Source organism: Oncorhynchus clarkii, chromosome 16, assembly GCF_045791955.1.
Source record: "Oncorhynchus clarkii lewisi isolate Uvic-CL-2024 chromosome 16, UVic_Ocla_1.0, whole genome shotgun sequence".
NCBI classification, from domain to species: domain Eukaryota; kingdom Metazoa; phylum Chordata; class Actinopteri; order Salmoniformes; family Salmonidae; genus Oncorhynchus; species Oncorhynchus clarkii.
The window spans coordinates 18,589,677-19,079,877 of record NC_092162.1 but is presented as its reverse complement, the minus strand read 5'-3'; the positions used below and the strand labels follow the sequence as shown (position 1 = coordinate 19,079,877).

The following is a 490,201-nucleotide window of genomic DNA, read 5'->3' as shown; positions in this document are numbered from 1 at the left end:
TTGATTGACCACAGAGGCTTGGCACGGCCCTGCCCTCCCGTCTCCCGTCACAGCTTTCTCTCTCTGTCGGTCTGGCCGTATCCATAAGGCGTGTCAGTGTAGGATTGCTGATCTAGAATTCATTTAGCCTTTTGGGAAAAGAATGAATAACGTTACATGGCCAAAGGGACCTAATTTTAGATCAGCACTCCATAAAGTGCTGAGAGTAGAGTGGCAGTGCGGATCTAGGATCCGTTTAGCCTTTTACATTGTAATGAACAAGATGGGAGGAGACCTGATCTCAGATCAGCACTCTGAGACGTTGTATGAATACCGGCCCTGGTCTAGAGGCAGATCTGAAACATTCTCCAAACCTACACCAAGCTGGCCTGCCAGGTGAAAGCCTCTCGATTTCAGTGAAGTAGGCGACTTAGGCTCTCATGTGTCACATGATGCACGGGCCGCCACACTCTACTTGTCGACTGACATTTGGAGACCCTGGAGATGTTGCTCTTGGGTGGGTGACACTCACGTGATGTGTAGGTGTCACATTGTCATCCTAGTCTCCCGCTCTGGCTGTGACTGGTGTGGTTGCATGCGGCCCACGCTGGTAGTCAGTCACTGGAAATAGCCGGGCCAGTAAATGGTATCCTGTGTTTACAGGAGGTTGCGAGGTGCACTCAAACACCTGCTGGGGGCTCACCACGTGCCTTGTTAAACTGAAACAGGAGAGACTATGGGACTTCTTCTTGAGAGCTGCTCCTAAGACTAGGTTGTCAGGGAGTATTTGGGACTATTTGTGCTAGCACTGGCACTTCCCCTAGATACAAATATGGAAAGCCGAGGGAACCAGGAGAGCCAAAGAGCACATTTTTTTGTTGACCCATCCATTTTACAGGAGAGATTCCAGGGTCAGGATACCATCGTGAAGTCTCTCTAAGCTCTTCGCATGTCAGGCCTCATAAGGAGCTTCTTTTAGATTCTAAAAGGATGAGCGTTTACAATGTTGCAGAGTGAATGATGAATTGTGGCTAACCTGAAATCATTTCAGTCTGCCGCTTTAAAAAACACAAACTCAGTGATTGTCAGCAAAAATGTCATGCCAACCAAAGCCAAATATATACAGTACCAGTTAAAAGCTTGGACACACCTACTCATTCAAGGGTTTTTCTTGATTTTTACAATTTTCTCTATTGTAGAATAATAGAGAAAACATCAAAACTATGAAATAACACATGGAATCACATAGTAAGCAAACAAGTGTTAAACAAATCAAAATATAGTTTATATTTTAGATTCTTCAAAGTATCCACCCTTTGCCTCGATGATAACTTTGCACACTCTTGGCATTTTCACAACCAGCTTCACCTGGAATGATTTTCCAACAGTCTTGAAGGTGTTCCCACATACGCTGAGCACTTGTTGGCTGCTTTTCCTTCACTCTGAGGTCCAACTCATCCCAAACCATCTCAGTTGGATTGAGGTCTTGTGATTGTGGAGGCCAGGTCATCTGATGCAGCACCACATCACTCTCCTTCTTGGTCAAATAGCCCTTACACAGTCTGGAGGTGTGTTGGGTCATTGTCCTGTTGAAAAACTAATTATAGTCACACTAAGCCCAAACCAGATGGGATGGCATATCACTGCAGAATGCTGTGGTAGCCATGCTGGTTAAGTGTGCCTTGAATTCTAAATAAATCACAGACAGTGTCACCAGAAAAGCACCCCCACACCATCACACCTCCTCCATGCGTTAAGGTAGGAACCACACAGGCGGAGATCATCCGTTCACCTACTCTGCGTCTCACAAAGACACAGAGGTCGGAACAAAACATTTCAAATTTGGACTCATCAGACCAAAGGATAGATTTCCACCGGTCTAATGTTCATTGCTCTTGTTTCTTGGCCCAAGCAAGTCTTCTTATTGGTATCCTTTAGTGGTGGTTTCTTTGCAGCAAATCGACCATGAAAGCATGTTTCACACAGTCTCCTCTGAACAGTTGATGTTGAGATGTGTCTGTTACTTGAACTCTGTGAAGCATTTATTTGGGCTGCAATTTCTGAGGCTGGTAACTAATGAATCCTCTGCAGCAGACGTAACTCTGGGTCTTCCTTTCCTGTGGCGGTCCTCATGAGAGCCAGTTTCATCATAGTGCTTGAAGGTTTGGGTGACTGCACTTGAAGAAACTTTAAAAGTTCTTGACATTTTCAGGATTGACTTACCTTCATGTCTTAAAGTAATGATGGACTGTCATTTCTTTTTGCTTATTTGAGCTGTTCTTGCCATATTATTCACTTGGTCTTTTACCAAATAGGGCTATGTTCTGTATACCACCCCTACCTTGTCCCAACACAACTGATTGACTCAAATGCATTAAGAAGGAATGAAATTCCACAAATTAACTTTTAACAAGGCACACCTGTTAATTGAAATGCATTCCAGGTGACTACCTCCTGAAGCAGGTTGAGAGAATGCCAAGAGTGTGCAAAGCTGCCATCAAGGCAAAGGGTGGCTACTTTGAAGAATCTCAAGTATAAAAATATGTTTTGATTTGTTTAAAAATGTTTTGATTACTTCATGATTCCATGTGTTATTTCATAGTTTTGATGTCTTCACTATTATGTAGAAAATAGTGAAAAATAAAGAACAACCGTTGAATGAGTAGGTGTGTCCAAACTTTTGAGCGGTACTGTAGGCTAAATGCATACATATGTCGACGTACATAAATCACTGACAGCTGTATCCCTCCTTGTCACATCAGGTGTTAGGATTTAAAAAATAAGCGGTTCACATTTGCAACCTTTCAAATAAAATAAAATGTTACTGGTCACATACACATATTTAGCAGATGTTAGCATGTCAAACCCGAGATTTTTTTCAGTTTATTCAAAGCAATAAAAGAAATGTACGCTGCATGTCTTTTGACATCCCCGAGCCTACTTTATTTTGGTGTAAAGTGGATTAGGCAAAGCATGCATAAAACATGCATGACATGGCGCTGCACTACAGTTAGTCCATTATCCGACTGTACAACATCCCTGCTAACGTTAGGGGATAAACCTGACTGCACGTCCAGGATGCAGCTGTACCGAGGACACCCTGGGGGCCTTCCAACCAAACCTAGAGATAATGTTAAGGAAACACTATGGCTGCCAATAGAGTAAAGTCCCGCTGTCTGTCTGCAGGCAAATGGTAGTCCACTTTCGGTACACGTAAGGATATCACGCCAGGGCTCAATTTCATATGCCAAAATCCTGTGAAATAGGCCTATCTCACACTCTTTTTAATAGGTCTATCTCATGCTATTTTGTCAGCAACCACTTCCACCAAAACATGCTTTGAGCATTTGAAGACCTTTCACTCCGCTTCCAAGTCCTCCCATAGCCCTACCACTGTGTCCACCCACGTCACCCCCAGCACAGCATTCCTCACTTGTGTGCTGATATGTAACAGTTGACACAGCTCAATGCCACTCTGCTTTGTTGCAGCAGCCTCAGAGGCATTGTTGGACAAACATCCAGTGTAGCTGCCCGCCATACCAAGCTTGCAGGGAAAAACTTTGAGGGTGGGTTACTTACAATGGGAGGAACGTATAGTATCTCACTGACTATATTGTGTCCTAGTGTGACCAAAAACCCAACAATCACTCACAGAAATGGTCTTATTTCTGGCAGTAGGTTTTGACATGAAAAGCAACAAACAAACCTAAGGACAGAAACGTGTGCTCTCCCTCCGTTGTTCACGCCACAAAATAATGGTCCGCTGACTGTACCTAATTAAATTCAAATACGGTCTTTGAATTATTAGAGTTGCCCTGTCAAGATTTCCTGGGGAGCTGATTTTCTATACCATACTGTACTGTCTTTGGAAAAAAGTGACCGAACATCTGGAGTTAACAGGACATCCCCTTTCAGAGGACCACGCCATAAAAGGAGAGGGGGCGGGGAAAGTGGATTGTGTTGGAGTTCATAGCCGGAGCACGTGACCTCAATGGCTGCGGCTGCAAAAGCTGTGCTGAACTTCTCTGCACACTGAACGCCTTTCACCGACGAATTGCCGGAGGGTGGTTTGGGTCGACACCCGTTGTTATCCACCGTTGCGAATGGTTTTACAGGTAGCAACTTTGGAGAGACTATCAAAATAATCATACGCGTCTCAGCTTCCACCAACCACGGAAGCAGGAGGAGTCAACAGGTACAAGGTATTTGAAATTACACTTGTCGCTGGATGTGGCATACCGTGTTAACATTTTGAGTTTGCTGTCCAGTTGAATATTAACATGAGCTAACAGGTAAATGTCATGACTAATTGAAGTCCTTCAATCCGAGGAGATTCTAATTTTCAGTTGGCCCATGCATTGCCAGTTTATTATGTACACTAACCTCATACTGTACGATGTCGATATCATGCATACAGTTCGACGTGGTGTTAGATGTTATGAGTCCGGTGCTTGACAGTAGCTATCAACAAGCAACCCTTATCTAATTAGATAACAAAACAGAGTTATTTTATAACAATTTGCCGTATTAATTTCCCATAATTGAAATAGCACAAGCAAGCAAAAAAATATAAACGTTGTAATAAGGGACAGCAAGCTACCTATAGTTTAGTTCGTGGATTGGATTTTTGACAGGCTGATAGTTTTCTCAATATTTAGCTACATCGCTACTCCTTGTCGCAAGGTCAACCAATCAGCCTGCTAACTTTTTCACAATATTTATTTACCATGTTATGAGACAAGCGTACCCACATAAACAAGATCTAATTAAGTGGTTTTTAGCTGCAGTTTAAGGGGAGCTAGCCATGGAACGTCAAGACAATGGAATATTAATGTTGAACAATCCCAAAACTGTGTGCACAAATTTATTCCCAAGACAGTGGCACAAAAGTATTTTGTTCTCTGCAAATAACTTAAATGTAAGTCACACTGTGAAACAGATGCCTCCCCCAATTTGTTTACACCTTTGATGCACTTTTGTCAAGATAATATGCCCACATTTGCAGCCTCCTCAGAGGAGCGTCTGACCAAATTAAATGTCACAATTATGTATGACATAATTATTAACATTGTGGCCATGTATTTAGTGAAAGTCTAGTGTAATTTCGAAATTGCGGCAGTTAGGATTTCCTTCATAACAGTCAACTTTATTATTACCAATTATTACGCTTTTATTAAGTCTTTAATTTCAGCATGATTTAAATCCATTGTTTCCTATGTAGATCTGTAATAACATTTTCATTGGGATTCGGTATGACGATGAGGTAGTCTTATCACGGTGTTATAATCAATCATTCACCATACGATATCATATATGTTAATAATGCCCTCCTATGGATTATTCCAATGCCCTGTCCAAGACTGGCTGCATAATGTGTAGAACAAACTACTGTTTTTGTTGTGAAAAAGTCATTTGCCCTTTTCTCCGTAAAACCTGTGACATTCAGAGCAAGATGCATCAGAGGCTTAGTCGCTGAGTGGGACATTTGGTGTGTCTGAGGATTTTCCCACCCTGTCACCTTCCCGCTTGGTGTGAATCACAGTTACATGTTGTGCCTAGGGGTGTGCATATTTCCCTTTTAAGACGATTTGATATGTATCTAGATGCGTTTTAGTCGAAACTGTTTGATTAGAGGAACAAATCGATACGATTCGATGCACTAACATTTGTTGCATAAACACATACATTTTCCATTCAAAGTGAAAGTCTGCTGATTATGGATCTCATGGGCTTGGGCTCTCTGAGCTGGATCTGTCTGAGCTGATGTGCGTGTCCTCGTTATGAAATGATCAACTTTACCCTACATATCTAAAAATGACCATAATACATTGATTGTTTTAAGCAAAACTACCAAAACTATTGCTGATGGTGAACCTGAACAATCAAAATCTAATTGAATGTAAGCCCCGATCAGCATGTAGCCTACCTATAGCCAGATGAGAGTTGTCTCTGATGGTAGCTTAGGCTACTTTTATTCTGGTAAAACACCATTTTCAAAATATTAGTCACTCGACTAATAAAGCCTAATATTGCGCAAGCCATTTTACATACATTTGAATGCACAGTTTGACTAGGCTGCTAATATTGCCTGGGGTTGTTCAGCATGCAAAATGACGTGTGGATCAATGACTGTCATAATAATGACGTGCTTAGTTTGACACTGAAGGAAAATAGGCAGTTGTTATTTTCAGAAGGTAGAAAAGTAATTTGAGAAATGTAAGTGAACAGGCGATTCATAACATTTAAATCGACTTTCTGACCGATGCATGCTTCATTTGGATCAGTGGTTTGGGGTCCCGCAGACCGATTGCATGCTTCATTTGGATCAGTGGTTTGGGGTCCCGCAGACCGATGCATGCTTCATTTGGATCAGTGGTTTGGGGTCCCGCAGACCGATGCATGCTTCATTTGGATCAGTGGTTTGGGGTCCCGCAGACCGATGCATGCTTCATTTGGATCAGTGGTTTGGGGTCCCGCAGACCGATGCATGCTTCATTTGGATCAGTGGTTTGGGGTCCCGCAGACCGATGCATGCTTCATTTGGATCAGTGGTTTGGGGTCCCGCAGACCGATGCATGCTTCATTTGGATCAGTGGTTTGGGGTCCCGCAGACCGATGCATGCTTCATTTGGATCAGTGGTTTGGGGTCCCGCAGACCGACGCATGCTTCATTTGGATCAGTGGTTTGGGGTCCCGCAGACCGATGCATGCTTCATTTGGATCAGTGGTTTGGGGTCCCGCAGACCGATGCATGCTTCATTTGGATCAGTGGTTTGGGGTCCCGCAGACCGATGCACTCGTATATGTTAAACATTTGAACCAGGGACCGATGCATATTGGTGAATCATTACACCCCTAGTTATGCCATAACTGCAAAGACCCTAGTCAGCTGTAACCTAACCAAGCAGTAGGTTCACTTAGAATTGCTATGACTGTCACTATAGTGTCGTAATCCTGAAAGCTACTGTCATGTAATGATCAAACTGCCAATTATGCCCCCGTCCCATCCCCCAGGATGCCTCTTTCCCAGATCTAAACAAATGTAGTAGGATTTGCACATGTTTACACACAATTTTCTATAAACTTCTGTTGTAACTATGTTGTACTATAAACGGCATGATCGACATGTTGTAGCCTACAAACTTATTTTGTAACTATAATAAATGTCATGATCGCAATCGTCGCATTCTGCAGGGTAGTCTTTTAATAAATTTAGATCAAAGCCAAATCAAGATCACATGATGACAAAAAAACATGAGCCGGTGCACACCCAGAATAATAGTTTGCGTGGAGGTGCTGACTAACGGCGAATTAACTATAAACTATCAAAATAAATAAAGTGGCACACTCCATGTGTAATCTCCCACCAATTTAATTGGTATTTACCATCGTTTCGGCATCACTGTGCCCTTTTCACCCTGAAGAAGGCACAGTGATGCCGAAACGTTGGTAAATACCCATTACATTGGTGGGAGATTACACATGGAGTGTGCTACTTTATTTATTTTGAAAGATCACATAATGATTCATTAGTATTCTACATAGTCAAGCACCAAAACTTTTCAAATGTTCAAATTAAAAGGCTATTGCACCCGAAAAACGTGGAACGTCAGGTGCGTCACATTCAGAAATCAAAAGATGGTGTAGTATTTATTTTAGAAGCTTTGAAGAAGGCCAAGAGAACAATAAACACTTTTCAATGACAACTGAAATCCACATTGGGTAAGAAAAAATACAAATGATGTAGCCTACGATGCAGTACTTGTGATCATTTTAAGGAGAACAAAAACTACTTAGCCTACAATTGAACACCACCGCGGAAGCTTCACTATTTGGCATCTTCCCAATTAAGTAGCCTAGTTTTGTTGTTTGGCTAATTGAAGAGAACTAGTGCTGATCACTCGAAGCCCACCTCTTCCAATGCACTGTGGAAAAGTGTGCATAGAATTATACTAGATGTAGAGCCGAAATTAGTATAACATCCTTGCGTTTCAAACATACTTGATTTTAGAAAATTCACATACTATAAAACATAATATTTTTGCATACTAAGAATATGTCATGCGCAAATGCGTTGTTTCACGCTAAAAGTACGGTTGTTTAGCCATTCGGAAAAGGCATCAGAAAATCCAGTCACGTAGCCACTCCGTATGTAATATAACCTGCCATTTTGGTCCTTCAGGTCGGTGGAAAATGAAACAATTATAGAAGTTTAATCTGCTGTGTCACTGTCGCCAACTCATGATACAGGATGAGCCCTATGGGAAAGATTTAGTCTACTGACTGGACTGGTACGTCAACAATCCAATCGTCCTTGGGTTCCACCTGTCCTCCCTCAAGGGCAAGAGGATCTGAGATGTGTTATGAGTTTGGCAACTAAAAAAATCAAAATGATGGGCATTAAAATGGAGTTGGTCCGCCATTTGCTGCTATAACAACCTCCACTCTTCTGGGAAGGCTTTCTTCTAGATGTTGGAACATTGCTGCAGGGCCTTGCTTCCATGAGTATTAGTGAGGTCGGGCACTGATGTTGGGCGATTAGGTCTGGCTTGCAGTCGGCGTTCCAATTCACCCCAAAGGTGTTCTATGGGGGTTGAGGTCAGGGCTCTGTGCAGGCCAGTCAAGTTCTTCCACACTGATCTCGATAAACCATTTCTGTATGGATCTCGCTTTGGGCACCGGGGCATTGTTATGCTGAATGGGCCTTCCCCAAACTGTTGCCACAAAGTTGGAAGCACTGACTCGTCTAGAATATTGCTGTATGCTGTAGCGTTAAGATTACCCTTCACTGGAACTAAGGGGCCTTCCCGAACCATGAAAAACAACCCTAGACCATTATGCCGCCTCCAATAAACTTTACAGTTGGCACTATGCATTGGGGCAGGTAGTGCTTTCCTGACATCCTCCAAACCCAGATTCTTCCGAACTGCCAGATAGTGAAGTGTGATTCATCACTCCAGAGAACGCGTTTCCACTGCTCCAGAGTCCAATGGTAGCGATCTTTACACCACTCCAGCCGACGCTTGGCATTGCGCATGGGGATCTTAGGCTTGTGTGTGTGCGGCTGCTCGACCATGGAAACCCATTTCATGAAGCTCCTGACGAACAGTTATTGTGCTGACGTTGCTTCCAGAGGCAATTTGGAACTCTGTAGTGAGTGTTGCAACCGAGGACTGATGATACACGTTTCAGCACTCACAGTCCCGTTCTGTGAACTTGTGTGGTCTACCACTTCATGGTTGAGCTGTTGTTGCTCCTAGATGTTTCCACTTTATAATACAGTTGACCGGGGAAGGTCTAGCAGGGCAGACATTTAAGGAAACTGACTTGTTGGAAAGGTGGCATCCTATGCCGGTGCCATGTTGAAAGTTACTGAGCTCTTCAGTACGGGTCATTATACTGCCAATGTTTGTCTATGGTGATTGCATGGCTGTGTGATCCATTTTATAAGTCTGTCAGCAACGAGTGTGGCTGAAATGGCCGATTCCACTAATTTGAAGGTGCGTCCACCTTTGGCCATGGAGTGTCGTTAGAATTCTATGGTCATAAGTTATCAACTTCAGCCTTGCAGGCACCTCAAGTCAATGTGTTCATCAGGTTCTCTTGTGGCAGATAATCTATATGTAGTCTATAGTGCAGACGTGCTGTTGTTGGTGATTGTCTATTCTACGTTTTAGGATTAGACCATACAATGTGTTTTAGGATAGCAGAAAACTCAATTGTATAGCCCAGTACTGTATTTTGAGTGTAGATAGAGTTGGAGTATTTTTTGAGCGACCGTCAAACGACTTGTGTGTCTACGGATGTCGGTTTCCTTCTTGTATGAGATATGCCAGTTAGAAACCTCACACGACTTGGTTTCACATTGCGATAAATGTGTCATCACTCACTCACTTGCTTTGCCGCCTCACCATACCTCCTCTGAAGTAAGACAGGACCTCCCCCCTGCTCTCCCCCACTTTTTCCTTCCTCTTCAAAATCATGTGTGACACTGGAAAATGTTATTTGATAGTAATAAACATGATAGTGATTCAAGATGGCTGACGCTTTCTTTTTTTTCTTGTAACCTGTGGAAATATAGTTTTTAAGTTCAAATGTATTGAAAACGTATCAATCCAAGATATATCAGTATTTTATTTATTTTTCGTCCACTTTGAAATTCCAGAGTATTTTGTGTAGAACGTTGACAAAATGTTGAAAAAGTAAAGGGGTGTGATCAATATTCTCACTTTTTTTTTTAAGGCACTGAGCAAATTTCAGGTCTGCTCAGCGCAAACTTCATGTAACTTCTGGAGCACGTTTACTGTGAACACTGAGGCTGTACCCGCTTTAGGTTACGGTTATAACAATGGCCAAGTAGGCTACTGTGGCAATTTGATCATAATGTAGGCCTATCAACAAAAAAACAATGGAGAAAATGCATCTCATAACATTGTAACATGGAAATGGTCTATTATTCGGCCTACAGTTGCAGCATATGTGTGGTGTTCAATGTGGGCAATCCATCAGACTTTTGAAAATAACAGGGATTGTCATTCACCTGTTAGGATTTCATTCACCTGTTTATCCACTTGTGTTGTGTGATGCAAGAAACCACTTTACAAAATAACATTCATTATCATTGCCATACCATTATTACAGAGAATCAGACAAGTGCTGCTACCCTCTGCATATTGGCTATTTAGCTTGTTCAAGCCCTGCTCAAAATACAACACTGCCCTTTTTGAGACAGAAAAAATGCTCTTTACCTGACTTGCTTTTCAAAGATGGCTAAAATGCACACGTTTTGTGCTCTTGTAGGAAGTAACCACTCCCCTATTGCTGACTACAAGTGATGGGCTAATAACTCACTAACTAGTTAATAACTCACTAACTAGCAAAGGATATGAACAAAATGTCCTCATATGGCTACATGTAGTACTCGCTTTGAACTCAAAACAAGTGCATCTACTCACAACCGCTCAGTTGTAAACACAGTCCAGTTCAAAGGGAATGGCACAGATCCATATATGGCAATGGTCTATTTGCATATAGGGGAACTGCTGCTCTGAATGGTTATGGCGCACCGGTCTGTGTAGTGTATGGGCCTGATTTGTGCCTGTCAATGCAATGAAATCCTACTCCAATGTGCTCTGCCTACAAGAAAATCTCTTGCAGAGTTTTAGTATGTTGCACTGAAAGTGGCTAATATTGCGTTGATTCGTTCACAATTGGCACAGTAGAGGGAAACATTGATAGTGTTAACTGAACTAATTGGGATGTTCAATCTCGTGCTTCTCTGCGCGGGCTGATTTCCCTTCTACAAGGGAACATTGAGGGTGATTACTTTCTGAAGCCACTGTACAAGTCATTGCTAGTACCTTATTCAATGTGCAGGGTTACAGGAGTGGTTGAGGTAGGTTTATACATATGAAGTGACTGGTAGTAGGATATACATGTAAACAGGGCTGAAAAGTGACTGGTAATAGGAAAATATCAATATTTATGGTAATATACTGTAAACAGGAGTAATAGTGACCAGTGGCAAGATAAATAGATACTAATGGCAATCAATAACAGCAGCATAGGTTTGAGGCTGCGTGTGTGTGTGTGTAAATGTTTGCCATCAGTAGTGAGTGTGCGTTTGAGTAAGGGTGAAGGGTTGTGTCAGAGTGGGTCGAGATCTGTGGATGGGCATCGAGTTAATGTGTATAGTCTGTGGGAGATCAGTAGTTGTTAGCCATTTAACAGTCTTATAGCCAGGGATAGAAGCTGTTTAGGGGCCTGTTGGTCTGAGCGTTGATGCACCAGTACTTAGGGCTGGGGGATATGACCTAAAAATCATATTTTTTTTCAAACTTATGAGTGATTCAAGGTGTATATATATATATATATATATATATATATATATATATATATATACATATATATATATATATACACACCTTGAATCACTCATAAGTTTGAAAAAAAAAATGATTTTTTTTGTTACAAATTTGACTAAAACCATGAATAATGTACATTCACTAACAATGACTAACTTCCCTGCAGCAGGCATTAGCTGATCTCAAAACAAGTGCATCAAAACAAGACAATGAACACAGGTCTCATCAAAAATCTCTCAAGCCCACGTGATAGTGACTAGCCAGCTAATCTCTATATTTCAAGTTTAGTCAACTTGGATCTGTTTGCTAGCTTACAAGGCAGAACAGTTTAATTGTTTAATTACACCCTTCGCTCTGTCTCCAACTGTTTGAAAAGCATGTTAGCCTGTACTACTTTGTTCAGATGTTGAAATCAAGTGGCCTAACTTAGTTCTCAGACTAAGAACGAGTTGTCAATTCCTTATAATAGTGTTTTATGGTTCTTGCACATTTATAAAAAAGACTAGACGTCTTGTATAACAGTCTTTCCAGAATCAATGTTCATTGATGCTCTCATTTTAGTATTGACTGCGCTGCGTGCAGTTTGAGTAGTTGAGACATAAAAATGGTATCGTTGGAAAAGTTAACATCTGTATTACTGTAAAATATGACCGATTCTGTTGGACTAAACTACAAATGCAAATAGTAAGTTGAAACCGCTTGTCAGAGAGGAAGATGTGATCTCTCAACTTTGTTGGCGTGTGAGGCAGGGGGAGGGGCTTGGTGTGTGTGTAAACCATAGAGAAAGAGGCGAAGTGATAGGTTTCCTTCTCGCTAAAATCTGTCCATTTATAAGCTCAATGCGTTTCTATAGGCTTATTTTGGACCTAAGCTTGACTCCCATTTTTAGGACGGCATCTCGTCATTATATATAGATCTCTGGTGTAAATGGGGAGGTGCACAGAAGGAGCGAGAGACAAGAACAAAAATACAACGCGAGAACAAGCGGACATAAACTCTCATAAAAACGAAAAATAACAAAACCTTGATTCTTGCCATACAGACATTTGGAATATCTCGCAAAAACATGCATTTGAATTAATCAAATTAATTTGATATATCGGCCAGCACTAACCAGTACCACCTGCCGGACAGAAGCATGGAGAAGAGTCCATGTCTCGGGTGGCTGGAGTCTTTGGCAAATCTTCGGGCCTGTGTGCACCTCCCCATTTACACCAAACAGACACCGCCTGGCATGTACGTCCTTGATGGCTGGGAGCTCGCTCCCAGTGATGTGCTGGGCTGTCTGCACCACCCTCTGTAGGACCTTCCGATTGAAGGCGGTGCTGTTGCCATACCAGGTGGTGATCCAACCAGTCAGGATGCTCTTGATGTTGCAGCTCTAAAAGGTCTTCAGGATCTAAGGTGCCATGCCCCAAAAAAATAGCCTCCTGCGGAAGAAGAGGTGCTGCCGTACCTTCTTCATGACTGTTTTGGTGTGAGAGGAGTATGTGAAGTCCTCAGTGATGTGGACACTGAGGAACTTGACATTCATGACCAGATGAAGTGAGATGGGTTATTGGAGGATGGTGGGAGAGTTTCCACTTTGAAACCTGAGAACAATGAGACAGATATTTCACGGGATGTATAAATGTGAAGCATCCGGTTGGCGTTTCCACTCACTACCAAATATGGTAGTGAGAGGAAGCCCAGTGTGAGAAGATGGAACGAGATTCATTCTGGCTGACATTCTGCTAATTTACTCGTCGATTAAACATTTGATCTCAATACAGTTTTCTGTTCCCAAAACTACAATATTTTACGAACAGAGTGGACTAAGTTTAGTAGACTTTACACTTTGCCAAAGTTTGAAAAAATGCCGTTGTTTACAAGGTGTTCAAAGCTGAATTTAGTTATTGTGCACTTGAATAGGTGTTCCCCAACGGAAATATGCAAATGAATACTAGAACGCAGCAATAAGATCTTGCTAGCTTGTGCTTGGCTCTGCCCACCTTCTTGCTTGTTCTGTCCATAATGGCTCATTTGTTCCCATTTGAAACAACAGGCTTTGGTCTATCTTGGTTTAGCTATAAAAATCTTTGAGATTAGTATCCCACAGAGCCGCTGATTTGTGATGTCACTTTGTATTTGGGAGCTTTTATTCCTAAAAGTGGCCTTTTACTCTCTGTAGATTGTCATTCACTGTTTATTGAAGGTAGAATTAGGAGTTCAAATGATACGGTAGCTAAATACTAAGCCTATCTACCAAATATACTCATGTCTAGCAAGATGGAGGGCTATAAGACTCCTAGCAATGTGGTGGGGTTCAGGGATGGGCAGAAATGTTTGCCAAACTGATTGTAGCGATAGAAAGTACAGCTACATTTGGTATAGAGATTCTACCAAAAAGGCAACCTCAACATATTTTAACTTTGGCTAGCCGAGGCACACAGTGGGTGTATAGCCTTACCACAGCCCTATCTGTCCCTTGTGTTCTGTCGGTGACTTCCTGCTTCCCAAAGTTGAGACTGTGCAGGAGAAATGACAGATGAGACAGGTCCCCCACAATGGCAGGTTACCCTGGAGATATCACACGGCGCTTGCTAAACGGTAAACACCTCAACCGAGTCGACCCGCTCACGCTGAGGTGCGGGTCGTGGGTTTTATTTTAAGAGTGAGGAGCTCCGATCTGAGCGAAACCACAGTTTCGAGAGCTGAGGCTTTGGTTCTCTTTTATGAAAGAAATACATTAGTCAGTCAGACATTTTGGGAGTTTGTTATAATGAGCAGTAGTGTGGTGTGTCAAGTCTTCCAACTCTGATGTTGTTTATCATGAAGTTGTTTCTTAGCCGTTGACTAACTGTTCACACAGGGAAAGAAACACTTGCTGAATAGAGAAGGTAGGAGTTGGAGTGCAGCTGAATAGTGTGGCTGACACTCATGTAGGTCAAGGCCTGGTTTCATCAAACAGGCCCCTGCCCCAGACCTCTTCAGAATGAGTAGAAATAAATTGCAATGTTCTAGTGGTTTTGGCTGTGGTACTCGCTAACGTTGCCGCTGCCTGTGGGAATAGGGCGAGTGTGGGAAAAGACTGAGGAGGAGGGTAGGAGTCGCTGCCATGGGAGTGGAGCGGTGTGGGGATTGGGGAAGTTAGGCCCCTGTGATGTAGGAATATAGGAGCTCTAGTCAGCCTGGATGATGGGAGTTTGACAGGCCAGCTCACGCATACTGATTCTATCTCCACCCGGTCCACCGTCTGCTTCCCTACTCTCCTAGTCCTCCCTGGGACCATGAAAGGGTTAAGTCATCCCCCCCTTTTCTATCGCCTCCTTTTATTTCTCCCTTTATGACTTTGATGGTATTAAATAATCTTTACATGTCAGAGTGCACAGCTCTCCCGTGTTCATGTAGGAGAACAATTAGATCAGAGTGGTAGCTCTAACTATGCTTCATTGAAGTCTTAAAGTGGCAGGGCGCCTCCCCTCAAGTTACTATTCCAATTAGAGGTCGACCGATTAATCAGAATGGCCGATTAATTAGGGCCGATTTCAAGTTTTCATAACAATTGGAAATTGGTATTTTTTTATACCTTTTATTTAACTAGGTCAGTTAAGAACACATTCTTATTTTCAATGACGGCCTAGGAACGGTGCGTTAACTTCTTGCGTCGAGCAATCCCGTATCCGGGAGCGTAATCATAGCCTCAAGCTCATTACCATAACGCAACGTTAACTATTCATGAAAATCGCAAATGAAATGAAAGAAATATATTCACTCACAAGCTTAGCCTTTTGTTAACAACACTGTCATCTCAGATTTTCAAAATATGCTTTTCAACCATAGCTACAAGCATTTGTGTAAGAGTATTGATAGCTAGCATAGCATTAAGCCTAGCATTCAGCAGGCAACATTTTCACAAAAACAAGAAAAGCATTCAAATAAAATAATTTACCTTTGAAGAACTTCGGATGTTTTCAATGAGGAGACTCTCAGTTAGATAGCAAATGTTCATTTTTTCCAAAAATATTATTTGTGTAGGAGAAATCGCTCCGTTTTGTTCATCACGTTTGGCTAAGAAAAAACCCTGAAAATTCAGTCATTACAACTCCAAACTTTTTTCCAAATTAACTCCATAATATCGGCAGAAACATGGCAAACGTTGTTTAGAATCAATCCTCAAGGTGTTTTCACATATCTATTCGATGATAAATCATTCGTGGCAGTTGGGTTTCTCCTCGGAAGCAAATGGAAAAATACACGCAGCTGGAGATTACGCAATAATTGCGACGAAGGACACCAAGCGAGCACCTGGTAGATGTAGTGTAAAATGGTCAATCTTCCAATGATATGCCTACAAATACGTCACAATGCTGCAGACACCTTGGGGAAACGACAGAAAGTGTAAGCTCATTCCTGGCGCATTCACAGCCATATAAGGAGACATTGGAACACAGCGCCTTCAAAATCTGGGGCACTTCCTGTTTGAAATTTCATCTTGGTTTCGCCTGTAGCATTAGTTCTGTGGCACTCACAGATAATATCTTTGCAGTTTTGGAAACGTCAGAGTGTTTTCTTTCCAAAGCTGTCAATTATATGCATATTCAAGCATCTTTTCGTGACAAAATATCTTGTTTAAAACTGGGAACGTTTTTTTATCCAAAAATTAAAAGAGCGCCCCCTATATCGAAGAAGTTAACTGCCTCGTTCAGGGGCAGAACGACAGATTTTCACCTTGTCAGCTCGGGGATCCAATCTTGCAAACTTACAGTTAACTAGTCCAACGCAATAACGACCTGCCTCTCTCTCATTGCACTCCACAAGGAGACTGCCTGTTACGCGAATGCAGTAAGCCAAGGTAAGTTGCTAGCTAGCATTAAACTTATCTTATAAAAAACAAACAATCATAATCACTAGTTAACTACACATGGTTGATGATATTACTAGATATTATCTAGCGTGTCCTGTGTTGCATATAATCTGACTGAGCATACAAGTATCTAAGTATCTGACTGAGCGGTGGTAGGCAGAAGCAGGCGCGTAAACATTCATTCAAACAGCACTCTCGTGCGTTTTGCCAGCATCTCTTCGTTGTGCGTCAAGCATTGCGCACAACCGATGGCTGTTGTCGTTGTGTGGCTGGTTCGAGCCCAGGGAGGAGCGAGGAGAGGGACGGAAGCTATACTGTTACACTGGCAATACTAAAGTGCCTATAAGAACATCTAATAGTCAATGGTTAATGAAATACAAATGGTATCGAGGGAAATAGTCCTATGATTCCTATAATAACTACAACCTAAAACGTCTTACCTGGGAATATTGAAGACTCATGTTTAAAGGAACCACCAGCTTTCATATGTTCTCATGTTCTGAGCAAGGAACTGAAACGTTAGCTTTCTTACATAGCACATATTGCACTTTTACTTTATTTTCCAACACTTTTGTTTTTGCATTATTTAAACCAAATGGAACATGTTTCATTATTTATTATATTATATTAAGTTAAAATAAGTGTTAATTCAGTATTGTTGTAATTGTCATTATTACAAATACATTTTAAAAAAATAGGTTGATTAATCGGCATCAGCTTTTTTGGGCCTCCAATAATCAATATCGGTATCGGCGTTGAAAAATCATAATCGGTCGACCTCTAATTACAGTATTCCTAAACCCAGATGGGAAGTCGGAGTCCCAATGCCATTGTGTTACCTACGCATTGCTGGAAGGCTGTGGTGAGGGATCTTTAATATTATCAGCTATTGTATAATCTCATCAGGAAAAAATGGCCTAGAATGGATAATCAGTTCTGATATTTTAAGTCCCTCACCAGTTTAATATGCCTGAAGAATTAGGTCAGTTTTTGTCTTCTTTTGAAATGAGGCTAACCTTAAGTCTGATCACTGAGCTATTATTGTGATTCATTGTATCGGGTGTGATTGAAAAGACAATTGATTTAGACATTGAGATTCTGAGCAGATTTAGCCTACATAAGGCTGTTTTTCAGATCGCTGTGTGGAAGATGAAGCAATAGCTAATTAGTACATTTAATTTGGTGTAGCTTACTACTTTATCTATATTGAGTTCGTACTGTCTATTTTGGTACATTTCACTTTGTTCTGGCATTGCCGTACACGCACACACTGTTGGCCTAATCTATTCTACCACGAGAGACCTATTGCATTTCACAATTTGTGTGGGGATATTGTGGCAGTGTCATTTTTCCACATCCATTTTGTGCCTTTGCTTTCATAGAAGTCTCTTTTGCCCAGTCGGACAGTCCCTCAGCTTGACGGCTGACATTTCCAGTGAAAGAGCTCTATTGTCGTCAGTTAACCCCCCTCCCATCCATAAAACAATGGTATCAATTGCTTCCACTGAGTACATCCACGTTGCTGTAAAGAGCCAGGCCCATTCTCCTTCCAGCCAGGCAGCCAGTCAGCCACTCCAGGCAGGCAGTGAAACCTCGTCTTCATTCCCATTGACAGCCCCTGGTAGTTGTACAATACTAACCGATTCCAGCCCAGGCAGCTAGTCTAATAATATCTCTGTAGCATGAGAACCAACCTTTTATCGTGCCTGGCCTGCCACCTCGGAAATGCACAATTAATAATGGTCTCTGTATATATTTATTTTCCCGGGGCGGCTATCAGCGGGGCGAGACTGGCCGCTTTGGGCTCTCCTGCCCCTTTCCTAATGAATGGCTTCTATTCCATTTCCCTTCATTTTCCCCTGGACACTGACATTAACGTTGACGGATGATATGTTCGTTCATTGAAACTGGGATCTTAAGCACATTGTCATTGAAAATCGTATTCACCCTCCCACCACCACCACCACCACATGCTCTCATTCGCTTTCCCTTCTCTCTCTCTCTCGCTCTCTCTCTCTCCCCCCATCTCTCCTTCCTCCTCTCCCTGTCTCGGTGCTCTCTGTCAGCACCCAGGGACATGCCTTTAATATTCTTGTTAGAGCAGCTCCACTGCACAGTCTGAGGAGTTAACCCCCTCCTGCCAACAGCTAGCCTGGCGGCCTGGGGTCACTTCAGCACAGGGTACTTACTACACCAGCTAGCAAATGTTCTCCTCCAGGAAATGGTCCTACGAATCGAACACAATGTAGCTTGCACAGTATGTCTCTGTTTCCTTGTGCATGTATTTCTAGGGACCTTTTACTTTTTGGTCAGTCAATCACTTTTGTCGTTGTGAAACTGTACCTCTGGGCTTCTGTCAAGGCAGAGACACTGACAGATTATCTGGTTGACGTCCTGCATGGACCTTTTCTTTGTATAACAGGTCCTGCCGTGTTGGCGGGTGCCAGGCGGGCATAGATGGCGGCATCACTCTGCTTCCTGCCTGCACATTAGATGAGGCCGGTGCCAGATCTGTGTGAACGGGAGGATAATGACCCAGAACAGATCTGATAATGCTTTGGCTGCTGCTTCTGCTAGGGCAAACTGAAGAGCTCAGCTCATAGTGTCATTATCATACTGTGTGCTGTGCCCTGCTCACTTCAGCCAAACCTCTTTTGTGAGCTGCTGCCTGCTGCTGCTTCCACTGCCTCTATGGTCTGTCAACACAGCAGAGCCGGGGAGAAGCCATCCCATCGCTCTGGATCTCAGTCATGGTACACTGCTTCAGAGAGGCTGCTGTTGTTCGCTAAACTGATGAGATTCCAGTGCAAGGATCCAGAGCGGAGCTAAGTTAAGCCTCCAGTGGCCAGACTCGGACCACATCAGTCTTTTAATGGGCAGAATGGGTACAGGCTTTCACCCTGCCTGTGGTGATGTCTGACCATGTCAGCTGACATGATTTAACAAGCCGATGAGAGACTTGCTGTGTAAGTGACGTAGATCCTAGTACACAGTGTGTCTTGCCATCAGCCTAGGTTGTGTAAGTATCCTATGTGTCATTACACACCAACACGATTTTCTTTAGTTTTTGGTTAACATGAATGACCATGCAATATACTGTTCCAACAACTACACTACATATGCGAGAGTATGTGGACACCCCTTCAAATGAGTGGATTCGGCTATTTCAGCCACGCCCGTTGCTGACAGGTGTATAAATCGAGCACACAGCCATGCAATCTCCATAGACAAACATCGGCAGTAGAATGGCCTTACTTAGTTCAATTTAAAAAATAATACTGAAGAGCTTAGTGACTTTCAGTGTGGCACTGTCATAGGATGCCACCTTTCCAACAAGTCAGTTTGTCAAATTTCTGCGTTGCTAAAGCTGCCCCGGTCAACTGTAAGTGCAGCTATTGTGAAGTGTAAACGTCTAGGAGCAACAACGGCTCAGCCAGGAAGTGGTAGGCCACACAAGCTCACAGAACGGGACCGCCGAGCGCTGAAGCGCGTAGTAGAGGTCGACCGATTAATCGGAATGGCTGATTTAATTAGGGCCGATTTCAAGTTTTCATAACAATCGGAAATCGGTATTTTTGGACACCGATTTGGCAGATTTTTTTATTTATTATTTATTTATTATTATATATATTTTTACACCTTTTATTTAACTAGGCAAGTCAGTTAAGAACACATTCTTATCTTCAATGACGGCCTAAGAACGGTGGGTTAACTGCCTCGTTCAGGGGCAGACCGACAGATTTTTACCTTGTCAGCTCGGGGATTCAATCTTGCAACCATACGGTTAACTAGTCCAACGCTCTAACCACCTGATTACATTGAAGTCCACGAGGAGCCTGCCTGTTACGCGAATGCAGTAAGAAGCCAAGGTAAGTTGCTAGCTAGCATTAAACTTATCTTATAAAAAACAATCAATCAATCAATCATAATCACTAGTTAACTACACATGGTTGATGATATTACTAGTTTATCTAGCGTGTCCTGCGTTGCATATAATTGATGCGGTGCGCATTCGCGAAAAAGGACTGTCGTTGCTCCAACGTGTACCTAACCATAAACACCAATGCCTTTCTTAAAATCAATACACAAGTATATATTTTGAAACCTGCATATTTAGTTAATATTGCCTGCTAACATTAATTTATTTTAACTAGGGAAAATGTGTTGCAAGAGAAGCAACAGAGTCAGGGTATATGCAGCAGTTTGGGCCGCCGGGCTCGTTGCGAACTGTGTGTATTTCTTCCTAACAAAGACAGTCAACTTCGCCAAATGGGGGAGGATTTAACAAAAGCACAATCGTTGCACGACTGTAGCTAACCATAAACATCAATGCCTTTCTTAAAATCAATACACAGAAGTATATATTTTTAAACCTGCATATTTAGCTAAAATAAATCCAAGTTAGCAGGCAGTATTAACCAGGTGAAATTGTGTCACTTCTCTTGCGTTCATTGCACGCAGAGTCAGGGTATATGCAACAGTTTGGGCCGCCTGGCTCGTTGCGAACTAATTTTCCAGAAATTTACGTAATTATGACATAACATTGAAGGTTGTGCAATGTAACAGGAATATTTAGACTTATGGAAGCCATCCGTTAGATAAAATACGGAACGGTTCCGTATTTCACTGAAAGAATAAACGTTTTGTTTTTGAAATTATAGTGTCCGGATTTTACCATATTAATGAACTAAGGCTCGTATTTATGTGTGTTATTATGTTATAATTAAGTCTATGATTTGATATTTGATAGACTGCTCTGACTGAGCGATGGTAGGCAGCAGCAGGCTCGTAAGCATTCATTCATTCATTCATTCAAACAGCACTTTCGTGCGTTTTGCCAGCAGCTCTTCGCAATGCTGTTTATGACTTCAAGCCTATCAACTCTCGAGATTAGGCTGGTGTAACCAATGTGAAATGGCTAGCTAGTTAGCGGGGTGCGCGCTAATAGCGTTTTAAACGTCACTCGCTCTGAGACTTGGACTAGTTGTTCCCCTTGCTCTGCATGGGTAACGCTGCTTCGAGTGTGGCTGTTTTCGTTGTGTTCCTGGTTTGAGCCCAGGTAGGAGCGAGGAGAGGGATGGAAGCTATACTGTTACACTGGCAATACTAAAATGCCTATCCAATAGTCAAAGGTATATGAAATACAAATCGTATAGAGAGAAATAGTCCTATAATTCCTATAATAACTACAACCTAAAACTTATTTCCTGGGAATATTGAAGACTCATGTAAAAAGGAACCACCAGCTTTCATATATTCTCATGTTCTGAGCAAGAAACTTCGCTTTCTTACATGGCACATATTGCACTTTTACTTTCTTCTCCAAAAGTTTGTTTTTGCATTTATTTATAGCAAATTGAACATGTTTCATTATTTATTTGAGGCTAAATTGATTTTATTGATGTATTATATTAAGTTAAAATAAGTGTTCATTCAGAATTTTTGTAATTATCATTATTACAAATACATTTAAAAAAATCGACATCGGCTTTCTTTGGTCCTCCAATAATCGGTATCGGCGTCGAAAAATCATAATCGGTCGACCTCTAGCGCGTAGCGTGTAAAAATTGTCTGTCCTCTGTTGCAATACTCCCTACCAAGTTCCAAACTGGCTCTGGACGCAAGATCAGCACAATAACCGCTTGTCGGGAGCTTCATGAAATGGGTTTCTATGGCCGAGCAGCCACACAATCCTAAGATCACCATCCACAATTCCAAGCGTCGGCTGCAGTGGTGTAAAGCTTGTCACCATTGGAATTTGGAGCAGTGGGTTTGGCGGTTGCTTGCCCGAATGCATAGTGCAAGCTGTAAAGTGGAGGAGGAATAATGGTCTGGGGCTGTTTTTCATGGTTTGAGAAATCTTAACGCTACAGCATCCAATGACATTCTAGAAAATTCTGTTGCTTCTAACTTTGTGGTGACAGTTTGGGGAAGGCCTTTTATTGTTTCAGCATGACAATGCCCCCGTGCACAGAGCGAGGTCCATAAAGAAATGGTTTGTCGAGATCGGTGTGTAGGAACTTGACTAGCCTGCACAGAGCCCTGACCTCAACCCCATCGATCACCTTTTAGGATGAATTGGAATGCTGACTGCGAGCCAGGCTTATTCGCCCATCAGTGACCGACCTCACTAATACTCTTGTGGCTGATTGGAAGCAAGTCCCACGCAGCAATGTTCCAACATCTAGTGGAAAGCCTTCCCAGAGGAACGAAGGCTGTTATAGCAGCAAATGGTGGACCAACTCCATATTAATGCCCCATGATTTTGGAATGAGATGTTCGACAAGCAGGTGTCCACATACTTTTGGTTATGTAGTGTATATGTCTTATTGCAGTCTTAGTGTTGATGAGTTTATTTCACCCAGCCTTTGTCCTGTGGTTTCTTGTCAGAGAACGTGTTGTTTTCGCCATGTAATATACACACACACACACACACACACACACACACACACACACACACACACACACACACACACACACACACACACACACACACACACACACACACACACACACACACAGCAGCAGGCATATTAGCCTTTACATTCTTACTGATTCGTGGCATTGGGAGAAAGGCATATTGATAAATACCTGGAGTACTCACTCATCGAAATTGCTAAACTAAATTGGGCAGAACTGAGACTTATGCGGCGCAGTAAATTAAACAAGCAATCTTCTCTGCTGGGTGACGGCACAATGGTGATTAGGCTTTCGTGTGAGTTACCATTCATTATGTATGACTGTGCTGTGGGCTGCCTGCAGTTAAATAGACCCACAGTCCATTGACTGGGTGCATTATCAGAGACCGAGCGAGCGGGAGGGAGTTAAAAATTGCTTTAGTTCCTGTCCGAGTTTCATTTTCAGCCAAATGAAGGTGGAAACCCCAAGCGTGTAGTTTGGCGTCCTGCGTGTGTGAAATGTGGTGGGGGTGCTCCAGGAGGTGTTCGCTGCTTTGTGTTCCGGGGCTATTTCCACAACGTCTTTCGCTATGTACACACCAGCCACTCTTCGTTTGTCAAAGCCCTCTCTGCCTCTAACTTGCTGCTCCCGCCCTAATATAAGGCGATCTTTGTCTCATCTGTAGCTCCATGTATGTTTCCCTACAACTCGTACGTATCTTGAGAGGCTTGCTCTGTTTAGCTTGTGACATTTTCAGTAGCTTACATGACTGTGTTCAGCAAACACTAGAATCCTATGTTATGTCAACATGATTTTGCTGAGCACAAGTGTTGATGATCAGGGAGTCTGAGCTGAGCAGGACTGTTAAGATGTGTCTTGTTTCATAAGGTTTAAAGGGTGTCAAGGTTTTATATGCATAGGCCTATTTGATGAAGAGGGTCACCTACTTTCCATGGCTGTCCAGTCCACACACTGTCTTTGTAGACCTTAACAGCAGACCCAGGAGTAGCCCTATTGCAGATATTTGTGTTATTGTCAACATTATGATTTTTCTGTGAGATTGACCTGGTAGTTATGTTGTGTTGCAGTACTCTTATTTAGTACAATTATATTTAGCCTCAATAGAATAGCGGCAACAAGGAAAAATAGATGTGACCTAATGGAAATACATGTGAGCTAATTGCCCCTCTGAAAACGGTATCTTTTCTATGTGTTAGGCAAGGCTGGACAGACTCTTATGAAGGAGTGGAATGCCAAAATTGAATGCGTTTTGTGTTCGTTTGATAATTGCAATCACCAAGGAATTTTCTGCCCACACACAACTTATGAAACGGGAGCTGAAACGAACGCTATGTTTGTTTTGCTTGTCGAATTCTTGCCATCTCTTCGGCGAGGGTGGATTTCTCTAGCGTGAGCAAGTCTCTCTCCATTGTCCCAGTGTTGGCGGTTCCCACATCGTACAACAGGATGCGGTCATCCTCAGTTGGCCCCTAGCCTTCGGTAGTCACTTGCTCTACTCATCTGCAGTGCAGCAACCATTTTGGGGCTGCACTCTGTTCTGAGATGCTCTGTGGGAAGGTCCCCCAGGGATGGGGTGTTCTCTGATAAGCATTTCCCAAATCTATTTCTCACTATATTTCTCCCATTGGTTCATTTGGACAGCTAGACATTGTGTTGTAACTAGCACTCACCACAACACACACCCCCGGCATTGTTTTCCTATCAAGCCAAATTGAATTTTAACTGCCCTCATGAAGCATGAAATACTGGGCTTTATATTGACTCTGGCAGGTATTTAAACTTCTGATATGATCCAGACCACAGTCATTAAATCGTCAAACTGACGCAATGTTTCATTGCTTTTGCCTGAAGCCAGCATGGCATGTTTTTCCATTCAGGGATTCCAATATTTGTCTCTCTCTCATAAACACTGGGCATCTGGTTGCCTGTAGTAAGTCTTCATTAGCGTAGAGGTTGATGTAAAAATGCGGTTGAAATTCTATAGAGAAAGCAGCCTCCCTGGTTCTCATTTGGAAGCTAGCAGAGGTATGATAAATGTAGCCCTCACCTATTGACCCATAGAGGTCAACTTGGTGCACTTAACCCCCAACCCCCTCTATCTCAGTCAGCCCGTGGATACTCTGCACCAGGCCAAATTTGTCTAACTATTTGTACTTTTTGACCGTTGTCTTCTACTTTGCGCCAACTTATAATTAATTACCAGCTAACTGTGTACTGTCTTGTTTACAGTTCACTGTTAGATTCTTCCCCAATTCCTCTGTGCAGAAATACATATTATTGGCCTTCAGAATATCAGCAATATTCTCTGTTTTGATCTCAAAATAGGCCATCCACGTGAATCGTGTAGATCTGAAGAAAAATGTTTGGGAATGGGAGGGGTGGTCTGTTTCTCATATCGAGATCATCCCTACTCGTTCTACAATGAGAATATCAAACCAAGTTCAGAGCGTGGTGTCAGATATGTCAGATCAGAATGAGTGCTTCATCCAAAATCAGCTGTGATCAGCCAGACGCATCCCCTACCAGCCGTTACTCACCTGCTTCTCCGTCCTCTCTTTCTGCTCATCTCCATCCGTTTTAAAATGTCATTTAGCCGGGATGGCGAGCTGGGGTGTACAGACGGTGATGAGTCTTCTGTTGTTAAATGTGTTTAATTATTGGAGCAGCTCGCGGCGTGAGCGAAGTAGATGCACTACTTTTAATTTTGCCTGTAAGAACCAGAAGCCCAGGCCAGTCTGTCTAGGCTTCTCTGTCACGCAGCCATAGAGTGAAAAAAGAGCACAGTGACAGTCGTGCTTGCACCTTTACATAGTTGAAAACCGCGTGTCTCTAGCCCAAGCCATTCAAAAGCTGTGCCCCATATCATCCGAGCTATCTTTTCCCCTTTCTACTTCAATTCACACCCATTTCATGTCATTGAATAAACCATGTCGCGTGCGGTTTTAAACAGCTGGAAGGCCACTAATTGTTGGTTTTGATAACAAACAACCATGTTTAGTCATGTTACCTAGCTAGCAAAAAATCTGGTAAGTTGACCAATAGGCTATGCACATTTGGATGCACATTTGGATGGCACAGGAGGAGTGGAAAAGGGATAGATGGCCTACTCAAAGGTAGGATGCGTATGCCTAATCAATGTAATTCTAAGCTACAGTATCTTAATAAAAAAATAGTTATATTTTTCTGTTTGTTATATTCTGTTTCGTGCCTATCTTTTCAAATGTTTTCTAATTATTGGCACCCTTGATAGATAATCTCTTATCAAGGGTGCCAAGAATATGGACATGACTGTAAATGCATAATGATCTGTGTGTCATTTTGTCAGTAAGGGAAAACGCACCTATATGAAACAATCTTTATCCTGCTATTCAGATAACTATACCATCTCTCACACACACACACACACACACACACACACTGCTCCCAACGTAGAAAATGTAGGACCAAACAAAACTGAACTAACACCAGAAAAAGAGAGCTTAGAATTACATTGGTAAGGCATATGTATCCTACCTTCCAAGCGTACTGTATCTCTTTGAGTAGGCCATCTATCCCCTTTCCGCTCTTCCTGTGCCGACCAAATTTGTGCATAGCGTATTGGTCAACTTACCAGGTTTTTGTTAGTGGCCTGCCAGTAGTTTAAAAGCATATCAAGAATCTGGGAAGATTCTGTATGGAGGAATGGTCTAAGATCCCTCCCCATGTGTTCTCCAATCTCATAAAACATTTGAGAAAAAGGCTCAGTGTCGTTATCCTCGCAAGGGGAGGATGCTAGAGTATTGAAAAGAGGGGTGCTAATCATTTTGATTATTTATATATATATATATATATATATATATATAATATATGTATATATATATGTTTAAGTAATATATATATATATATATATTACTTAAACAATCTCCAAAAATATTGTAGCATACAATATAGCTCAGTACTTATATTATTTATTTTATACAGTCTTTTTTTGCTCATTTTATCCAGGGTGCCAATAAATATGGACCTGACTGTATATTCCTTCCATTCTTCCTGCCAAATCACAGGGATGCCAGGGATAACAGGGATGCCAGGGATCACAGGGATGCCTTTAGGATATGAGCAAATCAACCCTTTCTGCATACTTTCTGCAGTAACCTATTCTATTATACAGTAAACAGTTTGGATTCAATGTGTTGTATTGAGTACTGGTGTGAATATCAGGGACAGGTTTTTGTGAAGAACATGCAGAACATATAGAAAACGAGAACAGGCGTCCTGGGGGGGCTGGGCGAACAGGACGCTAATAATCCCCCACCCCGTTGTATCACAGTACATGCTCGCTATTGTGATACTTGGCCTGGCATCGCATCATTAGTCAAACTTTAGTATTGTGACAACCAGTGCTTGACTGAAATAGGTTCCGGTACTCATTTTGGAATGCCTGTACAGTTGTATATTTAGGTGCAGGAGTTCCACAATAGTTTTGAGCAAATATTCTGTAAGAGGAACAGGCGCTCAACCAGTAGAAAATTTGAGGTGCTCTGCTCCGGTGAGCTCCTGCCCAAGTCGAGCACTGAACAACGCTAAAAATGTTTTGTACTTTACGCAAATGTAAATGTTCCCCCCCTACATGGAGAGTAACCTTTTAGGGACTCGCCATTTTGCATCCTTTACCTTGTACCTTCTAAAGTGACTTTGGCTCGAGATATATCCTCCTCCCTCAGCTTTGATAAGGAAATTATTGCAAAAAATCATATGTAGCAAATTTGGATGAAGGAGGGCAGTGACGCAGATAAACTTCCTAGTTGGATTCTGTTTCACCCCCCCTTTCCCGCCAGCAGTGTAAAGAATTACATGGCAGCTTTTGTTCTTTTGAAAATCCACCTTATAATGTCTACAGCAGGCTCCGTGTGTGAGCTTGTCTGATTAAAAACCGTCCTCCAGTGCCCAGCTATTGCTACACAATACACCACCACCCTGCCCTAGATTCTGTTAAACCCAAGCCAAATCGCTCTCCACTGTCAAGTCCTCTGGAAGTGAATGGTAAGTGTCGGTTGAAAAGACTATGCAGTCAAAGAATATGGTACAGGTGACAGGTATAATACCATCGTGTCTTTAACATGCTGCCAAGTTGGTTTTGCTCAGGTCTTCAGATGGCCCTCCCCCCACTTCAGTGTTCCGCATGACACTGATTGAGCCATTTCACACAGCTAAGCCGTGCTACGAGTCCCACTTTATAATGAAATAATACTGCTAAATCAAAGCTTGACAAATCTACTTTCTCCATGTTCTCACATTGAGGATTGGGAGGATTAGACAAAAAAATGTTTTAGTGCCACCATCTTTTCAGCTGCTTTTTAAGAATCTGTTCCAAATAGCAAAATGTGTGAATACAATAAAGGGTGGGGGGAGCATTGTTAGGGGAGCTGGCGCTGTGAAAAGGATATTATTATCTAGCAGTTAAGCCCAACATGTACATGAAAATATCCAGAATCCCTTTGCAGCGGTTTTGGCACCAGGCAGTTGTTAAGCGGAAGTCTTCTGAGACTTTCTCACCCCCCCCCCCCCTCTCTCTCTCTCATCGTCTCATGCGCCCAAGCAGTTTGACATTACAGTGCGTGATAAAGTTGTTGAAATGCCACAGATCATGAAAAATTGAAGAGGACATTTTTTTTCTCCATTCAAGTGGAGTTTTCCTTAGCTTTCCTCTGAGACCTAGATCCTGATCTGAAATGCTGGAATGAACAGCGTAGTGCTTGTGTGCAGTCGTCTAGTTAGACTGACTTACTGCAAGTCAGCACAGCAGGAAGTTTGTCTAGATGAGACAACCCAACTTTTCTAGAGGGACGGAGTTGTTGGAAGGTAGGTCATCTAGATGTCGACAGTTGGGGCCTTTCCATCTACAATGTGTTTTGCCCCTGACGCACCATCAATACAATAGGCGTCAATATCCGTCCGGGCTCCCATTTTAAAACAACGACACTGTGTGGTGTTTGCTGTGCATTCAGCACTTTTGAAAAGCCATCAGGGTATTGAGCCGCAATTTCCTTCAAGGTCTGCATCAATTCCTCTCCTCTCTTTTGACTGTGACAAATGACAAGGGGCGTATGAATGTATGAATAAATGAATGAATGAATGAAACCCAGCGCTGCTCACTCACTCAATGTACCCCTCATAAAAATCACCAAGGCAGTTCTTCTGTGATTGCCTCGCTTGAAAACTTCTCAACAGACGAGTGTTTGGGTTATTAATCAGGATATTGACCATTGAAGGCAGATGGGGGAGGGGTTAGTTAGGGTCAGGGTCTTTAGGTTTGTGGTGGTGATCATCGTCTAGCAACACCCCCAAGGGCAGGAATGTTTGGGTTGCGTTGTACGACAGGTGGCGAAGAGACTAATTGATTTATGATCATGGTGATATACGATCTATCCTCTATTCTCCTCCCTACAAATACAAAAAGCAGAGAACGCCGGTGTCGCCCTGAATTATTACAAACTAGGCCAGTTAAAACGCAAAGCCTTCAACATTAGCATATGAAAGGGAGCAGGAAAAGGTGTACCAAGCTTCTGTGGTTTACCTTTTTGTGAATGCAGTTGAAAATGTGACCAAGCGTTCATTATTTTGGTGGCACATGGGAAATTATAATCTCATCAAAATATTTACCAGCATTATCAAATTATAAGCACACAATATGATTTAGTATCTTGCCATTTTTTCCATGCTGCCCCGGGGGCAAACTTTACTAAATTAAATATTGGTGCAAAAAATAGCTTCCCTATTTCAATGGCTTGGTCAGATTAATGGCTTGACCAATGTGATACTTCTTATTGTGTACCTTTTTAATTATGTTATGATTGATACTGTTCACTTAACTTACTAAAAGTGAACGAAAATGGCAGGACAAATGCAAAACAGTATGTATGTGTGGAGGTTTTTTATATATACATATATATTAGTTATATGAAAGTTAAAATCCCTCTCACATGATTGTAAATCAGAGAAACTCCTATCGTCACCCGGTCATATTCTGCACATTCTGTCTCATTGTCACGGCGTTTGAGAGGTTCTGTTGGAGTGAGTTGTGTGTCTCTACTGACAACCCTAATCTTTGTGTTTTGAGGTTCCACGGGGTGGCGTTGCATGACCCTCCCTGTTTATTTTGAAGGGTCTGAATGGACAATGGCGGTCTGTGACCTTGGCGTGAATGCGCATCTTTCGATCGCAGCGCCATCCTTTGGGATGTGAAGGGTCCATGGCTGTGGGGGCTTACCACTGAGAGCCAATGGCCTGGGGGCGGGTGTGTATTTGTATAGCGGGTCTGGTTAAAACAACACGTTATGTTTGTCTAATGCGAGCTCATGACTCTGGTCACAGGGCTGCCATTTCCAGATGACCCCCAGTGAGGAGACGACTGTTGTAACAACGCTTCACTCCCTCCGCACTCATTTATTCACACTTTCATATTTCATGGCCCAACGTGGCAGGGTGCCGCTGTCAGAATGAGTTGGAAAACGTCAGGTGTGGATGAATGTTTTTCTTTTGAGAGCTAAATCCGGCCTCCTGTTGAGGGGCCCAGTCTCTTGCAGGTGGAGCTGTGCTCTCGATCGGTCCCACTGTGTTATCATTTCAAACCCTTGCGACGGATACCTCCCGATTGAGCCAAACGGTGTGGGTCACGGCTATCGGGTTCCATTTGAAAAGCAGACGTACGTGTTTGGCAGCCGTCCAACCTGCCCCTCCATTTGTGTGTGTGTGTGTGTGTGTGTGTGTGTGTGTTAAGAGGTTAGCGTCTGCGAGAGCGTGGTCTCCAACAGCAAGGATAAAGATGTGATTACCCCAGGCTACTCCTGTCTATTCTCATCAGCGTTGGCTCCGAGCCTCACACCCAGCCCCCCCCCCCCCCTCCATAAATGAAGCCATGATGGACCTAGTGGACCAGCAAAAGGCCAGCCATTACAAGCAAAGCTGACACGCTGCGCCAGCAGCAGCTGAGAGGAACGACGAGCAGAACTCCACTCAGACACAGGCCAGACCTGCAAACAGGAAGAGAGCGCTGCAGTGAGACAGGAAGTGAGGTCGGGGGTTACATGGGGCCCTAGCATGGGGCAGCTAATTGTCAGATTGGAGACACCGGATACCAGAGGAAGTGGAGCATGGAAACTAGCTTACAGCACAGAGTTTCTAAACCAAGAAATGCAACATGTGAGACTTCTGGGAATGCTTGTGAAGCAGACCATGCAGACCAGGCTGCGGTTTGAGGAGTTGATAAGGAATAACTTTTAGTTTCTCTTAGTTGAAAATGTTTTCTAAATCTAAAAGCGCAACCTAGATTCAAACCAATGTGTTAAGTAGTTGAACATGTTATTACTTCAACCCTGTGAAAGTTACGTTCTGAAACGTTTCATTTTAGTCAAAAACAACTTGATATCGAAGTGCCTTTGATTTTGATGGCCTTCACATGCGCAGTTCAGCGCGAGACGACCGCTAGACCCAATGGCGCGTTTCTGCGAATCAGCATAGCTAGCCAACGTAGCCACAAGCGCGATCTGGGATTTCTATTGGATTTCTAGTCCCACTGTCCTGTCTTTGCTTACAATTTATATTTGACAAAAAAATTTTTAAATGGTCAGCCCTGGCAAGGATCCTTAACTGCAGTCCAAAACAGTTTTGTTATTCTTAAGGATTCATCTAAGATATGAATGTCTTTTTAGATATCCAGGTCTGCAATTCATGTCATGTTGCTTTTGGTAAAGTATGGCCTGGCACATGTCACATTTCCAGTTTTCCCCTTGAAACTTGGCATTAATTACGATTTGCATTTGTGGCGGGACATATTAGTAAACAGTCGCTATATTTTAGCGACGGCTTCTTTAGCGTAAACAAAACCGATGCAACTAAACCAAGTGTCCCGTCTAACCGCTATCCAACCCAGAATTTCCCTGGTTGAAGTAGTCTTTGTCCCATGTCATGCTGAGGGTGATTTCTAGCCTCTGCCACCTGATTCACATTGCTGTAATTGAGTTGCAGCCATTCACACGGCGAATTTGTAGGCCTTAGGTAATCCGCACACAGACACCACAAAAATACATTTTTTCTCCCACTTTCACATGATGTCGGGAGGGGGAAAAAAGAGCGCCCAATCTGGTGGCACGAGAGATTACCCGTAGCCGAGGGAGGGAGTGGGAGAATGTGAGAGAGACTTGTGAGTGAGGCGACTGTCACTGCCGCGGCACAGAGAGAGGGAAAGATTGAGTGAGGCTGCATGCAGCATGTGGATAAGGACCAAAGCTCCCAGTTTGAGGGGCTCTCTCTCCCAGAGCTGAGGATCTGCAATCAATTGACTGGGAGATTTCCTCGGCCAAAAAAAGGGCGGATTTACGTTTTTGGGGTAAGCCCGAATTTGTCGGCCCTGTGAAACCTCGGGAACGGTCAGACCGAGTCCTTCTAAGAGGCAGCGGGTGCTCATTGGTTTCATTTGTCTTTTTCGTTGCATGCCACTGTTTATTTTAGGGGGTTTTGTGGTTGATTTGTTTAAGTTTAGAGAGCCGTGTCTGTTAGCTTTTCCTCTGTCTTGTCTTACCTTGTGCTGTCATGGTGAAGTGAAGGTCACTTACCGTTGTATTGTTGGAATGTCTTCAAAGGCTTCACCATGTTTGTCAAACTCAACACACTCACCCATATTACGTAACCAGTGGCATGTGGCCTACGATCTGCGAGTGTCAGATCAAGTGTAATTCCACTGTTTTTCCTCATTTGGAACATCTAGTAACAGTTTTATTCCCAAGTTAAAATGGCAAAGATAAAGCAGAACTGAACAGCTTTTCATTAGGTTTAGGCAGAGCAAGTCAAGTTGCGTTTGGTGACCTTTACAAGTGAATAGGCTTTGGTCCAGTGCCCTACTTTAGGCTATAGGCCACGGCACACAGTAAAGCAGGACAGTGTTCATTTCAGACGGCCAACCAGACTGTGACCAGAGGGATGAGTTTGCGGGTTTGTCCTGCCAGCACCACAGGGAGGTGATCAGTCCCTTCCAGGTGGTAACAGGAAAGACTGATAGGATGTGCATGATGACGCCAAGGCCAGCCCTGCCCCTGCCCAGCCCTGCCCCCTGTTCCTGAAGTATGCCTGCCTCTAGACAGACTGTGTGCATCCACAGAGGATGTCCATGTGTCTAAACTATGGCTGACAAGTCGCCTGGCAAAACCCCCATTAGGCTAGCTAACCACATTTGAGCTGAGCTGGCATATGGCTGGCTGGGGCTGGCCAACTGGCCTCCTCCTCTCTTTTACTTTCTGTCCTTTCTATGTGCTCGGGACATATTTACATTTTTTTACTCTAGCCTTCCTATCTCATATGACTTTGAACCCTAGGAAATATCACTCTACCCCACTCCCGATTGCTCTTTGAGTTTGCTTCAGGGTTGAAGCAACATTTGAACTTGCCTCTCAGAAGTCCCAGCTTTTAGGTGGTGAGCAACTCCAGCAGCTGATGTGTAACACATGCCTTTAATGATTCTCACTCTGTGTGCGGTCTGAAGCAAGTGGTTACCTTGGTCTTCTTCATGGAAAGTATTATGGTGTTTTCATTGTCGGGTGTGTGATCTTGTGATTTCTTTAAGCAAATGAAACCCACAGAGTTATGAAACCCACAGAGTATCAGGCGAGTCCTACTGGAGCTAAGAATGGCTACAGTATGGTGTTGCTGTCGCAATTCCTTTGATTTCTTTAGGAGACGTTCCTACGGTATAGAGCTAGTTATTGAATGGTTCCGATATTTATGTGTGTTCTCACAAAGCCCTTTGCCCTCGAATGTTCCGATATTATTGAGCGATTCAACGAAACTCAGCAATGGAATGTTTGATTTCTTGTGTCGGCTGAGAAAGAACTCGACTAAAGTATTGTTCCTATGTAGCCACAGACAGGTTTGTCATCTGTGAATTTAGCTAATCATGAATGAGTGTTGCTGCCGACAGTTGAGGGGTTCTCTGCGCCATAGTTTGTTGGTGGTTAACTTCCCCTAAAGCTGTGGAATGCTGGGAATCACCCCCCCCCCATGTGACAGTGGCCCATCCGAACCTCATCACTGAGAAGAGATTGTTTCCTCTCTCCATATCTCGTACCCCCCCGCTTTTTACACACCTCTCCATCTATTTCTATCTCTACACTGTCTCAAAATGAAGACAGTCCCGGTGCTTGACACGACTCTAGTAGGCCAGCATAGGGTTTGAAATGTTACGAGGCTCATTCCTGGCCTACTGTGTCTACTATGGAGTCTGGCTCGTTTAATGGTGAGCAGAGGGAAAGTGGGACAAACTCTCTGACCCGGAGTCACACACAAGGGTCCTTCACAGATATGTGAAGTGCTGTAATGTTTGGTATTGTCTGACGCATGTCTGGACAGTGGCGACACTAAACTGGAGCCTGTGAAGATGTTTTGAATTTAAACACTTAACACTTTGTATGTGACTACTGTAGTACTTGGACTAAAGATCATTTAAATTGATTTGGTTTTGATGTTTAGCACCCACACTGCCCGAATTCCTCCATTGCACTGAGGCAGTCTGTTAAGAGTTATTGTCGAGCGAGAGTGTGGGGGAGACTTATGATCCCCACAGCAGTCGTGAGCATGCAGGCGAGAGGGCGTAGCTAGCTCGAGACTGAACAGTCTGCAGTTCCTCTTCTGGAGCTTTGGGGCTACTCCTGACAGGACCTTGGCAGCGGGAAACCTAAACAAATTCCCTGTGCCACTCCGGAGCGGCGGCTCGCTGAGGCTCTCCCTGTTACCATACATGCACAGCTCAGCGTGGGCCAGCTGTGGAGAATGACAAGCTGTTAAAGGACCAGGTGACCCCTCGAGGCCTTAAAGGGGGGCAGCTGTGCCTCTTCCACGGACCGGAGCTCTGTACTGCAGCCTTGTTGCAGTCTGACAGTGACTTTTGTTGCTGCCCGGCCCGTAGACTTCCTCTGAGATTACAAACAACAAGGATCAGCCCGGAGGATGGGGAGCTACACTATGAGGGCTCCAAAATGGCTCTATTTTGCCGAACCAGTGAAATAGCGAGAGAGGGGAAAAAGTCATCAGAAATGTTGCAGTCTGGGGATGTGGAGCAAGGAAGTCCAGGCCCTGTAATCCAGTATGGAAGAACGGGTGTGGAGGGCTCCTTCTCATAAAGCCTCGAACGAGCCAGACTCTCGCTCTCTCTCTTACCCCCCTCCCCTCCCTCGCTCTCACTCACTCACACACGAAGCACAGTACTGTATTGTGTGTGAGCACTAGCTGCTCTGGTCACCGGCCAAAGCCAAGAACCCAGATCGCTGCAACAGAGGACCCACAGCCACACAACTAAAGGGCGGGGAGGTAGGAGTTGTTATATAGTTCGGTGGACGGCCGAGCCAACAGGCACCGCTCACTATAGCTGTCAGAGCTCAGCAGCACTTCAGCAAAAGAGGGGCGAGCCAGTTAACTAGATCTTTGATCAGCTGGAGAAGGTTTTTTTCGACAGGGGGATGCAGCCGCCGGGCCTTGACTTGGCACACCGGCTCCATTTCATAACAACTGGTAAAGGCATTTGCCTGGCTTTTAATGGTCACTGCGTCTCCATAACGTCATCCAAACGCACAGTTTTCATCCCGCTCCCAGTGACGGTGGTGAGATCTGCACTGGAGGAGTGGAGAAGAAAGAAAAGTCTAAATTGAGTTTAGTGCCGAATTATATTATTGTGAATCTTGGGGCGACACTGGTGTTTTTCCTACGGTGCTGGAGCAGGGCTGGACTTGGACTGCATCATTTGTTTATTTTACTGGCCTATTGAGAGTGTCTGCAGGTCTCAAATCGCCTGAAATGTATCACGTTTTCAATCTCCGCCTCTTGATGGAGCGTCGACAGGCTACCAGGTGGAGGTTTTTAAAGCATCTGATCAAACATTACCCTACATTACGTGTCTTCATTTAATTGTCATATCAAACTGGAAGGCCTACAGCATTGCAATGTGAAAGGGCACAGGCACTACATTTTGCTTTAAAACCTAAAAAGACACTATGGCACATTTAGTTATGTCATCGGCACACATTTTGTAATACGGAAATGCAGTAATACTGTTTTACTCTGCGCTCCGAGTCTGACAAGACAGAGGAATAGAACATTCAGTGCTCCCTGACTATGTGCAGTGGGAGTGCGTGACAGAGTCTTAGGATCAAGCTGTTCCACACACACACACACACACAGACCGAGAGGGAGGGAGAGATCCTGGTGTGGTGGTATTCTCCTGGGATGCCGCTAGCTGGTGTGCCCCCCTCCCTCTATGGAGTGTAGCCTTTCTCCAGTGGAGAAAAATCTCCAATAGACGACAAGGGAGGTAGTGACAGCGGGGAGGGCCCCAGCTGCACTCAGGCCCCACTGCACACATCTCCCATAATGGCCACCTATCGATCCCCGGCCCTCCTTGTCCACACTCAATGCAGATCGATGCGCACCTAACAAAGAGTCTCGGGAGGCTACTTCACATCCTGCGGTGTGTTTCTCCACCGTAGAGGGGAGGACAGCTCTGTGTGTGTGTATATGTGTGTGTGAAGGAGGGGAGGGGTGTACGTGTTCGGGTGCGCTGGCCTATGTGTTCTCACTGTGGTATGTTTCTGTGGGCATGTGTGTGTATTGAAAATGCATGTATTGAAAATCTTGTCCAATCACGTTAACAGACCTTGGCTGGACTGGAACAGGGATGCAACAGTCAATAGTGTCAGAGCAAATAAAGCTTAAAATAGAAAAGGGTGCAGTCACCACTACCATCGAAAAGCTACCACATGAAGACGTTAGCCTAGTGGAGCAAATCAGACACACAAACTCTTTCACCCTTTCGCAGTCCACATTCTCTCGCATCACTTCAAAACCCAAAAAGCAGAGGGAAGACCAAAAAATAAATAAAAGGATTTGAAAACGGATTAATCAATCGAAGAGCCACATGAAACCTTGCTTGTTATTGTTAACAGTTGATTTATGAAGGTCTTGGATGTGGGTCAAGCATTCCCCTCCCACACCTCTGTTCCTCCTTACCCAGCTCGGCGCTAACCCCCCCCCCCCCCCCTGGTCTCTTCCCCACTTCCCTTCTCTTCCCTTTGTCTCTCATCTGGTTCTGTGTTTTTGTTAGAAGACACTTGATTAATGATGCCAAAGACAAAAGGCTCCAGTTTGAGCAAGGGCCACGGCCCAGATAGAGCTAAGGTAAATAAAAAAACATGTGCTTTGGACAGCCACTGAGAGCAGGACTGGACTGGAGAAATTGATGACAGGGCTTCGTCTGATATATTATATGCATTTATATAGCCTTGAGTGGGAAAAGTAGTGCGTCAATGTTCTATTTATACGATGGGTAGGCCTAGAATGCCTATTTGCTGTGTGTGTGTGTCCAACTGGCAGTGTGAACAGCTCAACAGTTGCTGTGTCATGTGACTGGGATAGAGGTCAGAGGCGTTGTACATGCACTACATTACCAAAAGTATGTGGACACCTGCTTGTCGAACATCTCATTCCAGAATCATGGGCATTCATTTGAAGTTGCCTTTGCTGCTATAACAGCTAGAGGTCGACCGATTATGATTTTTCAACACCGATACCAATTAATCGGCCGATTTAAAAAAAATAATATATATATATATATTTTTAAATTTGTAATAATGACAATTACAAAAATACTGAATGAACACTTATTTTAACTTATTACAATACATCAATAAAATCAATTTAGCCTCAAGTAAATAATGAAACATGTTCCATTTGGTTTAAATAATGCAAAAACAAAGTGTTGGAGAAGAAAGTAAAAGTGCAATATGTGCTATGTAAGAAAGCTAACGTTTCAGTTCCTTGCTCAGAACATGAGAACATATGAAAGCTGGTGGTTCCTATTAACATGAGTCTTCAATATTCCCAGGTAAGAGGTTTTAGGTTGTAGTTAATATAGTATTTATAGGACTATTTCTCTCTACACCATTTGTATTTCATTAACCATTGACTATTAGATGTTCTTATAGGCACTTTAGTATTGCCAGTGTAACAGTATAGCTTCCGTCCCTCTCCTCACTCCTTCCTGGGCTCGAACCAGCAACACAACAACAACAGCCACCATCGAAGCAGCATTACCCATGCAGAGCAAGGGGAACAACTACTAGAAGGCTCAGAGTGACGTTTGAAACGCTATTAACGCGCGCTAACTAGCTAGCCATTTTACTTCGGTTACACTAGCCTCACCTCGGGAGTTGATAGGCTTGAAGTCATAAACAGCGCAATGCTTGACACACAACGAATAGCTGCCTGCAAAACGCACGAAAGTGAATGTTTACGCGCCTGCTTCTGCCTACCACCGCTCAGTCAGATACTTAGATACTTGTATACTTGTATGCTCAGTCAGATTATATGCAACGCAGGACACGCTAGATAATATCTAGTAATATCATCAACCATGTGTAGTTAACTAGTGATTATGATTGATTGTTTTTTATAAGATACGTTTAATGCTAGCTAGCAACTTACCTTGGCTTACTGCATTCGCATAACAGGCAGTCTCCTTGTGGAGTGCAATGAGAGAGAGGCAGGTCGTTATTGCGTTGGACTAGTTAACTGAAAGGTTGCAAGATTGGATCCCCCGAGCTGACAAAGTGAAAATATGTCGTTCTGCCCCTGAATGATGCAGTTAACCCACCATTCCTAGGCCGTCATTGACAATAAGAATGTGTTATTAACTGACTTGCCTAGTTAAATAAAGGTATAAAAAAAAATTACGCCCAAAAATACCGATTTCCGATTGTTATGAAACCTTGAAATCGGCCCTAAATAATCGGCCATTCGGATTAATCGGTCGACTTCTAATAACAGCCTACACTCTTCTGGGAAGGCTTTCCAATAGATGTTGGAACATTGCTGCAGGGACTTGCTTCCATTCAGCCACGAGCATTAGTGAGGTCGGGCAGTGACGTTGGACGATTAGGCCTGGCTCACAGTCTGCATTCCAATTCATCACAAAGGTGTTCGATAAGGTTGAGGTCAGGGTCAGGCCAGTCAAGATCTTCCACACCGATCTCAACAAACCATTTCTTTATGGACTTCGCTTTGTGCACGGGGACATTGTTATGCTGAAACAGGAAATGGCCTTCCCCACACTGTTGCCACAAAGTTGGAAGCACAGAATCGTCTAGAATGTCATTGTATGCTGTAGTGTTAAGATTTCCCTTCACTGGAATTAATGAACCCTGAAAAACAGCCCCAGACCATTTTTCCTCCTCCACCAAACTTTACAGTTGGCACTATGCAATCGGGCAGGTAGCGTTCTCCTCGTTTCCACCAAACCCAGATTAGTCCGTCAGACTGCCAGATGGTGAAGCGTGATTCGTCACTCCAGAGAACACGTTTCCACTGCTCCAGAGTCCAATGGCGGCGAGCTTTACACCACTCCAGCCGACGCTTGGCATTGCGCATGGTCATCTTAGGCTTGTGTGCTGCTCCTCGGCCATGGAAACCCATTTCATGAAGCTCTTTACGAACAGTTAATGTGCTGACGTTGCTTCTAGAGGCAGTTTGGAACCCAGTAGTGAGTGTTGCAACCAAGGACAGGCGATTTTGATGTGCTTAAGCACTCGGCTTTCTTGTTTTGTGAGCTTGTGTGGCCTACCACTTCGCGGCTGAGCCGTTGTTGCTTTTAAAGGTTTCCACTTCATAATACCAGCACTTATAATTGATCAGGGCAGCTCTAGCAAGGCAGAAATTTGACAAATGTACTTGTTGGAAAGGTGGCATTCTACTGCATGACGGTGCCAAGTTGAAAGTCACTGAGCTCTTCAGTACGGGCCATTCTACTGCCAAAGTTTGTCTATGGAGATTGCATGGCTATGTGCTCGACGTTATACACCTGCGCAATGGGTGTGACTGAAATAGCCACGCCCACTAATTTGAAGCGGTGTCCACATACTTTTGGCTATGTAGTATGTAAATAGTGGGCCGCTGTTATTCATTTATCTGTATCTATGTTCCGCAGATGTGTTTTTTTTCTCAGTTCGGTGAAAAGAAGTTTCAACACCTGAATGCTTCTGTTCTCTTTCAGGCTTTACGGGAAGGAGGCTTTTGTCAACGAGGATGTTGTAAAGAAAATTCCATTGAATGATAAGGAACCATCCTTCGTTGCAAGTCAGAATATTGATGTCTGTAGCTTTTAGTGTTGACAATAGTGCGGCTCGGTGCAGTGTCTTACTTTATCAGCCTTCGGTGTGTGCGTGTGTGGCAGCATTGGCACAGCTGTAATTGGGCAATTCCACATTAATGTAATTGCGCTGAGGCTCAGATTTTTCTCTTAAAATGTATTCCAAACGAAAAACATTATTGTCAGTTTTTAACACACCATACAACCCAATTTGACCAAAACACATTTACTGGAAGAACAGTGCAGATGCAAAGTTTGGTGACAGTATTTCTGTAAAAATCTCCCTCCAGTTTTAATTTTTTTTTATGCAAACACATAAAAAAAAAAATGATGTTAAATATCTGCTCTGAATTAAGATTCAAAGATGTCTTCAGAAAGAATGGGCTATCAGCTATTACATGACACCTTGAGTTAGAAAAACTCTCTTTTGATTATTGAACTACAGTAAGTGAAGTGGTAACAGAATTGCGGTAACAGAATTTGGTCATGGGTCCCTGATCTGTACAACACATATATGAATGTCTTCTCTTCATGATGATGTTTCCTACAAAGGTAGAAATATGTAATATCCTCTTTTACATACTGTATTTGGTTATTTTTCTACCAACTGGCTATTATTTTCATGACATTGGCAAAGTAGTTTACCTCCATCTATTGGTCACGTCATTGCCATTGTTATGAACGTTCGTCCCACAGACACCGCAGCCACATTGAGGACCTAAAGTAGAACGGGAGCTACTGACTGTTTCGCTCAGTGATGTAGTGGAGTCACTAAAACTTGAGTCCGAATCGAGTCCCAAGTCCCCAGTGCTTGAGTCCTGGTCCAAGTGCTCAAGTCTGAGTCACTGGGTCTACACAAAGTCAAAATAGTTATTTACCCTGTCAGATAGCGTAGTGGCAAGAGGAAGTTAGTCAAATTGTTTGCTTTCCTTTTTCCTTTCTGTCTGCGCTACAACATGTTTGCCTATAGGCTACAAGTGACGTTACCAGGGCCACGTACAGTTGCGAAACGTTCGCGAACGTAGCAGATAGGCTTGATAAGTGTAAAATGCGGCCCACCGACGCACGATAGAAGTCCAAATAAATGGAGCACAGGTATTATTGGTCATGTCTATTGAATGGTAGCCTTTTTTATTGATTTGGATTTCACCTTTATTTAACCAGGTAGGCTAGTTGAGAACAAGTTCTCGTTTACAACGGCGACCTGGCCAAGATGAAGCAAAGCAGTTCGACACAAACACCAACACAGAGTTACATATGGAATAAACCAACATACAGTCAATAATACAGTGGAAAAAAGTATATATACATTGTGTGCAAATGAGGTACGATAAGGGAGATAAGGCAATAAATAGGCCATGGTGGCGAAGTAATTACAATATAGCAATTAAACACTGGAGTGATAGATGTGCTGAAGATGAATGTGCAAGTAGCGATACTGGGTGCAAAGGAGCAAGATAAATAAATACAGTATGGGGATGAGGTAGTTGGATGGGCTATGTACAGGTGCAGTGATCTGTGAGCTGCTCTGACAGCTGGTGCTTAAAGTTAGTGACGGAGATATGAGACTCCAGCTTCAGTGATTTTTGCAGTTCGTTCCAGTCATTGGCAGCAGAGAACAGGAAGGAAAGGCGGCCAAAGGAGGAATTGTCTTTGGGGGTGACCAGTGAGATATACCGCGTGCTACGGGTGGGTGCTGCTATGGTGACCAGTGAGCTGAGATACGTCAGCCTAAGGGCCTAGAATAAGCTGTTATCTCTGAGGAAAGGAGGGAGACTTGGCTACGTTGTCTACAGAATCTGTATATGAAATGCAGTGAGAAAAGTGGGAGAGTTGAACGAGACTACAAATTTAAAGACGGCCTACTTTTCTATAGCCTTCGCAAGGAAGAGAAAAACATAGCTAGACTGTCGTTTTGCTGTTAAACACAATGCTGTTATTGTTTTTAATTTTGTAAAGAAGCTTGTTTCTTAACCAGTCAAAGAGTAGCTAACTAGAAGGCTGGTGGTGACTGGTTAGCAAGAGAGTCACGATGCGATGTGTATAATCGGAGGTGGAACCAGAGCGGAGCCTGTCTGCCCACACTCATCATTTGCTCACCAGCTGATGTAGGCTGTGTTTGCCGGGTGTGACTGGTCCTTCCCACTGCTAAACAGAAGTCTGTTGCGCATCTGTGCTATATTACTTGTGCTTACCACTGAAAAGCTCTCAATCTCCAAAAACTCCACTTAGTAGTCAGATTTTAGTCAGAGTGATAATTTTGTCTCGTTTTAGTGAACTAATTTAAATATGTATATATTTAGTCAGTTATAGTCTCGTCAATTGCCACTGACAAATGGGTGTTTGACTAATATTTTAGTCACAATTGTTTTGATGAAGTAAGCATTGTTAGCCAATTCAATTGTAAAAATTCCATTACAAATATTTCTAAAATTCTGTTACCAATATGGTAACAGAATTTTGAGTTTTAATCACTTAATAATGCATAAAAATTATTATATCTGTAAAACTTTGAGCTTTCTATCCTCATGAGGGAGAGAAATGAGAAAATATCTTAAATATATGTGGATTTTTGGTAACGGAATTTAAGGCACAAGGCAATGTTTATGTTACAAACGGCAGACAAAAATGATCCTAAACTAATAAAAAGTGTTTATTTGTTGGCAGGGGTCTGTCTTTCTAATGCCTTTTAAGAATCTTTCTGGTAGATGGTTTATAAGACTCCCTTTCCATTTGTTTGACAAGAAATCAAAGCCTTTGCTTATTCAAACATTCTAGGATGGAAAATGGTTAAAAAAATCCATTCATTAAAAAAAAACATTGACTCTTAGCTTTCATTTGATACTCATTTTGTCATGCTCCTATAGACCTCACATGTTGGTGCTCATGGGTCCTTTTACATGGAAATGACCAGTTACAGTTTCCAAGGAAATGCGTTATTTTCCAGGAAGTATCCAGCTAATAACAAACATGTGCTCTGCTCTTACAGTTTTCAAACGAGTGTGTGTGTTCATAATGCACTACACAGACGGAAGGAAAAGGGGGAACAATGACACGGAGTGACATACAGAGAAATTCGCACAGAAACAGCAGTAGTAGTTGTAGTAATAATCGTCGTCATCACATTACTGTTTGTCACCACTCAGCATCCTTAAACTTTTATAGGCCCATTCCCTCGAGCAGCTAAAGCCAAACTAGGCTATTCTTCTTCTCTCTCTGTCTCTGTCTCTGTCTCTGTCTCTGTCTCTCTCTCTCTCTCTCTCTCGTCTCTCTCTCGTCTCTCTCTCTCTCTCTGTTCGGTGTCTTGATGTTTTAAGTATTTACTCATCGTCACCACTTTACCTTCCCATGTGCCTCTGCTTGGCTGAACAGATGACTATACAGCCAGAGCTGAAGCTACGACCGTTTCAGTTGTTTTTATCCATTCTATCGATCTCATCCCTCTGTTCTAAATCTCCACTGATGTGTCTTCGGCACTGAGCTTTTTCCGTCTTTTCCCCAGAGGGTGTCTGTTCTGTTCCTTTTTTCCCCGGTGCATTCTTTTCATTTTTCTTCCCCGTGTCGTTTTTCTTGCGGTAGTGTCAGATTTTTGTTATGTATGCACCTGGTGCCTTTGATCGCAGCCCTCCTCTGTTTTGTGTACATTGCATAACCACCCGCTGCTACCATGGCTAGAGGTGTACCCTCCTTCCCTCCCTCCCCCTCTCATTCTGCCTCTTCTGTTTCTTGGCAGCCATCCAGGTCACCCTCTGCCTCCCTCCCCTGTTCCCAAACCCTGAAAGTCGGCTCAGTCGCTCTCTCTCTCTCATTCTCTCTCATTCTCTCTCATTCTCATTCTCCCAGTTGTCTCATTAGCTGCCGAGGAGTCTCTGTATGTGTCTCCTCCCAGGCAAAGTCTCACTTGACTGAGCGTACCACTTGCAGTAGCAGGGGCTCGGTACATTATTACCACAAAGCTGTCACCAACAGTATGAAGTAGCCTCTCCTCTCATGAGCCTTGAGTGAACACAGGGCAGGGAGCCTCTTAACAACACACACACTACCCATCCTGGGTGTTTTTGGCACCCAACCTAGGTGGTCTGAGGTGAGGAATGCACTGTGATGGATACTGTTCCATCTTCCTCCCTGTGTGTGTGTGTGTGTGAGACAGTCAGAGGCCTGTTTTGGATTGGCTCAGGTTTCAGGGTTGTGCTGGAATGGGCCTCTGCCTTATTGGAACTCTGACCCCCAGGGGTCATCGTCCATTACCACATGAAACCACATAAATGTCACCGGCCCTCCTGCTAAAGCCATTTGTCTTCTCCTGGGTTATTCGTCCACATCCCAGACCCCCACCTGCTTTAGTCTGACCAGCTCTCTCTCTCTCTCTCTCTCTCTCTCTCTCTCTCTCTCTCACGAACACACACGCACAGCATGCACAGTAATGGGCGCACACACACACAAGTGCACGAGCGTACACACACCATCCGAAGAAGATAAACCCAACCGCTCCACTTCAAACAGCCTCAGAGGAGCAGGGGAGCTCATCCCACCATCCCTCCCTCCCTTCCGCCGGAATAAAAACACACTGTTGAGAGGAATCTTATCTGCTCCCATTGTTCTTCATCACACAGTGGTACTTCACTCCAAAGGCGTTTTGAAGTTTCAGTGTCTATTGATGCATCCCCAAGTCTTTAGGATAGCGAATGATTGTCCAAATGACCAAGGAGGTCACTTAACCTCTGACCTTCTGACCTTAGCTTGATTCATGTGGTCATCTGAAGATTAATGTTGTCAAAAGACAGAGATGGAGTTGCACTCAAACAAATTCAGTTGTAGTACTTGTTGGTAGTAGTAGCTCACCTAATGTCATCACAAATACATCGGATCTAATGGAAATCCATGAGGCTGTTTTTGTAAACATGTCATCCCAGGTATTTTTTTCATACATTTTTTTTTTTAACCTTTATTTAACTAGGCAAGGCAGATAAGAACAAATTGTTATTTACAATGGCGGCCTACCCCGGCCAAACCCGGACGCCGCTGGCAGACGATGCTGGGCCAATTGTGCGCCACCCTATGGGACTCCCAATCACGTCCGGATGTGATACAGCCTGTAACATGACTCCATTCACATTCAGTAGCCTTTTTGTCCGTTGTTTGAGTGCAAAATAGTTGGTTAAACCATGAACCTAAATAGAAAGCCCAGTGCTTTATCAGTGCACAAGACATGCATACTTACACATGCATACTGTGTATTATACACATTATCAATGGTACTTACCCATACTTATGCCAGCAGCATACCACTCTGCATCTCACTGCTGACTTGCCTCTGAAGCTAAGCAGGATTGGTCCTGGTCAGTCCCTTGATGGGAGACCAGATGCTGCTGGAAGTTGTGTTGGAGGGCCAGTAGGAGGCACTCTTTCCTCTGGTCTAAAGAATATATCCTAGGGCAGTGATTGGCGACATTGCCCTGTGTAGGGTGCCGTCTTTCAGATGAGGCGTTAAACTGGTGTCCGGACTCTCTGTGGTCACTAAAGATCCCATGGCACTTATCGTAAGAGTAGAGGTGTTAACCCCGGTGTCTTGGCTAAATTCCCAATCTGGCCATCATGGCCACCTAATCATCCCCAGCTTCCAATTGGCTCATTCATCCCTCCTCTCCTCTGTGACTATTCTCCAGGTTGTTGCTGTGAATTAGAATGTGTTCTCAAATCAACTTACCTGGTTAAATGAGGGTTTAAAAAAAAAAAAAAAAAACTTACTGAGTGGTTGTTTACAGGAAGCTGTCAGGCGCGAGTCTCGTTGATGATAAATAAACAGGGAAGTGTCCTCCCTAATGATGGCGTACACCCGGCGATGGTGTGTATCGATTGAAAGATTGAATGCGCCTCTCAAGGGCCTTTCCAACATGAAGCATCACTCCACCGCTGTTTTTAATTATTTATTTTTTTACAACCCCCCTCCTTATTTATCTTAGATGTCCACATTGGTTTCTAGAAGGGGGAAAATGAACACATTCATCACTGGAGGATGTCGATAGAGAGAGCGTTGGTAATATGAATGCAGAGAATGTGATAACAGATGAATAGACTGCCACACAACAGTCCGAGAGAAGTGCTTGCTATAGTGCTTACATTTTAAAATGGAGTAGTTTGTTTCGGTTTTCAACTGTCTTTCTTTTGAACTGAGTGGGTTAGATAAGCAAGTCCTCGAAATTGTGTCGTGTAAGGCTATAGCTGAGTCGAGGGTCAATTCAGGAATGTCAGTCAATTCAGGAATTTAACTCTACTCTTAATAATGGATTCCACGTGTCATTCAACTGAGAATGGAATTGACTCCAGCTGCCGATACTGTCATAATGCAACGTGGGCTGCCTTTTCTATTCTATTTTATGTACATTTCTTTCTGCTCTCATTGTTTCTCTCTCCTCTCTCTGTTCTATGCGTGTAGAGCTGATTGTGTCAGGGGACCAGAGGTGTATTGTTTTCCTATAGCAGTTTTATTCCTGCGATAGTTGTCTTTATCTCTGGTTCTTTCCAGACTTCTCATGCTGCGATCATAGAAACCCCTATATTAATATGCTGGGGGTGTTGAGTGGCTTAGGGAGTGCTACTTTTGAGGTTCTCCACAGTTTCCCAACGGTTCATTTTCAGTGTTACGATAAGAAATCAAGGATCTATTTAAACTATATCTGTTTTTTTAGTTGTCTCTGCCTTTGACCTACTTTAATTCTATACTTAGCTGTGCTTTAACCAAGCCTCTATCAAGGCGAGGAAGTGTATTTACAGTGTATTTACTACAACAACGCTGCCAAAAGGTCAATGAATAGCCCATCTTCATATAAATTGACCCAATCTCTGTCCCATTCCAGTAACATGCACCAAAATCAGTGGGCTCATCAGATGCAAGATTTGTCGAGCTGTCTTTTCTAAAACTGGCGTTTAACCCCTTTATCTTTGGGGGGGGGGGGGGTTGAAGAGATCTCCGTCTACTTGGGAGGGAGCCCCCCCCTTCACCCCTCCCCCACTGATCAATGGACAGGGGGGTGAGTGTATTGGTCTGCCTGAGAGGGGGTCTCTTTAATGTTTAGTTTTTCAGCAGACAGTAAAGTTGTAATGTGGCTGCGGCGCTGCAGCCTCGGAGCTGGGAGGCTCCGACAACCTCGACCCCGGCATCATTTGTTTGGACGAGGACCCGTCAGCGCCTGTCGCGCGGCCCATGATGAAGTGTCACCCGGTAATTGTCCTGCGAAGCATCCACATCTCCACGGGGCTGGGAGGAGGGAGGGAGGGAGGGAGGGAGTGGTGGGGGGAGCTGACGGGGAGAGAAATGATCCCCTGGTCTCCCCCTGGTCTCTCTCAGCTGCACGTTTTTAGGGGGATGCCAAGTGATTCCAGTTTTACCAGTGAGTCCTAAGGAGTTGGGTCTGTTCAGTTGTTTCAGCAGAACAAAGCATGTGTGTTGCTTGTGATTACTGTATTTGTGTGAAAGCTTATCGTAACCTACGGTAATAGGCTACAGAGCCTGTGTTTAATCACAGCAGATCCGTACAAACCCCATACACACATTTCCATCTTACCATTATCTACCATCATTTTCTCTTTCCGCTCTTTGTGCTTGCATTGCTTGCCATACATACGGCACTTAGACTTCAAACCATATTTTTGTCCTATTCCACAGAAACAAATTAAACTACTCTGCTATCTGTCTGAAAAAAAAAACGTATTTGTAAGGCCGGCACAGTTAGTAAACAGATTTAGCGGCTATCGATCGTGAGATGTCTCTCTATGTAATGAAAGGCTTTTACATGACTCGCGTGGCTATTTATAGGCCGATCCATAACGTTGGGTGTACAGTGGGGCCTAATGTGCCTTTCTCTGGCGGCTGCTGCATAAATTGTCAGCGGGAGCATTAAATCAGAACTACTGCAGTAAATGGCGGGCCCTGTGATGGAGGACAGGAAGGAGGAGAGGGAGGAGGTCAAGGAAAGGGAAGAAGGTGAGAGGAGGAGGAAAATGGAAGGAGGGATGAGAGTAGAAAGAAGCGGGAGGGAGGAGAGATCAGTCCATGGAAGGAAGAGGAGAACGGTAGTACAGTAGTAGTAGAGAGCCATGGTGGGGCATTAAGAGGATAAAACAGGTAGAGACTTGAGATTTAAGAGGAGGAAAAACAGCTGAATTCATTGCAGACCAACGTCCTCTCACTGTCAACTGCGTTTATTTTCAGCAAACTTAACATGTGTAAATATTTGCATGAACATAACAAGATTCAACAACTGATACATAAACTGAACAAGTTCCACAGACATGTGACTAACAGAAATTGAATAATGTGTCCCTGAACAAATGGGGGTCAAAATCAAAAGTAACAGTCAGTATGTGGCCACCAGCTGCCTTAAGTACTGCAGTGCATCTCCTCCTCATGAATTGCACCATATTTGCCAGTTCTTGCTGTGAGATGTTACCCCACTCTTCCACCAAAGCACCTGCAAGTTCCCAGACATTTCTGGGGGGAATTGGCCCCAACCCTCACCCTCCGATCCGTCAGGTCCCAGACGTGCTCAATGGGATTGAGATCCGGGCTCATCGCTGGCCATGGCAGAACGAGCAGTATGGCTGGTGGCATTGTCATGCTAGAGGGTCATGTCAGGATGAGCCTGCAGGAAGGGTACCACATGAGGGAGGAGGATGTCTTCCCTGTAATGCACAGCGTTGAGATTGCCTGCAATGACAACAAGCTCAGTCCAATGATGCTGTGACACACCGCCCCAGACCATGACGGACCCTCCACCTCCAAATCGATCCCGCTCCAGAGTACAGGCCTCGGTGTAACGCTCATTCTTTCGACGATAAACGCAAATCCGACCATCACCCCTGGTGAGACAAATCCGCGACTCATCAGTGAAGAGCAGTTTTTGCCTGTCCTGTCTGGTCCAGCGACGGTGGGTTTGTTCCCATAGGCGACATTGTTGCCTGTGATGTCTGGTGAGGACCTGCCTTACAACAGGCTACAAGTCCTGAGTCCAGCTTCTCTCAGCCTATTGCGTACCGTCTGAGCACTGATGGAGGGATTGTACGTTCCTGGTGTAACTCGGGCAGTTGTTGTTGCCATCCTGTACCTGTCCCGCAGGTGTGATGTTTTGCTGTACTGATCCTATGCAGGTGTTGTTACACATGGTCTGCCACTGCGAGGACAATCAGCTGTCTGTCCTGTCTCCCTGTAGCGCTGTCTTAGGCGTCTCACAGTACAGACATTGCAGATGTGGCCAGGGCAATAAATTGCAGTTCTCATGCCTCCTTGCAGCATGCCTAAGGCACGTTCACGCAGATGAGCAGGGACCCTGGGCATCTTTCTTTTGTGTGTGAGTTGAGTTTATTTTTTATTTTTACAGGGACAGTGCACATTAATCAACGTTTCAGTAAAAGTGCCGGTTTTAGCCAGCCGGCTAATTTTCAACCGCAGTCCCTGGGCAGGTTATTAAAAACAATTACAATATAGACAATAGCAACATAGAACAAGCAAGACATAGCAACATAGGACAAGCAAGACATAGCATACAGACAGAGCAACATAGGACAAGCAAGACGTAGCATACAGACAGAGCAACATAAAACAAAAAGCAGCAAGACAAAATTCATAAAAGTAACAAAGTGTTTCCACACCTCACAAGCTACAGACAACAGACAACATGGAAAGCGGCAACACACAGCTAGGGACCATGTTCACAAATCTGATTGACCTTTAGCCATGTCTTCAAGCATTTTGTGAAAGTGTGATATGTGGTGCAGTTATGATGGCAGTGTATTACAGACATGGGAAGCTCTCACAGAGAATGCAGATTTACTAAAGGTGCTTTTCCTTAGGGGAACTATACAGTCACCTCTCATGGCAGACCTTGTGGATCTGCTGCCATATGTCTGGGTTTTCTGTTTAACAAAAATACTGAGTGGAGGGGGAGCCAGGCCATTTAGGATCTTGAATACAAGACATGCGTCTGTGTATTGCACAAGATTTTTCCCAACTCAAGAGCTCATGCTTTCTAATGATGTGACAATGATGATGGCTATTGGGCTTCCTATCAAGCACTTTGACAGCCTGTTTGTAGACAGACTGAATAGGTTTTAATGTTGTACAGCAAGCTTGGGCCCAACTAGTCAAGCAGTATGTTAAGTGGGGGAGTATCATAGATTTGAAGTACAGTTTTGCTACCTCTGTAGTCAAACAATTTCATATAAATCGGAAATTAGCTAGGTTGAATTTGGTTATTTGAATGACCTTTTTCACATGCTTTTTAAAAGAGAGGTTGGAATCAAGTATGATGCCAAGGTACTTAAAATCGGATACCACCTGGAGCTTCTCCCCTGACACATAGACATCTGGCTCAGTAGCATCTGTTGCCCTCTTTGTGAAGAACATGCAAACAGTTTTTTTCACATTGAGATACAAACACGAGTCACTGAGCCACTTTGTAACCTGGACCATTACAGTAGTGAGTTCTTGTGCAGCTTGTTGTTTGCTCTTTGCATGCACATATATCACTGTATCATCTGCATACATTTGAACTTCAGACCCAGTACAGACAGAAGGCAGATCATTAATGTACAGGCTGAACAGGAGGGGCCCCAGTATTGACCCTTGGGGCACGCCCACATCATAGCTACGAGTGGGCGACAGCTCATTGCTCACTCTGACACACTGAGTTCTGCCTTCAAGGTATGATTTCATCCATCTCAAGGCATCAGGGGAAAAGTTGAACTTGGACAATTTTGTGATGAGAATCTCATGGTTAACAGTATCAAAAGCCTTCCTTAGGTCCAGAAACACAGCCCCAACAGCACCCTCTTTGTCCATCTTGGACTTCACATTTTCCAGAAGAAAGCAGTTGGCCGTTTCTGTGGAGTGTTTCGCTCTGAAGCCAAACTGCATGGAGTGTAATGTGAAGGGGCTGTTGTTGAGGTGGGCAATCAGTTGTTCTGCTACACACTTTTCAACAACCTTTGACACCACAGGTAGTATACTAATGGGCCTGTAGTTACTCACGTCAGCAGGGTCGCCTGATTTAAAGATGGCCGTTATTATGGCCGACTTCCATACCCTTGGAAACACACCGAGACCAATAGATGTGTTGGTGACCTTAGTAATAGGGCCAATGAGTGACTCTTTGTAGTTTTTAAGAAAGGTAGAGTCCATCCCAAACACATCTTTGGCTTTAGAGTTCTTTAGTGAGCTAATCACCTTGTTCACCTTTGACTCAGAAAGGTGTTAGAAAGGTGTTTTGGTGTTAGTGTCTTAACGACCCGTTCCACAGGTGCATATTCATTAATTGTTTATGGTTCATTGAACAAGCATGGGAAATAGTGTTGGAATCCCTTTACAATGAAGATCTGTGAAGGTATTTGGATTTTTACAAATTATCTTTGAAAGACAGGGACCTGAAAAAGGGACGTTTCGTTTTTTGCTGAGTTTATATTAGTTTCTATGGTTGCAGTGCAGCAGTGTGGCCCTGGCAGTGCCTCTCTCGGAATGAGGAGAAGGCCTCCCTTTAAATGAGGAGAAGGCCTCCCTTTAATGGGCTAGCCGGGGGCTCTCTCCTTTTCTTTTTCTCTCTCTCTCTCGCTGCAGCTCCCCACTGGGTTTGCAGCATTAACACTGACACACAGGGAGAAGAGAAGCAATAACGCAGGCCAAATTACCACCAAAATGCACACACACACACACACACACACACACACACACACACACACACACACACACAGCCAAGATGATGATGAATATCTCTGCTGATTAGTTAGCTTAGCAGAGGAGGGAGGGATGTGCTCAGGCAGAAATTGGGGTGCAGATTATGTTGAGGATAACTATCTTCAGACGCTGCTTGACAGTTGAAACTAAGGAGGGGTACTACTTCAGTTTGGGGCTTGCCTGAATAGAAAAGTTGCTGTTCGGGGAGATGGGCAAGTAGGGGGCACTCATCCCCATGGACCAATGAAGCTTTACACCTGGGCCCGTATTAGCGTCTCAGTGTAAGAGTGCTGATCTAGGATCAGATGAGCCTTTTGGCTCATAATGAAAACGCATCCTAGATCAGCAGTCCTGCCCTGAGACTCTTTGAGTACGGAACCCTGATGGTCCCATGAACCCATCTCCCACAGTTTTCACACGACAAAGAGCCTCTATTGTCCAAGATGGTGGTTTTAATTAACACCGTCAAGACCCTCTTCATTAGAGGAAGTCCTCTTCAGTGGAGGGAAGCTGAGCCCCCTATTAGCCCCAGATGGTTATATACAATGGGAGCTATTGCTAGCTAGGCTCTAGACTAGAAGCTAGGCAAATGGAAAAGGGGTGTCTTTAATTGTGCCTTGGATGGCATCCTCTCCTCCAACACTGCTCCCAGGGCTCCCAGCTGCTCTGACGCGGCTGGATAACTGGCTCCTGAAAGGTTCCTCGAGCCAGAGCTAAGAGACAAAACGGGTATTGGTTCGGAGGGCCTCCGCTAGCCCGGCGGTGCTCGCTAGCGCAATAAACGAGCCGTGGATGAGCCAATTTCCTCTGGCACGGCACCCCTCCGAGGAGTTTGCCGAGTCAACGAGAACCACCTGGGCCGTACAGTGATTGGCCCTGGCAGTGCGGCATAGCGTTCTACTCGTCAAAGTTTACTGAGGTATTGTTGAACCCAATTTGGTGGTTGGACTGAGGAATAATGTTTACTGTAAGAGAACGTTTGGAGGTTTGTCTCAGAAACCCAAAGACCAATGTTATTGTTCCCCTGGTGGTGTGGACAGTATGCTAAGTGAGCTACATCAATGGGAATTCAACCATCTGTAAAATCTATGTTTTTTTCACCCATCTGATCTTCATTGGGCTCTTTGGCCTGTTTTGAGGCTTCAGTTCAGCATTGTGTTGCTTGTTGTTTGGACAGAATTAGACTAGTTGGATTAATTGAGTCTGGCATGTATTTGACTGTGTTTGTCAAATTTTCTCTGTGGTCAGGGGTCAGTGGTCAGCAGTGGCCTAAGGATCTAGGTCACTACGAGGAGTTGGGGACATGTCCATGTGTGTGTGACCCTCCATTCCTCCTGTCCTCAGGGAGTATCATGGATGGATGACTCAAATCAAATTTTATTGGTGACATGCACATATTTAGCAGATGTTATTGTGGGTGTAGCGAAGTGCTTGTGTTCCTAGCTCCAACAGTGCAGTAATATCTAACCAATCTAAAAGTAAAAGAATGGAATTAAGAAATGTATAAATATTAAATTGAGCAATGTCGGAGTGGCATTGACTAAAACACTGTAGAATAGAATACAGGATACACTGTATTTTATTCAATGCCACCCCGGCTGCATGCTGGCTGGAGTACAGTAGAGCTGATTGCATTTGATGATAGCAATACGTATCTTAGTGTGTGTGTGTGTATCTGTCTGAGGAAGGGGGTGTATCTGTATCTGACCAGAGGCAGGCTCACACGAGGGGCCTTCACAGTTCACTGCCCAGGTCTGTTTCTGGCGGGCATATGTTCAGTGTGTCTGCTTTCCTGGCCCTCTTTGCCCACTGCCTAGCCCCCTCATCTCTCCATCTCCCTGCTCTCTTTATTGTTCTATCTACCCTTCTACGTGTCCCTCCATCTCTCTCGCTCTTCATCCTCTCCTCTATCTACCGCTCTCCCTCCATCTCTCTCACTCTTCATCCTCTCCTTTCCTCTATCTACCGCTCTCCCTCCATCTCTCTCGCTCTTCATCCTATCCTTTCCTCTATCTACCGCTCTCCCTCCATCTCTCTCGCTCTTCATCCTCTCCTTTCCTTTATCTACCGCTCTCCCTCCATCTCTCTCGCTCTTCATCCTCTCCTTTCCTCTATCTACCGCTCTCCCTCCATCTCTCTCGCTCTTCATCCTCTCCTTTCCTCTATCTACCACTCTCCCTCCATCTCTCTCACTCTTTATCCTCTCCTTTCCTCTATCTACCGCTCTCCCTCCATCTCTCTCGCTCTTCATCCTCTCCTTTCCTCTATCTACCACTCTCCCTCCATCTCTCTCACTCTTCATCCTCTCCTTTCCTCTATCTACCACTCTCCCTCCATCTCTCTCGCTCTTCATCCTCTCCTTTCCTCTATCTACTGCTCTCGCTCCATCTCTCTTTGGTCACCCTGTGCTCCCTCTCTCCATCTCTCTTTGGTCACCCTGTGCTCCCTCTCTCCATCTCTCTTTGGTCACCCTGTGCTCCCTCTCTCCATCTCTCTTTGGTCACCCTGTGCTCCCTCTCTCCATCTCTCTTTGGTCACCCTGTGCTCCCTCGCTCCATCTCTCTTTGGTCACCCTGTGCTCCCTCTCTCCATCTCTCTTTGGTCACCCTGTGCTCCCTGTCCTCGTTGTTTGTCAGTCAGTCTCTCCAGCTGAAGAGGACCCCGATCTGCTCCTTGGCATTTGGCCCTCTAATTCTGTTGGCGGCCCATGAATACTCTTTAAATCCCAGCTTCATGAGAATCCCTCCATTGTTTCCCACCAAATGAGTGAGTGAGTGAGTGAGTGAGCGAGCGTTGGACGATTATGCTGCTGAAGCCTCATAAAGAAACAAATCATAAAGAACTGAATCATAAAACAACAAGTATAACCTCCTATTTTTCTCAAAATCCTCCACTGCCAGGTTACATGCATCAGATCTGGTCTGATCCTTCATTCATTGTGCTTTGTTGTGTTATCAACAATGAGTGAACGTGGAGCTAGCCTATCAGAATGCCAAGTCAGTTATTAAGTATGCGTAGCTAGCCAATAGGAGTGCGTAGCTAGCCAATAAAAATAAAATTAGCTTCATTCCCAGAGCCAAAGGTTATAATGTGTCTACAGTGTGTTTGACAGCTGCCTCGGTTTTCAGCGGACAAATAAACCCTCTAACTGATAACATTGAACAAATCACTTTCTAGTTCTGGCACATTACTGTTCTGCAGGGCTGCTGGGCTACAAATCAATCCAGCTGGCCATGTCTTCATTTCAGATGCAGCACGATCGTTACCGTTGCTCTGTCTGTAGTTCCGATCGAGGCCTTTGTAGAACTGAGCGGTTTGATTTTACATGTGCAGAATCCAAAAATGCCCTCTCTAGTTGCAAACGGAAAACGGCCCAACGCTTGCACTCCTAGAGGCAGGAACAGCCAGCCTGGTCAAGAGAGGAGGAAAAGGAGAAATGAAGGAGGGATGAATGGATGGACAGGAGGGGAAATATGAAACAGTGGAAGCTCTCTCTCTCTCACGCACACACACACACTCATACTCACTCTCTGTGTGTGTGTCTGTGTGTCTTTGTTCGGCGGCGGGCTCCTCTTGGCACGTAAATCATAATGGATATCATGAACCAGCTGGGTTGGTGGGGCCTGTCTGTCTGGTGGCTGTGGGGCTACTGCCATGACCTACCCTTTCTCTATCACACGCATCAGTTGATCACACACACGCAAGCATGCGCGCACACACACAGACACATCAGTCAATCACTATGTATACACACACACACACACACACACACACACACACACACACACACACACACACACACACACACACACACCCATATGTTTTCATGTCATACACACACACACACACATCCATAGACATACTGTAGTAAGATAGGTTTACACACACTCACACACACTTGTGCCAGACACACATTTAGTTGGGCCCTCCTCACCAGACACAATGGACATTAGTGGCTCAGCTTGCCTTCAGACTTGATGGGAGGGATGAAAAATGGAACTTATCCTGTTTTATCCCCCCCCCCCCTCCCCCTCTTTCCCTCTCACTTCATCCCATATCTGTCACTTGTCTGGAGGACACAGGCAGCTGTGGGTACAATACATGGGACTGCATCTCCTCTCCCTGTATTCAAGACTGGGCCTTTACAACATGGCTGAAGCCATGAGTCCATGGTCATATTCATTAGGTACAAAACGGAAGAAAATGGACCAAAACAGGCAGGGACAACATGAACTTGTACATTTAGGAAGTGTTTTCGCTACGGTGTACCCTAATGAATACTTAGTTGCACAGCAAAACACATTGCCAGTGAGTGAAGGCTTTGTAGGGCTCTCCGCCTCTATCTCCGCCTGTATCCTATGAATTTAAAGCACTGCGTCCTAACGTTGTTACAGTAGCAACATTTGTCAGTGTGAGTGACCATTAGGAAACCAAATTAAGTGTGGTATAGTGAGTGAGTAAGCTGTAATGTAATGGATTCCGTCATGGCTGACCCTCCCAGCTGAGCCAGGCTCAAATGGCTGTCATTTGTGGGGGAGACTGCAAGGAGACCTGGGAGCCTAGGGGTAGGAGTGGTGGTGGTGGGGGGGACAGCTCCAGCCCTCCCTGACTAATACAGCTAATAAACTTAATTTAAGCTAATGTCCTTTTCCTTTTGTCCCTCTCTTTGTCTCTCTCTCTCTCTCTCTCTCTCTCTCTGTTTTTTGCTTCCCCCCCACACGCTTTTGATCTTTCCCACTTTCTTTCTCTCTCTTTTTACTCCCTCTTTCTCTCACTATTGCTTACTCTCTCGTTTTTTTTCTGCTTTGTTTTTTCTCTCTCCTTCTCGCTCTCTCTTTTTCTCTCTCTCTCACTCTCTCTCTCTCTCTCTCACAGAAAAGGTACCCAAGCTATCGAGGCCACCTGCCATCCACCCGGAAGCACAGTTGGCCGGTGAGTAGACCACTCCATCAGTCTGAGCACTGTCATTAGAGCAGGGAAGAGGAGATCACCGGTAGGCAGGCGCACACACACACACACACACGCACACACACGCACACGAGAGAGTCAACTCCAGCTTACCGTATCACTCATTATCACAAACACTGCACTGTGTCCTACTGGTAGTGAAAGCTACTCCTTAAGGGTAATGTTGTATACACTTGTGGTTAGTTTTGGATTGCTGTGCGTGTGACGTGATTGCTGTGTGTGTGTGTGTGTGTGTGTGTGTGTGTGTGTGTGTGTACACTTACTCTCTCCCTATAGTTTCTGTGGTAGTGTGCTTTCATGCGGTCATTGGAGTGTGTGTAAATGCACTGTTGGTGTTCATTTGAAGAGGAAGCTGTAGTCTCACTGTGGCGGAGGGTCAGATGGAAAATGGCATAGGTACAGGCCCCTGTAAATGTGTCTGTTCTTTGTTTGAATGTCAACACTGTGGCGAGGACAAGCAAGCGCTTATATTTAGCAGCGGTTTGTTTCTTGTTCTCGATCGCGTGTCACACGAGAGGACAGAATACATGCTCGCCGTTTCTACCGGAAAATGGTACGCAGGTAGATTTAGATTTTCCACGTCCTTTTTGGATGTTGTGCCGAGGTACGACAACTCTTTAACGTGACCTGTGTTTGCCACCGTTGAACGCCAAGAGATTTGCTTTACATAGTATACCAGTACATCCTTCCTCTGGCTTCCCCTTAAATGGAATCATCTTCCCATGTGCCACAAGTCCGGACCCGTGAAGATCAACTTAGACCACAAGAACAAGCATTTACAGGCAGGCCAACGTTAAGATAATCAGATGCATCTACGACTGAGAATACGCCTGAGGTCGACATATCTCCTCTTCAAGTTGAACTCGCTGAACTAGATCCCGATCCGTAGCCATTTGTGGCGAGCGAAGCAGTCTGGGCTCCATGGATCCTGTTGAATGAGGCGCGATCATTTTGACATGTGAAAGGTTGAGACCGTTTCCGACTATTTTGTGCAGAAAACCTAATGATATCATCCCATTTGCAGCCGAAACCCCCAGGGATTTCTCTCTGCCCCGTGGTTGTTGTTGAAGCCTACTCCCCGCCAGAGAAAAACACTATGCTTCATGTCTCTGAGCTGAAAGCAGGAAGGGGGTAGGAGGGGAAAAGCCACATTTCATGACCATGAATTATAGATCACTGTGTTTCTTGTCGGACACATTTTAAGTGGAAATGTCCTCTCATTGCCTGTGTGTGTGTTTTGAAGTGGAGGCCGATTACTGCGTGTTGTCAGGACTACCAAGATTTCAATGAAATCCAGAAGAAAAAAGGGCTGAGGTGTGAGCTTGCCAGTCCGTCTACAGGACTCTGTCTGCCAGTGTTAACCCACCCAGACGCGCAGCAATAACAATAAATCCTACAGGCTAATCACCCTCGGCTCTCGCCTCCAAACCGGAGCGACGCAACATTACCCAGCGCTCCCTTCAATTAGGCCATTCATCACCGGTCTTATCTGGCCGTGGGTTTGATTGAGTGTTGCGAGGGGAGGCGTTGAGGCTGCGTTTCGACGTGATGGGGGGGGGGGTGTTGATGGTAATGGAATTGGGAATGGGGGGTGGGGGGTAGAAGTACTCTCTAGAGGTGAGGGAGGGGGGTGGGGAGAAGGAGGTGAGGGAGCTGCGAGCCAGACTGAACCAGATCGACAGGAGTGTATAAATCAAACCAGATGATAGGCTCCTATCCCGCTACTCTGATTTGCTTGTCTGAGCCGGCAGATTTTTCTCTTCTTCCCCCTGTTATGTGTGGGCTGGCTGGTAGACGAGGCCTCCCTCTTTTTCTCTCCCCCTGAAACAGATTTGTCTGGGGCCCCTGTCCAATCTCCAGCCGCGCTGGGTGTTGTGAGACAGGCGACACATTTTAATAACCAACTCGGAGGTGTAATTTAAGGGCCCGCGAGGAAGATTGGACTGATTTATGTGGGCCAGCCCTAATGGCAGCACAGATATGGCTCCCAGCCTAAATTGGTGGTAATGAAAGTTTTGTGCAAATGGAGGCTGGGAAAAGGCATCCTCGCCCAGTCGCTGGCTGTCCATCTCTATTTCTTTCTTCCCTTTCCCCCCATCTTATTTCTCTCTCGTTTGAGATCGATCTGTCTCTCTATTCCGCTCTGCCTCCCTCCTTACCTACTGTTTCTGACTACAGTGTATCTCTCCCTCTCTCTTCATCTGTCCCGCCCTTTCTCTCTCTCTCTGTCTCTCTCTCGCTCTATCTCTGTGTGGAGATGTGGGGGGTTGGTGCAGATGGGTTGGGGGACGGGGGGGGGCTTCTCCGGTGGTGTCGAGACAGATTCATCCATAACCACTGACAGATGGCTGTCTCCCTCTCCTTCTGTCCCTCCCTCCCCCCTTCTCTGGAATCACTTTCAGCAGGCCTGCAGCACTGACAGTCCTGCTTGAAATGCACCAGACCAGAGATATACATATTTGAAGCTGTCCACTATATCATCATGTCTACCTACCTGTGCTCATCTTATATTCACTTTGCATTTTCCGTATGTGTCAAGGAGATACAAAAGCTGCACATACTTCTGGTTCAGACCCAGTTGTAGTAGACAATGAACCTAATATCGCCGTGAACATGACACCCATATTTAGATTCCCTGGCAATTCCTCGAATGCTGAGAAGTGTGTGTGTGTCCAGACCGGTCCACGGCTTCCTCTGACCACCATCACAATGAGAAGGAAGAAGAGAGTGGGAGAGAAATAGTGAGTGGACCGAGATGGATAGAAACAGGCAGAAACAAGTGCAGGGTAGGAGGATATAGGAGTGAGTGAGAGCGCTCCCACGTGCGAGGGCGAAACCCCCACGAGAATAGATTGTCTGTACCGCCCCTCAATGCAACTGAACAAAGTCAAATGTAATTTGATTTGAATGCACGCCTCCCAGGCCCAGCACTTCTGTCCTTTATCCCTCCTCCTACCACACACGCGTCTCATGGACGACTAACAGAAATGTTTTCAGTGGCGGTGTTGGTCGCCTCCCCTCCTGTCCTCTGCCACGTTGAGTCAGGCACCGATCTGTGACTGAGAAGTCCGTTGGCGTTTTCTCTGAGGCGGTGGTGTGACACGCATAGTGCTAATTAGATCAAAAGGAGGATTTAGTTTTTCGAGCATTGTTTCAACCCTGTAATGAGACTGAAGAAGGCTGCACATATAGCCTATACTAGCTAGGAGTGCATATACAGTATAGAGGGCTCACACACAGATAAGAAGAAAAAAGTGTTGGAGGTAATACTGCGTGTGTGTGTGTGTGTGTGTGTGTGTGTGTGTGTGTGTGTGTGTGTGTGGGGGAGTTATCGTTTCTACGAAGAACTCTGGAGTACAGAGAAAAACAAAGACATCACATAAGGCGCCAGAGCTCTGCCCACTCTCCCCCCTCCACCCTCCCTTCGACCAGGGCCCCCTATAAAGCCAATTTCCTAACTCAAGACATATTGCACAACAGCCATATCCTTCTGCAACATCCTGAGCAAATATGAACCAACAGTACAGTTCGTGCCACACCACAGTAGTTTCCTACTCTTCACCCAATCAATGAACAGCGTTGGGCGGTGCAACATTTAAAAAAAATAATAATAATTTCAGCCAACCGTGTAAATAGTGTGACAATAACAACCCTAGTGACGCGGAGCTCCGTTGTTCCACTCGCCCGGGCCTGGACAGCGGTCGACACGACCTCGTATATGAGTGTCAACCGCTTGTGAAGTTGACCTTGGCCGCTGTAGAGCCGTTGATTACTCCAGCAAGTCTGCGGCTGTCTCCCAAAACACTGCTCACATACACACACACACACACACACACACACACACTGTTTGCTCAGTCCCCCGAAATGGCACTAAAATGCATTTTGGGCTAAGATCATACCACTAATTCAGCGTCTTCCCAAGGCCCTCTCTGAGCAAAGCTGTTCTGGCTGTTCTGTCCTAGATGCTATGTTGTTAATGGTCCAACATGTCTGTCAGGCTCTGGTGGAGTGGCACAATGTTCTGGGGAGCATTGTTGCTTTGAATTGAACAACTTTATTGTCCAAGGGTTGTACTTATATTGGACACTGGTGAAGGTATGGAGGGTTCCTCACTGGCTTCGGTGACAGAGTGGATGGTGTTTGTGTGTGTGTCCCCCCACCCCCCCACCCATTCTGTACATTATATTAGTGAATGGTTGCGCACAGAGAGAGGTGGGGGTGGTTCTGTTTATTTGTTACCCAGCGTTGGCTAGTGGCGGAGGCGTGGGGGCAGGCTGGCATTTATTGGGACGACTCATGTACTGGAGGTTGCTCTGCAGAGTGGTCACTAGCTGGCACAGCCACAAAGTCATAAAATCTGATTTAAAACCTAACCTTAACCACACTGCTAACCCTAATGCCTAACTGTAACCTTAAGTTAAGACCATAAAGCACATTTTTGTTTTCATAAATCTTTACGATACAGACAATTTTGACTTTGCAGCTGGCCCATCTAGCGGAAATCGCTCAGTTCAGCCTCCAGAGCAAGATTCATGACAAACGTCAACCTGCGGCATAGGGGGGACTGGTGGAGGAGGGGGGTGCCTCAGCGAAGGCGCTGATGGGAAAGAGATGAATCGCTCGCCGGTGTCAGAAATGGTCACATGACGTGGGGGGGGGGGGGGGGGTTGACTGATTAACCTGTTTACCTCCCTGAAAATGCTCCAGGCGCCATTCTGATTAAAGTTCAGACTTCCATCTATCACCGCCACCGCCCTAGCCACGCAGGCAACCAGCCCCACCACCACAGCAGAATGAATGGGATCCGTTGCAAACCTAATATTGTTTGCCGGGTGGAATCATTTGCATTTGGCCATCATGATCCTCTCCGAATGGAGGCATAGAAATAAAAATCCACTGGCAATTACTAATGGGTTTACCCTATTCATCTTTCTCTTTCTCCGTCTCCCTCTCCAGTTCTATCCTTCTCCCTCTGCAGTTCTCTCCGTCTCCCTCTGCAGTTCTCTCCGTCTCCCTCTGCAGTTCTCTCCGTCTCCCTCTGCAGTTCTCTCCGTCTCCCTCTGCAGTTCTCTCCGTCTCCCTCTGCAGTTCTCTCCGTCTCCCTCTGCAGTTCTCTCCGTCTCCCTCTGCAGTTCCCTCCTTCTCCCTCTGCAGTTCCCTCCTTCTCCCTCTGCAGTTCTCTCCGTCTCCCTCTCCAGTTCACTCCGTCTCCCTCTCCAGTTCACTCCGTCTCCCTCTGCAGTTCTCTCCGTCTCCTTCTGCAGTTCTCTCCGTCTCCCTCTGCAGTTCTCTCCGTCTCCCTCTGCAGTTCTCTCCGTCTCCCTCTGCAGTTCTCTCCGTCTCCCTCTGCAGTTCTCTCCGTCTCCCTCTGCAGTTCTCTCCGTCTCCCTCTGCAGTTCTCTCCGTCTCCCTCTCCAGTTCACTCCGTCTCCCTCTGCAGTTCTCTCCGTCTTCCTCTGCAGTTCTCTCCGTCTCCCTCTGCAGTTCTCTCCGTCTCCCTCTGCAGTTCTCTCCGTCTTCCTCTGCAGTTCTCTCCGTCTCCCTCTGCAGTTCTCTCCGTCTCCCTCTGCAGTTCTCTCCTTCTCCCTCTGCAGTTCTCTCCTTCTCCCTCTGCAGTTATCTCCGTCTCCCTCTGCAGTTCTCTCCGTCTCCCTCTGCAGTTCTCTCCGTCTCCCTCTGCAGTTCTCTCCGTCTCCCTCTGCAGTTCTCTCCTTCTCCCTCTGCAGTTCTCTCCGTCTCCCTCTGCAGTTCTCTCCGTCTCCCTCTGCAGTTCTCTCCGTCTCCCTCTGCAGTTCTCTCCTCCCTCTCCAGTTCTCTCCTTCTCCCTCTGCAGTTCTCTCCGTCTCCCTCTGCAGTTCTCTCCGTCTCCCTCTGCAGTTCTCTTCGTCTCCCTCTGCAGTTCTCTTCGTCTCCCTCTGCAGTTCTCTCCGTCTCCCTCTGCAGTTCTCTCCGTCTCCCTCTGCAGTTCTCTCCGTCTCCCTCTGCAGTTCTCTCCGTCTCCCTCTGCAGTTCTCTCCGTCTCCCTCTGCAGTTCTCTCCGTCTCCCTCTGCAGTTCTCTCCGTCTCCCTCTGCAGTTCTCTCCGTCTCCCTCTACAGTTCTCTCCGTCTCCCTCTCCAGTTCTCTTCTTTTCTCTCTTCAGTTCCACCCTTCCCCCTCTCGCCAATCCTTCTCTGGCTCTGTGTCCTTTTTATATGAAAAATCCCTGAAAATGGCAGTTGTGTGTTGTCGTCTTCCTCTGGTGACATAAGCTACATTCCCCAGCTTGCGGCCGGCTCTTAGTGCCTCCAACATAATATGATTATGCATGGATGGGGATGATTTTGTCAGTATGTTGCTAAACATAGCTCTCCCAAACCCCAAAAAGTAAGGGGAAGAAATGGAACGCCACAGTAGCGATTGCACACAATGTTCTGGTCACTCATGCTCAAACGGGAAGCCTTTAAAAGCTTTCATCGGTGTGTGTAAGGACACTATGGGACGTGTGAGGTAGCAAGCCTCATGATCTCATAGTGGGGGAGAGAGAGAGAGAGAGAGAGACACACACACACACACACACACACACACACACTTTTATTCAGGACATGACCCATGTTGTTGTCTTTGCCTCCCATCACACCAATCCTCATTAATCATGGCAAAATACCTCATCTTCTCCCGATTTCAGGTCCCTCTCAAATGTTGATTTCTGATCTCCCCCCCCCCTATCTGTGGCAGATAGAAATGAGGTCAGTATTGTATTTAATCACGCTCACGCTGTGTACCTTTTTTTCTCTTCATCTCCGGGAGCCGTCCAAACGGTTTTATTTTAGGAATGCTTCTTTGTTTTACTGTTCCCCCCCACCCCACCCCACCCCACCCCACCATTGTTTATCCTTTCCATCGCTCTCTCGTTTTCTCTTGTTCCCTCTCTCTCGCTCTCTCTGTGTGCCTCATCCATATGCCATTGAAAACTGACTGAAAACATATGTGCCCTGCATATTCATGTCTATTCATTTGATCCCTGTTGTCATCTACTCACAACAAGTGAATCAAAACAAAGGTTGTGTTGTGGTGTCCTTCATTACATTTGATCCATGTTTAATAGGCCTACCTCATCGTAGGAAGCCCAAATTAAACAGCATGTCATTTCCGGGCTGTTTTATAGGCTAGTATGATTAACTTTGCACTCGAGGAAAGTAATTCAATTCAAAGTCATGGAGCGCTATATTTTTGGCTGGCTTGAAACAAATGCCGAATGCACGCTCGTTGGCAATTTTTCTTGGCTATTTTTTTCCCCAAACGGTTGCGCCAGGATTGGCAGTTTACCCGTCTTATATGAGCTCGCTGAGGTGGGAGGGGTGGCGATATCTGAGGTGTGTCCTTAGAAATGTGTGCCAATTTCAGGCAGCGCTGGTGGAGATATTTAAGACCAACCAGAAGCTGGTCTTAGCGGTAACGCGGTTGGTTATGGCATGGATTTTGACAGCGGAAGCACAGCCTATCCAGCCGTGATGCACGTTGCCCATATGCAACGTGCTAGTTGTGCCTCTAAACCTTCTATTCACATCAGCCTACCTGCAGTGCAAACTCCGTTCGGCTTGTATCCATCCCCATTTCCAAAGGACAGCCTCTTGTCCAGTTACCAAAGACAAGCTCCACCAAACATATTCAAATGTCCTATAACACCACATCAATGGAAGATGTGTCTCGCACAATACAATTTACGGGAGACTAGTATTTTTATTTGAGGAAAGTGCAATGCATAAAACCCTGTAGGCATATACTCATTGAAGCCAATTTCAACAATGTTGACTGTCAACACTCCAAAAATATTAAGCAAACACTAGATGTTTTTGTTGTTGTACTGTTTGTACCTACAGTAGCCTATGCTATTTAATAAACTGTAGTATCAATCCACAATGGACTAGGATGAGAATATTCTGTGCTCCCCGCCGAGTTGGAGTTGATGACAATGGAAAGACCGTCAGTAAAACCTACAGAACCAGTGAGTGGCCCAGCACTCGTCATGCCTCCAATTGATTTATTCATCAAAAGCCAGCCCTTTTGAGCCACCACCAGCTACTGCACCCATAGTTCTGGATAAAACCAGCTACAATACCCGCTATTTGAGGTCCTGCGATGGAGAGGAGATATGTGACCTGACCTTTTTCATTTTAAACATCTCATATTTTCCTTCAGAACTGGATCTGTTTTGCTCATTGATGCATCTGTCCTCTTGTAGGAGATCAGTATGAATTTTACTTCATCTAGTGGCTTAATGTTTGGTATTTCATTTAGCTTGTTTTAGCCCGAAGAGGCCTGGCCAACCCTTTAGAGCCTTGTTCCTCTCTAGGGTTCTGCCTAGGTTCCTGCCCTTTCTAGGTCGATTTTCCTAGCCACCGTGCTTCTACGTCTGCAGTGCGAGCTCTTTGGTATTTGAGGCTGGGTTTCTGTTTAAGCACCTTGTGACAACTGTTGATGTAACAAGGGTTTTATAAATACATTTGATTGATTTGATTTACTTTGTAACAATATAGTAGCATATGTCTGTATGTATACCCATCTGTCATTGTTGAATGTCTGCTGCGGTGGGTACTGGGTACGCGTTTGACTGCTGCCCCTTTATGATCTGCTTCTCAGATATCTTCCTGTTACCTGTCATCCTATCTCTCTATTTTGCATTCTCCCCCCTTTCCTTTCACAGATGGGGCTCTCTTAGCTTCTCAGTTTAACTATAACACTGAGCTTGTTTGAAGGAAGATTTTGGGCGGGGTATATGCAAATTAAAGCGTCAATATGTAACTTTTGGGGTGACCTGACCCAATTCACATAGAAATTTGTGTTATAGATCTGTCATTCTCATTGAAAGCAAGTCTAAGAAGCGGTAGATCTGTTCTACGTGCACACTTTCTAGGCTTCCCATTCTTAAGTTTGGTTTTTGCGTCTTTTACTTTCGGTTTTGTACAGCAGCTTCAGACAGCTGGAATACAATATGGAAAATATATTTCACAGCGGTTTAGATGCTACAACGATTCTCTACACTATACTCGCTTGTTTTGTCACAAACTGAAATTAGGTGAACTATTCTAATTTTAGCAACCAGGAAATGGCGGAGCGTAGTGCATAGTGCATCTTTAAATACTGTAGTATTAGTATAGTTAAAAAACAGTAGTGCTTTTGCGAACAGTACTGTAGTATTCACTGTACTGTTTTTTGCGGACTGTAGTATTTACTGTAGTATTCACTGTACTGTTTTTTGCGGACTGTAGTATTTACTGTAGTATTCTACAGTATACCGCAGAATTCTACAGTTAGTGCGACACGTGATCAAGGGATACTACAGTGTATAGTATTATACCGTTTACTATATGTATGTACTGTAGTATTCTATAGTAACCCAACAAATAAATCATGTGGGAGACCTCACACAGTTGGATAGAAACAGAAAGAGTCGGACATAACAATATAAAGTGAATGGAGTTGTATTTTACGTCAATACTTTGCACAACGGCTTCATTCAATACAGGAGAAAGCCACAGATTCCTTTGGCATTGGTGCAGATAATTATTGTGTATGTAACACTTCTATCCAGCAAGCATCTCATTCTCATGGTGGTATTTTCTTACTGTATGCCATCATGTAGGCTAGCTTTCCACTGTTACAAAGTATCTGTTGACTTAGGCAGATAAATCAGACTGCGATACCAGCTGGAACGAAGCACCTCAAACACGTGGAAAGTTGCCTTACGTGCCAGAATGTTGAATAATATAAACTTTTAACTTACGCTACCGGTTGTGTGTGTGGTTGGTCATTCTGCTGGTCGGAATTTGAGACAAAATATCCACGGGAAATTATTATTTACCCAACTTGTTAGAGTGCCGGTACTGCCATTGAGATTTGTATCAGCACATGCGCAAAACCACCTGCAACAAATCTTGATTGCCACACACAGACACCTGCATTTAAAATAATACGTTCCTGAGGATATTTTGTCAAAAATGTCAACCCGAAAAAGAACCAACCCCACAAACAATCGTCAGAGTAAGGTCAAAATGAAAATGTGTGTCTTTTAAAAAATTTACATCTTTATTCTTATTTGCTATTGGAATGGTTATTACAGTAAACCGCGGTCATTTGGCTGGCCAATATCCATCATCCAAAATTCCATGACTGTCACAGCCCTAATGATGTTGTTTACTCACGGTCTCCCAGATGCCAATCAATCAATCAGTTAACCAATCAATAGTCATCTAGTAAGCCCTTGAGGACAGAGCAAAAGACTCATAGAACAACTACACTCCAATCAATTACTTTTCACCTCTTAGCTGCACGGGCTAAAGACGTAGCTAGCTAGAGAGAGTGTCCCCACAGCGCACACACACACACACACACACTGAACTTTGAGCAGTGTGGTGACACTGTAAGGGAACAGAACAAATGAGTGGAAGATTCTCAGCTAGCTCCCAGCTTTAATGGGAGCCTACAGCATAACACAGCTAATGGATAGCCTGGCATGGGACTTTAACGACCGCAGGGGGGAATTTTCTTCATATTTGTGTGAATGCAGAGATTGAGTGGATGTGTCTTTTTTAATGTGATTTAAAAAACAATTCTCTGTCAGTTGTTACTTTAGGCTATATTTGAGGCTATGAAATACTATACAGGAGAGCATGATGGAGAGTGTGGTTTAGCGCGGTCATTTGAACGTGTTTCAGTGTGAATGAGGTATGGAGAAGCTTTAGAGTCGCTTACCTGGGGCCACACTAGAGGGAACTTCTGTGACAGTAAATGTCTCTATTATAGGTTTACCCTTCCCGCCTCTAGTCTAGGTCATGCTGCCATTGCTGAACTCTCTACCATGCTGTAGCCCTATTAGGTAACATTGAGAGGAAAATGGCCTATTAGGTAATTGTGTTTAGTGGGCGTCCATCTGGTAGTGTGTGTGGGATTGAGTGTGTAAGCATCCAGCTGCTATTCTCAATTAGCCTAAAAAGAAATGTGGGTGTGTGTACGGTACTTTATACAGCTGCCATTCTCACGTGTGTGTGTGTGTGTCTTTGTGTACAGTCATTGGTTATTCTGTACTGTACATCAGTGTGTGGCTGTGAGCTTATGCACAGCATGTCCAATGTGACTGACAAAGTAAGGTCATGGTATGCCATTGCCTAGCTGCAGCCTCCATCTACTGCCCTCAACCCTGACCCACAAACCCCTGGCCCCATGGCATTCCATTCCACTACTCTACATGCGCACAGAGGCACACACACTGCTCCAGGCTGTGCTGACATACCACACTGGTCTACCACCACATTGGCCTACCACCACACTGGCGAAAAGCCATGGAAGTTCATAAATCCAATACCCCTGGATAGGGAGTCATACAGTACAACAGTTAGCTCCGGTCCATTACAGATCGGCTACTTACAATGACAGTAGGGAGCGACAAGAGAGGCTGGTGCAAGAGCTGCAGAAAGGAAGAAAATTAGTTACATGATCTTGCCTTCTAGGTGCCACCTATCATTTCTTATCCTCAAGTAATAACAATAATCCTTCCTCAAATTCCGGAGGTTCTTGTGGCATCCAAAAACTTAAGCCATAGTCCAGAAAGGCAATAGGGAAGATGTTGGGACTAGGGCTGTGGCGGTCATGAAACTTGGTCAGCCGGTGATCGTCATGCAAAACACTGCCGGTCTCACGGAAATTGACCGTAATTAACATAAACACATTTAGTATCTCCTGGCTTCCATGCATAGCCTACAAGCCACCGATGCAGACTGTTGGAACATTTACATTTTAAAAAGTCTAATAAATCCATGTAGTGTAGACCTAGACCTTCACAATAAATCCATTCTTTATTTTAGACAGGTCTAAAGAAGAATGAGGAGAATGTAGTCTATTTCAGAAGAACAGAATAGCATACTCTGAGTTGTCCTTATGTTAGGTCCAGATCGGGCTATGCCAAATGGCTGTGGGCTACACTAGTTCATTTAGCTTAGAATTACGTGGCATTTTATATTGTTTTATAGTATGAAGAACAGGCCTATAATTGAACATAGCTGAATAAAATAGATAGGATATTTTCTCCAAATGATTTCCGAGGGGGGAGTGCACATGTGGCTATTCTGTGTTCAAATCAAATCAAATCCAATTTTATTTGTCACATACACATGGTTAGCAGATGTTAATGCGAGTGTAGCGAAATACTTGTGCTTCTAGTTCCGACAATGCAGTAATAACCAACGAGTAATCTAACTAACAATTCCAAAACTACTACCTTATACACACAAGTGTAAAGGGATAAAGAATATGTACATAAAGATATATGAATGAGTGATGGTACAGAGCGGCATAGGCAAGATGCAGTAGATGGTATCGAGTACAGTATATACATATGAGATGAGTATGTAAACAAAGTGGCATAGTTTAAAGTGGCTAGTGATACATGTATTACATAAAGATGCAGTAGATGATATAGAGTACAGTATATATGTAGACATATGAGATGAATAATGTAGGGTAAGTAAACATTATATTAAGTAGCATTGTTTAAAGTGGCTAGTGAAACCTAAGATGACCTGGGGTATCAATGTAAGAAATAACACGTAAAAAAACAAAAAACTGCATAGTTTCCTAGGAACGCGAAGCGAGGTGGCCATCTCTGTCGGCGCCGGAAGTTAACAAAGAAACAGGCCCTCCTGCTTTAATTTAGAGTAATTTATACAACTTTAGATGTGATACAAATGTTATAAAGGCTATATGTTATGATTTGTAATACATTCTACGGCTGCATGATGTGACTAATGATGTAGCATGAAAGGCATGGGCTCTGCTCTGTTTCCCGCCCTGCCGCACGTACTTCATCAGTCTCTCATTCATAATTTGACAAGCACTTGATAATACTCTCACCCATCAGACTATTCTTCATTTAATCTGGTCTTTACATATAGCCTATGGGTGGAATTAGTTTTGATTTTAGAATGGCCGACAAAAAAAAGTAATCCGTAGCCTGCACTCGAATAGCGAATGGTGGTTACTTCCGGTTTTGTTTTGAATATGTAAGCGTAGGCAGCACGTCCATAAGGCTAGTGGAAGCTCATGTTTTCCAAAAGTAAATTGAATTAAATTGGCAAAATTATAAAGCCTAATTATTAGAGGTCGACGGATTTATGATTTTTCAACGCCAATACCGATTATTGGAGGACCAAAAAAGCCGATACCGATTTAATCGGCCGATTTTAAATAATAATTTATTTGTTTTTATTTGTAATAATGACAATTACAACAATACTGAATTAACACTTATTTTAACTTAATATAAAACATCAATAAAATCAATTTAGCCTCAAATAAATAATGAAACATGTTCAATTTTGTTTAAATAATGCAAAAACAAAGTGTTGGAGAAGAAAGTAATATGTGCCATGTAAAAATGTGTGCCATGTAAAAATGTGTGCCATGTAAAAATGTGTGCCATGTAAAAATGTGTGCCATGTAAAATATGTGCCATGTAAAAATGTGTGCCATGTAAAAAAGCTAACGTTTAAGTTCCTTGCTCAGAACATGAGAACATATGAAAGTTGGTGGTTCCTTTTAACATGAGACTTCAATATTCCATGGTAAGAGGTTTTAGGTTGTAGTTAATATAGTATTTATAGGACTATTTCTCTCTATACCATTTGTATTTCATATACCTTTGACTTGTGGATGTTCTTATAGGCACTATAGTATTGCCAGTGTAACAGTATAGCTTCCATCCCCCTCCTCGCCCCTACCTGGGCTCGAACCAGGAACACATCGACAACAGCCACACTCGAAGCATCGTTACCCATCGCTCCACAAAAGCGCAAGGGGAATAACTACTCCAAATCTAAAAGCGAGTGACGTTTGAAACAGTATTAGCGCACACCCAGCTAACTAGCTAGCCATTTCACATTGGTTACACCAGCCATTAGGCTGGTAGGCTTGATGTCATAAACAGCGCTGTTCTTGCGAAGAGCTGCTGGCAAAACGCACGAAAGTGCTGTTTGAATGAATTATTACGGGCCTGCTGCTGCTCAGTCAGACTGCTCTATCAAATCAGACTTAATTATAACATAATAACACACAGAAATACGAGCCTTTGGTCATTAATATGATCGCATCCGGAAACTATCATTTCGAAAACAAAACATTTATTATTTCAATGAAATACGGAACCGTTCGGTATTTTACCTATGGGTGGCTTCCCTAAGTCTAAATATTCTTGTTACATTGCACAACCTTCAATGTATGTCATAATTACGTAAAATTCTGGCAAATTAGTTGGCAATGAGCCAGGCAGCCCAAACTGTTGCATATACCCTGACTCTGCGTGCAATGAACGCAAGAGAAATGACACAATTTCACCTGGTTAATATTGCATGCTAAACTGGATTAGTAGTTATAACTAGTGATTATGATGGATTGTTTTTTATAAGATAAGTTTAATGCTAGCTAGCAATTTACCTTGGCTTCTACTGCATTCGCGTAACAGGCAGCCTACTCGTGGAGTGCAATGCTTAGACCGTTGGACTAGTTAACTGTGCGGTTGCAAGATTGGAACCCCTGAGCTGACAAGGTGAAAATCTGTCGTTCTGCCCCTGAACAAGGCAGTTAACCCACAGTTCCTAGGCAGTCATTGAAAATAAGAATGTGTTCTTAACTGATTTGTCTAGTTAAATAAAAGGTATAAAAAAAATAAAAAAAATTGGAGCCCAAAAATACCGATTTCCGATTGTTATGAACTTGAAATCGGCTGTAATTAATCGCCCATTCCGATTAATTGGTCGACCTCTACTAATTATTCTACTCCTGTCTATACAGAACAAACAAAACAGTTAATTGAAGCATGATTTGGCCATTCGCTTCTTTAAGAAAAATCCGTTGTGGATTGTTTTAAATCGCATTACCTACAGTCGGAAGGAAAGGCAACGCGCCCAATTTGCACAGATTATTGTTGAGTTGCGATTGTCTGAAAAGTAGAGGCCAAGGCAGGCATATCACAATATTTCAAAATACAATCACAGGAAAACCATAGTTTGGAAATCACATGATTATTGCTGTAAAGAGAAGACAATGAAAAGACTCATCCGTCTTTTAGTTATCAAAATTCTCAACTTAATTGAGCGAACAACAGTATAGCCTATCTTATTGGCACCAGCGGAGTGCATTGGCAACATTCCCGGTGGCTGCGTCCCATTTGACTCAAAACTGCCCAAGTCACTCCCCTCCTCAAGAAACAAACACTCATCTGACGTCAAAAACTTAAGACTTGTAGCCATTCTTTCTTTTCCTTCCAAAACACTTGAGTGCTCTCTCTGATCAACTCACTCGTCTCTCTCTGAACGATCTTCTTGACCCAAACCAGTCAGGCTTCAAGACGGGTCACTCAACCGAGACTGCTCTTTTCTGTGTGATGGAGGCTCTTCACACTGCCAAAGCTGACTATCTCTCCTTTGTTATCATTCTCCTAGATCTATCCGCTGCTTCAACACTGTGAACAATCAGATCCTCTTTTCCACCCTCTCAGGGCTGGGCGTCTCAGGCGCTGCACACTCTTGGATTGCCTCCTACTTGGCTGGCTGCTCCTACCAGGTGACGTGGAAAGGATCTGTGTCTGCAACACCTACTCTCTAGTGTCCCCCAGGGCTCGGTTATATGCCCTCTCCTCTCTATACACCAGGTCACTATGCTCCGTCATATCCACAGTCTCTCCTATCATTGCTATGTAGATGACACTCAACTTCCCCCCCTTCTGACACCCAGGTTCATGCTCTACAACATCCGTAGAGTACGACCCTACCTTATACAGGAAGCGCTGCAAGTCCTAATCCAGGCACTTTTCATCTCCCGTCTGGACTACTGCAACTCGCTTTTGGCTGGGCTCCCAGCTTGTGCCATCAAACCCCTGCAACTTATCCAGAATGCTGCAGCCCTCCTGGTGTTCAACCTTCCCAACCATGCCAAATTCTGGCTTCCAGTCTAAGATCACATCCGCGACAAGACCATGGTGCTTGCCTACGCAGCAGCAAGAGGAGGAACTACCTTCAGGGTATCCTCAAATCCTACACCCGAACCCGAGCTCTCCATTCTGCCACCTCTATTCTCTTGGCCTTTGAATGCACTAACTGTAAGTAGCTTTGGATAAGAGTGTCTGCTGAATTACTAAAATGTGATTGTCAGTGATTATAGGGACAATAGATCGCTGAGTACCAGGCCATTAACGACGGGCAGTTAGCAGGTTTGGTTGGCTACTAAAGACCATCAGCAGCATCAGAGCTCCGTTTTGGAAATGCATAGTTACCGTGAATAAACAGTCATGTGGGATTTGACTGTGGTAATATGGTCACCGTAACAGCCCTAGTTGGGACACGCAGACCAATAAGACCTTGTGCAACATTCTTCCGAATCGTCTGCCTTCCCGCTCCCCCCTTTTACACACACATACACACACACACATACACACACACACACTCATAATTGAAATCACTTTAATTGCTCCGGACCTGAAGCTGCTCCTAGATGCGAGCGTCCCAGTAAACAAGCTTCTAAAATAGGCCCTCAGTAATACATGTGACATTTAGGTTGGCAAGCTGGATGTGTTTTTTTGCCTGGCAATAAAAACAACAGCTACGCTAAAACACAGTGGACTGGTAGCCATGTGGTAGCACTTGTCACCCTGTTTAGCGGCGCACTGGTTTGGGTCAGTACACACAAGTAGACAGCGCGCGCACACACACGCACACACACACGCACACAGTGAAGGCCTAGACTGGTGTAACGCCTCTGCTGTGCTTTGGCACGTCATTGGATCTCTTGTCATTGGATCTCTTGTCATTGGATCTCTTGTCATTGGATCTCTTGTCATTGGATCTCTTGTCATTGGATCTCTTGTCATTGGATCTTTTGTCATTGGATCTCTTGTCATTGGATCTCTTGTCATTGGATCTCTTGTCATTGGATCTCTTGTCATTGGATCTCTTGTCATTGGATCTCTTGTCATTGGATCTCTTGTCATTGGATCTCTTGTCATTGGATCTCTTGTCATTGGATCTCTTGTCATTGGATCTCTTGTCATTGGATCTCTTGTCATTGGATCTCTTGTCATTGGATCTTTAGTTTTATTTTTGTATTATACTTCATAGAAATATTTGAAGAAAAAAAAAATCTGTTGCAAGAAAATTGAGGTTATACAAAACATTTCACTGTGTTTCAACATAACTCCAAGGTTATACAAAACACTTAACCAGGTTTCAACATAAAATCTCCAATGACAAAAGATCCAATGACGCACCCAAGCACAGCAGAGGCCTCTTCCTGTTTTTAGAAAGGCTCAAGCAGATCAAATAATGTAGCCAGACGCATGTCTTACACAGGTTTAGGCCGTGTATGTGTGAGTGAGACGTGCTCCGGATATAAGGAAATTATTGAATATTAGGAGATGATTGAATGAGAATAATACGACATCCTTTTCAGCCAGCTGTGTCACTGCTCATGACATTGAAAAATTATGTAACCGTCTCTTGGAGGTGGGAGTGTGCTTGTCTTGAATGTGTGTGTGTGTGTGTGTCAGTGGGTGGGGGTGTGGGGGAGTGTGTCAGTGGGTGGGGGTGTGGGGGAGTGTGTCAGTGGGTGGGGGGAGTGTGTCAGTGGGTGGGGGGAGTGTTGAGTCTAGCTGAAGGGGTTGTGGTTGTGTTCAGCAATATGGACCTGATTAGGAGTGGGCTTTTCCTGCTCAGTGTGACGGGGGCTGGAAGCCCCTCTGCTGTGGAGAGCTGTTGTCCTCTTCCTGGAAGTAATAGATAGCTGGAAGACTGCTTGCTGTCTCTGTGTGTGGAGATGAACGTTCTCTCACACACACACACACACACACACACACACACACACACACACACACACACACACACACACACACACGTGTTAAATGAATGGTATATTAGGGTCTTGCTCTTACAACTAGCCTCTCTAATTGCCAGAAGGGTAACTCCACTCCCAGTACGCAACCGTGTGAGACGGTCATGCAGAAATTGAAGATTGATGAAATGTTTCAAATGTAGATAGGCCTTCTATTTAGGATGATTTGAGTAGTTGATGGTGTGCTGTTGAATTCTACACAGATGACTCAACTCTTAAGGCAAGCAGGGAGAAATTACCTCTCAAGAAGACATGGCAACCAGGGAGATTCAGAGACTGGCACCGTTTCAATACTCTGGACAAAGCTGCCTTTTCTCATTTCCTTTCTTTCCATTCCTTTCCTTTCTTCCCACGTGACTTGACCTAGAAAGACTCAGGGCCCTACTGTGTAACCACTGATAGATAAATAAAATCATTTCACAGTCTTATCTTGTTAGGCTAGTGGTCGTGAAGGAAAGGAGACTAGGTCGGTAAGCTTTTGAAGACTATTGGGACCTAGCCAGAGAGGCAGTGATGGGGTAGTAGAGGGTAGAACTGAGTACAGAGATGTTTTGCTAGTATGGGACTGACTGTGGGGGAAAAACAGCAAAGACCACAACTCCAGACCACAGGAGCACAACCTCAGTGTTTCTCTCTCTCTCCCTCTCTTCCTTTCTCTGCGTGTCCCTCTTCTCTCAGACCTCTCTCTCGCTCCTCTCCCCGCTGCCTCTCTTCCTCATGCACACCTTTTCACTGCCGTCTCCTTATTCTCTCGCTCTCTACATTTAGCCTTTTAGCTTCACCTCCACACTGGCGCTGTACGGTATGCAAGTGGTGCTTTGTTTTGCAGGAAGTAGCCTTGTCGTTTTTAAAACTTTTGTAGGCTTTTTGACTGTTATTCAATGGGCAAAAACGTAGCGCAATGGATTTTCAGTGGAACAACTTCATAAAAGGCATCTGGCCAAAGTTAATTCAAACACAAATATAATTGTACATTCAAAAGGTTGGGGGACATGATACAGAAGTAAAGCAGAAGAGGCTGCCCCCCCCCCCTCACCTCTCTACTCTGCTCTGTTCATATTTCATATGAAGCAATCATTTCCATACGACCAGCTGTGTAAACAGCGGGACCAGCCCTACATGTTTTCTCAGAGAGAAAGGCAGAATTGATGCCGGAAAAACTTGGACACAGCGTGCGTGTGTGTGTGTGTGTGGGCATGTTTTTACTGGATGTGGGCCTGTGTGTGTGTGTGTGTGTGTGTGTGTGTGTGGGCCTGTGTGTGTGTGTGTGTGTGTGTGTGTGTGTGTGTGTGTGTGTGTGTGTGTGTGTGTGTGTGTGTGTGTGTGTGTGTGTGTGTGTGTGTGTGTGTGTGTGTGTGTGTGTGTGTGTGCATGTTTTTACTGGATGTGTGTGTGTGTGTGTGTGGGCATGTTTTTACTGGATGTGTGTGTGTGTGTGTGTGTGGGCATGTTTTTACTGGATGTGGGCCTGTGTGTGTGTGTGTGTGTGTGGTGGGCATGTTTTTACTGGATGTGTGTGTGTGTGTGTGTGTGTGTGTGTGTGTGTGTGTGTGTGTGTGTGTGTGTGTGTGGGCATGTTTTTACTGGATGTGGGCCTGTGTGTTTTTACTGGATGTGTGTGTGTGTGTGTGGGCATGTTTTTACTGGGTGTGTGTGTGTGTGTGTGTGGGCATGTTTTTACTGGATGTGGGCCTGTGTGTGTGTGTGTGTGTGTGTGTGTGTGTGTGTGTGTGTGTGTGTGTGTGTGTGTGTGTGTGTGGGCATGTTTTTACTGTGTGTGTGTGTGTGTGTGTGTGTGGGCATATTTTTACTGGATGTGGGCCTGTGTGTGTGTGTGTGTGTGTGTGTGTGTGTGTGTGTGGGCATGTTTTTACTGGGTGTGTGTGTGGGCATGTTTTTACTGGATGTGGGCCTGTGTGTGTGTGTGGGTGTGTGGGCATGTTTTTACTGGATGTGGGCCTGTGTGTGTGTGTGTGTGTGTGTGTGTGTGGGGGGGCATGTTTTTACTGGGTGTGTGTGTGTGTGTGTGTGTGGGCATGTTTTTACTGGATGTGGGCCTGTGTGTGTGTGTGTGTGTGTGTGTGTGTGTGTGTGTGTGTGTGTGGGCATGTTTTTACTGTGTGTGTGTGTGTGTGTGTGGGCATGTTTTTACTGGATGTGGGCCTGTGTGTGTGTGTGTGTGTGTGTGTGTGTGTGTGTGTGTCTGTTTTTAAGCTGGATGTGGGCCTGTGGGTGTGTGTCTGTTTTTAAGCTGGATGTGGACTAATGTTGTCACGATACCAGTATCGCGATACTAAGGTGTAAGGAAGCAAAGTAAACAAAACATGAAACTGACCTAAAACAGTCCTCATGTCGGGAAAAAAACAGCATTATGTTATCACCCAGAGTCACATTTGTTTATTTTCTTAGCTATAGCACACAGTATTTAAAAAAATAAAACATTTGGCCAAGGAAAATCTGGTATTGTAGTATCGCGATACTGGTATTGTGACAACACTAATATGTGGGGTAGTCTGTGTGCTTTTTTAAATATTTTTTTTTACATGACTCATGTAATGTGCTTCCTTCTAAACCAATTGGAGTCTGATGTCAATCGTGATTTTTAATATAGCTTTGTGATTTTTAGTACAGTGGTGTGATTCTAGGAATGGCTGTATGTCAGTGATGCTGACTAGTGGGTGGAAAGATGCTTAGTCTGATGGCTTACTCGGTGTGCCCGTGTGTGCGTGCGTGCATGTGTTGGTCGTAGATTTGTCAGTGCAGCGGTGCATGTGTGCTCATAGACATATGGCTTTAGGCGGACAGCAGCGCAGAGTGGTGTGTGTGTGTGTGTGTGTGTGTGTGTCTAATACGGCAAGAGCTAGGAGAGGAGAGGGCCACCACCCTCGGCACGGACACACAGACAGATCATCCCTGAGCCTATTTTTGCAGGTGCATGCTCGCTGGCATTTGAGATAATTAAAGCTTGACCTTTTTGATGGGAGCCAGAAATGTCACGGTTCCTCTCTGCCTCTTCTGCCGACAAGTGTAGTCACCTCCTGTCACCTCTCCGTTCAAGCACACACACACACACACACACACACACACACACACACACACACACACACACACACACACACACACACACACACACACACACTCGCTGAGGAGGCAGGTGTCACGACTCCTACTGAAGGTGGCTCCTCTCCCTGTTCGGGTGGCGCTCGGCGGTCGTCGTCACCGGCCTACTAGCTGCCACCGATCCCTTCTGTTTGTTTTGTCTGTTTAGTTTCACCTGTTCCTTGTTGAGGTTGATTAGTTGGGCTATTTAAGCCGGTAGGCCCGCCTGCTCTTCGTGTGGGCTTAACTATTTTTCCCACTGTGTTTCTGTGTGGCAGTATGTATTGTGCTGGGCATTGGTTATTGTGCGCCCGGTATTCTTGGGGAGCGCTATTTTGTCCCTGTGCGTAATAAACGCTTTCCTGAACTTTCTGCCTCCTGCACCCGACCCCCTACGCCCAGATCAGTTACAGCAGGGCTCTACGCTGACATTTTATACAAGTAGCACATGTGCTCCTAAGTTGAAAAGGTTACGCGCACATAATTAAATTTAGGCGCGCAATGAAAGTATTTGAGGAAGAGTGTTTTTATGATAAGAAGTCACTCAAAATGTATCAATAAAAGTTTTTTTTAAGTGTTCCGTGCTCAATCATTTATAATGTACCCTCATGTTTGAGTCACTTAGGTCAGTGGTTCCCAAACTGTGGGTTCCCAAAACCTGTTGTCGCTTTGTCATTATTGATATTTTTTAAAATCCATTTAAGAATAAGGCTGTAACGCAACAAAATGTGGATCATAAAACCAGTCAGCATCTGGTATCTCCTTTGCGTAGAGTTGACCAGGCTGTTGATTGTAGCCTGTGGAATGTTGTCCCACTCTTCAAATGGCTGTGAGAAGTTGCTGGATATTGTTGGGAACTGGAACACACGGTCGTACACATCGATCCAGAGAATCCCAAACATACTCAATGGGTGATATGTCTGGTGAGTATGTAGGCCATGGAAGAAATGGAAAATGTTCACCTTCCAGGAATTGTGTACAGATCCTTGTGACATGGGGCAGTGCATTATCATGCTGAAACATGAGGTGATGGCGGCGGATGAATGGCACGACAATGGACCTCAGGATCTCGTCACGGTATCTCTGTGCATTCAAGTTGCAGTATATAAAATCCAATTGTGGAATCATAACCCCACCGCCACCATGGTGCACTCTGTTCTCAACTTTGACATCAGCAAAGCGCTTGCCCACACAACGCCATACACCTGGTCTGCGGTTGTGAGGCCAGTTGGACATACTGTCAAATTCTTTAAAACGACGTTTGTTGCAACTTATAGTAGAGAAATGAACAGCAACAGCTCAAGTGGACAGTCCTGCAGTCAGCATGCCAATTGCACGCTCCCTCAAAACTTCAGACATTTGTGGCATTTTAGTGGCCTTTTATTGTCTGCACCACAAGGTGCCGCTGTGTAATGGTCATGCTGTTTAATCAGCTTCTTGATATGCCACACCTGTCAGGTGGATGGATTATCTTGACAAAGGAGAAATGCTCAATAACAGTGATGTAAACAAATGTATGCACAAATTTTGAGAATCATTTCTGGGATCTTTTATTTCAGCTAATTAAACATGGGACCAACACTTTATATGTTGAGATTATATTTTTGTTCAGTGTAGTAATGTTCGAGTCACTCAAATATCACATGAATACACATTAGACATGGCAAGATGTATAGAACTGCAATAAAATTAGCTTTAAAACGTAAACATTTCCCAGCACCCCATGACAACATTTTTGAAATTGCAGGAAATAAGCTTTGAACCTGCAGAATGTTCTCTCAGCCAACAAGAGGGGTGTGAACAGTTTGTCATGAACAGTGCTCGTGCCAATAGAAATAGACATTAGATGTTCCCCAGTGCTGAAACTGGGTCTGAGTGAAAAAGTTTGGGAACCCCTGACTTAGGTGAGACATTGTTTAGCTGTCCCTTTAAACGGTCGGGACGCTGCCATTGTAACGGTGGGATTCACGTCTGTCTGCGAGAGATTAAATTCTCAGTCTTTCTTCACTAGCAGTTGAGGAACCTCCAACTAACATTGAAAAACAACCTAGTGTATGAGCAAAATGATGTAAATGCCAAGAAAAACAAGGACAAAGTCACACTTTAGTAGACTTTCGTGTAAATACAGCAAGCTTCTATGCCTGTGCGCTTCTAAAAATGTCACATTGCTCCACGAGGTGGGATAGCTGTATGGTTTTTGTGATTAGCTACCGGCTATAAAACAAAACGGAAGAAATACTTTGAAAATACCTACGACAGCATTTTTCTTGCTATAGATCACAACTCGCACATGTGCACATACTTGACTTTTTCAGATCTCACACATCTATGTTTAGGCGCATATGCATGTAAAATGGTCGCACTGTAAAGTCCTGGGAGGGCCCGCTCAGTCCTAGCCCTCCCCCTTGTCCAGTGTCTTTCCTTCCTCCCTAGCCAAACGCTGCCAGCTACAGTACAGCCAAGTTGTACTGTAATGTTCTGTCACTGTCCTGGGGGATGCTGCCATGACATACCTAATGTGCATTGTAATTGGGGACACTTTTCACGCATAGTGTGTGCTGGCTTCTGCACAGACACAGAAGCGTGTGCGTGCACCGACACACCTACACACAATTGATCCGGTATGTATATGCCTTCCCCTGTACCCACACAGCCCTCTCCTCGTACCTCCTCGACCTTTCACCTCCGGGTGCTTTGTTGTAGAAACCGAGGCATGTTGCAGACAGCCAGTGTTGTATAATGGTTGTAATGGCTCAGGAACCTTCGCTGACCTCTTTCACACTTAGCTTAAGCTACAGCTGTGTAGTGGAAAACACAGTACTCTACGTGCTTGCGGCTTTTCCCGATTTTCCCAAGAGAAGAACATTGTGTACCAGACTCGCTGATCTTCAGGGGCAGGCTAATCTTCTTAGCATGTTAGCATAGCGTTAGCCTACTGTAGGGTTTGTAGACCGTCTCTTAGACTATAGGTTGGTCTAGGACAGTAGGGCTAGTTTCATTGAACTGTGCTAGCGCTAGCGCCACTTTAGCGTCATCATGCGGTCGGGGTCAACCAGCCAAAGAACCCCTGTTCACCCCCTCTTGTTTTCCAGGGCCATAGCTCGTGTTTGTCTCTTCACTGATGTTGACCTTTTTACTCCGAATGTGTGTGTGTCTGCATGCGTATGCCTTTGCCATTCCCTGCAGACATGTTACGAACGCAGCCCTCACCTAACCCCCTCTGCCCATCGAAGCTTTTCGATTATTCATTCAGCATCGGCTGTCAGATCCTCTTAAAGTCACTGGCTCCTGCGACTACATAACCTCCGACCTGCATTCTCCCTACGCGCGCGCACACACGTGTCAGTGCAGCACAGGCACAAGAAGTGATCCATAATGTTTGTTTAGTGCGGCTCTCATCCTCTCTCCTAACAGATCAGATACAGTCCCTTAGGACTCAGCTTCTAAATGCACTTGAGATGCACTGAAAGAAGGACACTGAAAGAAGGACACTGAAAGAAGGACACTGAAAGAAGGACAAACAGAAGTCTAAAAAAATAAATACAGGATGGATAAATGGATGTCAGAGAGAGATGTCTGACTAGATAGAGGCTTTTGAAAAAGTATCCATCATTAGAGAGCCCTTTTGAAGGTCCCAGTATCCCCATCCACTCGTGAGTGTACATGCGTGTGTTTCTATTCCAGGGTTAGTCGTCCATTCGATCACTCTGCAGGCTGACAGCACAAGGACGTTCAGTATGATCATCTTGTAGGGCTCCAACCATCCTCCGCAGCACTGACCTTCATATAGAACACATTACATGGGATTGCAAGGAGAGTGGGGCTGCCAGGGTTGGGTTATATATTTTTTCAAAGGCAAGTCAGCTGAGAACAAATTCTTATTTACAATGACGGCCTAGGAACAGTGGGTTAAATCTGACAGATTTTTACCTTGTTAGCTAGGTGGTTTATCTTGCAACCTTTCGGTTACAAGTCCAACGCTCTAACCACTAGGCTACCTGCCGGGTTATACATGGTTGGGTTATACATGGTCAATTGAGGGAGAAGGAAGGGGTGGAGGGGCGGTGAGCGTGTGCGTGCGTGGATAGTAAAAGAAGGAACATTTGGGTAAGTGGGGACGTTTTGCCTGTCCCCACAAGGAAATAGCTATTTTGGGGCTTAGGTTTAGAGTTCCAGGTAGAGTAAGGTTTAGTTTTGGGTCTAGGTTAAGGGTTAATGTTATAATTGCAAAATGGTATTCTAATGATCAATTAGCCTTTTAAAATGATAAACTTGGATTAGCTAACACAACGTGCCATTGGAACACAGGAGTGATGGTTGCTGATAATGGGCCTCTGTACGCCTATTTAGATTACTCAGCCGTTTCCAGCTACAATAGTCATTTACAACATTAACAATGTCTACACTGCGACAGCGGAGGACCCTGCGATAGCGGAGGACCCTGTGTGGTACAGGGATTACGTGTGCTCAATTACACTTCTCCTGTCTGCAGAACATTGTTATGATGTGTGATTGCATGTGTTTGAAAATCCTGAACGGCTGTCACTGTGGCTTTGCTTTTGTGAGAATGAATCCGTGTACATATATTTTTAAGAGGGAATGCATGCGTGTTTTACAATTCTACACAGAGTTGATTTGTATGCATTGGTGAATATGTTTGTGCTAGTTTGCATTTGTATGGTAGTGTTTGTTTGAACTTTGCCTCAAAAAACTGACTGTTACATACTTGTTGGCATCTTTCTTGGTCCAAATGAAACAAGAGCCTTGTATAAGAAGTGTCCTTTTGAGATCTACCACGATAATGCCTACACATGACAAAATCATATGTGCTATTTTCCATTTCAATGCCTTGTGACCTCCAGGGGTGGGTAGGTTACTTTCTAAATGTAATCCGTAACAGTTTCTAGTTAACTGTCCAACATTTGTAATCAATAACGCAACTTTTGGATTACCCAAAACTCAGTAACGTAATCTGATTATTCCTTTACTTTTAGATTACTTTCCCCTTAAGAGTCATTAGAAGAACACAAAAATGTATGTTACCAATTGAAGGACATCTATTGCAGGATAAATCGATGTTAAATTTGACTTTATGGGTTGGTTATGTAGGCTTCTTCTAACCCATCGCTTTCTACTAGAGGTCGACCGATTATGATTTTTCAACGCCGATACGATACGATTAATCGGACGATTTTTTTACATTTAATTTTTAATTTGTAATAATGACAATTACAACAATACTTAATGAACACTTATTTTAACTTAATATAATACATCAATATAATCAATTTAGCCTCAAGTAAATAATGAAACATGTTCAATTTGGTTTAAATAATGCAAAAACAAAGTGTTGGAGAATAAAGTAAAAGTGCAATATGTTCCATGTAAAATATGTGCCATGTTAGAAGGCTAACGTTTCAGTTCCTTGCTCAGAACATGAGAACATATGAAAGCTGGTGGTTCCTTTTAACATGAGTCTTCAATATTCCCAGGTAAGAAGTTTTAGGTTGTAGTTATTATAGGAATTATAGGACTATTTCTCTCTATACCATTTGTATTTCATTAACCTTTGACTATTAGATGTTCTTATAGGCACTTTAGTATTGCCAGTGTAACAGTATAGCTTCCGTGCCTCTCCTCGCTTCTCCCTGGGCTCGAACCAGCAACACAACGACAACAGCCACCACATCAAAGCAAAGCGTCGTTATTGCGTTGGACTAGTTAACTGTAAGGTTGCAAGATTGAATCCCCCAAGCTGACAAGGTGAAACTCTGTCGTTCTGCCCCTGAACGAGGCAGTTAACCCACTGTTTCTAGGCCATCATTGAAAATAAGAATGTGTTCTTAACTGACTTGCCAAGTTAAATAAAGATTAAATAAAGGTGTAATTTAAAAAAAAAAATTGCCGCCCAAAAACACCGATTTCCGATTGTTAAGAAAACTTGAAATCGGACCTAATTAATCGGCCGTTCCGATTTAATCGGTTGACCTCTACTTTCTACTACATAGAATAATACTATTAAAATATTTATTTATATTAATAACCAAAGTCTATCAGAATTCCATTCATTCCAATAAATGTTATACCCCTTGATCTTCAAGAATAGGACTTGGAAATATGGAAGTATAGATTAGCCAAATCGTTTTACATGAGTATAACCCTAAAACGAAGGACTTATTTGCCAGCCCTACTCTGTTGTTTATGATTTTATTGTCATGGAGAACTGATTAGGCCCTAAAAATGAATGCCATATGCTGAATTTGCTATAGGCCTATTGTTAAACTTTTTGTTGGTGACACTTTGATATCTTGATAATCCACAGATGAAGCAATAACAAAACGGTCGCCCACCTCTGTTTTGGTAAAAAGCTGAGGGATGGTCCTGGAGAAATGTAACCACTCAGATTAATAGGCAGAGCTATGGATGGAAGGACAAACCATCCAATGGCAATGACACAACACACCTCCAGACTGTGTAAGGGGTATTTGACCAAGAAGGAGAGTGATAGTGTGCTGCATCAGATGACCTGGCCTCCACAATCACCCAACCTCAATCCAATTGAGATGGTTTGGGATGAGTTGGAACGCAGAGTGAAGGAAAAGCAGCCTACAAGTGCTCAAGACTGTTGGAAAAGCATTCCAGGTGTGGCTTGAGAGAATGCCTAGAGTGTGCAAAGCTGTCATCAAGGCAAATGGTGGCTACTTAGAAGAGTCTCAAATATACATATATTTTGATTTGTTTAACACTTTTTTTGGTTACTACATGATTCGATATGAGTTATTTCATAGTTTGTCTTCACTATTAACACTACTATCAACACTGTAGAAAATAGTAAAAATAAAGAAACCTACTCATTCAAGGGTTGTGTACACACTTTTGACTGGTACTGTGTATTAACTTTTGACTGGTACTGTGTATTAACTTTTGACTGGTACTGTGTATTAACTTTTGACTGGTACTGTGTATTAACTTTTGACTGGTACTGTGTATTAACTTTTGACTGGTACTGTGTGTGTGTGTGTGTGTATAAAGAAAAGACTTGAATGAGTAGGTATGTCCACACTTTTGACTGGTACTGTGTGTACATACTGTATGTACGGACGTATGTATACACAGTACCAGTCAAAAGTTTGGACATACCTACTCATTCAAGTCTTTTCTTTATTTTATATATATATAATTCATTAGTCCAAAAATTGATGTAGTAACTACAGATTTCCCCTTTTAAGTCAAAAACAATGATTGATAGGCAGCTTAAACTTCTTGAATTCAATCATTATTGGGTTCAAATACACATTTAGATTTGTGAACAGCCATCCACAACAACCACAGTCCGTAAGGCGCAAATAGCTAAATGAGAGATCAACAGTGTGATTCACATCAATGCGCTATGTAGATAACAATAATAAGTGATATCCGTATCTCCGTAGACTACACCACTGCTGTCATCCTTACCTCCAAGCGTTTATTCAAGTTGGATAATCTTTGGATGCCGACAGCAGTCGTACCATTGGAAGACATAGTTTGGACTGTACAAAAGCCCATTCCTGCTCTTGTCCCACGATCCATCAAACCCATTTTGTGTGTCCTCATAGTGGTCTCTGACTTGTGGTCAGACTCGCTCATGTGGAACAAATTTATACTGCCGCCTTTTTTCAATGCGGATTTGAATGTCATTGAGAAAACAGAAATGTCAAAGATATTTTTTCCGCAAACCTCCTTTCTGAATTTAAAAGTAATCCTCGGAATTAATCATCTAGTTTTTCGAAAGTATCTGTATTCTGATTACAAGATTTTTGCTGGGAACGTAACGGATTAGAGTTACCCTTTTATGGTAATCCCTTACATGTAACGTATTACATGTAATCTGTTACTCCCCAACCCTGGACGCCTTTAAGTGAACTGTAGACCAATCTCTCTCCCAGGTTTCCACGTATCGACAGACAGAGAATGTAACGGAAATCTCTTGAACACAGTGAGAGCAGCTATATGTGAGAAATACGTATTTCTGTACAAGGGGTCAGTTGTAAGGTCGTTTAGTTTATGGTTTAAAATGGCCGGCTTAGGTGACGTAAGTTCCAGATGGCTTGGGGATAGAATACATACAGTGCCTTGCGAAAGTATTCAGCCCCCTTGAACTTTGCGACCTTTTGCCACATTTCAGGCTTCAAACATAAAGATATAAAACTGTATTTTTTTGTGAAGAATCAACAACAAGTGGGACACAATCATGAAGTGGAACGACATTTATTGGATATTTCAAACTTTTTTAACAAATCAAAAACTGAAAAATTGGGCGTGCAAAATTATTCAGCCCCCTTAAGTTAATACTTTGTAGCGCCACCTTTTGCTGCGATTACAGCTGTAAGTCGCTTGGGGTATGTCTCTATCAGTTTTGCACATCGAGAGACTGACATTTTTTCCCATTCCTCCTTGCAAAACAGCTCGAGCTCAGTGAGGTTGGATGGAGAGCATTTGTGAACAGCAGTTTTCAGTTCTTTCCACAGATTCTCGATTGGATTCAGGTCTGGACTTTGACTTGGCCATTCTAACACCTGGATATGTTTATTTTTGAACCATTCCATTGTAGATTTTGCTTTATGTTTTGGATCATTGTCTTGTTGGAAGACAAATCTCCGTCCCAGTCTCAGGTCTTTTGCAGACTCCATCAGGTTTTCTTCCAGAATGGTCCTGTATTTGGCTCCATCCATCTTCCCATCAATTTTAACCATCTTCCCTGTCCCTGCTGAAGAAAAGCAGGCCCAAACCATGATGCTGCCACCACCATGTTTGACAGTGGGGATGGTGTGATGAGCTGTGTTGCTTTTACGCCAAACATAACATTTTGCATTGTTGCCAAAAAGTTCAATTTTGGTTTCATCTGACCAGAGCACCTTCTTCCACATGTTTGGTGTGTCTCCCAGGTAGCTTGTGGCAAACTTTAAATGACACTTTTTATGGATATCTTTAATAAATGGCTTTCGTCTTGCCACTCTTCCATAAAGGCCAGATTTGTGCAATATACGACTGATTGTTGTCCTATGGACAGAGTCTCCCACCTCAGCTGTAGATCTCTGCAGTTCATCCAGAGTGATCATGGGCCTCTTGGCTGCATCGCTGATCAGTCTTCTCCTTGTATGAGCTGAAAGTTTAGAGGGACGGCCAGGTCTTGGTAGATTTGCAGTGGTCTGATACTCCTCCATTTCAATATTATCGCTTGCACAGTGCTCTTTGGGATGTTTAAAGCTTGGGAAATCTTTTTGTATCCAAATCCGGCTTTAAACTTCTTCACAACAGTATCTCGGACCTGCCTGGTGTGTTCCTTGTTCTTCATGATGCTCTCTGCGCTTTTAACGGACCTCTGAGACTATCACAGTGCAGGTGCATTTATACGGAGACTTGATTACACCCAGGTGGATTGTATTTATCATCATTAGTCATTTAGGTCAACATGGGATCATTCAGAGATCCTCACTGAACTTCTGGAGAGAGTTTGCTGCACTGAAAGTAAAGGGGCTGAATAATTTTGCACGCCCAATTTTTCAGTTTTTGATTTGTTAAAAAGTTTAAAATATCCAATAAATGTTGTTCCACTTCATGATTGTGTCCCACTTGTTGTTGATTCTTCACAAAAAAATACAGTTTTACATCTTTATGTTTGAAGCCTGAAATGTGGCAAAAGGTCGTAAAGTTCAAGGGGGCCGAATACTTTCGCAAGGCACTGTAGCAATTGACCCATTTTCAGCCTCCAACCTTTCCTCTGATCTCGGTCGGCATGTTGTGGATACACAACCTATAGCTAATCCACCATATCTAAATATGCTGTGAGCATGCATTTCCATGATTATGCTGTGTTGTAAGCCTGGTTAGATGATTTACTCTGATGTTTTGACATGTGAAACAGACCAATATGTAACTGTACCTCTCAAATGTCCTCTCAATATGGCTCTAAACAGTAAAACAGGTGGGTAGTACAAGTGAGGTTTTAAAAGTGAAATAAAACAGCTCCCGTGGGTTTTTAAAGCTCTTTCGTTATTGTAATATGCCCCTCGTGCAGAGCCCTCTGTTTTTAAGTGTGGGTGGGTGGGTGGTAGGTATCCGGCTTCCCAGGGATATGACAGGGAGAGCACTTTGTAGAGCCCATAAAGCCATGCTCTCAGCCTGATGAAGAGACAGACACAAACCAGGGGCACTGCACCATATAAACCATGTCTGGGAGATGGACATAAACAAACGTGTGCTACATTTATTTTATTTATTTATTTAACCAGGTAGGCCAGTTGAGAACAAGTTCTCATTTACAACTGCGACCTGGCCAACTTAGTTTCACTTGCATTTAAAAGCAGTTGAAGGCCTCAAAGGAGTGTTGTATGGCATTGAAGCTCATTTGGAGGTTTGTTAGCACAGTGACCAAAGAAGGGCCAGTTGTATACAGAATGGTGTCGTCTGCGTTGAGGTGGATCAGAGAATCACCAGCAGCAAGAGCAACATCATTGATATATACAGAGAAGAGTCGGCCCGAGAATTGAACCCTGTGGCATCCCATAGAGACTGCCAGAGGTCCGGACAACAGACCCTCCGATTTGACACACTGAACTGAGAAGTAGTTGGTGAACCAGGTGAGGCAATCATTTGAGAAACCAAGACTATTGTGTCTGCCAATAAGAATGCTGTGATTGACAGAGTCGAAAGCCTTGGCCAGGTCGATGAAGACGGCTGCACAGTACTGTCTTTTATCGATGGCGGTTATGATATATTTTAGGACCTTGAGCGTGGCTGAGGTGCACCCATGACCAGCTCGGAAACAAGATTGCATAAAGGAGAAGGTACGGTGGGATTCGTTTGATGGATGGATATAGGTCTGTAACAGTTTGGGTCTAGAGTGTCTCCCCTTTGAAGAGAGGGAAGACCGCGGCAGCTTTCCAATCTTCAGGGATCTCAGACTATACGAAAGAGAGGTTGCATAGGCTCGTAATAGGGTTTGCAACAATTTCGGTGGATCATTTTAGAAAGAGAGTGTCCAGATTGTCTAGCCCAGCTGATATGTAGGGATCCAGATTTTGTAGCACTTTCAGAACATCAGCTGTATGGATTTGGGTGAAGGAGAAGCGGGAGGGGGGGGGCTTGGGCAAGTTGCTGCAGGGGGTGCTGAGATGTTGGCCGGGGTAGGGGTAGCCAGGTGGAAAGCATGGCCAGCCGTAGAAAAATGCTTATTGAAGTTATCGTAGATTTATTGGTGGTGACAGTGTTACCTATCCTCAGTGCAGTGGGCAGCTGGGAGGAGGTGCTCTTATTCTCCATGGACTTCAGTGTCCCAAAACTTTTTGGAATTAGTGCTACAGGATGCAAATTTCTGTTTGTTTGAAAATGCAAGCCTTATCTTTCCTAACTGACTGAGTATATTGGTTCCTGACTTCCATGAAAATTTGCATATCGCGGGGGCTATTCGATGCTAATGCAGAACGCCACAGGATGTTTTTGTGCTGGTCAAGGGCAGTCAAGTCTGGGGTGAACCAAGGGCTATGTCTGTTCTAAGTTCTACATTTTTTGAATGGGGCATGCTTATTTAAGATGGTAAGGAAAGCACTTTTAAAGAGCAACCAGGCATCCTCTACTGACGGGATGAGTTCAATAACCTTCCAGGATACCCGGGCCAGGTCGATTAGAAAGGCCTGCTTGCTGAAGTGTTTTAGAGAGCGTTTGACAGTGATGAGGGGTGGTCGTTTGACCACAGACCCATTGCGCACGTAAGCAATGAGGCAATGATCGCTGAGATCCGGGTTGAAGACAGCAGAGGTGTATTTAGAGTGCAAGTTGGTCAGGATGATATCTAAGAGGTTGCCCATGGTTATGGATTTAGGGTTGTACCTGGTAGGTTCCTTGATAATTTGTGTTAGATTGAGGGCATCTAGTTTAGATTGTAGGACGGCCGAGGTGTTAAGCATGTCCCAGTTTAGGTCACCTAACAGTACGAACTCTGAAGATAGATGGGGGGCAATCAATTCACATATGGTGTCCTGGGCACAGCTGGGGGCTGAAGGGGTCTATAACAAGTGGCAACGGTGAGAGACTTGTTTCTGTAAAGGTGGATTTTTTAAAGTAGAAGCTCGAATTGTTTGGGCACAGACCTGGATAGTATGACCAAACTCTGCAGGATATCTCTGCTGTAGATTGCAACTCCGCCCCTTTGGCAGGTCTATCTTGTCGGAAAATGTTATAGTTAGGGATGTAAATTTCTGGATTTTTGGTGGCCTTCCTAAGCCAGGATTCAGACACGACTAGGACATCCGGGTTGGCGGAGTGTGCTAAAGCAGTGAATAAAACAAACTTAGGGAGGTGGCTTCTAATGTTAACCTGTCTAGGACTGCTAGCGGAACCCCTCGCCAACAGACAATGAAATTGCAGGGCGCCAAATTCAATCCACAGAAATCTCATAATTCAATTTTCTCAAACATACAAGCAATAGGCACCATTTTTAAAGATAAAATTATTGTTAATCCAACCAATTGTGTCCAATTTTAAAAAAGCTTTTCGGCGAAAGCAGAACATATTATGTTAGGTCAGCAACTAGTCACAGAAAGCATACAGCGATTTTCCAAGCAAAGAGAGGAGTCACAAAAAGCAGAAATATTGATAAAATTCATCACTAACCTTTGATATTCTTCATCAGATGACACTCCCGGGGCAACTTGTTACACAATACATGTATGTTTTGTTCGATCAAGTTCATATTTATATCCAAAAACATAATGTGAATTTGCACAGAGCCGCATCAAATTACAGTGTTACAAGTGTTGTTCACAGATTTAAAGATATACTTCTCCTTATTGCAACCACTGTGTCAGATTTAAAAAAAAAACTTGATGGAAAAAGCAAACCATGCAATAATCTGAGTACGGCGCTCAGACGACATACACAACCCAAGAATATATCCGCCATGTTGGAGTCAACATAAGTCAGAAATAGCATTATAAATATTAACTTACCTTTGATGATCTTCGTCAGAATGCACTCCCAGGAATCCCAGTTCCACAATAAATGTTTGATTTGTTCCATAAAGTCCATCATTTATGTCCAAATTCCTCCTTTTATTAGGGCGTTTAGAAAACAAATTCACGAGGCGCGGGCAAGTCCAGCGGAAATGTCGGACGAAAATTCCCAAAAAGTTATATTACTGGTCGTAGAAACAAATCAAACGATGTATAGAATCCATCTTTAGGATATTTTTATCATAAATGTTCAATAATGTCCCAACCGGAGAATTCATTTGTCTGTAGAAAAGCAATGGAACGAGAGGTAACTTTCTCATGACCGCACGTCACGAGACCGAGGCTGCTGGCAGACCTCTGACTCATTCCCCTCTCATTCAGCCCCCCTTCAAAGTAGAAGCCTGAAACAATGTTCTAAAGACCGTTGACATCTAGTGGAAGCCTTAGGAAGTGCAAGATGACCCATATCCCACTGTATATTCAATAGGGGCTGAGTTGAAAACCTACAAACCTCACATTTCCCACTTCCTGGTTGGATTTTTTTCTCAGGTTTTTGCCTGCCATATGAGTTCTGTTAAACTCACAGACATCATTCAAACAGTTTTAGAAACTTCAGAGTGTTTTCTATCCAATACTAATAATATGCATATAATAGCATCTGGGACTGTGTAGGAGGCAGTTTACTCTGGGCATGCTTTTCATCCAAAAAATGCTGCCCCCTATCCATAAGAAGTTTTAACATCCATGAAACCAAGGCTTTTACTGTTACAGAAGTCAACAAATGAGAGCACCTGGGGAATGGGAGTGGAGCTAGGGGCTGCAGGGCTTGGGTTAACCTCTACATCACCAGAGGAACAGAGGAGGAGTAGGATGAGGGTACGGCTAAAGGCTATAAGAACTGGTCGTCTAGTGCGTTCGGAACAGAGTAAAAGGAGCAGATTTCTGGGTGCGGAAGAATAGATTCAAGGCATAATGTACAGACAAGGGTATGGTATGATGTGAGTACAGTGGAGGTAAACCTAGGCATTGAGTGATGATGAGAGTGGTTTTGTCTCTGGAGGCACCATTTAAGCCAGGTGAGGTCAGCGCAGGTGAGGTCAGCTGAGGCGTATTGAGCAGGGCTGGAGGCTTTACAGTGAAATAAGACAATAATCACTAACCAAAACAGCAATAGACAAGGCATATTGACATTAGGGAGAGGCATGTGTAGCCGAGTGATCATACATGACAAAAAGTATGTGGATACCTGCTCGTCGAACATCTCATTCCAAAATCATGGGCATTTACATACAGTTGGTCCCCCCATTACTGCTATAACAGCTCTTCTGGGAGGCTCCCCACTAGATGTTGGAACATTGCTGCAAGGACTTGCTGCGGGGCACTGATGTTGGGCGATTAGGCCTGGCTCACAGTCGGCATTCCAATTCATCCCAAAGGTGTTCAATGAGGTTGAGGTCAAGGCTCTGTGCAGGGCAGTCAAGTTCTTCCACACCAATCTCAACAAACCATTGCTGTATGGACCTCGCTTTTTGCACGGTGGCATTGTCATGCTGAAACTGGAAATGGCCTTCCCCAAACTGTTGCCACAAAGTTGGAAGCACATAATATTCTAGAATATCATTGTATGCTGTAGCATTAAGATTTCCCTTCACTGGAACTAAGGGGCTTAGCCCGAACTATGAAAAACAGACTCAGATCATTTTTCCTCCTCCACCAAACTTTACAGTTGGCACTATGCATTCTGGCAGGTAGTGTTTTCCTAGCATCCACCAAACCCAGATTAGTCCGTTTTACTGCTAGATGGTGAAGTGTGATTCATCACTCCAGGGAACACGTTTTCACTGCTCCAGAGTCCAATGGAGTCGAGCTTTACACCATAGAAACCCATTTCATGAAGCTCCCACGAACAGTTATTGTGCTAACGTTGCTTCCAGAGGCAGTTTGGAACTCGGTAGTGGGTGTTGCAACCGAGGACAGACAATTTTTATGTGCTACGCGCTTTAGCACTCGGCGGTCCCGTTCTGTGAGCTTGTGTGGCCTACCACTTTGCGGCTGAGCCGTTATTGCTCCTAGACGTTTACATTTCACAATAACAGCCCTTACAGTTGACTGGGACAGCTCTAGCAGGGAAGATAATAGAATAACTCATTTGTTGGAAAGATGGCATCCTATGATTGTGCCACGTTGAAAGTCATTGAGCTTTTCAAGTAAGGACATTCTACTGACAGTGTTTGTCTATGGAGATTGCATGTTTGTGTGCTCGATTTTATACACCTGTCAGCAACGGGTGTGGCCGAAATAGCCGAATCCACTAATTTGAAGGGGTGTCCACGTACTTTTGTTTATATAGTGTAAATCCACACGCAACCCCACTTTTATACAAAAAGTCAGGCTTCGCTGAATAGACCTACAGGTGTGATTGAAGAATGAAGCAGGTGTTAAACATGGGCTTTGCAACACGGAAAGCAGCAGTTGACGACTTAATTGTCTACACTTCAATAAAATCGGTATCCCTATTTCAATATCTTTAGTAATACCAGTATCATGACATTAGCTTTTATAACCTTCAATCTGTCTTTTTTTCTTTCTTGGACCAGAATGAGTCTTTCTCTATCTCCTACCTATTGTTCCTGCAGTGAGGTTTTAACATCTTCATCGAATGTTTTCATAATTTATCTGCAGATAATTGCCAAAAAACAGTAGTAGCCTACCAGAATGGAAATTAGAGCGCCAAATGAACCGTCGTCAACCAAATAACATTGAATAGCCTATGCACTCCGACTCCGTGGCTGGCTATATAGGCAGATGAAACAAGCGAAAGCATTGAATGTGGCACAAACAATGTATTAAATGGATTTCAACTCATCGTTACCACCTTCATTACATGGGACATGTACATTCACTCACAGGAGACTATATAGAAGCATCATGCGCTACCTCCTCCGCAGCCAACCACAGCACACACAAATAACACAGGTAGCGAGAGGCGGGACAGACTGACAAACCAGCAGTGCTTCCCTGTCATCGCTTGCTTTGTGACTGACAGGCGCCTGCCTATCTTATCAATAGATCGCTAGAAGACTCATATCGTTCATTCAAGAGGGAGAAGGCTAAATAGACTTTTCTGACACACATCTCACCAAGGAGGATGGAGGTGTGGGGTTTGGTGGAAAGGATTGCTCAAGGAAGCATTATACACATGAATCACGCATGTCAATGAGACATTTTATTTCAACAGATTCTTCCCCCTTGCATGATTCATGTGTATAATGCTGAGAGGGAGTAAGGTGGTTGTGTGAACCCGTTAAGGTTCCTCAGACCGTTGCTTCGTGTGTAACACACCGGACTCATGACAGGGTCATTAGGGTCAAAATATGTCATAGAAATGTCATCAAACTGTTTCCTAGATTTATACAGAGGCCTCCTGTAGCTAGACATGTTCCAGTTACCTGGCTGTAGCTAGACATGTTCCAGTTACCTGGCTGTAGCTAGACATGTTCCAGTTACCTGGCTGTAGCTAGACATGTTCCAGTTACCTGGCTGTAGCTAGACATGTTCCAGTTACCTGGCAGTAGCTAGACATGTTCCAGTTACCTGGCTGTAGCTAGACATGTTCCAGTTACCTGGCTGTAGCTAGACATGTTCCAGTTACCTGGCAGTAGCTAGACATGTTCCAGTTACCTGGCTGTAGCTAGACATGTTCCAGTTACCTGGCTGTAGCTAGACATGTTCCAGTTACCTGGCAGTAGCTAGACATGTTCCAGTTACCTGGCTGTAGCTAGACATGTTCCAGTTACCTGGCTGTAGCTAGAGACGAGAGTTGTCTGAGTAATGGACTAGAATAGGTAGTCTTACAGTATATTGTGTTTGTCTAATGTTGGTAAAACAATGGGTATTCTTGCATGACATATTCTGACATTTCATGGTGTATAGAGACTCAGTTTAATATAGTGTGTGTGTGTGTGTGTGTGTGTGTGTGTGTACATGTGTGTTGTTCAAACCTGCTGTATGGCTTTGATGTGTGTGTGTTTTCACGTGTATCAGTGTGTCTTCCAATCTAATTTTATTGGTCACATACACGTGTTTAGCAGATGTTATTGCGGATGTAGCGAAATGCTTGTGTTTATAGCTCCAACAGTGCAGTAATATCTAACAATTCCACAACAATACACACAAATCTAAGTTAAGGAATGGAATTAAGAATATATAAAAATATGGACGAGCAATGTCAGAGCGGCATAGACTAAAGATACAGTAGAATAGCATAGAATACAGTATATACATATGAGATCAGTAATGCAAGATATGTAAACATTATTAAAGTGACTAGTGTTCCATTTATTAAAGTGGCCAGTGATTTCAAGTCTATGTATATAGGCAGCAGCCTCTAATGTGCTAGTGATGGCTATTTAACAGTCTGATGGCTGTTAGAAGCTGTTTTTCAGTCTCTCGGTTCCAGCTTTGATGCACCTGTACTGACCTCGCCTTCTGGATGAAAGTGGGGTGAACAGTTGTTGTCCTTGATTATCCTTTTGGCCTTCCTGTGACATCGGGTGTTCTGGAGGGCAGGTAGCTTGCCCCCGGTGATGCGTTGGGCAGACCGCACCACCCTCTGGTGAGCCCTGCGGTTGCGGGCGGTGCAGTTGTCGTACCAGGTGGTGATGTAAAAGTTTGTGAGTGTTTTAGGTACGAAGACAAATTTCTTCAGCTTCCTGAGGTTGAAGAGGCGCCGTTGTGCCTTCACCACACTGTCTGTGTGGGTGGACCATTTCAGTTTGTCAGTTATGTGTACGCCGAGGAACTTGACGCTTTCCACCTTCTCCACTGCGGTCCCGTCGATGTGGATAGCGGGGTGCTCCCTCTGTTGTTTCCTGAAGTCCACAATCATCTCCATTGTTTTGTTGATGTTGAGTGAGAGGTTGTTTTCCTGGCACCACCCTCCCAGGGCCCTCACCTCCTCCCTGTAGGCTGTCTCGTCATTGTTGGTAATCAAGCCTACTACTGTTGTGTCGTCTGCAAACTTGATGATTGAGTTGGAGGCGTGCGTGGCCACGCAGTCATGGGTGACCAGGGAGTACAGGAGGGGCCCCAGTGTTGAGGATCAGCGAAGTGGAGGTGTTGTTTCCTACCTTCACCTCCTGGGAGCAGCCCGTCAGGAAGTCCAGGACCCAGTTGCACAGGGCGGTGTTCAGAACCAGGGCCTCAAGCTTAATTATGAGCTTGGAGGGTACTATGGTGTTGAATGCTGCACTATAGTCAATAAACAGTATTCTTACATAGGTATTCCTCTTGTGCAGATGGGATAGGGCAGTGTGCAGTGCGATGGAAATTTCATCATCTGTGGATCTATTGGGGAGGTAAGCAAATTGAAGTGGGTCTGAAGTGGGTCTCAAAGCACTTCATGATGACAGAAGTGAGTGCTACGGGGCGGTAGTCATTTAGTTCATTTACCTTTGATTTCTTGGGTACAGGAACAATGGTAGCCATCTTGAAGCATGTGGGGACAGCGGACTGGGATAGGGAGAGATTGAATATGTCCGTAAACAGCCAGCTGGTCTGTGCATGCTCTGAGGACATTGCTAGGGATGCCGTCTGGGCCGGCAGCCTTGCGAACAGTCTTAAATGTCTTACTCACGTCGGCTACGGAGAAGGAGAGCCCACAGTCCTTGATAGCGGGCCAAGGACTAACACACCTTGGACTGTGAGTACACACTGACACAAAAACCTCCCATGTGTTTAATATAACTGGGCTTTAGGAAAGACCTCGGGGACTAACAACAGTCATAATTAGCGACGTTTTCTTTTGATTCATGTTCATTTATTTCTCGGACATTTCCCCAGGGTTTTCACTCCAGCCTTGATAATGAGTGTGTGTATTGGTAGAGCTATCACATACCCACACATTCTGTTCATGGCTTTTAATGCTCCATAAGATAATTAAGCTGAAATGGTTGTTTTTGTACCATTTCAGATGAGACATTTCCAGTAATTAGCTTCACTTCCATGCTTTTAAATAAAGAGGGGAAATATGTTGGCATCTTAAAATAATGAACTCTCTCTCTCTCCCTCTCTTTCCGTCTTTCTTTCTCTCTGTCTGTCTGTGTGTCTCGTCTGTCTGTCTGTCTCTCTCTGTGTCTCTGTGCTTCTCTCTGTGTCTCACTTGTGAGGGATGAAATGTAATGTTTTTTAAACTTATTTTTGTTATGTATGACATTGTCCCAAAGTGGTTTTTAAATTCTAAATGATCTCACTCTCTTTCTCTCTAGGTGAAGATTGAGGGCCACTAAAAGAGACACTCTGAACGGTTGGGGGTATATACCAGAGCTGACTCTTGCATAGGCACCATGTCTCTACACATTCCCCATCTCTGGAACCGACTCCACAGTGGAAGACTCATTATAAAATCCTTGTGAATCTTCATAACCGCCTTCATAACCACTATCCTGTTCCTCTCCTCTCCATCAGTCGGTAACAGGCGGCCATTTTGGGATTTCCACAATTGTAGTTTCCTAATTGAGGGCATTTCTCCAAAGTCACCACGCCACGGGAATACCCCACACGTCCATCGCCCGTATGGGCACTAGAACCACTCCGTAACCCACACTGACTCCGTTCTGTATTGCCACAATATCGTTTTTTTGGTGTCGAGGTGGATTGAGCCAAAATGGCTGGGAAGAGCAACCCGATCCCAGGCCCTCACCTCAACGGCTTCCCCATGCCCCACTACTCATACTTCTTCCCCCACATGCTGGGGGGGCTCTCGCCCCCGGCCCTGCCCGGCTTGTCCCTCAGTGGCTACAGCACGCCATCGCCAGCCAGTAAGTACCCCTACTGTACGTCCTTTAAACCTTCTCTCTGCTGTTTCATTGGACTGTGTGGTGTATTGTTAGTGCTCACTAAAGCACATGTGTTTTGGCTGCATTGTTGACTGGTTTACCTCAGAATATTAGCCTATTTCTGGAATAGCCAACTCCTTTGGTGCTGCCATGAAACAGGCTGACACTCAAGGTATCAAGAGTATTGGCCTGTTGCAGTATTTTGAGTCTGAACATTTAGTTCCAAACAGCCTACCACTATAGTTATTGTAGAGACTGCGTTTGAAAGGTCTTGTATAAAGGAACAGAGATTTCCATTGTGTGGCTCTGAGCTGTTCTGCTCTTTAGAAAAGTGGGTCTATATTAGCAGATAAAATGTCTCTGTGTTGCTGTGCTGATGGCGGGAATGGAATGCTATAATTGCGGTGTTACCGGCCTCCTGCAGTTGTTGGCATATTTGCCTCAACAATTTAGCTTAGCTATTTATTGATTATTGAAGGTTGGATGTTGGAGAGAGCTTTCATCTTGTCCTGGTTAGATCATGCACATGTGATATACTGTCTGTGATGGTAAACCGAGCATAACACACACACACACACTGAATACTGCCTAGATCAAACAGGACAGGGGGGCAGGGTAATCAACCTGACATCTCAAAATGGACACACCTCTAAAGCGGATCTTATCTAGCCTATGTAAAATGACTACAGGTTGCTATAGGAGACGTAGTCTCCAATCTCCGGCCAGCCAGGTGGTTTGGGGTCAGTGTATTGACTTTCCATCTGGGTGTATTAGCATGGTGTTCATATGGATTAGCATGGTGTTCATAGGGATTAGCATGGTGTTCATAGGGATTAGCATGGTGTTCATTGGGATTAGCATGGTCTTCATAGGGATTAGCATGGTGTTCATAGGGATTAGCATGGTGTTCATAGGGATTAGCATGGTGTTCATTGGGATTAGCATGGTGTTCATAGGGATTAGAATGGTGTTCATTGGGATTAGCATGGTGTTCATAGGGATTAGCATGGTGTTCATAGGGATTAGCATGGTGTTCATTGGGATTAGCATGGTGTTCATAGGGATTAGCATGGTGTTCATTGGGATTAGCATGGTGTTCATAGGGATTAGCATGGTGTTCATTGGGATTAGCATGGTGTTCATTGGGATTAGCATGGTGTTCATTGGGATTAGCATGGTGTTCATTGGGAAAAGCATGGTGTTCATTGGGAAAAGCATGGTGTTCATTGGGATTAGCATGGTGTTCATTGGGATTAGCATGGTGTTCATTGGGATTAGCATGGTGTTCATTGGGAAAAGCATGGTGTTCATTGGGAAAAGCATGGTGTTCATTGGGAAAAGCATGGTGTTCATTGGGATTAGCATGGTGTTCATTGGGATTAGCATGGTGTTCATTGGGATTAGCATGGTGTTCATTGGGATTAGCATGGTGTTCATTGGGATTAGCATGGTGTTCATTGGGATTAGCATGGTGTTCATTGGGGAAAGCATGGTGTTCATTGGGATTAGCATGGTGTTCATTGGGAATAGCAACAGGAGGAACTGTGAAACGCAGTCAGTTGTATCCACTTCCCCCATTATTTCTCATTTGAGTTGTGTCTGTATCAATTTGAATAAGGAACATTCTGATGGTAGTGGTACATTGCATAGTGTGTGGGTGTGGGGGGGCACTGCATTGCTGTCTGTGGTGTGTGTGTCTTGTCGGGACTCGCTCCCAGTGTTTGGCGATAGGGGCGGCAGGGTTCCTTCCCTTTTGCAGGACAAACATTTCCTGTCAGTAAACACTGGGGAGCTAGCCAGGGACACTGACCACCTCTTCCTACTCACTCAGTCACTCAGTCACTAGGAAGAGTAGCTTCTGCTAAAGCTAATGGGGATCCAAATAAACACACTAATGCTACGAGACAGCGAAGCAGTGTACACACACTCACACACGTACACTCATTGACGTAATAGTTTGATTTTCCTCCTTGCGTGATTTATGTTTGTAATGCTTACTTGAGTAATCCTTTTTACCAAATGCCACATATCCTTCCTCTGTTGGTGAGAGGGAGTGAGGTGGTTGTGCGTACCCGGTGTCAAGGTTTCTCCATCTGTGTTAACACCCCTGACTCATAGCGGAGTAATTATGGTCAAAATATGATTTCATAAAACTGTGTCCATGAATTATACAGAGGCCTCCTGTAGCTAGACATGTTCCTGTGTAGCTGGCTGTAGCTAGACATGTTCCTGTGTACCTGGCTGTAGCTAGACATGTTCCTGTGTACCTGGTTGTAGCTAGACATGTTCCTGTGTACCTGGCTGTATCTACACATGTTCCTGTGTACCTGGCTGTATCTAGACATGTTCCTGTGTACCTGGCTGTAGCTAGACATGTTCATGTGTAGCTGGCTGTATCTATAGACATGTTCCTGTGTACCTGGCTGTATCTAGACATGGTCCTGTGTACCTGGCTATAGCTAGACATGTTCCTGTGTACCTGGCTGTAGCTAGACATGTTCCTGTGTACCTGGCTGTAGCTAGACATGTTCCTGTGTACCTGGCTGTATCTAGACATGTTCCTGTGTACCTGGCTGTAGCTAGACATGTTCCTGTGTACCTGGCTGTATCTAGACATGTTCCTGTGTACCTGGCTGTACCTAGACATGTTCCTGTGTACCTGGCTGTAGCTAGACATGTTCCTGTGTAGCTGGCTATAGCTAGACATGTTCCTGTGTACCTGGCTGTAGCTAGACATGTTCCTGTGTAGCTGGCTATAGCTAGACATGTTCCTGTGTAGCTGGCTGTAGCTAGACATGTTCCTGTGTAGCTGGCTGTATCTAGACATGTACCTGTGTACCTGGCTGTAGCTAGACATGTTCCTGTGTACCTGGCTGTAGCTAGACATGTTCCTGTGTAGCTGGCTGTAGCTAGACATGTTCCTGTGTACCTGGCTGTATCTAGACATGTACCTGTGTACCTGGCTGTAGCTAGACATGTTCCTGTGTACCTGGCTGTAGCTAGACATGTTCCTGTGTAGCTGGCTGTAGCTAGACATGTTCCTGTGTAGCTGGCTGTAGCTAGAGAGAAACACACACACACAAGGAATGGGCTGGAATATATAGTGTCTTGTATTTTGTTGGTAAAACAATTGGTATTCTGAAATGACATTGTGTGTGTCTTGCATGTTTTGGCCTAACAACAGTAAACATTTGTGAAGTTTTCTTTAGGGTAAATCTATTTGAAATCAATCACTTTTTGACAGCCTGCCTTTTGATTTGAACGAAACCGTCCATACATATTTGCTGAAAGTAACATTTTGGACATGAATGCCAAAACATTCAAGAGACAATGGTGCTAAAAGTTGATCTATTTTGGATACCCCACCCTACCATGAGACATCCATGTCTTCATCACTGGAAGAGATAAAATATTTATATCATTTAAAAGCTTACAAACAGGGTTGTTTTATTTATTGAAAAAAATAACAATTGTCATTTTCTAACCTTAAACATAAATTATCTAAAAACACAGAAATTCATTTTTTTAAATGTTTTATATTCGCATATGTTTTTAGTTTAGACCCTGTTTTAATACAAGTTACATTTCCACTTTCAAATGGTACCACAGATATGGTTGGAGGTCCACACATCAGAAAAAGTTTACTTGAATGGGAATATCTTCTGTATTAAATTATGTTGTGAATCCTCCATAGGAAACCAATTGAACTCATAGAAATGTAGATAATAGAATAGACATGACCATTTAAGTTGACGGTGGGTGGCTCGGCGGCCATCTGTGTGGTAGTAAAGTTGAAATTTCAATAAATAAAACAAATCTATGGTGTTCCAGCTAAATTGATGTGGTCTGAAGGAATAGATCCATGATTTAAAATGACACCCATTCTGTATTCAAGAGCATGTTGTGCCCGCATTCGGTTGAGACAACACAAAAACCTGAGATGACGTAAAGTAGGGTGTAAACTACAACATATGTGATTATGAAAAAAAAGAGCTTATGCATTTTTAGATGATGTAAAAGTGTTATAAAAAAACATTTTTTACATTTTTCTTAATGAAGTTGTTTTACAACCCTGTTTGTACGCTTTTAAATGATATCAAACTCAACCGTTTATCTTTTCCAGTGATGAAGACGGATGTCTCTCATGGTATGGTGGGGTATGCAACAAGGGTCAACTTTCGCACCTTTTGTCTCCTGAACATTTTTGCATTCCGGGCCAAAAAGTCAATTTCTGACCACTTTTTCCACAGGCAAACATGTATAAAAAGTTTTATTTAAATCAAAAGGGATGATGTCAAAAATGTATCGAATTGAAATGGATTTACCCTTTTGGTTTCGCGTTCATTGATGTCTCTGTGACTTTCCCCAGGGTTTTCACTCTGCCTAGATAATGAGTATTATTTTAATTGTATTTTTATTAGTAGAACTATCACACCCACGCATGCTGTCCATTGCTTTTAAAGGGCAGTTCCACCAAAATGAACATTTGGGATGTTATTATGGACTGTTTAGTGAAGTCCTACACATTTTCAGTCTCATTTTGACTGTTTTGTCCTGGACAAAATGGGAGAGTGCTGCTCTATGACATAGATGAGTAGGATCCCTGCCACGATGTCATTTCTAGCGACTTATATAACGTGTCTGTAGTTTTCTGATCATATATTGCTCTTCTTTTCTCCTAATAACAGCTGTAAATATTTTAAATACAGACTCAAAAACCTATAGAATTACATTTATAGTCAGTTTACGCTAATATTTTTCTGTTGTTCAAGGCCCAAACTCCCATGATTCCAGCCAAACCACTCACACCACCAGAGACGATAGAGAAAGCGAGACATTTCATAGGCTTCCTTTTTCTGGTTCATATCCAGTCAATGGACTAAGCAGACCAGACCCAGCTGCTATGTCATTGAGAACCACCCCTTAAGCAGACCAGAACTGTGACAGTTTGGGCTATATACCGTCCTTGTGCCATACCAGGGTATGCAGCACATGCACAGAGAGCCTCAACAAGGTAAAAATCTGTCGTTCTGCGCAAGCCAGTTAACCCACTGTTCACTAGGGCCGAAGACGTGGATGTCGATTATGGCAGCCCCCCGCGTCTCTGATGCAAAGGGGCTGGGTTAAATGCGGAAGACAGATTTCAGTTGAATGCATTCAGTTGTACAACTGACTAGGTATCCCCCTTTTCCTTTCCCCTCTTCTCTTTCCATTTACCCATTATCACCACCACTCTCTCTCTCTCTCTTTCTTACCATCACTTTCTTTCCCTGACACACACACATGCATACACACACACTCTCACACACAACCACTCTCACGAAACACAGTTAATCCCCGGCCACTCAATTCACATTACAACCTAAAAAAAGAGGGAAAGAAAGAGAAAGTTTGTTTGGAGCTTTAGAATACGGAGATTTACAGAATGTCAGATTGTTGGAGGAAATCCAATCCTTTTTGGGGGTTTATGGATTTCAAAGCTGCAGTGTACTAAATGTAGGCTGCAACACACAAACTGGACGTTTTAGGGAAGCGATTTGTCTCTCTTGGGCTTCACAATTCTATTGCAGATCTGTGGGCAGAAATCTAGTGGACATTCTGTTAGTGCTAGCAATAGCAATAGCACTGATGTCGACGCAGTGCATGGCGGCCAAGTTATTTATTTGTATGTAGAACATATTTTCCACTTATTCAACTTTTTCCCCTTAGCAACATGGTGTATCGTAGACTCCCAAGCCACAGGGTGTTTTGGGATTGGCAGGACGATTTAGGACAAACCAAATCATTTATAAAAGAAATGAGTTACTTCATTAGAGGATGAAGTAGCCAAATTATCATCCATTTCAACTGTCACCCTAATTTCTCTTTACTTTGCCGGCCTTGATTCCAACATGGTTGCTCACAAAACACATGACCAACTCAGTTGAGTTAAATATTATGTGCTCATTCAACTGTCATTTCACTATTTTCAGATGGATCATACTCACACATTCTGACTCGCACCCTAGCAGACCTGGGTTCAAATACGGTTTGAAATAATTTCAAATACTTTATCTGTGCTTGATTGAGCTTTCCTGGCTTAATGGACCAATAGAGTAGTCCCAAAACTGCAAACCCAACCCATCTGGCACTTCAGGCAGGCTAGAGCAAACTCTCATATCATTTCAATGATTGCAAATACTAGTTGAACCCAGGTCTGCACCCTAGAGAGCCCAGCCCGTCCAGTCAGTCAGTGTTCCAGGTGCTTTCTCCTGAGTGGCCAGAGAGCAGTCACCTGGTTCAGTCAAAGCTATTCTCGAGTTCAGTCCCTGCAGGCCAATTATTGGGGCCAAACAGAGCAGAAGGGTTAATCCATCCATTCTCGGCTAACACACAGCTCAGCGTAACCTTACCTAACCTCCAGAGGTGTCTTTACCTCCATTATCGGAAAATTGTTGGCGAAGGCAACCAACCCTGGAACTAGTCACTAATCCATCCTTTCTTTCAGTAGGGAGCTCATTTAGCATTTATGCTGCTGGGGAATGGGAAACTAGGCTAGAGGCTAGGCTACCTGTCACTCCTGGCTAATGTTTCGATGTTGGTATTATCATGAAGCTAGGCTAGGCAACTGGGTCAACGGTCATTTCTGTCTATTCTATTGATGTTGTTATTAGCAGGAAGCTAGGCACGCTAGATGGTAGGTTTATTAGCTAATTAGCTGAACCTTGTTACATCAGATGTAGCATGTAGGCAAACCATAGTGGCTCTAGTATTACTGGGAAACTGGGTACATCATTCCTGGTTACTGATGTTATTATATTATACCCTTATGGTATAGTTGGCTGTATCGTTTTCCCCCATGGAACTCACTCTGTACTCCAGTCATTGCTTGGTGGGGAAATCCAACCCCGGCCGGGGCAGTGTTGCTGTAGATTTTGACTTTACGAGCGGCAAATTGGAATGTATTAAGCCTTTCAGAGGGGTGGGGGAATATTAAATTATATTTTCAGAGGCCGGAAACATTAGGAGCCCTGTTGTGTGTGTGTGTGTGTGTGTGTGTGTGTGTGTGTGTGTGTGTGTGTGTGTGTGTGTGTGTGTGTGTGTGTGTGTGTGTGTGTGTTAATGTTGGCGACCTCTGTAGTGTTTTAAACTGTACAGATGGAATGTCCTGCCTGTGAGTAAATATGGATATGGTAGTGTGTGTGTGTGTGTGTGAGTGAGGCGGCGGCATGGTCAGACAGGTGGTGTGTGTGTCTGCGCTGGTGGTCCGTGGCACTCTGGGGACATCCCAGGGACAAGCCCGGATGCCATGTGGGTGGGCGGGCAAGCCAAAGAGGAAACTTTTGGGTTTGTAGGTAAACAGAGAGTGGACAAACAAACAGAAGATAGTTTACTAGTCGGACCATATATGCGCTGAAGGGAAGCCGCAGTTGCAGGCTGGAATGGACAGGTTAACTCCAGATTTGGGCCTTGCACTGCACGCGCACACACACACACACACACACACACACACGGTTTGTTCTGTAGGGATAAAGATAACATTGAGTAGCCTACCACTTGTGAATCATACCACAACCATTAATTTGCCACCTACTTCAACACAGGTCACACACACAATGTACCCAGGTATGTAAAGCTCAATTGTGTGACTTTGGAACTACATTGAATGTTATCTCAGGCCATATCACCCATCAGTATAGATAATTCCTGCCTATATGAGTATAGAAGGTAATCAACACAGTAGCATTGAGGTACACACTCACAGAGAACCTCTCAGGAGATCAGGTCATTATTGGAAAATAGAAACTCATTTGAGCACTGCTTTGTGCTTATTAAGCACGCCATGTAAAACACATTTCTCCCGAAGCCGGCTCTCCTTCATTTAGTCATGTAGCCCTAATGACTGATTAACGGTTGGTAATTAACTGCAGAGTCGAGAAGAGCATCATCTATGCAGTGATATTTTCATTTGTATGTTAAATACCCTCAGAAAACTTTTGGTTTAGCATGTCAAATGTATGTCGGTCACATGTAGAGATGTTTCAAATATGAAAAGCATGTTATACCCTACATGTTGCCTTTGTAATGTTCACATGTTCTATTGCAAGGTCAACGCTCACAATACCACCAGTCTGATACTTTTCTGTCTGGTCATCAGATCCCAGACCAGTGTAAACTGTGCTTATTGTCATCTGAGCAGTTAGCCCTGGAGCCTGTCTGGCGCGATGGCCGCTATGACAGCTCCAAGGTGACTCTGCTTTGGGTGTGGGTGGTGTGAGTTCTTTATCAGAAGGCTGGGGACATCCCCTCCGGACACCACACAGAGGGGAGGGAGAGAGAGAGATGGATAGAGGGGGGATGAAGAGAGAGGGATAATGTGAGACAGTGAATCGGAGAGAGAGCGAGATGACAGAGAGTGAAAGAGGGTGGGAGAAAGGCTGGGAGAGATGGAAAGAGGGAGAAAGACAGAGATGGAAAGTGAACCAGACAAGGCCCCCTGTGCAGAGGCAGCAGAAGCGGGCGCCTGGGGCGTACACACACTGGCTTTGGCAAGGGCCAGTGTTGTTGGTGAGAGCTGCCAACCACCAGCAGCTAAGCCAACAGTGCTCCCACAAGAGAGGCCGCAGACTTCGGTGTCTTTCCCTCCCTATCTTCCTCCTTTTTATCGTCCCTCCCCCCCACATCAGCCTGACAGTACTATCATTATTCAATTTATTTACTAATTTCACATTATTTCCATTTGCTTTGAGGGAACCGGGGGGCCGGAACCCTTCCCTGCCCTGAATACTTGAACCTATCCAAAGCATTATCCCCCATCCATTGGCTTGGCAAGTGTCGCCAATGCTCTCTCTCTCCCTCTTTCTTTTCTTTTCTGTAGGTCTTTTTTTGCGGCCGCTTATGCAAATGAGGACCCTCCTTTTCAAAGAGCTGTCTTCTGATAATCCGGTGGATGGCTCCATTTTCTGAGCCCCACACATTCATGCAGACACACTCGTTGACACTGACACACACACTCAGTAAATTTTGAGCTAGTTGAACTATAACAACTTCAAAAACACCATCTTGCCACTAGCAGCTATGCGACAGACTATAAACAGCAATCTAAATCTCCCCTCTGATGCTGCAGGAACTCAACTCTTTATTTAAGCTTTCTTCAAAGAAAATGTGTGAGTCAATACAAGGGTAAAGAGATACAACTCACACACACATACACTCTCGACACCCCCTTTGATGTTCTATGTAGAGTTGGGCGGTATCCAGATTTTCATATTGTAATACCGTCCTTCTCTCATTCTGGGATTTACAGTATGTACCTACATAGTACCCAAGGAGGCGTCATTAAACACAAAAAATATATATTTCCAGAATGCTAAGAAAATGTGCACAAGTTATTGTGAATCGCCATGGAGGCTGCTGAGCAACCGAAAATAAACTAATTGCAAAGACAGGCAATCCAGCTCATAAAGTTATACATATAGGTAGGAGCTACCAAATGTCCTTTTTGTTGAGTTTGGACATTTACAAGCGAATGTGAACGCGAGACATTGTGCAAATGAACAAAATGTTGACGCATGCTTGCCTGAAGGAAGAACCGTACTGACTCTGAATCAGCATGTGTTCACACTGTGTCTGTGTGGAGTCGCTAGGACAACGGGTCTGTCTGCTCTGCTCAGAGAATTACTGGGAGGAGCAGGCAGTCGAGAACGGAGAGGAGAAAAAAACGCGAGGAAATCAAGATAGCAGTGGCCAATATTCCCTCTAATTTTGGGGGGCACTGAGCAAATTTGAGAATTTCGTGCAACTTCTGGCAGGCGTTTCTAGTGAACACTGAGGCTGTACCCAATAGGCTAGTGTGGCTATTTGTGCATAATGTAGGCCTACCAACAAAACCAATGGAGGAAATATTTCCAAAATGATCACATGGAAATAGTTTGAGATTTCTATGATATAGCCTACAGTAGCCTATGCCTATATGTGGTGTTCAATGCAGGCCTACATTGCATGAGACTTGAAACCTTTTCACATGTACCAACAAACGGGTGTGACCACCACTACAGTGGTCCCTGCAGCATACGCTCAAACTGATGTGATTAGAACGCCAGTTTAGATTGACGCAACAGTCAGCTTTTGAGTTGGCAACACTTTTTTTTCCACAGAAACATTTTGCAGTAACACAGTCCTTACAAAGTTATGTCCTGAATGTGACCATTTTTGGAATGCAATGTTCAGACATTCACAGAAGTAGCGACAGCATAACACAATCATCCAAACTGGAAAATGTAGGCTACATTAGTCCTAGCGCTAACTGAGGAAATATTGACATAACACAAGCGGTCACAAGCGGTCATATTTAGAGAACTCTTGGCTGACAGAAACCACAATATGAATTAGCTAATAGCAATTACTATTTATAATTCATCACATCACGGGTGAGCTCACTATTGATCTAAATTATTGAGTAAAACACTTTCTAGAAATCAAAAGTAACCTGACGATGGGTAGTTTGTGCGCACTGACATGTTTGTTTTTTCGCTTCAACCAAAGATAAGAGGATACAAGATGTTTGGTCTGTTTGCATTATGCATGTTGAAGTGTGTCATCTACGATCATTCACTTCAGGAAGTTTAGCATACATACTTCATGCTACAGTAGAAACGACAACACGATTTACAGAAAATAAGGCACAGTAAAGCCTCAAACATAAATTGTCCGCAACACTGAAATGGGCTACTTCTATGTGAATTAATGAGGAGGCGGAACACACCTCAATTCAAATTGTTGTTAGAAAATACAACTCGAAAATAATTTGAAATTGACGAGTTGAAACACAGCCGATAGATAATTAGCAGGCAGCGCATGTTAACTGTCCTGTTGTGTAACAATCACATTTTGGAACAGTGAGCGCGTTCTGACATCAAGTGCATAAAACAACTCGCGCTGGGGCGACCATTAGAGATATTTGTAACTCACATGTGAAAAGGTTAAAGTTTTTACGTAAAAATAAGTGCCTGATATTAGTGTGTTGTATAATGCAAGAAACCACTTTACAAGATACTTTTAATTATTATTACCATACAGAGAATTAGACAATGTAGGCTATTTGCATATTCAAGCCCGTCTCAAAATACAACACTGTCCCTTTTAATTATTAAGACGTAAGCATTTTACCTAACTGGCTTTTCAAAGACAGCTTGAAATGTAGCCTACACGTTTTGTGCTTTTGTAGGAAGCAGTAACTCTACTGTCCTATAGTATCTATAAGTTGCGTGCGATCTTGCCACGGTATCTGTGAATTTAAATTGCCATGGATAAAATACTATCGTGTTCAATTGTCCGTAGCTTATGCCTGCCCACGCCGTAACCCCACTGCCACCATGGGGCACTCTGTTCACATCGTTGACATCAATCAGCAAACCACTCACCAACACGACATCATACACCTTGTCTGCGGTATTGAGGCCGGTTGGACATACTGCCAAATTCTTTAAAACGATGTTGGAGGTGGCTTATGGTAGAGAAATTAACACTCAATTGTTTGGCAACAGCTCTGGTGGACATTCCTGCAGTCCTACACTCCCTCAACTTGAGACATCTGTGGCATTCTATTGTGTGACAAAAGTGCACATTTGAATGGCCTTTTATTGTCCCCAGCACAAGTTGCATCTGTGTAATGATCATGCTGTTTAATCAGCTTCTTGATATGCCACACCTGTTAGGTGGCTGGATTATCTTGGCAAAGGAGAAATGCTCACTAACAGGGATGTGAATAAATTGGTGTACAAAATTTGAGAGAAATACGCTTTTTGGGCATGTGGAAAATTTCTGGGATATTTTATTTCAGCTCATGAAACATCGAACCAACACTTTACATATTGCGGTTATATTTTTGTTAACTAGCAAGTTAAACAGAATTCAGTGTTTTTCACACAGAAAAAAAACATCTTGCTGCCTTTTGTAAACGCAGATCTAAAATGCTTCTTATTGTAATTTCTGCTCGGCCTCCGACTAATTTTGTGGTTCAGTTGCACTTCTCCACTTGGATGGTGAGAATTCACGACAGGAACGGGCATTCTATCAGCAGACAGCAAGCACCCTGACTGATGTGTAGCTACTTTTCTCCTGTACTTTTCTCGGTGTAGCCTACCCTACTTTTCTCTGGTACTTTTCTTGGTGTAGCCTACCCTACTTTTCTCCTGTACTTTTCTCGGTGTAGCCTACCCTACTTTTCTCCTGTATTTTTCTCTGTGTAGCCTACCCTACTTTTCTCTGGTACTTTTCTCGTGTAGCCTACCCTACTTTTCTCTGGTACTTTTCTCGGTGTAGCCTACCCTACTTTTCTCTGGTACTTTTCTCGGTGTAGCTTACCCTACTTTTCTCCTGTACTTTTCTCTGTGTAGCCTACCCTACTTTTCTCCTGTACTTTTCTCGGTGTAGCCTACCCTACTTTTCTTCTGTACTTTTCTCGGTGTAGCGTACCCTACTTTTCTCTGGTAAAATGCAAGATTAACTTCATGTAAAACATTAGGAAATGTAGCTGGCTACATTATTTCTATGGTAAACATTAGAAATATGATGGCCATGCAATATTTTACCAAAAAATACCTTGCTTTTTCATCATAAGATAATTTACTTGTGTGGCCAAATAGTGTCATCTAATTTTCTGCCGAATGTGTTTCAATCATGTATTTTCTGTGAAGGAAAACTATAGTTGCACCGTCGTCCCAGAACAATCTCTCTTAGTTCTATTTACAAACCCTGTAAAATAATGCGGCAGGTGAAGTGAAAATGTGATCTGCTTGATCTCCCAACGTATTGCACAAGTTGACTGCAGGCATTTACTTAAAAAGTAGCGACAAATATCAAAGCTTATTGGGAAAAACTTCAAAGACATCTTTGAAAAGGTATCGAAAAACTATCCCATAGCTATTTCCAAATACCCCAGTATCCCGCCCAAACCTAATTCTATGCATTCAGTTATAGTATATGTCAAATGCCATCCCGTATCATTGAGTCTTCATTAAGTGTATTACGCTGACAGTGTGTTTTGAATGTCGGTCACAGAAATACAGGCCAGTTACCTAAGGGGTAGAAGGGCGGGAGGGAAGGGGACGAGCAAGGGTTGGGAGAGGTCGGATGAGAGTCATTGAATTATCACGCAGAGGGCCCTGTGCTCGTTGTTGGTGTTTGCGAACCCTTTCTTAGCGGGTAATGTCAGTTTCCCCTACGCTACAGGAGCCACGGTATAGAGCGGGGGTAAGAAAGAGGTCTGCTGTGCTGAGATTATTTGGGGCCAGTGGCTGGGGTGCTCTAAGGGCCCACACCGCTCTACACACACACACACACACACACACACACACACACAAAGCCAATAGAGATAAGAAGCCCTATTCATTACTGAGGGGTGTGAGAAGCACTTCATAAACAGATCTCCTTCTCACTCCCACCCTGCCTCTCGCTTGCTCTTTTCTCGATCCCGCTCTCTTGTTCTCCCTCGCATTATCTTGCTCCCCCTTATTCTCACTCTCGTTCTCACTTTGTAGCACTTGAACCTTGACAGATCACATCCACAGCGCTCTGTTTGATTAGGTAGCCTAATTAGAGATGTCCGGCTCCACTCTGTGATCAGTAGACTGACCTGAGGTCTACCAGACTCCCCCTCTCTCTGAGGGATACCTAAACAGATTCTGTCTGTCCGTCTGTCCGTCCGTCCGTCTGTCCGTCACTTTTGATGTGGAGGAGCTAAGCAGTCATAGCCAGGTCCCCCCGAAGAGATGATTAACAGTTTAACTGAATGGAATCCCCCTATCCTGTACATCTGTCATCAAGAGCAGAGCCTTATATTGCCCTCAAAATAAGTTTCTGATTGGTGGTTTTCAACAACAACAAAAAAGCCACAGTGTCAGTTTCTCTTAGCTGGTGTTTAAGACCTGAGGGACCAGGAATTCGGACGCTGGAAAATGAATGACATTGATTAATTAAGTACCGTTAGAGAAGAAGCGAAGCTGGCAGTACCCTCCAGGACTAGAGTAGAACACACACATACTCTTTCTCATACTATTAACACAGAGCCTACTCAGGATAAGGCATTTATGTGTTTGTGAGTAGCATTGCTTTCAATAAACCTGTATTGTCAAAGTTCACTTCCTGAGACACTATGCAGATGTTTACAGTAGTGCTTCGTGGTTGACATTGACAGTGCTTTATATGGACAGGTCTGCAGCGATCAAGGCTTCTATGTGATTGTATGTATTTAGCTGAATGACATTTTGTCCTTCAGCTCTAGCTTTCGTGTTTCCACCTCCACGGCCCGGCTCCAGTGACTCAATGGGCTATGGCGCTGGTGGACCAGCTCTGACACACGCACACAACTCATCCTTGTAGTAAAAGCGGGTGATCTTATCTTTTCCATCAAAGGGGAGATCAATGCGATTAATCACCCAGAGGGAGAGCAGCCAAATACCTGCAGTCCTGCGGAGACACACCCAGGAACTCCCCCTCTCACCTGGAGCCTAATCCTCATCCATCACATCCACCCCCTCACCCCCACAGAGCAGGAGGAGACAGGGGAGGGAGGGAAGGGAGGAGGGTGACCGTGGGCCCCCCGGGCGTCTTAAATCAGTCATGACCCAGATGCACCCTTCACCAAAGAATCAGGGGACATGTGTGTCTCACATGGACTATTGTGGACTGCTATTAGAATGGGCGGGGATGTTCAACCACAAGTAGGTTAGTCTTCTCTTATTCACACCGATAGTTCATATGCCCAGATGGTCCAAACTGGTTTTGGACACATGATCAAGTGGGATTTACGTAATCTAAAACTGTTAGTTGCTATCAATACCTTGATTGTACTGCGCCTGAATACGAGAGGTGTGTTTACCCACCAGAAACAAGGTCAATCTCCTCATAGTGCGTGTTGCTACGGCAGAGAGAGATGAGATGTGGTGGAGGTGGGATTTTGCTGATTCTGTTTCCTGTGGACATAAGAGCATCTCTCTCTCTCTCTCTCTCTCTCTCTCTCTCTCTCGCTTGCTCGACCTCTCTTCTCGCTTTCCCCCTCTAACTTTCCCCTCTTGTTCCATTCTCTCTTAACCCTCTCTTTTCTTCCCTTCTCTTCTTTTCTCCTCTCCATTAGCTCTCTGTGTCAGGATCCTCCCTCACTCCCTCAATAGGGGTATCTGTAATGAGGGAGAGGCCAGGCAGGGAGAAGACAAGTGAAGTGCCTCTGACTGTGTTGTTTCAAACTGATTTGATAATTGAGCCGTTTACACAGTGTGAGATGCTAGACGGGCCAGCTGGTTTGATTACATTGACGGAGATGTGTGTGCATGCATTTCTGTGTGTGTGTGCTTTGGTCATGTGTGTGTGTGTGTGTGTGAGTGTTTCTTTGTGTGCCTGTGTGTTTGGAGGATATATGTGTGTGCGTTTGTGTGTGTGTGTGCTTGTATTTCTGTGTGTGGATGTTGGTCTGCGGGTCTGTGTGTGTGTGTGTGTGTTTTGGGCGCAAGTGTGTGTGTCTGTGTGTTTCTTTGTGTGCGTGTTTGGAGGATATGTATGTGTGCGTCTGTGTGTGTGGGCTTGTATTTCTGTGTGTGTGTGTGCGTGTGTGCGTGCGTGCGTGCGTGCGTGCATGCGTGCGTGTTTTGGGAGAATGTCACCCCAAATAGGGGCTTTGCTGGTTGTCTTCCCATGTTTGGGTTGGATTAAGTGGTTTTGGTCGAGGGACAAGTATCAGTTCTCAACGAGAGCATAAAATGAGACTCCAGCTGTACTAGCTTTTCTCAAACTCTTAAAGTCTCAAAGCCTTGAAAAATATATCTCATGTCAAAAACAAATACGCTACATTACCAAAAGTATGTGGACACTCGCTCTTCAAACATTTCATTCCAAAATCATGGGCATTAATATGGAGTTGGTCCCCTTTTGCTGTTTGCTGCTATAACATCCTCCGCTCTTCTGGGAATGCTTTTCACTAGATGTTGGAACATTGCTGTGGGGAACTTGCTTCCATTCAGCCACAAGCATTAGTGAGGTTGGGCACTGATGTTGGGCAATTAGGCCTGGCGTCGGCGATCCAATTCATCCCAAAGGTGTTTGATGGGGTTGAGGTCAGGGCTCTGTGCAGGCCAGTCAAGTTCTTCCACACCGATCTTGACAAACCATTTCTGTATGGACCTTGCTTTGTGCACGGGGGCATTGTCATGCTGAAACAGGAAGGGCCTTCCCTGAACTGTTGCCACAAAGTTAGAAGCACATAATCTTCTAGAATATCACTGTATGCTGTAGCGTGAAGATTTCCCTTCACTGGAACTAAGGGGCTTAGCCCGAACCATGAAAAAGAGGCCCAGATCATTATTCCTCCACTTTACAGTTGGCACTATGCATTGGGGCAGATAGCATTCTCCCGGCATCCTCCAAACCTAGATTCGTCCATCGGACTGCCAGATGGTGAAGCCTGATTCATCACTCCAGAGAACGCGTTTCCACTGAGTCCAATGGCGGCGAGCTTTACACCACTCCAGCTGATGCTTGGCGTTGCGCATTGAGATCTTAGGATTGATTGCGGCTGCTCGGCCATAAAAACCCATTTCATGAAGCTCCCGACGAACAGTTCCTGTGCTGACGTTGCTTCCAGAGGCAGTTTGGGACTCGGTAGTGAGTGTTGCAATTGAGGACAGCACTCGGCGGTCCCGTTCTGTGAGCTTGTGTGGCCTACCACCTCGCGGCTGAGCCGTTGTTGCTCCTAGACGTTTCCACTTCACAGTTGACCGGGGCAGCTCTAGCCAGGCAGATATTTGACGAACTTACTTGTTGGAAAGGTGGCATCCTATGACGCTGCTAATTTGAAAGTCACTGAGCTCTTCAGTAAGGCCATTATACTGCCAATGTTTGTATATGTCTGTGTGATATTATGATATCTTAGAAGCTTAGTCTTCATTTTGGACTGTAAACTTAGAGGACATTGTTCGCTATGTGGGGTGTGTGGTTATATGTGGTGTGAACATGAAGAGCTCTGGTTGAGTCTTAAAGGTCTGTGGCTCTGTTCAGTTGGCCTCTTATTGATTGGGGGATGGGATGTGCAGCCCAAACGACCCATAACCCTCCGGATGAATAGACTAGCCCAGCTGTTTGCAAACTTTTTAATGTCTAGGACCCCCAAATACAGTGCCTTGCGAAAGTATTCGGCCCCCTTGAACTTTGCGACCTTTTGCCACATTTCAGGCGTCAAACATAAAGATATAAAACTGTATTTTTTTGTGAAGAATCAACAACAAGTGGGACACAATCATGAAGTGGAACGACATTTATTGGATATTTCAAACATTTTTAACAAATCAAAAACGGAAAAATTGGGTGTACAAAATTATTCAGCCCCCTTAAGTTAATACTTTGTAGCGCCACCTTTTGCTGCGATTACAGCTGTAAGTCGCTTGGGGTATGTCTCTATCAGTTTTGCACATCGAGAGACTGACATTTTTTCCCATTCTTCCTTGCAAAACAGCTCGAGCTCAGTGAGGTTGGATGGAGAGCATTTGTGAACAGCAGTTTTCAGTTCTTTCCACAGATTCTCAATTGTATTCAGGTCTGGACTTTGACTTGGCCATTCTAACACTTGGATATGTTTATTTTTGAACCATTCCATTGTAGATTTTGCTTTATGTTTTGGATCATTGTCTTGTTGGAAGACAAATCTCCGTCCCAGTCTCAGGTCTTTTGCAGACTCCATCAGGTTTTCTTCCAGAATGGTCCTGTATTTGGCTCCATCCATCTTCCCATCAATTTTAACCATCTTCCCTGTCCCTGCTGAAGAAAAGCAGGCCCAAACCATGATGCTGCCACCACCATGTTTGACAGTGGGGATGGTGATGAGCTGTGTTGCTTTTACGCCAAACATAACGTTTTGCATTGTTGCCAAAAAGTTCAATTTTGGTTTCATCTGACCAGAGCACCTTCTTCCACATGTTTGGTGTGTCTCCCAGGTGGCTTGTGGCAAACTTTAAACAACACTTTTTATGGATATCTTTAAGAAATGGCTTTCTTCTTGCCACTCTTCCATAAAGGCCAGATTTGTGCAATATACAACTGATTGTTGTCCTATGGACAGAGTCTCCCACCTCAGCTGTAGATCTCTGCAGTTCATCCAGAGTGATCATGGGCCTCTTGGCTGCATCTCTGATCAGTCTTCTCCTTGTATGAGCTGAAAGTTTAGAAGGACGGCCAGGTCTTGGTAGATTTGCAGTGGTCTGATACTCCTTCCATTTCAATATTATCGCTTGCACAGTGCTCCTTGGGATGCTTAAAGCTTGGGAAATATTTTTGTATCCAAATCCGGCTTTAAACTTCTTCACAACAGTATCTCGGACCTGCCTGGTGTGTTCCTTGTTCTTCATGATGCTCTCTGCGCTTTTAACGGACCCCTGAGACTATCACAGTGCAGGTGCATTTATACGGAGACTTGATTACACACAGGTGGATTGTATTTATCATCATTAGTCATTTAGGTCAACATTGGATCATTCAGAGATCCTCACTGAACTTCTGGAGAGAGTTTGCTGCACTGAAAGTAAAGGGGCTGAATAATTTTGCACACCCAATTTTTCAGTTTTTGATTTGTTAAAAAGTTTGAAATATCCAATAAATGTCGTTCCACTTCATGATTGTGTCCCACTTGTTGTTGATTCTTCACAAAAAAATACAGTTTTATATCTTTATGTTTGAAGCCTGAAATGTGGCAAAAGGTCGCAAAGTTCAAGGGGGCCGAATACTTTCGCAAGGCACTGTATTATGAGCTATGAGGCTGAGAGAAAATGTTGCAGTTTTAAAGCACATTTCCTGCTATTCTGCACATTTTGCCCAGGCTTATGCCTTTTTCAAATGCTATCTAACCTTTTGGTCCCCTAACTTTTGGTTGGGGGCCTCCCCAGCTGCCGCCAGGAATAATAATAATAATTGGGGTTGGGCACGTGCCCTGCGTTTACGTCAGTAGTACGGCATTGACTACCACTGGTGTACAGAGTGAGAGAGGCAAGTGCAAAGGCTATTTGCATATTGCTGGAAAAAATATTATTGTCATTGGGGGTGGATAGGAAAGACAGGAAGATGGATCAAGATTTTACCAGACATGTATAATTTGTAATTTAAAAAAGATTTTTCTCACATTTTTACACAGACCCCAGTTTGATAACCACTGGACTAGCCTACATCTGAAGAGACATCAGACAGACATGAGGGACAGTGGTTCTGTCTTTAAGTCTTTGTATCCTCTCTCTCTCTCTCTCTCTCTGTCTCTCTCCCTCTGGTCTATCTATCTTTCTAATTGATAGCAGCTCGTTGCCGGTGGAGAGGGGGAAGAGGGAGAGGGAGAGGGGTCAGACAGCTACTAATTTTGTTTCATCCACATGTGGCTCTTCCACCATCTTGGATCTAATTGTTCCTCCCATCTCTCCCTCCCTCCCTCCATCCATCCCTGCCATACTGCATCTGTTCTCGGTAAATGGGTTATTGGTCATAATACATGAAGGATAGGTAGTGGGAAGGAAATGAAACTGAGATATTTATTAATACTGTAAAGAAACACTCCTGATTTTTTTTCCCGGGCCAATATGCACTTGGTTTAATTAAATGGCCACCTTACACCACCTACCTTGTCGTTTTAAGATTATGATTATCATTACTCTACTATGTTGTATTGTAATATAACATTAAATATATATTAGGCATTTTTCTCACTCTGCTTTAATACATTATGTTTTTTCACTCTAATACCAGGCCTGTATGGTATAATGGTATTATTTTACAGTCGTTTCTTTATTCACCCTGACCCACTATTCCCCATAGGGTACCCTGTTCCCTGTATAGTGCATTACAGGCCCTGGTCAAAGTAAAAGTAGGATGCTGTTTTAATGTGGTCTGTCTGTAACTAGGAGGAGTGAGAGGTGTTTAAGGTTGCACTTGCGTGTAATTTGTCTAGCCTGTGCTCTTTATAGTCGTCCTACTTGAAGCCTGGGATCCCCTCTGGCCCTGTTCCAGATGTTAAAGGAGGAATGCACAGCAGTAAGACATATGCGCGCGCGCGCACGCACACACACACACACACACACACACACACACACACTCTGGAGGGTTGGGGCTCAACAGGCAAGCGTGGCATATTAAGGGATTAGAATACCCACCTCAACACACACACAAACATTCAGATAAACACACTCATAAGCAGGCACACACACACAGATGCACATAGGCAGGCAGGCAGGCACACAGTCACACGGCGTCCTTCCTCCCTCAGTCTTTCCCGAGCCCTTCCCTTCAACTTCAAAGCTCTCAGCTCCTTGAGGACTTCAAACGCTGGAGGGAGCATTAAAACAGAGAATTTATTTTCTGTAAGGTCCTGATTTATTTGATTGAAAAACTAAACCACAAACCAAACAGACATTATTTTCCTTCCCTGACCTGGTTCACCAGGAGACCCCAAATTACTACCAGGTGTGATTCGACCTAAAATGGCCCAAGCCTAGCAGGACTCAGAAGACCTACAGCTCTCTACTCTTTCTCTGTTTTTGTCTTCATCTATCCCTCCCTTTTCTCTCCCTCTATAGTCATTCCTTCATTATTGGCAGGGATGGATAGATTAGTTAAAATCATACACGTGCGCACAAACACTACTGTGTCTGCATGTAATCCCACATACACACCATCTCTCTCTGCCTCTGCTGATGCTAGACTATGAAGACGGAGGCTGTGTCCCAAATGGCACCCTGTTCACTATATATGGTCAAGAGTAGTGCACTGTATGGGGGAAAGGGTGCTATTTGGGACGTAGCGTCTGCACGTAATCAGTGGTATTAGTGTGTGGAGTACAGTGTGATGGATGAGGCTGGATTAAAGGCGATCAGTCTCTTTCAGGGAGATCTGTGTCTGGTCTAACATCTATAACATCTAACAGCAGCCCACAACTACTGTATTACTGCACTGCACATCTTCCTAGTCACTCACTGGAGGGATGGAGGCGGGAGGAAGGGAGTGAGCAATTCTTCCCCTCACATGCGCCAAGTCCAACCGGTGTAGACTTGACCGTGAAATGCTTACTTACGAGCCCATTCACAACAATGCAGAGTTAAAAAGTACAAACAATTTGCAAAAAATGAAATAGGTACGTAATGAAAAGAACAATAACGAGACTATATACAAGGAGTAGCAGTACTGAGTCAATGTGCAGGGGTACGAGGCAGTTGATGTAGAGGTAATATGTACATGTAGGTAGGGGTAAAAGTGACTAGGCAATCAGGATATATGATAAACAGAGTAGCAGCAGCGTATGTGAAAGTGTGTGTGTGTCACAGAGTCTATTAACTGGAGGGAACAGTTACTGCTTCTGCATCCAACTTGATGACAGCAACGGTAGGCAGGTAGGCAGGCAGGCAGAGAGGCAGGCAGGCCTGCAGAGTGAAGAGACTGAGAGGGGGAGGGAGGGATCATTACTGCAGCCTGAAACTGGCCCAGAGACGAAGCCATCAGTCAGTCATCACACCACGCTCATTTACTGAGATGAGCAGCCGAGAGATGGTGTCTCTCTCTGAGAGAGAAAGAAAGAAAAATGTGGGTGTTTGTAAAAACATATTAGATGTGCGCTCTTGCGTGTGGAGGTTGAGTTTGAGAGTGTGTTTTTGTGTACTTTTGAATGTCTGTCTTCTCATTAGTGCATCCAAGTGTGTGTGTGTGTGTGGCCTACACGTGTGACCCTTTCGTGTGTGTGTGTTCATACATGTATGCTTGTTGATGGCATTGTCTTCTTCTCCCGGGGGTGTTATCTCACTTCCTCTGGGCTTGGGACCAGACCGCAGAGCAGAGAGAAAAGGAACTGCTTTATTGGCAAGCCTGTCAGGCCTGCCTCTGGATGGGGAGCAGGAGAGCGACTCATTTCTCCATTTCCATCTCTATCCCTCCTGGCTAACATGTGACTCATAAAGTAGTACAATGTATTTGTATGATAGCTGTCCAATCCATTTTTAGGCTAATTGTATCTCTAATAGTATATCCAGTGTCTTGTCAGGACATGCTGTCCAGTTTCTAAATGATACAATGTAGAGAGAAACATGTCTGTTCCTTTGTTTGTTTATTTATGTGCTGTGCTCGCCAACCCTGTTCCTGGAGAGCTACCCTCCTGTAAGTTTCCGCTCCAACCCAGATGTAACTAACCCGATTCAGTTTACCAAACAGTTTATTATTAGAATCAAGTGTGCTAGATTAGGATTGGAGTGAAAACCTTCAGGAAGGTAGCTCTCCAGGAACACGGTTGGCAAGCCCTGGGCTAGATCATTCCTTGTTGTACACTAGCCTCTTCTGTTACAAGCAAACAAACTGAGAAATGTGATGGAAAACGAATTGTGAAAGAAAAATACAGTTGTATCCTTTGCCATCGAACTTTGGATCACTGGAGCCGCACTATCAAGCAATTTGAGCTATTTCATTTATGTAGCATCTCTGCAGTATGCAAGTCAAGTTGACCGAAACAGTCTTGTTACAGTTGCTCACCTTAAATTTCATGAATGTGGTGTCCATGTGTTTGCCTCTGGGTAAGTGTCGACATCAGGTTTTAAATCTTTCTCTGTAGTACAAAAATACATTGGCAAGAGATTGGACTTTCGTGGAATCCATATCCCCTGCCACATTTTCAAACCAGAACTGGATCCCTCTCTCTAGTGTGTGCGTAACCTAGGTTGGTCCCTGTACAATATGTTGAATATGAGTCCTGAATGAGCTGGATTAACTAAACGCCGGTGAGGTTGAACTTGATATCTTGATATCTTTAATGGGGTGATATCGTTCCATGTTTGGCATACTGAAGACGGGCTGGATTGAGGAAAGCCTGTATTGTGTTTGAAATTAAAAATGCCCTTTGCAGACTTTGAACACCTAAATGTATTGGTCATCTGATTCATCCGCCCACCTACAGTGTAGCCTACGCTAGCTAGCTAGCAAAGCTGCACATATGCACACATGCCACCAGTCATCCGCTCACCTAGCCTCCGCTACGCTAGCTAGCATAGCCGTACAGCTCTGCACAGCAGGAGGATCAGCACTAGTCACTCACCCAACGATAGTCTTCACTACCAGTCATCCATTCACCTCCGTTATGCTAGCTAGTATAGCAACACACAACAGACATGGAGACATGGCAGTGACCGTATTACTGCCACACTGGCAGTCAGGACCACATGACCACAGTCAAATTCCATGTGACCATTGAGTCACAGTAACTAGGCTTCTCCAAAACTGAGCTCTGGTGCCTCGGATGGTCATTAGTAGCCTACCAAACTTGCTAATGACCAGTATATGATCACCTGTTGTGCAGTGAGAGCCAGCTCCTCATAGCTGGTTGATGCATGGAATTCTATTGGCTAGGCCTACTATATATATATATATATATATATATAACCATAACCATTTCTCAACATATGGATGACATATCATTTTTTTTACCCCACCCCTGTTCCGACAGGTGCATGATACTGGCCCATTCTAAATCAAAACTAATTTCACACATTATTTAGTATATGTAAAGACCAGTGCTTAATTTGTAAATCAGGAGGTAACAAAAAGTAAGCTTGAGAGGGGTGTGACCTACGGAGCTCACCTTTATAATAAAGCATTGCATGCATATCATTGCATTTGCATAATGGCACAGAGCAGTAGATTTGAGGCACTTACAGAAGTTGCACAGATGGGGGGGAAAAGTCTCCTTTTTATAAACACATTTCATGCATTTCTAGGTCATTTTACATGACTGGAGACTGGCAGAATGTATTTTAATACCGCAAAAATGATCGAAATGACAGGCTACTTTGACACGGAGAATCTGAGATCAATAAACGACCTTGTCTTGAATCCATCAATAGCCCCATGTGTGTGTGGAGATGCACCTGCACTCGAAATAAGGATTTTTCTTTGAATCATTGAAGCAAATAAATTGTTACTCCGCAGCAAGTTTGGACTCTGCTCTTGATAAAGTCCGGGCTATGGACATACATGACACATTACAAGGTAAACGCAAAACCTTTAAAAAAAATGGTTTTAAACAAAAAATCTGTGGTGCGCTGTACCGCCTACGCTCCTTACAGCTCTGACATGAAGACCACACTGGCATGTATATTACAAACTGTGTTTCATGATCTCCCCCGTTCACTCATTCTAGGTCCCGCAGCCTAAGGGACATGCTGGTGCGCGTAGCCACTCATGACGCATCGAAATCTCCTCAGGAATGACTGGGTGATGCCCGTAGTTTCTTCCCCTGCCGGCCTCATGAGGAATTGAACCTTGTATGCTTGTTGTCGTTTTGTCTACACGCACCAGCTCTCTGAGATTTTTAGCCTACTGAGTATTTAATATCTATTGCTTCTGATATTGCTATGTAGCCCAGACTGTTGTCTTGCCAATTATATGTGACATTTGAATTGTCCATTTTTTTGATACTCTTCTATATATTCCTTGTTAATATGCATTGACTCCTGATTCGCCAGTCTCTAATCAACTATCAGCTTGCACCTGTGTCTAAGTACGTGTCTTCTTCATTTGTTTGTACGGCACTGATGAAGGCATAAGGCCGAAACCTATCCTCCGTTCCTTTTATTTAATGTTTATATAGCACCTTATACTTTCACATTAATTATACTATTTTTGCGTCTCGGCCTCCTTGGGATAATCCTTTTCATGGTTTTGAGTGGGAGTGCTTTTTGAACTCTACAGATACGCCTTTCATTCGAGCCTAAGCGCAAACTCTCAAACTGGCTTTCTACGTACAATATGAGGAAGAAATTATAATCCTAAAAAAATCTTTCCAGTTCCACTGACTCACCCAATGATGCGCAGCTCAGTCGCTGGTGATGGCCAATGATGCGCAGCTCAGTCGCTGGTGATGGCCAATGATGCGCAGCTCAGTCGCTGGTGATGGCCAATGATGCGCAGCTCAGTCGCTGGTGATGGCCAATGATGCGCAGCTCAGTCGCTGGTGATGGCCAATGATGCGCAGCTCAGTCGCTGGTGATGGCCAATGATGCGCAGCTCAGTCGCTGGTGATGGCCAATGATGCGCAGCTCAGTCGCTGGTGACGGCCAATGATGCGCAGCTCAGTCGCTGGTGATGGCCAATGATGCGCAGCTCAGTCGCTGGTGATGGCCAATGATGCGCAGCTCAGTCGCTGGTGACGGCCAATGATGCGCAGCTCAGTCGCTGGTGACGGCCAATGATGCGCAGCTCAGTCGCTGGTGATGGCCAATGATGCGCAGCTCAGTCGCTGGTGATGGCCAATGATGCGCAGCTCAGTCGCTGGTGATGGCCAATGATGCGCAGCTCAGTCGCTGGTGATGGCCAATGATCCGCAGCTCAGTCGCTGGTGATGGCCAATGATGCGCAGCTCAGTCGCTGGTGATGGCCAATGATGCGCAGCTCAGTCGCTGGTGATGGCCAATGATGCGCAGCTCAGTCGCTGGTGATGGCCAATGATGCGCAGCTCAGTCGCTGGTGATGGCCAATGATGCGCAGCTCAGTCGCTGGTGATGGCCAATGATGCGCAGCTCAGTCGCTGGTGATGGCCAATGATGCGCAGCTCAGTCGCTGGTGATGGCCAATGATGCGCAGCTCAGTCGCTGGTGATGGCCAATGATGCGCAGCTCAGTCGCTGGTGATGGCCAATGATGCGCAGCTCAGTCGCTGGTGATGGCCAATGATGCGCAGCTCAGTCGCTGGTGATGGCCAATGCGCTTGTGCCAAAAGCCCATCTCTTGTGGTGATGGCCAATGATGCGCAGCTCAGTCGCTGGTGATGGCCAATGATGCGCAGCTCAGTCGCTGGTGATGGCCAATGCGCTTGTGCCAAAAGCCCATCTCTTGTTTTACTTTGTAAAACAATATTTGGAAGTTGATAAAATATTGTTGTACCCTACAGCAGCATATGATAAGACTTGTCTTTTCAGCAGGAGCTATCTGCTTTCCAACCTGTGTTTTCCAGTGATTGAATTTGAAATATTGCGAAAGGCCGGTTTTGCCTGCATGCTGTTCACTGACAGATTTTGGCTACACACAATCCACAGCTAGGCTATTTTGTGAAATAAGCTATTGTTCCTCTGCATCTAAATGATATGCTTTTTCATGGTGTAGAACACCATTCTGAATTATTTGATTTCTTTCTGAACAGACAGCAGTAATTCTATAACTTTGGCAAATGTATTTCAATTCGTAAGCCCAGTCATTGTGCAATCGCAATGTTTTGTCAGGCCACTATTTAAAAAAAGCGGATCCCAGCTGCTTTATTTATTGCTCAATTCTTAAAAATGAAGCACATTAATCTGTAACATGGTGTAGCCTACCTGGCATATTAAAAGGGTAACTGCACAACACCTCCTTTCGCTATTCGAATGCAGGCTATGAATGACATTTTTGGGGGGGTGGGGGGTGTGTGGGGGGGGGGGGGCATTCCAAATCAAAAATAATTGCACACATACACTATAAATACAAAAGTATGTGGATTCGGCTATTTCAACCACAACCGTTGCTGACAGGTGTATCAAATTGAGCACACAGCCATGCAATCTCCATAGACAAACATTGGCAGTAGACTGGCCTTACTGTAGAGCTCAGTGACTTTCAACGTAGCACTGTCATAGGGGATGCCACCTTTCCAACAAGTCAGTTAGTCAAATTTCTGACCTGCAAGAGCTGCCCCGGTCAACTGTAAGTGGTGTTATTGTGAAGTGAAAACGTCTAGGAGCAACAACAACTCAGCCGCGAAGTGGTAGGCCGCACAAGCTGACAGAACGGGGCCGTCGAGTGCTGAAGCACAAAGCGCATAAAAATTGTCTGTCAACACTCACTACCAAGTTCCAGACTGCCTCTGGAAGCAACGTCAGCACAAGAACTGTTTGTCGGGAGCTTTATGAAATGGGTTTCCATGGCCAAGCAGCCGCACATAAGCCTAAGATCACTATGCGTAATGCCAAGGGTAGGCTGGAGTGGCGTAAAGCTCGCTGCCATTGGGCTCTGGAGCAGTGGAAACATGTTCTCTTGAGGGGATGAATCATGCTTCAGAATCTGGCAGTCCGACGGACGAATCTGGGTTTGGCGGATGCCAGGAGAACACTACCAGCCCCAATGCATAGTGCCAACCAAAATTTGGTGGAGGAGATATAATAGTCTGGGGTTGTTTTTCATGGTTCGGGCTAGGCCCCTTAGTCCCGGGGAACTAATGCTACAGCATACACTGACATTCTAGACGATTCTGTGCTCCCAACTTTGTAGCAACAGTTTTGGGAAGGCCCTTTCCTGTTTCAGCATATCAATGCCCCTTTCACAAAGTGAGGTCGGTGTAGAATAACTTAACTGGCCTACACAGAGCCCTGACCTCAACCCCATCGAACACCTTTGGGATGAATTGTAACGCCGACTGCGAGCCAGGCCTAATCGCCAAACATCAGTGCCCAACCTCACTAATGCTTTTGTGGCTGAATGGAAGCACGTCCCCGCAGCAATGTTTCAGCATCTAGCGGAAAGCCTTCCCAGAAGAGTTGAGGCTGTTAAAACAGCAAACTCCATATTAATGCCCATGATTTTGGAATGAGCTGTTCGACAAGCAAGTGTCCACATACTTTTGGTCATGGAGTGTATTAGTAGGCTATATGTAAGAATCCAGATTACATTGAGGATACAGTGTGAGCATATTATCAACTGCTTTTCAAATTGTGAATGAGAGACTGATGAAGTGTGTACAGCCTGCAAAAGAAACAAAGCAGAGCACTTCCCTTTCATCCAATTTTTTTCAAATCATCCATCACACCATGCAGCCTTTGAATGTTTTAGCTAGCCTAACATTTGCATCACAACTAAAGTTGCATAAATAAGTTAAGCATATAGGAGGACCTGTTTCTTTTTTTAAAACTTCTGAACACAGAATAGCCTCTGGTGCGCACTCCCACGGAAATCGTTTGGGGGAAAAATATCCTTTTGATTTTATTCATCTGTGTTCAATTGTATTGTTCTTTCCATAAAATAAAATAATGCCAATTATTAACTAGTGTAGGCTACAGCCTTATGAAATTGCCAGATCAGGGCCTAACATAAGGACGACTCAGAATATGCTGTTCTGTTCTTCTGAAATAGGCTACATTTTTCTTCATATCATAATGTATCTTTAGACCTGTCTAAAATAACTAATGGATTTATTGCGATGGTGTGTAGGCTATATTAAATTGATTTATTAGACTTTTTAAAATGTAGATGTTCCAAGTGGCTTGTAGGCCAGGCGTGGAAGCCGGAGATGCTAAACGTGTTTTATGTTAATTAACGGTCAACTACCGAGAGACCGGCAGTTATTTGAATGACCATCACGGACTGACAACATTTCATGACAGCCACAGCCCTAGCTAGACATGCCACCAGTGATCTTTCTCAACGCTCCACTAACATAGCATCACTGCTCAGCACAGCAGGGCCAGCTCTAGGCACTCACCCCGGTGTCGGCAGCGCACAGCGAGCCCAAGTCAAGGCCACGCAGGAGAACAACAATGCCATTTCTGAATGCAATCACATTGCACTTTGGGAAATTATTAATACACTACAGCAGCAGGCCTAAGGGACCTCCTCCTCTTCCTCCTCCTCTTCTCCTCTCAGCTGAGATGATGATTCAGGAATGACAGAGCCTGGGTGCAAGCTTTTAGAGAAGAGGGAGAGGGAGGGAGGGAGGGTTAAAGGAGTCCCTAACACAAGATTATTTAACTGGTTTGATTTTGCGGCGTGCCTTTCTGCCATCTCAGGGCATCCTCCTGTGGATTGGGGAGGAGAGAAAGAGGGGGAGGAGAGAAAGAGGGGGAGGAGAGAAAGAGGGGGAGGAGAGAAAGAGGGGGAGGAGAGAAAGAGAAAGAGGGGGAGGAGAGAAAGAGGGGGAGGAGAGAAAGAGGGGGAGGAGAGAAAGAGGGGGAGGAGAGAAAGAGGGGGAGGAGAGAAAGAGGGAGAGAAAGAGGGGGAGGAGAGAAAGAGGGAGGGGGAGGAGAGAAAGAGGGGGAGGAGAGAAAGAGGGGGAGGAGAGAAAGAGGGGGAGGAGGAGAAAAGAGGGGGAGGAGAGAAAGAGGGGGAGGAGAGAAAGAGGGGGAGGAGAGAAAGAGGGGGAGGAGAGAAAGAGGGGGAGGAGAGAAGGGGACATTTTTTTTCTTGCCTTTTCCCTCCTTTTCTTTCTATCGATCTGTTCCTTGTGCTGTCTTTCTTTCTCTCTCTCTTACCCTTTCTCTCATCCTCCCTCCCTTTTTCTCGTCTTCCCTTCGTCTGTCTTTTCCACTCTCTCCCTCCCCTCCTCCTCTTACATTAAGATTTAATGCCCTCCAACAAGCTTTCTGTGTCATTCCCACTGAGAATGTCAGCAGGGCGCTCTGTGCCCACCCTCTGCCTCCGCTGTGTGAGTATCGCTCTCCGAGCCGCTTACACTCGCGTGCACACACACATAGGCTTCGCCTCGGGATGGTGCTACATCACAACACGGCTGGCCCTCTCTCTCTCCCCCTAACTGTCTCCTTGCCTCTCTCCTCTCTACCCAACAAATATGCTCCAATCAATAGGGGCCTCGGTCCTATCTCCGCCACATCATCTAGCTCCCATCTAGGCCAATCACATTTCACCCTGCCTCGGGGGTCCTACTGGGCACCACAGGAGGCCCAGCCAGTAGGAATTAGATCATGGAGCCCTTGAGTATTGGATTTGAGCTGCACCCCTCCTCCTCTCCTCCCCTAGTCCCATCTCTCTCGCTTCCCTACCTCCATGGTTCCCCATAGGCTTCGTTTAACTTCTCCTCCTCTCTCCGTTTCTGTTATGACGCTAGAGATGGCAAGAACTAGGGCCTATGTCTTTTGGCCTTCCCTACCTCTCCTTTGCGCTGCTTCTCTCACTTCGCACTTCTTCCTGTGCATTCTTCTCCTCTCCTCTTATTCATCATCCTCCTCTCCTAAAGCCCTTAATCAGAGACCCCCCCCCCCCTCCCTGTGCCCCCTCGCTTCCCAATATCCACCATAGTGAATAATGGATGTCGGCAGGCTGACTTGATTAAAATAACACATCAAGCTTATCCCACAACCACTACCACTCCATTGAAGAGAGGCTATGAGTCAATGGATGCGTTCCAAATGACACCCTATTCCCATTATAGTGCACTACTTTTGACCAGGGACAAAAGTAGTCCACTAGAATGGGAATAGGCTGTTATTTGGGTTGCAGACAATAATGAGCAACCAGTACTGTCCCTGTCATAATGGAATGTAAGGGAGAGATGTATTGTCATTCTATTTCATTTTAGATACCCTCGGATGGTCGAACCTCTAACATCAATATATTAGCATTTAGCTCAGTAAAGGGGAAGTATGACCGTTTCAGACTATAGGTACACTACGTGTTAAAAATTATTATCTCCTAATGTCGAGCCTGTCTGTGCATGTTTGTGTGTAAGCGTGCGCATGTAACAGACAGTCATGCAGTGTTCCCACCAAAACCCAAACCCCCACCAATTACCATACAGGCCTTGGAAGAGGTTCCCAGAACCAAATCCGAGCCCAATCTCTACCCCCTGTGTTAAAGAGGAGAAGATGAAGATTACGGTTGACACATGATGCATGTTCAATTTTGCTAATTTAGCTCTGTGCTGCCTGGCTGTCACCTTTGATTCTCTGCTCTAGCAGCTGTACGCCAATTCCACCTCTCTCTCTCTCTCTCTCTCTCTCTCTCCCATGTGACCTCTTCTCTTTCTCTCCCACAGACTGTACTGTAGGAGTTGTCTTTGGAAAGTAATATAAAAAATATGAGATTATATGTAGGACTTATTGAGGCTAATGTCTAACTAGGTGGAAAATATTTGTGTTTCAGTCGTTGTTGCTTACAGTGTCGTGTGTGTGTGTGTGTGCGACGGCATCGCTCTAAATCAAGGATAGGCAACTTTGATGGGGGTGGGGGCCTCAAAAACGTTTAACTCATCATGAGGGGCCGCAGTGGCTCGTGGGTCTGCGTACCCACATCTTGTGAACCAACACTCATACACACACAGACACACTACCACTACAGTAAGTCAGGCTCGGTCTGCCACTGGAGGTCATTGTTCCCCATATCCCAGGGCAGTCACTTAGTTCAATTCAATTCAAGGGGCTTTATTGGCATGGGAAACACATGTTAACATTGCCAAATCAAGTGACGTAGATAATATACAAATATGAAATAAACAAATAAAATGAACAGTTTACATTACACTCCAAAAGATTAAAGACATTACAAATGTCATATTATGTACATACGATGTGCAAATGGTTAAAGTACAAATATATATGTTTTTGCTGTTTGTTTTGTGTTATAGAGCCGAAATGATTGGAGAAGTGGTTTACCCATACATCTCCATTTTGGATAGATAATTCTTCCTGTTGTTTGTTTAGTGTTTTCCAATTTTCCCAGAAGTGGTGAGAGTCTATGGATTCTTCAATTACATTGAGCTGATTTCTGACGTGCTGTTCCGTCTTTTTCCGTAGTGTATTTCTGTATTGTTTTAGTGATTCACCATAGTGAATGCGTAGACTCATGTTTTCTGGGTCTCTATGTTTTTGGTTGGACAGGTTACTCAATTTCTTTCTTAGGTTTTTGCATTCATCATTGCTGTGATCTGATAGGCGTGTCAGTGGGCTGACTGTGAACGCTCTGAGAGACTCTGGGTTGAGGTCAGTGATAAAGTAGTCTACAGTACTACTGCATAGAGATGAGCTGTAGGTGTACCTACCATAGGAGTCCCCTCGAAGCCTACCATTGACTATGTACAGACCCAGCGTGTGACGGAGCTGCAGGAGTTGTGACCCGTTTTTGTTGGTTATGTTGTCTTAGTTGTGCCTAGTCTCTCTCTCTGTGTGTCAGTGTGTTGGTTTTAATGGCACCAGGCCTGCTGTCCTATCTGGAGCTTACTGGAAGACGTTGTGTATATTAGAGATGACATTTAGGCCTCTGCAGGAACAGGAAGTTGGCTATTGCTTTAGGATGTTTACTATCCTACTGGGCCAAGGAGTCTAGCCTGATATGGATTATGCAATGTGACACCTGTTGCATCATCGATTTGACCTATTCTGTATATTGTACTTCAACCCCTGTCCAGATTCTGCTTGTGAAGGGATTGGAATATGACCCCATTTTTCCCTCTACATTCTCTAAAGCTTCATCTTGTCTACTTGGTGCTTCTTTAGCGACCCCAGTACCATTCGCCCACACACACCCATCCCCCTTGAAGTGTAAGGTTCAATGGAATAGAGACATTTCAAATGTCATAATATGGCAATGTACAGTGTTATAACGATGTGCAAATGTTTAAAGTACAAAAGGGAAAATAAATAAAACATTAAATATGGGTTATATTTACAATGGTGTTTGTTCTTCATTGGTTGCCCTTTTTTTGAGACAACAGGTCACAAATCTTGCTGCTGTGATGGCACACTGTGGTATTTCACCCAATAGATATGGGATTTTATCAAAATTGTATTTGTTTTTGAATTCTTTGTGGGTCTGTGAAATCTGAGGGATATCAGATATGCCTCTAATATGGTCATACGTTTGGCAGGAGGTTAGGAAGTGCAGCTCAGTTTCCACCTCATTTTGTAGGCAGTGTGCACATAGTCTGTCTTCTCTTGAGAGCAAGGTCTTCCTACAGCAGCCTCTCTCAATAGCAAGGCTATGCTCACTGAGTCTGTACATAGTCAAAGCTTTCCTTCATTTTGGGTTAGGTTTTCTGACCCTATTTACTCTCTGTTTAGAGTCAAATAACATTCCAGTTTTTTTGGTAAATTGTTTCCAGTGTGTCAAGTAATTATATTTTCGTTTCTCATGATTTGTCTGGGTCTAATCTGGGTCTAATTGTTTTGCTGTTGCTGTCCTGGGGCACTGTGGGGTGTGTGTTTGAAGCCCGAAGAACAGCTTGCTTAGGGGACTCTTCTCTAGGTTAATCTCTCTGTAGGTGATGGCTTTGTTATGGAAGGTTTGGGAATCGCTTCCTTTTAGGTGGTTGTAGAATTGAAGGTCTATTTTCTGGATTTTGATAATTAGCGGGTATCGGCCTAATTCTGCTCTGCATGCATTATTTAGTGGTTTACGTTGTACACAGATGTTTTTGCAGAATTATGCATGCAGTCTCAATTTGTTTGTCCTATTTTGTGAATTATTGGATGGTGAGTGGACCCCAGACCTCACAACCATGAAGGGCAATGGGTTCTATAACTGATTCAAGTTTTTTTTTACAGATCTTAATTTGGATGTAAAATGTTATTTTTGATGGCGTAGAAGGCCCTCCTTGCCTTGTCTTTTAGATCCTTCACAGCTTTGTGGGAGTTACCTGTGGAACTGATGTTTTGGCCGGGGTATGGAATTTGTATTAGTGGTCCTGGCAACTGCACTTTTTTTGGAACACCATTATTTTTGTCTTACTGAGATTAACTGTCAGAGCCCAGGTCTGGCAGAATCTGTGCAGAAGATCTAGGTGCTGCTGTAGGCCCTCCTTGGTTGGTGAAATTTGATATTAGATAGATATAGATATTTGACTTCAGATTCTAGTAGGGTGAGGCCGGGTGCTGGAGACCGTTCTAGTGCCCTCGTCAATTCGTTGATATATAGGTTGAATAGGGTGGGGCGCAAGCTGCATCCCTGTTTCATCCCACAGCCCTGTGGAAAGAAATGTGTGTTTTTTGCTAATTTTACACTTGATGTTTGTTTATATCGATTTTATAATGTCCTATGTTTTTCCCCCCAACACCGCCTTTTGTCTATTTGTATAGCAGGCCCTCATGCCAAATTGAGTCAAAAGCTTTTTTTGAAATCAACAAAGCATGAGAAGACTTTTCCTTTGTTTTAGTTAGTTTGTTTGTTTGTCAATTAAGGTGTGCAGGGTGAATACAGTGCATTGATAAAGTATTCTGACCCCTTCCCTTTTCCAACATTTTGTTATGTTAGAGCCTTATTCTACGATGGATCACCTTTCTTTTTTTTCATCAATCTACACACAATAACCCATAATGACAAAGCGATAACAGGTTTTTTAGAAATGTTTGCAATTTTATTACAAATAAAGAACAGAAATACCTTACTTACATAAGTATTCAGACCCTTTGCTATAAGACTTGAAATTGCGCTCAGGTGCATCCTGTTTCCATTGATCATCCTTGAGATGTTTATACAACTTGATTGGAGTCCACCTGTGGTAAATTCAATTCATTGGACATGATTTGGAAAGGCACACACCTGTCTATACAAGGTTACACAGTGGACAGTGCATGTCTGAGCAAAAACCAAGCCATGAGGTTGACAAAATTGTCTGTAGAGCTCTGAGACAGGATTGTGTCGAGGCACAGATCTGGGGAAGGGTACCAAAACATTTCTGCGGCATTGAAGGTCCCCAAGAACACAGTGGCCTCCATCATTCCTAAATGGAAGAAGTTTGGAACCACCAAGACTCTTCCTAGAGCTGACTGCCCGGCCAAACTGAGCAATCAGGGGACAAGGGCCTTGGTCAGGGAGGTGACCAAGAACCTGATGGTCACTCTGACAGAGCTCCAGAGTTCCCCTGTGGAGATGGGAGAAACTTCCAGAAGGACAACCATCTCTGCAACACTCCACCAATCGGGCCTTTATGGTAGACTGGCCAGACGGAAGCCACTCCTCAGTAAAAGGCACGACAGCCCGCATGGAGTTTGCCAGAGAGAACCTAAAAGACTCTCAGACCATGAGAAACAAGGTTTTCTGGTCTGATGGAACTAAGATTGAACTCTTTCGCCTCAATGCCAAGCGTCACATCTGGAGAAAACCTGGCACCATCCCTACAGTAAAGCATGGTGGTGGCGGCATCATGCTGTGGGGATGTTTTTCACCGGCAGGAACTGAGAGACCAGTCAGGATCGAGGGAAAACCTGCTCCAGAGCGCTCAGGACCTCAGACTGGGTTGGAGGTTCACCTTCCAATAGGACAATGACCATAAGCACATAGCCAAGACAACGCAGGAGTGGCTTCGGGACAAGTCTGAATGTCATTGAGTGGCCCAGCCAGAGCCCGGACTTAAACCCGATCAAATATCTCTGGAGAGACCTGAAAATAGCTGGGCAGCGACGCTCCCCATCTGACAGAGCTTGAGAGGATCTGCACTGAAGAATGGGAGAAACTCCCCAAATACAGGTGTGCCAAGCTTGTAGCGTCATACCCAAGAAGACCCAAGGCTGTAATCGCTGCTAAAGGTGCTTCAACAAAGTACTGAGTAAAGGGTTTAAATACTTATGTAAATGTCATATTTCCGTTAATCTTTTTTTATATACCTTTGACAAAATTTCTAAAAACCTGTTTTTGCGTTGTCATTATGAGGTATTGTGTGTAGATTGATGTGGGGGGACAATTCAATAAATTTTAGAATAAGGCTGTAATGTAACAAAATGTGGAAAAAGTCAAGGGGTCTGAATACTTTCCGAATGCACTGTATGTGGTCTGTCGTACGGTAATTTGGTAACAAGCCAATTTGTCTTTTGCTCAGTACATTGTTTTCACTGAGGAAATATAAACGTCTGCTGTTAATGATAATGCAGAGGATTTAACCAAATTTGCTGTTGACACATAGTTAGTAGTTATTGGGGTCGAATTTGTGTATACTTTTGTGGATTGGGGTGATCAGTCCTTGGTTCCAAATATTGGTCCGGCGCCTCTGCCGGAGCCTCCCGTCTGCCCAGCGCCGCCAGCGCCGCCCGTCTGCCCAACGCCGCCAGCGCCGCCCGTCTGCCCAGCGCCGCCAGCGCCGCCCGTCTGCCCAGCGCCGCCAGCGCCGCCCGTCTGCCCAGCGCCGCCAGCGCCGCCCGTCTGCCCAGCGCCGCCAGCGCCGCCCGTCTGCCAGGAGCCGCCAATGCCGCCCGTCAGCCAGGGGCCGCCAGTGCCGCCCGTCAGCCAGGGGCCGCCAGTGCCGCCCGTCAGCCAGGGGCCGCCAGTGCCGCCCGTCAGCCAGGGGCCGCCAGTGCCGCCCGTCAGCCAGGGGCCGCCAGTGCCGCCAGTCAGCCAGGGGCCGCCAGTGCCGCCCGTCAGCCAGGGGCCGCCAGTGCCGCCAGTCAGCCAGGGGCCGCCAGTGCCGCCAGTCAGCCAGGGGCCGCCAGTGCCGCCAGTCAGCCAGGGGCCGCTAGAGCCCCTCCGCCCGGAGCAGCTGCCCCTCTGTCCCGAGCAGCTGTCCCTCTGTCCCGAGCAGCTGTCCCTCTGTCCCGAGCAGCTGTCCCTCTGTCCCGAGCAGCTGTCCCTCTGTCCCGAGCAGCTGTCCCTCTGTCCCGAGCAGCTGCTTCACCTCTGTCCCGAGCTGCCCCTCTGTCCCAAGCAGCCCCTCTGTCCAGTGGGGTCATTGAGAGGGGTGGGCATGGTGAGTAAGCCACGGAGGCGGACAATAAGGCGGACTGAGACAATGGCGAAGTGGGGTCCGCGTCCCGCGCCAGAGCCGCCACCGCGGACAGACGCCCACCCAGACCCTCCCCTATAGGTCAAGGTTTTGCGGCCGGAGTCCGCACCTTTGGGGGGGGGGTACTGTCACGTTCTGACCTCTATTTCCTTTGTTTTGCATTTATTTAGTATGGTCAGGGCGTGAGTTGGGTGGGCAGTCTATGTTTGTTTTTCTATGTTTTGGGGCAGTTCTATGTTTTCGGCCTAGTATGGTTCTCAATCAGAGGCAGGTGTCATTAGTTGTCTCTGATTGAGAATCATACTTAGGTAGCCTGGGTTTCACTGTTTGTTTGTGGGTGATTGTTCCTGTCACTGTGTGTGTTGTCACAGGATAGGCTGTATAGGTTTTCACGTTCCGTTTGTTGTTTTGTAGAGTTAAGTTATTTCATGTATCGTTCAGTTTCCATTAATTAAAGAACATGAGTAACCACCACGCTGCGCTTTGGTCCGCTTCTTCTCCTCCTATAGACGAACACCGTTACATATTGGGGAAGATGCCAGAGCTGAGGATGATGTTAAAGAATTTAACTATAGCCAATTGGAATTTGTGGTCTGTATATTTCATAATTTAATTTAGGATACCATCAACACCACAGGCCTTTTTGGTCGGAGGGTTTCTATTTGGTCCTGTAGTTCATTCAGTGTAATTGTAGAATCCAGTGGGTTCTTGTAGTCTTTAATATAAGATTTTTACATTTGTAATTGATTATAAATATGTTTTTACTGTTTGTTCTTTGTTATAGAGCCAAAAAGATTGGAGAAGTGGTTTATCCATACATCTCAGTTTTGGAGAGAGAACTCTTCGTGTTTCTGTTTCGTTAGCGTGTTTCAGCTTTTCCAGAAGTGGTTAGATTCTATGGATTCTTCAATTACATTAAGCCGATTTCTGACGTTCTGTTCCTTCTTTTTCCATTGTGTATTTGTGTATTGTTTTAGTGATTCACCATAGTGAAGGCGTAGACTCAGGTTTTCTGGGTCTCTATGTTTTTGGTTGGATAGGTTTCTCAATTTCTTTCTATAGGTTTTTGCATTCTTCATCAAACCATTTATTATTGTTTTAAATTTCCTTAGGTTGTCTGCTTGAAGTTGTTTGCTTTGATAGGGAAGTTGAGAGGTCAAATATACTGTTTAGGCTTTCTACTGCCACATTTACACTTTCACTATTACAGTGAAATCTTTTGTCCACAAAGTTGTCCAAAAGGGATTGAATTTGTTGTTGCCTAATTGTTTTTTGGTAGGTTTCTACACTACCTTCCTTCCATCTATAGCATTTCTTAATATTGTTCAGTTCCTTTGGCTTTGATGCCCCATGATTGAGTATTGCTCTGTTCAAGTTGACTGTGATTTTGCTGTGATCTGATAGGCGTGTCAGTGGACTGACCCTGAACGCTCTGAGAGACTCTGGGTTGAGGTCAGTGATAAAGCATTCCACAGTACCACTGCCAAGGTATGAGCTGTAGGTGTACCTACCATAGGAGTCTCCTCGAAGCCTACCATTAACTATGTACAGACCCAGCGTGTGACAGAGCCGCGGGAGTTGTGACCCGTTTTTGTTAGTTGTTTTGTCATAGTTGTGTCTAGGGGGGCGTGTTTGGGAGGGAATACTGTCACCTCCAGTTAGGTGTTTGTCCCCCTGTGTGATGAGAGTGTCAGGTTCTTGTCCAATTCTGGCATTTGGGTCGCCACAGACTAGTACATGTCCCTGGGCCTGGAAATGGTTGATCTCCCCTCTAGGATGGAGAAGGTGTCATCGTTAAAGTATGGGAAATCTATTGGGGGGATATAGGTAGCACACATGAGGACATTTTTCCTCTGTTGAGAAAATGTCCTTATTATTTCTAGCCAGATGTAAAATGTTCCTGTTTTGCCAAATTTAATGGAGTTGGTTAGGTCTGCTCTATACCAAATTAGCATACAGAGTCTCTTCTCTGTTTCACACCTGGTAGTTTGGTTTATAGGACTACCAGCTCTCTGTAATCTAGAGGACAACCAGTGGGTCCGTCTCCTCTATACACTGTTTCTTGTAGGATGACAATGTCTGCATTTTCAATGTCTTTGATTAAGTCTAGGCTCCTGCTCTTTAGGTCAAAGGCATATGACCTCAGACCTTGTATTTTCCAGGATGAGTTATCTCTCCTCCCTGAGAGAACCATAATAAAACTTTATTAGAGGCTGGACACAGTAAACTGAAGTGGTGGAGGGAGGGAGGAGGGTCTGTTGGGGGGTGGATGTAAATTACACCAACAAAACTCCCTTCACTGGCACTCAGCCCCCAGAGAGAGGGAGAGAGAGAGAGAGAGAGACTGTACATAGCTGATAATATAACACTTAAAATTTCTATATTTTTTTAAACCTTTCTGAGGTTTTTGTTGATGTTTTGCGTCTTCTCACGTTTGTTTATTTTATTTCACTTGCTTTGACAATGTAAACACATGTTTCCCATGCCACAAAATCTCCTTTGAATTGTATTGAGAGACAAGGAAAGACCGGGAGGGAAGAGGAGGAGGAGGGGTGGGGAAGAAGAGTGAGAGTATGCATGCAGAACAGAATTAGGCCGATACCCACTAATTATCAAAATCCAGAAAAGAGACGTTAAATTCTACAACCACCTAAAAGGAAGCGATTCCCAAACCTTCCATAACAAAGCCATCACCTACAGAGAGATGAACCTGGAGAAGAGTCCCCTAAGCAAGCTGGTCCTGGGGCTCTGTTCACAAACACAAACACACCCCACAGAGCCCCAAGACAGCAGCACAATTGGACCCAAGCAAATCATGAGAAAACAAAAAGATAATTACTTGACACGTTGGAAAGAATTAACAAAAAAACAGAGCGATATAGAATGCTATTTGGCCCTAAACAGAGAGTACGCAGTGGCAGAATACCTGACCACTGTGACTGACCCAAACTTAAGGAAAGCTTTGACTATGTACAGACTCAATGAGCATAGCCTTGCTATTGAGAAAGGCCGCCGTAGGCAGACATGGTTCTCGAGAAGACAGGCTATGTGCACACTGCCCACAAAATGAGGTGGAAACTGAGCTGCACTTCCTAACCTCCTGCCAAATGTATGACCATATTAGAGACACATATTTCCCTCAGATTACACAGATCCACAAAGAATTCGAAAACAAACCCAATTTTAATAAACTCCCATATCTACTGGGTGAAATACCACAGTGTGCCATCACAGCAGCAAGATTTGTGACCTGTTGCCACAAGAAAAGGGCAACCAGTGAAGAGCAAACACCATTGTAAATACAACCCATATTTATGCTCATTTATTTTCCCTTGTGTACTTTAACCATTTGTACATTGTTACAACACTGTATATATACATAATATGACATTTGTAATAGAATAGAATCGGATTGGCCGATTTAATTAGTGCCGATTTCAAGTTTTCATAACAATCTGTATTTTTGGGCTCCGATTTCCGATTATTATTTTTTTATTTACATTTTATTTTTTGTTTTTTTATACCTTTTATTTAACTAGGCAAGTCAGTTAAGAACACATTCTTATTTTCAATGACGGCCTAGGAACTGTGGGTTAACTGCCTTGTTCAGGGGCAGAACGACAGATTTTCACCTTGTCAGCTCAGGGTTCCAATATTGCAACCGCACAGTTAACTAGTCCAACGGTCTAACCATTGCACTCTACGAGTAGGCTGCCTGTTACGCGAATGCAGCAGAAGCCAAGGTAAATTGCTAGCTAGCATTAAACTTATCTTATAAAAAACAATCCATCATAATCACTAGTTATAACTACTAATCCAGTTTAGTAGGCAATATTAACCAGGTGAAATTGTGTCATTTCTCTTGTGTTCATTGCACGCAGAGTCAGGGTATATGCAGCAGTTTGGGCTGCCTGGCTCATTGCCAACTAATTTGCCAGAATTTTACGTAATTATGACATACATTGAAGGTTGTGCAATGTAACAAGAATATTTAGACTTAGGGAAGCCACCCATAGATAAAATACCGAACGGTTCCGTATTTCACTGAAATAATAAACGTTTTGTTTTCGAAATGATAGTTTCCGGATTCGATCATATTAATGACCAAAGACTCGTATTTCTGTGTGTTATTATGTTATAATTAAGTCTGATTTGATAGAGCAGTCTGACTGAGCAGCAGCAGGCCCGTAATCATTCATTCAAACAGCACTTTCGTGCGTTTTGCCAGCAGCTCTTCGCAAGCACAGCGCTGTTTATGACTTCAAGCCTACCAGCCTAATGGCTGGTGTAACCAATGTGAAATGGCTAGCTAGTTAGCTGGGTGTGCGCTAATACTGTTTCAAACGTCACTCGCTTTTAGATTTGGAGTAGTTATTCCCCTTGCGCTGCAAGGGCCGCGGCTTTTGTGGAGCGATGGGTAATGCTGCTTCGAGTGTGTCTGTTGTCGATGTGTTCCTGGTTAGAGCCCAGGTAAATCAAATTTATTTATATAGCCCTTCGTACATCAGCTGATATCTCAAAGTGCTGTACAGAAACCCAGCCTAAAACCCCAAACAGCAAGCAATGCAGGTGTAGAAGCACGGTGGCTAGGAAAAACTCCCTAGGAAGGCCAAAACCTAGGAAGAAACCTAGAGAGGAACCAGGCTATGTGGGGTGGCCAGTCCTCTTCTGGCTGTGCCGGGTGGAGATTATAACAAAACATGGTCAAGATGTTCAAATGTTCATAAATGACCAGCATGGTCGAATAATAATAAGGCAGAACAGTTGAAACGAGCAGCAGCACAGTCAGGTGGACTGGGGACAGCAAGGAGTCATCATGTCAGGTATTCCTGGGGCATGGTCCTAGGTAGGGGCGAGGAGAGGGACGGAAGCTATACTGTTACACTGGCAATACTATAGTGCCTATAAGAACATCCGAAAACATCCAAAATACAAATGGTATAGAGAGAAATAGTCCTATAAATCCTATATTAACTACAACCTAAAACCTCTTACCTTGGAATATTGAAGTCTCACGTTAAAAGGAACCACCAACTTTCATATGTTCTCATGTTCTGAGCAAGGAACTTAAACGTTAGCTTTTTTACATGGCACACATTTTTACATGGCACATATTACTTTCTTCTCCAACACTTTGTTTTTGCATTATTTAAACCAAATTGAACATGTTTCATTATTTATTTGAGGCTAAATTGATTTTATTGATGTTTTATATTAAGTTCAAATAAGTGTTAATTCAGTATTGTTGTAATTGTTATTATTACAAAAAAATGTTTTTTTAAATAGGCCGATTAATCGGTATCGGCTTTTTTGGTCCTCCAATAATCGGTATCTGTATCGGCGTTGAAAAATAATCGATCGACCTCTAATTTGTAATGTCTTTATCGTTTTGAAACTTCTGTATGTTTACTGTTAATTTTTATTGTTTATTTCACTTTTGTATATTATCTACCTCACTTGCTTTGGCAATGTTAACACATGTTTCCCATGCCAATAAAGCCCCTTGAATTGAATTGAGTAGAGAAAAGACTGAGGAATGAGAGAGAGGGAGGAGAAGAGGTGGAGAAAGAGGGAAAAGAAAGAATCAAGAAAACCGGAGTGAAGAGGAAACGAGAGGGTGGAGAAGTAGGAGGAAACGAGAGGGTGGAGAAGTAGGAAGGACAGAGAGAGTGAGGAGAGAGGAGGTGTCTGGTCTTCAAGCCTAGAAATTCTTCCAACAGCCTGCCACACCAGGCAGCCATGCTGCAGGTCCCCCAGCCTGGCCAGCCGCACCCATACTGCTGCTTAACACAAGCCTCTTCCCCTCGCCATCCCTTCCTCTATCCCTCCCTTCCTCTCCATCCGTTCCTCTATTCCTCCCTTCCCTTGGCTCAATTGGCTGTAGTCTCCAGGCATTGGGCAGCTGATGGGGAATGAGCTGATAGCCCAGTCAAGGTGTAAGAACACAGGTGAGCAGCACGCCTCATGGCAGGCAGCACGCCTCATGGCAGGCAGCACGCCTCATGGCAGGCAGCACTCGGACCTGAGCTGGCCCAAAAACCCCATCAGCAGACGGCCAAGCAGTTAAGGTAATTATATAGACTGGTATGGATCCCTAAAGAGAGGACAGAGAGGGAGAGGAAAAAAGAGAGAATGTGAGAGCGGGAGATGGGAAGTTTCTTCCTGTGTATGGGGCACATAACTAGACCTCTCCCACAGTCTCCCATTAGTGTGAGGCAAACGAGGGATAGCATCTGGGAAATACAGATTTCTCCTCTCCTCTTCCACACCAAACGTATCTAAGGTCAGTTTATCCAACAGGTATAATGTCCTAATTGTCAAAGGCACGTATAACCCATTTATAATGTCTGAAAAGCATCTCAGCAGTCTCTAACAGAAGCCACATAGTGGGTGCGTCAGATATTGTGTGGACTGTGAACGGTCCTAACTCCCCCAGGCTTATAGTGTGTTGGGTGGGGGGGAGGCCTTGATGTTGTCCCACTCAGCTGTTTTGCCAGCCCACTGCTCTTTTAGCAGAGCAGCAGCCTGTCCCCCATTGTTTTCATGTTGCTGGAATGGTCGCGTTGCTGATGCTGTGTTACTGATGCTGTTTTGTGGGTGGTTTGTTTGCCGCGTCTGACTGTGTGTCTGTCTATTAGGTCAGTGTGTGTGAGCTTTTTCCACGTGTCTGTATTTCTGTCTATGTACAGTAAGTAAATGTGGTGTTTGTGAGTGCTCCACACACAGCAGACAGCTGCCGTTCAGTCAGCGGTAGGCAGCATTTGCCAGGCTTTCTCATCATACATACCCAGCCGTGTGTGTGTATGGCCAGTGATTAGCCATTGTTTGTGGTGGCTCCACTCATATTGCAGTTAAGGCCCACAGGTAGGGAGGCTGGTGGTTGGATGGCTTGAGGGACTGCAGGGCTGACTGACCTCTAGTGCCCAACCGGCTCTCTGGGTAATTCTCTGCGCTTGACCTCTGAGCTGTGGGGCTGGGAAGGCAGGTGGGTGGATGACTGGCTGACTGTTCTCTAGTGCCCAACCGTTACTCTGTGTTGATCATAATGGGGAAAGGGAAAGGGGGATACCTAGTCAGTTGTACATGCATTCAACTGAAATGTGACTTCCCCATTTAACCCAACCCCTCTGAATCAGAGAGGTGCAGGGGCTGCCTTAATCGACATCCACATCTTCAGTGCCCGGGGAGCAGTGGGTTAGCTGCCTTGCTCGGAGAACGACAGATTTTTACCTTGTCAGCTCGGGGATTCGATCCAGCAAACTTTCGGTTACTGACCCAACGCTCTAACCACTAGGCTACCTGCAATTTGCAATTCAATATTTCGATTTGATGTTCCAAACATATTGCTCACCATATGTCTGCTGCAGAGGGACGAGAGAGCATAAGACAATGAGTTTTGATCAGTGAGGCAAATGAAAGTGCTGAAAGCATGTCGGCTCACACATGCGTGTGCATGCGCGTGCATGTGTGTGTACCAGAATTTGTGTGTGTCCCTCCCTACTAACCGGGTTATTTCATGAGAATCTTTATGTTGGGCAGCTGAATGTCAGCAGGTCCATTATCCTGAGAGTGAGAGGGACGTAAAAACAGTGTGTGTGTACATTGGATGTGTGGATGGAAAGGCCGCTGCGGTCCTGTGACTAACACAGCCCTGTTCACTGTCCTTTCTCTTTGTCTTTCTTTCTCTCCGTCTACCTGTGTCATGCACACATTATCTCTGCTCCGGTGTACACACACACACACAAACACACACACACACACACACACACACACAAACACACAGACGAGAAGAAAGGCAGACACACACCACACTGGTGCACTCTGCACTGTGCACACACAAATGCAAGCATGCACACTTGCAGATTGCGCACAAGCTTCACACGCACACACACACACACACACACACACACACACACACACACACACACACACACACTCACAGGCCGGGGCCTGCCCCCTGTTATCCCTGCATAGCTAGCCTGATGAATCATGTGTACTTAGTGAGAGCCCGTCTCCCTCCGATCACATCACACTGTGGGTGGATCAACTGGAGCATGACACTGCATCAGCTGCCTAAAACTGTCCTCAACATACTACATAGGGATATGACTGACCTACTGATAATAGATGACATTTTATACAGGGTTATTCCACTTGGTTTCAAAGCACTTTACGTTAGACTCTATGGGTGTCACTCACGCTGTGTAATGTCCCTTTGTGCTATACCACTCACGACACATCAGCTATCACCGAGGAGAAGCCTCCTACTGCTAGTATGATTATTAAATGCTTGGTTACTACTACCAGGTAACTAGACCTACTATTGCCACTGGAAGCATTACTGCTACTTCGACCTCATTACAACTACGACTGTACCTTACTGTACCTCCCTAACACTACCACCATCATATCCCTAACACTACCACCATCATATCCCTAATACTACCGCCATCATATCCCTAACACTACCACCATCATATCCCTAACACTACCACCATCATATCCCTAACACTACCACCATCATATCCCTAACACTACCACCATCATATCCCTAATACTACCACCATCATATCCCTAATACTACCACCATCATATCCCTAATACTACCACCATCATATCCCTAACACTACCACCATCATATCCCTAACACTACCACCATCATATCCCTAATACTACCACCATCATATCCCTAATACTACCTCCATCATATCCCCACCACCTCCATCATATCCCCACCACCTCCATCATATCCCCACCACCATCATCATATCCCCACCACCTCCATCATATCCCCACCACCATCATCATATCCCCACCACCGCCACCACCGTCATCATATCCCCACCACCGCCACCACCGTCATCATATCCCCACCACCATCATCATATCCCCACCACCGCCACCACCGTCATCATATCCCCACCACCGCCACCACCATCATCATATCCCCACCACCGCCACCACCGTCATCATATCCCCACCACCACCATCATATCCCCACCACCACCACCACCGTCATCATATCCCCACCACCACCATCATATCCCCACCACCTCCATCATATCCCCACCACCTCCATCATATCCCCACCACCACCATCCCCCACCACCTCCATCATATCCCCAACACCACCACCACCTCCATCATATCCCCACCACCACCATCATATCCCCACCACCACCACCACCACCACCGTCATCATATCCCCACCACCTCCATCATATCCCCACCACCTCCATCGTATCCCCACCACCACCACCGTCATCATATCCCCACCACCACCATCATATCCCCAACACCACCACCACCATCGTCATCATATCCCCACCACCTCATCATATCCCCACCACCTCCATCATATCCCCACCACCGTCATCATATCCCCACCACCTCCATCATATCCCCACCACCTCCATCATATCCCCACCACCTCCATCATATCCCCACCACCTCCATCATATCCCCACCACCTCCATCATATCCCCACCACCACCACCACCATCGTCATCATATCCCCACCACCGTCATCATATCCCCACCACCGTCATCATATCCCCACCACCATCGTCATCATATCCCCACCACCACCACCACGTCATCATATCCCCACCACCACCACCACCACCGTCATCATATCCCCACCACCACCATCATATCCCCAACACCATCGTCATCATATCCCCAACACCACCACCACCATATCCCCAACACCATCGTCATCATATCCCCAACACCACCACCACCATCGTCATCATATCCCCACCACCTCCATCATATCTCCACCACCTCCATCATATCTCCACCACCTCCATCATATCCCCACCACCTCCATCATATCCCCACCACCTCCATCATATCCCCACCACCTCCATCATATCCCCACCACCTCCATCATATCCCCACCACCGTCATCATATCCCCACCACCGTCATCATATCCCCACCACCACCACCACCATCGTCATCATATCCCCACCACCACCGTCATCATATCCCCACCACCACCATAATATCCCCAACACCAACACCACCACCATCATATCCCCAACACCACCACCACCACCGTCATCATATCCCCACCACCGCCATCATATCCCCACCACCGCCATCATATCCCCAACACCACCACCACCACCGCCATCATATCCACACCACCGCCATCATATCCACACCACCACCATCATATCCCCAACACCACCACCACCACCGCCATCATATCCACACCACCGCCATCATATCCCCAACACCATCATCATATCCCCACCACCGCCATCATATCCACACCACCGCCATCATATCCACACCACCACCACCACCATCGTCATCATATCCCCACCACCACCGTCATCATATCCCCAACACCAACACCACCACCATCATATCCCCAACGCCAACACCACCACCATCATATCCCCAACACCACCACCACCACCACCGTCATCATATCCCCACCACCGCCATCATATCCCCACCACCGCCATCATATCCCCAACACCACCACCACCACCGCCATCATATCCACACCACCGCCATCATATCCCCAACACCATCATCATATCCCCAACACCACCACCACCACCGCCATCATATCCCCACCACCGCCATCATATCCCCAACACCACCACCGCCATCATATCCACACCACCGCCATCATATCCCCAACACCATCATCATATCCCCAACACCACCACCACCACCGTCATCATATCCCCACCACCGCCATCATATCCCCACCACCATCATCATATACCCACCACCAACATCATATCCCCAACACCACCATCATATCCCCAACACCACCATCATATCCCCAACACCACCATCATATCCCCACCACCTCCATCATATCCCCACCACCTCCATCATATCCCCACCACCGCCATCATATCCCCACCACCACCATCATCATATCACCACCACCACCATATCCCCAACACCACCACCATCATATCCCCAACACCACCACTCTTTCCTCCAAATGTCCTTAATAATAGTACTAATCAGGATGCGGTCTGAGGAAAGAGGGGAGGGAGGGAGTGATGAAGGATCTATAGAAAGAAAAGAAGGAAATAGAACAAGATTGAAAATGCAGGACCCTCAGCCAAGTAGGTTATGGGTCAGAGTGTTTATTTCTGCCCAGTTCTCAACACACACACACACAGACACACACACACAGACACACACACACACACACACACACACACACACTTCTCCCTATAGTTATAACAGGGAAGCTTGTGATTTCAATTCTACTTAAAATCTAAACTGATCTTTAGTATATTTATTTTCCAGTACAAGGCTGCACAGCACAGATGCTCTGGACTGGTTTCCCTATTCAATTTCAGTCTGGGTCGTGTGTCTGTACACTATAATCTATTCAGCATACATTTATGAGATACTAAAAAGAACTTCTCATTGTGTCCCTTTTAATCACAATGTATTTTTGATACCGTTTCCAAACCTCACTGCCGTCCCAGTTGTTATATTGAGTTAACAAGGCGAAGGCTGCAGACCGAGAGAGACAGACTGCAGGGGTGTCAGCTGTGAGCAGAGTACTGACACTAGGGCTGGGTGATATGGGCTGAAAATAATATCTCGATTTTTGTTTTTCTAACTTATGGGCGATTCACGATGCATCTAAACATTTTGTTTTCATGTTTTCTCTAAATAATCTTTGATGTATAGTTAAAGGTCAAATACACTGCATTTCAAACAGTCAGCAATAATCTAATGAATTCTAATGAATTCAGGCTGTAATTATACCTAGGCTAAATATACTCCTCCCACAACCATAAGACCCAATAATAATTCAATTATTTTATAAAAATAGTTTAACTTGCTTTTTGCAATAATCACTAATCTGGCTTTAAAGTCTGTCTATGAAAAATACTTTTTTTAAAACAAATTTAACCATGCATGCATGCATAATGCACATTCACTAATAACGACTAAGTTCTTGTAGCAGGCATTATAGAATTATACAGATGTCATAAACAATCTCTTAATCACAAGCCCACGTGCTAGTGAGTACCCAGCTAATCTTTATATGACAAGTTTAGCCAACTTGGATCTATTTGCTAGCAAACAAGGCATAACAGTTTAATTGTATTGTACACACCCTTCTGTCAGTCTCCAACAGTCTGAACAGCACGCTAGCCTGTCCACTTTGTTCAGATGTTGTAATCAAGTGGCCTACTTTATTTCTCAGAATGAGAACGAGTTGCCAATTCCTTATATGTAATTGTGTTTTATGCTTATTGCGCATTAATGAAACACAGACAAGACAGATAGTATAATAGTCTCGGGCTAAAATGCACACGACAAACTGAGCATATTTTTCATAATCAATGTTCGTTGACACTCCTGTTTTAGTAGCGTCTGCTCTGCGCACAATTTGAGGAGTTGAGACATAGAAAGGGTATCGCTAGAAAGGTTAGCTACTCTATTACAGTAAAATAATTGATGAATCTCTTTCGGTGTCCATGTGACCGTTTCTGTTGGACCACACCTCAAATGCAAATAGCGAGTTAAAACCGCTTGTCAGAGAGGAAGAAGTGATCTCTCATCTCTGTTGTTGTGAGTGGCAGGGGGAGGGGCTTGGTATGTGTGAGTAAATGGGAAGGTGCACACGTCACAGAATTGAGTGACAGAGACGAGACAAAAAAGACACGAGAACTAGCAGACAAACGGAAACAATGTGATTATTGCGATACGCCAAGCCCTAACTGACACACACACAGCGCCCCCACCAGCCCATTAGGGCACCTCTCCAGCCCCTATAATGGCTGAGGCCCCAGCAGCGAGCAGGGCATTTCAGGAAAAAAACAGATAATGCACCGCCTGGCCATCCAGATGGCAGACAGAGAGAAGGACTCTGTTAGCTCCAGATGAACTCTGTCACGCCAGGCCTCAGATTCCCCCTCATATTCCTCTTCTCACCTCTGGTATTAACAGATACATATGTGAAACACCCTAGACAAACGTTTTGTTCCAATTTACTTGAAGCTATCACAGATAAACACACAATCACTTACAGATATAGATGAACATGCAGACACACTCATACGTATGCATTTGCACACATGGGCACAGAGGCCTGTTTTTCCCGTTGAGGAGTAGACAGATGGAGCGAGGGGGAGAAAGAGAGGCAGCTTTCGCAAGCTGGGGAATAAAGAGTGTTTTTAATAGGTGCTGCGAGGATGAGTTGGATAAATGACATCTTCTTTCATCCAAAGAGCCAGGCAGAGAGCCTCAGGATGGGTGGGGCAAGTGTGGGTGGTGCGTGTGCAAGCCTCTGTATGCTTATGTGTGAGTGAAGAAAGTTGTTTTGTTACCTCCTGATACGGCCATAACATATTATGTTTTTTTCGGCTAACCCTTCCTTTGAGAATTGAGTGTGAAAAGTAATGTACTTCAGAGGGGGCATGTAAGGTGGAACAATGTGCCCAAAATGTTGAATAAGGAGTGAATGGGGGTCGGGGCTGGCATGACAATGGGGAACAACCCAGGGGTGAAGAGAGCGGGGGAGATTGATGATACATCTCCCCTAGTTAAATATTATCAGGCTCTTTTCTTCATGTATCAAACCCCCCCTCCTCACTCTGAAAATAGATTGGTCCACCAGGCTAATGATCTGTCCTTCTGGGCCATTCACTTTGTAATGCACTGTTTACCAACTATTGAGACACTGGCGCTTTCTTTTTCTTTTCTGCTTTAATTAAGATGGCGCTGACAGATATGGCAGCTCTGCTCCAAGCTCCTAAGCAACTTTGTAGTATTTAGTTTTTTATGTGTGTTATTTCTTACCTGAATTAACTTTTGGATATCAGAGCGGCGGTAACTCACCAGCATTACAACCAGGAATACGACTTTCCCGAATTGGATCCTTTGTTCATGCCCATCAGGACAATATAACTTATTCCAGAGGCTGCTCCAAAACACCGCTGGCGGAGAAGAGGTATTCAGTGTGGACTTCTGGTCTGACTCAGGAGGCGTGCATACCATCCACCGCTTCCGAGTATATTACTCGCTAATGTTCAGTCTCTGGATAATAAAGTAGACGAGCTCAGGGCGAGGATATCCTTTCAGAGAGACATTAGGGATTGTATCATACTCTGTTTGTCACGATTGTTGTAATATGAATCGGACCAAAATGCAGCGTGGTATGGTTCCATCCTCTTTATTTGGAAGTGAAACACACAGAAAACAATAAAGCGAAAAATGAAACGTGAAGCTAATGTAGTGCTCCCAGGCAACTATACGTAGACAAGATCCCACGAAAAAAGTCTCAGGAGGCTGAAGAAATTTGGCTTGGGCCCTGCACAATTGAGAGCATCTTGTCAGGCTGTATCACCGCCTGGTACAGCAACTGCACTGCCCGCAACCGCAGGGCTCTCCAGAGAGTGGTACTGTCTGCCCAACGCATCACAGGGGGCAAACTACCTGCCCTCCAGGACACCTACAGCACCCTGCCTGTTCAACCTGCTATCATCCAGAAGGCGAGGCCAGTACAGGTTCATCAAAGCTGGGACCAAGAGACTGAAAAACAGCTGTATTGTTGTGAATTGTTTTTAGATACTACTACACTTTTCAATACTACTGCACTGTTGGAGCTAGGAACACAAGCATTTTGCTACACCCACAATAACATCTGCTATATGTATGTATATGTATGTAATACCATTTGATTTGATTTGCAACACAGATGGTTTGAGTATCCATTGTGATTATTTATGTCTGTCACTGTCAGCGAATCTGGGAAGCATTCAGTTTCAGTTTAGAAGTTCTCAAATTTCCCAAGACGATAGTAAATCGATCAAAACGTGTTTAAAGATAGAGAAACCTTTCAGAAAGAAAGTTAGTCCAGCACTATTGGCAAAAAGAAAAGATTCCCTCTGGATCTTGGTTGATTTGTTGTCTGCTAGATCTTCATAAATGGCTTTATTGAGTTGCTCCCTTTGAGTGAAGGTTTTATTTGTGCAGCCCTAAACTGTAAAAATCCAGTGAAGGCCATGTAAATCTGATGGCTTGGTGACAGGTGGCTTTACAGTGGGCTATATATTTTCTTTTTGACTGACTTCAGACCAGTTACAAATGCATGTTCTATTCAAAACTATGCACACGGCCACATGTGAAGCTGATAGGGTTTGACAAGGTTTTCCGGGGGTGCACTCTCAAAGTCCAACAACAGTTTGTCATCACATTTTGTCTTTGCCTCCTACTAGCTAATTTCATTAGTCAAGGGCAGGAATATGAGTGGCATTCAGAACACATTGTAATATTTTCACAGAATTTCTCCGTTAGTCGTTGCGGCAAAGGACAGTCGTGTTTCCTCACTTAGAGAGATATGTCAAGGGACTTCTCAAGGCTCTTCCATTGTTGAAACTAGCAGAAGTGTAGCTATAAGCTCTATGAAAAGTCTCTCTCCCCTGATAGTGCACTTCCACTGTCAGGGTTGTCTCCAGTGAAGTTGACCCACAGCGACCCATGGGAGTTGTGGGTAAAAGGGCCAGCTTTCATACAATCAACTGTTCTCTTCCAGTGGAGGAGGAGGAATGAAGGGAAAGATTCTTCTCTCATTGTCCCCTACACACACAGGGCGACAGGCTAGTATCTTCATCAGCCTCTACAGAGCCACAGGGTTTCTGCCCGGCACAGGGGAGGAGATGGAGGGAGGGATGGGGGAGGAGCCCAGCCACCGCTATCATCTGCATTCTCTGGCCCCCATTCTTTTGAAATGCTGATGATTGCACCCCCACCTCACCCTCCCTCCACCACCACTCCCCATCATTGCTTCATTTCTCTTTAATGTAATTTGGTGCAATGGAGTTATCCATTCCATTACCACACCCCACCACCCCCACCAATGGGTTAAACCCTAACCACACTATCAACCCCCCCTCCCCCAACCCTGATAGCAGCACCACAGCAGCTGTTGCTCTCTTTGACAGGCTTTTGTTCCCCACAACCTGCTGGCTAAGCAGGGGATTTTAGATGTTCCATTAACATTTGAACTGGCTCTGCACATTTTTACATTTCACATCCCTCCCCTACCTCACCAGGTTAGGCCTCAACTGGGTGGATGGAAGGGGTGGTGTGGGGTGGTGGGGAAACACAAATATCCCTGTACTCTACAGTATAGTACCACCACAAACGGGGCATTATGCCTAATGATAACCTGCACAGCACAGCCCGGCGCTGTGCGCTCACTGCACTGTGCATCCATCCACCCACCCACCAACCAATCCGTCGGCTCACACTTCGGCTTTGTGCCGTGCAGCAATCAGCCATCCCCAGAAAAAGCGTCCGCTGTCATGTCCCGGGGCACGTCTCAAGTGGAGGTCACTGGCGGGGGTGTCATAATGCCATGGGCCTGGGAACAACACGCGGCAAGGGGAAAGGGAAAATCCACTTAAAGCGAACCCCGCCGGCCAGCACTTCTCAATGGGAAATCCTCTTCTTCAGCACTCTCTTCACTTCAGTTCAGACTCCAGGCTCTGAGAGAGAGAATAAAGGCTTTTATACAGGGCCTAGAGCCCTGAGATGAGACAGACTGAGACACAGCCTGCCAGGCAACAAGGCAGGCCTGAGATCTTTGTTGGGGAAGATGGAGATGAAACACTAGACTAGAGAGAAGCACAGAGGAGTGAATCAAAGCCAGCCAAGTCGGTTTTGATGAGGAGGGCTCTGACTCTGTTTTCACTTTCTGTCACTCTCTCTCCCCCTCTCTTGCTCTCTCGCCGGTGCCCCTGGTTAACCCTGAGTTAGTGATGCTCTGAGGGCAAGGCTGAAGTAGAGGCAAGACCGGGAATGAAGAGAGAGAAATAAATGGAGTGATGGATGGATAGAAAAGGTAGATGGATGGGTGTAATGAACGCAGAACTGTAATTGCTTCACTGATCAGAAGTCTAAAGGTGTCCGCATCCTTCCCAGCCGAAACAGTTCGGAAGAGTTTGTGCATACGATACTGGCAAACGTTTTAGAACACCTACTCGTTCAAGGGTGTTTATTTATTTTTTACTATTTTCTACATTGTAGAATAAAAGTGAAGACATCAAAACTATGAAATAACACACATGGAATCATGTAGTAACCAAAAAAGTGTTAAACATATCAAAATATATTTTATATTTGAGATTCTTCAAAGTAGCCACCCTTTGCCTTGATGACAGCTTTGCACACACTTGGCATTCTCTCAACCAGCTTCACCTGGAATGCTTTTCCAACAGTCTTGAAGGAGTTCCCACATATGCTGAGTACTTGTTGGCTGCTTTTCCTTCACTCTGCGGTCCAACTCATCCCAAACCATTTCAATTTGGTTGAGGTCAGGTGATTGTGGAGGCCAGGTCATCTGATGCAGCACTCCATCACTCTCCTTCTTGTTCAAATAGCCTTTTATACAGCCTGGAGGTGTTTTGGGTCATTGTCCTGTTGAAAAACAAATGATAGTCCCACTAAGCCCAAACCAGATGGGATGGCGTATTGTTGCACAATGCTGTGGTAGGGGTGATATACACTGCTCAAAAAAATAAAGGGAACACTAAATTAACACATCCTAGATCTGAATGAATGAAATATTCTTATTAAATACTTTTTTCTTTACATAGTTGAATGTGCTGACAACAAAATCACACAAAAATGATCAATGGAAATCAAATGTATCAACCCATGGAGGTCTGGATTTGGAGTCACACTCAACAAGTCAAAATGAGGCTCAGTAGTGTGTGTGGCCTCCACGTGCCTGTATGACCTCCCTACAATGCCTGGGCATGCTCCTGATGAGGTGGCACAGGGTCTCCTGAGGGATCTCATCCCAGACCTGGACTAAAGCATCCACCAACTCCTGGAAGGTCTGTGGTGCAACGTGGCGTTGGTGGATGGAGCGAGACATGATGTCCCAGATGTGCTCAATTGGATTCAGGTCTGGGGAACGGGCGGGCCAGTCCATAGCATCAATGCCTTCCTCTTGCAGGAACTGCTGACACACTCCAGCCACATGAGGTCTAGCATTGTCTTGCATTAGGAGGAACCCAGGGCCAACCTCACCAGCATATGGTCTCACAAGGGGTCTGAGGATCTCATCTCGGTACCTAATGGCAGTCAGGCTACCTCTGGTGAGCACATGGAGGGCTGTGCGGCCCCCCCAAAGAAATGACACCCCACACCATGACTGACCCACCGCCAAACCGGTCATGCTGTAGGATGTTGCAGGCAGCAGAACGTTCTCCACGGCATCTCCAGACTCTGTCACGTCTGTCACATGTGCTCAGTGTGAACCTGCTTTCATCTGTGAAGACCACAGGGCGCCAGTGGCGAATTTGCCAATCTTGGTGTTCTCTGGCAAATGCCAAACGTCCTGCACGGTGTTGGGCTGTAAGCACAACCCCCACCTGTGGATGTCGGGCCCTCATACCACCCTCATGGAGTCTGTTTCTGACCGCTTGAGCAGACACATGCACATTTGTGGCCTGCTGGAGGTCATTTTGCAGGGCTCTGGCAGTGCTCCTCCTGCTCCTCCTTGCACAAAGGCGGAAGTAGCGGTCCTGCTGCTGGGTTGTTGCCCTCCTACGGCCTCCTCCACGTCTCCTGATGTACTGGCTACTATGCTGACAGACACAGCAAACCTTCTTGCCACAGCTCGCATTGATGTGCCATCCTGGATGAGCTGCACTACCTGAGCCACTTGTGTGGGTTATAGACTCCGTCTCATGCTACCACTAGAGTGAAAGCACCGCCAGCATTCAAAAGTGACCAAAACATCAGCCAGGAAGCATAGAAACTGAGAATTGGTCTGTGGTCACCCCCTGCAGAACCACTCCTTTTATTGGGGGTGTCTTGCTAATTGCCTATAATTTCCACCAAATGTATTGTCAATCAGTGTTGCTTCCTAAGTGGACAGTTTGATTTCACAGAAGTCTGATTGACTTGGAGTTACATTGTGTTGTTTAAGTGTTCCCTTTATTTTTTGAGCAGTGTACATTGTGCCTTGAATACACATGCAGAGATCATCCGTTCACCCACACCGCGTCTCACAAAGACACGGCGGTTGGAAGCAAAAATCTCCAATTTGGACAAATTTCCGCCGATCTAATGTCCATTGTTCATATTTCTTGGCCCAAGCCAGTCTCCTCTTCTTATTGGTGTCCTTTAGTAGTGGTTTCTTTGCAGAAATTCAACCATGACCATGATGATTCATACAGTCTCCTCTAAACAGTTGATGTTGAGATGTTACTAGAACTCATCTCAAAATGGACAAACCTTACTATTGCCACTTTTTTGAAACGAAAGTTATTTTAAGGGAGTATATGCGCATACTCTTTCGACAAACAAAGTTCGGCTAGGCGCCAGCCGAACCAAAGCATGCTGACGCCTTAATGAGGTAGTAGGGTCTTGATAGAGCAGGACTTTCTGCCAGCCAGACAGCAAGCCCGGTCCATCTCTTCCTCCCTCCCTGCCTTCTTTGTCTCCTTGTCATAATTTAATCATCCTTCTCTTCAGTTAGCCCTAAGGCTCCAGTCCAGTGTAGGTGGGTTAGGCCTTCTTCTCTCGGAGCTGGATAGAAACAGTGGTGTCCATTTGTGTGTGTATGGACATAAGACAATGTCTCAATCCCAGTTCATGACCCATTCTATTGGCTATATTTCTAGGTTGAACTTTCGAGGTGATCCCTTATTTTCAATTATTTACTCTCTTACATAGGCCCAATGGCCTTGTCTATGATAGATTTTATTCCTGAAGGCTACATAGATAATAATGTCCTAGAAGCTGAGCCATAACAACAACAACTGCTTCCTCCCAGCCCTAGATCTTCAGTGCAGGGGTATTTTCAGAATGCCGCAGGCCCTGATGGATTTATGAGCTCCCAATACTTTGGTAAACACCAATGTCAGCCTTCTTTGTCCTCCCGGCTAGTGATATAGTGAAGGTCCCCATAAAGCAGGAAACTGGATTACGGCCACCATAGACTGGGCCAAACAATAAAAGCCTTTATGGGGAGATAGGCTTGTACCATAAATGCCAGAATCTGCTGTTTGAGGCACATTAAAGGGGATAATGACATGGGGGTTTCACAAAGATCCCCGCAAGCCACTAAACAGCCCTTTAGAAAAATCCCCACCACACACACACACACATATGGGAGTGCCTCTTCTCTGATGCCGGAGCCATAGGAGGCTCCTGCCCTGTGTCCGATGGAACCATAGGAAAAAGGTGGAAGAGATGGAAGTGGGGCGATGTCCATCAATACTGCGGCTCGTTCTGACATGGAGGGCCAGGTCTTTTACACCATCGACACATTGTCGGCGAGCGCAGCTGGCCGCGGCAAGCATACGGGCTGCGTAAAACCAGCTGTGTAAACGCACACACACACACACACACACACACACACACGGCAGGCAGGCAGCAAGATGATAACAGCAATGTCACTGAGCCCATGTCGTCTAAGGCATAGTGAAAACACCAGGGCTTGTGGGCAAGACAGACAGAAACACACACTGAAAAGTGGAGCACTGGCAAGAGCAAGTTTTCCATGCAGCAATGCCAGCCGTGGGAGTGCAGATTTAAGTACTGAGCTGCACAGTCTCATGGGATAATGGCAGAGAAACGCAGAGTACACAAACTGGTGCAACACCGAAGAGTATAGAGACGAGAGCATATGCACTATCTTTGTCTCAATGCTCTTGTGTTTTATGTTGCGAAGCTAGTGCACCTTCTTGCCTCTACTTCCTCCTCTTAAGCTCTTTCTTTCTTTGCCTTTCCTGCTGTTCGGTCTTATGAGGTCGCACATAAGAGAGATGGAAAGCTTTGCTGAGCTGGCTTCCCCCAGCTATCTCTGATCTCCTCCCAGTCTGGGTGCTGGTACAGATGTGGGATTTTAATTTGTGCCAGTTTGCTACACCAGGACCACAATCCTGCAGGAATAGGAAATGTGAATTATTATGAGGATTATAATTAATGGACATTTTTCATAAGGGAAACTACAAACTTCAGAAGCATTTTTAAACTTCAAATACACTGCAAGCTTTACATTTCCTGCATTGCAACAGGGTGATCACATTATGAGCCTACATATGTATTAACCATCTGTTGGCACATGTGAAAGGTAGCGTGGGGGAGGAGGGTGTGGAGGACAGGGATCTGGGAACTAGAGGATGAAGGGAAATCCAAAATTAGACGAGCAGGGCTGGACCGACTCAAATATGTCCGTCCTTATCTTGTCAGCCGATAGGTCTACTCCCTGCCAAATGTTGTTGAGCAGACTAGCTGATGGAAAACACTACTTGGCCGGCTTTTCTCCACTCTTTTTCCCAACTTAGCCGTTGAATACCTGACTTTTACCAGACTTTTGACGAATTGATGGTGTTTTGTTTTGATTCGTCTGTCCACTTCGCTAAAGGACATATTGTCTAAATGACTATCTGTAGCCATGAAATGCTTTGAAAGACTGTTCAAGGCTCACATCAACACCATCATCCCGGACGTCCTGGACCCACTCCAATTCGCATACTGCCACAACAGATCCACAGATGACACAATCTCTATTGAACTCCACACTGCCCTTTCCCACTTCAATAGAAAGAACACCTACATGAGAATGCTGTTAATTGACTACAGCTCAGTGTTCAATGCCATAGTGCCCTCCAAGCTAATCACTAAGCTAAGGACCCTGGGACTGAACCAGGTGTTGAAACTGGTTCTGGCAACAAAACCGAAAACCAGAAAGGAACCAATACATTTTAGAGGAACAGAGTCAGAACTGCGAACAAAAGTGATCTATACTGTTATGGAAAAGCACCATTATTTTAAAAGCACAGGAACCAGTTCATAACGTTATTTTACGTTCCGGGCATTCTTTTCCACTCCCACAAAAAGCCCTTACTTTGTCATTCAGGAACTTATTCCAGTGTCTGCCTGCCTGCCAGAAAATATTTGCAAGTGTGTGCCAGGGTTTCTGTTAGGAAAAGGTGGTGCCAGGCAACATGATTGCCTGGAAAATTTGAGACATTTACTGGACATTCATATGCATTAAGAGCTAACCTGGCACAGCCAGCATCATCAATAAACGAGGGATATTGGCCAAATTAACCACATTTACCTGTCCTTAAACCGCCTATAGCAAATTACAAAAACAATTGATTGTGTTTCGATGTGTAGCATATGCAAAACAATTTTTTGTTTTATTACATTTTTTCCTAAAACAATAATTGTCCACCTCACAGTTCAGCTGTTAGAGATTTGAGCACTAAATGCACCAGGGCATTGCATGCATAGGCCTATGCGCTTAGACGTCCACTGTATGATATTAATATTACAAAATACATATGTAAAGTAAGAGGAGCTTAGGCCTAGGTCCAGATAGAGAATTTGTTTTTATTTATAATTTGTTTTATTTAATGTTTATTTAACTAGGTAAGTCAATTAAGAACAAATTCTTATTTACAATGACTGCCTACCAAGAGGCAAAAGGGGACAGGGTCTGGGATAAAAAAGAAAAATGTAGGACAGAACAAACATCAAGACAAGAGACAGCATAAAGCTACATAAAGACAGATCTAAAACAACAACACATGACAGCAACACAACATGGCAGCAGCACAACATGGTAGCAGCACAAACATGGTAGCAACATTGTTAGGCCCAGACAAGAGCACAAAGGGTGAAAAGGTAGAGACAATACTACATCACATCAAACTGTTACAGACCTATATCCATCCTGCCCTGCCTTTCTAAAGTCTTCGAAAGCCAAGTGAGCAAACAGATCACCGACCATTTCGAATCCCACCGTACCTTCTCCGCTATGCAATCCTGTTTCCGAGCTGGTCACCGGTGCACCTCCGCCACGCTCAAGGTCTTAAACGATATCATAACCACCATAGATAAAAGACAGTACTGTGCAGCCGTCTTCATCAACCTGGCCAAGGCTTTCGACTCTGTCAATCACCATATTCTTATCGGCAGACTCAACAGCCTTGGTTTCTCAAATGACTGCCTCGCCTGGTTCACTAACTACTTCTCAGATAGAGTTCAGTGTGTCAAATCGGAGGGCCTGCTGTCCGGACCTCTGGCAGTCTCTATGGGGGTGCCACAGGGTTACATTCTTGGGCTGACTCTTTTCTCTGTATATGTCAATGATGTCGCTCTTGCTGCGGGTGATTCTTTGATCCACCTCTACGCAGATGACACCATTCTGTATACATCTGGCCCTTTTTAGGACACTGTGTTAACAAACCTCAAAACGTGCTTCAATGCCATACAATACTCCTTTCGTAGCCTCCAACTGCTCTTAAATGTTAGTAAAACTAAATGCATGCTCTTCAACCGATCGCTGCCCGCACCCACCCGCTCGACTAGCATCACTACTCTGGACGGTTCTGACTTAGAATATGTGGACAACTATAAATACCTAGGTGTCTGGCTAGACTGTGAACTCTCCTTCCAGACTCATTAAGCATCTCCAATCCAAAATTAAATGTAGAATCGGCTTCCTATTTCACAACAAAGCCTCCTTCACTCATGCTGCCAAACATACCCTCATAAAACTGACTATTCTACCGATCCTAGACTTCGGCGATGTCATTTACAAAATAGCCTCCAACACTCTACTCAGGAAATTGGATGTAGTCTATCACAGTGCCATCCGTTTTGTCACCAAAGCCCCATATACTACCCACAACTGCGACCTTTATGCTCTCATTGGTTGGTCCTCGCTGCATAATCGTCGCCAAACCCACTGGCTCCAGGTCATCTATAAGTCTTTGCTAGGTAAAGCTCCGCCTTATTTCAGCTCACTGGTCACTATAGCACCACCCACTCGTAGCACGCGCTCCAGCAGGTATATTTCACTGGTTATCCCCAAAGCCAATACCTCCTTTGGCCGCCTTTCCTTCCAGTTCTCTGCTGCCAATGACTGGAACAAATTGCAAACTTCACTGAAGCTGGAGACTTATATCTCCCTCACTAACTTTAAGCATCAGCTGTCAGAGCAGCTTACCGATCACTGAAGCTGTACACAGCCCATCTGTAAATAGCCCATCCAACCAACTACCTACCTCATTCCGATATTTGTTTTTGATTTTCTGCTCTTTTCCACACCAGTATTTCTACTTGCACATCCTCATCTGCACATCTATCACCCCAGTGTTAATTGCTAAATTGTAATTACTTCGCCACTATTGGCCTATTTATTGCCTTACCTCCTTACTTCCTTTGCACACACTGTATACAGATTTTTCTTTTGTGTTATTGTTTTTGTCGCACTGCTTTGCTTTATCTTGGCCAGGTCGCAGTTGTAAATGAGAACTTGTTCTCAACTGGCCTACCTGGTGAAATAAAAAAATAAAAAAATAATAATGGAAAGCTGCCACAAGTGTCAGTAGGAGTGTCCATGATTGAGTCTTTGAATGTAGCAATGGAGATAAAACTTTCCAGTTTGAGAGTTTTTTGCAGTCGCTAGCTGCAGCGAACTGAAAAGAGTAGCGACCCAGGGATGTGTGTGTGTGTGTGTGTGTGTGTGTGTGTGTGTGTGTGCTTCGGGGACCTTTAACAGAATCTGATTGACAGAATGAGTGCTGTCTGTGGCAGAGTACGTGAGCGGAGCTGGAGCGGAGCGTGCCCAATTTGACTGGAGCGTGGAGAGTGATTCCCAAAGGCTGGAGCGTTGGCCTTCTCACCCGCTCCAATTTCGCTCCAGTAGCGCTCACTTCACAAGCTCAGGGCATGCCCGGCCCAGAATGTGTTTGTAGTCTACTTGTGTGCTGCTGTAGCCCAATGCTTTAGCTATTGGCAAGGAGTTTGCTGAATATTTTCAGAAAGAAACTGATAGAACACACAGGTGTGAAATCAAGGTGACTTAAAAAGATGAGGACCAAGAACAAGAGAGGGAGTGTGGTGATGTAGCGTCCACAACTAATAATTCATTACAGAATACCCCGAAAGCATGATGATGTACTTACTACGTGCACATGCTAAAATAAAGGAATGAGGTGGGTAGATAATTAAGTGTCATTGTAGCAAAGTATTTATCAACAAAAAATATATGATCTCTTAAACGATTTGTTAATTCTTGTTCTGTTATCTATACAATAGGTCATATTTGATTTTGGACCAATTGGCCTAGCATGTTCCCATGTTCTAGGAGCTATTTTGGCTAAAAACCTTGAGGCTTACCTATATAAAAAAATAAATAACTCTGCATCTCTACCCAGCCTGGCAAGAGTGGCCAAAATGGTGTTTAGCATCCCCAGTGGCTCTGCAAGTGAGGAGAGGATATTCTCCGCTGCTGTCCGGCTCTCCAGGCACCATGGCATGAGCCTGAAGCCACAGACTGGTCAAACTTGTTTTTCTATACAGTGAATTCAAAGGCTCTAATAAGTCATTTTTAGTTTAATTTGTATTTATTTATAAGTAAGTCACAGCCTATATGTGTAATTTATAGACTAATGATTTAATACAACAAAATGTTTAAATGCTGAGCGCTTTATGGCCATACCAGCCTATTGTGTCACACTCGCAAATGCTTCACAATGTATTTCTTTGTAGGCTATAGACTTGAAGTAATATAAACTAAATAATACCTTTTTGTTCATATTAGGTTCCCTGTTTGACTCCTGGGTTTATATGCTGTTTAATATGACATGTAAGCTAATTAAAATGATGCGCGCTTCTTACATTCACCTTTTCATGTTTATTTATATTTTTCAATACTTTTCATTCAAATCCATATGGATTGGTTTCAATACTTCAACCAAACGGTAGGTCCAGGTAGTCATAAAAATAGATGGGTGTTGGTTAAATTGTGATTTTAACAAATAGAGTGAATTTGTGGCAATTTAAAAAAAACAAATTGAGTGCTGAGTGGTTTTTAGCGGAGTAGTTGGAAAGGGAGCAGTGCGCAAGCATGGAACGATGAGCGGGATTTCCAGCTCAACTCACATGCTCTGGTCTGTGGAGGACGAGGATTGCAGTAGGTGGCATGCTAAGGCACCGACATGCATTTTTTTTTGTCAGATGGGTACGGCGTCTGAATATTTTTTTTATAAAGATGAGCATTATATTGTTAGATTATAGGAGCAACTCTGGTAGGCCTTAAAACGTTCTTCCTCACCTCAAGTTCAAATGTAGTAGTTGGAGCGCCGGTGCAGTAGCTAAAGTACAATAATAGCCACACCACACCCAACCTTCCCTTTTATTAGGGTAATATCAAAAGTAAGTCGAGCCATTGTTTATAGGTCAAATACGAGCAGGCTATTATATTACAGCAAACACAGCATTATAGTTAGAACTTAATTTGCATATTTAATGAACTGGTTTCAATTAATATTTAGGTTTACAATAATAATGATATACAAAAAATAATAATGATAAACAAATTATTATCAATACTAAAATAAATAAATGTAACTTCCGAAATTGCATCCTACCGGAGTTGCACAGTAGCCTGCACACGCCAACGTTCTCTTCACATTCCTCTTGTAGGTTTTTCACTGTAGTTATACCCTTTTCCTCTAAATGTGGTTTTACGTCAATGAAAAAGACCTCCATTTTGGCAATCAACAGTAGCCTAGGCCAAGGCTCCTCTATTATTTCTCTATTTTCTTTCTGTCTGCATTGTTGGCAAGGGCCCGTAAGTAAGTATTTTCACTGTTAGTCCACATCTGTTGTTTACGAAGCATGTGACAAACAACATTTGATTTGTTACAGGAAGTAAGTGGAGCAATACAAATCTGAAAAGTGTGAGAACACAAGCATCAAGGGACAGCTGATTGCAGATGTTGCTGAATCGGTGGCAATTTTAGCTGAACGTGAAAAGAAAACGTATTCCTTTTCTTGCATGGTTCCAAGCCTGTATGCCTAGATTTTACGATGGTTTGTTTGCCGAAGAACCCCTTTTTATTTAGCCTTCTCAGCACTATAGCAGTTAGCCCAATGGCATAATGACCCATTGTTCTAACCTGTAGACCTATAGCTAGCTATCACCTGTCCTGTGGGGGGAATGGTGAGGGACCAATTTTTACTGCTTCCTAATACCCTTGATTGGGGTATGGAGAGAGGGGCTGTAAAAATAGTTTGACACCCTCAAGGTTCAGGCCGCAATCTCCTCCGCCCTCACTCATAAAGCTCTTTGAATTCCTTCAAACCACCCCTTCTTCCACTCTCTCCCTCTCCTTTCTCTCCCCATCCCCCCCATTCAATCTCTCCTCCATTTCACTCCCTAATCAGGGACTTTCTCCCAACCAATTGTGCAAATTTGTTATTTTTTTTGCGTTTTGTGTAACTTATTTTTTTACTTACCGTGTCCATAATGTTGCTGCTACCGTCTCTTATGACCGAAAATAACTTCTGGACATCAGAAAAGCGATTACTCAAAGCGGGCTGGAAGACACTTTTTCCTTTAAAGAGTCCGATGAGAAGGATATCCTGCTTTCACTGGAACAGGCCCAGCTCTTTTGCGTGAAGAAAAGACGTCGATTGGGGATCATTCTGAAAAGCCGGGGGCGAGTGAGTAAACTCCCAATGCCTTCTGTTCTCCTTGCTAACATGCAATCGTTAGAAAATAAAGTTGATGACGTAGTATTAAGATTATCCTACCAACGGGACATTAAAAACTGTAACATCTTATGTTTCACCGAGACGTGGCTGATCGAAGAAACAGCCAATATAGAGCTTTTCCATGCACCTTCAGAACAGAGACGCTACCTCTGGTAAGACAAAGGCTGGGGGTATGTGTCTTTTTGTCAATAACAGCTGGTGTGCAATGTCTAATATTAAAGACGTCTTGAGGTATTGCTCACCTGAGGTAGAGTACCTCTGATAAGCTGTCGACCACATTATCTACCCAGAGAGTTCTCATCTGTATTATTCGTAGCCGTCTATTTACCACCACAAAGCAAAGCTGGCACTAAAACCGCTCTCAACTCACTCTATAAGGCCATAAGCGAAGAAGAAAAGGCTCACCCAGAAGCGGCGCTCCTAGTGGCCGAGGACTTTAATGCAGGCAAACTTAAACCAGTGTTACCACATTTTTACGAGAATGTCACTTGTGCAACCAGGGGGGAAAAATCCTAGACTACCTTTACTCCACACACAGAGATGCATACAAAGCTCTCCCCCGCCCTCCATTTGGCAAATCTGACCACAATTCTATCCTCCTGATTCCTGCTTACAAGCAAAAGTAAAGCAGGAAGTGCCAGTGACTCACTCAATACGGAAGTGGTCGGATGACACGGATGCTACACTACAGGACTGTTTTGCTAGCACAGACTGGAATATGTTCCGGGATTCAGCCAATGGCATTGAGGAAAACACCACCTCAGTCATCGGCTTCATCAATAACGTCATCCCCACATTGACTGTACGTACATATCCCAACCAGAAGCCATGGATTACAGGCAGCATCCGCATCGAGCTAAAGGCTAGAGCTTCCGCTTTCAAGGAGCGGGAGACTAATCCGGACACTTAGAAGAAATCCCGCTATGCCCTCAGACGAACCATCAAACAAGCAAAGCTTCAATACAGGATTAAGATCGAATCCTACTATACCGGCTCTGACGCTCTTCGGATGTGGCAGGGGCTTGAAAACTATTACGGACTGCAAAGGGAAACCCAGACGCAAGCTGCCCAGTGACACGAGCCTAGTAGACGAGCTAAATGCCTTTTATGCTCGCTTCGAGGCAAGCAACACTGAAGCATGCACAAGAGCACCAGCTTTTCTGCATGACTGTGTGATAATGCTCTCGGTAGCCGATGTGAACAAAACCTTTAAACAGATCAACATTCACAAAGCCGCTGGGCCAGACGGATTTTCAGGACGTGTAGTCAGAACATGCGCGGACCAACTGTCAAGTGTCTTCACTGGCATTTTCAACCTCTCCTTGACCGAGTCTGTAATACCTACATGTTTCAAGCAGACCACCATAGTCCTTGTGCCCAAGGAAGCGAAAGTAACCTGTCTAAATGATTACCGCCCCGTGGCACTCAAGTCGGTAGCCATGAAGTGCTTTGAAAGGCTGGTAATGGCTCACATCAACAGCATCCTCCCAGACACCCTAGACCCACTCCAATTCGCATACCGTCCCAACAGATGAACAGATGACGCAATTTCAATCGCACTCCACACTTCCCTTTCTCACCTGGACAAAAGGAACACCTATATGAGAATGCTGTTATTCAACTAGAGCTCAGCGTTCAACACCATAGTGCCCACGAAGCTCATCACTAAGCTAAGGACTCTGGGACTAAACACCTCCCTCTGCAACTGGATCCTGGACTTCCTGACCGGCCCCCCCAAGTGGTAAGAGTAGGCAACAACACGTCTGCCACGCTGATCCTTAACACTGGGGCCCCTCAGGGGTGTGTACTTAGTCCCCTCCTGTATTCCCTGTTCACCCATGACTGCGTGGCCAAACATGACTCCAACACCATCATTAAGTTTGCTAATGACACAACAGTGGGAGGCCTGATCACCGACAACGATGAGACGGCCTATGGGGAGGAGGTCAGAGAACTGGCAGTGTGGTGCCAGGACAACAACCTCTCCCTCCGTGTGCGCAAGACAAAGGAGCTGATCATGGACTACAGGAAAAGGCGGGCCGAACAGGCCCCCATTAATATCGACGGGGCTGTAGTGGAGCGGGTTGAGAGTTTCAAGTTCCTTGGTGTCCACATCACCAACAAACTATCATGATCCAAACATACCAAAACAGTTGTGAAGAGGGCACGACAAAATATTTTCCACCTCAGGACACTGAAAAGATTTGGCATGTGCCCCCAGATCCTCAAAAGCTTCTACAGCTGTACCATCAAGAGCATCCTGACCGGTTGCATCACCGCCTGGTATGGCAACTGCTCAGCATCTGACCGTAAGGCGCTACAGAGGGTCGTGCGAACGGCCCAGTACATCACTGGGGCCAAGCTTCCTGCCATCCAGGACCTATACAGTAGGCAGTGTCAGAGGAAAGCTCATTAAATTGTCAGACTTCAGTCACCCAGATTATAGACTGTTTTCTCTGCTACCGCACTGCAAGCGGTACCAGAGCGCCAAGTCTAGGACCAAAAGGCTACTCAACAGCTTCTACCCCCAAGCCATTTGACTGCTGAACAATTCATAAAAATTGCCACTGGACAATTTACATTGACACCTCCCCACTTGTACACTGCTGCTACTTGCTGTTTGTTTGTTACCTATGCATAGTCACTTCGCCCCCACCTACATGTACAGATTACCTCAACTAGCCTGTACCCCTGCCCACTGACTCGGTACCTGTGCACCCTGTATATAGCCTTGTTATTGTTATGCTTATTGTGTAACTTTTTATTATTACTTTTTATTTTAGCCTACTTGGTAAGTATTTTCTTCTTCTTGAACTGCACTGTTGGTTAAGGGCTTGTAGGTAAGCATTTCACGGTAAAGTCTACACTTGTTGTATTCGGCACATTTGGCAAATAAAGTTTGATTTTGTATGTACATAACAGTACAATTTCAGCCAAGCAATAGTGCCTGAATGCTGCTTTAATCAGTGGGATGTTGAGGCTTTAAAGGGATAGGTCAGGATTTTGGCAATGAAGCCCGTTATCTAATTCCCCAGAGTCAGAAGAACTCGTGGATACCATTTTTATGTATTTGCGTCCAGTAAAAAGGAAGTCAGAGATAGTTTCGCAAGCCAATGCTAACTAGCGTTAGCGCAATGACTGGAAGTCTACAGGAACATGCTAGCTGTTCCCATAGACTTCCACTCATTGCACTAATGCTAGTTAGCAACTTCCTTCCATCTGACTCTGGGGAAGTAGATAAAGGATGTCATTGCCAAAATCCCGAACTACCCCTTTAAATAACCATGCTTTGAAGCCTGAGCCGTGCAGCAGAGTAGTACACACACACAGGTCCAATCTCTCTGAAGCCTGAGTGGCTTTCCGTATTCTCAGGAGTGTGGAACTTTTGAAGCCGCTCTCTCTGTCTCCAGCATATTTGAACGAGCTGGTTAGCTGGCACCGGCTCCTCCTCCTCCTAGGCTTTGCCTTCACACACGGCTGCTATGTTGTGCCAGAAGCCAGTGACCACATTCACTTAACCTCTAATTAAGCTTGGCTCCTTTGGCTCAATGTTACTTTTGACAATGCCTACTCTCTCACCTCTTAATGTCAAAACAAGCCACCAGGGTTGGGTAGGTTACTTTCTAAATGTAATCCGTTAGTTACTAGTTAGCTACCTGTCCAAAATAGTGATCAGTAATTTAACTTTTGGATTACCAAACTCTATAACGTAATCAGATTACTTTCAGTTACTTCTGGATTACTTTCCTCTTAAGAGACATTAGAAGATGACCTAAAGGATCCATCAAACACATTTGGTGTGTCATCATAGTGTTTTTATTTTATGTATTTTTTTATTTTTATTTTTTCAAAAAAAAAATGGACTTTATTTAACTAGTGGTCTCTGACTTGTGATCAGACTCTCTCAAGTGGGGAGGTGCTGAGGGACATTTTTGTCAATAAGTATTTTTCTCTGCTCATGCAGGAGTAATAAATGAGTGCACTAAGATTTGTATTTGTTTTTATATTAATTATTTTTTGATTGTGGTTTATCAGGGGGTGCTGCAGCACCTCTACTTCCTGCAGCTATGCAGATATGACTGGGCACTGCATGGCAGCATGCCAGCAACCTCCTTCTCCCAGCTAACGCTGATATAATACCCCTATGCAGAAAGGGCAAAGCACCTCCCCCCTTCTCTCTCTCTGTTTTTCTTTCTCTATTCCCCTTTATCTTTTACTATTCTCTACCTCCCTCTCTTCCCCTCTTTATCTATCCCTCTCTCTCTCTATCTCTCTCTCTTTCATTCTCAATTCAATTCAAGTGGCTTTATTGGCATGGGAAACATATGTTAACATTGCCAAAGAAAGTGAAGTAGATCAAATACAAAAGTGAAATTAACATTAAGAATAATAAGACTTTCTCTAAGCCTGGAAAACAGCTCTCCTGGCACATGCATATATTCAGAATGATTAGTCATGTTAAGGAATTCTACAAGTCACTCTATTTGGCATTGACTTCTGCTTCTTTTCAAGTCCTTGCAATGTGACTTTTGTCTTTGAAGTCCTGAAATGGAGCTTAGTCTCTCAAGCTTCCCCATGCCTCCTCTCTGTTATAAGCAATGATCAACAATCCATTATCTCCCACTCTGGCTGTGCCCTCACAACGTAGGGGTCAAATTAATACTGCCCAAGCTGAGAAGAAAAACAGGCAGAGAAAATTAGCATTTTCTGACACCATTACTCATTGTGGCTAATCCTGTGAAGGAATTTCCCTTGTGGTATCTGACCAGAGCTGGCTCTCTGCTGAGTTGTTATCAGTCAAAGTAAACAGTCTGGTCCCTGCATTAAATAAGTGTCACAGTCAAAGGTGGAGCAGTCCACCCCTGCTGTGGACAATGCCAATAATTCCTCTAACACCTTTTCACTCAGTCCTAGTCATGGCCCTGTGGTTCAGATGTGAACCAGAGGCTGGGATGTACCAATATTGAGCACCTGATGGGGGATGAGGCACTGGCTAAACCCTGCCAGCACTGTGGTATGCAGAGGTATCAGGCCTGAAACATCATGTATTAGTCAATTGGTCATCATAGTTTTGGAGTTATAGTGTTTGTATTATCTATTGTTTGGATCTCAATGGATAGTATTGTTTCAACATGCTATTTGATTAGTGTTGTAATGGTTATTACAATGGAATAAAAACTTGTTTTGTGTATTTGCTATTTGTACCACATTGTTGCATGCTTCTGTAAGAATGTTGCATGGTTATATTCAGTAGGAAGTGGCAACAATGTTGCAACCTCACCAGCTTGATGTAGCAAACTTCATTCTAATTATTTTAGAACACTTATAAATAACTTTTATATACACTACACCAACGTATGTGGACACCTGTTCGTCAAACATCTCATTCCAATATCATGGGAATTAATATAGATTTGGTCCCCCTTTGCTGCTACAACGGCCTCCACTCTTCTGGGAAGGCTTTCCACTAGATGTTGGAACATTGCTGCGGGGATTTGCTTCCATTCAGCCACAAGAGCATCAGTGAGGTCGGGCACTGATGTTGGGCGATTAGGCCTGGCTCGCAGTCGGCATTCCAATTCATCCCCAAAGTGTTTGATGGGGTTGAGGTCAGGACGCTGTGCAGACCAGTCAAGTTCTACCACACCGATTTCGACAACCATTTCTGTACCTCGCTTTGTGCACGGGGGCATTGTCATGCTGTAACAGGAAAGGGCCTTCCCCACACTGTTGCCACAAAGTTGGAAGGACAGAATCATCTAGAAATTCATTGTATTAAGATTAAGTTAAGATTACCCTTCACTGGAACTAAGGGGCCTAGCCCAAACCATGAAAAACTAAGGGGCCTAGCCCAAACCATGAAAAACAGCCCCAGACCATTATTCCTTATCCACCAAACTTTACAGTTGGCACTATACATTCGGGCAGGTGTTCTCCTGGTATCCACCAAACCCAGATACGTCAGTCGGACTCCCAGATGGTGAAGCATGATTCATCACTCCAGAGGACGCGTTTCTACTGCTCCAGAGTCCAATGGTGGCGAGCTTTACACCACTCCAGCCGACGCTTGACATTGCGCATGGCGATCTTAGGCTTGTGTGCAGCTGCAAGGCCATGGAAACCCATTTCATGAAGCTTTCATGTGCTGACATTGCTTCCAGAGGCAGTTTGGAACTTGGTAGTGAGTGTTGCAACCGAGGACAGACGATTTTTACGAGCTTCAACACTCTGCGGTCCCCTTCTCTATGCTTGTGTGGCCTACCACTTTGCGGCTGAGCTGTTGTTGCTCCTAGATGTTTCCACTTCACAATAACAGCACTTACAGCAACTCTAGCAGGGCAAAAAAATAAAATGAACTGACTTGTTGGAAAGGTGGCATCCTATGATGGTGACATGTTGAAAGTCAGTCAGTTCTTCAGTATGAACCATTCTACTGCCAATGTTTGTCTATGGAGATTGTATGGAAGTGTGCTCGATTTTATACACCTGTCGGCAACAGGTGTGGCTGAAATAGCCAAATCTACTACTTTGAATTAGTGTCCAGCTACTTCTGGGTGGATTTTATTGTGGTGGGAAAAAGTGGCATTTCCTGGTTAAAGGGCCTGGTTGACTTCTGGTTTCTGCTCTGAGTCTATTTTCGTTGGTTCAGTGAGAGCAGCACTTGAGGAAAGTTGATTGTGTAATAGCAAGTGTACAAGGTGGGAAACATTGAATTATGTCAGATAAGAAACGCAGAGGCGAATCCGAGTCAGTGTGAGGATTATTTGGGGGGTGAGGCTGCTTTCTTCCGTGGGTTCAAGAAAAGTTCAGCTGCATAGTATTAGGCAAATTAGCGAGACAGGGAACGAGGGAGAAAAATCGTAGGGTAGTGAACGATGAGAGCACGGAGAAAGGGGTCAAATTAGTTCGAAGGAGGAGCCCAAATGACGAGTGACGGTAGACATAATTTCTAGGAAAAGAGGTAGCCTACAGGCTCATAGAAAACTCAATTATGTTCATATACTCTCTGAAAAGACATGCCAAGAGAGAGGAGTTTACGTAACTTAATTGTGTCGTTCAAAACGTTACTTTTTAAAGTCCCACCCACTTTTACATTAGAGCGAGGCAAGGCACCAGCGGGCTTGTGTGCTCGCTTCCATGACCCACGTCCCGCTCGGTTTGAGTGGTGCCTGTGAAGGGTTAAATGTGGGAGGAGCCACCACTGAAAAGGGAGCGAGAAAAAAATAAGCGATTGAAGGTGGAGCCAAAGCCCAGCTGCTATTCCTTGTCACATTCTGCAGAACATGATAGCCACACAATTTGTGTGGGAACGAATTCGGGTCCTCTCTAAATAAAAACAAGAAGAACAGATTGTGTTTTGCGAATCGGGAGATTTTAAAAACAAGAAGGGCAAGATATCTAACAAATCAAGTCGTCGTGCATTGGTGGTGTTGCGCGGTGGACAACATAAGTAGATAGGCAGGCAGGCAGACAGACAGCAGGCTGATTGTCCCGTTTGAGCTCTTGCCTTGGGCAGACAATCTTCCTTACCCCAGAGGACGAGTTGGAACTAAATACGGAATTCCATTCGGATTTATCTGCAACTGCTCTCTTTTGTCTATTCTGATGTGGTTGCAGTGTTATTGAAATGGACTGGGACCCCTTTGCGTGATTTCAGGTATTCTTGTAATTTGTAGGGTAGCCTATATTGGTTTGGATCTTGTTTATTATTTGAGCAAGGCCATTGAATTGATATGTCTGGCTGAAGTTATTAAGCTTTTTCGATCAAACAAATAATTTGGCAAATTCCAAACGAAGTTTGACATCATGTTGACCATTCTTTTGAACGATGTGTTCAAATTGAGTGTAGGTGAATATTCCATACATTTATTATAGGTTTGCATCGGATTGATTCTACCAACTAGTGGATCCGATACCTCAAGTGTGTCTATGAACGGATTTATTCCCTTTCTTAATTCATTGCCGTTTTGACCAGTTTGCAGCCTTTCTACTACCTCTGCTGGTAGCAAACTGAAAACCACAAGGCTGCTGCTCCTCTTTTCTTGTGCCCAAGTCATTGAGCGCAGCAGTCATTATTTCTCTCATCTGACAATAATCCTCACGCTTTCTCTCTACATATGATGTATGAGAGTGTGGACGTCGTGGGACTGAATCCCAGCCCGAACCCGTTTTTAATGATGGATTACTACAACCAGAGCAGAGGATGTTTGATCCCGGAGAAAGGACTTGTGCCTGGAGTGCCCCATCCCTACAGCTCGTCCATCAGAAACCAACACTGGAACGGCTCAAATCACTGTAGGTGGCATTTTCACTGCCTCGTTAACTTAATTTCACTAATCGGCGAAGTTTAACGCGAAGCCTTTTGCGCGAACTACGCCAATGTTTTTCTATAGCTGTATATGATATTTGTTTTATGAAGTGTAGAATTATGCCTATTAAATTCGTTCTCATCAAGTTAATAAACAGTCATGTATATGCCATGTAGCTTATAACATGGTTATTACTGTACTATTTACCTCTTAACACTGCATTATAGTTTACGCATTTTTGTTATTCCCGTCTTCTATAACCCACGTTTAAATATGATTTGAAATCGTCGACAAGGATGTCTGTCAGTCGCGTAATAGCCTATGATGCAGGCAATGTTATCCAAGCTATTGCTTTTTTGATTAATATCCACGAGGTTTTATCCAGGCATACCAAATGTAATCAGATCAAACTTCCCTGCTGTCATTAACCTTTGCTGCTGCAATAATCTATTCTAGAGCCATTGCTGTCGATACGTAGCCTTTTATATACACGTCTTCAAAATGATTAAATGCTTTTCCATCGAGGGCACAATAATAATAATAAAGATTAATTTGAAAGCGTAGACCTATATTATCATCGGATTTACCGATAGTTATGTAGCAAAATGATGCAGATCTGTAATCATTATATAGTTATTGCTACTGTATAAATATCTCAATGCACCGATAAAAAAAAATACCTATAATGTTGCTGTTGTGGAGTTTGTACTTTTGCAATAACATTTGGAAGAATTTTGCTGCTCTGACCCTCTTTTCTATGGAGTAGGCTCATATGTTAAATGGGGGGGGGGGGGGGGGGGGGGGGGGGCATGAGGATAGTGGTATACTGCTGAACATCTAGCACCCTCAAACTAAACTCTGGACTTCAAAGCCAGTTCCACTGCATTTTGTCGTTGTTCCCCTCTAATCAGGGACCGATTTAGACCTGGGACACCAGGTGTGTGCAATGAATTATCAGGTAGAACAGACAACCAGCAGGCTCCAGACCTCCGTGAGGTAAGATTTGAGTACCCCTGATCTAGCATATATCGTGATTTGAGTCCAAGTCCATTTAAAAATGTTATCAGATAGAAGTTATTATTTCCTCTTGAAACACAGTAGTAGGGAAATAGTCCCCCCTGCCGCACTTGCAGAATCGGCTATAGAGTGCATCTGTAGCAATTGAGATGATTTTATTGTGGCAACAAAGTATCATTTGAAGGGTCATTTCATTCTGTATCTCCACAGGGGTAACCCGCTGTGCCACTCAGTCACAAAGCACACTGTGACTTTATAGTAGAAGTGGTCTGCTTGTTGATTACAGCTGAGTGACCATAACAGCCAGGCGCTCTCATATCCTGAGACGGGATCAATTCCTCACTAAATCTGGGCTATATAAATGTACAAGAGAAGTAGATGAAAAGGTGTGGGTTTCTCATCAGGGTATTGAAAAATGTGCCTAGGCCCCAGAGTTTGTAAGTTAATATCCGCCCTGCTTGACCTGATTCTGTGTTTACTTAAGTCATGAGGTTTGGACAGAGATAAGGACTGGACATTGAGAAACACATCGACAACAACACCAATCACAGACAGAAACTGCTCCCATGCTGCTGGTTTTGATTAGGAGGTCATATCTCGGCTAGGGTTAAAGCAATACAGCTCCTCTGAACACAACACAGAGAGCACCAGCCCTCGCTGAGCTGCGGTCTCCAGCCCGTACGCTATTATCTTATTGGCCCAGTGAACGGCTCTAGTGGCGACATTGATTTAAACCATATGAGCTAATATGCAGGAGGCTAGCAGAGGGTGGGACCAGGAAAAGACCTCTGAACCCAAGCTCTGGTTCACATTGTTGTGCTAAACCAAAGAGGGCTGGGATAGTCAAACAACGTCTGGTGCGCCTCTCTTTTTATTTACCTGTTTTTATCCCACTCTTTTGAGATGGAACTTCAGATGCAGGGAATCCTATGCCGTGTAATCCACTGCACATGGGTTAGGAAATAGATGATACACCTTTACCTTGGCAGTGTGGTTCATTTTAGAGGGCCGGTCTCATAGCAATATAATGGCTTTTTCTTGGCAGGCCTCTTCCGCATGTATCTACAGCAATTAGGCTATTCATCAGGTGACCCTTCAGATATTCTCTCAACTCTGAGTACATTCAGTGACATCTCCACCGGAGTAAAACTTGTCTCAAACTGCCTCTAAGGGCTCAGACACACCGGTAGCGTTTGCCGGGAGAGAGTACTTAGCATCTCTGAACAGAGTGCCGGTTGTAATTTGCAAACCTAATGTCGGAAGTCAAACGTCCACCAGCGGGTGGTCCCTAAATGGCAGATTAACATTCGGTGCAGTGCGTGTGGTCTAAGACTCAACATTATCAGCTACTACTACTTACAGTATTATATATTTACAGAATATTTCATTTCTGCCCCAAGCGAACTGTTATCTCTATCCAGCCACGTCAGCGAGTTGTGTTCATCATAAGGAGCAGCAACACCAGTAGGAATCTGATTTGTTATTGTGCTGAAGAACAATGGCCAGTATCAGCGAAGTAGATTGAATGCACTTGGTTCCATTCCTTTCAGAGGGCTGCTCCTGTCAGAATCCTTACAGCAATTACAGGCTCATGCATGAAGGAATGTGCATGTCTTTTTTCACATGACTGTCACACACACTGAACGGGGAGGTGGGTTGGCGGGGGGGGTGACACAAGGTGGGCTCCAGTCGCAGTGGCTTGGACTCCCTCTCTCAGGCCTATTGCTTTTTCCCAGGCTGTCGTATGGCCTGTAGGGTGTGTGCCGACAGCAGACCAAGGAGCCAAGCTTTTACTTTTTCTCAAGGCAGAGCTGCCAAGTAGTGGCCTATTGGCTCTAATCGCCTGTATTGGAGGGGGTTTGTTAACTGCTCGCCTAATCTGAATCATGTGGTATTTAAGTGCGGAAGTCCTTTCAGTAGAGTGAACCCCCCCCCCCCCACACACACACACACACACACACAAAAACAGATGGTATTTTTGTTTTCCAAAAGCAGGAGCAATTTTGGCAGGGCGAGTGGGGGGTGCAAGAGTTTGAGGGGAAGAGTTCCAGTTTGCTGGTGAAGTGTAAACCCGTGCGGTTTCTCCAAGGGTTGAAGTCTTGGAAGCGCCAGACAGCGTAGTGAGACCGCCCGGTAGTTGTTGGTGCTGTTGTTTTACAGTACGTGGAAACTGCGGCTGATGTGTTTGGATGCCGCTCTCGCCAAACGATTGCAGTGTTGTTGGCTTTGCGAATGCGCTACAGATATTGTTTTTCGCCCCAGACGTACAAATTGCATCTGGCAGTGTGCACCAGGGACTTGAAACCGTCCATAAACAACTTAGCATTATAAAACCGTCTGTTCCACTAAACCCCAAATTAGCATGGCCAAAAAGCTGGAGTTTTGTGACAATGCGATGTAGAGATGCTGAGCATAACAACTGGGAAAAATTGTCACCCTACCAGGCTTGTTCTAGCATGATCTATAGTGAGGTCTGAAATTGACACCCCTGATAAAGATATAAAGATGTGCAATAAGGACTGTTTAAAATAAATAATTCAAAATACTGAGGTGTATGGTATACTTTAACACGAATACAATTGCTCAGAGAAAGATTTTGTTTACAAGTAATCTTTTTTTTTTCTCTCCAAAAGGTAGGGATCAAAATTTGACACCCCTAAAGATCCTTATAAACAAAGTAGTCAAAAAGTGTAGTATTCGGTCCCATATTCCTAGCACGCAATAGCTACACCACTGTGATTTATTATTTGACCCTGCTGGTCATCTATGAACGTTGAAACATCTTGAAGAACAATCTGGCCTTAATGGCCATGTACTCTTATAATCTAACCCTAACCCCACTGTTTATAGATTAGTTTACAGATAATCACTGGTCATGCGCTTAAGTTTTTAGGTGTTCTTTCAATAGAACACTGCAGGACTTGTTCTACCCTACCGTTTTGAACCACAGCATTTGCCCTTTTTGTCAATGCCTTTTCTGCTTTCTCTTTCATGTCCATACACCTTGATGACCTTTTAGTGCTTTTATGGACCGGGTATTTTTCCCTTGAGGCTGTGTTGATGTGAACCTGATGGGACAGGCTAGATGGATGGACAGGCTTGCATTGGGCAAGGTCCCCTGTTTTAACAGGGTGAGCAGCAGACACAGTCTCACGTGTGTCTGCCTGCTCCTGTCAGCCCTGCAGACACAGTGATTTAGTGGCCCAGTCGGATGGCTGAAAACATAGAGCGCCCTGTCCCACAGAACGACCTGCTTTGTCATCAAGGTATGTTTGTAATGGCGCAGGGTGAAAGGAGTTCAACGCTGTGCCTGGGAAAGGCCGTGGGGCAGCATTTCACAACCTGCCATCACTCGCCTCCCCAAATGGCACCCTGCCGTCAACCTTCAAAGCAGTCATCGCTTTAATGCAATGCATCATTTACCAAATACAGACGCCTCTCTGAACTGGGCGTTCGCCAGCCCAAGGTTACCAGTGGCAAGCTGGTCACGCGGCGCGCTCACGCGTTAATGTTTTTGAAATATGTGCCAAATGGGTGTGGTTCGTCACCTTGAGTATTTGCACTTGGCACCGCATCTGCTTCACGTACACACAAACAACAGCGCTGACTTCAACAGTTCTATTTGCTGTTGGCGGCACGTTGCAAAAATCTTTAGACGTCGAGCATGAGGGAAATTCAGCATATTTGTGCGGAGACTGTTTGCACTCACGCTTGGATCCACCAACAGGCCGTCGGCTTGTTTGCAGAGAGATTTAGTCTGGGGCATTGGTCAGAGTACTGTACGTGGGCTGGGTTTGATGCTAAATCCCCAAACAAGGGTGGGTTTACTCTGTAAAGCCCACTTTCATGAACAAAGCAAAGCGGACAGAAAGGATTCAGCCAGTGTCATTGATTCATCGGAGCTTAAAGTAGACAAGCAATTGCAGACATAGTGACAACAGGCCGTAATCTCACTATCAATAATTACATTCTCTCTCTTGTCCCACACACACACACACACACATACACATACACACACACAGAGAGAGAACAGGAGATTGAAATGGCTTAAGCTAAGGGGGTTCCACTCTAAAATATTCATTGCCTCTTCATTTAAATCAATTCGGTGTATATGGAGGCAGTCAAGCGTCAGACTGTCAGAAATTGAGCCAGCCTTTTGTAATCACTTCTTTACTTATCTCTTCAGATGGTTTGTGCGCTGCTTGGCTGGCTACATAGCAAGAGCTCTTCTCAATGTTCTCTCTCTCTCTCAAAATAACTCTTCTCCACCATCTTCGTGTCTCATCCACACCCACTCATACTAGAACATGCATAAATTCATTGAGGTATCGAACCAAGGACATTTATCAACCCAGACTTCCTCTACCATGCATTCTCATTCCCATTTTTTGGGGGGTTGCATTCTTTATCATGCTGCCTAGGTGGTAAGCTAGAGCCTGGTATTATTAATCTTTTAGGGTCGGCTGTCCTCATTTGTTTCTTATTTTACACTATTCTTTTGTTCATTTGCTCTCCGTATAATGGGTTATTACAGGGAAAGTCAAATTATTTCATCAGAAACTTGTGCATAATTCTCACAGGGTTAAAGCCCCCCCACAAACTCTCTCCCTCTGACCGAAAGCAAGATGGCCGTCTGCCCATCCCCTTGCCCTCTGGTCCTCCTCTGGAGAGTCAGCATGTTGCAACATCATCACACGAAGGGCCAGCCAACTGTGTACTTCTCAGGTTGTCTGTCTCCACACAATGGAATCCCCTCCTATTTAGAGAGTGGGACATCCGTACCAAACGCAGCAAAGGGCCCAGAAAATGGGCCAGAGGTTAGCACGCTAAAAATACCGGCATCTTCCCTGCTTCTGTGAGAGAAAATAGCATACTGTGGCTGCCTGCTGCCACCACCAAAGTGAGTTTTAATCTCTCACCAAAATGGCCCCTCGAGGAGCTTATAATACTTTTACATTATGGAGTTAGTATACTGCTATTACATCCATTTTTAGAGAAATTGGAGGTCATATCATATAACCACAATCTGCTTTATTTCTTGTCATGAAAGTGTATCCGTCTCGTTTTCTGCACCAGGACATAGTTTTAAAAACATAGCGGGCCGACCTATGCCTGAACACAAAAATAAACGAGACATTGAGTCTGTGGCCCAGATGATCTCATTGCGGTTACAGAAGTCGGGTCCTTATTTGCTCTGCCGTCACAATAGCGTTGTGTCTGTGTGTTTAAGGGTTCCTGGGCTGGGTAGCTCGTCTGAGGAAGATGAGCCGATCCTGTCCCTTGATTTATGTGCTGCTTCTGGTGGAGTAACTTAAAGGCCCAGTGCAGTCATAAATGTGATTTTCCTGTGTTTTATATACATTTCCACACTGAGGTTTGAATAATACTGTGATATTGTGAAATGTATGCTCTTTTAGTGAAGGAGCTGTTTGTAATGTCAACCTGTTTTGGTGGGATGGAGTTTTAGCCTTCAATTTTGATATCACCGTGAGGTAAATTAGTTAATAGACCAATAACAAAGAGTTCCAAACCAATAACTGCTAATTTCCTGTTTTCCCCTCCCACTCAGACCACTCCCAGACAGCCCTACAATATTATTCCTTGAGAAATTGCCCTTTGCTAAGAATCTATTTGTTTCTTTTTGACCATTTTTAATTGAAAACAATCACTGTAAAGTACGTAATTGTTACCCAGAAATGATTTTTAGGATCCCTCCAGATTGTCTTCACTCTATCCTCTCCTCTCCATCCCGCTCCACACAATCCGGCCCCAGCTGGAGAGGAACCCTGCATGTCTGGATCAAGTCAGCCTTTCTCTGGCCAGCGACTGACTTACTCGCTGTATCATTTGATATTCATTTGGCTCATCTGTCTCTTTTCACCCTCTTCGTCTGACATTTGAGGGTTAAAGGCCCACCTGGGATCTCCTTTAACCAGCATCCAGAGATGTGGAGGTGGAAATAAAGTATGATCAACACCTTTTAAAAGATGGAGAATAAGAGACTCTCTTACTTCCCCGCCTCCCCCTCTTGAGAAGCATGCGAGGGAAGGAGAGGCTCGACTTAGACGGATCGTTCACCGTCTAGCGTTGAGGATATTAGTGTGGCTCTCATTGTGCGAAGTGAGAGATGCCCTCTAGCTCGACAGCTCGGAACACGTGTGGTTGACGAGAGGTGAGAGACAGACGCTCATTATCCCTATCCTGTTTACTATGAATGGCGTTAGTGTGTAAAATAGGATCTATGCCCATCATTAGATAGTGTTTTGTCTCAAACCGTTGCACCTTAGGCAAATCAGAGAATAGGGCCTACTGTCTTACTAAGGACATAGTTAGTGTTTCCCATGATAGTAGTTGTGCAGATATCACGTCAGGTTAGCAGTAGACTAAAGCTCACTGCTTCATAGTCCACTTACTGCCTATTTGATATGAATACAGGCAACTACGGCTATTTCTCCTCTGAAGACATTTCAGGCTACGTGCAGAGAAACGGCACCATGGTGATTTGAGCCTACAGCTACCAATGTTTTGATGTTTCAGACAGACATCGAAGTCACTATGACGGTCTGTTCCTCATTTAAGTCATCTTATTTAAACGACTGGCTGTTATCTAGGACCTGGGAGAAAATGGAAATGTGCATTTGTGCCGTCTGCTCGGCAGGGAGTCTGGTTGTGTTATTTCAGGGGGAATTTCTAAGTTACCTGAGGAAAGCATTTTGTCGTAAGCTTTTTTTTTTTTTTTTTTTTTAGGTCAGAGAAAAGGCATTTGTGTGTCAGTTTATCTCAAACAAACATCTCACTCTATAACAACACCATCTCCCAATGTCCCCACATCACCCAAGTGTTGCCCAATGATAGTCACACAATGTGCTGAAAGGAGGATGTCTGGCCTTTACTGTAAAGTAGATCCATCCACAAATATTGCCTTTGCTGCTCACACACAGTGAGCAATGTTTGCGCACACACTTAAGACCAGAACTGATGGAGCGCTCTACTGTACAGCATACCACTGATCCTCTCAGTAGTTAGGGAAACAATCTTATTACTTCAGGAGTTTACTTTTCTCCTTTCTCTCCACCCAAGGATGTAACTAAACGGAGAAGGAAACGGACACTTGTTTGAACTGCAGCGACCGAGCCACCACACAGCGTAAACTAGTTCCTCTCTTTATTGTAGTATAGTGGAGTCCCGCTGTGTCTCTGACTCCCTGCTGCCTCCACGGGCCACTGGCACACAGGCTGCTGTGCCCTCGTACCGTACGTGTGAAACCTTTGCACAGCCACGGTTGTTGCACAACAGCGCCGGATTTCTATGTCTGTGCTGTCAGCACTGAGTGACGAGGTTTCACTCTGGGAAAAAGGGCTGCGGGAGCTGGTGTTTTGAAACCCTCATCCCTCTGGAGCAGTCGCGGGGGTTTGATGTCATTTTTGAGTTGGTTGAGAGATGAAAAGAGGGAGAGGGCGAGGCAGGAAGTGAGTGAGTGAGAGCTGAGGCTTTGCTAGGATGACTCATATTATTTGAATGCTCTCCGTTTCAACTGATGGGGGACTTGGCCTGGATCCAGTTAGATGTGAAACAGGCCGGTTGAAAAATGTTGTGTGGTACAGAGTGGCCGATATCTTTGTCCTATTTAGCAGTGTTACTGTTGCCAGTTGTTTGTTTTTACCTGCCTGCTCCACCTCCTCACGTTGTCTCCTGTGACGTATGGAGCCAAAGCCTCACACAGTCTTAATGACCCAGCAGGTGCCGACTGCACGGTTGCCCAAATTCTCTCTTGTGCGCAGAGTGGTTCAGTAGTAATCCCCCTTGTGTGAATTATGGATTGGGTGTAATGCAGGGATTAGCGCCCACAAACTTTCTGGTGCAGCTGTGCTGTAGTTGGGGCATAGGCGACCAATCAGGTGCCTGCAGAAGGAGACTGAAGCTCTCTGGGCCACAGAAGAGAGGTTAGGATAAGACCAGCTTTAAAGCCCCCATTAGCTGTCCTCCGCTACTCTCCTCACCTTATATCCACGGCTGAAACGTGCGGAGGTAGACTGAGGTAAGGAATATAGTCTGAATATACACTGCTCAAAAAAATAAAGGGAACACTTAAACAACACAATGTAACTCCAAGTCACTTCTGTGAAATCAAACTGTCCACCTAGGAAGCAACACTGATCGACAATAAATTTCACATGCTGTTGTGCAAATGGAATAAACAACAGGTGGAAATTATAGGCAATTAGCAAGACGCCCCCAATAAAGGAGTGGTTCTGCAGGTGGGGACCACAGACCACTTCTCAGTTCCTATGCTTCCTGGCTGATGTTTTGGTCCCTTTTGAATGCTGGCGGTGCTTTCACTCTAGTGCTAGCATGAGACGGAGTCTACAGCCCACACAAGTGGCTCAGGTAGTGCAGCTCATCCAGGATGGCACATCAATGCGAGCTGTGGCAAGAAGGTTTGCTGTGTCTGTCAGCGTAGTGTCCAGAGCATGGAGGCACTACCAGGAGACAGGCCAGTACATCAGGAGACGTGGAGGAGGCCGTAGGAGGGCAACAACCCAGCAGCAGGACCGCTACCTCTGCCTTTGTGCAAGGAGGAGCACTGCCAGAGCCCTGCAAAATGACCTCCAGCAGGCCACAAATGTGCATGTGTCTGCTCAAATGGTCAGAAACAGACTCCATGAGGGTGGTATGAGGGCCCGATGTCCACAGGTGGGGGTTGTGCTTACAGCCCAACACCGTGCAGGACGTTTGGCATTTGCCAGAGAACACCAAGATTGGCAAATTCGCCACTGGCGCCCTGTGGTCTTCACAGATGAAAGCAGGTTCACACTGAGCACGTGACAGAGTCTGGAGACGCCGTGGAGAACGTTCTGCTGCCTGCAACATCCTCCAGCATGACCGGTTTGGCAGTGGGTCAGTCATGGTGTGGGGTGGCATTTCTTTGGGGGGCCGCACAGCCCTCCATGTGCTCGCCAGAGGTAGCCTGACTGCCATTAGGTACCGAGATGAGATCCTCAGACCCCTTGTGAGACCATATGCTGGTGCAGTTGGCCCTGGGTTCCTCCTAATGCAAGACAATGCTAGACCTCATGTGGCTGGAGTGTGTCAGCAGTTCCTGCAAGAGGAAGGCATTGATGCTATGGACTGGCCTGCCCGTTCCCCAGACCTGAATCCAATTGAGCACATCTGGGACATCATGTCTCGCTCCATCCACCAATGCCACGTTGCACCACAGACTGTCCAGGAGTTGGCGGATGCTTTAGTCCAGGTCTGGGAGGAGATCCCTCAGGAGACCATCCGCCACCTCATCAGGAGCATGCCCAGGCGTTGTAGGGAGGTCATACAGGCACGTGGAGGCCACACACACTACTGAGCCTCATTTTGACTTGTTTTAAGGACATTACATCAAAGTTGGATCAGCCTGTAGTGTGGTTTTCCACTTTAATTTTGAGTGTGATTCCAAATCCTGACCTCCATGGGTTGATAAATTTGATTTCCATTGATAATTTTTGTGATTTTGTTGTCAGCACATTCAACTATGTAAAGAAAAAAGTATTTAATAAGAATATTTCATTAATTCAGATCTAGGATGTGTTATTTTAGTGTTCCCTGTATTTTTTTGAGCAGTGTATATACAGTGGGGCAAAAAAGTATTTAGTCAGCCACCAATTGTGCAAGTTCTCCCACTTAGAAAGATGAGAGGCCTGTCATTTTCATCATAGGTACACTTCAACTATGACAGACAAAATGAGAAAAAAAATCCAGAAAATCACATTGTAGGATTTTTAATGAATTTATTTGCAAATTATGAAGGAAAATAGATGTATTTGGTCAATAACAAAAGTTTCTCAATACTTTGTTATATACCCTTTGTTGGCAATGACAGAGGTCAAGATTCTGTATGGAGGAATGGTCTAAGATCCCTCCCAATGTGTTCTCCAATCTCATAAAACATTCTAGTAAAAAGGCTCAGTGCCGTTATCCTCTCAATGGGAGGGTGCACCGAGTATTGAAAACGGGTGCCAATACCTATCATTTTGACACCTATCATGTTGATAAAGTATTTTTTGTTTAACAAAATCTTTCTCTCAACAATTTGTATTTATTATAAAATAGACTTTTACAAAAAAAAATGGTTGTTGCTCAGTATTTGTATTTATTTTATACAGTGTATTTGTCCCCCTCATCTTTATATAGGGTGGCAATAATTTTGAAGGTGACTAAATCACCTTTCTCTGGCCCGAAGCCTGATCAACCTGCTTCTTCCCCTGACCTGGCCTACTTGGAGCCTAGCTGTAGTCAGTCAGTTTGATCTCATTTTGAAGCAGCCAACAAACCCAGCGGAGGCCTGGCTGAGAGAGAGGCGGCGGAGGCGTCTTGATTCCCTCTCTCACGCCCTTAACAGCTCCCATCTCTCAACCCCCTCTGCAGGGCTCTTATTTACTTACTCATAGCAGACTCGCGTTCATGTTGTCCTCATTCCCCCAATATCCTCATTAGATTCAGGCTTTGTAGTGTATAAATAGTTGCCTGTCCTATCATGTAGTTTAGCATAGACACTATGGTCTCTACCTAGAGTGTACTACACTACATTATACCATGGCATTTTTGAATACTCCTTTCTGATTGGCTTGAAGGGCATTCTAGAATGTGCATTATTTCCCTTTTAACGGCATTATTTATGGAAAGCTCCCGCTCTGAATAACCCATTGGGGAGGCTTGCATTATGGATGGGCCACTTAGCTTAATGGACAGTTAACTGGGAAGGGCCGGGATGCTCGGGTGTCGCTGTTACACACACAGCACAGGGGCCCTTAGTACACAGACGGTCAGGCGGCCCTGGGTTCAAACGTTGAGTTTGAGGTCAGGCGTGCGAGCAGGTTAACATCACCCGGGGGGGGGATTAACGCCTTTCACCTGACCAACCGCAGGGTCAGGTTACCAGCCAGTTAACTCTTTACACACTTTGTCCATTGAACACACTCACACATATGCGCTTTGTCGCGCACGCACACACGCAACTAGGGAAATCTAAACGCACACTGACAGAGGAAGCTAAACATGTCCTTCATTAAAGTCTGGAAACATCCCTTTGTGATCCCTCTGCCGACACCGCTCTGACTGCTCTCGTCAGCCAACTTTCCTCTGGATAAGTCTCTGGATAGGCCCCGGCTCCGCCGACCCATAGGGCTCTGGTCAAAAGGAGTGCACTACATCGTCTCAAATCGCACCCTATCCGTTTTTACGCATTAGCTCCCAGTGCTAAAGACAAATGAGTGCTCCTCAGCCCTGTCCTCCCCTCGCTCTGCCCAAATCCACCGGTAAGGAGACCCCTGACTCGGCTCGGCAGACAGCTGAATCAAATGTGTGTCATCAGTCATCATTAGCGGGAATGAGGAGGAGGCTGATCTGAGGTCCGGGGCTTCGGTACTTTGCTGTCATGTGTTCCTCCATAATGACACAGCCTAGAGCTAGGCGGCTGGTGTTCAACTACAAATGGAGCTCTGTTGCTAGGTCTGTGCTCTCTCTTTGGTAATAATAGCACGGTCACTGTCTCTGCCCTATCTCACCCCACCATCCACCCCTTACGTCACGTGGATAGTCTTAGGATATACCACAGTAATTATGGCATGTTTTTAGCCTGACCTTGTATTTGATGTAAATCACATGCCCTTAAAATGCAGTTTTAAGAAAATAGAGAAATGCTTACTTAAAAGCCCTTAAAATGCAGTTTTAAGAAAATAGAGTTAAGAAAATATTTACTAAATAAACTAAAGTAAAAAATAAAAAATAAAGTTACAATAATGAGGCTGTCTATATAAAGGGGGTACCGGGTCAATGTGCGGGGGTACAGGTTAGTCGAGGTCATTTATACATGTAGTTAGGGGTAAAGTGACTATGCATAGATAAACAGAGAGTAGCAGCAGTGTAAAAACAGGGGGGTGGGGGGGGGGGGTTGATGCACATAGTCCAGGTGGCCATTTTATTAATTGTTCAGCAGTCTTATGGTTTGGGGGTAGAAGCTGTTAAGGAGCCTTTTGGACCTAGACTTGGCGCTCCGGTACCGCTTGCTGTGCGGTAGCAAATTGAACAGTCTGACTTGGGTGACTGGAGTCTTTGACCATTTTTTGGGCCTTCCTGTGACACCGCCTAGTATAGAGGTCCTGGATGGCAGGAAGCTTGGCCCCAGTGATGTACTGGGCTGTACGCACTACCCACAGTAGTGCCTTACGGTCAGATGCAGAGCAGTTGACATTCCAAGCAGTGATACAACTGGTCAGGATGCTCTCGATGGTGAAGCTGTAGAACTTTTTAAGGTTCTGGGGACCCATGCCAAATCTTTTCAGTTTCCTGAGGGGGAAAGGCATTGTCGTGCCCTCTTTCTTGGTGTGTTTGGACCATGGTAGTTTGGTGATGTGGACACCAAAGAACTTAACTCTCGACCCGCTCCACTACAGCCCCGTCGATGTGAATGGGGGCGTGTTCGGCCCTCCTTTTCCTGTATTCCACGATCATCTCCTTTGTCTTGCTCACGTTGAGAGAGAGGTTGTTGTCCTGGCACCACACTGCCAGGTCTCTGACCTCCTCCCTATATGCTGTCTCATTGTTGTCGTCAGGAAACTTAATGATGGTGTTGGAGTCGTGCCTGGCCACACAGTCATGGGTGAACAGGAAGTACAGGAGGGGACTAAGCACGCACCCCTGAGGGGCTCCCGTGTTGAGGATCAGTGTGGCAGATGTGTTGTCTACCCTTACCACCTGGGTACGGCCTGTCAGGAAGTCCAGGATCCAGTTGCAGAGGGAGGTGTTTAGCTTAGGGTCCTTAGCTTAGTGATGAGCTTTGTGGGCACTATGGTGTTGAACGCTGAGCTGTAGTCAATGAATAGCATTCTCACATAGGTGTTAATTTTGTCCAGGTGGGAAAGGGCAGTGTGGAGTGTGATTAAGATTGCGTCATCTGTGGATCTGTTTAGAGCGTTATGCGAATTGGAGTGAGTCTAGGGTTTCCGGGATGATGGTGTTGTGAGCCATGATCAGCCTTTCAAAGCACTTCATGGCTACCGACGTGAGTGCTACGGGGTGGTAGTCATTTAGGCAGGTTACCTTTGCTTTCTTGGGCACAGGGACTATGGTGGTCTACTTGACACATGTCGGTTTTACAGACTCGGTCAGGGAGAGATTGAATCCTTGTGAATGTTGATCTGTTTAAAGGTCTTGCTCACATATGCTACGGAGAGCGGGATCACACATCCGTCCCGGAACAGCTAGTGCTCTCATGCATGCTTTAGTGTTGCTTGCATAAAAGGCATTTAGCCCGTCTGGTAGGCTCGTATCACTGGGCAACTCGCAGTTGGGTTTCCCTTTGTAGTCTGTAATGGTTTGCAAGCCCTGCCACATCCGACGAGCGTCAGAGCCGGTGTAGTAGGATTCAATCTTAGTCCTGTATTGATGCTTTTCCTGTTTGATAGTTTGTCTGCGGGCATTATAGGATTTCTTATAAACTTCCGGATTAATGTCCCGCTCCTTGAAAGCGGCAGCTCTAGCCTTTAACTCGGTGCGGATTTTGCCTGTAAACTATGGCTTCTGGTTGGGATATGTACGTACGGTCTCTGTGGGGACGACGTCGTCGATGCACTTATTGAATAAGCCGATGACTGAGTTGGTATACTCCTCAATGCCATTGGATAAATCTCAGAACTCATTCCAGTCTGTGCTTGCAAAAAAGTCCTGTAGCATCCGCGTCATCTGACCACTTCCGTATTGAGCGAGACACTGGTACTTCCTGCTTTAGGTTTTGCTTGTAAGCCGGAATCAGGAGGATAGAATTATGGCCAGATTTTCTAAATGGAGGGTGAGGGAGAGCTTTGTACGTGTCTGTGTGTGGAGTAAAGGTGGTCTAGAGTTGTTTTTTTCCCCTCTGATTACACATGTGACATGCTGGTAGAAATAGGGTAAAACAGATTTAGGGATGCCTGCATTAAAGTCCCCTGCCACTAGGGGTGTCCCTTCTGGATGAGCATTTTCTTGTTTGCTTATGGCCTTATACAGCTCGTTGAGTGCGGTCTTAGTGCCAGCGTCGGTTTATGCTGGTAAATTGCCTGCTACGAAATATATAGATCAACTCTCTTGATAGATAGTGTGGTCTATAGCTTATCATGAAGTACTTTACCTCAGGCGAGCAATACCTCGAGTCTACCTTAATGTTAGAAATCGTGCACCACACAAAATAGCACAATTGGTTAAGAGCCTGTAAAACGGCAGCCATCTCCCCCGGCGCCATTCTTGTAAAAAAAAAAAAACATGTCCTGTACATGAGGTGTACACTGTACAGTACATACATAAATGACAATTGGAGTTATTAGGGTTTAAATCACGTTGACAAGTGTTTAAGCAATTGCGGTTATCTGCGATCTAATGTCGGCAATGGAAGCGAGATGACCCGGTCGCAATGCTAAGCACATGTCAGTCACACACGAACATGATCCAACACACACGCACACTGCACTCTCGACCTCACTCTCTCATCTCCAGTGTCAGTGTCAGGCTGAAACTAGCAGTTGAGGAGATCAAATGGTACTAATCCTGCCCCCCTGTGATTGACTTACTGTCTTCCTCACAGAAGGAGAGGAAGACAAAGAGAGAGAGGTGGGGAGTTTTAGTTTAACGTGACAAAGCCTGATTTCAGCGACCCACTCCTTCACTCTTTCTCTCGGTCCCTTGTTCACCGAGCCCCCCTCTTAACCCTCCCCTGGCTCTCAAAGTCCACTTCAACTCTCTAATGCAAATAGCCCTTTGGTCCCCTTGTGTATATTTATGACCCACTTCCTCTAGTGTTTGAATATGCGCTTGAGAACAGAGGGCTGAATAACTGCCAGTCACAATGGATTAGGCCCTATCAATGAGCAGATAACCTCTCTGTGGAGAGCAAGCACATGGGAATGTTTGAGCCTCTGTCGGCTCTCACAGACGTGCCCACCCTGTCACTGTGTGTGGTGTTGGGCTAATGCAGTTTATTAGCCCTAGTTAATATACAACTTAAGCCAAGTCTAGTGGTTAAGCGCATTGGGCCAGTAATTTGAAAGGTCGCTGGTTCGAATCTCAAAGGTGGAAAAATCTGCCGGTGCCCTTGAGCAAGGCACTTCTTAACCCTAATTGCTCCTGTTAGTCGCTCCGGATAACCGTGTCTGCTAAATGACTAAAATGTAACTGAAGGATGTTTGCATACAAACATGGCATAGTAAAGCCATAGAGTTTTATCCATATGAGTAGGAGGAATCTTTAAAAACTACGGTGCTGCCCTAATCATTGTTGATGGGCTATCTTTGAGGATTTAGTACCTTTTTGTTTACTTTGGAGTGGACGTGTGTTTTGCTGTTTGCTAGTGTACAGTACAGATGAAGAATATGGCGCCAGTGCCATCACTCTGAGGGCATCTCCAGACTTAACCTTGGCAGCATTGCATTGGCATGCCCCGCCATGCCCGCTGGCACAGGCCTTGTGTGTCTGCAGCTGCACATCAGAGAGAGAGAGAGAGCGTGTAAGAGAAAGACACACTTACATAATTCATCCAGTTAACACATCCTTTATAAGGAGGGATCATCTCAATGTTTGATGCAGCCCTTTCACACTTGACACAGTTCTCATTTAAAGGCTGGTTTGATAAGACCTCAGTCTAATTCACAATGGTTCAGGATGATCATCGGAGTAGTGCAATCACACACATACATACACCAGTGGTGTAGCTGAAGGTAAGCGCATGTAAACACAGTTTAGCCCCCCCCCCCCCCCCCCCCCCCCCCCAAAAGTATCAAGTCAAATTCTATTTGTCACGTGCTTCATAAACAACAGGTATAGACTAGGCTTTTGGCTGTATACTGTATGTAGCATATATATAGCATATACCGGGGTATTTGGAAGTAGCAACAGGATGGTTTTTCCATGCCGTCAATACCGTTGAAACTATTTATGTTTTAAGGAAATGCCTGCCGTCAACTTGTGCAATACATTAGGAGATAAAGCAGATTGCGTTATTAATTTCACCTGTCACATTATTTTACATTGAGTTGAGCCAGTCGTGTGCTTGTTCGTAAAGGGAGCAGGTGAGTCCAGCTGTGAATTGACAGGGGTCGCATTTTATATTGAAAGTCAATAGTGTTTTTTTCCCCTCCAATATAGTGATCAGAGACGTGCGGCTATAGTTTTCCTTCACAGAAAATACATTTGTGCAAACAATTTGGCAGAAAATAGCTTCATTGTCATCAGACAACAACAGAAGTGCAACACTCTGGCTGGCAGCCACACAAGTAAATGAGCTTACAATGACAAAGCAAGGTCTTGTTGAAATGAATGATGCATGGTAAGCATATGGTAAGCATATTTCTAATGTTTATCATAGAAAGAATTTGACTAAACAAAACATTAGGAAATGTAGCTGAAGTTAATCTTGCATTTTATCAGAGAAAAGTAGGGTAGGCTACACCGAGAAGGGTACCAGAGAAAAGTAGCTACACATCAGTCAGAGCGCTGTCTATTGATTGAATGCCCTTCGTGAATTCTCGTTCTTGAATTCTCATCCAAGTAGAGAAGTGCAACTGAAGCACAAAATGTGTTTGACGCTGAGCAGAAATTACAATAAGAAGCATTTTGATCTGCGTTTACAAAAAAATATATATTTCTTATCCATTTTTTAAAAATTCCTGCGTGAAAAATGAAGAATTCTGCGTTAGAGCGACCCTTCGTTTAACTTGCTAGTTATCTAAGTAAGTAGCTGAATTAATAATGTCATGGGGAATCATATTGTGTTAGCTTTCTGCCGTGTTTGAGAAGTCAAAGCCCTGTGGATGAGTTATCTGTACAGCTGCCATTGCAGCTTGATTTCCCTGCATTTTTTCTTCTTTCGTTCTGAGCCGTCTGCTCATCCCTATCTTCTCGAGCAGAGCAGGCAGGCCCGTTGCCCTAGTGACTCCCAGACTCCACACAGACACACTGTATACACAGTACTGTTCTTTGTACAGACAAGCATGCGTCAAAACTTTGTTTATTTGCACAATGTCTCGTTCACATTCACTTGTAAATGTCCAAACTCACCATTCGGGCCTATATGTATAACTTTATGAGCTGGATTAACTGTATTCGCTTTAGTTTATTTTCATTTGTGCTCGTTAGCACATTTAGCTAGCAGCCTCCATGGAAATTCGATATTATGCATTCTCTTAATAGACACCAATGGGAATTTTAGATTTTGGTTTTGCCCCTTGTGGACTAAGCCGGTAATATCGTAAATTCCAGCGTGAAAGGACGGTACGAGGAATGAAAATCTGGATATCGCTCAACCCTAGTGTAGACTAACTGAAGTACTTACGGGCCCTTTCCAACAATGCAGAGAGAAAAACAATAGAAAGATAATAACACGGTTCAGATCATGATTCCCCCCGTCTACTTTCAGTAGGCTGGATGTGGGTCACTCCGCTCCATGGTTTGAGCCTTTGCGCCCCAAATGACGCCCTATTCCCTTTTTCGTGCCCTACTTTTGACCAGGGCCCATATGGCTCTGATTTACATTTAAGTAATTAAGCAGACGCTTTTATCCAGAGCAACTTACAGTAGCGAGTGCATACATTTTCGTACTGGTCCCCCATGGGGATCTAACCCACAACCCTGGCTTTGCAAGCGCCATGCTCTACCAACTGAGTCACACAGGACCAAAAAGTAGTGTACTATATAGGGAAAGGTGTCACTGCGAAGTGGATGTTAATAGCCCCTCTAGAGACTCATTCTGACTGAGTCTAAGTTGCACCAACACTGGACAGCATCATGTGTGAACGGCAAGAGTCTCTCCTCTCACACCCCTCCATGCCCTGGCATCTTCTTTTCTGGCTGCCCTTTGCCCCCCCTCTCTCAGCCTCTCCCTCTGGGGTGCTGTTGTCACCATGTTGTCCCCCACCATCAGCTCATGCCAAATGTCTCTAGGTTCCCCGGGCAGGTGCCAGCACACATGACTCCGGGCGTCAATCAGCAGCTATAAACAGCTATTGGATTTAGTTACTACACTGAACAAAAATTATAAACTCAACATGTAACAATTTCAAAGATTCAAGACGAGGCAGATTAACCCCTACCCTACTCTACCTGGGCACAATGTCATTATCAACTTCAATCACTGAGTGTGTATGGGTGCGTGTGTACAGTCGTGGCCAAAAGTTTTGAGAATGACACAAATATTCATTTTCACAACGTTTGCTGCTTCAGTGTCTTTAGATATTTTTGTCAGGTGTTACTATGGAATACTGAAGTATAATTACAAATGTTTCATAAGTGTCAAAGGCTTTTATTGACAATTACATGAAGTTGATGCAAAGAGTCAATATTTGCAGTGTTGACCCTTCTTTTTCAAGACCTCTGCAATCCGCCCTGGCATGCTGTCAATTAACTTCTGAGCCACATCCTGACTGATGGCAACCCATTCTTGCATAATCAATGCTTGGTGTTTGTCAGAATTTGTGGGTTTTTGTTTGTCCACCCGCCTCTTGAGGATTGACCACAAGTTCTCAATTGGATTAAGGTCTGGGGAGTTTCCTGGCCATGGACCCAAAATATCGATGTTTTGTTCCCCGAGCCACTTAGTTATCACTTATCACTTTTGCCTTATGGCAAGGGGCTCCATCTTGGAAGGATAGACTATTTCGTATAGACAGTTTCGATCATCCAAATGTGGTTCTAGAACAATTCAAAAGTTGTTCTTAAAACTAAAGGGTATCTCAGCTGCGGTAGACGAGGCTATCGTACCGTCAGATCCGATGAAGGTACATTTTAGTATGCCAAAGATACTGCATCTCTCTCTTTCTCTTTCCAGTGACCTCACCTTTACCATCTTATTTCCTAGCCTCTCCTCCTTGCCCGGTCCGGCCATACATGGTCAGTCTCCTCCGTTTGTCTTTTCACCACCAAGTGATTGGCTGATCGTGAAACCCTGTGCATTATTACAACCCGGTCAACAACGGGAAGTTATCTTGGGCCCCTGAGAAGGGGGCTGGGAACATGAAGGGGAACATAAGCAGGGTTAGAGTCTCCGAGACCCTTGGCTGATTCAAACCAGACCTGGTAGATAAGAAACAGCTCCCTCCACACACCCCCTCCCACTTCACTCACGTGTAAAGGCAACATAAATTATCCTCCTAATACGCAGCCTGCCGCGTTTGCCCCAGTTCGGGCCCTACACAAACACTGCCATTTCCTGCACGAGAGGAGCAATCCTGGGTCCAGGCAAGAATGGGGCCTCTCTTACTCGCCCCGTACACTTCTGCTTCTTCTGGGGCCCTTGTCCATCAAGGGGCCATCGTCCACCTAGTGATGCATGCGGGTTTGACTGTGTGTGTGACTTACGATGTGGCACTTGTGTAAAGATTGGCGGGTTATTGCGTACCAATGCAAATCATTATTCATCACCGCATGTAGGGTGAAGTAAATTAATGTAGGCTATAATAGTTTTTTTTTGTTTAAGCATTACTGAGAACCTGAAAGCTGTCCACTCAGTATATCTCTTCCCCAGCCCCCATTGCAATCTAATAGTGCCCGGACCAAAAGCGATAGGACCTAATTTCTCACTCTCCCAACCAATCGTATTAAAACGGGATTACGGGCTGCAGTTTTGATCTGATCTAAAACCGAATAATCTCCTTCCAATCTGTCTGGGAGTTTATAGGGCTGTGGTTGGTGGGTCCGGGAGTAGAAGGCAGGTCATCTGGGAGCTGGTAGGGCTGTGGTTGGTGGGTCTGGGACAGGGGGCCGTGGCGGTTGTGTAAATCTGGTATGTCGGGTTCCCATTAACCCAGTTAGAGCGGCGTGAGCCTCATGTTGACTGACGGGCCTCGCTCCTCCTCCTCCTCCTCATCACAGAGCACATGTGGCTGAGATGGACACCGCAGACAAGCAGAAGCTTTGTGGGGCGTTACCGGTGCTACCAGGCTGGGGGGGCACTCACTGGTAATCCTCCCACACTCAAACACGCAAAAACACAGTCGTACATAGTGAGGAAAGAAAGCTGAAGAGGAGGGTATACATATTTGCTGATAGAGCGAAAGAAGAGAATGTATATCTGAGATATTTGAGAGAGGAGAGAGATTGGCTGAAAAGAGAAGGACAGAAAAGGAAGAGAAGGCTTTCTGGCACAGACTGTGAATGGATGACGGGAGGTGAGAGAATGCCAGCCACAGCAGGGGCACAGGTAGACCGGGTCAGAGAGAAGGGGGAGAGGAGAGAAAAGGAGAGGTGGAATAGCTGGGTCTCAGTCCGAGAGCATCTGGTTGTCGTGGTGGTGGCACAGGGCTGCTAATTTCTCCTAAGTGGAGATTTTCGCTTTTCTCCCACACTGACCTGTCCATCTCCTCATTTGAATTCCATGCTGTCACCGTCACTTGTCCACTCAATCTTAACATTGTTGTCGTCTGTCGCCCACCAGGTGCCTTTAGAGAGTTCTTCAATGAGCTTAACACCTTGATAAACTAATTTCCTGAAAATGTCTCACCGCTCTTTGTGCTGGGCAACTTCAACCTCCCGATGTCTGCCTTCGATTATTTTTTTCCCCAACTCTTTCTTTCCTCTCCTTGCCTCTTTTGACCTCATCCCTTTCCCAGTCCCCTCCCACACACAAGGCAGGGAGCACACTTGACCTCATCTTTACTAGAGGCTGTTGGTCTACTAATCTCACGGCAACCTCCCTCCAGGTCTCTGATCACTATTGTGTTTCCTTTTCGGTCTCCCTCTCCTCCGACCCTAGCCCCTCCCAGATGGTCATGCTCCATCGCAATCTTCACTCTTTCTCTCCCACTACCCTCTCCTCTTCTATCCTATAATTTCTCCCGTCTTCTATATCCTTCTCCCTCCTGTCTCCTGATTCTGCCTCTTCGACCCTAATATCCTCCCTATCCATGTCCTATGACTTGCACTGTCCCCTTTCCTCCCACCCGGCTCGGCCCTCCCCTCCGTGGCTGAGTGACTCATTGCGGGCTTACGGAACAGGGCTGTGGGCAGCTGAGCAAAAATGGAGGAAAACTAAACTCATCTCCCCCCCCCTCTCTACCTTCTCTTCCTCAGTATCTGCTGCTAAAGCCACTTTCTATCACTCTAAATGTAGGAACCTTCGGAAACTCTTTTAAACCTTATCCTCTCCTTAATCCTCCCCCTCCTATCTCTGCAGATGACGTTGTCAACCAAAAGCTGACCACATCCGCTTGTCATTCACTCAACCTATTGAATCCCACTGGTCCCACTCGCACAGAACTACCCTACGCCTTGACCTCTTTCTCAACCTCCCCGCTCGACCCCATCTCATATCCCGATATAGGTCATTTCATATAACGATACCTATCACGATACTGCACATTTTCTGTAAATTCAATGAATAAATAGTTTATATAAAATGACCACATGTAAAGGCCTATAAAATCGAATAAGTTTAATAGAAAACACTTCAACTATAGTTGCAAACAAAATAAATACAGGCCTAAAATATATATTTTTTTGGGGGGGGCTTGCCTGGTTTTGCATGTTATTTTGGCATTAATACGTGTCACATATCAATTTGCATTTGGTACCTTGGGTCGAGTGTTAGCCCCAACTCACGAAACCCCCTTTTCTCGACCGTGTAAATTGGGGCCATGTCTTTGCAGATGTAAGTTGTAACGGCAGCTGTTGTCTCCTTCCATCTTCGTGATTCTGTGCCATATGGTGGTGCCTCTTGCAACGTCTGTGTCGGTGGTTTGTTTTGAGCACTGTACTTTTCTGGGTCTCATCCGTAGACTCTCTCTCCGTACTGTTTCACATGATTTTTGCATAGGTGGTGAAAGAGGTTAGTGGTGTTTGAGCCTGTTGTCGGGACCGGCCTCCATGTCAGACTTTTCATACCCAAACCACATCCATGCGACCGAAGTTGCCCCTCTTTTAGGTACGAGCTCCGTGTCTCCATGCTCTGTGTCACGTTCACTCTCTTCCATGTTTGTTTTGTGTTGCAAATTTCCTTACACACGGCAGGCTGCTCCTACCAGGTGACGTGGAGAGGATCTTTGTCCGCACCACTTACTCTCACTACAAGTATCCCCCAAGGCTTGGTTCTAGGCCCTCTCCTCTTGTCTCTATACACCAAGTCACTCAGCTCCGTCATATCCTCACATGATCTCTCCTATGATTGCTATGCGGATGACACTCAACTACTTATTTTCTTCCCCCCTTCTGACACTCAGGTTGCGTCACGCATCTCTGTGTGCCCGGCAGATATCTCAGCTTGGATGTCGGCCCACCACCTCATGTTCAACCTCGACAAGACTGAGCTGCTTTTCCTCCCGGGTAAGGCTTGCCCTCTCCAGGACCTCTCCATCACGGTTGACAACTCCACGGTGTCCCCTTCCCAGAGTGCAAAGAACTTTGGCGTGACCCTGGACAACACCCTGTCGTTCTTTGCAAACATCAAAGCAGTGACTCGCTCCTGCAGGGTCATGCTCTACAACATCCTTAGAGTACAACCTTACCTTACACAGGAAGTGGCACAGGTCCTAATCCAGGCACTTGTCATCTCCCGACTGGACTACTACAACTCGCTGTTGGCTGCGCTTCCCATTCTGTGCCATCAAACCCCTGCAACTTATCCAGAATGCTGCAGCCCGCCTGGTGTTCAACCTTCCCATGTCACCCCGGTCCTCTGCACACTCCACTGGCTTCCAGTCGAAGCTCGCATCCACTACAAGACCATGGTACTTGCCAAGGACCAGCGTAAGGAACTGCCCCTCCCTACCTTCAGGCTCTACTCAAACCCTTCACCACAACAGTATTCCGTACTGCCACCTCTGGTCTCTTGGCCCTCCCACCCCTAGCTCCCGCTCAGCTCAGTCCAAGCTCTTCTCTGTCCTGGCACCCCAATGGAGGAAACCGCTTCCCCCTGAAGCAAGGACAGCAGAGTTCCTGCCCATATTCCCCAAAACACCTGAGTATCTTACATGGCTCGTCTGTCCGTCCATGCCTTCGTCCGTCCGTCCATGTGCGTGTGTGTTGAGATGATATTGATCTATTAGTTGTTTTGGGAACTGGTGTCAAGTTGTGCTGTTGAATGGCAGGATTTCCCTGTGAGGTAGGAAATGGATGCATCCCCCCCCCAGCAGTTAGTAGAACACTGACAATGCATACTGCTGTGTTTGTTTGTGTCTTCCCTGCTTGCCCACATTTCTGACAAATCTTTTGTCATCCATTTTAGGCCCCTCTGTGATTCTCATACAGTACTTGACTGCACATCAACGGTCTCTAAACGTGAAGCATGTCTTGTCTCTTGAGACCTATGATACTTTAACAAAAAACTTTATGCCCCTTGGCTTATAGACGAGACACTTTCCATCCCTCAACCACGTTGTCAGTTCATTATTTTGGTCGGACTTCAAAGCATCCCTAATATGTCTGTCTGTGTCTGCCAGCCTGTGGCGTAGTCTGGTGGTCTGGACTAGAGTAGTGTCTGGAGACTGAACAGAGAGACAAATGGGGGGTGTGTGTGTGTGTCGGGGGTCTAATCTAATAGGAAACACAGAAGCCTGTGACTGGTCGTAAAGGACAGTACACTGGAAGACCCCGTGAATTCCCCCTCACCCCACCCGATGACTGCTAGCCCCGCCAGCCTGTTGGCTAATGTAGTTACAATTCCCCCCTAATAATGCTGAAATCTCATTAATATGCTTCACAGCTGGGCCCAATCACCCATGGGGATGACGTTAATCAAATCTCCCAGCCTATAACCCAGACCTGAACCGTACACAGCCCAGGAATAGGCCAACGAATGAGGCCTGCTTTGAGCCACTCAGGCTTAACTTTACAAGATGGCCATTAGAGTTTTCTGTATGGTTGTCTTTATACAGTCTGGGTGCCAGTCTGCTTCTCCTCTAGCCAATAACAGAGGATTTAAACTGACAGGTTATCAGGCTAGTTTTAATGCATTGTCAGAACTTTTGATATAGCCTATTTTTTTGTGTGATTTATTAGATGTGATCTGCCTCTTGAATAATTTCTTTGTCCTGTTGTTCGGCCTAATCTACAGTGTAACTGAGTACTAAAAATATGTCTAATGTGAGCACAACGGTTGAAGTGTACTTGTGAATCGAAGGAGCGGCATTGTGAACGCTCAACACTCGCGCTAATGAAATGGCCGGTGCTTTGGGTGCTGCTGCCGTGTAAGCACATTAAGTTAACCCATTAACATGTTTTGGCTGTCGACAAATGCAACACACACTGTTTTTGTACGTTTGTCTGGGAATGTGAACATCAAAGGGCATTCTGAGAAACCAGAGAGAGAGATGATGCGATTAATGCTTTTTTGAGGTAGGTTCGGTTTTTAAAAAAAGTAAAAGCTTCTCAATTTTATTACTTTTTTTTTTTTTTTACAATAAATGCATTATGTGGGTTGAATGCTGTAATACAGAATAACACAGAATAAAACAATTGGGTTAACTGCCCATTAGCACTTAGGCTCATTTATTAACATACTTTACTTAAACAAAATATTTTGGTTGTCTATATTAGATGTTTTTTTAGTTTGATGACTTTATTATTTCATTAATAAAACCCCAAAGATGGTAGAGAGCCCATTATCGCTTATTGATAAACCAACATTTTCACATTAATGAAGTATTTCAGGTGTGTGTGTGTATTTTTTTAAAACTTTCATTTCATTCCAAGTCATCATCTCATCTCTGTTCATGCAGTAGCAGCCAGCTAGCCATCTATTACTGTGCGTCCCAAAGAGTTATCCCATTTAGGCTAGTAGTCTAGCTCAGGGTCCCCCCCCCCCCAGCACTACACAGCTGATTCAAATAACCAACTCATCATCAAGCTTTGATTATTTGAATCAGCTGTGTAGTGCTAAGGCCAGAACCAAAACGTGCCCCCAGGGGGGTCCCCGCGGCCGAGTTTGGGAAACCGCTGGTCTAGCTGGCTTGCTGCCTACAGTCTGACAATCACTACTTCTGTAGTTCTTCAAAATCCATAAGGCATACTTTTAATACTGCTGAATAACAACTATCAATTAGATGCATTGTCGGGTAGAGATACCTAAGCATCTGCTTTCTATCCCTCTCGTTTGCGTCGCGTCCTGTGTGAATTTCTGTCCCTCTCTCCCTCTCCGTGTCTGTCTGCCGGCCCTACAGGCTTGCCCGTGCAAGAACCAATGAGAACAGGCAGCTGTTATTTAAAGAAGCGAAAATAAACTGAAATTTGGGCTAGTCGCTCCGCACTAATCACGGTCATACTGATCACAGAGACTAGGAGGTTCACTGAGGTCGAGATGATTCAGATAGAACGTCTCGGCTATATCCAGCTCTATCTAGACGATGTCTCTAGAGATGGTGTATTAACATGGTCTTTACTCCCCTGAGTACAGCTCTATCATATTTAGATGGTTCATCAACCCCCTGCCACTCCAATGAAGTACTGCATTTACAGGACTAGGGACAGCCTAGCTGGCCTTTATACAGTATCGCTAAGCTAGCCTCACTGTATTTACAGGACTAGGGACAGCCTAGCTGGCCTTTATACAGTATCGCTACGCTAGCCTCACTGTATTTACAGGACTAGGGACAGCCTAGCTGGCCTTTATACAGTATCGCTAAGCTAGCCTCTCTGTCATGGTGTCTACAGAGGCGAGCTAGCCTTATCAGTGCTAGGGAACAACAGGCAGGCCTGTGGCTTTAGCACTGCCCAGAGGTGCTCTATATCTGCTGTGGTAGAGCTGGTGTGGCCCAGCAGCCGTAGCAGCAGCCCTGTGGGCTCTGTCTTCTGAGTCAGCCCCTCCATCCCACAGGGCCGCCATTGTTCTGTTCAATGCCCCAGCTCTGCTCTGCGCTCCAGAACTGGGCCATTGTGTTTAATTACAGTAACCAGTCCCCTCGCAGACTCTTGTCCTGTGTCCCAGATTTTGTCCATTTTTTTTCCCTTCATGTGTGCTCTCATTAGGACAGTTAGTGTGTGTGCCTGTGTAGGTGTGTGTGGCAGTGGGGCTCGGTGGATCACTGAAGGGCTGTTGCCCTTGTGCGCATATGTACTGTACGTGTGTTTGTTTGTATGCGTAGTTGCATACGTCTGATGAAGGCAGTTTTAGTAGGGGTGAATAGGTTTGTGGACCTGGTAATAATGTAGGGTGTAATAGGAAGGGAAAGGGTGAATGGGTATTTGCTAATGCGAGAAAATGTGGTGCGTTACGTAAAGAGGTGCTCTACTTGGGTTTCATTTGTTTGACATGAGAGTAATGACTGCCAGCCAGGGCCAATGGGATCAGCAAAGACTGAACGCAGATGACAGCAAAAATAGGCGATGAGCGCCTCCCTCTGTCCTCAACCCTTCATCCCTCCCTCTGTCCTCAACCCTTCATCCCTCCCTCTGTCCTCAACCCTTCATCCCTCCCTCTGTCCTCAACCCTTCATCCCTCCCTCTGTCTTCAACCCTTCACCCCTCCCTCTGTCCTCAACCCTTCACCCCTCCCTCTGTCCTCAATCCTTCACCCCTCCCTCTGTCCTCAACCCTTCACCCCTCCCTCTGTCCTCAACCCTTCACCCCTCCCTCTGTCCTCAACCCTTCATCCCTCCCTCTGTCCTCAACCCTTCATCCCTCCCTCTGTCCTCAACCCTTCAACCCTCCCTCTGTCCTCAAACCTTCATCCCTCCCTCTGTCCTCAACCCTTCATCCCTCCCTCTGTCCTCAACCCTTCATCCCTCCCTCTGTCTTCAACCCTTCACCCCTCCCTCTGTCCTCAACCCTTCACCCCTCCCTCTGTCCTCAACCCTTCACCCCTCCCTCTGTCCTCAACCCTTCATCCCTCCCTCTGTCCTCAACCCTTCATCCCTTCCTCTGTCCTCAACCCTTCATCCCTCCCTCTGTCCTCAACCCTTCATCCCTCCCTCTGTCTTCAACCCTTCACCCCTCCCTCTGTCCTCAACCCTTCACCCCTCCCTCTGTCCTCAACCCTTCACCCCTCCGTCTGTCCTCAACCCTTCATCCCTCCCTCTGTCCTCAACCCTTCATCTCTCCCTCTGTCCTCAACCCTTCAACCCTCCCTCTGTCCTCAAACCTTCATCCCTCCCTCTGTCCTCAACCCTTCACCCCTCCCTCTGTCCTCAACCCTTCACCCCTCCCTCTGTCCTCAACCCTTCATCCCTCCCTCTGTCCTCAACCCGTCATCCCTCCCTCTGTCCTCAAACCTTCATCTCTCCCCAAATGAATAAGAGGGTGCTCTGAGTGCATCTCTCTTTAACTTCTTCTCGTGTCCCCCCTGTCCGTCTGTCGTCAGTTGAAGCGAATAGCGGACCCTATTTAATTAGTGCAGTGCTGAGTGTATTTGTACTTTTTCCTCTAAGCTTGTCCTCTGGGTACATTAAATACATACATAAGGTTAATACTGTTTTTCCTTTGGGTGAGTTTACACACACGTCTAGTGCTTCATGCTGTATCAGAGCGGTAGGTATACATAACATTGCGTTTTTCCTGCTCTGCCCCTCTACCAGTCGTTCTCTCTCTCCGTCTCGCTCCCTCTCTTTCAGGGCCAAGGTGGAGAGCCATGTGAGCTGCAGTGAGTAAGACTGCCGTAAACAGTCACTGTGCCTCCAGTCTTGCGCAGGCCTTGTTACTATCGGAGGGCTTATATTTAGCTATACTTTATATTGAACTTTTGAACTTCATGCTGACTGGCTTTTGGCCATACAGGTGCTTCTCTATTAGGTGCATTGTGAGAGACAGGAGTGAGATAGTTAGCCTATATTTCATTACGCCGGTATTCCTTAGGCTTTGAACCCGTGTCATTTTCCATGGAATTTTCCATGGCTGATGAATGACAATGAAGATGCCTTTTTAAAATAACGAGTGCAATGGGGGCACATATATGTACAGAAGTGGAGTCCCCTAGAGAGCAGTTACGAGATCACCTTTTAATTTCCTCTAGAAAATGATTTTAAAGGCACAGGCTTTGAAGTGCTGACCCGAGGCTAGTTTGTGTTTACACATAGGCAAGAGATAAAAATAAATAAATAAAGTTTTCCTAAGAGGAGGAGGTTTTTAAAGGTCATTCTCCATATGCCGGTGGTGCGGTTAGTGCCCGTTGAGTGTGTGTGTGTTCTGTGTGTGTGGTTTTGTCTTGGACTGGGTAAGAACCCGGCATGGCGTTCTGTCTCTGTTCCTGGAGAGCTACCCTCCTGTAGGTTTTAACTCCAACCCTGTTCCTGGAGAGCTACCCTCCTGTAGGTTTTAACTCCAACCCTGTTCCTGGAGAGCTACCCTCCTGTAGGTTTTAACTCCAACCCTGTTCCTGGAGAGCTACCCTCCTGTAGGTTTTAACTCCAACCCTGTTCCTGGAGAGCTACCCTCCTGTAGGTTTTAACTCCAACCCTGTTCCTGGAGAGCTACCCTCCTGTAGGTTTTAACCCCAACTCCAGTTTAACGCCAACTCCAATAACTAACCTGATTCTTCTTACCAAACAGATCATTATTAGAATCAGGTGTGCTAGATTAGGGTTACAGCTAAAACCTACAGAACAGTATCTCTCCGGGAACAGAGTTGGTGAGCCCTGCTCTAGGGAGTAGGGCCACACAAGGGAGCTTGTGGCATTTAGCAGAAACCCACAGAACGGATCTCATAATAACTGTGGGACACAGCTGGTATGATGAGGGAGGTATGGGTACAACAGGGTTGACTAATGAGACCACCCTAGGTTGTACAGGAGCCTGCTAGCCACATGGGCTAAATAAGCTTCAATTTGTCCCCTAATGCTAAAGCACTAAGAAGCCAAAGTAATAGAGGAACGGTATTCGCACATGTTACAATATGCTGCTGGTCTGTTGAAAACAGTGGACCACTTTTAAAGACATCCAGCCACTCTGTCATTCGTGCTCCCGAGTGGCGCAGCAATCTAAGGCACTGCATCTCAGTGCTAGGGGTGTCACTACAGACACCATAGGGCGGCGCCAATTGGCCCAGCATCGTCCGGGTCTGGCCGGTGTAGGTCATCATTGTAAGTAAGAATCTGTTCTTAACTCACGTGCCTAGTTAAAGGTAAAAAAATATATATATTATAATAATAATTCTTCCTGTTTTGAGTGAGAGACAGGAGTGAGATTGTCTTTTATATCCTGGGTCTGATTAGTGTTGCAGCTGGTCCCTTCAATATGAGCTTCATTGGTGTTGTCTTTACAGTTAACTGCGTTACTGCTATCAGGATATCTGAACCTTGTGGATATACTGTATGTTTGCCTCGTGAAAAGGGAGATATCAGGATCATTTGGGGTTGGTTTTAACATTTATTTTGTGTTTTTCCAGCGGTGAGCGTGAGCATATTGGTGTGCATCGGCCTGGTGTATTTGGGTTGTCTGAATGTACTCTTCCCAAGAGTTTTTCAGGACCATGCAAACTGCAGAAACATGAACAGACACATTACAAAGAGAGCGCGAGCTGTGAGTGAAGAGGGGGAGATTATGTGGATGATGGACATGTGTGTTTGCGTCGGTGAGCGAGACCGTGGTGTTTCCATCCAGAACGGCTGTCTGCTGCGTCACGTGGAGTCTGTTCCCAGCTGTACTGCAAGCCTGGTGAACCCGTGAGGCTTGTGTTAAATATAGTTTGTTTATTTACACACGAGTGCCGCCCGGGCCTCTGGGCAGCTCCGAGAACGAGACGTCACAATTTCTCAATCTGTTTGTGTGTGTGCTACAGTGTATGACTGGTGTGTGTGTGTGTGTGTGTGTGTGTGTGTGTGCTAGCTACAATGTATGACTGGTGTGTGTGATTACAGAGGTTTTGTGAAACACACAGAGGATATTAAGGGCATAGTCCACCGTGCCTGTTACTTCAACCCAACAACAGCATTTCTCTACCCCCCCCCCACCCTCCCAGAGGCCTGCCGTATACTAGTTGAATAAAACAAAAAATAACTTCATTCGACAGCCCGTATGCCTTGGCCTTGGATGAACAGCTGAGTGCAGCTGCTCACCTGATCCCTTTATAGCCTGTCTAGCTCAAGAATAATCATCTTAGGTCTCATATCAAGGGCTCCCGACTAATTATCTTCGTTAATTCGCCCGTCTTTAGCGTCTTAAGGCCTGTTTGTTTTGTGACTCTGAGAGAGAGAGAGGGGGGGGGGGGGGGGGGGGGGGGAGAATTAGAGGAAGAGAAAGGATGACTGTGGACAGCCTTGGGGTGTCTGGTTCTCAATGTCCAACTTGACCTTAGCTTTTGTCACCCTTTCTCTCTGTGAAAACATGACGATACCGCTCAATTTCATTAGACCTACACACCCTTGGTGACCATATACACCAGGACTCGTATATCTTATACAACGGCGTGTAATGGACGCTAGTCCAGCAGACCATTATTCCTCGCTAGAAGCACCATTCATTCACACACAGCCTAGAGAGAATACTGTTATCTGTCGAGTTCCTTCCCTGATGGGTGAGCCAGTTCCTCTATACAGCCATTCAGGACATCCTTATGTGATCTCCGCTGCTTACATTGTCTCGATTGATATGTGGAACCCCCCAAGGTTACCGGTAAACAAGGATGGCCTGCTTTTCTCTTCGGCTCAAGCCTTGCTTTGATTCACCGTGTAGGCCTGTTTCTTGCCAAGAGCTCAGAGAGAGACTCTCTCAACAATACCAAGTCTTTCTTGTCCGGGATACGATAGTGGCCTATAAAAGATATTGTCCTTGTCGTTTCTGTCGCTGAATGTGTTGTTAGGAAGTGTGTGTGTGTGTGTTAAGTAGTATGTACTAAGCATCTCCCCCCCCTTATCTCTCCCACAGCTATAGAGACGCAGAGTACAAGCTCAGAGGAGATAGTGCCGAGCCCGCCGTCGCCCCCTCCTCCCCCGCGGGTCTACAAGCCCTGCTTTGTGTGCCAAGACAAGTCCTCAGGATACCACTATGGAGTCAGCGCCTGTGAAGGCTGCAAGGTGAGACACACCACCTAACCTTATATCCATACACGATATTCTATACTATATTCTATTCTATATTTCATTCTATTCTATGCTATATTCCATTCTATATCTCATTCTATTCTATGCTATATTTCTTTCTATTTGATCCAAGGTTCAAATTGTACATTGATTCTGGGGGATGTTCTGTAAATGGTGGGCTGGCCCAATGTTCTGAATGCATATAGGGGTGCCCATGTGGATATTTCTAACACATATCCTGCTTGTCCTGGTTTGGAATGCGAGTAACCAGTCCCAGGGGCCATCACCCTAAGGCACCCCTGAACATTTGAACGCATGCTATGTCTAGTATTTCCAATGAACTTTATCCAATGTTCCAATTGGGGGGTGGCCTAAAAATAGTGGACTGGACCATCGCTTATGTCATTGCTTTCTAACCTCCTATATCTAGGGAATATACCTAATCAGTTGCTCAACCCGAAATGTGTCTTCTCTAAGGTACGTGGAACTGCAGGGCGCCAAATTCAAAATAACAGAAATCTCATAATTAAAATTCCTCAAACACACATGTATTTTACACCATTTTAAAGATACACTTGTTGTAAATCAAGCCACAGTGTCCAATTTTCAAAAAGGCTTTACGACGAAAGCAAACCAAACGATTGTTAGGTCAGAGCCAAGTCACAGAAAAACACAGCAATTTTTTTCAGCCAAAGACAGGAGTCACAAAAAGCAGAAATATAGATCAAATGAATCACTAACTTTTGATGATCTTCATCAGATGACACTCATAGGACGTCATGTTACACAATACATGTATGTTTTGTTCGGTAAAGTTCATATTTATATCCAAAAATCTGAGTTTACATTGGCGAGTTATGTTCAGTAGTTCCAAAACATTGTGATTTTGCAGAGAGCCACATCAATTTACAGGAATACTCATAATAAACATTGCTAAAAAGATACAATTGTTATGCATGGAATTTTATATCCACTCCTTAATGCAACCACGGTGTCAGATTTCAAAAAAACTTTACGGAAAAAGCATACCATGCAATAATCTGAGTACGGCGCTCAGAGACCAAAACAACCCAAACAGATATCCGCCATGTTGTGTAGTCAACAGAAGTCAGAAATAGCATCATAAATATTCACTTAATTTTGATCTTCATCAGAATGCACTCCCAGGAATGTTCCACAATAAATGTTTGTTTTGTTCGATAATGTCCATCATTTATGTCCAAATACCTCCTTTTTGATTGCACGTTCGGTACACAATCCAAACTCATGACGCACGATCACTAGGAGCAGACAAAGTCAAAAAGTTCCGTTACAGTCTGTAGAAACATGTCAAACAATGTATAGAATCAATCTTTAGGATGTTTTTAACATAAATCTTCAACAATGTTCCAACCGGAGAATTCCTTTGTCTTCAGAATTGCAATGGAACAGAGCTAACTATCACGTGAACGCTCAAGATTGAGCTCGTGGCTCTCTGGCAGACCTCTGACTCATTCCCCTCTCATTCGCCCCCACTTCACAGTAGAAGCATCAAACAAGGTCCTAAAGACTGTTGACATATAGTGGAAGCTTTAGGAAGTGCATTATGACCCCATAGACACTGTATATTCGATAGGCCAAGTTGAAAAACTACAAACCTCAGATTTCCCACTTCCTGGTTGGATTTTTTTCTCAGGTTTTTACCTGCCATATGAGTTCTGTTATACTCGCAGACATCATTCAAACAGTTTTAGAAACTTCAGTGTTTTCTATCCAAATCTACTAATTATATGCATATTCTAGCTTTTATGGCGGAGTAGCGGAGAGTTTCATTTGGTCATGCTTTTCATCCAAAATTCCCAATGCTGCCCCCTACCCTAGAGAAGTTAACCCAACCCCTCTGAATCAGAGAGGTGAGAGGGGCTGCCTTAATCGACATCTATGTCATCAGCGCCCGGGGAGCAGTTGTTGTGGGGGCCAACTGCCTTGCTTAAGGGCACAGCGACAGATTTTTCACCTAGTCGAAGTGGGGTTTCAAACCAGCGACCTTTCGGTTACTGGCCCGACAGTCTTAACCACTAGGCTACCTGCCGCCCTATACTCTATCTATATATGATGGGACTGCCAGATGTGGGCTATGCTTCAATAATATTGTGCTATACAGTTCTCCATAAACTATATGGAAAAATATCTTCTGTTAGTGGCTTTAGTTGGATCTGCTGTGTCGTTCGAACTCCAAATGAAGTCATTATCGAAAGCGGGTGCTCCGGCCGGGTGCAGAGGAGCTGCACCCTCATTCAGCAAGAGTCAACACGTACACTTGTCATCCCCACTCCCCATGCATGTGTCGTAAGCCATCTCCTGCACGTCCTCAAATATCATACGTATTCTTCACTCCCGAGCTCTCCATTGATCAGGCCTCGCAAGCCTTTTCGTGTGGTTATGTGAGACGTGTTATGAAAGCAGCAGGTACACTGACTTGCACTCTGTCCTGTAATAAGGCAACCGTCTGCCTTCTGAAGTGGTATCTGGCCGCCTTATCTGCAGTACAGTGTTTCATAAGACCGGGTTGTGTAAGCTTGTGTAAGCAGTGGTGCGCTGGGGGACTTGCTGTTCATCTGTAGTGCATGGAGGTCGAGGGATGGGGGTTTAAGGGGATGGTGTTAGAGGGGTTGAGGGCAGGGCGATGGTAGGCAGAGAGGGAGGCTGGATGACTGGCTGCGGTTGTGACAGGTGACCATTAGGCCTGTCTCACATGGCTGGGCCCAGGGAAGCGAACACCTGGCCTGGGGCGGGGGACGGAGTGAGGGAAAGACGTGCTGCAGGAAGGAGCCCAGTTGACACTCGAAGGAAGGCGGGTCACGGCATCCACAGTGGAGATGAGAAAAGAGGGATTAGGAAGAGGGCGAGAAGGAAAGAAGAGGAGGAGAGATTAGAAAGACAGGGACATAAGGACCGGAGAGGAGGAGAGTAGAGATGACCGAAAGGGGACAACAAAGAGATGAGTGGAGCTTCTGGAGCCGAAAGAGTCCTGTTTTAACACTGCAAGATCTCGCCGCCTTCAATGGAACTTAACCTGTCCTCTAATAGAGACTTATCCTTATCCTGCCCTTTTATGGGGGCAGAAATGCACCACTTGCCGGAGTTGCCTGTTGCAAGTCCTCAATAGCTTTTATTGTCTCTTAACTTCACACTACTCCTTGTTTTCTAATAGTCCCTGATTTTAAATATGCTAATGATGAATACTAGCTATTGATGGAGAGATGTAGAGTGAGTGAGTGAGTGAGTGAGTGAGTGAGTGAGTGAGTGAGTGAGTGAGTGCGTGCGTGCAGTCTGAGTCAATATGAAAACAGGACCATGACTTCATGTTGGCTATTTAAGAAACAAACTGGCTAAAACTCACTGGGTGCTGTGCGTGCAAGCGTGTGTGTGCGTGTGTACATGATGATGAAGCTTGGCATTCTCAATAATTCAACCCTACAGGCATATTCATGTATATACAGCCAGTCATCGGAGACTGGGGTAAGTTGAGGGTTAGCATTTTAGCATCTCCTTAACTAGCCCAGCTACAAAGCCCAACCCTGGGGGGGGCGTTGAGGGATATGGGGGGGGGGGGGGGCGTTGAGGGATATGGTTGGAACAAGCTACTTAGAGATGGCTCATTTGTTTGTTGTTGAAGTGGAGAACTCTCTCATGTTCCCTCTCTTTCTCCCAGATATAAACACTTTAACATAACATTTGCATGCTCTCTTCATATTGATGTTTTTGCCTCCGAGGCATCGCTGCACAGCATGAACCCTCTCTTTATTTTCTTTGATGCGAAAGAGATTAAACCCCCCCCCCCCCCCCCCCCAACATTGCTCGTCTCTCTGATGTTGTTGTGGTGTTTTTAGCTGTCCTTGTTAGTCACTTCTTTAGTAATGTGCCTGTCACAGACGTAGTCGCCGAGCAGGAGAGGCAGAGTCTCTGGGCATTTTCAGATGGTCGCATGAGGACACCTGCACACTCAGTGGGAGTCTGGGGAGTCTGGCTTTACTCTAGGCACAGTTTGTGAACTACAAGTATAAGGGGATTCATGCTTTTTTCCCTGTGCAGTTTCAGACCTTTCCCACGCAATCAACCGTTACCACACACACATGCACATGAGTCAGGTCCAATATTATTGGCACCCTTGATAAACGTGAGCAAAATAATATAAATACTGAGCTATATTGTATGCTCCCCCAAAAATTCTAATAATATTTTATACTAATACAATTGCTCATAGAAAGAGATTTTGTTTACCAAGTAAAACATATTTTCTCTCAAAAAGATATGGGTCAAAATTATTGGCACCCCTGTTTTCCATACCTTTCAATACCTCACGAGGATAACGGCACTGAGCCTTTTTCTAAAATGTTTTATGAGATTACAGAACACATTGGAAGGGATCTTAGACCTTTCCAGAACAATGATATCCTTCGTCTGCACTTATGGGACCGCCCTCTTCAGTTCAAACCACAGGTTTTCAATGGGGTTCAAGTCCGTAGACTGAGATGGCCTCTTGTGGATGCTGCTGTCCCTTACAGTTGTGCCACGTTAATCGATTGATCAAACGCACATATATAGCCTACAGTATACTGTAATAATACTGTTCCTCTCATCTCGCTCACCTTCAAATACGATCCCTCCCCACCTATCAGCCTGCCTGTCTCTCCTCTCAGGAGGGGTAGGACGAGGAGAGCGAAGGATAGCCCATGATCCGGGAAGGACAAATTGTGGGTTTTAGTCCATCTGTCGGCCAGAGACCTAATCTCCTGGAATTGTGGCGCTCCCCTGCCAGCCGGCCCCACCCAAACATGACCCACCCCCTTTCCTCCGTGATACACATTGACCCACCCCCTTTCCTCTGTGATTCAATATGACCTATGACCCACCGTCGCTCCTCCGCCCGTCAATGTTGCCGGTGATTAACCCATTGAGTGACTAATGAAAAGAAATAGAAGTTATAACTTCCACATTGTGCTTGATACTGATGGCATCCTCTACAGTCTCTGCCTTGCCAGAATACACAAAGGGGGTAGATGCCTCGAATGGTAGATGTACCGTTTGTGAGCTTTTGTTGGGGTTTTTAGGTTTTTGGAGCTTTGAGACGCATGGGTTGGCGACTTTTGTGTATCTGACACCCTCCTCCTGTCCTTTCGTTTTGTTTCAGATATCTGCTGAAACAAAATGATCTGCGGGAGTGTTTCTTTTTCTGAGTGTAAGCATTTTAAACCCATGTTCTCTCTCTGTAATGATTTTCAGTTGGCCCCGACCCAGAATTTCTTTTTGCTGGGCCATTTTAAATATATAAAGTAGGTCATGGAAAATAGCTAGAGGCCCATTGGCCTCTGCGTTTCATATCCCCGAACCGTTTTGACTTACTTAAAGTCCTAAAAGCATCTCTCAATGTCCTAATGGGCTATTACCAAGGTACGTGGGGGATCTCATGAGATGGCAACAGGAGTTAATATTTCTCCTGCAGATTATTCATTGCTACGACTTTCAAGAGCGTAGTGTTTGGGTAACGCACTGTGGACCCTATGGAACACTCTGGGACTATCTATAGGTTCTTGAATCTCCTCACGCTCACTGACAATATCTCTCTCTTCTCATCGCTCTCTTTTTTTCTCCCTCTCCTCGCTCTCTGTCTTCATTCCTCCGTCCTCCAGGGCTTCTTTCGGAGGAGCATCCAGAAGAACATGGTGTACACGTGTCACCGGGAGAAGAACTGCATCATCAACAAGGTCACCAGGAACCGCTGCCAGTACTGCCGGCTGCAGAAATGCCTGGAAGTGGGCATGTCCAAGGAGTGTGAGTAGCACTGCTAAACTACACCACCCTGCCAACCCTAACCTCAGTACACTATACGCTACACCTCCCGGGTCAGGACGTCATCCACAGAGGCCATGTCGTTATCCAAACTATGCACTGACAATCAGGACAATTAAATCATTTCCGTTCGACTGCCATCTGGGATGAAATGTCTGGGTGTTTGATTGAGTTCTGATTGATGATATATCATGCGTCACTGAAGTACGCGGCACTGTCCAGTCGAGCCTATACTACACAACAAAAACTCTGATCACAATCATCATTCTCTATCATAGGGCCTCAGGTGTGTGTGTGTGTGTGTTGTGTGGTGTGTGGTGTGTGGTGTGTGGGTAGTGTGTGTGTGTGGGTAGTGTACACTGCCCCAATACACATTTTGGCTTTGCACAGTAATAGTGAGTCTTAGTGGACCTCTGTGATGAATATGTTAGCACCTGCGGAGAGTGAATGAGCAGGCGTCGCCTCTGATCAGTGCATCCCTGGGGCTGTGTCAACACACTCCCTCCCCTCACACATACACATACACACACTGTCAGACCAGATGAGCTAATTGGTGGAGGTGAGACACACACACACAGGTCCACACTGTAGGCATTGTAAATATACTGACACACACACACACAGGCGGGCACACTCCTCCCTCTCTCTGTCGTCTCTCTACTATGGTATTTACCCTCTTCATGGTACTGTAAGCGCTCTGCGAGTTTCCCACGCGGCTGGCCGTCTGAGGCCTACTGTAAAGTAAGTTATCCTCAGCGCTCCTTACCTCTGAATGGGCCCATTAATCATGATTATGAGGATTACGGCAGGCCCGCTCTGCAACACCCACCACAGGGACAGACAGGGGATAGTTTGAAATGGCACTGCCATCTTGTGGCTTGAAGTCGGTACTGCATGGCTGAAGGTAAATAGACAGGATAGGTAGAAGTGGAACCTAACAACTGATACAGGGTGAGATCTTTCTTCTGTTCATCTCCCTAATGGTTAAGGGCCAACTTCTATCTCAAGTTCAAAAAGTAGCCATATAGGTTAAATCTTAAGGCGTCAGCATGCTGGACTCCGGTAGGTGAACCGAAAGAGTGTGCTCGCATGCTCCCTTCAGCCTTCGCTTGAAAAACAAGAAAAAAGCGACAATACTGTACATATTGTCCATTTTGAGACACCGTAGCCAGTATACACTTCCTCACAATAGTCAGAATTAATCTGAGATAACTCAAGAAATCTGTCATCAATTTGAACGTTTTTGCAGAGGAGATCTTAGTCACGCAATTTCACAGCTAACTAAGATGTTTGGTGCAGTATTTCGTCTCTCATTGAAAGATTGAATGACAACAGACTTTATTGAAGAATCCCTACTGTTGACCAATCACCGACTAACGGCATTAGACTTTGGCTCCGGACTTCGGCTTTCCTCGAGAAACAATGTTGGGTTCCCGAACAGACGCTTTTAAATACCTTACCGGAGTCCAAAACGAACAAAAATGTTGTCATAATATATGCACAAACTCTTCCGAACTGTTTCGTCTGGGAAGCATGCTGACGGACGCCTTTACTCTCCCATACTCCCTCTATTTATTCTGTGTGTGTGTGTACTGATTGGGTTATGTGAGGGTGTAGTGTCGAGATGTCTTTCTCTGTGTGTCCCTGTGTCCTGGCTGATGACTTTGGTTGTGTTGCGGGGCTCCATCGGGGGGGGGGGGGGGCTGGCCATCTGGGGACCTGCGGGGAGCTACCGAGGAGGCTGGGAGGGCCGGCCACTCTGCTAGGGGACGTCTCGGTGACCTTGCGTCTGCTCGACAGCTCCAACACCGTCAGGACCGGTGCCAGGTGGCCATGCCGAGGCAGAGAGGGGGAGAGCGAGTGAAAGAGAAGGAGGGGAGAGATGGGTGGGGTTACCAGGGAAAGCCTGAGAGAGGAGTCAGTGATGTCGAGGAAAGGCAGGGGCTGGCCTGGAGTTTTTGGGGGAAATGCTCTTTTACAATAGCAATGTTGACTATGTTTGTTTCCTTCGGCGTGCCGTTAAACCTCTGCTGGTGACTAGGCGTGTAGAATGTAGACTTGATCCATGTCATGAAGTTGTGTGGTTTTCAATATAGTCTGTGTACGACAGAGAATGTTGTGTTTTGAATTTGGTTATTAACGTTCAGATTATAGGACAGTCCATTTCACTGTTCACACGTAAACGTTCCCCGCTGTAATTACTGTGGTAGGGTGTGTGTGTGGCTGTACTGTACTACGGGGGAGCCCTGTGTTAGTTAGTGTGTGCCCTGTCGAGGGGGTAAAACTGTGCCCCTCCTTGTCGCCTCAGCTCCTCGCTCCAGCTCCAAAGGCGGGATGGCGTTGGGCCCCCAGCCGCCGCCCCCACCCTTGGAGACCGGGAGAGGACAGACTGGGGCGCCAGGGGCGGACAGGGCAGCTCCCCCGGGTAAGCAGTCACCCCCCTCCTTCCCCAACTCCATTCCTCCGTCCCCTCTTTCCCTCCATCCATCCCTCATCACCTGTTTTCATCTCCCGTGCAGGGCCCTAGCATCTCCAGCATGTATGAACGGAGGAGGAGGAGGAGGGTAGGAGAGGATAGAGGGAGAATAAGTTTCATCATTGCCTGGCCAAAACAGAGCAGCGAGAGAGAGGCAGGCAGGAGAAGCAGGGCAACATTGACATTTTTATCTTTCCATTGAATTTAATCTGTGTGATGGACGACCTGTCATGGGTTTAATTTTCCTCCTTCAAATTATCCCTGTCTGTCAGCTAGCTGGCCCTCTCTCGCTTTCTCATGCACACGCACACACGTGCACGCACCCACGCATTCATACACACGCACGCAGACACATTGTCAAACGTAGCCTTTTATATTGTGAAGTCCACTATGAGTACAAGTGATTGATTGATGGGAGTATGTGTATTGCTTCTAGCATACCCAACACAATACTATACGCTACAATGAATAGACTGCTAGAATGTGTTTCATATCAGTGGGAAACCCAATTCCACACGGTCGTACCATTTTAAGAATGCTAGAAAGAATCCTTCATAGCTCAAACACATTCATATTCAAACAAAGCATTCGTGTAGACACAGTCCACGATTTACACACACACACACACACACACAAAATAATGCTGTGGGCTGTATTTCTTCTCCCCCTCGCTAGCCCTGCTATGGATCGCCCTCCAGTTATTGCACACAGCAATTCTCCGTGACTGATCGCGAGTCCCGGCTAATAGTTCTTTAATGACTGCGTTCAATTGTGTTGTGCAGCTTTTGATTGCGGTGTCAATTTGTCAGCACGGGTAATGTCTCTGCGTTAAGGATTCTCCACTTTTATTTAGGGAATTCATTTAACGTCTCCAACGGGCGCCATGTTGGGGGGGGGGGGGCCTGAGTCGCTTTGACAGGAGCGGGGGAGGGCCCGAGACACACACATACGCACACACACTCACATCATTCTCAGCTCTCCTCACCTGTCAGCTCCTTTAAAGGTGAATGGACTTTGTGGCAAGGAGAAATAGCTGTTGGCAAGTTGTATAGATGTAAGAAAGTGCTTTACTTTACTTACTTTATTTTTATTTGTTAGTGACGCACATTAATCAGTATCTCTGTAATTGTGCCAAATTTTGCCAAAAGTATCATTTTCATCTGAAGTCTTAGTGATTTGAGGGTGCGCTTACCTAGCAAATGCAGGATCTGCTGTTGTATAGTGTGTGAGTATCAGACCTGGATGCCCCCGTCCCCTTCCCCTTGTGTCTGTGGACTGATTTAATGAACGTTGTCCCTGTACGGTGCATCCCTTTCTGGCCCTGGGTCAGATGTTGTCCCTAGACAGACAGTAATCTGTGATGAGTTTTGTGTACCCCTATAATGGTTAGGATTTGGACAGGGGAACTGATCCAGGGTCTGTGCCTAAGGTTAACCTCTGGGTCGAGGTCTGGGACCACTGGGTCTGCGCTGGGGCTCGAGCTGTGGTCTGGGGAAAGGGGGAGAAGAGGAAAACAACAAACCCAGGGAAGACCTATCAGAGAACAAGTGAAGCTTGGAGCGACAAAGAGGGAAATAAGCTGGCGATTGAGGATTAAAGAGAGGGAGAAGAGAGGAATGCGCAACAGTGATGGAGATAGAAAGAGTGCATGAGAGCGAATGCTAGAGGGGGTTGTGCAGCTAGTGGGAGCGGGGGCTCAGTCGAGCCCTTAAAACCATTACCGCCTGGATATTTGTCATATTATGTTATTAGATTAGCCAGGGCCTCTAATGAAAGCAGTAGCAATGTGTCAGCATTATGAACGACCTTATCCGCCATAGCTATTTATCACCTAACCCGCCTCCCCTCGTCAGACCTATACACCTCAGGGTGGGTGAGGGGAGGGAGGGGGAGGAGGGAGAGAGCTGAATATACCCTAATGGCTTTCCAATGCTAAACACAGCAGCGGCTGGTGTATTTGTCATTTCGGGAGTGAGTGTAGCTACATTCACAGCAGCGGTCGGAGCGCCGCGGGGAATGGCATTTCTCAGGCTTTCCTTTTGGATTATTTCCTCAGTAATATCTCTGTCCCCCCTGGGCCAACCTCTCATGGTCGTTTATCTTCCCGGATGGGATCAGAGCTGGAATGTGTTCTGCTGGCTTCTTAGCTACAGAGGCCCTCGGAGCTTGATGTTTTCCTACTGCCACTTAATCATCCTCTTCTATCGGGTATCTGTCCTGTTAGCTAGCCTACATACACCACCTCCTACTCTTGTCCTTTTGCTACCTCTATTTTATATCTCAATCCCATCTTAGTTTCTGTCTAGATACCGCCACAATTTAAATACTGTTCCACAATTTGTTCCCCCCAACACAAGTGAAATCCTGGGTGCTTTACCCGCAGTTTAATTTCACCGATGGTCTTGCCATTTCATTTTGGTTTTATTTCTGTCTTTGATATCACAATTACTTTCTAGTTTAGGCAGGAAATACAGTATCCTTCCTAGACTGTTTGTAAACCAACCAACTGAAACCGAGACATACCAAATTTACCTCCGAAGCCCCCTTCTTTTTAACACACCTTTTAGACATTCCACTGCTAAATGGCCTCCCTGTTCCTAAACCCTGCTTCTCTTCCTTCTCTCTCCCGTCAGCGGTGAGGAACGACCGGAACAAGAAGAAGAAGGATGAGAAGAAGCCGGAGTGCACTGAGAGCTACGTGCTGAGCACTGAGACGGAGCAGATGATCAACAGGGTCAGCAAGGCGCATAAGGAGACCTTCCCTTCCCTCTGCCAGCTCGGCAAATACACTACGGTGAGCACCACAATACTTAGTCAGAGGTGTGTGTGTTTCTGTATGTAAAATCTCACAGATTACCAGGACAGTGCATTCGCTCATCTGTTGTGGTTGGTATTTTAACTGAATGATTCTTCAAAGTGTTGTTTAAGTGTAGCTTCAGAACCTTGTTGGTGCTGCTACCTGTGATTCTCATAATCACAGAGTTCATTAATTTGATTTATTGTGTCATTCATGTTGTCTGTGTGGAGTCTTGAATGCAGGGGCGCAACTTTGTTTTTAGAAGTGGGGGGGACATAATCTGGCAGAGGATTCCCCCCCCCCAAAAAAAAACAAAGAATTGGGGCATCTAAGATAATTTCCTGCATTTCTGCACAGTCCAATATGACCCATGGCCCTTCTAGCCCTCTTAATTTAGAACACAAAAAAAAGCAAAAATGTCCCAGTCATCAAGCTAGTTAAGAGATCATTGTTAAATATGTCTAAGTGATAAGACTGAACAAGATCAAAGCTAATTCAATAATCAATATTGTTGCACCTTTAACCAATAACCTAACAAATGAACAACTCTTTTAAAATGAAGTACAAGGACTTTTGATTGTGTTTATTAAGAAATCCTCTATCAAATTTCAGCCAGCCCACCCAGCCAGCCCGATCCTTCTACACACCCGACCCCCACCAGCCTAGTCAATAACTAAACTCTCTTCCAACAGATTTTTTTTTCACAGTCTTTAGGTTTGGGAATAAAGTTTCAAAATAATACAAAAAATAAGCGCAAAGCTACACATACATTATACATATTTTATTTCAGCTCATGAAACATTAATTATACATTATCTAAGAATAGAATCAATGGTTCAATAATTGAAATGACCGTTATTCCCAGATCCCAGACTGTAGCATTAATCTACTGTCCTGTAGGTACTGTAGGTCTACCCATCAACTCAAGATGGAACTTTGTATCATTCAATAATATTGTTAATATACTGCAAAAATCACCAGAACTCCGTAGACTGGTCTTCCCTGGCTGTCTGACCCTGCTGGGACACCTGTCACCATCTGATCCTGCTAAGACATGATGATCATGGTGCACCGTCAGTACACAACACTATGACAGTGAAGCCTGTAGAGCTGTTTATTACTAGAATTATCTAGGGAAACTGACAAATCAATAAGATTACATTGCTATACTGACTAATAAAAACTCACATTGCACAAAACCGCCATTTTTGGCCAGCTCTCTTTCTCTGTATATCAACTGGCGAAAGCAATCAAAGTTAATTTACTTCTGTTGAAACGGGACAAAAAGGCTACAAAACATTTCCATACAAACAACAGCTGTTAAATGGTAATAATAGCCACCTCATATCGCAATCTGATACTGATAGCTACAGGCTAGACTAGAGCTAAATTGGCTTTGGTGGCTACTAGCTCTCTAATTCATTCACCTCAGTCGAGACACTACTAGCTCAGTACTGGCAATTTCAGAATGTGACCCCCGTCCCCCCCCCGTCCCCCCGTCCCCAGTGAAAGTTGCGCTGCTGCTTCAATGTAAAACCATCTTCATCCAATAAAAACAGGTTAGCCATCAAACTCTTACTAGTTTCTCTATCTCATTCACAGAGTAACAGCTCGGAGCGGCGTGTGGCTTTGGACGTGAACCTGTGGGACAAATTCAGTGAGCTGTCCACCAAGTGTATCATCAAGACGGTGGAGTTTGCCAAGCAGCTGCCCGGCTTCACCACGCTCACCATCGCTGACCAGATCACCCTGCTCAAGGCCGCCTGTCTGGACATACTGGTAAGGGGATCGCTTGTGGTTAGGTCTACTAATGGTTGTCTGGAACAAATGCTAACACACCCTCTCGGATCGCTCTTCACGATCAGAGTTGGTCAATTAACCAACCATGGTCCTGGTCCATCTGAGAGGGAGTACAGGCGTTTGTTCCAGCACTAAAACACCATATCACCAACAAATCACCTTATAAGTAGGAACTCGATCAGTTGAAACGGATGTATGAGTGCTGGGGTGGTGTAAAAACCTGCACACAATCTAGTTTTTTCAGGCCTGGGATTAGTGAGTGGTGACCACTCTATTATATAAGATCTGTTCATAGGATTATTGAAAGTACTACAGCTACTTATCGATTCATACCCCATGCTATTTCATGATTGGCCTATGTATTTTATTTCTGGCATTCTCAACCAATCCTGCGCTCTGCTCCCTCAGATTCTGCGGATCTGCACGCGCTACACACCGGAGCAGGACACCATGACGTTCTCGGACGGCCTGACGCTAAACCGGACCCAGATGCACAATGCCGGCTTCGGACCGCTCACCGACCTGGTGTTCGCCTTCGCCAACCAGCTCCTCCCCCTGGAGATGGACGACGCCGAGACGGGGCTGCTCAGCGCCATCTGTCTGCTGTGTGGAGGTACTGCGGCTGTTTGGATTCAACCAATGCTACTGCATATACAGACGCACCCATACACACTCAGTGATTTGAAGTTGATAATGACATTGTGCCCGGGTAGAGTAGGGTAGGGGTTAATCTGCCTCGTCTTCATGTGGCTGTGAAGGTGTCGCTGTCTAAAACCAATAGAGCTGGTCACATCGCTTCTCATTATAGGCAACTGTCACTGTACCGTATTCCAGCATTCACATATTGGACAGGCTCAAAACTATACTGAACAAAAATATAAATACAACCTGTAAACGGTTGGTCTCATGTTTCATGAGCTGAAATAAAAGATCACAGAAATTTTCCATACACACACAAAGCTTATTCATCAAAAATGTTGTGCACAAATTTGTTTATGTCCCTGCTAGTGAGCATTTCTCCTTTGCCAAGATCATTCATCCACCTGATAGGTGTGGCATATTAAGAAGCTGATTAAACAGCATGATCGTTACACAGGTGCACCTTGTGCTGGGGACAATAAAAGGCCACTTTTAAAAAGGCAGTTTTGTCACACAACACAATGCCACAGATCTGTCAAATTTTGAGGGAGCGTGCAATTGGCATGCTGACTGCAGGAATGTCCACCATAGCTGTTGCCAGATGATTTAATGTTAATTTATCTATCATAAGCCACCTCCAACGTCGTTTTAGAGAATTTGGCAGTACGTCCAACCAGCCTCACAACTGCAGACCACTTGTATGGCGTTCTGTGGGCGAGCAGTTTGCTGATGTTAACGTTGTGAACAGAAGTGCCCCATGGTGGGCAGGCATAATATGGCATGAAATAGGCAGGCATAAACTATGGACAACGAGCACAATTGCATTTTATCGATGGCAATTTGAATGCAGAGAATGCATACAGTTTAGCATGAGCTCTATTTATTACATTTCAACTCACTGAACACACCCCCCCCTGTATTGTGTTTGTGGCTGTGTGTAGATCGGCAGGACCTGGAGCAGGCAGACAAGGTGGACGTACTACAGGAGCCCCTACTGGAGGCTCTGAAGATCTACGTGAGGAAGAGGAGGCCTCACAAACCACACATGTTTCCCAAGATGCTGATGAAGATCACCGACCTGAGGAGCATCAGTGCCAAAGGTGATAGGCAGTCCGAGACATCCGTCTACACCGTTGACCATTTCTTTCTCGTTCAAAGGTTGTCTGAAATAGGCCAAGATCAGGCATCTTGCGATTGGTTCACGGATGATCGATAACGGACAGGACACAAATGTAGTTCCCTCAGTGTTACGACAGGTGTGCAGCAGGGGTCGATTTTTGGGGCCCTGTTCTCTTCACTATTTATATGAAACCTGTAACATTCCTCTCTATGCGGATGGTACAGTTATTACTGTTATTTACTCCTATGCCCCCTCAGTACAGCAGACCTTTCATGACAATTTTGACAATTCAAAAATCACTTACTGATCTTGAAACTAGTGCCTAATGCCAATAAAACCCTAATTGATGTTCTCTAGGTCTTGTAATATTGACCCTGAGGGCCTGCGTATTTGCACGTGATGATACATTGAAAAACTGACAAAAAAGCTGAGAATTAAGATGGGTTTTGTATAGAAAAAAATCCTGCTTCACTTTGAAAAATAGAAGGAAGATTGTTCAAGGAACGCTTCTCCCAGTGTTTTATTATGGTGATATAATCTACATGCATGCGGCAGCCTCTGTTTTTTAAAACCTTCAGACTCAGTCTATCACTCAACACTGCGTTTTATCACTGGGGACAATTTTCTTACACATCATTGCATTTTGTATAGTTCTGTTGGCTGGGAGCCTCTGACTACCAGAAGGTCCCACTTTGTATATGAAGTGTTTCTTCAGAGACCCCCCCCCCCCCCTTACTCAGCTCACGTCTTAATTGGAAGTCCTGTTTCAATTAGCGTTATATTATAATGGACTACTATATATAGTAGTTAAAGCTGCAATATTCAACTTTTTGGGCGACCTGACCAAATTAACATAGAAATGGGATTTTTAGATCTGTAATTTTTATCGAAAGCAAGTCTAAAGAAGCATAGATCTGTTCTATGTGCACTATTTATATGCTTCCCATTCTTAAGTTTTGTTTTTGCGTCTTTTACTTTCGGTTTTGTAAACCAGCTGAGAATACAATATTTTTGGTTATGGAAAATATATTTCACAGCGGTTTAGATGGTACAACGATTCTCTACACTATACTTGCTTGTTTTGTCACAAACTGAAATTAGGTAAACTATTTTAATTTTAGCAACCAGGAAATGGAGGCGCAATTTCTGCATGGTGCACCTTTTAAGGTACTTACTTTGCAACGTCCATAAAGGTTTAAACTAAATTGTAAAGGTATACATTTGTAATGTAGATCCAAGTCAAGTGTGACTCATTCATATAAAGGGGTTGAATGTCCGCAACTGAGGACAGACTAACACCATATCTTGGTCCTCCCCTCCTCAGGAGCCGAGCGTGTCATCACCCTGAAGATGGAGATCCCGGGCTCCATGCCCCCTCTCATCCAGGAGATGCTAGAGAATTCTGAGGGTCTGGAGAGTGGGGCCACAGGCTCCCGGACCAGTGGGGCCCTCCCAGGCAGCTGCAGCCCCAGCCTATCCCCAAGTTCCGCCCAAAGCAGCCCCAGCCCCACCACACAGTCACCGTAGCAAGCCGCCCTCTTTTTCGCTCATCCCCCTCCTTTCTCCCTGTGGTTGGGGGGTCCTCAATGGACACAGAGACTGGCGTATTCTTGAGTGTTCCTCCCTATGTGCGATACACCCTCTCCTGCTCCACCCCCCCAAAGACACTGTCGGGAAAATGGCGGACGGGCGGTGGTGGGATTTCTCCGTTTTCTGGAACACTGCTGATATCTCCTCTGTCCCTCACCCTTCCCTCTCTCTCTCTCTCTCTCTCTCTCTCTCTCTCTACCTGAAAGACTGAGGGAAGGAATCGAGCAGTCAGAGCTGTGGACACTGGTCCACTCAGAGGGGCTGGTGGGAAAGGAGGAAACAGACAGACAAATGGACAGGACAAGCGGACAGACTAACACCAGACACTTTTCTCGTTTCTCCAAGGCGGACTGCAGGCATGGACTTGTCGAAGAAGAACCCACATAAAAAGACTGGGTCATTCTCCTTTTCCATCTTTGAAAAACAGATTTCGTACAAAATATATATAAATATATATAGAAAGTAAGGAACTGTTGTGATTGAATTCTTCTTGATGGAATAGCAGGTTGAGAAGAAAAACTACATTTTTGTGTGTTTTAATTGTTTTATACCCATGAGGGTTTCAAAAGAGAATTGTTCCATTATTTTATCACATACTGATTATGTTTTAATTAACAAAAGTAAAGAAGTTAAAATTACTTTTTCAATTTAAAGACATACACACGCAAATGTGCACAGAAAAGAGTTGCGATAAATATCGAACTATTCCAGGTTGGGTTTGCTTTTTCTCTCCTTTTTCTTTTCTGCTGCAAAGAGAATGGGAAAAAAAATGATTGTATGAGCTTGGATGTATGATATGGTCACAGGTCCTTCAAGAAATCAAATGAATGAAGTTCAGGTGTATTTTAAGTAGCCTTTGAGTTCATGTATATAAGCTGTATTCATTTCTTAAAAAAAAAAAAAACTACGGATACCTTTTTACGTTTTTTGTTCATAGGTTTCTGTTTCAAGAAAAATATATTTTAAGCACATTTTCCTGAAGGAAACGCATCTGTTTGTCCCTTTAAATGAGGGACAGGTCCATAGAAATCACAATGGTTCTTAAAAACAGCAGCCACAATTTAGTTCACTCTCACCCCTTAAATTACAACATAGATTTCCATGAATACGAAAAAGAAAACCAAAGCACTCATATTGGGGCTTTTTGGTGATTGGATTTGGGGAGTTGGAGGGTTGAGAGCCAGGCGCTGGGTTCATCCAGCTAGGCACAGAGACTAGACACAGCATGGTTCCCAAATAGATTACAATGTGACGGATGGAGTACAGTACACACATTTTCCCCAAAAAAATTATATGGGGGAGGGTAACTTGAGTGATCTAGTGTTCCCTATTGATGGTGAAGAAAGTTGGCCTTGTTGACTATGCTCTCACGACTACACCAACAACCTGGGTCGTATTCATTAGGCATGAAAAATTAAAAATAAGTGATTGACACAGGGAGAGTCTACCCTCCCCCCCTTGTAAAATGTTTTGCAGTGTGCACTAATGAATGTGACCCCGTTTTGGGAAACGGGACCTTTTGACCTTTGCCTCAGAGCAATACCACCTGTGATTCTTCATAGAAGCCCAACATCACCACCGAGCCTAGTTTTTGATTCTCACACGCAGCTCGCTCAAACATTCATCACTGTACACAAACACATACCGATGTCTCAGGAAGGAATCATTCTATATGCTTTGCTTGTTCTTTGTAAGAGTTTCCACTGTGCTGCACCCCACTGCCTATCACACACACTGACACACATATGCATGCTACTGAATTCTACAACTCCACAATCACTCGTCTCTGCTAGGCCAGTACTTTGCAGAGAGACCGGTCTGAACAACAAGAGCTATGAAGAGGATGTCAATATGGATTCTGTTGGAATCATAAATGTGTTCCTTTTTTTTTTTTTCTTCTTTATTTGTACGGTCAAAGCTGCTTTTTTTTTACCCTCAATTTTTCACCTGTCCACAACAGCGCACAAGCCTCACCCCAGCGAATCTGGATTAGCAACACAAACCCCTCGATTTGAGAAGTATGGAATATGTTGCAATTTTTTTCCAAATTCATCAGGCAACTTAAAATAAAAACATTTCATAATAGTGTTTGTGTGTGCCTGAAGCAGTGTTTGATTACACATTTACGATAATACATCAAGATGTGTAATATATATATATATATTTTATAGTCTTATACTTGAGTAGTCTTCTGCACCTGAGCCTTGTCCTTTGAGAAGCATTACTTGGCGTGTAAACAAATGTCTGTCATATACACCCCACTGATAGATGAGTAGGCCTCTTCTGATAGAAGAAATACATTGATGGCAGCAACGGCTACCATTTACGGACAGTCATAATGTCTTGCATAATGTTAAGTACGCAGTAATGAATGGGTTCCGTGGTATGGTATATGTGCTGTTGCAGACTGCAGTACAGTACGAGGACAACCATACAAACGTTAGGCCCTCAAATACCAACGAAGGCTATGGAGTTCTACTGGTAGCAAGCAGGCCATCGAGAGGGGTTATTTGTCATCTGGCATAGAATGTTTAATATCACTCCTCACAGACGGTAAACTACGAACACAGAGCATACTGCGTCTCTGCTTGTGCTTGGGAGGGATTGTACTAGTTCTTGTAACTGCATGAGATAAGAACAGCTTTTCAAATCAGCGAGAAAGATGTTTGCTGCAGTTACTCAAATGGCTTCATCATTTGATTGGTAGAAGATATAGTGTTCCTCATTTTTAAGGAACAGTGTACAGGTGTCTAATTTATTTTGGATTACCAGCCTTTTGAGTACGTTTAAATGCACAGTAATAATTTTATATTAAACTGACTATGGCAGTAGGCAGATTATGCAATAGTAATGTAAATACCTTACTCTGTTTATCAATCTGTGTACGGTCAAAATCAAAGTAAGTATACTCTGATTAAAACACCTGGATTTCTGAGCAATCTTTAGAATTATTAAGACTTGGAAACACCTTAAATCGGCGTTCCAGCTGTGTATTTCTACTGAACAAAAATAAATATGAAACAATTTCAAAGATTTTAATGAGTTACAGTTCATATAAGGAAATCAGTCCATTTAAATACATGGATTATTCCCTAATCTATGGATTTCACATTTATTTAATCTGTATTTAACTAGGCAAGTCCGTTATGAACAAATGCTTATTTACAATTTACATTTTCCTCACGCAGAGCGACACATCTCCTTCACATAGAGTTGCTCAGGCTGTTGATTGTGGCCTGTGGAATGTTGTCCCACTCCTCTTCAATGGCTGTGCGAAGTTGCTGGATATTGGTAGAAACTGGGACACGCTGTCGTACACGTTAATCCAGAGCGACCCTAACATGCTCAATGGGTGACATGTCTGGTGAGTATACAAGTCATGGAAGAACTGGGACATTTTCTGCTTCCAGGAATTTTGTACAGATCCTTGCGACATGGGGCCATGCATTATCATGCTGAAACATGAGGTGATGGCGGCGGATGAATGGCACGACAATGGGCCTCAAGATCTAGTCACGGTATCTCAGTGCATTCAAATTGCCATTGATAAAATGCAATTGTGTTCATTGTCCGTAGCTTATGCCTGCCCATACCATAACCCCACCGCCACCATGGGGCACAACATTGACATCAGCTCACCCACACAAGGCCATACACGTAGTCTGCGGTTGTGAGGCTGGTTGGACGTACTGCCAAATTCTCTATAATAACGTTGGAGGCGGCTTATGGTAGAGAAATTAACATTCAATTCTCTGGCAACAGCTCTAGTGGACATTGCTGCAGTCAGCATGTCAATTGCACGCTCCATCAAAACTTGAGACATCTGTGGCATAGAGCCCCACTGTGGAGGTGTCATAATACCCATAAAACCTAGCGGTCAAACAGGGAAATGGTTCCAATTGTTTTTCCACTATTCATTTTTCCCCATACCGGATTAAAGAAACACTTCAAATAAGGGCTGTGTAGGCTTACCATGGTTTGAGGTTTTGTAAATCTCTTTCGGACAAGGTGACTTATCAGCTCTACTTACTCTCAGTTTCAAAAATGCTAATTAGCATCAAAGTAGACACCATGCAAAACTACAATTCCCTGCAAGCTCCATCACATCATTTCTAGCTGACACCTTTGCTAACAGGTATTGTGTCCATTTAAAACTTGCACAAGACATTTCACAGAATTGTCCATTTAAAGAAATGTAGCCAATGTATTAATTACTACATTGAACAAACATTAGATAGTTAATCCAAAGATTCTTACCTTTGCCTCGATTCGGCAGTCTCGTCCAGATCATCATGGCATTTGTAGTTCTTTATGATAGCCACATTAGCAGTTAATTAGCATTTCATATTTGGGGCGTAAATACAGACAAATATATTGATAAAAGTCACCTTGTCCTAGAGAGATTTACACAGTTATCAGAACATCACGCCAAGGTAAGCCTACACTTCTTCACTGAGGTTTAACGGCGGTTAGCATCCAATAAATGTTGCATTACCGCCACCTACTAGACTGATGTATAACTCCCTTATACTGTGCTAAAAAGAAAATACCCTACCATCTAACACTACACTCACTAAATTATATTCATATTTTTTTTTATAAATCAATAAAACCACCCTATTCCTATTTAAATTTTTTACATCTATTTAGTCCTACTTCAGGCCACCAGCCTGAAATTATGGGACACCACTTAAGACACCCTGGAAATCTTCTGACATCAAGTCTTGCACACCCAAATACCTCTCTGCAGCTGCCACCACAACCTCAATTTTCTGCGACATACTTATTAATGCTAAAAATACAATCTTACCGAAACATACAGTGCCTTCGGAAAGTATTCAGACCTCTTGACTTTTTCCAGGGGTCTGTCATGTGCCTTTTACTGAGGAATGGCTTCCGTCTGGCCACTACCATAAAGGTCTGATTGGTGGAGTGCTGCAGAGATGGCTGTCCTTCTGGAGGTTTCTCCCATCTACACAGAGGAACTCTAGAGCTCTGTCAGAGTGACCATCAAGTTCTTGGTCACCTCTCTGACCAAGACCCTTCTTCCCCAACTGCTCAGTTTGGCCGGGCAGGCAGCTCTAGGAAGAATCTTGGTGGTTCAAAACTAATTCTATTTAAGAATGATGGAGGCCACTGTGTTCTTGGAGACCTTCAGTGCAGCAGACATATTTTGGTACCCTTCCCCAGATCTGTGCCTCAACACAATCCGGTCTCAGAGCACTTTGAACAATTTAAAAAAATATATATTTTACCTTTATTTAACTAGGCAAGTCAATTAAGAACAAATTCTTATTTTCAATGACAGCCTAGGAACAGTGGGTTAACTGCCTTGTTCAGGGGCAGAACGACATATGTTTACCGTGTCAGCTCAGGGATTCGATCTTGCAACCTTTCGGTTACAAGTCCAACGCTCTAACCACTACCTGCTGCCCAATTCCTTCACCCTCATGGCTTGGTCTTTGCTCTGACACCTGTATATAGCCTCATTTATTTTTTTTCTTTACTTATCTATTGTTTACCTAATACCTATTTTTTTACTTAAACTGCGCTGTTGGTTAAGGTAAGTAAGCATTTCACTGTAAAGTTTACACCTGTTGTATTCAGCGCACGTGACAAACTTTGACTTGATTTGACATGCACTGTCAACTTTGAGACCTTATATAGACAGATGTGTGCCTTTCCAACTCATGTCCAATCAATTAAATTTACAACAGGTGGACACCAACCAAGTTGTAAAGACATCTCAAGGATGATCAATGGAAACAGGATGCACCTGTGCTCAATTTCGAGTCTCATAGCAAAGGGTCTGAATACTTATGTAAATAAGGTATTAGAGTTTTTCAAGTTTTTTTATTTTAATTTCTAAAAACGGTTTTTGCTTTGTCATTATGGGGTATTGTGCGTAGATTTTTATTTAATCAATTTTAGAATAAGGCTGTAGCTTAACAAAATGTGGACAAAGTCAATGGGTCTGAATACTTTCCGAAGGCACTGTATATAACTTGTTGGCTTATCCCTCTGTACTGGTAAAGATCTACTACTCATAACACTCCTCTCAGGATCCCTCCCCCTTGACTCATCTTCCTCTACTTTCTTCACTGCCTCACCATATGAAAACTTCTGCACTACTCTAACATTGGAATCCTCAACCTGCCTCTCTCGCACCGGACATTTCTAATTCAACACCATAGTACCCTCCAAGCTCATGAGTAAGCTCGGGGCCCTGGGTCTGAACCCCGTCCTATTCAATTCGGTCCTGGACTTCCTGACGGGCAGTGTGGTGTTGCGCCTCTTCAATCTCAGAAGTCTGAAGAAATTTGGCTTGGCCCCCAAAAAAACTCACAAACTTTTATAGGTGCACACTTGGGAGCATCCTTTCGGGCTGTATCACCGCCTGGTACGGCAACTGCACCACCCACAACCGCAGGGCTCTCCAAAGGGTGGTGTGGTCTGTCCAGCACATAAACGGGGGCAAACTACCTGCCCTCCAGGACACCTACAGCACCCGATGTCACAGGAAGGCCAAAAAGATCATCAAGGACAACAACCACCCAAGCCACTGCCTGTTCATCCTGCTATCATCCAGAAGGCGAGGTCAGTACAGGTGCATCAAAGCAGGGACCGAGAGACTGAAAAACAGCTTCTATCTTCAAAGTCATCAGACTGTTAAATAGCCATCACTAGCACATAGAGGCTGCTGCTTATATATATAGACTTGCAATCACTGGCCACTTTAATAAATGGAACACTGATCACTTTAATAATGATTACATATTTTGCATTTCTCATCTCATATGTATATACTGTATTCTATTCTACTGTATCTTAGTCTATGCCGCGCCGACATTGCTCGTCCAAATATTTATATATTCTTAATTCCATTCCTTAACTTTGGATTTGTGTATATTGTGTGTAGTGTTGTGAAATTGTTAGATATTACTTGTTAGATATTACTGCACTGTTGGAGCTAGAAACCCAAGTATTTCGCTACACCTGCAATAACATCTGCTAAACACGTGTATATGACCAATAAAATTTGATTTGATTTGATTTCCGCCGGTCTAATGTCCATTGCTCTTGTTTCTTGGCCCAAGCAAGTCTCTTCTTATTATTGCTGTCCTTTAGTAGCGGTTTATTTGCAGCAATTTGACAATGAAGAACTAATTCACACAGTCTCCTCTGAACAGTTGATGTTGAGATGTGTCTGAACTCTGTGAAGCATTTATTTGGTCTGCAATCTGAGGTGCGTTTAATTGCCAATTTCTGAGGCTGGTAACTCTAAATAACTCTGGGTCTTCCTTTCCTGTGGCAGTCCTCATGAGAGCCAGTTTCATCATAGCGCTTGATGGTTTTTGCGACTGCACTTGAAGAAACTTTCAAAGTTCTTGACATTTTCTGGACTGCTTATTTGAGCTTTTCTTGACATAATACGGACTTGGTCTTTTACCAAATAAAGCCATCTTCTGTATACCACCCCTACCTTGTCACAACACAACTGACTGGTTCAAACGCATTGAGAAGGAAAGAAATTCCACAAATGAGCTTTTAACAAAGCACACCTGTTAATTGAAATGCATTCCAGGTGACTACCTCATGAAGCTGGTTGAGAGAATGCCAAGAGTGTGCAAAGCTGTCATCAAGGCAAAGGGCAGCTATTTTGAAGAATCTCAAATATAAAATATATTTTGATTTGTTTAACACTTTTTGGTTACTACATGATTTCAAATCTGTTATTTCATAGTTTTGATGTCTTCACTACTTTTCTACAATGTAGAAAAAAAGAAAAAAATAAGAAAAACCCTTGAATGAGTAGGTGTGTATAAACTTTTGACTAGTACTGTATATGCTAACATGAATTTGTTGGGCAAACATCAAAACTCAAAAGAACAGACAACGACTCTTCTGTTTCGCCACTCATGCCACCCTGTCTGCGTCGCACCAAATGACGAGCATCACAAACACCGGGAATCTTACATTTTTTACAAGTTATTTTTTAATTTCACCTTTATTTAACCAGGTAGGCCAGTTGAGAACAAGTTCTCATTTAGAACTGCGACCTGGCCAAGATAGAGCAAAGCAGTGTGACACAAACAACACAGAGTTACACATGGGATAAACAAACATACACACTAGAAAAGTCTATATACAGTGTGTGCAAATGTAGTAAGATTAGGGAGGTAAGGCAATCAATAGGCCATAGTGGTGAAATAATTACAATTTAGCAATTAAACACTGGAGTGATAGATGTGCAGAAGATGAATGTGCAAGTAGAGATACTGGGGTGCAAAGGAGCAAAAAAATGTAAAACAATATGGGGATGAGGTAGTTGGGTGGGCTATTTACATATGGGCTATGTACAGGTGCAATGATTGGTAAGCTGCTCTGACAGCTGATGCTTAAAGTTAATGAGGGAGATATAAGTCTCCAGCTTCAGTGATTTTTGCAATTCATTCCAGTCATTGGCAGCAGAGAACTGTAAGGAAAGGTGGCCAAAGGAGGAGTTGGCTTTGGGGGTGACCAGTGACCAGTGAAATGTACCTGCTGGAGCGCGTGCTACGGGTGGGTGGTGCAATGGTGACCAGTGAACTGAGATAAAATGGGGCTTTACCTAGCAAAGACTTATAGATGACCTGGAGCCAGTGGGTTTGGCAACGAATATGAAGCGAGGGCCCACCAACGAGAGCATACAGGTCGCAGTGGTGGGTAGTATATGGGGCTTTGGTGAAAAAATGGATGGAACTGTGATAGACAACATCCAATTTGCTGAGTAGAGTGTTGGAGGCTATTTTGTAAATGGCATTGCCGAAGTCAAGGATCGGCAGGATAGTCAGTTTTTCGAGGGTATGTTTGGCAGCATGAGTGAAGGAGGCTTTGTTGCGAAATATGATGCCGATTCTAGATTTAATTTTGGAGATGCTTAATGTAAGTCTGGAAGGAGAGTTTACAGTCTAACCAGACACCTAGGTTTTTGTAGTTGTCCACATATTCTAAGTCAGAACCATCCAGTGTGGTGATGCTAGTCGGGCGGGCGGGTGTGGACAACGATTGGTTGAAGAACATGCATTTAGTTTAGCTTGCATTTAAGAGCTGTTGGAGGTCACGGAAGGAGTGTTGTATGGCATTGAAGCTTGTCTGGAGGTTTGTTAACACAGTGTCCTAAGAAGGGCCAGAAGTATACAGAATGGTGTCGTCTGCTTAGAGGTGGATCAGAGAATCACCAGCAGCAAGAGCGACATCATTGGTGTATACAGAGAAAAGAGTAGGCCCACTGGGGTAGTGGTAAAAATAGTTTACCACTACCCCAGTTATCACTCCTTTTAATGGCACCCTTTTCTTTTCTTATTCACATATCTTGTCCCCATTCGTTTAACGCAGAGTGCCTGCTGGTTACCCTCACCGATTCCACAGCACTCAATTCTGTTTTCACCAACCCTGAAACCACAAATGGATCAGCCAAAAGACAAGGGTCCACTTTTTCCCAAAACTTCACTCCTACTGTCAGACTCATCTTTCTCAGACTCCGAGAACTTCACCACACCTACCACCTCCAATACTTCTCCCTCATTCACTTCCATTTCTCCTCCTGTCTTCAGTTCACTCTGCTTACACTTTCTACCATTCTTCTTTAACAAACCATGTCCCTTTTCCCTCCATTTTATCATTATGATAATACTGCACTTGTCCTGACATAACTTCTTGTTCTTGCCTTCTCAAGGGATGCCATTTAACCTGCTGTCATAATCTCAGTACAATCAGCACAAGCCCCTCAGGATTTAAACACTCAACAGTGCATCGCACTGCTTTCGGTAAGCCTACACGAAACACAGCCCTTATTTTAAGTGTTTCTAAAATGCCCTATGGGAAAATGTATGGTGGGATAACGATTGCTTTTATGGGTATTATGGGTATTATGTCTCATCCTGTGGTATTTTAGTGTGTTGTGTGAAGAAACTGCCCATTTTAGTGTCCTTTTATTGTCCCAAGCATAAGTTGCATCTGTGTAATGGTCATGCTGTTTAATCAGTTTCTTGATATACCACAGCTGTCCGGTGGATGGATTATCTTGGCAAAGGAGAAATGCTCATTAACAGGGATGTAAACATATTTGTGCACAACTTTTGAGAGAAATACACTTTTGTGGAACATTTCTGCGATAATTTATTTCAGTTTATGAAACATGGGACCAACACTTTACATGTTGCGGTCGTTTATATTTTTGTTCTGTGTAATTTGCGCATTTACTAGCACGAGCCGAGCGAGACTCTTTCTTTGGCGTGAGTGAGTTCGGAACAATTGAATATATGCGTCTTAGAAGTAGTTATCACATACAAACTTTAGTTATATGTCCATACTCCGAATCAAATATGATTCCCAAAAATAACATGGTCGCTGTGGTAGAACGTTTATGTTGGTTGTCGATGTTCTGCATTTATCAGTGCCATCAGGTAGACTGATTTCAGACGTGTCCATGTAAATATGATTATTAGGGAAATCGTTCTTCTTGCAAAGCATGTACATTTTTTAATCGAACTATTATATTAATCTGACTACACAATAATCGTATTATTGTATTTCTTCAGGGAAGTTAACATTACCATACTCACAAATATACTTGTTTGATATTTTGATTAATTCACATTGACCATTCAGTTTCAAGGAACGAAAAGACTGAACTAATATTTGTACCTTTTTGTTTCTGGGAATTTTACTTTTAACATACACTGCTGACAAACAATTAATAGTTTGATATAATTGTTTAATTATATCACTTTATAATTTCTTACAACGTTATTTCACCTTCAACAAATCCGCTCTGCCTCCTACTACTGTGCGTGTACCTTTAACAGGATTTCAGCCAATGGACACACTTCGCGCGTAATTTCAAACGTTTTCAAATGGCTATCTGTTAGAAGGCGAAGAAGTCCTCCGCCGGGCTTGTAAACAAAATAGTCCTTCATATTTTAAAGCACATTTGACACACTGAAATCTATAAAACGGGGTATATGTTTTACAAAATATAATATCCAATATATTTTTTGACCTACCAAGTCCACAGCACAACTATGTATTTTAATAAGATTGAATTGTGCGGAGGGATTTCATGTACACTGAAGTACGCTAACCGTTTTGCCAAGCGCAGTAAGGAACCGTCAACATCTACACATTAGCTAAAGATAGGTAGGGCAAGATAAAGAGAAACAGTTTTAGGAAGGTAAGGCGAGTCTTTTAAAACAAGGTTGATGATTTTATCAATCATTGTTATAGTTTAATAAAGGGTAAAGTATTATCCTGTAGTTTATGGACGACCAGCTGTTTTGAAGAATATTTGAACTGCCTCAGGTAACGTTAACAAAATAATTTATAATTGCTTGCAAATGTAGCTAGCTAACGCCTGCCAAAAGTTAGATCGCGTAGAACGTTTCAAAGTGGCAACAACATTTAGCTTCGACTGCCCGTTCACAACGGTGTTTAAATAGCCATTCTACATTGGTTGGTAGTTTGCTAAATATGTTTATTATGAATAATTCGGTAACACTGAAGCGCGTGGGTAGTTGGCTAGCTAGGTTAGCACAGTGCCATGCGTGTTGGAATACATGTTGGTTGGCGATTTCAATTTTAAACTCAAATGTAACTAATTTACAAAGACTGACGCTAGCGTTTACAATCCTCAAACGTATCCTTACTTGGCAGTTGTAACCAGTTGGCACAGATTATTGATCAATACATTGTTGCGATGCTGTTACAAATCAGAACAATGTGGCTAACTAGAATCATTGTTGATTCAGTCATATTTTACACGATCGCTCATTATCTTAACGTTTGTTTCTTTGTAATTTAGGTAAAGTTGAATTCAAAATGTCCCTGCACGGGAAAATTGTTGTAATCAAAAGGAGTGGCGGAGATGGGACTGAGTTTCCTCTGACTGCATCATGCTTATTTGGAAGGTGAGAAAAAGCATTCCAATTCTGTCAACAATACGTGTAATGCCATGGAAGTGAGAGTCATTAAGTATGTTTTCGTTTTTTTTATTGGTACTGTTCAATGTATGAAAGTCAACTTTTGCTGCATGTATGGAACGTGTTTTTACTCAGTGGTTCAATGTTGCAGTCTAGCCATTTTAAATTTGTAAAGAGGCGGGCTTTCTTCTGCTGTCGTTGATCAGTATTACAGCGTTTCAAAAGACATGTCACCACAGATCCTAGAGGCCCATTCAACTTCATCCACTGAAAGTCAACTGGATTGGGTTTAGCACACTCATGTTGATAAATTGCCACACATTTAACATTTACTCAACTGGACTGTTCCTGTATGTGCTGCTGTTAACCCCAATAAGTGTGGCTGGAGTAACAGTTTTATGGTAGGGTGTCCACCCATGGGTGACAATTGTACTAACTTGTGTTATAAAATACATTTGACCAATAAATGACTATTCATGTTCTAAATCTTTCAGTGGGATCTTTCTCTAACATATCATTAACACGATATCCAATAAGATTTGGATTTGGTAACCTAATACATCCGATGATAAGCACCTAGCTCTGACTTAGTTGTGCAAATTTCTCATAACTTTAGAGGATTTTGTGGTCGTCTTCAAAGTTGCATGACATGAGCTGAATTAAATGTGTAGTTCAGAGATTGTTTTTTGAAATATTTTTTTAATTCATCTGAAAAGCATATGCTAAAATATTAAAATACTACATGCCTCAAAATCGACATCCATCTTAGCTCTAAATAGTTTGATGTCCTCCAGATTCAAGAAGAAAGTGAGCCTGTCAGGTGCAATACCACTTTAAAAAAACAACAACTTTATTACCCTTTCTCAGGCTTCCATTTATTTAGTAATCCTAATTTTGGCCATCCTACAAGGGTCTACCATAATTTATTTTTTTACGTGGTTACCCTTACTCTTTTTCAGGACGATCTACACAATTCAAAAAATGTGTTTTTGATTGGACACCCTATTAATGGGGTTATGAAATATAATTGACATGCCATAAATACAAATGTTGTATTGACAGAACAAAATCTTTATGTATGCAATGAAATCAGAAAATGTAGACAACATTTTTACATAATATAATGGTGTTTTTGTCTCTTAGGAAACCTGACTGCGACATTCGCATTCAACTTCCTCATGTCTCCAAGGAGCATTGCAGGATTGAGTTGAATGAAAATAAAGAGGTAACTATAGTCAGTCAATATACATTGCATTCGGGAAGTATTCAGCTCTATTTTTTCCACATTTTGTTATGTTACAGCCTTATTCTAAATTGGATCAAATATAAAATAAATCAGATCTACACAATACCCTGTAACGACATCTAAAAACCTGTTTTTGTCATATCTTTTTTTGCAAATTATTAAAAAACGGATACCTTATTTACATAACTATTCAGACCCTTTTGAAATTGAGCTCAGGTGCGTCCTGTTTCCAGTGCTCATCCTTGAGATGTTTCTTGAGTCCACCTGTTGTAAATTCAATTGTTTGGATATGATTTTGAAAGGCACACAGCTATCTATATAAGTTGACACACAGTTGACACAGCAAAAACCAAGCCATGAGGTTGAAGGAATGTTCGTAGTGGTCCAAAACAGGATTGTGTCGAGGCACAGATCTGGGGAAGGGTACCAAAACATTTCTGCAGCATTGAAGGTCCCCAATAATAGTGACCTCAATCATTCTTAAATGGAACAAGTTTGTAACAGTCTAGACTTTTCCTAGAGCTGGCCAAACTGAACAGTCGGGGGAGAAGGGTCTTGGTCAGGGTGGTGACCAAGAACCCAATGCTTAGTCTGAAAGAGCTCCAGAGTTCCTCTGTGGAGATAAGATAACCTTCCAGAAAGACAACCATCTCTGTAGCACTCCACAGTAAAAGGCACAGGACAGCCTGCTTGGAGTTTGCCTAAAGGACTGACCTTGAAACAAGATTCTCTGGCCTAAAGAAGCCATGATTGAACTCTTTAGTCTGAATGCCAAGTGTAACATCTGGAGGAAACCTGACACCATCTTTATGGTGGTGGCAGCGTCTTGCTGTGAGAATGTTTTTCAGTGCCTGGGAGACGAGTCAGGATTGAGCGAAAGATGAACAGAGCAAAGTACAGAGATCCTTGGTGAAACCTGCTCCAGAGCGTTCATGACCTCGGACTGGGGGTGGAGGGTCACCTTCCAACAGGACAACGTCCCTAAGCACACAGCCAAGACAACACAGTGGGTGGCCCGGACATGAACCTGATCGACCATCTCTGGAGAGACCTGATAATAGCTATGCAGCGATGCTCCCATCCAACCTGACAGAGCTTGAGAGGATCTGCAGAGAAGAATAGGAGAAACTCTCCAAATACAGGTGTGCCAAGCTTGTAGCCTCATATCCAAGAAGACTCGAGGCTGTAATCGCTGCCAAAGGTGCTTCAACAAAGCACTGCGTATAGGGTCTGAATACTTATGTAAATGTGATATTTCAGTTTTACATTTTTATTTCATACATTTAAAAAAAAAAAAAAAGTCTTAACCTGTTTTGCTTTGTCATTATGGGTTATTGTGTGTAGATTGTCTCTTCCCCCCAATGTAATCAATTTTAGAATATGGCTGTAATGTAACAAAATGTGACAAGTCAAGGGGTCTGAATGCTTTCCGAATGCACTAATTGCTGTTATTTTAATGTCTGTAGAGCAAGTATTGAAAGACAGTTTTCTCTTGCAGGTTATTTTAACTAATTTGAGTTCAACGAACCCGACCCGTGTCAATGGGGAGGTTTTTCAGCAGTCTGAACGATTGAAACATGGAGATCTAATCACAATTATTGACCGTTCTTTCAGGTTTGTGCATCTTCTGTCGGTTTAACAGTCAGAGAATAAGAATTATGTGTTTAGTCTGCTTACTGTCTTCCTCCAATTTGATGGACAGCATGTCATAAATGGACAAGTGCATTTTGAACATGCATAGAAAATATGATAATGGGTCTTTGTAATTATTTTTCTTCAGGTTTGAATACCCTCCAGCACCCACTCCAAAGAAAAATCGATGTTCTACTGCTAGCAAAAGTGAAACTCCTCAGGTATTATGCATGTTGCACACTAAAAGTAAAAGCCTGAGGCATATTTGATAATAAAGCATGACTTACTATTCATTATATGCACCATTGAGGAAATCTACCTCATGAATTGCCTAGAAAGTCTGCTCAAGCTGTCTTTGTCACAGGTTTTACATGAAACCCAAGCAAGGGATACCAGCGCTAAAGATGGAACCAACACTTCTGATGTCAAACCCAAGGAGGATGGTCTTGGACAGAACAAGCCAAGCTCCCCTTTCTGTGAGCTGTACCAAATGTTCAAACAAGATCTGGATTCCAAGACTCCAAAGAAAGCACTTGGAACACCTGCTTCGAGGCTTTGCCCACAGAACCCTATCTCAACCAGGAAAGTGGATGGGGCGTCTGTCATTTCCACACCCAAGAAGGCGGAGACTGAAAATGTGTCACCTGTCACTGGGGTGACTCCAAAATCAGCTCAGAAGAAGCGAAAGTCCCTCAAAGGTCGGGTTGTTGAGGGGAATGTGCCAGTCGAAGATTTCATTCAACTGCCTCCCTCTATTCTTGAAACTCCCAAAGGTAAAAGGCGTTCTTCAAAGTCCATAACACCCACCACTGTTGAAGAAAAATCCGCCCCTGTTTCTCAGAGGAAAAGTCATCTGGCAACCCCTGAGAAGTTCACTGCTAGTGAAGTGGCTGAGCAGATTTCTGAGTGTCCGACTGCAGAAATCTTTACGACCCCCACTCGGAGGAGGAGCAGGGAAGCCACTCCTATCAAATCTTTGATAACTGGGGTAGAACCACCTGCTGATGCTTTCGTCTCAAACCAAGACCAGATCGTACTAACTGAGAATTCCACGCCAAGTACTCCTAAGACCGAGCATTCCCGCTCTCCAAGGCCTGCTGGGGAAAAGCTTCAAGCCCAGGATGTGCTTTGTGAGCTGGAGGTGACCACACCCATCAATGGTGAGGAAAAAATGCCCAGTTATTTCCCAATAGCGGTCACATTTTTCACATATACATATGAACCTACTTTGAAACTTAAGCAATGTCAATTATTTGATTTACATTCTGTATTATTCCTATGTTTAACCCAATGTCTGTATATATGTATAAACAAAGCCATTGATCATGTGACACCATTCATTCCTATGTGGAGACTCGATAGCCATCTTAACAGACTTCATTGCGCTATCATGGAGACATGCACAGTTTGAGCTACTCCGGGAAGTGACTTTACACCCTAGCTGCCCTCTCTCAATCACTGACTCAAAGTTCAAGGCCGACCAGAGTACTGCAGGCTGCCGTTAGCAACTAAATTATCCTTAACTACTTCTGTGTGCAATTTAAAATAACCTTTTCAAGGATCTCTGGTCTATTGGTCCCATGATTCTTCTAAAAAATGTTTCCATTCACTATAATAGTGGTCCTGTTTTCTGCTAACAATGCCTGTAGTACTGCAAACAGCCATGAACCTCTGGCTTCAATGAGAGTGGGCAGTTCTCCCCTGGTTTAACCTAAGGTGTCATGTCTTCTTGTGATTGCATGTGTTTGACCACTATAATAAAATATTTTTCATTTCCATCTACTCAGTTAAAAAGTCGTCTGCTAAGAAACGGAAGAGTGGAGACCTTGAAACTGAATTTCCAACACCTCTGTGCAAGAGGAAAAGGGTTTCATTTGGAGGTCATTTGGAGCCGGAACTGTTCGATAAACGTCTTCCTCCTGACTCCCCACTATGCAAAGGTGCCACTCCTGGACGGCGAAGCTTGTGTGCCCCCAAAATGAAACAGTCACTGCTCAGGAGAGCATCTGCAATTGGTCTGATAAAGGTAAGTTCAATAATATACTCTTGGTTTGTGTGTTGACTTTGCTAATTTCACATATATTGCTGATTCTCACTTAAATAATTTTTGCATTTCATAGGAGCATGAACAATCTGCCCCAGAGAGTCTTGGCGTGAAAGGAAGTCCAGGAAAGAAGGCGACTCCCTCGCCTGCCAAGAAGTCGCCGAAGGCATCTCCCAAGACTCCCTCGCCCGCCAAGTCTCTGAAGGCATCTGCCAAGACTCCCTCGCCCGCCAAGTCTCCGAAGGCATCTGCCAAGACTCCCTCGCCCGCCAAGTCTCCGAAGGCATCTGCCAAGACTCCCTCGCCCGCCAAGTCTCCGAAGGCATCTGCCAAGACTCCCTCGCCCGCCAAGTCTCCGAAGGCATCTGCCAAGACTCCCTCGCCCGCCAAGTCTCCGAAGGCATCTGCCAAGACTCCCTCGCCCGCCATGTCTCCGAAGGCATCTGCCAAGACTCCCTCGTCCGCCAAGTCGCCGAAGGCATCTGCCAAGACTCCCTCGTCCGCCAAGTCGCCGAAGGCATCTGCCAAGACTCCCTCGCCCGCCATGTCTCCGAAGGCATCTGCCAAGACTCCCTCGCCCGCCAAGTCGCCGAAGTCATCTGCCAAGACTCCCTCGCCCGCCAAGTCGCCGAAGGCATCTGCCAAGACTCCCTCGCCCGCCAAGTCGCCGAAGGCATCTGCCAAGACTCCCTCGCCCGCCAAGTCGCCGAAGGCATCTGCCAAGACTCCCTCGCCGGCCAAGTCGCCGAAGGCATCTGCCAAGACTCCCTCGCCTGCCAAGAAGTCACCAAAAGCTAAAACGCCATCTCCAGGTAAAGAGAAGACTCCAAAAACCGCTGTCAAGACTCCGTCTCCTGCTCGAAGAAAGTCTACATTAAAAGATGAATCTCAAACACCCAAGGCTGGGAAAACTCCCAAGACCCCTGCAAATTTGCCATCAGCCAACACGACACCCACCATGCAAGGCCGGTTCTCAGTGTCCCTCGTCAGCACCCCATCACCCACCGCAGACCAGGACTCTGTCCTACAGCCGTCTGTCACTGTAACGCCTCGTGTTCCCTTGAGGCGAACGACAATGTCATCTACCTCGAAGACGACACAGAAAAGCGCATTGAAAAATTCCCTTCAAGTCATCCGTAGAAGAAGTGGTGTTTCTCGGGCATCTATAAAAGGTATGCATCCATTTACTTTATTTCCTATTTGGGATTCAGTAACTTTTTTTTTGTTGTTGATTTTTGTATTTTGATTGCAATCTAAGTGTTTAATTTCCTTTGTTTCAAGTTGTGAATTCCTGGGCTGACATTGTGAAGTTTGGCCAGACCAAGACCCAAGCTGTTATCCCAACCAAGAAAACCACCCGAGTGACTAAGACGAAGACTGTTGTACCAAAACCGAAGGTATGTTTCGATAGTATTTTGCCCTCCATGACTGCACTTTAATAAATGTGTCTAGTGTAGCAAATTGAAGCTTGTTGTTAAATAGACTTCAATGGTAGTCTTGATTTAGTTTTTCTATGGCTACATTACCTAACTTGTTGATGTTTGTTCTGTTACAGACACCTGTGAGGAAACTCATAGGACATGTCAGCACTGGTCATGCAGATTCACCTGTGACCATTGTTGTGGGCAAAGCTCACAGGCTGAAAGCCATTCAGCCAAGTGGGGCCGCCCCAAAGCTTGTCCACAACATGGCTGTGCTAAAAAAGAACATGAGAATGGATGAGGATTTGTCAGGTAATTGGTCTATTTCCTAATCCCACTGTTCTATGTGCGTATGTTTTTCATATGGGGTGTTGTTAAATATACTGTATTGTAAGAGAATGCCTCACTCTGAACTTTTTACTTGCCCTAGAGAGTAGAGCCGATGAGTGTTTGTTATGAAGAGGGTTAGTGACTTACTCTGTTACTGGCAACCATTTTAATAGGTATACATAAACATGCGCTAAGAAAGCTGTCTTAATTTTTTAAATTTATTCGGCGCTCTGGAACTCAAACCAGGGTGCTCAGAATTCGGCGTAGATTGCCAGGGTGAATTTATGAACTCATCCATTGTATATAAAGGACTTGTTACATTGTCATATTGTTCTCAAGTAAAGCAACCTGGTTTTGTTTGGTTTCAGGCATTGCAGACATTTTCAAGACCCCTGCTAGGCAGAGGAAGTCTGTGGTCAATGTACAGAGTGCCCTCAAGACCCCCCTGAGAGCCCAGTCTACATCTATGATTGAATCATCAGTGATGAATACCCCAGAGGAGACTGGTAAGGGATTTTGGGGGGTGTGGGCTCAATTGCATACTCCTTGTCCCTCCCCTCTGACCTTCTCCAATGGGTTTTGAGAAGAGGCGAGAGGACACAAGGAGTATGCAATTGAGATTCTCCCTATTATCATGTCAAGATGAGCATGAATGATGAAGAATATGGTGTGGGGGACTTTTTCTGAATTGTACACTATATTATGTTTCATACGTTGTTTTTATGCTCAAACTATTCAGTGACCACTTGTGTGCTGTGGATGGGGAGCATTGTCATCCTATGGGGGCGTAGCCGAAATAATGGCCTGCCTAGCATTCTTATACAAGGGTTGGTAATTCCAGTCCTAGGGGGCCTGATTGGTGTCGGTTTTGCCCCAGCTAACACACCTGACTCCAATAATCACTTAATCATGATCTTCAGTTTAGAATGCAATTAAATTAATCAGCTGTTTGCTAGGGATTGGAGAAAGTGACATCAATCAGGCCCTCGAGGTCTGAAGTTGCCCTGCCCTACATTATGTTAATTGCTTAATTAACTCATGAACCACACCTGTGTGGAAGCACCTGCTTTCAATATACTTTGTATCCATTTACTCATGTGTTTCTGTTATTTTGGCAGTTAGCTATATCATGCTGAAATCAGTTGACACTAATCATATCCTGTCTTCACAGGTGAAATGGTGGTGTCTCCACTTGTTGTTTCTACTGCTAAACGGGGAGCGTACAACAGCGATGCAGTCACTAGACTCCTTCGGGATGGTCAAGAATCCAGTTTCATCACGGAGGAAGCTGATGACTCCCGTACTACACAAAATGAGATTCTTGCCTTAGAGATGTCTTCAGAGGAATCGAAGGAAGAACAGCGGCCAGAATCAAAAAAATCTATTTCGACTCCCAAACAGAAGAAACCCGAACAACCCGAGTGTCTCACTGGAGTGAAGAGGATCATGAAGACCCCAAGACAGAAGGTGCAACCCATTGAAGACCTCAGAGGAAAACTGATGACAACTCCAAGAGGGCCTAAGGCTTCTCAGGAAGTAAGCTTAGTTGGTGTAAAGGAACTCCTGACCACCCCCAAACAAATCGCTGAACCTGTTGAAGAGATGTCTGGTAAAGTCCAAGATGACAACGTCCACAGCGAGACAAAAGAGGTAAAGGCAACACGGCTATTTCTGTGTAGTTTCAGCTCCATTGTTCTCTTTTATAACACAGATGTTGTTTGGTATAATGGTAAGTTTACATACCAAAAAGTCTTTGGCATAACTTATTTGCCTGTTATGTTTATTAGCTGTTGAATGGTTTATTTCATATTATCCCATTACTACTATAATAGGTTCTGAATGTGTATTAGCTGTTGAATGGTTTATTTCATATTATCCCATTACTACTATAATAGGTTCTGAATGTTTCAACTGTATCAGCTTTTTAATTGAAAGGGTCTTTGTTTCATTTTCAGATTCACGGCGACGCTATTTCTCCTAAATGCCTCTCAGGTAACATATCTGCTTGCTAGATAGCTAACATAAGCATTCACAATGCACAGAGTGACAATAAGTTAGCTTCGCCCGTCAGTCCACATCAATGTTTGAATAGCGATTCTACATTGGTGTTTGACGCTCTGCTTATTCTGCTACCGGTAATTAGTTTACACGGAAGAGCGTGGTTACTTGGCTGTCTAGGTTGTTAAGCACAGTGGCATGTGTGTTCAATGCAGCAATGCATATTGGTTGCCGATTAAATTCTTAACTCATGTAACCTACGAGTAGTTGACTACTATCAAGAGGCACTGCAATCACTCAACTTAATCTTGCTAGGCAGTACTAACCAGTTTGCACACAGATTATTGGTTGCTGTTCTTTTTACGAATCGTAACAACTTGGCTCCCCCTAGCTAGCTCGTGCCAGTAGCTAGAATCATTGAGTCACACATTTCACATGATTGCTCAATGTCCTAACATTTTATTTTTTATTTAGGTAACGTTGAATTCCAAATGCCCCTGTACGGGAAAATAGTTGTAATCAAAAGGAGTGGCGGAGATGGGACTGAGTTTCCTCTGACTGCATCATGCTTATTTGGAAGGTGAGCTTAAGCTATTCAAATCTGTCAATATGTGAAATGCCATAGCAGTGAGTGCCATTATCTAAATGTAATATATTCATAGTTTTGTATGGTACTGATCATTTTATGAGTCTACTTTTGCTGCATGTATGGAACGTGGTTTTTACTTGGTGCTGGGCTTGGGCGAAACCCCGGTGTACATTATATTTTGAGATACCAACAGGTTGATTTACAATACCGGGAGGAAGGAAAAAATGTCATCTGAAATGTGTCAAATTATATCCAGCCCAGGGCTCCAGCTATGCATTTGGTTTGTTTACTTGCTAGCCAATCAAGCTTCTTGTCTTGATTACAGCAGAGACATTTGCTTAATCTTGACATCTAGCAAGTTAGCAAACCAAATGCATGGCTTGAGCCCAGAGCAGGATATAATTTATTTGACACATCTTAGATTTCTCAATGTTTTTGCCAATTCCTACTTGGGGTCATTTTTAAATTTGTGAAGAGGCGGCCTTTCTACTGCTGTCTTCGGTTGTTGAGCTTTGTTCACTATTACAGCTTTTCGAAACGTTTCAGAAGACATTTCACCACAGACCCTAGAGATCCATTCAGCCTTATCCACTGAAAATGAATTATGGATTGGATTTATTAGCCTGCTCTTGTTCATAAATTGCCACACATTTAGCATTTACTCAACTGAACTTTTGTTTCCATATGTGTGCTGTGTTAACCCCAGCAATTGTAGCTGTTGCTGGAGTAACAGCTTATGGGGATAAAGATAAACCATGAAATACAACTTAAATGCCTTAAACAGTTTACATTTTTTTTTTTTTTTTTTTAGTTTAAAAATGTGAATCATATACTTGCAGAGCTGATGACGGGTATACAATGAAATCAGGAAATGTTGACAACCTTTCTACAGAATATTTATTATGGTCTCATTGTCTCTTAGGAAACCTGACTGCGACATTTGCGTTAAACTTCCCGAAGTATCCAAGAAGCATTGCAGGATTGAGTTGAATGAAAATAACGAGGTAATTGCAGAGTCAGCCAATATAATTGCTGCCTTCAATAAGTCAAGTTACTTTAATTTTAGTGTCTGTAGAGCAAGTATTGTAAGGTACTTTTTTTCTCCTTCTCTTGCAGGTTATTTTAACTAATTTGAGTTCAACGAACCCGACCCGTGTCAATGGAGAGATTTTGCAGCAGTCTGAACATTTAAAACATGGGGATCTAATCACAATTATTGACCGTTCTTTCAGGTTTGTGCATCTTATGTCGGTTTATAAGTCAGCGAATAAGAATTTATTTAATGTGTTTAGTCTAGAGCCTGACCGATGTGGGATTTTTGATCTGATTTTAATGTAAATATTCACTGTTAACCTCTTGAAGCACTATTTTTATTTTTGGAAAAATAACGTTCCCAAAGTAAACGGCCTATTTCTCACGACCAGATGCTAGAATATGCATATAATTGACCGATTATGATAGAAAACACTAACGTTTCCAAAACTGTCAAAATATTGTCTGAGTATAACAGAACTGATATTGCAGGCGAAACCCTGAGAAAAATCAAACCAGGAAGTGGCTTCTATTTTCAAAACTCCATGTTCCATAGCCTCACATTGCTCCATTTAAATGGATATTAACCAGATTCCTTTGTCTGTGGCTTCCCTAAGGTGTCAACAGTCTTTAGACATAGTTTCAGGCTTTGAGCGTGAAGGATCACATTGCATAAGTGGAGAGGTGGGGGCTCTCAGAGTGAGTTTGTGCGCAATTGAGTAAAGCCACCATTGTTCCTCCCGCGGTTGATATATTATCGAATATATATTTTAAAAACTACCTGAGGAATGATTATGAAAAACGTTTGGCGTGTTTCTGTGGACACTATTTGGAATTTCCGTCTACTTTGTCATGACCTCTTTCCTGTGGATTTCTGAACATAACGCGACAAACAAACGTCAGTATTTTGGGTATAAAAATAATCTTTATGGAACAAAAGGAACATTTGCTGTGTAACTGGGGGTCTCATGAGTGAAAACATCCGAAGATCAAAGGTAAACGGTTAATTTGATTGCTTTTCTGATTTTCGTGACCAAGCTTCCTGATGCTAAGTGTATATAATGCTATGCTAGGCTATCGATAAACTTACACAAACGCTTGGATTGCTTTTGCTGTAAAGCATAATTTCAAAATCTGAGACGACAGGGTGATTAACAAAAGGCTAAGCTGTGTTTTGCAATATTGCACTTGTGATTATATGAATGTTTGTTAGCAATATTATTTGACTGTTGCGCTATGCTATTCAGCGGTTGCCGACGAATGATCCCGCTACAGGGATTAGGTAGCGTCGAAGTTAACGATATCTGCCAAAAAATGTATTACTATAGCTGGAAAGAAAAAAAATACATTTTCTGTGTGGATTGCGCTTAAAACAGCCCTGCAAAAATACTTGAAACTTATTTCCTAAATTTGAAAAAAGAACATTAAATGTAAGCAACAAAATTTATGAGCACCAGAATGACAAGATATGTTTATGGAAAAACTGTTACTCTAGTGAAATGAGGATAAACTGTACTGATTGCAGCAAAAATGTGCCTCTGAAGATGGCTGCCTCGTGCTAACCTGCTGGAAAATGACACGGGACACATTTTCAATGTATTGGTATTTACGGTAGCTATGTTGTCGTCAATTGAAGAGCTGTGGTCATTGAATTCTGGTAGTTGTCACTTAAAATGAAAAACATAACTCACAAAATTGGCTGCTGGCATATTGCTGCCTTTCGCCCCAAGCGTTGCCTCAGTGAACGGTCCTTGCTTACCCCATTGAAGTTGAAATGTAAAATGGTAAGGGTTATGGTTTGGTTAGGGTACTTCCCACCACAAAAAATATATATTTTAGAAGCTATAGAAATGCATTTATTAATGTGTCTTGTTTGCCACATTTATTCTATTAGACACCTTTTTTAATGCATACTTTTAAATTGTGAGCTAAACACAACTAAGAATAAATATACAGTGCCTTCAAAGTATTCACACCCCTTGACTTTTCCCACATTTTGTTGTTACAAAGTGGGATTAAATGTGATTTAATTGTCGTTTTCAGTCAACAATCTACACTGTACAAACACTCTCTAAGATTGGTTTTATTTTTCATTATAGTTAACAAATCTTGATTAGAAATGTATTCAACTCCTCAATACATGTTGAATCAACTTTTGGCAGCGATTACACCAGTGAGTCTTTCTGGGTAAGTCTCGAAGAGCTTTCCACCTGGATTTGCCAACATTTCCCCATTCTTTTAAATTCTTCAAGCTCTGTCAAATTGGTTGTTGATAATTGCTAAACAACCATTTTCAGGTCTTGACATAAATTTTCAAGCAGATTTAAGTCAAAACCATGACTCTGCCACTCAGGAACATTCAACATCTTCTTGGTTAGCAACTCCAGTGTAGCTTCAGTCTTGTTTTAGGTTATGATCCTGCCTAAAGATGAATTAATCTCCCGGTGTCTGGTGGAAAGCAGACTGAACCAGGTTTTCCTCTAGGATTTTGCCTGTGCTTAGTTCCGTTTCTTTTTTATCCTGAAACTCACTTCCTTAATGATGCAGCCACCACAATGCTTGAAAATATGGAGCGTGGTACTCCGTGTTTTATTTTTGGGGCAAATGCAATAACACTTTGTTCGGGGATTTTTTTTTTTATTGCTTAGCCACATTTTTTGCAGTATTCCTTTAGTGTCTTGTTGCAAACAGGATTCATATATTTTATTATCTACATGCTTCCTTTTGGTGTTGATCCGTCTTCAGTTGTCTCCCTTCACAGCCGTTGTTTTAAAGTCACTATTGGCATTGGAAAACCCCCCTCATCTTTGTGGTTGAATCTATTTGAAATTCCCTGCTTGACTGAGGGATCTTACAATTATCTGTATGTGTGGGGTGCAGAGATGGGGTAGCCATTTAAATGTTTAACAATATTATTGTACACAGTACTTGCAATTTATTGTGACCTTTACTCCTGAACTTTTGCCATATCAAAGTGGTTGACCATTTATTGATTTTCATTTTTAATGAATTAGCAAAAAATGTCTAAACACAATTCCACTTTGTCATGGGGTATTGTGTGTAGGCCAGTGGGAGGGGGAAATCTATTTTTTTTCTATTTTTAAATGCATGCTGTGACACAATGTGGAATAAGTCGAGGGGTGTGTCATCTTTCTGAAGGCATGGTAAATATTTTCCTTAAAGTAAAAATTTTAGACATTACTAATGTTACTGTCCCCACTACAAAAAAAATATTTTTTTTTACTCATTTGTTCCTTGAAATGTTTGAAATACTGTAGAATTTCATGAATTCCTATGGAGAACTGCTCCTACTGGGGAGTGCCAATATGGCCGACTGTTGACTTGAAAGCCTCAATAGAGCTTCTGGTTTGTTCAGCCATCGCTATTGGGAAAGTGTATATAGGGTTTTAGAATAAACAAACTATTTTTCCATCACTGGCTTAGGCGGTCTTATACATTTTTTCCTATGAGATGATAGCAGTCAGTTAACATTACCTTTTTATGAAGCCTTTATGTTCCTTATGTGCTTTATTACATACATTCACAGTGACGTTAGCTGATGATTATCTCATACAACAAAAAGTTTATTAATGCCATTTTCCCCATCTGCTTTGTCCAACGAAACATGACTGAGTTAGTGCCTACAAACGGACCATTACTATTTTTTTCTGGCCAATACATAGCATCAGCAATCCATGGTTTATGTACATAAATGAATGCGGTGGCAAACTGACTTTAGAAACTAGGCATTCAGAGGCATCAAATCTTCCAATGCGTATCAAACAAATCTAGAAAATAACTGAACGAAGCATCACCTAATGCGCTATACATCTTTAATCAATACTTTTTGACATTATTAATTACAGGTCTGGCTGCGGTTCGGGCTGCCGTACAGACGGAACCGGCATGGACACGTAGCCAACACCACTATCAACAATAGCGACAAGTGTCACATCAAAGGTGACGGGCTCACTGTGCTGAAAGGACAGGGACCGTAATACCTGTGCTCTCCGTGGCACTGATGGAGAGACCATTCTGGTCAGACACGGCTGATACAGGCGACAGCCGTTAAACACCGCATCAAATAATGCTAAAGAATAAGCAGCCCATTCACTCCAGTAGGCCCCATGAAATCATACCAATACAACAGCACAACCATTTTATGTCAAATAAAAAAAACAGCTATTACCTTCCATTGCAAATATATTTGATCATGTCTATCACACTGACAAGGGATCTAAAGTTGTACATGGAACAATGTTTCAGTCATTGTTTTCAGAGATGGCTAACAGCAAGCGAGCTGCAACAAAACAGTGCCACTCATCAGATAATTAGTTGTAAACATAGTATGAAAGTAAATCTTAAAGGTTAGCAAATTAGCAAAAACATCCATCTTGAAGTTAACAGCTGCTGCAGCTGCCTTCACTATTTTGTCACACTACAACAAAAGCTAGTGAACGTTACTAGTGTGAGCAAACTACTGCTTGTGACACTGATTATTTTCTCTTGTCGAGTCCTGTCAATGTGATTGGGTCATTCCACTGTCATTCTGCTCTATAATACAGTTGAATGCCAGAAGCCTTCTGTCCAGCTTCTGAAGGCCTAGCCAATGGCTGGCTGAGCTAGCTCAATTTTTCTACCCAGAGACCACCAAAGAGAATCCTGATTTTAATCATTTTCTCTCAGTATTAACTGCTCTTTGCAACACAAACTGAAGGCATGGAATCAGAAAATGATTACAATTATTTGTAAAGATTAAATACAAATGACATTTCATTTTAATTTCTACAAAAATATCTGAAGGCCTACAACTGATGGTTCCCTACTGATTGAATATAACACATCAGATTTTGCGGGCTTCGCTAAAGGACTAATGAAATGCAAAGAGTCTATTTTTCATCAGATGTTTTCTCTGCACCTTATTTTGGCCCTTTTTGGTGGATTAAACGCTGATGCAAATACATCCGTAAAAGGCTGCTATCGTCCGTTTTTATTATATCGGCCCACCGATTTTTAAAATGTCAGGCTCTAGTTTAGTTTGCTTTATAGTCCGTTTTAAAATGTGATGGACAACATGTCATAATTGAACAATTATTTGTCATGTTAAACCATACACTTGGATCCATAGGTGTAATGGTGTACTGTTAACATTTTAATTTTATATTTTCCTTTTCAGGTTTGAATACCCTCAAGCACCCACTCCAAAGAGAAATAGATCTTCTAAACAGAACACTCCAAGAGGGCCTAAGGCTCTTCAGAAAGTAAGCTTAGATGTTGTGAAGACCCCCAAGCACGTCGCTCAACCTGTTGAAGAAATTTCTGGTGACGCCCAAGAGATTCCTGATGCCATGACAACCGAGGCAGTGGAAGAGCTTGCTGCTGCTCTTGCTGAGGCAGTGGAGGAAGAACAACCTGCTCCTCTTGCTGAGGCAGTGCAGGAGGTAGAAGAGACAGTTTCTGCACCTGCTGAGGCAGTGGAGGAAGAACAACCTGCTCCTCTTGCTGAGGCAGTGCAGGAGGTAGAAGAGCCAGTTTCTGCACCTGCTGAGGCAGTGGAGGAAGAACAACCTGCTCTTCTTGCTGAGGCAGTGCAGGAGGTAGAAGAGCCAGTTTCTGCACCTGCTGAGGCAGTGGAGGAAGAACAACCTGCTCCTCTTGCTGAGGCAGTGCAGGAGGTAGAAGAGCCAGTTTCTGCACCTGCTGAGGCAGTGGAGGAAAAACAACCTGCTCCTCTTACTGAGGCAGTGCAGGAGGTAGAGCCTGTTTCTGCACCTGCTGAGGCAGTGCAGGAGGTAGAGCCAGCTTTTGCACCTGCTGAGGCAGTGGAGGAAGAACAACCTGCTCCTCTTGCTGAGCCCGTTGCTGCACCTGCTGAGGTTGTGGAGGAAGAACAACCTGCTCCTCTTGCTGAGCCCATTGCTGCACCTGCTGAGGCAGTGGAGATGGCACATCTTGACAGTGAAGAGCCTTCTGTTCCAGTAAAAGGTAGAGTAAAGAAAACTGAGGGGATTGTGCCACCACCTGCTAGAGGGAAATCGGCAAGGTGTAATGAGACCAGTAGCGTTGAGGCACCAGCAGAAACTATGGACTCTGTGGATGTCCAGGAGAAAATGGCAGTTGACCCAGTTCCTGCTGAAAAGCTCAAGAGGGGAAGAAAGGCCAAACAGGCTTCTGTAGAGAGAGTTGAATCAGTGCAGGAGAACGCTGTTGAAAGTGAGAGTGATGAAATTCCTCCAATTGAGGACCAGCAGCCAACTTCTGATGTCCCCGTGGTGAAACCCAGAAGAGGAAGAAAGGCCAAACAGGCTTCTGTAGAACAAGTTGAAACCGTGTTGGAGAACACTGAAGCTGTGAGTGTTCCTGTCACTGAGACGTTTGAGGCCCAGACTCCAGTCGTTAGGTCTGAGAGAGGAAGAAAGCCTAAACAGGATTCAGTAGAAGAAGTTGAAGCGGGGGTTCTTGAAATTCCTCCAATTAAGATTGTGGAAGCCAAGGAGATGCCTGCTAGTGTTCCTGTTGAGAAACCACAGGCAAGAGGAAAACTGGGTAAACAGGATTCTGAAGAAGCCAAAACAGAAGAAAATGTTGTGGCGGTTGATATTCCTACAGAAGAGGTGGAGGCCTCAGTCCTGTTTGCGAAACCCATAAGAGGAAGAAAGACTAAGCAGGAGCCTGTAGATCAAGTGGAGTCTGTGAGTGTTGAAACTCCCATTGAACAAGTTGAGGCCCAGGAGCAGGCCACTGTGGCTCCAGTTGAGAAACCCAAAAGAGGGGGAAGGAAGACTAAGCAAGCTTCTGTAGAGCAAGTTGAAGATCACCCCGTTGATTCTCTGACTGTTGAACTCCAGGAGCAGACTACTGTGGCCCCAGTTGAGAAACCCAAAAGAGGGGGAAGGAAGACTAAGCAGGCTTCTATAGAGAAAGTTGAGCCTGTTGAGGATCACCCCGTTGAGTCTCTGACTGTTGAACTCCAGGAGCAGACTACTGTGGCCCCAGTTGAGAAACCCAAAAGAGGGGGAAGGAAGACTAAGCAGGCTTCTGTAGAGCAAGTTGAAGATCACCCTGTTGAGTCTCTGACTGTTGAACTCCAGGAGCAGACTACTGTGGCCCCAGTTGAGAAACCCAAAAGAGGGGGAAGGAAGACTAAGCAGGCTTCTGTAGAGAAAGTTGAGTCTGAGGATCACCCTGTTCAGTCTCTGACTGTTGAAGCCAAGGAGCAGACCACTGTGGCTCCAGTTGAGAAACCCAAAAGAGGGGGAAGAAAGACTAAGCAGGCTTCTGTAGAGCAAGTTGAGCCTGTTGAGTCTCTGACTGTTGAAGTTGAAGCCCAGGAGCAGACTACTGTGGCCCCAGTTGAGAAACCCAAAAGAGGGGGAAGGAAGACTAAGCAGGCTTCTGTAGAGCAAGTTGAAGATCACCCCATTGAGTCTCTGACTGTTGAAGCCAAGGAGCAGACCACTGTAGCTCCAGTTGAGAAACCCAAAAGAGGGGGACGAAAGACTAAGCAGGCTTCTGTAGAGCAAGTTGAGTCTGTTGAGGATCACACCGTTGAGACTCTGACTGTTGAGCTCCAGGAGCAGACTACCTTGGCTTCGGTTGAGAAACCTAAAAGAGTGGGAAGAAGGACTAAACAGGACCCTGGGTGTGTCGTCCCGCCAGTATCCACAGAGACTCCGGAGGAAACATCTGCTCCCCCTACAGAGAAACCTAAAAGAGGAGGAAGAAGAGCAAAGCAGCAGAAGGTTCCTGAAGTGGTGGAAGTTGAGAACATGGTAGTGCAGGAGGTCCACCTTCCTGCACAAACTGAGGTTGATGCTAGACCAGAGCGTGAAGAGGCTGATGCTGAAGAACTGCTGGAAGCTCCGGTTGTCAAACCAGGATGGAGAAGGAAGGCAAAAGCCGTTGTGAAGGATGAAGTGCCTGCCAAGCGAGCACGCAGAGGAGCAGCTGATTCCACAAAGGTGCCCACTGTTGCAGAAGCAACTGTGGAAGTTCCATCTGAGCCTGTCAAGCGAGGTAGAAGGGCAGCTAAATCCAAAGTCTCTGCAGATGAAACCACCATTGCAGCCGAGAGCACTCCGTTGGAGGCTGAGGTAACAGACACGGAGGTTATGACTGCTGTGGTTAAAAGAGGAAAAGCCCCTAAAAAGGGAAATGCTGTTTCTGAAACGACCTCTGACCAGGCAAATTCTATTGAAGGCATGGAAACCATTGACGAAGACTCAAAAAAGACCTCAAAATCTGTGAATTGGAAACCTGATTTGGAAGTTACACACAAGGTCACCCCTCTTCCTAAACAGAAGACATCCAGACGGAATGATACTGTTCCTGTTACTAAGGTTGAAGAACAGCCTGAACGGAGTGAAGAACAGCAGGTTGTGAAGACAGTGCGAGGGAGAAGAGCAAGATCTTACGTCGCGGTCAAAGAGGAGACCGTACAATCAACACCCTCAAAAAGGGCACGCCATAGCACCATAGAGACCTCTGCTGCTGAAGCTACGGTCCCCATTTCAAAGCCAGTAAATGAAAGAAATGCAGCAAGATCTATGACAACTGAAGAGGCAGATCTCTCTGATAAAGCTGTTCCAAAGGAGCCTGTCAAGAAAACAAGACGAGCAGCAAAGTCTACTGCAGGAACTCCCGTTGAGGCCACAAGCACTACTCCTGCTGTCCCGGAGGGAGAGACCATCCCCGATGCCACAGTTGTGGCTGCTACAAAAGGAAGAGGTAAAGCGACAAAAGGAAAAACGGTATCTCAGGAAATTGACATTGAGCAAGGTACTGAGTCGGAGCAGCCGTGTAAGCCCCGCAGAGGGAGAGCAGCAAGAAAATAGAGCTTAGGCAGTCATAGATTTTTTGTTTTTAATGCTTTGTTATAGAAATGCTAATGCTCAACTTATTATTTTTTTGTACTTGCCTAGAGTTACAGATGTATAATTGAAGGCCAGTGCTTTACAATATTATTCTGATTTTTGGTCTTAATTGTGGTTAGTTTTGCTACATTCTCTGAATATTTTTTTACATTTTTAAATCATTTGTATGGTGTTCTATTTAGACTGAAAATATTTTGGGGGAAATTATTCATATTAAAAATCAAAAAAATTAAGTTGTCAGAATTTCTTATTATGCTGTAGCATTGAGTAGGTTCTGGTACTGTACATTTTTATATTTGTCTTTGATTTAACTCCAACACATACAATACCACATGCATGGAGGTTATCCCCACACATTATTCATTCAGATTAGTGAGGATACATTCACAAACGATTCAAGTATTTCCATTGTGGTTGTCTTGGCCAAAATGACATCGCCATTTAAAAGAATAACAATGCTTTGTTTGACACACACAAAGCAAGGAGGCAGCTCTTGTATGAAATGGTTTCCAGAACCTGTGAAGAGAACAAATGGTGCAAAACTCCCCATCTCTGCCCCAGACCCTCTGAGGAAACAAGTGGTCATCTTTACTGTCAAAAAGAAGCCTTGTAAGCTTTAAACATTTGGGATCTGCATAAAGTACGTGTCAAACTCATTCTACGAAGGGCCGAGTGTCTGCAGGTTTTTTATCCTCACTTGTACTTGATTGATGAATTGAGGTCACAGATTAGTTAGGAACTCCCTTCACCTAGTTGTCTAGTTAGATCTTAATTGAAAGCAAAAACCAGCAGAGTTTGACACCCCTTGTCATAAAGTAATTGTCTGTCAGTTGTCTCGGAGTAAAATAAAAAAAGGGATTGTTCTAAAGTTCACATACTGTGCAGAAAAATGCATTGTGGTTTAGATGACTTCTGACTGCATCTAGAAATAAAAGATGAGATGCAGTTTTCAGCTGGCAAGTATGTTGACCCTGCCAGATATTGTATTCCTCTTATAATTTCTAGTATGTGCAAACCAGCTGTGTAGTAAATGTTCCATGTTTATTCTAGCTGCATTATAAACATACAATAATTATGATAATTGACCATCTAATACCGAAGCTGTGTTTGAATACTCGTATTAACCTGCACTAACTGTATATGTGACAGAAATTGAGTATGTAGTATGCTTATTGGTCATCGTATGGATATAGTTAGTATACCAAAAGTTCCCGGATGTCGCACTAAATTCGCCAAAATACGAAGTATACAGGCAGTGGACAGTATTTCTGTGCTTTTAGGGCCCATAATGGAATTTCTTCAGAAAATGGGCGTGGCTTCACAAAAATTTCAGATTTGAAAGAGTGGATACAAATTCATTGCTTTAACTAGTTATGGCAAATGTTAACATGTTGAGCAATGTAATAAAGTAATTACTTTTAAAATAAGTTCCATTACACGTTATGTTGGCTGACAATTGATTAGATATGCTATCTCTTATGAAACACATATTATGTACCGGTATGTTGCTAACATTAGCTACCTACTAATACACTGAACTTGCCAGGCATTATATTAACTATATGCTATTTAACTAACTACGTAACATGTGTTGACTTGATTATTCAGGATTATTCCAATTTCATAGCGCAGAATAACGCTCAACACCTGTTGAATATGACCGGTGTCAATATTGACAGTAAACATAGGCACAAAACAAAGCGTATTTAAATTGTTGCCAGCAGCACAGTTACAGTCACCAACGCTCTGGATAACACAAAACAGCCTAACCAACTCTGCTAGAGCGAGTAGTCTGACATTCTGAGCAAACTCTGGCACTCCAGATTGAATTTACGAACACACCCAAAATCATAAAATTAGTCATTTGTTAACAAGCTAGCAAGAGGTTGCATAGCAACAGTATTAACTTCCGGTACAGGCGAAGCCCTAGTACCTTCGTTTACAGTATACTAAAATGAACTAATATTGTGTAGTATACACTATCAGTCAAAAGTTTTAGAACACCTACTCATTCAAGATTGTTTTATTTGTACTATTTTATATGTTGTATAATAATAGTGAAGACATCAAAACTATGAAATAACAAGGAATCATGTAGTAACAAAAAAAAGGGGGGGGGGGGGTATACAGATGATAGACAAAAAAGTCCAACTCCATATTATGGCAAGAACAGCTCAAATAAGCAAAGAGAAACAACAGTCCATTGTTACTTTAAGGTCAGTCAATACGGAAAACTATCAAGCACTATGATGACACTGGTTCTCATTAGGACCACCACAGGAATGGAAGACTGAGTTACCTCTGCAGCAGGAGGATAGGAGGGATAAGTTCATTAGAGTTACCAGCCTCAGAAATTGCAGCCCAAATAAATGCTTCAGAGTTCAAGTAACAGACACATATCAACATCAACTGTTTAGAGGAGACTGTGAATCAGGCCTTCATGAACGAATTGCTGTAAATAAACCACTACTAAAAGACACCAATAATAAGAAGAGACTTGCATGGGCCAAGAAACACAAGCAATGGACATTAGACCAGTGGATTTTTGGTTCCAACCGCTATTGCTTGTGAGATGCAGTGTAGGTGAACGGATGATCTCCGCATCTGTATTTCCCACTGCAAAGCATGGAGGAGGTGTTATGGTGTGGTGGTGCTTTGCTGGTTACACTGTGATATATTTAGAATTCAAAGCACACTTAGCCAGCATGGCTACCACAGCATTCTGCAGTGATTCACCATCTCATCTTGTTTGGGCTTAGTGGGACTATCATTTGTTTTTCAACAGGACAATGACCCAACACACCTCCAGGCTGTGTAAGGGATAGTTTACCAAGAAGGAGAGTGATGGAGTGCTGCATCAGATGACCTGGCCTCCACAATCCCCCGACCATAACCAAATTGAGATGGTTTGGGATGAGTCGGAGCGCAGAGTGAAGGAAAAGAAGCCAACAAGTGCTCAGCATATGTGGGAACTCCTTCAAGACTGTTGGAAAAGTGTCCAGGTGAAGCTGGTTGATAGAATGGCACGAGTGTGCAAAGCTGTCATCAAGGCCAAGGGTGGCTATTTGAAGAATTTCAAATATAAAATATATTTTGATTTGTTTAACACTTTTTTGGTTACTACATGATTTAATGTGTTATTTGATAGTTTCGATGTCTTCACTATTATTCTACAATGTAGAAAATGAAAGAAAAACCCTTGAATGAGAAGGTTTTCTAAAACTTTTGACCGGTAGTGTATACTCATTAAGTATGTAGTACACAGTACGTTGGTATGGGTATTCGAGCACAGCTCCCCTAAATATCGCAGAAAGACATTCTCAGACCCACCCATCCAGCGATAAAGGGGAGCAGTTTTTAGCAGATACTCTGTGCAACAAGTTTTAAATGCCAGGTCTGTCTTAGGTTATTGACATATTTAGATTTTAATTTGTAAAAAAAAAATGCAATCCAGAATGCAATATTATGTCCATTTCAAATTATGAAATTCATATTTCTAGCGGAACTAGTAATTGAGGTTTGCACATTTACCCGGATGAGATAGCGGATGGACTAAGGAGAAGAACGCACGGTGAACGACGGAGGGAGATTTGAGAAAAAAAAAAATCATTTACTTTGTTGAATTGTTTATTTGGTTTCTTGCAAAATGGAAGATTTGGACAAAGACATACGATCAACTGCGAGAGGTTTTCATTGCATCCTATGCAATGTGAATGTACCCAATAGTAAGTGAAAGTCGTCGTTTTGCTATTTGGTTGCAGTTAATAACGTTAGCTAGCTATCGGCTAGCCACAAACCAACCAGATATATGGCTAACTTACTTTATAAGATAGCTAACTAGTTCATTACTCTGTCGGCTGTAAACTAATCAGCCAATCGTACAGGTGGCTAGGACAGTAACGTTAGCTAGCTAACCTTTTAGAATTTCTATGATATTTTATCAATTTCAGTTTACAGAAGTAGATACCTACAGTAAATGCTTAGCTAGATATATGAATTCATGACAATTGATACGGACACTGGCTTAGTTTTACACATGTCTGCTGGATAATCTAACGTTATCAGTTTTGTGACCAATTTTCTTTACTGACTGGAAAACACTGAATCTACAGAGGCCAGTCTGGATGCCCATGTGAAAGGGCGAAAGCATGTGAAGCTGAGCACAGTGCGGGCGACTCGGAAGGCTCAGGTGGAGAACAGTGTGTTTGTCAGTGGGATCAAACCGGATACAGCTCAAGCTGACCTTGTAGACTACTTCCAAAGGTTTGGACCAGTGTCAGAAGTCATCATGGACAAAGACAAGGTGAGCTCTAAGTAGTTGGAGTGCTGATCTAGGATTGGGGCCATTGTCAATATCATCTTGCTGCCATCTCTTCTCTCAATATTATATTCTCTCAATCAGAAATTGAAACGATGGCGGCATATACATTGTCAGATTACTTCATGGCGCAAATTTAGCATTTGCTAAATTCCAAAGTTCCACCTGCAACTAGCCATGGGAGTTTAGAAAACACTGGTACCTTCCAAGCTGAATTAAGGAAGTATCGGCAAGTAAAGGTTGGTTGAAAAATAATGCCTGATTGAACATCCCAAACCATAATTATTAAAGGACAACTCTTTCATTAGTCCATTGTTGATATAGTCCCAAAATGTTTTGCATGTCATCAATCAAGTTTTCAAGATATGTAACTTTCAAAATAAAGAAATCAGGCAGATTTCTGTATTTTGAAAGTTAGAACTCTTAAACTTGATTGCTGACATGCAAAACATTTAATGGTAGGATAATCCATTGCTTTATAAAGGTTTTTTCCATAGCTAGCTGGAGAGGAATATTCTTTGCAGTATTCTTATGGACCCCCAGCCCAAACAGTTGGTTGACACAAGCCTCGGACATACCCCTTGTCATATGTCTATAATACATTGTCTTCCGTCCACAGGGTGTGTACGCTATTGTGGAATTCAGTGAGAATGACAGTCTGCAGGCCACGCTGTCCCGGTTAGAGCACGACATGAACGGTCTGAAGCTGCGGGTGAAACCCAGGGAGAACAAGGAGTTCAAACTGATCCCTAAAAAGAGGCAGGATTCCAAGAACCTGCAGCAGATACTGGAGCGGCTCACCAAAGAGCTGTGCCAGACTGCTTCGGTAAGTGTTCCTTAGTTTAGTGTCCCTCCTCATTTCATGTTCCATGACTCTCTCGGTCTTATATGCGCTATTAATGTAGGGAATGATAAAAAGGGTAAGTATCAAAGTGCTGATGGATATGATGTGTTGTTGATGTGGTTCTGTCTCCAGGTGAATGAACAGATGCAGAGTGTGGTGGAGCGATTCCAGTTGGGGGAGAATGAGAAAAAGGCCAGAGAGTTACTAGTGCAACTGCTCCAGGAGGTGTTTACAGAGTTCTTCCCAGGTAGGCCAACTTTCATTGAGCCCAATCATGTAGCTTGAAGTACAAATGCCCCTAACCACAGATCAAGGATCAGATTACCTCCAGTCATAATCTTAACCACAAGGGGGATGAAAAATAGCTGACCCCGTGTCAGTGATTAGGTGCATAAATGATGGCCTTTGATGTTTGTGTGTGGTCTTGGTACAGATAGTCAGATCCTGGCTTTCGGTTCCTCTGTCAACACATTTGACATCCACTCCTGTGACTTGGATCTGTTCCTGGACCTGGACAACACCAAGGTGTTCCAAGCTCGGGCCAAGAATTCTTCTGAACAGGTGTGGTGGTGTCAACTTTTATAACGTCCCCCAGCGTCTCAATGTATTTTAAATTACCCATGCTATCTCCAGCACTCCTCTTCCTCTGATGTCCTCCAGGCAGGGGAAGGCCCATCGGACGACACCCGCTCTGAGGACTCCATCCTGTCCGACATCGACCTCTCCACTGCCTCGCCGGCTGAAGTGCTAGAGCTGGTGGCGGCCATCTTGAGAAAGTGCGTCCCTGGGGTGCACAAGGTCATGCCGGTCAGTGGCGCTCGCCTCCCTGTGGTTAAGTTCATCCACAAGGAGCTCAACCTCCAGGGGGACGTGACCATCAATAATAGGTCAGCCTATACAATGCTACTGTCATAATTAAATAGTACGAGTTATTTAATGCATCTCTATTGCTACTGTACTGTGTATGGCCCAGAACCAAGCTGACCACTACCCCTTCGTCCTAGAAACCTAATAATGATCAGAAAAGTCCCAGAGAGTAACTCTTAGTACTTGGGTATGAAGATAAGCACGACGGGCCACAATGGGTCCCCCACCAGCCAACCTTCCTAATCTCACTTCCTCCACCCTTCAGACTGGCGGTGAGGAACACCCGTTTCCTGCAGCTGTGCTCAGGGCTGGACTCCAGGCTGCGCCCTCTGGTCTACACCGTCCGCTACTGGGCTAAACAGAAGCAGCTGGCTGGTGAGTGGCCTTCACAGCTACCCTGTAGGAGAGACTAACATCATTTTAGATCAAACACCATTTTGAACAGTATTCAGTAGGGGTCAGCAGAACCTTGCTTGTGGACTTTCTGTGACCTTTTTTTTTTGTCTACAGATGATACGGTATTTTGCCTCTTTGTGCTACATGCTTGTCATAACTGTTTTGTCTCTCTGGTGTTTCTCCCGTAGGTAACCCCAGTGGTGCTGGACCCTTGCTGAATAACTATGCTCTGACACTGCTGGTGATCTTCTATCTGCAGAAGTGTGACCCTCCTGTTCTCCCCACGTTGGACCAGCTGAAGGACATGGCCTGTATGTACTACTTCCTGTCTGCACCTCTTTAAAGCTCATCACAAATGGAACATGCATGACCTTAACACGCATCTCATCTCAAGGCATTTCTATTCTGAACAAAAAATCTAAACACAACATGTGTGGTGAGTATGCTAGGCCACGGAAGAACTAGGACAGTTTCAGCTTCCAGGAATTGTGTACAGATCCTTTAGACGCAGGGCAGTGCATTATCATGCTGAAACATAATGTGATGGCAGAGGAAGAATGACAAGACAATGGGCGTGAGGATCTTGTCACGGTATCTCTGTGCATTCAAATTGCCATTGATAAAATGCAGTTGTGTTCGTTGTCCGTAGCTTATGCCTGCCCATACCATAACCTCATCGCCACCATGGGGGCCTTCTGTTCACAACGTTGACATTAGCAAGCCCTCACGACTCCATACACGTGGTCTGCAGTTGTGAGGCCAGTTGGAAGTACTGCCAAATCCTCTAAAACGACTTTGGAGACAGCTTATGGTAGAGAAATTAACATTAAATTCTCTGGCAATTCTCTGTTTGTTTTTCTCACTGTTCTTCTCTTCCTCTAAGGTGAGGAAGAAGAGTGCGTAATCGAAGGCTGGAACTGCACCTTCCCCAGTCAGCCCATTGCTGTGCCCCCCAGCAAGAACACCCAGGATCTGTGTAGGTTACACCAAAAAATGGCATGAAAAATACATCCAACCATGCAGGGGAAAAAAGGATGGGCAGCATTCAATTATTTATTATATACACACACACACACACACACACACACAAAGTATTTAGTCAGCCACCAATTGTGCAAGTTCTCCCACTTAAAAAGATGAGAGGCCTGTAATTTTCATCATAGGTACACTTCAACTATGACAGACAAAATGAGCAAAAAAAATCCAGAAAATCACATTGTAGGATTTTTTATGAATTTATTTGCAAATTATGGTGGAAAATAAGCATTTGGTCAATAACAAAAGTTTATCTCAATACTTTGTTATATACCCTTTGTTGGCAATGACAGAGGTCAATCGTTTTCTGTAAGTCTTCACAAGGTTTTCACACACTGTTGCTGGTATTTTGGCCCATTCCTCCATGCAGATCTCCTCTAGAGCAGTGATGTTTTGGGGCTGTTGCTGGGCAACACGGACTTTCAACTCCCTCCAAAGATTTTCTATGGGGTTGAGATCTGGAGACTGGCGAGGCCACTCCAGGACCTTGAAATGCTTCTTACGAAGCCACTCCTTCGTTGCCTGGGCGGTGTGTTTGGGATCATTGTCATGCTGAAAGACCCAGCCACGTTTCATCTTCAATGCCCTTGCTGATGGAAGGAGGTTTTCACTCAAAATCTACATGGCCCCATTCATTCTTTCCTTTACACGGATCAGTCATCCTGGTCCCTTTGCAGAAAAACAGCCCCAAAGCATGATGTTTCCACCCCCATGCTTCACAGTAGGTATGGTGTTCTTTGGATGCAACTCAGCATTCTTTGTCCTCCAAACACGACGAGTTGAGTTTTTACCAAAAAGTTATATTTTGGTTTCATATGACATTCTCCCAATCTTCTTCTGGATCATCCAAATGCTCTCTAGCAAACTTCAGACGGTCCTGGACACGTCTGGCACTGCAGGATTTGAGTCCCTGGCGTCGTAGTGTGTTACTGATGGTAGGCTTTGTTACTTTGGTCCCAGCTCTCTGCAGGTCATTCACTACGTCCCCCCGTGTGGTTCTGTGATTTTTGCTCACCGTTCTTGTGATCATTTTGACCCCACGGGGTGAGATCTTGCGTGGAGCCCCAGATCGAGGGAGATTATCAGTGGTCTTGTATGTCTTCCATTTCCTAATAATTGCTCCCACAGTTGATTTCTTCAAACCAAGCTGCTTACCTATTGCAGATTCAGTCTTCCCAGCCTGGTGCAGGTCTACAATTTTGTTTCTGGTGTCCTTTGACAGCTCTTTGGTCTTGGCCATAGTGGAGTTTGGAGTGTGACTGTTTGAGGTTGTGGACAGGTGTCTTTTATACTGATAACAAGTTCAAACAGGTGCCATTAATGCAGGTAACGAGTGGAGGACAGAGGAGCCTCTTAAAGAAGAAGTTACAGGTCTGTGAGAGCCAGAAATCTTGCTTGTTTGTAGGTGACCAAATACTTATTTTCCACCATAATTTGCAAATAAATTCATAAAAAATCTTCGTGTGATTTTTCTGGATTATTTTTCTAATTTTGTCTGTCATAGTTGAAGTGTACCTATGATGAAAATTACAGGCCTCTCTCATCTTTTTAAGTGGGAGAACTTGCACAATTGGTGGCTGACTAAATACTTTGTGTGTGTGCGTGCATATATATATATATATATATATATATTTATATATATATATATTATATATATATTATTTATATATATATATATATATATATATATAATATATATCCCTTTAGCAGACACTTTTATACAAAGCAACTTAGTCAGTCATGCGTGCATACATGGGTGATCCTTGGACTCAAACCCTCTATCATGGTGCTGCAAGCGCTATGCTCTACCAACTGAGCTACAGAAGACGTTAGAATATCAATAGTAGAATTGAAGATGCCATTTTATCCATTGATTTCTTTTAGATTGAACAATGGCTTGAAGCTTTTTTTTCTTTCTGTAGGTGCCCTGCTGTCAGGCTTCTTCTCCTTCTATGCCCAGTTTGACTTTGCCAGCTCTGTCATCTCCATCAGGGAGGGCTGCTCTCTCCCTGTCACCAGCTTTCTTAGCCGAGACAAGGTAAAGGGGGAAGGGGAGGCCATGGAGCAGGAGAGGTCCTCAGGCCCCAAGCTAGGCCCCCTCAATGTGCTGGACCCCTTTGAGCTGCACCACAATGTTGCGGGCAACCTGACTGAGCGCAGCCAGAGGAGCTTTCAAAGGGAGTGCCAGGAGGCAGAGAAGTACTGCCGCAGCCTGCAGTACATGCGCAAGTCCACCAAAGGTAAGGTGTGGGGCCTGGTGCGCCTTTTCACCCCCCGGGACGAGGGCCCTCACCACCACAAGGGGGCTGAGGGGGCAGAGCGGGAACTAGCCATCAGCATCCCCTTCAAGGCGGCGTCGCTCCCCGAGGTGGTCCGCAGCCAGCTGCACTCTGCCGCGGACGGCTTCCGCTTGCTCTGGTTCCAGAGGGTGTGCTCTGCTGTGGAGGGGGTGATTCAGGGAGTCCTTAAGTGCAGCCTAACTAACACTGGCATGGGGGAAAGCACTGGAGCTGACGGAATGGATACTGCGTCTCCGATTAGCAAATCGACAAACGACCACGGTGAGAACGCCAGCCTCCTTGCCTCCAGTGACTGCAGCCCACAGAGCAAGGGCACCCCAGGAACCAAGAGACCCCTGCTGTCCTCTGAGAGCAGCGGTGACTCCGTGTCCCCGCAGGGCAAGAGGCCCAGGTTGGACAGTTACATCGGGTCCCAGCCCGGTTCTCCACACTGGACCTACATCCAGAGGCACAGGGTGTGGGCGGGCCGGCGGAAGGTAAGGAGGGAGCTGCTTAAAGGGGGAATGGACATGGACTCCAGGCCAGAGGGCAGCAGTGTGGAGCTGGAGACCCAGGTGACCAAGCACATTGTGGACAAGGAACCAGAGGACAAGGAGCCGCTCGAGTTCCAGGTTCAGGCCCAGGTGGTGGGCGGCACAGAGAGCACCAAGGCCGTGATCAAGTTTCAACCCTCTGCCGATGGTGCCGGACTGTTCCAGGACTTCTTTCACTTCCTGGAGATGTTCCTGCCCAAGATGGCCGACACACTGATGGGGAAGACTGGGTAGATGATGTCAGATGACGTCAGACTGTTTTGTAAAAGGGTTGTGTGGGTTCTGATAAACATCACTTTTAGTTTTTTTCTTCTGAATAGTGGAAGAGTGGTTGAAACTGGCCACTTTGCACTATTTTCATATTATGGGAGATTTTTTGTTGTTGATAAAACTAAAGGAGTTGTCTCTTCTCGAAAACGGATCTGACCAAGATGGCTCTGAAGTGTTATGAAAGAGCTTGAGTAATGGCTTTGATAAAGCCATGAAAATATTGTGAAAATTGATTGTGCGCTGTCATGCTATTAAGTTAGGTATGTTTTACTTGTTTTAGATTAGGGTTGGCAAGTGCCCTGCAGCAATGCACACGTTGTATTGTTTCAGTGATTTGTTTAGTTTGACATCTTGTTTTATGGGGGTTGAAGGAAATTAAAGGCTATTGAATACTGTTCTCAACAGTTGGAATTAAATGAAAAACATATTTTATCAAGCGATGGAACAACTTTTTATTTTTTTTCCACATGCCGACTTTTGCCCCTTGTCTTGGCGCCGTTGTGCCACAGAATCTATCCAATGTTTAACTATTGGACAAGCTCCCATGTCCATAAATCACAATGGTAGGCTGCCTACCTAAGGTCTCCGGGGGGACTTGCCTGTTTATGATGTTACACAGGTCATAATTACATGGTGCATGCATCATTGACCCTCTGTCCACCATGGAAACAGCCTGGCAGACACAGGTCTATGCCAGGGGAAGTGTGTTTACTGGAAGCCTGGTCCAGATAGGCCTCTGCTCATACGACTGAGACCAACAACTGCAATTGCTCAGGCAGATATGCTGCTTTATTACCTAGGCTAACTGCCGCCATAGTTGGCAGTGGATAGGCGTAGTGCTGGGCGGTATGGCCAAAATATCAGTTCACGGTACTTTTTAAAAATGTTGAAGGTATTTGATAGTATTTTATGTTTTTAAATTATAACGTTTGCAACACTCATTATCGAGTTCCAAACTGCCCCTGGAAGCAACATCAGAGCGATAACTGTTCGTCAGGGGGCTTCCTGAAATGGGTTTCCATGGCCGAGCAGCCGCACGCACACAAGCCTAAAATCACTGTGCTCAATGCCAAACGCCGGCTGGAGGGGTGTAAAACTCACCGCCATCTGGATCAGTGGAAATGCGTTCTCTGGCGTGATGATATCATGCATCACCATCTGGCAGTCTGACAGATGAATCTGGGTTTGGCAGATGCCAGGAGAACGCTACCTGCTGCACTGCATAGTGCCAACTGTAAAGTTTGGTGGAGGAGGTATAAGGGTCTGGGGCTGTTTTTCATGATTCAGGCTAGGCCCCTTAGGTCCAGTGAATGGAAATCTTAACGCTACAGCCAACAATGACATTCTAGACGATTCTGTGCTTCCAACTTTGTGGCAACAGTTTGGGGAAGGCCGTTTCCTGTTTCAGAATGACAATGCTTTTGCGCACAAAGCGAGGTTCATACAGAAATGGTTTGTCGAGATCGGTGTGGAATAACTTGACTTCCCTGTACAGAGCCCTGACCTCAACCCCATCGAACACCTTTGGTATGAATTGGAACGCCGACTGCGAGCCAGGCCTAATCACCAAACATCACTGCCCGGCCTCACTAATGCTCTTGTGGCTGAATGGATGTTGGATCATCCCTGCAGCAATGTTCCAACATCTAGTGGAAGGCCTTCCCAGAAGAGTGGAGGCTGCTATAGCATCAAAGGGGGGACAAACTCTATATTAATGTCCATGATTTTGGAATGAGATGTTCGACGCGGTGTCCACATACTTTGTCATGTAGTGTAGCTACTAGAACCATGCTATCACTGAAGACTGAAGTGACCACAGAACAAAATGTACTGTAGCATGTTTAGTACATGAAACAAAGCCTAAAGGCTCTGTCACCATTGCACTCATCATTCCTGCACTGTCTTTGAAGTCTGTCTTCGCAGTACATCAAAGACTCATAGAAGCCCTGCTTGTTAGATGTTTTACACATGTCCTAGTACACCGCTGTCAGAACATAAGAAATTTAGTTTTCCCATATAGCAAAATATTAGCTATTGTCCCCCATGATCTGTCCCAACGATGAAGTCCAACAGGGAACATCCACCATTTTCTCCTAATTGCTTTTGTAGATGCGTGTATATTATATGCAGACTATTGCAATGGAGAATGATTTCATGTAGGCTAATTGCCCAACTATTGTCAGTTTCACGGAGCTCTCTGAGTAATCAATACCATCAATCACGAATTGATTCTGCTTCTGAATCTTTTAACGTTCTTACGTTATTTTTTTTATTTTTTGTGACACTAGCGTCAATCTTTAATTAGGGGGAAAAAAACACCTAATTTAATATTCGGTGTCATTGGTGTCCATGATACAGCCACTGCGTCAATTTGTTCCCCAGACAACCCTACATTCCCACTTATTCAGATCAATAGCATCAATTAGAGTAAATAAAGTTACCCATGGAAATAAGGTTTATGTGGCTGTCTTTTCTGTCTTAAACAGATATATCAGGTGGCTTTCTATTGGTTTAATTAGTCAGATCTTTTTAAGAAGGGGTGGGGGGTTAATTGCTTCTACTGGCAGACTGGCTTTGTTCCTCTGTGGAGATGACGAGCTGCATCTGTTGCGAGGGAATCAAAGCAACGTTTCTCGTCCACAGCTAGCAGAACTGAAGGCTGTAAACGTAGAGGGTTTTACGTGTAAGAAGAGTGAAGCATTTTTGGACACATAAGCTACAAATGACATACCGATCGGAAGGCATGTCTTACTCTATCAATATATTCTCTCCCATGTGTGGTGACTAAATGGAAAAACCCTGGGAAATGCCATCTCCTTGTTTGGTTACTGTTATGCGGTAGTGCTTCTGAGTGACGCTCGAGGGCTTTTCAGGGCATTTCATGTATTCATAAATGATTTCACTAACAGACAGTGATATCCATTGATGAAGTCTGCGGTGCAAACAGACCGGGTTGACTGGATCACTGGAAAGCACTCTGCTCACATTAGTGGCTGTCTCAATCAGATGATAACGCTAAATTAGCCTTGCAATACTACTGGAAGGAGTCAGATTTGTCTGGGGAGACATCCATGAAATGAAGTGCGTGGGCTTCTTTCTGTGCATTAGTCCTCCCTCTACTATGCTACTATGTTTGGAAGCAGCAAGTGTCATGAGTACAAAATAGGGTACAATCATATTGTCTCGTCTTCAAAGCGAGAGGTTTTTCAAACAGAGGATTTTGGTCTTGCCTTCTAACATGCATACTAACATAGTATTACCATATATGGTATTCCATGGAATACATATTTATATTTACATACAGTACCAGTCAAAGTTTGGACACACCTACTCATTCAAAGGTTTTTCTTTATTTTCTACATTGTATAATAATAGTGAAGACATCAAAACTATGAAATAACACATGGAATCATGCAGTGAACAAAGAAGTGTTAAACAAATCAAGATATATTTAGATTCTTTAAAGTAGCCACCCGTTGCCTTGATAATAGCTTTGCACACTCTTTGGCATTCTCTCAACCAGCTTCACCTGGAATGCTTTTCCAACAGTCTTGAAGGAGTTCTCACATATGCTGAGCACTTGTTGGCTGCTTTTAATTCACTCTGCGGTCCAACTCATCCCAAACCATCTCAATTGGGTTGAGGTCAGGTGATTGTGGAGGCCAGGTCATCTGATGCAGCACTCCATCACTCTCCTTCTTGTTCAAATAGTCTTTATACAGCCTGGAGGTGTGTTGGGTCATTGTCCTGTTGAAAAACAAATGATAGTCCCACTAAGCAAAAACCAGATGGTATGGCGTATCGCTGCAGAATGCTGTGGTAGCCATGCTGGTTATTTGTGCCTTGAATTCTAAATAAATCACTGACAGTGTCACCAACAAAGCACCATCACACCACCTCCTATGTAAAGTAAATGTCAAATGTTCACTGTTAAAGAAGGATCATCAGCACATACATTGTTATTAGTTACATCTGTAATTGAATAATGGGCACACCAACATTAGTAACAAAATGTGGTGTGTGGTTGTGACTGAGTTGTATTTGCTGCCTTCTTGGAGTGCATTAGCCTGAGACTTATCTGGAGGAGTTTATTGGGTCTAATGAGCCTTGGAAAAACTCAACTGTTTGCCTTTTCTTTATTTTCTGTTACTTCTGAATGTTTACCCGTGGAGACGGCGATCGAGTGAGGAGATGAGTTTGCCTTCTGCCTGTTGTTTCTTGTCATTGACTTTTATTGCGAGTTGGGTAAACAGAAAGAGTCAGTAGATTACTATCACGGGAGAACGGGCAAGTTGTAGTGGGATACACTGTGCGTTTACTGCTATCCCATAGGCCGGATGTGAGGTGCAAGAGAAAGGTACAGTGGGGCTCCAAATTATTGACACCCTTGATAAAGATGAGCATAAATGGCAAAAATAAATCTATAATATTATTGTATTCTCTTAAATATATACTAATACAATTGCTCAGAGAAAGATTTTGTTTAACAAGGAATTATATTTCTCAAAAGGAACGTGTCAAAATGATTGATGCCACTGTTTTAAATACCTTTCAATACGTCACCTTGCGAGGATAACGTCCCCGAGTCTTTTTCTAGAATGTTTTATGAGATTGGAGAACACATTGGGAGGGATCTTAGACCATTCTTCCATACAGAATCTTTCCAGATCCCTGATATCCTTTGTCTACTGTAAAATATGCTGGTGGATCTTTGATGTTATGGGGCCTATTTTGCTTCCACTGGTCCTGGGGCCCTTGTTAAGGTCAACGGCATCATTCACTATACCCAGTACCTGGATATTTCAGCCTAAAACCTGGTTGCCTCTGCCAGGAGGTTGAAACTTGGCCACAAGTGGATGTTCCAGTGAGACAATAACCCCAAGCACACATCAAAATTCACAAAGAAATCCACATTTCCAGTCTCAGGACTTGAAACCCATTGAAAACACTTTGGGTTTCTACAGCACAACGGCAGAGTCATGTCATAAGTGTAAAACTAATAATGACTTAATAATCCATGCTTTCTGGGAAGTCTGAAAATTGTGGGCGGAGCTAGAAAGTTGGCTGTCAAAAAGGTGTTACAATGTAAACTTACTTTTAATCCGTCGGTCTGCATATTTCAAGACATGGCTTATGTGGATGTAGTGAGATACCCAATGGGCTGGACTCATCACAAAAACAAAAAGTATACAAAATATGTGGAAATCAATCAATCCGCCATCATTAACACAATGGAAAAATCTAATGATTTAAAAAAATATTGAAATAGCATGGGCGACAAAGAAAAACAAATTGATACAATTTAAGGTCCAAGTGGCAAACAATAATGCAGGCACTAGGGATGGGGGTGTGAACATGCGGGTCTGGGCAGATGAGATGTACTCATTGTTTGTGTGCGTCTGTAAGTTGTTGTTCATATAAGTTTGAATATGGAGTGGATTGAAAAAATATATTTTTAAAATAGAATACCTGTGGTTTGAATTGAAGAGGGCAGTCTATAAGTGCAGACAAAGGATATCAAGGATCTGGAAAAATTCTGTATGGAGGAATGGTCTAAGATCCCTCCTGACATGTTCTCCAATCTCATAAAACATTCTAGAAAAGGGCTGTGTCGTTATCCTTGTAACTCACTAACCACATGGCGAATGTCAAAATGTTCCCTTAAGGTATGCAAGGGTAGGGTGCTGGAATATGGAAAACGGGTGCCAATCAATTTTAGCCCTATCTTTTTTTAGATTGGTTTGTATTACTTATTAAACCAAATCTCTTTCTCTGTATTAATATAAAATAATATACATTTTCAGTTTTTTTGAGCATACAATATAGCTCAGTATTTGTTTTTTTATACACTTTTTGCTCATCTTTATCAAGGGTGCCAATAGTTAGTGACCCCTCTGTACAGACGCTAGAATTTTTCATTTGTATACCTAATTCTTATGAGGGATTCTCTTTACTCAATATGGTAAAAATGTGATTAAAATGTAAATTATATCTGTATATCATTTAGCATTTGTTCTCAACAATGATCCTGGTAAAAAAAAATAAAAAAAATCCTGGTATTGACACGTTTCTTATTGCTTTTCAGGCTAGATAAGAGGGATACACCTGGGGATAAGTAGTCGCAGACAGAGAGATGAGGGAGGTTAAACTACGTATCGACATCACAGTCAACTTCTCAGACAAACATTTTTAAATCAGGAAATAGTCTTCATGTCACACACACACACATAAGAATGTGTGCACTTTCACATGCAAAATAATGTACGCACTCTCACACACACACACACCCCACTCTTTCTGCATGCGCCGTTCATCTTTGCCTCAACCCTGACTAGTATCCTGGTCCCTGCTGCTGAAAAACATGCCCACAGCATGATGCTGCCACCAGTATGCTTCACCGTAGAGATGGTGCCAGGTTTCCTCCAGACGTGATGCTTGGCATACAGGCCTTAAGAGTTCAATCTTGGTTTCATCAGACCAGAGAATTTTGTTTCTCATGGTCTGAGAGTCTTAAGGGACCTTTTGGCAAACTCCAAGCGGGCTGTCATGTGCCTTTTACTGAGGAGTGGCTTCCATCTGGCCACTCTACCATAAAGTCCTAGTTGGTGGAGGGTTGCTGAGATGGTTGTCCTTTTGGAAGGTTCTCCCATCTGCACAGAGGAACTCTAGAGCTCTGTCAGAGTGACCATCTGGTTCTTGGTCACCTCCTTGACCAAGGCCCTTCTCCCCCAATTGCTCAGTTTGGCCGGGCGGCCAGCTCTAGGAAGAGTCTTGGTGGTTCCAAACCTCTTCCATTTAAGAATGATAGAGGCCACTGTGTTCTTGGGGGCAATTCCTTCGACCTCATGGCTTGGATTTTGCTCTGACATGCACTGTCAACTGTGGGACCTTATATAGACAGGTGTGTGCCTTTCCAAATCATGTCCAATCAATTGAATTTACCACAGGTGGACTCCAATCAAGTTGTAGAAACATCTCAATGATGATCAATGGAAACAGGATGCACCTGAGCTCAATTTCGAGTCTCATAGCGAAGGGTCTGAATAATTATGTAAATAAGGTATTTCATTTCTGAAAACCTGTTTTTGCTTTGTCATTATGGGGTATTGTGTGTAGAATACTATTACGCAATTGCTGTGACTCCGTCTCATATCAAGTCTCAGCTCCCCTTTATCCCACCCAGGGCAATGGCCTCTGTTTATTCTAGACCTTCATGGTCTACTGTTCACATGACGCCTATGTCCCTACAGTCCTTATCATAGGGTATTCATATCAGTCAACTTGTTCAATTAAATTCAAACAACTTTTATTCCTGAGAGGGAACTTCATGTGTGGTGACGGAGCGGTACACAGAACGTAGAACACATCAACGTAGAACACAAAATCATGTTCGGTATTAGAGGATTAGAAGCATTATATGCAATCACAGGTTATACACATCTATATTTGCTATGATAACGTAGAGATGTGTACAAAATAAATGTGTGTGTGTGTGTGCTTTAAGGCTGTATTTTTATATGATCAGACTAACAACCATATTATTAATCTGTGACTAGTCTTTCTTCTGACCTCTCACTCCACCAGGTCACATGGAGACTGCATCATATAGTCAGTCATTCTATCTATAATGCATTCTGGAAATATGTAGGTGTAGGCCTACAGAATTACTGCTATTTTGGGTTTCTTTTTTTCCCTCGGCTGGTGTATTTTATAGGCTACCTCATATGAATATATTCAACAAGAAATGACTCATTAGGGTCATTCATACATACACCTACACCGATATGGGTGCGTTTATGATCATTTTACACGATTCTCGGCAATTGCATATACAAAGACTTCTTGGCTATTCTTCTCTATACATAACTGACTTATTCAGGTAAGTATGCAACAACGTTGTCAATGTAACGTTTCTTGAAGAAAAACATTTATAAGCCTAGTTTTGATATTAAATTAAAGAATGTAGGCTTTTATGCACTGGCCTATCCTGTTTCCAAATTACACACGGATCTAAATTCCCATTAATTACATTTCCACAGATGAGACCAGAGTCAATAGAGACAATTTGAACACCGATTAAAATCTTCTCCTTAAGACAAGTACTCCAGATGAATTTACACAAACTCCTCCTGTAGGCTGGTATTGCTGATTTGCTGAATGCTTGCCCCATCCCACTGGGCACACACTTGTTGAATCAACTTTGTTTCCACGTCATTTCAATTAATTTACTCATCAAATCACATTTTATTCGTCACATGCGCCGAATACAACTTTACCGTGAAATGCTTACTTATAAGCCCTTAACCAGCCCCTAACCAAGTAAATTATTACGTTACAAACAAAGTCCCACCATTCACTCCTAACGATCATTCTAAATATGAGAACTGGAGAATTTCCATTGCAATGCAGAACCAGGCGTCGAATAGTGAATGGAGGGATTTGTTTGGTGTTCAACTTTCATATTTACGTTTTTTTATCGGCCCATCCACCACTCCCCCTCTTCGGAGGACAAAAATAACTTCATTTTTTGTTACGTACAGACATTTTTACATACATGGCACTTTTTTACACAGTAGTTACATAGAAAAAATATAGCAATTCGTTTTTTTGATGGACTGTAAAACTAAGATATTAGGGTGGTTGTTTTCAAACCACAGGGCATGACTCAACTCCCCGAGTAGCACGTAAGAAATAGAGTCTAGCAGCAATTTATATTGATTGGTTTGTTACTTTTAGAGCTTTATAGCTAGGCTACTTTGCAATTTTGTGAACGATTAAATAGTATCTCTGAAACGCAGACTCACAAAGTTATGTAAAACACACTTGTATTCGGTGCATGTTGTGCTGCAAACAAAATGAGAATGAACGCTGTGTGCTACTATTTGACGAATCACCGCACTATTTCCGCATAAAACATTAAAATCACCGCACTATTTCCCCATAAAACATTAAAATCATCGCAATATTATTGCATAAAACTGATCCATCACCGCAGTATAAAATCAATCAAACAATCTCTGCCCAGAAAGCAAAATTATGTTGAAAATATATATACATATATTATTTTCCGGACATTTAAATCAGGTGTATTTTACCTGAATTAAAGGTGAAAATACATTTTTTTCCAGATGTATTTTCCAGATGCTGAAAATATGTAATTTACAGACCTTGAAAATGCATATTTTTCGGGTCATTGATTCTAAGGCCAAATTTCAACTGCTGTATATATTCTCAATGAAGTAAGTATTATATCACAATCATATTTGTTGAAGCCTCTTAATATACTGAAGATTGCAACATAATATTTATTATTGTTATCTGTTACATGCACTTTAAACTTTAAAACTGGCAGCAATGATGTTCAAAGTAGTCCAACCTACAGAATAAACCAACAGACCACTTCAACTACAATAACATTCTCAGTTACAGAATTACAATTACATATTTTTTTATTTTTTTGCTATGACTGTGATATCTTGTTGTTTATTTACCTTTTACCTGTTTATTTAGTTAAATGCACTGACTGTAAGTCGCTCTGGATAAGAGCGTCTGCTGAATGACCAGAATGTAAATGTGAAAACAAACACTTGCTGGGTATTATTCTAATGAGCTCCGCCCCAAAACAAGTACACATTGGTCTGTGCGGACCTGATCAAGATCTGAACGTATCATAGACGTCTATGCTATGTTTCACAAGTTTGAACATCACAGTACAGTATGGCACAGTTTAGTACAGTAGAGCACAGTAGAGTACGGTACAGGACAGTAAAGTTTTATTCAGTAGAGTACAGTGGAGTATAGTTTAATTCAGTAGAGGGCACTACGATAAAGTAGAGTACATTAGAGTAAACTAGGGTACAATACAGTACACTATACATGTATTTTATTTACCCTACTCTACTGTGCTATTCTGTATTGTGCTGTACTGTACCCTACTTTTCCTTAATGTACTGCGCACTGTACTGCAATGCACTGTGCTGTGCTGTACTGTATGAAAGAACCCCTCAACTCACCGAAGGTGCAAACATGAACCATTGACTAGCAATGATTGCCTGAGGAACTTCAGGGGTTCCTTGAGAATCTCCAGGGTTCCTCAAGTCACCACTAATTCTAAGAGTGTACTGCATAGGCCTACCCCTTCAAAAAATACAAATAATTGTGTGCACAGTGTGCTATTAGCGTGCTAACAATCATTAAGACAGACTGGTGAAATGACTAGCATAGCTAGCCATCGCTAGCATTTACTTGTTGAAGTAACTTTTGAATGTAATGGAGTTGATTGTAGCCTCTTCATTCTGGGAGATCTGTAGAAATTGGTCTTATCCTGTACCCCGATAACATATTGACCTATTTCTGATACACTTTTACAGTCACCGATGGCAAATCTATAATGCCTTACCAGTCGATATGGGCTATACTATGATAAAAAAAACATGTTTAAATCTACATTTTTCCAAGTTCACTGATCTCAGATGGCAACGCACCTTTAGGGAGATATGGTGTGAATTCTGTAAACTCTATAAAAGTTAATATAAACTTTTCTTTTCACACATTGTATAGCCTGTACCGACTGGTAAGGCATTCTGGATTAGTTTATAGATTTGCCATCGGTGACAGGAAAAGCTTCTCAGAAATAGGTAAACCAGAGTGCTGATAAATATGTTTTTGGGGTACGAGATGTCTCCTTCAGCAACGGGAGACCATATGTACAGGACCATATGTACAGCAAAGATGCTAAGTAACAGGTCAACTATAACATTGATATACACTACATGCAGTGGCGACCCGCCATTCAGGGCAGGTGGGGCAGAGCAAAAATAAAAAGTGTTCTCTAGTTGAGCCGTGATGGCTCAGTGTTCTGTCACTCATGGGAACACTATGTAACCGCAAAATCTACGAGGAGAACTCGAGGGTGCTGCCACAGAGTTACATTAGAAGTGCCCATCCAAAAATGCTCAAGGTCATTGGCCACGGATAAAATTATGTCAAATCAAAGTTATATCTACAGTAGCTTTGATTGGACTGATCATGTCAAAATCTTAGCTAGCAGTCATCATCATGAATCAAGTCGACAATCTACTGGCAAATCCTTTTCAATCCTTGTCATATGAAGTGAAATTATAGATAAAACATATCGGTGCTCTTCGGCCATTGGATATAAACATTAGACAACAAGTTGGAAATCGTAAATTCAGCAATGAGTAGTTTGTAAGGAATCAGTGGCTAACTGCATGCATTGCAAAGCAATCACTAGCCTGCTATTCAGTGGTGGGTGTGTGGTCAAAGTCTGGATTTAAGGGCCTCTTTTCCAAGCTTAAAAGGATAAAGATTCACATGCCATGGGCCAGAAAAGGTTGAATACATCAATCCAACCTGTCAATCCAGCATTCTGCCTCATTCAAAACAATTGGAAACTCGGAACTGGGAAATCTCAGTTCAAGACAACTGGGAACTAGGGGAAAAAACGAGCTCCAACTGGGATAATACGTTTTGAACGGTCATCCAACTCGGAATTCCATGTCTGGAACTCTGGCCTTTTCTTCAGCTCCGACCTGAAGATCACTGACGTCATTTTTTTTCCAGTTCTCTTGAAAGTACCATAAATCCAGAGAATGCCAGACTTTGAAGACAAAGTTTGATGACAAAATTTGGCCACGAAAGACGGCCACCCCACCTTCCTGTTCAAGTGAGCACAGCACAACAAGGTGAGTCCAAAAATGTATTGTATGCTGCTGCATAAATTATGTAATATGCCAGGGAGATATGTTTACTGTAAGCTAAGAAAGTAATACTAAGTGTATGTTGTGTAGTAAGATGTTAGTTGCCCATGTGCCTCACCCTAATAATTTGGTCTCTTTCCCCCTCATAATGTTCTGACTCTGTGGTGCACATGTAGCCCATAGCCTGTTTTTGAGAAATGTAATCATCGATTATTTTAAGAGCTTTCATTGTCTGCTTATATGCCCCCTTTATTTATCTTGTGGTTCTGACTAGGTCTACAGGGAGAATACTGTAAGAACGGCCCATGTTTAGAATTCTGTCACTGTACATTTTAAAAGTGCTGAACAAATAGTTATATTGACTACGTCCATTCTAGCTCGCTCATTATGTCTTAATCGAAATTACGAATTGCCTCTTATCTGCTTGGCGTCCCCTTATGCCATAGTTTGTACATCTCAGTTGTCAGTAGAAACCACATTTGTTTAAGCATGTCAGCCATATCAGCTATGTTTTTTAAAAGGCAGTAAATGAGGCTGAATGAAATGTCAGACTAGGCTCCGCTGATAGCCAGGTGTAGCAGTGGTAAGGATTCACTCCATGGGGCTGAAAAGAAAGCTCTGCTGTTTGGACAGCTTTATGTAGGCCCTAACAGTTTGTGGGCACCGTTTGTCACCGTTATAGTGCAATTAATGCTGTGTTGTGTGGCTTTTCTGGCATGCATCTAAAAAAAATTGGGGGAATTTGCCCCACCAAGATTTACATGTTCAAATCGCCACTGACTACATGGCTAAAAGAATGTGGACACCGCTTCAAATGAGTGGATTTTCCTATTGAAGCCACACCTGTTTCTGAAAGGTGTATAAAATTGAGCACACAGACATGCAATCTCCATAGACAAACATTGGCAGTAGAATAGCCTTTACTGAAATGCTCAAAATGTTCAGTGGCACCTTCATAGGATGCCACCTTTCCAACAAGTCAGTTTGTCAAATTTCTGTCATGCTAGAGCAGCCTCGGTCAACTGTAAGTGCTGTTATCGTGAAGTGGAAACGTCTAGGAGCAACAACTGCTTAGCCTCGAAGTGGTATGCCACACAAGCTCACAGAAAGTGACCGCCGAGGGCTGATGCGCGTAAAAATAGTCTGTCCTCGATTGCAACACTCACTAACAAGTTCCTCTGGAAGCACAATAACTGTTCATCAGGAGCTTCATGATATGGGTTTCCACCATGCACAATGCCAAGCGTCGGTTGGAGTAGTTTAAAGCTCGCCGCCATTGGACTCTGGAGAAGTGGAAAGGCGTTCTCTGAAGTGATGAACCAAGCTTCACCATCTGGCAGTCCAACGGACTAATTTGGGTTTGGCTGATGCCAGGAGAACGCTACCTGCCCCAATGCATAGTAACAACTGTAATGTTTGGTGGAGGAATAATGGTCTGGGGCTGTTTTTCATGGTTCAGGCTAGGCCCCTTAGTTCAAGTGAAGGGTTCTGTGCTTCCAAGTTTGTGGTAAGAGTTTGGGGAAGGCCCTTTCCTGTTTCAGCATGACAATGCACCCATGCACAAAGCGATGTCCATATAGAAATGGTTTGTCGAGATCGGTGTGGAAGAATGTAACTGGCCTGCACAGAGCCGTAACGTCAACCCCATCAAACACCTTTGGGGATAAATTGGAACGCCGACTACGAGCCAGGCCTAATCACCCAACATCAGCGCCCGACCTTGCTAATGCTCTTGTGGCTGAATGGAAGCAAGTCCCTGCAGCAATGTTCCAACATCTAGTGAAAAACCTTCCCAGAAGAGTGGAGGCTGTTAAAGGGGCAAAAGGGGGACCAACTCCATATTAATGCCCATGATTTTGCAATGAGATGTTCGACCAGTAGGTGTCCACAAACTTATGTTAATATAATTCATGACGGTATCTACAATCCATTTATAATTAAAAAACACATGATAAACTCAGCAAAAAAATAAACGTCCTCTCACTGTCAACTGCGTTTATTTTCAGCAAACTTAACATGTGTAAATAAACGGAGACATAAGCTGAACAAGTTCCACATACATGTGACTAACAGAAATTGAATAATGTGTCTCTGAACAAAGGGGGGGGGGGTCAAAATCAAAAGTAACAGTCAGTGTCTGGTGTGGCCACCAGCTGCATTAAGTACTGCAGTGCATCTCCTTCTCATGGACTGTACCAGATTTGCCAGTTCTTGCTGTGAGATGTTACCTCACTCTTCCACCAAGGCACCTGCAAGTTCCTGGACATTTCTGGGGGGAATGGCCCTAGCCCTCACCCTCCGATCCAACAGGTCCCAGACGTGCTCAATGGGATTAAGATCCGGGCTCTTCGCTGGCCATGGCAGAACACTGACATTCCTGCCTTGCAGGAAATCATGCACAGAACGAGCAGTATGGCTTTTGGCATTGTCATGCTAGAGGGTCATGTCAGGATGAGCCTGCAGGAAGGGTACAACGTGAGGGAGGAGGATGTCTTCCCTGTAACGCACAGTGTTGAGATTGCCTGCAATGACAACAAGCGCAGTCCGATGATGCTGTGACACATCGCCCCAGACCATGACGGACCCTCCACCTCCAAATCGATCCCGCTCCAGAGAACAGGCCTCGGTGTAACGCTCATTTCTTCGATGATAAACGTGAATCCGACCATCACCCCTGGTGAGACAAAACCGCGACTCGTCAGTGAAGAGCACTTTTTGCCAGTCCTGTCTGGTCCAGCGATGGTGGGTTTGTGCCCATAGGCGACATTGTTGCCTGTGATGTCTGGTGAGGTCCTGCCTTACAACAGGCCTACAAGTCCTCAGTCCAGCCTCTCTCAGCCTATTGCGGACAGTCTGAGCACTGATGGAGGGATTGTGCGTTCCTGGTGTAACTCGGGCAGTTGTTGTTGCCATCCTGTACCTGTCATGCAGGTGTGATGTTCGGATGTACCGATCCTGTGCATGTGTTGTTACACGTGGTCTGTCACTGCGAGGACGATCAGCTGTCCGTCCTGTCTCCCTGTAGCGCTGTCTTAGGCATCTTACAGTACGGACATTGCAATTTATTGCCCTGGCCACATCTGCAGTCCTTATGCCTCCTTGCAGCATGCCTAAGGCACGTTCACGCAGATGAGCAGGGACCCCTTCTTTTGGTGTTTTTCAGAGTCAGTAGAAAGGCCTCTTTAGTGTCCTAGGTTTTCATAACTGTGACCTTAATTGCCTACCGTCTGTAAGCTGTTAGTGTCTTAACGACCGTTCCACAGGTGCATGTTCATGAATTGTTAATGGGTCATTGAACAAGCATGGGAAACAGTGTTTAAACCCTTTACCATGAAGATCTGTGAAGTTATTTGTATTTTTAATAATTATCTTTGAAAGACAGAGACCTGAAAAAGGGACGTTTCTTTTTTTGCTGAGTTTATGTGTCGATCGTTACTGCTTGAAATCAGACAAAAGTAGGCTATCTCAGCCACCCGGGTCATAGACCAGGGGTTCCCAATTATATTTGAAAAAATGATATTCCCTAGTTAACGCTGTTTGATCATATTCACTGAATTTTGAGTCTGGCATGTTCTCCCAAATCATAATAATGACATGAAAGTACATTAAAGGCCCTTAGTTGACACTGAAAGGTTGTATTTTATGCTTTGCGCAGGTCTGGAACCAACAAGACCCTGAACAGCTTCTACCTAGCTAGTTCAATAGTTAACCAAATAGCTACCCGGAATATATGCATTGGCTCTTTTTGGACATTTATTTTTTATTTTTTACCCATCACATAAGCTGCTGCTACTGTTTATTATATGTCCCTTTATTCCTAGTTATTTGTTAAATGTACATATCTACCTCAATACCCCTGCACATCGACTCGGTACTGATATCCTGTGTATTTAGCCAAGTTATCTTTACTCATTGTGTATTTATTATTGCTTTTATTATTACGTGATACACTTTTTAAAATTATTTATCTATTTTCTTTCTCTATTCGTTGTTGGGAAAGGCCCGTAAGTAACCATTTCACTGTTAGTCTACACTTGTTGTTTACAAGCATGTGACGAATAGAATTTGATTTGATATTATCAATAGGGAAAGAGTGCTTCCGTACTCCGCTCGTTCTCGCTTGCTTAGATTGAGTTGAAAACGTGACTTTGCCGTGTCTCAAGGCGCGCGCATCAGGTAGCCTTGACCATATAAACCATCCGGATTTGGGAATAATAAAACGCACAACAAGAACACAGTGAAAACCGGTGAAGCAAGCCTGCTGCAGAGTGAGTAATGAGTTACGTTTTGCTCTCTGTGACTATGCTGAGTTGGGAGGTTTTGACTGTTGAATTAGTTTTAGCAATTGGGTCGTTTTTGAAATGCGATGGCAATGCCATTTAGGAAATAATAAACTAATTTTTTCTTTATTTAAATGTAGGCTATTTTGGTATCATCCCATTCTAAATCAACTAATTTGGCAGCTTAATGACGACTATCAGTAACATTTGAACTATCTACTAACCCTTATCCTAACCCTAAACTTTACCCTAGCCCTATAACTCTAACCTTAGCCCTTATCATAACCCTTATTCTAAACATTGCCCTATAACCCTAATCTAACTTCAGGAAGCAGTTGCTTATCAACAGTTTGTTAATAGTATGACCACTTACAGATGGACTATCCAAATAAAGTGTGACTAATCATTTTTACCATTATGATAACTTTGCGCATACTACAAAGTAGGATCAATGAGTTACCCAGCTAACTTTGATGAACAACCATAAATAACTATTGATTTTCTGGTTCATTAAGAAAGCTAAACTTGGATATGCGTTTTTGGTTGTTGAGTCAATTACACCATGCCCAAAATAAAAAGTTAATTCAGAACATTTAGGGAAGCTAGTTGGCTAACTCCTTGATCCTGCTTTGTAGTTCGTGTGGTGGTGCATTTATGCTTGAGGGTGCTGTACTACGGTCATTTTGCAACCCAATCACTACAACTGTTATTGGGTTGTTGCTGAATGTTTACTCTGCATCATTTGTATCTAATGAAGGAATTTCCTTTATATATTCTAAAATACATAAATATATGTTGTTTTAGTAGTTTATAACATCTCAAACTGGATTCTACTAGACGCTATACGGCACATAAACAGTATAGTATGATTGTGGAAGAAATTAGAGGGAAATAACAAAAGTTGTAAAGAAACGAAGGACAATAACATGTAAGAAAGTAAGTATTGAAAATAGGCTCAATTTATGTAAGGATTTATGCATTTGTGGAATAATAGAGCTGTTTTGTGATCAAGTAAAAACTGTGCAGAATCCTTTAGTTCGATTTTCACCAAGAGCTTGGAAGGTTCCCAAATACATTTTACAAGGGCATGGAGAGGGTCTAGTATAATGTCATTGACACAATTGTTAAAACAGAGTGTGTTATTTATAAGCCTCTACAATGCCTCTTTGATAATTTCATAGCAAGTGGCAGGTGAAGTGGGACATTCATTAATTTCTAATGAGAAAATAGTGCCCCACTTCATCTACTAAATTGCCCCACTGCAACTGAAAGACACACTTTAGCAAAAGTAAGGGTCTGATGTTGTTTTAGGTATTGTAGCAACCACTGAATAATCCATTATCCACTTGTTTTCATCATAAACATGTAGATTAAGACCGTAATTAATGAAAATAAACATTACTTGAGTAGGGTAGGCTGATTTTGATTGTCTACATAGCGATTTACCAAAAGTGTCCCTATAATGCTGACTTCACCCTCGGAGTAGTAACACCACAGATGCTCAAATCTAAGGTCATAAAACCCTTTAACCTTTCATTTACTAAAGTGATATGATTAATCAATTTTGCTCACAATGTAATTTCCCTTCATTTAAATTGAGTAACACGCATGACACTTTGTATTTAGACACACTAAATGATCAATGGAATCGTTAAATGACTAAATGGGATTGACTAATCTGAAGGGAATGTTCAAGGTCCTTGTATATCTTTGTAATGAGTGATTTTCAAGGCAGTAACACCAATGACATAAAACTGAGGGACATATGTCATATCAATAAAATACAAAGGTATTTTAATAACCTTTGTTTTTATTGATCTATACAATATATGAAAGACATGTAACTACAACACTACTGGGACAAGCCAATTTGCTTGCCCTAGGTACTTTAAATCATGCATAAACATAAAGGATTAGCATTATGTTCTATCATTGATAAATACATCAGTATAAACAAAAACGTGTTTGATGTGTAAGTATTTGTAATTTGAAAGTGTTTTTCATGGTTGCAAAGGCAAAGGACGCAAATGTCACCGCAATTGCAGTAGCAATTAGCAAGAGTAAACAAGCAATTCTTTCATTATCATTACTTAACACAATATAATGTTCCATAGTATTGTAGAATCAATAGGTTGAAGACCAATTGGTTTATTTCGTAAGCAACTTTGGCACACATTTCAGCACCATAGACAGTGCAACTGCTAATGTGTCTCTGATACAGACTCCTGTCAAAAAGACGAAGACTTACTCATCTGGGTCATCAAATCTTTGCTTAAAACTGATAACTTTGAGATTCTGATGCCAAGAATGCCAAGCTTTTGTTCAACTTCTCTTTAAGTCCAGCAGACGTCAGGGAAATGCTAGCCTACATTCTTTATTTACAGATGGCCAACACACTGAGACCCTGGTTGATCCTTGTCGTCCTCGTCCTGGGCGTGCTGGTTTGTCTGGGCACTTTCACGGATGCCTACTTTACCAAGCCGGTGAGCCCCGACGACAACGCACCTCTGGAGGAATGGGCCAGATACAACACAGCGCTGCGACACTACATCAACCTCATCAATAGACAGAGGTGAGTGAGTTCAGCACTCTGTAGGTTAGCATTTTATCTACACGGGAAAACCTTGTCTTAGATATGGTACCAGAGTCTGAGATAATGCAATGTTTCAGCCTATTGGGGGGGAACAATTTCTCAAACCAGTTTTATGGGAACGGAACCTCCCACTGACAATCAATAGACTCAGCATATTCCTTCACTAAATTTGTTTTCAAAGGTAAAAAAAAAAAAATCCATCTGCCAAATTACAATAAAATGTTGCTGATATTCTGAAGAGGGTTAAATTACAACTATAGCCAAGGTCACAGAAGAAGCTCTGAGGGGACAAGAGATATTTGAATTAATCCTGAGGATAATGATGTTCTCTTGGCTCTCCAAGTTCATGTCCTGTCTCTGTGCCTTGGGGGCAAAAGGAAAGCACAACAGGATTTTCCCCTGTCTCTCAGTACAATTGAGTCTGTGTGTCTGCAACACTGCATCAACCTCATCACTAGATAGAGGTGATTGAGTTCAGCACTCTGTAGGCTAACATGTTATCAACAGGGGAACACCTTGTCTTAGATATGGCACGAGAGTCAGAGATAATGCAATGTTTCAGCCTATTGCAGGGGGGGGGGACAATGACCCATTAACAAGGTGGCCGTCTTTGTAAGTAAGAATGTGCTCTTAACTGACTTGCCTGATTAAAAAAAGGTTAAATAAAATAAAAAAATATGTGCAGATATGTGCACTACGACATTTCCCCCTCTCTCTCACTCTCTCTCTCTCTCTCTCTCTGTCTCTCTGTCTCTCTCTTTCTCTGTCTGTCTCTGTCTCTGTCTCTGTCTCTGTCTCTGTGTGCTGTGTGCTGTGTCCACTGAGCCTTTGGGCGCGCCCTGCAACCTCATTGGATAACACTGGGCCGGCCTCTTGCTAGCTGTCACTCAAATGTGAGGGGCTGAAGCTCATTGGCTAGAACTCAAATTCCTAGGGGGCAGGCACACGTGGTGGGAAATTTAGGGAAAAATGCACAGCACAGCTTCAAGAAAACAGTTGCTTTCTAACTAGGGATTTCGTGGCTAATTGAGGTGAGACAGTAATTCTGCTCATAGATTATGCATGTAAGAACTACACATGGACACATTCAGCCCAAAGCGGGAGGTTTAAAAAATACTTTCTTACTCGCCAAAAAATCGGAGCATGTCTTTAAGTGGGCTGGAGCTGTCAATGCACTACAAGGGCTGTGTGCCATGCAGTTCAGCCCCTCTTGTTCTCACACAAAGGGAGATTCACTCCTCATTGGAAAAGCATTGATTTCAGTGATTTAAAAATGATTTAAAAGCTGTGTCACTCTCTGTGGAACCGAGGATTGCTTGCCTTGCTGAGCATTGGGCATTTGACTTTAAAATCTCTCCTTGTTTAGAGCTAATTGCTTGAGATATGTGTTCTTGCCTCTGGAGATAAAAAGGGTATAGGCGAGTAGTGAGTACACACACTAGGGCAAGGGTCCACATTACATTCAGCCGTGGGCCTATTTTTCCTTGGGCGGATGGTCGGGGAGCCAGAACATCGTTCTAAACCATTTGCACAATGCAAAAGAACAGCGAGAATCCCAAACAGATATGGTTTTTGACAAAAACAAAAATATATGCCTCTCTATTTATGCGTGGGAATACTTGGGAACACACAGTACCAGTCAAACGTTTGGACACCAACTCATTGAGGTTTTTGTTTATTTGTACTATTTTCTACATTGTAGGATAATAGTGAAGACTTTAAAACTATGAAATAACACATTTGGAATCATGTAGTAACCAAAAAAAGTGTTAAACAAATCAAAATATATTTTAGATTTTAGATTCTTCAAAGTTTCCACCCTTTGCCTTGATGACATTCTCTCAACCAGCTTCATGTGAAATGCTTTTCCTTTCCAACAGTCTTGAAGGAGTTCCCACATATGTTGAGCACTTGTTAGCATATTTTCCTTCACTCTGCGGCCCATCTCATCTCATCCCAAACCATCTCAATTGGGTTGAGGTTGGGTGATTGTGGAGGCCAGGTCATCTGATGTAGCACTCCATCACTTTCCTTGGTCAAATAGCCCTTACACATCCCGGAGGTGTGTTTTGGGACCTTGTCCTGTTAAAAAACAAATGATAGTCCCACTAAGCACAAACCAGATGGGATGGTGTTCCGCTGCAGAATGCTGTGGTAGCCATGCTGGTTAAGTGTGTCTTGAACAAGGCAATGGGTGGCTACTTTGAAGAATCTCAAATCTAAAATATATTTGTTTAACACTTTTTTGGTTACTACATGATTCCATATGTGTTATTTAATAGTTTTGATGTCTTCACTATTATTCTACAATATAGAAAATAGCAAAACAAATAAAAACCCTGGAATGAGTAGGTGTGTCCAAACTTTTGACTGGTACTGTATTTCCTAAATTAAAATCACTTTGAGCTGATTTCCTGTTGATTTTACAGTCTTTTAGGTCCAACAATGAAAATTATATATATTTTTTGCTCAGAAAACTTGTGGGCCAAATAAAATCACCGGCCCACGGGCTGCCTATTGGGGAACCCGGCAGTAGGGTATTCACACCATTAATGTCTGCGTAGTTTCTTGAAACTTTGGCTCTTTCTCAATAAATTTTTCTCCGATTCCTGGCATCCGCTCGCCTCTTTCTTAAAACGCATTGGAGAAGGAGTTCTGAAGGGAAGGACCTTGGATCTTCTCTTCCAGTACTCAGAAAGACTAATTGAGGTAGTGCCTTGCAATTCATGGGTCTGTCAACGATCAGGTGGCCAGGCTATTCATCGCAACAAGGGGACATGATATGATCTTAAGACCCCTGTTAGCACACTCCAGCAAGTAATGTACATCTCCTGGTGACATACAGCATGTGGTGGTCTCTGTGTCCAATAGGTATGGAAAGAGGTCTGCACCTGAGTCAGCTCTGGGGTGGTTGCTGTTCAGAGATGAGTCGGAAGGCGATTTAACACAACGGTGAGAGGATGAAGAGACTGAGGGAAAGGGTGATTCAAAGTGACTGTCTGCTCTTTGTTACAACAGACTCATCATACCTTGAGTATATTAACATGACCCATGCATACACCCGCAGTAGGAATGTGACAGTCCACTCAGAGATTCCTAAAAGTAGTGCCCACACTGGATAGCAATATCTAAATTTGATCACTAGATATGGAGTTTAGTGAGTTTGGAAGGCCAGCTACTGACTTTCTGTGTCTTTTTCTAACAGTTCGGGTGGCAGTGATCTCGGATAAATCTGGGTCCCGTCCCACTGGCATGCTGTTCCACTCAAATGGTGGGCCTTACAACAACTCAAATAGGCTGCTCAACTGGCAACCTTCACTGGACTGTGTGGCCCACTATTTATTTTCAACATCTCTGTCTCTCTTTCTCACTCTCTCATTTCAACACATAATTGTCTATTTTTGGTTGTTGACATCATTTGTAATTAAATTCAACAATGAATAATAAATAAATGTGTTATTATACATCTTGTCACAGTGAATTTTGTTGAAAGCCTTTCTGTTTCTGTGACTCAACAGATAAGCAAACCAATATTTATATCCAAAAGCCATGATTGGAAATGATCCTACACCAACCACCACTTCAGGCTTATTATTAAACATGGTTATAAGAGTAATATCATTGTATGTGACATATTCATACCACTGGGTGACAGTATATTACAAGGAAAATGCTCTCTGTACGTTATTTGCCATTGGACTTGTAATTTATGCATTAGACCACATATTCTACTGACCTTGCTGCAGGACGTGGCCAGCCTATACATTTACCATAATTCCTTACAACGGTCTCAAAAAGAGTAGGGATGTATTGAAGAATCAGCAATTTAATACAGTATCCTATGCTGAAGATGAAACTCATCATTTTGAAACTTTTGGACACAGTATAGTGTACTATTTCCTTACTTTGTTTATGGTACATTGTGCTGTCTTATCACGTGTGATATTTAGATATTTAAGTCATCTAGACTCAAGACCTGCACGACAAGAAGCATTCAAACCGCAGTTCGGTGGGTTCTGCACTGTGGCACACATACCGTTTTCCCTTTAATCTTCAGCAACGGTGCTCGGGGATTTGACATTTCAGCCGCGCCGTCTTCGCTCTCGTCTCGAATTGGACAGTGGGAGCAACAGAAGCAAGGTAACCTAATATGAGCTCCTAAAGTAGTGATTTGTTGAACAGAAAGAATGGTTATTGATGTAGAAGATGATAATTTCTTGTCGCTATCGTTTTCTTTGTGTCCCGGCTATTTAGAATCGATTGTGATTCCGCGGTGATGCGCCCGTGGCACCAGGTGGTTTGTTTTACGCTAGAATCTATCATATTACGAATGAATGGATTGGACATTGTGAATTATTGATAGTGGTGGCATCGCACTATCAATCATGTTGATCTTGCACATGATAGCATATTCCTGGCACTACCTCCTCTAGCTTAGGCTACCGTTATTACGCAGGAGCCTATTGGTGTGCATACAAAGCCCACAGATGGTGAGGAATAGTCTAAGAGAAAAGCATTTAAGAAAAAGCACAAGCTATTTCTGATTTATTTTCTTATCCCACGTACCGCACTCAATAGCTGCCAAATTGTGTGAGGAGATACAATGTAGTCTAACCCGTGTCCGGTCTTCCATCCTTTGCGCTTGTGAATTAGAATACTATATCACTGACTTTACAAGTTAATGATGGATTATCAATCATACTCTTGGAAATGTACTTGTGACTGGGAGAGAATGGCTGTTTTACAATAGCAGAATTCCAGACCTTATGTAGCCATAAGGATAGTCGGATCGGACATCATGTGCACCTGTTCCCTGGTGCATGCTCACGTCACTCCCTACGCACCACATTTCTCTTTCAGTTTTAATGTGAATATATGAATAAACAAACAAATGATAATGTGTAATTTAGTTCTGAGAGTAATAGCCTACAGTAGCTTATTGGGTAATGACATTGTAGCAAATATGAGAGGTAGCCGCGACCGGGACTCGAACCCGGGTCCACGACTGTCAAGCAAACAGTTTAACCCAGGGATGGGCGTTTGCGAGCAAAACACTTTAGCGGCCCCCTATTGACAGTGGAGCAAAACATATAAATTATAGTGTTTATTTCCTGCAATTCCGTACTTGGCACAGACTTCAGTTCAACATCAGGTTGGTTCAGTTGTCAACTAAGGAGAAATCAACAAAACATTTCACCGTCATTGGATTTAGATAAAATGTTTGGTGAATTTTTTTCCCTTTACATTTTTGACTTTTAGCAATTCCAATCAGTTTTCCACAAATATCTGTTTTGTTGAAATAACGTGGAAACTTAACCTTACCATTCAATCAGAACATCATACCTGGTGGAATGGACCATGATGTAAACACATTCATTTTTGACATCTTCTCTAACAAGGTAATTGGGAGAGGGTGTAGTCTAGCCCAGGGTTTCCCAAACTCTGTACTGCCCCCCCCCAGCACTACACAGCTGATTCAAATAACCAACTCATCATCAAGCTTTTGATTATTTGAATCAGCTGTATAGTGCTAGGGCAAAAACCATACCTGCACCCAGGTGGGGCCCCAGGACCGAGTTTGGGAAACCCTGGTCTCGCCTACTGAATGAGCACTAAGGACACGGCTGGCAGAAAGAGAGGTCCTTTTCAACCATCATAGTGTCCTTTGTTACTTTACACTCAAACTTACAGTGAGATGGTTATGTCTAAAATCATAGATCATATCATATTAGGTGTTTGGGTTGAGATGAGCTTCAGCAGTTATTCAAGTCTTCTAATACAGTTTTTCCAAATCACTCTGGCGGAGTTACACATCAAAACTGTGATAGATCTTATTCTGGAGTGCTTTTAGCTCAGCTTAAAGGAACTTCATCCTTCTTAATAGTCTCCCTTTTGAGAACTTGCAGCTGCAACAGGATTTTTGGCGGGTTTGACAGCTGTGTGATGCTGCACGATCAATGAGCTCCACAGAAATGTGACCTAAGCACTTCCTTACACAGCATGAAAACACTGCCAGATTTGTGGTGATTCTCAATTAGTAAAAAGTACGTCCTCTCCTAGACTCCTCTGTCATCCTCTCCTCTGTGACCGGGAAACCGATAAGTAGTCGCCATATGAAGGAGTGTCAATTCGTTAATAAGAGGCAAATTGAGGAGTTTGCTCCTCTACTGGATTGCCTCCCCCGGAGAAGGATGTTCAGGTGTATCCTACTGTGGAAGAGTTTTGAAATCCGCCACACCCCCTTTGAAACAGCTGTTGTTTTATCGGATGAGAAAATCATGCACACATTTAAAAACAACATGCTACTTATCCATTTATTAATGTCTTGCACAACTAGCTACATTTCATTTGACCATTTTACAGATGTATTTTGGGGTTCAACATCTGTAAACGTAATTTGCCTGATGACACACTACAGTAGGGTAGCCTCATTTCATATACAAGTGCATTTGTTTCCACATTTCCTCTCCTCCTCACCTTGATTAACTTGGACCTTTTTCAAAAGGAGGCGAGGAGAAGATAGGACAGAGGAGAGGACTTGAGGAATAGAGGAAATCTAATTGAGATTCTCCCACAGTCTTAAGCCTCCCTCACTTCCTCCTTCTATCCTTACTTCTCTTCTTCCTTGAGGCAATGACTGCAAGGTAACCAGTTTATTCATTCACCAATCCAACCGTGTCAGATCAGTGGTTAAGGAAGGAAGGAGCTCTAAAATATTTAAGCAGGGCCTAGGGCAGCCTCAAATCTCACAACTATAATGTTTTGATGGGGTAACCTAACTTAGCAGGCGTAAAGTAAATGCATGAAACAAGACACCCCCCCCCCCCCCCCCCCCCCTACTGCAGGGATCATCAACTTGTTTTCTTGAGCGGATGGTCAGGGGGCCGGGAACATACTTTGAAATCATTTGTATAATGCAAATTGACCGCACAAATCCCAAACAGATATAATATTTGACTAAAACATCATCATTTCAAACCTTGCTTACATTTGTATACGATCACATATACAGTATCTCTCTATTATGCGTGGGAATACTTTGGAACAGATTTCCAAAATAAAAATCACTTGGAGCTGATTTGCTGGTGTTTTTATAGTCTTTTCTGTCCAACAAAATTAAACTTGGGGGGGGGCCGCGGGCCACCAGTTGAGGAACCCTGCCCTACTCTAGATACTGTTGACGAGAAGAACAAAACTGTCCGTAGAGGTTTTCTTCTGCACTGTTTAACCAATCCAGTAAATGTGGATGAGGAAGTTGCATCACAGGCTCTCTTTCCATTTCCTTGAAAACCGGAACATCCGGTTGTTGACAACTCAGCAGAGGCTATGATGGGGTAGTGTAATTTGTTTTGGTGAAGCTACTCTGAAAATGTAGTTTACCAAGCTACCAATTACTTCACACTGGAAGAAGTTAAGATACACTAACACTAGCCTTTATATAAAAAACTATACAAATATAGTCTACTTAAATAGATTCTCCGGTACTTTTGTATATTTTTTACATGCCAAAAGTGGTCCCCAAAAATTGCGTATTACATCACATATGTGCAGATATGTGCACCAGGTCATTGCTCTCACTCTATTGTGTGTGCATCTTGCTCATTGTCTAGAACTTAAATTGCTAGGGGGCTGGCCCACATGGGGGAAATTTTGTGGGAAATGTTGCAGCACAGCTTCCAGAAACAGTCGCTTTCAAACTAGGGATTTCGTGGCTAATTGAGGTAAAACATTCATTCTGCTCATAGATTATGCATGTATGAACTACACATTGACATATCCAGCCCAAAGAGGGAGGTTTAAAACATTTACGGAGGATGTCTTTAAGTAAAGTATTTTGAAAAACTACTATGTGAAAAATAATCATATCTAAATCTGAAATGTTATAGACTACAAATTGTCTGATGTTAATAACAGAATGTGTAATTTAGACGATTTAACACAAAAAACAGTTTCAAGTGACAATTAGGCAGGTCTGCTGTAAATGTAAAAAAAAAATTAAAAAAGGATATTCTTGCCTACTTTGCAAAAAATAGTGTGTAGTTCCAGTAGTTAGCTACACCGCTACATGGCAACAAAGAAACTACTGAAAACACAATCAAGATTTTTATTTGGTTCAACTACCACCAAGCTACTGAAAATGTGTAGTTAAATTACTAATTGAACTACATATATTTCACTACTCCCCAACACTGGATCCTAGATCATTAGCCCAGAACTAAAATCTCACGTAATTTGTACCTTTTATGTTTATGTAGCCTGTCCACTAAAGGTTTTTGGCTACTTCTATCTTGAATACCAAACCTAATTGTGCCTATATTCATATGAACTATTCTTCTTATGCCGCTCCATAGCGCTGTATCCTTAGCTTAGGGAGATACTGTGTTGCTGAGAAACAACCGAGCCTCCCAGGCTTTGATTTCTTCTCTGGTTGAATCAGCTGTCGGCAGAGAAAGTGCAGAGGTAAGGCCAGAGATGGAAGAGGAAGCAAGACACCCCACTGACTGTTTTTTTCTGCTTCAATAAAAGTCAATGACTTCCTCCCCACTGACTGTTTTTTTCTGCTTCAATAAAAGTCAATGAGCTAAGTACACCAGACCCAGCTGCTATTGCGTTGGTGTCTATGGGAGGCCCACCCCGTTAAGTAGACCGGAACTGCATTTTTTTTTCAATGGTAAATGGCCCTTAGTGAACTATCTTCATTTATCCACCATATTTGGTAGGGCCTCCATTGTAGGCACGGTGAGTCGGCATAGAGATGAACCAAATCAAATCAAAATCAAAATCAAATGTATTTATATAGCCCTTCGTACATCAGCTGATATCTCAAAGTGCTGTACAGAAACCCAGCCTAAAACCCCAAACAGCAAGCAATGCAGGTGTAGAAGCACGGTGGCTAGGAAAAACTCCCTAGAAAGGCCAAAACCTAGGAAGAAACCTAGAGAGGAACCAGGCTATGTGGGGCTAACCGGCGACGGTGTAACGCATCTATTCCAGTGGCACCCCTCCGTCCTTCGCCCCACATTTAAAGCAACTGGAAAACGTTCATGGCAGGCACTGTTGTCACCTTAGCTTGCTACATAAGGAATTATAGAAAGCACGAGCACCACCACCAATCAGTTTACACCACAGCGCACATACCAGTCGTTACTATGACAACCAGTGTAATCCGATTTGGTCACTTTTAATTTGCTGTTTGGACAGTCAGTTCCAAAACGGATTTTAACAACTGATTTGAGTATTAGGGTCTGCAGTGTGAACAATGCTTATGTCACCCCTGTCACTACCACAACAGATCAGTCTGGATGAATTTAGGGTTTGTAACCATGGTGACATAGCTAATGTAAAATGGGCTGGACTACTGCATTATTTTGTATGGATTGGCTCTATAGGGACAGGAGTTTTACTTGAGGTGAGCTCATGTGCTCTGGAAAAACTCAGGGCCACTAGATCCAAGACGGTATAGTATAAAGATAGGCATAAGCTACTTCTCCAATAGAATTCCCCGATCACACTTGTAGGCGATGTCATGGTGATGTTGGCTAGCTAAACTCATGTGCAAAAACATTTTGTCTCGCGCTAAACTGTGCGTGTGCAGGTTGTCAAATCAAAGGCACTCCTTCGATATAAAGTTGTTTTTGACGGAAATGAAAACGTGTCAGTTTGTCACTTTCATGAGCTGGAGTAATAACATGTTCAACTAATTACTTTTCTCGGATGTAGGTTGTGCCTTTGGATTTTGGGAAAACTAACAACTAAGGAATGATTTTTGACCTTTCTTACCATCTGTTTCCATCCAATTGGCGACAGATTTGAATGCGAATATTCTAAAATCCCCATGAAGAAAGTATGCCTATATTCCCACCAGTGGTGTTTCCACCAAACGGACTTGTTGCGGATACAAATGAGTGCAGGATGAGGTAGTGCACACAAAATGTTAAGTTTTTTTGTACCGAATAAAAATCTAACGTTTTTATGTGTTTCCATCACATTTTCAATTCCATTGCAAAAACGGTTGCGTTAAATGTACTATTTAAATAGTTAAATAGTAAATGTACCTACTCTGGTTTTGGCACCTGTGCTCTAGCCAACAGCTCACAGATACAGTGCGGGTTGGCTGTGCTGGTTGGCTAGTCTACATGATGAGATTATTATGAAAAAGAGCGATGTCACCATAATAAGGACCCTCGATATTTATTGGAACGGAGCATCAAGCTCATCACCGTGCACTTTCACCACCCCTTGAAAGTTCCATCATACTTTATCTAATCTGTAGCCTAATAAATTGCATGCTTTCCCAAATCATAGTGGGAGGAACACACAATATATCATCGCGTGACTCCAAGTCTACTTTGATATGATGTTTATTATATCAACATTTGCGCGTTAAGGCATGTCCATTGCCATTTCTCGCACAATTCATTTTACAGATGCAAAAAGAGCCCATCATGTCGAACGAACAAATGATCTGTCTGCATTTATAACATTGTACCTAGACTTCCTGTTTCCATCACAGCTGTCAGGATGTTTTATTATATGGTATGAAGTAAAGTACTTGCATAAAATGTGTGGATGGAAATGTGGTTACTGATTTCTCAAACCCCCAAATCCCGGCTTGGCTTGCTTGGTCTGTTTCGCAAGCGTTCCCGGAAGTCTAACGATGTTGCACCTCAGGGTTTAGAAACTTTGTGACTAGAGTTTCACATCACAGCTTTGCCTTTGAAGGCCTCAATATCGTATCTGATCATATTATACTGTATTGTATATCGTATTGTGTATCGTGTATTATAAACTGGGTGGCTAGAACCCTGAATGCTGATTGGCTGACAGCTGTGGTATATCAGACCGTATACCATGGGTATGAAAAAAACATTTTTACTGCTCTAATTAGTGGATAACCAGTTTATAATAGCAATAAGGCAACCCGGAGGTTTGTGGTATATGGCCAATGTACCACAGCTAAGGTATATGGCCAATATACCGCAATGTGGTATATGTGGTACATATACCGCAATGTGGTATATGTGGTATATGGCCAATATACCGCGATGTGTAATGTCTAAGAACAGCCCTTAGCCGTGGTTCATTGGCCATATACCACACCCCCTCGTGCCTTATTGCTTAAATATATCGTATAGTGTACCATATCGTACTGTACTATATCCTATCTGTAACATTTGGTCAGAAACTTTAGTCTTTAGTCAAGAGGTATGTTGGTGACGTTGAACCAAGGCCTGTCATTACTCAGACTTATTCAATCAGTACTTCCTTGACTGAATTACCAGCAACAGGGAGCTTGACTGAAATACTGGCAGTGGAACTGCTTCACTGCTAAGGCTATTGTGTGTGTGTGTGTGTGTGTGTGTGTGTGTGTGTGTGTGTGTGTGTGTGTGTGTGTGTGTGTGTGTGTGTGTGTGTGTGTGTGTGTGTGTGTGTGTGTCTGTGGCTAAAATGTTATTTTCCAGTTGAGTTGGGGCTATCACTGTTGACATTTAAGTAGCTAACTATAGTAGCACTTTGTGTGCATCAATATACATGAGGTGGTGAGAATGAAAACAGTGTTGAACATTCAGATCTCAGTTGACCATGTGGCACGTACTAGCTTCAAATGGCATTTCAATTAGTTTCTTTCTCCTCCCTACAAAATAATATTTTGTTTTGATGTAGCGAATTCAAGTTATTTCGGGCTCCCGTTGTGTGACACAGATTCACAGAAGTTTGAGTTTGTTAAGGAGGAATTTAGGTCACACCTGATTTCACAGCTCTTAAGTAAATAAGTAAAACCTTTAATCTGTTATTTAAAAGCTCCTTATAAATGTTCTGTAATTCTCTACCTTTAGTTTTTCATGGAGAAATCAGGGCCGGTGTCAGAGTGGGATCAGGTCCCTCCTGTCCATGTAATCACATTCATTATGATCTAATAGGCAAAACTGATCGTAGATCAGCACTCTTACTCTAAGACACTATATGAATACCGCCCCGGCCCCAGACCAAATACACCATACGCTTGCCACTTAAATATAGCACCAGTGGACCTGAATATAAACTATATAAAGTGTACAATCAGACACACACTCCTGAAGTTTATTCATGCACTTTGGTGAGACATGATGCATATCTGAAATCTGAAATCAAGTTAATCAGTCTTTCGGGTGAGAGATCAAGTTCACAAAGACATTTCTCATTGAGAGCTTTCATCATAGACCTCTGAGTTGGCCTTTTTAAACGGCCGTTTAAGCCTTGTGATCCAGCTTGTGTATCTCACTGTGCTGTGATCGATTCCACTGTGATTAATTTTGAAGGCAATACTCTGGATTTCAATGGTGCTGTTCACCCTCTACAATTTATTCTCAGTATTGTTTTGATATAAAAAGAAAAACTACAATTCAATAGCAGAGACACATTAAACTACTACCATTTGCATTTCATTATTCCCCAATTGAGTACAATTGCAATCCCCTCTCCCCTTATTATTATTTTACGCCTTTTTCCTTGTTGCCATGGCAAACCAGTGGAAAAAAGAAAAGAGGTCCTTGCGGTTGTCTTGGATACGAGCGCTTTCCCCCTGTGATGCAATGAGAGGAGGAGAGGAACCTGTGGGAGTGCAGGCAGGGTTATTTTTAGGCGTGACGTGAGCCACGCGTGGATTAGGATTTGGTTGTGGTGTATGTGTGTGTGCGTGCGTGCGTTTGTGTGTGTCTGTTTCTGTCAGAGTATGTGTGTGTCAAAGAGTCTGTGTCTGTCAGTAACAGTGTGTGTGGGTGAGAAAAAAGGGTTTGTGTGTGTGCGTGTTGGCATCACAGATTTAAGGTGCAACCTACCTGTTGGGGGTAGATATAACACCCGTGTGCCAGGACCACACATTAAGAAAGTAGGTGCTGGCTCCTGGCCAAGATGTGGATCCAAGACACCTAGCTTATGTAACAGAAAACCTTTCACAAATATATATCAGAGACCTGTAAATGACTGTATAGAAATAGAAATGCTACCCTCAGTGTTTCGCACTCCTCTCTCTGAGATTGTGTTAATCCTGTTGTCGTCCGTCCCTCTGTTTGTGTGGCCCTGGCCCAGTGTCAGTGTTTCTCTCCACTTCAGCGTTGCGCTTCTCTTAATTGGTTGGCAGGGTGGAGAGATGATGATTGCAGGCCTGCGCTGCGAGCATGATGTCATAGCAGCTGTGGTGTCGATGTAGCCTGGGCTCAGTATGACAGAGAACGTGGGACTTTGGATCACACCTAAAGACTAAGCGGTCCCCACAATATAAAATACCTAGCAGGAGCACAGCTACAGGCCCTGATCTCTGTTGTAGAATGTAATGCAACTATTGTACATTTATATACCCTTATTATTTCAATTGGAAAGTGCTTTATAAAGGCCTAATCGCTTGATTACAATTTCATCCGTTTTCATAATAGGCTAAGAAAATGATATCATTCGGTGTGCAGCGTCATTGGGCTGATTTTGCCCCTGCATAAGAAACGCTCCGGAAAAAAAGAGAGGGAGAGAGCTGGCGAAATAAAGCAGGAAAATGCTGACCCCTCTCTCTCTCTCTCTCTTCACCCTCTGTAAACCCAGCTCAAGCATGGCCAAGGCTGCCTGCAAGCTGCCTGCATACTTTTAACAAGCTCTGTCATTTGTGTGTGCGTGTTTGTTGTGCGTCTATGTGTGAGAGAGCAACTGTATGTGTGTGTGTGCGCGTCTGTGTGTGCTTTATCGTGTGTGTGCTTGCCTGTGTGCTCTGTCATTTCCCAGTGTGAACACCAGAGGGCTGGGGAGGGAGGGATAAGCTGGGGGAGGGGGGGGGGTGAACTGGTGTGAATGTTTTAAGAGCCTGATCTGCGTAGATCAGTGTTATACAAAGCCCTGGGCAGTGGTAGAGTACATTTCACACTCTGGGTTTCAGTGTGTTTCAATGGCACAGCAGGAACTACAATTCGAGCTTCTGTCTAAGTGTTGATGTGGTGGTAATATACTAATCTGCATAGACACACACTTTTTAGATGATGATTGTGCTTTGTGCTCTATAGTGTAGGAAGTGTATGTGTGTGTGTGTGTGTGTGTGTGTGTGTGTGTGTGTGTGTGTGTGTGTGTGTATGTGATGAGGCGGTTGAATGATAGACTTTCCCTCCTATTTGGCTACCACCCCTTCACCCTGACCACAGTCTGCTGTATATTGTCATGGCAACCAGGCATTAGCATCATTGGATGCTGTTCTCCTTCATCAACTTCACTTTTTCCACCTCTGTTCCATTTCTCTCTCTCTCTCTCTCTCTCTCTCTCTCTCTCTCTCTCTCTCTCTCTCTCTCTCTCTCCCCCCCTCTCTCTCTCTCTCTCTCTCTCTCCCTCTCCCTCTCCCTCTCCCTCTCTCCCTCTCCCTCTCCCTCTCCCTCTCTCTCTCTCTCTCTCTCTCTCTCCCCATCTCTCTCTCCCTCTCTCTCTCTCCCTCTCCCTCTGTCTCTCTCTCTCTCTCTCTCTCTCTCTCCCTCTCCCTCTCCCTCTCTCTCTCTCTCTCCCTCTCTCTCCCTCTCCCCCTCTCTCTCTCTCTCTCTCTCCAGCTCTCTCTCTCTCTCTCTCTCTCTCTCTCCCTCTCCCTCTCTCTCTCCCTCTCCCCCTCTCTCTCACTCACTCTCTCTCTCTCTCTCTCCAGCTCTCTCACACACTAACATCTCACTCGACTCTTCAATCCGTTGCTATTTGTCCTTGATTTCTCACTGCTGCAATGTAACACAATTCTAGGACTCTTCTTCACAAATCCATCGGCAAACAATTGATTTAGAACATGTCTGAAGTTGTTGAGCCTCTCCAGTCAGTTCCTGATGACATTAAGCGTAATGCCAATGGGTTCAATCAGATGCCTTAACGATCCTCTCCAAGCTAGTACAACATGTTATCCTGCCCACTCACTTACTGTAGCCAATCTCTTTAACTAGCTATAGTTGACTTCGTGGAAACTGAGTTGGGCAGTGTGGGTGTTACCTATAATTAGACACTGACAACAGGGGAATGGGCATGTGTGGGCATGGGAACTATACTGGGACTGGGTGGGCGTAAATAACATGAGGGAGAACTCCCTCAGTCTCCCTCTACCGCTTTTTGTCTGCTTCTCTTATCGTCCCTCCCTCCTCTTGGTCCATTTCTCCAGTTGGGTGTTTGAGGGTGGTCGTTTTCATAACTGATGAATAATTAATGCTTGTTTACCATGTTCTTCTCCCTACCTCTCTCATTATCTCTCTCCAGCTGACCTAACAAGATTCAAAGAAGAGGATTTGGGAAGACCAGATTTCCAAAATGCCCGTGGCATCATCCAGCTCGGACTCTGGTAAGTGGCTTGGCCTCAGCGTGACGGAGTGATAGAAAGAGATAGAGATGGCGAGAAAGGGGTGAAACCTGTGTGTCTGTGTGTGTGTACAGTTGAAGTCGGAAGTTTACATACACCTTAGCCAAATACATTTAAACTCAGTTTTCACAATTCATGACATTTAATCCTAGTAAAAAATTCCATGTCTTAGGTCAGTTAGGATCACCAGTTTATTTTAAGAATGTGAAATGTCAGAATAATAGTAGAGAGAATGATTTATTTAATCTTTTATTTCTTTCATCACATTCCCAGTGGGTCAGAAGTTTACATACACTCAATTAGTATTTGGTAGCATTGCCTTTAAATTGTTTAACTTGGTTCAAACGTTTTGTGTAGCCTTCCACAAGCTTCCCACAATAAGTTGGGTGAATTTTGGCCCATTTCTCCTAACAGAGCTGGTGTAACTGAGTCAGGTTTGTAGGCCTCCTGGCTCGCACATGCTTTTTCAGTTCTGCCCACAAATGTTCTATAGGATTGAGGTCAGGGCTTTGTGATGGCCACTCCAATACCTTGACTTTGTTGTCCTTAATCCATTTTGCCACAACTTTGGAAGTATGTTTGGGGTCATTGTCCATTTGGAAGACCCATTTGCAACCAATCTTTAACTAATGTGATGTCTTGAGATGTTGCTTCAATATATACACATCATTTTCCTACCTCATGATGCCACCTATTTTGTGAAGTGCACCAGTCCCTCCTGCAGCAAAGCACCCCCACAACATGATGATGCCACCCCCGTGCTTCATGGTTGGGATGGTGTTCTTTGGCTTGCAAGCTTCGCCCTTTTTCCTCCAAACATAACGATGGTCATTATGGCCAAACAGTTTTACTTTTGTTTCATCAGACCAGAGGACATTTCTCCAAAAAGTATGATCTTTGTCCCCATGTGCAGTTGCAAACCGTAGTCTGGATTATTTATGGTGGTTTTGGAGCAGTGGCTTCTTCCTTGCTGAGCGGCCTTTTAGGTTATGTCGGTATAGGACTCGATTTACTGTGAATATAGATACTTTTGTACCTGTTTCCTCCAGCATCTTCACAAGGTCCTTTGCTCTTGTTCTGGGATTGATTTTCACTTTTCACACCAAAGTACGTTCATCTCTAGGAGACAGAACGCGTCTCCTTCCTGAGCGGTATGACGGCTGCATGGTCCCATGGTTTTTATACTTGTGTACTATTGTTTGTACAGATGAACGTGGTACCTTCAGGCATTTGGAAATTGCTCCCAATGATGAACTAGACTTGTGGAGGTCTACAATTTTCTTTCTGAGGTCTTGGCTGATTTATTTTGATTTTCCCATGATGTCAAGCAAAGAGGCACTGAGTTTGAAGGTAGGCCTTGAAATACATCCACAGGTACACCTCCAATTGACTCAAATTATGTCAATTAGCCTATCAGAAGCTTCTAAAGCCATGACATCATTTTCTGGAATTTTCCAAGCTGTTTAAAGGCACAGTGAACTTAGTGTATGTAAACTTCTGACCCACTGGAATTGTGATACAGTGGTACAGATATAAGTGAAATAATCTGTCTGTATACAATTGTTGAAAAAATGACTTGTGTCATGTACAAAGTAGATGTCCTAACCGACTTACCAAATCTATAGTTTGTTAACAAGAAACTTGTGGAGTGGTTGAAAAATGAGTTTTAATGACTTCCGACTTCCGACTTCCACTCTATCTGTATGTGTGTGTGTGTATGTGTGTGTGTATGTGTGTGTGTGTATGTGTGTGTGTGAGAGAGAGGGAGAGTGAGAGAGACAGAGGGAGATAGGGAGAGAGATGGAGAGAGAGAGAGAGAGAGGGAGAGAGAGAGATAGGGAGAGAGATGGAGCAGGTAGGGACAGTTTATCACGTGGGGCCCTGCAAGTTATCTCCACTCCTCTAATGTGACTTAATGATGTGCCTAATGAAGCAGTGAATTCGGACTCAAACTCAGACTTATCAGTCTGGCTGTCTGGAAGGATCTGTTTGTTATTAGACCTCACTACCCTCACTGACCTTGGTGTGTGCCTCCCCCCAATGAGGCTTCTCTAGTGGGTATTAGTGTTGGGGTGAGATGGGGGTTTGGGAGTTTTGAGATTGGGTGGGCTGATTTCTCTTCAAATAAATCCTTTCAATTCCCTGATTGTGGGCTGATTTCTGTGTTTGGTATTGGACAGAGAGAGGGAGTGGGAGACGGACATTGACAAGGACAGGGACACAGGACAGACATATACACAATGACAAAGACAGAGACAATTTGTTTATCTCACCATTGGGAGATGGAAGAGAGGGGAAATTCTCTCGTTGGAAGTGTTTTCACCAATGGCTAGCTGACTCAATGTATTACCGAAAGTTGTATGGCATCTGATGTGAAGTATATGTAGCTCATGAGTTTGAGCAGGCGAGGTGAGGAGGGGAATTTAGATTTATGGCGGTTCAACACCCCTGAGATATTGAATGTGCACTAAATCTGTATTTAGAAATGGCCCGCATGTCAATCTCTGATTGTAAACTAGCCAAGGGGGAGATCTCCCTGATGGACGTTTTCTGTAACCAAGAATAAATTGTGCCTCGGAACAATTTCTTGTCTCCCAGTTATCAAAAAAGTTAGCATTTTATAGTATGGCTATTGTTTGGCGCTGATATGCAGCCAGTTACAATTACATTTTGATTTGAAGCGAGGAGGTGGTTCATGCACTCGGTCAATGAAGCCGTAATGTTTTTATGTGCACTGCTTCGTGAGCATAATGCTAATAGCTAGCTACAGCCATAATACAATACAGATGAATACTTTATTGAGTTTCATAGCTTTCCTAGTCTCTCTTATTACTTGGATTTTGGCAACATCTCAATTCTCCACCCTTTCCCAGAAGCGTGCACTTGCACACTCCTGTCATGAATTTAAAGGTATAGGATTGGTTGGAAGGAGTTTTCATCAGTGTTCAATTCATACGAGAAAGAGTCCAAGTGTAGGGTGGAGAATCAGGACACAGCCAATGTGTGGTGAACCATGATGATGTCACTAAACAGGAAGGACGTTCTTGATATAAGCACCAATCAGAAGATTCCTCCCTAAGCCCCCGAGCCCTCCCTCCCTCCCTCCCTCCCTCCCTCCCTCCCTCCCTCCCTCCCTCCCTCCCTCCCTCCCTCCCTCCCTTCCAACACACGCGCACACACACACACACACACACACACACACACACACACACACACACACACGGTAGTGGCTAGTAGAAGATCATTGTGCCTTGACTCCCCCTTCCTTTCCAAGCATCGCACCTCCTACGTGAGATGCATCACTCTATCCCTCCTCTTTCCCCCTTTATTTCTCTCTCCCCCTTCTTCTCTGCTCTGAGAGGCTTCCATTCAGGGGGAGAGGCTCAGTCATCCTTGGCAGCTCTCAGGAGCTGCAGGTATTGAGAGGGGGAGGAGGAAGAGGAGGAAGAGGAGAGAGAGGCGCTCTGAAGGAGGGGAGGAGAGGAGAGGAGCTTCTCTCAGGCTGTCTCAGGTGTGAGTGTGTAAGTCGTCGCTAGGTGTGTGTGTGTGTGTGTGTGTGTGTGTGTGTGTGTGTGTCGTGGAGGTGTGTGTGTACCACACGGCTGGCAGCCTGTTTTGAAGGTTCTCCCTGGAGAACTCTGTCCTGTCCCTGGAGTGCCTGGAGCTCAGTGGGAAAGGTAAGGACAGGCGGATGGGGTGATGCTGATGGGGGTCATAGAAAGGATGAGGGTTTTAATGGTTTATCTATGGTGAAAGTATTAGGGTTTTAATGGTTTATCTATGGTGAAAGGATTAGGGTTTTAATGGTTTGTCTATGGTGAAAGGATTAGGGTTTTAATGGTTTATCTATGGTGAAAGGATTAGGGTTTTAATGGTTTATCTATGGTGAAAGGATTAGGGTTTTAATGGTTTGTCTATGGTGAAAGGATTAGGGTTTTAATGGTTTATCTATGGTGAAAGGATTAGGGTTTTAATGGTTTGTCTATGGTGAAAGGATTAGGGTTTTAATGGTTTATCTATGGTGAAAGGATTAGGGTTTTAATGGTTTATCTATGGTGAAAGGATTAGGGTTTTAATGGTTTATCTATGGTGAAAGGATTAGGGTTTTAATGGTTTATCTATGGTGAAAGGATGAGGGTTTGCACTCTGTTGATAGGGGTCATAGAAAGGATGATGGTTTCGATTCTATGGTTCATCTATGGTGAAGGGATGCGGGTTTGGATTCTATGGTTTATCTATGGAAGGGATGCGGGTTTGAATTATATGGTTCATCTATGGTGAAGGGATGCGGGTTTGGATTCTATGGTTCATCTATGGTGAAGGGATGCGGGTTTGGATTCTATGGTTTATCTATGGAAGGGATGCGGGTTTGAATTATATGGTTAATCTATGGTGAAGGGATGCGGGTTTGGATTCTATGGTTCATCTATGGTGAAGGGATGCGGGTTTGGATTCTATGGTTCATCTATGGTGAAGGGATGCGGGTTTGGATTCTAAGGTTCATCTATGGTGAAGGGATGCGGGTTTGGATTCTATGGTTCATCTATGTTTGGATGGGTTCCACTTACTCCCTGTATGTTTTGGTGTAGAAATAGAAGTGTAGTGTGGTTGTGAGAATTATGAGCTATCTGGGAGATACAAGCGAGACAAATGAGTACCAAAGGCAATAGGGTGTGGATGTGCGAGACTCATTGCTAAGGTGTGAAACTGTATTCACCCAATGTCAGAAATAACTAACAGCGGCATCTCAAGCATATGGGACTACTTATAATTTTGTATGGTGTTCCTGTCCTTTACTTTGACCATTGATCAAGTGGAATTATTACATACTAGCTAAACTATTGTATGTATAGATTCAATGTCCCTTATGGCTGAAGGAAATAGAGTGCATAGAGAGAAAACATGTACTACTTTACGCAGAGCCCTCCCTCATATAGCCATAGAAATAGAACCAATCTATTTCATTCTATTTCTATGATAATAACCATTATACTCTTCATGACAAATATAGCTGCCCGTAACAGTAAATGGCCGTGCGTCACAATAATCAGGAGATAGATAGTGACAGCCTCCCATAGAACAAAACTGAATGATAGTACATTGATAATACCGTATGTGCTCTCAGTGTGTGGGGGACGTGCTCTTATAGATTCTATCCATAATTGATGGTATTAATTCATGTTGCATTTATTGCATACTATACTGCAAGGGAATGTGTCACTGTACAAATGGATAGTGGTCGAAATGGAACGTAAAGGAAATTGGATACCTGGTCAGTCTGAACTGAATGCGTTGAAGCTTTCACAGGACGTACTGGAATTATATGCCTTTGTTAGACAAAATGTTGCGTTGACGATCATAAGTAATTGTACTATACATTAAATAAACAGCAAGAGAGAGAGGTGATGGAGGAGTCAATAAGATAACGCTTGAGGTACGTACTGCTGTACAACACAGTGAGGTCGAGATGTAGAAGTCGGACGTTTACATACACTTAGGTTGGAGTCATTAAACTAGTTTTTCAACCACTCCACAACTGTCTTGTTAACAAACTATAGTTTTGGCAAGTCGGTTAGGACATCTACTTTGTGCATGACACAAGTCATTTTTCCAACAATTGTTTACAGACAGATTATTTCACTTATAATTCACTGTATCACAATTCCAGTGGGTCAGAAGTTTACATACACTATGTTGACTGTGCCTTTAAACAGCTTGGAAAATTCCAGAAAATTATGTAATGGCTTTAGAAGCTTCTGGTAGGCTAATTGACATAATTTGAGTCAATTGGAGGTGTACCTGTAGATGTATTTCAAGGCCTACTGTCACGCCCTAACCTTAGATTCTCTGTTTTTCTATATATTTTGGTTAGGTCAGGGTGTGACTAGGGTGGGTACTCTAGTTGTTGTATGTCTAGGGTTTTTGTCATCTAGGATTTTTGTATGTCTATGTTGGCCTGATATGGTTCCCAATCCGAGACAGCTGTTTATCATTGTCTCTGATTGGGGATCATATTTAGGTAGCCATTTTCCCCATTGTTAGTTGTGGGATCTTGTCTATGTTTAGTTGCCTGTCAGCACTAGTTTGTATAGCGTCACGGGTCATTTGGTTGTTTGTTGTTTTTGTTCATTCATTAAAAAGAGAATGTACGCATACCACGCTGCGCCTTGGTCCGATCCTTATGACGAACGTGACACCTACCTTCAAACTCGGTGCCTCTTTGCTTGACATAATGGGAAAATCAAAAGAAATCAGCCAAGACCTCAGAAAGAAAATTGTAGACCTCCACATGTCTGGTTCATCCTTGGGAGCAATTTCCAAATGCCTGAAGGTACCACGTTCATCTGTACAAACAATAGTAGGCAAGTATAAACACCATGGGACTACGCAGCCGTCATACCGCTCAGGAAGGGGACACATTCGGTCTCCTAGAGATGAACGTACTTTAGTGCGAAAAGTGCAAATCAATCCCAGAACAACAGCAAAGGACCTTGTGAAGATGCAGGTAACAGGTACAAAAGTATCTATATCCACAGTAAAATGAGTCCTATATCGACATAACCTGAAAGACTGCTCAGCAAGGAAGAAGCCACTGCTCCAAAACCACCATAACAAAATCCAGACTACGGTTTGCAACTCCACATGGGGACAAATATTGTACTTTTTGGAGAAATGTCCTCTAGTCTGATGAAACAAAAATATAACTTTTTGGCCATAATGCCCATCGTTATGTTTGGATGAAAAAGGAGGAGCTTGCAAGCCAAAGAACACCATCCCATCCGTGAATCACGGGGTGGCAGCATCATGTTATGGGGGTGCTTTGCTGCAGGAGGGACTGGTGTACTTCACAAAATAGATTGCATCATGAGGATAGAAAATGATGTGGATATATTAAAGCAACATCTCAAGACATCAGTCAGGAAGTTAAAGTTGGTCGCAAATGGGTCTTCCAAATGGACAATGACCCAAAGCATACTTCCACAGTTGTGGCAAAATGGCTTAAGGATTAAAAGGGCAAGGTATTGGAGTGGCCATCTCAAAGCCCTGACCTCAATCCTATAGAGAATTTGTGGGCAGAACTGAAATAGTGTGTGCGAGCAAGGAGGCCTACAAACCTGACTCAGTTTACACCAGCTCTGTCAGGAAGAATAGACCAAAATTCACCCAACTTATTGTGGGAAGCTTGTGGAAGGCTACGCAAAATGTTTGACCCAAGTTAAACAATTTAAAGGCAATGCTACCAAATACTAATTGAGTGTATGTAAACTTCTGAGCCACTGGGAATGTGATGAAAGAAATAAAAGTTTAAATAAATCATTCTCTCTACTATTATTCTGACATTTCACATTCTTAAAATAAAGTGGTGATCCTAACTGACCTAAGACAGGGATTTTTTTACTAGGATTAAATGTCATGAATTGTGAAAACTGAGTTTAAATGTATTTGGCTAAGGTGTATGTCAACTTCCGACTTCAACTGTATCTCCTAATAGTAGTTGACGTGACAGGCAAGACAGTCTGTCAGTACTTTCACATTAGTTCTTCGTTGAGGAGCTGGTGCGTTTTGCATTCGCTGTTATTCAGATGCAACAGTGCGCTTCACAGAGCGGTCACATTCGGGAGTGTCACAGACAGAGACACAACCTTCAAACAACATCCGTCTCTCTCTGCCCTCTCTGGACCAGGACCTGTCAGATGAATACTCAATCACATGTCCCAAATGGCAACCTATTCCCTATGTAGTGCACTACTAACCATTGGACTCTGGTCAAAAGTTGTGTACCATAAAGGAAATAGGGTGCCATTTAGGACTCACAAATCATCAACACTGTTGATGATGAGTAAGGGGAGTTTTCATGTATGATGAGGCTGTCAGTAATAAAAGTGTGGGGCCATAGACAGCACTGTTGAGTGTATTATTTCTGAGTGATCCGGATTTGATTATGTGGTTTGGTTATCCTAACAATAAAACCTGGGTTTTATATAGCCATTTTCAAAGACCCAAAGATGGATGGTTTGGTGACACAATGGTGTCATGTTGCTATTGAAATGTTATTATAAACTGAATGCTGATTGGCTGACAGCTGTGGTATATCAGACCGTGTACCACAGGTATGAAAAAACATTTATTTTTACTTCTCTAATTATGTTGGTAACTGGTTTATAATCGCAGTGGTTGGTGATATATGCCCAGTATACCACTGCTAAGGGCTGTGTCCAGGCACTCTGCGTTGCGTCATAAGAACAGCCGTTAGCCGTGGTATATTGGCCATATACCGCACATTCCTCGGGCCTTATTGCGCAATTATAGATTATAATTGTCATTATAAAAACAAAGTGTGTCTACGCTACACATTTGCCTGTTACCTTCCTGACAGCCATCATATAATAGAGCTGTTGTTCAACCCTGTCATCTTTTTCTGGACATACTACCATTCAATATAATGGGAGGTGCAAGAGTGAAATGTCACTAAATATCACTGGTTGTTGTCTGGACTGATGACCTTCAGCTTGGTAATGAGGTCTGAGCCCTTCTGAGGCACGCAGACAGGGCACAATGACCATCACCATGGAGATGTTGTTGTGATTTCAGTGGCTGGTATACTGCAGGCCCTTCAGAGGGTTTGTTGTGTTCTCAACAGGGAAGGGGGGGGGGTTGGGAATATCTGACTGTCAGGAGGTGTTACACATATATATTGTACATTAGACACAGGCGCATTAGACACAGGCACATGCATCCTCACATGAACACACAAATGTACGCAGATGCACACACACACACACACACGCTGCATGCACGCATTCTTTACGCAAACATCAGTCCAAATCAATTGTCTTAGCAGTAAACTTACGGTGTCACTGTGTGAATGTTGACTTCAACTCTGAGATCTACATGCTAGAACTCTTTCACACTCTAGGTTGGCTCAATTTATAATACAATACCTTGTGTTGGATGGCATTTTGGATTCTTTTTGATGTAGCCTAGATCTCAATTGACATAGAAATGACTTAAACCAAATCGAAACTGTGTAGAAATGATAATGAACCTACATTTAGTCTGGTCACTCTGTCCAGCTTGCTAACAGTCATGGAAACGAGAGCTAGACAGTCAGGGACCATCAAAAATGGAAAAAGTGATAGTTAGAGGACAATTTTGAGCAATGTTTTACGGCAAGGAAATCTAATACATTTTAAATGTTGCCCTCCAGCCCTCGGTGAATTGTGAATTTGGCCCGTGGGGAAATTGAGTGTGACACCGCTGACCTAAACCATCTAAACTGGAACTATGCTGGTCTATGCTGTTGTTTTCAGCAGGGAGGACAAGCTATTGATTAAAAGTGCGTGTTCCATCATAAGTTGTTGAACAGTGACAGACCACTCAGGAATAAGCTCCACTCCAAGACGTCTACTGAATATTGTCCACCGACACTCATCTTTACCTGAGGCCTTAGTTTAATTACACAACTGTAAGGAAGCAGGGGATATTATCATAGTACAGTTTCATATCTGTCAAATGTAAAGTTTTAAAAGGCTTACTCCCGATAGGTGATCTAGGCGATTTTGTCGGTCATCGTCAGTGTGGAACATATTTGATTTATAAATCGCTCCACAGCAGTGCACTCACTTCAAAAAATTGAACAGCAATTACTTAGTCATATCAAACACCTCATTGATTCATTCAGAGGGAGCAATGTCTAAAGAGGATTTCAGGGAAACTACCCAAATAGCTTACCGAAACACTACCTGTTAAGACCCTCGAGACATGCCAGTGTAAATTACCGAGTAGTCCTTTAGCAAATTCAAATCCGACATTTTGGCTGTCTTCAAATGCTTTGTCTCTAGACATCATTAGTCTGTATTTCCTACATCCTTCAAACCTCTACAAAACCAATATCCACAGTACATCCTGTTGTTATTGTCAGGCGCTCCATAGAGGCGTGTGTATTTGTATGTGTGTGTGTGTGCATGCACTTGGAAATGACTGTCTATCTGCTAAAACCAGTGTCTGCTCCTCTGTGACCCAATCCCCATATCACCTGACCCCAGATCTGTATGTACTTTAGCTAACCCCTCTGACATACAGTACCAGTCAAAAGTTTGGACACACCTACTCATTCAAGGATTTATCTTTATTTTCTACATTATAGAATAATAGTGAAGACATCAAAACTATGAAATAACACGTTTGGAATCATGTAGTAACCAAAAATAATATAGAATATTTGAGATTCTTCAAAGTAGCCACCCTTTGCCTTGATGACAGCTTTGTACACTCTTGGCATACCAGCTTCACCTGGAATGCTTTTTCAACAGTTCCCACGTATGCTGAGCACTTGTTGGCTGCTTTTCCTTCACTCTGCAGTCCACCTCATCTCAAACCATCTCAAATTGGGTTGAGGTCTGGTGATTGTGGAGGACAGGTAATCTGATGCAGCACCACATCACTCTCCTTCTCGGTCAAATAGCCCTTACACAGCCTGGAGGTGTGTTGGGTCATTGTCCTGTTGAAAAACAAATGGTAGTCCCACTAAGCACAAACCAGAGGGGATGGTGTATCGCTGCAGAATGCTGTGGTAGCCATGCTGGTTAAGTGTGCCTTGAATTATAAATAAATCACAGTGTCACCAGCAAAGCACCCTCACACCTCCTCCTCCATGCTTCACGGAGGGAACCACACATGCGGAGATCATCCGTTCACCTACTCTGTGTCTCACAAAGACACGCCGGTTGGAAACAAAATATAAAATTTGGACCAAAGGACAGATTTCCACCGGTCTAATGTCCAATGCTCGTTTCTTGGCCCAAGCAAGGCTCTTCTTCTTAGAGGTGTTCTTTAGTAGTGGTTTCTTTGCAGCAATTTGACCATGAAGGCCTGATTCACGCAGTCTTCTCTGAACAGTTGATAATGAGATGTGTCTGTTACTTGAACTCTGTGAAGCATTTATTTGGGCTGTAATTTCTGAAGCTGGTAACTCTAATAAACTTATCCTCTGCAGTAGAGGTAACTGTGGGCTAACTTCTGTATACCAACCTTGCCACAACACAACTGATTTGCTCAAACACATTGACCTCTTATGGCTGCATCCCTTGTTCTCAATTTCCGCCTGAAGACATACCCTAATCTAACTGCCTGTAGCTCTGCCCCAGAGGCAAGGATATGCATATTCTTGGTATCATTTGAATGGAAACATGAAGTTTGTGGAACTGTTAATTGAATTTAGGAGAATATAACACAGTAGATCTGGTGGAAGAAAAGAGAAAGAAAGAGCATACGTTTTCTGTTTTTTATTGTTGTAGCATCATCTTTCACATGTACTAGAATAGCCACACAGTCAGATAGGATGCTGGAGATAATTTTGATGGATAACACAAGAGGGCAACTGTAGGTGTGTAAAGTTGATTCAGACTGATAACTTCAGGAATGGGTGAGCTACATGACATTTAGCATGAAGTCACCCAGGTGTCCCACACAAGTTGTCCAAATGTACCCAAGTGGCCGAATTGGTGAAATGACCTATAACTATATACAACAGTGCAAATAACTATATACAACATATCAAAAACCAATTCTAACACACACAAAAAAATAAAAGTTTAAAAAAATATTAGAAAAATAATATTTAAAAAAAATTGTACACCCTTTGGAAGTCCTCTACACAATATTTTGCTGCCTGTGCCATGTCCCATAGCAGTCTCTTTCTGATGTAAAGCAGAGACAAACTGAACAAGTGGTGCAGGTCATGCGACACAGAACACAATGACGCCTCCATGCTGTGCCCTTTTGGCCCTGAGGCACAGTCATGCCTGCAGTAATGAACTGTGGCATATGAACACCACTGGAGGCCTTAGTAGAGGGGGCAGAGGTAGAGCGGGCAGCTTGGCACCGGGGGCTGCCAGTCGGAGTCGCTATCACTGTGAAAGAAAACATTAAAAAAAATATTTGTATTGTCTGAGCCTTTTATCATCACATAAACTAAACAGATATGTACTGTATAGAGCAGAGGGAACAGTCACTAAGGTGAAGTGCTGTTCCATTCAACTCTGGCCATTGTTGTGGGCCTGCCCTCCCCTGAACAGCACCCAATGGCTATTTCATATGGAAATGGAGAGGAGTAGCAGGTGCAGTGGCCATGTGTGTGTTTGCTGTTCTACTCCATTCGATTTGAATAAAAAAATTGAAAATAAATCTGACATGGAATATATATATATATATATATATATATATATATACACACATACATATATACACACACACACACACACCCAAACAAACCAACACACACACACACACACACACACACAAACCACACATTTCATTGCAAATTGCAAAATATATATATATATATATATTTTTTGCAAAAAAATAATATATATATATATTTATATTTCATAAAACGGCATTAGCACTTACCCGTCCAGAAGTACGTCCTGTCCTTGCAGAAACAGCTCCTCAGCTCCTGTTTGAATCATAACGCTCAAAGATTCCTCAAACTAAAAAATCTGTCACACTTTCACTTTTTCACTTTCACTTTAGACTTTGACTTCGCTTTTCGTGATTTATTCGCCATGATATCTTCAATGAAATCATTAAAAATACAACTTTCCAAAAAACTGCTGCGTGTAACAAGCGTCACAGCAACTCCTCTGATAGTCAAGGCGAGAATGGAGTTCCTTACGCGTGCATTTACAAACAAGGAATGGTGGTCCAACCCAAAACCATTACATACTGGCGTTTACCTCAGCTCATTGGCTATCTACCCAGATATATTTCAAGAAGATCAGTGGTCATTGGTCAGAAATACAGTCAATCAACAAAGCTTCGCTAAAATTATTGGTGCGCAAGGTAGTCATTGCTCGTTGTCTTCAAATCAATTCACTTCGGTCAATACTCCCCGCAAAAAAAACAAAGACGTTTGGCTGTGTTGCAAACATCCAGAGGAATGCACTGAAACCAACCATGACTAGATAACTGATTGTTTACCGTGTGTAATTACGTCGAATGCTCTGTAAAAAATTGATAGAGATGGAATTCACGGCACAAACGGGTTATAAAATGTTTTGATTTAGACTATAAAAATTGATTTTATCAAAGAAAATGTGACTTCATTTGATCACTGGGACCCCCAGGAAGAGAAATAAGAGCAAGTTATCAGAATGTAAGTCATGGTGTCCTGACGTGACCCTTGAACGAGATGGCCGCATGAACTAAGAGCTCCGCACAAGTAGTTTCCAATTCCTAATCTTACCTCCACTCCAAGTTCACACTCATTTAGCTTTAGTAAGAAAAAGTCATGGCGGCTACAAAAGGCGACACTACATGTGACATTTTTACCCGGACTCGAGTATTAGCGACGGAAAAAGCCTCCAAGAAGAAGCTAGCTTCAGAAAAAACTAGCGCCATTAGCCAGGAGCAAGAGAACCCGCTCCCCCACGAGGCACAACGAATGCCAACCTCGCACTCTGTCGAAGACATCCTTTCTGAGTTGAGATCCCAACGTACAGAACTAAACACCAAATTAGATGCCATTAACTCTCAGCTCAGTGCGATAGGGGGCAAGGTGACAATCCTGGAAAACGCTTTGCCTGACATCAACAACAAGATAACCATAAACGCGGGGCGCCTGGACGAGGCAGAGGGGCGAATCCTATCCATGGAAAACTTATTGACAGATGCCATGGAAACAATAGCATATGCTAAAAAGAAAATCGAGCATCTGGAAGAGAAAACAGAGGACCTGGAAAACAGGGGGCGAAGGAATAATTGTGTTCTATTCAATCTGGGCGAAAAAGAAGAGGGAAACATGCCACTGATCCGCTACCTGCAAGACAAACTTCCCGAGTGGCTCCACCTGCCCACCGACAGGCCCATAGAACTTGAGAGAGCTCACCGAGCACTGAGGCCCCCAGCAGCAGCCGGACAACCAGCGCGCCCAATCACCATACGTTTTCTGAAATTCACCGACAAGGAACGAGTCCTACTGGCGGCGAAAAACAACACCATCACAGTGGGAAACACCAAACTCGCTTTACACCAGGACCTGTCAGCTGGAATACGCCGAAAGCGCCGAGAATTTGACGAAGTGAAGAAATACTCAATTGACCGAGGCATCTTCAGGGGATTCAAATACCCAAACGAGCTCAGGATTCTTCACCAAGGAGCCTTGCGACACTTCAAAACTCCCGAAGAGGCAAAACGTTTTTTGAAAGACAATCCTGGCCAATGAGAAACAGACCAATGACTAAATGCGATTAATGCCATTACTAAAGGAGGTAAGACGACATATAGCCGATATCCAGAGATCCACCCCCTAAATGTCATTATAGCCGTCCAATTTATATTTATTTTCCTTTAACTGAGAGGGATGGGCTGTATAGCCTAACCTAGGCCTACTAATGTTTCAGCCTACTTTTATTTCCCTGTTTTTTGTTGTTGTTGCTATTATTACCTGGGGTTCCCTATGTCCCTTGGGGGAGGTATATGTAGGCTGGGCTATTGATTTTTATTTTTCTCCCCTCTTTTACTGTGGTCTGGACGAGGGCAACTGTGTTATTTACTCAATGCGGGGTGGAGAGGATGAGGCATTTCTTTGGTGGGGAGAGGGAGACGTGCGTTGCTAACTGTTCCCGGTTTTTGTTTTATTCGGAACACAGAATTGAGACTGAGCGGGGGGGTAATAGATCCAACGGGATGTGTCGAGTTGTTTGGGAACTCGGCTGGGGTGTTCAGAGATTATTATTTTATGTACACCATTTATTTTCCTTTTATGTGAACGCAGCTGTAATTACTATCCACTTTTACCCAGCGATGACTTGCACTAAAGTTCGATTACTGCTCGATGACGATGACTAGTACCTTAAATCTATTGACATGGAACTGCCATGGTCTAGGTCATGCAATAAAACGAAAAAATATACTATGTGCTCTAAAAAAGGAAAAAGCAGACATTGCGCTATTACAAGAGACACACCTCTGTGATGCTGAACATGCCAAACTCCGCAGAGCTTGGGTGGGACAGGTGTATTTCTCATCTTTCAAATCAAACAGTAGAGGCACAGCCATACTTATCCATAAAAATGTTCCATTCATAATTGACAAAAACATATCTGATCCGGAGGGGAGATTTATTTTGATAACTGGGTCACTATATGGTCAACCAATTACTATATTAAACATATACGCCCCTAACACAGATACTCCTGCCTTCATGTCAAAAATCATAACCCTGTTCAATGAGCATTGTGTCTCCTTTGGCGTGGTGGCTGGAGATTTTAATTGTACCCTTAACCCAACCCTAGACAAATCATCTCAAGTCCCCACCACAAATCCTAGATCTGCAAAGATGTTGAACTCTCTTACTAAAGAGATGGGACTGATAGATATCTGGAGAGAGAATAATAGCTCATCTATGGACTATACATACTACTCTAATGTCCATAACACCTACTCCCGTATAGATTACATTTTTATCCCAAAGAGTTTCATAAATTCAGCCACATGTACAATCGGACCCATAGCACTTTCAGGGCGGAGCCTCTGGCAGAGCTGATAAGGAGCAATCCAAGTATTATGGGTGTTTCTGCAGGTGGCCTGCAGCACAAGATTTCGCTTTACGCGGATGATGTCTTGCTCTACATATCCAACCCTGAGAAATCCCTCCCTCTCATTTTAGACACAATTGCTCAGTATGGCAAGTTTTCAGGTTATAAGATCAATTTTAACAAATCCACTGTCTGCCCTCTCAATATTACACTCACCAGCTCTATGAAGACACTTTGTCCTTTCCAATGGAAAACACAGGGGTTTCAATACCTCGGGATCTTCATAACACCAGATCTGAATAGCCTTTTTAAGGAAAATTATCTTCCACTCCTGGATCGAATCAAGAACGATCTCCAAACCTGGATCTCCCTCCCAATTAGCTTAGTTGGAAGAATTAATGTAATCCGTACGAACGTCCTCCCTAGACTAAACTACTTATTTCAGATGCTCCCATGCTATCTCCCAGTTTCCTTCTTCAAAACAACTAACCAAAGCATCACCAAATTTATATGGGGCAATAAAAAACCTAGGATCAAGTTTTCCACTTTATCAAAACCTGAATCTAAAGGGGGTCTTGCCCTTCCCTCCCTTCAACTGTACTACTGGTCTGCCCAAATCCGCAACATGTTAACATGGATCACAAACAGACAAGAGTCAACGTGGATTTAGATAGAAGCCCAATCCTGTGGTTCATTGCCCTTAAGCTCAATTATATTCATTAATAACTTTAGTGAAGTGGGCAACATAGCCAAAACCTTTGCGATTTACAGCACCCTACTAGCGTGGAGGGACTGTAAGAAATACCTGGGCATTTCCTCCCAAATATGTTCTCACTCGCCTATAGTAGGCAACCCAGACTTGCCAAAAGCCCTGAGGGATGCCAACTTTAATCTTTGGCATACTCTAGGAATCAGGACCTTTTCAGACCTATTTCATCAGAAAACCACTACACTGAAATCCTTTCAAGAGCTCTGCAGTGAATTCGATGTGCCAAGATCCCATTTTTTTAAATATCTTCAAATTAGACATGTAATTTCCTCATTTACCTCCAATAGGAGGTTTAGAACTCAGTTGAATGAAGTTGAAACCCTTCTTGTCACAGCACAATCCATTAAAGGCAAAATATCATACATCTATAGACTCCTTTCTGAGAAAGGAAGCTCCTCCTTTACTCCTTTGAAAATAATCTGGGAAAAGGACCTTGGTCTGACTATCAGTGATGAGTTATGGGCGGAGGTTTGCGACAGGGTATACTGCTCCTCTACCAGTGTAAAAATGAAAGAATCTAATTACACATTTTTGTACAAATTTTATTATACTCCTTTGAGACTCCATAGAATGAAAACAGATATGTCTCCTAACTGTAAAAGATGTACCTCTGAAAGCGGAACCTATATGCATGTATTTTGGAGCTGTAGGGAGATTGCCAGATTCTGGCAATCTGTACATACTGCTGCACAGAAAATACTAGAGGTACAGTTTGATATGACCCCGTGTATCTATCTTCTTAATGCCCAGCAGGACTTTGTCCTTGATCCTGACAGAGAAAATTTGCTTATGACTATTACATACTTTGCTAAGAAATGTATTCTTCTATTGTGGGCCTCTAATACCCCCCCTACATTTAAAATGTGGATTGACCAGATTGTTGACTTTCTTCCTCTTGAAAAGCTCACTTATGACCTCCACAAGAGACAGCCCAAGTTTGATAGACTCTGGTCTCCACTATTCAACTATATTTCAAACTGGACAGAGTGAACGGGGTGATTAGGGAAATGCGCAGACACATGTTGTGTAAGGTACTGTAAAACCTAAAAACAAATTATTGGCCCGTCGTCTCAGCGAATGCTTGAAATAGCTGATAAGAACCTTGATAGTGCTGCTGCAAGTGTTATATGTTTTTTATTTTATTTATTTATTTATTTATTTTAATTTAGTTTTTGAGTACGTGTGTGTGTGTATGTATATGTGCGTATGTATGTACGTATGTATGTATGTATGTACGTATATATATATATATATGTACCAAGGAAAATATATAGATTAAGAAAAATAAATGCTTTTATTTGACTTTATCATTCATTTTAATTGTATTTTTATTTTTTCAAAAGTATTATTATTTTTTTTTATTTTTATTTTTTTATTTATTTAAAAAAACATTTTTTTTTTAAAGCCTGTCACATCTGTGAATGTGGAATGTGTTTTGTTGGTTGAATGAAAAACAAGAAAACTTAATAAAACTTTAAATTGAAAAAAAGAATGTAAGTCATAATTTTACTTTCAGATGTGAATGTGTAAAAACTGTCATGGCGGAAAATGTTTTTGTTGTTAATTGCTCTTCTCAAACAAAAGCATGGTATTTGTTCTCTGTAATAGCTATTTTAAATCGGAAAACGTAGTTTGATTACCAAGATTCTAATCTTTTGAAGGGTGTAAGACACTTGCATTTTCAAGAATGTTTAATGTTACGACGTTGTATTTTTAGTTGTCACTCTGAAATTTCCCCTGATATTGATCCCTGTACGGGGATCGCAGCCATAAGAGGTTTTAAGAAGGAAAGAAATTCCAAAAAGTAATTTTTAACATTTTAAATGCATTCCAGGTGACTACCTCATGAAGCTGGTTGAGAGAATGCCAACAGTGTGCAAAGCTGTCAATTAGGCAAATGGTGGCTACTTTGAAGAATCTGAAATATAAAATACATTTTGATTTGTTTAACACTGTTTTGGTTACTACATGATTCCATATGTGTTATTTCATAGCTTTGATGTCTTCACTATTATTCCACAATGTAGAAAATAGTAAAATAAAGAAAAACCCTTGAATGAGTAGGTGTGTTCAACCTTTTGACTGGTACTGTATGTATGGCATGACAATGACAGACAGATCTCAGACCAGTGTATTCCCTATGTGGATTCACTACACAACACAAACACCCACACCCCCTGCCTCCCTCACTGGAGCCGTAGTGCTCCATAGCAACCGGTTGCCTCCTCTATTGCTGAGGTTAATGTTCCCCACTGTGTTCCCGAAGCACTAACCTAACGTAGCAGGCGTAAAAACGGCATTTCTTTCTTTCGGGTCCTAACGAGAGGGAAAAACTTTCTGCGGAGGTTATCTTCTGCACTGTTCAACCAGTCCAGTAAATGTGGAGGAGGAGTTAAGATGGAGGGTCGCCTTGGTAACGTCCAAAAGCGTAAGTTGCGTCACAGGCTCTCTTTCCATTTCCCCTGAAAACCGTATGCATCCGGTTGAGAACAATCCCCGCAGAGGGTGCTGAAACACAAACAATAAGAACTTTCATGTGCAACATTGGTGCTTTAATTGCAGCTGTTGTTAGCATGGGAATGCTAAACCACATAGCATGAGAATGCATGAGTGTGTGTGTAACTCAAGGTAGTCCCTTCTCCCTATTATTTTTTCTAGTTTAAAGATTTACCTTTTCCCCTAAAGCAAACAGAGGTTATTACAACCGGTATTACAACCGATTGTATTGTTTTCGTTGTGGTACCTTAGCGGCTTCCCCATGACATCAACTGAAGCTTAGCAATCAATGGCTGGTCACCTGTGGCCTCATGCTGCTGTTTTGGGTGAATATGGACAAGAAGGGAGCATTCTTTGATGTAGTTTTATCTTTTGTGATGGGCTAGTGGCCAAAGTCTTCGTCTCTCTGCCATCTTAGGCTGTTAATAAAGCCAGTGGAATGTGGTAATCTTGCTGACTGCTCTACACGCTTATACAGGGGTGCAACAGCCTACCCAACACTCAGAGGCGTTTGTATAGTCCAAAAGCACACCGTTGCCTTGTTTTGTATAACATTCCAATGATACAATTGGGGGGGGGGAATGCAATTTCAGAATGTGGGGAGCCCGTCCCCAGTGAAAGTTGTGCCCCTGCTCTTGTAAAAAAAGGTCTCTTTGGCTGTCCCTACAGGATAACCCTTTTTGATTCCAGGAAGAACCCTTTTGGGTCCTATTCAGTACCCTCTGTGGAAAGGGTTCTACGTGGAACCCAAAAGGGTCCTATCTGGAAACCTGTTGTTGAGCCTCGCACTTCAACGCTCTTAGTTGTTGCGGAAATTGACCCACGATACTGTTTCATTTCTGCGTCTATGTCATATCGCCGAGTCTGTCTTCAAACCGTAATTCAACGATAGTTGATCAGTTGATTACTGTACAAATGCTTGCGTTTTTACTGTTTTTACTATGTACATCAATTGTGGGATAGAGATAGATGAGTACTTCTTTAGCGTGGTTGAAACTATTAAATCCTGGCAATGGTAGCTGGACACAGTTCATAGGGGAGGATTTCACAGTAATCGTTCCCCTACTAATTTAATACGTAAAGATGATACTGTATTTTAATTTGAAACACAATAGCATGCATTACACAGATTCCACATACACTATGGGAAAGGGACCACCTGAACTAATACTGACATCTAAACCTACCTATGTTGGTGAACTTCTGACCTGTACTCTTCTTACTCTTAATTCTACAACTCTTTTATTGTAGTGTAGGTCGGGGAAAGTGAGCGAGGCAACCCAATCTGGCAACTGACACAGAGCAGCAAGGCATTGAGTAACAAGAAGGAGGCCATGTTGGACTTGTGATAATCCTTCTGAATAATACAACAATGGCAGCAGTAACCAACCGCTGTTGAATAGGGCCATTATTCTCTTGTCGCTTTCACAACTTCGCTCGTAATCTGCCTAGATGGCAAACCTATTCCAAAAGCATGGCTAGGCTACTTATTTCCCCTCCTCTGTTATTTAGCTCTCCTTTATATCTTATTCAAGCCATGTAAAGAGCCTACTGTGATTCCTACATGATGTCAGCATTGTCGGAATGATGGGAATAAGAACAGGAGTAAATGCAAGGGGAAAGAGGGAGAGAGGGAGAGAGAGAGAGAGAGACTCACTGGATTCTCCGATGGATTCTCCAATTACATTGAATGAACTACAGGACAAAATACAAACCCTCCAACCCACAAAAGGCCTGTGGGGTTGATGGTATCTTAAATGAAATGATACCACAAATTCCAATTGGCTAAACTCTTTAACATCATCCTCAGCTCTGGCAAATTCCCCAATATTTGGAACCAAGGACTGATTCCCCCCCCCCCCCAATCCACAAAAGTGGAGACAAATTTGACCCCAATAACTACTGTGGCATATGCGTGCGTCAACAGAGAACTGCTTCATCATTAACAGCAGACTTATACATTTCCTCAGCGAAAACAATGTACTGAGCAAATGTAAAATGGTATTTTTAGCAAATTACCATACGACAGACCACGTATTCACCCTGCACACATTAATTGACAAACAAACAAACCAAAACAAAGGCAAAGTCTTCTCATGCTTTGTTGATTTCAAAAAAGCTTTCGACTCAATTTGGCATTAGGGCCTGCTATACAAATTGATGGAAAGTTTTGTTGGGGTAAAACTATATGACATTATAAAATCCATGTACACAAACAACAAGTGTGCGGTTAAAATTGGCAAAAAAACACATGCATTTCTTTCCACAGGGCCGGGGGTGAGACAGGGATGCAGCTTATGCCTCACCCTCTTCAACATATATATCAACAAATTGGCGAGGGCACTAGAACGGTCTCCAGCACCCGGCCTCACCCTACTAGAATCTGAAGTTAAATATCTACTGTTTGCTGATGATCTGATGCTTCTCTCTGCAACCAGGGAGCATCACTTAGATATTTTGCACAGATTATGTCAGACCTGGGCCCTGACAGTAAATCTCAGTAAATCTCTCCATAGCAAAGCCATCACCTAAAGAGAAATGAACCTGGAGAAGAGCCCCCTAAGCAAGATGATCCTGGGGCTCTGTTCACAAACACAAACAGACCCCACAGAGCCCCAGGACAGCAACACAATTAGACCCAACCAAATCATGAGAAAACAATAAGTTAATTACTTGACACATTGGAAAGAATTTACTAAAAAAACAGAGTACACTAGAATGCTATTTGGCCTGAAACAGAGAGTACACAGTGGCAGAATACCTGACCACCGTGATGGACCCAAAATTAAGGAAATCTTTGACTACGTACAGACTCAGTGAAAGGCAGCCTAACGCAACCCTGGCTCTCAAGAGAAGACATGCTATGTGCACACTGCCTACAAAATGAGGTGGAAACTGAGCTGTGCTTCCTAACCTCCTGCCAAACCATATTAGAGACACATATTTCCCTCAGATTACACAGACCCCACAAAGAATTAGAAAACAAATCCAAACACCATTGTAAATTCAACCTATATTTATGTTTATTTTTTTATCCTTTTATTACTTTAACTATTTGCACATCATTACAACACTGTATATTGACATAATATGACATTTGGAATGTCTTTCTTCTTTTGGAACTTTTGTGAGTGTAATGTTTACTGTACATTTTCTATTGTTTATTTCACTTTTGTTTATTATCTATTTAACTTGCTTTGGCAATGTAAACATATGTTTCCCATGCCAACAAATCCACAGAGAGAGAGAGAGAGAGAGAGAGAGAGAGAGAGAGAGAGAGAGAGAGAGAGAGAGAGAGAGAGAGAGAGAGAGAGAGACGCAAAGAAGGGCCCTGTACACTGAAGTAAACAAACCCTGTGGCACACTGTGGTGAGTGTTGGTGATTAAAGAGAATTATGCAGGGCCTAAAAAAGCTTGGTCGGCATTTTGATCTGTTCTCTGCAACCGCTCCAGATTTTGATCTGCAACCTCTTCTCCAGGGGAAGAGGAGGAAAAGGAGAAGAGAGGATAAGGGGAGGAGGGGAGGGATAACAAGGTTTTACCACTGCACTCTACATCTAATTATTTGTTTAGGGAGGCATTTCTTCCTTCCTTCCGTTCTTCCTTCCTGTCCCGGTGGAAGCCAAACCAAGACCAGGGCTGCAGCTTTATGTTTTGCTATTGACAGCTGGGGGCGGATGTGTTGAAACTGCAGAAGTTGCCTAGGATGAGTATAACTACAGTAATGTCTCTATTATTGGGGAGAGGTCTGCAATGATAGGACAGATGTAAAAAAGGACAGGGAGCGCAAAACAAACCATTCGTCAGTATCCTCTTGAAAATGAACAGTATCATTACGACCATCAGAGATTTTTGTGGTAACATACCGTTTGTGTGTTTGTTAGTGTGTGATTCCTCATAGATTCGTAGTGTGTTTCTCTTAAAATAGGACATACTCGAGGATTTGGAGTGGACTAGAGTGTGTGACTTCCATTTATTTTGACACAAGTCAAGGCTGTGTCTGATGTGCAATGCATGCCTGACCTCAGAGTTCCTTATAGCCTTTGTTGTGTTTGTAAAGTGTCTCTATGGTGATGTGAGTACAGAACTACTTACCTGTCTGTGCCACCAGAGCTATAGTGTTATGGAGTGGAATTCGTAGAAGTTTCTCCCAGCCACTATTAGAGGGTCACATGTTCTCTTTCTTTTTTTGTTCAAAATAATATTTTATAAAAAAAAATGTATTTTTTATTTGAACAAATATGATAGATTCATTCATATGAATACAAATCTGTTTTCACGTCAATACATGGGTTCGTTATTTGACTACTTAACATAATTTACATACTTCATAGTGTCCAGCTTTCTTCTTCTTTTTTGAATTCCGTTTGGATATGTTTCAAAAGAAAGTTATTTTATGGTCGTCACACATCATCACGCATCTTGTCCTCCAAATCTTATTGTTCACCATGCATATTGTTGTCCACCTTAGATATTCAGTATTGTCGTCCATGTTAGGATCAAAAAACACCAGCCTCCCCCTTTGCTAGAGGAGCAATAGAGGAGCAATAGAGAACAGAAGAGGAAGGCCCACCCCCACACTTTTGCTATTTCATGAATTACCTGGAATTACCTGGAATTACCTGGAATTACCTGGAATTACCTGGAATTACCTGGAATTACCTGGAATTACCTGGACCAGATGCGACTTTTGTTAACTAAATCAGGTGAAACATGAGCTGAAAACTGGTTTGGATCTGTTTTATATTTTTTTTTATGGTCTCTGGTAGGGTAGGGTAATCATACCCTTGATCTATGGTTATGAGAAAACAATATTATAGTGGGAGGCAGTAAATGATGCAGGATCGTTGTGTCTCCAAATTTGCCGTACAGTCACTCCTAATGGAGCTGATTAAATTGATGAACTGCACTCTAATTGCACAGATCATCTCTGAGTTACATATCACGCCCTCGTTAGGGAATGATGCCTCGTTAGCAAGTGATGACATGGGGAAAAGGAACTCTAGTGCAGGGGTTCTCAAACCTTTTGGGGTCGGGGACTCGTTTTATGATAGCAAATTTATCAGGGACCCCCTCATAATGAGAACACAACTCGAGTCAGGGGCGCTACTTTGGTTTTAGAAGTGGGGGGGCATAATTATTATTATTGTATATATATTTTTTATCCAGTTGGATAAACACTCCAAACAGCCTACCTGACCGCACGGAGGCGTCCACATTGTCCTGAAGCGCACTGCTGCCTTGTTTTTTATCACATTCCAGAAATAGCAAACAAGGAGTTTCAATATGCCTTTGGTAGTGAATGGCAGGACAAACCAAGTCTCAGGCCCTGGGGAAGAACATTTTTAAGGCCCGTCTCTTGGCATCGGAGAGAAAATGTTGTGGTTTTCAAGCTAATTTCCTGTAATTTTGCACATTTTGTCATGGGGCAGAGAGATGTTTTGTTGATGCAGCTTTAAAGCTAATATCCTGCAATTCTACATATTTTGCCTTGAGGCAGAGAAAACTTTGTAGTTTTAAAGTTTAAATTGCAATGCTTTTATGTTTGATGAAAAAAAAATCAAATTTGGTTGAGTTGAAACATTTTATAATTGTTGGAGTACTGCAGTGGAAACCAGTATCCCTGTGAGCCTCCCAGGCCCATGTTGCCCTTGGTTAAGAACCTACATTGTAGATGAATGATATGTAATGAAATTACATTGTGTTATTGTATTACACCCTATATATTCAGTTTTAAAAAATGTAGTGCATACAGTATATACATTTTGGGATATGGCCTTTTATTTAACCTTTATTTAACTAGGCAAGTCAGTTAAGAACAAATTCTTATTTTCAATGACGGCCTAGGAACAGTGGGTTAACTGCCTGTTCAGGGGCAGAACAACAGACTTGTACCTTGTCAGCTGGGGGGTTTGAACTTGCAACCTTCCATGTTACTAGTCCAACGCTCTAACCACTAGGCTACCCTGCCTTGGACTCCCAGTCCATGGAGGTACTGCAGGGGGAGTCCACGGCAATATAAAATTATATATATATATGTATATGCATTACGACTTGGAGAACCCATGCTCTAGTGGATTCCCACTGTGACTTCTCTGACAATTTACAAGTTTGATGCATTGCAATAGGTTGGGATGGGACAAGACGGTGAGATGAACGATAAGCTATCCAACACAATGAGGGAAGGATAGTGTTCTGAGAAGAAATGCCACTGTCTCCATCAGTCTGTCAGTCGGTTAGTGGCAGTCCGTCAGTCAGTCAACTGCTCTGTGTCCCCTTTGTTATATAAAATCAGTGGACAAAGTGCACTGCCAACCTTCCTAGTTATACAAGTGGAGTTGCTTTGAAGGGTTGTTGATGTGACTTCCTCAGATCGGACAGTTCCTGTTGCCCCCCCCCCCCCCCCCCTCTGTGACTCTACCCCAGAGAGATAAGAGGTAGAGAGAGACGAAGGGGAGGTGAGATGCTGTCTCCACTGTCAGAAATAAAATTGACAGGGAATTCACTGACAGTGGTGAGATTGCTTTGGAAAGGATGTGAGGCATTTCATCTCTCTCTGTATTGCTTTCCTCTAGACTACTTTTTCTCTAGGTTCTTTTGCTCATTCTTCCGGTGAACATCTCTATTCTCTCACACTCTCTCTCTCTTTATGTGTTTGTTTTCCTTACGAGCTGACCAATGGTGACTAATCAAATGAAAACCACTGCACTCTCCCAAAGGGTTAGTATGTGTATACAACCAGCGAGTATAGATATACAAACGATATAGTAGCTTTCATTTTTGTAAAATGATTTTCACTGCACAGGGGGGAAAAGTGGAACGGTGAGTAACCTGTAGTCCTAACTGTCCTCTTCTCTCCTGTGTCTGTCTCCAGCTATGCAGCAGGTTCTAGACACTTTGAGTGACAGCACCAGCTCCACCATGGCCAATGACCTGGACCTCATCTTCCTCAAGGGCATCATGGAGAGCCCTGTGGTGAGAATATACCTTTACCTACAGTATACCTACTTTTCTATGGATCTGTTGGGCTTGTCGGTGTGAGGTTATAGCTTTCTTGTTGAGTTCTAGTTGTCTTCATATGACTATATTCTTTGCTTTTACATAGATGGAATTGCAATTCATGAATCGTTTGTTTTAGTCAACTTATCAGTCTGTTCTTGTCAAAAACGGTCTGCACTGGACTCAAATGTCTGTAAAATTACTATTTTACAAGTAGAAAAACATTTAGCCAAGAACAAAAGACACCTGCATTGTCATGGGTGTTTTGATTCAAGGACATTATCAACTTTCTGTCTGAGACACAAAGTCACAACCTTAGGAGGCACAAAGTTCACAAAGTTCACCAAAAAGCACAAAGAAGCTACTTTCTTGTGAGAGAAGAGATACCAAAACAAAAACTTGCCGTATCGACTTTTCTTTTTAATGACGACTAGTTTTCCAACATATAATGGAAGCATGTTCTTCGTTTTACACTTTGAGCTTTTCAGCTTTTGAAGAGACTGAGGTTGGAGGGAAGGAGGAGGGGAGGGATAAAGGGAGTTTGAAGTAGCAGACTGGCTATTGAGAGCAGCGCCCCACTGAGCTCCGAGTTCGGTCTTTTTTAATCCCCGATTTTAAACCTTTTCCCGAAAAGAAAGGAGCATGATTCCAAATTCAGCGCCCTTTAAAAAAACTTGAATTTTCCAAAAGCTACTAGAATGAAAAGTCCACAATCGATAAACAAAATAATAAAACGTCAATTTAAGTTTAGAACCTTGAGAAGGAAATTAACAAATCAACATTGACATTAACATTGTAATTATTAAAATGACAATATAGTCGTGATTGTTGCGCTATCTATTCTAATGCAGTTGAGGCCTAGGAACTGTCAGAAGCTCTGAGATTTTACAATCCTGGGGGATACTCTGTTCTTTGCCATGCTCTCAAAGAAAGAACAGACTCGCAAGGCTCACTAATGCTGTGTGGTCTTTCTCTCTCTCTCCGATTCAGAGCATTCAGACAGACAGGGTTTTCTGGAAGCGAGAAGGAGATTAGAGCTCTTTGGGGAGCACTGCATCAAATGCATTCAGTTGCATCTCTCTCTCGCTCTCTCTCTCTCTCTGCTCTCCACCGCTTCTCTCAAGGCTGATTTATTATCTGTGCGTGTGTGTGTGTCTATCTGTGTGTGTGTCTATCTGTGTGTGTGTCCCCCTTTTGTCTATCTATATATGGGAAGCTCCTAAAGGATTCATTCACAGATGCAAGCTGTATGAACACTGTCCTATGTTCAAGGACTTGAAGCAGGCTTTTTGAACAGAGTGTACTGTTGCTCGCCATTGACCTCCAAGCAGGTCTATTGTAATTATTCTTCATGGTAATAGAGTGTATGGAGCAGCTATGCCAAAATCCATTCACAAAGCAACAGTGCATCACGATCAATTATCAACATGGCAGCTACTGCTTGGCTCCTTATGTTGAGGTCATCAGAACTATGGAAGCATTGAAAGAGCGCATCAGATCACAAGCGCGCAATTGCTCTCGCTCTCACTCACGTCTTGAGGTGGCCTATGTCTTTTGAACGAGACGACACAGACCTGGTATGCTACACTATTAGAAGAAAAAAAGGGTGCTATCTAGAACCTAGAAAGGTTCCGCAGCCGTCCCCATAGGAGCATTGTTTGAAGAATCCTTTTTTGGTTCAAGGTAGAACACTTTTGGTTCGGTTCCAATGTAGAACTGTTTCCACAGAGGGCTGTACATGGAAACCAAAGGGGTTCTACCTGGAACCAAAAAGGATTATCGTATGGGGACAATCGAAGAACCATTTTGGAAGAGTGTGTGCATACAGTACAGTCCTCTCCGTGTTTGTTTTGTCAATGCTGCCATATAATATTTCAAATGTGCATATCAAGTAGCTTACAAAGCCAGACAACAACAACAGAGACTAAAGGTAGCTACAGTATTCTTGTCAATTTAGGTGGTCTACAAAATTGATTTTAAACGGGACAAAGACTTAATATGCACACGCAGTCCTTTCGCTCTATTTGGATTCTTCAGCCTCCCATATTTTCAATGTGCCTGTGAAGGACCTTATAAAGACAGACAACAACAGCAGAGACTAAAGGTAGCTATTCCAAGAGGGCTGAACCTTCTGGCTGTCTGTCTCCACACCCCCTGATCTAAGCAGCAGTATTTGTGTTGTTCTGCTGTCCAAGGACCACTTTCTGACAGCTTGCTCCACAAGGTTGCCAGACCCTTGCCAAAGCACATTGAGTAAACCCAGTCTTCCTGCAGAAGAGTCCTACACAGTGTGTGTGTGTGTGTGTGTGTGTGTGTGTCTGTTTTTCTGTCTGTCTGTCTGTCTATCTGTCTGTCCGTCCGCCTGTCCGTCCGTCCGTCTGTCTGGCTGTGTGTGTTTCTCTCGTCCGAGCAAGTGTTTGTGTGTACTCATATCCTGTTCAACAGCAGGGGCCCGTTCCCTTCCGTCACGTAAACAAACAGCCATAGCTGCCAGACCAGACAACAGGCCCATGGGAGCATGTCTCTGTGGGATTGACTGTCTCTGTAAATCTACCCATAAAACAACATGGTTATTTGTGTCTGTTTGGGAGTAACGTAGCAGGGCGGTGGAATGTTAAATGATATCTGATCTATTTTTATAGGCTGTGCAGCAGCAGATTAACTGCTATGTATTGATATCCTTCTTTGAGTTGTTTTCTCAGTGTTCTTATTCATTTCTCTGGTGCTAATTTGGATCAGCATTGTAGTTACGCTGTACTTGCCTCAACACTGTAACACTGCCTCAGCACTGTAAACTGCCTCTGCACTGTAACACTGCCTCAACACTGTAACACTGCCTCAACACTGTAACATTGCATCAACACTGTAACACTGCCTCAACACTGTAACACTGCCTCAACACTGTAATACTGCCTCAACACTGTAGCACTGCCTCAACACTGTAACACTGCCTCAGCACTATAACACTGCCTCAGCACTGTAACACTGCCTCACCACTGTAACACTGCCTCACCACTGTAACACTGCCTCAACACTGTAACACTGCCTCAGCACTGTAACACTGCCTCAGCACTGTAACACTGCCTCAACACTGTAACACTGCTTCAGCACTGGAACACTGCCTCAACACTGTAACACTGCCTCAGCACTATAACACTGCCTCAGCACTGTAACACTGCCTCAACACTGTAACACTGCCTCACCACTGTAACACTGCCTCAACACTGTAACACTGCCTCAGCACTATAACACTGCCTCAGCACTGTAACACTGCCTCACCACTGTAACACTGCCTCAACACTGTAACACTGCTTCAGCACCCTAACACTGCCTCAGCACTGTAACACTGCCTCAGCACTGTAACACTGCCTCAACACTGTAACACTGCCTCACCACCCTAACACTGCCTCAGCACTGTAACACTGCCTCAACACTGTAACACTGCTTCAGCACCCTAACACTGCCTCAGCACTGTAACACTGCCTCAGCACTGTAACACTGCCTCAACACTGTAACACTGCCTCACCACCCTAACACTGCCTCAGCACTGTAACACTGCCTCAACACTGTAATACTGCCTCAGCACTGTAACACTGCCTCAGCACTGTAATACTGCCTCAACACTGTAACACTGCCTCAGCACTGTAACACTGCCTCAACACTGTAACACTGCTTCAGCACCCTAACACTGCCTCAACACTGTAATACTGCCTCAACACTGTAACACTGCCTCAACACTGTAACACTGCTTCAGCACCCTAACACTGCCTCAACACTGTAACACTGCCTCAACACTGTAACACTGCCTCACCACTGTAACACTGCCTCAACACTGTAACACTGCTTCAGCACCCTAACACTGCCTCAACACTGTAATACTGCCTCAACACTGTAACACTGCCTCAACACTGTAACACTGCCTCACCACTGTAACACTGCCTCACCACTGTAACACTGCCTCAACACTGTAACACTGCCTCAACACTGTAACACTGCCTCAACACTGTAACACTGCCTCACCACTGTAACACTGCCTCAGCACTGTAACACTGCCTCAGCACTGTAACACTGCCTCAACACTGTAACACTGCTTCAGCACTGGAACACTGCCTCAACACTGTAACACTGCCTCAGCACTATAACACTGCCTCAGCACTGTAACACTGCCTCAACACTGTAACACTACCTCACCACTGTAACACTGCCTCAACACTGTAACACTGCCTCAGCACTATAACACTGCCTCAGCACTGTAACACTGCCTCACCACTGTAACACTGCCTCAACACTGTAACACTGCTTCAGCACCCTAACACTGCCTCAGCACTGTAACACTGCCTCAGCACTGTAACACTGCCTCAACACTGTAACACTGCCTCAACACTGTAACACTGCCTCAACATTGTAATTACACTGTATGTACCGTATAAAGGTTGAAGCCAGCATAAGTTGATATAAAGTGGAACCATTTAATTAAGCACTATGCAGCATTTCAAACTTCTAAATGAATTAGAGGGTTTTCTGTTAATGGGAAATAAACACTTGGAGATTGAGGGGCAGGAGCACATTATGATTTAGTTCATAAGTCCCACATGGGTGGTGGGCCAGAGGCCAGTCGTGTTAAAAGGTGAGGACATGTTCAGTAAAGTAGGCCCAGTGCCCTCAGTGCAAAAGACGAAGTGAAATATTCATATAAACTAAAATATTGATGCTCCACAGCACAGGGAGAAAACACACAGTGTATCTGATTGTTTTAGGGCAGACACATATTTTTCGTTGAAGTCGTGACTCGAAGTGTGTTTGTTGCTGCATGGGAGTTGCACTGTGTTTCTTTAGATGTTTTCTGTGGTTTTACAGGACAGTGACTTTATTGCTAGAAAGTAACTGAGTTCATAGTAAATACTCTGTGACTCTTCGGCCTAAGTGCGTCGCGAGATTTGCCATATATTTGCTCTAATTTGGTACTATTGGTCCTGTGTGGCTCAGTTGGTAGGAGCATGGCGCTAGGAATGCCAGGGTCGTGGGTTGGAATACTAAAATGTATGTACTCACAATGTATGTACTCACTGCACTGAAAGTTGCTTTGGATAAATGTGTCTGCTAAATAGTACGTAGAAATAATTACTGCAATGGGCTAAAATGACCAACAAAGATTGCTAGTTATTAACAATAACTTTTTGACCTTCAGTTCCCGTCTCCCTGCTACCCGCAGGCCCATGAGAACCTGGAGGAGTCCAGGCTGGAGGCGGTGAGTGACAACAACATGGAGCTGGTGCAGGACATCCTGAAGGAGCTCACTCCCCTCACGCACAGGAGCAAGGCCGCAGACGAACTGGCGTGCATACTGAAGGAGCCACACTTCCAGGTCTACACACTCAACGGTTTCGTTTATGCCCGATATCATAGCTGATCTAGGATCACGCAATCTGTCCATGCTATTTTATTCATCATAGATCAGCACTCCAACTCTGCGACTTCTACTCCATTCTCAAAGAAATCCCTTACTGAAGGGAAACTGTCCTAACTGGTGTTGCTACCATGGGTGCCATGCTAATTTGCTTAATGTATCCAATGCAGTCTTCTTAAGATCAGTTGTGAATATTACTGTCTTACTCGAACAATTCTATCGTACAGTAGGTGCCATGCAATCATCCACATCTTGATCCTCTGTCCCTATTGGTCCACAGTCTCTCATGGAAACCCATGATTCGGTGGCCTCCAAGACCTTTGAGACTCCTCCTCCCAGCCCCTGTTCCTTCATGGACGCTGCCTTCAACAACCAGCCTGTGCCCCCAGATGCAGTCAGGATGGTGGGCATCCGCAAGGTGTCTGGAGAGCACCTGGTAAGACTCAGTGATGGACAAGAAATGCTGGACACCATGGCAGCCATTTTGAAATGGCTTTACAGTGGTTTACATGTGCAACTGTGTGTTGAGTTGTCGTGTGGTTCTTTATGAAACTGAAAAACAAAATGGTGGTCCTTGTTAAACCTTTGTTAGTACTTCTAGTCATGGTCCTGGATGTTTTCGTCTTCTTTGACTCGGCTCAGGTAGATAAAAACCAATGGTAAAATAAAGGGCTACATCTTTGTCTTTGTAGGGTGTGACATTTCGGGTGGAGAGTGGAGAGCTGGTGATCGCCCGCATCCTTCATGGCGGGATGATCGACCAGCAGGGCCTCCTCTACGTGGGTGACATTATCAAGGAGGTGAATGCAAAAGAGGTGGGCAATGACCCCAAGGTGCTCCAGCAGATGCTAAAGGAGGCCAGCGGCAGCGTGGTGCTCAAGATCCTCCCCAGCTACCAGGAGCCTCACACCCCACGCCAGGTGAGTTGAGCCCTGGCCCTTGATCCCTCGGTGTACCCCATACATTGACCCATATGACCTCAGCAACAGCTGCTGAAATTCCTAGGGTCCTATGATTCATTCTAATTGGAACCCTAGCCCATATCCGTTTTTTGACTTCATTAGATCTGAAAGCATTGGATAGGTGTATCCAATATGCCCCAAAAGATCCACTCCACAGTTAGAGCTATTACCATATTTCTTATACCTATCAAATCTTTTCAGATTTCAGATATGCAATTCAAAAGGATTGGTTGCTGGGAAAGTTTAACAGAAAAGATTTTTGCATTCGTTTTCAAATATTTTTTAAAAATAATTTGTCATAGAGTTTTGCTCTCACTTTAAAATGATTTGCTTACAAGTTTTGCGGTTTTGCTTTTGATGTCTTATTTTTGTTTACAATTCTATATATTATGCTTTTAATGGTTTGGTTTTTGATTTCAACAAACATTATTTTACCCGCCCTGGAAAATATGTTTACATTCTCTACTTTATCTTTCATGTTCACGATGATTTGATTTTGAATTCAATACATATGGCGTGAAATTGACCCCATATAATCCTACTGAATGATTTTCTCTCATGAATAATGAATTAGCTACTGGAGTGAGTAGGATTTAGAGCAAACCAAAAACAACCCGGGGGGAAAACAACTGATCTGTACAGTAGATCTGTTTCAACTAGAAAGAAAATGTTAGCGATGTATGATTTCCAGCCACATCCTCAGTATTTCAGCTCAAAACGTTGTATATAAGAGTGTTTAAGAGTTTCACACCATTTGCAAGAGTTTAAACTTTTGCAGTAAGTAAGTTATTCAAAATAGTGGATTGTTCCCCTTAGTATGCACCCTGAATGAATACACCCAAAACACATTACTGGTTACTATTAGTTCTTTTAAACAACCCCTTTCCATTTAGAGGCCCAGCCTTTGAATTTGTTGTTGGTATAGTGTCCTTAGCTCTGTGAGTGTTTGGTCACAGGGTCTCAAAGGAGCCAAAGAGTGTTATAGACTGAGTGTACTCAGCGACAGAATGGCCCAAATGAAAGCAAAGAAGGAAAAGCTCACAGGACAGGACACCTGTCTCAAATAACAGTAATTCATGTCATGCCAATAACCCACAGCTCTGTACTGTCTATCCCATTCCACTGACCAGCCAAGGCTCAATATGAGCTGGACTGAGGCCCTGGGCCAGACGCCCGTTTGAAAGAGTGCCTTTGAATCGGCCCCTCATGGCTGACTGGATAACATCAGGTCTGGGCTATTCGTTTGAAATATGTTGGGGCGTATTTCAAAAGGTTCGGACAACAAATTTTGAGTGGTTACTCCCTTGGATTTCTTCCTGACGACCGACGCGGGTTCATTTGGAAGTATTTTGATTGCCGGAGGCGACTTCAAGCTGTCCAAGCAGAGAGCTGCTGCAGAATGTTATCTCTGAGAGGGAGAGAGATGACAGATTAGACGCTGTTGTCTGTATAGACATTTCCCTTGCATCGGAAAACTGCTCCATCATCACAGCACATTGCCAATCATGAGAAAAACTGTTCGTCAAAACACAATTCCATTCCATATAAGGATCTATGTGCAGGTGGGTGCTACAGTACATGTTGATAGTAGATGATACATTCCCCTTAAGTGCAAAATAAATCCAGTCCAGTAAAGAGATGTTCAACTCCGTGTATTACACAGTATCAACAATAACCGCCTCTCTGTACTGTGTGCGGGTGTATGCTGAGGTGACCGAAGTAAGTAGACAACATATTTTACCCAGTGCCCTCTCCATCTTCCTCAGGCCTATGTGAAGTGTCACTTTGACTATGACCCATCCCATGACAACCTAATCCCCTGTAAGGAGGCAGGCCTGGGCTTCAGCAGTGGAGACATCCTGCAGATCTTCAATCAGGAGGACCTCAACTGGTGGCAGGTCAGTCACTTCTGAATGGACACTCTTAATTCGTTCACTTTATCCTGTTTATCCCGAATAGTTTACAATGTGTTGTTGTTTAAAATGGTGACAGGACAGCTTTATGCATTTCTTTTCATCACAGGCATGTCACCTGGAGGGGGGCAGTGCAGGCCTCATCCCCAGCCAGCTCCTGGAGGAGAAGAGGAAGGCTTTTGTCAAGAGAGATCTGGAGCTGGTTACAGCAGGTGCTGTATATTATATATGCGTCATTCCTTATACCGTATTATAACCCATACGGGCTGGAAGACACAAAATAGCTTGACATCTTCTACACGCTAAAGATAACGCTCTGAATGCACAAGTTGAACACGTTTACTCCTCTGACATCTGCCGTGGAAATAACACAAGACGCTGAAGAACTCAAACAGAGATAAGGTGCGATGATACTTTATTATTGTCGGAATGCGCAACAATATGGTCCACAAGAAGAAAAAAAAACGGGGAAAAAAACCATGAAGCATAAATGTAGACTAAAGGAAGATTTGTTGCTCTGGGTGTTTTGCGCTGTGCACTGTGCACGTGTACGCTTTAGGCCTCTGCTTGTCCCCCAGTCAACCTTCAAGACGGTTGTTTCATCAGTGAAGAGGGACTAGCAAATAAGCAGCAGGCTTAGAGAGGAATGACTCAGACAGGCGGGCAGATTCAATCTGTTCCTCGTTAAGCTCATTCTAAACAGAGGGGCCAGGTCACGTTCATACTGTAGTGTCCTCTGTCTGTCTGTAGCACACCAGTACACGTGGTGGGTGGTGAGTCAGCCTGCAGCCTTGCCTGCAGCTGCTTCCCTTCTCTTCACTTGTGACTCAGTTGGTAGCGCATGGTGCTTGCAACACCAGGGTCGTGGGTTCAATTCCCACAGGGGGACCAGTACAATAAAGTATGAAAATGTATGCAAGTCACTCTGGATAAGAGAATCTACTTAAATGTAACTTAAGTTGAAGGAAGTGCCAGTCTGCTAAGGCGCTAAGACTCCTCTTGGGTCTGTTGTAGACACTTGTGGGGTGTATTCATGCGGTATATGATATAATTATACACTGCTCAAAAAAATAAAGGGAACACTTAAACAAAACAATGTAACTCCAAGTCAATCACACTTCTGTGAAATCAAACTGTCCACTTAGGAAGCAACACTGATTGACAATAAATTTCACATGCTGTTGTGCAAATGGAATAGACAACAGGTGGAAATTATAGGCAATTAGCAAGACACCCCCAATAAAGGAGTGGTTATGCAGGTGGTAACCACAGACCACTTCTCAGTTCCTATGCTTCTTGGCTGATGTTTTGGTCACTTTTGAATGCTGGCGGTGCTTTCACTCTAGTGGTAGCATGAGACGGAGTCTACAACCCACACAAGTGGCTCAGGTAGTGCAGCTCATCCAGGATGGAACATCAATGCGAGCTGTGGCAAGAAGGTTTGCTATGTCTGTCAGCGAAGTGTCCAGAGCATGGAGGCGCTACCAGGAGACAGGCCAGTACATCAGGAGACGTGGAGGAGGCCGTAGGAGGGCAACAACCCAGCAGCAGGACCGCTACCTCCGCCTTTGTGCAAGGAGGAGCACTGCCAGAGCCCTGCAAAATGACCTCCAGCAGGCCACAAATGTGCATGTGTCTGCTCAAACGGTCAGAAACAGACTCCATGAGGGTGGTATGATGGCCCGACGTCCACAGGTGGGGGCTGTGCTTACAGCCCAACACCGTGCAGGACGTTTGGCATTTGCCAGAGAACACCAAGATTGGCAAATTCGCCACTGGCGCCCTGTGCTCTTCACAGATGAAAGCAGGTTCACACTGAGCATATGTGACAGACGTGACAGTCTGGAGACGCCGTGGAGAACGTTCTGCTGCCTGCAACATCCTCTAGCATGATTTGGCGGTGGGTCAGTCATCGTGTGGGGTGGCATTTCTTTGGGGGGGCCGCACAGCTCCATGTGCCTCCATGTGCTCGCCAGAGGTAGCCTGACTGCCATTAGGTACCGAGATGAGATCCTCAGACCCCTTGTGAGGCCATATGATGGTGGGGTTGGCCCTGGGTTCCTCTTAATGCAAGACAATGCTAGACCTCATGTGGCATGAGAGGAAGGCATTGATGCTATGGACTGGCCCACCCGTTCCCCAGACCTGAATCCAGTTGAGCACATCTGGGACATCATGTCTCGCTCCATCCACCAACGCCACGTTGCACCACAGACTGTCCAGGAGTTAGGTCTGAGAGGATATCCCTCAGGAGACCATCCGCCACCTCATAAGGAGCATGCCCAGGCGTTGTAGGGAAGTCATACAGGCACGTGGAAGCCACACACACTACTGAGCCTCATTTTGACTTGTTTTAAGGACATTACATCAAAGTTGAATCAGCCTGTAGTGTGGTTTTCCACTTTAATTTTGAGTGTGACTCCAAATCCAGACCTCCATGGGTTGATAAATTTGATTTCCATTGATCATTTTTGTGTGATTTTTTTGTCAGCACATTCAACTATGTAAAGAAAAAAGTATTTAATAAGAATATTTCATTCATTCAGATCTAGGATGTGTTATTTTAGTGTTCCCTTAATTTTTTTGAGCAGTGTATATAAAATGCCTAACCCAAGCTACTTGTATTGAATGTATGAATCAAACACACAACAGGGGCGTTGCCATGGTGCTACCGACTAAGCCATTGGAACCAGCATGCAGTTTAGGATTTTAATGTGGTTGAGCCATATTTAAAAATCAGAAGTGATCATTGTCAAATGGCCAGCTCTTTTAATGCATCCCATCAACATATTGATCCACTGTGTCGATATCAAAGTCGTATTTCTTTTCATAAAACAAACATCAAAAGGTTATGTCATGCCCATTGTTGTCCCCGCTTCAAACAAACGTCCTCAAAATCCACCTGCCGGCCAATACGGAGGAGACGACTGGGCAGTAACAGTGATTCCCAGTTGTACTGTTGCAATAAAATGGAGTGTCATCCTTACTGTAATGCAGAGGCATAATGCCATCTAGTGGTACATGCTACCTATTGCAACCCCAGCAGACCTGATTTACGATTCAGAACAGCAACACTGTAAAAGGCAACAGACCCTGACTGGCAGGCGCTGTTCATTAAATTGATACAGATTCAATTGAAGTGGGCTGAGAAGTACTGAATAAAGACCGAACATTTTGTGTGTTGCTTTTCACAGGTCCTCTTTGTTCTGGAATGGGCGGGAAAAAGAAGAAAAAGATGATGTATCTAACGACCAAAAATGCAGGTGCGTTTTTTGTACCAACATGACCATTTGTGAACGTAACAATGTTTGAAACTGCGGCGAATGTAGTCTTTACTTGTTGTAAACATTATTAGACAAACGTGTAAACTGTTGTCAATGCAGTATGCTAGATTGAGTAGGTGCAGCATGAATTCGACTAGGTAAAGTAATACCGTTAGTAATGCGGATATCTGATATGAATATGTTGACTGTTTAGAGTTTGATCGGCATGAGCTGAGGATCTACGAGGAGGTGGCCAAGGTTTCCCCGTTCCGTCGGAAGACGTTGGTACTGATTGGAGCACAGGGAGTGGGCCGCCGTAGTCTGAAGAACAAACTGTTGGTGTCAGACCCCCTGCGCTATGGGACCACCATCCCCTGTGAGTAGTACTAACATTCAACACTGACAGAGCTACGAAACACTGACACTTTGATGTACTCTGGTATTCTGTAAACAATGCCACATTAGAAAAGTATACAAAAAACATAAACAATTTAAAAATACAAAATACCTTTACTTTGTATGAGTTACAAAGACTACATTTTGTGATTCTGTGTGCGTTGTTCAGCTCTGTATTTGTCAGTTGCTATACCTTAATGTACATGACCAAACAACAACCATCAATCTGTATTTATCACCAGCAGTGGTGTAAAGTACTTAAGTATTTTTGGGGGGTATCTGTACTTTACTTTACTACTATATTTTTAACAACTTTTACTTCACTACATTCCTAAAGAAAAAGAATGTACTTTTTACTCCATACATTTTTCCTGACACCCAAAAGTACTCTTAACATTTTGAATGCTTAGCAGGACAGAAAATTGTCAAGAGAACATTCCCGGTCATCCCTACAGCCTCTGATCTGGCGGACTCACTAAACACAAATGCTTTTTTTGTAAATGATGTCTGAGTGTTGTAAACAATAGCCAGTGTATCCCTGGCTATCCTTCGATTTTAAAAATAAGAAAATTGTGCCGTCTGGTTTGCTTAATATAAGGATGTGTTTTGTTATTCGTACTTTTACTTTTGATAATTAAGTATATTTTAGTAATTACATTTACTTTTGATACTTAAGTACATGTAAAACCAAATACTTTTAGGCTTTTACTCAAGTAGAATTTTACTGGGTGACTCACTTTTACTTTTTCTATTAAGGTATCTTTACTTTTACTCAAGTATGAAAATGGGGTACTTTTTCCACCACTGATCAACAGTTACCTCAAGGAAACCCAAGGTGGATGAAAAGGATGCACAGATGTACTCGTTCATGACTCGCAGTGAGATGGATTTGGACATTAAGAACGGGCGCTTCCTGGAGCACGGCGAGTACGACGGGAACCTCTATGGCACCAAGATCAACTCCATCCACGAGGTGGTGGACTCTGGCAAGATCTGCATCCTGGATGTCAACCCACAGGTAGACTATAGCATCTGGGCATCTATATTCATTCAGATATCATCCTCTATACATTTTTTTGGGGTATCAATGTCCAGGGAAGAGGTTGATCTGGACCTTTTTTTTTTCATTTAAAGGAGAACTGAATTCGTTCCCCCCATTCATATTGTATTGTTTTATTTTTAGATGGTTGGCTACATTACCACTATGCCAAACTTCGGCACATAGTAAAGTAATAGGGTTATGACATAATCTTCTTATTGTTTAACCAAAGCGAGAGTTTGAATTACAGAGATGAAACGGAAGGAGCGGATTCCTTCAATGAGACACATTTTCAAGTGATTCGTGGCCAATTTCAGTAGCTCGTTACGTCATTAGCGGGGTTAATAATAATATATTGCTACAGCCACTTTTCAACGATTTCATTCCACGCTACAGGCACTTAAGGTTCTGCGGACGTCAGAGTTCCTTCCGTACGTGGTGTTTATTGAGGCTCCAGATTACGAGGTCCTCAAAGCCATGAATAAGTCTGCCAAAGAAGCCGGAGTGATGACCAAACAGTTAACGGTGAGTCCCAGACTGGATAGTTGTATCACAGATACATCACTGGTCCTGTTACTGTTAGCAGACATTGTTGTTAGACACATGGTAAAATGTAGGACTGGTATGTTCATAATGCATTAACCCTAGCAATTCATCATCTTTAATATGCCCATTCACGGCAATTCATTTCTGACCGTGTACAACCAATCTCAGTGTTTACGTCATCCCTTGTTACCTTCTCGGTCATGCCATGGGATCAGTTTGACCTTTTAGACCACAATGAATAAGATTGTGATGGACAGGGAGGATCTGATCCTAGATCAGCATGTCTACTCTGAGATGCTTTTTGAATGGGCCCAATTGTTCATATGCAAACAAGTCATAGTTGTCCATGATAACCACTATCATCACCCTGTTGTTCCTCCCATGCAGGACTCAGAGCTGAAGAGGACAGTGGATGAGAGCGAAAGGATCCAGCGGGCCTACGGACATTACTTTGACCTGAACATCATCAACGACAGCCTGGAGGGGGCCTTCTGCGGCCTGAAGATGGCGCTGGAGAGACTAGGCGCAGAGCAGCAGTGGGTTCCTGTCAGCTGGGTCTTCTAAAGGCCGGTCAGAGGTCAGAGCTAGAGGTCAGGATGTCATCATGAGGAGGTCAGAATAGGCATCAAAGGCCTGAGGAGTTGGTACAGGCCGCAGGTAGAGAGGGACCAATCAGGAAAGAGTAAATTGTAAAGGGGTGGAGCTTCCCTCCACAGCTTGTGATGTTATTGGTTGGAGGTCTGTTGTAAGGGGCCAATCCCGATGTTCCAGTGCAAGGGGTCTGCCTCATGGTAGGCTTTTGCACAAATTATATACTCCGCAGACATGATGTCAAACTGCAATTTTTGTTTAAAAAAATATGTAAAAAATAAACAAATAACCAAATATATATTGGTATTTGTTGAGGAGGCTTTAGAGGGGATTTGAGGTACAGTGCGTAGTGTGTGAGTGATACGAGTGGCAGTATATTATATATGTTGAAGTAGGCTTATATATTTTGCAAATACTGTGCTGGCGGTCTTGGAGTATAATGGATATTGTTATACTACCAGGAGTTCCCTGACAATGTTTAGCCTTCCCAAATCTTACAAAAACTATGTAGTGCAATGTTTACATTGAGTGTTTCGTTTCGTGGCTGATTTAGAATACAAAGGTACCAACTGTCACACTATTCTTTATATGAAATTCGGTGTATTTTGTCATATGAGCGTACGATTGTAAATATTTGACAGTTGTCCTGATGTTACTGTACTTATTCTTATTTATGTTCTCTTTGTTGAAAAAAAGATAGCATAGCAATACATGATCTGAGACGAATACACCAATTCACGCATGAATGCATACCCACTCACACAAAGACAAACACACAGCAATCAACAATGCATACATGTCAATACGCTCTATTTTCTCACTCTGAGAATTTAATATTTTAATGTCATCTTAAATTTCTTTGTTCTTTGTTACCATGTTTTAAAAAAAATCAAATGTGTGTTTAAAAAAAAAAATAGTTTAATGTGCGAGATGTTGGAAATATTCAGTTGATCTTTTTAGCACAGATGTGACCACAATCGCTAAGTGTGAATATAGGCCCCTAAGAAATGTTTTAGATGATTGAAACTATGTTTAATTGAAACGGTGTAATTGTTTGATTTCTCTGCACACTTGTTCGTTTTACTTCATGTGGACTATAGTGTCTGTCACTTATAGTGTCTGACTCTTTCTGAGTAGAATGTTTGTTTTGATGGACATATTTAGTTTATTTTCAATGTTGATTATACAGGATATATATATATATATATATATATATATATATATATATAGTACCAGTCAAAAGTTTGGACACACCTACTCATTTCAAGGTTTTTCTTTATTTTGACTATTTTCTACATTGTATAATTATTTTCTACTTCAAAATTATGAAATAGTTTATCCAAAATAGCTACTTTGAAGAATCTAAAATATATTTGGATATGTTTAACGCTATTTTGATTACTATATGATTCCATATGTGTTATTTCATAGTTTTGAGGTCTTCACTTTTATTCTACAATGTAGAAAATAGTACAAATAAAGAAAACCACTTGAATGAGTAGGTGTGTCCAAACTTTTGACAGGTAGCATATATATAAAAAATAAGTGGCTTCCAACATGCTTACTTTGCCTTAACATGGTACAGAGGCCAAGGATATACTTACTGTACACTAGTTATAGGTTGAAATGGTATCTATTTTTCACATGCTGCAGCATGATTACTGTATGTTATCCCTTTCCCTATGATTAAACAAATATATATGTATAATTCCAGTGATTTTATCTCAGAATTTCGTAAATATTGTACTGTAACAAAGGTTATATATAAAGAAAACTTTAGTGCTCTGGATTACTACACTACTGTGTTGAGGTAGTGGGGCAGCTACACAAGATTGTAATTCTGAATTTCATAGAAAAATATTAAAGACGAAATATCTTGTAGAACATTGCCTCGTCCTCATGGCTTAAGGTAGATTTAATTCTAAATGTTTTTCCTTGTCTTACGAATGGAGGTTAGTTAAGTTTAGTTAGTAGTTAGGTGCACAGGTAGGCTGAATCCCAAATCAGCCCCTCGGCGCACCATTTGGGCGCTCACGCACACCTTTGCCATATAAATAAGTGTCCCAAAGCTGAGGGTGTCGGTGCTAATTCGAACCTCCGATAGCCACTTCGACCGAGCCAGCAAGGCTGGAGGCTCCAGGCGAAGTGCTATCCCGACATGCACTGCAATATGTTTGGAATTTGCGCAATTTCATGCAACATGTCACGTGCATTTGTTTGTGTCTGATTTCGAGGCTTGACACATGTAACAAATGAAAGTCCACCCAAATTAAACGTTTAACTGTTACTGAGGTTCACATCTTGTAAAAGGACAGGGTTTATGTTCGTTTGAATTTCATACTTGTTTTATTATTTAAATATGGAACATGAATTGCATCCTTCAAGTCACCAGTGTGTCCCTAAGTTGATGGCTGTATTTGATTCGCTTGCCACTCTGGAAGTCACCCTTTGAGTTTCTTCAGTGAAGAAGGTACACCGAGCGAGTAGGTCGGGGCGAGGGGCTGGTTTGGGACACAACACATCCACACTCCATCTCTAGGTGGCGTCAGTAATCAAATCAAATGTTATTTGATACAACAGGTGAAAGAAATGCTTACTTACAAGCCCTTAGCCAACAATGCTTTAATACGTTTTAAGATTTTTTTAAAATAAAAGTGTAAAGTAAAAAAATAGATACCTAAAAAAATACAAATAAACAAAAAGTAAAAAAGTAATGAATAAATAAATAGCAGCAATAAAATAACAAGCGAGGCTATATACAGGGGGTACCGGTACAGAGTTAATGTGCGGGGGCACCGGTTAGTCAGGGTAATTGAGGTCATATGTACATGTAGGTAGAGTTACCGCCCCAACAGACCCACAGATGAAGAAATCTCTATTGCACTCCACACTGTCCTCTCCCACCTGGACAAGAGGAACACCTACATGAAAATGCTGTTCATTGACTACAGTTCAGGGTTCAACACCATAGTGCACACCAAACTCATCACTAAGCTCAGAACCCTGAGACTGAACACCTTCCTCTGCAACTCAATCCTGGACTTTCTGACAGGCTACCCCAAGGTGGTGAGGGTAGGCAACAACACAACCGCCACATCATCCCTCAACACGGGGTCCCCTCCTGTACTCCCCGTTCACCCATGACTGTGTGGCCACGCACAACTCCAACACCGTCATTAAGTTTGATGACAACACGACAGCGGTAGGCCTGATCACTTGCAGTAATGAGACCGCCTATAACGAGGAGGTCAGTGAACTGCCAGTGTGGTGTCAGGACAGCAACCTCTCCCTCAACGTTAGCAAGAAAAGGAGCTGAAGGTGGACTACAGGAAACAGAGGGCCGAGCACCCATCCACATCGAAGGGGATGTAGCGGAGCGGGTCGAGAGCTTCAACTTCCTGGGTGTCAACATCACTAAGTATTTAACATGTTCCACACACCCCTCAGGAGGCTGAGATGTTTTGGCATGGGCCCTCAGATCCTCAAAAAGTGCTACAGCATTGACAGCATCTTGACTGGCTGCATCACAGCTTGGCATGGCACCTGCTTGGCATGCGAACGCAAGTAGTGTAGTGCGTACGGACCAGTACATCACTGGCGGTGTCAGAGGAAGGCCCTAAAAACTGTAAAAGACTCCAGCCACCCAAGTCACAGACGGTTCTCTCTGCTACCGCCCGACAAGCGGTACCCAATGCACCAAGTCTGTAACCAACAGGACCCTAATCAGCTTCTAACCCCGAGCCATAACACTACTCCATAGTTAACCAAATAGATGCAGATAATCTGTGTAGCTAACTATCTAACTCTTTTGACTCAAAACAAACACTGCTGCTACTGTTTATTATCTATACTTTTGCCTAGTCGACTCAGTACTGGTACCTCGTCTATAGCCAAGTTATCCTTAATCATTATGTATTTATTCCTTGTGTTATTATTTTTACTTTATTTTTCTCTCTGTATTGTTGGGAAGGGTCCGTAAGTAAGCATTTCACTGTTAGTTTACACCTGTTGTTTACAAAGCATTTGTTACAAATACAATTTGATTTTAGGTGGACAGCAGCATGGTGGGGCCTTTCTCTGAGTTAGTTTGTGTAAATACTTTTGTTTGGGCACGCCATTTGTATTTTTCTTTTTGCATGTCATTGTTTGGTCAGCACAACTGAAAGGAGTATATACAGTAAGCTTCTTGGGCTGGAGGAGTCAGAACTAAGCTTGCTCTCGACAAGGCCATACAGCCATTGGGTTCTCATTCGAACCATTGACCACAGCGCTGCCAATGTGTACAACAGTCCTGATGCTTTGTCTGACCGTTATTAATCGTTGTGTGCAATGCCATTTTGGAAACCTCAGAAACTCTACTTTTATATCACTCCAAAATAAGATACACGGAGTTGTTTTATAGTTGCACTCTTTTCATCTGAACTACAACACTTCCTGACCGAATGGAAACTTGGGAGGAACACATAAAGAACGTTGGCTTGAAGCTGGGTTGCACAAAAACCTCAGCGGCAATCTGTGGTAAAACAGCTAACAGTAAGTGGAACTTCTGTATTTGTAAAGTTATTTTTGGGATGATAATTAAGTTGAGCGTTTATGTTTTCCAAAACTGTATTGCAGTCAAGGATCAATTATTTTTTTAGATAGAGAGTTCCACGCTTTGATCAATTCCCCTCAACAATCAAAATGGAGATTCAAGGACTTCAATACAGAAAAGCAAGAACTAGCCATGGACCCGGTAAGTTGGCTGTCTCCTATAAACCCACATACAACATGGACCGCATACTCTTACTCTTTAATGCCCACATACAGACAGGCCTAGCGCCTAGCAAGTTTAGCGTTAGCAGTCGTCTGGCTAGGTGGTTTCGTAACAGTTGGTACTGTATAACCATTTCAATCCCAAAGGTATTTCAATTCATTCATTGGTACTGTCTCGATTAATTAATTGAAATACCTTTGCGAGGCCTACCTGCATGTGTCCTTTAGCATGGTAAGTAAGTGTATGTGGGTTTATAGTAGACAGCAAACTTTTGTGCGCCTTAAGAGAGATTTGGTCGAGGGGCCCCCCACCTCACAGGCAAAATGTTCTAGTGAGTTTTAGTCTGCGTATATAAAGAGGCGGCTCTGAATCGAGTGAATTTAATTTGGTAGCACACGCAGCCTACCTTGGGAACAATTAATTTAAGATACTGCGACAAAGGGGCGGCAGGTAGCCTAGTGTTTAGAGTGTTGTAACCGAAAGGTTGCTGGATCGAATCCCCAAGCTGACAAGGTAGAAATCTGTCCCGACCTGACAAAGTAAAAATCTGTTGTTCTGCCCCTGCATTACAAACAAACAGGAGGCATGTTGCACAGTAAGTGTTGCATCGGTTTTTTTTCTCATTTTGAATAGAAATGACATATAAATCAAAATAATGTACATTAATGTAAACAATGTCATTTATATCAGCACTATTTGTCAAAATATGACAAATATAAAGGTGCATTTATTCAGTGTTATACCTTCTTCACAAGAAACTCTTTCCAAAAGATAAAGAGAAAATCATCCATACAGTGTTAATTTTGGCACTCTTTTTTTTTTTGATTTGGTCTAGTCTTAGTAATTTTGACTAAAATATCATTATGTTTTAGTCACATTTTTGTCATTTGAATATCTCATTTAGTCTAATTATTGTCAAAATGTACGAAAACACTGGGTCATTTTTGTCAACTATATGCCCTTTCATTGTAGTCACATCACATTTGCCTCAACCTATAATAAACACAAATCACTGATTTCCATCTGGACAAACATATAATACAAAACATGGTCCTATCGACATATTTTTCTGCATAACATCCTATTGTCTTCCCAACAGAAGAAAATTTGACAAACATACAGTACCAGTCAAAGTTTGGACACACCTTCTCATTCCAGGGTTTTTATTTATTTTTTAAAACTATTTTCTACATTGTGAATAATAGTGAAGCCATCAAAACTATGAAATAAATCATGTCGTAACCAAAAAAGTGTTAAACAAATGATATTTATATTTGGGATTCTTGAAAGTAGCCACCCTTTGTCTTGATGACAGCTTTGCACGCACTTGGCATTCTCTCAACTAGCTTTATGAGGTAGTCACCTGGAACGCATTTCAATTAACAGGTGTGCCTTGTTAAAAGTTAATTTGTGGAATTGACAAGGTAGGTCAATTGTGTTGTGACAAGGTAGGGATGGTATACAGAAGATAGCCCTATATGGTAAAAGACCAAGTCCATATTATGGCAAGAACAGCTCAAATAAGAAAAGAGAAAGGACAGTCCATCATTACTTTAAGACATGAAGGTCAGTCAATACGGAACATTTCAAGAACTTTCTTCAAGAAAGTTTCTTCAAGTGCAGTCACAAAACCCATCAAGCGCTATGATGAAACTAGCTCTCATGAGGACTGCCACAGGAAAGAAAGACCCAGAGTTACAGTTCATTAGAGTTAACTGCACCTCAGATTGCAGGCCAAATAAATGCTTCACAGAGTTCAAGTAACAGACATATCTCAAAATCAACTGTTGAGGCTGTGTGAATCAGGCCTTCATGGTCAAATTGCTGCAAATAAAGCACTACTAAAGGACACAAGAAGAGACTTGCTTTGGCCAAGAAACATGAGCAATGGATATTAGACCTTTGGTCCTTTGGTCTGATGAGCCCAAATTTGAGATTTTTGGTTCCAACCACTGTGTCTTTGTGAACGGATAATATCCGCATGTGTGGTTCCCACCGTGAAGCATGGAGGGGGAGGTGTGATGGTGCTTTGCTGGTGACACTGTCGCTGATTTATTTAGAATTCAAGGCACACTTAGCCAGCATGGCAACCACAGCATTCTGCAGCATTACGCCATCCAATTTGGTTTGCGCTTAGCGGGACTATCAATTGTTTTTCAACAGGACAATGACACAAAACAAACCTCCAGGCTGTGTTAGGGCTATTTGACCAAGAAGGAGTGTGATGGAGTGCTACATCAGATGACCTTGCCTCCACAATCATCTGACCTCAACCCAACTGAGACGGTTTGGGATGAGTTGGACCGCAGAGTGATGGAAAATTAGCTACGAAGTGCTCAGCATGTGTGGGAACTCCTTCAAAACTGTTGGAAAAGCATTCCTCATGAAGCTGGTTGAGAAAATGCCTAGAGTGGGCAAGGTGTCATCAAGGCAAAGGGTGGCTACTTTGAAGAATCGCAAATATAACATATATTTTGGTTACTACATGATTCCATATGTGTTATTTCATCCCTTTGATGTCTTCCCTATTATTCTACAATGTGGTAAAAATATAGAAAAATCCTCGAATGAGTAGGTGTGTCCAAACTTTTGACTGGTACTGTAAATAAGAATAAAATTGTATTTGAATTATCTGACCATGTAAATTCCTAATTCAGCCTACATAGATATTGCACAGTACATACAAAACAAACAGACATGAGAGAAAAACTTAATCACCAGATGGTGCCGCAAAGTAGTATGGATTGCACCGCCGTCATTCGGTCATTACCATTGTTATGAATGTTTCACAGACGCCACATTGAACAGGGGCTAATGATTTTGAAAGGGAGCTAATAACTATTTCACCCAGTGATGTATTTGAGTCACTGAACATCAAGTCCGAATCAAGTCCCAAGTCCCCTGTGCTCGAGTCCAAGTCACAAGTAAGGGGCTGAGTCCCAGTGCTTGAGTCCTGGTCCAAGTGCTCAAGTCTGAGTCACTGGGTCCACATTAACTCAAAATATAGTTATTTACCCAGTCAGACTTTGTGTAGTGGCAAGAGGAATTTCAATAAATTGTTTACAATCCCTTTTGCTTTCTCTCTGTGCCACAAAATGGTTGCATGTACAGTGCCTTCGGAAGGTATTCAAACCCCTTGACAATTTGTTAGGATTATTATTCAAAAATTGTTCTAATATTGATTTTAAAAAGTGTTTTCCTTCATCAACCTACACACAATACCCCATAAGGACAAATCAAAAACACGTTTTTAGAATTTGTAGCGAATGTATATAAAATAAAATAAATATCACAGACGCTTTACTAAGTACTTTGTTGAAGCAACTTTGGCAGTGATTACAGCCTCAAGTCTGCTGGGTAGGACGCTACAAGCTTGGCACACCTGTATTTGGGGAGTTTTTTACTTTCTTCTCTGCAGATTCTTTCAAGGTCTGTCGGGTTGGTTGGGGAGCGTTGCTGCACAGCTATTTTCAGGTCTATCCAGAGATGTTAGATCGGGTTCAAGTCCAGGCTCTGGCTGGGCCACTCAAGGACATTCCGAGACTTGTCCCGAAGCAACTCTTGCGTTGTCTTGTCTTGCTGTGTGATTAAGGTCGTTGTCCTGTTGGAAGGTGAACCTTCGCCCCAGGCTGAGGTCTTGATCGCTCTGGAGCATGTTTTCATCAAGGATCTCTCTGTACTTTGCTCCGTTCATTTTTTCCTCAATCCTGACTAGTCTCCCAGTCCCTGCAATGAAAAACATCCCTACAGCATGATGTTGCCACCACGATGCTTCACAGTAGGGGTGGTGCCAGGTCTCCCCCAGACATGACACTTGACATTCAGGCCGAAGAGTGTAATCTTGGTTTCATCAGACCAGAGAATCTTGTTTTTTCATGGTCTGAGAGTCTTTAGGTGCTTTTTGGCAAACTCCAAGCGGGCTGTTATGTGCCTTTTACTAAGAAGTGCCTTCCATTTGGCCACTCTACCATAAAGGCCTGATCTGAGGAAAAGAGGAACACTTGACAACAGAATCTGTATATGAAATGCAGTGAGAAAAGTGGGAGGGTTGAACGAGACTACAAATTTAAAAGACGGCCTACTTTTCTATAGCCTACTCAAGGAAGAGAAAAACATAGCTAGACTGTTGTTTTACTATTAAACACAATGCTGTTACTGTTTTTAATTTGGTAAAGCAGCTTGTATTTCTTAACCAGCAAAGAGTATTCTAGCTAACTAGAAGGCTGGTGGTGTTGACTGGTTAAGGTGAATCAAGAGAGTCACCTGGGTGATTATTTTAGTCACTATTTTTGTTGGTGAAATGAACAATGACTCCATGATGGCCCAGTCCTCTACACAAGCCGAACCAGATACTTTACAGTACAATGTCACGTCAGTGACGAAAGTGTTCAACTTAAATAAGATGTACCACTATACAATATTTCAGGCCCTGAGTTTTCACCAACCGGGAACAACTCTAGGCCCTACCTGTATCACATAAATCCAAAGTTTCCTCAAAAACATAGATTAATCAGCATTGTTCTTTGGACGGCCTGAATATGCATGTTCAGAGCTCTATATGAACCCCATGGAGGTGCAAGGGAATAGCAGACATAGCCTGGTCCCAGATCTGTTTGTGCTGCCTATAGGTGTTGGCAAGACAGCACAAACAAATCTGGGACCAGGCTGTAGCAGAAGTGCTGTGGGATTAAATGGAATTCTCAATTGTGCAAGTCGCGTCCATGTTAGGGTCTTGGTAACGGGAGTTGGGCGTAACCTGGACTTGGGAGTAAGGGGGGTGAGACTGGGGGCAGTGGCGGATACCAGACAGATGGAAGGTCATCTGACACCACCACTGCTGAGTAGATGGGTGGTATGTCCTCTATCACCGCTCGGTAGGAAGGTGGAACGTCCTCTGGGTCCTTTGGGTCAAACTGCAATGGAGAGGAGTCAGGTTCATGTTAGTGCCAAGTTGAACGGTTATAGTCACTGATACCTCTGTGTGTAGTTTCTGTTTCTTCAAGAGGAGTAGATCACTTAAAAACTGAATGTGAAGTGATCATATGTTGCTAGTAGTTCGGTCAATAGACTGCTTAGAAGATTGCACTGCCCTTTTTTCTAGCCTAATTCAAGTGAAACATAGTGAGCACAGCATTCAGTCTGGTTTTGCAAGGCTGATGTTTCCCCCCTAAATTACAAAATGGGGGAAAGTGTTGACAGCCGCTGAAAGTCTTTATAATCAAGATGTCTGTTGACAGTTTGAGGAGGTCAACCTAGCAGTGGAGGGATGTCGTACCGGAGTGTATGGCGGTGCAGGGTTGATGAGATCCACTGAGCTATACGGCGGCAGTTCTCTATAGGGAGGTCTGTAGACTGTCGTGGGTAACGGTGGAGGGGTTGGGGCCCTTGAGCGCCGAGGAGGTCTACTGGGGGGACTTGCCTCCTCTCTTCGTCCTTCTGTCCTCTCTTCTTCATGCATAGGGATGACATAGACAGAGGAGTCATCTGACTCTTCTTCCTGAGTGCATGGCCATTTTCTACGGCAACACAGCAGGTACAGTGCTATGCACATCAAAGGCGTGATTAAGAACCTGGGAATTGTAGTTTGAGGAATGTAGGATTTAGTCAGGAGTCAGTCAACTACAGCCAGAACTACAGTATATATTACACTTAGGTTTGATGATGACTGATGACCATGGAAGTGACAAGGATTGCCACTTAGTTTTGCTCTTGGACATCTTTGTAAAACTATTCTCTGTACTGTACAGTTGAAGTCGGAAGTTTACATACAGTTAGGTTGGAGTCATTAAAAGTTGTTTTTCAACCACTCCACAAATAACTTAGTCGGTTAGGACATCTACTTTGTGCACGACACAAATCATTTTTCCAACAATTGTTTACAGACAGATTATTTCACTTATAATTCACTGAATCACAATTCCAGTGGATCAGAAGTTTACATACACTAAGTTGACTGTGCCTTTAAACAGCTTTGAAAATTCCAGAAAATGATGTCATGGCTTTAGAAGCTTTTGATAGGCTAATTGATTTGAGTCAATTGGAGGTGTACCTGTGGATGTATTTCAAGGTCTACCTTCAAACTTAGTGCCTCTTTGCTTGACATCACGGGAAAATCAAAAGAAATCAGCCAAGACCTCAGAAAGAAAATTGTAGACCTCCACAAGTCTGGTTCATCCTTGGGAGAAATTTCCAATTGCCTGAAGGTACCACGTTCATCTGTACAAACAATAGTACACAAGTTTAAACACCATTGGACCACGCAGCCGTCATACCGCTCAGGAAGGAGACGCATTCTGTCTCCTAGAGATGAACTTAATTTGGTGTGAAAGTGCAAATCAATCCCAGAACAACAGCAAAGGATCTTGTGAAGATGCTGGAGGAAACAGGTACAAAAGTATCTATACCCACAGTAAAACGAGTCCTATATCGACATAACCTGAAAGGCCACTCAGCAAGGAAGAAGCCACTGCTCCAAAACCCCCATAAAAAAGCCAGACTACAGTTGCAAATGCACATGAGAACAAAGATCATACTTTTTGGAGAAATGTCCTCTGGTCTGATGAAACAAATATAGAACTGTTTGGCCATAATGCCCACCCGTTTGGAGGAAAAAGGGGGATGCTTGCAAGCCGAAGAACACCATCCCAACCGTGAATTACCGGGGTGGCAGCATCATGTTGTCGGGGTGCTTTGCTGCAGGAGGGACTGGTGCACTTCAGGAAATAGATGAAATCATGAGGAGGAAAATTTGATGGATATATTGAAGCAACATCTCAAGACATCAATCAGGAAGTTAAAGCTTGGTCGCAAATGGGTCTTCCAAATGGACAATGATCCCAAACATACTTACAAAGTTGTGGCAAAATGGCTTAAGGACAACAAAGTCAAGGTATTGGAGTGGCCATCACAAAGTCCTGACCTCAATCCTATAGAAAATAAGTGGGCAGAACTGAAAAAGCATGTGCGTGCAAGGAGTCCTACAAACCTGACTCAGTTACACCGGCTCTGTCAGGAGGAATTGGCCGAAATTAACCCAACTTATTGTGGGAAGCTTGTGGAAGGCTACTCAAAACGTTTGACCCAAGTTAAACAATTTGAAGGCAATGCTACCAAATACTAATTGATTGTATGTAAACTTCTGACCCACTGGGAATGTGATTAAAGAAATAAAAACTGATATAAATAATTATCTCTACTGTTATTCTGACATTTCACATTCTTAAAATAAAGTGGTGATCCTAACTGACCTCAGACAGGGAATTTTTACTTGGACTAAATGTCAGGAATTGTGAAAAACTTCTTAAAATTATAAACTGGGTGGTTCGAGAACTGAATGCTGATTTGCTGAAAGCTGTGGTATATCAGACTGTATACCATGGGTAGGACAATACATTTACTGGTAATCAGTTTACAATAGTAATAAGGCACCTCAGGGATTTGTGGTATATGGCCACTAAGAACAGCCCTTAGCCGTGAATATTGGCCATATACCACACCCCCTCGTGCCTTATTGCTTAAATATAACCTAATGTTATTGCACACATACTGTTGTAATGTGTAGCATATAGTACATCCACATCGGTGTGTAAATTGGAACATCAGTATGTTTGTTTCCGTTTGGTAGAGGTGGAGATCACAAAATAATATGGAAAAAGAGAAAGACTTACTTTATCATATCAAGTAACCAACTTTCATTCTGCATGATGCGCAGTCTGTTGTTGTGGCAGGCGTCTGTCTCCGTGTGGAGAACACACAAAAGAGAATCCTAAGGTACAGTTCAAGGAAATTCCTTACGTTTCTATCCAGCAGCCTCCTCATCACTATTAGAACTTTCAACAGCTCTCTGTGAATCAACAGTAAGCGCTTGTCAATCGGTCATGTTCAGTTCCTATTCAACGTCAGACTCAGCTTCATGACCCAGAAATAACCCATCTCAACCCTTTTCTGTGACCGGTTCAGAACCACTTACATAGTACGTTCTCAGAAGTCATTGTATTTTCTAGGTGCCCCAGATGACATAAAATGTAGGTAAGAATTACACACGTCTGCATCCTTTACATTTCCTCTAAAGGCCAAACGGAGCAGATTTTGAGCAGGACACTGACCACTGATCAGCAGAGACAGATGTGATCAGGGGTGTATTTATTACGGAAACTGTCTACCGTTTAAGAATCAATCGGAAGCAAACAGAGCAAACAAAACGTTTTGCAACAGAGTCGGAGTAATGATTTATACCCCTGAAGTCACAGGCAACCGAATAAGCTACATTTAATTGTACAAGTTTGACCTCTTTTACAAATGAAAACGAGTAAACTGGAGCATAAACCTTTGACCCTTTTGTCCATAAATGCCCAATGACAAGTGTGATCATTACAAAGCCCCTGTCAACAACCATTTAATACAATGGTACAATCCAATAGAAAAGTATACACTTTATACACTGTTACAAAGAGGGAGAGGCATAGTTGTTATGGTGCCTCCCTCTACCCAACCATGACCATGTTAAAATAATTGAACTGGGTTGAATGAATTTGGACCTTGTATGATGTACTTACGTTTCATTCGGACTTCAAAGTCTAATGAAAATCAGTTGGATTTGGAGTAAGACAACAGTCATGCAATATCCTGTCACCAATGATTACTACATTATTACTGCATTTCGTATTAATAGATGTATTCAAAATGCACCTTACCTTAACAACCAAGACCTCTGAATGTACAGCAACCTGTATGTCGACCTGTGAGTTGCTTTCATACTCTTGTCACAGGAAGTACGCAAAGACAAACTTTTACAGCCTTATTGACCTGTTCAAAGATCCTAAGCATGTTTACTGTCAGGTACTATCAGTGACGCACAACACTTTGAAGCTACGCCTGCGTCCCAAATAGCACCCTATTCTCTATTTAGTGCACTTCTTTTGACCATAACTGCACCCAAAGGGCTCTGGTCAAAAGTAGTGCACTATATAGGGAATCAGGTGCTATTTGGGACACATCCTACACCAGCCAATTGCTTTGAGGCACATGGAATGGAGACTCAAGTGGAGATATTAATAAACATACTGTATAAGAGATATGATATAGATGTGTAAGACTATTAGAGGGAGGGAAATGAAGAATATAAGGCTAATGAGAAAAACAAGGGGTCCACGTTAAGGCATGTAACTGAGGAATGCAGTCTAGGCATTGTTGGGACACGTCGTGGTAGTTTGGATGAGTGAGACCCACAGCTGCTTTACATCGGTAGGAATGTGCACTTTTGGAGGGATTTTGTGAGATATATGTAGGCTATAGTAGCCTGGTCCCAGATCTGTTTGTGTTGTACGGTCTTCGTAGTGGTGTGGCGTTGTCAAATGCATAATAGAGTAAGTATATAACTGAATAACTGTATAACTGAATGGCTGAATAACTGTATAACTGAACGGAGAACCATAACATAACACTGGTGGACATAGAGGTAGTTTCTGCAAAACACAACATAGCAAAATATAGATTTAAAAACGTCCTTTAATGCAGAATCCTGTCATCAATATACTTGCAAATTGAAATAAATCTAATTTTGTTTTATACATATTCATAAAAACTCAATCATGATCACACACTGTATTCAGGTTACATACCATATTCAGTTCAATTCATTGCTGTGCCATGTTATCATGTAATCCCTACATAGCAGAAGGTAGATAGAGAAGACACGTAACAATATAAGTTATGGAAGAGGAGGAGGTGGGGGTGGTGGAGGAGGTGGGGGCACCTTAGTGGAGGTACCAGGGAGGGGAGGAGGAGGTGGTGGAGGAGGAGGAGCATTACCCATCGAACCAGGTGGAGGAGGAGGAGGGGGGAAGCCATTTGATGAACTGGGAGGAGGTGGAGGATGAGGAGGAGTATTACCCATTGAACCAGGTGGAGGTGGAGGAGGAGGGGTGAAGCTATTTGATGAGCTGGGAGGAGGTGGAGGTGGCGGAGGAGGTGGAACATTACCCATTGAACCAGGTGGAGGAGGAGGAGGAGGAGGAGGGGCGAAGCTATTTGATGAGCTGGGGGGAGGTGGAGGTGGCGGAGGAGGTGGAACATTACCCATTGAACCAGGTGGAGGAGGAGGAAGAGGGGCGAAGCTATTTGATGAGCTGGGGGGAGGTGGAGGTGGCGGAGGAGGTGGAACATTACCCATTGAACCAGGTGGAGGAGGAGGAAAAGGAGCAGGGGCGAAGCTATTTGATGAGCTGGGAGGAGGTGGAGGATGAGGAGGAGTATTACCCATTGAACCATGTGGAGGAGGGAGTAAGCTATTTGATGAGCTGGGTGGAGGTGGCGGAGGAGGTGGAGCATTACCCATTGAACCAGGTGGAGGAGGAGGAGGTGGAGGTGGCGGAGGAGGTGGAGCATTACACATTGAACCAGGTGGAGGAGGAGGAGGAGGGGGGAAGCTATTTGATGCGCTGGCAGCAGGTGGAGGAGGGGGTGGCGGAGAGGGAACATTAGGGGATGCATTTGGTGTAGGAGGAGGGGGAGGAGGGAGGTTATTCGATGAGGTCATGGAGGGTTTAGGAGGAGGAGGACCAGTGCCCATGGAGCCAGGTGGGGGAGGAGGAGGAGGTGGGATGTTGGAGTCAAACGTGGATCCAGGAGGGGGTTGTGGGCAGTTTTGGGTGAGGTTTGAGGAGACTGGCAAGGTGGGCACCGATGGTAGGGCCACGTTAATGCCAAGATTGGACCTGGGAGGGTAGAATGAGAAGGTTCCATTCAATGGATGTATCACTTTATCTTTGAGGCAGTTAAAGCCATGTAATACTAACAGATGGTACTGGTTTTAAGGGCCCGATTTCATGATGAGTTTTACTACAGTATGCTAACAGGTCCTATCCCATCACCACTCACCACCCTAACTAGCGCTGTGCTTACCTATAGAGATCCTTATTGACGCTGGCTGAGGAGGGTTCCCCAGGCTGGGTAGCAGGAGCAACGGGACACTCCACAGGGTGGACACAGACACTCCCTGTACTTCGCACGCTCTCTGTGGTCCCTGTTCTTTTCCGAGGCTGCAACTCATTGAGCTGGGGAAGACAATAAATGAAGAAAAACACCACAAACATATTACTGCTCTAAAGTCTAGATGGCACAATAACATTGCTCTGTCGGGATTGAATTACAAAGCAAGTAGGTGCTAATAAGTAACTAAGTGCTAGTAATTGTAATTACAATAATGTAGACTGCGGTTTATTATCTGTGGACAGTCGATCAATATCATATTACAGAAAAACAATGCTAAGCCTAATGGGATAAAATGTATCCATAAAGCGAAACATTCTCCCAGCTGTCCTCACGTTAAAGCTGTGGCCCAGTGTGTCCAGTTCGGTGAAGGACATGGGTCTTCTGATGTAGCAACCCTCGAGCTCCCGGCCAGCTTTGGGAGGGCTCATTAATTTGGCGCAAGCCAACTTCGTTACTGTGGTGAAAATTCCCATCTCTCTCCGAGACACCTTCTCCTGATGGATAGCTACAGCCTGGGAGATAGCACAGGTATTACAACACCGAGTTTAGGTCCCAAATGGCACCCTGTTACCTATATAGTGAGGTAGTGCACTATATATGGAATAGGGTGCCATGTGGGACGCACAACTGTACTGTATTTCACCTATTGAGCAAAAGCCCCGTACTGTAGCGTAGCCTCATGAGCTAACTGACGGATAAAGCGACAGTGTTTCTCACCAGAGAGAGGAGGTTGAGGGAGTTCTCCATGTCTTTCAGCTGCATGGCCTGGGTGTCCAGCAGTCTCAGGACAGAAGTGGCTAGGCTGTTGATCTGGTAGGCCACACTGGCCAAAGCCTGAGTGGTCAAAGCCTTGGTCTCCTCCAAACCCTTCCATGTGTCCTCATCCTTTAATCATGTTTCAAGCATTATTTTCTTGGCAAAGGTATGATATAGCAAAACTTCTTACAGTGTTCGTATACTTTTCGACACAATCAGAATACTATGATAAACAGAAGAGTGCACAACTTGCCCTTTCATATGCCTCAATGTTCCCTCAAAATGGGGAGGCCTAAGGCTTTAAATTAAAATGTCAAATGTTTTATAACTACGTTATAAAGAAGGCATCGTACCGTTTTTGTTTCAAAGACAGAAAGAGAAAGAGCACAGCAAGCAAGTAAAAGTAATTCACAATTTCCCCCAAATATATTAAATAAACAAATAACTAGACTAAGCCTATTAGAATAATTCAGTTGGCTAATTCTGTTATCATTGTCAAAAAATACTCACCTGTAGGCCTAAATAATTGTTTTCACAGTAATCGGCCACTTTGTGAAGGTTGTTATAGTTGTCAATAAGCGCCTTTCTCGACGCGGGAGCCTCTTTTAATATTTGCGTAGCAAGTTCTGAACACTTCGTTTGCTCCGTCATTTTAGACTTTGTTCGGTCCGGAAAGAATGTGCAGAAGTTAACTACAAAGTAAAGGTGTGTCAAACTGTGGGTGTGTTCTTATATCAATAGTCGAGGAGGACGAACGAAAGCGTCCCGCTAGCGAGCTAGACTACATGGGTGCATTCATTACTCCGATTCCGTTTAAAAAAGTTTGAAGTTTTGCAAAACTGTTTCTAACGGAAACCGTTTACTCCAAACGGAAAACTTTTTGCAACGAAAACGATAGTTTCTAATAGACAAATACAGGTAGGTTCCTCCCCGGTTCTTTCAGTTTGCTCTGTTTGGTTCACTTTGGTTCCTAGAGTGAACCCTAAACGGTTTCTGTTGCAAAACGTTTTGCAACGGAATCTGACTATGAATACACTCCAGGTGAAGTGACAGGCGAGGCATGCATGCTGCTGCAAGGAGTTTCTGCTGAATGCGGAACAACCGCAAGGTATGAGTTTTGACTCCAACTAGGCTACGGTGTTAATATTACAGGCTAAACTTAAAAAACAACCATACGATTTAGCACGGCTGATAATCATCTAATAAGGTAGCCTAAAGCTAGGCTACTTGAATAATCACCATTTTATACAGTGAAATTATTTAATTTATAGGCCTATGTTTTTAATGTCAGCACCCAAATATCGATTTAATTTATTTAAATAACATTGCTTAGGCTCGCCTTTTTGGTTATTTTTCTAACATAGTCTTTATTTCAAAGACCCCAAATGAAAGGAAATGTGCAAGGTCCATAAATACATTAACAGGATAAAGCCTTCTCTACTGAACCTCCACTAGAGGTCAGTCTTATAATGCATTTTCTACTATGGCCTCAGCAGTTCAAATAGGTCCCTTCTCATTAGCTACCTACCTACCTGCCTACCTATCTGTCTGGGCTATGTGGCTAGCTCTATCTATATATCCATCGAAATCAATATCCTACTCTATCTCCATAATGGCATAAAATTATGATAATATGTCAAATCTATGTTTTTGAATTAAAAAAACGTATCCATCCATAAAGGGAGTTCCTCCTGTATATTTGCTGCATTGCAAGTTACCTTCTGTTTTGCCATGGTCATTGATAGGCTCCTAACAAACAAGCTTGCCACGAAGATTGTAAAGACTATACAGCCTTTGATCCACATGAATGAAGTCAATCAATCAGTGAAGTGCTGCCATGTATCAATGTCTAGGGGCGGACTGGCCATCTGGCATTTTGGGTATATGCCAGATGAGCTGGCCCATTTTTAGCCCATGTACAATGTCCCTGATAATGTGCTGATCCTGCTATGATTGCTTATCAATAAGCCAATAAAAAAAGACCTGATAATGTGTCGAAAGCCATTTTGAACAAAAGTGCGGTGCGTCAGGTATCTTGTACATTTAAAAAAATGTAAAGTCATAGCTGTTTCCTCTGAGATAGGCCAATGCATACATGAGATTGCAACAAGTCTTTTGTTGGACAAAATGCTTCATTTTGAATTACCTTGAAATGGATTGATTGGTTGATTGATTGTAAGGTGAGACTATATATTTTTTTAAATCCAGATAATTGAAAATAGTCAGTCTCAAACGCCATAATATTTTTATTGATTTAAGTCTGCACCTTTCTTTCTCTATTCAGTATTTTCACTGTTAGATATTGTATAGGGGTAGCTACAGAGCTTACATTAACTTGTGTTTGAAGGTAACCTCACGTCTCCTTGACTTATCTTTTATATTTCTACCTTTTGTTTAGGATAGAAAATTATGATATGATTGTGTACGTCTGTAATCAGCCAAGGTTAATCACATTGTTTATGGCTCCTATAGAGGGCTGACCATATTACCGCCACACCGGCGGTCACGAGTCATGAAGGCAGTCAAATTCCATGTGACCGTTTAGTTACGGTGATGCTGCTGATGGTCATTAGCAGCCTACCAAATTTGCTAACTGCCTGGTATTCAGCACTCTATTGTCCCTCTAATCACTCTGACATCAATGCCAATGTGATCGAAAATCAAACACTTAATGGGAGCCCATGAGCTCATGTTGTGCAACATTTATATGGCTATACAACTGAGCGAGAAAACAGAATGATGGCCTCTATTAAAAAGAGGAGGATCCCATCAGTTTTCTATAGGCTAGGCCTACTATATTTATTTATCAACTTTCCTAATATTAAGCACATTGCTTATCTATACCACAGGAGTATAGCCTACCATTCGCTATCGAGATAGGTGCATGATAATGGTCCATTCTAAATCAAAATAATTCACACATATATTATTTAGTATACGTAAAGACAATATTAAATCAAGAATTAGTCTGATGGGTGACAATATTAGCTTATCACTTGTGAATCATAGTCGCACACCTCATGTAGGCTAGCCCATAGGCCTATATGTTTTGATAAGGTTTGTATCTAACTAAAGTGGCCAAATAACTTCTTAAAATTAAGCACATTACATTAGAACTTGACATACATAAGCAGAGTTTCAAATTTGGGGCAGATCATTTTCACCATAAAAATGCACCTTTATAATAAAAGCATTACATGCATAATTACATTTGCGGTCATTTTTGATAATGGTGTTTTCCCACTAATGGAACATTCGCGCTTATAGCATTGCTGCACTTATAACGTGAAGAAATAGCCTAATAGTTTATCAACATTTTAAGCTAAATGTTCTGATCTGTTGTGCCAGACACATTGCGTAAAAACGTTTTTTTAGAGCCTCCTGAGGGGCGCAGTGGTCTAAGGCACTGCATCGCAGTGTACCACTAGAGGTCCTGGTTCAAATCCAGGCTCTGTCGCAGCTGGCCGTGACCGGGAGACCCATGGGGAGGCGCACAATTGGTTCAGTGTCGTCCGGGTTAGGGGAGGGTTTGGCCGGCAGGGATGTCCTTGTCCCATCTCTCTAGCAACTTCTGTGGCGGGCCCGGGCGCAGTGCACGCTGACACGGTAGCCAGGTGTACAGCGTTTCCTCTGACACATTGGTGTGGCTGGTTTCTGGGTTAAGCGGGCATTGTGTCAAGAAGCAGTGTGGCTTGGTTGGGTTGTGTTTCGGAGGACGCACGGCTCTCGAGCTTTGCCGGAGTTGCAGCGATGAGACAAGACTGTAACTACCTATGAAATTGGGGAGAAAAAAGGGGTAAAAAATAATTTTTTTAAATCCATGGGTTTTTTATGCTAGTGGTTGTATTAATTTGGGATCTATCGCAACCCACAACTGTCCCAGACTATGTTAGGAATATTTATTTCTCGCACAGAATAGGTCAAATTTTGTACTATGGGGGATAGTAGATTGTCATAGGCTAGTGCTTTTGCTGTTTGTTAGGCCTACTCATCTTGTTGGCTGATGAAAAATATATGTGGACAGTTCTTCCAATATCTTCAATATGCACCTCGTAATTAGATAAGGACGAGCGCTGTTGCGTCCCCGATGTGTCTGTCTTCACTTGTAGCCTGTTAGAAAGACCCGATCGTGTGATGGAGAGCCATGTGAGTGAGCGGTGTACTCAGGAAGAAGGGCACAACGCAGCAATCCGCAAAAGGCGTGGATTTTTTTAGGGTGCATTGCAGCCACACAAATCCGAGGCATTATCAAGTGCTTGTCAAATTGTGAATGAGAGACTGATGAAATGTGTACAGCCTTCGCAAAAAATATGTTCCAAAGTCTGCATCAGTGGCTTGTAGGCTATGTTTGGAAGCGAGGAGATGCTAAATGTGTTTATGTTAATTAACGGTCAAATACCATGAGACCGACAGTTATTTGCTTGACAATCACCGGCTGACGGAATTTTGTGACCTCCACTGCCCTACTCATATACACTGAGTATACAAAATTGTAACTATTTCCATGCCATAGACTGATCAGGTGAATCCAAGTGAAAGCTAGGATCCCTTATAGATGTCACTTGTTAAATTCATTTCGATCAGTGTAGATGAATGGAAGGAGACAGGTTAAAGAAGGATTTTTAAGCCTTGAGACAATTGAGACATGGATTGTGTATGTGTGCCAGTCAGAGGGTGAATGAAGTGCCTTTGAACAGGGTATGGTAGTAGGTGTCAGGCACACCGGTTTGTGTCAAGTACTGCAACGCTGCTCGGTTTTTCCACGTTCAACAGTTTCCCGTGTGTATCAAGACACCCAAAGGACATCCAGCCAACTTGACAAAACAGTTGGAAGCATTGGAGTCAACATAGGCCAGCATTCCTGTGGAATGCTTTCGGAACCTTGTAGAGTTCATGCCCTGACGAATTGAAGCTGTACTGAGGGCGAAAGGAGGGGGCTACAACTCAATATTAGGAAGGTGTTCCTAATGTACATCTGTTGGCGATGAAATTAACTACAGATTGTTTAGCTCATTGAATGGTGTTGTCGCTGAGAAGAATTGTGAACAATAATAATGAAGTCTCCGATCCTTGTTCAAAGAGAATTACAATTGATTTGCATACAAAAATTATACGTTTCTTATTCTGTAGTTACACTCTTGACAGACTATTGAGAGGTAGATACAAAGAAAAGTGTCAGAGTCCTTTCCTTGTTCAACATTAAGCAGTAAAACTATACTTTGCTGCATACTGTGCAGCATCTCCCTGAGGATGCATTCATTTGTATAGGAATACTCCCTTTTCTTCCTAATGGAGTGTTTTGTGCAGCACTAAGTGTTCTTCCCCACAGTCTGACATTGACTAATGTCTGTTATTTCATAGCAAGTGTTTGTTCTTCTGCTTCGTTTAATAAGCCCTGCAATGGATACCCACAGAGAGCTTGTTACAATACGATAACACTGACTACATTTAGAATAAATGAAGCAATTATTAATATTGTGAATGATGAATTGTGATGAAATATGAATGGTTAAACACTCATTATAATACCAAGCCCTTGTTGTTATGCCGGGGACAGTCTATAGAGAGACCACACCGATGCACCATAGAGAATGAAGTGAGACTTCAAGGTTGCTCTCTTCAATGTTCCTCTCACTGTGTTCCCATTGACCTCCAGTCATTACATCAGTAGCTCTCTGAGCTTGATGAGTGCAGAAGGGCCTTTTGGAACCGTTAATGCCCTGTTTTATGATTATGCTGAACCCTGATTACTTTGCTATGACGAAGCACTTTCTAGCTGCTATGTTACGAAAGATTGCTTTTAAGATCGCATACAGTGGTTCTGTGTGTTCCGGAAGGTTCCACGTGTTATGGTAAGATCATCTCTTGGCTTGTGAATAAGGTGCAGTTTCACATTTGATTTGACAAAAATTGTTTGGCTTATATCGAGGCGAAAGTGAAGTTAAATAGTACCCAGACATTGTTATGTTGAGTAACCCCATAGCCACCACAAGGCAATCAATTATTTTTTTCTCCAGAATCTGTTTCACAGCAGTGTCCCATGCATGTGTTTCTTCTACAGCCAAGAGGCTAGGATATAATATTACTCATTGGGAATAGTCATTATAGAACCTATACGCCATGTACATTCCATCTAAATTCAGCCATCCATGGACATTTATTTGGGTTAAACCTTAAATGCAAACAAAGTGCATCACAAAATATTCCCAAGACATTAAACTTCCTCAACACATTTGGTAATTATTTTATGATGAGGGCCAGGGAGCCTGAAACTTCCGTTAAGGAATTGATCACAGTACCCTTATTGAAGTGAGTTGCACTTCTATTTTCTATTGTAACGTACTGGGTATCGTGAGTATGACGTCAGGCACAGGGAAAACAGAGAGTTCAATATAGTGCTCTTTTAATGCACACACGGTGAACCACGGCCACCCCACTAAACACTGGGTGCTCAAAACCAAAATGCCCCAGACACGGGGAACGAAAACAGTCCAGCACTATATACGAACATACACCAACACGTTCATCTGTAACAAACACCAGGGTTACAATAATCAATCCCGCACAAAGAAACGGGCTGACTAATAAAGCCCAACTAATTACAACCAACTCAAAACAGGTGTAATCAATAAACACATAAGGAGGGGGAGAAAAGAATCAGTGGCAGCTAGTAGGCCGGCGACGACGACCGCCGAGCGCCACCCGAGAAGGGGAGCCACCTTCGGTCGGAGTCGTGACATCTATCATCTACGGTACTACTATACTATAACCATACCAAAAGACACCGATGGTATTTGGATGTTTACTAAGATGACACTGTCAGAAAATGATTTCAACGTTGTGTGCACCATGGTATTGTGTGATCACAACCCACCGGAACAATGAAAATAGCGAATTGATTGAAAAAAGTGTAGGGGACCGCGACATAAACACAGTGACAACATCTCTGTTTACTCCAATCCCTGCTATAGCCTCACAATATGGGCAGAGAAACAAGACACAATCCCTGATATAGCCTCACAATATGGACAGAGAAACAAGACACAATCCCTGCTATAGCCTCACAATATGGGCAGAGAAACAAGACACAATCCCTGCTATAGCCTCACAATATGGGCAGAGAAACAAGACACAATCCACAACAGAGTTGATGAGTGAACCATGTACACTGGGTTCTTAGACCCCCCCCCCCCCCCCCACCCCCACCACCACACACACACACACACAATCCATATCCAATAAGCCTATGCCTCTTTTATTTGTAGTGATTGGATGCCCAGGGCTATCACGGCTTCGTCACGCTTCACAGAGTTCCATTACAGCTTCTCAATTCAATTATAGTCCTGAGTCTGGAGGGAGGATGGACTGGGGTTGCCTTGCATGGACGGTAGTAGACAGACACTATCATTACAGCCAGCTTGCTGTCTGACACTATTGGCCCAGGACACTTTTTTTGTCCCCAGTAACATTGACCTTAGATCCAATTCTGATGGATTATCCAGAATTAGACGTTCATCCATGTTTTTCAAATGTCAAATTTCAAAATGATTGCAAACATAACATTTCAAAGTGTTTAAGGTTAAGTTTAGGTGTTAACTCCCTCATCTCCTACCCCACGTTGAAACCTATTTAAAGGTAACAACGCTTACTGTTGCCTCTAGTGACCGGTTTCCACGTCATCTCCCGACGTCTGAGGACATGGATGGATGCCCAATACTGGCTTGTATCAGGGGTGAACTGGCCGGGATTATCAGCTTCAAATTTACAGTACTGATTTCTCAAGACCTCAAGGCTTATTTTTCTCCACTCAGTTTTGTAAAAAAGAACTGTTGTTGATCAGCTTGGGGTGTGTACCCTTACAAAAAAAAAGAAATGGCGGTTTTCCCATGTTGAGTTTAAAAGGTGCTACACATTGGAATTGCAATTTAAGAAAATGTCCATAATATATCTGCAGTAATAATGGAATGATAGTTTCACAGTATTACTTACCCACCAGTGTTGTGATTGGCTGTGATATTCACCTCTTGATTTCTCCTGATGGAGTGGCATCTGTTGTCAAAGTTGTTCCGACTTTGTGGCTGTGTTGTCATGTGAATATCGCTCTGTCATTATGACCGAAAATAACTTTTGGACATTAGAACAGCGATTACTCACCACGAATTGGCAGAATATTTTTTTTCCTTTAACGAGTCCGACGAGCCCAATGTGAAGGACATATTGCTTTCCCGGGAACAGGCCCAAATTTCTGTCATTTGCGTGAAGAGAAGAAAAAGAGGGCGGAGGTCAGGCTGCCTTCTGAGAATTCATAGGCAATTGAATAAACCCCCACTGCCTTCCGTTCTACTAGCTAACATGCAATCATTGGAAAATAAAATTGACGAGCTACGAGGAAGATTAAACTACCAACGGGACATTAAAAACTGTAATATCTTATGCTTCACGAAGTCGTGGCTGAATGACAACATTATCAACATACAGCTGGCTGGTTATACGCTGTATCGGCAGGATAGAACAGCAACGTCTGGTAAGACCAGGGGTGGCGGACTATGTATATTTGTAAACAATAGCTGGTGCACGATATCAAAGGAAGTCTCAAGGTTTTGCTCGCCTGAGGTAGAGTATCTCATGATAAGCTGTAGACCACACTACCTACCTAGAGAGATTTCACCTGTATTTTTCGTTGCTGTCTTATAAACCACCACAAACCGATGCTGGCACTATGACCGCACTCAATGAGCTATATTCCACCATAAGCAAACAGGAAATCCAGAGGCGGCGCTCCTAGTGGCCGGACACTTTAATGCAGGGAAACATAAATCTGTTTAAACAAATTTCTATCAGCATGCTAAATGTGCAACCAGATGGAAAAAAAACTCTAGACCACCTTTACTCCACACACAGAGATGCGTACAAAGCTCTCCCTTGCCCTCCATTTGGCAAAACTGACCATAATTCTATCCTGATTCCCGCTTACAAGCAAAAATTAAAGCAGGAAGCACCAGTGACTCGGTCAATAAAAAAGTGGTCAGATGAAGCAGAAGCTAAGCTACAGGACTGTTTTGCTAGAAAAGACTGGAATATGTTCCAGGATTCTTCCGATGGCATTGAGGAGTACACCACATCAGTCATTGGCTTCATCAATAAGTGCATCTATGATGTCGTCCCCACAATGACTGTACGTACATACCCCAACCAGAAGCCATGGACTACAGGCAACATCCACACTGAGCTAAAGGCTCGAGCTGCCGCTTTCAAGGAGCGGGACTTTAACCTGGAATCTTATAAGAAATCTCACTACGCCCTCCGACAAACCATCAAACAGGAAAGCGTCAATACAGGACTAAGATCGAATGGTACTACACTGGCTCCTTCGCTCGTCGAATGTGTCAGGGCTTGCAAACCATTACAGACTACAAAGGGAAGTAGCACAGCCGAGAGCTGCCCAGTGACACGTGCCTACCAGACGAGCTAAACAACTTCTATGCTCACTCGAGGCAAATAACACTGAAACATGCATGAGAGCACAGGCTGCACTGGACGACTGTGTGATCACGCTCTCCGCAGCCGATGTGAGTAAGACTTTGAAACAGGTCAATATTTCACAAGGCCGCAGGGTGCGCTGACCAGCTGGCAAGTGTCTTCACTGACATTTTCAACCTCTCCCTTTCCGAGTCTGTAATACCAACATGTTTTAAGCAGACCACCATAGTCCCTGTGCCCAAGAACACTAAGGTAACCTGCCTAAATGACTACCAACCCGCAGCACTCCCCGTCTGTAGCCATGAAGTGCTTTGAAAGGTTGGTCATGGCTGACATCAACACCAGTGGTCCAAGAGGCTTCTAAACAGCTTCTACCCCCAAGCCATAAGACTCCTGAACATCTAATCAAATGGCTCCTCAGAGTATTTGCATTGCCGCTGCTGCTTTCTGTTATCATCTATGCAGAGTCACTTTAGTAACTCTACCTACATGTACATATTACCTCAATTACCTCGACGAACTGGTGACTGGTGTACCGGTACCCTCTGTATATTTTATTTCACCTTTATTTAACCAGGTAGGCAAGTTGAGAACAAGTTCTCATTTACAATTGCGACCTGGCCAAGATAAAGCAAGGCAGTTCGACATATACAACCACACAGAGTTACACATGGAGTAAAACAAACATAGTCAATAATACAGTAGAAAAATAAGTCTATATACAATGTGAGCAAATGAGGTGAGATAAGGGAGGTAAAGGCAAAAAAAGGCCATGGTGGCGAACTAAATACAATATAGCAAGTGAAACACTGGAATGGTAGATTTGCAGTGGAAGAATGTGCAAGGTAGAGAGAATTAATGGGGTGCAAAGGAGATAAATAAATACAGTAGGGGGAGAGGTAGTTGTTTGGGCTAAATTATAGATGGGCTATGTACAGGTGCAGTAATCTGTGAGCTGCTCTGGCAGCTGGTGCTTAAAGCTAGTGAGGGAGATAAGTGTTTCCAGTTTCAGAGATTTTTGTAGTTCGTTCCAGTCATTGGCAGCAGAGAACTGGAAGGAGAGGCTGCCAAAGAAAGAATTGGCTTTGGGGTTGACCAGAGAGATATACCTGCTGGAGCGTGTGCTACAGGTGGGTGCTGCTATGGTGACCAGCGAGCTGAGATAAGGGGGGACTTTACCTAGCAGGGTCTTGTAGATGACCTGGAGCCAGTGGGTTTGGCGACGAGTATGAAGCGAGGGCCAGCCAACGAGAGCGTACAGGTCGCAGTGGTGGGTAGTATATGGGGCTTTGGTGACAAAACAGATGGCACTGTGATAGACTGCATCCAATTGATTGAGTAGGGTATTGGAAGCTATTTTGTAAATGACATCGCTGAAGTCGAGGATCGGTAGGATGGTCAGTATGTTTGGCAGCATGAGTGAAGGATGCTTTGTTGCGAAATAGGAAGCCAATTCTAGATTTAACTTTGGATTGGAGATGTTTGATGTGAGTCTGGAAGGAGAGTTTACAGTCTAACCAGACACCTAGGTATTTGTAGTTGTCCACATATTCTAAGTCAGAACCATCCAGAGTAGTGATGTTGGATGGGCGGGCAGGTGCAGGGAGCGATCGGTTGAAGAGCATGCATTTAGTTTTACTTGTATTTAAGCGCAATTGGAGGAGAGTTGTATGTCATTGAAGCTCGTCTGGAGGGTTGTTAACACAGTGTCCAAATATAGTCTCGCTATTGTTATTTTACTGCTGCTCTTTAATTACTTGTTCCTTTTATTTCTTATTCTTATTCATATTTTTTAAACTGCATTGTTGGTTAGGAGCTTGTAAAGTAAGCATTTCACTGTAAGGTGTTGTATTCGGCGCATGTGACTAATACAATTGTAGAGTCATTGTAACATCTGAAATCGCTGTGAAATATCTTTTCACTAACAAAAAGCTGGTGGACCAAAACCGAAAGGCTCAAGCACGAGTCTCGGGAAAGGGTGTACAGGGGAGGGGGAGATTTGTTTTGAACGCAGCCTATAATGCTGTTGCAATTCACCTAGCACTAGGCTGCATTAAAAACAAATCTCCCTGTGAAACAAAATCATTCCACTATTACAGCAGATATATTTCTGAAATTACAATGCAAAAATCTAAAATATATCCTGTGTGTAGCACCTTTAAATTTGACAAGTGAAGCAATATTTTCACATGTATTACATTTATTGCCTTTTCACATGTAAGGAGAATAACATGTTTTCACGTGTATAAATCGGATATGCAGTTTTACATGTGAAAAACATTCACATGAAAATCTCACTTTCACATGTGGAATCATTGCTATTCTCCTCACATGTGAAAGATGGTGTTAACATGTTGCAGTAGCAATGTTTCCACCAGCGGAATTAGGGTGACCACATCTAAAAAGCCGAATGATTTCGTGGGACATTCGCAGAACAGTGGACAGAATCATTTCCGGGCGGCGGCAGGCTAATGGATCATGTTCAAAGGGCGACATAGTTATTTTGCTGTAACAGGTTGCCTGTTAAAAGGGCAATCCTTAGTTGCTACATCAATTTTTTAAAACTTATAAATAAATGAATGTACCCATTGATTCTTGAAGAATATAACGTAAATGCCTCATGAGCTTAGTTCAACTGTCGTGCCCCATCAGAACCCCAAATATAATCTTGGTTGACTCCAATGTTGGTTAACAAAGTAAATGTAAACAAACACTGTATAGCCTCAAAACAAAAATAATGATGTTGAAAGCAAAACATGAACCCCAAAGTATTGATAGAAAAACTAAATAATTGCAAGGAAATCATTTCAAAATGCGCAGAGCAAATGAATTGCAAATGGATGCAAAAAAATTGTTTTCAGTGAAAAATGTTTTATGATAATGCCATTAAACAAAACGTCTCTTTCCTGCAATTTTCCCTATCTTTGGTTATGGTACTCTCATCATGTGGGCTATACAGATAGCGCTGTTGGCTAGAGCGCACGTGCCAGTACAAGAGAGGCACACTCGCTATATAATGCACATTGTTTTGTGTGAAAACCATCTGTAGAGTTGAAAATGCGACTGAAACCCATTTAACTTTTTTTTTTTTGTTGGTACATGGGAATTTAACCGCAAAAGGTATTTTTATGTGCCCTACGTCATCACGCACAACCTATGCTGGCAAGCAAAGTTAGCTAACTCCCTTAAGGTCCTTGTGTAATTGTAATGTGATATTGTACCCCCTAGCTCGATTGTCTATTGTTTGTAATCTATGTATGCTTGTGTTCCCTCATGTGCTTTATGTATTGATTTGATAATAAAAAATAAAATAAAAATAAATAAAAAAGCAAAGTTAGCTAACTAGCTAGCTACCAAAGGTTAGTTGGTTAACGTTAGCTACCCAACGTTGGTGGAATAGATAGATAGATAGTTATAGATAGATAGTTTGGTAGCTAGCTAACATTAGGTAGGTAACATTAGGTAGCTAGCTACCAAACTATCTATTGTTCCACCAACGAAGCCTGGTAAAATACAACAAAGGAGACAAGCGGCAATATTGACTCTTTATTTTTTTATTGATACAATAGGTTTGTGGGGCCTGCCATGATTATTTTAGTGCGAGGGAACGATGCATCACCAAACGAGGGCATGGATTTCCAACAATTCGTGGCCATTATGATTTAGATGCCTGACTACAACACAGTAGCTGATATGAACGGAAGGCTGATGACACAAGTAGCTCAACTATTCCAACAACAATAGCTGCTACAGCAGAGCACTCCTCCAGCGACTGCACCGGAAAGGGGCGTTCGTTGAGCAAGACAGAATGAGCTATCCATAAGTTCAATGTTTACTTTTACAACTTGCACATTGGTGGTAGCTAACGTTGAATATTTGAGTCCTGTTAATTTGGTAATGTAATGATGGTCTTTTCTGTTTTAATAGTGGGCAGTAAGGGATCCACACATTAATGCCGGCAAGGAGGACAAAAGTGAGGCCAAATTTGTTTTGGGGGGAAAAAGTCCAACCAAGAAATCAGGGTTGGTTGTTGTTGTATGATGGTTCTTAGCATTCTGAAATACGTTACATGAAATAGGTGTGCGAATATCATGAATTGGTATCCATTATACTGGTAGTTACAGGTTAGGTACTGTTAGGTGTAGTACAGATAAACAGGAGTCTCATAAAATGTCCTTGTCCAGTTGCAGGGGTCAGTTTGAATGTAGAAAATGCTTTGTTATTAAAATATATATTTTTTGCTCCTTGAAGTAATCCAACAATGTGTACACCATCATCTTGTCTATTTCTTCTCTCATTGATTGGGGCTGTGAGAAAGGGAGAGGTGAGAGGGGCGGGATGTAACAATTGTGAGGTGTGAGTGTCAGGATAACTTAATGGCATGTCTCAGGCTGGACACATTGGCAGTCAGGATCTCTAGTCTCCACCGAGTGTTGTTAACACCTCATGGTTCCCCTTATCCAACAGGTGGAGAAACCAACTTGAGGGTTCAGAGATAAAACACTTAAGTTCTTCCGACTGGCATGGACGTGGTTAGAGTCTTCAGAGGTGTAAGGATAATTAGGAGTCTGTACCTAGGGTATTTGGTGCAGTGAAAGTCCTGCAGGGGGTTATGTTTCCCAAGTGCAGGGGGTTTGCAAATGTTCATGCTATAACAATACATTTTTCAAAGTAACCCTACCTTCAAGAAAAATCTAAAGGTGGTTGAGGCTGACTAGTTGCAGACACGTGTCATCTTACAATACTTCAGAAAGGAAACACCACATAGAAAGGTTTAACCATTTATCAACAAATGAATAATTCAAGTCTTGTGATATAGGCTCTGCTCCTTCAGGGTAGCTCACTGTTTCAAGCAAAGCATCAATACATACAATTGCATACAAGCAGTGAGAGCGGTAAGCTGCATATATGTATACCAATCCCTCAAACAGAACCTGAATGTTTGGATTAAACCTGGATTGTAAACTATCATGGTCAAAACAAATTGATGCAACAGTAGCTAAGATGGGATGAGGTCTGTCCATAATAAAGTGCTGCTCTACCTTCTTAAGAACGCTATGAACAAGGCAGATCCTACAGGCAGGTCCTCAGTTTTGTCGCACTTGGACTACTGTCAAGTCGTGTGATCAGGTGTCACAAAGAGGGATTTAGGAGTATTACAATTGTCTCAGAACAGGGCAGCACGGCTGGCCCTTAAATGTACACAGAGGGTTAACATTCATAATATACATGTCAATCTATCCTGGCTCAAAGTAGAGGAGAAATGGACTTCTTCTCTATTTGTATTTGTGGGAAGTATTGCCATGTTGAATGCACCAAGCTGTCTGCTTAAACTACTAGCACACAGCCCAGACACCCCTGCATACTCCACAAGACATGCCACCAGAGGTCTCTCCACAGTCCCCAAATCCAGAACAGACTATGGGAGGTACACAGTACTTCATAGAGCCATGACTATGTGGAACTATTCCACATCAAGTAACTCATGCCAGCAGTAAAATTAAATAAATAATACAACAAATATGAAAATACACCTTATGGAACAGCTGGGACTGTGAAGAAACACCCACACACACACACACGGGCATAGACACAGGCAAACATACACATGATAACATCTGAGTAGTGGCCTGAGGGAACACACTTAATGTGCTGTGAAATCTGTTGTGAAATGTAATATGTTGTTAATTGTATATAACTGCCTTCATTTTGCTAGATCCCAGAAAGAGTAGCTGGTTTCAGAAAGGAAACACCACGTGGAAATAGGTTTAACCATTTATTAAGAAATGAATCATGTAAATCAAGGTGACGTACAGTGCATTTGGAAAGTATTCAGACCCTTTGCTATGTGACTTGAAATTGAACTCAGGTGCATTCTGTTTCCTTTTATCCTCCTTGAGATGTTTCGACAACTTGATTGGAGTCCACCTGTGGTAAATTCAATTGATTGGACATGATTTGGAAAGGTACACACCTGTCTAAGGTCCCACAGTTGACGGTGCATGTCAGTGCAAAAACCAAGCCATGAGGTCGAAGGAATTGTCCGTAGAGCTCAGAGACATAATTGTGTTGAGGAACTGACCTTGGGAAGGGTAGCAAAACGTTTCTGCAGTATTGAAGGTCCCCAAGAACACAGTGGCCTCCATCATTCTTAAATGGAAGAAGTTTAGAATCCCCTAGATAGTCTTCCTAGAGCTGTCCGCTTGGGCCAAACTGGGTACCAAAACATTTCAGCAGTATTCCCAACGAACAGTGGCCTCCATCATTCTTAAATGGAAGAAGTTTGGAACCACCAAGACTCTTTTTAGAGCTGGCCGCCTGGCCATACTGAGCAATCTGGGGCGATTGGCTTTGGTCAGGGAGGTGACTAAGAATCTGATGGTCACTCTGGCAGAGCTCCAGAGTTCCTCTGTGGAGATGGGAGAACCATCCAGAAGGACAACCATCGCTGCAGCACTCCACCAATCAGGCCTTTATGGTAGAGTGGCCAGACGGAAGCCACCTCCACAGAGGAACTCTGGAGCTCTGTCAGAGTGACCATCGGGTTTTTGGTTACCTCCCTGACCAAGGCCATTCTCCCCAGATTGCTCAGTATGGCCAGGCGGCCAGCTCTAAAAAGAGTCTTGGTGGTTCCAAACTTCTTCCATTTAAGAATGATGGAGGCCACTGTTCGTTGGGAATACTGCTGAAATGTTTTGGTACCCTTCCCAAGGTCTATGCCTCAACACATTCCTGCCTTGGAGCTCTACAGGCAATTCCTTCAACCTCATGGCTTGGTGTTTGCTCTGACATGCCCCGTCAACTGTGGGATCGTATATAGACAGGTGTGTGCCTTTCCAATCAATTGAATTTACCACAGGTGGACTTCAGTCAAGTTGTAGAAACATCAAGGATGATCAATGGAAACAGGATGCACCTGATCTCAATTTCGAGTCTCAAGGGTCTGAATACTTATGTAAACAAGATATTTCTGTGTTTTGTCTTTAATACATTTGCAAACATTTCTAAAAAACTGGACTGTGTGTAGCTACGGCAGAAAGCGCTGCTTCGATATTATCAAATAGACCAGCTAAAGTCATCCTACCATTACAAGACTGTATACTATGTATGAATATTAACCATGTGTGGCATGAGCTGTGCAACGTGTTTCTTATATTTCTCATATGACAAACCACCGGGTACCCTCGCTTGAGGCAAGATGAGCTGTCATCTTGGTAGATGGGAATATTTGACCTAACTAGCAACCGTATGCAGTACTAACCCAGGTGCCCTGGAGACGCACCACCGGGTGTTCTCACTGAAACTAAATGAGTAATCATCTGGCGGGTCTACATAAAAAAAAAAAAACTTATCTAACAAGCAATGGTCCCAGCCAAGCAATGTGACCCAGCCAACCACATGCAATGTACTTTATATCATGTAGCCAGCAAAGATGGCAACATGTAGGCCATTGACCACGGCTGACACCATCATAGCAAACTTAAAGAGGCATGGTACTGGCAGGTAAACTCATCGCCAGGTGGGAGAGCTCAATAGACCAGTGAAGGTCATTCTACCATTACATGACTGTCTACTAGGCCTGTGTGTAAACACTAACTATGTGTCGCATGAGCTAATGACATAGCATAAAAAAGTACAGTATACTAACAACACTCCCAAAACCACCTGCATTATCTAATTTGCCTAATATAACTGCTACACTCAGCAGTAGCCGAGGCTTCTGCAGCATGCACGAGCATGCACAGTGAGAGTGACATGATAATCTCAAACCTAGGCCTACAATATAGTCTACTTGAGCGTATATGCCGGTAAACCATGAGAGAATATAGATGATGACCTGCTAGAAAGAATAAGTAGACCCCATAGATACTGAAATATCCCTGCATATTAGAGTGTCTGAAATAAGCTCATAACAGAGGTTTCCATTAAGGGCGATTAACTCTTGATCGCCAACATCTGATTGTCATGTGGGTGTGTAGCAAGCCTATGGCATGCTAGGTAAATTCTAGTATCAGAAACCAATCCAACACGGCTGGAAGCTATAGCGAGCCTTGATTGGTCATCACACTGCGCCAGCTTTCCAAGATAACAAAAAAATCGGAGGAAAAATTATTAGGGTTGGTAATAGTAATAATTTTAAAATGAGATGTACTTCTGTGAAATATGTGCTAAAACGATGAAATGTTTAGCCGGCAACAGACTAACGCCCTCCGAGTATCACAAAATATCACGCTGCTTGACAGGGCACGTAGCAACCCACATCATTTGGGCCAGCACGACGGTGGTAGATATGAGGCACGGCAGCTACACAAATGACTAGCAGAGTGAGCTGCATCAGGGTATAAGGTGCCTGCATACGCACAATGAACAAGCATGCACGATGACTCGCGTGAGTGGCTACGACTATCCTAAAAATAGTATACCCCTAAGATATGCCTAACCTGTTGCTTCATGAGCACTGCAGCGAGAATGAAGATGACATAAGTAATTAATTGACAACTGAAAGAATGCCTGTTGATCCTGTAAGGGAGCAATATGGGATCAACCAGACAATAAAATGTATTGTACCAACATAAATCACAATGATACACCATAAACACACAATACATTAACTCTTAAAGCAGAATATATATACTAGTGAATGTGCAAGTATCACCACAGCATTAAGAGTTGCAGCATAACATGATAGAACCAGCGTGAAAGACACGATAACAAAATGCAACAGAAGATGAATTAATAACAGGTGCTAAAACATGATACTTGAATGAAGCGATCACTACAATTAGCATACAGTACAATAGCACATAGTAGAATAGTTGTCACTATGCTGTCACTGAAAACTACAAGATGGACCGACAGGGAGGGACTACCTATGTGTAATACATGACATATGATTTAACATGGCTAATAAACACAGGGCCTAAACCTACTGCAGCAGATAAGATGACTAGCGTGACTGAAAGATGACGTTAACATGTATGCTAATAGTCTGACTCCTTGCAACAGCGTGCACTAATGAGCTTGCAATACTCTGGTTAGCTCAGAACCAGAGAACAGCAAGTGTAGCTATACAAGCACACTACTCCAGACCAGTCTGTACGTTAAATTGAATGCGTTCCTAGCTAAACGTGTAATGGAAGGTTCCAGAATCTTGTGAACTGCATAACACATAATAGCTACTATCAATATTGATTGCTCCACTAAACGAATTAGCGGCCGCATGAGACCAAATGCTATCAAATCGCAGAGATAAGCTCCATCTCCTTGCTCATGTCATGAAGAAAACATCATTACTCACTGTATATCGATGCATAGAGGTTTGCCTAGCTACTTCCTCCTATATGGGGAGGGATGATTTTCTGTGAAAAGCTTATTTCTCTCAAATGTTGTGCACAAATTTGTTTACATCCATGTTAGTGAGCATTTCTCCTTTGCCAAGATAATCCATCCACCTGACAGGTGTGGCATATCAAGAAGCTGATAAAACAGCATGATCATTACACAGGTAATGATCATGCTTGTGCTGGGGACAATAAGGCCACTCTAAAATGTGCCGTTTTATCACACAACACAATGCCACAGCTGTCTCAAGTTTTGAGGGCGTGTGTAATTGGCATGCTGACTGCAGGAATGTCCACCACAGCAGTTGCCAGAGAATGTAATGTTAATTTCTCTACCATAAGCCGCCTCCAACAACATTTTAGAGAATCTGGCAGTATGTCCAACCGGGTTCACAACCGCAGACCATGTGTAACCACACCAGCCCAGGACCTCCACATCTGGCTTCTTCACCTGCGGGATTGTCTGAGACCAGCCAACCGGACAGCTGATGAAACTGGGTTTGCACAACCAAAGAATGTTTCTGACAGTTTGTGCAGACAGTCTCATGGAAGCTCATCTGCGTGCTCGTCGTCCTCGCCAGGGTCTTGACCTGACTACAGTTAAGCGTCGTAACAGTCTTCAGTGGGAAATGCTCACCTTCAATGGCCACTGGCACGCTGGAGAAGTGTGCTCTTCACAGATGAATCCCGGTTTCAACTGTACCGAGCAGATGGCAGACAGCGTGTATGACATTGTGTGGGCGAGCGGTTTGCTGATGTCAACGTTGTGAACAGAGTGCTCCATGGTGGCGGTGGGGTTATGGTATGGGCAGGCAGGCATAAGCTACAAACAACAAACACAATTGCATTTTATTGATGGCAATTTGAATGCACAGAGATACCGTGACGAGATCCTGAGGACCATTGTTGTGTCATTCATCCGCTGCCATCACGTCAAGTTTCATTCAGCATTATAATGCACATCCCCACGTCGCAAGGATCTGTACATAATTCTTGGAAGCTGAAAATGTCCCAGTTCTTCCATGACCTGCATACTCACCAGACATTGAACATCTCTGGATCGACTTGTACAACAGCTTCCTGCCAATTCCTGCCAATATCCAGCAACTTCGCACAGCCATTGAAGAGGAATGAGACAACATTCCACTAAAGGGCCATAATCAACAGCCTGATCAAGAAGGAGATGTGTTGCACTACATGAGGCAAATGGTGGTCACACCAGATACTGACTGGTTTTCTGATCCACGCCCCTACCTTTTTTATTAAGGTACCCGGTACCAACAGATGCATACCCATATTCCCAGTCATTTGAAATCCATAGATCCACAGAGGCTGCTGCCTACATACAGACTTTAAATCATTGGCCACTTGACAAAATAGGTCACTAGTTACTTTAATAATGCCACTTTAATAATGTTTACATATCTTGCATTACTCATCTCACATGTATATACTGTATTTTACTTCCATCTATTGCATCTTGCCTATGCCACTCGGTCATCACTCATCCATATATTTATAAATTATTATTCCATCCCTGTACAGATTTGTGTGTATTAGGTAGTTGTTGTGGAATTGTTAGATTACTTGTTAGATATTACTGCACTGTTCGAACTAGAAGCACAAGCGTTTCACTACACTCACACATGGTTAGCAGATGGTATTGCATGTGACCAAAACAATTTGATTTGATGTATCAAGCTAACAATGTGCATAATATCTAACAGGTGGAGCAAGGGTAGGGAAAGTTGAGGACACACAGACACAGAGGAGCGCACATACACACCCGACCCTTGGCGCTTCTCCTAATCTACAGCTTTCTTTGCAATGAGAACATGCAGGGAGTTATTTTGCCAACATCTATTTTAAGCCTGTTAAAACGCTTCAGTTTTTTCTGATCATGAGTATCATCCGATTCGACTATCAACATCTATGCTCTCTCCTCCTCTCACCTTTTCCCTTCACTTGTGGAGTTCAGTGCACAACATCAGCTGTCTGTGACCAGGGGAAAAAACCTTTCCAGGCCAAATCTTCATATCATAACCACTACACCAAGCCTACATGTTTGTCACCGTATTAGCTAATGTCAGGTCAATATAGCTACTACAACTAACGTGTTAGTAAACCCACTACAATCATGCAGTGCAGTGTACAGTTAGGAAGCAGTTTAGCAGTTACACCGATGGGCCTTGTTGGCAATGAATTAATCAAACCAAAAGCTTACCTTGACTTGGAAGAGTCAAGCCATAGCCAGCTAGGTAATATATAATAATATACCATCCCTCTCTGTTTGAGTAGGCTAAACTAGCTAGATGCATTTGCTAAGTAAGTGAAAGTGAAATACAAAATATATCTCTCTCTCTCTCTTGCTTCTCCTTCATTTTTGAAGAAATTAATTTGTTCAAAACTGTTCAACTATTGTCTTTCTCTCACTTTGAGTCAACTACTCACCACAATTTATGCACTGCAGTGCTAGCTAGCTGTAGCTTATGCTTTCAGTACTAGATTCATTCTCTGATTCTTTGTTTAGGTGGATAACATGTCAGTTCATGCTGCAAGAGCTCTGCTAGGTTAGAGGACATCCTCTGGAAATTGTCATAATTACGGTGTAAGTCTATGGAAGAGGGTGAAAACTATGAGCCTCCTAGGTTTTGTATTGAAGTCAATGTACCCAGAGGAGGACGGAAACTAGCTGTCCTCCGGCTATACCATGTTGCTGCCCTACATAGTGCTGTTGAGGCTACTGTAGACCCCTTCCTCCTCTCAAGAGCCTCCACTGCTTTCTTCCCTCCCTCTTTCCCCATCCCCAGCTTACTGTAGAGAGAAAGAGGAAGCAGAAGAGATAGAGAAAAAGAGAGAGAGAAGTGTGTGGAGTGCATTACAGACCTCGAGCTCGCTGTGCAGTAGGTTATTGAGCTATCTGCAACAGCAGTGGTGCAGGATTTGGCTTTGGGCAAAGGAGTGAGTGCTTTCCATTCCAATCATTACTATTGCTGACCAACCAGGAAGAGTTGAATAAAGAAAGAGAGAGACAGAAAGAAGGGTGGGAGGGAGAGAAGAAAAGAGGGGGGTGGAAAGGGATAGATAAATCGAAAAAGAGATGGGGGAGAGTGGGGTATGTTGAGCCATTTTTTTTTAACATTCAGCAACACTACATCAAGGGAAATATAGTATTCGTTCTAACAGTGTTGAGGAGTAGTGAACTTCATGTAGTTCAACTAGTAATTGAATTACATTTTGCTGTAGCTTGGTGGTAGTTTAAAGTCAAATCTTGGTTGTGTTTTCTGTTGTGAATAACTTTTCTGCCATGTAGTGGTATAGCTAACTACTGGAACTGCACACTATTTGTGCAAAATGAAAATAAAACATAGGAAATTCTTGCCTACTTTACACTTCTTCTTTGGTATCAGACCTGCCTAATTCTCACTTGAAACAGACAGTGCATTGGGAAAGTATTCAGAACCCTTGACTTTTCCACGTGTTGTTACGTTACATACAGCATTATTCTAAAATGGATGAAATTGTTGCCCCACCCTCAATCAACACACAATACACCCCATAATGACAAAGCAAAAACAGGTTTTTAGAATATTTTGCAAATGTCTAAAAAAAATTTAACTGAAATATCACATTTACATACAGTATTCAGTATTCAGACTCTTTGCTCAGTACTTTGTTGAAGCACCTTGGCAGCGATTACAGCCTCGAGTATTCTTAGCTTGGCACACCTGTATTTGGGGAGTTCCTCCTATTCTTCTCTGCAGAAACTTTCAAGCTCTGTCAGGTAGGACGGGGAGCGTTGCTGCACAGTTACTTTCAGGTCTCTCCAGAGATGTTCAATCGGGTTCAAGTCCGGGCTTAGGTTAGGCCACTCAAGGAGTCAGAGACTTGTCCCAAAGCCACTCCTGCGTTGTCTTGGCTGTGTGCTTAAGGTCATTGTCCTGTTAGAAGGTGAACCTTCGCCCCAGTCTGAGGTCCTGAGCACTCTGAAGCAGATTTTAATTAAGGATCTCTCTGTGCTCTGTTCATCTTTCCCTCAACCCTGACTAGTCTCCCAGTCCCTGCCGCTGAAAAACATCCCCACAGCATCATGCTGCCATCACCATGCTTCACCGTAGGGATGGTGCCAGGTTTCCTCCAGACGTGACGCATGGCATGGCATAGACCAGACCAGATAATCATGTTTCTCATGGTCTGAAAGTCCTTTAGGTGCCTTTTGGCAAACTCCAAGCAGACTGTCATTTACCTTTTACTGAGGAGTGGCTTCCGTCTGCCCACTCTACCTGGTGGAGTGCTGCAGAGATGGTTTTCCACAGAGAAACTCTGGAGCTCTGTCAGAGTGACCATCGGGTTCTGGGTCACCTCCCTGACCAAGGCCCTTCTCCCCTGATTTCTCAGTTTGGCCGGGCAGCCAGCTCTGTGTTCTTGGGGACCTTCAATTCTGCAGAAATTGTTTGCTACCCTTCCCCAGATCTGTGCCTCGACACAATCCTGTCTCCGAGCTCTAAGGACAATTCATTTGACCTCATGGCTTGGTTTTTGTTCTGACATGCACTGTCGACTGTGGGACCTTATATAGACTGGTGTGTCCCTTTCCAAATCATGTCCAATCAATTGAATTTACCACAGGTGGACTCCAATCAAGTTGTAGAAACATCTCAAGAATGTAACGTAACAAAATGTGGAAAAAGTAAAGTGGTCTGAATACTTTCCAAATGCAATGTATGAAGGGCCTACGTGTATCAACTTTCTCAGCGTATGCTTTTGTTTATACATTTTGTGCGAATGAATTGAACATCGCCAAATGCATCATAAAACAAATATTGCACCTATTTAATGTAACCCTTGCTGTTAATAGACCACAAAGCAGTACACAACTGAGCTAAACGTTTGGAAATGACAAGTTCACTTTCTCCTTCATAGCCTGAAAATGCCTATCAAGTTCAAATGAGCTGTTTAGCTCACATCTGAAGGTTGGGGGTCTTTTAGGACGTCTTAAACTGCGGACCGCTAAAATATCATAATGATTATGATCACACTTCCTCAATTAAAAAATGATGGCGACACTATTCCAAAGATGGTTTACAAACTTGGGAACCAAGGTCGAGTTATCAGTGGAGCCAGTTATCGCCCTGATTTGTTGAAATACCTGTCTTCACGCCTAGAAAAAAAAACCTCCAGGCTTCCATCATAACTGTAAATTTATATAAAATGGACAGTTTTATAGATAGATAGATAGATAGATAGATAGATAGATAGATAGATAGATAGATAGATAGATAGATAGATAGATAGATACAGTTGAAGTCGGAAGTTTACATACACTTAGGTTGGAGTCATTGAAACTCGTTTTTCAACCACTCCCCAAATTTCTTGTTAACAAACTATAGTTTTGGCAAGTCGATTAGGACATCTACTTTGTGCAAGACACAAGTCATTTTTCCAACACTTGTTTACAGACAGATTATTTCACTTATAACTCACTGTATCACAATTCCAGTGGGTCAGAAGTTTACATACACTAAAGTGACTGTGCCTTTAATCAGCTTGGAAAATTCCAGAAAATTAGGTCATGGCTTTAGAAGCTTCTGATAGGCTAATTGAAATAATTTGAGTCAATTGGAGGTGTATCTGTGGATGTATTTCAAGGCCTACCTTCAATCTCAGTGCCTCTTTGCTTGACATCATGGGGAAATCAAAATAAATCAGCCAAGACCTCAGAAAAAACATTTGTAGACCTCTACAAGTCTGGTTCATCCTTGGGCGCAATTTCCAAACGCCTGAAGGTACCACGTTCATCTATACAAACAATAGTATGCAAGTATAAACACCATGGGACCACGCAGCCATTGAACTGCTCAGGAAATAGATGTGTTCTGTGAACGTACTTTGTTGCGAAAAGTGCAAATCAATCCCAGAACAAAAGCAAAGGACCTTGTGAAGATGCTGGAGGAAACAGGTACAAAAGTATCTATATCCACAGTAAAACGAGTCCTATATCGACATAACCTGAAAGGCCGCTCAGCAAGGAAGAAGCCACTACTCCAAAACCACCATAAAAAAAATCCAGACTATGGTTTGCAACTGCACATGGGAACAAATATCGTACTTTTTGGAGAAATGTCCTCTGGTCTGATGAAATAAAAATCGAACTGCTTGGCCATAATGACCATTGTTATGTTTGGAGGAAAAGGGGGAGGCTTGCAAGCCAAAGAACACCATCCCAACCGTGAAGCAGGGGGTGGCAGCATCATGTTGTGGGGGTGCTTTGCTGCAGGTGGGACTGGTGCACTTCACAAAATAGATGGCATCATGAGCACGAAAATGTGGATATACTGAAGCAACATCTCAAGACATCAGTCAGGAAGTTAAAGCTTGGTCAAAATGGGTCTTCCAAATGGACAATGACCCAAAGCATACTGCCAAAGTTGTGGCAAAATGGCTTAGGGTCAACAACATCAAGGCATTGTAGTGGCCATCACTAAGACCTGACCTCAATCCTATAGAACATTTGTGGGCAGAACTGAAAAAGCGTGTGCGAGCAAGGAGGCCTACAAACCTGACTCAGTTACACCAGCTCTGTCAGGAGGAATGGGCCAACATTCACCCAACTTATTGTTGGAAGCTTGTGGAAGGCTACCCGAAACGTTTGACTCAAGTTAAACAATTTGAACAATTTGGCAATGCTACCAAATACTAATTGATTGTATGTAAACTTCTGAGCCACTGGGAATGTGATGAAATAAAATAAAAGCTGAAATAAATCATTCTCTCTACTATTATTCTGACATTTCACATTCTTAAAATAAAGTGGTGATCCTAACTGACCTAAGACAGGGAATTTTTACTAGGATTAAATGTCAGGATTTGTGAAAAACTGAGTTTAAATGTATTTTGCTAAGGTGTATGTAAACGTCTGACTTCAACTGTAGATAGATAGGAGAATTATAGGGGCCAGTTTTGAAAAAACTAATCCCGTCTGAATCGTCCTCTAGAATAACGGACATTGTTAGTTAATAAATACATAACCAACATTCTCTAGTAATATCAGTGCCATGCAAATAGGGCTTAAGCCCCGTCTAAGCCGGGGGAGGGGGGGGGGGGGGGGGGGTTCTACTGAGCTATATGGAATTGTTTTATGAAGGTCATACCAAAGACCATTTAGCTTTATGAATCTGAATTGAGACATCTTGAATTTAATTTGTTTTTGTTTTGGCCTTGGAACAACAGGTAGTTGTTCCAAAGAAATCTAAATGAAGTTTGTTCTGGAGTGTCTGTCCTATATCTGAGAGATATTAGAAAGTAAACATTTTTATTTAAAAAAATTTTTTAAACATGTATTTAACCCCTTATTTTTGTCACTAAACAGTCTTCATATATACTTCCATAAATTTTTTCAACTGGTGTCAGGGGACCTTCAGACGAGTCTTGTGAGGCCTGTGGGCATCTTAGAGCAAAACCGAGATGTACGTATTTGTAGTTTCACCTTTCCACAGAGGGGTCATATTAGTGTGTAGGCCACTGTTCGGACGCTACTATACAGACAGATGTTGGCAGGTCGGCTGTACCAACTTCAGACGTGTCCCAAGACGCTTGTTGTAGACCAAAACGGAGAGCACCATCGTGCTCATGAGAGTCTCATATTTCCATTGAGGGCTCATAATATTGTGTAGGCCAAACTGTTTGTGAGAAGACTGATTTTCGGGATGTCTCATGGTCTGACTAACATCACTCTACCTCTGTCACCTTTCACCACAGAGGTTCAAACTGTTGAACCCAGTTCCAACATTTGAATATAAAATGTATTTTATCAAACAAAACTACGCTACATTTTATCTCTGGGACCCACAGGATGACAAAGATTACTGAATGTAAGTACAGTCATGGCCAAAAGTTTTGAGAATGACACAAATATCAATTTCCAAAGTTTGCCGGTTCAGTGTCTTTTTAGGTATTTTTGTCAGATGTTACTATGGAATACTGAAGTATAATTACAAGCATTTCATAAGTGTCAAAGGCTTTTATTGACAATAACATGAAGTTGATGCAGAGTCAATATTTGCAGTGTTGACCCTTCTTTTTCAAGACCTCTGCAATCCGCCCTGGCATGCTGTCAATTAACTTCTGGGCCACATCCTGACTGATGGCAGCCCATTCTTGCATAATCAATGCTTGGAGTTAGTCAGAATTTGTGGGTTTTTGTTTGTCCACCCGCCTCTTGAGGATTGACCACAAGTTCTCAGTGAGATTAAGGTCTGGGGAGTTTCCTGGCCATGGACCCAAAATATCAAAGTTTTGTTCCCCGAGCAATTTAGTTATCACTTTTGCCTTACGGCAAGGTGCTCCATCATGCGTTTTTCGTCACCAAACTGTTCCTGGATGGTTGGGAGAAGATGCTCTCGGAGGATGTGTTGGTACCATTCTTTATTCATGGCTGTGTTCTTAGGCAAAATTGGGAGTGAGCTCACTCCCTTGGCTGAGAAGCAACCCCACACATGAATGGTCTCAGGATACTTTACTGTTGGCATGACACAGGACTGATGGTGGCGCTCACCTTGTCTTCTCCGGACAAGCTTTTTTCCGGATGCCCCAAACAATCGGTAAGGGGATTCATCAGAGAAAATGACTTTACCCCAGTCCTCAGCAGTCCAATCCCTGTAGCTTTTGCAGAATATTAGTCTGTCCCTGATGTTTTTCGTGGAAAGAAGTGGCTTCTTTGCTGCCCTTCTTGACACCAGGCCATCCTCCAAAAGTCTTCGCCTCACTGTGCATGCGGATGCACTCACACCTGCCTGCTGCCATTCCTGAGCAAGCTCGGTGGTGCCCGGATCCTGCAGCTGAATCAACTTTAGGAGGCGGTCCTGGCGCTTGCTTGACTTTCTTGGGCGACCTAAAGCCTTCTTCACAACAATTGAACCGCTCTCCTTGAAGTTCTTGATGATCCGATAAATGGTTGATTTAGGTGCAATCTTACTGGCAGCAATATCCTTTTTTTTTTGGTTTTGAATTTTACCCCTTTTTCTCCTCAATTTCGTGGTATCCAATTGTTGTAGTAGCTACTATCTTGTCTCATTGCTACAACTCCCGTACGGGCTCGGGAGAGACGAAGGCTGAATGTCATGCGTCCTCCGATACACAACCCAACCAGCCGTACTGCTTCTTAACACAGCGCGCATCCAACCCGGAAGCCAGCCGCACCAATGTGTCGGAGGCTACACCGTGCCCCTGGCAGCCTTGGCTAGCGCGCACTGCGCCCGGACCGCCACAGAAGTCGCTGGTGCGCGATGAGACAAGGAGATCCCTACCGACCAATCCCTCCCTAACCCGGAACGACGCTAGGCCAATGGTGCGTCGCCCCACGAAATTAGCTTTTTTTGTGTATGGAAAATTATATTTCAACTCATGAAACATGTTACCAACACTTTACATGTTGTATTAATATTTTAGTTCAGTGTATTTCATGCTATTATGTATCCCTGGAAATAATCTGAAAAATCTGAAAACATTGCCCACCGGGTATGGAGTAAATTGAGCATAGGGACAGAGTAAGTTAGCTTGCCTGGCTACCCAGATTCCTTGCTCTGGCCAAACGCTACGCCACGCCCACAGACGTTAGTTTCTTCTCCGTAATAAGTCTGGATCTGAGTATCTCTGGAACATGAACACATTCGGGCCGTCTGATTGGTCCAGAAACTAATGTTTTGGGCCAGAGCGGGAACACACATGGGTAAATTGGCGGTTAAAAAATGAATCATTGGCTTTGATTCTTCTATTGCTTAGAGATGATCCAATTACTGATGACTTTCGTTTTTACAACGCCCCTCGTGACCACAAACTAGTTAAATTATGGCACTCTCAGACTTCAGTATGGAGCAAATGAAAGAGCAGGGGAAGAATTTACTGGGAGTCGTCAGGCTAAAGTTAAGCCACCTTGGGGTAAGTGGGTGAATGTGCTGGTTGGTCAAAGTTGAATTCATGGAATGGGGATGTGGTATGTATGCCTACCTTCAGATATAGAGCCCTCTGTTCATTTTCCATTTCTTGACCAGTTGTCTGGGACAGGGATGTTGTTTCGATGTGCCAATTCGTGAGTTCTCAGCATTTGAGGCTACGCAAGATACTTTTTTGCAAGATTCTTGATATGTTCAGCAAGCTCAGACTCCATGTCATCAGATAAGATCTTGTGTGCCTCTGCTACTCTATCATAGCTTCTCTTTCACACAGGCACATTGGCTCTTTTTTTTGTCAATGTACCTCTTCAGTGTCATTCAGTCACATTTTTTCATCCCTTGCTGCTGCTCAAATGGACTTCTTCCTTGGCCGCTCTCAAGAAGCTCAAGGGGGGCTAGATCCCTGCTTGTTTTACTTTTTATTTTTTAAGGGGCATGATTGAGTTCATATGCAGAAATAAAAAAATACTATGCATAAAACTGACAAAATGTACTCATCATTTGTATGGGGTATGGTGGCCATTGGCTCAACCCCAATGCAAACATTTGGACTATATTTACCCACACAGCCACAAGGACACACTTTCATCCTAGGTTTATTGTAGCTTATAGAGACCCCAACTGATGTATAAAACGATCTATATACAAGCATCATGAAACCTAAAACACATTTTTCCATGTGGTTTCTTCCTTCACAGACTCCATTACATGATGACCTCTTCCTAAATATCACATGAAAACATTGTGTATGGTTTCCTAGAAAGTAGGGGAAGATCTCAATTCCATACTCCTCGCATCCTCTCTCCTTGTCTCCTTCTCAAAACCCATTGGGTGAGAGCACCAGTGGTCCCTTCCCTCTGATCTTCTCCTCCAATGGGCTTTGAGAAGGAGACAAGGCGAGAGCATGCAAGGAGTATGTGATTGAGATTTTCCCAAGGGGTGGCTTAACTAACCCTTTGGCCTAACTTACCCCACTCTTCCCTACTTTTAGTAAAGTAAGTGTGCAGGCAGGCAGTGCTGGAAAGTGGAAAGGGGAAGGCTGCAGAAAAGTGTGGGCTGGGTTAGACTGCTAGCCACTTAAAAAGGAGCCGGCTGTGGCGGCTCAGCATTTAAGGAACAGACAGAGGCAGCAGGAGAAGAGAAGCAGGAGGGAGACTTGGATGAGAAAAACCCAGGGAAGGTGTTAGTTACTCTACTCTCACAGCAACAAGTGTATTTTTAGCCTTCTCTACTTCTCTCTAGGGCCGGAATGGCCAGAATGCTTTGGGGAGCGGTGGTGGTGCTACTGCCACTCTTGGGACTCTGTCATTTTGTCCTGCCGCCCGAGTGGGGGCCAGGGACCTTCCCTGCCACAGAGGCCGGGGCCAAAGACTTTGTCACTGCCTACAATACCGCCGCTGAGCTGGTCATCTACCAAAACCAAGAGGCCAGCTGGACATACCAGACCAACATTACGCCCCACAACGCCGAGAAAAAGGTAGGACCCTTCCCCCACTCAGCACACAGAGGTGTTTGAATGAAATGTTGACAGTTGTTTAATTACTTAGTTGTTGGCCTCTTCAGTCCAAAGCTAACCACTATGGACACGTTTTGTTGAGTAACTGTGAAAGCTAACTGTGCTTCCTCACTAGTCGCATTACACATGTTGATATTGCTTGGTCACCTCACCAAACATTCATTTTGGTTGAGTAGGTTATACCTATAATCTAAACTAAATTGTTCCTGAACATTGACGATAAATAACAGTAGGGGAGAGTGGGGTAAGTTGAGCCATTTTTTTTTTTGCATTCAGCATTATTCAGTCAAGGGAAATATTATTTCTAACAAAAGATATCTACATATTTTAGGATGTTTGTATCCCTGGAAATAAGCAGAAGTAATGTAAACATTAAACAGACTTAACAACACTTTGTACTTTTTAAAACACTTAACATAAACCAGGCACTGTTACCTCATATCCCAGTAATAATGCCTTGCATTACGCCTAGGAAGAAAACACTTACATTTGCTTAACTTACCCCATGGCTCAACCCTAGTCAAAAAAATCCTATAGAAAATGCTATCAGATTTATATTGGATTATAATGATTGGAATCCTATAAAATACAATTCTATAGGTTATAATCGCATAGGAGTCCATTAGGACTGGGTCCAAAATCTGATAGGATTTCTCAGTTGGTCACACTGCAAATGAACTTGCAGCCTTGAATCCCTCCAATATTACAATGGTGTGTGAGAACCTCAGGGAACCATCACTGGTGGGAGTAGGCAAATATGGAGATTGTGCTCTGGAGACATAGGAGAGAGGCTGTTCTTCAGTTTGCTGGTCTTTAACCTTGATTAGTTGAACATAAATGTGCAGGTTTCTGTGCAATATTTAGCTGTGAGATTGTCCAATAAAGCTGCATTTATCCAATTGTGGTCTGAAATAACAATGAATAGAATACTATGGGTTCTAATAAAGTAGGCAGGGTGACTGAACAGGCTTGCTGCACGGTCACTATGGGAGCTCTTTCTAAAGCGCCTGGTTGAAATTGTGCATGTGAGTATGTTTTAACTCTGTGAATGGTTAAACTAGTGAGACGTGTGTACACAATCCGCCTAAATTCAAATGTTGATTTATTTGGACAGTATGTGTTACTACGTTACAGAACCTCATGTTTTGACCACATCCTTTTTTACCTCTGGTCAGTGATGTTAAGTATGTACGTTTATAGTGATCACAATGACATAAAATCGATTGCTTAAAACAGATCAATATCATTTTTTTTTTTTACCTTTTGATTTTGTCATAGTGCACCACATATTGGTCTTGGTGGTCTTACGGCGTTGGAGAATGCTGGTTGACAATGCTGGTTGTCTTCGGCATGTTGTCCTCTAACGAGTGATACTCAATATTTCCAGTTCCATGTGGTTTTTGAATTGTTAGTTTCAACAGCGCATACAACTTGATTCCCCCCCCCCCCCCCCCCCCAATCAATATGTGGTGCATATTAAGGTGCTCGTAAAAATAAATATGATTACTATTGTGGCACGTGTATGTAGTAACTTTTATGTTTAGGTTTTCAAGATATCACAAACGGATTAATGATTCAGACACTTTACAACGGTGTTTTGACACTGGGCTATTTATCAAAAGTTATTGTCAATGGGAAGCAGCAACAGTATCTTAACTTACAGTATGCTTTAGAAATATAACTTAACATTCATTTCCAATAGCGTTCTACTTAGTTTAAAAAAACTGCTAAACTGCTGTATGAGTCCAAAAACGTGATTTATTTTGATGAGCTACCAGAAATCATGAAAACGGGGTTGACTTGCCTATAAAAGGCACATCTACTTTATTTAGCAATAACAAACCAGAAAACATTTATCTGAGATAACAATCCAATGACTCAAAAAAGACACACATGGCTACAACTAGTCTAATGACAGGCAAAATGTGGCGAACAGTTGTTTCTTAGTTAGCATACAATGATGAAAATGACTAAACCATTGACAACTTCGTCAGGAAACAAATGATGTACTCACAGTTCTTGCATTCACACACAGTAAAACAGATAGTATAATAATGCTAGCAAACCAGAGATTCTCTGCATAACCACAGGTGGCAAACTGAATGTGGGAGTAAGGCTAATTAACACCGTTAGCTGTGACGTCAGTCACTCTTAAAGGGACAGGCTTTCTTACAAGTGAATAGAATAGAAAGGAATATAACTTTTTTTTAAAGTTGTATTATTAACCCATCCACCACTGGATGGGTTAAACTGTTTCCAGTGGCTGGAGAGTATAAATGCTCAGGTGTAGGCCTTTGAGAGATTGAATTCAAAATGTCCGCCTGTCTCTGCTGTGAGTCCTAGGGCTAGTCAGACTGTCAGTCTTTATCTTCTTTTGACTAGTTTCTATCCGTTTCATTACTTTACTTTGAGCCTGGTCCAGCATCTTGTTGGATGAGTTGAACCTTTTGTAAATACCTGCACTTGCTCCAAGAGCTTTAAAGGGATAGTTCACCCAAATTACATATTGGCTTCCTTACTCTGTAAGCAGTCTATGGACAAGGAATGACCGAAAACCATGATTTGGTCTAGTTTCCCTGGCATTGCTTCCAAATGCTAATGTTTTAGCATTTGTGGGCCAAATCCCATTCAAGTAATCAGACTGATATTTACATTTTTCGTGCATCATGTCCAAATCATCCCGAAATGATCTCCTTTGTATTGTGAAGCTTACCAATGTCACTTATAGATTATTTGAACATTATGTGCAAAAAAATCCTAATATCAGTCCCATGGCTTGAAACCCTTTAAAATAAAAACCATGTATTGGATATTCTATTTCCTGCCTCTCCTTGCTAACCAACACCAGCCAGACAGCCTGAACCATTCAGGGCAAGTAAGGGGCCTACCATTCACCCTTACAGTAACACTTTATGAATGCCTACATAAGGGAGGATTCAGTAAAGGCTTTGTGAATGTTGTATAGCTGGTTTAAAAAAAAGGCTTTATGGGGAACTGTAAAGTGTTACCGAGTTGTGTTTGCCAGGGCCGGACTGGTTCCTTGTATGACAACAGCACCCATAGAGGGATGTTTATTGGGTTGAGCCCCGCACGGCTTTACAACCAACACTATTCATCCTCATCCAAAATGATATGCTCAGTTCCTCCCATTTCTGCCAACTCGGCTTGTGTGTTTTTCTGAAATCATCAAAAGGACCCAAACACATGTGGTTCGAGCGTCTCCGAGTCTTGAATGAAGCCCGAGGGTGGTGTGGTGTGTGTGGAGAGGGGAGAATTGGCCAAGTTATTTTTATTAAGTTCAGAAGCCTGCTTATTTTCCAAGCATTGTACAAAATGCAATTTCACAGGTTGATGCACTTGACATTTTATAACATGGATTTCCTAAGGTAAACAATAAAAGACTGTAGTGCGGTTTAAATGGGACTTTTCAGAGTGGAGTAATGAGACATTTGCATGCTACTGCCACCAGCTTATCTTTTACTGCTCCTCCCGTCTCACCATATGATAGCAGGAGAACATTTGCATAATTGTATGGGCTGGTTATGTTTGCTGGAGACTGAAAAATGAGAAAGTAGAGCCACCCAGGCATTTGGAGGGATCAATGAAACTGCAGAGGTGTGAGGCAGTATTCTGTAGCGCTGAGAGATAAAAGCACACACACAACACCAGGCATTGAGTGTCTATGCCTCAAAGTTATTCTCCCTAGCCAGACGGCTCTCTCAACAGGGTTTTCCTCCACTAGCCAGGCTTAGAATGGAACGATGGCTCCACCCCATGTTGGCCACAACAGGTGTAACCTCTCCGGAACCCAGCCCGTGTCACCGGTGTCAACTTACACAATGCCTGCTGCTTTCCTCTATCCAACAGTGAGCCGAGGATGTGAGGTGAAAGAAAAGCAAGCTCTGGTCTGACTGGTAGGTTGCCAGTTATGAGCGCTATTATTCCTTACACATCAAAGATGGGATCAAAGGGGATCAGGGGCTTTGCGTTCTATAAGATCTGGCAGGCAGAGGGGAGCCTGCCAGGTCTCTCTCCGAGTCTCCTCCCTACAGGCCCCGACACTGAATTGGCATGACCGTCACATTGACTGGCGGGGGATGTACTGAAGAGTTAACCCCAACATTCCATTCAACTTGGGCTGGGATTACCACGTCACTGAGTTCATCTTTGTCTCAGTCCTTGTCTCAGACATGAGCTTTGTCCTAGTGGATTAGGCTGATGTGCAGAATCTGAGGCGAAATGTACTCTTGTACCATTCCATAGTAAAGCATGTTAGGTAGTTGAATTTGGGTAGATATCCCCCCCAACCCCACCCCCCCGCATCTCTATGTAGACACACGTAGGGACGCACGCATGCACACACACCTATGATAACCTCGCAGTCTCAGAACACATTATTCAATCTCAGTGCAAATTAGCCCATGCCGAGGAGAGCAAAGGATCAAACGGGGGATATATTAAGCCTCCGGACAAATCTCAATTAGGCTCTGAAAACGAAACTCTCAAAGAGCACCGCTGGTTTTGGGCAACCATCAGTTACTTTGAAACGCTGATGGAATATCAACTACCCAAAAAGTACATGAAGCGTGTGCACCCACGGCTGTCGAAGCAGGTCCAAATCCATGGTGTTGTGACGTCCTCACAACCTCTTGGCTGCTACACCATCTGTATCAAGGACTGATTTCACCTATCGGCCAATTCTTACACTTTGCACTTAAAAGTAAATCTCGGCTATGTTAAAAATACACTGAATACAAACTATTATATTTACATAGTGATTCAGGAGTAACATTTAAAAAAGAATATGGCCCACCATCATTAGACAAGTATACTAAAACTCAAATTGTTGAAATAAGTCAATGAGAGAATAGTCAGATTAACTGATAATTTAAATAGCAGTGCAGATGGCATTCTTTTGTTAAGTGCAAATATTTATTATAGGTAGGACTTTGTGGCGCAGCAGAAAGATCAGCAAACCCTAAATCATATTGGGGTACATAGTCAGTACTAAGTGATTATTTCAAATGTAATCATATTGTCATTGATTCAATATCTTTACACTATTTTAGCTGAACAGCGTAGTACCTTACAACCCTGATACCATTTTTACTTTACTTATAATGGTTTGGGACACCCGGGACAATCAGAGGAGCTTTGAGACAATAACACAACGTAACAAGACTGTCCTAAAAACATCCTAAGGGATGTCCAAGGGACACACAAGGAACTAGACAAAACCTCCAGAGAACCATGATACAATGTCTCAAGAACGTCCTAAAAACGTCTTCGGGGATGTCCCCAGGACAAAAAGGGAACTAGAAAAGAGGTCCCCCAGAGAACGTTCCCAACTTCACGCGACGTCCTAAGGACAGTAAAATGTAAACTTCCTGAGAATGTCCTACAAAAAGGTCCTGACACAGTCCTCCTCTATGACGTCCTGGGAACTTACAGGGAACTAGACAAAAATCCCTTTCATAATATTTCCTTGGAACCCGTATGCAATGTTCTTAAAACGTTCTCAGAATGTCAGAGGGATAACGTAGTGCCAAAACCGTTAAGGTACCTGGTGGAAATGTCGCCGACTTGGCCTCAGGACATCCCCTGTTTGCTGAATACACTATTAGAGGCAAACTTTCATAAGCGAGTGAACACATTCAACGGCCTTGAGAGAGGAGGGCAGTCAACAGCTTTTCACCTTATCTTTATTATCCCATAGAAAAAATAGAAATATACAGTGGGGCAAACAAGTGTTTAGTCAGCCACCAATTGTGCAAGTTCTTCCACGTAAAAAGATGAGAGGCTTGTAATTTTCATCATAGGTACACTTCAACTATGACAGACAAAATGAGAAAAAAAATCCAGAAAATCACATTGTAGGATTTTTAATGAATTTATTTGCAAATTATGGTGGAAAATAAGTATTTGGTCAATAACACAAGTTTATCTCAATACTTTGTTATATACCCTTTGTTGGCAATGACAGAGGTCAAATGTTTTCTGTATGTCTTCACAAGGTTTTCACACACTTGCTGGTATTTTGGCCCATTCCTCCATGCAGATCTCCTCTAGAGCAGTGATGTTTTGGGGCTGTTGCTGGGCAACACGGACTTTCAACTCCCTCCAAAGATGTTCTATGGGGTTGAGATCCAGAGACTGGCTAGGCCACTCCAGGACCCTGAAATGATTCTTACGAAGCCACTCCTTCGTTGCCCGGGCGGTGTGTTTGGGATCATTGTCATGCTGAAAGACCCAGCCACATTTCATCTTCAATGCTCTTGCTGATGGAAGGAGGTTTTCACTTAATCTCACGATACATGGCCCCATTCATTCTTTCCTTTACACAGATCAGTCGTCCTGGTCCCTTTGCAGAAAAACAGCCCCAAAGCATGATGTTTCCACCTCCATGCTTCACAGTAGGTATGGTGTTCTTTGGATGCAACTCAGCATTCTTTGTCCTCCAAAAACGACGAGTTGCGTTTTTACAAAAAGGTCTATTTTGGTTTCTTCTGACCATATGACATTCTCCCAATCTTCTTCTGGATCATCCAAATGCTCTCTAGCAAACTTCAGACGGGCCTGGACATGTACTGTCTTAAGCAGGGGGACACGTCTGGCACTGCAGGATTTGAGTCTCTGGCGGCGTAATGTGTTACTGATTGTAGGCTTTGTTACTTTGGTCCCAGCTCTCTGCAGGTCATTCACTAGGTCCCCCCGTGTGGTTCTGGGATTTTTGCTCACCGTTCTTGTGATCATTTTGACCCCACGGGGTGAGATCTTGCGTGGAGCCCCAGATCGAGGGAGATTATCAGTGGTCTTGTATGTCTTCCATTTCCTAATAATTGCTCCCACAGTTGATTTCTTCAAACCAAGCTGCTTACCTATTGCAGATTCAGTCTTCCCAGCCTGGTGCAGGTCTACAATTTTGTTTCTGGTGTCCTTTGACAGCTCTTTGGTCTTGGCCATAGTGGAGTTTGGAGTGTGACTGAGGTTGTGGACAGGTGTCTTTTATACTGATAACAAGTTCAAACAGGTGCTATTAATACAGGTAACGAGTGGAGGACAGAGGAGCCTCTTAAATAAGTTGTTACAGGTCTGTGAGAGCCAGAAATCTTGCTTGTTTGTAGGTGACCAAATACTTATTTTCCACCATAATTTGCAAATAAATTCATTAAAAATCCTACAATGTGATTTTCTGGATTTTTTTTTTCTCATTTTGTCTGTCATAGTTGAAGTGTACCTATGATGAAAATTACAGGCCTCTCATCTTTTTAAGTGGGAGAACTTGCACAATTGGTGGCTGACTAAATACTTTTTTGCCCCACTGTAGTTGGGTGTGGCACAGCAAAACCGAGGTTAATAGAGGGGGAGAGAGGGGAAAATAGGGAGGAGAAAGGTCAGAGTTAAGGCCTCAACACTGTTACCAGTTTTCCGTTCAGCCCATTGTTAATCAGTGGTGTTAGATACACATCAGATAAGCTGGAACTCAATGAAAACATCACAGTAACAGAAGCTACTTTCCTGACAGGATGTCTATGTCCTGGGCTGTGACTGCAGACAGCCCCAGTGTAGTCAGTGTCCTGAAAGTGGCTCTTTGCTCTGTGGTTAAGAACACAACTACAGGACCTGCTTCAACCCTTAACACAGTGGATGTAGACATATTCCCTGTAGGAAAACAAAGTGAGAAAGGCAATAGGTGATTTGTTTTTAATAGCACAAAAAAAACAAGGGTACCCAAATGGGTTAAATTAACAATGCATTGAGAGCACCCAAAGTACACAAAGGCAAGTTACCTAAGGTCCGTCTACTCAGTTTAGGAACAAACAGGAGGGAAAGGAGTGGCTTTGTTTTCCCCACATGTGATAATCGAGTATTCAGAAACCCCAAACTACTGTAGCTGGTGGCATATTCACAGTAAGGGAAACATTGAAATGCATGTGTGACTGTGTGCACTAGGTTAGCAACACCCTGTGTTGCTGGCGAGAAGTTCACTATACTGTAAAAACATCCTAAACTGATAATAAAAACAACCCTATTTAATATGTTTGTGACAGTCTAGTTTTTGTCAGTATTGGTAAAAAATCAGCCGTCAGAAGCAGGAAGCTAAGGTGAACTGAGGCGGCTTAGCGAGAGCTTCTCAACCCTTTGATACATCTTCAATGTGCTTCAGTCAAGTGTCAGAACTGAAAGGATAACATGTTATGTACTGTGTGACGTTCTGAGCGGCCTTGCCTTCCAGTGTCACCATTTTGTCATCGTTATGATAATTCAGTAGTAAGAGAACAATATGTCTGTATGCCATCCTTGAACTGTGAGCGATGGTGCTTTCCCAGTGCAGTAGTCGTCTTCACTACTTATGTATTAGGCACTGTTTTCTTTTTTTTGATCCGGCGATCAGGGTTCTCTAGCTTTGTTCTCCCACTCAACCCCTGTGCTTTAACTGTTACCAGAATGAGGGCCTTCTGGCCCCACAGCTAATTGCCATCATCCACATTAACATTCAATATGCTGTGGGCCTTTGCCTGTGATTGGTGCAATCAGTCTAACAACAGTAGACCAGAAGTAGGGAATAAGAGAAAATACAGTAGGAAAATGATTGTGTGATTGGCCATTGTATAAAAAGGGCAACTACAGTTAATGGGTTCCTTGAGTCTGGCAAGTCGTTTTGGTAGGGTTATTAATCGTTTTCTGAACAAAACATATCAATGTCCCAAATGATTGGATGTCAATGGTACCTGTGTGTACTATTTTCACCTTGGACTGTGACTACTAGTTACGTGTGCTACTTTGTCCAAAATACGGGATGCTGTGAAGCGAGGGCTGTTGGGCAGCTAGATTACATAACCTGATCACCGGTCTGTGTCTACAGGTGGAATCTGATGGGATGAAGCAGGCCTTCACAGAAGCCTGGGGGAAGAAGGCCAAAGAGAACTTCTCTCCTACTGTGTTGGCCACCTTCAACACTACTCTGCAGAGGCGTCTCAAGAAGATCAACATCCTGGGAGCGGCTAACCTACCTGCAGGAGAAAGAAATGAGGTCAGTCTCCTATTGTCTACATCTTATCAGATGAGTCAGACTCAGATGTGGTGTATAATGTGATACTGAAATGTCAGACTCAGCTGTTGAAGGACGGCGTCAGCAAGGTCTGAATGAAGTCACAGAGTAATTCAGTCTTTTCACAATCTCCTTATTTCCCCAGTACAACGTCATACTAAGCAAGATGTCTGAAATATACTCTACCGCCAAAGTGTGTCCAAAGACTAATGAATGCTGGTCTATTGAGCCAGGTGAGTGGCTGTCTTCATGTAATTACAGGTAAAGACATGCTCTGGTACTTTGGCGACTAAGGAACCTCCCGCTTTGGGCTGAATGTGTCCATGTGTAGTTCTTACATGCATAATCTATGAGCAGAATTACTGTCTTACCTCAATTAGCAATGACTTGCATGAGACAAGGTGTCATTATAGAACAGACAGACACAGAGTGACAGAGACTGACTATACTTTTGGCTAGTGAGTGCTGCTTTCAGAACTACAAAAGTACCAGAGAATCTCTAAGACAAAAAGTAAAACATTTTTGTTTTTAAAGTAGGGAAACGTAAAAACAAAGAGGGGTATAGTTGTCCAAAAAAAGAGAGACAAGAGAAGCGGTAAATATTATATCAAGTTAGAAAAAGCAACAGGATGAGGGCAATTACTTTGAAGAGGTCTCTGGGGGAAGTGGTTCAATTTCAGCTCTTTCGGAACGTTGAAATGTCCTGCTACTGGTCATCAGACTACAGTGCAGAGCACGTCGACTTCATCAGTCATTCCCAATTATCTACGTGTTGGTTTAAACCCTGGCCTGTGCTTTGTGTGCTGTGCCCGCCCAAAAAATAATTGTGAACTATCATGATTGCCAAAAGACAGTAGATGTGTGAGAAGATTGTGTGAGAGCCATTTCCAATGCAACATTCAGTAATGCACCCAAACAATCCCCTTTGCACTTACTGTAAGTAATTTACCAATGTTATACAGTGTAGTGGACGTAAATCAAACGTCAACAAAAACGCTCTTACAGGCCTGCTACACTGTGTACATTTTGACGCCCTAATATACATTTCAAACCAGTTCATGGAAACGGTTTCTGCTAATGTGTTTACACTCCAAAATGAGAGTCCACTTCCACCCCAGATGATTCCTCATTTCACAATCTACTAAAGTAAACATTGGGTGGTCCTGGGTAACTAAAGAATCTGACCGGTGTTGAAAAACAACACTTTGGGTTGTATTATAATAACAAACAGGGACCCCAGCCATTGGATCATAGCTTTTTCCCCCCACCAACCTCATTTTGTTCAGTGGCCTTCAACTTTCCTCACCTTCACTTCCTATGCTCAGCCTGTAAAATACAGTGCCTTGACTTCTTCCACATTTTGTGTTACAAAGTGGGATGAAAATTGAAATCTACAGTACACAAAATATTTAAATGCCAAAGTGGAAGAAAACATCTAACCTTTATAAAAAGTAAAACACTATGATTAGATACGTATTCACCCCCTGAGACGATGCATGTTAGAAACACCTTTTGGGTAAGTCACTAAGTGCTTTGCACACCTGGATTGTACAATATTTGCCCATTTATCCATTTTACAATTCTTCAAGCTCTGTCAAGTTTGTTGTTGATCATTACTAGAAAGACATTTAAGCCTTGCCATAGATTTTCAAGACGATTTCAAGTCAAAACTGTAACTTGGCCACTCAAACATTGAATGTCGTCTTGGTAAGCAACTCCAGTGTAGATTTGGCCTTGAGATTTTAGATTATTGTCCTGCTGAAAGGTGAATTTGTTTCCCAGTGTCAAAGCAGACTGAACCAGGTTTTCCTCTAGGATTTAGTCTGTGCTTATCTGTATTCTGTTTATTTTGATCCTAAGGACAAGCATACCCATAACATGATGCAGCCACCACCATGCTTGAAAATATGAAAGTGGTACTCAGTGATTTGCCCCAAACATAACACTTTGAAATCAGGACATAAAGTTAATTTCTTTGCCACATTACTTAAGTGCCTTGTTGCAAAACAGATGCATGTTATGGAATATTTCATATTCTATACAGGCTTCCTTCTTTCCACTTTGTCATTTAGGTTAGTATTGTGGAGTCTTTACAATGTCGTTGATCCATCCTCCGTTCTCATATCAGAATCATTAAACTCTTTAACTGTTTTAAAATCACCATTGGCCTCATGGTGAAATCCCTGAGCAGTTTCCTTCTTCTCCGGCAACTGAGTTAGGAAGGATGCCTGTATCTTTGTAGTGACTGGGTGTATTGATACACAATCCAAAACCTACTTAATATCTTCACAATGCTCAAAGGGATATTCAATGTCTACTTTGTAAAATATATATTTTTTTATACATCTACCAATCGGTGCCCTTCTTTGGAAGGCATTAAAAAACCTCCCTGGTCGATTGAGAGACCTTACAATTATCTGTATGTGTGGGGTACAGAGATGGGGTAGTCATTCAAAAAAGTATGTTAACCACTATTATTGAACACAGAGTGAGTCCATGCAACTTTTTATGTGAACTGTTAAGCACATTTTTACTCCTGAACAAAGGGGTTGAATACTTCCACATTGACATTATGGGGTTGTGTGTGTAAAATGTAGATCAGTCACACAAAATCTCAATTGAATCCATTTTAAACTTCAGGCTGTAACACAACAGAATGTGCAAAAAGTGTGTGAATGCTTTCTGAAGGCATATGTGCTGTTTTTTGGCCACTCTGCCGCTCTGTTGCGTCATCATAACTCAAAGCTAATCTCTTAGAAGATGTATCTGTAACCCACCTGTCTCACGGAGAGGAGATCAGGAAGTCATTTGAACACTTAAATGCCTCATTGTTTTAGGAAAGTTACAACTGTTGTTCTCTCTTCGTTGGCAACATTTGGAAAAACAGGTGTCCCCTATGTGCTCTAGGAGTTTCTGTATTCTGTAACTGAGGGTGTCTGACTTTGGCTCCGCAGAGCTGACAGAGACCATGGCCAACTCACGGAGCTACAAGACACTGCTGTATGCTTGGGAGGGTTGGCACAATGCATCGGGTGTGCCACTCAGGGCAGAGTATACAAAGTTTGTGGAGCTTAGCAACAAGGCCTATAAAGCTGACGGTAAGAATGTCACGTTCACCTTACATATGTGTATCACTGTAAATGTCACCATTTCTAACATACAGTATTTCACAGGTATTGTAAGTTATGGCCATATCTGTAGTGAAAGGAGTGGACGAGGTGAAATGTCATTGTTGATCAATATTATGGTTATATCCTCTATAGGTTTCGATGACACGGGAGCATACTGGCGTTCGTGGTACAAGTCAAAGACTTTTGCGAATGACCTGGAGGCTATTTACAAACAGGTGCAGCCGCTCTACCAGAATCTTCACGCCTTTGTGCGCCGCAAGCTCTACGACCATTACGGACCGAAATACATCAATCTTAAAGGACCTATCCCTGCTCACCTGCTGGGTGAGTTTACCTTTACAAGTCTGTGTTAACTTATAGCCAATGCACGATGTCCAGTCACTGATTTATCAGCCATTTTTCAAACTAACTCAGTCCATCGTAGCTTAGCTTTAGCTAGGGCCCTGAGTTTTTCATTATTACTTGACCCCTGATCTGGGCCCTATAATAGACGTCACTGTCAGCCACTCAGTAGGTTAGAACGGGCTCCGATGTTTCCTGATCAAGTGACTGTCAGGAAAGCAGGTTCGCATTTATTGTCATGAATCTTGCCCTGGAGGCAGCTCTGCAGAGTGGTCACTAGCTGGCACAGCCACAAAGTCATAAAATCTGATTTTAAACCAAACCTTAATCACACTGCTAGTGCTAACTCTAACCTAAAAGGAAGACCAAAAAGCAATTTTTTTAATGAATTTTTACAATATAGACCATTTTTACTTTGCAGCCAGCCCATCTAGCGGAAATCTCTCAGTTCTGCCTCCAGGGCAAGATTCATGACAATAAACATAAACGTGCGCCAGGAACCCCCCGTGGCTAGCTATAATGCAATAGTGGGATTTGCTCAGTGTCTGTGACTAGGAAGGCTCAACCAGTAGATTTATCAAGCCTCTGGCTAATGCTAAGTGCCTGGGCTTCATTTCCTCAGGAAACATGTGGTCGCAAACCTGGAACAACATCTATGGCATGATGATCCCCTTCCCCGGCAAACCCAATGTGGACGTGACCGATGAAATGGTGGCCAAAGTAAGCTGGTGAAATTAGATTTTATTACCGTAGATCAGTTTACATGTAGAACTGTGAGAAATTGTGAGTTGAAAGTTAAGGAATTACATTACTGTATATCAAAAAACTACATCCAAAAACTCAGTGTTTGTTAAAAATAAAAGCCCAAAGTTATCTAGCCTAGTTGAACTCCCTTTTCCCAAATTATTCCTAATCACTTTAACTCAGGTAAAAGTCAAAGTTCGTCCATTGGAGGTCTGTTAACATTAGCTTGGCCGTATATACCTGAAATACAACAATTTTCCTCATAGAACTGGAATGCTACTCACATGTTCCGGGTGGCTGAGGAGTTCTTCACCTCCCTCGGCCTCATCAAAATGCCCCAAGAGTTCTGGGACAAGTCTATGTTTGAGAAGCCAGAAGGTCGCGAGGTGGTGTGCCATGCATCTGCCTGGGACTTCTACAATAGAAAGGACTTCAGGTGAGCAAGTGGAAATGAACTCAAAGAGAGGGGATGCGAAAGAAGGTTCCGGTGTCTTCATATGTGATGTCTCCTCACATTCAGGATCAAACAGTGCACCACAGTCAACATGCAGCAGCTTTTCACAGTGCACCACGAGATGGGCCATGTTGAATATTACCTGCAGTACAAAGAACAACCTATAAACTTCCGCCGCGGTGCTAACCCGGGCTTCCACGAGGCCATTGGTGATGTCATGTCCCTCTCTGTGTCCACACCTAAGCATCTGGCCAGCATCGGCCTATTGTCTAACGCGACCAATGACAACGGTATGCTCCAATTGATTTGCTACCTTGTTTTGAAGTGTATATACAATTCATAAAATAATTTCCTTTTGTGGTTAGTAGGTAGTGTTTCTAAGTAAGTAAATTTGTCACAGAAATTCTAATTTAATAATGAGGAGAGACCAGGGTAATCACCTATCGGGATATTACTTTATTCAAAACGTATTAATAAGAAGCAGGTCACACCACACACACACACACACACACACAAGTGAATGGAGTGAGTGCTCTGCAATAATGAGGCTGGTCGACCCAGCACTCTTGAGCCTGACCTTACAGAGGAATCCTGGTTCTTATACACCCAGATTAGCTGCAGGGAGCTAGAGTGGAGACCATAAAGACACAGCATTAGTAGAACAGAAATGTCTTATCTGTTAACTATTCATATCACACAAATCAGGTAAATACGTAATTTCTCTCTCACATTAGGAGTGTAAGAAAGTTCATAAGTAAGTAGCCTAAGTAAGTTATTATGTAACTGAATAAGTTAGTTACTTACTTACATGCTGACCACACCGCTCGTGTTGCATAATAAATGTACACATACACGTTATTCAATCATTGCACCCACACTCCTAGCGAGCGTCTGCATGGTCAGGCAGTAAAATAGAAATTGGTTCTATTTGTGACGCTCAATGCGCTGCAAGTCCGGCCTCTCCCATCTCCTCATTGGTTTTTAGGAGCACATACCCACGTGGGTGATTGGTTGTAGTAATGTTGTGAAGTTGGTTGCCAACCGCCACAAAGTCCAAAGAAAGAAAGCCTGAAGGAAGGAGAGAAAACAGTAAACTGATATAGTTTCTTATCTGTGGATTAATTGTCGGAGTAAAAACTGTCAACCTTGTGCATTTCAGGTAAAATAACAACCCAATGTTTATATACCGGGACAAATTAGCTAGCAACAGCAAGCTAGCTAGCTAAATTGCCATAAATGTTTAATGGTTTTTGACCTGTCCCCAAATGAATATAATTGGTTCAGAGTTTGTTTTGATATTTCAACCTGAGTGTCCTGAATGCTTCTGGTGTGGGTGAACAAAATCAAAGTGTCAGCGTGTTAGTGACTAAGGTGCTTAGTTACTTATTATTGTGGTTATTCTTTTGTGTGTGATTTAATTGGCTTGTTTATTGTAGAGAGTGACATCAACTACCTGCTGAAGATGGCTCTGGACAAGATGGCCTTCCTTCCCTTTGGCTATCTCATTGACCAGTGGAGATGGAGTGTGTTTAGTGGGCGCACCCCCCCAGAGCGATACAACGCAGACTGGTGGCACCTCAGGTGAGTGGCACGAAAATATTTAACATGAGGGAAATTGTTAATATCCAAAATAAGTTTCATTATATAAAATGCACTGTTTCAGAAAACACTGTCAATTTGCCTTCCCTTGTTCACTTTTCAAGGACAAAATACCAGGGTATATGTCCGCCCACCAAACGCACAGAGGAGCACATGGACGCTGGAGCCAAATATCACATTCCAGGAAACACCCCATACATCAGGTAGAATTCTCTTTCAAACCATCTCACTTCTTTTCCTCAGATCCATATACAGCAGTATTATAATGGACGATGGATAGTCATTTCTCAAAAAAAACACTAAGAATAAAGGCCACTGAGGGAATATTAATATTTAAAATACACATCAATATAAAATCGATCCTCAAACACCATCAAAATCAATTTGACAACATCTTTGATTAACTGTGTTGTTTTTCTCTCCTGCAGGTACTTTGTGAGCTTCATTCTGCAGTTCCAGTTCCACAAGAAGCTGTGTCAGGCAGCCCATCAGACAGGACCCCTGCACACATGTGACATCTACCAGTCCAAGGAGGCTGGAAAAATTTTAGAGTATGTACACTGTTAGTCACCTACACTATGGCGTTACCTGATCAAGTGAGCTGAGACACAAAAGATGGCCTTTGAATCTCTTAATGACCCTAAGAAATAAGTTGATAATTTTTCACATTTTAGACTAATTTGAACTGTGGTATTTTCCCCCTACCTGAATCAACCATCAAGCATTGTCTCTAGACTTTCTAAACCATACAAAGTTATAGGGAAATGTGTCATGCACAATTTACTAAGTGCCTCTTGACTTTTACAGGACAGTCCTTAAATCCGGAGAATCCAAGCCCTGGGAACAGGTGCTCCAGGAAGCAGTCGGGACAAACAAGATTGACGCCAGCTCCCTGATGGAATACTTTGGTCCCATCATCACATGGTTGAAGGAACAGAATGCAGCAATGAATGAGACCTTGGGCTGGCCTGACTTTAACTGGGTTCCACCCGTACCAGAGGGCTACCCCGAGGATATTGGTGAGCAAGTAAACAGGTTTAACTGAAGGGGGATGATATTTCAATAAAATAATTGATATTTCAATAATAATTTTCAACATGGTTCTTTTGCATTGAATGTCTGTCCCCCTACTTTTGGCAAATGGATAAAAAAAATTTATCCACTTTAAACAAGAAAATATCCAATTCAGCTTAGAATTTGCAGGACAAATTCAGGAAAACACGTCTTAAATCTATTAATTTTTGTTCTGTTTGTACATTAATCTTTAAAAATATGTATATATACTTATTTATGAATTCATTTTGTTTATCATTTTTCATTAAATGTTCCTTTTCTGACTAATTATGGTATTACAAAAATCTGTAATTATAATATGAACACTTAATTGTTGGTCATGAATGTCTTTGTTGATTGAATCCACTTACATTTGATGAAATTGTAGACTGCAATTATTGTGATTGTTGTAATCGTTATTATTAATCATGATTGTTGTAGTTATTATTGGTGATGGGTATTTTTTCCCTTGTTTGGACATTACATTTAGAACTCGTTGTTATAATGTGCATTGAAACATGGGAAAAATCAATACAAATATATGTACTTCTCTCTTAAATTGTGTATGGTGACATTGAAAGATGAACTTGCATACAAATTTAAGCTATACTCACTTAAGTTAGAATCGGGCCGTAGTCACAGAGCCATGTACAGTGGGGCAAAAAAGTATTTAGTCAGCCACCAATTGTGCAAGTTCTCCCACTTAAAAAGATGAGAGGTCTGTAATTTTCATCATAGGTACACTTCCACTATGACAGACAAAATTAGAAAAAAAATCCAGAAAATCACATTGTAGGATTTTTAATGAATTTATTTGCAAATTATGGTGGAAAATAAGTATTTGGTCAATAACTAACAAAAGTTTATCTCAATACTTTGTTATATACCCTTTGTTGGCAATGACAGAGGTCAAATGTTTTCTGTATGTCTTCACAAGGTTTTCACACACTGTTGCTGGTATTTTGGCCCATTCCTACATGCAGATCTCCTCTAGAGCAGTGATGTTTTGGGGCTGTTGCTGGGCAACACAGACTTTCAACTCCCTTCAAAGATTTTCTATGGGGTTGAGATTTGGAGACTGGCTAGGCCACTCCAGGACCTTGAAATACTTCTTAAGAAGCCACTCCTTCGTTGCCCGGGCGGTGTGTTTGTGTGGATCATTGTCATGCTGAAAGACCCAGCCACGTTTCATCTTCAATGCCCTTGCTGATGGAATGAGGTTTTCACTCAATCTCACGATACATGGCCCCATTCATTCTTTCCTTTACAAGGATCAGTCGTCCGGGTCCCTTTGCAGAAAAACAGCCCCAAAGCATGATGTTTCCACCCCCATGCTTCACAGTAGGTATGGTGTTCTTTGGCTGCAACTCAGCATTCTTTGTCCTCCAAACACAACAAGTTGCGTTTTTACAAAAAGGTCTATTTTGGTTTCATCTGACCATATTACATTCTCCCAATCTTCTTCTGGATCATCCAAATGCTCTCTAGCAAACTTCAGACGGGCCTGGACATGTACTGTCTTAAGCAGGGGGACACGTCTGGCACTGCAGGATTTGAGTCCCTGGCGGCGTAGTGTGTTACTGATGGTAGGCTTTGTTACTTTGGTCCCAGCTCTCTGCAGGTCATTCACTAGGTCCCCCTGTGTGGTTCTACGATTTTTGCTCACCGTTCTTGTGATCATTTTGACCCCACGGGGTGAGATCTTGCGTGGAGCCCCAGATCGAGGGAGATTATCAGTGGTCTTGTATGTCTTCCATTTCCTAATAATTGTTCCCACAGTTGATTTCTTCAAACCAAGCTGCTTACCTATTGCAGATTCAGTCTTCCCAGCCTGGTGCAGGTCTACAATTGTGTTTCTGGTGTCCTTTGACACTTTGGAGTGTGACTGTTTGCGGTTGTGGACAGGTGTCTTTTTTTATACTGATAAGTTCAAACAAGTGCCATTAATACAGGTAATGAGTGGAGGACCAAGGAGCCTCTTAAAGAAGTTACAGGTCTGTGAGAGCCAGAAATCTTGCTTGTTTGTAGGTGACCAAATACTTATTTTCCACCATAATTTGCAAATAAATTCATAAAGAAATCCTACAATGTGATTTTTCTGGGTTTTTTTTTCTTCTCATTTTGTCTGTCATAGTTGAAGTGTACCTAATAATGATAAATTACAGGCCTCTCATATTTTTAAGTGGGAGAACTTGCACAATTGGTGGCTGACTAAATATTTTTTTGCCCCACTGTAGCTTGAGCTATGAAAGCTATTCTACTTGTACCCTTTCTTTCTATACCTAGACATGATTGCAGATGAGGTGCAGGCGAAGAATTTCCTGGAGGAGTACAACAGCACTGCGGAAGTGGTCTGGAATGCCTACACTGAGGCATCATGGGCCTTCAACACCGATATCAATGAGAAGAACAGGCAGAACATGGTAACAGTTGTCTGGTGTCTGAATGGAGCATCTCTCATATTTCTACTGTACACAGGCAACGAACCCACAAATTCCTCTCTGTATTTCTGAAACATGGTTCGGAGGAGCTACAGGATGAGCAGACTTTTGTTCTAGCCCACCACTAACACACTTGATTCTACAGCTCAACCTGCATCTTTTCTGGCACATTTCTTGCACTTGGACAAACCAATTTTGACAAGTGTGATGTTTACTCTGTCTCCAGCTGCAGAAGAATTTGGACATGTCTAACCACACACTGACCTACGGAAAGGAGGCCCGCAAGTATGACACCACAGACTTCCAGGATGGGGCCTTGAAGCGTATCTTGAATAAACTCAGTGACATTGAAAGGGCCGGACTTCCAGACGAGGAACTGAAAGAGGTAAGAATTAGCTGAATGCTTTTATTGACCTTCAAATAATCCCCTATTCACACTCCAAAACAAGAGCAAAAATCACATATTATATTGACCTTTATTTAAATGATTCTAAAGCGATTTAATAAGTAGGCCTATTAACAAAACTTGAATCTGCATTGGGCAGTTGCAAGTTCTTATGCCGTTGGTCATTGTTTTTCGCTTAGTACAACAATTTGCTGGCCAACATGGACACCAAGTACAGTGTGGCTGAGGTGTGCAGAGCCAATGGGACCTGCCATCCACTGGACCCAGGTAAGATCCCACAATATATTTGCCCAATCCCATGCCTGGTTCAGGGCCCTAAAACACTTACCTAATTGAAAGGTCCATCTGTTGTCGATTTATATAACTGGTTTGTATTATTAGTCCATGTGATTATTTTGATTTTATTTACATCCAATATAATAAAAAAACTATCTGGAGAAAAATTTGACAAAAGGGGTGACATGACTAACTCATAAGGCATTCCACTTTCCCAGGGGATTTGAATCAGAGATAGTCTTGATCTTGAGGTCCTGGTCCAGGTCCCAATACATTGGGTCTTGGTCTCAGACAAAACCATCGTTTCTATAGTCTTAACTCATGTAGTCAAGATGCAATATTTTTTTTTTTTTAAATAGTTGGTCCAGGTCTTTGTTCTTTTACATTTATTGGTCTCATGGTCTTGACACACTGGTTCTGGGTCTCAAGAGGTTGGGTTTTGGACTGGGTCTCCAGGGGTCTTGGTTTGGGTCTCGAGTTCTGGGCCTGGTTTCCCGATAGCGATGGAACGCAGGCTTATGAGTTTTTAACGATGCATCGTTCCTACAATGGCCGAAGATGTAACATACGTTTCCCAAAACACCACGCAGAAAGAACGTTCGTTAAGTGCGTCGTTGGGGCATGTGTCGATATTGATAAGATCCAAAGAAAGGCATAGCTGCTCTCGGATCAGCTTTCTCCATTCACATCTTACTGTAACATTATAATAATTCCACAATACTGATTCCACAATACTACGAATAAGCTCCAAGAGATACAGTTGAAGTCAAATGTTTACATACACTTAGGTTGGAGCCATGAACTAATTTTTCAACCACTCCACACATTTCTTGTTAAGCTATAGTTTTGTCAAGTCGGTGAGGACATCTACTTTGTGCATGACAAGTATTTTTTTCCAACAATTGTTTACAGACAGATTAGTTAACTTATAATTCACTATCACAATTCCAGTGGGTCAGAAGTTAACATACACTTTGTTGACTGTGCCTTTAAAACAGTCAACAAAATGATGTCATGGCTTTAGAAGCTTTTGATAGGCTAATTGATTTGAGTCAATTGGAGGTGTACCTGTGGATGTATTAAGGCCTGCCTTCAAACTCAGTGCCTCTTTGCTTGACATCATGGGAAAATCAAAAGAAATCAGCCAAGACCTCAGAAAATATTTGTCGACATCGACAAGTCTGGTTCATCCTTGGGAGCAATTTCCAAACGCCTGAAGGTACCATGCACATCTGTACAAACAATAGTACGCAAGTATAAACACCATGGGACTACGCAGCCATCATACCGCTCAGGAAGGGGACACATTCGGTCTCCTAGAGATGAACGTACTTTGGTGCGAAAAGTGCAAATTAATCCCAGAACAACAGCAAAGGACCTTGTGAAGATGCTGTAGGAAATGGGTACAAAAGTATCTATATCCACAGTAAAACGATATCGACATAACCTGAAAGGCCGCTCAGCAAGGAAGAAGCCACTGCTCCAAAACCACCATAAAAAAGCCAGACTAGTTTGCAAAAAATCCAGACTAGCCAGACTGGTTTGCAACTGCACATGGGGACAAAGATCGTACTTTTTGGAGAAATGTCCTTTGGTCTGATGAAACAAAAAAAGAACTGCTTAGCCATAATGACCATCAATATGTTTGGAGGAAAAAGGGGGAAGCTTGCAAGCCAAAGAACACCATCCCAACCGTGAAGCACGGGGGTGGCAGTATGATGTAGTGGGGGTGCTTTGCTGCAGGAGGGACTGGTGCACTTCAAAATAGATGGCATCATGAAGAGAGAAATTACAGTGCCTTGCGAAAGTATTCGGCCCCCTTGAACTTTGCGACCTTTTGCCACATTTCAGGCTTCAAACATAAAGATATAAACTGTATTTTTTTGTGAAGAATCAACAACAAGTGGGACACAATCATGAAGTGGAACGACATTTATTGGATATTTCAAACTTTTTTAACAAATCAAAAACTGAAAAATTGGGCGTGCAAAATTATTCAGCCCCCTTAAGTTAATACTTTGTAGCGCCACCTTTTGCTGTGATTACAGCTGTAAGTCGCTTGGGGTATGTCTCTATCAGTTTTGCACATCGAGAGACTGACATTTTTTCCCATTCCTCCTTGCAAAACAGCTCGAGCTCAGTGAGGTTGGATGGAGAGCATTTGTGAACAGCAGTTTTCAGTTCTTTCCACAGATTCTCGATTGGATTCAGGTCTGGACTTTGACTTGGCCATTCTAACATCTGGATATGTTTATTTTTGAACCATTCCATTGTAGATTTTGCTTTATGTTTTGGATCATTGTCTTGTTGGAAGACAAATCTCCGTCCCAGTCTCAGGTCTTTTGCAGACTCCATCAGGTTTTCTTCCAGAATGGTCCTGTATTTGGCTCCATCCATCTTCCCATCAATTTTAACCATCTTCAGGTCCCTGCTGAAGAAAAGCAGGCCCAAACCATGATGCTGCCACCACCATGTTTGACAGTGGGGATGGTGTGTTCAGCTGTGTTGCTTTTACGCCAAACATAACGTTTTGCATTGTTGCCAAAAAGTTCAATTTTGGTTTCATCTGACCAGAGCACCTTCTTCCACATGTTTGGTGTGTCTCCCAGGTGGCTTGTGGCAAACTTTAAACAACACTTTTTATGGATATCTTTAAGAAATGGCTTTCTTCTTGCCACTCTTCCATAAAGGCCAGATTTGTGCAATATACGACTGCTTGTTGTCCTATGGACAGAGTCTCCCACCTCAGCTGTAGATCTCTGCAGTTCATCCAGAGTGATCATGGGCCTCTTGGCTGCATCTCTGATCAGTCTTCTCCTTGTATGAGCTGAAAGTTTAGAGGGACGGCCAGGTCTTGGTAGATTTGCAGTGGTCTGATACTCCTTCCATTTCAATATTATCGCTTGCACAGTGCTCCTTGGGATGTTTAAAGCTTGGGAAATCTTTTTGTATCCAAATCCGGCTTTAAACTTCTTCACAACAGTATCTCGGACCTGCCTGGTGTGTTCCTTGTTCTTCATGATGCTCTCTGGAACTTCTGGAGAGAGTTTGCTGCACTGAAAGTAAAGGGGCTGAATAATTTTGCACGCCCAATTTTTCAGTTTTTGATTTGTTAAAAAAGTTTGAAATATCCAATAAATGTTGTTCCACTTCATGATTGTGTCCCACTTGTTGTTGATTCTTCACAAAAAATACAGTTTTATATCTTTATGTTTGAAGCCTGAAATGTGGCAAAAGGTCGCAAAGTTCAAGGGGGCCGAATACTTTTGCAAGGCACTGTATGTGGAGATATTGAAGCAACATCTCAAGACATCAATCAGGAAGTTAAAGCTTGGTCACAAATGGGTCTTCCAAATGGATATTGACTCCAAGCATACTTCCAAAGTTGTAGCAAAATGGCTTAAGGACAACAAAGTCAAGGTATTGGAGTGGCCATCGCAAAGCCCCGACCTCAATCCTATAGAACATTTGTGGGCAGAACTGAAAAAGTGTGTGTGAGCAAGGAGGCCAACAAACCTGACTCACTTATACCAGCTCTGTCAGGAGAAATGGGCCAAAATTCGCCCAGTTTATTGTTGGAAGCTTGTGGAAGGCTACCCAAAACGTTTGACCAAGTTAAACAATGTAAAGGCAATACACTCAATTAGTATTTTGGTAGCATGTAAACTTCTGACCCACTGGGAATGTGATGAAAGAAATAAAAGCTGAAATCACTACTATCATTCTGACATTTCACATTCTTAAAATAAAGTGGTGACCCTAACTGACCTAAGACAGGGAATTGTTACTAGGATTAAATGACAGGATTTGTGGAACTGAGTTTAAATGTATTTTGCTAAGGTGTATGTAAACTTCTGACTTCAACTGTATATTATCACCTACATGGCTACAAATAGCTTATTGTAGCCTAATACTTAACCTACCCTACACACTAAATCGTAGATATGGCATATCATTGAGCACGTTGCACCATTAAATATATAGAGGCAAACTTGACAGCCTACAATTAGCAAAATAGAACTCAATTGAATGAAATTGATTTCAGTATGTTTGAAATACTGAGCATACCAAACATTAGGAACGCCTTCCTAATATTGAGTTGCAGCCCCCTCTTTTGCCCGTCAGAACAGCCTCAATTTGTCGGGGCATGGACTCTACAAGGGGTTCGAAAGCATTCCACAGGGATGCTGGCTCATATTGACTCCAATGCTTCTAACAGTTGTGTCAAGTTGGCTGGATGTCCTTTGGGGCTGGATGTCCTTAGGGTGGTGGACCATTCTTGATACACACAGGAAACTGACAGTGGAAAAACCAAGCAGCGTTTCAGTACTTGACACAAACCGGTGCCCCTGGCACCTACTACCATACCCCGTTCAAAGTCACATTTTTTGCCCATTCACCCTCTGAATGGCACACATACACAATCCATGTCTCAATGCTTAAATTCTTCTTTCACCTGTCTCCTCCCCTTCATCTACACTGATTTGAAGTGGATTTAACAATTGATATCAATAAGGGATAATGGCTTTCACCTGGTCAGCCATGTTCTTAATGTTTTGTATACACAGTGTATAATGCAGTCATCTGTTTTTACTTGAAGCATAATTGTATTCTTGTTTGTAACAATTGCAAAGACATTGGCAACTTTGTATTTGTAGTCAACTTCGTTCTGAAGTTATCAGCGGTCACAGACAGAAACTTGATTTAATTTGTAATGGAGATCTTCTCTGTATAAAATGACATAGAAAGGCAAAGATGTATCTAATGACGCTGTTCTACAAGTGTTTAAGTGCAAGTGTAATAACGAGGGTTTTGGGAAATAGCTCTGAGATTTAATGATGCTCCTAATGAAGGTTCTTACAATAAACTTAGTCTTAAGAATACTTTTGTGAAACCGGGCCCTGGTCTTGACTCCATCTCTGGTTTCAGACCTCCAGAAGATCATGGCTGAGTCCAGAGACTACGATGAGCTGTTGTTCGCCTGGCAGGGCTGGAGAAATGCCTCTGGCAGAGAACTGCGACAGGACTACAAGAGATATGTGCAACTGGCCAACAAAGCTGCCGCTCTTAACGGTAAGGTCTTATTACAGACCCATTCCTAAAGACATTTCAACCTCCCCAACTGCCAGCATCTGTCTTCTAATTGGTGCAGGCCGGTTTCAAGTGCTAACACAAATAAAATGGGTGATGGGGGAAGCCTTGTCAGTTTCCGCAAATTACTTGTGTGCTATTCAGGCACTGAATTCCCCTCACCCTAATGCTGTCTGTTCATACTGAAGGACATTCTGACAACGGGGCGTTCTGGCGCTCCATGTACGAGACCCACTCCTTTGAAGAGGATCTGGAGCATCTGTGGAAGGAGCTGGAGCCCCTCTATCTCAATGTGCACGCCTACGTGCGCAGGTCTCTTTACAGGAAGTATGGAGGCAAACACATCAACCTGAAGGGACCCATCCCTGCACATCTTCTAGGTGAGACTGTCAGAATACAGCATGGATTCAGCACCAAAGGCCAAAACTCCTTTTACATTCTGCATGACCACTGCACATTGATGTTCTGCTGATTTGTGGAGGTTTTTTGGAGCATTGCACGTGACAGTGACAGGCTAGGGATTGACCTGGCTTTGAATCTAAATCCACTGGTTTGAGCTCCGTCGGTGGTGCAAGGCTGGAATATACAGTAGTTTTTGTTGAACATTTCATTTAGTTATGGATAAAACAGCACAGCCATGTTTCTCTTGTCCTATCAGGCAACATGTGGGCGCAGACCTGGTCTGGCATCATGGACTTGGCCATTCCGTACCCCGATGCCACTCAAGTAGACGCGACACCAGCCATGATAGCCAAGGTAAGAAGACCGTCACCACTGCAGGTGTTTTTGTTTAAGGGCTGTATGTGGAGTCTCCATGTGACCGGACCAGGAAAACCTTTTTGGGGTTTTCTCCACAGGGCTGGAATGCCACCAGGATGTTCCAAGAGTCAGACAACTTCTTCACTTCTCTGGGGCTATTGCCCATGCCTCCAGAGTTCTGGGTCAAGTCCATGCTAGAGAAACCCAATGATGGACGCAACGTGGTGTGCCATGCCTCCGCCTGGGACTTCTACAACCGCAAAGACGTCAGGTACTTTGGAGGGACGTAGAGTCTGTAGCTTCCTCAGAACATTACAACGCCAGAAACTTTGTCAAGGGCTTTGGAACTCTTGGTCTAATATTGGAACTGACATGTACTTGGTTGCAGGTTTGAGTCCCAACCAAGCTACCCCCCCCCCCCAACCCATAGTCTTTGTTTTTTACCTTTCAAGATGTTTACATTCCCTATGGAAAAACAAAGATGACAGCCCCTTTTGGCCATTAAAATGATGAATTCTTATCCTTCATTTCCAGGATCAAACAGTGCACCGTGATAACCATGGATGACCTCATCACAGTGCACCATGAGATGGGTCATGTGCAGTACTTCCTGCAGTACAAGGACCAACCTATTTCCTTCCGCGACGGCGCCAACCCAGGCTTCCACGAGGCCATTGGTGATGTGCTGGCCCTGTCCGTCGCCACTCCCAAGCATCTAAAGGAGATCGGTTTACTGGATGTGGTGGAGGACAACCCAGGTGAGCGCATACTAATGATTAGTTTTGACCCTGGACAGATTTTTTCGCTCTTATAAATGAGGAAAATAACTAAACCTTTTTTTTTGTTGACAATTTTCAATTCACTACTAAGACCTTCTGCCAAACAGGACAAAAAGGGTTATGTGGTGACAGTGCAGCTTCAGCCATAGCATTAACAAAACATTTATTTTAAAGCAAGCTGTGTGGTGAACATAAATGAACTAGCTATATGCTGTGATTGCACTATACCACTCTAAACATGAATGTGTCTGTTCATTTCCAGAGAGTACGATCAATTACCTCATGAGCATCGCCCTGGACAAAATTGCCTTCCTGCCCTTCGGCTACTTGATGGACCAGTGGAGGTGGAAAGTGTTTGATGGACGCATCTCTCAGGGGGAGTACAACAAGGAATGGTGGAACATGAGGTAAAGACCACTTTTGTCACTTATGTTTACATACCTTACATTATTCATCTCATATGTATATACTGCACTCGATACCGTCTACTGCATCTTGCATATGCCGTTCTGTACCATCACTCATTCATATCTTTATGTACATATTCTTTATCCTTTTACACTTGTGTGTGTATATGGTAGTTGTTGTGAAATTGTTAGATTACTCATTGGTTATTACTGCATTGTTGGAACTAGAAGCACAAGCATTTTGCCACACTCGCATTAACATCTGCTAACCATGTGTATGTGACAAATACAATTAGATTTGACTGCTACAAAAAAAAAACGTTTAGGGCAGGATGGAGAAGGGGGTTATTCATCTATGTAAAAGTAACAAATACAATTTCTTTATACTGTCTGTCCCTTCCAGAGTGAAGTACCAGGGCGTGTGTCCACCTGTGGCCCGTACTGAGCAGGACTTTGACCCAGGTGCAAAGTTCCACATCCCTGCTAATGTGCCCTATGTCAGGTGCGTCGTCTGACGTTTATTACTCTTTAACTAGAGGAAGCTAAAGGAACGTTTGATGAAATCAGTGGCGCAACGCACTTGCAGAAAAGTGAACGAAACATTCAACTGTACACCACCTAACTTTCATTTGATCACTTTTCTGTCTTGTTCATAAAAACACAAGTGGGCCTACATTGCGTTTACTGATACTCTTACCGTGTCGATCAGTAGATTTAGATGGCATTCATAAAAACAGAGCGTATTCTATGTGGGATGCGGTGGGAACGTCATGTGACGGAGTGTCTTCCTATCAGGTACTTCGTGAGCTTCATCATCCAGTTCCAGTTTCATCAGGCTCTGTGTAACACCGCCGGGCATGTAGGCCCTCTCCACCAATGTGATATCTACCACTCCAAAGAGGCAGGGAAACTTCTAGGGTCAGTAATGTACACCCTCAAACCAGTAGCATTCTATCGCCATGACAAGCACTGTCAATCTTTTATGTGATTATGTTGTTTACGTAAATGTGTTCGAAGTTGTCGTTCAGATATGTGGAAGTGTTGTATAGTGTATATAAACGGTTGCATCTGAAACATTTGTTTGACTGTAGAAAAATGATCTTTCTGATAGACTTTTGGAACGACTGTGTCATCCATTTCATGTGTTTCGCAGTGACGTGATGAAGCTGGGTTTTAGTAAGCCCTGGCCTGAAGCGATGGCTATGATCACTGGAGAGCCTACCATGTCCGCCAAGCCACTGGTACAGTACTTCAAAACTCTCACTGATTGGCTGGAGGTAGAGAACAACAAGAATGGCGAGGTCAGAGGCTGGCCGGAATATGACTGGAAACCACCAAGTAAGTCTGATAGCCAGGCCCAGTGTTGTGGGGGGGGCTTAAGGGGCCGTGCCCGCCCTACCGCACCTCTTTTATCCAAATAAAATGGTTAAATAAAATGTAGCATGACTGAATCAGTTGTTACTATGACACTTAAGCTATGTATTTTTAGCCCATTTAAAATAAAATTACCCCCCAAAAATATAGAATTGTTAAATGAAATACAACTCGTAATTATGACGAACGGTTTTAGACCTATCGTGAAGTGCACGTCTCTTTACCCACCCTCAGCGGGGCTGAACCAAAACGGATGCATCCAGTTTTCTGGGTAAGTAGAAAGAGCTTGTAACGTGACTTCTGCTTTTGGACGTTAAGGCGACACTTCATCTTAACTCCTTAACTCCTCCTCTTACTGTATTGGTTGAACAGTGCAGAAGAGAATCTCAACATTTTTTCCCCCCAAAGGTTTCAGGCGTTTCTTTTAAACCTGCTACGTTAGGTGATTTTTACTGCTTCAAATGAATAGTGAGTGGAGCGTTAAGGTAAAGTGTTCGAATGTCAAGTTTGTCGTAATTTGTCTCACACAATCAATTGTGTTAAGGGCCATCCACAGCAAGGACGATAACGATAAACTATACATGTTGCCGAGTATCCACACTAGAGAAAAGTGTATCTTTCTACAGTAGACCTGTCAATCAACTGATCAACGCATCAGCTGATTCTTTTTTTTTGGGGGGGGGGGGGTTACTAAGCTAACATATGGAATTGTTTTAAGATGGTCATGCCATGAATCATTTGGTATTTGATTTACAATTTGAGGTATCCCCCCCAAAAAAATGTTTATGGCCAGATAAGAAAGTTCAGGAAGTCATTTTGATTTGACACATTTCGCCCCTTATTTTCATTGGCACAACTACCTCCATACTTCCATTCATTTGTATGGGTTACCCTCAGACGAGTCCCGTGACATGTTGGAGTCATCGTTCCATGGAGTGGTCATATTAGTTTAGGCCAAACCATTTGGACGCTAGACGTTTGTGAGAAGACCGATTTTCGGGATGTCCCATGGTCTGACAACCACCGCTATGTCACCTTCCACCACAGATGCAGAAGGCTAAGAGATTTTTTTTTTTTCATGGTTCATCCGCCTTTCTTAAACTGACAGATTTTGATGGGGGTGGTTTTATGTTGCTTAGATTGACAGACTGGTGAATCAGACTCTTAAGGATTCAATTTAGTGTTGATAGGCACGTTAAGGAGTGCACACACCGTGGGTGTTGAAGTTCAGTCACCTGCCGACATGGCAGCCACGCTTGCAATCTAGCAAATCACCTAAACTTACCCTGTTGCTTCCTCGTTATTGGATTGTACTTTCATGTCACGTACAGAATACTTGGCGACGAAGTGGATACGGACTAGAATGGAAGAAGATTCATGAGTAAAATGCCAAAGTGGAGTTTCCTCTTTCGTGGCAATCACGGTGGAGTTTGTTGATGAATATGATAGCTCCTGGGAGGAGTACGTTGAAAGGCTGGAATGTTTTGAGGCTAATGAAATTGATCATGGTGAAAATAAATGAGCTGTGCTGCTGAGTGCAGACCTACCTACTGCAAAGAATTATGATGATGCCCACCTGTGTGACAGAGTTGGCCATATCCCGTGCACATCAAGATGTTAAAATAATAACTGAACTGATGAAGATTGTCAGAATTTACTAAATATTTTAGGCTTATAAAACAGATGGGTTCAAAGAGGTTAAAACACAGGCCATGCTAAATGCTTAATTAAAATAACAAAAACCTTTCCTGCAGAGTATATAGCATGTCTACCTCTTCCAAGCATTTCTTTTCCCACTGTTCAAACAGACCACCTTTCAAGACCTCAACCAATTAAGATCAGGTATGGCCAATTACTAGCAATGGACAACACACTTGAACACTCTGAAATTGACAAGACAAACTACTGACTGTTGAGGATGAAGTTGATGGTAATGTGTACATCACAGGAGGCTGCTGAGGAGAGAAAAGCTCACACTAATGGCTGGAATGGAGTAAATGGAATGGTATCAAACATGGAAACCATGTGTTTGAGTTCAATACCATTCCACTTACTCTGTTCCAGCCGTTACTATGAGCCCATCCTCCACAATTAACCTGCCACCAACCTACTGTAGTATACATATATGGAATGGGTTGAATAATGAAACTGTTTTGGACCCAAATAAAATACAAGTAACAATCACATTTGAAAAAGGTAGAAGTAAAGATGCATTGAATGCAATAAAATGCCACCTTCACAGCCTACTTCACCCTGAAGGCCCGGTCCTTCTCCAACTGTGTCTGGAGCATGTAATGGAGGACAGACCCAGGCTCTAGATGTTCACTAATTAGTGAGGAAACTTACCATGCATTGTGGCTTTTGCAAGACAATGAAGTGTTAAGGCAATGATCACAGGTCCAGTTAGAGGTTGTGCGCTATCGAGGCAACCACAGAAGGCTACCCCTTGTTTTACCCTAATTCTGACTAGAAGTACAAGTGTATTGATTATAATTTTATACATTCTAATCAATTCCATACAATTATATGGTTTCAGGGTGGAATATTCTAATCATTCAATTAACAGCTAAATCCCAGTAACACCTGGATAGGCTAGTAGTAGTAAATAAAATGCTTGAAGTGTACAACAAGCTATTGTAGTCTAGCTTTTCCTGAGGTTCCAATAGCTAAGAGGAATATCTGTAGCTGAGAGGCAAACTTTTGTACTTATAGTGGCTGCCACTATAATGTAAAAAAAAATAGTAGAGTGATTTCTTTCACCAAATTCCCAGTGGGTCAGAAGTTTACATACACTCAATTAGTATTTGGTAGCACTACCTTCAAATTGTTTAACCACAAGCTTCCCACAATAAGTTGGGTGAATTTTGGCCAATTCCTCCTGACAGAGCTGGTGTAACCGAGTTGGGTTTGTAGGCCTCCTTGCACGCACACACTTTTTCAGTTCTGCCCACATATTTTCTATAGGATTGAGGTCAGGACTTTGAGATGGCCACTCCAATACCTTGACTTTGTTATCCTTAAGCCATGTTGCCACAACTTTGGAAGTATGCTTGGGGTCATTGTCCATTTGGAAGACCCATTTGCGACCAAGCTTTAACTTCCTGACTGATGTCTTGAGATGTTGCTTCAATATATCCACAATTTTCCTCCTCATGATGCCACCAGGCCCTCCTGTAGCAAAGCACCCCCACAAAGTGATGCTACCACCCCCGTGATTCACGGTTGGGAGGGTGTTCTTCGGCTTGCAAGCCTCACCGTTATTTTTGGAGGAAAAAGGATGGTCATCATGGCCAAACAGTTCTATTTTTGTTTCATCAGACCAGAGGACATTTCTCCAAAAAGTACGATATTTGTACCTTCAGGAGTTTGGAAATTGCTCCCAAGGATGAACCAGACTTGTGGAGGTCTACATTTTTTTTCTGTGGTCTTGGCTGATTTCTTTTGATTTTTCCATGATGTCAAGCAAAGAGTCACTGAGTTTGAAGGCAGGCCTTGAAATACATTTACAGGTACACCTCCAATTGATTCAAATGATGTCAATTAGCCTATCAGAAGCTTCTAAAGCCATGACATAATTTTCTGGAATTTCACAAGCTGTTTAAAGGCACAGTCAACTTTAGTGTATGTCAACTTCTGACCCACTGGAATTGTGATACAGTGAAATAATCTGTCTGTAAACAATTGTTGGAAAAATGACTCGCGTCATGACTTGCCAAAACTAGTTTGTTAACAAGACATTTGTGGAGTGGTTGAAAAACGAGTTTTAATGACTCCAACCTAAGTGCATGTAAACTTCCGACTTCAACTGTACTTTGTGCCAAATTTTGTACAGTTGACTTGATTCCACATTTTCAGCACATTTTCATACTTGCGTGCACCAATGGTATACTAAAGAGAGATTATACAGTGCATCAATCTACACTCAATAACCCATTATGACAAAGCAAAAACAGGTTTTTGGAAATGTATTAAATACAAAACTGAAATATATTTATGTAAGTATTCAGACCCTTTCCTCAGTACTTTGTTGAAGCACCTTTGGCAGCAATTACAAACTTGAGTCTTCTTGGGTATGACGCTACAAGCTTGTCACACCTGTATTTGGGGAGTTTCTCCCATTCTGCTCTGAAGCTCTGTCAGGTTTGATGGGGAGCGTCGCTGCACAGCTATTTTCAGGTCTCTCCAAAGATGTTCAAGTCTGGGCTCTGGCAGGTCCACTGAAGGACATTCAGAGTTGTCCCGAAGCCACTCCTATGTTGTCTTGGCTGTGTGCTTAGGGTCGTTGTCCTGTTGGAAGGTGAGCTTTCGCCCCAGACTGAGGTCCTGAGAGCTCTGGAGCAGGTTTTCAACAACGATCTCTCTGTACTTTGCTCCGTTCATCTTTCCCTCAACCCTGACAAGTCTCCCAGTCCCTGAAAAACATCCCCACAACATGATGCTGCCAACACCATGCTTCACCGTAGGGATGGTGCCAGGTTTCCTCCAGATGTGACGCTTGATATTCAGGCCAAAGAGTTCAATCTTGGTTTCATCAGACCAGAGAATTTTGTTTCTCATGGTCTGAGTCCCTTAGGTGCCTTTTGGTAAACTCCAAGCCGGCTGTCATGTGCCTCTGACATGCACTGTCAACTGTGGGACCTTATATAGACAGGTGTGTTTCTTTCCAAATCATGTCCAATCAATTACATTTACCACAGGTGGACTCCAATCAAGTTGTAGAAACATTTCAAGGATGATCAATGGAAACGGGATGCACCAGAGCTCAATTTCGAGTCTCATAGCAAAGGGTCTGAATACTTATGTAAATAAGGTATTTCAGTGTTTTTATTTTTAATACATTTGCAAACATTTCTAAACTTTTTCACTTTGTCATTATGGGGTGTTGTGTGTAGATTGATGTAGAACAATATTATTTAATCAATTTTAGAATAAGACTGTAACGTAACAAAATTTGGAAAAAAAGAAGGGGAATGAATCTATTCCTAGTGCACTGTATATTTAATTTCCCTATCTTACCACAGTATTCAGGTAGCCTAGTGGTTAGAGCGTTGGACTACTAACCGCAAGGTTGCGAGATTGAATCCCCGAGCTGACAAGGTAAAAATCTGTCATTCTGCCCCTGAACAAGGCAGTTGTTTCTATGCTGTCATTCAAAATAAGAATTTGTTCTTAACTGACTTGCCTAGTTAAATAAAGTTAAAGTGGATAAATACATTTATGATAAATGTTTTATTGTTGGTATTTAGTTGCTTGACAAACTCCTAACATTTCCGAAGGATCAGAAGTTTTTTTCGAAATTAGGACATTGTTTATAACCTCTTGGGGTCAAAATGGACCCCTAATGACACTTTTTAGGGTTAATTAATTTAACTGAATTACTAAATTACGAGTCATAGTTTAGTAGTTAAGCTTGACGATTTGATGACTTGGAGACATGTGTTGGGTGAAAAAAAAACTACTATGGCCTTGTAGCGTCTTATTTTTAATGACACTTTATCAGAGTAGCAGTTCAGCTGACTCAGGACAGTTTTGGGACCAAAGCCAGAAGAACCTAAAGCTCAATATTGGCATTATGATAACAAGATGGAAGTACACATTTCCTTAAATATTTTTTTCCAATAGCCCTCTTTCCAATGTACCCAGAGGGCCGTGTTTCAGTACTGTAGTTTAGCTGAAGTCGAGCCAAAAAAAGACAGCCCAGCCCCATAGAGAAGTCCAATTAGAACATTCCTAAAAATACACTTTCATTATCACCATTGTGCTGGGGCCGTTTATCATTTTTTAATGATATTTTACTCCTAGCCGACGATATTAACATTTTATATTCAACTGATGTCTACCGTGTTTTTGGAAATTGTGATGACATCATCGCTGCTCATGCTGACCTCCAGTGCACACTAAGTGCGGGTGCGCAAGCGTTATGGGCTCTGTAAAGCAGATGGCAGCCACCACGAAACTGCATATGCGAATTTGAGTAGATTACGTTGAAAACAACAGTCGGCCATTTTTGACGGTGTCTCCAGTTCTTTTATAGGTCAATGATTAGAGCCACTAAAATTCCAATGTACTTAAGCTGAAACCAATCCCTCTGCAGAGAAACAACTGTTGTCAGGCCTGAAGCATTGTTTTTAGTGGGTTTAGAGGCTCCTAGCAATGAAATCAATACCTCCAATCCTTTATGATGAGTTCCTGCTGAAAGGAGGAGTTTGAGATTAGATAGAGCGAGGAGACAGGTGGAGAACAATGGAGAGAGATGGACTGGGATGTCAAAGACGGGGGGAAAGAACACGATAGAGGGGAAACTGGAATGTCAAAAAAGAGGGGGACCTCTGTTCTCTGACCACACTGACTGAACAAAGATGAAATGGCAGAAAGGATAAAACACTTTCCTTTCTAATTATGCATTAAACACGTTTTTATGAGATTAATACTTGGTCTCAATGTTCTCAGTTTTGACACAAGCAATCTTAAATTAATGTACACTGAACAAAAATATAAAGTGTTGGTCCCATGTTTTATGAGCTGAAATAAAACATCCCAGAAATGTTCCATGTGTACAAAAAGCTTATTTCTCAAATTTTGTGCACAAATTTGTTTACATCCCTGTTAGTGAGCCTTTGTCATCCATACACTTGACAGGTGTGACATATCAAGAAGCTTAAATGGCATGATCATTACACATTACCCCTTGTGCTGGGGCCAATAAAAGGCCACTCTAAAATGTGCAGTTTTGTTACACAACACAATGCCACAGATGTCTCAAGTTGAGGGAGAGTGCAATTTTGCATGCTGACTGCAGGAATATCCACCATAGCTGTTGCCAGAGAACTGAATGTTCATTTCTCTACCATAAGCCGCCTCCAATGTCCAACCGGCCTCACAACTGCCGACCACATGTATGGCGTCATGTGGGCAAGCGGTTTGTTGATGTCAACGTTGTGAGTAGAGTCGCCCATGCTGGAGTTGGGGTTATGGTAAAGGCAGGCATAAGCTACGAACAAAGACCATAATTGCATTTTGTTGGTGGCAGTTTGAATGCACAGAGATACCGTGACGAGATCCTGAGGCCCATTGTTATGCCATTCATCCGCCACTATCACCTCATTTCAGCATGATAATGCCCGGCCCCATGTCGCAAGGCTCTGTACACAATTCTTGGAAGCTGAAAATGTCCCAGTTCTTCCATAGCCTGCATACTCACCAGACATGTCACCCATCGAGCATGTTTGGGATGCTCTGTATTGAAGTGTACGACAGCAAATGGTGGTCACACCAGATACTGACTGGTTTTCTGATTTGACGCCCCTACCTTTTTTTTTTAAGGTATCTGTGACCAACAGATGCATATCTGTATTCCCAGACATGTGAAATCCATAGATTACTATCAAATGTATTTATTTGAATTGACTGATTTCCTTATGAACTGCAACTCAGTAAAATCTTTGAAATGATTGCATGTTGCGTTTTTATATTTTTGTTCAGTGTAGTTTCTGAATTTTCAATCAGTAAGGCTGGTCTGAATGCTCTTTTTTTTATACTTTATCCATTAAGTACAACGTCATTCACATTGTTTCCTATTCTACGGGCATAGTGGGAATGTATACAAAGTTATCATCAGCATAGGTCTTGTTTCATGTTCTCTTTTCTACTTTGCCATGTGTGGAATGTCATTACCCCATTTACCTTGTTAGACTATGAGCACGGCACAATAATGCATATTCCTTATGCTTGTTGTTTAGGTACACACTTGCAATCATCCCCTTCCTCTCTCTCAACCAATGGGCATACATCTTGGGAAGTATTTATATGTCAAAGTAACACGCAAGTGAAAGAACTTGTGTACCAACTAAAGTTAACAACAACCATCCACCAGCTATAATAAAGGTAGACTCAGCGAAACGACGTTGCCAAGAGCAGCACCGCAGATATTGAGATGAGCGAGATACAAGACATGCACACAGGAGTTGTGCAAGAGTTCGCTTCATGCTGTTCACAGCGTGGTAGCCAGGGCAGCAAACAGCAGAGAAATTGAGCCTCACGCTTCAACGGTCTTAGTAGTTGCGGAAAAATGTACCCACTATGCTGTTTTCGTTCCGCATCTATGTCATATCGTTTTCTACCTTTTTTAAATGAAAGATTAGCCCATTTTTTAAAAAATGTTATGTAGTATTTATTCATCTCAGCGCTATGTTCTGTCATTCCTGTGGTAATTTTCATGTGGCGCAAAACTCGTCATAACTGCTGTATCGCTGCCTGCTTGAATAACGAATAGCTCAGATACACATGAAAACATTAAATGACCCTGGAAATCAATAGAATATCACTCGGATGCACAAATACGATATAACATTCAAAATGGGTGAATCTTTCCTTTTAAGGCCCGTCATTGGAACGCCTCATCAGTAAACTATTTGATAAAATGTCATATTGCATTCCGTCTCTTGTTCGTTCATTTAAGCCTAGTACTAGATTGAAACAGGCTAAGAGTATGTCTTCTGATTCGCATCACTCACCTCTGTGTGTTTCCAGGTGACGGCTCAGAAACATCTCCCTCAGCCCCAACCCCAATCCCAGTTCTAGATAATGGTAAAGTGAACTTTCTGGGCATGAGTCTGGATGGTGCAGCGGCTGCAGCAGGCCAGTGGGTCCTACTGGTCCTGGGCCTGGTGTTCCTAGTGGCCACCATCCTCCTGGGCTACAAGTACAAGAAATCAAAAAGAAGAAATCTGTCCTCATCTGAGCTGGAGCTGAAGTAAGGCTGCACGTACTACTCTATTGGGAAAATACATTCCCGTAACAGCAGTGTCATCATCAGTGTTTGTTTGTACCATGCATCCTGATTGGTTTTGTTTATTTTGGTTTGCTTCTCCCATATGTTGGATGTCTTGTATATTTATTGTATAAATTTGGAATCAAAATCATTTTTACTATGCAAAGAACAAAGAATCTAACAGTTATGTAATTTATGTGTAATAACACTGAACAAATGTTTCAACTGATCGTTTGTAAAGTCATTAATTGTGTATGCATTGTTTTTGGAAATATTTGCTTTTTTTTCATTCAATACTTTGCCTTTCGAGAATAAAGAGGAATGTCCATTTGCTCTCTTCATTGGTCAATGAGGTTCTGTGTGATAAGATGGATGAAACAATTAATAGCAATGTGTTTAATTGAGCAGGTAATAAGTTGTATATTTAATCAAATAATGGGTATTAATAACGGGTAAAAACGGTTTAATACAATACATTGACACAGCATGGTATAAAATAACACTACAGTGCAGTGGCGACCCATCTTTCAGGCAGAGCCCCACCTGTTTTGAGTCCCACATTTTAAGCAAAAAAATAATATATTTTTATATATATTTTTTGGGGTACTTGCTTGTTTTGCATGTTATTTTGGCATTAATACGTATCACATATCAGTTTCCAAACACTGTAAAAATATATCATTGTGTTAATAAAGCTGCATGCAAACATGGTCTCTTTTTTTTTTTTTCTTGAGTAAAGCAGCTCCAAAATGCAGGTGTTTCAGCCTAGCTCAGTGCTTTCTGTGGTGGTGGTGGGGCAAGCCAGCAGAAAATATGGAGCGCTGCGCCGTGAATGGCTAAGTGTTCTGTCACTCATGGGGACACTACGTCACCTCCAAGTCTAAAGGTAGAGCAAGAAAAATCAAGCTCCTTGGGTGCTGCCATAGAGTTACATTAGGAGTGCCCATCCAAGAAGGCTCAAGGTCATTGGCCACATATAAAATTATGTCAAATCATGTTATATGTACAGTAGTTTTGATTGGACTGATCATGTCAACATCAGACTTTCAAAATCTTAGCTAGCTGTCATCCTCATGAATCAAGTAGACAATCTAACTGGCGAATCCTTTTTAATCCTTGTCATATGAAGAGAAATAATGAGAAATTATAGATAAAATGTATCGGTGCTCATCGGCCATTAGACATAAACATTATCCAACAAGAAGGAAATCGGAAATTCAACAATGAGCGGTTTGGAAGGAATCAGTCGGTAACTGCAAGCATTGCATAGCAATCACTAGCCTGCTATTCAGTGGAGTGGCTGTGTGGTCCCAAGTCTCTTTTCCAAGTTAAAAATGATAAACATTCAACATTGGCTGTGCTGTCAATGAAGCATGATTTGTGCTGCGCTCAAAACAACTGCAAAATCGGAACTGCAAAATCAGACTTTTAGTGAGTTCAAGACAACTGGGGAACTCAGGAAAAATTAGCTACGACTGGGAAAATAAGTTTTGAACTTTCATCCAACTCGTAATTGTAAATTTGGAACTCTGGCCTCTTACTAGAGCTACGACCTGAAGATCACTGACGTCATCATGATTCTACTTTAATTTGTATTTTTCCAGTTGTCTTGAAAGAACCATAAATCCAGAGAATGACAGACTTTGATGACAAAATTTTCCCACAAAGAACTACTTCGCCACCTTCCTGTTCAAGTGAGCACAGCACAACAAGGTGAGTCCAAAAATGTATTGTATGCTGCTGCATAAATTATGTAACATGCCAGGGAGATATGTATACTGTAGCTAAGAAAGTAATAAGTGTATGTTATGCAGTAAGCTGTTAGTAGCCCATGTGCCTCACCCTAATAATTTGGTATATTTTCACCTCTTAATTTTGCCTACTGTTCTGACTTGGTGGTGCACATGTAGCCTTTAACCTGTTTTTGAGAAATGTAATTATCGACTATTGTAAGCGCTTTCATCGTCTGCTTATATGTCCCCTTTATTTATCCTACGGGTCTGACTTAGTGTACAGGGAGAACACTGTAAGAATAGCCCATGTTCTAAATTCTGTCGCTGTACATTTCAAAAGTGCTGAACAAATAGTTATATTGACAACTAACGTCCTAGCTCACTCATTAATGTCTTAATCTAAATTATGGATTGCCTCATCCGCTTATAGCATCCCCTCATGCCATAGTTTGTACACCTCAATTGTCAGTAGAAACAACATTTTTTAACAAGTCAGCCATATCAGCTATGTTTTTTTTAAATAGGCAGTAAATGAGGCTCCGTTGATAGCCAGGTGTAGCAGTGGTAAGGCGTTGGGACTGCTGTTGGGACAGCTTTATGTAGGCCCTAGCAGTTCGCCACTGTCGCTATACAGGGCTTGTAAGTAAGCATTTCACGGTAAGGTCCACACTTGTTGTATTCGGCGCATGTGACAAATAAAGTTTGATTTGTGTGCTTAATGAGTCTGCCAGATCAGAGGCAATAGGGATGACCAGGGATGTTCTGTTGATAAGTGCAGGAATTGGACCATTTTCCTGTGCTGCTAAGCATTCAAAATGTAACGAGTACTTTTGGGTGTCAGGGAAAATGTATAGAGTAAAAAGTACAATATTTTCTTTAGGAATGTAGAGAAGTAAAAGTCGTCAAAATAATTTAAGTAGTAAAGTAAAGTAAGGATACCCCAAAAATATACTTAAGTAGTACTTTAAAATATTTTTACTTAAGTACTTTACACCACTGCCCATAAGGTCTGCTCAAAAGTCAGTGATGGGAAAAGTACCCAAATGTCATACGAGTAAAAGTCACCCAGTAAAATACTACTTGAGTAAAAGTCTAAAAGTATTTGATTTTAAACATATTTAAGTATCAAAAGTAAATGTAATTGCTAAAATATACTTTAGTATCAACAGTAAAAGTATAAATTATAAAAAAAATCCTTATATTAAGCAAACCAGACGGCAGTTTTCTTGTTTTTTTTTTTTTAATTTACTGATAGCCAGGGGGACACTCAAACACTCAGACATAATTTACAAATGAAGCATTTTTGTTTAGTGAGTCCGCCAGATCAGAGGCAGTAAAGATCACCAGGGATGTTCTCTTGATAAGTGAGTGAATTGGACCATATTCCTGTCCTGCTAAGCATTCAAAATGTAACGAGTACTTTTGGATGTCAGGGAAAATGTATGGGAAAAAAGTACATTATTTTCATTAGGAATGTAGTGAAGTAAAAGTAAAAGTTGTAAAAAATATATATAAACAGTAAAGTACAGATACCCCCCCCCAAAAATACTTAATTAAAAATACTTTAAAGTACTACTTAAGTACTTTCCACCACTGTCAAAAGTAATGCACTACGTGGGGAATAGGGTACCATTTGGTGTGCTGACAGACAGTTGTGTAACCACTCCAGTAGCTGTCTACTCTCTGTATACTGAGAAATGTTCTGTGGGCATTAGTTATGCAGGTTGACCACATCAAGAAATGCTCTGTGGGCATTAGTTATGCAGGTTGACCACAACAAGAAATGCTCTGCCGCACACCAAACATTCCACATAACTTCACAATATGAAGCACAGTAATGAACGATGGAAGAAACTACGCAAGTAAAATGTTACAATGTAAATGATTCAGGAGAAATGCAGTCATTCAAACAGTCAGTCATTCCATTTGAGCAGTCACAGAGTAATTTACAACGAGAATATGAATACATCAAATCCCGTTGTTCACGCTCACAATCTACAATACACTGTGTGGTACAGCGTTTACCGTGAACGCAGTCTCCGCTAACGCGGGAGAATTGCCTTTAAATTCAAATCACGCTGTAACGCTGAATTTCCACAATACGGATTGAATATGGCCCTAAGTGTAGTGTCTGTAGCCCGCTGACATTGCTGTCATGTACAGTAATCAGGCCAAAGACCTATACATTAAGTTCAGTGTTACGACTCCCTCTATATGATTACATCAAGAACAACCGCACAGGCGCTCTACTGTCGTAAAATCGCACAGTTCAGTGAAATAAATCCTAATTTAGGGAAGTGTTCATCTCTCGTCGGCCACTCACAGTTCAAGTGCACTACAACCTTCCCATCCCACCACCACTTGTTTCAAAGATGGAGCATAAAAACAAGCAACCACTAGGCTATTCTATGTCTTGCTGGAGTGCTTAGGGGCCATTGTGAGAAGCAGATATGCAGAGGATGGATAGGGCCAGTAGGGTCACATACAGTATGTACTGCCATTTCATACCGCAGGTAAATGTCTTGTCCTGGAGGCAGCTACAAAGTCGAAATTTGCTATATTGTAAAAAATAATGAAAACAAAAATGAGCTTTTTGTTTAAATTCCGATTTGATGACTTTGTGGCTGTGCCAGCTAAAATCAAATCAAATCAAATGTTATTTGTCACATACAGATGGTTAGCAGATGTTAATGCGAGTGTAGCGAAATGCGTGTAACCGAGGCGGCCATCTCTGTCGGCGCCGGAAGTCATTAGCTAGTGTCCACTCTGCAGAGCAGCCTCCAGAATAAGATTCATGACGAAAAACGCTAATCTGCTTTCATACAAATTGTTTTTCTTGTTTCCCTTCTGTAATGTGCTTTCTGTCCATCCAAGATCTACTGGAAACAACAGTGACTTTAAACTCTAACTTTAAACCCTGAAAATATGCTCTGTCTAAAGCTGTGCAGATACAAGTTTCCTGTTTGCAATGCACCAACATACTGCTTGATCTTGCACTGGAGTGTACTGCATGCAATCCACAGACATACAGTGCCTTCAGAAAGTATTCACACCCCTTGACTTTTTCCACATTTTGTTATGTTACAGCTTGAATTTAAAATTGAATAAATTTAGATTTTGTGTCACTGTCCTACACACAATACCACATTGTGTAAAAGTGGAATTATGTTTTAAGACATGAAAAGCTGACATTTCTTGAGTCAACAAGTATTCAACCCCTTTGTTATGGCACTCTAAATAAGTTGAGGAGTAAACATTTGCTTAACAAGTCACATAATAAGTTGCATGGACTCACTCCGTGTACAATAATAGTGTTTAACGTGACATTTTTTGAATGACTACCTCATCTCTGTACCCCACACATACAATTATCTGTAAGGTCCATCAGTCAATCAGTGAATTTCAAACACAGATTCAACCACAAAGATCAGGGAGGTTTTCCAATGCCTAGCAAAGGGCACCTATTAGTAGATGGGTAAAAATTTAAAGAAGCAGACATTGAATATCCCTTTGAGCATGGTGAAGTTATTAATTACACATTGGATGGTGTACCATATCCAGTCACTACAAAGATACAGGCGTACTTCATAACTCAGTTTGCCCAGAGAGGAAGAAAACCGCTCAGAGATATCACCATGAGGCCAATCGTGTCTTTAAAACAGAGTTAAATGGCTGTGATAGAAAACTGAGGATGGATCAACAACATTGTGGTTACTCCGCAATACTAACCTAAATGACAGAGTGAAAAGAAGGCTGTACAGAATAAAAAAAAATATTCTAAAACATGCATTGTGCTTGGAATAGGGCACTAAAGTAAAACTGCAGAAAAATTGGCAAAGAAATTAAATGTCCCGAATACGAAACGTTATGTTTTGGGTAAACGAAAACAACACATCAATGAGTACCACATATTTTTTCAAGCATGGTGGTTTCTGCATCTTGTTATGGGTATGCTTGTCATCGGCAAGGACTAGGGAGTTTTTTTTAGGATAAAAAGAAACGGAATAGAGCTAAGCACATGACCTTAGACACAATACACTGGAGTTGCTTACCAAGACGACATTGAATGTTCCTGAGTGGCCTAGTTACAGTTTTGACTTAAATCGGCTTGAAAATCTATGGCAAGACTAGAAAATGGCTGTCCAGCAGTGATCAACAACCAACTTGACAGAGCTTGAAGAATACAAAAAATAATTATGTGCAAATATTGTAAAATCCAGGTGTGCAAAGCTCTTAGAGACTTACCCAGAAAAACTTACAGCTGTAATCACTGCCAAAGGTGATTCTAACATGTATTGACCCAGGGGTGGGAATACTTATGTAGATGAGATATTTCTGTATTTAATTTTCTTTCAATATTGTCATAATGGGGTTTTGTGAGTAGATGCGTGAGACTTTTTATTTATTTAATCCATTTTTGATTTCAAGCATTGTAACACAACAACATGTGGAATAAGTCAAGGGGTATTGAATACTTCCTGAATGCACTGTAGAGTGTCATCACTGAATCGATCTCTTTTAAGGCACTGTCATTGTTCTGTCATAACAAAGTCATCCTGATGATTAATAAAGCTCTGCACAGTTCAAAATAATCTCCCAAACTACTGTTGTAGTGACGTCATCGCTAAACCACTGACAATCAGTGACATTCTAAAACAAAGAGATATGAAAGGAACGGTACATTCACTAAGAATTTTTACAGACTCTCTACAGACTCGTTCACCTGATTAAAAAAATAAACAGTGACGACAAAAAAACTACTTTGCTCAGGAACTTGCAGATAGATCATATGGAAGAAAAAGATACATGCAAAGGTTTTTTGTTTTTTTTCAGTACTTAAATATGCAGTGGTAGGAAAATAAATCAAATTTACAACCAACCTGGGATTTTTAAACACTCTTTCAATGTACAACACTGCTTTCATCAAAATACTTTAAACATTGCAATTTCTGAAACAGAATATTTGGCATATTGCACAAAAAAAGAACAAAAAAATATTTTGATGAAATCTACAGAGGAGAAAGGTTCCAGAATCAATGTGGTCAGTGATCAGTATTCACAATTGGTCTGTGTGCTGTGCCCTCCAAGTTGTGTGACATCCCAAAAACCCTTGTGTCCTTCCGTCACAAAGAGGTCAAGAGTTCAGAGTTCAGGGTCATAGGTCAGGGTTTCAGTAGTAGTAACGTTGCATCTCTGTCCAGTTGGTGATCCAGTACTTCTTGTCTGGATCCTCTGGCTGGAAGCCCATGTTAAACTGGTAGCGTTCCTCCTTGCGGATTTTCACTCCATGGTACTTTGGCATAATCCGGTAGTAGATGGCCCGCTTGAAGAAGCCAAGCTGTTGAGAAGACAGACAAGTAGACAACACAGCATTAGGGAAAGCCATATTCAAATAGTGTTGTACTGTTGATTTTTTTTTAAATGTAAGAATTTGAATATCTGGAGGCTAAACTCAGGAATTAGACAAAGTTAGACCATTTCTGTTAGAAATGCATTTTCCCATAGAGTAAAAAAAGTTATTGAAGAGGAAAGAGAGTAGTCATTCATCAGGAGAGTGAGAGATGCTGCAGAATAGATACTTAGTAAATATGGTAGAAAAGACAAGTAGAAAATATTAGGTACAGCCTGAAAAAGAAGGGAGACACAAACGCTAGTTAGAATTGACAATGAAGAAGAGTTAGTATGGAATAAATCCAAATTCCCCTTCGACACATTACTAGCCAACAACCAAATTCATCCCACAATCTACAAGGCGTTACATCTAGTGTGCTATACGCTGCCCGCGGCGGAGGCCGGAGGACTGCATTACCCAGGCGCCCTAGTGGAGTGTAGCATGGCCCCTCATTGGGGGCCTCTCCTGTCTCAGTAGTCCTCAGTCAGCCTCTCCGTCTCTGAGGGCTGGCTCTTCATCTCAGCCTTCTGGCCTTTGGCCTCGTACATCTCCCTCCTGCTGGCCCTCCTGAAGAAGCCACACTGGGGGACCACGCGGTACAGTTAGACTGGAGCTACATGGAGAAGCTAACGACTACAGTAGCTAGCGGTAGCGAGCTAGTGCTATTGGGTTTAATGGGGCAGCACTTGTACATACTGTAGGCTAGTCACTAGCAGTAGCATGCTAAAACTAGCGCAGTTGAGTTTAATGGAGTATTACTGATAGGTACAGTATAACATACCTGATACAAACACAGTCAATATAAAAAGGCAGTCACAAATGTAGGCAACATAGAATAATTTATTTTACTGGTGCATTGGAGTAAATGGGATACTATTGCAAGCAAGCAGTGTACAACAGACATGTCATAACAGGTTTACATTCAAACATGATACCCACAAAAAGTATAGTTATAGTTATCAATCAGAAAGTCATTAGGGTTCTCACCTTCCATAGTATGATGCTGATGACTCCTAACAGCAGGATTCCTGCTACCACGGCAACGATGATGATCCACAGGGGAACCTCGTAAGGTGTTTCCACCCCAAGGACTGGGTCAATGTCCACTATGAACTGGAGGATGGAAAAGAAAGAAAGAGAGAGAGAAAGAAAGAGAGAAATAATGAAAAAGAGGAATATCACAATCAATATACATATCATCCATACCATTCTAAGAATACCATTTGTCTACATCATCATCATCATCATCGTTATGACACTAACCTCTCTGGTCTCATTTTCCATCTTGATGGTGGGGTTGTCCGTCACAAGTTTCAGTGTGGCCTGACCTCTAACCTTAATCCTCAAAGCATTTTTATAGTCCTGCCAAACACACACAACCCAAAAAGGTATGGTCATGACCCTACTCGGATTTGGCAATTTGACCCTTTTGGTCAAAGAGTCTTGCTGTATCATCTGACCTCTCACCTCTAGCATAGTGCTGTTCCACACCCGTGACCTCACAATGATCTTGGCAGAGGTAGACATGTTGATCAAGGGACAGGTGAACGTCACACAGCGGGCTGTCCACTTTGAACAATCCTTCACAACAAAAACATGCCCAGAATTAGGACCGGACACTAGACTCATCAATGGTGCTTCTAGAGCCCTTAAATTACAGTAAGTGTCTGGATGAGCTTTTATGATCACAGCATCAGAATTGGTAGATCATGGACATAATTCAATTGTCTAATGGCCTGTCCTCACCAGTAGGTAGGTCTCTTTACGAGGAGTCAGCACGGTAAGGACAGCCTGTGGCTCGATGATGCGAGGGTGTTCGCCCTCCACCGCTCGCTTGGGACGTTTGCTCCTGTTCTTGGACAACTGGGCAGAGAGAGACAGACAGGAGAGGAGAAAGAGAGAAAAGGTAGAAGAGGAATATACAAAGAAGGGGAGGCGACAGACAAAGAGGCACATTAAGTCACGTTACAACAGTAATTACTGGAATGGAAATAAAGACAACTCCTGCCAACTTCTCAAAATATCATTCACCTTTTCAGTCTATCTTTGTGCAGACATAGGGCTCTATTCAATCTGTATTGCTGAAGCGTTACAGATTCCAAGACAGAAATGTATAGGTCATTTCCGATTGAGCAGACATACGCAGCGATTACCGTGAATGCAGTCTCCGCTAAAGCGGGAACATTGCCTTTAAATGTCAATCATGGTGTAAAGCTGAACGTCCGCGGTGCGGATGGGCTCGATTCAATCAGATCTGCTTTGCCCGACATCTGCTTAGCGATTGTTTTGGTGGTGTCGGAGGTCAAATCCAAAAGCGTCTCCTGGCATTATACCGAAAGCAGACATTGGCTGCTTCGGAGTCGAACCCGACGCAGCCTTGTTTAGAAGTAGGAACACCGGAATGTGAGATGTAATCTACACCTCCATTAGGATGATAGAAACGCTCATCATTTTGTTTATGACAACTTTAACCTCATTATTTCCTTATAGCCTACACTTTCTTGTTCTGAACTTTTAACGCAAGTGGGACGGGTGTGGCTTCGTGACAATGATCAAGACCCAGCTAACAATTTTAGGGAGTGAGAACATGTTTGTTACGTTACCCCGTAATGTTCTCTTGATGTTTGAGTGTCCAGTTCTGTTAGTTAGGTGGAACATCCCATTTATGTCAGACCTTCTGAGAACCTTTTTTTACCATGGTTTTTTGTGTGTGTGTGTGTTAAAGTTAGGGGAACATTCCCTTAATGTCACACAGAACTTATCTAGAACGTGATTACATCACACCTTGCTACTGTTAAAACAGAGCCAATCACAGTTATTTGTGTCTGTTGGCAAGGTTAGGGACACACACACACACACACACACACACACACACACACACACACACACACACACACACACACACACACACACACACACACACACACACACACACACACACACACACACACACACACACACACACACACACGATTACATTGTGCATGTTCATTTACACAGTAATTATTATTCAACATGTCCTCACCTGGGATTTGTACTCACAACCTCTTGGTTCACGTCTTCCTGTTACGCCACCATGTGTTTCAGTAATCAATTCATTTGACTGTTCTCTTATCGTTGATTTGATTGACTTACTTCAACAATGTCAGCATTTTCTGCTTCGTTGTCTAATGTTGGTGGGGCATATTAACCTGTTTTAACGCCTGTGATCAATAAACTTTTTTCTTCAGTGTACTTTTAACAGAGCTGAGATTTACGTCAAAGTGCATTCGCCCTTTTGCTTACGGAGGAGGGCTTTGGGTTTCTTCTGGACAGGCCCTAACTATCCTGGCCATATAAGCACATGCTCTAGAGATATCCCTTATTGGGACAGTGACTTGGTTGTTCGTCATTGATGGTGGCCTGGATTCTAGACCCGCTAGTGGTGTCAGACAACTCTATCTTCCTGAGCAATAGATGTTCACGTATTCATTTGGCAACAGTTACAACACAACTATCTGATCTAATTTAAAAGAGTTTCTCATTGAAAGATGGGAACTGGTAGAACTCTAGACCGTATTTGTTAAATCCACACAACATATATATTATACACTGTGTAGAACAACATACGTCTCTGATAAAGACTCCCATCACTGGATTTCGATCTGCAACACCCCTAATTGGTTGCTGTAAGGTGGCTCAGGCGGTAGTGTTGCTTCTGATAGAAACATTCCTAGAACATGGTTGCCATGTTGTCAGAAATGTGTATATTTACAGTACAGTATCATGTCTGCCAGTTGTACCAAAAACAATACACAACACAGAGTTCCATCTCCAAGTTTTAATGTGGAAAGAAATGGACAAATTGCAACAGAATCGCTTGAGACCAATGTTTGGGGTAACATATTACTTACAGTTGTATTACTTTTATTTGTAGGAGTGATATAACGAGTTCATGTCTTCAAATACTGTATTGTTATTACAGTTACCTTTTCAAGTAAACATATCTCTACCGGCGTGTTATATATATTTTTAAAGCTTTGTCTCATACTAACAGAATTCATGTTGTAGGCTAACACGTTTCCAATAGGCTACCGTAAAGCTGAAAATCAAAGAAAGATGGCAGCTGTGTTCTTACCCCGCTTAGCCTTTTCCTTGTTGAAATGCTCACATTATTTTGAGTTAATCAAGGTGAAAGAGAACAACGTTTAAGTCAAATGCAAACTCTGTGACCTCCCAAGTGGTGCAGTGGTCTAAGGCAGTGGTCTAAGGCACTGCATTGCAGTGCTAGCTGCTCTGTTGTATCGGTTATTGTGCACTTGTTTTTATGGGTCTCGTCCCCTGTATTATTTAGAGGTTTACACCTCGCTCGTGTGTTTTTGTTACATCCCTGTGTTATATAAATACATGTTTGTTTTTGTTACATCACTGTGTTATATAAATACATGCTTGTTTTTGTTACAACCCTGTGTTATATAAATACATGCTTGTTTTTGTTACATCCCTGTGTTATATAAATACATGTTTGTTTTTGTTACATCCCTGTGTTATATAAATACATGTTTGTTTTTGTTACATCACTGTGTTATATAAATACATGTTTGTTTTTGTTACATCACTGTGTTATATAAATACATGTTTGTTTTTGTTACAACCCTGTGTTATATAAATACATGCTTGTTTTTGTTACAACCCTGTGTTATATAAATACATGCTTGTTTTTGTTACATCCCTGTGTTATATAAATACATGTTTGTTTTTGTTACATCCCTGTGTTATATAAATACATGTTTGTTTTTGTTACATCACTGTGTTATATAAATACATGTTTGTTTTTGTTACATCCCTGTGTTATATAAATACATGTTTGTTTTTGTTACATCACTGTGTTATATAAATACATGCTTGTTTTTGTTACATCACTGTGTTATATAAATACATGTTTGTTTTTGTTACATCCCTGTGTTATATAAATACATGTTTGTTTTTGTTACATCCCTGTGTTATATAAATACATGTTTGTTTTGGTTACATCCCTGTGTTATATAAATACATGTTTGTTTTTGTTACATCACTGTGTTATATAAATACATGTTTGTTTTTGTTACATCACTGTGTTATATAAATACATGTTTGTTTTGGTTACATCCCTGTGTTATATAAATACATGTTTGTTTTTGTTACATCCCTGTGTTATATAAATACATGTTTGTTTTTGTTACATCCCTGTGTTATATAAATACATGTTTGTTTTTGTTACATCCCTGTGTTATATAAATACATGTTTGTTTTTGTTACATCCCTGTGTTATATAAATACATGTTTGTTTTTGTTACATCCCTGTGTTATATAAATACATGTTTGTTTTTGTTACATCCTTGTGTTATATACACACACACACACGCGTGTTTGTTGTTGGGCTTTGTCCCCGTCATTTTCATGACGTACTTTATTTTGGGTTAGAGAAATAAATAAAAACTATTACGTATTCCTGTGCCTGTCTCCCATCATTATACAGCGTGACAATATCTATAGGGAATGTGCTTATTGGGCCAGTATAGTTAGGCCCTGACCAGAAGAAACCATAGCCCCTCCTCCCTAGGCAATTGTGATCTGATTGGCTCAACAACAGTAACAAGATGTGATGTGTAATGACATTTTGGGGGGAAACATGAATGTTCTTGCAACGCTCCCATGAAACGTGTCTAGAACATTAATATCTTGTATTCTGGGAACATGGCAACCATGTTCTGTGTATGTTTGGTGGGACGTTGATTGAATATTCTCCTAACCCACCGAAAACTGGACACACAATTAAACTTGTCTATAACATGAATAACTTATGTTCTGTGAACATGGTAACCACGTTCTGGGTAACTTCCATGTGACATTAAGGCAATGGTCTCTTGGAGACATTCCATGCACATCATGGAAAGGTTCTCATGAAAACGTTAGTTCATGACCTAATGAGACTATTATGGGAACGTTCTCTAAAGTTGTAGAAACCTTTGTTGTTAGCTGCTCACCGATTTGACAGCTCCAACATAGTTACACCTCCGTCACCGGCAAAATATCAGCTATGCGGGTGTCGGCTATCACTGGTTAATGGTTGAACTGATTGAATCTAGGCCATAATGAATATTTAGCCTCTTTTAGACTTGTGAGTCAGATTAAAGTCTGGTTTAATTGGGTGTTTTGTTCCAAACAGTACTCTATATTGCAAATATTTCTGATTAACTGTGGGTGTAAACAGAGATTGAGGAGTCCTACGTTAATCTTATTTTTATAACACACTGGTCCCAGTTGGCCATAAAGATACAATATAATTCGGTGGCCTGTATAGAGCCTCAGAAAGACTCTGGTAACTCACTGTGAGGTTGAGAAGATTGACGATGTCCCCTGGAGGGACACAGTGGGTCTCAGTTGTCCCCTTGGTGACGATCTCAGTCAGGTAGAGAAGCCACTTCCCACTGGTCACCTCGAAGGGCCACTCAAACTCTACGGCCAGGATCCCCAGCGCCCCCAGAGGCTCTCCCTCCACTGACACCTGGTGGTAGCAGGGTGGTATCAAAGTCACCACAGGACAGACACAGGGCAACAGGACAGATATCGATATAGAAATACAATGTATACAAAGCTGACAGGATTCCTCATTCTGTGACAGCAAAGCATGTCTGTTCTACATAAAGAATTGGCAAAGTCTTTCCATCCACATTTTACCTCACAATACTGTTACGCCTACAAGTACAGGTCAGAATGTAAGGGAAACATGACTCACTAGCCCACAACATGGCTGACGTTAGCTAAGTGTCGGTGTCTCACCTTGAAGGTGTATTCCACAAGACTGCCCACGTCACTGGTCGTGTTCATAGCTGATTCTCCCATCACCTCCCCGCTGAAGTAGGTCTGGACCAGGGGATTCTCTCTGTTTAGAGAGGGAGAGAAGGGGAAGAAGAAGAGAGAAGAAGAAGGATAAGGGAGGGGATCAACAGAAGTTAGTTGGCTACAGTGTTATACCTCCTTATCCATTTTGAATGAATCCAGCCACACAGCATGGCATCAGGACAACATCAAACATGTGTTTAAAGTTCCACTTACATGGAGAAGGAGGTCTGGATGGAGGTCTCAATCAACAGAACCACAGACACCGGGTACAGGTCATTCTGCTCACTCAACCTGGGGAAACAACACCGACACAAGTGTTTATTCAGCGAGCTTACCCACTTAACCCTATTCATATTTCAACCTTGGACATAAAGACTGACTGTTGCCGATCTGATAATGAGTTCACGATATAGAGCGATGACAAATGCCTCCTGTTACTTACGTGGACAACAGCAACTGAGACTCAATCTCCCTGGTTTGGAGGTTGATCCCTGTTGTTTCAAAGATGAGCTGCAGAGAGACCTGCGAAACCCCGGGATGGTCATAATATTTGAACTACTGCCAATCAATATTCCAATAGGTTCAAATGAATGCACGGTATAAATTATACGTGGAATAACAACACCGTGGCCTTACCTTCTCATTGCTCCTCAGTGGATTCCCCAGCTCACACATAACAGTCTCTCCAGCACGGCATTCTACACCAGTATCCTGCACATAATATAGGTATGGTACTACTATCTGCATGTACAGGACGTACTGCAGTTAAAGGAGCAATTCAAGTCAACAGCCAGAATTCCCCCTAACCCTCTGTCACCCTCCGGTGGACTTACATGGGAGCGCACGCCAGAGTAACGGAGCGTGGAGGGGGTGGAGATGTTGAGCATGGCCTGGTGGGCGTCCTCAGCTACCTTCCCAGGGCCTGGCACGTTCGTTATCTCCACAAGTAGCACCACCTTTTTCACATTACTGCTGTACTGCAGCAATTGGCGTTTCCCCTGACTGCGTACAAACAGAGAGCAAGCATCACAGTTCATGCATGATTTATTTAGCCTTTATTTTACTAGGCAAGTCAGTTAAGAACAAATTCTTATTTACAATGACGGCCTAACCCTGGCCGATACTGGGCCAATTGTGTGCCGCCCTATAGGGGCTCCCGATCACGGCCGTTGTGATACAGCCCGGGATCGAACCCGGGTCTGCAGTGACACCTGCGCTACTCGGTCCCTTAAATTATTAGGGGCCTTATACACAATACTGCACCAGAGAGAGATCGTGTTGAATCTGAAGCACTGTGGTCCCCGCCGTTTTTTTTGGGAGGTCTACCGGGGTCACACTATATTTGGATAGTCCATCTGTAGATGCTCTACGGATTGTCATACTATCAACAAACTATCTGTTGATGAGCAACTGACTATCTGTTGATAAGCAACTGCTTCCTGAAGTTAGGTTAGGGTTTTTCGGGTAAGTTTTAGAATACGGGTAGGGTTTAGGTTAGAGTTAGGATAATGGTTAAGGTTAGGGTTAATAGATAGTCTGTAGAGTGGACTATGCAAAGAAATTGTCACCAACTATTCTACATGATTGGGGCTTGATCAAGTCTCGATTAATTCAATTCCAACTTACAGTTATTAGAGTAAACTTAATTTTCAACCTATTCAGACTGATACCCCGTGTTTTACATATCTTCCTCTGTGTTTTCCACATACCTGGGGTAAGGCTTCAGTAACTCGTTCGCAAACGCTGCTGTTAGCTGCAGGTTACTGGTGCACCTGTTGTCTGAGCCACACTCCTTCTGGAAGTTGATCTGCAAAGGAGGAGAAAGAGTTCCAAAACGTACTCATCACTACATACATACTCGATGGAATTATTCCTAAGTCCGTAACATACCTCTTTCCTCTCAGTCACTTTCTGTTTGTGGCTCAGTACAGGGTAGGAGTCCAGGTTCTGCAGGGCCTTTCTAACTTTGGGTTTCTGCTCATCCAGGGACACGTTGAGGGAGAAAACCACCGGCTCCAGTTTGTCCCTCACAGGATCCTGGAGATGATGATATAGATGAGTGTGTGTGTGGTCATATGTGTGTGTGTGTGCCTGTGTGAGCAGTCATATACAGTGCACTCGGAGAGTATTCCGTTTTGGTGCCCTTTCCCAGATCTGTGCCTCGACACAATCCTGTCTCGTAGCTCTACAGACAATTCCTTCGACCTCAGGGCTTGGTTTTTGCTCTGACATGATACGGTTAACTGTGGGACCTTACGTAGACAGGTGTGTGCCTTCCCAAATCATGTCAATTCAATTGAATGTACCACAGGTGGACTCCAATCAAGTTGTAGAAACATCTCAAGGATTATCAAAGGAAACAGGATGCACCTGAGTTCAATTTCGAGTCACATAGCAAAGGGTCTGAATAATTACGTAAATAAGTAAATCTGATAAAATTCTCTCTTTGTCATTATGGGGTATTGTGTGTAGATTGATGGGGGAAAAAAATATGTAATACATTTTAGAACAAGACTGTAACGTAACAACATGTGTAAAAAGTCAAGGGGTCTGAATACTTTGCAAATGCACAGTATGTGTGTGTGTGTGTGTGTGTGTGCGCGTGCGTGCAGTATTTACCTCTAGTCTGAGCTCCAGCACCTGACACTCGGTCTTGGGAGATGGCATGGTAAGGAGGCCTGTGTAGGTGGCAAGCTTATTGACAAGGAAGAGAACTCGAGGGCTCCGGCGATGCATGTCGGCTTCCACTGTGTACTTCACCACTGCAAAGGGAGGAAAAACAAAAGTAGTTAGATGTACAGCCATACATACAGTACATCCCCCTCCATACTGTATGTATTTAGACAGTGAAGCTTTTTTTCTATACTCCAGTTTCATATTAGGGGACATTATAGCATGTCAGCTTTTAGTTGAGGGTATTTTCATACATAAAGTGTATCTGTTTTACAGTTTAGAAATGAAAGCACTTCAGGTTTCAAGTCCTCCCCATTTAAAGAAGTCCTAAGTACATTTGTATATTTTAGCAGACACTCTTATCCAGAGCAACTAGGGTTAAGTGCCTTGCTCAAGGGCACATCGACAGACTTTTCACCTACCCGGCTCGGGGATTCAAACAAGCAACCTTTCAGTTACTGAACCAACGTTCTTAACCGCTAGGTTAAATTCACTTATAATGTATTCAAAAGCTTATTATTGGGTCCCATATTGCTTGCATGCAATGAATACATCATGCTTGTGACTGCACAAACCTGTTGGATACATTTGCAGCTTGTTTTTCGCACAGTAGGAACACAATGGTGAATACTGTCTTGTGCCATTTTAAGTAAGAACAGAAGATTTTTTTGATACTTTATTGACAGACAGAGTAGAAACAGTGGGAGATGAAGTTGGGAGGCAGCACACTGGGATTGAACTCTGGCCTCCAGCTGGGAGTCACATATCTGCATGGAGCTAGGAGTGTTACCACAGGACCACAGCGCCACACTAGTGGAAGGTTCTGAACATTTCTACATTCATGTGAATGCTACCATGATTATGGATAACCCTAAATGAATCGTGAATAATGATATGTGAGAAAGTTAGATCGTACCCCAAAATGCTAACCTCCCCTTTGTTGGTCATGTTTTATTGAAGCCTCTGACTAATCATTATTTATTAAGAACTTTTTTTTAAATCATGGCATTACCAGTTTCAAATGTTTAACCCTTTTTCTTTTTTAGTTACAGTCTTTGTCTCATCACTGCAACTCCCGTACGGACTCCAGAGGGAAAAAGGTTGAGAGCCATGCAGCCTCTGAAACACAACCCAACCAAGCCACACTGCTCACTTAACCCAGAAGCCAGCCACAACAATGTTTCAGAGGAAACACCTGGTGACCATGTCAGCATGCATGCGCCCGGCCTGCCACAGGAGTCTCTAGAGCACAATTGGACAAGGACATCCCTGTCGGCCAAACCCTCCCCTAACCCGGACGAATTGTGTACCGCCCCATTGGTCTTCCAGTCGCGGCCGGCTGCGACAGAGCCTGGACTCAAACCGGGATCTCTAGTGGCACAGCTAGCAACTGCGATGCAGTGCCTTAGACCACTGCGCCACTCGGGAGGCCGCAGTTTCAATTTTAATAGTTCAGAAACATCTTATCTCACCACTTAGAAAGAAAGTTACTCCAGTCATCATTCACCATTCAGTTACTATTGGGCAAATTATAACTAAAACCCAAAACCCAACCAAAACCCAACCAAAACAAACAACAAATGCATTCAAAGAGTTTGTAGAGTCACAAGCGTGATGACGTCATGGGACCAAATGCTACTTTATTCCACTGTAAGTGAATTTGTCCAAGTACTCATGACTTATTCACATGGGGAGACTAGAAACATAAAGTGATTTAATAAAAAATAAAAAATTGGTAGTAGTTACAGTCTTGTCTAATCGCTGCAACTCCCGTACGGACTCAGGAGAGGCGAAGGTCAAGAGCCATGTGTCCTCCGAAACTCAACCCAACCAAGCCGCACTGCACATCCAACCCGGGAGCCAGCCGCACCAATGTGTCAGAAGAAACACTGTACACCTGGCAACATGGTCAGCGTGCACTGCACCCGACACAGGAGTTGCTAGTGCACAATGTGCACGAGGATATCCCTGCCAAGCAAACCCTCCCCAACCCGGACGACGCTGGGCCAAATGTGCACTGCCCCATGGACCTCCCGGCTGCAACAGAGCCTAGGTTCAAACTCAGAATCTCTGGTGGCTCAGCGAGCACTGCGATGCAGTGCCTTGGACCACTGCGATGCAGTGCCTTGGACCACTGCGCCACCCGGGAGGCAGGGCTTTCATCTTTAAACAGTAAAACAGTATGAAAATACCCTCAAATAAAAAGTTACATTCTGTACTGTCACCTCATATTAAACGTTTGATCTCAAATCCAAAATGCTGGGGTATAGAGCCAAATGTAAAAAGTTAGCTTCACTATCCAACACAGGAGGTTGGTGGCAACTTAATTGGGGAGGACGGGCTTGTGGTAATGGCTGGAGCAGAATAGGTGGAATGGTATCAACTACATCAAACTCATGATTTCCATGATTTCCTCACCAGTCTCCTGTGCTGTTCAAATACATATAAAGGCGAGTGCATTAGTCCGTATTAGAAAGGGAATGAAACTCACTGATGTTTTTCTTGAAATCTTTGTTTCCATTGCTGAGTGTGTAGGAGAAACACACTGTCACAGTCACACTGTAGAAGATATAGAAGAGACATTAGTCAAATAACAGTTGACATGAATTTACTTCATACAGCGTGATCTGAGAGGAACCTTTCTCACCAGGATTTGTTTCCACGGGGACAAAGGTTAGGGTCCACAATCTCTGGCAGCACGGTGAAGTTCTTAGAGAGATGGATAACTGGACGAGCCCTGGAAATGAACAATGTCAAAAGGTTACTCGAAGAATAAGAAGACAGGGACAACAATAAAGATATTATTATCAAGAGAAGACGTGCTGTAGAGACAGGTGAAATAAAGTGAGACACAAACCAGATCCTGGATGAATATATCCAAGTTTGTTATGGCAGTTTTAGCTGATTCAATTCAATACATACTGTATTTATTGTCCACAACTTACCTGAGCAGAGCGATGCGGTCATCCAGAGAACCAACCAGGAGGTCAGGGTAACTGTTCTCATCCATGTCCATACCTCCACTGATGGAATAGCCAAAGGTCTGGAACCCACCACTACCCACTGACTTCCCCTCAATAACCTATAGGGGGCAACACGAACACGTTACAAAACTACATAGATTGTGATACAGTATCTTTCCCCCATTTCCCTGCATTCAACTCTGTTCTCCCCGTCCTTTTGGCTTCATAGCAGATAATGTATTGTGCATTACTGGGGGAATATTAATGAACTATGAACTATTCATGTATAAAAGGAATCAAACCAGTCTAATGTACCTGTTTATATCTGATTGTCAAACAAATCACTTCAAAAAGTAGGTTACCTTCGCACATTCATTCAAAATATTTCCAGAATCCGAACAGTGCACTGCGCACCCGCCAACTTTCCTTCAATTCGCAAATGGTTGAAACTATCTCATTGGAGAAAGCATCGGAGCGAGCGAAACAGCGCCCCTCTGTCTTACTATATGTAGCCCATGTATCTGATGCTGTCTGGCCAAAAAGAGTATGACATGCCATACTCATTTTGGCTGGAGCGCATCAGATACATGGCCTACACATACATGTCCTCCGCCTCTACGATGAGGGCAGTATTATCAGCAGCACCTGTGTTTTTACTAAAGAAATGCATATCGTATCCTCTTAGAGAGTCTAAGGGCCCGAGGCTAGGTGTCTACTAAGCTATATGGAATTGTTTCAAGATGGTCATACCAAGGATAATTTAGCTATTTGATTTTGAATTTTAGGACCCCTGCAGGTATCCCAAAAAATAGTTTAAAAACGCGAATTATTTATTATATATACAGGTACTTTTTTTTATTGCCCAGCTCACGAGGCCCCATGATGATGTGAGGCCTCTTCTACCTGATGCTAAGTATGCCAGTGTGTACCTGACTAGGCTCCTCAGAGATTCCCTTCTTGCTTCCCATCCAGATGTAGACATTCCCAGTCTCATGGAATGGGGCTCCTACTGCAAAGTCTATAGAGGAAAAATAGGCATTGGAAATACATGACCATACATTTTGAAAATGACCAATTAAGTTTGCTTCAACAATTATTAATCTGCATATTTGATGCATGTAATACATGAAGTAAGTAGTGTGTAGAATACCATCTCTGATAGGCAGAGAGCAGAGCGAGAACAGAGAGGAAGAGGCAAAGCGAGAGGTTTTACTCCCGCCAAAATGTGTTTCTAAGGGATTATTTTGGACCTAAGCTTGTTGCCTGCCTTTCCGCCTTTTGGAAAACGACTCCCATTGTTAGGGCGGAGACATGATCATCTCATCATTATTTACAGATCTCTGCCTATAGTTCCAGTGTAAGCCCTTGTGCTGGCTGTATTTCGCCACTAGGTGACAGCAGGATGACAGTAGAAATGTTTTTAATGGCCTGGAGAGCCATTTGTGACATTCCTTGCTATCCGGAATCCTTTGGATGTCCAACTCTGATGTCCAACTCTAACCCCATTGAAGGTTACATATAAAATGGTTTAGGTAAGGGTTAAGGTTAGGGTTAGGTATGGGTTATGGTTAGGGTTAGAGACATCCCAAGATCCCAGAAAACCCATTTTAACCTGTCTGATTACACCAATGCTATTTCCCTCTATCATATCGGTGAGACTAACATTTAACCACGCACGTCCAACAATAAGAGTCTGAGCTTGGATCAGATAGGAAGTTAACCATGATCCTCTTCCTCTTCTACGTCCTCATTGCGGTACAGTTCCGCACCGTTCAAATTCTTTAAAAGTGCATCTTTCCTCCTCCCTTCTTTGTAGAAATCACTGATTAGAATTGACCGGACAGGTGAAAGCCACGTGGTGGAGCCCTTGCGTTCACCTGCCCAATCATGTGAAATCAGTGATTACTTCAAGTAAAGGAGGAAGGAATTATTCTCTTTTAAGGAATTTGAACAATGCCCAAAAGGTTACCCGTTATGGTAGGCCTACCTTGGAATCCATCTTGGTTGACGTCGCCAATGGCTGCCACGGCGAATCCAAAACCAGATGCCGTAGGACCCTTCAGTACCATGCTAGGTGTCTTCTGGAAAGAGCCGTTCTCATTCATGAAGACGTACACCGCTCCTCCCTCCTCCTTCTGACGGTCAAAGTAGAATGGGGCACCTACGATCAGGTCATTCCAGCTAGGATGGTGCAAATGAAAACACACAAATATTAACACACAACCGTACACATTCTGTATCATTGTAGCATATAGGATCATAATCATTATATGGATTACCAACCATTTTACCCACCTTATTCTTCATTCTAATTGGCTTTTATAGAGGGCAACAAAACCTATGACATGCTTTATATCTTTTGGCTTGTCTTTTGTACAGCCAAAATATTTTCTTGACAATGTGTTATTCAGTATAATCTTTTTCTCGGACATGCTGACAGACCATGAACACAAATGCTCAAGGTTTTATTAATGTATTATGAGAAATTGAGAGCACACATGCCTCAGCCATAATGTCATGTCAGATACCGTATCAGAGGTGGTGAAACGACGAGGACAACCTCTCCAATTCAACCACTACAGTACTGTATTCTCTGCATCACTGGTCAGGTAGAGTGTGTATTCCAAATAGTAGAGGTAAACGCTACAGATGACGGGCTATCGGTAAATTTGCATTTTATTGAGTGATACAATTCAAACTCAATCAATCCCGTATCAAAAGAATAACAAACTGTTCTCAATACTATTCTCAAAAGATTAGCATATGCTATTCTTTTGCCTCTGAGTTTGCTATTGTTTTGTTCTAGATAATCAAGCTTTTGGCATATGGCACACTGAGAGATGCACTAAAGCTGGGGATTTCCTATGGACAGTGATGACATACTTGTCATTGTTGAGGTCGGTGACAGCTAGGCTGTTCCCAAAGTACGAGCCCACTTGTTCTCCTGGGATGATGAACTTGGTCACCAACGCTGTGTTGCCCTTCTTAGCCAGCATCACTGAGCCCTTGGATTCATCTCTGGGAGACCCCGTCACTACCGTGAAGTAGTCTTGACTCAGCAGCTTCTTGTCCTCATTGACAGAGTAACCTGTGGTGTTAAAACAACATTAAAACAATGTTACAGTACCATTTATGGCAGGTAGGGCTAATCATCGCCCTTCTGCACAAAGGCCAAAGGTAACTTCCTGTGATACAGTTGCCACTATGCTAAACGGAGCGCCGCCATCTAGATAGCATCGGTAGTTCCTTTTTCTAGTTCTCTTTCAATTCATACGTTCAAAAAGATGTTTATCTTTCTGAATGGGGGAGTGGTTATGTTTGAGAGTGTTTTGAAATGGAAGAGCAAGAGACACTCCCTTACAGTAAGCTTCCTAGTCTACCCTGTTAATCCAGAATTGGCTCTACTAGCCAGGTCACTGATATACCCATGTAGCTGTATCGTCTGTTCAGTTGCCCAAAGTCTTTGTCACTTGAGTCCCACGCGTTTCCTGGCTCAGGGTCTCTCCACGTTACATGAACGTTGCCTAGGTAACAAAGACAAAAGAAAACAATACAGTTTCACATGAACTTTTAAGTCATGACCAGAAACGCGTCCAGAAGAATCCTTGTTTACTATGTTACGTCTAGTCTATGAGACCGGCTGTAACTCCTTTTGGTGCCCACCTTGCCACACGTAGCTGCCCACAGAGCCGATGTAGACGTCCGTGTCGGTCATGCCCCCCGAGATGCCCATGTTGCACAAGCCCTCCAGATCCATGTCGAAGTTGGGGTTGCACACCTCGTAGCTGTGGTCCTGCCACTCGTCGTTGGGGTCGAAGGTCAGGTCATTGCCCCTGACGTAGCACTTCCCCACCATCCGCAGCTGCTCCTCCGCGCCCCCCCACACCACCTTCACGTAGCGATGCCCACAAGCCTGGACACGAATTAGACATTACAACGCAGGAGTAACTTTTTGTTCTAGTAGTGGTATAATTGAGTAAATTTGACATTTTTTACAGTAGCAGGTGTAATAAGATGAGTTTGCTGTAAAACCTTAGTGCCTATGTCAAATGTAGGTAGGGCTGCTCATTTGAATTTCCTGTCTTTATATGTCAATTAGAACATCGTTTTTTGTATTTAATATTATGTCTTTATTTACCAAACAACAACCTTTTCTTCCCATACTGTTGCATTGTGGTCATATCACTGTAGTGAATCCTGAACTGTCAATGCAGCTGAACACTGGGACACAGAACATATGCAAACCAAATACATGGTCAAACAGCAGGCCAGAGACTCTGAATATGTGACCTACAGTATGTACTAAGTTACCAGTGTTTTTCATACTGCATGTATATAGTGTATTTGTATGTAGGTTTCACAACGGACAATAAAGTATATCGCATCGTATATTGTATCGTATCTAGTGTCTAAGCCTATGCTTTATCTATGGTCTTAAATTGACCTTATCTTACCCTCACATGGCTAGGAACACATGGCTTATCAGGAACAAACTTGATGTCCATAACTCAAATTTTGGCATAAATCATGAACTGATGTCACTGTCAAAGACAGATCTGTGCGAAATGTTTTGTTTTAAGCATCTAGTATCTCAAGATAGGAGACGGTCCCCTTTCAGTGAGGAAAGAGAACCAGAGGGTGTTGTCCCACTCTCACCAGCACTCGACCCCCTGGCAGGTCTCTCTGGCTGGCCACAGTCACTCCCAGCCACATCCCCTCCACCATCTCAGACGAGTCCGCTGTGGGAGACACACATCACACTCATTGCTTTAAAGGGAATGCTTTATCTTAAATAGAAACATAACACTGTGAACTGTTGTCTTCTGCGACTGTTAATTATCATGACCGTATAGTCACATCAGAAGTGATCAATAATAAGTTACTGGTTGACTCAATGAACAAAGAATGAATCGTGTATTCAATGTAATTAAAAGATTATAAAGCTTCCAGATGTACTTTTTTTTTACACTTACATGAAAAGTAGCAACAGAGCAGACATATACATACGGCAATGTCTGACTGTTATTTGAAACTTAAGGTTCCAACTGAACAAACCCCAAAATATAACAACAGGATGTTCATCATGAAAGTAAGACACCTAGCAACAAAAACAGCAGCAGTCTCATCCAATGTGGATCAAGCCTGAACAAGTGTAAACCCCAAAAATGTACAGAGACTTACTAACATCAAAAAGTGCATTATCATTCTTACTTTCAGCCTCTGAGGCTATAATTGCCTCCTCGGTGAGTCAGTCTACCGTAACTTTTAATTAAGACTAATTCAATATGTTTCTACTTGGAGCATGTCTTTCAGAGATGACAGAGGCTAATACTTGCTGGTTGGGCTTAGCCTATCAGGGCAGAGGTAAGGGTTTGGGAAGCAGGGGAATTTGTCTAATTTGATAGTCTACCTTTGGGAGCAGGATACATTCTCCTTGGTCTGGAATAAGTATGAGATAGCTAGACCTTGATATCAAATACAGGCTATCCTACAGTGTTTTTTAAAATGTATTATTTTAGATACAGAGCAGTGTCAGAAACTGACAGTAAATGCTTTGGCAAGTTTGTATGGATTGTTTTTGCAATTTTGAAAATTCCACATAGAAAATTCCACTCAAGGGTGAATCCCCACTCAGGTGAGTGAACCCAGTCTCCACAGTAACACATAACATACAAAGCATAATTCAGTGGTTCTAACAAGCACATCCTTATCTAGCCACCTAAAGAACCTCCCAACCAAGCCCCATGTCACCCATTCAACCAGGAGAACCCTTTTATATAGAGAGGACACTTCAATGACAGTGAGAGTGCCAGTACTTACTGGAGCTGACCAAGTCCATCCTTTCACAGTCGTTAAGCTCTGTGGTGACAGGACAGGAGTAGATGGCGCCCGTCTCATTGACGTTCCTCAGAGCCAGGGCTTTCTCCTTGGGTGCTCCTGACAGGAGACTGAGTACAGACAGACAGACAGACAGACAGACAGACAGACAGACAGACAGACAGACAGACAGACAGACAGATATAACAGAGCCATAAAGTCTGTCAGGTTTATAATATAGCCTACTGTATATCAACATAGGGAACATAGGCATTCATGACAGGAACTATAATTCATGGATATTCACGATTAGGAACTATCACTCTAGGAAGTTGGAACTATTTCATTCAGAAACTATTTGATACAGCAAAACTGTTATTGTTCATCTTGTACAACAACTTGGGACACGTAGCTAGAATTGTTTGACTTCACTTAATGATTTGGTCAGCCTTCTCTAGCCCACCACGACCATGTCTTCCCCACAACCACCCACAAAGCCTCTGGGCTGGGAGAGAGCAACCACATGACCTTTAAAATTTCTCAGAGGGAGGAGATCAGAGTGTGGGGGAGCCAAAGCATGAACCATGGTACAAGTCTGGACGCAACAGACAGCGGCTTAGGGAGCCAACCCTGTCTTTTTCTTCACTCACCCGGACAGCCACAACATTAGCACCAGGGTAAAAAAGCTGTGAAGCAGCCAGCGTTATCTACAAGGGAACTGACCCTGTGGCTAGCCGCAGCATTCACAGTCAGCACACGATTTATCAAACCTAATTTGTATAAATGAAGTAAGTATGTAAGCATGAGATACATTTGTATGAAATATGGTTAGCGATTAGCTAAGATGCTAAAAATGAATCAATGTTGTCAATGAAGAAATAAAGCACTGAGTGGGACTATGGTCTGTTGTGAACAGTCCCAGCTCAATGGTCAAAATATCCTACTCCATTGCTCCATTTGACTTGAAATGGTTCATTTTCCAAAATCAACCTTCACAAAGTCTTCACCGTGTGACTGTAACATTGGGTCATGTTATTGGCACAACTCGCTGACGTCAACAGGAAGTGGGTTGAGTGTTTTTGGTGCCTCGAGTTAAAACTCAAGTCTCACACCCATGTAAATATCAAGTCTCACACCCATGTAAATATCAGGGTTCATACCTCACTGAGAAGTAAAAGTAAATCCATTGCAGAGTGGAGAGATAGGAGCCGCCCAAGAAGAAACACGGCCTACATTCAAGGAGAGTGCTCTATGTTGAGAAATACAAAGAGAGTTTCAAAGTAAATGTCTTAAGCTTCTGAGGGGAGTGGCAGGATTTCATTTGAGGTATAGGCATTTGAAGGGAGGATGAGATAGTCCAGGTGAATATTTCAAAGATGTCCAGACGTGATAAAAATGACTCAGATAACATACAGTTCACCTTGTGAGTCATACTGGTGAAAACATTAAAGGGTGGTTTGTGTGTATAAAGTGGAGATTGTGGACCGTGAGCCTGGCACCACCAGTCCTACAAAGGCCTCAGTGTTTATTCACTTAACACGACACAGGATGGCTAGCCGACCTTCCCCAACGCCCACATCAGGCACCCTTACTGTTTATCAAAAATAACATATGCCATTTCCCAGATGCTTTTATCCAAAGTAACTTACAGTCATGTGTGCACACATTTTACCTGTGGGTGGCCCTGGGAATTGAACCCAGGCATTACAAACACCATGCTTTACCAACTGAGCCATATAGGACCCCATTAGAAAGGTGAACACTAACAGCAGTCTACACATAACAGAACTATACTATGTCATATGCCAAGGGGGTTTTCCTGGTCATGTGACCTGAGGAGGAGAAACCTCCTGTCTCATGTCACACAGTGACAATGTACAGAAGTCTCCCACTACTAAATGGACCAAGGTAATTCAGCCCACATAAGACTATACAATAAACATGGACCCGAAAGAGATATAAAGACAGACTACTGGTGCAAGGGTATCCTGCTCCCAACCGTTAGAGAAATTACTGGCATCCCCTCTCCCAAGAACATGGCTCTGACATACTTCAGCTACAACAGCAATCACTGCCTCATCTGAAACAGCGACGGGAGCCAATTATCCCTCCTTTCTCTCGATGTGCATTATCAGCCATTAATGAATTATCTTGCCTGGGTGATGACAACCAGGGCCAATGTGACCCAGGTCTGCACACGACACTGTGCCTCTTACTGGGACTTACGAGAAGTGTTCCCACACACAGTAGGCTCCTTAGGGAGGCAGAGAGACTTTGGCTCTGGGGGTCACTCTGTAGCCAGGCTGTATCTGAGATTCCACAGACAGTCGCAGGACCGGGACCAGACAGATATGCTGTAGTAGGACCCAGCACTAGGTTTAAAGAAAGGAAAGGAGAGGCCCATTATGCAGCAACAGGGTTGTGTGTGTGTATATATATATATAGATGTGTGTGTGTGGAGTCAGACACCTGTGTGGGCCTTTGTGTGTGTCCACACACTGGAATGTGCAGTAGCTTGTTTGAATATATGTCTGGCTGCTAAATCTTGAGACAAGGCCACCCAAGGAGATATTCAATTGAAAAGTCACACCAAGGGTGAATACAAGGACTTATGGATAAAGTGTAACGGCTTTCTTCCTGGGAAGGAGAGGAGGACCAAAACGCAGCGTGGTTGAAGTTCATGGTTCTTTAATAAGAGACACTTAACATGAACAAACTACAACACAATAAACGTGGCAAAACCGAAGCAGCCCTATCTGGTGCAGAAAACAAAAAGACAGGAAACAACCACCCACAAATCCCAACACAAAACAGGCTACCTAAATATGGTTCCCAATCAGAGACAATGACTAACACCTGCCTCTGATTGAGAACCATATCAGGCCAAACATAGAAATAGACAAACTAGACATACAACATAGTATGCCCACCCAGCTCACGTCCTGACCAACACTAAAACAAGGAAAACACCAAAAGAACTATGGTCAGAACGTGACACTAAGTCCTTTATAAATGTAAAATATGGGGCTTGCTATTCCTGTGGGAAAACTCAACACCATTTACATGGATTAGCCGACCTCGACAATACCCGGGAGACAATAGAGTTATAGACCTTTGCTCATTGTGAGAAAGTAAACAAAACAATAAACAAAACACTGGATTCATTATTGTTGTCCAAAGCTGTGAGGAATTGGGGCACAGAGTTCACTAACCGCTAATCTGGGCAATGGGAAGCTAGGGCCAGTGAACTGCTGGAATAGCACACTACCGAACAAAAGTGGATCAGTTTGACCTCATTCACAGACCCGTCCCCACAAAACGGAATGTCCTCACTAGCCCTCATCTCCAGCACTGCAGCACGTGGGTCACCTTTTGTTTATTTTGGCAATTCAACCCTGCTGCTAGACAGACTTCACACCCATAACAATTCTCACATGTAGACCACACGAGGTTGGTGGCACCTTACTTGGGAAGGACAGGCTCGTGGTAACTGCTGGAGCGGATAGGGGAAATGGTATCAAACACATGGTTTCTATGTGGTTACATTCCAATCGCTCAGTTCCAGCCATTATTATGAGCCGTCCTCCCCTCAGCAGCCTCCGCTGATGTAGTCATGTTTTTGAAAGTCCCATTTAGACAACATAGAGAACATGTAAATAGAGTTACTAATCGGGTTTCATTTAATTAAAGTTGCTTTGCAGATTAAAGCTGGAATCCATAGCGGGGAAACAGCCACGTCCTTTTTTAGCGAAATTACAACAAGACACTTACCTCAAACAACGAACCCCCTCGGACATCATTGCACATGCGATAAAACAGCAGAGTTTGTATTACGATCCTGTTTCATAACCACTGGGCGACCGATGGCCTGGTTTCCCCTTCCATCTTTAAGGAATTGTCACGCCCTGACCTTAGAGATCCTGTTTATGTCTCTATTTTGGTTTGGTCAGGGTGTGAGTTGGGGTGGGTATTCTATACTCTATTATTTGTATTTCTATGTTTTGGCCGGGTAGGGTTCTCAATCAGGGACAGCTGTCTATCGTTGTCTCTGATTGAGAACCATACTTAGGTAGCCCTTTGTTCCACCTGTCTTGGTGAGAAGTTGACTTTGTTTAGGGCACATAGCATGGTTTTTGTAGTGTTTATCGTTTTGTTCGGTGTCTTTTTCCCCAAATAAAAAGAGAAATGTACGCTCACAACGTTGCACCTTGGTCCTCTTCCTTTAACAGCCGTGACAGGAATAGGCAACATTAAAGAAATGTGACAACCAGAAAACATAGTTTGTAAAAAATCAAGTACAAAAATTGTCTCCTTATGAGCATGTTGTGACATTATTGTAGCTATCCTTATCGATGATAGATTACACACAACCCTCAAAGTATCTCAATATAAAACACCCACTGTATCCTGTAAGCAGTTGAGCTCAAAAACAATGGCAATGTTGTCTATTCTTGACCTTCACTCAATGATATTCTCTCGCTTATTCAAATTGAAACAATATGGCCACCCATATTTCCCACTCTGCTCATCACCTTTTAATATACAGTCTCAACTCTCTCTCTGGATCAGGAACAAGGTGGTTGGAGCTGCATTCCAACTCAAAGGACATGTTGAAATGTGCCCCTCTGGCCTTCCTTAACCAAACATTTGCTGTAGATCACAAGGTGCGTCGCCTCTGCATTCTTGAAATGTAGGGCTCTATTCAATCTGTGTTGCTGAAGCGCTACAGATTCCGCGATGGAAACGGTAAGGTCATTTCAGATTGAGCCGACGTGTGCAGCGTTTACTGTGATACAGTCTCTGCTTAAAGCGGGAACGCTGCCTTTACATGTCGATCACGCTGCAAAGCCGAACCTCCACGATGCAGATTGAACCCTTTAGAGAAAAAATAAGTTGGAAAGAGGAGTGTCTGAATGAATCATATTCTTATCAAAATGGTTGAAATAATGCGATAACCTTTTCCACGAAGAGTTGCTGAGTCACAAATGACCATTCTATGCCAGACTTGCATAAGACAAGGTGTCATCTTAGAACAGAGGAGGGAGAAAGGAGAGAGGGGTAGGGGAGAGAAAGAGAGAGGAGAGAGAGAGGGCGGGGGGAGAGGAGAGGAAGGGATGGGGGAAAATGAGAAGGGAGAGGTAGAGGGGAAAGAGAACTGCATAGCCAGACAAAGGAGAAAGTGACACTACAAGCAAGGCGGAGGGTGTCTTGTTTTGGTAAACAATCCTCTGTCTTCCAGACACCTAAGCCAACACACTTCCAGTCGCACCCCTACAACATGTTGGAATGGGGCCATATAATCTCCTTCACTGCCGATTCTCTCCCTCCTCAGCTTCAAATCAAACGTCTTACGGTCTTTGAATACCCGGGAGAAGACATCGTTCTGTGGAAGAAGATCCTACTACAACCAAAAAAAATAGTTTGAATTGCTGGGTCATCTCTCCTGTTCGTCTGAATGCTGCAAAATACTTAAAAGACAAGTCCAGACTCCACACAGTGCCAATGAGACAGGTCTACAAAGGAGCATAGTTCCTGTCAGGGTGCATCCATCTCTCTCCAGTCTAAACAGTGGCGTGATAAGGTATGACACAGGGCTGGTGGAAATAGACGATAGCCATCGGCCCAGCTGGACTGGCACCCTGCCCGAAGAGCCTGGAAGTGTGAGTGGGTGTGTGTGTACGCATGATTGCATGCGTGTGTGTGCTAATGCCTGTGCCTGTGTGTGTGTGTGTGTGTGTGTGTGTGTGTGTGTGTGTGTGTGTGTGTGTGTGTGTGTGTGTGTGTGTGTGTGTGTGTGTGTGTGTGTGTGTGTGCATGCGTGAATGAGTGAGTGTGTGTGTGTGTGTGCATGCATGAATGAGTGAGTGTTTGTGCATGCCCGTGTGTGCGAGCATGCATGTACTGTATATGCAGGTGATTGATCACCTGTCTAGATAAGCCCAGGGAACCTGTTCGTCATGGGGACCAATAGCAGGTCTGAGATCAGGCTTACAGGGCCCGCATAGCGTTGAGGTTTACATGATAACCCAGTGTTCATTGACAACCAGTGATGTGCAGTCAGGGTAGTAGGCAGAATAGGAAGTACTTACCCTGAGATAAACTAATAAAGAAAGCAGTTATGAAAAGCCAAATAAGAAATACAATTATATATTTTTTTAAATCACTATTTTTGGATATCTAATGTTTTTTCTCAATGATTCTGGTGGTTTTTACGCTACAAAAATCCCCAAATGTGCTAAAACTGCACCAGAAGGCGCCAGGGCATTCATGCCTTCCCTTCCAGCCATTCAAATACATTCAAATCGTTGACGCCATGGCTGTTCCTGAGTCCAGTCACTGTTAACGGACAGGGTCAGCATAAGCGTCGTTGCTTCGCCTAGCTTAAAGTAGCTTCATTGAGGCTATTTCATATTTTGCGCATGCATATTGTCTAAACAATGTTGCGTGGGTATTTCCTGGGGTAAGCTGTGCACATTTGGGCGTGTCAACATAATGTGGCCCTCGCTTCCCTTGAACTTAACAAAGCTAGCTAGCAAAAACAATCTGACAAACGGACACTATTGCACCTCAAACTATTTTCCAAGTTGGAATAATGTTTGGAGCGCCGTTTGGAGCGTTCGAAGAGTGGAAAGTCAACTATAATGACAGTTAAGACCAGACAGACAGAGGCAGCATACAGGAGCTCTACACACAATACCTGACATGACAAGCAACCACCATCTCCCTCGCTGCTAGCTGTCAGGCAGGCGAACAGTGAGTACTGGACTGTCCACTTGTCTGAAACGTCATTACCAATTAATACTTTTTACACAGACTTTTACACATCTTGGACATTTAATTTTGCTTTGTGGACATAATAGAAATGGGAAGGACTTTTTGTGTCCGTGTGAAAATGGAACCGAAGGAGAACTTGGGGATGTGTCTCCCTGCTGTGTGCCTTCAGAATAAAATAATGAGGGTTCTGCTGTGACTTCTACAATGCTGTCACGAGAGGTTCACCAGACAAATGGACTTAATTTACAAGCAAAAGTAGGCCTAAATGCATTTTCCTTTGCAATTTGCAGGTTCGGCTACCAGGTTCGGCTACAGTTGAATCATGAGAACAGACAACATCCCTTTGAATGCATTTGAACTATCAAGCAAGATTTTTGGATTAGACACTTTTTAAAACATTTTGAACTGCATTTTTCAGTCATTTCGATTGTCGATATGGACATTTCATTAGAACCTTATGTATTATATACAGTGGCAAGAAAACCTATGTGAACCCTTTGGAATTACCTGGATTTCTGCATATATTGGTCATCAAATTTGATCTGATCTTCATCTAAGTCACAACAATAGACAAACATAGTGTGCTTAAACTAATAACACACAAATTATTGTATTTTGTATATTGTATACATCATTTAAACATTCACTCAAGTCATTCTAATGACTTCCCCAAAAGCTAATTGGAGTCAGAAATCAGCTAACCTGGAGTCCAATCAATGAAACGAGATTGGAGACGTTGGTTGGAGCTGCCTTTCACCATAAAAAACACTCACAAAATTTGAGTTTGCTATTCACAAGAAGCATTGCCTAATGTGAACCATGCCTCGAACAAAAGAGATCTCAGAATACCTAAGATTAAGAATTGTTGACTTGCATAGAGCTGGAAAGGGTTACAAAAGTATCTCTAAAAGCCTTGATGCTCATCAGTCCACGGTAAGACAAATTGTCTATAAATGGAGAAAGTTCAGCACTGTTGCTACTCTCCCTAGGAGTGGCTGTCCTGCAAAGATGACTACAAGAGCACAGTGCAGAATGCTAAATGAGGTTAAGAAGAATCCTAGAGTGTTAGCTAAAGACTTACAGAAATCTCTGGAACATTCTGGCATGTCTGTTGATGAGTCTACGATACGTAAAACATGAAACAAGAATGGTGTTCATGGAAGGACACCACAAAAGAAGCCACTGCTGTCCAAAAAAACCATTGCTGCACGTCTGAGGTTTGCAAAAGTGCACCTGGATGTTCCACAGCGCTACTGGCAAAATATTCTGTGGACAGATAAAACTACAGTTGAGTTGTTTGGAAGGAACACACAAGATTAACACACAACACACTATGTGTGGAGAAAAAAAGGCACAGCACACCAACATCAAAACCTCATCCCAACTGTAAAGTATGGTGGAGGGAGCATCATGGTTGCTTTGCTGCCTCAGGACCTGGACAGCTTGCTATCATTGACGGAAAAATGAATTCCCAAGTTTATCAAGACATTTTGCAGGAGAATGTTAGGCTATCTGTCCGCCAATTGAAGCTCAACAGAAGTTGGGTGATGCAACAGGACAACGACCCAAAACACAAGAAGTAAATCAACAACAGAATGGCTTCAACAGAAGAAAATACACCTTCTGGAGTGGCACAGTCAGAGTCCTGACCTCAACCCGATTGAGATGCTGTGGCATGACCTCAAGAGAGCAGTTCACACCAGACATCCCAAGAATGTTGCTGAACTGAAACAGTTTTGTAAAGAGGAATGATCCAAAATTCCTCCTGAACGTCGTGCAGGTCTGATCCGCAAATACAGAAAATATTTGGCTGTGGTTATTGCTGCCAAAGGAGGGTCAACCAGTTATTAAATCCAAGGGTTCACATAGTTTTCCCACCCTGCACTGTGAATGTTTACACGGTGTGTTAAATAAAGACATGGAAACGTATAATTGTTTGTGTGTTATTAGTTTAAGCTGACTGTGTTTGTCTATTGTTGTGACCTAGATAAAGATCAGATCAAATTTTATGACCAATTTATGCAGAAATCCTGGTATTTCCAAAGGGTTCACATACTTTTTCTTTCCACTGTATGCGTGTGTAAGGATATTCTGTGTGTGTTTGCACACAGTGCATTGGAAGAATTGTAAATCCATTGTGAAAGGCTATGGAGTTTGAGTTGCGAATTATTTGGATTAAATGTGTCCATATATTAGTATTTTAGTGGCAGCTATCAGTTGTAACTGTGGATGCTACATTGGTCTGTAGCTGAGCTGTTAAGCAGGGTGTAATTTTTTCGATGACACAGCAAGACACAGCAAAAAACACAACAAATAGATAGATAATGTAAACAAAGAGCAAGGTGACAGTACCAGTGTGTGGGCCTTGAAGTATAAACCAATTACATTATAGACGAGCAGTACGACCAGATCGATTCCTGGAAAATGTTGCAGTTTGTCCTGCTAAACTAATAAATGGGGTAGTAATACTGAATTCAGCTCGACTCAATTATCAGATTCGATTTTGCATTAGAACAAGGGGAACAAGGTTTAAAATCTATTTGTCTCTTTGTAATGGTGTAATGACTGCTTTGAAAGAACGGTAATGTTGAAATGCTAGCTACAAGAATACACAGTCCGACTCTACACTAACTGGAAAGGGACATCCTGTCCTCACTTGATATGAAACGTTGTGTGTGTGTGTGTGTGTGTGTGTGTGGGTGGGTGGTTGAGAGAGAGCGAGAGAGAGAGGGAAGGAAGGAAGGAAGGAAGGAAGGAAGGAAGGAAGGAAGGAAGGAAGGAAGGAAGGAATACTCATTTTCTGTGTCGGGGGGGGGGCTATTTGAACACAACATTCTCTGTAATTGATGTTTTTTCAGCAAATATCTGTCTTTTCTTTGAAAGCACACAAACCCACGAGGGTACACATTGCTAGCGGAATATTCACGGTGTGCACACCTAGCTGTTAGCACATTCTTTGTGCGCACACACATAGCTTTTAGATGAGTCGTGACAAGGCAAACAGTTTAGTTGAAACAGGCTAGTTGAAACACCTGCTGCCTTTGGAACTGTGGTTAGACGGCAGACAAACACGCCTACAACATTATTCACCTCCTATGATCCACTAGGTATCAATGCTGACTTAGTTGACTTGTTCCTTCCAGATCGTAGTGAAGCAAAGGTCCTCAACATCATTAATACATGGAAAATACACAAAAGCACTCACGTTATTTAATTGAATGACCCTATGCAGATAAGAAACACTGAAATCATGCTACTTCCACCAGATATGAAAGTGATGACATCATCAATGCACTCAGTAGTGACTTCCATTCACTTTGTGAATGATCCCTGGATGTTGAATGGTGTTTACTGGTGAACCACCTACTATAAAATAGTCGTTGTTGTGGCAGCATGTGGCAGAAATACAGTTTCTCATTCAAAAACTACAAGAGATAGCAGTGTATAGATAGTGTACAACTCTGTAACTATAACAGGATAGAGTCAAAATAACATCATATTTTGAAGGTGAATGTTAGTTTTCTGGCGGATGCTAGTTTTCTTGCAAAAGTTCTTTTTGAACTCGATAAACCCACTGAATAAGGGTCTAGATCAAATTTCAGCTAGATATCTCCAGGCTAGCTGACTGCCACTGATGCTAGGTTTCTGAGAGGAGAGTTGGCCAAGCATTTTGTTGGCTTCCCCCTCTCACTTCTTCTCCAGTCTTCTCTTTCCAGAGGCACTTTTCACATCACTCCGCTTGTCAAACATCTCTCTTCACAATGGTGTCAGACATTTTAGACAACATTCCAGGAGACACTTGGATATGCATACAAGGCAATGGACACGTCCCAAATGGCACCCTATTCCCTATATAGTGCACTATATAGGCAATAGGGTGCCATTTAGGATGCATCCAATGCGTCCAGTGAAAGCCGGGGATACAGGAAATTAATTAACACATCATTGGGATCAATGTCAACAATTCCTTGAGGGTTCCATCTAATCGGACAGGAAATACACATGAAGAATACGTGCGTTTTAATACGGTGCTGTACATCACAGGAGGAAATGACACACTATCCCCCTGGCACGGAACAAAGACATGTTTGAGGAACAGTTCATGTTAGGCCTCGCATGACTGGAACATTGAATAACCCTCTCTGGTTTCTCTTTCACACAGTCACAGACCTGCACACGCATGCACGTGCATAGGCCTACACACACACACACGCACACACGCACACACGCACACACACACACACACACACACACACACACACACACACACACACACACACACACACACACACACACACACACACACACACACACACACACACACACACACACACACTCACACTCACACTCAAACACACAGGGATGTAAGTATGCACACACACACTGTTTTTTTCTGGTTCACTGAAAGTCAGTAGACCAAACCCAGCTGCTATTGCATTGATGTCTATGGGAGACCCACCCTGTTAAGTAGACCGGAACCGAATATTTTTTCACTTTTCTTTTCACTTTTTTCAGGCTGTGTAAGGGCCATTTGATCAATAAGGAGAGTGATATGGGGCCGCATCAGATGACCTGGCCTCCACAATCACCCGACCTCAAACCACTTGAGATGGTTTGGGATTGTTGGAAAAGCATTCCTCATGAAGCTGTTTGAGAGAATGCCAAGCGTGTGCAAAGCTTTCATCAAGGCAAAGGGTGGCTACTTTGAAGAATCTCAAATATAAAATATATTTTGATTTGTTTTAACACATTTTTGGTTACTACATGATTCCATATGTGTTATTTCATAGTGTTTATGTCTTTACTATTATTCTACAATGTAGAAAATAGTAAAAATAAAGAAAAACACTTGAATGAGTAGGTGTGTCCAAACTTTTGACTGGTACTGTATATTAATTTATCCACCATCATTGGTGTCACCTTCTTAAAGTCCAAAAGCGGATGCCGCGTCACAGTCTCTTTCCATTTCCTGTGAAAACCGCATGCATCCGGTTTATACCGACCCGCTGAGCGTGTCATTGGTCTAACAGTGGCGGGAGAGCAAACTCTCATTTGGAGCCTGTGAAATAAATAGAGTGTGGTTGTTCACTTTATCATAATGCACAACATACGCTTTACTGTAACAGTCAAATGTGACAATGGCCTCACAACAGGCACTGAATGTGGTTTAAGCAGGGACTGAATTCCATTGACATCAATGGTTTGGCCCTTAAAGCACTGGAACACCTCACTCCACTATGCCTCACACGTAAGTGCTTTACCAGACTGAGTGATGTCACAGGGTGACCATTGGGGGGGGTTCCCTAATCCCTACCCTACCACTATAAACGCATAACACTGATCTATTGACTTAGAATAACTTTATTTTCCACAAGGGAATTTCAGAAAAAACGTTGTTTGACTCATACCCCAACCATGCACTGTACCTTGGTCCCCTGACTAGAACCCCCACAGTTGCAAGTCTTGAGTCTGGACATGTGTTTCTGGGTTGACCTGGGAGATCATTGGCCTCAAGGTCTCAAATCTTTACAAGGCCGCAAAATCAGTGGCCCACGTTGAGCAAACCAGGAGCAGCCACTTCCATCTCCCTCACTGCCCCCACAAAGCCATGAGGTTTCACATAGTGGAATTTCCAGCAAGTTAACCCTGAGTTGATCAAACCTGTCTTGACCACAGAGTTTAGCCATGATGGAGGGATAGAGGTGGGACGGCTCAGGGGGTTATTAAAAGGCTGTTTGCACCTGGCTAACGCCATGTTAGCGTGTTTGGCTATTGGAAATGGTCGTTGTGCTTTGACTGTGCGGATAGAATGGATCGTTTCGGTGTGAACTTTGTATGATACTTGAAGACCGCAAAGTTTTTGTCACAGGAAACATGTAATGTAGCCTACTAACCTATCACAATAGTTACATTTGAAAGCATCTCAAGTTCTGTTCTCAACTAGCAAGAATAACTGCAGAAAAGCATTGAAATCAAGATGGCACGTAACCTACTGATACTGTGCACTGTTCAACACGAGACACATTGACACAGCTTGTTTGTGTTCATTAAAAGGGCAACCACCAGACTGGTCGTCTCATACATAGCCAAACTACAGTATCTCCCAACTGTACCATGTAGAGAGAGAGAGGTGCAGAGAGACATACCAAGTGTAAACGGATCTCTCCATCCATATCACATTACCCTTCCTGAGATGAAGAATGACATGCAGAGTGAAAGACAGCATGTTGCTCCCTTGGCGACCACATACACCCCATTAGGGGCCTACGGCACCATGGCAAGTGGTAACTCTATGCTTTTTTAAACCTGTTTATACAACCAGAGAGGGGACAAAGGATGTGTTCCCGTGTTTGTAGGGTAGAAGCAGAGTCGTCTCTGCAGGTAGTCCTGAGTGAAAGCCCCTCTAGAGGGATTCTCCATGGTAGAGGTACTGGGCGATAGTGGGTGGGGGATGACCAGCTGGGGTTCATTCATTATAACATGTTATTAGAAAGTCATTCATTCTAATGCTCCACACACTGAGGGATGCCATGCTATCTCTAAGCAACTTGATACGGATCGTAAATGCCATTATGATTATTGTTCATTGCAATGGATAGTCATAATACACTCAGAAACCCAATGAAACAGCAAGGAAGTGAAAGTAAATAGGCCTACAGCAAATTTGACCCAGCATAAACAGAGATAATTCTTGTTCCATTATGAGATACTGTCTAAACTAATCACAGTGTACAGATCTTGTAGTGTATTTGAGGTTTAAGAAAGTTTTTATTTTAATAAAAATGTAGCAACCCCTACAAAAATGTCCATTAATTATAATCCACATAATAATTAATATTTCCTGTTGCTGCAGGATTATTTTCCTACTGTAGTAGCAAACTGGCTCAAATGAAGATACTACAGCTGTACAAGATGCACATCCATTGGTAGATAACCCCTGACTCATAATATTTCAGACACATGACACATCCTTTTCAGACAGGTGTACACTTAGAAAAAAGGGTTCCAAAAGGGTTCTTCAGCTGTCCCCATAGGAGAACCCTTTTTAGTTCCAGGTAGAACCCTTTTTAGATCGAAGTAGAACTATTTTGGGTCCCGTGTAGAACCCTCTGTGTCACGTGTTCTACATAGAACTCAAAAGGGTTCTACCTAGAACCAAAAGGTTTGAACCCAATGATGTACTGTATATTAACCCTGGATTGATGATGTTATGTATTGGCCATTGAGACACTTTGAAGCCACCTGTCGGCCATATTGGCATAACCTAGTAGGAGCAGTCCTCCATAGGAATGAATGGAATTCTACAGTATTTCAATTAAATGTATTTAAGTATTTTTGGGGGGTGTAGTGGGGACAGTAACATTAGTTATCTCAAAAAATTATACTTTAAGGAATGTTCTTAAAAATATACAGTACCAGTCAAAAGTTTGGACACATCTACTCATTGCAGGGATTTCAAATCAAATCAAATCAACCGCTATTTGTCACATGCGCAGAATACAACAAGTGTAGACTTTACCGTGAAATGCTTCCTTACAAGCCCTTAACCAACAGTGCAGTTCAAGAAGAGTTAAGAAAATATTTACCAAATAGACTCATGTAAAAAATAAGAATAAAAAGTAACACAATAAGAATAACGAGGCTATATACAGGGGGCACCGGTACCGAGTCAGTGTGCGGGGGGTACAGGCTAGTTGAGGTCATTTGTGAAGTGACGATGCATAGATAATAAATAGCGAGTAGCAGCAGTATACAAAAGGGAGGGGAGTCAATGTAAATAGTCCGGTGGCGATTTTATTAATTGGCTTGTGGGTAGAAGCTGATGAGGAGCCTTTTGGTCCTAGACTTGGCACTGCGGTACCGCTTGCCGTGCGGTAGCAGAGAAAAGTCTCTGACAATTCTACAGGCTTTCCTCTGACACCGCCTGGTATAGAGGTCCTGGATGGCAGGAAGCTTAGCCCAAGTGATGTACTGGGCTGTACGCACTACCCTCTGTAGCGCCTTACGGTCAGATGCCGAGCAGTTGCCATACCAGGCGGTGATGCAACTGGTCAGGGTGCTCTCGATGGTGCAGCCGTAGAACCTTTTGAAGATCTGTGGACACATGCCAAATATTTTCAGTATCCTGAGGGGGAAAAGGTTTTGTCATGCCCTCTTCATGACTGTCTTGGTATGTTTGGACCATGATAGTTCATTGGTGATGTTGACACCAAGGAACTTGAAACTCTCGACCCGCTCCACTACAGCCCTGTCAATGTTAATGAGGGTGCGTTCGGCCCGACTTTTCCTGTAGTCCACGATCAGCTCCTTTGTCTTGCTCACATTGAGGGAGAGGTTGTTGTCCTGGCACCACACTGACAATTCTCTGACCTCCTCCCTATAGGCCGTCTCGTCGTTGTCGGTGATCAGGCCACTGTTGTGTCGTCAGCAAGCTTAAGTTGTGGAGTTGTGTTTAACCACGCGGTCGTGGGTGAACAGGGAGTACAGGTGGGGACTACGTACACACCCCTGAGGGGCCCCAGTGTTAAGGATCAGCGTGGCAGACGTGTTGTTGCCTACTCTTACCAACTGGGGGTGGCCCGTCAGGAAATCCAGGATCCAGTTGCAGAGGGAGGTGTTTAGTCCCAAAGTCCTTAGCTTAGTGATGAGCTTTGTGGGCTCTATGGTGTTGAACACTGAGCTGTAGTCAATGAACAGCATTCTCACATAGGTGTTCCTTTTGTCCAGGTGGGAAAGGGCGGTGTGGAGTGCGATTGAGATTGCGTCATCTGTGGATCTGTTGGGGCGGTATGCGAATTGGAGTGGGTCTAGGGTGTACGGGAGGGAGGATGCTGTTGATGTGAGCCAAGACCAACCTTTTTTTAAATGTATTTTTATTTCACCATTAATTAACAAGTTCTCATTTACAACTGTGACCTGGCCAAGATAAAGCAAAGCGGTGCAACACAAACAACAACACAGAGTTACACATGGAATAAACAAACATACAGTCAATAATAAAATAGAAAAAGTCTAAATACAGTGTGTGCAAATGAGGTAGGATAAGGGAGGTAAGGCAATAAATAGGCCATAGTGGCAAAATAATTACAATCTATCAATTAAACACTGGAGTGATATATGTGCAGAAGATGAGTGTGCAAGTAGAGATACTGGGGTGCAAAGGAGCAGAATAAATAAAATAAATAACAGTATGGGGATGAGGTAGTTGGATGGGCTATTTACAGATGTGCTATGTACAGGTGCAGTGATAAGCACTTCATGGCTACCGACGTGAGTGCTACGGGGCGGTAATCATTTAGGCAGGTTACCTTCGCTTCCTTAGCCACGGGGACTATGGTGGTCTGCTTGAAACATGTAGGTATTACAGACTCGGTCAGGGAGAGGTTGTTTCTTTAGTTTTAATATTATCTACATAGAATAGAATAATAGTAAAGACATCAAAACTATGAAATAACACATATAGAATCATGTAGTAAGAACGAATAAAGAGTTAAACAAATCAAAATATAATTTATTTATAAGATAATTCAAAGTAGCCACCCTTTGCCTTGATGACAGCTTTTCACAATCTTGGCATTCTCTCAACCAGCTTCATGAGGTAGTCAGTCACCTGTATTGCATTTCAATGTTAAAAGTTAATTTGTGGAATTTCTTCCCTTCTTAATGTGTTTGAGCCAATCAGTTGTTAGTGACAAGGTAGGGGTGGTATACAGAAGATAGCCCTATTTTGTAAAAGACCAAGTCCATATTATGGCAAGAACAGCTCAAATAAGCAAAGCAAAATGGAAGTCCATCTTTACATTAAGACATGAAGGGCAGTCAATCTGGAACATTTCAAGAACTTTGAAAGTTTCTTAAAATGCAGTCGCAAAAACCATCAAGCGCTATGATAAAACTGGCTCTCATGAGGATAAGTTCATTAGAGTTAACTGCACCTCGGATTGCAGCCCAAATAAATATCTCACGGAGTTCAAGTAACAGACACAACTCAACATCAACTGTTCAGAGGAGACTGCGTGAATCAGGCCTTCATGGTCGAATTGCTGCAAAGAAACCACTAGTAAAGGACGCCAATAACAAGAAGAGGTTTGCTTGGGCCAAGACGAGCAATGAACATTATTAACACATGGAAATCTGTCCTTTGGTCTGATGAGTCCAAATTTGAGATTTTTGGTTCCAACCGCCGTGTCTTTGTGAGACGCGGAGCAGGTGAACGGATGACCTCCGCATGTGTGGTTCCCACCTTGAAGCATGGAGGAGGTGGTGTGGGGCTGCTTTGCTGGTGACACTGTCAGTGATTTATTTAAGGCACACTTAATGGCTACCAAAGCATTCTCGAGCGATACGCCATCACATCTGGTTTGCGCTTAGTGGGACTATCATTTGTTTTTCAACAGGACAATGACCCAAAACACACCTCCAGGCTGTGTAAGGGCTATTTGACCAAGAAGGAGAGTGATGGAGTGCTGCATCAAATGACCTGGCCTCCACAATCACCCGACCTCAACCCAATTGATGGTTTGGGATGAAGGCAAAGCTGTCATTAAGGCAAAGTGTGGCTCCTTTGAAGAATCTAAAATATGAAAAATATTTTGATTTGTTTAACTTTTTTTGTTTGTTACTACATGATTCCATATGTGTTATTTCATAGTTTTGATGTCTTCACTATTATTCTACAATGTAGAAAATAGTCAAACTAAAGAAAAACCCTTGAATGAGTAGGTGTGTCCAAACTTTTGACTGGTTCTGTATACATTTTTATTAATGTATTTATGTTTAGCTAACATAATATAATGTAAAAGTATTAAGGTGTCTGTAATATAATAAATGTGGCGAAATCAAATGTAGATATTAATAAATGCATTTCTATAGGTTACAAAATATTTTTTACAATAGTAGTGAGTGCCAAGATGGAGGCACAGTGGCTTCAACACAACGCTCCCTATCAGTCATTTTGTGTACATATAAATCATTGGTTCTACCTGGAACCAAGAAGGGTTCTTCAAAGGGTTCTCCTTATGGGGACAGCCCTTTTAGGTTCTAGAGAGCACCTTTTTTTCTAAGAGTGTAGGCTAATAATTACTGCTCATAATCTAAACTCTAAACCAATGAAAAATTATAAATCCTTCTGTCGATTCAATGCTACAAGATCAAGTAGCTTGCATCCCATACATTTTCAGCATTACTGTGTTTTTTTAAAGAATACTTGGAAATAGCCAATGTCCTAATGCACTACAACGTTAGACAACAGAGAGAGACAAAGTTATAGAAGGCTAATGCACTGACGACGACAACTATTGACATGAATAAATCCCACTTCCCCTAAACTGCATCAAATAATCATCATTTACACCTCACAGCTGCCGAGACTTCCAATTAAGGTCTTATTTCAAGAGATTACTTCATGGATAAAGAGTAAGTTACAGTGACTCATAAATATACTTGATGCAATGCTCACGAAGGAATAAAAAAACTTGAGATGAGTTCCGTCACAAAGATTTGACAGCAAACATGATCTGAATAGAATATAATGTCATACATGTATGTGGGCCTAATGGACACACGCAGCACGTCACTTATCAGCCAGTCTTGTCACTGTGGCATGACGTTGGTGCTTTGACAGGCCTACTTCTGAAGACAAAGCCAACAACCAGAACGCTGAGAAGAAATGTTGGGAGCCCAGCCAAGTCCAACAAAACCGTCTTCTTAATTTGTCTACCATGTGGAAGGACATTCTTCTGCCCTAATTATTTTTGTTAGTCCATATTTTACAGTTCTCAGGCAGCAGAGAATTAATTGGAAGGAAAAAAGTAGACCAGGCAGTTGTGTATGATGAACAACAATCCATCCTCATATTGTTTTACATAGTGCCTAAGCACAGTGAGAGAGGGAGGTGCCTTCAGAAAGTATTCATACCCTTTGACTTACTCCACATTCTGCATGAATTCAAAATGGATTGAATAGATTTTTCTCTCTCGCCCATCTACACACAATAGCCTATCATGAAAAAAAGGAAAACATGTCTTTATAAATCTAAATGCAAATTTACTGAAATCGAAAAATAGCACATTTCCAGAAGTATTCACACCCCTGAGACAATACTTTGTAGAAGCACCAGTGGCTTTCTGGGTACGTCTCTAAGAGCTTTCCACACCTGGATTGTTTAACATTTGCCCATTATTATTTTAAAAATTCTTCAAGCTCTAGTTGTTGATCATTGCTGGACAACCAATACATTTACAAACATTTCTAAAAACATGTTTTCACTTTAGTCATTATGGGGTATTGCATGTAGATGGGTGAGAAAACACATATATGTAATCCATTTAGAATTCAGGCTTTAACACAACAAAATGTGGAATAAGTCAAGGGGTTTGAATACTTTCTGAAGACACGATATATGTGGGGTACAGAGATGAGGTAGTCATGAAAAAATAATGTTAAACACTAGTATTATGTGACTTGTTATGTGACTTGTTACTCCTGAACGTATGTAGGCTTGCCATAACAAAGGGGTTGAATACTTATTGATATTTCAGCTTTTCATTTTTTATTAATTTGTAAAAACAATTAAAAACACAATTCTGCTCAGACATTATGGGGTATGGTGTGTAGGCCAGTGACTAAAAAATCTAAATATAATCCATTTTAAATTCACGCTGTAACACAACAATGTGGATAAGGTCAAGGGGACTGAAATCGTTCTGAAGGTACTGTAAGTGAAATGAACTGAACTGAAGCTCAATGCTTTTTCTAACATGGAAATCTGTTAGCAAACCTGCAGTTTGTCTATAAAAGGTCTGACAGCAATCTACAGTACTTTACACCTCAGTGAAGAGAGGAGAGAAATAGGGGAAGGCCCCATCAAATTAAAGGCAGAGTTTTCATGGCCAGGGGCCACGGCCCTCAGACAGAGATGAGATGGCTAAACTGCACCTCTCCCCTCTGATTAAAAGCCTTGGAGGCTTGAGGAATTATGACCATTGATTGGCCTATTTAGGAGTGCTGTGGTTCATAAACTTCATCTAGGTTGAGAAGTGACAGACACGATTGTCTGTCTACTGTTGAAGGTTGAACAAGACAGAAGATAGAAGACACATCCAAGAGTTGCTGAATTGTGAATTCCCCCCAAACTCATTTCATCCATGTCCCAACCTGCAACCTGGCAAGTCGAGTGTACAGGGAAGGGTGAAACATTCCAGGCATACCATGGGTCAGAGGCCTGAAAGGAGCCAATCAGAGACCAGCTGACAGCATTGCTACCTCCTCCCTCCTTGAAGTGGGTGGTGGATGTGAATGTGATGGGAAGGGAGGGGTGAGGGTGCAGGGAAGAGTGCCATATTTGGCTTCAGACAGGTACAGGTACTGTGTGAGGAACGTGCAACGCTATCCAGGCACCAGATCTTGTCTTGGGGGGGGGGGGTCTGGGTTTTCTCTATTGCCATCAAGCTTCTCCACAATGGCCAGAGAAACTCTCAAATCTCGTTGCTTCACTTGAGTTTAAGTACTGTCCTGGAATCAGTCAAACTGGATGATGGTATTCACTTTAAACCAGTGGTCACCAAATGGTCGAAAGCGATCGACTGGCAACTCCAAGGCATTTCCTAGTCGTTCACGAAAAATGTATAAAAAAACAACAGCGATAAAGCCTTGCGTTCCTTCTTTTTTTTGTCTCGCACTGTTAGCTGTAGGTGCACTTGTTTCAGCTGCCCAGCACGCCGGGTAGGCGAAGTGTACCCATTTTGAACCGTTTCATGTGTCTGAAGAAACAAATTCCGCCTATTTGGCGTGCCTGGAGAGCAAATCAAGTGCATCTACAGTATAGGCCTACCGTTAGCCAATCGGATTGCTCAGATCACCGTGTCTGCACTCCGCAGCTTCCTTCTAGCACATAGCAAAGTAAGTTGATACTGTGATTTCAAAACGTCTAAAACCATGACTAGAGAGAGACTGTCAACGAATACAGCAAAGAGCTGCTGTTTTATGAGTGAGTTTATGTTTAAGTTTTTATTCAGCACTGTCAACACTTTGTATTCAACACTGCTATGAAATGCGCTTCTCCACTCACGCTGCAACCAGCACTGCAGTTTCAATGAATGAGTAGAAAAGTGTATTGATAAGCTTGGGTTGTTATTATTAGCGGCTGTGTGTATTTCTAATAGTGAGGAATATTTAACTTTCTCTGGTCATAGGAGTAACAACATGAATTTCTACATGAGCCAGAAATAGTGCGGTGTGACTCGAGTTTCGCCATCAGCTCGAAGACGGTTTCCCCTTTTTGGTCAGTATTAGCGAAGGGGGATGAGGTGAGGGATGGTCCAACGGTGAGAGGAGGACCCTCTGATGCTCTCCGCTGAGTCGTTACTAGTTACCACAGCCACAAAGTCATAAACCCGCCTATTTCTACAATGTATCTTTTTAAAAATGAATGTGATTTTTAACCTAACCTTAACCACACTGGATCTTGGCCTGCATTTTGACTAAGAAGGTGATGAGCACTGCTTTAAACCATCTCAGCTCTTTTCCATTGCATGAGACAAACTGTCTCGAAACCCTTTAATCCTTGACCTGACATACATACACAAATGCCCACTTTAAATGTTATACATGTCGTGATTGGTTGGTTTATTAAGCTCTCTCTCTCTCTCTCTCTCTCTCTCTCTCTCTCTCTCTCTCTCTCTCTCTCTCTCTCTCTCTCTCTCTCTCTCTCTCTCTCTCTCTCTCTCTCTCTCTCTCTCTCTCTCTCTCTCTCTCTCTCTCTCTCTCTCTCTCTCTCTCTCTCTCTCTCTCTCTCTCTCTCTCGTAATGGGGAAATGTGTGTACTAAACAACTTTGTGCTCAGCCCTTAGTGTGGTGACACTAGACAGACCCATACTGTGAAGCCCTGACAACACAGAGATGGAACAGACAGGACATTGAAATCCCCCTAACTTAAACATTCTTGTGTCTCTTCTGAATTGTCCCAAAAACATGCCAAATGAACTTATCCTACAGTAAATACGGTATACTATGTTACAAAAGCATGCTGGTTCACATTATTTGCATGAATGGCATAGAATTAAGACTAATATTTCATCTAACATACTTACACAACATATTGTAGTTTATTTATGCCTTGTTATAAATCTATCATGACTTCAGTGGGACGGGCTCTTTTGAAGGTAAGGAGTTAAGCTAAGAGTGTAAATAACCTTTGTTGACATTCTGGCTGAAGGGTCTTCCACTCCTTCTGCTCCTCTATACTGATAAATCTGTTACAGCTCCAAACAGGGTCCTTGTCACCAAGTCCCACAGGCCTCCAGCCTCATTACCATGGCCATATGGTCCCCTTCTTATGTTGCAGCTTCTGGACGGTGACACCATCCCTCAGGGGACAGAGCAAAGACGGTGCATCGATCTGGTGTCAGCAGGAAGCAACCGTCCCATTGCACTGACTGACCAAGAACGAACTCTCAGTTTAACATATCAATCCACCACTTAGAGCACATGAAACAGAGAGGTGGAGGCTTACTCGGACGAAGGCAGGAGTCATCAATTCCCAATTCTGCGCTTCCACTGTTAGCTCACAGGAAGTGCAGGGCTTGGTTTACAATTCTCTTTCCTGCTTAGTGCACGCAAGAAATTACTAGCAATTACGACGAGCACAAAACAAAACTCAAGAGATCAAAAGAACTAAACCTCTCGTGGATGCTGCAGAATGATATGGCCAGTTTAATTGGCAAGAGGAATTCCTAAATACAACTGAGGTAGTCTAGGGTTCTTCAAAGAGCACACATAAGGACAACAGTGTTTGCTGTTCGGAGGGAGATCTATTAGAGCCTCCAATAGGTAGCTGTTAGGAGAGAGCAAGTTAAACTTGCCTACAGAAGCAAGCAACCACCAATTCAAACAGGCAAAAACATCCTAATGAAATGAATGAAAAAGGAACCGTCTGAAGGCTGATGCTATTTCAATTGCTAATTATTATGTCAATTACTCCATACAAGCCCTTCGGTAATAGCAACATACATGCCATTGGTTACTGGCCAAGGCCAATGAACACTGTATTGCAAAACACAAACCAAGGCATCAGTTGAGTGAAATGGCCTGGGCATATGTGGAAAGTAATGTGTGTCGAACCCCTGTTTGCGTTCTATAATGACTGCAAGGCACAGTGCCTTCAGAAAGTATTCATACACTTACTTATTCCACATTTTGTTGTGTTACAGCCTGAATTTAAAATTGATTAAATAAATACAAATTCTCTCACCCATCTACACATTACCCAATAATGACCAAGTGAAAACAGGTTTTTAGAAATGTTAGGAAATGTGTTGAAAATGAATTCAAATCTAATTTACATAAGTATACTCCCACCCCTGAGTCAGTACTTTATAGAAGCAGCTTCGGCAGCGATTACAGCTGTGAGTCTTTGTGGGTAAGTCTCTAAGAGCTTTCCACACCTGGATTGTGCAACATTTCCCCATTATTCTTTTCAAAATTATTCAAGCTTTGTCAAATTGGTTGTGGATCAATGCTAGACAACCATTTTCAGGTCTTGACAGGGATTTTCAAGTAGAATTAAGTCAAAATTGTAACTTGGCTACTCACGAACATTCACTGTCTTCTTGGTATGCAACTCCAGTGTTGATTTGGACTTGTGTTTTAGGTTTCCTGCTGAAAGGTGAATTCATCTCACCGCGTGTGATGGAAAGCAGACTGAACAAGGTTTCCCTTAGCTCCATTACATTTATTTTTTCTCCAGAAAAACTCCCCAGTCCTTAACAATTACAAGCATACCCATAACATGATGCAGCCACCACGATGCTTGAAAATATGGAGAGTGATACTCAGTAATGTGTTGTATTGGATTTTCTCCAAACATATAACACTAATTGCTTTGCCACATTTTTTGCCGTATTATTTATTAGTATTATTTTATTCTGTACAGGCTTCCTTCTTTTAACTACAATGTTGTTGATTCATCCTCCGTTTTCTCCTATCTCAGCCATTTAACTGTTAAAGTCATCATTGGCCTCATGGTGAAATCCCTGAGTGGTTTCCTTCCCCTACAGCAACTGAGTTAGGAAGGACACCTGTATCTTTGTAGTGACTGGGTTTATTGATATCCCATCCAAAGTGGTATTAATAACTTCTCCATGATCAAAGGGATATTTAATGTCTTCTTTTTTTATTTGTACCCACCTACCAATAGGTGCCATTCTTTGCAAGGCATTGGAAAACCTCCCTGGTCTTTGTGGTTAAATCTGTGTTTGAAATTCACTGCTTGACTGAAGGACCTCACAGATAAGTGTATGTCTGACGTACAGAGATGAGGTAGTCATTCAGAAATCATGTTAAACACTATTATTGCACACAGAGTGAGTCCATGCAACTTATCATGTGACTTGTTAAGCAAATCCTACACTTTTTTAGGCTTCCATTAGCAAAGAGGTTGAATACTTATTGACTCAAGACATTTCAGCTTTTCATTTTCAATGAATTTGTAAAAACGTGTAGGCAAGACATTTCTAGAACACTTTGACGTGTGTAATGGTGTGTTTGACGTGTGTAATGAGGAGCAAACAGATGCTGCACTTGGCACATTTATGAAATTGCTTATTCCAGTTACTAATAAGCATGCACCCATTCAGGAAATTACTGTAAAAACTGTTGAATCCCTATGGATTGGTGAGGAATTGAATAATTGTATGGTTGAGAGGGATGAGGCAAAGGGAATGACATATAAGTCTGGCTGCACAACCGATTGGCAAACGTACTGCAAATTGAGAAATTATGTCAATAAACTGAATAAAAAGAAGAAGAAACTACACTATAAAACAAAGATAAATTACATAAAAATGATAGTAAAAAGTGCTGGAGCACCTTAAATAACATTTTGAGGAAAAAGGCAAACTCAGCTCCGTCATTCATTGAATCAGATGGTTCATTCATCACAAAACCAACTGATTTTGCCAACTACTTTAATTATTTTTTAATTGGCAAGATTTTTTATTTTATTGTTTTATTTCACCTTTATTTAACCAGGTAGGCTAGTTGAGAACAAGTTCTCATTTACAACTGCGACCTGCCAAGACAAAGCATAGCAGTGTGAACAGACAACAACACAGAGTTACACAAAATAGTCTATATACATTGTGTGCAAAAGGCATGAGGAGGTAGGTGAATAATTACAATTTAGCAGATTAACACTGTAGTGATACATGATCAGATGGTCATGTGCAGGTAGAGATACTGGTGTGCAAAAGAGCAGAAAAGTAAATAAATAAAAACAGCATGGGGATGAGGTAGGTAAATTGGGTGTGCTATTTACCGATGGACTATGTACAGCTGCAGCGATCGGTTAGCTGCTCAGATAGCAGATGTTTAAAGTTGGTGAGGGAGATAAAAGTCTCCAACTTCAACGATTTTTGCAATTCGTTCCAGTGACAGGCAGCAGAGAACTGGAAAGAAAGGCGGCCAAATTAGGTGTTGGCTTTAGGGATGATCAGTGAGATACACCTGCTGGAGCGCGTGCTGCGCTGGTGGGTGTTGCCATCGTGACCAGTGAACTGAGATAAGGCGGAGCTTTACCTAGCATGGACTTGTAGATGACCTGGAGCCAGTGGGTCTGGCGACGAATATGTGGCGAGGGCCAGCCGACTAGAGCATACAGGTCGCAGTGGTGGGTGGTATAAGGTGCTTTAGTAACAAAGCGGATGGCACTGCGATAAACTGCATCCAGTTTGCTGAGGAGATTATTGGAAGCCCTTTTGTAGATGACATCGCCGAAGTCGAGGATCGGTAGGATAGTCAGTTTTACTAGAGTAAGTTTGGCGGCGTGAGTGAAGGAGGCTTAGGTACGAAATAGAAAGCCGACTCTAGATTTGATTTTAGATTGGAGATGTTTGATATGAGTCTGGAAGGAGAGTTTACAGTCTAGCCAGACACCTAGGTACTTATAGATGTCCACATATTCTAGGTCGGAACCATCCAGGGTGGTGATGCTAGTCGGGCGTGCGGGTGCAGGCAGTGAACGCTTAAAAAGCATGCATTTGGTTTTACTAGCGTTTAAGAGCAGTTGGAGGCCACGGAAGGAGTGTTGTATGGCATTGAAGCTCGTTTGGAGGTTAGATAGCACAGTGTCCAAGGAAGGGCCAGAAGTATACAGAATGGTGTCGTCTGCGTAGAGGTGGATCAGGGAATCGCCCGCAGCAAGAGCAACATCATTGATATATACAGAGAAAAGAGTCGGCCCGAGAATTGGACCCTGTGGCACCGCCAAAAAGACATGCCTTCCGATTTGACACACTGAACTCTGTCTGCAAAGTAGTTGGTGAACCAGGCAAGGCAGTCATTAGAAAAACCGAGGCTACTGAGTCTGCCGATAAGAATATGGTGATTGACAGGGTCGAAAGCCTTGGCCAGGTCAATGAAGACGGCTGCACAGTACTGTCTTTTATCGATGGCGGTTATGATATCGTTTAGTACCTTGAGCGTGGCTGAAGTGCAAACTTAGGCATAACATGCCAACAACAAACGCTAACACTACGCATCCAAGTATATATGACCAAATTATGAAAGACAAGCATTGTAATTTTGAATTCCGTAAAGTGAGTGTGGAAGAGGTGGGAAAAAACGTTGTTGTCTATCAACAACGACAAGCCACCGGGGTCTGACAACTTAGATAGAAAATTACTGAGGATAATAGCAGACGACATTGTCATTCCTATTTGCCAAATTTTCAATTTAAGCCTACTAGGAAGTATGTGCCCCCAGGCTCGGAGGGAAGCAAAAGTCATTCCCCTACCTAAGAATAGTAAAGCCCCCTTTACTGGCTCAAATAGACGACCAATCAGCCTGTTATCAACCCTTAGTAAACCTTTGGAAAAATGTGTGTTTGCTGGAAAAACGTATTTGTGTTATGGTGTTATACCCCCTGCTATATTGTGGATAAAGAGTTACCTGTCTAACATAACACAGAGTCTGTTCTTTAACGGAAGCCTCTCCAACATAATCCAGGTAAAATCAGGAATTCCCCAGGGCAGCTGTCTAGGCCCCTTACATTTTTCAATCTTTACTAATGACATGAGGAAAGCCAGTGTGTCTATGTACGCAGATGACTCAGCACTATACATGTCAGCTACTATAGTGACTGAAATGACTGCAACACTTAACAAAGAGCTGCAGTTAGTTTCAGAGTGGGTGGCAAGGAATAAGTTAGTTCTAAATATTTCTAAAACTAAAACCATTGTATTTGGACAAATCATTTACTAAACCCTAAACCTCAACTAAACCTTGTAATAAATTAGCCATGTCACAGACACTGACGTCTTGCTTCCGGACAAGCTAAACACCTTCTCCATCAGCTTTGAGGATAGAAGGTATCCCTAGCTGTGTCCTCAGAGCATGCGCAGACCAGCTGGCTGGTGTGTTTACAGACATATTCAATCTCTCCCTATCCCAGTCTGCTGTCCCCACATGCTTCAAAATGGCCACCATTGTTCCTGTACCTAAGAAAGCAAAGATAACTGAACTGAATGACTATTGCCCTGTAGCATTCACTTCTGTCATCATGAAGTGCTTTGAGAGACTAGTCAAGGATCATATCACCTCTACCTTACCTGTCACCCTAGACCCACTACAATTTTCTTACCACCCCAATAGATCCACAGACGATGCAATCGCCATCACACTGCACACTGCCCTATCCCATCTGGACAAGAGGAATACCTATGTAAGAATGCTGTTCATTGCCTATAGCTCAGCATTCAACACGATAGTACCCTCCAAGCTCATCATTAAGCTCGAGGACCTGGGTCTGAATCCCGCCCTGTGCAACTGGATCCTGGACTTCCTAACGGGCAGCTCCCCGTTTGGTGAAGGTAGGTAACAACCTCCACTTCATTGATCCTCAACACTGGGGCCCCACAAGGGTACATGCTCAGCCCTCTCCTGTACTCCCTGTTCACCCATGACTGGCTCAAAGTGGAGGAGAAACCAAGCACGCCTCCAATGCAATCATCAAGTTTGCAGAAGACACAACAGTAGTAGGCTTGATTACCAACAATGATGAGACAGCCTACAGGGAGGAGGTGAGGGCTCTGGGAGTGTGGTGCTAGGAAAATAACCTCTCACTCAACGTCAACAAAACAAAAGAGATGATTGTGGACTTCAGGAAACAGCAGAGGGAGCACCCCTCATTCACATGGATGGGACTGCAGTGGAGAAGGTAGAAAGCTTCAAGTTCCTCGGATAATACATCACTGACATCACTGACAAACTGAAAAGGTCCACCCACACAGACAGCAACAGCGCCTCTTCAACCTCATGTGGCTGATGAAATTTGGCTTGGCACCTAAAACCTTCACAAACTTCTACAGATGCACAATTGAGAACATCCTGTCGGGCTGTATCACCGCCTGGTACGTCAACTGCACCACCCCCAACCGCAGGGCTCTCCAGAGGGTAGTGTGGTCTGCCCAACGCATCACCGGGGGCAAAGAATGTGCCCTCCAGGACACCTACACCACCCGATGTCACAGGAAGGCCAAAAAGATTATCAAGGACAACAACCACCCGAGTCACTGCCTGTTCACCCCGCTATCATCCAGAGGTGAGATCAGTACAGGTGCATCAAAGCTGGGACCGAGAGACTGAAAAACAGCTTCTATCTCAAGGAGGCTGCTGCCTATATACATAGACTTGAAGTCACTGGCCACTTTAATAAATGGAACACTAGTCACTTTAATAATGTTTACATATCTTGCATTACTGATCTCATATGTATATACTGTTTTCTGTACTATTCTACTGTATCTTTAGTCTATGCCGCTCTGACATTGCTCGTCCATATATTTATATTTTCTTAATTCCATTCCTTTACTTAGATTTGTGCGTATTTGCTATATGTTGTGAAATTGCTAGATATTATTTGTTAGATATTACTGCACTGTCGGAGCTCGAAAAACAAGAATTTCGCTACACACACAATAACATCTGCTAAACACGTGTATGTAACCAATAAAATTTGATTTGAAATAATATGCAAATTGAGCAAGTTGAGGTGACTAAACTGCTTGGAGTAACCGTGGATTGTAAACTGTCATGGTCAAAACATATTGATACAACAGTAGCTAAGATGGGGAGAAGTCTGTCCATAATAAAGCGCTGCTCTACCTTCTTAACAGCACTATCAACAGGGCAGGTCTTACAGGCCCTAGTTTTGTCACACCTGGACTACTGTTCGGTCGTGTGGTCAGGTGCCACAAAAAGGGACTTAGCAAAATTGCAATTGGCTCCGAACAGGACAGCCCGACTGGCCCTTAGATGTTCACAGAGACCTAATATTAATAATATCCATGTCAATCTCTCCCTGCTCAAAGTGGAGGAGAGATTGACTTCATCACTACTTTATGAGAGGTATTGACGCTGTCTGTTTGAACTACTGGCACACAGCTCGGACACCAAGAGTAGCTGCTACCTTGTCCGTAAATTGGAGAATGAAGGTTTTTTCAAACACCTGAAACAGCCATAATCACTGTGCTGAATTTCTTGGTTAAAAAATATATATATACACATGTATTTTTTTCTGCATATCTAAGCATACCTCTTGAGCTGTCTGTATCCTCCTGACTGGTGGTTTTTTTTTTTATGAAACTGGGTCAAAAATTGAAAGGAATGTGAGTCTTTTTCAGTACATTTAGTTATTGCTTGCTTTTCAAGTCTGCCAACCTTGGCATCAGGCTAAGCTAAGATAGTTAGACAAGCTAGATACTGTAACTTGATTGATAGCCTGAAATGGCTTCTTGGTAGCTAGTTATGAGGTTGGGAGATTGGGAACCTATCTGGGCTAGCTAAAGCCAACTTCATAGAATTGCTAGGTGGCTAGTAGAATTACAGAGAAACAACCCAATTATTATTATTTGTATTTATTTTTGAACATGACAAATCTGAGGGGGCACGTGCCCCTGTGCCCCCTATGAGCGTAAAGTATCTGCCTGCAGCTATAAAACACAGCCCACTCAATAAGTAACAAGCATTTAAGTACTGATCTTATTCAACAGCTCTGCAGTTGTTTATCGTTTATAAACTGTTGTTGAGATCAGGGTACAAGAATCAGTGCCATGTTTATTATTATTAACATTTTACAGCGTTGTAATAACCATTGTGTAGAATGACGGGTATGAATTGTCATGACAGCCAACGAGGGACAACATCATCAATGTCGGCCTACACTATAAATGTATGCTTCTTCTCGGGGGGTTGCCTAAATATTTTCTGGATACAGGTGTTGGCTACACTTTATCCGTACAAAAAGGTGTAGCGATATTGGCGGAGTATATTTCATGAATTGCGTACACGCAAGCAAGGACAGTAGGCTATGGTCACTGAAGTCTATGTTATAGCCTTTTAAACCTGTTATTTTAGATTATATGCTATGTATGTTTATATAAATTAAGCATTTTGTACGATTGACCAAATAAGAAGCTCTTGAATGAAAGTATAGGATCGCTGGTTCCCGAGTTCGGACAGGTGTCTGACATGTTGAAATTGTACTGAATTATGAGATTGCGGCCAGCAGAATATAAAACAAAATAAACGTGGCCAATACCCGCTTATTTTGGACAGGTGTTCTAGTGAACTTCATAAAGTGGGCTAATCTAAACAGGCTCTACATCAAAAACTATTGAAGTTTCAAATAACTTGGAACCTTTCCGACATTAAAGACGTGCACATGAAAGGAAGAAAGGTGTTTTAAAGAGCAAGAACAGATGGAACTTCTAAGTAGCTGGTTTTCCTTTTATGTCGTTTCTAGTGTGTAGTGTACCTATCCAAATCGAATTATCAGTGGAACGCCACAATTTATGGCGCCTGAAGAGGATAGAACAGTTGCATAGGAGGTACACCGCGGATACTCACAGGTATTTCGTGGACCCTTCCGTCTGTTTGTGTAAGGCAACAGCAAATCCAAAGAAACTGCCCTTGGTTTTCCCTTCTTTGATAACTGGAAACCGTGAGTCTATATTAAATCCATTGCAGGTTAGAGTCACACAAAACACAGCCAAGGCCCCGTGGAGATATAGACTTGGGGCCATGTTTATTCCTTGCGCGCAATTTCCCTTCCCGCAGCTGCACGATCAACGCCGGATTGAAAAATATTTTTTTCACTCTGAGGTCCCTGTACAGGCTATGGTTCAAAATACGCACTCCATTGAGAAACGTCTATCCCCTCTCGTCTTGTGGATATAACTGCCACTGCCTAGGTGTCGATGTCTGCCTCTCCTCCCTCCCCTCCCGCTTGTCCGCTCCTCCACACCCATTTGAACAAGTAGCCTACACGGACAGAATTCAAACCTGTCGTCTAAGCACTTTCACCAGTTCTTTCCGGTAGGTTGGAAGCATACTGTGAGTGGTCAGTGGAATTAATTATTGGCTTGATAGAATATGTTGGTACTGCAGTGCACAGCACTTTGATAATGACAATGCACTTTATGCAATTAGTTGTGTAAATTCACAGCAGGGACTCTCTTTCTATCGCACACACGCGCACGCGAGCGCGCACACAAACACAATACTTGACTTTACCATATGCATTTGCCAAACTTTCAAACATACCGAGCTCTGGACATATCAGTAAATATGCTATTGACATTTCTCTAATGTTTGGTAATTAGATGTCACACACACACACAAACAGCGCCCTTTTTATTTATCTACAGGGGTTGAATTAGATTTATTCCATGTGATAAACAAACACGGGCAGCATAATCCCAGAAGAGTTTGGCCAGTCTATTTCCCATGACTCATTGCTCATTGTTGTGCTGGAGTAGCCTTATCTAACTGGAGGTCATTCTGAACTGAGAGAGCTCTCAACTGGTTTCTAATGAATGTTTGTGGGAGCCAGCCTCATAAGGGCCGGGCCTCGCTCCTGACTCTCCTCTTCCAGGCCAACTGATTGGCATCGCCTGACCTCACATGAATGCCCTGATAAGAGCCACCCTCCACATTCAGTCCCCAGCCTGCTAACTTGTTTCCCCCAGCCCCCCCCAATTCTTCTTCTTTTGACTCTCTTCTTGGACCCAAAGAGTACTGGAGGGAGTCCGGGAGACCACCCTGACCTGAGACCATACTCAATCACCCTCCTTGACGATTGTGAGATTGTGACCGCAAGGCAATATGTGATCCCTCAAGATATCTGCCGTTTTGTAGGATGACTCCTGGTTCAGATCCTGTATCACTGACCCACTTAAACTGCTGAATTCCATTTCTGATTTCTGGCAGTTTTGTAGCTCTAGGTGAAACCCCTCTTTCCTCCTCAAATAAATAATGACTTTGGAGATAACAGTTCAGTTTACATTCCAATGTGAACTAATAAATTGTTGTCACTTATGCTGAACAAAAATATATACATGCAACATACAATAATTTCAAAGATTGAACTGAGTTACCGTTCATATAAGGAAATCAGTCCATTTAAATAAATTCATTAGGCCCTAATCTATGGATTTCACATGGCTGGGAATACAGATAGGCATTTGTTGGTCACAGATACCTTAAAAAAAAGGTCAGAAAACAAGTCAGTATCTGGTGTGACCACCATTTGCCTCATGCAGCGCGACACATTTCCTTCTCATAGAGTTCATCGGGCTGTTAATTGTGGCCTGTGGATTGTTGTCTCACTCCTCTTCAATGGCTGTGCAAATTTCTGGATATTGGCGGGAACTGGAATACGCTGTCGTACAAGTCGATCCAGAGCATCCCACACATGCTCAATGGGTGACATGTCTGGTGAGTATGCAGGCCATGGAAGAACTGGGATATTTTCAGCGTCAAGGAATTGTGTACAGTTCCTTGCGACATGGGGCCATGCATTATCATGCTGAAACATGAGGTGATGCGGCAGATGAATGACACGACTATGGGCCTCCGGATCGCGTCACGGTATCTCTGTGCATTCAAAGTGCCATCAATAAAATGCAATTGCGTTCATTGTCTGTAGCTTATGCCTGCTCATACCATAACCCCACTGCCACTATGGGGCACTCTGTTCAAAATGTTGACATCAGCAAACCGCTAGCCCCCACAACGCCATACACATGATCTGCGGCTGTCAAATCAAATCAAGCAAAAATTATTTGTCACATACGCCGAATACAACAGTGAAATGCTTACTTACAAGCCCTTAATCAACAATGCAGTTTTAAGAAAATCCCTAAAAAAGTAAGAGATAAGAATAACAAATGGACGGTTGGACATACTGCCAAATTCTCTAAAACAACGTTGGAAGCAGCTTTTGCTCGAGAAATGAATATTTAATTCTATGTCAACAGCTCTGGTGGACATTCCTGCAGTCAGCATGCCAATTGCACGCTCTCTCAAAACTTGAGACATCTGTGGCATTGTGTTGTGTGACAAAACTGTACATTTTAGAGTGGCCTTTTATTGTCCACAGCACAAGGTGCACCTGTGTAATGATCATGCTGTTTAATCAGATTCTTGATATGCCACACTTGTCAGGTGGATGGATTATCTTGGCAAAGGAGAAATGCTCACTAACAGAAATGTGGACCCAACATTTGAGAGAAATAAGCCTTTTGACCGTATGGCAAATTTCTGGGATCTTTTATTTCAGCTCATGAAACATGGGACCAACACTTTACATGTTGCGTCTATATTTCTGTTCAGAGGTGCTGATATTATGGATCTCTCATATAACTTGTACTGTAGGTCCATAAATGGACATGCCATTTGGTTAACAGTGGCACATTTATTTTATTTTATTTATTTAACCTTTATTTAACTAGGCAAGTCAGTTAAGAACAAATAATTATTTACAATGACGACCTACACTGACCAAACCCGCACGACGCTGGGCCAATTGTGCGCCGCCCTATGGGACTCCCAATCACGGCCGGTTGTGATACAGCCTGCATATATATAACATGGTTACCATGGTTAAAACATTGTCACATGCATTATTTTCTTTAACGTCTGTCCCAAAAAAATTAGAGTAAAAATAGACATAGATAGCTTTATTCATAGTGATCTCTCTACTTGTTCTCAAGTTATCTCACAAGGTCCAGTAAATAGCATTTAACCCAAAGGTGAGTGCATAACACGCCTGTGTATAAAGTGTCAACAACCTGATGCTGCATTATCACGAATGCATCTTGTACAGCAGTGATGTTGAACAGATCCATGCAATAATGTAAACAAAGACTACAACTCTTGACCTCTCTGACTCGCTTCAAGACAGACGTCCGTGTGAGACCTGAGTTGATCTCTTAAAAGGAATTTGAGATAACTAAACGAGAATAGAGAAGCTACATGAATACATCACGATGAATGCCGACCCCATTATTTCCAGAGAGAATTTACATCAGTTTGTATCTCAGCTGTGTACATCCCCCCCAGGCCAACACCACGCTGCCACTCAAGGAATTGCTCAGGACATTATACAAACTGGAGACCACATATCCTGATGCTGCATCTGATATGGCTGGGGACTTTAACAAAGGATATATGAGAAAAATGCTCCCGAACACACCAACACATCTCCTGCCTCACTCGCTGGAAAAATACCCTGGATCATTGTTATTCTCAATTCCGAGACGGATACAAAGCCCCCCCCCCCCCCTTTGATAAATCAGACCACGCCTCCATCCTGCTTCTACCAGTTTACATGCAGAAATTAAAGCAGGAAGTACCCGTAGTAAGATATTTTCAGTAAGTTCCCAACCGCGTGTAAATAGCAACATCCGCATAAAACTGAGCATGTGGACCAATGCATTTAAATCCGGTGAGATTTCTGGGGATATGGAGGAATACAAAAAGATCAGCTACGACCACCAGAAATCAATAAAATACACAAAAATACAGTACAGGGTACAAAGTGGAATCGCATTTCAACGGGTCCATTTCGTGACACGTGGCAAGGACTACAAACCATAACGGACTACAAAGGGAAAACCAGCTGTGCAGCGAAAACTGATGCCTCTCTCCCAGACGAGCGAAACACTTTCTTTGCTCGCTTCGAGGTAATCAACACCGATCCTCCTACGAGGGCCTCCTCTGCTCTAGAGGACTGTGAGCTCTCGATCTCTGTGGCCAACGTGAATACTCGCAAAGCAGCCGGCCCAGACTGTATCCTCAGCCGCATCTTCAGAGCATGTGCACACCAGCTGGCTGGAGTGTCAAAGGATATATTCAACCTCTCCCTGATTCAAGATCTCCAACATTGTCCCTGTACCCATACAAACTAAGGTAACTGGCCTAAATGACTATTGCCCTGTAGTGCTTCAAGAGGCTGGTCAAGGACCACAGCAGCTCCACCTCACCTGACACCCTGGACCCACTCCTCCGCCATGCTGACCTCAACACGGGGGCTCCCCAGAGGTGTGTGCTCTGTACACTAGATACCTTCACAGGTCAACTCAATATACCCAAGATCCGACCCAGGCCCTATCGGGTTCAGGTCTGAAATGCTAACTTGTCCCTCGGGTCCGGGTCGGGTCCTGTTTGATTGTCATCGGGTCTATGTAACTACAGCTGATAAACCCATATGGACCCGACCACGGCTCTGCATAGCCTATAGAATATTTACTTTTTTTGTCACTCAGGTCCAATCGGGTCTGGTCTAGTCACAGACCAGTTAGGGTACTAAGACTGCTGAACAGCTAACCCTGGCTGTCTCTCTGCACAGACCTGCACCTTAGAGATTATTGTACCTTAGAGACTATCTGCACTGTATTTGCACTGACTACCCAGACATCCAACCCTTACACACAAACGTACACAAACATACACAAACCACGCATAAATACACCCAAGCACCCACATGCAGTTATAACTCTCTCACACACACACACACACACACACACACACACACACACACACACACACACACACACACACAACGCTGCTGTTCTTGTATATAGTATTAATTCCACTGCGTAACCAAGTCACTACCCACTTTATATTTGTAAATACAGTATAATACAGTCCATTATCACTATGCATACTACCTTTCTTATTACTTCTATTACTTGATACTTTTTACTTGACTTTTTTTATTGTTATTATTGTTATTGACTAATGTACTGCATTGTTGAGGGAGCTAGCGCATAAGCATTTGGCTGCACCTTTTATACCTGCTGTAAACTGTGATTGTGACAAATACATTTTTATTTTATTTGATTTACATGTGTGCTCCCCAGACCCAAATGAAAGCCAACACCAGTTTCTGTGAACTTCCGGACAAAGGGCCTAAATCAACTGCCACTACCCCTAGATACCCTCTACTCCAGACCACAACTAACACATTTATCTCCCAGTTTTTCTGTTTTCCCTCCATTCCCATATTCCGGAAAAACAAGAACTCGTCTTCCATCACATTATTTCTCTGTTTACCTCTTTGTTGTAATATCTGTCTAATTGAATAGGTTAAATGTATATGTTTTCCACTTTTGTTTCGAATTTGGTTTGTGGTTGTCTCAGTTCCAGTCCCAAATGACTGCACAAAGTCTTCTCTGGGAGACATGCAGTACTTTCAAAGGGAGTGGAGGGTGGATGGGTGGGTGGGATGGTATCAGGACTTCCTGATTGTGAACATGCGATAGCAGGAATTAATATAGTAAGCGTATCTGTCCAGCCCACTCATTGAGACTGTAGTGCTTTAGTCAACTCTGCTTCCCCGACAGATCTGGAACCAGACGTCACCCTCTCGGAGCCAGATTCACCTTTTTGCCCTGCCCTCAACTTCCGGACTTGTCTCAGTGCTGTTGTGCTGTTTATTACAACTTGGCTATCTGCCAAACTCTTCATTTTTTACTTTTAAAACATTTACCAATGTTTTAGTTTTTTCCTCACTCAACTTTTTTCATTCAACTTTTTCAGCCCAGATGCTTTATCTGGACATGGTTCTACAGGACCTCCACTAGCCGAAGCTAAGTAGTAACAGTAACACTATGCCATCTAATTGCAGTCGCTGTATCCATCATATACAGGAGAACTATCGCCTTATGGTGAGGATAGCCGTGTTGGAAACACAGCTCCAGATGCAATCGTTAGGCAAGAGCAATTTAAGTGTAGGAAAGGATGAAACAGCGTCTGTGTCACCAGTAAGTACAGATAGTAGTATAAATCCCCCCGCACAGTCACCGCAGCAGGACAATTTTCTCAAGGCTTCTGGAAAGAAATGCTGTTGGCATACTCAACCGGTGTCGCTCATTCAGCCGACAGAAACTGTCAACCGGTTATCCCGATGAAGCAACGAGTCGGAGTCAGAGGCTGAGCCTTCTCAGGTCTCTCCTCTACGCATTACGGGGTCTGAGCCGCCGAAGCTTTCCACCATTAGCTATGATAAAATTGAAAACACTAGTCATTGGTGACTCAATTACCCACGCAGTATTAGACTGATAAAGAATCGTCCAGCGATCATACACTGTTTACCAGGGTGCAGGGCTACCGACGTAAAGGCTAATCTGAAGATGTTGATGGCTAAGGCTAAAATTGGCGAGTGTAGAGAGTGTTGGGATATTGTTATCCACGTCGGCACCAACGAAGTTAGGATGAAACAGTCAGAGCTCACAAAGCGCAACATAGCTACAGCGTGTAAATCAGCGAGAAAGATGTGTCTGCATCGAGTCTATGGCCCTCTCCCAATTAGGGGGAGTGATGAGCTCTACAGCAGACTCACAACTCAATCCCTGGTTGAAAACTGTTTTCTGCCCCTCCCAAAAGATAGAATTTGATGATAATTGGCCCTCTTTTTGGGACTCACCCACAAACAGGACCAAACATGGCCTGCTGAGGAGTGACGGACTCCATCCATGCTGGAGGGGTGCTCTCATCTCATCTATGAACATAGACAGGGCTCTAATTCCTCAAACTCCACAATGAGATTGGGTGCAGGCCAGAAAGCAGGCTGTTAGCCAGCCTGACAGCTTAGTGGGGTCTGCAACTAGTACAGTCAGTTTAGTCAGCTCAGCTGTCCCCATTGAGACCATGTCTGTGCCTCGATCTAAGTTGAGCAAAACAAAACATGGCTGTGTTCGCCTTAGCAATCTCACTGGAATAATGACCTCCTCCATTCCTGCCATTATTGAAAGAGATTGTGATATCTCACATCTCAAAATAGGGTTACTTAATGTTAGATCCCTCACTTCCAAGGCAGTCATAGTCAATGAACTAATCACTGATCATAATCTTGATGTGATTGGCCTGACTGAAACATGGATCAAGCCTGATGAATTTACTGTGTTAAATGAGGCCTTTCCTCCTGGTTACACTAGTGACCATATTCTTCACAAATCCTGCAAAGGCGGAGGTGTTGCTAACATTTATTACAGCAAATTTAAATTAAAATACATTTAAAAATGACTGTTTTTGTATTTTGAGCTTTTAGTCATGAAATCTATGCAGCCTAATCAATCACTTTTTATAGCTACTGTTTACAGGCCTCCTGGGCAGTATAACAGCATTCCTCATTGAGTTCCCTGACTGTGTAGTCATAGCAGATAATATTCACATTTTTGGTGACTTTAATATTCACATGGAAAAGTCCACAGTCCCACGCCAAAAGGCTTTCGGAGCCACCGTCAACTCAGTGGGTTTTGTCTAACATGTCTCCAGACCTACTCATTGCCACAGTCATACCCTGGATCTAGTTTTGTCCCATGGATTAAATATATTGTGGATCTAAATGTTTTTCCTCTTAATCATATCGGACCACCATTATATTACATTTGCAATTACAACAAACAATCTGCTCAGACCCCAAACAAGGATTATCAAAAGCTGTGCTATAAATTCTCAAACAACCCAAAGATTCCTAGATGCCCTTCCAGACTCCCTCCACCTACCCATGGACATCGGAGTACAAAAATTGGTTAACCACCTAACTGAGGATCTTCATTTAACCTTGTGTAATACCCTAGATGTAGTCGCACTCCTAAAAACAAAAAAAATGTGTCACAAGAAATGTTCTTCCTGGTATATAGAAAATACCCCCAAGCCTTGATGGCGTGCCACCAAACTGGAAGTCTTCCGACTAGCTTGGAAAGACAGTACTGTGCAATATCGAAGAGCCCTCACTGCTGCTCGATCATCCTATTTTTCCAACCTAATTGAGGAGAATAAGAACATTTATTTTTGATACTGTCGCAAAGCTAACTTAAAAGCAGCCTTCAACAAGAGAGGATAGCTTTCACTTCAGCAGTGATAAATTCATGAACTTCTTTGATGAAAAGATTATGATCATTAGAAAGCAAATTATGGACTCCACTTTGAATCTGCATATTTCTCCAAAGCTCAGTTGTCCTGAGTCTGCTCAGAACTACCAGGACCTAGGATCAATGAACAATCAAGTTTATTAATCCTGTATCTCTTGACACGCTCATGAAAGTAGTCATGGCCTCTAAACTGTCAAACTGAATACTGGACCCTATTCAAACTAAACTACTGAAAGAGCTACTCCCTGTGCCTGGCCCTCCTATGTTGAACATAATAAATGACTCCCTATCCACCGGATGTGTACCAAACTCACTAAAAGTGGCAGTAATAAAGCCTCTCTTGAAAAAGCCAAACCTTGACCCAGAAAATGTAAAACAACTATTGGCCTATATCGAATTTCCCATTCCTGTCACGCCTGCTCCTACTCTCCCTCTATGGTGCTCAAGGGCGCCAGGCTGCCCTTCATTACGCAAACCTGTCACCAACATTATGCGCAGAAGCACTCATTGGACTCACCTGGACTCTTTACCCTTGGTTGATTGCCCCGTCTATATCTGTCTGCTCCCCCGTTTGTTCCCTGAGTCAGCATTAATGTCGTTATGTGTTCATGTCCAGACACTGTCCTGTCCTGTTCCATGTCCGTATTTCATGAAATATTCACTCCCTGTACTTTGCTCTCGTCTCCAGCTTCGATCCTTACAATTCCTCTCAAAAAAATGAACAAGCTGTTGCCCAGCAACTCACTGCCTTCCTGAAGACAAATAATGTATACAAAATGCTTCAGTCTGGTTTTAGACCCCATCATAGTACTGAGACTGCACTCGTGCAGGTGGTAAATTACCTTTTTATGGCATCAGACTCTGCATCGATCACCACATTCTTTTGGAGAGATTAGACACACTAATTGGTCTACAAGTTCTTGCCTGCTTCAGATCTTATCTGTCGGAAAGATATCAGTTCGTCTCTGTGGATGGTTTGTCCTCTGACAAATCAATTGTAAGTTTTGGCGTTCCTCAAGGTTCCGTTTTAGGACTATATATTCTATATATTCCACCTCTTGGTTGATGTCATTCGGAAACACAATGTCAATGTCAACACAATGTCAACTTTCACTGCTATGCCGACGACACAGCTGTACATTTCAATGAAACATGGTGAAACCCCAAAATTGCCTACCTGGAAGCCTGTGTTTCAGACATAAGGAAGTGGATGACGGAAAATGCTTAACTTTTAAACTCGAACAAAACAGAAATGCTAGTTCTAGGTCCCAAGAAACAAAGAGATCTGCTGTTGGATCTGACAATTAATTTTGATGGTTGTGCAGTCGTCTCAAATAAAACTGTGAAGGACCTCAGTGTCACTCTGGACCCTGATCTCTCTTTTCAGGACAGTTTTTTTTCCATCTTCGTAACATTGCAAAAATCAGAAACATATGGTCAAAAAATAATGCAGAAAAGGTCATTTGTGCTTTTGTCATTTCTAGATTAGACTACTTACTGCATTGCTCTACTCTACGGCTACCCGGGTAAAGCACAAAATAAACTTCAGTTAGTGCTAAACACGGCTGCTAGAATCCTGACTAGATCCAAAACATTTGATCATATTACTTTAGTGCTAACTTCTCTACATTGGCTGCCTGTTAAGGCTAGGGCTGATTTCAAGGTTTTACTGCTAACCTACAAAGCATTACATGGGCTTGCTCCTACCTATCTCTCCGATTTGGTCCTGCCGTACATACCTACATGTACGCTGTGGTCACAAGACGCAAGCCTCCTTGTTGTCTCGACTTTTAAGTCTTTGCTGAAGACTCATCTCTTCAGGAGGTCCTATGATTGAATGTAGTCTGGCCCAGGGGTGCGAAGGTGAATGGCAATGCAAATGGTCTGGGTGGCCATTTGATTAACTGTTCAGGAGTCTTATGACTTGGGGGTAGAAGCTGTTTAGAAGCCTCTTGGACCTAGACTTGGTGCTCCGGTACCACATGCCGTGCGGTAGCAGAGAGAACAGTCTATGACTGTGGCTGGGCCTTCCTCTGACACCGCCTGGTATAGAGGTCCTAGATGGCAGGAAGCTTGGCCCCAGTGATGTACTGGGCCGTACACACTACCCACTGTAGTGCCTTGCGGTCCGGAGGCCAAGCAGTTGCCATACCAGGCAGTGATGCAACCAGTGCTCTCGAGGGTGCAGCTGTGGAACCTTTTGAGGATCTGTGGACCCATGCCAAATCTTTTCAGTCTCCTGAGGGGGAATAGGTTTTGTCATGCCCTCTTCATGACTGTCTTGGTGTGCTTGGACCATGTTAGTTTGTTGGTGACGTGGACACCAAGGAACTTGAAGCTCTCAACCTGCTCCACTACAGCCCCGTTGATGAGAATGAAGACGTGCTCGGCTCTCTTTTTCCTGTAGTCCACAATCATCTCCTTTGTCTTGATCACGTTGAGCGAGAGGTTGTTCTCCTGGCACCACATGGCCAGGTCCCTGACCTCCTCCCTGTAGGCTGTCTCGTCGTTGTCGGTGATCAGGCACTGTTTTGTCTTCGGCAAACTTAATGATGGTGTTGGAGTCGTGCCCTGCAGTGCAGTCATGAGTGAACAGGGAGTACAGGAGGGGACTGAGCACGCACCCCTGAGGGGCCCCTGTGTTGAGGATCAGCGTGGTGGATGTGTTGTTACCTACCCTTACCACCTGGGGCCGGCCCTTCAGGAAGTCCAGGATCCAGTTGCAGAGGGAGGTGTTTAGTCCCAGGGTCCTTAGCTTGTTGATGAGCTTTGAGGGCACTATGGTGTTGAACGCTGAGCTGTAAATCAATGAATAGCATTCTCACATAGGTGTTCCTTTTGTCCAGGTGGGAAAGGACAGTGTGGAGTGCAATAGAGATTGCATCATCTGTGGATCTGTTAGGGTGGTATGCAAATTGGAGTGGGTCTAGGGTTTCTGGGATAATGTTGTTGATGTGAGCCATGACCAGCCTTTCAAAGCACTTCATGGCTACAGACCTGAGTGCTACGGATTGGTAGTCATTTAGGCAGGTTACCTTAGTGTTCTTGGGCACTAAGGTAACCTGGCTTAGTAGTGCTCTTTCATGCCGTTCCTAGGAGGGTGCGTCACTTGAGTGGGGTGAGTCACAGAGGTGATCTTCATGTCTGGTTTTGCGCCCCCTCAGGCTCATGCAGTGGAGGAGATCTTCGAGTGGGTGGGGTTATATCCTGCCAGGTTGGCCCTGACTGGGGGTATTGTCGGACGGGACCACAGTGTCCCCCGACCCACCCCTGTCTCAGTCTCCAGTATCTATGCTGCAATAGTCTATGTGCCGGGGGGCAGTCTGTTATATCTGGTGTAATTATCCTGTCTTATCCTGTGTGAATTTAAGTATGCTCCCTCTAATTCTTTCTCTCCCCCTCCCCTCCCGGAGGACCTGAGACCTAGGACCATGCCTCAGGACTACCTGGCCTGATGATTCCTGGCTGTCCCCAGTACACCTGGTCATGCTGCTGCTTCAGTTTCAACTGTTCTGCCTGAGGCTAGGCAGAAAAGTTCACTGGACATGCTACCTTGTCCCGGACCTGCTGTTTTCAACTCTCTCTCTCTACCGCACCTGCTGTCTCGACCTCTGAATGCTCGGCTATGAAAAGCCAACTGACATTTACTCCTGAGGTACTAACCTGCTGCACCCTCTACAACCACTGTGATTATAATATGAACGTTTGAAAATCTAGAAGAACAATCTGGCCTTAGATGGTTACGTACTCTTATAATCTCAGCTCAGCACAGCCAGAAGACGACTGGCCACCCCTCAGAGCCTGGTTCCTCACTAGGTTTCTTCATAGGTTCCTGCCTTTCTGGAGAGCTTTTCCTAACCACCGTGCCTCCACATCTACATTGCTTGCTGTTTGGGGTTTTAGACTGTGTTTCTGTATAGCACGTTGTGACATCTGCTGATGTAAAAAGGGCTTTATAAATACATTTGATTGATTGATTGATTAAAGACCAACGTTGGTCAAAGAAAATTGTGATAAATAAAAAAGTGTACCAGTTTCATTTAAGGAACAGAAAATGTACAACTGTGCCATATAGATTGCAAAATAGTTGGGAAGAGATTTTGATGTACCGATTCCATGGCACATGGTTTATGAGCTGATACACAAAACAATGCCGGATTCAAAACATAGAATTTTCCAATGCTATTATTATACAAAATGACTATAACCAAAAGAAAGTTATATATATGGGGAATACAACCGTCCCAAATAATTTGTTTTGGTACTGTCCATATGTACAGTGCCTTGCGAAAGTATTCGGCCCCCTTGAACTTTGCGACCTTTTGCCACATTTCAGGCTTCAAACATAAAGATATAAAACTGTATTTTTTTGTGAAGAATCAACAACAAGTGGGACACAATCATGAAGTGGAACGACATTTATTGGATATTTCAAACTTTTTTAACAAATCAAAAACTGAAAAATTGGGCGTGCAAAATTATTCAGCCCCTTTACTTTCAGTGCAGCAAACTCTCTCCAGAAGTTCAGTGAGGATCTCTGAATGATCCAATGTTGACCTAAATGACTAATGATGATAAATACAATCCACCTGTGTGTAATCAAGTCTCCGTATAAATGCACCTGCACTGTGATAGTCTCAGAGGTCTGTTAAAAGCACAGAGAGCATCATGAAGAACAAGGAACACACCAGGCAGGTCCGAGATACTGTTGTGAAGAAGTTTAAAGCCGGATTTGGATACAAAAAGATTTCCCAAGCTTTAAACATCCCAAGGAGCACTGTGCAAGCGATAATATTGAAATGGAAGGAGTATCAGACCACTGCAAATCTACCAAGACCTGGCCGTCCCTCTAAACTTTCAGCTCATACAAGGAGAAGACTGATCAGAGATGCAGCCAAGAGGCCCATGATCACTCTGGATGAACTGCAGAGATCTACAGCTGAGGTGGGAGACTCTGTCCATAGGACAACAATCCTTGTATATTGCACAAATCTGGCCTTTATGGAAGAGTGGCAAGAAGAAAGCCATTTCTTAAAGATATCCATAAAAAGTGTTGTTTAAAGTTTGCCACAAGCCACCTGGGAGACACACCAAACATGTGGAAGAAGGTGCTCTGGTCAGATGAAACCAAAATTGAACTTTTTGGCAACAATGCAAAACGTTATGTTTGGCGTAAAAGCAACACAGCTGAACACACCATCCCCACTGTCAAATATGGTGGTGGCAGCATCATGGTTTGGGCCTGCTTTTCTTCAGCAGGGACAGGGAAGATGGTTAAAATTGATGGGAAGATGGATGGAGCCAAATAAAGGACCATTCTGGAAGAAAACCTGATGGAGTCTGCAAAAGACCTGAGACTGGGACAGAGATTTGTCTTCCAACAAGACAATGATCCAAAACATAAAGCAAAATCTACAATGGAATGGTTCAAAAATAAACATATCCAGGTGTTAGAATGGCCAAGTCAAAGTCCAGACCTGAATCCAATCGAGAATCTGTGGAAAGAACTGAAAACTGCTGTTCACAAATGCTCTCCATCCAACCTCACTGAGCTCGAGCTGTTTTGCAAGGAGGAATGGGAAAAAATGTCAGTCTCTCGATGTGCAAAACTGATAGAGACATGCCCCAAGCGACTTACAGCTGTAATCACAGCAAAAGGTGGAGCTACAAAGTATTAACTTAAGGGGGCTGAATAATTTTGCACGCCAAATTTTTCAGTTTTTGATTTGTTAAAAAAGTTTGAAATATCCAATAAATGTTGTTCCACTTCATGATTGTGTCCCACTTGTTGTTGATTCTTCACAAAAAAATACAGTTTTATATCTTTATGTTTGAAGCCTGAAATGTGGCAAAAGGTTGCAAAGTTCAAGGGGGCCAAATACTTTCGCAAGGCACTGTAGCTTGTTTTTGGTGACAGGTTCAGAAATGGCTGACGAATTGCAAAGATTTACCTGCAAATAGCACTGCTGGGTGATTTGAAAAGGCATAGTCAGTCGATCAATAAGACAATAATACTTTTAGAAAAATGTCTTATCTACAATCTGTAGAAGCTATGAGAATAGAAAAGGTTCGAAAAATATATGGCAAATAGAAACTGGATGGTGTTAAGAGATAGATGGGAGGGGTTGAGTGGAGCTGAAAGTTGGGACTAAAAACAACAAGATAACTAATGTAAAATATACTGGGTCCGTAAAATGTATAAAGGTTCAGAACTTTTGTGATACAGCCCAGTTAAAAATATATAGCAAATAGAATCAAAACTGGATGGTCTTCAGAGATAGTTGGGAGGGGTTGAGGGCAGCTGAAGGATGCAATTAATAACAAAAAAGAGAACTATATTGTAAAATACATTGTGTCCGTAAAATGTACATAAACTCAGCAAAAAAAGAAACGTCCTCTCACTGTCAACTGCGTTTATTTTCAGCAAACTTAACATGTGTAAATATTTGTATGAACATAACAAGATTCAACAACTGAGACAAACTGAACAGGTTCCACAGACATGTGACTAACAGAAATGAAATAATGTGTCCCTGAACCAAGGGGGGTCAAAATCAAAAGTAACAGTCAGTATCTGGTGTGGCCACCAGCTGCATTAAGTACTGCAGTGCATCTCCTCCTCATGGACTGCACCAGATTTGCCAGTTCTTGCTGTGAGACGTTACCCCACTCTTCCACCTAGGCACCTAGGCATCATGCACAGAACGAGCAGTATGGCTGGTGGCATTGTCATGTTGGAGGGTCATGTCAGGATGAGCCTGCAGGAAGGGTACCACATAAGGGAGAAGGATGTCTTCCCTGTAACGCACAGCGTTGAGATTGCCTGCAATGACAACAAGCTCAGTCTGATGATGCTGTGACACACCGCCCCAGAACATGACGGACCCTCCACCTCCAAATCGATCCCACTCCAGAGTATAAGCCTTGGTGTAACGCTAATTACTTTGACGATAAACGCGAATCTGACTATCACCCCTGGTGAAACAAAACCGAGACTCGTCAATGAAGAGCACTTTTTGCCAGTCCTGTCTGGTCCAGCGACGGTGGGTTTGCGCCCATAGGCGACGTTGTTGCCGATGATGTCTGGTGAGGACCTGCCTTACAACAAGCCTACAAGCCCTCAGTCCTGCCTCTCTTAGCCTATTGCGGACAGTCTGAGCACTGATGGAGGGATTGTGCGTTCCTGGTGTAACTCGGGCAGTTGTTTTCCATCCTGTACCTGTCCCGCAGGTGTGATGTTCGGATGTACCGATCCTGTGCAGGTGTTGTTACATGTGGTCTGCCACTGCGAGGACGATCAGCTGTCCGTCCTGTCTCCCTGTAGCGCTGTCTTAGGCGTCTCACAGTACGGACGTTGCAATTTATTGCCCTGGCCACATTTGCAGTCCTCATGCCTCCTTGCAGCATGTCTAAGGCACGTTCACGCAGATGAGCAGGGACCCTGGGGATCTTTCTTTTGGTGTTTTTCAGAGTCAGTAAAAATGGCTCTTTAGGGTTCTAAGTTTTCATAACTGTGAACTTAATTGCGTACCGTCTGTAAGATGTTAGTGTCTTAACGACCGTGCCACAGGTGCATGTTCATTAATTGTTTATGTTTACATACACCTTAGCCAAATATATTTAAACACAGTTTTTCACAATTCCTGACATTTAATCCTAGTAGAAATTCCCTGTCTTAGCTCAGTTAGGATCACCACTTTATTTTAAGAAAGTGAAATGTCAGAATAATAGTAGAGAGATTGATTTGTTTCACCTTTTATTTATTTCATCACATTCCCAGTGTGTCAGAAGTTGACCTGCACTCAATTAGTATTTAGTAGCATTGCCTTGAAATAGCTTAACTTGCAATCCCTCCTGCAGCAAAGCACCCCCACAACATGATGCTGCCACCCCTGTGCTTCACGGTTGGGATGGTGTTCTTCGGGCTTGCAAGCCTCCCCCTTTTTCCTCCAAACATAACAATGGTCAAACAGTTCAATTCTTGTTTCATCGATCTTTGATGAATGTGCAGTTGCAAACCATAGTCTGGCTTTTTTTGTGGCGGTTTTGGAGCAGTGGCTTCTTCCTTGCTGAGCGGCCTTTCAGGTTATGTCAATATAGGACTTGTTTTACTGTGGATATAGATACTTTTGTACCTGTTTCCTCCAGCATCTTCACAAGGACCTTCACTGTTGTTCTGGGATTGATTTGCACTTTTCACACCAAAGTACGTTCATCTCAAGGAGACAGAATGCGTCTCCTTCCTGAGCGGTATGATAGCTGCGTGGTCCCATGGTGATTAGGCTGTACTACTGCTTGTACAGATGAACGTGGTACCTTCAGGCATTTGGAAATTGCTCCCAAGGATGAACCAGACTTGTTAAGGTTTACAAATTTTTTTCTGAGGTCTTGGCTGTTTTCTTTAGATTTTCCCATGATGTCAAGCAAAGAGGCACTGAGTTTGAAGGTCGGCCTTGAAAGACATC

At 43.2% G+C, this 490,201-nt stretch overlaps 9 protein-coding genes across 19 annotated transcripts; 6 read left to right on the top strand and 3 right to left on the bottom strand.

Annotated features, from left to right (window-relative positions):
- Nucleotides 1-3,932: 3,932 nt before the first annotated feature.
- Nucleotides 3,933-220,390, top strand: LOC139368116 (retinoic acid receptor, alpha a). 9 transcript variants are annotated; one of them, XR_011626924.1, is made up of 12 exons: nt 3,960-4,181; nt 56,871-56,927; nt 97,230-97,781; nt 201,895-202,043; nt 207,722-207,863; nt 210,190-210,306; nt 212,991-213,151; nt 214,757-214,933; nt 215,363-215,567; nt 216,535-216,693; nt 218,038-218,735; nt 218,809-220,383. XR_011626924.1 is itself a non-coding variant. In XM_071106696.1 (11 exons), the coding sequence occupies exons 4-11, from the start codon at nt 97,628-97,630 to the stop codon at nt 218,238-218,240; spliced, it is 1,350 nt and encodes a 449-aa protein (XP_070962797.1). In that variant the 5' UTR covers nt 3,933-4,174; nt 56,871-56,927; nt 63,630-63,690; nt 97,230-97,627; the 3' UTR covers nt 218,241-219,209. The 9 variants fall into 9 exon arrangements, 5 of the variants coding, with proteins under 5 accessions (XP_070962797.1, XP_070962796.1, XP_070962794.1 ...); XM_071106696.1 differs by lacking the exon at nt 210,190-210,306 and adding an exon at nt 63,630-63,690 and having other exon boundaries at nt 3,933-4,174; nt 218,038-219,209; XR_011626926.1 differs by lacking the exon at nt 210,190-210,306 and having other exon boundaries at nt 3,949-4,181; nt 218,809-220,390.
- A 9,063-nt stretch (nt 220,391-229,453) lies between these two features.
- LOC139368115 (marker of proliferation Ki-67) lies at nt 229,454-249,622 on the top strand. Its single transcript, XM_071106690.1, has 17 exons — nt 229,454-229,646; nt 230,146-230,251; nt 231,407-231,488; nt 233,008-233,123; nt 233,290-233,362; nt 233,506-234,301; nt 234,929-235,167; nt 235,262-236,357; nt 236,467-236,582; nt 236,741-236,918; nt 237,305-237,442; nt 238,108-238,586; nt 238,892-238,928; nt 239,409-239,514; nt 240,446-240,527; nt 240,640-240,755; nt 245,732-249,622. Exons 2-17 carry the CDS (start codon nt 230,163-230,165, stop codon nt 249,387-249,389), a joined length of 7,401 nt encoding a protein of 2,466 aa, XP_070962791.1. The 5' UTR covers nt 229,454-229,646; nt 230,146-230,162; the 3' UTR covers nt 249,390-249,622.
- Nucleotides 249,623-252,965: 3,343 nt separating this feature from the next.
- LOC139368110 (terminal uridylyl transferase 1, U6 snRNA-specific) lies at nt 252,966-262,448 on the top strand. Its single transcript, XM_071106684.1, has 10 exons — nt 252,966-253,153; nt 253,541-253,731; nt 254,366-254,572; nt 254,723-254,837; nt 255,024-255,151; nt 255,251-255,477; nt 255,723-255,832; nt 256,042-256,164; nt 256,737-256,829; nt 258,811-262,448. The coding sequence occupies exons 1-10, from the start codon at nt 253,075-253,077 to the stop codon at nt 259,953-259,955; spliced, it is 2,418 nt and encodes an 805-aa protein (XP_070962785.1). The 5' UTR covers nt 252,966-253,074; the 3' UTR covers nt 259,956-262,448.
- A 15,927-nt stretch (nt 262,449-278,375) lies between these two features.
- Nucleotides 278,376-281,912, top strand: LOC139368114 (peptide Y-like). Its single transcript, XM_071106689.1, has 3 exons — nt 278,376-278,563; nt 281,456-281,536; nt 281,790-281,912. The coding sequence occupies exons 1-3, from the start codon at nt 278,376-278,378 to the stop codon at nt 281,812-281,814; spliced, it is 294 nt and encodes a 97-aa protein (XP_070962790.1). The 3' UTR covers nt 281,815-281,912.
- A 634-nt stretch (nt 281,913-282,546) lies between these two features.
- Nucleotides 282,547-335,040, top strand: LOC139368111 (MAGUK p55 scaffold protein 2b). Of its 3 annotated transcripts, none has more exons than XM_071106686.1 (13): nt 282,547-282,724; nt 293,819-293,900; nt 319,597-319,697; nt 324,934-325,086; nt 325,409-325,564; nt 325,821-326,048; nt 327,857-327,988; nt 328,113-328,215; nt 331,198-331,266; nt 331,481-331,642; nt 332,478-332,680; nt 333,098-333,226; nt 333,635-335,040. In XM_071106686.1, exons 2-13 carry the CDS (start codon nt 293,870-293,872, stop codon nt 333,809-333,811), a joined length of 1,644 nt encoding a protein of 547 aa, XP_070962787.1. In that variant the 5' UTR covers nt 282,547-282,724; nt 293,819-293,869; the 3' UTR covers nt 333,812-335,040. The 3 variants fall into 3 exon arrangements, with proteins under 3 accessions (XP_070962787.1, XP_070962786.1, XP_070962788.1); XM_071106685.1 differs by having other exon boundaries at nt 282,548-282,724; nt 324,910-325,086; XM_071106687.1 differs by lacking the exons at nt 282,547-282,724; nt 293,819-293,900 and adding an exon at nt 319,424-319,442 and having other exon boundaries at nt 324,910-325,086.
- A 4,234-nt stretch (nt 335,041-339,274) lies between these two features.
- LOC139368112 (uncharacterized) lies at nt 339,275-347,325 on the bottom strand. Its single transcript, XM_071106688.1, has 4 exons — nt 347,288-347,325; nt 346,262-346,329; nt 343,870-344,164; nt 339,275-343,507 (listed from the first exon to the last, which is right to left on the bottom strand). Exons 2-4 carry the CDS (start codon nt 346,294-346,296, stop codon nt 343,319-343,321), a joined length of 519 nt encoding a protein of 172 aa, XP_070962789.1. The 5' UTR covers nt 346,297-346,329; nt 347,288-347,325; the 3' UTR covers nt 339,275-343,318.
- A 758-nt stretch (nt 347,326-348,083) lies between these two features.
- Nucleotides 348,084-351,112, bottom strand: LOC139367493 (ABI family, member 3b). Its single transcript, XM_071105721.1, has 5 exons — nt 350,853-351,112; nt 350,304-350,471; nt 349,919-350,098; nt 349,497-349,648; nt 348,084-349,309 (listed from the first exon to the last, which is right to left on the bottom strand). The coding sequence occupies exons 1-5, from the start codon at nt 350,991-350,993 to the stop codon at nt 348,304-348,306; spliced, it is 1,647 nt and encodes a 548-aa protein (XP_070961822.1). The 5' UTR covers nt 350,994-351,112; the 3' UTR covers nt 348,084-348,303.
- A 28,984-nt stretch (nt 351,113-380,096) lies between these two features.
- LOC139368109 (angiotensin-converting enzyme-like) lies at nt 380,097-418,018 on the top strand. The gene is made up of 25 exons (XM_071106683.1): nt 380,097-380,590; nt 389,496-389,663; nt 389,827-389,914; nt 392,636-392,779; nt 392,945-393,136; nt 393,777-393,874; nt 394,165-394,334; nt 394,419-394,642; nt 395,789-395,933; nt 396,056-396,154; nt 396,380-396,502; nt 396,759-396,970; nt 399,291-399,427; nt 399,672-399,830; nt 400,031-400,118; nt 405,057-405,200; nt 405,407-405,598; nt 405,877-405,974; nt 406,076-406,248; nt 406,512-406,735; nt 407,019-407,163; nt 407,567-407,665; nt 407,959-408,081; nt 408,317-408,501; nt 417,067-418,018. The coding sequence occupies exons 1-25, from the start codon at nt 380,363-380,365 to the stop codon at nt 417,291-417,293; spliced, it is 3,885 nt and encodes a 1,294-aa protein (XP_070962784.1). The 5' UTR covers nt 380,097-380,362; the 3' UTR covers nt 417,294-418,018.
- Nucleotides 418,019-420,261: 2,243 nt separating this feature from the next.
- Nucleotides 420,262-473,799, bottom strand: LOC139368108 (integrin, alpha 3b). Its single transcript, XM_071106682.1, has 26 exons — nt 473,425-473,799; nt 442,753-442,880; nt 441,589-441,671; nt 440,596-440,845; nt 440,358-440,456; nt 439,816-440,020; nt 438,920-439,113; nt 437,862-437,950; nt 436,915-437,051; nt 436,617-436,706; nt 436,461-436,528; nt 433,916-434,058; nt 433,187-433,333; nt 433,006-433,103; nt 432,130-432,298; nt 431,933-432,007; nt 431,739-431,818; nt 431,510-431,587; nt 431,234-431,336; nt 430,782-430,958; nt 426,179-426,295; nt 425,900-426,013; nt 425,696-425,794; nt 425,420-425,545; nt 424,850-425,013; nt 420,262-424,378 (listed from the first exon to the last, which is right to left on the bottom strand). The coding sequence occupies exons 1-25, from the start codon at nt 473,598-473,600 to the stop codon at nt 424,903-424,905; spliced, it is 3,156 nt and encodes a 1,051-aa protein (XP_070962783.1). The 5' UTR covers nt 473,601-473,799; the 3' UTR covers nt 420,262-424,378; nt 424,850-424,902.
- Nucleotides 473,800-490,201: the final 16,402 nt, after the last annotated feature.

Excerpts from the sequence above, each read along its gene's own strand:
- LOC139368116 (XM_071106691.1), top strand. The coding sequence starts at position 169,894 with ATGATGTATGAGAGTGTGGACGTCGTGGGACTGAATCCCAGCCCGAAC. Across the intron at positions 215,568-216,534 it reads CATCTGTCTGCTGTGTGGAG|ATCGGCAGGACCTGGAGCAG; the intron begins GTACTGCGGCTG and ends GGCTGTGTGTAG. Across the intron at positions 216,694-218,037 it reads GAGGAGCATCAGTGCCAAAG|GAGCCGAGCGTGTCATCACC; the intron begins GTGATAGGCAGT and ends TCCCCTCCTCAG.
- LOC139368115 (XM_071106690.1), top strand. The coding sequence starts at position 230,163 with ATGTCCCTGCACGGGAAAATTGTTGTAATCAAAAGGAGTGGCGGAGAT. Across the intron at positions 238,929-239,408 it reads TTCTCCTAAATGCCTCTCAG|GTAACGTTGAATTCCAAATG; the intron begins GTAACATATCTG and ends TTTTTTATTTAG. Across the intron at positions 240,528-240,639 it reads AGTTGAATGAAAATAACGAG|GTTATTTTAACTAATTTGAG; the intron begins GTAATTGCAGAG and ends CTTCTCTTGCAG.
- LOC139368110 (XM_071106684.1), top strand. The coding sequence starts at position 253,075 with ATGGAAGATTTGGACAAAGACATACGATCAACTGCGAGAGGTTTTCAT. Across the intron at positions 255,478-255,722 it reads GACGTGACCATCAATAATAG|ACTGGCGGTGAGGAACACCC; the intron begins GTCAGCCTATAC and ends TCCACCCTTCAG. Across the intron at positions 255,833-256,041 it reads TAAACAGAAGCAGCTGGCTG|GTAACCCCAGTGGTGCTGGA; the intron begins GTGAGTGGCCTT and ends TTTCTCCCGTAG.
- LOC139368114 (XM_071106689.1), top strand. The coding sequence starts at position 278,376 with ATGGCCAACACACTGAGACCCTGGTTGATCCTTGTCGTCCTCGTCCTG. Across the intron at positions 278,564-281,455 it reads AACCTCATCAATAGACAGAG|GTATGGAAAGAGGTCTGCAC; the intron begins GTGAGTGAGTTC and ends TGTGTCCAATAG. Across the intron at positions 281,537-281,789 it reads GAAGGCGATTTAACACAACG|TTCGGGTGGCAGTGATCTCG; the intron begins GTGAGAGGATGA and ends TTTTTCTAACAG.
- LOC139368111 (XM_071106685.1), top strand. The coding sequence starts at position 293,870 with ATGCCCGTGGCATCATCCAGCTCGGACTCTG. Across the intron at positions 327,989-328,112 it reads AGGACCTCAACTGGTGGCAG|GCATGTCACCTGGAGGGGGG; the intron begins GTCAGTCACTTC and ends TTTTCATCACAG. Across the intron at positions 332,681-333,097 it reads TCCTGGATGTCAACCCACAG|GCACTTAAGGTTCTGCGGAC; the intron begins GTAGACTATAGC and ends TCCACGCTACAG.
- LOC139368112 (XM_071106688.1), bottom strand. The coding sequence starts at position 346,296 with ATGCAGAATGAAAGTTGGTTACTTGATATGATAAA. Across the intron at positions 344,165-346,261 it reads TGGTTACTTGATATGATAAA|GTTCTTAATCACGCCTTTGA; the intron begins GTAAGTCTTTCT and ends TACAATTCCCAG. Across the intron at positions 343,508-343,869 it reads CTGCACCGCCATACACTCCG|TTTGACCCAAAGGACCCAGA; the intron begins GTACGACATCCC and ends TCTCCATTGCAG.
- LOC139367493 (XM_071105721.1), bottom strand. The coding sequence starts at position 350,993 with ATGACGGAGCAAACGAAGTGTTCAGAACTTGCTACGCAAATATTAAAA. Across the intron at positions 349,649-349,918 it reads CACTGGGCCACAGCTTTAAC|CTCAATGAGTTGCAGCCTCG; the intron begins GTGAGGACAGCT and ends TGTCTTCCCCAG. Across the intron at positions 349,310-349,496 it reads GTCAATAAGGATCTCTATAG|GTCCAATCTTGGCATTAACG; the intron begins GTAAGCACAGCG and ends CTACCCTCCCAG.
- LOC139368109 (XM_071106683.1), top strand. The coding sequence starts at position 380,363 with ATGGCCAGAATGCTTTGGGGAGCGGTGGTGGTGCTACTGCCACTCTTG. Across the intron at positions 405,599-405,876 it reads CATCCCTGCACATCTTCTAG|GCAACATGTGGGCGCAGACC; the intron begins GTGAGACTGTCA and ends TTGTCCTATCAG. Across the intron at positions 408,502-417,066 it reads ATATGACTGGAAACCACCAA|GTGACGGCTCAGAAACATCT; the intron begins GTAAGTCTGATA and ends GTGTGTTTCCAG.
- LOC139368108 (XM_071106682.1), bottom strand. The coding sequence starts at position 473,600 with ATGGCCCCAAGTCTATATCTCCACGGGGCCTTGGCTGTGTTTTGTGTG. Across the intron at positions 436,707-436,914 it reads GACCGCATCGCTCTGCTCAG|GGCTCGTCCAGTTATCCATC; the intron begins GTAAGTTGTGGA and ends GTTCATTTCCAG. Across the intron at positions 431,819-431,932 it reads CACTGAGGAGCAATGAGAAG|GTCTCTCTGCAGCTCATCTT; the intron begins GTAAGGCCACGG and ends GGGGTTTCGCAG.